The 511,883-nt window shown below is 38.6% G+C and overlaps 2 protein-coding genes across 2 annotated transcripts; one reads left to right on the top strand and one right to left on the bottom strand.

Moving 5' to 3' along the window:
* Window positions 1-20,735: 20,735 nt before the first annotated feature.
* Window positions 20,736-484,650, bottom strand: LOC136858828 (tubulin polyglutamylase TTLL5). The gene is made up of 13 exons (XM_067138637.2): window positions 483,873-484,650; window positions 424,558-424,771; window positions 275,178-275,284; window positions 240,187-240,400; window positions 239,855-240,111; window positions 204,994-205,193; window positions 182,619-182,848; window positions 181,966-182,179; window positions 154,747-154,977; window positions 125,384-125,474; window positions 106,727-106,886; window positions 52,115-52,281; window positions 20,736-21,006 (listed from the first exon to the last, which is right to left on the bottom strand). The coding sequence occupies exons 1-13, from the start codon at window positions 484,043-484,045 to the stop codon at window positions 20,736-20,738; spliced, it is 2,529 nt and encodes an 842-aa protein (XP_066994738.1). The 5' UTR covers window positions 484,046-484,650.
* LOC136858317 (uncharacterized) lies at window positions 359,028-365,909 on the top strand. The gene has a single exon (XM_067137763.2). It carries the CDS (start codon window positions 359,558-359,560, stop codon window positions 361,361-361,363), a length of 1,806 nt encoding a protein of 601 aa, XP_066993864.2. The 5' UTR covers window positions 359,028-359,557; the 3' UTR covers window positions 361,364-365,909.
* Window positions 484,651-511,883: the final 27,233 nt, after the last annotated feature.

The following is a 511,883-nucleotide window of genomic DNA, read 5'->3' on the forward strand; positions in this document are numbered from 1 at the left end:
AATGGGTGGCATTAAGCCCTGATTATATCAAGAAAGTCATCGCCAGAATGTCGAATCGACTGGAAGAGGCCATAAAACATCAAGGTGGACCTACAAAGTACTGAATGTTTAACAGGGTTGTGAATTATGCGACTTTATATTGCTTTTTGTATAGTGGCCGAATATTTTTGAGGCGGCACTGGAATTATTGCTTTTATTTAATGTACGACAGATGGCGTACTAATGATTGTCAGAAGAGTTTGACTTAAATCACAATGTTTGTAGAACGTGCTGTTATATTTTCCTACATGTTTCGTTATATTGTACGTTATCATCATAGCGTAAGTCCGACTCGTTGGCTGAACGGTCAGCGTACTGGCCTTCGGTTCAGAGGGTCCCGGGTTCGATTCCCGGCCAGGTCGGGGAATTTAACCTTAATTGGTTAATTCCACTGGCACGGGGGCTGGGTGTATGTGTTGTCTTCATCATCATTTCATCCTCATCACGACGAGCAGGTCGCCTACGGGAGTCAAATAGAAAGACCTGCACCTGGCGAGCCGAACCCGTCCTGGGATATCCCGGCACTAAAAGCCATACGATATTTATTATTTTTATAGCGTAAGATTAACTACCCAATAAAAGTGTGCCAAATATCAGAGTGACCGAATATTTATGAGAGTATCTGTAGATATTACGGGATACAAACGTAGTCGTGGTTGGCTTTCGCGATTTTATTTTCGTTATGACTATAGTTTATCAAAGAAAAACTACCATCGCGCAGTGTCTTCCAACGGATTAAGAAGATAAAATGATTAATTTCCACAAATATATGATCAATTTATGCAAGAAAAACTCATATGTTTTCACAAATAAGCAACGCGGACAAGATATCAATTTTCCTCGAAATGCCACTCGATTATACTGTAAGCAATAAAGGTGTGTCCAACGTCATGGTTAGAATTGGCGGGAATGGGAAGCAAAGATGTGTAGTTATGTTTTGTGTAATCATAGATGTAAGAAAACTGCCCCCATACGTCATATTTAAACGGAAAACAATCCCAAAAATAAACGAGAAAAGCGTTATCGTAAAAGCGAAACACAAAGGATGGATGGATAATAGCTTAGTAGCACACTGGGTGAAGCAGGTTTGGCAATGGCGCCCTGGAGCGTTACTAAATCTCAGACATGTGCTCATTTCAGATAGTTTTCGTGGGCACATTACTCAAGAAGTTCATGATGTTTTGACACGGGGTAGAACAGACTTCGTAATAACTCCATTAACCGGCCTTTAATGCGGCAGTGAAACAACTGTATACACGTTGGATGGCAGACGAAGCGCACGATTTTATGCCTACTGGTAAAATCAAGCGCCCAGAAGTGACGCAGATTTGCGAATGGATAAAACGTGCTTGAGATTTCATTCCTCTGCAACTGATGGAGAATAGTTTCAAGAAATGCGGGATCTCTAATTCGCTGGACGTAACCGAGGACAATGCGCTGTGGGAGAACGATGATGGGGACGACGAGGACTGCGATTCTGTCACTGGTGATGAACACTAAGAAGATTACAGGTAAGGGAGAATCAATGTACAATAACTATCTTTATTTTAGTTTAAACTGCGTATTTCTGCGCAATTTAAAGTTACCGCACACAATTACAATACGGTTTTTCTATTGCAGGATGCCGGACGCTGCTGCTGCAATCGTGGTATAATACTGTGTTTACGCTTTTTGTTGTACGTGCCTCCTGTACTTCGCTAATTCATGCTCTGTTTCTAGTTTTTATTTGCTGATTCATGTACCTAGTACGGTTTATAATTTTTATTCGCTAATTTATTTGACGTCACGTATTTATTTAAGCCTTTATAACTTATTCCAACAAATTAAGTCAAACACTATACTTTTCAACCAGGGAATATGGTAGGTGTAAAATAAACCACGTGATCTCTATCACTTCACAGTTCCTTTGCCCGCCCTGTAAATTGTCCGTTTCGAAGCGCCCATAATTGTAACGAGATGTTTATGACCGTTTGAAGCATTCACTGCGAAAATAATCTTAGGCCTTCTGTTCTAAGCTTCTAGCGAATATCTTTAACATCCGATATATACTCGCGGAAATCCCCTATTTATCTGCTAGCTGCAACTGCGGAGGTCGCGAACGCACGACCTTGATTCTGTTCGCTACGATGGTTATGCGCAGAGCGTTTTCTGGTGCGGCGGCGCATGACCCGTATCAAAGTGTTACCACACCAGTAGCGGCTTTTCATGTTGTGATTACTCAACCGGTGTAGCGCTCATAGTTAATTAAGAAAGCACCGCAGTTAGTTTCCTTTACGAGTGTGTCTTGCGGTCTGAGCGCAGCCCTCTCAATGCTCAACAGCAGTCCTGACTGACTTGTGATGTGTAACACAACGGTTCCCATGACAATGCACAAGACTGCCCTCAGTAGGCATACGGATGTATTCTGCTTGGTGCAGCCCATCGAGGCACTAGAATATTCGACTGCTTGGCACAAGCTGGGACGATATTATCCCAATGCATCCGAATATGTAACGCAGCCTCTCTCTGCTTAGTTTGAACACATGCGGGCTCCTACAGCATTGCTGCCTATGTTCGTATCTGAATCTCACGCTAAAACACAATCAAACAAAGGCGCATTTATTGGTATATTTTGTCGCGAGAGTTGTAGCTACTGTTACAGCACCTGTAACAAGAACCTTGTTATAAATTTGAACGTGTGGTGCACGGAGTATTTTTTAAGGTGAAAATAAATGCCCGTTGTTATAATGTGAATCATGACCGTGTGGCGGATTAATTGTGAGTAAACTGTAAATAAAATACGCGCTTTTGAAGAGCATTTAGTAGCACAGCTCAAAGAGTGAGCTCTTGGCGTTTTTACAGTTACTGCGTGAAGCGTGGCACAATTATTGTCATATGGATGTTTGGAGAGGAATTGCGTTTGAAATTTGTTAGGAAATCTGTAGCGTGCGGGGTCGTACTTATATATTATTTAAATATTTTCTTAAAGTGTGTTCCATGGATTTAGTTTGTATTTTAAGAGAAACTCCATTTTCGAAATGGAAGGAGAAGGATAAAAACTACACTTTATCAAGAAATCGTCACCAACGAGTTTTGACTTACCAGAAAATAACTGGTTCTGCCTCCGAAACGATACACACACGAAATTTCCAGGCATCTTGGTGCACAAGAACCCCGTTTGAGGAGCATCGTTTCAGATCGTATTAAGTGCACAGATTGTATTTTTACAGGAAGTTAAAAAAATGTCTTATTTCCTAACCAAACAAGACATGTCAAAATTCTAAACGGCAAAATCTAGGTATTGAGGTTATGTTCCCGAATCAGTCATTATTACTAATTATCTAATTATCTTATATACACAAACTATATTTTGATGTGTAAGTGCCCGCCAGTATGTAATGTCCTGTACAATTCCTATGTATGAGCCTGCAGGCTCGTTGGAATTAATTGAAATAAATGAATGAATGAATGAATGAATGAATGATTCAAATCATTTCCCAATACATGAAGGCGTCATTCTAATTATAAAGTTTCGCTTAATCCGTTTTGAACCAATTCACTGAACAAAGTACGTTTTGATACAACCTCTTATTCACATAATACAATTTGAAACGTTCATTTGATTCCAAAGATTTTTATTGACTTTAATGTTAGCTACAGCGCATCATTTACAGTAAATTAAGTTATCATTAACACATTGTTTATGCTATATGGATGTTTACAGTCTTGAAAGTAACTACAAGCATCCGTGGATGGTGTCCCAAACCCAATGTTGAACTGTGTATAGAAAATATTCTGGAAGAACCACCTTTTCACTTTCAGGTCCGCGGAAACTCTCTCCTACGGGTAAGCAGCCCTCCATGGTGATCGAAAGTGAACGGGCATGTAAGCAATACCACACTGTCAAGTACGATATAAAAATAGCGGGAACAGCCAACAAAAGAGCGGGGTAGATGAAGGCTGGGAGACATTATCGTGAACATAATACGTTTCGAACCGTTCGCCGTGGTGCACATAATACGCTTTGTTCCGAATCATGTTTTTCAGCACTGAGTTCCAATGGGAAAGAATACGAAATGACCCGATCTAACTCAACAGCGTTAAAGAACATACCGTAGCCTAATTGGCGGGAAACCGCATCAAAACATATTCTGACCTCGACTGCATTTAATACGTGTTGAAACGATGTTCCTCGTTTAACCGGCCCTCATTAATCCGGATCTCCGGTTTATCCGGATTGAAAATAATAAACATTTATTTTTACTTGTACAGTATTTACGAGGTCGATTCTTCCTTAATGTCTTTTCCGCCAAGGATAGTTAAGAACAGAAATTGGAAGTAAGACGGCCGAGGTCTATCAAAGGTACCTACCATCCCGGCATTCGGCTCGAATTGAGAATGGAAAACCGTGGGCTCTTCTGAGTTACTTGACACATTTGCACACATCCCCGGAAGCTCGGACGTAAATGACTGGTTGCAAAATGACTGTAATTTAGGCTACGGCATAATGACAGATGAGTAAATGATTACCTCTTGTTCTTCGGCAGGTAATAACGAGAGTGATGGTGAATTCAAAAATGAAACCGGCGCTACATCAAAAGAAACTATGACTCATGGAGATGCCACAATGCAGCTGGACAAACTGATGGCCTATTTAGAATCCCAGAGTCAAACAATACTGGCAGAAATGATGTTATTAAAACGTCTTTGTGATTGTGCTGCACGCAAACGCTATACAAATGTAAAACAGGAAAAGCTCACACATTATTTTAGTGCATAAAACAGAGTCGTAAATGTAAGAAAAGTGTTCTTATACTTTTTGTACAATTGAAAAAAGGTATTGCAGTACTGTAGAACATATGTTAATACATTATAGGCTATAAAATGAACTGTATTTGTTTTTTAGTTCTCCGGATTATCCGGATTTTCTATAATCCGTATCAGTTCCGGTCCCACTTAATCCGGATAAACGAGGTTCTTGTGTAATGTAGTTATCCGTGGTTATGCGGTATTCATTATTTGCAGAAATTCTTTTGTTGGTCTTGTCTTATTTTTGGAGTGAAACAGGGAGTCTGGAATCTCATAGGATTTGAAGATATGTCTTGTGCTACTAGGTCTTTCCAAAAGCACGAAGGTTCCTCGGAGCATATAAAAATGCCGTGGGATTTGAAGAAAAAAGAAGAATCAGAATCAAATCGCTGACGCTTTAAGAGAAAATGCTCGTCTATACATTACAACATTTAATGAGAGAGTGAGGCTTAACAGACTTTTCATGCTATTACAGTGGCGGCGCGTGACTTTCATCGCTGGGGGTTCAAAAGAAGAAAAAATTGCCTAAACCCCCCCTCCCAACCTCTCCTCTCCCCATCTCCGCCAGCTTCTCTTCCATCGTGGGCCGTAACCTCCTAAACTAAGATGACATCAGTTCTAGAAATGTGATCAAATACGAGAGGAGCAGGAAATACGGTAGGCCTACATGCCGAGTTTTACCACATGCAAAATAAGAAATAACTGCTTCATTGAAGTCCGCAGTCTCTCGAACAAAGTTCCTTTCAATTGACAACATAGCAAGAGCAATAAGTCTATCCTCGGTCATTGTGCTGCGCTAGAAAGTCTTTATTCTCTTCAGGGTAGAGAAACACCTTTCTGCTTCCGATGTCATGGGAATAGTAACAACTATATTTAAAAGTTTTCATTGGTATTACCTTGCCGCTATTCTTTGCCTCAATGATTTTTGAGTAAAGTTTCTCTCCAAAAGGTAATTATTCCAAAGAAGGCAAATTAATAGATGTTTAGTAAGTAATGATATATTTGGGACAAGATATTAATTGGAATTTGACAGTTTAATGTGACTTTTGGTAGTAACGATGCTTTTCAACACTAGCGCTAGTTACGTGCACTATTCTCTGTTGCCTAGTCAAATTCCCGTAAGGCCAACAGATGGCAGACACATACCCCAACCCCAACAACACGACTAGCTAGTCTTGAGACAGTGGCCTATTGCGCATGCGTAAAGAACAGAGATCCGTTTCTGCGATATCCTGGTCTTGCCTTAGTGCTGGCTTTCGTCCCCTTGCACCTCGCCACTCCCTTCGCCTATGTACGGACGGAGAGATCGCCTTTGCAAGGGGGTTCATTCCAGACAAGTATCCAGCCACAGACCTTGCGCAGTTCACATGAATTGAAAGCCAGTACGAGTACGGATAGAGGGACTTAGCAAGAGCTTCGAGATTGACAAGGGAGTTATGAAAATTACGTAGTTGAGTACAATATGATATAAACTGGAGGTTCATTGCTCCATTGCGCTATACCAGAAACCGCCACTGCTAATCCGGATAAACGAGGTTCTTGTGTAATGTAGTTATCCGTGGTTATGCGGTATTCATTATTTGCAGAAATTCTTTTGTTGGTCTTGTCTTATTTTTGGAGTGAAACAGGGAGTCTGGAATCTCATAGGATTTGAAGATATGTCTTGTGCTACTAGGTCTTTCCAAAAGCACGAAGGTTCCTCGGAGCATATAAAAATGCCGTGGGATTTGAAGAAAAAAGAAGAATCAGAATCAAATCGCTGACGCTTTAAGAGAAAATGCTCGTCTATACATTACAACATTTAATGAGAGAGTGAGGCTTAACAGACTTTTCATGCTATTACCAACCGATGCAGTTTTATTTATTTCTAAGCAGGAAATGACATTTAGAGGCAATGATGAGAGTGACTCCTTCTTAAATAGAGGGAATTTCAAAAAGCTGTTGACTGAAACTTCTAGTTTCCAGAAGCTCATTAGAAATGCAACAGCATTATGCTTCTGTAAATATTTTTTTAGCGGAGAATCGATAATTATACAGTGTGAGTTAATAGACTGAATCTATACCTCCCTTAGGGATGCTGCGAAAAAATAAATTTTAGAAATCTATTTCTTTTCAGTTCAGGTCGACGATACAACTGATATCACAAAGAAATCGCAGTGTTCGGTGATATTTCGGTATTTTACCCACAAATGTGCGCTAGTTGAACGCTTTCGGTTTTTTGACGTTAGTTCGGACTGTACTGCGGTTACTTTACTCATCTTGCTGCAGACTGTTTCGAGTGAATTTTCCTACAAAACTAAATTGATTGCCCAGTGTCATGGTGGTCATATAAATGGTCTTCAAACTAAGGTCAAGGAAGATACCCCTAAGCATTATTTGTACATTGTTTCGCACACCGATTCAATCTAGTGGTAAAGCAATTACCAACATACCAGAGTGCCGTACTTTTTTATTTTTTTGCGAGTCTTGGTGGTATTCCTTCATTTTTCATTCATCAGCCAAAATAACTTTCGTCGCTGATTCAGTAATTGCGAAGTTGGTAATTCATAGGGTTGCCAAAAATATCAAAGTGAATGTCACATACTTCCAGATGAATGTTATACCTCCCATATTCAAGAAGATATGCCATCGTTATATGGACAGAATAACTCACCTGCTCACATTCACATGGATAAGGCATCCAGCCACAAAGCAAGACCCCATCCCCTCTCCCCAGATTGTATCACCAAATGGAATAAGAAACAGCAATCCAAGTACAGGTGAAGAGGCTTGATGACACTTCCACAGATTATGGTGCTTCTGGACTCTTCAAACAATGTATCAAATAATGGTAGGCTATGTATGGATCATAAACAATTTGGCCTAATTGAACACAATCGACATGGTTTTTCTCTAGGCAGGTTCTTTGTTAAAATCGTTCTCATATATTCTGAACCAGCCTAATGATGTAAATCAATCAATCAATCAATCAATCAATCAATCAATCAATCAATCAATCAATCAATCAATCAATCAATCAATCAATCAATCAATCAATCAATAACTACTGATCTGCATTTAGGGCAGTCGTCCAAGTGGCAGATTCCCTATCTGTCGTTTTCCTAGCCTTTTCTTAAATGATTTCAAAGAAATTTGATATTTACTGAACATCTCCCTTGGTAAGTTATTCCAATCCCTGACTCCCCTTTCTGTAAACAAATATTTGCCCCAATTTGTCCTCTTGAATTCCAACTTTATCTTCATATTGTGATATTTACTACTTTAAATTATTCATCTACTGATGTCATTCCAAGCGACTTCTCCACTGACAGTTCAGAACATACCACTTAGTGAAGCAGCTCATCTCCTTTCTCCCAAGCCTTCCCAGCCCAAACTTTGCAACATTTTTGAAACGCTACTCTTTTGTTGGAAATCACCCAGAACAAATCGAGCTGCTTTTTTTTTTTTTTGGATTTCTTCCAGTTCATGAATTAATCCTTGTGAGGGTCCCATACAATGGAACCATACTCGATTTGGGGTCTTACCAGAGACTTATATGCCCTCTTCTTTACATCCTTACTACAGCTCCCAAATACCCTCATAACCATGTGCAAAGATCTACACCCTTTATTTACAATCATATTTATGTGATTATCCCAATGAAGATCTTTCCTTATATTAACACCTAGATACTTACAATGATCCCCAAAAGGAACTTTCACCCCATCAACGCAGTTATTAAAACTGAGAGGACTTTTCCTATTTGTGAAACTCTCAACCTGATTTTTAACCTCGTTTATCATCATACCATTGCCTACTGTCCATCTCACAACATTATCGAGGCCATTTTGCAGTTGCTCACAGTCTTGTAACTTATTTATTACCGGTACTCTGTAGAGAATAACATCATCTGCCTTATCTCTGATTTCACTTCTTTACACATATCATTGATATATATATCTAAGTAAACATAAAGGTCCAATAATACTGCCTTGAGGAATTCCTCCCTTAATTATTACAGGGTCAGATAAAGCTTCACCTGGCGTCTCCGAAGACCTTAAAAAGTAGTTAGTGGGACGTAAAACAAATAACATTATTATTATTATTATTATTATTATTATTATTATTATTAAAGCTTCACCTACTCTAATTCTATGAGTTTTATTTTGTAGAAATATAGCCACCCTTCAGTCACTCTTTTGTCAAGTCCAACTGCACTCATTTTTGCCAGTAGTCTCCCATGATCTACTTTATTAAATGCCTTATATAGGTCAATCGCAATACAGTTCATTTGACCTCCTGAAATCCAGGATATCTTGCTGGAATCCTACAATTTGAGCTTCAGTGTAATAACCTTTCCTAAACCTGAACTGCCTTCTATCAAACCAGTTATTCATTTTGCAAACATGTCTAATATAATCAGAAAGAATGCTTTCCCAAAGCTTACTTGGAATGCATGTCAACCTGACTGGCCTGTAATTTTCAGCTTTATGTCTATCACCCTTTCCTTTATACACAGGTGTTAATATAGCAACTCTTCATTAATTTGGTAATCAAATAACTACTTCATATATGGTACTGTATCCCAATCCATTGTCTTTAGTATATCTCCTGAAACCAACCTTATCAATTCCAGCTGCTTTTCTAGGTTTTAACTTTTGTATCTTACTGTAAGTGTCATTGTTATCATATGTAAATTTTAATACTTCTTTAGTGTTTGTTACCTCCTCTACCTGGACATTATCCTTGTAACTAACAATCTTTGCATACTATGGACTCAATATTCTGCCTTTTGAAGATCCTCACATACACATTCCCCTTGTTCATTAATGATTCCTGGAATGTCCTTGGAACCTGTTTCTGCCTTAAAGCACCTATACATACCCTTCCATTTTTCACTAAAATTTGTATGACCACCAATTATGCTTGCCATCATGTTATCCTTATTTGACTTCTTTGCTTGATTAGATTTCCTAGTAAGTTCCTTCAATTCTCCATACTTCCACAGCCATTTCTAACTCTATTTCTCCCAACCTGCACCACCTTCTTAGTCTCTTGATGCAAAACATTACTGTTAATGTCTCGAGGATTATTTATGAATTTGAAAAACAGGTTATCGTAAGGCTTTGTCCAAGGTTCATAATTAAAATTCTACAATACTTACAGTTTTGCTAACTTTGGTATTCTACATGGCATCAAATGATGTCAGGAAACAATGGATTGAAAATAAGTTATACCACCCTACACGAATGTAACATTAATTTCAGATTCCAGCAATTGCATCTACAACTTGGAAATACCATGGAGAATGGGTTAAGAAATAAAACAAAATAATGAATTGCAATCTTGAATAAGTTTATTATATGTAATGAGAATTATTGTGACAGCTGCCACAGAAGTAAGATATTAGAGCTTAATTCAACTTAGTGATTTGTGCAACTGACTAAAAAATGCATAAAGCTTGATATAGGCTTATACTGAAATTGATTCTATAAATAAGTGTATACAATAAAATTTCACAAGAACAGTGTATAAATATCTGAAATGAAAGTTAAGTACGGTACATATTAATCTAGATACATATTGTGACTAGTAGGATCTGTCACTCCCTTATAATACAAGGAATGAAGCAGACACCTCAATTCTTTAAGCTTAAGAAATACATTTTATATGGTAACTGCTAATAGCTATGTGCAGGGACCAGTAGCCTTCTTCTGTAGCACATCCCTATAGAGGGAAAAATATATCGAGCATAACGTTCGAGTTCCTAACTTTTGGTTTTCTAACTGCACATGATTCATTGGGGGAGTGCACACAGTAAATTAAAATATAGCTTAACACTTAGATCTTATGGCAGCCAAACATCCCAGAATCAAGGCAGTCTAATGAGGAACTTCTATTGCTTAATATACACAACATAGTAAATCTTGGTAATATTCCATAGTTTAAAAATACAGTATTCCTGAGTGTTAATGGAAATTATGGAGAATTATTACTATATGCACCAACTACAGAAGTGGCAACTGAAGCAATAAAAAGACAATACCTATCATTACAAGATCACTTCATTCTCTCAAAACTTCCAACCTTAGCACCAGTAATACATCACACAACCAAAGAGGAAGGAAGAACATCACATCTCCCATCACCAGTAATAATATACAATAAATATTTTAGAAAAAGTTGTATAAAAAGTATTGCACATCAATAAATAAATATTAATACTTTAAAAAAAATGAGTGTAACAGCTACAAATTAATTACACCTAACTTCCTATATGATTATCCAACAAACACTGCAATATGCAGCAGATGATCACAGTTAATACAAAACATGATTTGGACGAGTTACTCTTTCACAAAAGTGGTTCTACCTTAGGCACCTAGCAAAATTACTGATGCAGATTACTGTACTTTTCTCATTATTGTAATATCAGTTTTCTTATGAAGAAATATGCAGAGATATCTCTGGAACAAATGGATGAACTGCCATGTGTCATGCTACCTCATTCAGAAAGAACAACATTTCTTGAGCACAATTTCTTCAAATATACATCTTCCACAGTCATTTCAAAGCCTTCCAAATTAAGGAACAATTAGAAACATGACATTCAGAGAAGACTTATCTCTTACTTGTTAATAGCTGAATATATACCATACTGGGCTCATGCTCTAGAAGAGAAATGCAAGCTACTATAGATAGCTATGCATAGAAGTGATGACAAAGTGACATTTACTACTGTTAAAAAAACAGTTAATTCAATTGTGTCAACACAAGAATTACTGCATCGCAGAGTCAGTCAGTGCTTTGGGATCAATTGTCTGATTGGTCAATTAAGAGATGTTTCCCTTCATGTGTCACATCTGATTGCTCTCTCTCTCTCCATGTAGGGGAGAGAGGGGAAGATAGAGACAGCAGTCATATTTCCTCTACATATGGTTTGAAGGCAGTCCTTTTTCCATGACTGTTGTAACTTCTTGCCACCAGAGTGAGCTGATGGAGTTTCATTGTGATTTCTGTTGAAGAGTGGAAATTAGAGTGATAAATATATTTTCAGATAGGCCTATAAGACTTCATTATTTGTTACGTGGTATACTTCTATTTTTTCTTTAAGTGAATATATTCTCAGCGGCTGTAATAATTTCATCAGAGAGCTTAAAAAGTAAGCTATAATTACTAAAACGGTGAACCCTTTAGCTATTATTCACACAAATTTACATATCTATGATGTGTTGGGAGCCTTAAGAAGGAATGTATAAGGAGGCATTGAGAAACTGTCTCAAGCCTCCCAGGCATATACAATTACAATTGAATATAAAGTTTACCACTGTAAATGGTACCTACTGATAATTACGGACCTGCATTTTTCACATTTGCAATAACACCGACTTTTTAAAAATATTCTCTAAAATTCTATATATAATGCTGTTGACAATTCAAAAATGAGATGGGTTTATTTTGTAAAATAAAATGAAATAAGACAATAATGCAAATATGTCAACTTTATCAAATTTATATGCATAATAATGTAAATTCACAGTGTTTGCCTTTTTATAAATGTTTTTCCACTGCCACAATAGACCATCATGTCCATCACAGTCTTACAAGGTCAACTTGTTTTCTCTCTACATCAACTCGACTCATGGACGAGTGTCATTCTGCTTCAGAAGCTGGTCAGTAACAGTCTTATTGTTTTCTCTGTGTGTTCTGTTACGGCTAGTATTGTGCCCAAGGTGAGCGTTAGTGCAAAGGAAAGAGCTCTTGAATTTAAAAATGACTGATTATATGCATCCGATTCAAAAACCATAATATGTCAAAACTGTAATTGATATCTTGGTGTAGAAAAGATAAGTGTAACAAGCACGTGCGAAGTGAGAAACACCAATGAGCGAAGAGATCATCTACAGCTAATACATCCTCTTGTCATAAGAGGCAACAGAGTAATGTGCAGTGTAATTTTACTGCAAACAAAAGAGTTAATGCAAGGGATAATTTTGCCAAGAGGACCACAGAGCCTGTTTTTTTTTTTTTAAGCCTCTAGAGAAATTGGAGCATGCTGCTATTAAAGAATGGATGAATGAATTCACTGCAGGTATGTTGAATAGATTACTGCCAAAATTGTATTATTATTATTATTACTATTATTATTTGTTACTTCATAAATGGAACTTTATAACATTAATTCCTAATGTATTTTTTTAACAGGTGCTGGAAATTTCCACAAGTTAGATTGTTAAGAGGGAGGTATGTTCCACTGTTGAGAGATGAAAGAGATCAACAAGTGAAAGAAGCAGTCTGTGGCCAGAAGGTTATGTTACAATGTGACGAAATGACAGATCAGTTGCGTCAATGTGCAGAGGTGCCAAGCTCTGAAGTGGGTTATTAGTAATCCCACCATTTTTAACTCGCGCACCGACCACCTCGAAACATTTGTGAGTCAAATCCAAAGCACCCCATTTGACGTTTCCAATAGCAATCTATTCTAAAGTACAACCTGTGACAATAAAGTTCGGTGAATGAAGTCAGAACGGTCGATCCGGCAACACTGGCGACCCACAACGCTGCACCTATGTAGCAGCAGGTTTTGAACACCTGCTCCCAATGTTGTTCAGTTGAGCATCGTGTATGTGCCGTGTAAGACCTGTTTGACACAGTGCATGTTTAGTGCATTAGTTCTGAACGACCAAAAGATCAATGTACAGTTTTGTTTTAAGCTTGTCAAGACACCGAAAGAAACGCATGCAATGATGGTACGTGTTTATGAAGATCAAGCACTGTCCTTGAAGTGTGTGTACGAGTAGTTCACCTGTTTTTGAGGAGGCCGGGAAAGTGTTTGTAACAACCCCCATAGCAGAAGACTGGCGACCGCCGTCAGCGACGAAAACACTGAGAAGGTGAGGACATTAATCATGAACGATCGGCGATTAACTGTGCGCATGATAGCGGATGAACTGCAGATTAACCGGGAATCCATGTGACAAATCGTTACCCAGAAATTAGGGAAGAGGAAAATGTGTTTTTGTCTTGTGCCACATCACTTGACTGATGATCAGAAGCAGGCATGTTTAGAGGTTTCACAGGATTTTGTCGAAACAGCAGATGTGACACCAAATTTCTTGAACTGTATCATCACTGAGGATGAAACCTGGTGTCTCAGGTATGACCCTGAAATGAAATGGCAAAGCATGGAATGGCGTTTTCCGGGATCCCCTCATCGGGAAAAGGTCAGAGCTGAAAAGTCACGCATCAAAACAATGCTCATCACCTTTTTTGACGATATTCCTGACATCCAACGAAACGTAACAAGGCTTTTGAACACCATCCCAAAGGAAGCCTTCTTGCAAAGTTTCCAGGACATGTATCGCCAATCTGAACATTGCATAGTTATGGGAGGGGACTATTTTGAAGGACAGTAATGTCACTGTCATGTATTGTTCATCTATGTTGATAATACAGGACTTTCACCAAACTTTATTGTCCCAGGTTGTACATCATGTTGCACAATAAAATTTCCTCATTACCTGTTAGTTCTGTAATAAAAAAATCCTTGTAGCTTGTTTCGCACCCAGCAGCTGCTTTTCAGTGTAGGTTTTCTTGAAATATACTTCTCATTGAGATGACATTTTCGGCTTCAGAACCATAAGCGATTCCAGTGTAGATGTACTTAATGTAGGCCTGAATTCTGTCTGATTTTTCCTAACAACACTAAAAACTCTTTCTGTGGGAGAGTTACTGTTAGGTCCACTTAATACTGCAAATACAACATTACTTAAGGTTTTATACTTAATTTGATCACTTTCATTTTTAAGCTCTGCAATGTTGCCCTAGTTCACATCAATGTTAGGTCCATGTACAATATATTCAGGGAAAGTATCACACTGGTAAACTGCAAATTCCTCTTCAAGTTTGTCTTGTTCATTTTCCTTGACCATACTGGAAATCTTCAAACAAAATATTCAAGAGATAAATAGGAAACCTTCATTCTGAGAGAGATGTCTACAACTTTGGCATGATGAAATTCATCATCACGGGGAAATTTCCAGATAATGTAACTGCAAGCTGCCATATAAAACTCTCTTACAGAATTATAAAACATATCTTCATCCCAGTCATTATCTTTTAAGTATGCCCTGGCTTTTGCTCCAATTACCAAGTCCTCATTGGCTTCCTGGTATTTCCTCCTCTTGAATTCAACACTCAAAAGGGAGGTAGATTCTGACTGAATAGAACATGGCTGAACAAATCTGACCAATAGGTCAGTTGAAAGACCAGTAAGTTTCCTCCTAAGAAGATGTATGGCTGGAGCATCTTGTTGCAGAAATAAATTCACTGAGTTAAAGACAGGAAGTATACTCTGAAGAAAGTAGCAAAACAGTTTTGTGTGTGGGTTTTATATGAAAGATTTTACAGTTCTAAACTGCTTGGTGCTCTCATTTTTATGGTGGGGCTCAGTACAAAAGAGTGTCAAAGCTTCTCACTGCTCAAGAACTTAATAGACTGAAAAGGTGAAAGCCAACGGGTACCGACATATTTCAAAATTTTGTGACCGTCTGTGCCGCAAACAGCCTGATATACTTTCAACATATTTTGCCTCTTAGAACTCTTATCAAGATAGTAATATAACTGAACCAAAAAGTTCTGTACATTGACTGGTAATTGGGCTGCTGCGTTTTGTGCACAGATGTGTGTGTGATGACATGAACAACCCGGGACATAAACAGAAGAATGCCTGTCCTTCACAAATTTGGCAACACCTTTTTATTTGCCCCTATCACTGTGTATGCATTGTCAGATGAAAAAGAAATGCAATTTTCCCATGGAATGGCTAGAGAAAACAATTCACTATTAATAACAGAGAAAATTCCCTTGCCTGTATTGTCAGTACTCTCTAACAATGACAACTGAGTTGGTATTTGGCCTCTCTGAGCATTAAAGAATGAGACAACTATAGGATAAAGTTTAACTGCATTTGAATCCATACTATCATCAGTAGCCAAAGAAAAAAAGCGTTATTTACAAAAGTTCACTTATTTCCTTTTTTGCCTCAGATGCCGAGTATTGAACTAAAGCAGAGGTTTGAGTTCTTGCACAACCATATTTATGAGGTATTTTAGAGTCAGGGAACATTGATATAAATAAATTTCCAGCGTGGTCTGAAGCTGATAATCAAATATTATGCTCCAAAAGAAATGATGTGAACAGCAATTCAGCATTTGTCACCACAGTTTCATTACTTTTTACAAAAAATGATGAAACAGACTGGTTTCATAATTTTGATTCACCATATGTGTTTTGTTTCTTGGACTCTATGCATCTTCTTCAGTCATCTCCACCGTGAGCCACTGAGAAATCACACAAACACACACTGCAGAACACATGGTTTTCAGTAACACATGAAGCAAGTAGGTATGGCCATTTTTTTGTGTAACCTTCTCAATATTTCAGTAACACTGCTGTCTTCTTAAAAGATCCAATTTGACAATTGCTCCACTTCATTTACAAAACCAATTATTTCTCTTCGAATCAACGACTAGGATAATTAGAATTGAAACACGTTAAATATACCACTTACATCTACGCACACAACAAAAAAGAGAGCCGAAAGCACGCACTGGAGAACAGCACAGCAAGGAGTAGAGCCTACTTCACAGCCGACCTGATGCGTCATTCTAGCTAAGAGAGCAGCGTATATCTATGTAGCTGGCCGTGATTTCACAATGCTTGCAGGAAACAAAAGGAAGTGACGACCAAATAACCACCAAATATGTTTAGCTGCCAACTTACAAACATTAAAACGAGGAGGTTGACCAGTAATGCTCTAAGGGATTGAACACTTTTTACTTCTTTCCTTTTTTTCATAGAAATTAATTTTATCATGATAATGTTGCTTTTTGGTAATAATTTCCCCTCCATGGCTAAATGGTTAGCATGCTGGCCTTTGGTCACAGGGGTCCCGGGTTCGATTCCCAGCAGGGTAGGGTTATTTATTCGTTAATTTCACTGGCTCAAGAACTGGGTGTAGGTCGCCTTCATCATTATTTCATCCTCATCACGACATGCAGTCGCCTCTCTGTGGATCAGTGGTAAAGTGTCAACCTCTCAGAATCCCAAGATAACAGATTCACAACCAGCAGAGGTAGTCAGATTTTTGAAGGGTGGAGAAAAGTCCATTCGACATATCATATTGTATGATGTTGGTATGTAAGAGAACTCTGGTAACACATTTGGAGTTTGTCTGACAAAATTAATTAAAACTCAGCCATAGGCACCCAAGAGAGAGTCAGTTTACTCCGACATCTAGAAGGCCTAGAGTAAAACAGAACATTAAAATTGATGAGCAAGGAGCCAGGCGGCATCAAATTAAATTAAAATACTTGCACACAGTAGCTGAGGCCATACAATTATTATTACTTTGATTTGGACTGAATCCGAGGTCATTCTTGTACAACGAAACACGTCATTCTTTGTTTTTTTAAAATATTTGTTACAGATTAGTTATATATGTTATACTGTAATTACTGTTTTTGACAGACTGAAGAACTTTAAAAGTTAAATTAACTAAGATGACTGAAAAGTATGGTTCACTTCTTAAAAGAAAACTTTCCTTTTAAAATGCCATAGTTATGTACTGAAAGAAAGCAACTACAGAGAACTACTGAGCTCCTTTGTTGTCTCACCTTGATACTCCATTGTCAGTACTATGAGTAGAATTCCCCAGCACTGAATTGAAGAGTAACAGATTTATGACACATCTTTTGTACGGGTTAAACAGAAATTAATTATTTAATTATTATATGTCTCCAAGCGACTACAGGAGTGTCCAATAACCTTGACATTACAATTGGTGTCCATCAGGGCTAGGCCCCATCATCATTTCTGTTCATTTTTGTGATGGACTCTCTTTACCTGCACCAGTTGACAGCAGGATCCTTCCCTTCACTGACAACATATTGTCACCAAATGTAGCTCAATCTCCAATGCCAAGCTCAGGAATACGTCATTTTTCTTTTGAAAAATCCCATATGTATTAGTTGGGATTCTGCCTTGATGAAAAGCCAGAGAGAATGCCACTCGGCTGTCATGCCTGACAGTGATGCATTTCTGGGGTCTATGATTGCTGGGCTACCTTATTGACAAAGTTAATGAAAAGATAAATGCAGCTTGGATGAAGTGTTGAAAGAGGACGGACATCGCATGCAATTTTCGGATGGAAGACCACTTGAAATTGAAGATTGATCATACCATGGTTCATCCTGCTATGCTTTATGGTTCTGAATGTTGGCAGCCAAGAAAGAGGCAGAACATCCAATAAATGCCATGGAGACAAAGGCACCAAAATGGTCAGGTGGCACCAATAGATTGAATCTTTTTTCCAAAGAAGACATAAGCAAACAAATTTGGTGAGGCACCGGCCCCAGAGAAAACACACTAAAATCAACTACAATGATTTGGATATGTGCTGTGACCAGAGGCTGACTAAAAAGATGGGCTGTATTCTGGAAGACATTGGAAAGAGGCTCAAGAGATGACCAAAGCAACAAGGGACTCCACAATGATAAGAAGAGCTTAAATCTATACTGTGATGTAGTCCATCACTGAATGAAGAGGATTCAATGGTGTCACATAGCTGGCTCAGCCAATAACCCAGAAAAACATTCATTAACATGGTGAATTATTACATATCTCAAAACATTTTCAGCACACTCCTTAGGTTTTGAAAATTATGTTTTTAAGGTGTTGTCCGCAGCTGTCAATGCATTCATTTCACAAAATTCTACATCAATCAGTGTGGCGTGCTAAATTATGTTCCCTTTACTTCTCTTCACGACTCCTTTTGTCTGTGACTTAGTATAATGTGCCTTTGATTTAAGACCCCAGAGGGAGGGAGGGAGGGAGAGAGAGAGACAGAGAGAGAGAGAGAGAGAGAGAGAGAGAGAGAGAAGCCACATGCATTTAGATTTTGTAATCTTAAAAAATAAATATGTACTAATCAGCTCAAAATATGCTGGACAACACCCAATAACAACTTTCAACAACTTCCAAAGAATGCTGAGGTTTCTGGTGAATCATCTCAGAGTAATTACAATTAACACCACCAATAATGTGAAAATCTGTTTTTGTCATAAGACACAGGTTAGTTTGATTGTCCAGAACAATGAAATGAACTCACAACCTCTTTTTCATTGGAATTTATGACTGACTGATCAAAAGTTAAAATTTTCATCATATGCAATGCATTGTACAATAAGATGTTATTTATGTAAGGACAAGCCTTCTTACTGATTGTCATGGGTTTCCAATTCATTTCTGACGGACCTATTCAATGTTTTCTGGCATTCTGGCTAGATTTCAACTAAAGTTTATTTTCTTTATTGCAAACCAACTTCTCAAAATTTTGCAACCAACAGCTTTACAGGATTGTGTACAGATTTCAAATAGTCTATGAAATTTGTCAAGTGAGTAGTTTTGAAATATGTCTTCACAAATAATTTAGGTGCAGAATTTTACCTATAAATTATTACTAAAACGCTTTCAGCAAGAAAACATGTGCGTTTAACATCACCATTCCTACTCCTATGTAGTATTCTAGTCACAGGTTTGCAAAATCAGGTACTTCTGCTGAGCCCTGTGTTTTTGCAACAATTTATTTTAGTTTTTACAAGAACTTGCAGATTACAGTCATCAAATTTTACAACTGGAAGAAGAGATACCATATATTTTATTAATTTAGTATGGTAAGAATTCACAGGAATCATGGGAAAATCCATAACCACCATCTGTCTGCTCTTTCTTTAGAGAGCAGTCCTTGGAGGATGGATCATCAACGTACTAAAGTAGGTATGGTTTGCAAAATTCTAACATAATGTAAATCATAGAAGAGCTTAACTTGCACATCAGGTTAGAACCGTTATTAAGTGATAATTATAAGAAATTTGCTCACCTACAACAGTCTGGTGCTACTGAGGTAGACATAATGAATGACACAATGGCAGATATAACTGATAAACCACAAGTTATTAGAACAGGAATATTAAGTTATTATTACCAGTAGTATTAATAATAAGTTATTATAGATCTTAATAAAATTTTCAATAAATAACTTTAAATAATACTTTATGAATAACATCCAGTTGAAGAGACTGACTAGAGCATATATTCACATGAAAAAAAAAAGGAAACAAGATTTTTTAAAATGGCACAAATATAGTAGAATTTATCAAATGTTTCATGGAGATTGTATAAGAAATCTTTAAATAATAAATAAATCGACAAATATATGTATGTAGATAAATAAATAAATAAATGACTAATAACAAAATGACTATATGAACTTAAAGACATTTGATTTGTAAATGTTTACATAAGAGGTTATCTATATATATTTCTGATATATTTCCCTCCCAAAGTAGTATTAAGCAAAAAACTCCTTTGTTATGTAGTACGTGCACTGAAATTTATCATAAATAATACCGGGTATCAAAATAATAGTGAAATATTGCTTTCAGTTATATATTGTTAAGATATGCACAGCATTATGAGAATGGGAAGTTTACTGTGAGAAGAGTGAAAGGAAAATGATACTTACGAACATTGTTTAAATCAGCACTAGAAAACTATTGCATCAGTTAGCAAGAACAGATAATTTTAAAATGCAAATCTTTAGGACCATTCTTATTCGTTGGGCTCAATAGAACTACATAAATGTCATATCACAGGAAGCAGACATTTTTATCATTACTTCGAGGTCCAGCCTGTCGTACCACAGTCTAGGCAGTATCAGAGATACCTGTTACCATTTATCATAGTTACCCAAATTGTAAACGGCGGGGTATTTGGTAATTCTTAAATTCATCTTAACAAATCTGAACTATATATGTCAACAAATAAATAGTTCCAATGTCACAATTCGGGTAAGTGGAGCTGGTTTATCACAGAGCTCGAGAGACTTTGGCAGTCAATTTCTTGCTGGGGCCAGCAGGTGAAGGCAGTGCTGAACTTTGGTGAGTGGTGGCAGTGCGGTCTCTGAGGCGAGGCAGTGTCTTCTTACAATTACAATCTTCACGACTGAAGCTAGTAGGAGGGAAAGAGCGCAATAATGACAGTGGATGCATCAGTCCTGCTCCTGAGTGGCCCAGATAAATGTGGGCACATTTATACAATTTAGTGTGGGCAGACAACACTTCTTCCAACTCCGACTCCCTAAAAAAAAAGAGTACGAGAAAGACAAAAAGAAATTATATTATTTGACTGAAAGTGTAGTTCTTCCATCAACTTACAGATGAATTTTGTATATACAGTATCAAGTACATCCTGCATAAAGTGAGATATATCTTCCATATATTGAATGTATAAGGTATATAAAAGTACTCTATTTAAGAATCCAAGCAAGAATTAAAAATGAAAAATACAAGCTAAAAACCAATGCAAATAAGTGGATACACATAGGATATGATTCAATTATCAATAGAAATGAATTACAACATTAAAGACTGAAAGAATGAAAATAACTTTAGAGAACCTTGTCTTTAAAAAAGACTTTGGCCCATGTTACTCAATATTTTACACTGTTCTCTCATTCTGTTAAGAACTTACTTGATTTGGTATAGAAAGTCTTGTATGGTAGCCCATTTGGGAAGTATATACATTTAAAGAAACCCTTTGTGGGCCTCTTAATTATGCTGCTTAGCCACTGAGAAAATTTGTCTCAAAATAAGAAACCTTTTTGAATATGCAAGTGAGTGGAATTACTGTACCTTCTCCAGAAATTGGCACTTCAGATGTTGATGATGATGCTTGTTGTTTAAAGGAGCCTAACATCTAGGTCATCGGCCCCTAATGGCATGAAATGAGATGAAATGTAAGGACAATTAAAAATCCATAATCCTCAACTGACCAGAATTCAAAACATGAGGACGAAGAATGAATGGATGGATATGAAGTTAAAACAATCAGTGGATCCGACCCGCAATGCTCCACATTCCCCAGAAACTAGCGTTCAACAATAGTATTACTGACCAAGGGACAGCTTCAAAAGCACAATACTGAATCGATGATGCTTGTAGTATATATGGGTCCAAAATCCAGGTCATCAGCCCCTCATAATGGTACTAATCACTAGGAAAGTAGAGCCATGGTATTTGTCATGTTGCGGTACTAATCAAAAGTAGCACAGACTAGCAGTATTCCACACATTATGGTACTAATCACAGGTAATGTAATACGCACATGTAACACAGACCTATGGTGTTTTGCACATTGTGTCGCTATTTACAGACAACACAAACCTATGGTGTTCGTCACATAAGTGGACTAACCACAGGGAATCGCACTACCTCATGGTGTTCCTCACATAGTGGGTACTAATCATAGCAAGGCAGAAGCATGGTGTCGCTCATATAGTGGTACGAAGCACAGGTACTGTAAAATGCATCCTGAGCACACACTGTACCTAACGTAATGGTACTACGCGCAAGTAAAAGCGACCCATAGTGTTGCCTACGTGATGGTACTAATTACAAGTAGTATCACGGTTCTAATTAGATCAACCCTTGGTCGCCCCTTTTGGTCGCCTCTTTGGATAGGCAGGGGATACTGTGGGTGTATTCTCCATCTACGTCCCCCACCCATACGGGGGTACTTCAGATGTTCACATGTAGACAATGTGAAGTTAATATTCTGGATAGCATAGATAGCAGCTGATAAAATGCATGATAGCAATTTTAAAGAATCGTTCTACCAGGCCAATTATTCGTAAGAAAAGGATATTGTCCATGGACAGAAGTGAATCACACAAACCAAGTCAACCCAAAGGAACGCTAAAGAGTTATGTTAGCATGCAAATTAATAACCACCAAAATTGCAGGAGTGAAACTTATTCAAGAGGAAAAATTGAGGAAATCCAAGCAAGCTAAGTAGTACATGACACTGAAAAGAATGCCCAGCACTTAAACAGCTATGAAGTAATGACAATGACACTCTTTGTGAAACAAGGGGAATACAATGATTTTCATGGACACTACAACATCATCATCCTTTTCCATCTTCGTTTCTCAATCTGTCTTTTATTGTCTTTTCTATCAATTTCTTAGGAATTTAATTTCACTGGCTTGAATTCTACTCTCCTCCCTACTTGTCATTTTCCAGGTCTTAGCTGCATAGGTCAATATGGGTGCATAATACATTTTGTACATTATATTTCTACACTTGCTTGGTACTTCCTTATTCCAGAGAAGGTTTCTCACACTCTGGTAGAATGCACTGCTCTGTTGCACCATCTTGGTAATTTCCATGTCCAGCCCTGTATTTTTCATTAATTCATTCCCTAAGTATTGGAAACTGTCAACAATTTCAATGCCTTTCCTTTATCATTCTCCTCGTGATATCACCATGGTCTTGCTCTTCTCTGCGCTGATTTTGATACCATACTTTTCAATTTTCTTGTTCAGTGAATCAAGTGCTTCTTTTACTTCTTTGCTGTTTGTTTCCCAGACTTCAATATCATCTGCAAATAGTAATAACTTCCTCTCCCTATTCCCGTACGCTTCCTTTGTTTCCTGTACAATTTCATCCTTAACCATCAGAACAAAAGAGGCAACAACACACTCCCCTATCTTAGCCCAGTTTCATTTCTACACCATTCTGTCGTTCAAAACAGCGTCTGTAAGCTGCTGACACAGTTTGCGCCATTTCCATAGTTTGTGTACCCAGTCTCTTTTGGACCATGGTTTCCCACAACTTCTCCCTAGGAACACTATTGTATGCCTTTATTAGATCTATGAATGTCATGACCAGATCTTTACCATAATCCCAATTCTTTTCCGTTAATAGCCTCATCCTGAACATTGGGTCCAGTGTAGATTTTCGACTTCTAAAGTCATACTGCTCCTCTTGCAACTCTCATTCTACCTTCTCATTCTCCTCTCTAATATTCTTTCCAATATTTTTGTCACTTGAGATAAGTGTGTGATTCCTCTATAGTTATCACCCACTTTTATTGTCTCCCTTCTTAAAGAATGATATTATTATTATTATACACTTCCTCCAGTCTTCTGGCACAGGTTTCTGTCTCCATATGCACTTCAACAAAATGTACATCCATTGTAGTTCAACAGGTCTTGCAGCCTTTACAATTTCCACACTAAATTCATTCATTCCTGGTGCCTTCTCCATTTTCATTTTACAGACTGCTAATTTCACCTCTAACATGGTTATATCATCATCTAGTGTTAACTCATCACACCGTATTACTACCATCACCTCTGCACAATTTCTCACATTTATCAGTCTATCAAAATACTCCTTCCATCTTCTCTTTATTTCTTCTGGATGTGTTATCAACTCTCCACCTTCTTCTTTCATCAGCTTTATATAAACTCTTTCCTTTCTATCTTCATATAATTCTACACAGTATTCTCTTACTGCCACCTCCATCCATCTTTTGTGTAGATTCTTCCCAACTTTTCTTCTATTACCCATTTCTTACATTTCCTTACATTATCAAGATACTTCCTTTCACTTTCTTCTTTTTTTTTAAATCTCCATTCCATTCTTGCCATGCTTTCTTCTTTTCTTTCACTACTTCTCTCATCTTCTCATTCCACTATGGTGTCTCCTTTTCTTTCACGCTCGTCAATGTTCTACCACAGGCACTATCTGCCCCACTTAAAAATGCCCTTTTGAAGTCGGACCGTTTACATTCCACATTTCCTACTTTCAGTAACTGGAATTTGTTGTTACAGTCTGTTCAGAAATGATTCCTGTACATTCTTATCTTTTAATTTCCACACTTTTATTTTATTATATCTTACCTTCTTTAATTTTTCCATTTTCCCCACTCTCATTGTTGCTATCACAACTCTTATGATCTTCATCGAATACTTCTCCTGATAAAGCTGTTACATCCATCAACTGTCTGCAATTTGTCCTTTCCACCAGAAAGTAATCAATTAACATAGATATTTGAAAATTAAATTTTAGGCCTTTCCCTAAACTACCATTTCACTCATCGTAAAAAAATTATTTATAGTCTAGATTGCAGAGCCTCATACCCCGACTTCACATACCAATTTTCATTAAATTCACTTCAGCAATTTTCTTGAAATGCATGTTAAAATTGAAATAATTGATAAAGAGATTCAACCTATTCAATACAAAAGAATAAGAAATGTAGTGAATTACATTCCCATTTAATAATAAGTAGAAATGGTACCGGTTTCGACCCTAGTCCAGGTCATCATCAGCCGATTAGAACATGAAAAACAATGCATAGGAAAAGGAAATGAAAGATCAAGTACAGTCCGGATCAGTAGAAGAGGCGATATAAAAATGAACGGGGGTAGACACTGTAAAACTCGGAAGAAGTAAAATGCAAGTCACTCAAAAGAAAACAATGCGCAATTCTCTGAGCGGCAGCATGGCACACGCAGCGCTAGGCAAAGTCCCACAATGTTTACGAATAGCGGAGAACGGTTAAATGAGCCAGTTTTTAAACACTGTCAGGCACAAAGTCACATCGGAATCGAACACATACGAAGATCCATAATCCTGCAGGAGTTGAAGACGAGTAGATCCATTGAAGCAACTTGCCAGCTCCTGGTGATCAGCGCGACACATTCAACATTAGGCACTGTGGTTTCAAACGCCAAAGTAAAATGGAGAATAGCTTGAAGATTCAGTAATTTTCCTCGGTCGCGGGAAAGTAATTATATAGATAAATATAATACACGTAATTGTGCTCCTATAGAATACTTAGAACAGTTGATGTGAAGAAACAATTGTGAAGAGAAAAAAATATAGTAAAAAGCGCAATACCAGAAACAAATGAAAACGTATATGCACAGTGCGCAATTTTTTAAAACATAAAAAATTCAGGTCTTGATTGAAGTAGTCGAAATCGGCGCAAGGCAGGAGTTGAGTATGAATGAGAAGAACCAAAATAAAGGTGGAATTGATATTTTTAAAATTTTTTTAAAAGGAAGAGAATAAATTAATAGAGGAAGAGGAATAGTGGAATAAGATAAGAATAAAATAAATTGAAATTAAATGGTGTTGAGGAAGGATAAGATAGGGAGATAGATGAAGGAAGGGTAGTTAAGGGTGGGTAGAAAATGTGGGTAGGAACTTTGTAAGGCATGGAAAATAGAATTGGGGTTTTGAAATTTAGAATTTTTGAGAAGAAGAATTAGGAAGTCGAAAAGGATATTGGGTTTTTCAGAAATGTCGTTTAAATTGAAATTAGGGTTGAAGTATTGATCAAGGTGAATAAAGCAATTTTCAATAGTGTTTAAGAGGGGGCCTTTGTTTATGATTTTAAGTATTTTCATGTCTTTTTCAATATTGGTGAAACTATGGTTGGAGCCTTGTATGTGTTGTCCTATGGCGGAAAATCTATTGTATTTAATGGCGTTGATATGTTCGGAGTATCTGATATTGAAGTTGCGGCCAGTTTGTCCGATGTAGGAGGAGTTGCAGCTGTTACATTTGAATCTGTACTCTCCAGATTTAGAAAAAGCATTAGATTTATTTAGTGATTTAGAGTTGTGTAAAATATCCAAATTTCTATTGTTAGTTCTAAAAGAAATTTTCATGTTGTGTTTTTAAAAAATATTAGTTATTTTATAAGCATCTTGAGTGAAAGTGAAAGTGGAAAATGCAGTTGGTTTTGTTATGTCTTTAGATAAAGTGGTTTTGGGAAGGTGTTTGAATTTGTTGATGATGCGGTTTATGAAGGAGTTGTAAAAGGCATTGAATTTAGCGATGTTACGGATGGTGTTCAATTCATTATTTAAATCTTTTTTAAACATAGGGGTGTTGAAGGCACGAAAAATTAAGCTATTTTAAGTAGCACGTTTATGTGCTTGAAGGTGCGAAGAATCTTGTTGTATTGTTGTTGCTGTTTGGGTTGAAGAAGAAGGATGTCTAGTGATAGTTAAGTCTAGAAAGATAAGAGTTTGGTAGTGTTCAGATTCGAGGGTGAATTTAATGTTAAGAGTCTAAGTTGTTGAGATGAATAAGTATAGAGGCAGCGTTGGTTGATTCTTCATTTAAAATTACCAAAGTGTTGTCGACATATCAGGCCCAAAAGAGGATCTTGGAGAAATTATTATTATTATTATTGATGTTTGTGTTTTCTAAGAAGTCAAGGTAAATTTCAGCAAGAATGCCTGAAGCTGGTGAGCCCATAACCAAGCCATCTTGTTGATAAATGGTGTTATCAAAGGTAAAATAATTATTATTGAGAACCAGTTTTAAAATAGACATGAAGTCTAAAAAACTTAAAAACTATTGATTTTTATCCAACAAATCTATCAAAAACACTTCTGATCTAATCAACAAATTAAAGAACTTTAATATCCAACCAAATTTTTCTCTCCATTTTTTTGACATTGTAAACATGTACCCTAGTATTCCAATTTCAAAATTATTCCCCATAATAAACAACAACCTAAACAAATTCAGTAACCTAAGTAAACTTGAAATTCAAGACTTCATGTCTATTTTAAAATTGGTTCTCAATAATCATTATTTTACCTTTGATAACACCATTTATCAACAAGATGGCTTGGCTATGGGCTCACCAGCTTCAGGCATTCTTGCTGAAATTTACCTTGACTTCTTAGAAAACACAAACATCAATAATAATAATAATAATAATAATAATAATAATAATAATAATAATAATAATAATAATAATAATAATAATAATAATAATAATAATAATAATAATAATAATAATAATAATTTCTCCAAGATCCTCTTTTGGGCCCGATATGTCGACGACACTTTGGTAATTTTAAATGAAGAATCAACCAATGCAGCCTCTACACTTATTCATCTCAACAACTTAGACTCTAACATTAAATTCACCCTCGAATCTGAACACAACCAAACTCTTAACTTTCTAGACTTAACTATCACTAGACATCCTTCTTCTTTATCTTACAAAATATTCAGAAAACCAACCCAAACAGCAACTACAATACGACAAGATTCTTCGCACCCTCAAGTGCTACTTATATAACAGCTTAATTTTTCGTGCCTTCAACACTCCTATGTCTAAAAAAGATTTAAATAATGAATTGAACACCATCCGTAACATCGCTAAATTCAATGCCTTTAACAACTCCTTCATAAACCGCATCATCAACAAATTCAAACACCGTCACTCATCAAACATCTCGCTCAACAGCTTCAGTCTGTCATTGGACTCTGACTAACGACATTGTCACAGGCTCGTGACATTTCATAAAGATAAGCAAACAATTACACTGCTGAATTACTAGCCATTTCCTTTGTAAAGGGAAATTTGCTAACAGACGGAAGGCACTGCCACTACTTCACCAGTCTCCCTAGTTGTAGTCAACTTCTTCATGGAGCACTCTGAAGAGAGACAGCAGTGGTGGGGATGGAGTGAGTAGGTTACGTGACATCACAGTGGAACACTGATTCAACTCTAGTACTCCATGTGGCACATATGAGCTTCTGTTGACTTCTAGCTATGCTAAAGCAGCAGAATTATGCTGATGTTTCGACTGCAGATTTGAGACAACTATCCTATTGGTCTGTTTTGTAATGAATACTTCTTTGAAGTTGCTGTATTACATTTTTTTGACATAGTTAAATATTTTTAAGAGATATAAAAATAAAAGAAAGAACTTGCAAATGTCACTGACAGACTTTAACATTTCTGCACCCTTAAGGTGCGTTTTCCAAGGTGTGACTGTAGCCGCCACGGTGGCCAGAGCCGCAATGACTGGGGTCGCCATATACGTTCGCGACAGCAGCCGCAAGCGACGGGCACGCGGGGTATTTTCTTAGACAAGACTCCAGCCGCCAGTCGCGCAGTCCAGTCTGTCAGAAATGGACGAGAGCACGGGCGATTCCATTAGTGGCAGGGCTTTCCTTGACATTTTAATGGAAGGAGAAGAAGTAGTAGTATTGTTAATGTGATATCTCGGCAGGAAAGAAAGAAAGTTAACAGTTTATTTGCATTGCACTATGAGGAAGGATGCTATAACATTTTAATTAACAAGAATCTTTTAAGTGATGAGACAAAGTTCAGGAAGTATTTCAGACTGAGTGTTAGTTTAGTTATATTCTCGAACTTATAAACAGTGAAATTTTGAAAACCCTGTGCAAGCGGTACAAAAAGCCCATCAGTCCAGTTGAGAAACTTGCACTGACTCTCAGGTACAGACATTTAAATTTTATTTTAGCAGTGTTTAGCTCAGATGAATAAATGTTTTTACAGTAAGACATAACGATCAGTAAATCTATGGTCGTAATAGACTTCAAGTTTTTTTACCTATGTCGCACCAACACAGATAGGTCTTATGATGATGATGGCATAGGAAAAGCTTAGGAGTTAGAAGGAAGCGGCCGTGGCCCCATTAAAATACAGCCCCAGCATTTGCCTGGTGTAAAAATGGAAAACCACGGAAAACCATCTTCAGGACTGCCGATAGTGGGATTTGATCCCACTATCTCCCGGATGCAAGCTCACAGCGGCGTGCCTCTAACAGCATGGTCAACTCACCCGTAAACTTCAAGTTTAACATACCCGCAACGAGTTCAAACCCCACTGTCGACAGCCCTGAAGATGGTTTTCCATGGTTCCCCATTTTCACACCTTAATTAAGGTCACGGCTGCTTCCTTCCTAGTCCTAGCCCTTTTCTGCCCCATCATCGCCATTAGACCTTTGAGTGATACAACATTAATTGCACCAATATATTAATTATTTACATACTTAGACATGCCATTTCATCGGTGTAATTTCATGGAAGCAGATATAATTTAATTTATGCAGTTGCAAAACTGTCTAGCGTACTACTAATCAATCTAGGGAATGAAGGAATCAATAAAAATGCATAAAAATGATAACGCAGAGTGGGATTTACATTTTATTTAAAAGTACATATTACACTGTGTGTTCATTCCTATAAATTATGACGCCGTAATCTTGACAAGATATTATGACTGTTTACACCTGTGCACAGCTCGGTTTTTATCGGCCCTTGATTGACAGAGGAGAATGCTTGCGGAGGAGATGTTGAGCAATAGTCACTTGCTTCTGTCACAGCGACTGTGGCCGCCAGCACTGCTCACTGCACCAGTGTGGCGGCTCAAGCCGCAATCGTCACGAGTCGGAGACCAAATTCGAACTGTGCATGCGCGGAGATGGAAACTGCTGACGTCGTGCGGCTACAATCGCACCTTGGAAAACGCACCTTTAGGCTGCTCGTCCACTGGAAGCGACTATACGTGATTACGAGATGAGGGGACTACAGGCGACTGATTCATGCTACTACACGTGACTGGGGTTGTCCACTGCAGGCAAATTCGCGCGGCTGTCATTTAGCATCTGTACTCCGTAGAGGTCTGTGTGTGTTTCCGTAGTGGACGTTGTCAAGTTTTTAAACGTATTAAATATTCTGTGAGATGGAATATACACCATACAAGTAATATTTAAAATTACACCCAATCAGTCTCCAGAACCTGATAACTAGTGCTCAGAAGCTGAAGACCTATAAATTGCCTAAAAAAGACCTATAAAGAGACCTAAAAATTTCTGAAAAGGACCTAAAATGGGAAGAAACCTGTAAAAATGTGATCAACCTTTGTTCAAACCTCTAGTTTTAATAACATATTTAATGAAGGAATATAATGTTTAAAAATGCAAAATTCTGGTGGGATGCAACATACAGTGCAAAAATATATATAAAGAAAGGATTCCATGTTCGTTAAAAAGTACTTGCAGAATTTAGAATGAAATATTTATTCCACCTAGAATGAATTCAGCAAACCCGCAATGGACATCCTGGGGAAAGAAATTTAAATAAGTCTTACTGGAACCATATTCAGCTTAACCACACTGTTGTTACAGAAATTGAAATTAGGACACCTTACCTCAGTTGGCTTTGCACCATATCACAATAGTTATCTCCAGGTTCTTAAGTGTGGAGATCGTACATTTTCAGACAGCACATTGCAAAACATCCAGAAAATTCTCTCCACATCAACGGATGGTAAGGGTTCATACTTGAAGCAAGTGAGATCTTCCTCTTCAAACACACTTACATAAAAATTTTCCCCTTTCCATAATTCGCATAATTTGATACCCTGGGTTTTTTGAGCACCAGTTTCATTTTTTTATTTCATTTTAATTTTATTTTCTCTATTGTTGGATATGGTTCAAATATATATATGATATATATATATAATAATATAATATAATATAATATAATATAATATAATATAATATAATATAATATAATATAATATAATATAATATAATATAATATAATATAATATAATAATAATATATAATAATGATAATATTAATAATGATATATATATAATGATGATTCAAATTGAGAATGGGCAGTAAAAATGTAGTCGAAAGAAAGTGAAGTTGCAAACAAACAAAAAAAGACAGCAAGACCTAAAGAGGGCTGAAAAAGGACAAAAAAAGATGAAAAAGGCATAATCGTTGCATGTCCAAATTTTGTTCATCAATCTGTTTAAAAGGTAAATGCAATGTAAGTTGCATATGAATGCGCAATTTAAATATGTATGTGCTTATCGGCAATTTAGCAACACAGTCACGTTTGCGAGATGTTGTACAACGTATAAATAACAAATAAATAAATAAACAATATAATACATTGTTTACACGTTATGTTTGAATTACCTGCTTGTCACCATGGTCAGCTCGATCTTCTTGTGTATGAAGCAATAAAACAGGTGTTCTTGTAAATGGCACTAAGCTCCATTGACAAGAACGTACTTGTGTACTATTGTTGAGTATGTTATCGACTATCACTGAATATAAGCTATAAATTTCATTCTTGTTCTATATTGAAGTGCAATTATAACAAATAAATTGACAAGATGACTCACCTTTTCAATACAACATTGTCATGTTCTTGTGGTCTAGTGTAATACATAATCAGACGTTCCGTTACTGGGAAATTTATGAATAGGTACAACCCTGCTTGCAACCCTTGTACTTCATCTCGAGTGGGCCTCTCCTTGTTGTGCGGATATGTAGGTTTTTCCCATTTTGTGTTTATTAGGTACTATCATGGAAGTATCGACTGCTCTGGAATGTACAGATGCATGTGGGTGTTTCTAAGTGACTTGATTACTGTCAATATAATGTGAGAATTTGTTTTATTTTGTTTTTGGAATATTTGTTGAAATATTCTGTTTTTGAATACAAATTATTATTAGAAAGGGGTACCCAAATGGGCATTAGAGTTTACAGTATTCACTTATCAACATGATTCTCTTGTTACAAGTCGTGATGTGATACCTGTCACACTGTTTGCCACATAAAATGCATATACAATTGTCATCTGGATTTTGAAAAGACTTCACAGTGCATATCTTGTGGTGAAAACCATGAATGGAGAGACGTGTTATGATGTGTCTTTGATCTTGATTTTCTCTGGTCCAGTTTCTCACCAACATAGCATCTGAGGTATAAAAGTTGGGGTCGATTTCCTTTTTCTTTTCTTCCCTTCTGCGTAGTTCATTGTAAGCCCCAGTAGATGAAAGATGGAGTTGCATTCTGAGGTCCTGAATGTAAAATGTTTCTTTGGCCAGTTCATATACTAGATGTGATGGAGCCAATTTTCCAACTCATAATGTACATTTAAGAAAGCATGCTTTTACTTTCTCCATCCTTTCGAGATCTCTGAGTCTGAGATGATCCCAAATTAATTCCAATCTGTAAGTCAAGGCAGGTGATATTACTGTGTGGAATAACATTATTGCTGTAGATAAAGATAGTGTGGTGAGATCTTTTATCTTGTAGATGGCCCTTATCGCTGCTGCAGTTCTTCTGTGTGGAAACTAAAGGACAGTGCTGTGGTTTGAAGAATTATTCCTAAGTACTTAAATTTGTTAACTGTTATTAGATCGTTGTTACACAGAGTAAGAGTGTCTTTTGTTGAAGGTCTCCCTCCTTTTCTAAAGGTCATTTGGACTGTCTTCTGAAGAGTGATCATGAGTTGATTTTTGTTAACCCTTTTTCTAACTCTAATAAGGTGGCAGAGTTCCAGAGAGTGAGCAGTTTTAGAATACAAATACGGAACAGTTATGGACAGTAATTTACATAGCAACATATTAACACATGAAGCATATTTTTGTAATCTATATATATTAAAAGAGTTTGCTAAAAACAGATTTGGCAAAACCGTCCATCTGCTCTACTGGACAGATTTGCTTAATATTTGTTTTGTTCTCTCCAGAATTACCTGCCGGTAAATCATGAGGCATTGATAGGTCTCAAGTTCAGCCAATTTTGAGTAATCACATAATCAAATCATTAAATAATCACTCCAATAATTGCAGGCGAAGGCTTACACTAATCCGTAATACATTCTGTACTTAGGAAGTTGCTAAGTGACTAACACTTTCATTAATTTTCTGATCTAATTATGTAATTTTCATCCTTAGTAATGTCATTGCATGCAGTCATGTTTGATTACTACCTGTGAAGCCTGATGATGGAAGATATTAGATACTCTTTGGTTCTCTGACCTTCCCCAGCTTCTGAATAAGATGGCAGAATGTTCCTAATAATTTATATGCTGCTAAGAGAAAACAGTCTACATACATACAGATGGGAAGGTATCAAGTCAACTAGCCTTCTGTATGACAAACTCTTGAAAAAGTGGGTAGTCTACTTCCCCGAACCAGTATTCAGCTGCGGCCAATTGTATGTTGTACGATCTCGGGCAAGATTGTTTGAAAATATTAAGATCCAGATATGGCCGAATGGTCGAAGCACGGAGAATATTGTATGGAAAGAAGTATTATAAACTATATTGTTTGTATGTATGTATGTTCAGTCCGTCAGCGATGCTGCTGGTGGGATCCTCAACAGCTCTGCCATCAGCTGTCATAGATGGCCTAGGCATCACTGAAGAGGTGTACTAGGGAAATGAGGAGTGAGGTAGTTTCCCGTTGCTTTCCTCACCGAGCCAGAGTTGCTGCTATTATATATCAGTCTGCCAAGCCCACTGAAATGCATACACCAACCGACCCTATGAGCAACATTTTCACACCATTCATAGCAGGGACTGGCTGCATAAGGATTGGCATTACTAGCATCGCTCATACCTCAGTCACTTCCATATTGTCAAAGCCAAGGATAAGACAGAGACAGATCTATGAAAGTAACAAAACTGCTCTAGCCTATACCAGAAGACATAGTGCACTGTAAACACTAGGTCCTGCCAGCAAAGGCTACCAGTATTAAAAGTTCATAAAACTATGGGAAAGGGTAGGCAAAACAATATGACTGTGACAGGCATATCAAAGTCAACTTATCTGACCTATTTATAAGGAATTCTGTGGAGCAGCACAATTCCACTAATTACAGATAATTACAGAATCCTTTCTGCGGCCTTCAAGCTAAAGGTAATAGTCTTCACTGAACAGCACGGTAATAGCTGTGGGAAGAAAATTTTCAGCGAGTGAAATCTTGGTGCGTAACTGGTGGAAATTAAAAGAAGCTAAAAATACAAAGTATCCTAGACATGTGTTTAGATGTCCGGAAACAGGGAAGTGTCCGGAAATTGACAAAGTTTTCGTGTACATCAATGAAATATGTAACATTGGCAGCAGTGGGCCTAGATGTGCAAAGATAGGTTAGAACTACTAAAATACCTTTTATATTGCCGTGCGGAAAGTATGTGCTGGGCCATAGAAAAAATCCTCTTGAAGGGAGTCTTCTCATGACAGAAATTTGCCTGGATGTGAAAAAAATATATTACAGCTACTAAATGACCTCTTTTTTTTTTCCTTCCCATACCCTAAGCTCCAAGATTAAAGACGGAATTGAGAAAATGTAAGGTTATCGTCTGATGCCGTAACACTTTCAAACTTCGCGGGCCTCTTTAGTTTTTTTTTCTTCTGCAGTGGTTGGTAACAAAATATCTGTCTCTTCATTGGTGGGAAGGATCTCTTAATCTTCGATATCTTGGTCAATTGCAAGTGACTAATCTCATGTTTTAATCCGTATTGAAATGTGTTATTTGTAATAACAAAGTTTTTATTCTAATCCACCTGTTCAATACATTATAATGTTGTCACATTTAAAATATCTTCATTAATTGACAAGTTATTTGTGGAACATGTTTCGCTCCCTTACAGAGCATCATCAGCCAGATCTGAATCTCGAAGAATGGTTATGTTCGAAAACAAACACTCCAGAACTATTGAAACATTTTTTCACAAACTTAAATCTACTCTATTAGAATATTGTAACTTGTTGCCGGGATAAATAAGTAAATAAATGAGTACAGAACCTGGTAGCATCCTATTTCTAAGATTTATTAACTAAGCAAGAGAGAGAGAGAGAGAGAGTGAGAGAGAGTGTCCGATTATTTACACTACACTGACTCAGCCACTCAGTCACACACGTTACCGCTGTCATGGTCCACAGCCTACACGTCAGTCTCGCAGGTCGGGATAGTATCCGTCGTTCACTCAATCCGTCGAACCCCGTTCGCAATCCGCACACGTCGGCCCCCAGTGTTCCCTTCGCATTGCTCCAGAACACTCCAGGTTCTCCTCCAGCAGCTAGCCTCAAAGGACACACACACACAACATCAGGGAAACAGAAACGAGTCCTCGGCTCCAACAGGCAGACATTCCATCAGGCTGCACTCTCCCAGGCCATCACTGACTGCGCTCCAGTGAACTCAATCTCGCTCTCACTCACTCACTAACTAACTCTAACTGACTGTCACTCCAAGTTACTCCTCTCCTTATATACCTGCTCTGGGCCTTCCAGAACAGTCCGGATGCTAGATGTATCCAGGAACCTCGTGAGATAGAAGACTCCATATTAATAGTCGAGTAATTTCCGTCGTCCTCTGCTGTGGCAGCGTGGACGGAGGCGAGAGGGCCGGCCTAGCAACAAGTGTTGCTCGTGATTGGCGCGCTCCAGCGTAAGAGGGGTGGGGCCGATACGATGATGCGCCCGGCGCGTAGCGAGTTGGCATGGCGGACGCCATAACCATTACAATATCATAAATACATAAACCTGGATCATGCCTTAATAACATGGGCTTAGTAGGAGATATACATTAAAACTGTGGTAGAATGAGTTATTGTAAAATACTTAAAACAAGCAGCATGTTTAATATCTTTGAAATAGGTGAAATTCAACCTTAAGAACTAAATTTGAAAGTTTCTTTGTAATGAGATTTGGTAAAAGATGTTTATATCCTTTAAGGATAAGAGTCTATAAAGATTCAAAGATCTCGTTGATTTGATATTGAACTTGTGACTGGATCAACCAAATCTGAATCTCAAAGAATGGTTACATTTGTAAACAATGACTCAAGAACTATTAAACAATTATTTCATAAACTCAAACTTAATTTACTAGAGTATCATAAAATCCAGATGGTGACATGTCTTAATAACCTGGGTTTAGTAGGAGAGACACATTAAAATTGTGGTAGAATAAGTTGTTCTAAAATACTTAAAACAAGTAGCACGTCTAACATATTAGAAAGACTTGAAATTCAATTTTAAGAACTAAATTTGAAATTTATTCTTTTTTTTTTTTGCAGCGAGATCTGGTGAAAGTTGTATATCCCTTAAGGATAAGAGTCTGTAAAGATTCAAAAATCTTGTCGATTTGATAATTGTACTTGTAACAGGATAATATTGATCTTCATGAAATTTAAATACTTGTTGTCATTTGACCATGGCGAGTACTGTTGAATAAACAGCTCTTGTTGACGTCAGTGACCATACGTTGAAATTGCAGATTTTAAAAGGTTTGATTGAAAGGGATGTAAATCGATGATCATGGTTAAAAGTTGTTTAGTAGTTTATCTTGTTGTAATTCTGTAACAAAAAAGGAACCTTGTAAGTAATCGGAAGTTGTGTTGCTAGTTAATTGTGTACTACTCGAACTTTACCTACCGCTCCAACGGTCGTTTGACAGCTTGGTGTTAACTAAGGTTTATGGCATCTGCTTGCTGTTCCGCGTCTACTCCTTGTGTTGTATGAGTGAGGGGAAGGAGTAGGGGTAGGAGGAAAACTGTTAGTAGGTGTGGTTTTGGAAGAGGAATGTCTAGTAGGGTCGCAGTGAGTGGTTGTGTTCTTTAATGTTCCATGATTATTATTTGTTTTGGGGATGAAAACTTTGGCAAAACTGCTTTTTTCTAGATTAAGCGTTTGTAAAAGTTTAGGTAATTGTTCGTGTAAAGGATTTCTTATTTCAATTTTGTCATTTAAATTTTTTTCTTTATTGAAATGCTGGTCTAAATGGATATAGATATTTTCTAATTCTGTCATTAATTTCCCCTTTTCTACATTTTTGATAATTTTTAGGTCTTTTTCTATAGTTGTTGTAAAATGGTGGCCTGATTCTATCATGTGAGCACTCATCACAGAATGTTTGTTGTGTTTTGCAGCGTTAACATGTTCTAAGTATCTTGTGAGAAAGCTATGGCCAGTTTGGCCAACATAAGAACATTTACACTCTACGCATGTTAGTCTATAGATGCCAGAATTTAGATAAGGGTTATTGTTAGAATTTATACTATTGTGGTTGAAAAAAATGTTTCTGTTTGTATTTTGTGTCTTGAACGCTGTATTAACTTCTCGTTTTTTAATAGGATTAGTTATTTGATATATGGCTGGATTAGTGAATGTAAATGTTGGGATTTTAGACATCTTAGTTTTTTTGGGAGTTGCTAACTTTTGTTTAACTTTGTTGATGATCCGATTGATCATATTTAATTTGTATCCATTAATTGAGGCCAGATCTTTTATAAATTTGAGCTCTTTTCTTAAATTAGTATCTGAGAGGGGAATTTTAATGGCTCTATAAATGAAACTGAAAAAACTGCTTGTTATGTGATTTTGGATGGAGTGAATCAATTTTTATCGTTAAAGGAGCGTATGATGGTTTTCAAAATATTTGAAATTCGAACCTATCTCCTATTCGTGTTACATTAATATCAAAGAAGTTTATTGAGTTGTTGCTTTCTTCTTCTTTCATAAATTTTATATTTGGTTCAATATTAGAAATTTAGAATTTTTTTCACTATCTTTTTTTTGACTGTCTATTATGACAAAAGTGTTATCTACATACCTGATCCAAAGACAAAGTCCTTCTATGTTTGTTTTTATTTTGTTTTGCTCTAAATGGTCCATATATATGTCTGCCAGTATGCTCAACATGGGGTCTCCCATTGCCAGGTATGTTTGATGGTAAATCTTTTTATTAAATGTGTTTAAGGTGAATTTCAATAAGTTAATGAATTCTTCTATTTTGCATTTACTTAATTTACTGTGTGTAAGGAGATTGTGTTTGATGATATTGATGGTTTGTATAATCAGTATATTTGGATACATGTTGGTTACATCAAATGAAACCATTTTATGTTGTGGTTGTAAGTTGAATTTACTTAGTTTATTACAAAAATCTATTGAATTTTTTACTGTCGATTCGTTATTGGACTTGTAATGTCTTTTGAGGAAGTAATGTATAAATTTAGATGTTTTATACGTAGGACTATTTCTACTGTTAATTATAGGACGTATGGGTATGTTGGGTTTATGTAATTTGGGTAATGTTCTAGCCATTGGTAACTTTGGATTCATACTTATCATTTTTTGATGTTCTTGTTCATTAAATAAAAAGTTGAATTCTTAAGGATAATTTTTAGATTCCGTTGAATCTTATTTATGGGATCTTGGTTTACTACGGTGTAGGTTTTATCTGAAAAGAATTCTTCTCTTCTTTCAATATAGTCATTTTTATTTAAAAGGACTGTTGTTTCACCTTTGTCTGCTTTGGTAACAGCTACGTTATTTTTGCTTAGCTTTGTTTTTAGTGTCATTATTTGTTTTGTGAAAGTAGGATTAGAACTTTCATTTATTTCCCTTACAGAAGTTGGGAGCTTCATTTTTAACTTCAAATCTGATGTCATTTTGTAAATCTGGCATCAATTTATTTAAGTTAGATTCTACTTCTGCTACTACATTGATTATATCTTCTACTTTTTGTGAGTTAGGCCAATTAAATTTTGACCTTTATCGAATAGGTTCATTTCATTATCAGTGAAGTTTGTGTTTGATAGATTGATAGTGGTGGGAATGTTCTTTAGGTTAGAATTAGGAATATTTACCCTATTGTTGATTTTGTTAGGAATTGGTTTGTTTTCTAATTCTACGTATAAAACATCTAAATTTATACATTACTTCCTCAAAAGACATTACAAGTCCAATAACGAATCGACAGTAAAAAATTCGATAGAATTTTGTAATAAACTAAGTAAATTCAACTTACAACCACAACATAAAATGGTTTCATTTGATGTAACCAACATGTATCCAAATATACTGGTTATACAAACCATCAATATCATCAATCTCCTTACACACAGTAAATTAAGTAAATGCAAAATAGAAGAATTCATTAACTTATTGAAATTCACCTTAAACAACAATTATTTCACATTTAATAAAAAGATTTACCATCAAACATGCCTGGCAATGGGAGACCCCGCATTGGGCATACATATATATGGACCATTTAGAGCAAAACAAAATAAAAACAAACATAGAAGGACTTTGTCTTTGGATTAAGTATGTAGATAACACTTTTGTCATAATAGACAGTCAAAAATAGAGAGTGAAAAAATTCTAAATTTCTAATATTGAACCAAATATAAAATTTATGAAAGAAGACGAAAGCAACAACTCAATAAACTTCTTTGATATTAATGTAACTCGAATAGGAGATAGGTTCGAATTTCAAACATTCTGAAAACCATCATACGCTTCTTTAACGATAAAAGATGATTCACTCCATCGAAAATTACATAAACAAGCAGCTTATTTTTCAGTTTGGTTTATAGAGCCTTTAAAATTCCCCTCTCAGATACTAATTTAAGAAAAGAGCTCAAATTTATAAAAGATCTGGCCTCAATTAATGGATACAAAATGAATATGATCGATCGGATCATCAACAAAGTGAAACAAAAGTTAGCAACTCCCAAAAAAACTAAGAAGTCTAAAATCGCAACATTTACATTCACTAATCCAGCCATTTATCAAATAACTAATCCTATTAAAGAATGAGAAGTAAATATAGCATTCAAGACACAAAATACAAACAGAAACATTTTTTTCAACCACAATAGTATAAATTCTAACAATAACCCTTATCTGAATTCTGGCATCTATAGACTAACATGCGTAGAGTGTAAATGTTCTTAGGTTGGCCAAACTGGCCATAGCTTTCTCACAGGATACTTACAACACGTTAACGTTGCAAAACACAACAAACATTCTGCGATGAGTGCGCACATGAGAGAATCAGGCCACCATTTTACAACAACTATAGAAAAAGACCTAAAAATTATCAAAAATATAGGAAAGGGAAAATTAATGACAGAATTAGAAAATATCTATATCCATTTAGACCAGCATTTCAATAAAGAAAAAAATTTAAATGACAAAATTGAAATAAGAAATCCTTTACACGAACAATTACCTAAACTTTTACAAACGCTTAATCTAGAAAAAAGCAGGTTTGCCAAAGTTTTCATCCCCAAAACAAATAATAATCATGGAACATTAAAGAACACAACCCCTCCCTGCGACCCTACTAGACATTCCTCTTCCAAAACCACACCTACTAACAGTTTTCCTCCTACCCCTACTCCTTCCCCTCACTCATACAACACAAGGAGTAGACGCGGAACAGCAAGCAGTCGCCATAAACCTTAGTTAACACCAAGCTGTCAAACGACCGTTGGAGCGGTAAGTAAAGTTCGAGTAGTACACAATTAACTAGCAACACAACTTCCGATTACTTACAAGATTCCTTTTTTTGTTACAGAATTACAACAAGATAAACTACTAAACAACTTTTAACCACGATCGTCGATTTACATCCCTTTCAATCAAACCTTCTTAAATCTGCAATTTCAACGTATGGTCACCGACGTCAACAAGAGCTATTTATTCAACAGCACTCGCCGTGGTCAAATGACAACAAGTATTTAAATTTCATGAAGATCAATATTATCCTGTTACAAGTACAATTATCAAATCAACAAGATTTTTGAATCTTTATAGACTCTTATCCTTAAGGGATATACAACTTTCACCAGATCTCCCTGCAAAAAAAAGAATAAATTTCAAATTTAGTTCTTAAAATTGAATTTCAAGTCTTTCTAATATGTTAGACGTGCTACTTGTTTTAAGTATTTTAGAACAACTTATTCTACCACAATTTTAATGTGTCTCTCCTATTAAACCCAAGTTATTAAGACATGTCACCATCTGGATTTTATGATACTCTAGTAAATTAAGTTTGAGTTTATGAAATAATTGTTTAATAGTCCTTGAGTCATTGTTTACAAATGTAACCATTCTTTGAGATTCAGATTTGGTTGATCCAGTCACAAGTTCAATATCAAATCAACGAGATCTTTGAATCTTTATAGACTCTTATCCTTAAAGGATATAAACATTTGTTACCAAATCTCATTACAAAGAAACTTTCAAATTTAGTTCTTATGATTGAATTTCATCTATTTCAAAGATTTTAAACATGCTACTTGTTTTAAGTATTTTACAATAACTCATTCTACCACAATTTTAATGTATATCTCCTACTAAGCCCATGTTATTAAGGCATGATCAAGGTTTATGTATTTTATGATATTCTAATAGAGTAGATTTTTGTGAAAAAATGATTTAATAGTTTTGGAGTCATTTTTTGAACATAACCATTCTTCGAGATTCAGATCTGGCTGATCTCTGTAAGGGAGCGAAACATGTCCCACAAATAACTTGTCAATTAATGAATATTTTAAATGTGACAACACTATAATATTTTGAACAGGTGGATTAGAATACAAACTTCGTTATTACAAAAAAAAAATCTTGGTCAATGCCCATGATCCTTGGCAGAAGCAATGGATAATAGTGCCTGGACCATTACTTTAACTTATAAAAGTAAACATACTTTTACGGGTAGGTGGGACTGGTCCCTGGCAGGTGTAATGAACCCAACTGTCCTCCAGAATCATTTCTAGGTAAGAATATCAGCACTGAAACTAACATATTATATTATAATCCTTGCTGGGCAGGGCAGACACTATATTTTTACCGTTGCTGTGTATCATATGAAATATTACAAATGAAGGTACAGAAGGTAAGCGCACAAACACAACGTTCCCATAACTCAGTTTAAGGCGAGTTGTGGGTGGGTTATGAGATTCATACTACAGCACAATCTGTTAATAAACTTAACCATGATAGGTTAATATTGTGTTTGGTCCGTATTGACTGGTCTAAATGTACAATATAACTATTTATAATAGTTATATTGTACAGCACAATCTGTCGATGCAAAGGAGAAAAACAATGTCAAAGATTGTCCATTAATGAAGATATTTTAAATGTGACAACATTATAATATATTGAACAGGTGGATTAGAATAAAAACTTTGTTATTACAACAACAACCAAAATCTTGGTCAATGCCCATGATCCTTGGCAGAAGCAATGGATAATAGTGCCTGGAACATTACTTATAAAGATTGCAAATTTTACCAATTTGTCTTACGTTTGCACCAGAAAAATTTATACTTACTTTTCCATATCGTTAATGTTGATCAGATTCCAGTCTTTTTCAATACTGTATGCCTCGCAACAGCACTATTGCACTAAAAGGATCATGGAATGTATTTACGAAAGCTAGCAGTAGTGAGAAATTACGATGCACAGCAATGCCTTCCATTACAGCTGATGGAAAAAAATTGCCGCCTTACATAATTTTCAAGAGGAAAGCGATGCCTAAGCAAATACAGTTTTCCCGTAGAATTAGTGTATGGGTGCAACCAAAGGGTTGGATGGTCGTAGAACTCATGCTGGACTGGGTTAAAACTGTGTAGGAGAGAAGAACCGGTGCAATTGTGAAACAGCCGGCTCTGCTTATTTTAGATAGATTCTGAGGTCACCTCGTGAATGAAGTAAAGGATCTTCTCAATGAAAATAAAACAACAGGTAGTCAGGTAGCCTAATGTGACTCTTGCTGGAAATATTAGGCGTCCAACCTTTGACTTATTATTCTCATGGGCAATAAAGAGTTGCAACCTTATCGCCACCTGAACTAGTCTCCAACAGCTCAAAAAGACTTGGATTTTGAACGCACTAGACGGATCTGAAGATGACGCAGGTGACAGAATGATGAAGAATCTGATACTGGTATGAGCAACGGTGAGGACGACACATCAGATACCAAAACCAGAGACAGCAACAGAGAAGATTTTGAGTAAATTGTTTACTGGGAAGTCCGTATTTCACAATAATACGATAATTTCTTGCTAGTGTAATACTTTTACTTTAATGTTCTGATTAAATGACTGAGACCTGTGGAGAATCTCTTTTAAAGAATGTTTACTGTATCGTGTAAAATATTATTGTAGAATATTTTATTTTATTCCCTTTATCTATCTAAGTAACTACTAGATTGTAAATTATTATTGTAGTTAAGTGATATTTTGTAACGTTCCGGAAATTTTGTGATGCAGACTTTTTGAACAGGGTGTGCTGGCCCCTGTCGATTCTAGAAGTATGTCTTTATTAATTCTGGAAGACGGAAAGTTCGCAATTCGGGTCTGCCAATGTTCTAGAATATTGTGAAAACATCGCAACTTGATAAAGAGTTTTGATTGGTGGATCTGGGTGGTGATGGGAAAGCTCCTGTGCTCTGATTTGTCACTCAGTAATCACACCGGGGCCAGCCTTGCCTTTTGAAGAGAGGGAAGCAAGATTTCATGGGTCTTTTGTTCTCTCGTCAGTCCAGCGATCAGACGCACGTCGGTGAATCCTCGCTCCCGAGATGGGCTATTTGGGGTAAGCACTGTTGGTTTCAGTTCTACCTTAATTTACATTTAATGTCCGCTTATATTTTCAAACAGGAGTTTGCCCTACTCGCCCAGACTCGCCACTCAATTTCTCTGATGCCTTAGAAAGCGCCTTAACTTTCATTTAATTTTGTATTTGTACCATGTGTTTCCTGTTACCCTCAAAATTGTATTGTAGAAGTTGCATTATGTTGAGATATCTTTAGTTAACTTCTTGGCCATAAGAGGAAGCTGTCGACAACTACACCTAATTTGTATTTTGGAAATATTGTACCGGTAACTAGATTGTTGGGATAAGTGGATTTTGTTCCAAATTTCTTTGCATGTTTATCTTGGGAATAATATTGAATCAAGGGATCACCGTTGATTTTTCTGGAAACCCACAACCTTTGTATCCCAATGGCCCTGGTAGGTTTTCCTTCGTTAAATTGTCACGTTGCACAACCTGATGTTTGTTTGTTTGTATTGGCGCAGTTCATCTGATGTTTCATTGTGTGCTGAGGTTTTAAAAGTGCCGTGTAATTTGATTTTTCCCCCTTTTCTTAACTGTGTATTGTGTAACCACTGGAAACCGGTTACAATAACAATTAACGTAATCAGTTCATTTTTATTTTAAGATTGGAGAAACGTTCGCTGAACTGTTGCGAATAAATTATGAATTTTGATTTGGACTATTTTAATTATTTTGATGTATATACATGATTATTACATGCACCTTAAACTTGTATAAAATGCAATTTAGTTATAAATTATTTTTTCAGTAATACGAATACTGGTATTAAAACATACTTTGCATAATGGTCGCACCCTACTATTTTTTGAAAATATTGGCATAAAAAGTGTGATGTTTATGCGGTGAAATACAGTAAACTTAACTGTAATCAATGTCCAGCAAGTTATGTGGAACAGACTGGATGCAACTTGGCTGTTAGATACAAAAAACACATTAATGTATCAAAATATAATAGATTTTCGGCCATGAGCTCCCACATGGTCTTTGGAGCAAGACCTTTGGATTTCATGTTTAAATAGGAAACGTAATTTGCTTAATATCTTTGAAATAAATTTGGATCAGAAATGTAATCACTCTCACAATTTAAATGAGATCTCAGAGGAGTGAAACATTCTTATTGAAGAAATTATTGAGAAATTCCTCAAGCCTAGGCGTTGCATTCGGTCAACATACCCACTCACCCCCCCATGTTGGATCAACCCCTCTGCAGTTTCCCCTGTGGGTGGGACCGGTAGAATAACACCCACAGTATCCCCTGCCCGTCATAAGAGGCGGCTAAAAGGGACCTCAGAAGCTCCTAACTTGGAAGCATGGGTTGGCGACCATGGGGGCCCTTAGCTGAGTCCTGGTATTACTTCCACTTACTTGTGCCAGGCTCCTTACTTTCATCTATCCTACCCAACCTCCTTTGGTCAACTCTTGTTCTTTGCTCACCCTGACGCTATTAGATTTCCAATGGCTAGGAAGTCTTTCATTTACACGCCCTTCATGGCCCTTGTCTTTCTTTGGCCTATACCTTCATTTTTTGAAGTGTCAGATCCATTCCATTTTTCCTCTCTGATTAGTGTTATATAGAGGATGGTTGCCCAGTTGTACTTCCTCTTAAAAAAATAATCACCTCCACACCCCCTCTGCAGTTTCCCTTCCTAGGTAGCTTGCTTCCCAAAAGACTTCCCAGTACAGCACTTAGTTAGCACTGGAACTCAAAGTGAGCCAGACCGATTTGGACGGGGCAGAACGTGAGTAGTCGAATGTGCCATTACATTACTTAAGACAGACGATTTATTTTATTTTTTGCTTATAGATTATTTCTATTTTCAGGCCAACTTTATTACTGCAGCACAACCCTCGAAGCAACTAATGAAGTTCAAATCAAATATTCCACCTCCTTGTAAATTTGCTTACAAACCAACCAAGGCTTGCAACAGTCTGTGTACATTACAGACAATTTCACAGCAGTCAACGACGAGTGCATCAAGTATTCATTCATCACATAGACAGGCTCACTGAAGATTTTCATCTGTGCTACTTTAAAATGTATGTATAAAAATTGGTATTCGAAGACCTTTTTATTTATTTTATTTTATTTTTTTAACAATTTGCTATACGTCGCACCAACACAGATAGGTCTTATGGCGACGATGGGGTAGGAAGTGGGAAGGAAGTGGCTGTGGCCTTAATTAAGGTACAGCCTGATGTGAAATTGGGAAACCATCTTCAGGGCTGCCGACAGTGGGGTTTGATCCCACTATTTCCCGAATGCAAGCTCACAGCTGTGCACCCCTAACTGAACGACCAACTCACCCAGTCCCTTTGGATTCATTACCATAGATTCTCCCAATACCTTGTGAAGAGAAATGCCTTTTCTAAGCCTGGAGAGTTGCAACCAGCCTTCCGAGCACTTGAAATTTTCCACAGTCAATTTCAGGGCAAAATTATGACCTTTGTTTTCATCAGGGGCCCACTGATAGGAATACTGGCTGATCTTTCTTGGCAACACCACTTGAAAAGAATGTATTCCAGATCTTCATTGTTAGTATTAAGCAGACGCCTTTATTGTAATGGTTTTTTAAGGTTGTAAATAAACTGGACTATGTCAAACCATATTGATTCCCTATCTAATCTGAGAAATTCCATTGTTTTTGTACAACCTTATGATCTCTAATTTTGTATTCAATCTAAACTCTTTCTTTTAGACAATGTTCTTACAATATCCTCAATGCATCTGTATCTGGCTGAATCAACAATACAAATGATAACTATGAGTAGTTAATATAACCATAAAGTTTTCACTCTGTCAAAGCACTAAATATAACAATACATTAATAACAGAATGACATGTTTCATTCTACAAGAACATTCTAAGATTCTAACAAATCACTTTTAATCATATGTATATATGTATAACTAGCAAGATACCCATGCTTCACTATGGGATTATACTGAAATTTATAATTGAATGCTTAACGTTTTATACCAGGTGGCTCTCGAACGCTGTACTTTCTACTTATAAATGTCCCGCATGCACAAATGATGAATGGGATGTCTACCAACTGATTTTCACAGGGGCACTACTGCCAACGGGCAGGTTACGTCAGAATCTGAAGAGTTAAGAACGGGCTGTTGCTCGAGGCATGTTATTCAGCGCTACCGGTCTAATGCATCCCCTGCATTAGTAAACCTCGTTTTCCACCACATAATTCTAGGCTGGTGTATGGTACAGCTGCACTATATTTGCTGTCTGCATATCGGCAATGGTTAGTGTGTTCAGCAGCGACGAATAAATAGACATTATGTTAATCTGGACAACCTGGTCGGAATGCAGCCGAAGCTCCAAACAGACGTATGCCTTCTACACACGTATTTCACCGAATGGTATTCGTTTTTTTTTTCATACAAGCAACTCTTTTGAGTGGAATGTCTACACGTGTATAAATTAATAAGTCATTACATTTCCTTTTCTGCATCCTTGGCGTGTAGCAGCAATTAGGGTGTGGGTCGAGGAGGGACAGTCAACTCCCCCTCTTGTCCCTTTGTGGAGTAAACATTACATTTTTATTCCACTTTAGCCAGCTAGAAACAGGAATAATTTTTAAAAAAACTATTTGTACAATCCTTGTTGTCTTATCTGCTAATTCTTTCCTTTATTTTCTTTAATTATTAACATAATTATTGGCGTAAATACGCACAAAATGCTGTTCGTCGCAGCTAACCGATTTGTATAGCACTACGGCAAGTAGTGGAGACTTTGCATGTACTGTGAGAAAGGGCAGTAGGGGTATATATTTTTTTTGCCAAAGTCGTGGAGACTGAGTTATAATTCTTTGTCGATCTGGCAGTCTCTTTAGTGTCTGTTAGTTTCTTAGTGTGTATTCAAATACTAAATGATTTATAATTGCATAATCATGCCGTACTTCTATTTAATTGTACTGGGCGAGCTGGCCGTGGGGTTAGGGGCATGCAGCTGTGAGCTTGCACCCGGGAGATAGTGGTTTCGAATCCCACTGTCGGCAGCCCTGAAGATGGTTTTCCGTAGTTTCCCATTTTCATACCAGGCAAATGCAGGGGCTGTACCTTAATTAAAGCCACGGTCACTTCCTTCCCATGCCTATTCCTTTCCTGACCCATCGCCACGGCAAGTCCTATCTGTGCCGGTGCGACATAAAGCCAATTGTAAAAAGATATATATATATTTAATTGTATTTGTAATTTCAAAGGGAGATGATACCAAATTTACTTTCATCGGACTAAATTCTTTCATTTGTGTTTTGTTATTTAATATGTAAACATAATTAACCTGCCCCATGGTTTATTTGTAATTGAAATTTTGATTCAATACTGTATAACCAAATTTTCACAATGTCTCACAAACAAACCACGGGGCAGGTTAAATACATTTACTTAATAAATAACATAACAGAAAAGAAATAATTTAGCCCAGTGAAAGGAACGTTGGTATTATCTCCCGTTGAAATTACAATTACAATTGAATATTTTTTTTTTTTTACAATTGGCTTAACGTCGCACCGACACAGATAGGACTTATGGCTACTATGAGACAGGAAAGGGCTACGCATGGAAAGAAAGTAGCCCTGGCCTTAATTAACATACAGCCCAGCACTTGCCTGGTGTGAAAATGGGAAACCACGGAAAACCATATTCAATAATAATAATAATAATAATAATAATAATAATAATAATAATAATAATAATAATAATAATAATAACGTTATGTGCTTAACGTCCCACTAACAACTTTTATGGTTTTTGGAGATGCCAAGATGCTGGAATTTAGTCCCACAGGAGTTCTTTTACGTGCCAATAAATCTAGCGACATGAGGCTGACGTATTTGAGCACCCTCAAATACCACCGAACTGAGCCAGGATCGAACCTGCCAAGTTGGGGTCAGAAGACCAGCGCCTCAACCGTCTGAGCCACTCAGCCCAGCAAAAAAAAACATCTTCAGGGCTGCCGACAGTGGAATTCGAAACCACTATCTCCCGGGTGCAAGCCCACAGGTACGCACCCCTAACTCCACGGCCAGCTCGCCCGGTACAATTAAATAGAAGTATGGCATGATAATGCAATTAAAAATCATTTTGTATTTGAATACACACTAAGAAACTAACAGACAATAAAGAGACTGCCAGACTGATGAATGTGCGCGGCAAACGGGTGAAATATAACTCAGTGTCCACGACCTTCAAAAAAAAAAAAAAAAAATTATGTACCTCTACTGCCCTTCCCCACAGCATATGCAAAGTCTCCACTACTTGCCGTAGTGCTATACAAATCGGTTGGCAGCGACGAATGGCATTTTGTGTGCATTTCCACCAATAATTATGTTAATAATTAAAGAAAATAAAGGAAAGAATTAGCAGATAAGACAACAGGGCTAGTACAAATAGCTTTTTTTAAATAATTCCTAGTTCCATCTGGCTAAAGTGGAATAAAAATATAATGCTTACTCCACGAGGGTGGGGGGCTGTTCCTCCTCGCCCCACCCCCTTAATTGCCGCCATGGCACCCAAGATGACACCATGCCAGATCTCCTCAAGGATTTGATCCATATTAAAAATGCTTATAGGAAAAGATTGCAAAGATTTAGGGACCCAACTGACTGGGTGGAATAGCTGGGGGAGAGCCAAATACCAGAGCTTTTGAGATATCAATATCCTAATAAAAAGAATTCAACCCCGTTTTCAGCCATTTTTACCCCCCACCTAAGTAGTTTTTCTGAAAACAAAAAATACACGTGTCTTTATTTTTAATAGAGATTAAATATACCATTTTTCACTTCTGTAACATGTTAAGTTTGTGAGATATACTGTAGACATTTTCATTTTTAAATTTCACCGCTTTTCAGTTCTCCTTGAGTGGGGTTTCCGAAAACAAATCACCTGTGTTTCTTTACTTTTACAGAAGATTCCAGATACCAATTTTTATGTCTGTAACATTTTACGTTTCTGAGATATACTGTAGGTATAGTCATTCTAAAAATTCACCCCATTTCACTCCTGTTTAACCACCATTAATTGGATTTTTCAAAAACAAAAAACTACATGTTTCTTTTTTAAGGAGTTTCTAAATACTAATTTTTAGGTCTATAATATCTTCAGTTTCTGAGATATAAGTATCCTCATTAAAGGCATTCAACCCCATTTTCACCCCTCCTAGTGGGGTTTTCCAAAAACGAAACAATACGTGTTTCTTTATTTTTAAAGGAGATTCCAAATACCAATTTTTACATCTGTAAACTTTTAAAGTTTTGAGATATAGATAGACTCATTTTAAAAATTCGCCCCCCTTTTCACCCCCCTTAGCGACGGAATATCTAAAAATCCTCCCTTAGCGAGCATCTATATTGTAATATAAATGTATCCTCAAAATTTCATTTCTTTATGTCCAGTAGTTTTGGCTCGGCGATGATGAATCATATACAATAATAAAGTTTTATTATGAATCCACCTGTTCAATACATTATAATGTTGTTACATTTAAAATAACTTCATTAGTTAAAAAGTTATATATGGGACATGTTTCGCTCCCTTTGGCTGATGATGCTCTATAAGGGAGCGAAACATGTCCCATATATAACTTTTTAACTAATGAAGTTATTTTAAATGTAACAACATTATAATGTATTGAACAGGTGGATTCATAATAAAACTTTATTATTGTATATCAACAGATTTCAATACGGATTAAAACATGAGATTAGTCGCTTGCGATGATGAATCAGTCAGGCAGGACATGTTCTTTTATATATAGATATTGTTTACATTGCATAAACTTGTCAATATTTGTGAACTGGTGATTCTATGAACAAGTGTGACAAATTATATAAATGGTGAAGTTCGTTATTGAAACTTTAATAAATTTGAGGAAGGTTTCAGTACCTTACTAACACAGCTCTGTTTCCTCTGTTTACCTGAACTGATTTCAGGTCATGGGGCTTGTTCGTAGCTTGCTAACACACACCTGTCCATAAGGGAAGTAGGGAAGGTAGAGTTGGGGAGAAGGTTTCTGTTCCATGGAGAGAGGGGGAGGGGGATAGATTATATGTAGAAATAACCTAGTTGTCTTTAAATGCAATAGAAAATGAATGAATGCATAATGATGATTTTTGGAAGAAATTAACAATTTCTTAACTAACCAACTACCTAAAGGGATTTTTGTACTGGAGCAGATACATCAATGATGTAATACGCCTCTATGACAATGATGTTACAATGTGCAGCACTTATCAACTTATTAAGACACACTGAATTCCTTACACAGGTCAATCAAATTTGCAATGGAATCAGAAACTACCAAAATGAACAATATTTTAGATGTCATAATCAAAAGAAACAATAATCTGTCATACAAAATTTATAGGAAACCCACTCAGACTTCACACAATAGACAACAATTTCAACTACCTCAACGTGCACAAATTAGCAAGACCAAATAAAATGATAAACAGAGCAATATCCATACCAATGGACATAACAGATTTCAACAATGAAATATAGATGACAAAGCAAATCATGAAAGATGAAATAATTTTCATAATATGTCCAACATCAACATCATGAAAAAAAAAAAAAAAAAAAAAAAAAAAAAAATCATAAACAATGATAGACAATGGATGATAGAACGACTCCATTTTGGTGGATGGAATCAAGAAGTCATGGTAGTCCTGCAGAGAAGAAATAACTATGTCATCATGAGAAAATAAAATAGGGTGCATGATTTTATTTCCATAAATCATTTTCTCTTCCTTCTGCAGTGTTCAGAATTTTAATTAATGTTTTCTCATTAAAATTATTCACCATTTCTTTATTTACAGCCTCTCTTTATAGGTCTAATATGTCCAGCATCAACATCTTCCAAAAACATATCTTCCCATCCACCAAAATGGCATGTAAGTGTAATGATTGTAGGATAATAAGGATAATAAATTGTTGTTTCCAGGGTGTGGTTTTCCCCACATTTTGTTGTTGTTTCCTTATAGAAAACATTAATTAAAATTCTGAACACTGCAGAAGGAAGAGAAAATGATTTATGGAAATAAAATCATGCACCCTATTTTATTTTCTCATGATGACATAGTTATTTCTTTTCTGCAGGACTACCATGACTTTGTGATTCCGTCCACCAAAATGGAGTCGTTCTATCATCCATTGTATATCAATGTTTATGATTTTTTAAAAATGATGTTGATGTTGGATGTATTATGAAAATTATTTCATCTTCTAAGCCTAAAAACATATCCATGATTCGATGTTTCTCTGTGTAGCTGAAAAAATAGTACATTTTAAAAAGTTGCTGATGATGTTCAGAGATATCAAATAGTATTTGATCAATTTATAAATATTACTTACCGTGCTACAGATATGAACTGTTGGAATAGCTGGCTGGGGACATAATTGGGACGGTCCAGTCCTTCAGTGTACAGCTCTGTTTCACGGTTGTACAGATAGATGAAGTCATTCAGCTGTTTAGCAACCACCGCTACACGATCCTTTCCTATCAATTTCCGGCTAGGGATCTGCAAAAGCCACTTATGATTAGAATTGTTGTATATACAGCTTATAAGAAAGTCAATTGGACTGAGAAAACATTTTTTTCTGATTTCATTTAATTTCTTGATATGATTTAAATATTAATTAGTTCAACACCAACATTCAAAATATCAATCCCACACCTTAACTAACTTCTTTACTGTCACAAAGTGATGAGTTGAACCCAAAGATCATCAAAATCTGTGTTCTTTAAAAATTGTCAGAACAATGATATATATATATATATATATTTATTTTACAACTTGCTTTATGTTGCACCGACACAGAGAGGTCTTATGGCGATGATGGAACAGAAAAGGCCTAAGAGTGGGATGGAATCAGTCGTGACCTTAATTAAGGTACAGTCCCAGTATTTGCCTGGTGTGAAAATGGGAAACCACAAAAAACCATCTTCAAGGTGCTGACAGTGGGGCTCGAACCCACTATCTCCTGGATGCAAGCTAACAGCTGCATGCCTCTAACCGCATGGCCAACTCGCCCAGTGTGTTTGAAAAATTAATGGTCATCAGAGTGATACCGCCACGGCATTATTCAATGCTACATATGGAATAAATATTGTATGGGAAAAGCTCAGCATCAAGGATCTAAGGACAATGGAAGCAGTCAAGTCAAGCTATTTGAAAGTTGCTGCCCTAGGTATCATAAAACATCATCATCATCATGGTTCATTTCCCGTTTCCTGGGTACTGTTAATGAGCCTCTTCCACTTCTTCATCTCTATATACAACTTGTCATGGAGAACATCATCCACTGTTCATCCTCTAGCAACTAGATCGGGATTTAGATCTTCCCCTCTACCTGTTTTTCCAAATTTATTCTGGCTGTTCTTGTAGGCTCCATCCTCATCACATGCCTGTACCACCGTAGTTTGGATGTGCCAATTCTGTCTAATAGGGATGTCTTTATTCCAGCTTATTTCCTCACCTCCTCATTTCTTAACTTGTCCATCTTGGTCTTCTGGATGGTGGATCTAAGAAATTTCATCTCTGATGCTTGCAGTCTTGATGAATTTCTGGGTGCACACTTCAAAACCATAGGTCAATATAGCTGTTAAACGTCATCAGTTTGGCCGGTTTTGGAATCACGTCATCCCATAAAAGTGTTCTTACTTGTTGGTAGAATTCGGATCCCTTTTGTACCCTGTTTGTAATTTCTTTCTGACCAAATTATTAGTGGAGATTACACTTCCAAGGTAAGGAAAACTATCCACACACTCTAGCTGGTGGTCTCCTAGTTTTACACTTGCTGGATGCCCTTCTCTGTTGACTGCCATCACCACTGTCTTGGTCTCGCTGATGTTGAGGTTATATACCTGGAACTGGGATTTCCATAAGTTGAGTCTAGTCTGTACTTCCTCTTCTGTTTCACCCCAAATCATGATATCATCAGCAAAGGCCACTGCATTCAGTTCACCTAACTTTTCCTTGACTCTTCATTATATTGTCCATAACAGTGATGAATAGTATTGGAGACAATGCACTTCCTTGCTGAACTCCACTCTTGGTCTCAAACCATGATGATCGACTTTGCCTAGTTTGTACACAGCTAGTACTGCCAGTACTCTTTTTACAACATCTGAATTTTCCTTATCAGGTTCTTGCCTTTCTCCCAATACTTTTCCATCAGCATGCGGGTGGTAAAAATGAGATCCATTGTTGATCTGTTACTTCTGAATCCATATTGCTCCTCCTCTAACTGTGGTTCAATGATGGTTCTCAATCTCCTTTCTATGATCTACTCTAGAATTTTTAACCTATGAGACAGCAGTGTTATTCCTCTATAGTTGGTGGGTTTCCATCTGCTGCCTTTCTTAAATAGGGGAATTATAACGCCCTTGCTCCAATCTGCAGGTATTTTGTTGTCTGTCCATACAGCATTTAGTACTCTGTGCAGCCTTTGTATACCCTGGATGCCTGCTGCCTTTATCATGTCCACATTCACTTCATCTGCACCTGAAGATTTTCCTTTAGGCATAGATTTTAAGGCTGTCAAAATGGTTCTTCAGGACTTCTCTCATGTCCATTTACATTTTCATCTTCAAGTGCCTTTATGGTATTCATTGGCTTCCTTTTACCTCTGCTGTCTTCCTCCAGTTTCTGAGTGAATATATTCCATGCCTTGGTCTTTGCTTCTGTAACTGTTCTTTTAACTTCCAGTTTCTTATTTAAGTATAATTGTTCAAGGTTTCTGATCTTTGCCTCATTTCTAGTAAGATCTGGTTTATTTCTCTCCCGATCCCTTTATTTCCACAAGAGATTACTTTCCCTGATTGCTGCACTCATTCTTTCATTCCACCAAGGTGTTTCCTTCTTCCTTGTTTTCATACTTGTCTTTCCAAAAACTTCAGTTGCTTCCTTAACCAATGTGTCCCTTAGTCTGGTCCATTCTGCCTCTCCATTTTTCCTTTCCTCTCTTGGTAACAGGGTTTTTATCTGGTTCTGATACTCAATTCTCTTATCTGTTTTCTGGAGTTCCCATACTTTGATTTTTAGCATTTTCCTATTCTGTACTTTGGCACGTAGAAGTTTCTCAGGTCCACTACTAATAGACAATGGTCACTGTCAAGACTCTCACTGGGTATTACTCTGACATCTGTTACCATTCTGCTCCTTTCTTCATCTGAGATGACATAATAAATTACAGTCTTTTGTAGTCCATCCCAACTGTATCATGTTATCTTATGGCGCTGTCTCTTCTTGAACCAACTATTTTTCACCACCAACCCATTCCTCATACAGAAGTCAAGGAGATGTTCACCTTCTATATTTCTTCCACCATATCATGAGGTCCCATTACGTTCTCATATCCTGTTCTATCTGTCCCAATCTGTTCATTCAGATCTCCTATGATTGCTCTTTCTTTACTAATAACTTTTTCCAAATCATCAAGAAATTGGTTCTTATCCTCTTGACAACATCCAGTTTGAGGTGTATACACCTGTACCAAAGTGAATTTTTCTTTCCCTAAATGCACACTTACCTTTATTATTCTCTCACTAACATACTAAATGTCAGCGACTCCTACTAGATCTTTACTCATGATGAAACCAACACCATTCCTCATCTCTTTGTCATTTCCATGCCAATACAGTATATACCGTTTTCTTAATTTTATTCCTTTCCCTCTCCATTTGGTGTCACTTAGCTCCAGTATCATTAATTTCCTCCTTTCCATGAGGTCCACTAGTTCTTCACATTTTCCTGTGAGACTGAGTAAGCTGATGGTATCAATCCGTTTTAGTCTCCTCCAGGAATTTTGCATTTTTGCAAGACTCTGTCTATCATCAGGCCATAAACCATCATCCCTGATATGAGTCTGTTCATGCTGGCATCTAAATTTAGTTGATAAATGCGTTCCAAGGCAACTAAAAATAAGCTCTTTTACTGGCTTGCTAGACCTTACGTAACTGAGGATTTTCTTTTGGGGTTTACTCCCTTAGCCCTTGAGGATCCCTCCTCAGCCCACAAGGTAGTGGGTTTCATCTGTACTGCCCCCAGAGGAATGGGTTGCCTCTTCTGCCAGCTCCACTGTACTGAATCATATTCTCCGCTTTTGCTGCCGTTGAGGTCTTCACTCGTTACACTGAACTGGGTCCCTTTACCAGATGTTACACACAGGGTCAGTGTGCTCTGGGACTCACATAGGCAGGGGTGCCACTCCCTGGGCAGTGCTGCCTTTAAGAGGGATCCTACCTGTTGCCAAATAAGTATCACCGGGCGAGTTGGCCGTGCGCGTAGAGGCGCGCGGCTGTGAGCTTGCATCCGGGAGATCGTGGGTTCGAGCCCCACTGTCGGCAGCCCTGAAAATGGTTTTCCGTGGTTTCCCATTTTCACACCAGGCAAATGCTGGGGCTGTACCTTAATTAAGGCCACGGCCGCTTCCTTCCAACTCCTAGGCCTTTCCCATCCCATCGTCACCATAAGACCTATCTGTGTCGGTGCGACGTAAAGCAAGTAGCAAAAAAAAAAAATAAGTATCCCAAAACATACAAGATCAAAACTAGCCTATGAACTAGTCAAATTGTCTTTCTTTGTAGAAGACCTGTGGATGAAGTTTACCCTTTCCTACATGGACAACTGCACAAAAGAAAGAAGAAAAGAACTGAAATGTGACCCAGCTTCTAAACGATGGAGGCCATGATGAACAGATCATGGTCCGACACTAATCAAGAACTTCGACATCTTGTGAACTTGTTGGCAGTACATGGATACCACCATAAAATTAGCATGACCCTGGCAGCAAATGCATATGTGAAGTGTGCGATCAACTCTGTGATTGTTACCATGTTACTACATGTAAAAATCAAGTAACATTCCTAGTGGTTATTTTTCTTGTGATCAGAATGTCAAAGTGTACATGGTGTAGTAGCACCATGCATTATGCACAACTTGTGCACATATCAACAAATTAATTATTCTTGACTTTTAGTGAGGAGGCATGATTAAATATCCTTTTAGTAAGTCTTTCATTGTCCATGACCATAAAACTTCAATCTAATTTAGAAATTCTCTCTTTGTTTGCTTCACGATTTAATCTGGATCATTGGATGGTTTCCCTTATGTATGCGAAATTATTTACCTGAGGAATTTTTCCAAACCGAGTTACCAGAGGTTGTTTGTCATAAGTATCGAGGAGATCTTTACATGTATCGGGTTTTCTCACATGGGATTTGGAGTTCAGTTTTACATACAATTGCATGAAGTTTTTCCAGGGACTGAATTGCTCTCATTTATTGTTGGATAGAATCACCAGATCATCTGCAAAGTCCAAACATTTGATATGAATTTTATCTTTAACTAACCTGTTTCCTTTTCCCAGGTTCGGAAAAAATTTCTCTGGCACAAGATTGAACAATAATGGAAATAAGCCATCTCCTTGTCTGACTCATATCTTAACCCTCTCGGAGCCAGGCAGTAGTGCGAGTGCCTGCCCTTTAATTTGCTAAAGCCAATCAGGTCAGCCTTTAAAAATCTAGTTGAAAGTTGCCAGTGCTTATATCAGCCAGTATAAAATTTTATGATGTACACAATTTTGTGGCAAACTATAGTCACCTGCATACCTTTGTGACAACCTATAGTGAAGAAATTACAAGAGTTATTGTGTGCCTGACCTTTCTTTGGAAGTTTTAAGGCGGGGTTATAGCTTTCACAAGAGTGGTTTCCTGTGTTTAGAAATACCTCTAACCAGTCAGTAAGAGATTGCTCCTTGTAGTGAGTGGAAAGTGAAAGCAAAATGGTAAGTAGTTCATGTGATACTTTTTCAGCTCGTGTTGAAGATAATAAATTAATGGAGTATTCGACAGTGTGAAGTTAATGCAAATGATTTGTTATCAGATAGCGATAAGAAATTATACAAGAAACACCCCCCCCCCCCAGAGCACCACAGCTAAAGAAGAGATGTTTATTTGTTTCTAACAGCATTAAAGCTACCATGAATGTGGTGGTAGATGAAACTGGCGATGATGAAGATAATGATGATGTCTCTGGACAACATTTTATGGAAATTTCTCCCCAATGAACCTGACAACATTCCACAACCTCCTGTCTCCTCCACAGAATTGACCGGACCTAAACATGCCCTTCCATCTGATTCTCCACCCATATCATACTTCACTTTATTTTTCACTTTCTCTCTGCTAAACCTTATAGTCACATAGACTAATTGCTAGGCTGGGTAACTCCTTACATGTAATGAACTGTCACCAAATTCCTGATCTTGATGTTGAAGACGTATAACAATTATTGAAACAAATGCATTCATTGCTGTCATCCTGCATATGGGACTAACAAGAAAACCATTTTAACGCTCAGGCTTGATCAGACAGACTAGGCTATGCATCTTCTCTGCGTCCTCACGGAATGGCGAATTGGACGACAGAAGGTGAAAATCTTCTAGATCTTCGTATGAGGAACAATATCGTTGTAAGTAACACTTGGTTCAAGAAAAGGGACACACATATGATCACAAGATATAGTTGTGACGATCAGTATGGAACTGTGATTGATTATATACCGGCCGACCAAGAAGTTTGAAAGATTGTAAATTATGTCAAAGTAATTCCTAGTGAAAATTTGGATGGAGACCACAGGCTGTTGGTTGCAGATATCACAAAGAGAATACCTCCTAAAGTCTAAAACAAAAGAACACCAAAAATAAAAACTTGGAGACTTTCTGAACCAAGGGTGAAGGAAATGTTTTGAATAATGTTCGGAAGATGTTACCAAAAGAAAATCTGAGATCTGCAAATGAGGAATGGGATAACCTGAGGAGAGTATTGGTGAAGACAGCTGAGAGAGTATGTGGAAGGCAGAGCCAAATAAGAAAATCCAAAGAAACAGCATGGGGGAATGAGGATGTAAAAGCTGCCATCAAGGCTAGAAATGGTGCAAGAAGAGCTTTGTATTGTGCCAGAGTGCAAGGAAATCCAATTGAAATTAAGGATATAGTATCATTTTACAGAGAAAAAATATTACAGGTCAAAAGAATAGTTGACAATGAGAAAACAAAATGCAAAGAAGATCTTGCCAATAGAATACGGCAAGACAAATACAAGAAGCTCCTGTATAGCATGTTAAAAACAAAAGAAATGATAACAGTACTATCAACACAGTAGAGCTCCCAAACGGAGGTGTAACTAGAAATGAAAATTAAATTTTACAGGAGTTTAGTAGATATTTCAATCATTTACTGAACTGTAATACAAGTGACGACAACAAGATGACCCTCTAAACCCTATAAATTATAATGTAGAAAGTTTGACCTGGCTGGAAGTAGAGACAACAATATGTACAATGAAAAACAACAAGTCTGCAGGACTGGATGAGTTCAGTGTGGACATGATCAAAGCACTTGGAGAACCTGAAATACAATGGTTGTAAAGAGTACTAAATAAAATTTGGGAAGAAAATGAAATCCTCAGTGAGAGGAGGCAAGGAGTAATTATTCCACTATTTAAGAAAGGTGACCAAAAGAAGTGTATCAACTATAGAGGCGTAACCCTTCTATCTCATGGGTTAAAAATATATGAAACCATCCTGGAGAGAAAAATCAGAAAATCTGTTGAACCTAAACTTGAGGAAGAATAACATGGATTTAGAGCAAACAGATCAATGCTCCACCTCATTTTTTCAACAAGAATGCTCTTGATATAGATGTTGATTCCCATAGGGAACCTGAAATATTTGTCCCAAATGAGTAAATTTATAATACCAATATAAATGGTCAGTTATTAGACATTATAAATTTTCCAGCTAACTTATTCCTGATTGCCAGTGTTTCGCCCCCGTGTGCTAAGTTGGGCTCATCAGTTGGTACATAGTACACCCACCAAGACGCATGGCAAGTGCATACTGTGGAGGCCACTGTGTAGGCTACTTGGAGCCACCAGCAGTGCCACATATGGAAATGTCTGAGACGTAAAGAAGTGCCAGATGAGATTATAGCTAGAGTAAAACAACTATATCGAGAGACAAAGAGCTTTGTGCAAATTTAAGGAGGCAGGTTTTAGAAACCAAGAGTGGAGTCCAACAAGGAAGTTGTCTATCACCACTTCTCTTCATTACTATAATGGATGAGGTTATAAAAGCAGTGAAAATGAAGGATGAGACAACAAATGCACTTGTATTTGCTGATGACATTATGCTATGGGGTGAGACAGAAGCAAAGTTCAAGCTAAATTAGATCTTTGGCAAGAAGAATTTGAAAGAATGGGAATGATCATCAGCCAAACTAAAACTGTTGGTTTAGTGATGATTCGAAATCCTGAAGCAGTCCACCTGTGAGTGCAAAATGAAGTAGACATTATCAATAACTTCAAATACTTACAGAGCTTTGTTTCTTCTGACAATACTATAAACCAAGAAATAGGCAATAGAATACAAACTGCATCAAAATTCTGCCACTCTGTTTGTCAATTAGTTTGGAATGAATCATTTCCCCAAGCTTGCAAGCTCACGCTGTACAAAACATATGTTGTTCCTATTCTAATATACAGACATTGACTAGATCTACACAAAGTCACCTACAGACCACTGAAATGAAGTTCCTTTGGTCATGTCTTTAAAAGACAAGGAAGCCTTAGAACTAAGCAGATTACAATGGTATGGACATATGAAAAGGATGGCTCCAATTAGGATCCCAAGAGCATACTATGAAAGAAATGTTGTTGGTAAGAGGCCCAGAGGGAGGCCTCGTGATAGTTGGGAAAAGCAAATTTTCAAAGACCTTGCCAAATGTGATGTAAATTGGCAGCAAAAGGTAGAACATCAGCTGTGGATGGACAGGACGAACTGGAAGAGGCTCGTAAATACCTACACCCAGCTTGCTGGAGCGGAAAATCGGTGATCATGATGATGATGATGACGACGAAAAAGAAAACCTACTATTGTTTCTTACTGAAATACCGTAGACATTTCATTATCCCTCTGTTTCGTGAAATGTTTTCAAGGAATAGGTTTCAGCTTCTTTTAAAACTTTTTCATTTAGTTGACAAGAGTAAGCTTTCTCCTCCTGCCTCTCCAAACTATGATCCCTGTGTTCGATTCCAACCTAATAATAATAATAATAATAATGTTATTTGTTTTACGTCCCACCAACTACTTTTACGGTCTTCTGAGACGCCGAGGTGCCGGAATTTAGTCCCGCAGGAGTTCTTGCACGTGCCAGTAAATCTACCGACACGAGGCTGTCGTATTTGAGCACCTTCAAATACCACCGGACTGAGCCAGGATCGAACCTGCCAAGTTGGGGTTAGAAGGCCAGCGCTTTAACCGTCTGAGCCACTCAGCCCAGCCGATTCCAACCTTTTGGAGACCATGCTAATAGGCTATTTAGACATCATTATACTCCTCATTAGCAACTATCCATAGACGAAAGTTTAGTTTGAACTAAATGCCATACACAACTACTCCAGTATTTGTCTAATAAGCACAATCACAAATAGGGGATACAATTTTGGATGTTGTGTGATGCAGTTAGTAAGTATTGTGTTGAGATTGTTTACATACTGAGGAGCAAAATCCATTGAAGACAAAAATGAAATAAATAATGGACTGGCCTACACTGTAGTGATAAATTCTCTGTCTCTAGGGAATTATTTTACGAAAGGTTTCCACATTTATGAAGATGATTATTTTACATCAATCCCCCTTGCAAAACATTTATATTCAGTTGGGACATTTATCACCGGCATTATACAAAGAAACAGGAAGGGACTACCAGCTGCTGTGAAAACGGCCCGTTCGACCTAAGATGGCGGCTAGAGTAGACACGCGCAAGCTTAGTGCTGCTGCAGTTTGTGTTGTTTGTGTGGTAATAATCAGAGTTGTTGCGCTTTACGGTTCTCTGCACGGGTCTATTCGAGTTAAGGAATCGGTGTGTGCAAGTGAAAAAGTGAGTTCTCCTTTTGCATGGCTACTAGCAGAGAGAAACTACTACATTCCGGCGTTCTCTCTGACTGGATGCGCCATTTTCCAGACTTATAGGCGCCTCCCTACTAGCTCTGAGCCGAACAAGCCTAGGCCTGGTCGCTCAGCGATTAGGGGCTTGCTTTGCCTCCTACTACTGGCTGGAGATGTTCACTTAAACCCCGGTCCCACCACTTGTGAAATGAAAACAGACATAAATATCTATTGTCAGAATGTGCAAAGCCTAAACAATAAGCTGTCTGATTGTGAACTATCCCTGCCAGACTTAAGAGAAGTTGACGTGATCGGACTTACTGAAACATGGCTCTCGTGGGCTAGTGACAGTGAACTACCACTCAGTGCTAATTACAGCATATTCCGTCGCGATCGCGCTACTCTAGGTGGTGGAGTGATGTTAGCAGTGAACAGTGCGTTACCGTGTAAACGGAGGACAGATCTCGAACGGAACTGTGAGTTAGTGTGGGTGGAGCTACTCTTTCCTCGACGCCCTGTACTTGTGGGATGTTACTACAGACCACCAAACAGCCCATTCTGTGACCTTGAACAGTGCCTGGACTCAGTCATTGCAGCTCTCCCTCATGGTGAAGTAATTTTAATGGGCGACTTTAACCTGTCTATAAAGTGGTCTTCTCCAACTACAGGACTGTCAGCTAACAACTGTGACACATACTTTATAGACAGTTTTATTAATGGCCTCGGACTGAAACAGTTTAATATGTACCCAACCCGTGGACCCAACACCCTGGACTTCATACTCTCCTCATTAGAACTTAAAACAATAACCCCAGGCAGAAACCTTTTCCTGTGCGACCACCAGTCCCTCGATGCTACACTCCTCCTTCCCCACCCCTCCTCAAAGCCACACAGCAGGACATCCTACCGCCCTACCTACATCTGGCGCCGTGCCGACTGGCCTGCAATGTGTCGTGCCCTGGAATGCCTTCCCTGGAGTCTGCTCGAAATAGCTGACATCGAATCGGCTCTTGACCTGCTGTACGACTGGCTGCAAGCTGCAATTAAAGACTTCGTACCTGCACAACGGGCTACTACCAGCAAACATCAACACTGGATATCACATGAGACCAGACTGATACTGTTTAATAAAAAGAGAGCTTGGCGCCTGTGGAAAGACTTCCCTAACCCACACACTCACAATACTTTCGTTAAAATCCGCCGCCACGCGAGGTTTATGGTCAGAAGAGACTACAAAACACACGTAGACACTGTCACTGAAAACGTCCGCAGCAATCCCAAGCGCTACTGGAGTCTCATCAACACACGAAGAAGGACGGAGCGGATTCCTGTCAGCGTGAACCACAACGATGCAACAGCAGACGGCGCCGATCGCAATGAACTGTTCAACAGGTATTTCTTCTCCAACTTCTCCCCTCCCTTACAAAACCAACCGCTCCCACCCATTGGTACAGCCTCAAACAGAACCCTATCAAGCATAACTACCACACCAAGTGAAGTTCATGACCTTCTTCAAACTCTTCGTATCAACAAAGCTACCGGTGCCGACACTATAGGTCCTCTTTTCCTAAAAAATACTGCCAGTACTCTTTGCGTCCCTCTATCTAAATTATTTAACAGATGTTTTGCCGCGGGCTATTTTCCTAATACCTGGAAACAGGCAAATATTGTTCCACTTCTCAAATCAGGCAACAAATTTAATGTTTCATCTTACCGACCAATTTCTATTCTCCCCACACTATCCTTTATCTTTGAAAAAATTATACACCAGCGTCTCCTCGCATTCACGTTGCCGTATATCTCAACCAAGCAGCATGGTTTTCTACCAGGTGGCTCTTGTCTAACAAACCTAGCCACTCTGCATAGCTTTGCATCACACGCCATTGCAGCTAAATCGCAGCTGGATATCTGCTACGTAGACATTTCGAAAGCTTTCGATTCTGTAGACCATACTCTGTTGCTCCATAAACTCTCCGAACGATTTAATATACATGGCAGTCTTCTGACCCTTCTTTCTGGCTTCCTACATAACCGTTGGCAGAGAGTGGTAATATCAGGCACTTCATCCTCATGGTTACCAGTCACGTCCGGTGTCCCACAAGGCAGTACTCTTGGCCCCTTGCTGTTTTCTTTGTTTATGGACGATCTGCCGTCCGAACTCAACGAAACAGCCAATACCCTACTCTTTGCTGACGACTGCAAGATATTTAGGGAGATCAGGAATCCAGGAGATGCAGCTCTGCTACAGTCCTCACTTAATGCCCTCTCGAACTGGTGCCGTACTTGGAAACTTATCCCCAATCCACAAAAATGCAGCCACATGACCATAACACTACGTAAATCTCCTCTACCGACATCATATTACCTACTCGACAAGCCCATCACCGTAGTTACGCAACAGCGTGACCTAGGTGTAATATTTGATACAAAATTACAATTTAAGACCCACATAGAAACATATACAACCAAGGCCATGAAATTACTAGGCATTCTCTATCGCTTCACAGAAATTTCTGACCCCATTGCTCTTCGTCACTTCTTCCTCACGATCATTCAACCTCTCTTAAACTACTGCTCTCCTATTTGGACAACAGCCTCTCCCTCCAATACTAAGCAGTTAGACAGAGCAGTGTCCTTCTTTGCTGCAATTGTAAGGAACAGAAACCCCAAGCTCAGAAATCTGTCTACGCAGCAGGTATTAATGGCAATTAATATGTCACCGCTGCACATCAGGCGACAGGTAGCTGACCTGAGTTTCCTCCACGGGATCTTAAATGGGCATTACCGCTCGGAACATCTTGTCTCACTCTTCTCTCTCCGCGTTCCTTCCCGCTCCACCCGAACCAAAGACCTTCTCCACATTCCCCACACTCAGCACTCAATACTTCAACGATCTTTCCTAATCCGCCTCCCGACACTCTTTAACAATATTAACAGGAGACAAGAACTCGATATAGCATCGAATAAAAGTGTATTCGAGAGGTGTGTAAATAGCCTCTTAAAGATAAGTTGATGTGAAGGGATTATACCGCCATCTTGACCCACGACGACTTGGCTATGAATATGGACATTCTTATGGTTTTCGATTTGGACAGTTGTTATTAGTAGGCTGTGTACCTGATCTTGTTATATTTTGTTATGTTTGTTATATTTTATTATGAAAGTTTACGTTGGTTAAATAGTCTGTTGGCAGTGCAAGTGAAATTTGCTCAGTGTAGCTGTATCTTGTGCTTTGTGAATAAATAAATAAATAAATAAATAAATAAATAAATTAGTTTGTAATAAATATTTTAGACAGGGGGCCAATTTTACTAGAGGGATCTAAACAGAAAAAATCTCAGAAAAATCAGGTAGTTCTTATAAGTACATGTGGAGCTGCAATAGAGACAGAAGTGACTCCAACTGCCAGAAACAGAAATCAATCCAAGAGAAATCCTAATGTGATCTTGGTAATAATCATTATATGGGGTGCGCACTGATACGAATGACATGGTGGTGTAATTCTATTTAGTTGAACGTAGGACTTCAAAATTCCAGAAAAAGTTGCATTCAATATCATTTCAAAAATGGTCTCAAATTCTTATTTGTTGTATTTAAAAAACTGTAAGGGAAAGAAAATGACTAGGCTCCAGTTCTACTACAGTATAATTGAATCTCTGAGTACTGAAGGGTTTGAGAGCAGGCAAAAAATTACGGCAGATACCGCCAAGAAATTTTAAAATACATTTATTTCCACAAAAAACAGCCTGGCACTTTATAGTAGTAGAATGAAGGTGGAGTTCTGGCCTCTTCCAGCTGATGGTGAATGGCCAATCAGATCAGCTCCTGGCTACAAGAGGGTTAATATCAAAAAGTTCAGAAATTTCCCCTAAGAACTTAACTTTCTAGGTGGTATCAGTCAGTGTCTGTCTGATCAAATTTCTTGTTTTCTTATCTACTCTAAATTCTTCCAGCACATCAAAAAGTGTTTGTCAACCAAAGGAATCGCAGACCTTTTTTGAAATCTACAAAAACTGTCACAGTTTGTCTGGTTTTACCTATTGTAAGATGGTTTTGAGATTAAAAGTTTGTTTTACACATGATCTTCCGTTTCTGAAACCTGCCTGATATTCACCAATTACTGTTTGGTTCTCAAGTCTTGTGAGCAGTGGTTTGATGAGCATTTTGTAGACAACTGGTAACAGTGATATCCCTCTGTAGTTACGGAGATCAGATTTATCCACTTATTTATGTAAGGGGTATATTTAGTGCACACTTCCACTCATAAGGAACTTTTCTGTTATCCAGATATTTTCAATAATGGTATGAATTTGCTTAGCTAGGCTATCACTACCTATTTTCTGTAATGAATTTGCTTAGCTAGGCTATCACTACCTATTTTCCGTATTTCAGATGTTATAACCATCTTCTCCTGGTGCTTTATTATCTTTTAGCTCACAGAGTCCAGATTAGGTTGGAGTTTTTCAAAAGTAAGGTGCTGGTGAGGGGGCTCACAATTTAATAAATCATAATAATTTGCAAGAGGTTTGCAACTTGATTTATTACTTGTTTCAAGGGTACCATTTGGACATTTAAAACAAAGAGTAGGTGCCTCATAATTTGATAATTTTTCTCTAAACATATTTTAAAAGTTCTGTGAATTATTTTTCTTGAAATCCTGTTCAAATTCCATTAATTTTATTTTATTATAATTGTTTCTCTGATCAAATAGTTTTCAAAACCTGTTTTTGAATTTTGAGGAATTTATCCCATTTTTGTTTAGTTTTGTGTAAATTCAAATTTTGCCAGTCTTTAATTCTAAGTCCAATTGCTTTGTCACAGGTCTCATTCCACCATTGAAGCTTGCATTTCCATGGAGGTAAGCCATGGTTCGGAAAGCCTTTGCAATACTATCATTAAGTTCCATCCAATCAGAAGGATTTCAGTTGGGGATATTTGCTAGGAAGGTGTCTGTGTTTTCTGTAGTATTTTACTGTTCTGGTCATGGGTCTGTTTGGTTGAAATTTAACCTTGATACATAGTGATCAGACGCTATGATTCCTTCTTTAACCTTGACATTCGTAACTGCCTTTTGATTTTCATTGGAAATTGCTACAGGGTTTAGTTGAAATTCTCCTAAATGAAGGTTCGGAGACCACCAAGTCATTTTCCTGTGTGAAAGTGTCAAATTAAAGTTTTGACAGAAGCTTATCAACCTTTCTCCAAATGGTTCTTTTGTGAGTTTGAAAAAGCCTACAGCAGTTCCAAATTTCTTTTCACTTTCAACTTGCGCTTTGAAATCTCCCAGTAAAATTTTGATGTGATGCTTTGGAGTTTTGGCTGCAGTTTTTTCTAGCAGTTCCCAGAAGTTCTCTACTTTCTTTGCAATCCTTTTTAATGTAATTGCTTGTAGGTGCATGTGAGCTGATTACAGTATAGGCTTTGCTTCCAGATTTGATGGCTAGTAATGAAATTCTTTTTGAGAGGGATGTAAATTTGAGCACCGAGTTTGTAATATTTTTCTTGACTATAAGTCCAGTTCCACATTGCAAATGTTGGTTAGGGAGTGAGATTGCTGGCTTGCTTTTACAGGTTCTACAATTTCCTGATTCAAAGTGATTTTGTCAGAGTACCTGGTTTGTTGAAGTGCTAAAATTTGGATGTTGAACTTATCCAAGGCATCTATTAGTTATCTGAGTCTGCCACTTCTGCATAGAGTATTGATGTTAATAGTACCAATAAAGGCCTTGTGTCTATTACTATTATTATTTTATTTTTTTTGCTAGGGGCTTTACATCACGCCGACACAGATAGGTCTTATGGCGACGATGGGATAGGAAAGGCCTAGGAGTTGGAAGGAAGCGGCCGTGGCCTTAATTAAGGTACAGCCCCAGCATTTGACTGGTGTGAAAATGGGAAACCACGGAAAATCATTTTCAGGGCTGCCGATAGTGGGATTCGAACCTACTATCTCCCGGATGCAAGCTCACAGCCGCGCGCCTCTACGCACACGGCCAACTCGCCCGATTATTATTATTATTATTATTATTATTATTATTATTATTATTATTATTATTTGTATGGAGAAAAGTATAATACAGCAGAGTCCTGCAAATTCCACTTAATGTGGACTGAGAGGGTGTTGAGTTTTCTGGAATAAGGCAGGGTTATTCACAACACATAATTCTTTTTTTCATATTATTCTAATGAAAGTTCTAGCACAATACAGGACACAGAAAAGTAAAACATTTTAAACAATTATTTTAGTGTAAGTACAACATACCCTAAAATACTTGTTAAAAATTAAAGAGAACCACTTACGTACAAAAAATGTGATGCTTGACCAACTTTTGCAATTCATGCAGTTTTGTGACATAGGTGATGGAGAAATAAAGTGTCCATAGCAGAAATACTTTGCTCCTCCATGTAATGGAGCATTCCTTCAGTGGCCTGTAGTTCTTCACTGTAAGTCATCTTTTAAACTTTGCTGTTGTCTTCCAACTCTTCCTTTGATTCATCTATATGTTTATCATCGTTCTCTTTCACTAATGGTCCAGCCACTTTCTTCAGGAATGAACAAGGCATATAAGCTTGGTTTTGTTCCAAGATTCAGATATCCACCCCACTACGTCCAGCATCTTTCTTTAATTTATCGATAATGTCACACCCTTGCAAGAGACTATGCTCATTTTAGATCCCGTATTGAAATTCAATTGAAAGGAGAATAATAATACTTTGTTTTCCATCTATTCAATACTTAACAGTCATCAACAGCCGAGAACACTACCAGAAAAATAGGCAGGAGTCGAAGGGATATGTCAACAAGCTCAATATGTAGTTGGGAGAATACCACAATTCAACTATCAACTTAAATCTTGAGAGTCCTCATCAGACCTAGGCCCCACTCACTCACACAAATGTTGAATAAGATACAAAAAATGTTGAATTTAACAAGTTCCAACAAATGTTAATTTCAAAGAGTACATCATCATCATCATCATCATCTATGACAAACCACAGCACATTTGAGATTTAGATATTATGACGACAGACACAATAATAATTGCGCCTGATCTCCTTTGAGACTAAGAAGGAGGTCTCTTTACTTCTCTGTTATAATATATGAATCTTTACCATTCCTTACCACCTTTAAAGATACAAACCTATTTTCACACTCCTCAACAATTGCTTTAAACCCATCCCAGAGTCTGTTTACATTTCTATTTATTGTTTTCCACCGATCATAGTTACTTTTTAAAAACTCCCTCATACCTGTTTTATCAGCCATATGGTACTGCCTAATAGTCCTAATTTTAATATCTTCCTTTCTTTCATATTTATTTTTAACTACCACAAAACCAGTTTCATGATCATTAATACCATTGTATTGATAGTTTAAATTAAAGGAGAAGTATGAATGTTGGTGACTACGAGAAAGTACGTGCAGCTTGGAAAGAAATAGAGTTAGAAATGGCTGTGGAAGTAAAGAGAAATTGAAGGAACTTACTAGGAAATTGAATCTAGCAAAGAAGTCAGCTAAGGATAACATGATGACAAGCATACTTAGCAGTCATACAAATTTTAGTGAAAAATGGAAGAGTATGTATAGGTACTTTAAGGCAGAAGCAGGTTCCAAGGAGGGTATTCCAGGAATCATTAATGAACAAGGGGCGTGTGTATGCAAGGATCTTCAAGAGGCAGAAGTGTTCAGTCAGCATTATGTAAAGATTGTTGGTTACATTAGTCCAGATAAAGGAGGTGACTAATGCTAAAGTAGTATTAAAATTTACCTATGACAACAATGACATTTACAGTAAGCTACAAAAGTTGAAAACTAGAAAAGCAGCTGGAATTGATAAGATTTTGGGGGATATATTAAAGATGATGGGTTGGGATATAGTACCATATCTGAAGTACTTACTTGATTATTGTTTGCATGAAAGAGCTATACCAAATGAATGGAGAGTTGCTATAGTAGCCCCTGTGTATAAAGGAAAGGGTGATAGACATAAAGCTGAAAATTACAGGCCAGTCAGTTTGACATGCATTGCATGTAAGCTTTGGGAAAACATTCTATATGATTATATTAGTCATGTTTGCAAAATTAATAATTGGTTTGATAGAGGCAGTTTGGATTTAGGAAAGGTTATTCCACTGAAGCTCAACTTGTAGGATTCCAGCAAGATAAAGCAGATATCCTGGATTCAGGAGGTCAAATTGACCTATCTAAGGCATTTGATAGGGTAAATCATGGGAGACTACTGGCAAAAATGAGTGCAATTGGACTTGACAAAAGAGTGACTGAATGGGTGGCTAATTTTCTAGAAAATAGAACTCAGAGAATTTAGGCAAAGCTTTATCTGTCCCTGTAATAATTAAGAAGGAAATTCCTCAAAGCAGTATTATTGGACCTTTATGTTTTCTTATATATATATCAATGAAATGTGTAAAGAAGTGGAATCAGAGATGCAGATGATGTTATTCTGTACACAGTAATAAATAAGTTACAAGATTGTGAGCAACTGCAAAATGACCTCAATAATGTTGTGAGATGGACAGTAGGCAATGGTATGATGATAAACGGGGTTAAAAGTAAGGTTGTGAGTTTCACAAATAGGAAAAGCTCTCTCAGTTTTAATTACTGCGTTGATGGGGTGAAAGTTCCCTTTGGGCATCATTGTAAGTACCTAGGTGTTAATATAAGTAAAGATCTTCATTGGGGTAATCACATAAATGGGATTGTAAATAAAGGGTACAGATCTCTGCACATGGTTATGAGGGTATTTAGGGATTGTAGTAAGGATGTAATGGAGAGGGCATATAAGTCTCTGGTAAGAGCCCAACTAGAGTATGGTTCCAGTGTATGGGGACCCTCACCAGGATTATTTGATTCAAGAACTGGAAAAAATCCAAAGGGATGCAGCTCGATTTGTTCTGGGTGATTTCCGACAAAAGAGTAGCGTTACAAAAATGTTGCAAAGTTTGGGCTGGGAAGAATTGGGGGAAAGGAGACTAGCTGCTCAACTAAGTGGTATGTTCCCAGCTGTCAGTGGAGAGATGGCATGGAATGACATCAGTAGACGAATACGTTTGAGCGGTGTCTTTAAAAGTAGGATAGATCACAATATGAAGATAAAGTGGGAATTAAAGAAGACAAATTGGGGAAAATATTCATTTATAGGAAGGGGAGTTAGGGATTGGAATAACTTACCAAAGGAGATGTTCAATAAATTTCCAATTTATTTGCAATCATTTAAGAAAAGGCTAGGAAAACAACAGATAGGGAATCTGCCACCTGGGCAATTGCCCTAAATGCAGATCAGTATTGATTGATTGATTGATTGATTGATTGATACAGTCACTCACGATGTGGAGAATTGCTTGTCATGAGGCACCACAGTTGCACACTGCTGCTAAAATACAGGGTGATTGATTTGAAAGTTCAGAGCGGAGTGCCAGGGTTAGGCGAACTGGGAAGTGGAGACAGCGAGCGTAGTGCCCGCCATGACAAGCAGGCATAGTCGGCACAAAGAAGCGGCATGATTACGCCTATAGAAACTAAACAAAACTGAACTCACCGGCTACATAGATGCTCTGGACAAATAAGTAAATGAATAAACAAATAAATAAATCAACTATCAAATTAAACTGAACTCACCAGTATTTGCAGACGATGCTGAAAGTGATCTCCTTCAGCTGCAATGCAAGCTTCACATCTTGTAATGAGATTTTGAAAAACACTTTGTAGTTCATGGACACCGATAGAACGCACAATGTTCCTAATTTCAATTTTTAATTCTTCTGCAGTTTGAGGATTATTCCTGTAAACTTTTCCTTTAAGATTTCCCCATAGATAAAAATCACATGTGCTTAAATCAGGCGAACGAGGGGGGCCATAAGCCTTTACTGATGATCTTATCATCATCGAACATTTCCCGTAACCATCGCATAGAGCTACGCGCCGTATGGGCCGTTGCACTATCCTGCTGGAAATAGCCGTACCTGTTCTCTTCTTCAGTCGGTTCAGCAAAAAATGGTTCCAGAATGTTGTGAATATAACGGTCAGAAGTAATTGTGTCCTGAAAAAATATCAGACCGATAATTCGTCGGGCACTGATAGCGCACCACACACCCACCTTCACATCGTGCAGAGGTCTCGGCTATAAAATGTGTGGGTTGTCTGTATCCCAGATTCTATTGTTCTGTGAACTGACATATCCACTCAAATGAAACCAGGCTTCGTCGCTCATAAAAAGAAAGTTCGGATCCACAATACTGTCGTGGACACTATTCATTAGCCAATTCTAAAATCGTATTCTTGCATTGAAATCTGTAGGCAGTATGTTATGGACTGAATGAGTCCGATAAGATCGTAAATGTAACAATTTTGTTGCATTACCTGCCGAAGAAGGTGAAAGACCACTTTCCTGAGCTACTCTCTGAAGCGACTTACGTGGACTGACCTGGAGTCTTGCCTGTATATCTTCTAACCTCTCCCGTGTGAGAGCTGTTCTCCTTTGCTTCTTTTTCTTAATTGTTTACGGAACCAGTCCTACACCACTGTCTTGTAAACAAGCTGATGCACGTAACGTTTTGATGGTACTGTCGCACCTGGAAATTGTCTACGGAATTTTCGAAGGCACCTTTTAACTGGTTTCTTCTTCTTGCGCAAATAACACTTGACCAAAAATATTCTTTGCTCTATAGCGTTCGTGATAATAACCTCACAACACACCTTAAAAGTCCAATAGTTCCTAGCAAACCGAGGGACAGACAGCTGCACGCTGGCAGTGAACACTTCTTATCTCACCAGTGCTGACAGAAGCCATATGGCGCTTGCTCGGGACTTCCCACGGCATACGAGGAGAAGTCTGAACACTTAAATTATTCTCCCTGTATATTCCCACTTGTGAAGTGAGTCCTTGCATCTTCCATGTTTATCCTGACTCTATTCAGTGTGGTCCACACCTTACACAGTATGTGGAATCTGCCGGCAACATTTTTACCCTAGATGATGATGTGCAGGAAAACGCCTGTGGTCATTATCCGACAATCGGCTCGTTTCTTTCAAAGGGTTGAAGTTATTAGTAATCGAGTTGATAACATCACATAGGGGTGGGTGATGTGACTTGAGCCTCTGACATTATTTAGCTTATGGTACATTTGAAAGCAGGGATGTCTTCTTGGACAGGCAGTTGAGGGTTAGTGCATATTTTCCTGTATTCTCTGATGAGGGCATTTGGAGTTCTCAAATCAGAAAGAATTATACCTGACAGAACTGGAACTGGAACAAGATTAGAAATGAAGCAAACAGGAAGGAGGTTGGCATCAAAATACCTGTTACCGAGTCTTTTTTTTTTTCTTTTTTTTTTTTTGCTAGTTGCTTTACTTTATAAGTTAAAAACTTCATTTTCCCGTATTGAACTGAGATTCACCTTTAACGAAAACATACACAGTGTAACTAACGTTTTCAAGAAACATAATATTAAAATTTCGTACAGAACCAGCAATAGAAACATAGATATAGTTCACAATTCCAAATCAATTAACAGATCCGGCATTTACGCAAAGTCAGGTGTTTACCGCTTTCAATGCAATAACTGTTTTTCCTCATACATCGGACAGACCGTGCGTAGCTTCAAAGTTAGATACTTAGAACACGTCAATGCCATCAGATATAATAGATTTTCTGCAATAGGCTAACACATACATGACTTAAAGCATAATTTTACTACCATAGAACAAGGCCTAGAAATTCTCGAAATCATAAATAAAGGCCCTTTACTCGACGTTACGGAGAACTGTTTCATTCACCTAGACCAATTTTTTAATCCTAACTTAAATCATAACGAAATTTCAGAAAAATCCAATATCCTTTTCGACTTCCTAATCGAAGTCTTTAGAGGTATAAAAACCACGGGAGGAAAGTCGATCTTTCACGCTCTCCATAGTACTCTTTTACGTCCCACACCACTACCACTCCGCCCTCCTGACCCGCCTTAAACTCCGCCTCCCTACCCCTCTCCTCTCCCCTTCCCCCTTCCCCTTTCCGTCCCTCTCACTCTACCTTCATTACTCAGTCACACCCATCTCACTTGTCCACAACTCTTCTCACACTACACACACAGCACGCTGAACAAGGTGAGTCTCATATCCTGTCATCCTTGGCCGCGACTCCATTTAGATTTCCATTTCACTAACTTAGTTTTTCTTTCCTTTCTTTCAAGATTCACCACCCTTGTTGAGCCGAGACTAATTTGAAGATCAACCTTATTCAATCGCTTAACATCAGGTGTCCCGGCCTTGACAAAATCTTTTCTTTTTTTTTTTGCTAGTGGCTTTACGTCGCACCGACACAGATAGGTCTTATGGCGACGATGGGATAGGAAAGGGCTAGGAGTTGGAAAGAAGCAGCCGTGGCCTTAATTAAGGTACAGCCCCAGCATTTGCCTGGTGTGAAAATGGGAAACCACGGAAAACCATTTTCAGGGCTGCCGATAGTGGGATTCGAACCTACTATCTCCCGGATGCAAGCTCACAGCCGCGCGCCTCTACGAGCACGGCCAACTCGCCCGGTCAAAATCTTTTTGTTGGTCTTGCCAACCTCATATAACATCGGACCTGGACTTATGTGTCTTAATTGAACAACAAAAGAAGAGTGGACAATTTTACTACATCGTTTTTACTACATCGTTTTATTATCACATTCAGACTTTTATGTTCAAAGCATCAGACCAATTTTATGCACAATACTCACTCATCAAACTACTACTCTTTTATGTGTCACATCACATGATCATATTTTGCTCATTTTCTTCTAGCCTTTAAGAAGAAAAGCAGTCCATCATTTGTATTCAGCCATGCAAGAGTCATTTATGCAATTTTTATGATATGTACTTTGCCCATTTGTGATTTTTGTAGCTGATGATGACGCAATAAGCGTCTAAACCGGTTCTAATAATACAATAAATAATATGTTGTGAACATCCTATACAACACGTTTTGTATTGAAAAGGTTGAACCTTCTTTAATTCTAATTGTGTAGTTGCTTTACGTCGCACCGACACAGATAGGTCTTATGGCGACGATGGGACAAGGAAGGGCTAGGAGTGGGAAGGAAGTGGCCGTAGCCTTGATTAAGGTACAGCCCCAGCATTTGCCTGGTGTGAAAATGGGAAACCACGGAAAACCATTTTCAGGGTTGCCGACAGTGGGGTTCGAACCTACTATCTCCCGAATACTGGATACTGGCCGCACTTAAGCGACTGCAGCTATCGAGCTCGGTGTTACCGAGTTTTTAGGGAGACGCAAGCTACAATGGTTTGGACATGATGGATGGAACGAGAACAGCAAGGAATTACTTTGATAGAGAAGTGAAAGGGGAGAGGCCAGTTGGGAGATCAAGGAATAGATGGATAGACACAGTGAAAGCGCCCCGCCGCCTTTACTAAAACACGTAACATACGTAATTTCACTCTGTAACTGATTATATAAAGAGATGGACAAATGTAGCAAAGTCTAACTTTTGGTAGTGTGTTATTCAGTTATACAATGTTATCTTTATTGCTTTGGCTGTAAACGTTTCACTTTTCTATTTTCAAAGACATGGCAAAGGCTGTCTGACCGTGGCATCCGTTCAGCAAGCACGATGTTTCCTCTTAAGTCCAGCACAATGTTTTCTCTTTAGTTATTAGGAGGTCGGGTGCTGGCAGGAGAGCCCTCAGTAAGTTCCTAGAGTTTAACAAGGGTGAGGGGTGCAGGAGGAGCCTTAGAAGACAGTGTGGGCTTGTCAGGGGAAGGAAGAGTGCAGGCTTAGAGCATTTAATACTTAAAGGGTATATGGTTTGTCCGGCAGAGCCCGTAGCAACGTTGCCAACCAATTTACAATGTACCTAGGCCTTTTCCCCATGTCTTACATTAACTGTTGTTAGAGGTTAATTCCAAAACTGTTTACAAAACAATGGATTCCATTAGACTGACTATTTAAACAATTCAGTTCTGAAAATAAGCTAAAATAAAGACTTAAAATCTAATCATAAGGTGACGCCACTATTTGTACATTGGCCACATTGCTTTGAGATTTGAGGAAGACAAAAGGAATTCGGGTGTACACTGTTTATTTGTTCTTGTGAATGTCGTCATCATTTGTGATCAGTGAAACATTTGAGTGCCAAAGTAGCTGTGATTGCAGTAGCTGTTAGCCGGCTAATGTGTGTGTGTGTGTGTGTGTGTGTGTGTAAATGCCATTGTAGTGAAGTGTTGTTGTGCAAATGTCCAGTAGACAAAACTACGGTACCATAATAGTTTAAATAACATTGTAAATTCTACCTTCAGTTTTAAGTGTCGTGTTAATATCTTCATTCGTATGTTTAGTACTAATCTGCCCATTTGAAAACTAAATGTTACAGTCCTAATTTAGGAAGACAAGGAACATGAATTCTGTAAACAGTATTTTAAGTAGTGGCAGGAATTTAAGTTTTGAACATAGGATAGAATTAAAGAAATTAGGGCCTCCTCGACCAAATTTAAATATTGCACAAGAACAGAAGAGTTACAAGAACAAAAATGCATATACTAGGAAATTCAGTCCGTCACTTTATAAGCAGACTGACTGACTGTGCGGCTGTGAGATAAGGAATGCATTCTTCTGTTACTCTTGTTTAGCAATGCATGCTGTTGACGCTCCATGGACATCAGTCGGGGTATCAGACATAAAACACGTAGGTGAAAAAGTGAAAAAGCATAAAATGAGCGAGAAACATATAAACGCTGGTACTGAATTTGCTATGCTTGGTAGAGTAGATATTCGATGCCAATTAGACAGTGCATACAGGCTTAAGATTAAACAATCAAATGAACAAGTTTCGGAGAATCGATACATTCTTAGTAAATTAATTGATGCTATTAAGTTCTGTGGGAAGTTTGAACTAGCGCTCAGGGGCCACGATGAGACATACACGTCTGATAACCCAGGTATTTTTCGAGTTTTAGTCAATTTAATGTCAGAGCTAGACAGCACACTGAAAGAACATATCGAAAGAGCAAATAACAGGGTATTTTTGGGGTTATCTAATACCATACAGAACGAGCTTATGAATTCAATCTATGCCGTGTGCTATCAAATGATTTCGAAAGAAATCTCTCAAACAAATTTTGTGGCAATTCAAGTTGATGAAACCACCGATTGTTCCAAGTTATCTCAACTCGTTTTTGTTGTACGGTACGAGCTGGATAGCAAAATAAATAAAAGATTCATAAGTTTTGTGTTGCCTGATAATCACTCAGCAGAAGGCACTACCTCTGCAGTATTCCAGGAGTTGGAAAATGTCATTGTGCAGACGTACGACGGCCATTCAGTAATGAGTAGAAGGCAGACTGGCGTTCAAGCAAGGGTCAAGGTCGTTTACAAAAAAACTCATTTTTTTGCACTACTACATGCATCAATTAAATTTAATTGTTGAGCAATGTGCTACTCAGATTAAGCAGGTCAGGATCCTTTTTTAGTAATTTAGAAGTGTTTTTATAATTTTTTTAAAATCTGGGAAACGAACTGCTGTTTTGGACAAAGTGGTAAAAAAGCGCATCCCAAGAAATGCTGCCACAAGGTGGAACTTCAAGACATGATGTGTAAGTAAGGTTTTTATGAAAAGAAATGGAATATTGGAGTGTCTCAAGAAGATCGCCGATGACAATAATGACTATTTGACAGTGAGAAAAGCCGTAGGCCTAAGGAATCTACTGAAGGATGCCAATTTTCTATTCTGGCTAGAGCTATTCTCCAAAGTTATGCCTCACTGTGACTTTCTATTCAACGAGCTTCAGCACCACAAAATTGATAGTATAAAAGCTCAAAAAAGCATATTTGATTTCAAGTTACCGGTGCAACGAGTCAGAAACTCTCTCGATTACGACCATCACTGGTTTAATGGCACAGGCACCACTGATAGAAATGCACAGGCACCACTGATAGAAATCCACCAGGCTCAAGTCAGAAATGCACATGGTTTGAAGATAATAGAAAGATTGCAGCAAGAGAGGTATGCAATGTTATTTTATCCGTGATAGAGGACCGTTTTTTGTTCAGTGACCATCTGTCTGTTGTCAAACTCTTCCAACCTAGTTTATTTCCGAGGTATAGGGTACTGTTCCTGCAAACTGAATTTGAAATTGCTGCTAGATTATTTCCTATCATCTAAATTGAACTAAGGCATGAACTCTCAGTTTTATACGGCAGAAGTGATTTTGCTAAAACTTCAGGTGCCTTAACTCTTCCGACATGTATTTGTGATAACAACCTGGAAGTACTTCTTCCCAAGTCAATTAATTTATTACGAATTATTTGTACAATTCCGATGACAATGTCAGAAAATGAAAGGTGCTTCTCTACGCTGAAAAGGATTAAGTCTTTCACTAGGAATACCATGGAGGAAGACCAACTTAATGTGCTTGCTATGTGCTCCATCGAGAAACAGCTGTTGGCAATTCCTAACTTCAACAAACGTGTCATCAACCACTTCTCGGAGCAGAAGGAGAGGAGAATGGATTTTGTATACAAGCAAGTCAGCTAAGGTATCGTTACCTACTTTTTGGTATTATTTTCATGTGCATCTTCATCCCGTCATCATCATTGTCATCATAGTATGAACTTTATACTTACAATAACAATTGACTGACATTTATAATCTACTAGAATTGCTTTTCGGATTCACTTCACTTCGCTTCGCTTCGCTTCACTTCACTTCACTTGTTGTGATGTATTAGCCTATGTTTTACTGAACCTCTACCTGAAAAGTATATCGAGTCATGAATTTAGTGGACATAAGTATATGTTTATTATCAATGTTTTAAGGGTATATAGATTGTAATGCTTCCAGATTTGTGATGCTTTCAAGTTTCTACTTTTTTCCGCTTTGCGATATTATCTGATTTTCGCTACGTGATCGTTCTGCCACGGAAGAAGATACCTATTTAGCCAGTGTAATCGGATTATTATTATTATTATTACTATATTTCATCTACAATTATGGTGGTGCTGGACAGTGAAAACTGGACCGTTGGAGGGGGGGAAGGAGGGAAGGAGATGACGGTACAGCCCTGCCAGAGTAAAATGTCACGAACCGCCACTGCTGGAAGCCAATGAAGTGATGTGGACTTTATCATACCAGATATCAGATACACAGTTCCATTCAGTTGACGTCGTCATCATCAATGTTTCACTCCAGTCGCCTGGGCGTGGTGAACAAGCCTCCTCCAGTCCTTTCTGTCCTTCCACATTTTCTGCTCCATTACTTCCACCACATCCAATCCAGCTTCTCTAATGTCCTTCCAAATCTGATCCATCCACCTTCTTCTCGGTCTTCCAACTGGTCTCTTTCCCTTAACTTCTCTTTCCTATTCCCTTCTTCCTACTCATTCCTTTCTCATTTTCTTTACATGTCCGAACCATCTCAGTCTTGCTTTCTGTATGTTCTTTACTAATGGTTCCATACCTAGCTCTTCTCTGATTTTAATATTTTGAATTCTATCTCTTCCTTTCTTTTTAACCGATGTTCTTAAAAATTTCATTTCTACTTCTTGGATCTTACTATCTTGTCTACCGGGCAAATTGGCCATGCGGTTAGGGGCGTGTGGCTGTGAGCTTGCATCTGGGAGGTAGTGGGTTCGAATCCCATTGTCAGCAGCCCTGAAAATGGTTTTCCATGGTTTCCCATTTTCACACCAGGCAAATGCTGGGGCTGTACCTTAATTACGGTCAAGGCTACTTCCTTCCAACTCCTATGCCTTTCCTATCCCATCATCGCCATAAAACCTATCTGTATCGTTGTGACGTAAAGCCACTAGCAAAAAAAACTATTTTGTCTCATATCAGTTACTCACGTTTCTAGTCCTATGTTACAATTGGTATGAAATACTGTTTATATAATGTTAATTTCATTCTCTTGGGTACTCTGTCATCCCATAGAAGTTCTCTGACTTAATGATAAAATGTTGTACCTTTACTTAGTCTGTTGATAATTTCAGGGTTGATTTCATTACTTCCATTAATAATGCTACCCAGATATGTACATTGTTCTACATTCTCTAACCATTCTCCATCTATGTTCACTTGGCTTCTCTTTTTCCCTTTTCCACAATGACTACAGTTTTCTTTTTTACTAATTACCATTCCAAACTCCTTCAGATTTTCATTCCAAATGCCCAGTCTCCTTCGTACTTCCTTTTCTCCCTTTCCCCAAATCACCACATCATCTGCAAATACCAAAGCATTCACTTCATCACTACGATACTCTGTTTTACACAGTTTATGGTTTCATCCATCAATATGTTAAACAATAATGGTGACAGTGCACTTCCTTGCTTGAGACCTTTTTTTGTATAAAATGTTTCAGAGTCACCACTCCCCACTTGTACACTGCTTTTACTCTCATGATACCACATTTCTATCTTGTTAATTAATGATTTTGGTACATTCCTTTTCAGTAGGCATTCCCATACATGTTTTCTCATAACTGTATCATAAGCTTTTTCCAAATCCAAAAACATGAATATGATTTCCTTGTTCCTTTCCAGATGTTTTCCCATTATTGTTCGCACTGTAAATATCAAGTCTATTGTTGATCTATTTGGTCTAAAGCCATATTATTCTTCCTCTAACTTTCTATTATATCCCTCAGTCTTTTGTTCATGACTTTCTCTATTATTTTTAGCCCATGTGATAATAGGGTTATACCTCTATAATTTTCACATTTCTTCCTGTTTCCTTTTATTAACAGTGGTACAATGCTTCCTTGTGTCCAATCTTCAGGTATTCTTTCATCCTTCCATATGGCATTGAGGGCTCTGTACAGCAACTGTATCCAATGCTTCCTGCTGCCTTAATCATATCAGCATTGAATTAGTCTTTTCCACTTGCTTTGGTCATTGCTTTCACTGCCCTTTCAAGTTCCAACCATGTTATCGGGTTCTCTTCATTTTCCATCTATTATTTCCATTTTCTTATCTCCTTCTTCCTCCGAGCAGTCATCCTCATTATAAAGTGTTTCAAAATACTTGCCATCACTTTCTGAAGACCCTTTTCATCATGTACTATGGATCCATCTTCTCTCTCTAATGCCTTAATTTTTTCTTGATTCCTTCTTTTCGATTTTATTACTCTGTATAATAGTTTCTGATTTCCTTGACTATCTTGATCAATTTTGTTGGTAAACTCTCCCCACATCTCTCCTTTTCTTCCATGATACTCCTCTTTACTTGTAGTTTTAATCTTTTGTATTCCACATGTAACCTTTCTATCTTATTCTGATCCCTTTGATACATTTCAGTTGTATGTCAATTAATTGTATGCAGCAGCTATTCAGCCAAGTGGTCCACAGTAATCAGCAGAAGAGGAAACAATACCTAAAGCAGAAGATCAATAAGGCTTTGTAGCAGATTCCCAACTTGATCCATATCATTTTTGAAGGATATTGCTGCATGTTTCAAGCTTCGTAAAAAGGTTCAGAATGTTTGTAAGAAAGCATGAGATCTAGGTTAATACCTAGTTTTTTTTAAAATTATTTATTTTTTGCTAGTGGCTTTATGTCGCACCAACACAGATAGGTTGGAAGGAAGCGGCCGTGGCCTTAATTAAGGTACAGCCCCAGAATTTGCCTGGTGTGAAAATGGGAAACTACGGAAAACCATCTTCAGGGCTGCCGACAGTGGGAATCGAACCCACTATCTCCCGGATGCAAGCTCACAGCCTAGTTATTTTGGCTGCCAGTTATGTCAAAGGTCTCAACTACAGAAACTGATTTTCAATCTTGCATTTGATTTCCTCCATTGCACTGATGTCTCGACACTGAATGATTAGTGTTATCTCATCAACATAACAGAAATGTACAAAAGCTATTTAGTCAACGAGAGTGTGAGACGAGTAGTTGCGAGTATGTTAATAACACTAGCCTGCAAAAGAAACTTTTTTTGTGCGGTAAAAATAAAAATAGGTGGTTTTAATTAATTTAACGCAGAATTCAAGAAAAAAGTTAGTTTTGGCGTATCACGTCTGGTTTAGTGGCAATTTTACAAAATGTTATTTTTTTCTTATGTAAAATTGTTGATACTTAGTATTGATTAAATTTGATATATTAATGTAAATTTCAGCTTGCAAAACGTAAACATATTTTTAATGCATTAAATATACATAAATGCTGCTTTGTAAGCAAGTAGATGGTTTGTATTATATTTTTAATGTATATTGAAATTCATGAAACTGAAGCATAAAGTGCCTATTTAGTTTCGGCTGTACAGTTGCTTTTAAATTAATATAACCGTACCTTAAATAAAAAGTACATGGTTAAGATACATAGTTTTGTTACTTACATTATGTGCAGGTTAGATTCACAGCTCCGACGTTTTGCATTTTACGAGGAATTTCCAGGTTTTTGAAGTTCTTAAATGATCTCTAGAAGGGTCGTCCCGTGCAATCGACCAACAGTAATCGGCCATCATATTCACATCCCAGCGTCCCTGATAGCGTCGTTCTGCATCTTTGAGATCCTGGTGAAACCTTTCACCTTGTTCTTCACTGACAGCTCCTAAATTTGGAGGGAAATATTCCAGTTGCGAAGCTAAGAAATTAAGCTTAAGACTCATATTACAACCGAGTTCCTTAAACTTTACCAACATTTTCCTTACAATTTCTTTGTATCGAGTGTCCTTAATGTTGCCAAGGAATTTAGTCGCTACATCTTTGAATGCGTTCCATGCTTCCTTCTCAATTTTGGTCATCGTGTCAGTGGAATTGTTATCCTTCATCAGTTTACGAATCTGTGGTCCATCAAATACACCTTTTTTGATTTTTGCATCGGATAAGGAAAATTTAGTGGATAAATATTCGAAGCATACCCTTTTGTTATCTAATGCCTTCACATACTGTTTCATCAATCCTAATTTGATGTGCAAGGGTGGAAGTAGAATTTTTTCATGGTCAATAAGACTTACATTCAAGACATTTTTGGATCCTGGTTGTAGTTGTTTCCTTTCTGGCCAATTCACTGTATCCCAATATTTATCCCGTGCCCTGCTATCCCATTCGTGTAGTAAACAGGGAAATGTTGTGTAGCCTTTTTGTTGTCCCAGCAACAATCCAATGATCTTCAAATCACCGCAAATTTGCCACCCAGGCTCGTGATATTTAATTTTTTCAAGCACCAACTTTAAGGTCCTGTATATTTCAGACATTTTTGTGGAGTGTGCAAGTGGTACGGATGCCATAACATTTGTATTATGAAGCAAAAATGCCTTTAAACTTCTTTTGGAAGAGTTAAAAACAAATGCCAGTTACTAGGATCATACTCTTTCTCTCCCAATTGACGTAGATGATTAGAAACATCCGTACAAAGTACAAGTTCATCTTCTTGAGTATAATACTTTCGGAATTCTTTGTCACAATTTCGGTACCAGGAAAATGTAACACCGTGTGTCAACATATTCTTTTCACACAATCTAGAACCAAGTAATTCACTTTTTTCTTAGGTTAGCTCTAAGTCCCTTATCAGATCAACCTACATACCTCGTGGTCTATTGCGTATCTGGGGGAGTTTGTTATGAATTTACCAGGAATCCCCCAACTACAAAATTAAAATTTAGACAGCAATAAATCTATAATAAAATGCGAACAATAACAAATCAAATCACATAGATGTATTCTAAAAAAAGTTGCCCCAGAACATCTGTCAACATTACATCTTACGAATTCATGCAGATACTAAAACACCAAATTGCGTCAAAACTAGATGTGATAGGAAAAAAATAGCATCATTTTCAGAATCAGGGCAGCGATTTCCATAAGAATTACACATTTTCTATTTTACCGCAAAATCGTGTTGGCTAGTGTAATTAGTCATATCAGATGGTAAGATGCTCATATCTACTAAAATGAACAGTTTGCAGATTCAGCTAAATCACTAGTCTGAGTCAGGAAGTTTATGCAAAAATCTCCTAAGAATTATGAAGCGTTTGTAAACTGGTGTAATTTTCAGGAGGTCTGTTTCAATATCATCAGTATTTCTTATCTTGGGTTGCTTATAAATTACTCCTATTAGCACTTTCTGGTGGTTGAAAATCACCTAAAAAACATGGTATTTGGTACAATTATGTTATTTTTTTTGCTAGTTGTTTTACGTCGCACCGACACAGATAGGTCTTACGGCGACGATGGGACAGGAAAGGGCTAGGAGTGGGAAGGAAGCGGCCGTGGCCTTAATTAAGGTACATTTGCCTGGTGTGAAAATGGGAAACCACGGAAAACCATTTTCAGGGCTGCCGACAGTGGGGTTCGAACCTACTATCTCCCGAATACTGGATACTGGCCGCACTTAAGCAACTGCAGCTATCGAGCTCGGTGGTACAATTTTACTGTTAGTGAAAATGTTAATCAAACTGAAGATAGTAGTAGTAGTAAAACCTACATAGTATTGTCCATAGCAGTAAAAGGGTTTTGAATTCAGGAATATACATATTGAATTGCACACAAGGCAAAGCATCATAATTATGTAGGTCAGACAGGTAGGAGCTTCACAATACATTACCAAGAACATACTAATGCAGACAAACATAATAAATACTCAGCAACGAGTATCCACATGCCAGATTCCAATAATTCTTCTTGAACTATAGACGAAGAGTTAGACATTTTATGTACAGTTAATAAACATATCCTAACGAACATTTATGAAAATACATATATCCACATTGACCATATGATTAATCCCAATTATAACCTGAACGATATAACCAAATTATAATAATGTTCTATTTTTTTTTTTAAACCTTTAAAATGTTCCCTCCGACAAACAGAAATAAAAAGTCTACTACAGATGTTGCACACTTACCCCACCCTCCCCATCTTAGCCATACCTTCTCCTCCCTTCTCCGCCTCCTTCCCAACAGTAGATGTTAACTGCAGCAATTCAGTCGCCGAGAGTCTCTATGTAGCTTCATTCGTGTACACACCATTCAATGGGCACCAGCAGGGGAGTGAGTACTTATTTCTCCATTTCAACTAGCTCTGTTACTTTCTAAATACTTAATTTTTACCCAATTATCTTTCTTTTCTTTTTAGACTCCCTCTTTTAAACTGCTGCTCTTACAACTTTAAAATTCTTTAAGTTTACTGCTGCATTATTTCAACATATCGGTGATCTTTGAGATCTATAATTTTAACCATAATGGCCTCATTTGGACCATATTGATATTAATCAATATTATGTATTAAGGTTCTGCCTTGTCAATACAATACCTAGTTTATTGTCTAACACATATTGATATACAAGTACATGTTTCGAGAATATAAGAGCGTTTTCTTCTTCAGCTTCTGGTTAGAATCACTTAAGCACATTAGACCTGTTAAAAATTGTACAATCTAACATAAAACTGTCCACAAACAATCACTCACTCCGTAGGCTTCTGAGGGACGTGAAGTTCCCGTGCCGATCTCACAATCCTCTTCCATCCTTTTCGATCTTGAGCCTGCTCTTCCCAGTTATCAATTTGGAGGGTCCGGCATACCTTAATGATCACTTTCTTCCAGGTGTTTCGGGGTCTTCCTGAAGTTCTTTTCCCATTAAGAGATCCCTTGTATAGTACTGTTGCTCTGTTATTCTGTATCCTCAGTACATGTCCAGTCCAACGTAGTCTGTTGGATTCTATCACACCCATTATAGTGTGTTGTTGAGAGAGGGTGTAAATCTCATAATTTTCTATCCCTCATCACCATAAGACCTATCTTTGACATAAAGCATCCTAAAAAATAAAAAGTAAACCTCAAAAACAGCCCCACATATGTTTGTTTGTCCAACCCTTGTCCTGTTTTCCTACGGGGTCGGGTATGAGGTGAGATGAATCTGTCGTGGCGTTTTTTAATGACTGGATGCCCTTCCTGACGTCAACCTCATCAGAGGAGTTAATGAGATGAAATGAATGACGTGATATATGATAGTAGGGAGAGGGTGAAACCCAGTGCCGGCACATAGCCTACTCCTGTAGAATAGCACCAAGGGGTCTGCTCAAGGCTTAATGTTCCCATCCAATGGATGAATCACCATCAACAGCATCATATGCCCTCACTCCATATGAGCACTGCGGAGAGGTTTGGAATTTAATCTAGGCTTTTGGCACGCAATCTAGTGATTAGAAATTGTATACCACCACCTCCCCTACCCTGCCGGCCAACATTCTGATGGTGAAAATTTTTTCAACCAACGGGACTCGAACCGGCTAACCTCAGTGTCAGACCATTTTAGACTTCAGCGCGCCTTAACGATCATGGCAAAATTTATACAAGAAATTCTTAAAGAAACATTACATGTTTAGTGCAGGGACAAGTCTTTGCAGTACTATACAATTTTGCAATAGAACCAAACACATAATATTATCCAAGGATAACACAATCCACATAGTTAAAGAAAATTTAACAGCACACAGCACCTTAACCCATTCACTGCTAAACCCGTATATATACGTTATTGAACGCCTTGCCACGTTTTGGTGCAGTGTGTACTTCACAAATGAACGCGATATAGTGTCATGCTTTGAGATTCCGTGGAAAACTCAAAGAAGTTCTGTACTGCAGATATACCACTCCATTTTGCGTGTTTTGAAAGCGATCTGGTGTTATTTCAGCTTCGTTGGAGTGGAACATCTTTCCCACTAACGTGTAGCCATCATGGTGTCTTGAAGCATACATTCATCTCTTGTTGACGAAGAAATTGAATGTTTCCTCATAAATAGTGATTCTGGAGAGCTATATTTTGATAATGAAGATGGGGAATATCTAAGTGGCAATAGTGAACTACAAGAAAGTGCGAGACAAAGTAGTAATGATGAGCCTCATGCGGAATTGTCACCCCTTCCTCAGATAAATTATTTTTTCCCCAACTGTAAATGATTTTGTTATTACCAGTACCCCTGAGCAGAGTAGCCGCGCGTATTAACATGCTATGGCTATGGAGCCAAGCTCTGCACTAAGGCGGCGAGTGGGTTCGAACCCCACTGTCAACTGTCCTAAGAATTTCTTTTCTTTGTGGTTTCCCTTTCGTACTCCCAAGCAAATGCCGGGACAGTTCCTATTCATAAGCCACAGCCAATTCCTTCCACTTCTGTACCCAGTTTCATTCACCATCATTCATTTCATATTCATTACCTTCTCAACTGATGTGCTGCGGGGCTAAAGCGATGATATGCATTCCATTAATAGTAACAGTAAATATGTAACTGTCAAAGTGCTTCTTCCTTTAAAAAAAAAAAAAAAAAAAAAAAAAAAACCGGTCCACAGGGCTTGGCTGGTCATCAAAACTCGGCAGTGAAAAGGTTAAGCAAAGTGGAAATTGATGAATTCATAAACATATTAACGTTTAAACTTGAAAATTGCAAGAAACAAATGTCATGCCGAGCTTGTATTGTCACTTATATAAGTGTTAAGTGAAAAGTTCCACCTTTATAATACAAAAGTTATTTTATTCATTTCAAAATAACATAACTTATTAAAATAGGACACGTTTCATTCACATTTGGAACATCATCATCCAATCAGCCAAAAACAAAACAAATTGGAACAAGGATAATATAAAAAAACTTGATGAATTAAAGGTGATTTAACTGGCAAATCAGTCAATGATAATTAGGCTAAAGTTAACACACAGATGAACCTAAGATATGTACAGTGAATACTGAATCCACATCTAAAACATGTATTTAGAACTTGAAGAGCCAGGCTGAGTGGCTCAGACAGTTAAGGCGCTGGCCATCTAACCCCAACTTGGCAGGTTCGATCCTGGCTCAGTCCGGTGGTATTTGAAGGTGCTCAAATACGACAGCCTCGTGTCGGTAGATTTACTGGCACATAAAAGAACTCCTGCGGGACTAAATTCCGGAACCTCGGCATCTCCGAAGACTGTAAAAGTAGTTAGTGGGACGTAAAGCAAATATTATTATTATTATTATTATTATTATTAGAACTTGAAGACTAATTGCACACATTGCAATTAAAAATGAAAGTAGATAGAAAATAGAGGACAGCCAAGGAAGAATGGCTGCATGCAGAAAAATTAAGGAAACCCTTGGAGGAAAGAAAAATATGTGTACGAATATTGAATATTAAGAGCCCAGATGGAAAACCACTTCTAGGTAAAGAAGATAAGGCAGAAAGTGGCAGGAACATATCCAACCATTGTATCAAGGTAAAGATGTAGATGATGTGGTTCTGGAACAAGAAGATGCTATTGATGCTGATGAAATGGGAGACCCGATTTTGAAGTCAGAATTTGACAGACCTCTGAGAGACCTAAATAGGAACAAGGCAACTTGAATTGATAACATTCCCTCTGAATTAGTGACTGTCTTAAGAGAAACCAGCATGGAGAGGTTATTCCATTTAGTGTGTAAGATGTATGAGACAGGAGAAGTCCCATTTGATTTTTGGCAGAATGTTGTTATATCTATTCCCAAGAAAGCCAGTGCTGACAAGTGTGAAAACTACTGCACCAATAGTTTAATATCTCATACCCGCAAAATTTTAACACATAATATTTCCAGTCGAATTGAAAGACAAGTTGATACGTACCAAGTTGGGAGAAGATCAATTCGGCTTCAGAAGAAATTACATGTTATAAACCTCATTTTAGGTCTGTACAGTTCAACAATAATAAAGGTGTTTTAATTTTTTCCACCTATTCGATACTTATATTTTCACTTATAGTGGTTACATAAATAGATTCTTAGTTACATGGGACATGTTTCGCCCTCAATTAAGGGCATCTTCAGCCTATACACAATCATCAACAATACAACTAAATTAAAAGTGGAAGTTAAAAGTTTAGTCAGTTATTAAAATTCGGAACATAAAAATGTGAAAAGTGATACAATATATAAAGATGCTAATGGAAAACTGTCTTATGATTAAACTATTATCTTGTCAGAGACTAAAACTTCTTCTATTAAAATTCTAATTAAAAACAGTTCATATAAAATATTAGTGGAAAACCAAAGTGGTAATAACATGAGGGCGTGAACACAAGCATAAACTTGATTGTCATGAATACAATCTTTCCAAGGCCGCTGATGAAATTCGTCAGCAAGTGAGACAGAAGCATCTGTTGAAAAATTGTAAGTGGCCCTTAGCACCGGTAGGTAATAAAAATGGCTGAAACCTTGCCAGAAAATGTCCATAAATACAGAAATAATGTTTTCTGTAAGGGAAGGAAAAGAAGAAATAAGAAATTGGACGTAAGGAGAGAATTCGGTTTACATAAAACTGAAACAGATGAGGACTTACATGTAAGTGGAAGTTGTTATTTGTTATCTACTGTTGTGTTGGTTGCTGCCCGTCTGTTGGCTCTGAGTCTGGTGTTGTAACTGTGCTACAGAGGCGGCAGTGAACTCGGAGGGGAAGGAATAGGGGAGTGCGGAAGGGAGGAGAGGATGGGTGGAGTCAATTGTGACGAGGCTGACAAAGGGGCGGAGTCAACCGTATTGCTGGAAGTAGGCCTAATATCTGTGGGTATGGGAGGAGTATTAGAGTTTGAAGAATTAAATATATTAGGTATCCTAAATTTATTCGAACTAACTGACTTTAATAATTTTGGCGTTAATTCATGTAACGTACTTTTATTGTCCATGGTTTCATTAAGATTCTGTTGCTTATTGTATGTCTGATCTAAATAGATGTATAAACTTTCTAATTCATTCAGCATTCTCCCTTTTTGTATGTTTCTAATTATCGCTAAGTCTTTCTCTATGGATTCAAATCTGTGACCAGTCTCCCACATATGGAAACTCATCGCTGAGTATTTCCTATGTTTTTCCGTGTTAACATGTTCCATGTATCTTGTCATAAAACTAAACAAAATGGTTTCAAAATAGAAATCATTAACAAATTAATCAATAAAATTAAGAACAAGTTATCTACGAATCTGATACCAGAAAAGACCAAAAAAACTGAGTATGCTACATTCACTTTTAATAATCCAGCTATACACCAGATTACTAACATATTCAAGAAACATAATTTTAATATAGCTTTTAGAACTACTAATACTAACCAGTCCATATTCTTTAATCATAAAAAAGCTAATTATGATAAAAATCGTTATTTGGGATTGGGAGTATACAGACTCAAATGTACTCAGTGTAATTTTTCATATGTTGGACAGACTGGGAGAAGTTTTATGAAGTATTGAATAGGTGGAACAAATTAAAACACCTTTATTATTGTTGAACTGTAAAAAAATTTCAATACGGACCTAAAATGGGGTTTATAACATGTAATATAACATGTAATGTGACAGCCAACCAGGCAAAATGTAGATTAAATAAGTTTCTCAATGTGAAAATGAAGATTTGTAAGTTAGGAAAGGATTTAGCTTTTCTTAAACAATGTCTGAGACTAAAACTGGTACCTACTTTTCTTAAATCAACACAACGTAAGAACATAAGCAATCCAAGCCATAATGTAACCCAAAATAAGGTAAGTGAATTATGGCTTAAAAATGAAATCAAGGCTTATTACAGGAAGAAATCCAAATTGAATTTGCAATTATATAACGTTCACTTAGCGGTGACACAGGATTTAGCCCCATTAGAATGGCAGTCATTTTATCAACACATGGAACACAAATTAATATACGCACTTAGTAAGAAAAAGGATACATTTAATAAGAAATTGAATCATTTGATAGACAGATACGTTGTAGTAAACAAACGAAATATGAACAAATTAAAGGCCCATCGGACACTGTTACTCCCACGGTAGTTAACTTGACCAAGGTAAAATTTATGGAAGGAGAGAATGACCTACTTAAAAGGGGTCCAAAGTACAATTGGCCTAATAAAGATAGAGAAATAGACATCATTAACACAGTTGCAGAAGCGGAGGCAAACATATCAAAACTCCCACGCGATGTATAAGACGAAGTAAGATTGGAGTTAAAGAAGAGATTACCCAGATTGGCTAAAGAAATTTATACCAATTTTGATCCCAAACAACAGAAAACAATAAAAAACATGAAACTGAAAATTGAAGATAGCAATATTATAGTAACCAAGGCTGACAAGGGGGGTGTGATCGTTTTGATGGATAAAGATACATATATCAAGAAAACTGAAGAATTTTTTGATAATAACAAATACACATTAGTAACTAAAAATCCGTTAGCTAAAATTAAACGCAACTTAAAGGCCTTACTTAAAAGATCCACATCTCTCTTTACTGAACAAGAACAATTAAAACTTGTCAATATGAATCCTAGGCTCCCGGAAACTAGAGCTTTGCCCAAAATACATAAAAAAGATATTCTGATTCGTCCGATTATCAATTGCCGAAATTCCCCCACGTATAAAGTCTCCAAATACGTTCATAATTTTTTGAAAAGACATTACACTTTTAATAATAAACAACCATTAAGAAATTCCATTGACTTGTGTGACATTTTGCTTAAATTTGGCGTGCGTCCAAACCAGATGACGTGTTCGTATGACGTAGTAAATATGTTCCCGAATATTCTGACAGATAAAACTGTTAATATCATTCATGATAATATTTGTAAACACAGTAATCTTAGTAAAATGGAAGTAGAAGAATTCACTAGATTGTTAAATTTCGTATTGGACAATAATTACTTCTCACTCAACAATAATATTTATAAACAGAATGGATTAGCAATGGGCGACCCAATATCGGGCATCCTTGCCGACATATTTATGGATTCAATCGAACACAATGAAATAATAGCAAAAATTAAAGGAATTGATTTATGGTTGAGATATGTAGATGATACATTTGTAATCATAAACAAAGATGTCACTAATAGTCAAGAAATCTTAAATAAATTAAATGAAATCGAACCTAATTTGAAATTCACGAAAGAGGACGAAGTCGATAACTCATTGAATTTTCTAGATATAACAGTTACGCGTAAGGTTAACACTTTTGATTTCCAAATATTTAGAAGACCGATACAATCATCTACAACTACAAACAATTCTTCTTTACACCCGAGTTCACATAAACAAGCATCTTCTCACAGTCTGATTTATAGAGCACTTAGAATCCTTCTATCTCCCAAGAATTTGAAGAAAGAATTAAATTATATTAGATACCTCGCTAAACAAAATGGTTTCAAAATAGAAATGATTAACAAATTAATCAATACAATTAAGTACAAGTTATCTACGAATCTGATACCAGAAAAGACCAAAAAAACTGATTATGCTACATTCACTTTTAATAATCCAGCTATACACCAGATTACTAACGTATTCAAGAAAAATAATTTTAATATAGCTTTTAGAACTACTAATACTAACCAGTCCATATTCTTTAATCATAAAAAAGCTAATTATGATAAAAATCGTTATTTGGGTTCGGGAGTATACAGACTCAAATGTACTCAGTGTAATTTTTCATAATGTTGGACAGACTGGGAGAAGTTTTATGACAAGATACATGGAACATGTTAACACGGAAAAATATAGGAAATACTCAGCGATGAGTTTCCATATGAGGGAGACTGGTCACAGATTTGAATCCATAGAGAAAGACTTAGCGATAATTAGAAACATACAAAAAGGGAGAAGGCTGAATGAATAAGAAAGTTTTAGATCAGACGTACAATAAGCAACAGAATCTTAATGAAACCATGGACAATAAAAGTATGTTACATGAATTAACGCCAAAATTATTAAAAATACCAATATAAATGGTCCGTTATTGGAAATTATAAATTTTCCAGCTAACTCATTCTTGGTTGCCAGCGTTTCGCCCTCGTGTGCTAGGGTGGGCTCATCAGTTGGCACCTAGCACACCTACCAATACGCTGGCTAGTGCATACCGTGGAGGCCACTGCGTAGGCTAACTGGAGCCACCAGCAGTGCCAATGCACTAAGAGACTTTGTCTCATTACCAAAAATTGATGCCTGCTTGGCCATCAGATGATGTAGATGTTGATTCCCATAGGGAATCTGAAATATTTGTCCTGAATGAGTAAATTTATAATACCAATATAAATGGTCCGTTATTGGAAATGATAAATTTTCCAGCTAACTCATTCTTGGTTGCCAGCGTTTCGCCCTCGTGTGCTAGGGTGGGCTCATCAGTTGGCACCTAGCACACCTACCAATACGCTGGCTAGTGCATACCGTGGAGGCCACTGCGTAGGCTAACTGGAGCCACCAGCAGTGCCAATGCACTAAGAGACTTTGTCTCATTACCAAAAATTGATGCCTGCTTGGCCATCAGATGATGTAGATGTTGATTCCCATAGGGAATCTGAAATATTTGTCCTGAATGAGTAAATTTATAATACCAATATAAATGGTCCGTTATTGGAAATTATAAATTTTCCAGCTAACTCATTCTTGGTTGCCAGCGTTTCGCCCTCGTGTGCTAGGTGCCAACTGATGAGCCCACCCTAGCAGTGGCCTCCACGGTATGCACTAGCCAGCGTATTGGTAGGTGTGCTAGGTGCCAACTGATGAGCCCACCCGGAAAATTTATAATTTCCAATAACGGACCATTTATATTGGTATTATAAATTTACTCATTCAGGACAAATATTTCAGATTCCCTATGGGAGTCAACATCTACATCATCTGATGGCCAAGCAGGCATCAATTTTTGGTAATGAGACAAAGTCTCTTAGTGCATTGGCACTGCTGGTGGCTCCAGTTAGCCTACGCAGTGGCCTCCACGGTATGCACTAGCCAGCGTATTGGTAGGTGTGCTAGGTGCCAACTGATGAGCCCACCCTAGCACACGAGGGCGAAACGCTGGCAACCAAGATTGAGTTAGCTGGAAAATTTATAATTTCCAATAACGGACCATTTATATTGGTATTATAAATTTACTCATTCAGGACAAATATTTCAGATTCCCTATGGGAATCAACATCTACATCAAAATTATTAAAGTCAGTTAGTTCGAATAAATTTAGGATACCTAATATATTTAATTCTTCAAACTCTAATACTCCTCCCATACCCACAGATATTAGGCCTACTTCCAGCAATACGGTTGACTCCGCCCCTTTGTCAGCCTCGTCACAATTGACTCCACCCATCCTCTCCTCCCTTCCGCACTCCCCTATTCCTTCCCCTCCGAGTTCACTGCCGCCTCTGTAGCACAGTTACAACACCAGACTCAGAGCCAACAGACGGGCAGCAACCAACACAACAGTAGATAACAAATAACAATTTCCACTTACATGTAAGTCTTCATCTGTTTCAATTTTATGTAAACCGAATTCTCTCCTTACGTTCAATTTCTTATTTCTTCTTTTCCTTCCCTTACAGAAAACATTATTTCTGCATTTATGGACATTTTCTGGCAAGGTTTCAGCCATTTTTATTACCTACCGGTGCTAAGGGCCACTTACAATTTTTCAACAGATGCTTCTGTCTCACTTGCTGACGAATTTCATCAGCGGCCTTGGAAAGATTGTATTCATGACAATCAAGTTTATGCTTGTGTTCACGCCCTCATGTTATTACCACTTTGGTTTTCCACTAATATTTTATATGAACTGTTTTTAATTAGAATTTTAATAGAAGAAGTTTTAGTCTCTGACAAGATAATAGTTTAATCATAAGACAGTTTTCCATTAGCATCTTTATATATTGTATCACTTTTCACATTTTTATGTTCCGAATTTTAATAACTGACTAAACTTTTAACTTCCACTTTTAATTTAGTTGTATTGTTGATGATTGTGTATAGGCTGAAGATGCCCTTAATTGAGGGCGAAACATGTCCCATGTAACTAAGAATCTATTTATGTAACCACTATAAGTGAAAATATAAGTATCGAATAGGTGGAACAAATTAAAACACCTTTATTATTGTTGAACTGTTCAGAAGAACATGTGAAGTAATCCTGACTTTACGTCTGATCTTAGAGGATCGAATTAAGAAGGGCAAGCCCACATACATAGCGTTTGTAGATCTTGAAAAGGCATTTGATAATGCTGATCGGACCAAGCTATTTGAGATTCTGAAGTTGATTGGGATCAGATACCAATAAAGAAGAATCATCTACAATCTGTATAAAAATCATTTGGCAGAGGTAAGAATGGAGGGTTTTGAAAAAGAAGCAGCAATCCAGAAAGGAGGCAAGGTTGCAGTTTTCTCCCCCCTCCTTTTCAATGTTTATACTGTATGTATGTTAAGTAAGTATGTTTATTGATGATGAACATTCAGGATTTCCACCCAAATACATGTTCCTGTTACAAGCAAAAAATAAAAAGTAACTAAATCTACTATATGGACACTCACATGGGCGGAAAACTGGGCCACATAACTACCTTAACTCTAAATATCCTAACTTAATTTTGTTACCCCTCACATGGGCGGAAACCAATCCACATGTGAGACACCACCCCTATAACTACTGACCGGCCGTGTGTGTGTCCCCCGGTGAGGAAAAAAGGAACCACCCTCGCTGGAACAACACGTTCGTCCCTCTATACAGTTGACAAAGCTAGATCCTCACCATTCCGTTTGGCGACAGGCTACACATGTGCTGAAGTCCAGCTCCACATGTACCCTGAACCCTCTCTCCTTCCTCGACCTCTATCTAATAACACTTGCCAACAACGTGTTTGGAATAGGACCGCCCTATCCCTCCCTCTTATGTCGTTCCCTCCCCCCACCCCTTCCTACAAAACAACAATAAAAATAAAAATATACTAAGTCTACTATGTGGTCGCTCACATGGGCGGAAAACCACGCCTCACGTAAGCGCCACTCCAATAACCAACTTACTCCGAATACCTAACGTAATTTTGTGACCCCTCACATAGGCGGGAACCAGACTACATGTGAGATGCTACCCCTAAAACTACTGGCCGTCCCCCCTTGACGAGGCAAGAAACAAAACAAGAACCACCCCCCTGGAACGACACGTCCAGCCCCTCCTTACAGTAATGCTACCCATTCATCTCTCTCTTATACGTATACCTTAATTCTTACACACACTTATTTACTCAAGACCTCAAGACCTGCCCTTCTTTACTCAATCCTCTTAGAATCAACATTTCGTCCTCGGCAGAGCACTACTTTCCAGATCCGCAGACTTAACACTGCATCATCTGCAGCACATGTGCCTTCATTCTTATTACCTATCGTCTTGATCACCTACTGACTTAGCAGTTCATAATATTACATATGCACTGACCTACTTTCTACTTTCAGATAAATTCCAGTTCATTTGTGACTCAACAGTTGAGGTATGTCTTTCATTATCTATCTTATTTACCACTAATATTTCAATTATACGTCCATGTCTTGCCATATCAATATTAATATGCCCTATCTTTATCACTTAAACCTTCCAAATCTACACTATCTTCCCATTTCCCCAGTCTTAATTACACTTCACAAACCTTCCACATTTACAATGTGTCTCCACGTTTTACAATCAGATATAATCGAACCATCTAACTTTTTGTCCTTAGCAATCCTTCACTCACACTTCACACATATTTATAACTAGACCTCGGATTTTAGGCAAAAACCAATTTTGTTCCTTAAGAGATAACTTAAAATGAAGTTGTATTTACATGTTTCATGCATTTATAAGGTTAGAAACGGTGGTCCTATAGTGCCTAAAAATTCCTAAATTGGCGTTAGAACTTCTTTTTGCCTATATTCCTATAATTGCTATATTTTATCCCTATATCAATCAAAAAGGCTTAATTTAGTCAGAGAAACTTAAATATTTGCCGACTCGTTTTCAGTATCTTGAATAGTATTTTCTTGAAATTCTTTTCAGACAAAATGTGAAGCTGTAAACCAATTATCACTCCCCAGAAGCCCTTAAGAACCTCCCGCTGTGAATACTCCCTTTGTCCCTTAGTCTGTGTGTCACGAGTGGGGAACAGTGTCCATAGACCTGCTGGAAACGAAACTCTTCATTCCATTCTGTGAGAAACTGTCAGTGTGACCGTTTGATCTGTATGTGCATTATGCCAAAAGTAGCAGATTCCAAGACATCCTTAATTAAACAGTGGTTGCAGGAGTTTCTCCATTTCACGTCGGATAGAGAAATTATATTCTGCGACATTTGCAGCAAAGAGGTAGGTGAAATTTGTTTTATATTTCACTCTGAAGTACGTACTTTGGTATGAGAGTCGTACTTAATACGTAGGCATTCTATCTCTCTGTTGTATTATGTTTTATACATTTTATACATCAACTAGCTGATGTACCCGTGCTTCGCTATGGAATTCTACATTGTATACAGAATTGTAGGTTAGGTAGAGTACATGTTGTGAGCAAGACTGTATTAAATTGCACAGCTCTTAACGTTACCCTAGAAACGCGACAGACAATCACCAAACGTCGTATGAAGAATGCGTTAGGGAATTTTCATTGTAATGATAGGCCCGCTTGCCTACAATCAGTCACAATCAGGTTGGGGAATTGCATTATAATGGCAGACACCCACTCTCCACCTGCCTTTTTACATTCTCAGAAAGACTGTCTTAGTGGTTTTCCCAACTGAAATGAACATGTCATTACAATGACGTCAGTAGAAATGGCGTGAGTAAAAGCAATGATTTCACGTGAAATACTCGATCAAATGAAAAACCACACTTTTTCTCACTTTTAAGGAACAGTACTACGCCGCTGATCTAACAGTCCAAAGTTTCAGAGTTGACATTCTTGGTCCTTTTCAGACGAGCGGGGTGGGGAGGGGGTGAGGGGTCGAACAGTGGAGAGTCCCAGGGCAAAAACTATGCCCTTTTACTAATCCGTTTCCTAGGAGTACCCAATGAGTCGGAAAATCTCAATTCACTACAATGGCAGCGGGAAAATCTATCTGACTTGAAGGCAATTTTATCCTCCAAGCCAGAGGAAACCCCCTCTTCACTGCTAATTTTGAATAAAATGAATGTAGAATTTAATGACAGTGAAGAGGAAGAAGCTCTTTTTAAGAAACGACCCTTTTCAGGGTTGAATTTTGAGTTATTTAGTGAATTGTGGCGCTATAATTGGAATATGCCTAAAATGTAATTCTAGACCAGGTCATACTACTACTACTACTACTACTACTACTACTACTACTACTACTACTACTACTACTAAGTGAGCCTCTGCCTAAAGAGTGCACACTGCTCACTCAAAATAGTGCGTCAAAGTAGGGATCGAATAGCTGGAATACCATGATTAACCAGTGAGTTACGTACCAGCAGTACGGTATCAGAAAATGTGTGAACGAGAGGAATGACATGCTAAAGTTTTCTAACTCTCCAGCTATTTTCCGCCAATATTCAGTCAGGCTGTTATACTCGGTACGCAGCAGTAATCCCATCTATCGGAGTTGAACGGCAGCATAAGAGACAAAGAATATAACCACAAACAATGGTCAATGTAACATTATCGTTCATCAATGTTATGCGCTTCAATATTGTAGGCCTTCACATTTAGTTTCCTTCAGACTCTGAAATACCACTCTTATCATAGTCGGTACGATAAAAATGAATAAAACATAAATGGTTTTGTTATGCAGTACTTTTCAATAGGACCAATAACAAAGGTATTTAAAAATTAAATTTTAAGCGCCTTCCACTAAACTACGATTTCATACAGGGCGAATAAAATTGTTTGCAGCCTAGACTGTAGTTTCTTATTCCCCGACTCTATATACCGACTTTCATTAAATTCTGTTAACCTATTTTCTCGTGGCTCAGCGTTGATATGGACTTGGCAACAAAAATACAAATTTATGAATATCTGTGTTATCAGAGCTGGTACGGTAACAATGTACGACATAAATGATTGGAAATTTAATTCTATATAATTATATTCTATATTTATTGACAGGACCACTAATAATATAAATATTTGAGAATTAAATTTTAGGCCTTCCCCTAAACTGCCATTTCACTCAGCGTGACTAAAATGATTTATAGCCTAGATTGTAGTGGCTCATCCCCCGACTTCATATACCGATTTTCATTAAATTCTTTTCAGCCGTTTTTCTCGTGATGCGTGTACAGACAGACAGACAGACAGACAGACAGACAGACAGACAGACAGACAGACAGACAGACAGACAGACAGACAGACAGACATTATGGAAAAGTGAAAAGTGCATTTTCTTGTTACTATGGACATGACCGATACAGAAATAGCATTCTTTTCAAATTCTGAGCAATGTACAGACTAAACTCTTATTTTATATATATAGATTCAGCATACATACACTTAACGAAGTATAACAGTAAATATGAATTGGGGATTGTAACGCATCCCGATCCCTCGATTTTTTGTTTATAGAATCGTTAAAAACTGGCCATGTTTGTATGGTACTGTAAGGTCTATTCATTTCGGAGAAAGGCAAATTTTCAAGCATGTTTTAGAAGAGGAATTAAACATACTGAAAAATTAAAACATCATGCTGCCGTAGGGAACCTAAAAGTACGAAGTGGAAATTATAAGAAAATTAAACATGCACTTTTATCAATAAATTGTAGGAAGTGTATGACAGATTATACACATTGTAAATATATACAGCAATGATTTTTTTTTATAAGCATAGAGTAAATGTAGGGAGGAAAAAACCACGGAATTCAGCCATGCGCAGGGATCAGTACCGGCAGTAATAAAAATGTTTGCCAACATAATCTAACCGAACATAACAAAACTGGAAAAGAAGTGAATTAAATTCACCTCTACTGTGTTTGGCTCCTTGGTTGAATGGTCAGCATAGTCGCCTTCGGTTCAGTGGGCCCCGGCTTCGATTTCTGGCTGGATCGGAGATTTAAACCTTAAATGGTTATTTCCCCTGGCTCAGGTACTGTGTATTTGTACTGTCCGAAACATTCCTGAAACTGACACACAATACTATCGTCCACTACAAAAGCACGCAGTTTCCTGTACACGGCAGATGCCCCCATCCTCGTTGGAGGGTCTGTCTTACAAAGGCTGGACCAGGATAGGAATAGTCACAAGGAATTATTACCTCTACTGCATCACTTAAAGGTCCAGGGTGCATGTCTACTGGAGGGATCGGGAAGCGCTACAAGGCCCTATGAATTTGAATAGTCTTCTGTGCATATTTTCATCTGGCCTATATACTTGTACGGTTTACACAATATTTGTGACTATTTATAGTTGTTGTTGTTTCTACGTGCCCAGTGAAAGGCGATCACATCCTAGTCAACATGTCCAGGGGATTAAACATCAGGAAAATCTGCAAAGAAAATCAAATCTTAAACAAAGTTACGGAATCGCTAAATAAGGGAAGCTAAGATGAATTCCATGCGGACTTATGCAGAGCTCTTGTGGCGGCAAATATTCCCTTCAACTCACTTGAAAATCCTTTCTTCAAAAGTTTTTTACAAAAATATTGTCATCAGAACATTCCATCCGAATCAACTACCTGGACACTCTTTACGAAGACACAGTCAGGCGGATAAGGGAAGATATAGGAGACTCATACATCTGGATCCCTGTCGATGAGACTACCGACACTCTAGGTCGTTATATTGCCCACTTGATAATCGGAAAATTAGATCCCAACATGCCGTGTTCGCCATATTTGATCTGCAACAGACAGTTAACTAAAACCAATCAGGAGACAGTTGCTCAGTTTGTAAATAAAGGTCTCAAGGTGCTTTTCCCCAATACATGGACGAAAATAAGGTGCTTCTTATATTTACTGATGCAGCTGCCTACATGATTGCTGCTGTTAAGTTGCTGAAAGTATTCACATCACTTGTCTTGCTCATGCTATGAATAGTGTGGCTGAGCAGATACGTGCCGAATTTCCTCAAGTCAACAAAATGATCTCCTCCACTAAGAACATTTTTGTAAAGGCTCCCACATGAATCCAGTTGTTCCGCAATGAATTACCTGATCTTCCACTGCCACGAGAACCCATCCTTACGTGCTGGGGGACTTAGCTTCAGGCCACTGTGTACTACAGCGAACATTTTGATGCAATCAGAAGTTTTGTTCTCGCCCTAAATGAAGATGCTAAGTGCACCACTTCGGCCAAAACTGTTCTAAAGGATGTAACCATTTCTCAAGAGATTGCCTACATCAGGTCCCATTATACTTTTTTGGTCCCTGTTATTTCTGCACTTGAGTCTTCCGGGAAACCTGTTTACGAACAATTGGATTTGTTAGAAGAGGTGAAAGAAAAAATCAGCTTAGCTCCAGGCCCCGCTGGGGATAGAATTCGGGACAAGCTTAATAAAGTACTACAGAAGAACCCAGGACTGTCAACGCTTCGTGCTGTGGCTGATGTTTTGACTGGCAAAACTAACGTTGAATGCGACATCATCCCACATCTTGTACCAAAATTCAAATACAGCCCTGTAAACTCTGTTGATGTTGAACGTACTTTCTCAGCATACAAGCTAGTGTTATCAGACCAGCAGTGTAGTTTCACAACAGAAAATCTAGAAAAAGTGCTAGTAATTTACTGTACATCAAATTATGGGCAGTAACATGCTTGTAATTCAATGTTTTTATTATTTAGAGATAAAAACTCAAAAATGTGGTGAACCATTGTGTATGTGAAATATTGTATTAACATGTTATTGCCTTATTACTTGTATGCATTTAAAGTTATTATCAATTTAGAAAAATAAAAATGGTATTTTAACTGATAAGTGCTTATTAAAATACAAATTTTAGCGCCTAAAAATCCGAGGTCTATTTATAATCATACTTACCTTACTTAACCACCCTTAACAAACCTACTTCCTACAAATCCTTACATCAAAATTTTACTTATCACTCTTAGACACTCCTCTAATTCATTCTCATTCTACACACTTAGCTCTTTAAACTTTCACATCCAATTTTAAGTCTATACATTCATGACTACCCAATAAAAACCTCACCACTGTCATTTAACTATTTCAAACTCATGTAAGATTACGAACTTTCCTCTTTTAACTTTATTTCACAAACTCTCCTTACCGCACATAAATACCTGTTTAATTTCCCCCCCCCCCCCCGTTCTCCCACTCTACTTTGATAATCCACCCTACGACTTTTTGCTCATCCCCTTTTTTTAATAATTCCCGTTTATTGGCACTCAAAAGTTTATTTCTTACCTTTTCCGTATCTTTACAATTACCTATTAAGTGTAGATCATTGCCTGATGCCCCACATAATACGCATAGTGACTTTTCTTTACCCTTTGTCTGTCCCTTATTCTTGTATAATTCCATCAGCCACCAAAGTAATCATTCTCTGTTCAACCTACCTACATTCCTAATATTTAACACTGTTACTTCCATTACTTTATTAAAAACACTAAGCGATCCTCTATTCCTGCACTCTTCTATCAGTTTCTGTCTTTAAATATCTCTAATCCTCCTCAAAAGCACCCTCTGTCCCCTAACTTCCCTCTTCTTCCAAACCTCTTCCCACATATACCCCATTCCCACCCTCTCCAAGTATAGTTAAATTTTTTCTAGCCAGCGTCCCTTATACATGCTTTTCTTTTGTTGTTCGTATGCAGCCTGAAGCAACCTCCCTCCTTCCCCTCTTTAAAAACCCATCCAGTATTTGACTACTCTTTTCACACACACTCAACCTCCATTTCTTCCCCGCACATTAATTCCACCCCAGCATTCGCTGTGCACTGAGGGAGCCCCATCCCTGCCTTACCAAATTTACTCATAATTTGTCTTAAGTTAACCCTCTTTTTCTCCAGCCTCCATACTTCTGCCTCATACATTACCTTGCCAAATACTACTGATCTTAAGACTAACCTCAAGGTTTTATAGCTTATTCCCAGAAATTTAGCTACTAAAATCTTGACTATGGCTAAGGCTGCTATCCCCTTTCCCCTTGCTCTCTCAATTTGATCCTCCCATGTCCCTCTTCTGTTTAAAATCACTCCTAAATATTCTAACTTATTTACTTGTTCTATCTTCTCTACCTGGATTACCCAAATCATTCCTTTTTTTCTCCCTTTATGTTTCTGCATTACTAACACTTTAGATTTATTCCCATTAATTTTCAGGGCCCATTCCTTTGCATATTCTGACACTGCATTTAAACTTTGCTGCAACCCACCAGAAGTTAATGTCAGTAAAACCATATCATCCGCAAAAGTCAGTCCCGGTATCTCCATCCCATTAAGAGCGGTGTTGCCCAGTTATTCCTGCCACGTCCATCCAAAATGTCGTTAATGAATAACATAAACAATATCAGGCATAATTTACAACCTTGGCCTACATAACCTGTTTTCCTCCAACTTAACACAGCACCTGACCTCCTTATATATCGCCTCCACTGCACGGATCATCTTCCAAGAAACCCCCAACTTATCCAATTTTTCTACTAACGCACTTCTCTTTACTGTTTTACTCTACAAAACTGAAAAAATGAGTGTATCCTCCTAATTCAATACATCATATATTCCATCATTAGACGGAATAATCAAATTCAAACATGTTTTGGCTCATTTGAGCCATCTTCAGTGAAAAAAAAAAGGGGGGGATTGAAATAATTTACATAATCTAAGCTAAAAAATGCCAAAAGGAAACAAATGAAAAAAACAACATAGAGAGCCTAGACGGAAACAAAATTAGCACAATATACAATATTTACATCATCATGTGGAGCAAAAAAACAACTCACTGCAACAAAATTCAGAGAAAGAGGGGTTAATACAAAACATAATTGAAACTAAAAACTGTGTTAAACTAAGAAGAAAAGAAATGAAAATAAATGATACAGATGGAAATGAACAACAAGTGCACATAGTGAGGTTACGGACCCCTTAGTTTACAAAATATTGGTTTTGTAACAATACAAAGCAGGATGAAATCACTATCGAAAATTCAGGCAGAAAATCCATCTTTGTAGAAACCCATCACATCGAATTGGCTATAAGGGGAGCGGGAGTGAAAAAGTTTGAGAAACCAAGCCTGACATAATGTGCAGGCGAAAAACCTGTGACAAGGAAAAACTCCGATGCAATTTAAAGCTTTAGAACAGCAGCGTTCTCAATCCTTCTCAATCTAGCGGTCCCATTCTTGATTATCGTTTCATAATGTTGACTGGTTGGTTTGCCTTATTATAAAAGGTCGGAAGGGCCACGACATAAAATTGAGAAGCTGTGTTAGGGAGATAACAGATGCATGGTAAACTGTAAGTGACCTTGTGGAAACCGTCAATGAAGTTCCAATCTGTAATGGAAAAAAATGGGGTTGTGTGAGAAACTTGGGCTGATAAGTAAAAAGTGTGGAACGGGTGTGCTTAAAAAGTAACGGTCACGTTCGCGCAATCGAGTCTATTGTTAGTTCAGCTGTGTTTGTGAGGATGAAAGGAGCAGAGGGAGAAGGGGTGGTGCAGGGCTGGTGTGGAGAGGGGGGAGTGGTGGTGAGTTGGGGAGATGGAGGTGGGGTTTGTTTACCTTATGGAAGTTCTGACAAATATATGGAATGAATGTTTCAAGTAGAATGTTCTTTTTCTTGTTGACTTCATTTAAATTGTGAGAGGGGTTCATAAACTGATCTAAATCAATGTGGATGCTCTCGAGAACGTCTCTCCGTCACCAAAACTGAAGACCACTTGACATACAAAATCTATAGAAAACCTACACAAACCTCCAATACTATAAAAGTAGATTCCACTCACCCTAATGCACACAAAAAGGTGGCATACTACAGTATGATATACAGAGCTTTCAACATACCCCTATACCCGGAAGAATTAAATAAGGAACCAAATCTAATTCACAAAATAGCAGAGCATAACAGATCAATAGAAACATGATAAACAATATCATTCACAAAATAAACATCAACCGAAATCCAAATTAAGTAGGAACAACAAACCTAAGAAAGACTACACACTTTTTACCCTTAACAACACCCACATCCACCCCATAACTAATATTTTCAAAAGAAACAATCTAAGAATAGCTTACAGAACCACGCGTAATAATGCTTCCATTTTACATAACACAATCTGTCAACGTAAACAACAAATACAGCCACTCAGGAGTGTACTGCATAAAATGCAACGATTGTGAAGCCAGCTACATAGGACGCACTGGCAGATATTTTTCTATTCGCTACAGCGAACATGTCGATGCCACTAAATACACTCGCTTTTCATCCATAGGGCAACATGTCGAAGAGCACAAGCATAAGTTCACTAATATCGAGAATGATATGGAAATTTTAAATATGAACCCCACAGGCCCATTGCTCAATATAATGGAAGATTTTTATATCAATATGGACCAATACACTAAACCCAACCTCAACTTAAATGAAATCACAGATAAAACAAACATTATCTTCAACACGGCCGTTCCCATTCTAAAAGACACATATTTAAGAATCAACAGACACAAACCCACACACAACCCAAAAGACACACCCCACTTCACCCCACCCCTTCCAGAGGCTGCTTCCCCCTCCCCCCCACCTCTCAATCTGAACACTACGACAGCCACACGACGTACACCAACAGTGTGCAGCACACTCCCGACTATACTTGAGGACATATCCAGCCCACACGTAAGTAATACACACTCTATAGCACACAAACCATCAGTTATTCTAATTCCTACTTCCTTTTTCTTTCTCAGATTTTTGAATTTACCTGAGCATAAATGCAAGTATGAAGAGGGGAGCTCTACCTACTTTCTTTAATTTCAAAATTTCATACATAGCATGATATGCCTCAATAAGGATCCTGAAAGCTAGCATATATCAGCAACAACATACACTAAGAACGAACATAGAACCTCGGTCTACTACTTTCCCCGCAAAATTGAGGCCCAACAATGCACCTTGACTGTATCCATACAACAGTTGGACATTTGATATTTGACACCAAAACCTCAGTGATCCTTTATTTTATAAGAACTATACTTTCACCCTCAGCTATATCATTTTTGGAATATGTGGCATTCAAGGGACTCCAGCATGCCAAAGCCCTTCATTGTACCATATGTATATATGCCTATCTTGTTTGGCGTAATGTTGGCAACAGTATAGATTTTTGAATGGGTCTCCAACAAGTCAAAGCCCTATAATTGTACCAGTAGTATTATATTAGTATAAGGCATTCTTGTTTAATTAGTTTTTCGTAATGTTTTATGTACAATCGCTATTGAGCAGGTTCACCAACAGCTGATGATGACCTATTTACGGGTTGAGGCGCGCGGCTGTGAGCTTGCATCCGGGAGATAGTAGGTTCGAATCCCACTATTGGCAGCCCTGAAGATGGTTTTCCGTGGTTTCCCATTTTCACACCAGGCAAGTGCTGGGGCTGTACCTTAATTAAGGCCACGGCCGCTTCCTTCCAACTCCTAGGTCTTTCCCATCCCATCGTCGCCATAAGACCTATCTGTGTCGGTGCGACGTAAAGCCCCTAGCAAAAAAAAAAAATTTACGGGTTGAAACCAGTACTGTTTTAATGTAAATAATTTTATACGTTTTGTAAATAAAGTATTGATTAGGTGGAAAACTTATCCTTCATACTTGTGCAGAATAACCTGTCAAAGCTTACTGGGATGCCAGAAGATTAAAGAAATGAATCCAAAATCTGCCATCAGAAAAGAACAAGATGATAACATTTATTTTCATTCTCCTACCTTATAGCCCTGAAGGCACCAATGCCACATATCAGGTACTATTCAGATCCAGGTAAACTTCTGGATTTAACATCCCACAATTACTTTAATTTTCCTTTCTCTGTGTATTCTACTCTTATGTACACAACTACAGTAGATTCTGGGCCACTATTCTTACCTGCTCTCCTCTGACAACAGAAGTTATACAGAACAATGTGATATTTTTCTTTTATGTTATGAGCCATCAGTCACCTTCTCACATGGTAACACGCTTTCTATATTCTCTTCATAGTTTTTATACCAGAGGTAATTTTTCAGTTAGTTATTCAAAGCACCCTATCTTAATTTGGCAAAATTATTACAAACTATGCAACAGCCTAATTTACTAATAGTTTGAAGGAAAATCTTGTTAACCAACAACAAATTTAGCAGTTTGATACCTGGACAAAATAGGGTGTGCGTAGATTGCCTGATGCCCTCTGCAGAAAACGAAGGATTAATTCACTCTGATCATCATTTTCACCACTCCTCCCATGGCTAGATAAGCGCTTCAGGATACTCACAAGATACTGACCAAAGAGTTTTCGGGCCTGAAACTGACTGTAAACAGAAGAAGAAAGTTGAGAAAATTGATAAATATAATTTCCACTCATTAATTCTCTTTTCTATGCGAGTAGTTATGTCAGATGACCAATTCCTACTTGCGAATTTAAAGTAGTAAACTATTACTAATTATTAGACTGAAAATGGCAGGCTACAAAACATTTATTTAGATAGGAAAGCACATGAGTAAAGAAAAATATGCATGGAATAAACACACTGAGTCACAGCTGATGTCTTATAAAATGACAATGGGAATAATCATTTAAGGGCATAATAAATTAAAAAATGAATAAACTCATTCTGGTTGTTTTTAAATAAATAAAACTTGCATAATGAACTAGTTTTTGAATACAGCAATTCTGACTTCCATAACACGTACCTTAAACACATCGGAGAAGTTGAGATTAATGTTATAATTGGTAATATTTATGGTATCTTGAGAGAGGCTTTATGAAGAAATGAATAAAATACAAATTATTAAAGCTCAGAATATAAATATATATCTGAACCATTAATAATATGGCTCAACAACAGCCTCAAACCCTGGTTAAGACATTGTTACATAAGCGGCACTACAGTGAACGAAAGAATCCGAGCATCACGTCTACTTGTACTCTAATCTGCAAAGTGGTCCAGTAAACACTGTGGGAGACCATATAGCATCTCTCAACAATACACTATGACTAAAATGGGTGCCAGTTGAATTCACATCTTCTAATTGTGAAGTTCTGAACATATTCAGTGAGTGAGAACAACATAAAGTGTGATAAGCAAGAAGCGTTTTGAAATCAATTATTTGAAAGGAATATGAAAATTGTGATAGTACAGTGATTGTGTTCAAAACCAATGTTTTCATAATCTGTAACTTTGTTTAATTCAGGTGTGTGTACACCTGACATATACTAAATGTAATAAAGTGTTAACTCCATCAACTTGAGTTTCAGGTAACTACTTTTTTGAAAATGGAAGTGAATGTTAACATAAGAAAAAAAGTGGTTACGATACTGCATTAAATCCAATGTTGCAGCAAAGAAGAATGGAAACTGATTTGGGGGAGACCACAATGATTGATTGCTACTTAGCTCAGCAGCATGCATGAAAGATAAGTGAAGATTTTATGTTCCTTCTTTTATTGTACTCAGTACAAATTATGACTTCTTTGTTCATTTAGCAACTTTCTTTGTGGTTATTCATTAACAGTTAGTTTAATTTTTATTTTGCCATGCATTTTTATTCAATTACTAGCAGTTAGCCAACGGCCGTAGCCGTGTTGAAACACCGGATCCCGTGAGATCTCCAAAGTTAAGCAACATTGGGCGTGGTCAGGAGTTGGATGGGTTGCCACGCGCTGTTGGTGGGGGGTAAGGGAATGGAGGAGCGGAAAGGAACTGGCCACCCTACCGTACGTAAATTCCGTCTCAGGAACACCTCTGCGGAGGTTCGGACCTGCCTTCGGGCAGAATAACCCTTACCTTACCTACTAGCAGTTACCCGCAGCTTTACTTGCATAGATTTTCTAATATGTTAAAAGTAATCGTTCCTCGGTACTGTACTAAGACATTATCTGAAAACCCCTAAAGTATAAAAACTCACCAAAAAATTGAGTTTCATTTACCCCAGAAACTCCTTGTAAACCACGTTTGTGGTATTGCTTTTTGAGGCTAAGATGGCCATGAGACATAGAACTGTACATGTGAGAAACAGTTTTCTCTGAAGTCATAAAAAAACCAACATGTTTCTTTTTTTTTTTTTTAAAGAGATTACAAATAACTATTTCTACATGTGTAACATCTTCAGTTTCTGAGGTATAAGTAACCCCATAAAAATAATTCAAGCCTTTTATCAGTCCTTCCCGCACCCTCACCCCCACCTAAGTGGATTTGCCGAAAACAAAAAAAAACATGTTTCTTTATTTTTTTAAATGATTCAAAATGCCAATTTTCACGTTTGTATCATCTTTAGTTTTTGATATACAAACATCCTCATAAAAAATAATTCAACATTTTTCACTTCTTTTCATCCCCGTTAAGTGCATTTCCTGAAAAAATACATGTTCCTGTATTCTTAAAAGACTTCCAAATACCGAGTTTCACATCTATAAAGGGTTAAGTTTCTGACATATACTGTAGATATCTCGGTACTCATTTTACAAATTCACCCACTTTTTCAAATCTTTTTACTGCCTTAAGTGGATTTGATTGGAATAATAACAATAAGTTATTAAATTAAGTGGATTTTCCGAAAACAAAAAAGTATGTTTCTTTATTTTTATAGGAGATTCCAAATACCAGTTTTTACATCTGTAAAATCTTTAGTTTTTGAGATATAAGTACCCTCATACAAAGAATTTGACTAATTTTCCAATTCATTCAACCCTCCTTAAGCGAATTTTCCAAAAACAAAATAGTACACATTTCTTTACTTTGAAAGAAGATTCCAAATACAAATTTTCATATCTGTAACATCTTCAGTCTTTGAGATATAAGTATCCTCATAAAAATAATTGAACTGCTTTTTCATCCCCACCCCCTATTTAGTTGTTCCCCCCCTCCCATTATTTTTTAAAGGAGCTTCCAAATACCAATTTTCATTTCTGTAACCTTCTGTTTTGAGATATAAGTATCCCCATAAAAATAATTTATGTTTTCAATTCCTCCCACCCTCCCCTTTAACTGAATTTTCCAAAAACAAAAAAATTTAAATTTATAAAATTCATAAAGGAGCTTCCAAATACCAATTTTTATGTCTGCAACATTTTAGTTTTTGAGATGTAGTATCCTCATACACAGAATTAAACTAATTTTTCAATTCTTTCACCCCACCCCCTTAAGCAGATTTTCAGATTCCGAAAACAAAGAAATACGTTTTTTTATTTTTTATTTTTAAAGGAGACTCAAAATACCAATTTTCACCTCAGTGACATCTTCAGTTTATGAGATATCACTATCCTAATAAAAAGAATGCAATGCCCTTTTCAGTCCTTATCACCCACACTTAAGTTTTATTTTTAAAACAAAAATTCCTGTTTAATTTTAAAAGATTAAAAAACCAGATGTTCTGTAGATATTCTCATTTTAAAAATTGTCCCCTTTTTTCAGTTCTCCTTAGGTGGATTTTATGAAAATGAATTATCTATGTTTCTTTACTTTTAGAGGAGATTCCAAATACCAATTTTCACGCCTGTAACAATTTACATTTCTGAAATATACTAGAGACATAGTCTTTTAAAATTCACCCCATTTTTCACTCCTGTTCAGCCCCCATTAATTAGATTTTCCCAAAACAAAAAAGTACACATTCCTTATTTTCAAAGGGGATTCCAAATACAAATTTTAAAGAATGCAAACATCTTCAGTTTTTGAGATATAAGTATACTCATAAAAGACATTCAACCACTTTTTCACCTTTTTTCACTCCCCTTAATTGGATTTTCCAAAAACAAAAAAATATGTGCTTCTCCATTTTTAAAGATGATTCTAAATACCAATTTTTATGTCTGTAAACAAAGTTTTTGAGATGTAGATATGCTCATTTAAACAATTCACCTCCCCCCATTTCATCCCCTTAGCGATAGAATATCCAAAAATCCTCCCTTAGTGAGCACCTACAAACTAATGTAAATGTTTCCCCAAAATTTCATTTCTTTATGTCCAGTAGTTTTGGGTTGGCGAAGATGAATCATCAGATCAAAAATTAGACGTATGGCTTTTCAGGCGTTTGCTCTATTAACCAGCGTTTCATCTTAGGTCTGACACTAGACTCTTCAGAGTGGGATGTGTCAGACCCTACCCACTGACGCTGGGGTGTATGCAGGTGAACTTATCAGAAGCCTATTTAAGAGACACAGTCTGATAACTGCATATGGGAGATAGAGCAAACGCCTGAAAAGCCATACATCTAATTTTTTATCTGATTTTTGATATGCTATATTGGTGGAAAAATATCTAATTTCCTCCATGGGAACTTAGAATTTCCATTCAATGATGAATCAGTCAGTCAGTCAGGACATGATATTTTATTTAATGACTAGTAATTACCCACGGCTTCGCTCGCGTGGATTTCGTAATTTGATCAAAGTAATCGATCCTCGGCATTGTACTAAGACATTATCTGAAAATTCCTGAGTATGAAAACTCATCCAAAAATTGAGTTTCATTTACCCCAGAAATTCTTTGTAAAACATGTTTGTGGTATTACCTTTTGGAGCTAAGACGACCATGCGACATAGAACTGTGCATGTGAGAAGCAGTCTTCTCTCAAGTCGAAAAAATAAATACATGTTTATTTTTAAAGGAGATTTAAAATACCTATTCCCACATCTGTAACATCTTCAGTTTTTGAGATATATATATATATATATATGTGTATATTTAAGTATCCCCATAAAAAGAATTCAACCCCTTGATCAGTCCTTCCCCCAACCCCACCCCCACCTAAGTGTATTTTCCGAAAATAAAAGTACATGTTTCTTTATTTTTAAAGGATATTCCAAATACCGATTTTCACATCTGTAACATCTTCAATTTTTAAGATATAAGTATCCTGATAAAAAATAATTCAACTATTTTTCACTTCTTTTCACCCCCCTAAGTGCCTGTATATTTAAAGGACTTTCCAAATACTAAGTTTCCTGTCTCTAACATGTTATGTTTTTGACATATAATGTAGATATACCAGTACTTGTTTCAAAAATTCACCCGCTTTTCCAATTCTTTTCAGCCCCTTAACTGGATTTTCTGAAAACAAAAAAAATATGTGTTACATTATTTTTAAAGGAGATTCCAAATACCAGTACCAGTTTTTATGTCTGTACGTTTGTAACACCTTCAGTTTTTGAGATAAATGTATACTCATAAGAATAATTCAACTTCTTCTTCTTCACATCTTTCCACTCCTCTCCCGCCTTAAGTGGACTTACAAGGGGGCATTCCCTACTCGTCACCACAGATTTCGCTCAAATTTATAGAACATGCAGGGCCTGGCTAGAAATGAAAGTACCCGAAGTGGGAACTCCAGATGGCCAAGCGTATAGAAAATAAAAATAAAAATGTTGACGTGGCTCTCGCACCGTATAAGCCACTTACCTTAGCGCGCACGCCGAGCAGTAGTTGGCGTAGTGGTACGAGCTTGGACTAGTAATGCGACGTTCGTGGGTTCGACTCCCACGTGGAGAACATTTTTCTCAATCTTTATATTATTCATTTATTTTAATTGATTTTATTTACATATTTATTTATATGCAAAAGGCATATAGGACGTCATTTTTTTAATGAGCGCACAATTGTAGAAAATTTCGAGTTGCGAAATTTCCCAACATGTTCAAACAGAAATTATTCTTTTTTCTCCTTTATTGGCTATCTCCCCTCCTTGGTGAATGTACCATAAACGTGAATAATCATTTCGCTGTAAGATTCGTTTTCACCTGACAAGTGAAGGTTGCTCCTGGCGGCTGTACACAAACAATATATTCTTGGCGCAGGTAGAAAAAAGTCTGACAATGAAATCCCAATTTTTTACCTTTTCTATGCCTTTTGCATATAAATAAATAAAAAAATAAAATGAATTATTCACCTCTTTGCTTAATTGGAAAAAGAATAATATAAAAGATGACAGGAAAAACCAGTCTCCACACAGGGAGTCGAACCCACGACCATCGAATTACCAGTCCGAGCTCTTACCGCTACGCCAACAACTGCTCAGCATGCGCCCTAACGTAAGTGGCGTATATGGTGCGAGAGCCGCATCAACATTTTTATTTTTATTTTCTATATGCTTGGCCATCTGGAGTTCCCACTTCAGGTACTTTTACATCTAGCCAAGCCCTGCATGTTCTATAAATTTTAGCGAAATCCGCGGTGACGAGTAGGGAATGCCCCGTTGTTAGTACAATTTACAAACTTCATCATATAGGTCCGTATTGATACAGTTAAAACTAAGAAACAATGTTAGCTTTTGGTCCACCCAATCAATACACATCACTTTACAAGTGAACTACTTAATTAAAAAGTTAAAAATATTAGGGACATGTTTCGTCTCTATTTAAGACTTCATCAGTCATAAATCACGTGGTAGATTATAAAACTCGAAATTCAGAAATTGAAAAAATATGGAAGAACCCAAATGCCTTTTTAAGGACTAATTTAGAAATGTAATATATATATATATATATAATTTACACAAAATTGACCTCACTTCTTGCAAACACTTTTGTCTTCAATATTAAATGAATGGAAATGACACTCCCTATAGCTGGTTTAGACTGACCTTCGCTTTAAGTTGCTTCTTGCTATGCTACTGCGCAAGTCAGTGTCATTTACGACCTTGCTTTTTTTCAAAATGGATTATTATTACGATCTAAGTAGTCATGCAGCGCTGGTCTTTGCCATACGACGGCGGTCTCATAAGGCTTCAGATTTTTTCTACCAGAACAGCTAAATTTGAATGAAAATTCTACAAGTTAATGCTTTTAAATGTTCCGATTTGGATTTAGTACCAATCCTTTTCCGATGCCAGAATTTCAATCTCCTGAGTCAACACACTGAAACTACCAGATTCCAATAATGCTTGCAACGTTTTTCAAGTAAGATCGTTCATATTTAACTCTGCTGAAAGATCATTTGCAAGGTGTGTTATACTATCTCATTACTTATGTGTATATTTGTTCTCTTATGTTTTCTCAACAGTTAAATACATTTTGAACAATTTTAAATACGGTCAGCAACAATGGACATTGATTCCGTATGAGACGTTATGGCAGGCTTGTCAGTTTCAAATTATTTTCCACTTATTTAACATTGAAGACAAAAGCTTTTGCAAGATGCGAGGTCAATTTTGTGTAAATAATGCACTGTATATATATCTTTTGCATTTCTCAATTAGTCCTTAAAAAGGCATTTGGGTTCTTCCATTTCTTTTCAATTTCTGAATTTTGAGTTTTATAATCTACCACATGATTTATGAATGATGAAGTCTCAAATAGAGACAAAATATGTCCCTAATATTTTTAATATGTTTTTAATTAAATAGTTCACGTGTAAAGTGATGTACATTGATTGGGTGGACCAAAAGCAAACATTGTTTTTTAGTTTTAAGTGGACTTTCCAAAAACAAAAAGCATGTGTTTCTTTATTTTGAAAGGAAATTCAAAATACCAACTTTCACGTCTGTAACAGATTCAGGTTTTTTTTTTTTTTTTTGCTTTACGTCGCACCAACACGGATAGGTCTTATGGCGACGATGGGATAGGAAAGGCCTAGGAATTGGAAGAAGCGGCCGAGGCCCTAATTAAGGTACAGACCCAGCATTTGTGTGGTGTGAAAATGGGAAACCATGGAAAACCATTTTCAGGGCTGCCGACAGTGGGGCTTGAACCCACTATCTCCCGATTACTGGATACTGGCTGCACTTAAGCGACTGCAGCTATCGAGTTCGGTAAATTCAGTTTTTAAGATAAAGTATCCTCATAAACATATCTCAACTCCTTATTTTCAATCTCACACCCCTTGTGTCGATTTTCTGAAAAAAACAAATGCATGTTTCTTTATTTTTAAAGGAGATTCCAAACACTAATTTTCACGTCTGTAACATCTTCAGTTTTTGAGATATAAGTATCCTCATAAAAGTAATTCAACTTCTTTTTTACCCCACCCCCATTCATACCCATTAAGTTGATTCCCCCTCCCCAAAAATGCGTTTCTTTATTTTTAAGGGAGATTCCAAATACCAATTTTTATGTCTTTAACATCTTTCATTTTTGAGATAAGTATCCTCATACAAAGAATTAAACTAATTTTTCAATTCATTCACCCCCCTTAAGTGGATTTTTCAAAAGTCAAAAGAACACTTGTTTCTTTACTTTGAAAGAAGATTCCAAATACGTTCATGCCTCTAGCATCTTCAGTTTTTGAGATATAAGTATCATCATTGGATTTATGCCGTGTCAAGAAAATAAGGTGAAATTCTTTACGTTTCTTTACGTTACGCTCTCCATCATCAGAAGTAAATCTTGACTGTCCACGAGAAAGTCTTCTTAAACAATGACTTTTTGAAATTTAGACGTTATAATAGAAGTGGAAATGGTACGTTCATTCGTCACCAGATGGCTCCCCAGACGTGGCACAACGCTAGCACTCGAAACGGAAGCTGAACAAAACATCAGAATCAGCCTAAGATGGTCACATAACATGCGTATTTAACATATGACATTGACATAAGGCTGGAATGAAACATCTGGTGATGAACGTATGAATTAGGAAAACACCGAGGCAAAATAAAAATAGTGAAGGGACAGGGAAGGGAACTACCTACATAAATCCTTAATGGCTGGAAACCAGGTATTACTTAATTAATAGCCAGTATCCTTGTTGAAATTGTTAGGATTTCTATGATTTTCACTGCTTCCCGTATAATCCTGGACCTGTAGTGTCTAGTGTGGGTAAGAGCTCGAGCATCTTGGAACACGACATCATGACCCAAAGATAGAGCATGCTCAGCTTTGCCGATTTGTCTGGCTGGTTGAGACGAATATTACGTTCGTGTTCCTTGATACGGGTACCAATGGACCAGCATGTTTGGCCAATATACCTTACCGCAAGTACAGGGAATTTCGTATACACCAAAAGGGCAAGACAAATTTGTGAGCCATCAAATATCCAGATGGAGATGGACATGCTGAAAGTCACGTTCAAGGGTAATGGTTAGAGCAATTTGCAGATTCACAGAGCCCTGCATCCCAGAGAAATGACCAAGCAAAGCTCACAGAATGAAGAAGTGAAGGGAACGAACGAACAAATGAAGTTATTTCATTCCTGTCCTTTGACAGGCAGGCCATCAGCTAAACTAGTAGCTTTTAGGCCTTTGATTGTTAATTGTTGATTAACATGGGATGGCTTGATTTGTATCTGTTGTACATATGTTTTAATTATTGTTGTTTGACTCTGGCGCAGAGGCCGCCGGACCCCCAAGGGGGCAATGTTTTATACATTGTATTTACATTACTTACATGAGTTATAGCCAACGGCCGTAGCTGTGTTGAAACACCGGATTCCGTGAGATCTCCGAAGTTAAGCAACATTGGGCGTGGTCAAGATTTGGATGGGTTGCCACACGCTGTTGGTGGGGGTAAGGAAATGGAGGAGCAGAAAGGAACTGGCCACCCTACCGTACGTAAACTCCGGCTCAGGCACACCTCTGTGGAGATTCGGACCTGTCTTCGGGCAGAATACACCCTTACCTTACCTTACCTTACCTTACCACGAGTTATATACAATTTATATATTTATTTTGTTGTTTTTGGAATGCCTCTTGTTTGGCTCAAGTCTTTGAGTCCATTTCTTGCTGTATATTTGCGTACAGTATTTAACATAAATTTATGTCAGGTATTTCAATACAATTATATAGTCTTGCAGAATTTACATTATTTTACATACATTTATTCAATTATTTTCTTTGCTTGGTATGCCTCTTGTTTAGCTTGGGTATTTTTGTCCATTTCTTACCGTTAGTTTGTAAACAGTTGGGGTAGTACTATAGAGCATATGTTTCTTTGGAATGTCATTCATTAGTCGTAGTAGTCACTGTTAGTGGGTCAGTCAGTGTTGTGAACAATGTAATAGTAGTAGTAGTAATGTGGTATTTGATATTTTGGTCTTGTCTTGGAGGTATTTATTTATTGAATAAAGTTTCTTTATGGAATAGGATAATAATAATAATAATAATAATAATAATAATAATAATAATGATGATGATGATGATGATGATGATGATGATGATGAAAAATTATGTTGATCATCATCATGTTAATAGATTTGTAACAGTTATTCAGTGAATGATAATATTCACCGACTTTCACTCACTGTTTAGGTATTACTAGTGGTTTCACTTCACTTCACTTTCACTTGTTATTTGTGATGGCACTTGTGGTGCCTATGTTGGCCGGTACAGTAATCAGGTGATGTGTCACCGTGGCCAGGAGCATCTTGAGCTGCTATCCTTTGTGATTGTTGAGACTTTGGGACGGTGACAATGGAGTGTTGGTGGAAGTTATGTGATGGGTAGAGGGAAAAGATGAGAGTATTCAGGTGTGCGGTTGTCATTTAGGATTGTGGTGGCTGGAAGTGAGAGCGGGAGGGCTTCTCTTATTATAGGGTTGTTATGGAGGGTGCCTCTTGTCAGATACTGGAGGTGTAATTTGTGTAGGTATGACATAATTTTTGGGAAAGTGTAGTAAGGAATGAAATTGGTGGAAGGTGTGTCATAAGGTAGACGGTGTGCTGTACATATAGCATGACGGTCGAGTCTATTGAGTCTAACGTATTCACTTAAGTGGGCAGTAATCCATGTCAGGGAGGCGTAGGTTATTAAGGGTCGGATGAAAGTCTTATCAATGTTAATTACTGTATTTGTGTGGATTTTAGTCCCCAGGTGAAACCCGTCAGGGATTGAAATGCTCAGAAACGGTTAATAGCTTTTCTGTGGATATCTGCAAGGTGGTGGTTCCATTGCAGATTATTTTGAAGTTTAATTCCTAAGTATGTTAATCGGTTGGTTTCAATAAAGGATATATTATACATTGTTATGTGAACTTTGTGACATGCAGGGCAGAGACGGGATTTATTTCGGAAAACTATGAACTGGGTCTTGGCAGGATTGATGGAGATGTACCATTTGCTGAGCCAGGTTTCAAGAGTGTTCAAGTACTTCTGTAGTCTATTGTTAAGGGAGGTATAGGTAGGGCTGAAAGCTAGTATGGCAAGGTCATCAGCATATTGGTACTGCCTACTTGCCTTACATTCACAACACCACAGATAGAACTGCCAAGGTCCTCTGCAAACACAATATAAAAACCCTGTTTGGCACCGCCACTAAAACTGCTCACAGTCTGAGTAAAACCAAGGACAAATTGTCCCCACTTTTATATCCTGGTGTATCCTCATTTTAAAAATTCACCCCCCCCCCACTTTTCACCCCCTTAGCGACGGAAAATCCCAAAATCCTCCCTTAGTGAGCACCTACACCCTAATATAAAGTATCCCCAAAATTTTATTTCTTTACATCCAGTAGTTTTGGCTCGGCGATGATGAATTAGTCAGTCAGTCAGGACATGTTATTTTATATATATAGATAACAAGTAGGAAGTGAATTTAATGCAGAATAGTGCTTTGAGAACAATGATGAAGAGAATGTTCGATGAATAAATAATTTTCATTAATAGAAAGTATACTGACAAGGCATATTTAACCATAATACTACTTTAAATAATTTTAAATAAGTTTAGAAAAGTCAATACAGAAATAAATAACAGCACCTATTATGGTCAAGTTTATCGACAGTCTGATAATTAGGTTTTCGGAGATACTGAGGTGCCGGAATTTAGTCCCGCAGGAGTTCTTTTACATGCCAGTAAATCTACCGACACGAGGCTGACGTATTTGAGCACCTTCAAATACCACCAGACTGAGCCAGGATCAAACTTGCCAAGTTGGGGCCAGAAGGCCAGCGCCTCAACCATCTGAGCCACTCAGCCCGGCTATCAACAGTCTAGATCAGTCATGTGAGGAGAATTAGCGTAGATATTGAATTCTGTTAAGTTTAGTTTATTGACTTTCGTATATGGAAGGGGGGGCCTCATGCATATTTCTAAATATCACTAAAATTAATTTACTTAACCTCTATAATTTTGTATCCTTATTGAAGATTAAGAACTAAATATTAGTTTTTTTACATTAGTGAGATCTACTTTCTGCAGGTTTTGAATACCACATTAAACATTTCCTTTTAAATATCATTGAACTGCCTATGCCTCTAATCTGAGCTGGGATTCAGTTCCAAGAATGTATGGTAGCACATATAAATGAGTTGTTATATGTATTACAGTGATGAATGGGAATGGACAAGAGGGATCATGTGGATGACCAGGAGGGAGTTCTACATGAAGGAGATTAGTTAATTAAAGTCTATTCTGTGACAGTTTGGTTTGCTTGTTTGAAGAACACTGTGGAGAAGTGAAACAGCATGGCATTTACATTGTTCAGTCAATCTTAGTCATGACGGCTGAGAGAGGCAGGGGCTGATATAAGTTTGGACTGGAATAATTAATACAAATTGAGTACAAGCACAGTAAGCTCACTGTAGTCAATATGAAAGTTTTTTGCTCATACTATTATAAACTACACCTTCATAGTCAAATACAGTAGAGGTCTGCTATGACAAATACGGCATATAGTGAGAACTCCATTATAATGACAGCTTTCTCTGTCCCTTGAAAATTCCACTGTCAATATTTATGCACTCCAGCAATTATATTGAATGTGATCAATCATCTTCGGTATCGATTTTTCGCTATGTGCACTAGCGAACACTCATCGGTGATAAGGGCACAGGGATCTGGAAGTCAAGTAGGGATGACATAAAAATGTTAGTGCTGAACTGTAGAAGTATTGTAAAGAAAGAAATAGAATTAAGTAGTTTAATAGATATATACTTACGAGATATTGTAATAGGAGTTGAATCATGGCTGAGAAATGATACAATGGATGCAGAAATATTGTCGTGGAACTGGAGTGTGTATCATAGAGATAGGATAGGAATGGTAGGAGGGGGAGTATTCATTCTGGTGAAAGAAGAATTTGTAAGGTATGAAAAGGTTAAAGATGACAAACATGAAATTCTAGGTGTAAGGCTCATCTCTAAAGATAATAGGCAACTTGATGTCTTTGGAGTGTACAGACCGGGAATGGGTAGCGCTGACGCTGATTCAGAATTATTTGATAAGATAATCAGTAATGGTACAACATTTTATCATCAAGTCAGAGAGCTTTTATGGGATGATAAAGTACCCAAGAGAACGAAATTAAAATTATAAACACTATTTCATACCAATTGTAACATACGGCTAGAAATGCTGGTAACTAATAAGAGACAAGATAGTAAGATCCAAGCAGCAGAAATGAAATTTTTAAGAACATCCGTTAAAAAGACAAGAAGAGAGAAAATTCAAAATATTAAAATCAGAGAAGAGCTAAATATAGAATCATTAGTACACAAGATAAAGAAAGCCATTCTGCATGTAAAAAGAATGGGAAAGGAAAGGAAAGAAAAGGAACAGGTAGCAAGAAGGGAATTGGAAAAAGAAGTTAAGGGAAGAAGGTGGATGGATAAGATTTGGAAGGACAGAAAGGAGTGGAGGAGGCTTGTTAACCACACCCAGGTGACTGGAGTGGGACATTGATGATGATGACGATGATGATTAATCAGCTACGTGGGAAATGATATGGAAAGGAACGTGATTGTAGCGGCTGATTTCAATTTACCAAATGTCAATTGGGAAGGTAATGTGAATGACAGGAACCATGACCAACAAATGGCAAATAAGTTAATATGGGAAGGGCAGCTGATTCAGAAAGTGATGGAACAAACTCGAGGGAAGAATATACTGGATGTGCTTGTAAAATCAGATGAGCTCTACAGAGAAACTGAAGTAATAGATGGTATTAGTGATCATTAAGCTGTTTTTGACATAGTTAAAAATAAATGTGATGGAAAGGAAAGTCTTAAAAGTAGGATTATCAGGCAGTACCATATGGCTGATAAAGCAGGCATGAGGGAGTTTTAAAAAAGTAACTACGATCGGTGGAAAACGGAAAATAAAAATGTAAACAGACTCTGGGATAGGTTTAAAGCAAATGACAAGTAATGTGAAAACAGGTTTGGACCTTTAAAGATGATAAGGAATAGTAAAGACCCACCTTATTATAAAAGAGAAATAGAGAGACAAAGAAGGAGGTACAGATTGGAAATAAATAGAGTTAGAAATGGCTGTGGAAGCAAGGAGAAATTGAACGAACTTATTAGGAAACTGAATCTAGCAAAGAAGTCAGCTAAGGAACATGATGGCAAGCATAACTGGTAGTAATACAAATTTTAGTGAAAAATGGAAGGATATGTATAGGTACTTTAAGGCAGAAACAGGTTCCTGAAGGACATTCCAGGAATCATTAATGAACAAGGGGAGTGTGTATGCAAGGATCTTCAGAAGGTAGAAGTATTCAGTCAGCAGTACCGGTATGTAAAGATTGTTGGTTACAAGGATAATGTCCAGATAGAGGAGGTGACTAACACTAAAGAAATATTAAAATTTACCTATGAGAACAATGATATTTACAGTAAGATACAAAAGTTGGAAACTAGAAAAGCAGCTGGAAATGATATGGTTTCGAGAGACATACTAAGGACAATGGGTTTGGATATAGTAACATATCTGAAGTACTTATTTATTGTTTCATAAAGGAGCTATACCAAATGAATGGAGAGTTGCTATATTAGCCCCTGTGTTTAAAGGAAAGGTTGATAGACATAAAGCTGAAAATTACAGGCCAGTCAGTCTGGCAAAGCTTTGGGAAAGTATTCTTTCTGATTATATTAGACATGTTTGCAAAATTAATAGCTGGTTCGATAGAAGGCAATTCAGGTTTAGGAAAGGTTTCCACTGAAGCTCATCTTGTAGGATTCCAGCAAGATAAAGCAGATAAATTGGATCCAGGAGGTCAAATGGACTGTATCACGATTGACCTATCTAAGGCATTTGATAGGGTAGATCATGGGAGACTACTGGCAAAAATGAGTGCGACTGGGCTAGACAAAAGAGTGACTGAATGGGTGGCTATATTTCTAGAAAATATATAGCTCCAACGGCACGAGCGCAATGGACTTACAATTCTGCAAAGGACACAACATTACAATAGCAAACTAACAAAGAATGTGGACTTCGGCCGTTTCTTGTTGGGTAATTTCCACAGGAGACTCGGTTTCTTGAATCACTGAGGGTCTTATATTCAGCTGTTGTTTCCAGTTTCCTTGTTGTCCGCTACCTTTATCAATGGATGCATGCCATCACTTCGCTCAAAATATGTGGCTTGTTGTATTTGTGCATCAAGAATGAGTGCCATTTTTTCCGTGAGCGTACAGGTTAATTCTTCCATTTTATTTTTTAGTTTGTCACAGGACTGTTTATTTTCTGCAATGGTTTGTTTAATATCTTTTCTCATAACCTTTAGCGCTTTCCATGATTTATCTCTTCCGTTACAGTTAGTTTTATTTGTTGTTCTAGTGCTCCCTCTTCTAGAGAAGATGTATTGATACCATATGTGTCTAATAATATTCTACATTTATTACACATCCATAGTAAACTTCCCTTTTTATTTCCGAGAATGCTGTATTCTGTGGTTGTGATGGAAGTACAATCCTTATGGTACCACTTCTTACAGTTTCCGTCACAACCAATGGTGTTGCTATCGTTCTCCTTGTCAAAGGGTTTCTCATATTGAGGACAATTTTCTGAATTGGAATTGATTGGCATACTTGCAGTTTGTATTTTATAGTTACACGTCCACTAATTAATGATTCACCAGGCTCACTGTAGTACACGTATTATCAATGTTAAATCAGTAAATATAGACTGGTCGTAATTGTTTATGAAATCTGCAAAAATTGAACACACGATCATATTCTCTTTATGATCGGTAGATGCTGTTAGTTGTCCACCCGAGGTTATGAACTTCAAACTGACTAGCGGAGTTGAATATCTTGCTTTGACAAACGGTTACTCTTTGGCAATAATTTCAATATATCTAAATAACTCCTGTGAGGCTCTAATTAACAACTAACTATTAAATTTAGCCTAGATAACACTATCAGCAATAGAAGAAATTTTTTTTTTTTTTTTTTTGCTATTTGCTTTACGTCGCACTGACACAGTTAGGTCTTATGGCGACGATGGGATAGGAAAGGACTAGGAATGGGAAGGTAGCGGCCGTGGCCTTAATTAAGGTACAGCCCCAGCATTTGTCTGGTGTGAAAATGGGGAACCACAGGAAACCATCTTCAGGGCTGCCGACAGTGGGGTTTGAACCCACTATCTCCCGGATGCAAGCTCACAGCTGCATGCCCCTAACCACACGGCCAACTCGCCAGGTATAGAAAAAAACTAACAGCATTGCACTTAGCAATTAAGCATTTATATTTATCGTGAAAATAGCAATAATCATATGCTAAAAGTGTACACACAAGTCACTTCCAAAGGTTCGAAATTAAATTCCCTTTCAACACTGCATTTATTTTTATCACTGCGGAATATGATTCCTTTCACACTTCCATATCACCAAAATGCCTTTCACTATTTTCCTATTTTCCTGACTAAAAAATGAAGCAAAGTAAATCTAACGTACATAACCTACCAGCAGAACTACGCAATGCATTTTTTAAAATTTTTAAAATATATCTCTGAGCTTGGTTATATCTTCAATCACCAAACACACATGATATTTATTACACTGACTGGATCACTCACACAAATAATTAAGTATTTTTACTATGAAATAACTACTTTTTCCCTATAAAAATGCAGAGCACCATCAACAGCTGACCGTTCCGAGAGCGCCCACCTATATAACAGAGACTTGATCTACAAATATCAGAATATTCTTTCCGGTCTAACTGCGAGCATAGCTCACAGCTGCCGAAAGGCATAGCCCTTAGTAAGGTTTGACAATTCACTAAAAGTCGAGAACGAGCTATGCACGCATTCTGGTGTTTCTTCAAGTATTAGTTACGAGAGTATTTAAGCAGATGGCAGTATTATATGTCTAAGTCAGAGAATTTATGATATTTTCGATCAGCATGCATCAGTAGATGTTGTCACTCAGTGAGCTCTAAGACATGGCTTCTCGCGGCAAACATGTGCATTTACAAGTCATTAATCTCATATGTGGTCCATATTGACGACAGTGATTACATATAATTTTTTTAAAAATATTTGTTTAATGTCAACCTAGTCAGTTGACATTTAACAAATATTTTTTTAAAATTATATGTAAACATGTGCATGTCGAAAGTGATATTTTCAATATATTATGATATGTTATAAGTTTATGCGCAAATGAACATATTATTGACGTATGAATTTGAAATAACTTCTTACATTTCATTATGACTGGAGTTCGTTTTACGGCCTAGCGCATGTTACAAGTAACAACTCTAGATAATAACCACATTAAACGTGGAAAGTATTGAATTGGTGGTTTTTTATTAAATTATCCTTGGTATCTATGCCTAGCGCATGTTCCCGCGTATTTCATACTTGCGTGAATATGTAAGATTGTCTACATATTACTAAAGTTGTCTGTTTAGAAGACTGTACTTTCTCTTTCTCAGAAGTCTTTTGTAGTAAATGGAACAATAATATTACATTTGAGTAACTTTTGACAAAATTTATCCATTAAAATAAAATTTCATAAGAGCTCCCATTTTCATTATTGTAATTATTACTATTATTATTGAAAAAATATCATTTTTATATCGTACTCATTATTATTGTTGTTTTGTAATTGCAATTCACATTTTATATCAGCAAAATTGGGTAAATATAGCAGTATTTCAGAAAACTGTACTTGCTTAGTTATCCGTCAGACCTTTCCTCCATTCGCAAAACATGGTATAATATATTAAAAAATTTAAAATATCATGTGATAGTTGACATGATACAAACAGCGTTTAAAAAATTTAGATGCTCAAACAAGCACAAAGATAAAAGAATCGTGCAAATATCTCCTACAGGTACAGCATGTAATGTTTTAAAAATCCTTAAAAATGCCCAGTCCAGAACGTTTGTTAGGGATATTAAGGCCCAGACTGGAATGAGTTAACTATCTTGAAAGTAAAACACTGTACATTCTCTTGAACTCCTTAAAATTTGCAAAGCTATTGTATTATTTATTTAAAGAAATTATTATGTTTGTGATATGTGCAACAGACCTTAAAGTGCTATACAAAATACAGTGACTGGTATCTAGGCCTATACAAATGTAAAACCTGTAGAAGATAAAACTTTGTATAATAACCTGACTTTGTAAGTATTTTACCAATAAAATTACAGATGTTTAAACAAAGATGCGAATATTATTTCCTATTTCCGCAACCCAATATTGTATACTGTCATTAATTTTTTTTTTTAATTTACAAAGGTATTATTTATTTAACAAAATTACCGGTACCAGTATTACCGTACCTTTGTGATAGGTGGAATCGATCTTAAAGTGCTATACGTAATACTCTGTCTATTACCTAGGCCTATATTAATGTAAAAACTTCAGAAGGTGCAATTTTGTATAATAACCTGTCTTTAGAAGCATTTTACTACAAAATTACAGATTTTTAAACATAAAAGGGAATATTACTTTCTATTTCCCCCAAATTAATTTAAATTTCAATTAAATTAAACTCTGCGAGTAAGAAATGATGTGGAGGTTCCAACAATGAAACTATCAACCACATCAGGAAGGACACCTGGAATATCACACTTTCACCACCACTGAAAGAGACACACATACAAATATTACTACTGGTAATTAAGAGGTTAAGATGCCATAAATCTGGTAAAATTAGGAATCATTACAGATATTTACTTCAAACTAAAATTATATCTGATTAAAAAAACTTACCTCAGACGATTACCATTTTCTAGGCACAGAAGCATTTCTTTGAATACTACTTTTATATCTGGTACGTCCTCCACATCAGATCCATCTGCTTCTGCAATGAGCATCACATGCAATCAAACAGATGAATGGCAGTGACTCACACTACTGCAAAAGCTGTGAGATTACAAAACAGCACAGAAGGATACTAAACAATCATGTTAACCCCAAGCAGCTTTATGTAGACTCTCCAAATTCATATAGAAATCATGACAACTTTCCTGGTGAAATCATATGTAACATTACATGACACAACAGTGTTCTCCCCAGAAATTTTCTTTACCTGGGTGGCAGGAATGAGTAGCCGGGCGGGGAATACAACGTAAAAAATAAATATGATAAAATTTCAACTTATTCCGCTCAGGCCATTAACAATAATATTAGACAGGTAAACATTAACTGCAAAAATTAACTATTTTAGTGTTATAACAAAGAAGATGTAACAGAGTAGTTTGAATTTCTAGTGTTCTACTGCTCGTTCATAATCACTCAGTTGCTGTGAAGAACCAGACGGGTTTGTTACGTCCCGCGGAATTGAGTGCTCACATGCGATTCCACGCTAATCCAGACACCGCTCACGCACGACACTACGTGATAAGCTGAACTCCAATGTAACTTGCGCAATTATGCTGACAATAATGATTTTTCATTTAAATAAACAGTTTTACAATGTTTACATTTTAATTTGGAACACATGACTGAAATATGTGTAGCTTCCGTAGCTTAGGTGGCAGCAGGCCAGCCTCTCACCACTGTGTTCCGTGGTTCAAATCCCGGTCACTCCATGTGAGATTTGTGCTGGACAAAGCGGAGGCGGGGCAGCTTTTTCTTTGGGTACTCCAGTTTTCCCTGTCATCTTTCATTCCAGCAACACTCTCCACTATCCTTAGTTTTTAATGACTGAAATATATATTAATATTACGTAAACCGAGCGAGTAAGGAGCGCGCAGCTGTGAGCTTGCATTCGGGAAATAGTGGGTTCAAACTCCAGTGTCGGCAGCACTGAAGATGGTTTCTGTAGTTTCCCATTTTCACACCAGGTAAATGCTGGGGCTGTACCTTAATTAAGGCCACGGCTGCTTTCTTCCCACTCCTAGCACTTTCCTATCCCATCGTCGCCATAAGAACTATCTGCGTCGGTGTGATGTAAAGCAACTTGAAATATTATGTAACTAGCAGATATCTAGGTTATGATAGCTGGGCAGTCAGTGAAAACGGCTGGGCGGTGTGCCCATTAGAAAGGGAGAACACTGAACAACTGTGATGGTGTATGCCATTTTGTTTAAGGGTCTAGGGAGGGGCAAGTTAGCTTGGCCCCACCACCTGCTTGCTCTAGGCAACTAAACAGGAACAAGTCAGGTGTGCAAGGCCAGCCCTTCTCTGTGATCGCTCTATCCTCTCACAGGAAGTCTCCAAACAATACGAAAAAGACCTGGAAGGTAAACCCAGATCATTTCAAATCGAGAGTATTCTAGAGACTTCCCATTTCAAGACGTATCTCAAGGCGCCAACTTTCCTAATTAAGGTGGACCGGACGAGGTCCAGGAGTTCAGTTCAGTCAGCCAGTGGACAGTGTCAGTAGAGTGTGACAGTCGAGTGAGTACAGTCAGTGCTGTGAAGTGAGTGCTCTGTCCGTGTTCAGGTGCTGTGAAGAAGTGAGCCTTGTGTCACTGGTGCTGTGTGGGAGGGTTTGGCGAAGGATCATCAAGGGACAGCGAACGAAGATTGTTGTGAGTGTATGACCAGTGGACAAGGTTCAGTGGTTGTGGCAGACAGTGTACAACGTATGGAATTGGGAGACTGTGTAGTGTGTGAGCTGTGAACTGTGTGGCTGTGTTAATGTACAGTGAGTATAACTGTGGAACTGTATAAGTGACAGTAGCGCAGTCAGTGTGTAATGTGTAGCTAGTGTGTTAATGTTAACTTGCAAGTGTTAGAGTGAACCAATGTGAATGAGTTAGCAAGAGCAGGGAGAGTACAAACTGGTGTAACTCTCTGTGTAGTGTGTAAGAATTTGCAGGGGGGGGAAATCAGACATAAAATTTAAATATTATCATTTGTTGTATTTATTTCCTACCCACTGTCATGTTACAATATAAAATGTTCAAATTACAAAAATGTTATGTTGACAAACACATATATGAAATAGAAAAGTATGTTACCCAGAAGTTAAAGCAGGAACATTGCTTATCCCTTTTCCACCTAACCCACAAGATCACACAGGTGAGTTAAAAAAAAAAATTCTCTTGGTGTGTTAACCCAGACTGCAATGATTGTGCAGGTCATGCAGACTGTGCTTCTATTGTTTCTGTTGTTCTGGCTTGCCAGCAGGAGCAGGAGCAGGAGTTGATGCAAAAGTAAGTACGACCTAAGCTACTGCCATCAAAACTGTAGAATTGGCCCACAATGGGAGATTTATGTGCACTCTACAGTAGTGCCTTATCTGTAGCTTAGATCCTTTCCAACTGAACAAATATGACCTAGACCACCACAGTTCAGCCAGTAAAAGGATCAAATGCAAAATCGGTAGGCTGTGGGTTCTGATCCCACTGGTGTCCAGTTGGCCATTTGTGTTCTGTATTTAACTGCTCTTTAGTACATACTGTTTGTACTTAACATGACTTAATACATTTGAAGTTTATTTCAAGTATGTGGAACATCTTCATACAGCTTTTTTTTCCTATTTGTTTTACGTCGCACCGACACAGATAGGTCTTTTGGCGAAGATAGGATAGGAAAGGCCTAGGAAGTGGAAGGAAGCGGCCGTGGCCTTAAGGTACAGCCCCGGCATTTGCCTGATGTAAAAATGGGAAACCACGGAAAACCATCTTCAGGGCTGCCAACAGTGGGGCTCGAACCCACTATCTCCTTATTACTGGATACTGGCCGCACTTAAGCGACTGCAGCTATCGAGCTCGGTTTCATACACCTCGTAGCAGAAAACTGGTACATACTGTATGTCTTTAAAAATAATAATTTTACAGCCAATCAGTACTATTTAATATTATTCATTTAAGCATTTATGTTTCACCTTGGTTAAAGGCTTCTTCATTGTATAATTATTAAATAATATTGATTGGCTGTAAGATCATTTACTTTAAAAAAAAAGATTCATTAATGAATACCGTTCAACATTACTTTCTTTTTCTATTACATATTATGTCACTTAAGCCCTATGTCTATATTCTCTTTTAACATTTCTATGATACAGACAAGGCTGCAACATTACTGATGTCCGTTTCTTATGCAACCATTATAATGACATGCCAAGTCATGGGATAGCAGTATTTAAAGGTAATAGTTGGTGGTACCATCGCACCGTGATGTCTTGGAAGTGCCCAGACCTGTATCAGGTGTGATCTGACATCTCAAGAGTGAGTGTAAATACCAGCTGTGCTGAAAGAAATGACATCATTTCTGTACTGTAAAGTCAATATGGAACAGTTATGAGATTCTTAAATTGCAATTCAGCTGTGCAATGTGAATTATAGTCTTCCGAACAGGGAATGATAGCGAGGGCCAGATGGATGGAACATTCCATTGTTGAAGTTGTGCAGATATTTAACATTCCTCAACTGACGGTGTCACATGTGTATCGGGAATACCTCGTGGAAGGCATTATCATTCACAGTTAACAGCACAGTGGCCGACCACAGATGCTTAATGATCGCAATTAGTGGTGTTGTCTGGCTAGAATTGAGCATGGTAACAGACAAGACATACTGGCTGAAATTATATCTGTATTCAATGCAGGAGTGCATATCTGACAGGTCAGTGCAGCATTCTTGAATACCACAACACCGTGCACAGCATCTCACCTGGATGAATGATGTTGCTAAACAGACACTGGAAAACACAAAATATAGCTTCGTCCAATGAGTCACCATGTCAGTTGTTTTGAGACGATAGCAGGGTTCAGATAAGACATAGGCGCCATGAAGTCATGGGCCCCAGTTGTCAATAAGGCAGCATACAGGCTGGTGGAAGCTGCATAATGGCATGGGGTGTGTTCACGTGGCATGGGCTGATCCAAGTGAACAGGTCGTTGACCAGTGACTGCCACGTTGAATTGCTAGGTGTCCACTTGTAGCCCTTCATGGACTTTGAGATCAGGCCCAAGTCATCCAGACATGGTTTGAGGAGCATTCTGGAGCATTTCAACAACTGCTGTAGCCACTTTCTTAATCTGATATGAACCCTGTTGAGCATTTGTGTGGACATGGTGGTGAGGTCAATTCACACCCAAGACATAGCAGGAAGCTATAGGTAAATATCCAAACAGCAAGGGTCAGAATCTCTCCACAGGTGTTTCTTCTACTTGTGAAATTCATACAACAATGGGTTGCTGCACTCTGTCAAGATAGAGGAGGGTTACATGACACTAGACTCCTATCCTGTGTCAGTGAATATCACGTTACAAAATTATTATTCTTTCAAATGTAATAAGTTATAAATACACATTTTGGTCTATTTGACCTTCAGCTATAAATGTAATATGTTTTTTAAATAAATTGTTGTTGTTGTTGTTGTTGTTGTCGTCGTCGTCGTCGTTGTTGTTGTTGTTGTTGAAACATGAAGGTCAAATAGACTGAAACATGTACTAGTACATGTAATTATAACTTGTTACATACTGAAAGGTGGAAAATATAATATATTCCATTTAAAGAAATAATCATTTTATTATTCAAAGTCAATACAGAACCAATATGATATCCATCAATTGCAATATCATGTTATGTTCCTGCAGAAGCAAAGAACAAATTCTCACATGCCATGGTAACAATAAAGATGTGTGCCATATTACAGAAAATATATTAATAAGTGAAGTTGAATATCTCTCCATTGACATGCACAACATCCCAAACAAAACATGATCATTAATGTTCATTCCACCATCTCGAGGCTCTTATGGGACTATCCGTACTTCACTAAATACTGAGGCAGGAAAGTGTATTGTCACATTTATTGTTTACAACCATGATGGTAGCAAAAGTACCATACAAAAGTAGAAGAATAAACACAATGTTATTTGCTTATGATGATATGTTTCTGGAGAACCAGGATCAGTTCGATGCTGAAAATGGGAAGACTGAAGAATGAGCACTGAGTAAAGGCAAGACAAAGGAGATAACTGACAGCGATAAACAACAGAGACAACAAGTTTGAATTGTGAAAAACTTTTACTTGAGTAGTGGATTAATGAAGGATTCAGGACTGGATATTAAAATGGTCAGGAGTAGACAACCAAATACTTTATTGTACCAATACCGAATAAGCCAGGCTGAATGGAAAATTCTAAATTCCCATGGAGGGATTTAGATATTTTTCACCAATAGAGCATGTCAAAAATGTCAAAAACATCAGATGTAAGGCTTTTCAGGCGTTTGCTCTATTAACCAGCGTTTTGTCTTAGGTCTGACACTAGAATCATCAGAGTGGGATGTGTCAGACCCTACCCACTGACACTGGGGTGTATGCAGGTGAACTTATCAGAAGCCCTTATAAGAGGCACAGTCTGATAACTGCATATGGGAGACAAATCTCCACAATGGAATAATTGCCTGCAATTGTGGAGATTTGTCTACGTGTGCCATACTGCCATTCAGAAAATTACTCACTGTTCCTTTTAAGTGATGTAGCGTTATTAACAAATACGCTACTTGTGATATATATATATGTGTGAACTATCTACTGTCTATGCGACATATATTTATATAGTGTCTCTCATCGGAACTGGTATTTTGGTAAATTAACTAATTCCTCTACGGACATTATGTTCACGGGCTAAGTACTGTACTGAGCCGTGATTTTCCCATTCATATGGAACTGTTATTCAACTCTATGGAAAGACTAAAACCTTGAGTCTGGTAGACTTGGTTATTTTAATGCATGAGCGCTACGAACTGTTGGAATATTGGTCATATTTTCTGTCTAAACGTGGCAATTGTGACTTTTCGGAACATTGTTTATTGCTTGGTAATACTTCTACGAGGTATTATTACATAGTGGAACGATACATGGACTCCTACGCCATCTGTGAGAGTGGCTAGCAACTTATCTTGGTGGTTCGGCGGTCTCCGCCAGAGCGTGTAGCGGGCTTGTGACTGTGTCGCGCCTAATGACAATGTGTGAAAGGCGCTTTTTAGCTGTTGGACGCGCTCGTGACTGGAAGCTAAGCCATGTCTAACGGCTACGCTGTTACTCAAATAATTATGATTATGGAAGCTGTGGGAATTGGGTGATAAAGGAGAGTATACCTCGCCTAGCGAGGAAGAATAAATTGTGTTGTACAGTATTTAAGTATATTTGTGTTTAGTATGTAAGTCATTCTAAAAAATTCTTATTTGTGAAGTGCCGTAGTAGTTGGTTATAGCACGAGGATGTTACCTGGGCATTATTGATCACCACAAAAGTTCGCTTTTAGGTCTTATTACTGTGTATATATCTTTTTTGGTGTAGATTTCAGTATTCTATGAGTGTATTTATTGTAAGTGAAGTTAAGCTACTGCTTGGTGATGGCGTTCATATTTGAAGTGTGTGCTGCGTAATGGCAAAGTGCAGTGTTTGCTCTAGGTAACAGTCAAAATTCGTTACTGCCTTTTCTAAATTTTGTGATTCCCTTTGTTAATTCTTGTTTCTGGTGTATCTACGTGTGTTTTCGTGAATTATTTGATTCGTGTGCTGTTTCTTTTGGTAAATTGCATCTTCATATTGCCGTGTTTATTGTGGTGCACACTATCGTCTGTTCTCTCTGATATTTTAGTTCCCATATTATTGTTTTGCGATTCGATTTGTGTGTTCCGGCCTCCTGTTACTGGTGTTACGACCTAATTACTGCGATTGCACTGAACACCACCCATTACTTTTAAAGGGCATCATTATTATTATTATTATTATTATTATTATTATTATTATTATTATTATTATTATTAGTTGGATTTTTCATTGATTCTTATTTAATTCATATGTATGACTAGGGAATAGAATTGTATATTTCTTGCATTTCTGCGGGTGGTTTTGTTTTATTATTGCCTAATGATATGAGGATACCTACATTTATTACAACGATGAAATTCATTAACAATGTAAAAGTTTGAAGATTTAATTGAGGGAAGATTTAATTCAGGGAAACGGGATGGCCTAGGGAGCGGTGATAAGGGAACAGGGAACTGGAAATCAAGTAGGGATGACATAAAATTGTTAGTGTTGAACTGTAGAAGTATTGTAAGGAAAGGAATAGAATTAAGTAATTTAATAGATATATATTTACCAGACATTGTAATAGGAGTTGAATCATGGCTGAGAAATGATATAATGGATGCAGAAATTTTCTCACCGCACTCGAGTGTGTATCGTAGAGATAGGATAGGAAGGGTGGGAGGGGTAGTGTTCATTCTGGTGAAAGAAGAATTTGTAAGCTACGAAAAAGTTAAAAGATGAGACACATGAAATTCTAGGTGTAAGGCTCATTTCTAAAGATAATAGGCAACTTGATATACTTGGAGTGTACAGATCGGGAAAGGGTAGCACTGATGCGGATTCGGAATTATTTGATAGGATAGTCAGCTATGTGGGAAACGACATGGAAAGAAATGATTGTAGCGGGAGATCTGAATTTGCCAGATGTCAATTGGGAAGGAAATGAGAACGACAGGAAGCATGACCAACAAATGGCAAATAAGTTAATATGGGAAGGACAGCTGATTGAGAAAGTGATGAAACCAACCAGAGGGAAAAATATCCTGGATGTCGTGCTGATAAAACCAGATGAGCTCTATAGGGAAACTGAATTAATAGATGGTATTAGTGATCATGAAGCTGTTTTTGTGGTAGTTAAAAATAAATGTGATAGAAAAGAAGGTCTTAAAAGTAGGACTGTTAGGCAGTACCATATGGCTGATAAAGCAGGCATGAGGCAGTTTCTAAAAAGTAACTATGATCGGTGGAAAACGGTAAATAAAAATGTAAACAGACTCTGGGATGTGTTTAAAGAAATTGTTGAGGAATGCGAAAACAAGTTTGTACCATTAAGGGTGGTAAGGAATGGTAAAGACCCACCTTATTATAATAGAGAAATAAAGAGACTAAGAAGGAGGTGCAAACTGGAAAGAAAAGAGTTAGAAATGGCTGTGGAAGTAAGGAGAAATTGAAGGAACTTACTAGAAAATTGAATCTAGCAAAGAAGGAAACTAAGGATAACATGATGGCAAGCATAATTGGCAGTCATACGAATTTTAGTGAAAAATGGAAGGGTATGTATAGGTATTTTACGGCAGAAACAGGTTCCAAGAAGGACATTCCAGGAATAATTAATGAACAAGGGGAGTGTGTATGTGAGGACCTTCAAAAGGCAGAAGTATTCAGTCAGCAGTATGTAAAGATTGTTGGTTACAAGGATAATGTCGAGATAGAGGAGGAGACTAAAGCCAAAGAAGTAATAAAATTTACATATGATAACAATGACATTTACAATAAGATACAAAAGTTGAAAACTAGAAAAGCGGCTGGAATTGATCAGATTTCTGGGGATATACTAAAGACAATGGGTTGGGATATAGTACCATATCTGAAGTACTTATTTGATTATTGTTTGGTCGGAGGAGCTATACCAGATGAATGGAGAGTTGCTATAGTAGCCCCTGTGTATAAAGGAAAGGGTGATAGACATAAAGCTGAAAATTACAGGCCAGTAAGTTTGACATGCATTGTATGTAAGCTTTGGGAAGGCATTCTTTCTGATTATATTAGACATGTTTGTGAAATTAATAACTGGTTTGATAGTAGGCAATTCGGTTTTAGGAAAGGTTATTCCACTGAACCTCAACTTGTAGGATTCCAGCAAGATATAGCAGATATCTTGGATTCTGGAGGTCAAATGGACTGTATCGCGATTGACCTGTCTAAAGCATTTGATAGGGTGGATCATGGGAGACTACTGGCAAAAATGAGTGCAATTGGACTAGACAAAAGAGTGACTGAATGGGTTGCTATATTTCTAGAAAATAGATCTCAGAGAATTAGAGTAGGTGAAGTTTTATCTGACCCTGTAAAAATTAAGAAGGGAATTCCTCAAGGCAGTATTATCGGACCTTTATGTTTTCTTATATATATAAATGATATGAGTAAAGGAGTGGAATCGGAGGTAAGGCTTTTTGTGGATGATGTTATTCTCTATAGAGTGATAAATAAGTTACAAGATTGTGAGTAACTGCAACGTGACCTCGAAAATGTTGTGAGATGGACAGCAGACAATGGTATGTTGATAAACGGGGTTAAAAGTCAGGTTGTGAGTTTTACAAATAGGAAAAGTCCTCTCAGTTTAAATTACTGCGTTGATGGGGTGAAAGTTCCTTTTGGGGATCACTGTAAGTATCTGGGTGTTAATATACGGAAAGATCTTCATTGGGGTAATCACATAAATGGGATTGTAAATAAAGGGTACAGATCTCTGCACATGGTTATGAGGGTGTTTAGGGGTTGTAGTAAGGATGTAAAGGAGAGTGCATATAAGTCTCTGGTAAGACCCCAACTAGAGTATGGTTCCAGTGTATGGAACCCTCACCAGGATTACCTGATTCAAGAACTGGAAAAAATCCAAAGAAAGGCAGCTCGATTTGTTCTGGGGGATTTCCGACAAAAGAGTAGCGTTACAAAAATGTTGCAATGTTTGGGTTGGGAAGAATTGAGAGGAAGAAGAGCTGCTCGACTAAGTGGTATGTTCCGAGCTGTCAGCTGAGAAATGGCATGGAATGACATCAGTAGACGAATACGTTTGAGCGGTGTCTTTAAAAGTAGAAAAGATCACAATATGAAGATAAAGTTGGAATTCAAGAGGACAAACTGGGGCAAATATTCATTTATAGGAAGGGGAGTTAGGGATTGGAATAACTTAACAAGGGAGATGTTCAATAAATTTCCAATTTCTTTGAAATCATTTAGGAAAAGGCTAGGAAAGCAACAGATAGGGAATCTGCCGCCTGGGCGACTGCCCTAAATGCAGATCAGTATTGATTGATTGTTTGTTGTGTTGTTGTTTTGTTTTGGGCACCCCTAGTATGGAGTGGTTGTTGCTTGGGGCTTATCTACTCTTCTCATTATTGTTGCTTATCTTATCTTAACGCCGTGTGGCAGTTAAGCAACTGTAATTGGTCATTATTGTCTTGTCGGCATTAGCATCCGCTGTTGTGTGCCGCTGTAATTATTATGATGTTTTGTTGTGCGGTGCTGAGGCGAGATCGTGTGTTTTTCTATCTTGTAATGTGGGTTCCGCCTCATTAAATTGTGCATTTCAGGTCGTGTTGTTGCTAATTACCACATCTACTATGTGGAGTGATTTTATTTATAATTTATTAGTGTTGATTTTATTTTTACTACTGTACGATATGTGTTTTCATATTGGTCGGTTGTAGTGTAAAGTCCCTTTATTTTCATGCATTGTTTGGTTTACGTTATGTGAGTTTTGTGGTGAATGATCCTTCCACCAGGATGTGTCGGAAGCCCTCTATTAAATAATTTGTTATAAATTTTATTAAAATTTTGTGTTTGTTCACGAACACTTAATAGTAATTTATTTAGTTTAGCTGTCTGGTGCACCAGAATTTTATGTTACAAAAGAAGAAACTTATTTTAAATAATATTAATTTTATTTATATCTAGATTAGTTATCTGACTTATTTTCAGGGATACAAAAAAAATAATTTTATTTTCTCCAGTTGATTATATTAATTGGGGTCTAATGATTTTTTTATTTTAAGTAATATGTAAAAATGAATTTTCTTTTAAATATAAATTTAATCTAAAATTTTATGTTGGTGTTATTTGGGCGATGTCTGTCGCAATTCCTAATTATCCCATCCTCTAATCTTATTTCTTTTGGGTTAGGTTCTGCACTCTTCCATTTTTCCTTTGATGATGTTGTTTACTGATTTGCTTCATTCCCCCTTTTTTCTGTTTATCTTGTATGCGCACGTCCCAATGACGCTTGTCATTTACTTGTATTGTTTGAGGGTGTTGCAGTGACTTACATTTTACTTCTTCTGAATTTTACAGTGTCTACCCCCGTCATTTTTATATCGCCTCTTCTACTGATCCGGAGTGAACTTGATCTTTTATTTTCTTTTTCCTATGCATTGTTTTTCATTTTTTAATCGGCTGATGATGACCTGGACTAGGGTCGAGACCGGTACCACTTCTACTTATTATTAAATAAGAATGTAATCACTGAATTTCTTATTCTTTTGTATTGAATAGGTTGAACCTCTTTATTTATTATTTCAATTTTAACTGTGAAATGGGAGTTTGCGGAATAATGGGGGTGGTGACTGAAACCAAGTGTAATAATTGTGAGTTCTTATGTTGCTGATATTTTCTACAAATTATCGGAATAAAAGTTTCCCATATTATGTTCATTTCTTCATTTGTCCCATTTAAGTTGAGGGCTGGGTTCTTACATTGATCCATACTGATGTAAAAATTCTCTAAAGTGTTGAGTAGTGGACCTTTTTGTTCACATTGTAGAATTTTTAGATCTTGATTTATTGTAATATAATTGTGTTCATAGTCTTTGTGAAAGTCGCCTGCACATATTATAACTGTGTTCATAGTCTTTGTGATGGTTACTCATATCTAGGGCTCGGATTCGAGCATATTAGCATATTTTTTTCCTGAATAGTACACACTGAAAGAAGCCTTTTGGTAGTATTTTCATCTCTCTGGGACCAACAGAATTTAAATTTATCAAGCATATAAATGCATAAAACCGCAGTTTTCCGAATAGAAGCATATAAATGCACATTCTTGTGGTTTTCGTCTAAATAGTTTGTTTTTCTTCGAATTCTCCCCGAATTTGGGTCCTGACCATCCTTAAGGTTCTAAAACAGAAATAATTATTGAAAAGCCTATCTGGTGGGAATAATAGAACTGCAGGTTTTTAACCTTTACTGAGGTCATCCACACGCATTAATTGGCCTCTGCCGGATTAGAGTGCGACTTATCAGATAAGCTCTGGAAGCCCCAAGCATCCTTTCACTTTGAAATCTGAGGTATTTTAGTGGTGTGCCTATTTTGGGAACCAGTATTGTTCAGGTGGCTTTTCCCATGAAGTGGTGGAAGATCCGACCCGGTCAAGTGAAGTTTCTGCATTCTACTTTCAGTTCTCAGTTCGTAATCGTATCCGTACATACCTATCGAGTTCTTGTGATTTCCAAGTACGCAATGCCTAAAGTTAAGGAATCTCTGAGTGTTTTACTTCGACGATGTGCAAAGGAAGACCCTGACTCGTTTTCTACTGACGGGAAAATTTTTTTCTGCAAAATGTGCGAAAAAGAGGTAAGTTCTTACTGACATTTTCACACCTATGTTCTTAAAGATGTTACTGGTCAAACGGTTGAAATTTCAAGTAAGCCGTATGTGCAGCATACGGTGCCTACCTACTAGGTAAGTAGAGAGAAGTCCAAGAATTCGGAGTGTAGACCCGTTAGATCCTCAGATTTTACATTTCCGAGATGGAAATTGACGTTTGGATTTGCTGGTTTTTCATGGGATCGTTGAGAGGGTCCTCGTATTTCTACTGCAATATTTGAAAATAATTTCGTACTCCACAATGCTTTATTTTTATTCATTCAATGTATTTTTTCTCACTTATGCGTACCTACCTATTTACTTTCAGATCAAGATTTCAAAGGGTTTTCAATTTTATCAACATAAAGCCACAAGTGGGCACTCAGCAAAAGTTGAACAATTTAAAAAAAGGAAATCGAAGAAACAAGTGCTGATAGAACCTTTGTTCAATCAGCAACAGCACTCGGACGAGTTCCCTTCCAGAGTTTGTAGGGCATTTTTAAGTGCCAACATACCCCTCTACAAGGTTGAACATGCTGAGATTAGAGCTCTCTTCAAGGACTTTGCAGGACGAGAGTTGTCTCATGAGTCGACCCTACGTAAAATTTATGTTTCTTCAGAGTATGAAAAGGTATGAATTCATACACGATTGCCGTATTCCGCATTCTCGTTTAAACAATTTAGAAGTAATTTTAACATGGATCTGGCTCTGTCGTAATGAAGGTAATCTCTCAATAATACCTTCATTCCACGAAGAATATTCATTCAGGTACTTTCTTCACCAGGTTGTACACGCAATCAGGGACGACATCGGGAGCCACCCAATTTGGTTATCTATCGACGAGACCACAGACAGTTGTGGAAGATACATAGCCAACGTTATTGTTGGAAAACTCAGTCCCAGTGAACCGCCGAAGGGCCACCTAATTCTGTGCAGGGAGCTAGATGTGACAAACCATGGTACCATTGTGCGAACAGCGCAAGCAGCTCTGCGTAAGTATATTTTTGTTAATTTAATTTTTGAGCATTTTGCCAAAGAAGAATAAGTACAGTCTTGCTATAATTTCAATGCATTCTACGTATGCTCAGTGAAGACTCTGATAGTTCTGATAGTTAAATATCTCTTACAGTCGTACGACATGTCAGAATCCCATTAACTGAACGGTTCACCTTTCATTTTGTGCATTCCTGTTTCAGGCTTGCTGTGGCCAACCTTTTCAGACGAGGAGGTAAACAAAGTACTCGCATTGGTGACTGATGCTGCTCCCTACATGATTAAGGCTGGGAAGAGCTTCAAGCTTCTCTACCCGAAGATGTTATATGTTATTTGTCTTGCCCATGCAATGCACAGAGTTGCTGAGGAGCTGCGCAAAAAATCGCCCAGCGTGAACAGGGTCGTTTCTTCAGCGAAGAAATTTTTTGTCAAGGCTCCTTCTCGCGTCCGAACCTTCAAGATGATGCATCCAGAGCTCCCTTTACCTCCTGAGCCCATATTGACGCGATGGGGAACTTGGATATTGGCTGCCTTGCATTACGCTGAAAATCATAGGGCAACTAAAGAGGTAAGACTAGTTGAAATGTTTAAAATCTTCTCATTTTCGAGGTTTTCTCTATCATTCTTTTCATATCTTTTATCTTTACTCCATCATACGGCGCCTAATTTTGTAATTTTCTCAGTTATCCTCGGCTAATGCTTTTCATTTATATTTTTTCCAGGTGATCAATACATTTGATGAGGTGGACAACAAGTACATCGCGAAAGCTAAGGCTGGCTTGATGCCATCCTTGACTTTCATAAAAGCCTACACGAGTGTCATTCCTGAGGCCATCCTAAAGTTGGAATTGCGAGGGATGGAGTTGGTTGAAGTGGTCACTACAATACAAGGAGTCATCCAAGAAGCAGACTCGTAGCCTGGAGAGACTGGGAAAACCGTGAAACAAAAATTGGAGTTCGTGCTGGCTCAAAATCCCGGTTGGAGTGCAGCGTTGGACTTGGAGAGGATGCTGCGTGGCGAGTCTGCACTGTCAGAGGATTTTCCGAACTACTCTGCACAAGAAGCAGCATCATTCAAGTATTTACCTCTCGTGTCAGTTGACGTCGAAAGATCATTCTCATCATTGAAACTTTTATTGACTGATTTAAGAAAATCATTCAAAACTGAAAAGATAGAAAAAATTCTTGTTGTACAGAGCAATGCAGATCTACTTCAATGACTCGCCTAATTCTGAACATCTTGTAAATGAACTTTTAAACTGTAACTTTTATACGAAAATTTCTCATATACTGTATATACTTGAAACTTGAATGCGAGTATATCGCAGTGTATCATACAATTAGAAAATAAAGCTCTTATATAAAGATATGTTATTGGATTTTTAGTTTCACTTCCCTTTCTATAGTTATTAATGGTGTTTTTCGAATATATTCTGCATATTTAACTGCATATAATGTTTTTTCGAGCATATCTATGGAGCATATAATGGTTTTTCGAGCATATCTATCGAGCATATAACGGTTTTTTCGAGCATATCTATCGAGCATATAACACATGGTTTTTGAGCATATCTGGAGATTTTATCGAGCATATCAATCTGAGCCCTACTCATATCAAAGAAACTATTATGTTCTAGAGCATTGCAATGGTCTGTATATCTTACGAGGAAGTTCTTACCAGTTTGTCAGATGTAACTTGACCCACATCCCTGACATTCCAGTTTATATATCCCAGAATTTGTATATTTATTTCTAGTAGTTATTGTGTGAGAGTTTAAATAATATTCTTTCATTAGTGTTGCTGGTTTTGAAAGCAATTTTTAGGTTCTGTTTTTCTTACTACGTTGCTGATTATGTGTATATTATTACTGCTAGGTGTGAATGTGGCACATTTTTCTTTAGTTTTTGACTCTTTCGCTAAAGTAGTTGTGGGCTTGTTAGTATGTTTATTGATTAGCGTATTTATAAATTTTGAGCTGAATCTGTTGTTCAAAGCTATTTCGCGGATGGTCTTGATTTCTTTTTTCAAAAATTTCTTTGAGAGCGGGATTTTTAAAGCTCTTTTGAACATGCTATTGTAGGCAGCTTTTTTGTGAGCTTCAGGATATACTGAATTTTGTTTAATGGTGTTAGCAGTGCAAGTTGGTTTCCGATAAATATTAAATTCCAGATGATTGTTCTTACGACGTGATAATGTTATGTCTTAATTAAGCGAGTTATTGTTCTCCATTTCCATAGAGATTTTAATATTCTGATCTAAACTGTTGAGTAGTTCTAAAATTTCATTTTCTTTGTTAACGCTGCTATGTATGATGGCAAGCACATCGTCGATGCAACGTATCCAGTATTTTATAGCTTTGATCTTATCTATGATGTTTGTGTGTTCTATGTGGTCCATATATGAGGCACTCGGGGCTAGATAATGGTAAGCCACACACTGAACAATATTGAGATTTGTACGCATTTCATATCTGCTAGAGGATGGCAAGCCATTGGAGGAGCAGTATCTGAAGAAACCAAGAGATGGCAGCACACACACTGTTGTTATTTATTGCACCAAGACACAGCACGTCTTTTGTATGTTTTAGTATGGTGAGCCGCAGCAAGATGGCGTCTTCCACAGGAAACAGTGTGAACTGTTGTTCCGATGAAAACATGCATTTTGGAACCGATTCGGAAGCCGATTGTCTTGATAGTGAATCCTCGTGCAATGTCAGTGTTGTAGATGTGGATTATCAGCCAAATCCATGTGATATCTCATTATCATTAGAGATAAGCATTAACAAAGTGTTATTATGTGGCTTGCCATATTATAGCATGTGACAATGTGGCTTATCATGACAATGCAGTGCGTGTAGTACTGTTAGATAACACTAATATTTAATGGAACTATGAACTATGGAACAATTTCTAAGTTATTTATATGGAGCCAAGTAACCATAAATGACTGTTAAACTTAGATGGGCATCACTAGGTAATTGCTATAGGGGTTACTGTAGCTTGCCATTATATAGCTGTTAAATTGCTGTATTGTTCAGTGTAGTTTCATAGGTTCATGCTATTAGTTTTTTATTCTTCTTTCTTCTGCAAGGATGAAGACTTAGTTCCTGTTGTTAGAGAGGTGCCCATCTCACCTGCTAAGAATGGAAGGCATCGATGGTGACAGCAAACATCAGAGTTGCGTAAAAGGGCTAAACGTAAACGCCAGCATAATCGGGTATGTACTTAAACATAGCTATTAACCAGAATTGAATAATATTAGAAAAATAATTACTTTAATTAAATAATAATAATAATAATAATAATAATAATAATAATAATAATAATAATAATAATAATAATAATAAATATTATTATTCAGGGGAGCCGGCACAGAATATCAAATTAATATTAAATTAGTAATACAATATATTCCATAAACATGTTGTAACATGGACGTTATTTTTTATTTTTAAGGGTGAAGAGTACAGTGTTCCCGAAGACTTCCGTCAAATTAATGTCAAGAAGCGTGGCCGTCCTACACTGACATCATGGATTGCGACTTTTACACCAAAATATCGTAGACCCATTCCGATACAGCATAAGAAACTGTCTGATGTCATGGACCTGCTTCCCTACGTACCTGCGGTGCATCATGAATATTATTTATCTCTGACTCAGTACGAAACCACAGAGCAGGTTGATGAACCTGAATTAATTGATGGCAGTTTCTTAGATGACGGTGAGAGTGACGTGATTGGTGATCAGTAAAGCCAAATGTCGGCACTGATATTTTGGTGATACACAACGACAAGCCACAAAATTATATGAATTCCTTGTACTTAATGTTTATTTTTACTATATCCATTAGTTAAAAAGGTTCCATTTCATGTTAACCCCTCAGCGTCGCAACCATTTTAGGAGCTTCCTACCCCGCGGCCGGATGAGATTTCAACTACGCGCGACTGAAATACATTGATTCGCTTAAAGCGTTACTACAATTATAAGAGTAGCCCGATATTCACGAAATTTTGAATTCCTTATGATAGAACTATGTACATGCAGATAATGACATAATTATTTCACATTACCTTAGTAATTTAGTCTCATGTGATAGAGTTCGAAGCACTCTTCGAGACAGAGACCCACGTCACACTCCTGGCAGCAGTACACCGACGTCGTCTTTTCTCCGTGTTTTGAACACACGATACAACGTCTCTGAGGTTTGTATTTCTCACCCTTGTGTGATAATTTCATGATAAAATGTCTTTCCTGCAACCTTGGAACTGTATTATCTGATGCGCGCCGGCCTTGAATATTTCGTTTCCCGGCCGAGCGAACTGATTATGTAAACAAACCTTCCTCCAGCTGAACCCGATAAGACAGGCCTAACTGCTCGGTGTTTGTCCCTGTGACTTGTCTTGATATTATTAGAGAATTTAGGAATCCGAATTCACTGTTGAAAACTTCCCTTTGACCTGTATAATTATCAATAGTCTCCTACACGAAATTTCCAAATACTGGTTCCTCCTCATCATCACTCTCATCATTTACCATGGCATCTGCCACAGCCGCATCATTTATTTAATTATCACTGCTGATAATACTGTCACTACTACTTCCAACTAAACTTTCATCTAAATTATACAATATTTCAAGCACATTACTGTCAGTCAACCCACGGCCGAGCGCGGCGCGTCACACGGACTGATGAAGCTGCAGCAGGACGAAACTGAATGAGGGGAATAACATTCATGGCGAAAAAAACCAACTCGATACAGATTTCAGATAAAAGGTCAAGACATCGTCTTTCAAGCGAGATATATACCATGAACAACTGGTTCTCGTATCGTATGACAGAAAGCAGCACTAACTAATGCCTACACAGAGCGCTCGTGGAGAGTTACGAAAATATTACAAGCCGAGAAATAAAGACAATATGATAAATATTTTGCACTCTCAATGTACAAATAGAGCAAAGAACATCACGCGAAAAGACAAACTTCTCATATCATCATTTCTTTATTTTATTACGTAGGAAAGAATGAAGCAAACAGGTTTTAAAAAAGCACAGATTACTAGTGCTCAGACTTACTTGACAAACATTTACCCTTACAAAAACAACTACATTTTAACGATCCTCATTCTTATTTTACAACACTGATAAACCCCAACATTTCTTCTTGGAAACAAAACAATTTGCAAATCCATAACTCCAAAACTCTTCGCGCTATAGCCGTAAATGCGAAGCCATTCATGGGTCTATACCACGTATAGAGGTCGGCGGCTACAGAAGAAAAGAGGATCTATAAAACGTATAGAGGTCGGCGCTGAGGGGTTAAAAGAATACCTTAATGTATGTAGTACCTTATCATTCAATAAACATACCTCTTATGTCCATCACCTGATTTATGGAAATTTTTGAACCCAATTTCCTCAATGTGGCTTACCATTATCTAGCCCTGAGTGCCTCATATATGTTAGCCAAAATACTTGAGGATGGTGCTCCCATAGGCATACCTGTCTGAGGTAGATTTTATTCTTAAAAATGAAATAATTATTACTTAAGGAGAATTTTAATGGGCTATGAACTCATCTATTTCACCAATGCTTAATTTACTGAATTTGGTTAAATTATTCCGTATCAACTGTATAGTGGTTTTAACCGGATATTGGCATACATATTGACAACATCAAATCAAAGGATATTGTGGTGTTCTGGTACCTTTATATGTTTTATTCTTTCGCAGAGGTCTATGGAGTTCTTTATCGTTTGGTTTGCTTAGTAGTGATAATGTGTAATAAGGAAATCTTGAATAAATTGAGATACTTTGTACATCGGGCTATGCCTAAACTTGATAATAGGTCATATAGGGGTGTTAGCTTCATGAATTTCTGGTAATGATTTTGCTACGGGTAACCTAGGGTTCATGGCAATGAGATTTTTCTTTTCAAATTCACTGAAAAGGAAAGTACTATTAATGACTATTGATTTTAATTCTTTATGAAGATTTTTTAAGGGCTTCTTCTTGATTATGTCAAATTTGTTTTTTGTAAAAAATGAATGTGTTTTATTAATATAATTGTTCCTCTCCATGATTACTATTACATTCCCTCTATCAGATTTAGTTGGTATTAAGTCATTAACCTTTAAATTTTCTTTGAGGTTTTTAACTTTCTTATTAATGGATAGGTCTGTGTTATGATTAAATACTTATTTGTGATAAGATAAAAGTTTGTTTTTCATAACATATTTTATCTCTTCCTGTTTATCTAAGGGTAATTTATTGACTGCCATTTCTGTTTCTACTAGAGTGGTAATTAAACTATCATGTCTGGAGGTGGTGGGCCAATTATGTTTGGGTCCACTACTCAGAATTTCAAGGTCATCCTTGCTCAGACTTACTTTACTCAAGTTCATAACTGGTGAATGAAAACCTTTGGATTTGATGTTGGTTTCAGTTGTATTGGTTATATTGACAAAGTTTCTTGAGTTCTGGTTTTTTTTTTTTTTTTTGAGGTTATGAGTGAGTTCCATTTTTTGTCTAGTGTAGTTTTTTACTGGATAGTGTGTTCTCTCTAGTTTATTTGTCATGTTTTTTTTAGTGAATTCCATTCTAATGGGGCTAAAAGTGCGGTAATTTCCAAGTGGGCCTCGTAAAGTTTTTGTTCAAATATGACGTTTTCTTAAGTAAAAAATTTATTTCCTCCCATATCCAAGTCTTATCTGTCTTTAATTGAGTGAATCTAGTTCTTGTAGTGTTCCTGTGCATCTTTTACTATTACTATTAGCTCTGAAGATGGCTTTCTGTGGTTTCCCATTTTCACACCAGGCAAATGCTGGGGCTGTACCTTAATTAAGGCCATGCCCGCTTCTTTCCCATTCCTAGGTCTTTCCTATCCCATCATCGTCATAAGACCTATCTGTCTCGGTGCAATGTAAAGCAAATAGCAACAACAACAAAAAATTCACTTTTGTACTATCGTATCTTTCTTGCCTGGATGGCATTCCCATTACCGACTATGAATCTCATTGCTGAATCCGTATTGACGGTTGGACTTCTTACAAAACTGTACAAAAACTATTTTAATCCTCCTAGTCAATACTATATATTTTACATCCAAATGAGAAGAAAGTTCACACATAAATAGACATATTTCGACCTGGCATTGGGTCATCCTCAGTAAGATATGTATGATGCATTAAAAACATAGGAAACACACGAAATGGTGGTTAATTTTTTTTTTTTTTGAAGCATGATGAAAGTTAAAAACTGTGAGGTGTTGATCGTTAAAACACTCTTGTGCTGGAAGTTTTTCTGTTTCAATGCTTTCTGTTGTCCTTTGGTGTGGTTCAACTGGTATCTATATACTGTTGACTTAGTTTTTGTGTTCTGACCTGGGCTGATATACAAGCATTACTGAAGTTGAACTGTCTGATTTTAGTTTGTAAAATGGATGATACAAATCGAATTAAGGTTGAAAAGTGGTGACTAACAGGAACAACATTTAGATTGAGTAATGAAGAAGGAGCCAACTTCAGTGAAAAAAAAAGGAGGGGGGGGGGTTTGAAATAATTTACATAATACAAGCTAAAAATGCCAAAAAAAACATAATGAAGGGACAAATGAAAAAAACAAGACAGGGCCTAGACGGAAACAAAATTAGCACAATATACAATATTTACATCATCATGTGGAGCAAAAAACAACTCGCTGCAATAAAATTCATGGAACAGGAGTTAATACAAAACATAATTGAAACTAAAAACTGTGTTAACCTAAGAAGAAAAGAAATGAAAACAAATGATACTGATGGAAATGAACAATAAGTGCATATGGTGAGGTTGCGGACCTCTTAGTTTACAAAATATAGGTTTGTGATGTTTGGAACATCACAGCAGGTACTAATTATCGAACTGTGTAAGTAATTGAAAAGATGTATATATTTAATCACTGGTATGTCATTTTAGAGAGAGAGAGAGAGAGAGAGAGAGAGAGAGAGAGAGAGAGAGAGAGAGAGAGAGAGAGAGAGAGAGAGAGAGAGAGAGAGAGAGAGAGAGAGTGTGTGTGTGTGTGTGTTTTTGGTCATCCATTTCACATCATCATTTCATGTCTTTGTTTCATAGCTATAACGTATTCTGAACGAACGACTTGTTGAGTATCATCATTTGTATTAATAACTTGCAGTGAATTTCCTGTAGTCTAGGTCAGGTGACCGGAATCACCAGGCTAATTTCAGCCCATTACCAGGAAATGTACGTAATCAAGCTTATGAGAGATCTTACCCTTTGCATACTCTGAGGAGACAGTTAAAACCTTGTTAACGCCTACTTTTCGAAGTTCGCTACCTGACGCTTTGATTTCGTGGGAAAGTTCAACCTATGTGAATGGACGTTATGAAGCTACATGATGGATATACAGCTATGGGTAGGAGAAGGGATAGTACATCAGATCTTACTCGACCATGTGATACGGTTGATGGAGGAAGACTTTGGAGCCTATATACACCAACGACAAGAGCTGGAGAGGACGATTCTAAGGACTGACTTACTTTTCGAAGGACTATTGGAAGGAGATACTATCATTACATTGGAGGAGGGATGTACGTCTTACATCGGAGAAGGTCTTAATCTTAACTTTGTTCACTTCATATCTGAGTAGAGAACTACTCAAAATTTACTCTCATTGAGACCTGTTTATCTCAATGACGAGAGATAAAGTCAACGAGAGACTAGTTTTGACTGGTATAGGGTAGGAGAGATTTTATGTATTTAGTTACACTATAGTTCTGTAATACGGAAGAATACGAATATATTCTCTCCATGAACGTAACCCAAGGTGATTTTGCTATTAAAATTAGGACTCATTACGACTTTATGTAAGGAGTACAGTAGGAAGTGTTAAAGTCAGGGAAGTCGTAGTACAGCTAGTGGACTATGCACGAATCAGAAATAATACAGGAATCAACAACCAGAGATGACGACACCTGTACGAGAGGTCCATCGAACATCAGCTGCTACATATATCGTATCCAGATAACAGAGTCTACAAATGGTGAGCTAATGGCATAAATTACAAGTTAGTGTGTACTTAATGGTTAGTGTTCCGTCACCCCACGTCTGGGAGTATTTAGAGTCTCATCACGTATTATTATTATTATTATTATTATTATTATTATTATTATTATTATTAATCATCAACTATCGTTTTCAAGCCATAAGCTGGAAGGCTGGTGCCCATGAGATATTGTTTATGGAGAAACAATGAGAGATTATTTATATTAAAATTAAGGTGACCTGCCACGTCACATTTTGTCACACATCTGTGGGCAACAGTGGGTATGTTACAGGTTTTGTAAAAATACAAAACAGGATGAAATAACTGTGTAGAAAATTCAGGCCGAAAATCTGTCTTTGTAGAAAACCATCACATCAAATGGCTAGGAGGGGAGCGGGAGCGAAAAAGTTTGAGAAACCAAGCCTGAGATAACGTGCAAGATAACGTGACAAGGAAAAACACCAATGAAATTTAAAGCTTTAGAACAGCAGCATTTTCAATTCTTCTCAATCTAGCGGTCCCATTCTTGATTATCGTATCATAATGTTGGCTGGTTGGTTTGCCTTATTATAAAAGGTCGGAAGGGCCATGACATAAAATGAGAATCTGTGTTAGAGGAGATGACAGATGCATGGTAAACTGTAAGTGACCTAGTGGAAACCGTCAATGAAGTTCCAATGGTGTTTAGAAGGTGGTTGTCCTCTCAAACGGCCTGGCCTTCTCAAAGTAATGGTCTGAAGATGACTCAAACGAGCCAAAACATGTTTGAATTTTATTACTCCATCTAGATGGAATATATGATGTATTGAATTAGGATACACTTAATTTTTTACCTTTATAAAGTGAAAACTGTGAATACGGAATGATTCTAATATCTTGTAATAGTTGTATCAAGGTAAAGACGTAGACAATATGGTTCTGGACCAAGAAGAGGCTGTTGATGCTGATAAAATGTCAGAATTTGACTGAGCTTTGAGAGACCTAAATAGGGACAAAGCAACTGGAATTGATAACGTTACTTCAGAATTACTGACTACCTTAGAAGAAATCAGCATGGCGAGGTTATTCTACTTAGCGTGTAAGATGTATGATATAGGAAAATGTTGTTAAACCTACTCCCAAGAAAGCTGGTGCTGACAAGTGTAAAAACTACTGCACCATTAGTTTAGTATCTCACACTGGCAAAATTTTAACATGTATTATTTACAGAGAAATGGAAAGACAAGTGGAAACTGAGTTGGGAGAAGATCAATTTGGCTTCTAAAGAAAGGTAGGAACACGTGAAGCAAACCTGACTTTACGTCTGATCTTAGAGTATCAAATTAAGAAGGACAAGCCCATGTAGATGTAGAAAAAGCATTCAATAATGTTAATTGGACCAAGCTATTTGAGATTGACAATTATCTACAATCTGTACAAAAATCAGTCTGCAGTGATAAGAATCAAGGGATTTGAAAAAGCCGTAATCTGTAAAGGAGTGAGGCAAGGTTGCATCCCCCCTCCCCAACTTCTTTCGAGTTTTTATATAGAACAGGCAATAAACAAAATCAAAGAGGAATTTGGAAAGGGAATGACAATCCAAGGAGAGGAAATCCAAACCCTGACATTTATCAATGATATTGTTATTTTACCTGAATATGTAGAAAATCTAGAGAAACTGCTGAATGGTATGGACATAGTCTTGAGCAAGGAATACAAGGTGAAAATAAATAAGTCCAAAACAAAAGTAAAGGTGTGCTGTCGAACAAAGTCAGGTGATGCAGGAAATATTAGATTAGAAATAAAATTATTATATGTCAGCTTAAATAAAAGTTAATGGAAGTTATTATATGGCCTAGTGTTCCAAATTTTTGTCTCAATAAAATAACAACATTATCAATTATCTCCTTTTTAAAAATATTTTGTCTAAAAACAAATGGCCTTATAAAGTCAAGGCAACCACTCTAATAGATGTGTCTGTAAATGTTTGTAACTGCAACTCCTGTTGAACATTCCTCTATCCCATTGCTTTGAGAAATTTTACAAACTTGCTTGACTCTTAAGACAAAAGGAAGAACAGTCTTATTACTTGATTCTAGATAAGTAAAACTCAATATGAAGGTATAGTAATGAATGGCTTACTAAGTATGCTATTGTCTCCTATGTACAACTATATTTGACTTCGACCTCTGATTGTAACTCTTGGAGTCATGCGAGCCAGTTTAACGTAAATGTTATCTTTTTCCTTTAATAATAAACAATTCTGTGATCAAAAGAACAACTTTCACTAATGAAGAAATAAAATATATATAAAAACTGAATTTAATATCAACATATTCAACATAATATTTGTAAATTATGGATTGCGAATGAATTCAGTTTAAACTACAGTACGTAGGCAAGTCAACAAATATCTGCAATATTGCTGTTATTGTCTTTAGGTTGGCTCTATGGTGTTTGTGCTCACCAGCCGCTAGATGGTACCATTGTCTATGTCTGTGGTAGGTTTCAGCGTTATCAGATCAGTACAGCTTGTGCTGTTATGGCGTAAATATGGCCACACTACTCTGTCATTGGAGAGATGGCGTGGAATGACATCAGTAGACAAATAAGTTTGAGTGGTGTCTTTAAAAGTAGGAAAGATCACAATATGAAGATAAAGTTGGAATTCAAGAGGACAAATTGAGGCAAATATTTGTTTATAGGAAGGGGAGTTAGGGATTGGAATAACTTACCAAGGGAGATGTTCAATAAATTTCCAATTTCTTTGTAATCATTTAAGAAAAGGCTAGGGAAACAACAGATAGGGAATCTGCCACCTGGGCGACTGCCCTAAATGCAGATCAGTAGTGACTGATTGATTGTTTCCGTTCCATAATCTGTTTTTTGTGGTCTGAGGGTGTATGATGCAAGTATAATGGACTAGTCTAACTTGGAAACAATTCTCTAAACCCATAGGTAAATAGTGAATATATCGAGCTTGTTTAGTAGGTGTTGTTATTATTATTATTATTATTATTATTATTATTACTACTACTACTACTACTTGGCAGGTGTGGCTATGAAGTTGTTTACATCTATTGGTATTATTATTTACGTAGTTATGTATGGACTTTATCTGGTATAAAATGTGGTCGTATCAATTATTATTTGTGTGTTGTATGATCTGTCTTGTGTAACAAAACATATGAGGTTATGTTATGATGCGTCTGCTGTATGTATATTAAAATGACTTTATTTAATGTGAGAACGTGTAATTAATAGTATATAATTTATTATTACCTGTAAATATGATGTATAAATTCCAACATAATGTTGTGCAACACAGGGTAGTAGTCCAGGACAACACATCTTTGTCACTCGAGGTTTACAGAATGTTCGATCCATTTGTACATAGGTTATTGGAGACTCGAGAAAAACATGTTGGGTCATACTTTTCTAGAATACTGGCCGGGCAATATATATAAAGAGGCAGCCTTGGGAGGCAGTGTAGAGTTAGCTGTTAGTGAGAGTTGCTAGTGAAAGTCGTTAGTAAAGTGAACTCGTGTTGTGATTTTGTTGTGTTGGTAATCGGTTGACATGCTAATGTAGCAGTCAAATGTTTGTCAAGATGGTGATTCATTAATTAATGTGTGTGTGTATATAATTTGTAAATAAAGTAGTGTACACAACTTACAGCATCTCCTGTGTGCGTCTTTGTGAATATGATATATACCAGGTGCGGAAATTCGTAGAAGACATTCAGCACAATACGGGGACAATGTTTTGCCACAGCAAAGTGTTTAGCAGTGGATTGAACAGTTCAAAAGGAGTTGCACAAGCGTGAAGGATAAGGAAAGATCTGGGCGTCCATCTGCAGCTGTAGATGCCAATATTGAACAAGTGCATGATATGATTCTGAATAGCAGATGAGTGATTGTTGGTGATGTAGCAAACCATATGCACAATAGCTATGGTTCTGCTGTTCTTCCTTGGTGCAAGCAGAGAGTGGCGCAGCCATCTCTACATCACAATAACGCTGAAACCTACCACAGAAGTAGAGAACGGTGTCATCTAGCGGCTGGTGAACACAGAACGCTATAGAACCAATCTAAAGATAATTAGAGCAAAATTGCACAGATACTTATTGACTTGCCCATAAATAGCCACAACTCATTAAGAGTGACTTACACTTCTAAAAGTTACAAATATCTTTCTGTCTTTCTGAACATTAATCTGTTTTCCAAACTCATCCATTTGAACAATTTGGGCTGTATCGACATAACATCAGAAGATAAGAAAGTATCCAGTTTGTTCCAAAAACATATACCATCCATATCAAGAATCTGTTTCTTAAATCAACAACATGTTGATCAAATCATAGTTAATATATCTAAATTTCTCAACATCTCAATTTATAAATTTTCACTTCTCTTTGAAAAATTCACTCAAACCAAAGTCTATGTTCTGTTTCAAAAAATGTAATAAGCCCTTCACATCCAACAAAAAGTGTTTCAAACAAGATGTTCACTTCATCATGAAGCACTAATTTTTAAGAATTTCCTAAGATGTGCAGTGTTTTAATATGTTTTTAGCCTCGTTCCATGAACACATTCTTTAACTTCAAACCACATGCAAATGTACACCTCCCTTTATATTAATTGATCTAACAAGTGCTTATAATACAACTGAGGAGTCACGCACTGTGCAACCTCATCCTTTCCTAAATCCACTTGGTAATCTCCTATTATACTGTCTAGCTGTTCTTCCACTCTTTTCAGGAAGAGTCTGGAGAAAACCTTGAAGCCGACCTCTAATAGCGATATCCCTCTGGAGTTGTTTGCGTCCCTCTTGTCCCCTTTCTTGTGTATCGGTACTATGATTGCATTCTTCTACCTTTCTGGTGATTTCTTTGTCCCCCATATCTGAGTAATGACCTGGGTCATGTTGTCTATTACCTTGCTGCCTCCCCACGTAATCATCTCCACCGATATTCTGTCACCTCTGGTTGCCTTGTTATTCTCCAGATCCCTTATGGCTTGTGCAACCTCATCCCTTGTTGGAGGTTGTGGCTCAGAGTAAAGTTCTGTTTTGTGCACCCTCATCCTTCCCTAAAAACCAGTTTGTAACCTCCTATTGTACTGTCTAGCTGTTCATCTACTCTTTTCAGAAAGAGTCTGGACAGCACAGATCTTCTCCTTCACACTTATGGCCAAGTTCCCTTTCTTATCTCTTATGAACAGTTCTCTGCCCTTGTATTCTGTCATTCTTTCTTTGAACTTTCCAAAAATGTCTATGGTGTTATTCTTTCTAAAGTTGTTCTCAATCTTGTCTCTTCTGGTCCATCTTATTGTTCTGGCTGTTGCTTTCCTCGCTTCTACTAAGATCTCCCATTTTCCAGGGTTTTTCTTGTTATTCCAGTCTCTCCAGGCCCTTCATCTGCTCTCCACTGCTTTCTTACAGTCATCTTCATACCATCAGTGCTTTTTCTTCATTTCTTCTTTCTCCCAAAACTCAACCTCTTTTCCCATGACCATTACTGATTTTTAAAGTCAGAGCTAAGGTATTCTCTGTATGATTTTTACCCAGTGTAATGGCAGATATATCTAGGAACAGATAGGATGTGGTCTCTGACAAGTTGCTGATCAGTGCAAGTAAAATTACCACCAACAGATCTCTTTCTCTACATAATATGTCTTTCCCATTTTCTTCTTTCTGGCGATAGTTTCAATAGCTTTGTTTCCTGGTGGAAGATCCATGTTTTTTGCATATGCGAAGCATATTACCTTTACCATCAGGAACACAGCAGATTATTGTTGCTTGTCTGAGACTAACAGCTGCATTGTCATCTCAATCAATTCTTTTCCATTCTCTCTAGTGTCTTAACCACACAAGATGACAGCACTACTGGTCCATAAAATGAGACTATGCTTGGGTCTTTGCCAGATTTTAATATTGGTAACATTTTAGTTATCCAATCAATTGATAGAAGAAGATGTGTTAATATAGAACTAAGGGTGTCCTAGGTTCGATATCCAGTCGGGCCAAGGGTTTTAATCTTAACTGATTAATTCCTATGGCCTGGGAGGCTGGATTTTTGTTACCACCTTTCACTTTAACAGTATTCATCAGCCCCATGACGTAATTTCTCTGGGTAGTTATGGTCTGCTGGAAGAACTCATCATGCACTGAATTCTTTGCGTCTGCTATTGGTTCTTCACACCTCAAACAAGTGTACCATCCAACATTAATATTCCAGATGTGTATTATTATAAAATATTATATTATCATCATAATCATCATCACCATCATTATTGTTGTTCAGAAACACATGCAGCTACACTAATTTATTTCATGAAAACTAACATCTGCAGATGGCCTTGGCTTCCCACAAATGAACTGTTTCTTTTAGGTTAAGTATGGCCTCCCTGCCACTTTCAATTTCATTTGCTTTGAAGCAAATGAACCAGAACCTCTAGCCCTTTTAGAAGATTCCATGGACCTTGCAAATAAACTACCCTACCATGTAAATCTTCACTAGTGAAAATAAATGCATTAAATAAAACAAGAAAGAAAATAAGACACATGCCCTCATTGAAACTACAAAGATCTGTAAATTATGCACCCACACCATCCGCCAACACTGGTTAGAATTGCTTAGAGGCTTTATGGAGCTTGGCCCGATTGATATGTAACTTACTACGGTAAAGGTGAAAATGCCATTTAATCCCTTAAAACCTTCAAGGCTTCAATTATGGTAACAAATAGGCCAACAATTTGCTGAAGCTCATGTGCTCTAAATTTTTACAGATATATCGGACTTCTCTACAAATAACCTGTCAATAATGGGGAAATTCCTTCGCATTCATAAGTATTATGTAAACAAATTATGTCTTTAATTCCTTAAATTTCCTCTTGGTAATTTTCATTTGCTAGAGACAAAATCCTAGATTATTTCTAAAGTTATTAAATAGTTGCATTAAATAACTGTTCATTACCAGGTTTATCTGAATGCAACCTATCTGTAGGTCTGTCATCCAAACTTGATCTATGGCCCTGCAGCAAGGCTCGCTCGTAGCGGTTAAGGCGATCAGGTGTTGATATAGACATCGTCCGTAGTTCAGGAAATAACTGCTGGTGTAGCAGCAAGTTGTAATTACGCTGCAGTAACAGAGGATATGGCTGACCATTTAAAGATGATGTAGTACTTGCTATGCCAGTAATAGGATCTGAAAATAAGTAAATGAATTGGATATTTAGATAACCAACAATATAAAAGAAGCAACAACAAAAGACTAATAACTGCTATGTTAGAAATGAACTATCACCTTTAGAATGCCTTTGTTTCCACTGAGATCATAAAGATGAAATGCGATAATTATCTCAGAAGGCAATTCTCAACAATGAATATCCTCTTAGTGACTACTGGACCTGATACCATAATATAGTTTAGAAACAACAACAACAACAATAAAAATAGAAATGTGGTAACTAGGCAACTAGTCTAAGTCTTTAGTTATCTTCTTCCTCACATTATTACTGTATGCCAGAACTCTGCCTTCTTCTGTATATACAGAAGGCAAAAATGACGCTGTATGTAAAACAAGTTTCCACTGTTTTGGATTAGCGATTCATATAGGTCACAGCAAAGCCCCTTACATGCAGTAATATCACCAAAGACAGCAGAATTTTCTCATAATACGTATCTTATGAATATTTATAGCCATAAAATTGTGTGCTAAATCAGCGGCCATTTTGTTGGAGATAGATCTTGATGGGGAGGAGGGAACTATCTTGTGACATAGCATGGAAATGTTGTGTAATGGATCAGCTGCCATACTGTTGTCCGACTCCGTGGCTAAATGGTTAGCGTGCTGGCCTTTGGCCACAGGTGTCCCAGGTTTGATTCCCAGCAGGGTCAGGAATTTTAACCATCATTGGTTAATTTCGCTGGCACGGAGGCTGGGTGTATGTGACGTCTTCATCATCATTTCATCCTCGTTGCGACGCACAGGTCGCCTACGGGAGTCAAATCAAAAGACCTGCATCTGGCAAGCCGAACATGTCCTCGGGCACTCTTTAATCACCACCACCACAATCCCTGCATGTCGTAAAAGTACTAAGAGGGGAACAACCAAAGAATCTGTACTCACTCTATCGCCTTCTAAGCCTAAAAACATACCCATGATCCTATGCTTTTCCGTGTAGCGGAGAAATTTACATATATTTTTTTTCTGTGGTAGGGCTTGGTGTCGTGTCTTCTGCGATTTTTCTCATCCTTTCTATGATCTCTCAAAAACAAATGACATTGATCTGAAATCACAGATGCAGTCTCATAAGAATAGCATTCTGCTCTTGCTAGCTATATAATTAAGAAAATTCTAAGCCAAGCTAGTAGTTTTAGGCGACTGTTGATATTGCGATCATAGTCAAGAGATCTCTTGTTAGACAGAATCTGAACCACACAAATGTGACTTTTCATTCCAGATGCACTGGCTGGGAATCGTAAGTGCTATCTTCATCATCATCTTGATCTTGAACCACCTCCTTTTTCCTGGATGTGGTGAATGAGCACTCTCCACTTACTTATATCTGTGTACATGGTGTCTTCTTCTCTAACCTGTTGCAAATCCATACCTCACCCAGCTAAATCATTTCCAATCTAATTCATCTATCTCTTCCTTGGCTGACCTCTTGATCTTTTGCCTTTGAGTTCCTTCTCAAACCAGAATACAACTGTTCTTTGTGGGTCCATTGTTTTGAGATGATCAAACCATTTCAGCCTGGCTCTGATACAGATCTCACTAAGGGATTGTTTCACTTGGACAAGATGGTGTATATCATAGTTTCTTATTTTGTTCCTCCTTGTTTTCTAAATTATAGTTCTTAAACACTTCATTTACACTGCTTGTAGTTTGCTGATATTTCTGTTGGTTTGGATGTAGGTATGTGGTAACTGGTACAAAGAAGCTTCTGTAGAGTATTAATTTTGATATTAATGGAACTTTCTTACCCAAAGAAGTTTTCTCACAAGATGATAAAACTGTGCTCCATTCTGTACACTACTAATGATTTCTAAAGATGATCGTCTATCTGTTACTACACTGACATGGTAGCAGAACCGATGTACTATGCACTTGTTCCAACTATGAGCCATCTAGAGTGATGTTAGTACTGATGCTCTATCGACTAACAGGCAACATTACCGTTTTGGATTTGCTTATCTTGAAACCAAATTGCTTGAATGTAACATTCCAGTCACTCAGCTTCTGTTATACTTTGGCCTTATTATCACCTGGTATTACATCATCGTCTGCAAAGGCAAGAGCTTTAAACTCTGAGATTATGTTGAGTCTCTTAACTCTTTTCATTCTTTAATCCATTACAGTGGTGAATAAAAACAGCGAGTGTTCTGCCTTGTTGTTCACTCTCCTAGTCTCCGTCTTGGTTAGAGTAATTAATTTTCTGCCCTTCCAAGTTATGAAGAGAGACATTTCCTTCCCCAGTAATATTGCTGGGTACCATATTACTAAAAATTTTAAGATGAGTGCCTCATGTTACAAAACTCTGGCTATTAGGAATGAAGAACATTTTGAATTCCACAGGGAGCTCTCAAGTGTCACTATGACATAACACTTTGATGCAAGTGCAAGTCTACTGACCAAGCCACATGTGTTGTATAACCTAATAGTTTCAAAATATTTTTAATATTTTTAATTTTTGCAGTCTGCTTTACATTGCACTGACACTGGCAACAATGGGATAGGAAAGGGCTAGGAGTGAGAAGGAAGTGACCGTGGCCTTAATTAAGATACAGCCCCAACATTTGCTTGGTGTGAAAATGGCAAACTACAGAAAACAATCTTTAGGACTTCCGATAGTGGGGTCTGAACCCACTAGCTCCTGAATACAAGCTGATAGCTATGTGATACAAACCACACAGCCACTTGCTCGATGGTTTCAAAAGAGTCAGAAAGCCCATGGTATATCACGTTTACACATCATCATTTTTAACGGGCTCAGTTCAAATCTAGTCAATGGAGTAGTCATTTGCATTATTAGTTAAAACCCATCACAATAAAATAACTATATGTAACAGTATATTGTCTGTAGCTTTGTAATAAATACAATAGATTACACAGAGAAAATCTGTATATATAAAATAAGAGTTTTTTTCTGTACATTGCAAAGAATTTAAAAAGGATGATATTTCTGTATCAGTCATGTCCATAGTTACAAGGAAATGTACTTTTTAATTTTCTGTAATTTCTGTCTGTCTATCTGTCTATATGTATGTATGTATGTACATGTGTATACATCACAAGAAAACGGCTGAAGAGAATTTAATAAAAATTGGTATGTAAAGTCCGGTAGTAAGTCGCTACAATCTAGGCCATAAATAATCTTATTCACACTGAGAGAAATTGTAGTTTAGGGGAAGGCCTAAAAATTTAATTCTGTTATTTATGTTATTATTGGTCCTATCTTAATGAAAATCAGTATGTAAAGTCCAGAAATAAGTCGCTACAATCTAGGCTGTAAATAATCTTATTCACGCTGAGAGAAATGGTAGTTTAGGGGAAGGCCTAAAATTTAATTCTCAAACATTTGTGTTATTACTGGTCCTATCAACAAACAAACAAACAAACAAACAAACAAACAAACAAACAAACAAACAAACAAACAAACAAACAAACAAACAAACAAAGTATTAAATTTACAATCATTTATGTCTTATGCATTTTTACTGTACCGGCTATGATAACAGAGATATTCATGAATTTTGATATTTGTTGCTAAGCCCATATCAGCGCCGAGACACGAGAAAATGGGTATACAGATTTAATGAAAATTGGTATGAAAAGTAGGGGAATAAAGAACTACTGTCTATGCTATAAATAATTTTGTAAGATGCCCTAATATCACAGAGTCGAAAGAAAACTAAATGTGAAGGCCTACAATACAGAAAACTCATAACATTGATCAACAATAACATTACACTGACCATTGTTTGTTGGGATGTACTTTGTGTCCCTGTTGCAACTCATCTCCGATAGATGGGATTACTGCTGTATACTGAGTTTTTTAAAAATTTGTTTTACGCCGCACCGACACAGATAGGTCTTATGGCAAAGATGGGATAGGAAAAGGGCTAGGAGTGGAAAGGGAGCGGGTCAGGCCTTAATTATGGTACGGGTTTAAACCCACTACCTCCTGGATGCAAGCTCACAGCTATGCACCCCTAAGTGCACGGCCAACTCGCCTGGTCGTGCCGAGTATAACAGCCTGCCTGAATATGGGTGGGAAGTAGATGAGGAGTTGGACAACTTTCTTCTTTAGCATACCATTTCCCTGGTTCATAAATTTTCTGATATTACTGGTAAGTAACACACTGGTTCATCATAGCATTCAAGCTATTCAATCCCTACTCTTAGGCACTGATTGGAATGAGCAGTGTGCATATTTAACGGAATAATGGCAGAGGAGTGTTCACGGCTGTCTGCGGCCTGGTCATTCCAGAACTGGAACTTTGGACTGTTAGATCGGCACTGTAGTACTCTTCGTTAAAGTGAGAAAATGTACGATTTTTCATTTGATCAAGTATTTTGTATGATAACATTACTTTTAAGTACTACAACCCTACTGAAGTTTTTGTAATGGCCTAAGATGACTTCGGTTAGGAAAACCACGAAGACAATCTTTCTGAGAATCCCGTTGCAAAGCACGGGTACATCAGCTAGTCTAATTATAAGGTTTTCTGCTGCAGGATTTAAATGACAGTAGACAGTCAACAATAAACAGTTTGTATTAGTGGCCACTAACATTTAGGGAGTAGTTGCTGTAACAGTGTGTTCAGTATATAATGCAGTGAAACTTAAAGATTTTACTGGATACATCTTTTATAAAGAAACATGCATAGGATAATGATCAAGTGACAAATTAAGAATTACCTCTTAGAAGAAGATTACTTTCACAACCAAACTGATTGAATAAGGTTCAACAAAGCAGTGAAAGGGTTAGGTAGAGACAAAGAAATTTAGTTACCAAATACCTTCTAGAGATGCTACAGGCATGTATTGAGCCTGGAGTGTGTCTGAACGTGGTTGCCTACCTTGTGCAATATAATTGGGCAGAGTTTAACAAAGAGTAATTGGAAAAGAGTTCACGAAGAATAATTGAAGTGCAGTGAGTTCGCCGTGGAAGCATAATAACAAAACAAAAAAAGCTGGGCAACTAGAAGTGAACGGGAGATGGTACAATATACAGATAGTGAGATTACAAGGAGATAAGAGGGATTCCAAGAATATCAAAGAAATTAGTTCAACAAATAGATGTATTCAGACACAAGCATAAGAACAGAACATTACATTCCTGATCATGACAAACGATAGAAAACATGTTAAAAAATTACACATAAAGCATGACAGTATTCCATATTTCACTCATCTGAGTGTGATTTGTCAAGTATAGGTTGAAATACATAGAAATGATCTTACCCAACCAAGTTTGTACAAGCAAAGAGAATACAACAATGCAATATATTTAGGAAAAACAGGTGAACAATCAAATAGGACACTGGTCGGTTAATGTGAAACATTGAAAGAGACTCCAAAATACCCTTAAATGAAAAGATAAGAGGAAAATTTGAAAATTTATACATAAAAATTCAAATCAAAGGCATAGGCTTAACTTGAAAACACTGAGCAGACGATGTTTGATTAAACATTCTATTTTTTTTAACAATTTGCTTTACGTCGCACCAACAAGTCTTATGGCGACGATGGGATAGGAAAGACCTAGGAGTGGGAAGGAAGTGCTCATGGCCTTAATTAAGGTATAGTTGCCTGGTGTGAAACTGACAAACCACGGAAAAAAAACCTTCAGGGCTGCTGACAGTGAGATTTGAACCCACCATCTCCCAGATGCAAGCTCACAGCTGCACACCCTTAACTGTATGACCAACTCACCCAGTGATTAAGAAAACACTTGAAAATTCATCCATTAGTGAATACATAGAATGACCAGTCTACAATCCTTAATGAAAGTCAAGATGGCAGTGACTTACATGATGTTCGCGTGTAATATTGTTGCTTGGAACTATTGAATAATCGGTCATTCTAAGCTAAATTTTACCGTCTGAAGCACCAGAGTGAAGCTGCTAAGTACTTTTGTAGTGAGTGTGGTTTTAAATCTGCATTGTGGAGATTAGTGTTCATTAAAGGATCAATCTCATACCTATAACCTCATCTTGTTAGCTAACCGATAATGGCCGCCTCTGTTGATGGAGGTCGGCAAGTTTTTTCTAACTCAATGAATCTAAATAATGAAAATCAGCAAGTCTCAAGTAACCTCACGAATCGACAGAATAAAGAAAGCATAATTCCCACCCGTACTGGTGAACCAGGTAACCTCATGACAACCTCTATTACTGTTCCTAACACACTTAATCAATCTCCTAACAATCCAAGGTTAAGTTACTCTGCAGCAATGCAATCCTACCCTACCAAAGATCAAGCTATTGTTATTGAATCTTGCAATGGTATTAGTACCCGAGATTATATACTAGCAATTGGAAAAGTCACTAGCCCTAGTAACATCCGATTTGTCTCACGGATATGTAATGGAAGAATATGTATCTTCCTTGCAAGTCGAAAGTGTGTTGAAGAATTAATTTCAAAACATCCTAAGATTCTCATAAATAATGTCTCCTTGGAAATAAGACCTCTCCTAACTAAAAACAAATGAGTTATTCTATCCAATGTTTGCCCTGTGATTCCTAATATTGTTACTGAAGAAGAATTTCTCAAACTCGGCATTAAACCAATGTCAAAGATATCACCTATTAGAGCAGGTTTAACAATCCCCGGATTTTCTCACATTCTCAGTTTTCGGAGACAGATTTATATTCAAAACGAAGACTTTAACAAACTTCCAGACTCACTCCAAATCGAATATGAGGGTACCAATTACTGGCTTTATTTATCCTCTGATACACCCACCTGCTTTCTTTGTAAAACTGAGGGGCACTTAGCTAGAAACTGTCCTGATAATGATGAAATAATAAATGAAGGCTCCTCATTAAATCAAAACAGGCATTCTCGTGGCAAGATCAATCTAACAGAATTTCCCCAACTAATAGAGGATACACAAAAAAACTGTCAAGAAAATTTTACCCTTACTCCCTCACAAACTACTGTTCAGACAACTACTACATCTACATCTCTTCAGTGTTCTCAAAATCAAAACTGTGGGCCTTTACCCTCAGGCAAAACGACTCTAACCTCTCATTTGGAATGCCCTCAAAACCCCTCATGTGTTCATCTTGCTGGATCAAAGAGACCAATATCACTATCTAGCAGTGAAACTACAGGCAGAAAAGACCTTGATTTTAAGGAACCTCCCCTAACAACTGAACCTAAGACAAGTGAACAGACAGGGAAACACAAGACAAAACAAACTCACAAGAAACCAAAGACAGAAAAAGAAAGCACAACTATTAGTGATATGCTTAATCTAATTAAGCAAGTTCTAGAAGCCAACCCTCAGTCCTTTCCCCTCAATTACTTACAACTCCAATCCTTTTTTGAAAACAGTATTGGAGTTAATGACATTGCAGCAATAGCTTCCAATTACACCCAAGATCTAGAGGGTTTAGCCCAAGCCCTTCAAAAACTATATCCATACTACACTGAAAAATCCATTAAGAACAGGAGTACTCGAATAGTCAAGAAACTGCTTAAGGCTAGCAGTGAAAACTGAGGTGAAGCAATTAACAGTTTAGTTCCAGATTACTCCAGCGATGACTCTACTTCCCTCACATAATGATGATAAAATTCCCTCTACACTTGTTTGTCATTCTTATGACTATATCATTACTTCAATGGAACCTCAACAGTTTCCGATCACAGCGAGAGTATTTACAACTTCTACTAAATAAACATCAGCCTTCAGTTGTCTGTCTACAAGAAACTAACTTTAGAGACAACTTTGTTTCCCATTTAAGACAGTTCAACGTACAGTATAAAAACCGAATTAATCCAAATCATGCAAGTGGAGGCGTAGCCACCTATGTTAAAAATAATTTACACCATCAAGAGGTTCCTTTAACTACTGATTTAGAAGCAGTCGCAGTTTTATTTTACCTTCCACAAGCTATATGTGTATGTAATGTTTATTTTCCTACGAATAGTACATTTCACGCTGATGATTTAAGAAACCTAATACACCAACTCCCCAAACCCTTCATTTTGATGGGCGATTTTAATAGCCACAACAGTTTATGGGGTAGTCGCAATACTGATGCAAGGGGGAAAAAAATAGAGAAGATACTAGATGAATTTACTCTAGTATTATTGAACTCAACTGCTCCAACTCGTTTTGATATAGCACACGGAACATACAGCAGCATAGATTTAACTATATGTACGCCAGACATAGCTGCACTATTTAACTGGTCCATTTATTCAACTCTACAAGGAAGTGACCACTTCCCCATCATAATTAATGATGATCAAAGTTCTCCAGACAACACATCAAAACTCCAATACTGTAAATGGAATTTAAATAAGGCAAATTGGCAATCATTTAGAAAGATTGTAAATAACTATTTAAATGATCTAACTCCAACAAATAAATTTCCTTCTAAGCACATCAATGATATTGTTCAAGACTTCACTGAAGTAATAATTAAATCTGCTGACCAGAGCATCCCAAAAACAGCTCCTATGCCCTTCAAGAAAACGGTTCCCTGGTGGAATGACTCCTGTAAAGAGGCTATCAAAAATAAAAACCGTGCTTACTACCTATACAAAAGAAATCCTACGCCTGAAAATAAAATCAATTTTCAAAAACACCGAGCAATAGCATGAAAAAAAAAAAATTAAGTAAGAAAACCTCCTGGTTAACATTCATCTCCTCCTTAACCTGCCAAACTTCACAAAAAGTTATGTGGAATAAAATCCAAAGAATAAGCGGCAAATACAATAAATTCTGTATTACCCCTCTAAGAGATCCAGTCGCTGGGTCAATTGTAAATGAACCTCAACAAATAGCTGATCAAATGGCTAAATCATTTTCAAAAATCTCTAGCGATAACAATTATGAACCTGAATTTCTTCGCATGAAAACAACTCAAGATCCAATAGACTTAAGTGAAACTGTACCTACACCGAGCTATGCTTACAATGATACTTTACAGTTACAAGAAATGGTTACAGAACTCAACAAATGCGGCAGATCTAGTCCTGGCCCAGACACCATTCCATATGAATTTTTAAAACAGCTTCCACATAGTGCACTCAATTATCTACTCTCTATTTTCAACTATATATGGAGTTCCAAACTATTTCCAGATCAATGGCGTTGTGCTATTGTAGTGCCTATACTCAAACCAGGAAAGGACATTTTGATCCCAGATAATTATCGTCCCATCGCCTTGACAAATACAATGTGTAAGCTACTGGAGAAAATTGTTAACAAGAGATTACGCTGGTATTTGGAACATATACACTTTTTTAGTGATGCACAAAATGGTTTTCGTCAAGCACGTTCAACAACAGATACTCTGATATGTTTAGAATCAGAAATCCGAGAAGCTTTCCTAAATAATCAGCACCTCATAGCTGTTAGTTTAGACATTGAGAAGGCATATGACATGGTGTGGAAAGACTATCTAATTGAAACACTGATGAAACATAATATTTCAGGAAACATGCTTCACTTCATTTATAATTTCCTTAAAGATCGCAGAATTCAAGTCAGGACAAATGGAACTCTTTCACATGAAGTAACCATTGACAATGGAGTTCCCCAAGGATCAGTCATCAGTGTCACATTATTCCTCGTTGCAATAAATGGCATTGTCTCCAACATTCACCTACTAGTAAAGGCTTGCCTTTTTGCCGATGATTTGACTATACTAAGTGCAGGAAGAAATAAATTAACTACTCAACAGTTACCGCAAGAATCAATTTGATAATATCCGAAAATGGGCTAAAGTTACAGGGTTCAAGTTTTCCAAAACTAAAACCAAATGCATACCCTTCTCCAAATGTAAACATACTGTACAAGACCCTGAGCTGTACATGGACAATCACAAAATTGAAACAGTAACAACTATGAAAATCTTAGGAGTTTTATTTGACACTACGTTAAGTTGGATACCTCACCTGAAAAACCTTAAAGATGACTGCTTGCGAAGGCTGAACATAATGAAGATCCTGGCAGCAAAGAACTGGGGGGCAGACTACCAAGTGCTAATAAACATGTACAAAGCCATTATTAGGGCTAAATTAGACTATGGCAGCATTGTATACAATTCCGCAAGAATGTCTTCACTCAAAATCCTTGATTCCATCCAGTCCTCAGCTCTTCGAATTGCTCTAGGAGCCTTCCGTACCAGTCCAGAAGCCAGCATTCAAATAGAAGCAAATGAACCACCACTCACAATTAGACGTAGACAACTAAGTTTGACTTACGCGCTCAAGGTACACTCATTAAATCAGGATCACAACCACAGCCTTTCAATGTCAGAATAGCCAAGTTTCTTGAAGAACTAAATTTAAATATCCCTCCAATACTCCTCACAGACAACTCTCTTAATGTCCCACCATGGACTATTACCCTTCCAAAAATTAACTTTGAAATAAATTATAGTGTCAAAGATGAAACTGACAGATCTCACTACCATCAATTATTTCTTGAAATTTCTAATAAATACCCAAGGCACACTGCAATCTATACTGATGGATCAAAATGTGAGGAAAGAAATGGATGTGGGATTATATATCCTGAACGTACCATGCTATACCGATTGCCTGACTACTATACAGTCTTCTCTAATGAGCTGTACGCAATAAAGCAGGCTATGTTATATATTTTGAAAACCAGCACCTGTAATAACTCATCATTTTTTCTGATTCAAAAAGTGCATTAAACGCAATAGAAAGTCCATCATCGAAACACATCCTTGTAAAAGAAATACAACTGTTGTTTAACAACATCATGAAAGAAGGCAAACAAGTCATCCTTGTGTGGATACCCTCTCATAGAGGTATTCAAGGCAATAAATCTGCTGATCAAGCAGCTAAAGACGCTACTTACCTCCCGCTAGGCGATCTAACAATAGCTACCCCTCACAGTGACATTATTGCCTATGCTAAAACAAAATTATACCAACAGTGGAAGATAAAATGGCTTCAAACTTCGAACAGCAAACTCCACGAAGTAACAACGGAATCTACAGTACAACACTATCTTCACAACCTTCACAGGCAAGATCAAGTCCTAATAACTAGAATATGGATTGGCCACTCCAAGATAAGTCACAGCTACCTCCTTGAGAAGAAACTGCCTCCCATCTGTACAACATGCAATAGTGTGTTGACTGTGAAGCACATCATAACAGACTGTTCACTGTATGACAAATGGTGCCAGTACCACGGTATACCTAAGGATATTAAGGGGACACACTCATCTCCTTCACTGTGCAAACAAATTATCAAGTTTTTCAAAGACACTGGTCTGTATTAAAAAATTTAACTGTTCAGTTTAAAATACCACTTTTATATTTTTTTCATTCCTCACCCTACTGTAATTTAATCTAAATTCTACAGTTAGAAGTCACGATAAGACCTTAGGGTTAAAGTGACTAAATTATCTTAATAAAAAAAATAAAAAATCCTTAATGAAACAACCCATCTTCACAGTAAATTTGTACAAACAGCATTGAAGTACAAAAGTTCTGAATTATTGACTAAAATTATTTCCAGTTTATGTCACTGCTTGCTGTGGTGTACCTAAAAGTTTCAGCCTACATAACCAAATAACACAAACAATTTCATGGACTCAGTTATCAAGTGGAACCAGCAAACATACTGTATGTTACTACTGTCCATGCATAGCGGATAAATAATTTTATGGAATTATTCAAAGACGTTGGAGCAAGTAAGAAACTTGGTAGCTATGATAATATCGTTAAAAATGTTCACATTCATGAATTGCTGATCATGTGGAAGCTGAAAATGAACCAAAGATCCATTTGGTCCTCTTGTAATTCCATGAATTAACCCCTCAAGCCGGCTATTTAATCCCGAGCTGCTCACTTCTCAGGTGGTATTTAAATTGAAGCTCAGTAGAGGATTAGATACCATCAAGTTAAAGAATTCATAATATTAAATTCATCCCCTGTGAACCATGTGACCTTGCCATGGTGAGGAGGCTTGTGTGTCCCAGTAAAGCAGATAGCCGAGCTGCAGGTGAAACCATATTGGATGGATACCTGTGAAGAGATCAGACTAATGAATGGTTCATCGAAAGGGGGTAGCAGCCTTTCAGAAGTTGCAAGGGCGGTAGTCTAGATGATTAATTGATATGGCCTTGTAATCATATTTAACATGGCTTAGCTATGTCGATACTGCTACATGGCTGAAAGCAACAGGAAACTACAGCCATAACTACCAAGAACATGCAGCTCTCTCTATATGAATGAATGATTTACTGATGATGGCTTCCTCCCAGGTAAAATATTCTGGAGGTAAAACTCATTCAGATCTCCGGGTGGGGACTACATAAAAGGGGCGGCAATCATCATTCTGCAAGTTGAAGTGTGAAACATTACAAGCTTGAATCTTTATGATATGTTAGAGAATCTGAAGAGGGAAATAGATAGACTGAAGTTAGATGCAGTTGGTATAAGGAAGTACGTTGGCAGGAAGAGCAGGATTTTTGATAAGGCGACTACAAAATTATCAACACAAAATCAAACAGGGGAAATGCAGGAGTTCATCTGATAATGAATAAGAAAATAGGGCAGCGAGTAAGCTACCATGACCAGCATAGTGAAAGGATTACTGTTGTCAAGATAGACATCAAGTCAATGCCCACTGCAATAGTGCAGATCTATATGCCTACTAGTTCAGCAGATGATAAAGAAATTGAAAGAATATACATTGATCAGCCAAATCATTATGACCACTTACCTACTATCGATATAAAGCTGTCCAGGTGCAATAGCAGCGTCACCTGACGAGGAATGACTGCTAGTTGGACACACGCACAGTACATGTAGTAACAGTGAGCGTGCTGTCCGTGTGTAGAATGGGGAAGGCGCGTGATCTATCTGAGTTTGGCCGAGGGCAGATTGTGATGGCCCGGAGGCTCAGCACAAACATTTTGGAAACTGCACGACTTGTCGGGTGTTCAAGGAGTGTTGTGGTGAGTGTCTTCAACAAGTGGCGAAACCAAGGTGAAACCACATCCAAACGTCGCGGGGTTGGGCGGCCGCACCTCACTACAGATGTTGGACGTTGTATGCTACGCAGACTGGCAAAACAGGACAGGCGGCAAACTGTGGTGGATCTAACATCAGACTTTAATGTGGGCAGAGTACAGGTGTGTCTGAACACACAGTGCACCAAACACTCCTAAGGATGAACCTCCACAGCATGCATATGCCAATGTTAACACCACAAACTCGGGAACTACTAATCATAGGTAATAAATTTCATATTAATCCCTATTGAAGAGCAATATAATGTAAAACAAAAGCCAAAGGTTTCTACCTATTCAATACTATTTGCTCATTTGTTCATTGCTTCCATGCCAAGACACATCGCTGCTGTTATCCGTGCCAAAGGTGGACATACCGGCTATTAGGTAGATGATCATAATGTTCTGGCTGATCAGTGTATGAAGAGATAGTATTGAATAGGTGGAAACCTTTAGCTTTAGTTTTACATTATCTGCAACTACGACTGAAATGGGCACGTGACCATCGTCACTGGACGATGGTGCAGTGGCAGAGCGTTGCATGGTCTCATGAATCCCGATACCTTCTTCCATGCTGATGGGAGGGTGCAAATCAGTCATCTTCCAGGGGAACAGGTCCTTGACACCTGTACTGCAGAATGGAGACAAGGTGGCTCAATTATACTCTGTTTTCGTGGTTTCCCATTTTCACACCAGGCAAATGCTGGGGCTGTACCTTAATTAAGGCCACGGCCACATCCTTCCAACTCCTAGGCCTTCCCTATCCCATCGTCGCCATAAGACCTATCTGTGTCGGTGCGACGTAAAGCCCCTAGAAAAAAAAAAAAAAAAAAAAATACTCTGGGGAACATTCACGTTGGCATCCATGGGTTCAGTTGAGGTCATGCAAGGCACCACGATGGCCGAGAAGTATCCTGGTTGCAGACCAAGTACCCCCGTTCATAACGATCATGTTTCCAAATGGCAGTGACATTTTTCAACAAGATAATGCGCCATGTCACAAGGCCAGGAGTGTGATGGAGTGGTTCGAGGAATACAGTGGTGAGTTGCAATTGATGTGCTGGCCGCCCAACTCGCCAGATCTTAACACGATAGAACCCATCTGGGATGTGATTGAAGTGGCGTCAGAGCTCATCGCTCCCCCCTCCCCGGAATTTACAGGAATTAGGCAACTTGTGTTTGCAGATGTGGTGCTAACTCCCTCCAGCGACCTACCAAGGCCTCATTGCTTCCATGCCAAGACGTGTCGCCGCTGTTATCCGTGCCAAAGGTGCACATACTGGCAATTAGGTAGGTGGTCATAATGTTCTGGCTGATCAGTGTTTGAAGAGATAGAAGATTTCACACAGTATGTAAAAGTTGACGACAATTTAATTTTGTCGGGAAACTAAAGGCAGTGGTAGGCTGAGGAAGAGAAGGTAATGCAGTAAGAGAATTCAGATTACGATAAAGGAATGAAAGAGGAAGTAGGCTGGTTGAATTCTGGACCGATCATAATTCTTCTTTTTTCTTCTTTTCTAGCTTGTTTCAATCCACTGCTGGATGTAGGCCTCTTCCATAGGCTTCCATCATCTTCGATCTTGAGCCACGTGGAACCACTGGTTTGCCTTGGCCCGTCAAACCCTTATATCTAAACTAGGTTTTTCTTTTATTCTTCAGGCTTCACAATTCCATGTTTGACTGAGAACTTTAGACTACATTAAAGAATATACCACCTAATCACGCACCTGTAACAAAAGTATTGGAAGACATTGCTGAGCATAGCATTAGCCCTGCTATTTTGTCCTTAAGTGGCAACACACAGAGGATTAATTTTAAGTATCCAACAAGATTTTAAAGCATACATCAAGTTTTTATCACATCTAAAACCTACTGCTTGAATGTGCCTCATCGAAAGAAGATTATTACACGATTAATGTTGTTGTAAAAATGCACCACCATATTTGAGGTTGTTACTCGAGTTACTCTTACATGCACAATGCATTGTACAACATGCTAAATATTTTATAGAACCCTCAAAAAAATTTTAATGTGTAGCTGTTGTCAAAATTTTGTGTCACTATGGTGATACATTGTTAACATGACCTTTATGTTCTTGCTAGTTTTGTAATCTTAGGCTGATGATGACGCTTCAGAAATGCATCGGAACCAGTCCCTTGAATAAAAACATGTTGTAAATACTAATCTGTACAACTAATATTTTGTACTGAAAAGGTGGAACCCTTACTGAAATTTCAACTTTTCTGATCTCAGTTCAATACGGAACCAAAATGAAGTTTATATCTTTAAATGTTATCTGTCCTGTCGCTCTCTACGGCATCGAGCGTTGGCCAGCTACAAAGGAGGTGGAACATTGACTAAGCGTCATGGAGACGAAGAAGCTTAGGTGGACAGCTGGCATCACTAAACTGGATCATATTTCAAACGACAATATTAGGAAACATTTTGGCATTGCACCGATCCAGAAGAAAATGCAGGAAAACCATCTGTGCTGGTTTGAGCATGAGTTGCGTGCAGAAGGCAATACAATGGCATAGTCAGCGTATACATTGGAAGTTGCTGGAAAGAGGCCCTGAAAGCTGTAAGACTATATCCAGACATGTTCCGAGACCAAATTAAATGGAGACAACGAATCCACACGGTGGACCCTGCCACCAGCAGGACAAATACTAAAGAAGAAGAAGAAGAAGAAGATGATGATGATGATGATGATGATGATGATGATGATGATGATGATGATGATGATGATGATGAATGTCTGATCAATGATCAAGAGGCTGACTGTGGTCAGGGCTTGCAATTCCTGATGTGATCTGGAAAGGTGATAAATGAAATATGATATGATGAAAAATGAGATCGTGAAAATAATGTGTTTGCCTCAAGATGTTCTCTGGCTGTTATTTTACGGCACTGAACCTACCTTGAGTTACAATATTAATAATAAACATCAGGTTGATGGCCATTGGAGACTTTTACCTAATTCGGTAATTTACAAGGAAAGTGAATCAATTATTGACATGATGAAAAAATGGAGGACTGCATTTTTTGGACACATATACCGTTTGCCAAATTTTAGACTCCTAAAACAGCTTTTTTGACTGTTTTGGAATAGTAAAACAAAACAAATTTTGGTTTAAAGAAATACAAATGGATTTGGATGAATTGAAAATTACTACAGAGCAAATTGAAAGTATAGAAGAGAAGAAGATTCTAAACAACAAATTTTCAAAACTATCACTTAAAACATCAAAACATAAGCCGTATTTCAGCAGAAGAACAGGCTGCAAGATCGTCTAGAATGAAGACGTTTTGGGAAATGAAGAAATTATCAAGTTTTAAAAAAGGAACTTACTTTTTGATGTACTTATTTTTTGAAGATTTTATTGTATAAGGTTGATTTTGGTGTTCCAATGTGGGTGTAAACAGTGTAAATAAATAAATATATTATTATTATTATTATTATTATTATTATTATTATTATTATTATTATTATTACTGTATTATTATTATCGTTGCTTTTAATATTATTTGTGTTATTTGTATTTGAAATTATAAGTTATGTTATAAGTGTACGAGAGGGCCTTGAGCCCTTACTTCGCCATCAATAAAGGCATTAATATTTTTCTTTCTATCTGAAAACAAACATTCCACCCAAGGTAGAGAGGCTGGCTAGACAGTAAAATAAATTTAAAGAGATTACAATAGAAAAGGAAAAAGTAGAAATGAAGGAAAAAAGTACAGAAACCTGTCAGATATCTTGGGACACCCCTTGTTAATCTGGCTCTACTCCAAGGCCAAGCCAGATGTGTAATCCTGAGCTGGCACAGCCATTGGAATTAACAAGCTCATAAGCCCCAGTACCTACGTCAGGGTCATGGTTTCTCGAGAGAAGGATATATATTGTAAGAAGGAAAAGTAATTTTCAATTTTGTAGAGTTTTACATGAGTGGAGATATAATGATCATAGCCATGGAACTTCTAGTTTTACAACAAATCCGAATCACAAAAATGCCACATGCACTGGCCGGGATTCAAATCACAGCAATTTTGGTGAGAAGCCAATGATCATGCTAATCAGCCATCATGCCTCATTTTGTTGAGGGAAATACTGAGTTTAGAATTTAAAAATGTAACCACCCAATAACAGAATACAGTGAAACCTTGTTAGTGCATTCCTCACTAACATGTTTTCCCACTTAGCATGTCGTAAATTCAAGGTCCCGATTCTCTTCATATTAAATCTATATAAAAATACCTCATTTATTGCATCACGAATTTTCACTATTTCTGCTCAGTATGATCACAATTTCCTAGCCCTGAAAATGTTATTTGTCATCCCTTGTGAAACAAACGTGATTTCCAACTCAGGTAAGCTCCGTCGCCACAGTTGCGTGATTACGGAAAAAGGTCTTAAAGTCCTGAATTAACAGAATAAGTTGCACGTTTGGGGAGCAAGCTGTTAGCCTCAGGAATGTTAAATCTTGCTTGCTGATTTGCAGCAAGATTGCTGAATAACACAGTGAGTCTATTTATGCTTGTCTTTCACATTCCATTCAGAAGTTAGAAATTAATTTTGTATTTAGTGGTACAGTGAAGTGTAGCGATGTTTGTCGCGTGATACAGTAGCCCATATTAGGATTAGGAACATACTGTTACGTGTCAGCTCTGTGGTAGCTCCTTTAGATATTTCCCGGATGGGGTTGGTGACTCAGACGACCTGGAATCTCCCAGCCGGCCGGTGGGGTGGGGCCGGCGTTCCCGTGTATTGTTCTCGGCAATCAGCTTACCTGTGAGTTTCTTTGAGATTCAACAGGAATGTTCTGCCTCCACTGACGTCCTGAAATTTCTGGATCAAATTATGCGAGCTATAAAAAGGGAGTCGAGCCCCAGAAAGTCAGTCAGTGTTGGACTCGGAGTCAGAGTTGGACTCCATGTGGGAGTCAGTATTAGAGTGAACAACAGCTAGGCTTTGAAGTGGAGCCAGTGTGACACTCAGTGAGCTGGGGTTCGGTGGCTGGGCCGAGGGCGACAGAGGTATTGGCTAATACCAATATAACGGTCTGTTATTGGACATTATAAATTTTCCAGCTAACTCATTCTTGGTTGCCTGCGTTTCACCCTCGTGTGCTAAGTTGGGCTCGTCAGTTGGGACTTAGCACACCTCCCAAGACGCAAGGCTAGTGCATACCGTGGAGGCCACTGCATAGGCTACTTAAAGCCACCAGCAGTGCCAATGCACTATGAGAGCTATGTCTCATTTCCAAAAATTGATGCCTGCCTGGCCATCAGATGATATAGATGTTGATTCCCATAGGGAACTTAAAATATTTGTCCTGAATGAGTAAATTTATAATACCAATATAATGGTCCGTTATTGCATCTTGGGAGGAGTGCTAAATCCCAACTGACTAGCCCAACTTAGCACACGAGGGCGAAATGCAGGCAACCAAGAATGAGTTAGCTGGAAAATGTATAATGTCCAATAACGGACCATTATACTGGTATTATAAATTTACTCATTCAGGACAAATATTTTAAGTTCCCTATGGGAATCAACATCTATATCAGAGGTACTGGCTGTCGCTAGTGTCCCACCGAGGCCTGAACCAGGAGCTGTGGTTGTGGTGTCAGAGTGTCCAGTGAGTAGCTGCACGGGAGACAGCGTACGAGACAGTAGACTGTGTACTGCCTTAGAGTACTGTGTGTGTTTACTTCTGTGGATTGAGGACCGCCGTGAATCAGCAATTGAAGCAGTTGTTGTGAGTGTGAGGATAACTGGACATGTGTTAACATTCACTGTTGTCAGTATCTCAGTATCGTCCTGCTGTTGGATACCGTTGAGCTGTTGTTGATTGTTGTTCACTTCATGTAACTGTACCGGACTATCATTGGAGTCGAACCGACGAACAGTCGTCGTGTGTTGTATAGTCAGGGGCACTGTGTTCAAATCCAGCTGTCTACGCACAGTGGCTGTACGGGTGACTGGACTTGGGGGAAAGTGAAAGTAAGGATTATAGATGTTCCCAGGTAGCAACCGGCTGGGACTCCTGGGTGTGTGAAGAGAAGAGAGATTTGTAAATAGTCTGGTAATTAGTAGTGTGGCCATTCATAATTGATTAAAATTGCTTGTGTTTAATTATGTGTGTGTACATTTATTACGCCTTCCTGAAATAAATTACAGTAATCAAACAGATGGAGTTTTATTCGTAACAAATGGTGTCAGAAGTTAGAATACACCCCATGTGTGATACATCATTGTAATCAGTATGAATCAGCGGACCAGGTACTGCAGGTTTCGACTACCATCGGGAACATTCCAGAACATCGGTGTACCGAGCTCGATAGCTGCAGTCGCTTAATTGTGAATCCAGTATCCAGTATTCGGGAGATAGTAGGTTCGAACCCCACTATCGGCAGCCCTGAAAATGGTTTTCCGTGGTTTCCCATTTTCACACCAGGCAAATGCTGGGGCTGTACCTTAATTAAGGCCACGGCCGATTCCTTCCCACTCCTAGCCCTATCCTGTCCCATCGTCGCCATAAGACCTATCTGAGTCGGTGCGACGTAAAAAAAAAAAACATCATCTTCTGTTAATTACTGCATGCCAGTTGACACTAGAGGCCACACGAAAATGGAGGCTCAGTTAAATGTGCTCTTTGATATGATGATGAAGTTGGAGGAGAAGGAGGAAGAAAATCAAAAGAAGATGGTGGAGAAGATGGAAGAAAATCAAATGAAGACTGAAGAAAATCAGAAAATGACATTGGAGAAGTTGGATGTAGGCTATAGGGAGATGGAAGAAAGCCAGAAGAAGATAGTAGAAAGCCAGGAGAGGTGAATAAAGGAGAAGAAAGACGGCCAGAAGAAAATGGAAGACCACCAGGAGAAGACGAAAGATGGTCAGAAGAAGATGGAAGACAACCAGAAAAGGACAGAAGACAGCCAGAAGATGCTGGAAGATGGCCGAAAGAAGACTGAAGATGACCAGAATAAGATGGAGGACGACCAGGAGAAGATGGAAGATGGCCAGAAGAAGATGGAGGATGACCAGAAGAAGATGGGTGACAGACTGAGGAAAGTTGATGAGGGACCACGCGAGATAAAGCATGTTCCGCAGGTCGACGCTCTGTCCTGTAGACCTTGTCCAGAAGACTGCAAATTCTCTTCCAGGAGGGAGGCCGAGCAGTACAAAGTTTCCTGCCGAGTGATCACTGTGCGGTTCGAAGGAAACTGGAGCCATGACGCCTGGATTGAAATGCAGAGGGACGGGGATTGTCACCTTCCCCTGATCCCCCTGGCTTACCAGTCTATAGTGCATGAGGCCATGGGATCTTCTCCAGTGAGGACACTGTCTGAAAGAGAGCTGCGAATTCCGGAGGATTTGGGGTTCGGCCAGCCTGAGGACCATCCTACCCCGACAGATAGGTACTACCTAGATCTGACAAGGAGACTGGAGGAGGTGAGCTCCACTATCAAGAAGAGTTGGAGCACAGAGAGCAACCGGGTGAAGGTGTGGTACGACCAATGAGCGGACATCACGGGAAATCATGAGGGCAACCCAGGATAACTATATAATTCCATAAGGAAGAGATGCTTGTCTTTCCAGCTCCAGAGGATGCGGAAACGCCATTATCATGTTCTGAGAGGAATAAACTACATCAGCTACCGAGTACGATGGAGGCCAAGGTACAAGATGAAGGTGGTACATCTAGAACGGCAGGCCCCTACCAAAGAACAGCTGAGAAAGTTACTGATCGAGAAGATCAGCTCTCAACGGGGAGCAATGTTATGTGTCAGCTCCGTGGTAGTTCCTTTAAGCATTTCCAGAATGGGGCTAGTGATTCAGACAACCTGGAGTCTCCCAGCCGGCCTGTGGGGTAGAGTCAGCCTTCCCGTGTATTGCTCTCAGCAGCCGGCTTACCTGTGAGTTTCTCTGAGATTCAACGGGAATGTTCTTCCTCCACTAACATCGTGAAATTTCTGGATCAAATTACGCGAGCAATAAAAAGGGAATCGAGCCCCGGAGAGTCAGTCAGTGTTGGACTCGGAGTCAGAGTTGGACTCCGTGTGGGAGTCAGTATTAGAGTGAACAACAGCTAGGCTTCGAAGTTGAGCCAATGTGACACTCAGCGAGCTGGGGTTCGGTGGCTGGGCTGAGGGCGACAGAGGTACTGGCTGTCGCTAGTGTCCCACCGAGGCCTGAACCAGGAGCTGTGGTTGTGGTGTTGGAGACGGCGTACGGGACAGAAGACTGTGTACTGCCTTAGAGTACTGTGTGTGTACTTCTGTGGATTGACGACCACCATGAGTCAGCGATTGAAGCAGTTATCGTGAGTGTGAGGATAATTGGACGTGTGTTAATATTCACTGTTGATAGTATCATCCTGCTGTTGGATACTGTTGAGGTATTGCTGATTGTTCACTTCATGTGACTGTGTGAAGTACCAGACTAATCATTTGAGTCGAACCGACGAACAGTCGTAGTGTGTTGTATAGTCAGGGGCACTGTGTTCAAATCCAGCTGTCTACGCAAAGTGGCTGTACGAGGTGACTGGACTTGGGAGAAAGTGAAAGTAAGGATTATAGACGTTCCCAGGTAGCAACCGGCCGGGACTCCTGGGTGTGTGAACAGAAGAGAGATTTGTAAATAGACTGGTAATTAATAGTGTGGCCATTCATAACATTAGAATTGCTTGTGTTTAATTATGTGTGAGTACATTTATTAGGTCATCCTGAAATAAATTAGAGTAATCAAACAGATGGAGTTTTATTCGTAATAATATAAACATACCTAACGCATCACAAAGTTTTGCTATTACCACTTACGAGTATGGTCACATTTTTCCTAGCCCTAAATGTTATTTGTCAACTCTAGTGAAAGAAACGTGATTTACAACTTGGGTAAGAGCCGTCACCACAGTTGTGTGATTTTGGAAAAAGTGAGCCTATTTTTGTGCATGTATTCCATTCAGAAGTTAGAAATTTATTTCGTGTTCAGTGGTAGACCCTACAGTGAAGTTTTTTTGCGTGATATGGTAGCTTATATGTGGATTAGGAACATAATCGTGTGAAATTGACTAGCGAGGACTGGTGCACAATTGTCTCGTGATAGCCTAGGTATGGATATGGAAAAAATGAAATTCCTTTCTAATGAAGACAACATTAAAATCTTTCAGAAAATGGACTGACACCCGCATCTTTAAGATCGCAGAGATTGCAAATGTTGAACTCACACCTTCGAGTTTCAAAGATCAATTCAGCTTGGTCAAAGTTTTCAAAATGGTGGACAAGGTCATCCTATTCTGTCACACATGGCCAAATATAACCTCTAATTCGTTGTCTAAGAGTGTGACCAGAAAATAATGTTTTATAACCCACTGCTCCAAAATAAAAGGCTTCAGCTAACATTTCTTTTAGAAAGAGTGTAATCTGCAATAATAATCATCATCATCATCATCATCGGTTTGCCCTTCCAGCGAGCCAGGTAGGGTGAATCTGCAATAATACTTGGAAATTTTTATTGGCCCCCATGCATATGTTTTCACATTTGTTGTTTGGTGTTTTTCACACCGCTCACAGTCACAAGGGTTCATCACTAACATTTCTTTATGCTTTTCTAGTCTCCTGAAAAAGAATAAAGCTTCTCATATACATATTTTTTCCTTCCAATTTGATTTCCCACCTGCTTCTTCCATATGTACAGTAGACATTCAAATGCAACCAATCAAAAGTGCCTTCAAACATTTGTAAATGACCACCGCTTCTGGCCACCTTCATTAATACAGAACTCCACAGCTTTTTCCTTATAAGCATTGTTGATAGAGGGTCCTCTCAATTTTCTTTCTGGGCTAGGAAAATAGCAGAAACTCTATGACTTAAATGGAGACAGACTTGCATCTGACACTCACAATCATAGAATATCTAGAAAAAACTCCTAGATCAAGGGATAAACAACCATGAAAAACACCTATAAATATCACAACAATAACAACCCATTTACTTAAACAGAAGAGTATTAACAACATCAACTGTCAAACAGTATACCACAAAAAAAGAAAAAGCAAAGTCATCTCCATACAGGCCATGAAGGGCCTTGGAGGTGTGGAAGGTAAAGGCTTTCACTATCCATAACCTCAGCAGTTGACGGAGTAGAGTGGTTAGCTCTACGCCCCGCCATCTTTGCCCTCAGGAATTAATCTCGTACTCATTTTTAATGTAGGTTGAGTGAACCTAATGACCATATGCACCTCTGGAAGTGGAAATCTTGTTTCTTAAATTCTGTGACATCCTGATGGGGAATCAAACCCATGTCCTTCTGGGTGAACCGACCACTCCTTTACTGCGTTGACCAGGCAGTCCCTGTCAAACAGTATACAAATCTAACAATAGCTTTGAATAAAATCATTCGGAAGGTGGCAATTTAGTTCCTAACTAGAGAAACATTTCAAAGAAACCTATCAACATAACCATCAGATGATCAATGTCCATCCCCCTGTGGGTGGGGGCTGTAGAATAACACCCACAGTAACCCCTGCCTGTTGTAAGAGGTGACTAAAATAGGCTCCAGAGGCTCTGAACTTCGGAGTGTGAGTTGGCAACTATGGGGCCCTTAGCTGAGTCCTGGCATTGCTTCCACATACTTGTGCCAGGCTCCTCACTTTCATCTATCCTATCCGACCTCCCTTGGTCAACTCTTGTTCTTTTCCGACCCTGACGGCATTAGAGCAGTCAAGGCCTAGGGAGTCTTTCATTTTCATGTCCTTTGTGACCCTTCTCTTCCTTTGACCAATATCTTCATTTCTTGAAGTGTTGGATCGCTTCCATTTTTCTCTCTGATTAGTGTTATAGAGAGGATGGTTGCCTAGTTGTACTTCCTCTTAAAACAATAATCACCACAGCCACCACTGGTTAATGTCCAACCTAGTACCAAGTACTGTACAATTTTTCCCATTTTAATAATGAACTCTTCCCAACCATAACATCAGCTCCTCTACAAGATATCTCCAAGAATATAAAAGTTACAGATCAAATTACAAAACCAATGATCCTAAACATGTCCATAACTTTTTTTTTTTTTTTGCTAGTTGCTTTACGTTGCACCGACACAGATAGGTCTTATGGCGACGATGGGACAAGGAAGGGCTAGGAGTGGGAAGAAAGCGGCCGTGGCCTTAATTAAGGTACAGCCCCAGCATTTGCCTGGTGTGAAAATGGGAAACCACGGAAAACCATTTTCAGGGCTGCCGACAGTGAGGTTCGAACCTACTATCTCCCGAATACTGGATACTGGCCGCACTTAAACGACTGCAGCTATCGAGCTCAGTGATGTCCATAACAAAGAGGTACAATATTTCCCAGATAACAAAGATGAACTTAATTAATATCTCCATAACACAATCTATAACTGTTGAGGTGATACAGAAAATCTCAAAAGGGAGGAATATTACAAATGTTCTTAACAGAGAGGCAATTTGGCGTGAGATAGTAGAGATGAACATAAATGGTGTCTGCGCTATACATTAATTCAATCTCTGCTTAGTTCCTCTTTCAGAGAGTGGCTTCATTTACAACAATAGTTTTGGCTAAACAATAGTTAACAGAAAGCATAAAGTTTAAAGTCTCTGACAGAAATAGCTAAAATAATTTTTACACTTTAATAAATTTCACATTAAACTGCCCAACATGAAAGTATAACCTCTGGCAAGGAATAGTGATCTGTTAGCACTAGCTTCCACAGCACTAAGAGGAAGTACAACTAGGCGACCATCCTCTCTATAACACTAATCAGAGAGAAAAATGTAATCCAACACTTCAAGAAATGAAGGTATTGGCCAAAGGAAGACAAGGACCACAAAGGGCATGAAAATGAAAGATTCCCTAGGCCTTGACTGCTCTAATCACTTACAGTCCCAGTACGGATTGATTGGTCGGTAGATGCAGAGTGGGTTTCAGCCCTTGGGTTTCGTCCCTTAAGTGGCCACGGCTGGTCCGTGGTCCAACAGCTCCATACTCTGACCGGCCAACCAAGCAGAGGAGAGGAGAGGTGGCCATGGCTCTATGCCTCTGCATTCAGGAGACGGGACAGGGTTGGACCTCACGGCTGGCCCCAACCATCGGCTGTCCTGAGAATGGTTTTCCGTGGTTTTCTATTCTCCTGCACTAAGGTGAATGCCGGGACAGTTTGTAGTATAGACCACGGCTGCCCACTCCCCTCACTTTCACTGCATATCTCCTTCAACGCAACAAATCTCCTGGCCTGAGAGACGGAGTCACCATCTAAGAGGCCCGCCTCCCCCTTCAGGGGAGGAATGCAAACGTTTAGCAGTAGTAGTACCGGATTGATTCCAAAGTGTAGAATGCTCATACCTCATGCTTCATGGGTGAATATGAAGTCCAGGTATGCAAGCAAAGTGCAGAAACTGGAGACTAAACACCAGAAAAGTCCTCCTCTCTCGCCAACAAGTCGAAGAAGCATCTCAATAAGTGGAAGGCACTATGCCGTATGTATGTGTTGGAGAGAGGAAGGGAAAGGTGGAGGGAGGTAAAACACATTCGAAGAAGCGAAGGAACATGCTAGATGCTTGGAGATATGTTGAGAATGTTACAGGCAATGATGTCATCTGAAGTTGGTGTAGTGATCCAGCCATCAGTAAGGAGACAGGTGCCGAAGCATTCAGATGCCCGGTGCTGCAGGAACAAATAATAGATAGAGTATTACTCAATTTGATGGATTTTGGTGACAATGAGATGAGTTCATTTCACATCACTAGGTTCCGGACCGGAAGAGTTGGCCATGCAGTTAGGGGCGCGCTGCTGTGAGCTTGCATCCGGGAGATAGTGGGTTCCAGCCCCACTGTCAGCAACCCTGAACATGGTTTTCCATTGTTTCCCATTTGCACACCAGGCAAATAGGCAAATGGGGCTGTATCTTAAATAACGCCATGGCCGCTTCCTTCCCACTCCTGGGCCTTTTCTACCCCACTGTCGCCATAAGACCTATCTGCGTCGGTGCGACATAAAGAAAACTAGGTTCCGGAGATTTGTACTGGAGTCTCAAACTTGCTCCTTCATCATCGCTTCTGGTCAGAAAATGAGTTTCGTTACCAAAATCACTGCAGCTGGTTTTCTTTTTTTTTTTTTTTTTTTTTTACGTCGCACCGACAAAGATAGGTCTTATGGTGACAATGGGTTAGGAAAGGCCTAGGAAAAGGAAGGAAGTGGCCATGGCCTTAATTAAGGTACAACCCCAACATTTGCCTGATGTGAAAATGGGAAACCACGGAAAACCATCTTCTGGGCTGCTGACAGCGGGGTTTGAACCCACTATCTCCCGCATGCAAGCTTACAGCTGCGCGCCTCTAGCCGCATGGCCAACTCGCCCAGTACTGCAGCTGTCACTATCATTACTGTTCTTATTTATATCAAGAGAGGTCTCTATAAAACAATGTATGCTTGCTTGATTACTGTTGATTAAATAAGTTACAAAAGGGCACATTACTTCTTCTTCTTCTTCTTTAGAAGAAAAATCCTTAGAGCGGAAATAACTCGCTGCAAAATGCAACACGCGAATAGGATTAAAGACCTCTCCCTGTAAGGAATACATTGAGACTATTCTCTTTTATTTTAAACAACCCTCAAAATAGCCACATCAGTTCCTGTTAAAATTATATACAGTAATAGAACTGACTTTCTGGCTTACACTGCGCATGCTCAAACTTGAGCAAGTATACCAGCAGCCGGCCATCAGATAGGGTTGTCCAATCTAACCAGTTGCAGTCACATACTTTATGTGTAGTTTGGCTCTAGATTTGTCAGTCTACTGGTTCAAAGCAGCAGTTCATTTTCTGCATGTAGTATTTTTCACACCATGCGTAATCAACAAGCAAAATGAAAGGTGGGTTCTGATATGACAAGTTTTGATACTTCCCTTGTCAGATTCATTTACTCACCAAGGAAATTTCCATATCGTTTCCAACTCTCTGGTGAAGGGAAAATCCTCACAAAACCACCACGTCGTTCAAATTCCGCTCGAGCTGATCTTACAATGCGCGATTCTTCTGGAGATAGTGTCAGGGAGCTGGATGCAAGTCGAGAAGAACTTGTGGATGTTATCTTTTTTCCACCTCCATTAGCGAGAGCATCAGCAGATTGAACACGTCTACACTACAAATTTAAGAAAGTAAAACAGTTAATACACATCCTGGACCTTTCTCTCTAAATTTACCTCTTACAGAAATATTCTACCAACTTACAATTTTAATGAGTATTTTAATTAGCATGATGGATTTCAAAGCATGAGAGATGCATTGAAAAACAAGAATTGTGTGTTTATATGACGACACAAAGAATGTACTTAGAGGTCTAAATAAGTCTAATTAGGGATAACCACTATCCCATTGTGGTTATCAACAGTAGCATATGATCCTAAATCGCTATGTAAAGGAGCATATGAGTACAAGGCAGATTAGTTTTATGAGATTTTGAGTGTGCTAAGTAGACAAGAGAGGGGTATAAAATGGATGATGATTCAATACTTTCCTTCATCCTGAACATGTCTCAGAGGGAAATAGATAAGTAAAAGTTAGATATTAGTTCTGCTTACACTGAGTTTCTTCAGTATATCAACTGGCCCGTTGGGACGTCTGGTTTCATGGGCACGGCGTGCCATTGGATCTACTGTCGGAAGCCCAACCAGAGTGAGAAGGTCTGCAAGCATTGCTGACTTCACTCGCACATCCAAAGGTGAATCGCAGCCCAATGACGGAGACAGATTAACTTCCAACAACCACGGCTTCAACAAACTGTCGATTAAGATGTCAAACCCGTACAGTTCTATGGGATTAGAACAACCATTTTATAAGGTTTACAAGCATTGTTGCTACAACTATGTAACATAAACACCAATTATCACAATCAATTTTTATATTTCTCCATGTGATATAACCATAGTGTATAGAAGAAATAGTGTGCTGACTCACATGTCTAGCACAGGCCAACCGCAACCTGGCATTAGTGTATAGCTGGGCTGTGAAATATCACTCGCTTCTATGCACTCTAGTCCATGGCCATAGTGATTGAAATCTGCCTCCCCCTTCAGGAGAGAAGTGGTGGTGGTGATGGTGGTGGTGGTGATGGTGGTGGTGGTGGTGGTGCTGGTGGTGATTGTGGCAGGGAGAAAATGGGACAGCAAAAATATATTAATTTTTCTTCTAGGCATTCATTTATATAACCTTATTTAATGTTTGAGTACATTCAAAATTTTGTTTGATAGAAACTTTTGGAATATCCTATGATACATGCGCTGGAAAATCCTATGCTACCCGTGCTGTGTTCTACAGGATTTGAATCCAATTTCATAATACTGAATTTTTGAGACCATTTTAATTTTCGAAGCATCAGCAAGAATGAAGATTCACTAGGATTGGATATAACAAAACTAATGATCATTGGTCAAAATAAACTTGTATGTGATTGTGATTGATTAATGGTTCTCAGTGAAATAAATCTTGCCCTTTTAATTGGATATTAATTTTGATGTGGTAATTTCCTGTCTACCGACTCGCAAGCGCATCTGCTGTGGTGCGCGTGTTAGCGAGTCGTCTTGTGGATTGGGTTCTCGTAGAGGATGGACATGGTCTGTGACCAGCCCCCCATCCACGTGGGTGAGTTTTAGCATTTCTTGGGTAAGCACTTGCTTCTGTTTGGATTTGTTTTGTTTTACTTTTTCTACTAATGGTAAAGTAACTTAATTTAACTTCAAGTGCAGGCATTTTCCCCACTGAGGTCTATTGGCCAAGTTTTAATATTTAAATGTCACCAGGATAACTAATCAATTACCCCCTTTCCTAATTTCTGAGAATGGAAGTTTAAAAAAAAAAATTGGTATAAAATCTAAAGTTAATTTGACTCATGATTTTGCCTCCATAATTCTGTTCAACCTTTCTTTACAGAGAATCATGTCACTTTGCCATTATTTTGTTTCCTGTCAGGCTATTTGTAATGTAAACTAACATTTTAAACATTTTAATGATGTATTCTCTCTTTTATCCACCTTTTCTATGTAGAACAAATTGTAGCATGGTGCTTTAGCACGCTGTATCATTTCCCACTCTGTATGGCAGATAAAAAAGATGCTTTTATATGTCTGTAAATTTTAAATTACCTTTTCTGCCTGTGTCACTCCGTTTCTGATTTTATGTATGTCTTGCTTTGTCGTTTTGTTTGAATTTTTACATATAATTTAAATAAATAGTGCTCTTGGGAAAATTACCATTTTCTGCTTTTCCAGTTCATGAAGGTTATGATCACACACCTTGTAGGAGTTTCTACCGCTTTCTACTTTCCAGCCTTTTAGTTGTCATGTTTTTTAACCTTGTTTAATATTGATCTTATAATTGTGTTTTAACTATTCTAAACTTAATTCATGTTTAAAATTTTTTTGTTGCTCCTAATGCTCAATGAGGTTACATTGGCAGCCGAGCATGATTTTCATGAACTGAAACGGCAGAAATAGTAATTAAGTTAACCTAACCTAAAAATTAAGCAAGATTGCAAACGTACTCTACAAAATTTTTATATTGTATTTTCTTCTTTCCTTTCACGATGTCTCAGGCCATTCCTACTTCTCACAGGAGAAAGGAGGAAATTCATTACGAGCTGAAAATTTGTAATTTAAATCCAATGAGGACTGTTCTGGATGATATGCACCTGTTGGCTTCCTTGGCTTCCTCTCTTAATGAAACTGTGGTCATTCCAACTTTGAATACAAACGAATTGGGTGAGTCTTTGTCTGTGATTCAGGGTATTTTGCTGGATTTTGACTCTATTATTGTGTCATTTAAATCTGAGCCCTCATTTAACCAGTTAAAACGTGTTAAAATCAATTGCAGCATTACATGTATTGTATCCGGGATTTATTATCTATTAACTTGCCACAAAAGAGCGGCAGGAGTGTGAATTAATGCTACAATCGTTTTTGGAATTGTATGATAAAATTGTAAGCCTTCTTGCAGGTTGTGGTATGTCGAATTCTATCACTGGTGTTCAAATTCCTTCCACTTCAAAATCGTTTGTAAGGTGGACATAATTATGAGCTGAATGAATCTCCAGTTACTTCACAGATAAATGGAACTTCTACTCAGGTGTCCTTCTACAGCTTCTCAAGCTAAGGCCACTTCTAATATTTCACAAGTGTACGCCTCCTTTCCTTCTAGCCTATGCTGCTGCTGCTGCTGCTACTACTACTGCCTGTAATGTTGCACAAGTTTATTTTCCTGCTAGCATTTCTCATGTGCATGATTCTACTATTGGTAATGTTTTGCAAGCATGTGCTTCTGCTCTGTTTTTCAGTGGTTATGTACCTGTAACCTATACACGTAATAAAGGGTCTTCTGCTCATGTCAGTGCACCAGCGAGTATTTTGGTGGCGCCAATTATTTGTAACTCTATTGTTTCTCAATGTCAGCCTGTATCTGTGCAGTTAGTTGTTTCTCCTGCCATAGTGCAAAATTATGCTCGTTCTGTCCAAGTACCACCTGCACCAATGATTTTACTGGGTTATATAACCCCTACCCAGGTAGTTAATACCACTGTTGTTCCTCAGGTATGCTAGAACTGTTCACAGATGAGAGTTTCCGCTCCGCATACATTACAGACCACTGCATGTCCTAACCTAGCATTCAGTGCTCCCCAATTCTCTCATGTGCACTCAAATCACATTCATAATGGTGGTGCTGCTGTAATTCTTTCTCAGAGCTACTCCAATCCTTCCAAGATATTTTCTGCACCTACCTTTTCTCAGATCTTCTGTAATTTACCTCACCCAATGACAACTATGCTCAAAGGCCTATCCAAATTTACAGCTAATTCTATCGATTATTATAAGAAATGAACTTCATAATTAATTCGTATTGTCAATGTTGAACAAGTATTAAGGATATCTGAAGGGTAAATTCTACCTTTACAATACTTAAAAAAATGTAATTCCACTTCAGAACAGCATCAGAGGAGCATGTTTCATCTCTATGTGGGAGACATCTTCAGCCAAAAAACAAAAATATTGTAAATATACTCATGGAATTCCTAATAAACTGCTACATCTTAAATACCATGTCTAAACTTCTTAATTTATCTATATTAAGAATGCAGTCAAAAGCCACTATTAAAAATGTACACTTCAACAGACCTGCCTATGTTAAAAAGTGTATTTATAAATAAAAATGTGAGGTCATCAGAGAAAACCATAAAGTTAAAATGAGATTACAAGGTTAAAACAAGTTGCATTGTTTTCTGGATCATGATGATAGTTTTTTAGACACTGTGAATACTCAATTACAAGAAATTAGAATAATTCTGTATTACATAAAATCAGCTTCATGGTCCGTATCGCACTTCAATAGATTCACAATTAAGTATTTAATTATTTTCCACCTAGTCGATACAATGATTGCTTAAGGCAATTTTTAATGGTCAAAAGTGGTACATGTTTCGTATATTATCAACATCTTCAGCCACATAACACTGTTTAGATGAAAAATATATAAAATTGACAAAGTAATGCTTTAGAGGAAGGACACTATTAACTTGCCACAAAAGAGCGGCAGGAGTGTGAATTAATGCTACAATCTTTTTTGGAATTGTATGATAAAATTGTAAGCCTTCTTGCAGGTTGTGGTATGTCGAATTCTATCACTGGTGTTCAAATTCCTTCCACTTATAAATCGTTTGTAAGGTGGACATAATTATGAGCTGGACACTTCCTTCCTCTAAAGCATTACTTTGTCAATTTTATATATTTTTCATCTAAACAGTGTTATGTGGCTGAAGATGTTGATAATATACGAAACATGTACCACTTTTGACCATTAAAAATTGCCTTAAGCAATCAATGTATCGACTAGGTGGAAAATAAATAAATACTTAATTGTGAATCTAATTCTGTATTGACGGTTTTCACTTTACAAAGGGAAAGGACACACATTATATGTCCTTTGTAAAGTGAAAATACACAATTAACCCTGGTGTGGTTGTGCGAAAGAAGAAATGTATCTGGTCATGCGCAGTCAAAAAGACTGGGCATTATTAAAAGCAGGGAAGAGTTACTGATTCCTCTTTTTTATCCACAGTTCATTATGTAATAACAAATGAGACAATAAATCTTAGATATGAAGGAAATTTATGTAAAAGAAATCACTTATATTGTTTTAAATAGAAAATATAATAAAGTAGTGTAACCCTCTAGAGCTTAAATTACTACACATGAATGATAATATATCTTGAAAATCAGAGAGTGATAGCTAGTTTCATCTGTTCACATTTAAACAACCAACAAATAGCTATTTAATTATAATGCATCTCACACTCGATTGTAGAAACAAAGACAAGTTTGCTGAATCACACATCTGCATCACTGTTGTTCTCAACGTCTCTGTTTTCTGCAACACATTTGTTACAGACATATATCATCTGCTCTTTACATATATATACCTACAATATGAAAAACAAGTGACCTTTGTCTTATGAGTTTGCCGTCATGGACAGTAAGAACAACAGCCAGCAGCACCTGGAGCACGGGGCCGTTGATCCTCTTCAATTCCAGCCAGATGTGTTATTTTGATTCTTTTTTTTTTTTTTGCTATATGCTTTTCGTCACACTGACACAGATAGGTCCTGGGACAGGAAAGGCCTAGGAATAGGAAGGAAGCGGCCATGGCCTTAAGTAAGGTACAGCCCCAGCATTTGCCTGGTGTGAAAATGAGAAACTATGGAAAACCATCTTCAGGGCTGCCGACAGTGGGATTCGAACCCACTATCTCCCAGATGCAAGCTCACACCTGCATGCCCCTAACTACATGCCCAACTCGCCCAGTATTTTGACTTTTAGTTGACATGGTAGATTTTCAAGAGTTGACTTGTATATCAAGTAATCCATGCACAGTTCTAATGAAAGCGCTTTTAGGAATTCAGTCTAACTCGAGCAAGCGGGGAGTGAGGACGCGTTGTGTAGTGCATACCGTGAAATATGGTGGGAGTCTAGCAGTACCGGGCCGCGATTGGGAGGTGGCAATGGAAGCAGAGGAAGGAGTTTAAGAATGGTCTAGTAAAAAAAGAAGAGATGGTAAAAATGGGTGATGCAGTGCTGGTAGCAGTAGTGTTAGCTGTGCTTCTGGTTATTGGGGGAGGAATTAAACACCGGCCCGAATACCAGTGGCAACTTCAGCTTGGAAGATCTGGCAGCACTTAAGGTGTTAGTGAGGGAAGTTATACAGGCAAACTGCTCTTGGGATAAGGTGGAAGAAATAAAGGATATGATGAAGGAGCAGACAAAGGAGATAGGGAATATGAAGAAATGGATAGAAACAAAGACACAGAAGAATCAATTAACAGAATGTGTAACAATGAGAAAGAAATAAAGCTGTTAGGAGGGAAAGTAAAATATCTAGAAGAGGAGGTGTTGAAGATGAAGAAGGAAGCAGAAGTGTGCAGACAGGAGAGAATGAAGAAATCTATATTTGTATACGGCGTGGAAGAAGATGAGAAGGAAGGCAAGGTGGACATAATTTATAAGGTGGTAGAGGTCATACAGAATAAGAAGAAGATAGATTTTAGTAAAGCAGATATAGACGATGTTGAAAGAGTAGGCAAAGCTAAAGCTCGTAGACCAATCAGGGTAAATTTATTGTCTAACCTAATTGCGGAAATAGTGGTAAGAAATGGCAACAACTTATAGGGAAAGAAATTATGGGTAAAAAGAGACATGGGGTAAGAAGGTAGTGAAATTATGAAAATTCTGAATAGCCATTTTTGGAGAGCAAGACAACATGGGCTAAAAGATCAATGAATATACCATCTAAGGAATGCTTATTAAGTTTCAACAAATCTTTCACCAAGAGATACAAATCAAGTGTGCTATTTACAACAAATGATATTTTAAGATTTTATAAGCAAAACTGGTATTTTCCAAGAATATCAACAAGAGAAATATGGACAATTTAACTGTTTTATCTGTCTTATGACTTACAATTTTAACACAATTTCGAAGATCTTATTTTAAATGTCAAAAATTTAAATGTGTCTTTCCAATTTTAATAATATTTATTTCTGATATATTAATGTTAATTTATTATTAGCTGATGATGTCCCTTAGGGGACGAAACATGTACTAGATATAATAAATTATATATTGTATTGAATAGGCGGACCGCTTAGTTATAATATTTAAGTTTATCTTGAATATTCATTGATTGATTATAGTCAATACGGGATTAGTATTACTTGAAATGAAGCTGATAAAGCTTATCACTTGTAATGGGCTAAAAGTGCGCATAAGGGGGCAGAGGCTAGTGGTGTCAAATGGAAACTGGGTTAGAGAGTTCTCAGTGTCAAAAATTGAAAGAGATGGACGACCACATCAGTACGGAGGTGGAAGTGATGGCAGTAAAAAATGGAAGGAAGGACGCAGAATCAAACAGGGCTAGAGTGGAGGAAAGTGTGGAGATCAACTCAGGTGGAAGTGGACAGAGCAGTGCGGATTTAGAAGAAGAGAGCCGAGAAGTGGCGAGTGAGGGAGAGTCGCAAGAACCGTTAAGTGCAGTATGCAGTGGTCAAGAGAACAATAAAGGAGGTGAGAGGAGCGATGAACAGAAAAGTAAAGCTGTTATGTACAGAGTAAGAAGTCTAAAAGACTTGTGGGGTAAAATGTATAAAGCTATGAAGGATACCAAGGGAAGAGAAAGATAAAAAGTGTTGAAAAAAGGAGAAAGGGATGCAGAGAGTGAGAGGGCTAGAGTAACAAGGAGTAAGAATAGGGGACATAATTTGGAAGGGGGGAGGATATAACTAAATTGGAAAATAGGATTTGTGAATATTGAAGGGCTATTAGGCAAATTAGGAAATAAAAAGGTGAAGAAAGTAATGGAAAGTTTCGATATTGTGGCACTTTTGGAGACTTGGCTTGAAACAGGGAAAGAGATACATGGGACGGGTTTGTGGTTAAATATAAATACAAAAGAAAGGAGAGGAATAAGGGACACACCCCAGAGGAATAGTCGTTCTAATCAAGGAAGAAATTAGTGGACTAGTAGAGGATATTGAGACAGAGATGCAAGGAGTTATCTGGATTAGATCTAAGATGGGAAGGGTAGAGGGAAGGATGAAGAACATAAGTTTAGCATTCGCATACTGCCGCCCTAGGAGCTTCTTACATACAAATAAGCATTTCTTTGAAGAGTTATTGGTGGATATTAGTATGATAAGAGAGAAGTTTGCAAAAGAAGACGATATGTTGTTATTTGGAGACTGGAATGGGAGAATAGGGGAACAGAGTCCAGTTTATAGTAGAGAAGAAGGAAGGCTAATGATGAAAAGTAGAAGTGAAGATAAAGCCACAAACAGTTATGGTGAGAAGCTCCTAGAGATGTGTGTAGCGGGGAATTTATATATTCTGAATGGATGGAAGGAGGATGACAGTACTGGGAAACTGATGTATGTTCCAGAGCAGGGAGGAAGCGTGATTAACATAGTATTAAGCTCGGAAGATTTGCTAGAGGAAATTGTAAGGATGGAAGTAGGAGACTGGATTAAATCACAACATTTTCCACTGTGGGTGTTGTTAAAAAAGGAGTAGGAGAGGTATAAAAAGAAAGAGGTTAAGAAGTATGATGAACTAGGGAGAGGGTATATTAAATATAAATGGACAGAGAAAGCAGAACGGGAATGGGATATGGCAGTAAAAGAAGAGTTACATTTACTAAAGTATGGATGGGAGGTCGCATTGGAGAAAAATAACATTGATAGAGCTTTGGAAATGCTTCTACATCCAATCAGGAGGATAGCACAGATTGAAAAAGTTAGGAGGAGAAAAAAAAGAGAGCGGGAAGAATGGTTTAGTAAAGAGTGTAAGGGAATGCGAAAGAGGGTTTTGGGAATGTTAGGAGAGTATAGGAAGAAAGGTGGGAGCTCAGAAAGAGAAGCTTTCTGAAATTTAAGAAAAGGCTACAAAAGGAAAATTCATGAGATAAAAAAGTCATGGATAAAAGAACAAACGGAAGTGATAAATAAAGATTGTAGGATGAATAGTACGGAAAAAGTTTGGGAGAGAATAAACAGAACAGTTAAGGGTGGAAGGAGACTTGAGAAAACTAGTATTGAGGATGAGCAGTGGGTGAACTACTTTAGTGAACTACTGGGGGGAAGGGGGAGGAATGGTTGAGTGAGAAGGGGAAGAAGTGATATAGAGAGAGAGGGGAGTTTCAATATACGAACTGGACAAAGAAATCACAAAAGAAGAAACCTTGGGAGTGAAGGAGGATTCAGGTATAGATCGGCAGGGGGATGCAATGGTATCAACAATTTTTGGAAAGAAATGAGCAAAAATGGGACAATGATAGAGAGCATAGTGAAATTATTTAATAAGGTTTTTTGATGGGGGTAAGCACCCTAAAGAGTGGGAAACAGGAATTGTATGTCCAATATTCAAGACGAAAGGTAGCAAAATCAGTATGAATAATTATAGGGGTATATCTCTATTAGATTCCCTATGTAAAATTTATACAGGGGTTTTAACGAATAGATTAAGTGAATGGGCAGAAAGGAACAAAGTTTTGTCAGATTACCAAGGGGGGGTTTAGAAAAAGAAAAACACAGTAGACAAAATAATGATAGTGAAGACAGTTTTAGAGAAATTAATGAGCATGACAAGAGGCAAGGTGTATGTAGCGGCAATTGACTTTGAAAAGGCTTTTGATAAGGTAAATAGAGAGGCTCTAATAGAAAAACTGGGTAGGTTGGGGGTTTCGGGGAAGATGATACGTGCAGTGGAGGCTATATATAAGGTGGTCAGGTGCTGTGTAAAATTGGGAGAAGACATGTTGAGTAGGCCTATAGAGACTAAGGTGGGATTAAAACAAGGATGCAAATTATCCCCGTTATTATTTATTTTATTTATCAATGATACTTCGGCTGGACATGGGGGAACAACTGGGCGGTACTGGTGATTAATGGATTGGAGATACCGGGATTGATTTTTGCAGACGATGTAATTTTTCTGACTTTAACAGCAGGTGGGATGGAGAAAAGTTTACATGCAGTGTCGGAATATTCAAAGAAATAGGTCTTGAAAATTAACAGGAGCAAAACTAAAGTGTTAGTTGCGCAGGCACATAAAGGAAGATAAAAATAATTGATCTGGATGGTGCAGCAAGAGAGGCTGGAAGAAGTAAGCAAGCTGGAATATCTAGGAGTGATTTTTAACAGAAAAGGGTCTTGGGAGGATCAAATTAGAAGAGCAAGAAGTAAGGGGATGGCAGCCCTAACCTCAGTCAAAAGCTTAGCGGCCAAATTTCCAGGAATTAGCTATAAAACTTTGAGGTTAATATTAAGAATGGTTGTATTCGGTAGGATAATGTATGGGGCGGAATATGGGGGTTGGAGGAAAAGAGAGTAGAATTAAGACAAATTATTAACAAATTTGGTAAGGCTGTGATATGGCTCCTTCAGTGCACAGCGAATGCAGGGGTAGAATTAATGTGTGGGGAAGATATAAAGGTGGAGTGTGTAATAAGAGTAGTTAAATACTGGATGATTTTGAAAAGGGAAGAAAGTGGGAGAATGCTGCAAGCTGCATACAAGCAACAATTGAAGAGCATGTATAAGGGGTGCTGGCTAGAAAAAATTAAAGGATACTTGGAGAAGGTGGGATTGGGGTACATGTGGGAAGAGGTTTGGATGAAGAAAGAAGCTAGAGGACAGGGTGCTTACAAGTAGGATTAGAGATATACAAAGGCAGAAATTATTAGAAGAAAGTAGGCAAAGAGGATCACTTAGTGTTTTTAATAAAGTAATGGAAGTGGCAGGGATAAATATTAGATATGTTGATAGGTTAAATAGAGGAGGATTATTATGGTGGTTAAAGGGTAGAGATAAGACAGTATGTGTATTATGTGGAATAGTAGGCAACGATTTTCACTTAATTGATAATTGTAAGGATACGAGAAAGGTAAGAAATATATCGTTGAGTAACAAACATCGTGAATTATTAGGAACTGGGGATGAGCAGAAAATTGTAAGGTGGATTATCAGACAATGGGAGGATGGAGAAGATTTTAACAGGTATTTATGTGCGATTAAGAGAATTTGCAAAAGAAAGTTGTGATAGGAAGGTGCATAGGAAGACAGGTGTAAGAGTGGAGGGTGCAAAATGAGAGGAGGGTGTAAGAGTGATAAAATATTCTATTAGGGATAAAGTTGTGTATGAGCAGAGTAGATGAACCCACTATCTCTCGGATACAAGCTCACAGATGTGTGCCCCTAACTGCATGGCCATCTCTTCTGGTCCGAAACCTAGTGATGTGAAATTAACTCATCTCATTGTCACCAAAATCCATCAAATTGAGTAATACTCCATCTATTATTTGTTCCTACAGCACCGGGCATCTGAATTCCTCAGCACCTGTCTCCTTACTGATAGCTGGATCACTACACCAACTTCAGATGACATCATTGCCTGTAACATTCTCAACATATCTCCAAGCATCTAGCTTGTTCCTTCGCTTCTTCGAATGTGTATGTATTACCTCCCTCCACCTTGCCCTTCCTCTCTCCAACACATATATACAGCTTAGTGCCATCCACTTATTGAGATGTTTCTTCAACTTGTTGGCGAGAGAGGAGGACTTTTCTGGTGTTTAGTCTCCAATTTCTGCACTTTGCTTGCATACCAGGACTTCATATTCACCCATGAATCATGAGGTATGAGCATTCTACAATTTGGAATCAATCCGTACTGGGACTGTAAGTGATTAATATTTTATTGCACTGTGGAAGCGAGTGCTAACAGATCACTGTTCCTTGCCAGAGGTTATACTTTCACGTTGGGCAGTTTAATGTGAAATTTATTAAAGTGTAAAAATTATTTTAGCTATTTCTGTCAGAGACTTTCAACTTTATGCTTTCTGTTAACTGTTGTTTAACCAAAACTATTGTTGTAAATGAAGCCACTCTCTGAAAGAGGAACTAAGCAGAGACTGAATTAGAATGTATAACGCAGACGCTATTTATGTTCATCTCTACTATCTCACGCAGACCTGACGATGGTTTTCCGTGGTTTTCCATGTTCACACCAGGCAAATAATGGGACTGCACATTAATTAAGACCATGGTCGCTTCCTTCCCACTCCCCGTTCTTTCCTACCCCATCACTGGAATAAAGCCTATCTGTGCCAGTGCGACATAAAGCAAATTGTAAAAGAAAAAGTTGTAATTATAACATTTTATGGCCAACATGAGACCACTCCAGTCAATTATACAAAGAAAATTTAGCTTTCCTATTGTTATGAAGAGACCATTAATTTTTATAAATTTATTTCATTAATTGAAGTTGGCACTTTCCAAGCCTATTTTGGATTGGTCAGATGATTTTGTATTGTTAACAATTGTTACGCATGCAACAGTCATGTTCGTCATCAAGTTGTGATATCACATCATTAAGATATATCAAATGCAATAAAGTATTGAAGGCACCAAGTTCCTTTACTTCAAATCAATCAAAAACAAAATAATGGCGCCCAACAGTACAGCTCTCAATAATCTGAGATGTTCAATAAAAGCAAGATCATGAAAAGTGAAATGCAGAAGTGAAAACAATGCGTCACAATTGAGGTTAAGCAGCAGAGTAAAAATACAACACATCTCGAATTCGTGGAATCATTCACGGATATTGCATTCTCGTTCATTACGAAAATCAGACCGCTGAGACCAACAACTTCAATGGAGTGCAGCATAAATCAGTAATCAGGCAAGTACGTTTTGATGCTATGTACATACAAAGTAGTAAAGACAAGATTTCAAGATTTACATTCTTCTCACCGCTCAATGCAGGAATCTCTGTGAGACCGTGAGTCTCTTTGACATATACACCATCCTTGCCATGCACTCTCTTAGATTCTAGCATCTCTCGTAACATAAACATGCACTGATCAACATAATAATAAGACGACAAAAATAATAAATGAAGTCCATCGATCCTCCTGTTACCATAAATAGAAAAGATCCAGTTTCCTTTGTCATATAACCTCAATTCAGCATTACAACTTATACATAACCTTCACGCAATCCCTTCAAACTTTTACAGCATAACCTTAATTTCAATATGTCGCAACTAATGAAATTGAAACAATCGCGTGGTCGATGAAAAGGTTCGTTAACAAGCATAATAAAGTCGATTACAGCTGACATGTCAAAATCAGAGGCGAAGGTTAGAATTAAAAAATGTGAAGACTTTTGAAGAAGTACAAAGTAAAATTGAGGAAACAGAGATCACTGATGAAATAGCTGCACTACAGTTTCAAGATGAATGTGAGGGAGAGCGAGAGCTATTTGAATCTATTTATTTCCGCGCAGTTACACAACTGCAAACGATAATAGATGAAGCAGAGGATGTTCAAAATAATTTGCTAGCTCAAATGAACACGGCAATAAACAACGACAATCATCAACAGGAAGTTCCACAAAATCATAACAGAAGAATACATAAATTACCAGAAATTAAATTACTGGAATTCAACGGCAAATTCACAAAACGGTTGCTTTTTAAGAACAGTTTTGAGTCAACCATTCATAATGATACTCGACTAACAAATATTCAAAAATATCAGTATCTGATCGGTCTTCTGCAGGGCGAGGCACGCAAAGTCATTCAAGGTTTTACGATTTCAGATGAAAACTACACTAGTGCTTGGAACGTGCTTGTAGATACATATGATAATCAAATGATGATAATCGAGACACATCTAGATGAACTTTTCAAGTTTCCTACAGTTTTTAAAGAGAACAAATCTGAATCACTCAGGCAATTACAATTTCATATTCAAACTCACATGGCTTCATTAAAACCAATGAAGCAACCAGTACAATATTGGGATACATTGGTTATTCAATTAGCAAAGAAGCAGCTGGATTTCATTAAGCAAAGAGACTGGCAGGAAAGGGTGAAAGGCAACACTCCAGAGAAGATGCCAACGTTGGACGATTTCTTGAAATTTTTAACTGAATGTTCCCAATCATATATGCTGTTAAATCATAACAAAACTAAGGCACTGAACACAAAGGCAAATCCGATGGACAAACAACCTAGCAAGAAAGTTGTTATGACGAGGACTCAGGCAAGCTGTAATCTGTGTGGTGGAAGTCACCCCATTTTTACATGTGAAGAATTAATTAAGCGATCAGTTGAAGACAGAAGAAAACTGCTCTGAGAAAAAACTGTTTGAAACCAGGACATACTGCAAAAAACTGCAGAGGATCAAAATGCAAGAAATGTGGACTTTTACACAACACACTTTTACATACTGAGGAAGATGACAAACAGAAACAAAATGTTAAAGAAAATCAAGTGCTCATAAACCTGTGTGTCGAATTTCAGCACTCACCTGCTTCGCTCAATGTAAGCTTGGCGAAAGGAATAACATCGCAAATACTTTTGTCAACAGCTTTAATTGATGTGAAAGATGTTCACGGAAGAAGAATGACATGCCGAGCCTTATCGGATCTGGGATCTCAATCGAATCTAATAAAACAAGGTCTGTATAAGAAGCTTGGTTTACCGAATGTCAAGACAAACACACAGATCATTGGAATAGATTGTTCCAAAGTGGAAACAAAAGGATTACGAGAGTACACCTCGCTTCAAGGAATGACGGATTTGAGGTGGAAGCAGAATTTCTAGTTTTGCCAACTATAACAGGACGATTGCCACAGTTGAAGATCAAGAAGGACAAAATTATTATTCCAAAGGACATTTGCTTGGCAGACCCCACTTTCAACAAGCCTGGAGACATCGACATATTAATTGGCGCAGGACTTTATTGGAAATTAGTCATAGGCCCACCCTAGAATGAAGCTGAAGGACAACCAGCTCTGCAAAACACCTGATTAGGCTGGATTATAGGCAGTGAAGCTTTTGAGAACAAACAAGGATCAACAACAACATGCATAAAAATTAGCAATCAACAATTATCAGATCAGATGGAAAAATTCTGGAAACAAGAAGCAATTCCGGAGATTCAACATTACACATCAGAAGAAAGAATATGTGAAAGACAGTTCACGGACACAGTTGAGAGATACAACAGGTAGATTCATCGTAAGGCTCCCTATCAAGCTAGATGTCATCCTCGGAGAATCAAGAAAACACGCACTAAACAGACTAGAATCATTAGTCAAGAGATTAAGCAGACACCCTGAACTCAAGACAGCTTATGCAGATTTCATGGATGAATATGAAAAACTAGGGCATATGAGCTTGATTGAAACAAACCAAAATCAACATGTACCAAATTCATACTTCATACCCCATCAACCAGTGGTACGTCCAGATAGTGACACCACAAAGGTCAGAGTGGTATTTAATGCCTCGGCAAAAACATCACTCAGGACATCACTCAATGACAAGCTCACGACAGGACCTAATTTACAGCAAGATCTTTTTCACATTGTACTTAGATTTCGCAGCCATAAGTACGTTATGACGGCAGATGTGGAAAAGATGTTTCGGCAAATCCTCATCCATCCTGAAGATCGAGCATTACAGCAGATTTTGTGGAAAGAGGAATCTTCAGCCCCTGTGAGGATTTATCAGTTGAATACGGTAACATATGGAACAGCATCAGCACCTTACCATGCCATGGGATGCCTAAATGAATTGGCTACTCTTCATGAAAATGAATTTCCAGCAGCAGCAAAGGCTATTCGCGATGACTTTTATATAGATGAGACATTCTAGAAGCCGTGATCGGGCTATGGCAGCAAATAAATAATATACTCAAGAGTGGTGGAATACATCTGAGGAAATCGAGGTCCAACAGCAAAGAGATCTTGCAGGATTTGGAGAGCAAAAGCAACGAAGGGACTTTAATGGTTTTAGACAAAGGTGAAGCTAGTAAGACTCTTGGACTCCTCTGGGACTCAGCACAAAATTGCCTTCAGTTTCGAGTTGAGCTGGCAAAGCAGTCACCAAGATCCAAAAGAGAAGTCTCCTTCAAAATCGCATAGATTTTTGATCCACTAGGATTCATGGGTCTAGTACTGATCAAAAGGAAGTTGTTGATGCAACACTTATGGGTAGATGGATTTGAATGGGATCAGCCATTGTCCCAAGAGCACCTTCAGATTTGGAACGAGTACTACACGTCATTAGAAAGACTGAACAACATCAGAATTATGAGAAACATAAATCCTGGAAATTGCTCTGGCTCTTTTGATTTGTTTGGTTTAGTGATGCTTCAGAGAAGGCTTTTGGAGCCTGCATTTATGCAGTTTGTCAAACTCAAAGTGGTCTCTACATTTCCAATTTACTTTGTGCGAAGACGAAAGTAGCTCCTTTAAAAACCATTTTGTTGCCAAGACTCGAATTGGAGGCAGCCCTTCTTCTTGCACAACTTGTCAAAACAACAATGAATGCTTTGAAAGAAAAGACTGGTCAGATCAGATTATGGAGTGACAGTACAATTGTTTTGGGATGGATCAACACTGAGCCAAGGCTGCTGAAGACATTTGTGGCAAACAAGATTGCCAAGATTCAAGAAGCCACTGATGCAACCACCTGGAAGCATGTTCCTTTGACTGAAAATCCAGCTGATCTTCTCTCAAGAGGAATTACTTCAGCAGAACTCGAAACTAAAATGCTGTGGTGGAGTGGACCTTCTTGGCTTCGCACATAACGTCAACAACCAGAGCATTCAGAAGAATTTGAAACAGAACTACCAGAGCTGAAGGTCACAGCAGTTACGTTGACACCAACATCAACCAGCATTCTACTGAATAAATTCTCGAGCTCGATAGCTGCAGTCGCTTAAATGCGGCCAGTATCCAGTATTTGGGAGATAGTAGGTTCGAACCCCACTGTCGGCAGCCCTGAAAATGGTTTTCCGTGGTTTCCCATTTTCACACCAGGCAAATGCTGGGGCTGTACCTTAATTAAGGCCACGGCCGCTTCCTTCGCACTCCTAGTCCTTCCCTGTCCCATCGTCGTCATAAGACCTATCTGTGTCGGTGCGACGTAAAGCAACTAGCAATTTAAAAAAAAAATCCTTGTCATTTCCGAAATTATGCCATATCATAGCATATTGTGAAAGATTCATTTATAATTGCAAACTCAAACTGCCAGAAAGGAAAAAAAAGTAGGTAGTCAAATGGACACAATTAGAAGCATTCCCTCAAGTACTACATTGCTTAATTAATAATCAGGACCTCCCAAAGAAGAGTTTTCTAAAATCATTCAGTCCATTTCTGGATAGTGACGGATTGATTAGAGTTGGAGGAAGGCTTCATTTCTGAACCTAACTCTAGATTTTGTATTTCTAAGAGTGACTGCAATAAGGTTAAGGTTAACAAGTTTCCGATGTAAACCAAATTCAGTAAGGATATGCAATAATGATTCAAGATGGATGCTATCATAAGCTTTTTGAAAATCAACAAAAGTGATCACTAAATTTTTGCTCCTAATCCTTTGATGTTTTGTAATCCATTTGAGACTGATATTTGATCTGGACAGCTTAGTCCGGGACGAAAACCACCCTGATATTCACCAAATTAACTATCAAGTTGTTCATGAATTCTGGAATATAAAATCTTAGAAAAAATCTTATAAGTGATATTCAGCAAAGAAATTCCTTGATAATTACTAGGATCTATAGCCTTTTTTGTGTAGTGGGTGTATAATTGCAACATTCCATTCTTCAGGCAATTTTTCGATATTTCATATGTCAATAAGATGTTTATGTAAATTCTGAATAGTCTGTACATTTGCATTCTTCCAAAGTTCTGCTACTAGTTGATTCTCTCCCGCCGCTTTAAAATTTCTAAGTGAATCAATAGCTGCACGTAGTTCATTGTAAACCGGTGGTATGATCTTTTCTAGAAGTGTTTTATTTCTGGGATACAAAACAAATTCAAAATAATCTTCAGGTTCATTACTATTAAGTATTGTTTTGAAGTATTCTGCCAAAATTATTGCATTGTCATAATCATTATGGACCATCTTTCCATTCGTATCCTTCATCAGAAGAGTAGGGGGAGTATAAATTGTTTGGTATTGTTTAAATGTCCTATAACAGTCTCTTATGGTGAGTGAAAACTTCATCAATAGATTTTAGTGTTTCCTTCTGATGGTTCCTTTTAACCCTCCCGATTTCTCTGGCCATTAATTGTCTGGCATTGATTAATTCTTCCCCAGAACTTCCAGTTTTTTGTTGCTGGTCGTTCAACCAAGCTTTATGCTGACGTAGTTTAGCTATATCACACTTTTCATTCCACCATGCATGCTTTTTCGTTTTTTAATGGGAGCAAACCTCTTCTGCTAAGGCTTTTAATTTAACAGTGGTCCCCAAGTTGTCGCTTAAAAGCGTTATGGATTTCTCACGTATACTGGATTATTAATGACTGAACTAGAATCATACATTCTTTTCCTAATGAATTTCTGGAGTTTATATTTCCTTTTAGGAGTTAATTTGATTTTAATCTTTGAAATGTAATGATCTGAATCAACATCGACACCACAAAGAACCTTTACATTATAAATTTCTATCTGAGACTCACCTAACATTAGGACATTTCCAAGTCATTAATTTATGCGGTTTTATTTTAAACCTTCTTGTCCCCAAAATTAGTCCACGGTTAATACAAAATTCAATTAACTGTTCACTATTCTTGTTTGCCAATTTATGTGCTGGCCATTGCCCCACCACTACACGAAACCTCCTCTCACGTCCAATCTTTGCATTGAAATTTCCAAGTAAAATGTTAGTATTAGTATCAGGTATATTCGTTACCAATTGGTCAAGTTCATCCCAAAACTGACGATTTCCCTCCTTGTCAGTTCTGGCTTTTTTTCATTTGTTGGTGCATGAACATTTATCAATGTGTATATATTGTTTTCCACTCTAATCATTAACAATGCTTCTCATGGGAAATTTGAGGAAAAATCAAGAATGGAATCTAGAATCTTATTATGTACCAAGAAACCAACTCCGAATTGAGGAATTGAGGAATTGATGAATGAAATATGATATGTTGAAAAATGAGACTGGGGAGAGTATTTGGTCCGCGACAGCTATTTTATTTTGCTCAAGTCCGCCAGTAAACTGGTGAGGACCCCCCTATCTGCCACCTGGGATGTGCCACGTCAAGAGTGTCACCTCTCCGCCTGCTACAACACCTACCTAGTATGCTATGGCTCTCAATTCTTTTCCTTGAATAATAATAATAACGAGAAGAAGAAGAAGAACTACAGCCACCACCACCACCATCACCACCAAGTTCTTGGACGATACCTAAGTGGTCATTACCCTCAGGCAGGCCAGAGGCTACAGATCAGGCATCCTGAGCCAGAGTTTACATGCAATAGGTGGCCAGTTCCTACTAACAGCAACAGCACATGAGCTACCGTTCCAAGTGATGACCACGTCGAATGACGCTTAACTTCAGAGATCTTAGAGGATATGGCCTTTCTTGCATACTTCTACATATATAACCAACACTTCTTTAAATGACATACGACCTCATTGTTTTCTACTCAAAATCAATAACTATAACTTTTTGTAACTTTTTTTGTTTTTTTTTTTTGTTTTTGTTTTTCATAGCTATATTATGCTTCATCTTAACAACTGAACAGTCTGATTTCTAAGATCTCAAGTGGTTAAATTTGGGATGTTATGAAAATATTCTTTAAAAATTACTCATTCTTTCATCATCATCATCCTAGTACTACAATAATAACTTTCTAAAACCAAATCCTAGCAAAACACTGATCACAATGTTCCATCTTTACAATTGTGCTGCAAATTATACCCTGAATATCTGTTGGGAAGGAAGACAACTTGAGTTCCCCCCTCATACCTCGGAGTTCAACTTGATTGTTCACTCACATTTACAGGACTGCCATTCTGTCAGCATGAAAGTAGAGCAAGGAACAGGATTAACAGGACTGACTTGAGGAGCACATCTAGCAACTGTGTAAAATACACCTTTGGCAATCTCTTTCTCTACAGCTGAGTATGCTTGTCCTGTATGGGCCAACTCTGTGTAGTATTCCAAGAAAGTGTGTAGTATTCCAAGAAAGTGGGTACTGGCTTGAATGAAAGAAGTTGTATCATCTCTGGATGCCTCAGACCGACTAATATCGAACAGGGATGTACTGTACACTTTGGCACCACACCCTCCTGTTTGACAGCAAGTAGCTGCTGAAACTGAGAAAGTGAAAAAAAGAGATGGACAATCGGCATCCTTTGCATGACCACCCGGCAGTAAGGCAATTTCTCAAATTATGGAAGAGTTTCACGAGCAGCAAGCCTGCAATAGCTAAACCAAGGGCTCTCAGGAACCAGTACTGGCAGCAACAGCTGATATTACCAGACTGGAATATTTTGTGATGTCTGAAATTTTCAGTTTCGGCTCAGTTAATTTATAACTCTTTGGTTCTTCAGTTTGCGGAAACTAGTTTTGAATAAATAAATTTATTTATAGTTTATAAATTTATTTATTCAAAATTAGTTTTGGCATACTGACGAACCGAAGAGTTATAAATTAGACTGAAATGTGCCAACAGAGGGGACTCCAACTCATGCCTCACAACATGCCCAGCATGGAGACCGATTAATAAGATAGAACTGGTAAGGCAAGAACTAGGGTCACCATTAAAAAAATGGGCCTACAGGGTAAAGGAAGATGACTCCATGATACTAAGGTTTTTCTGATACTGTTTACTGAAATTTTGTGTCACTTGGATGATCACACTTCAGTTGAAAGACGGATAGTGTTGGAGGACATCACGGTTAAAATTTCGAAAAATGTCCAATCTTTAATACCAAGAATTTATTTACAAAATTTACAGTTGAAAGTAGGTAATTCTGTGATATTCTAGTAATTCCATGATACGGTTCAAGTAACTTTGTGACAAAATGTTCACAAAGAACCATACTTTTTCATAATAGAAACTTGTTTGTAATATAACATAGGTTTATATATCCATTTGAAGTATCCTTCAATTTCCTATGTTGCAGTTATGACTTAGTACAGTTTAGGGCCTAAATATTTTAAAACAAACAGGACACACATCCCACAGTTGTCGTTAACATTTCTGCAAGGCATGGATTTCGGCTTGGGCCCAGTTGTGGATTTCAATCCTGACGTTGATGGCCTGTTCTGGCTTGGTTAGCCCGGTTAGCAATAAGTCCAAAACCCAAAGACTGCATTGTTGTGACATAATTTACTATTTTAATTTCTAGTTCAGATGATATGACAAAGGGCTTTACCATTTTAGCAATGGTGGCACGCTTAGGATCAGCTAAGAATTTAACACAATAATCTCTGAGCGTGCTCCATGGGTTTACAAACTGTTTACTAGCTTTGTAAACTGTCCAGCCTTCATTCTTAACCAAATGCAGTGCTTCTTTCATGTTTTCAGACGTGTAGGAGCGAATCACTTTACCCTTCTTGGGTGACATCACTATATGCAAAACCTAAGAAAAACAATCATATTGCTAAGCTCATTGCCCTCTACCCTGTAGCACAATTTGTTTGTAAATTATTATTACCTTACCTGTCTTGTTGAAATCAAACATTCACATTAAAACTACTACTAATAATGTATTAAACTGCACAAAACTACTTTCACTTCAAAGAAAAGATGTGTTGACTCTTCGAACTTTCACAAAGGACTCTGTAAAATCTCACACAGGCACCCACAGATTGTAGGAGTCCTGCATTCTTCTGCTTTCTGGTGGTGAAGTTTGGAGACATTCAGGTTTAAAGCTACGCCGTGATAAAGAAAATACAATCTATCACAGTATTAATTGATATCATGGAGTTATCTTATCTCACCTTATGCAAAATGATGTCTGTGACTGCAGTGCTTTTCAAGCTCTACAGCATCTGTATAATTGCCCAATTTGCCCTGTAGAAACTCAATGTGAAGATTTTGATGCAGTTAGTGACAAGGCTACTTTATGCTGGAGCAACTTCAACATTTGAGAAGAATAGGATGAGATCATCATCATCATCATTATTCAAATTTAAGTAATGGAAAGGAACAAAGCAAGGGTCAAATTAAGTTATACATACTGTATATCGAACAAACACGAAAAGAACATGGGTGGACACAATTACAGGTCAGTGCAGAAAGAGGGAGCAATAGAAAGAGGAGAGCAGGACAAACATGAAAATACAAAGAATAAACACACTTTGTGTCTTCATACAATGCTGTCTTTAAACAGATGGGCTCCCTCCTCATCAAACCCAGTTCCTGTACATCTGTTTCTTCTCAGTACCCAACAAGTTGATTTCTGCTCCTTAGCTTCATCAGGAGGGTGAGCACCAACACTCACTGAGGGAGCATCCTGACATATCTTCAGTCTTGATGTGGGAAGTGTAGTATAAGGATAAAACTGGATAAATGCAGAGAAAGGGAAGATATATACAGTACAGTAAGATGAAGTTGAATACAGATGGTGAAAGACTACTAAAACAGGACAAAGACATCTTTCAATGTGTTCTTGTACATGTTCCTATCTCTCAACATATGGCTCAATTTGACACTTCCTTGTTCCTTTCCAATACTTACATTATTGCATTGGAATCCTTTTCCCCTATTGTGTTTGTCTTGTGTTCCTGTATTCAGGAGGAGGGAGAAGAAGAGGATGATGAGGATGTTCATACAAACAATTTAGAGAAGCCAATATTTACAAAATATTTTTGACCCAAAATATGTAGAAAATGTATCCCACAATTCAAATGGTTCTTAAATACATTTTTTTCAGCTCTGAATCATAATGTGAAAATAAAATTATCTGCATAATGATATATTCCTCTTTTTTAAATTAAAATAATAAATGGTCAAGTATTCAAGATGTCATCACACATCAAGAACAATTTTGAAATATTTATGTTTGTGTCTGAATATGTAAAATCTTACTCTAATATTATCTCACCGAAACAATTACGTGAATGAGGCACAAACATGCGGCAAGCTGATACAATTGGAGCTGCTGATGCCAGGATGGCTTTCACAACTACTTCCTCAATGCGACTCATGAGTAGAGCTGTATCCGTCCCCTCTTCCCGCAAGTGTCTCAGCAGGGCACTCAACGTCCACTTATGTCCAACATTTTCAGCTTCAGGATCATCACTCCTACCAAACAAAATTCCATAATAATTATTAGATATTAATTTTAAAAGAGTAGAACTTATATATTTTATACACAAATATTGAGATTATTTAAAAAAATTATTTAAGGCATCCTGAAAAGATACAATACTCCTTAAAGACTACGCAGAAGAGTAACAAACATTCACTCTCCAATGTTGTTTGGGAAAACATATAAGGCTTGACCTAGAAAACTTAGCGAGACAACAAGAACAAATTCTCAGGCTTACTTAGAGAATATATGAATAGATATCTCAACACTTAATTACTCATCCATTATGGTAGCATTTCCATTTTTTTCTTTTTGTAATTGATGACCATCTTGTTTCTATCCCACCACAATTATTTTGAAACATAAATGCTGTGAAATTTCCACAATGGATTTATAAGTAGGTAGACAGTTGGCTAAAAGTGGCCTTGTTAGAAGGATGTTTAACATAGTTTTGTGTTAGTTGCTTTCATTTTTCAATGGAAATAACTAATTTAACTCTACACTTCCAGTGTAAATGCCTTCATACGTCACCTTTATTTCACATAATGGTTACGTGACAAAACGCTTTGGATAAGGGCAATATTAACCACCTTTGTGAATTAGGGACTAGAATCTGGTAGCTTCATCAATTACCACTGATGTGCATTTGGGGCTATAGTTCAGGTTGCAGATTGACGACTGATTGTTTACAGTAAATTAAAATTCTTTCAAGGTCCACCTATTCAATACAATGACATTTTATTGTGATTGAATCACATGTCAAATGGTACTAGTTTCAGCATCTATGTGCCATCATCAGCCTTAAGTACAAATTAAACAATTATATACATATGCCTAAAACATCTAAAACACATTTTAACACATTCTAAAATACATTTCTGTAATGATACACGAGATAAGTTAAAATTATGTTACTATTGATTGCTGTAATATAAAATTCTTAAAATTCCGGCTATTCGTTGTATAGTCCAGTCTGTGTACATTTGAGATAAGTGAATTTGTGCTGCTTTTTGCTGTCTATATGAGTGACACTTATTCACTTGATACTAGGTGGTTTCAGGGAAGTTTAATTTGATCATGTAAGATCGTGATATAAATAGAGATGAATTCCCACTTCAATTTAAACCTTGAACAGCATGTTGAACGTGTTTGTTACACAGACGGAGCCGGACAAATGGGACATGCGACCTTCTCCTTCATGTGATTGTGGCAACGTGAATCAGACAATCCATCATATTGTTAGGGATTGTCTGAAGAGGTAATTTTTAGGATATACAGAGGACTTTGTCAGAGCTTCTGACTATAGAGTGGCTGGACAACTTAGATCTTATATTGTTACCTGCCAGTGCCTTACTGACTGTAAATTTATTACATATCTGTTTATGAAGATACCCGTAAATGTAGATAAATGTAATGTTGATCTGTATATATGTAGTGTCAAAACAAAACAAAACAAAACAAAACAAAACAAAACAAAACAAAACAAAACAAAACAAAACAAAACAAAACAAAACAATACATACATACATAAATAAATAAACCACAAAGCTACGGTGTCATAGCAGGAAGAGAGGTGATACTCCAAAGTGGCACGTCCCAGGTGGCAGATAGGAGGGCCTCACCGGCTTGCCGGCAGACTTGAGCAAAATAAAATAGCTGTCATGGACCAAACACACAACATCAAGAAATCCACTAGTGTCTGTTCTAGTATCTAGCGACTTGTGGTCTGCGTCTGTTCACCTAGTTGATGCAGCAGTGAAATATGGCTTGATCTCAACAATCAAGTCTGTAATTACCGTGATCTTCATTAAAGATCACCACAACCAACTTCAACTTGAAGTAATCATGATGGAACAAAAGGAAAGAAATCCGCTACTCCAGGTCCCAGTCAACACACTGGACTTTCCTGGTCATTGGATTCTGGGGGACCAGGAAAATCAAGAGGGGAAGAGTTGGAGCTTCTTAAAATCTCTTTGCAAACACTACATTGGCACTCTAAATGCAAACACTCTCTTCAAACTGGAAAACTAAAACAACTCACAGACATGCTAGAAAAATTTCACATCAAAATTCTTGCCATTCAAGAGATGCGCTTCATAGATGAAAACCATTTTGACACAGAAAATTACAGGATTTACAAAGAGGGACACCATTATTGTTTGGTACAGGATTTGCAATACACAAATCATTACAAGGTTCATTACATGTAATACACAAATTAGTCATGGATAACATCACAGACTTCAATTCCATATCAAAACGTACCTCCACACTCTCCTTCAAATCAGGTAATAAAGCATACACAATTATCAATGAACATGCACCTACAAATGACTAAAACAGAAAGAAGCCACAAGAAATTGAAGACTTCTGGGAAGACATGGAAGAAGTAACCAACGACATACCAGAAAGACATGTGAAAATTTTAATGGAAGACTTCAATGCGCAATTATGTAAGGGGAAAAAATACAGACAAATAACAGGCCCGTACTCAGCACACATTTGTACAAACAAAAATGGGGAACACCCTGTAAAATATTGTCAAAATTTTAACCTCAAAATTATGTCAACGAAATTTCAAAAGCCAAGACGAAAACTTACAACATGGAAAGCACCCAACACAGTGTGAGGAGAATTCCAGATTGATCATGTGGCCATTTCCAGGAAAAATACGCAGGAAATTTTTAATGTCAGAACGCGTAAATGATTCTTTGAGTCTGATTATTATTTACTACAAGTTAAGATTAGACTAATCGCAAGACAGAAAAAGACAGCGTTAAACAAAATAGTCAAACCTGATCTGGAATACTTGAAAATAAACAGGGATAAAATCATTGAAGAAATTCATATGCATTCAACAGACACTTGGACAAATCTTACAATGACAGTTCAGAATGCATGTGCTGGAGACAACCTCCTAGAAAATGAAAAAAAAAAAGATGGTGGAACATAATTTGTGATCAAGCCATTGAGAGAAGAAAACAAGCATGGGAGAAGTTCAGCAGTAACAGAACATCACAAACATGGAAGGAATTTCACTTAGTTCAGAAACAATCATCAAAGGAAATCAGAAGAGAAAAACGAGCATATGACAATAACAGGCTAAAAGAAATTGAGGAAGATTTCAAGAGAAATAACACAAGAAATTTTTACAGAACTCTCAAAGAAAATATTGAGGGTTATCAACCTCCTAGCCCCGAAGAACAGATGGATCCCTGGAAACAAACACAAAAGACAACTGTAAAATTCTCAAACATTACTTTGATAAACTTCTTAATTGCAAAAAACCCACAGAAAAACTAATATTTCAAAAAACTACATCCAAGGCTGATTCTAATCCACCCACAATAGAAGAGACAGAGGAAATCATAAAACAAATGAAAAATAACAGAGCAGCAGGAGAGGATGTTATTATTGCTGAGATCTGGAAGCTCAAAGATGAAAACGTCACCCAAAAAAAATCCATAAGATTATCACAGAGAAAGTGCCAGAGGAATAGAAATGTGCATTAATCCAGCCATTACTTTTATTTATTTATTTATTTATTTATTTATTTATTTATTTATTTATTTATTTATTTATTTATTTAATTATTAGATACAGCCTATGGAGGGCCATTTTACACTAATAATAATAATAATAATAATAATAATAATAATAATAATAATAATAATAATAATAATAATAATAATAATAATAAGTTTAAATAAGTATAAAAGATAACAAAGGTATAAACAACAATATTAAGTAACAAAAATAATTAACAATTTTAACAGTAACAATGTAACAACAATGACAACGGTAACTGGCAAGTGTCGGTTTCAGAAATTAGGAAGAAGAAAGGTCAAGGGTTGGAGGGACGGAAAAAAGTCAAAACCTGGAGAGGACTTCAAAGGAATCTTTTAATTTTTTGTTTGAAGGATGCGAAAGGTGTGAATATGCAAGTGATAAAAATCATTGTTATCCGTATTGGAGATACTGAATGTAGGATGCTAAAAGGTTTGTTTTATCACCTATTCAATACATAAAAATTTTACAAATTAGGAATTTATTATTGATTCCCCTTGAGACATGTTTCGCCCTTCATTGAGGGCATCATCAGTCAAATTATCACCTCAAGGCAAAAAATCAGGTACCTGGTTAGTAGTTGACATGCACAAATTAATACATATTATTAATACACATTACAAAATTAAGTATGAGAAACAGTTGTACAATAGTGATGGTTGAACATATAGGTTTATAGAATAAGAAGTCAGCACCAATGCGTAAAATTAAAATAGTAGAGTTCGGCAGTGGTGCTCTGGAGAACAGTTGACGCAATCATAGGAAAATATAAAGTTTTAAAAATATTTACATTATAACAATCAAGGGAGAAAAGGTGTAGTGTTCGGCGTCAATGTTTGTAACCAAAAATTAATGTCAAAGGTTGGTAACTATACAGTATTTACATTGTCCAATTGAACAGTTGAGATAAAGTTTTAAAAATATTTACATTATAACATTCAGGGGACAATGTAAATACTGTATAGTTACCAACCTTTGACATTAATTTTTGGTTACAAACATTGACGCAGAACACTACACCTTTTCTCCCTTGATTGTTATAATGTAAATATTTTTAAAACTTTATATTTTCCTATGATTGCATCAACTGTTCTCCAGAGCACCACTGCCGAACTCTACTATTTTAATTTTACGCATTGGTGCTGACTTCTTATTCTATAAACCTATATGTTCAACCATCACTATTGTACAACTGTTTCTCATACTTAATTTTGTAATGTGTATTAATAATATGTATTAATTTGTGCATGTCAACTACTAACCAGGTACCTGATTTTTTGCCTTGAGGTGATAATTTGACTGATGATGCCCTCAATGAAGGGCGAAACATGTCTCAAGTTGGAATCAATAATAAATTCCTAATTTGTAAAATTTTTATGTATTGAATAGGTGATAAAATAAACCTTTTAGCATCCTACAGGTGTGAATATGTCGATATTGGGTAGTGAATTACCAAGAGTAGGGAGACGGTGGAAGATAGAGCGTTGTTGTAAGGTTAGGCGCGGATGGGACACATGATGGGTGCGCCGGTTGCGTGTAGGGCGGGGAGGAACGTGTATAGGGAAGTACGCTGGAAGAGAATAACATTTGGTGTAGACATTGATTATTTTGTGAAGGTAACATAGATCAGAGAACTGTAAACGGCTTCTCAGGTCAAGTATACCCAGGTAGTTCATAATGTCAGATTTAGTTTTGTTCTTAAAAACAGGATTGCGAGTCTTAACAATGAAAGTGAAAAAGTTAAAAATACTATTTAGGTGAGATATGTTTGTGATAGCAGATGAGGACCAAATAGGGGAACAAAAGTCAATAATAGGGAGAGCATACGAGACTAAGTATAATTTTAAGGTGTTAATATCATTAATTTCAGTAAACCTGTAAAATAATGCCTAAAGTACGCATAGCACGGGATTTTATGGAGTGAATGTGAGCAGAGAAGGTTAGTTTACAGTCTATTGTAACACCTAGGTCTCTTACCTGAGAAGCCGATTGCAATGTATTTCCGTGGATGGTATATGCAGTGTTCATTCCTTGCTTTAGCAATGAAAAGGAGATTGTATTGCACTTCTTAAAATTGGGAGAAAGATTCCATTTCTTAAACCAGACACCACATGAAATGAGAACAGTCTGTAATTCGTCACAGTCATCAGGCGTAGACACTTCTCTTAGGATTTTCAGGTCGTCGGCGTACAAGAGGAGGGAACACTGACTATTTCGGGTGCGAAAAATTATGTCATCGATATAGAGAACAAAGAGTAGGGGTCCCAGAATACTGCCCTGAGATACTCCTGATAACACAGATAACCATGATGAGGCAGATTCAGGGAGTACCACTCTTTGTTTTCTGCCGGAGAGGAAACTTGTTATCAATGACAAGACGGGGCCATGGATATTAAATGTGGTAGCGAGCTTATGAAGAAGAAGTGCATGATTCACTGAGTCGAATGCCTTGGCCAGATCTATATAGATTGCATCTAACTGAGATTTATTTTCCGTTGCTGAAATGATGTGGTGATTGAGAACAGTGAGGTTAGTGAGGCATGATTTTCCGGGAGTGAATCCGTGTTGTTCTTCAGATATCTACGGCTGTGTGAAAAAGAGGAGTCGGCGGTGGATTATTCTTTCGAGGACAGAGGATAGTATTGGAATGATAGATATTGGGCGGTATGATGAGATATCATATTTGTTGCCAGATTTGAAAATAGGTGTGATATCAGCTTGTTTCCAGCTGTCGGAGAATGTACCAGTAGCCATACACAGGTTTAAAATTGTAGATAACTGTGCACAGAGAGATGCAGAAGTATTTTTGAGGAATATAGGCCTAATATCATTGGGCCCGGTGGTGATAAGTCAAATCCAAATAATTACAGAGGTATTTTGCTAGTACCAGTTACGTACAAAATTTTCTCTAAGGTGCTATTAAACAGGCTAGAACCACAAGCAGATCCACAAATAGGGGGAATACCAGGCAGGCTTCAGAAAAGGGAGATCATGCATCGAACAGATCTGAAAGTTGAGAACACTTTTAGGTCCTTTGGTGACAATGGGATTGAAAGGGCCTAGGAGGGGGAAGGAAGCAGCCGTGGCTTTAATTAAGGTACAGCCCCAGCATTTGCTGGGTCATTTTTACTTTCAAACACTACTTGTGCATCTCTGATATACATTGGATCATCTGACGAGAAACTGGCTACTACCTAAAGCGAAAAAAAGGAATTTATTTTAGACTGAAATAAGAGAAATATTAATTTCAATAATTACAGTTAGGTACACTAACTAGGTTGCTGATTTAATGACACTGAATTTGTCAGAGTACTCCATCTAGCAAGGATGGGCTGAGGGGAGGGTAACGATAAATCAGACAGACTCTCTTTGCAAGCAGCTAAACATGCAGGGGCATTATCAGCTGTATAGAAAAATATTTTTTTGCTTGAGGACAGGCTGTAGAGCAGCACGTGTGCTACACCTGTGACTGAGCAGTCCTATTTAAAATCCTCTCCGTTCACCCCAAATGGGAAGGGGGTTACGAAAGATGCCCTAAACATGGGCCACCTAATTTATTTCCTGACTGGATTGTTGCATTCAGCTGGTACACCAATAGGTGGTAGAAATATAATACACCAGCAGGTGGTAGAAATACAAAAAAGATTATGCAAAATGATCATAGCTACCTTGATTATTCGTACTCTGATGGACACCATCATCGATAATCGAACAGAATAACATACATCAATAAGAAGTAGCAAGCTAAGGAAATATAATATAGACATCACTGCTATAAGTAAAACCAGGCATGATGGACGAGTTCAGCTCATGACACATGGCGGTGGTTATACGTTCTTTTAGAAAGGGAAAGGTGAAGACGAACCTTGAATTCATGGGGTTGGTTTTGCAATTATTCCCCATCTTGATGAATTCTAGTCTGAAATAAATGACAGATTAATGACACTCTGCCTGAGATTCAACAACAACCAGAGAGTGAAAATAATCAGTGCATATGCTCCAACTCTAAAATGTGACGATATCCAAAAGGAAATGTTCAACCAGCTTGATGGACTATCAAATATAGCTAAGACATATAAGACATATAAAATTATGACAAAATTATTTTGCTGTGAGTATTTTTTTTTTTACGATTGGCTTTACGTTGCACCAAAACAGATATGGCAATGATGGGATAGGAAGGGGCTAGTGGGAAGGAAGCGGCCGTAGCCTTAATTAAGGTACGGCCCCAGCCTTCGCCTGGTGTGAAAATGAGAAACCAAGGAAAACCATCTTAAGGGCTGTTGACAGTGCGGTTCAACTTGCTCGGTTTAGGAGACTTTAATGCTCAGGTTGGTAGAGTCTAGTCAATACAGACTAACAAAGAGGGTGTAAGCAAGAGCAACACCAATGGAACCCTCCTACTGCTGAGTAATCAAATACAGGAATTTTTTTTTTTTTTTCTGCTAGTTGCTTTACATTGCACCAACACAGATAGATCTTATGGCAACAATGGGACAGGAAAGGCCTAAGAATGGGAAGGAAGTGGCCGTAGCCTTAATTTAGGTACAGCCCCAGTATTTGCCTAGTGCGAAAATGGGAATACATGGATCAGCTGATTACTGTATTACAATAACTTGCAGACTTTGCACCTTCATTTATTTATCAAGTAAAAGTTAATAATCAAATTCCTACATCCCAATAAAATTACAGTTCAAGTCCCCTGCATAGTTTTGACAAAAATTACTGTAGACAACCTCTTATTTTTCAGCATTTAAGGAAACTTTTACTCTCCCTCCCGTGTAGTAGGGGAAATAATAGTAATAGTAATATGTAAAAACCATATAACCATATTTCAGTTGAGAATTGTAGTGTAAATACAGTATATTTAGATAGCATCTTGCCTGCTATATTCATGCGTATCTTTGTGTGTGTGTATCTTTTCGCGTGTATCTATTGAGCAAAGTAGGATAAAATAGTACTAATAATAATCTGTGTACGCTGGTAATCTTCGAGTAGTTCTTGTGAATTACAAGCTTGCAATTTTCATTTCTGTTTGTGCTTAGTGGTAACATATTGTAATTAGGATATGTCTTTCTTTTTTTTTTTTTACAATTGACTTTACATCGCACCGACACAGATAGGTCTTACGGCGACGATGGGACAGGAAAGAGCTAAGAGTGGGTAGGAAGCGGCCATGGCCTTAAGTAAGGTACAGCCCCAGCATTTGCCTGGTGTGAAAACAGGAAACCATGGAAAACCATCTTCAGGGCTGCCAACAGTGGGGTTCGAACCCCCTATCTCCCGAATACTGGATACTGGCCGCAATTAAGCGACTGCAGCTATCAAGCTCGGTAGGATATGTCTGAACATAGTTTAAAACTATTGTAGTGTATTATAGTATCTTATTATAAATTACTGCAGTGTTCTTTGTTCTTATTCTATTACAAAATATTTGTGTAGTATAGTAGAAGTATCTGTAGAAACTGTCTTACTAGAATTCTGTTGTAATTAGGACAGGTTTAACTGCAGTTTAGAATTGTGTAATTCTTGTGTATTCCTATTGGTATTCAGTAATTAATGCCAGTTTTTATCCTGTTAGAGTGTTGTAGGATAAAAACATACTACGACTAAGTAGTATTGTAGTAGTATATTAATTACCTTACTGTCGTGTGATCTTTGTGTACTATCCTAGACAATATTTCTTTCCTTTCATTTTTTTGCACATAATACGTTATTTATTTTTCCTTTTATTTTCATTTTTCCATAAAAATTGGCCAAGGAGTGGAAGTGTAGGAACTGTGGGTGTGCCCAGGAATTAAGGAGTATGAGGGAGGAGTTAGAGAGTTTGAGAGAGATAATTAGGATTCTCTCAGAAGATAGGAAGGAAGGTAGGCCTCCCTCAAACAATGTACAGGAAACAGTAGGCCTACGTATAAAAGAGGGATGGGAAGGTAGGGGGGGGGGGGGAAATCGTAGAAGACAAGTGGTCGAATGTTCTAATGGGAAGGAGATTACAGGCTAAGGGCTCTATTCAGGATCAGAATACAGGACAGGTGTCTGTGAGAAATCGGTACGAGCCACTGCAGGCAGAACAACAGAAGGAAGATGAAGAATAGGGAACTGTTGCTGAGAAGTGTGGAAGTAGAAGGGAAAATGTAGGAAAGATAAATGTAGAGTAAAAGATAGGAAAAGACAGGTGGAACAGGGTCGTGGGGGAGAGAAAAGGGAGAAGGAAGTAGCTTCTGCAGCTGTCAGGAAAGATAGGGCTGACCAAGAGGGGAGGGGATCAAATGAGGTGGGTAGAGTTGAGGCTCTGGTCATGGAAGATTCCATTGTTAGACATGTGGAGATTGTGTGTGGAGGAAAGGGAACCAGAGTAGAGTGTTATCCAGGAATTAGGTTGAGGCAGATGTTGAAGAAAGTAGAAGAGAAGGAGGAGGGAAAGGAGAAGGTGGTAGTGTTTCACACTGGTACCAACAAATTAACGCAAGCAGGTATAAGTACCAACATAGTTGGGGATGTGTGGGATCTCGTAAATGCAGCATGGGTGAAGTTTAAGGAAGCAGAGATTGTTATCAGTGGAATACTGTGTAGAAGGGATACTGACTGGAAGGTGACTGGGGATTTACATGAGAATATGGAGTGGGTATGTGGAAAACTGGAAGCGAGATTTCTAGATCCTAATGGGTGGATAGGAAAGAGGGACCTACACTCAGATGGCCTTCACTTGAACCGCAATAATACATATAAGTTACGAGGTTTGTTTGGAAGAGTTGTAGGGAGGTGCATTCATGGAAACGTGATGGATCAGGGAGCAGTGATGAGAGTATAGTAATCATGACAGCGAGTAAGGATGGCATAAAATTTTTAGTGTTAAACAGTAGTATTGTAAAGAAAGGAATAGAATTAAGTAATTTAATAGATATATACTTACCAGATATTGTAATAGGAGTTGAATCATGGCTGAGAAATGATATAATGGATGCAGAAATTTTCACACGAAACTGGAATGTGTATCGTAGAAAAAGGATAGGAATGGTAGGAAGGGGAGTATTCATTCTCATGAAAGAAAAATATGTAAGCTATGAAAAAGTTAAAAATGACCGATATGGAATTCTAGGTGTAAGGCTCATTTCTAAAGATAATAGGCAAAGGGAAAGGGTAATGCTGATGCTGATTCAGAATTATTTGATAAGATAATTAGCTATATGGGAAACGGCATGGAAAGTAATGTGATTGTAGCGCGAGATATCAATTTACCAAATGTAAATCAGGAAGTTAATGTGAACGACAGGAAGCATGACCAATAAATGGCAAATAAGTTAATATGGCAAGTACGCCTGATTCAGAAAGTGATGGAACCAACTGGAGGGAAGAATATACTGGACATGGTGCTGGTAAAACCAGATTTGCTCTATAGATAGATAGAACAGAAGGTCTTAAAAGTAGGACTATTAGGCTGATAAAGCAGGCACGAAGGAGTTTTTAAAAAGTAACTATGTTTAGTGGAGAATAATAAATAAAAATGTAAACATACTCTGCAATGGGTTTTAAGTAATGGCTGAGGAATGTCAAAACAGGTTTGTACCTTTAAAGATGGTAAGGAATGGTAAGATACACTTTATTATGACAGAGAAATAAAGAGACTATGAAGGAAGTGCAGATTGGAAAGAAATAGAGGTAGAAATGGCTGCAGAAATAAGGAGAAATTGAAAGAACTTACTAGGAAATTAGATCTAGCACAGAAATCAGCTAAGGATAACATGATGGCAAGCATAACTGGCAATCATATAAATTTTGGTGAAAAATGGAAGGGTATGTATAGGTACTTCAAGGCAGAGCCAGGTTCAAAGAAGGACATTCCAGGAATCATTCATGAACAAGGTGAGTGTGTACGCAAGGACCTCCAAAAGGCAGAAAACTTCAGTCAGCAGTATGTAAAGATTGTTGATTACAAGGATAATGTTCAGATGGAGAAGGTGACTAATGCTAAAGAAGTATTAACATTTACCTCTGATAATAATGACGTTTACAATGAGATACAAAAGTTGGAAACTAGAAAAGTGGCTGGAATTGATAAGATTTCTGGGGATATACTAAAGACAATGGGTTGGGATATAGTACCATATCTGAAGTACTTATCTGATTATTGTTTGCATGAAAGAGCTATACCAAATGAATGGAGAGTTGCTATAGTAGGCCCTGAGTATAAGGGAAAGGGTAATAGACATAAAGCAGAAAATAACAGGCCAGTCAGTTTGACATGCATTGCATGTAACCTTTGGGAAAGCATTCTTTCTGATTATATTAGATATGTTTGCAAAATTAATAAAAGGTTCAATAGAAGGCAGTTGGAGTTTAGGAAAGGCTATTTCACTGAAGCTCAACTTGTAGGATTTCAGCAAGATATAGCAGATATCACGGATTCAGGAAGTTAAATGGACTGCATCGTGTTTGACCTGTCTAAGGCATTTGATAGGGTGGACCATGAAAGACTACTGGGGAAAATGAGTGCAATTGATGATGATGATGGTGCTTGTTGTTTAAAGGGGCCTAAGATCTAGATGATCGGCCCCTAATAGTACGAAATGAAATGAAATGTAATGAAAATTTATACCGGGCGAGTTGGCTGTGCGCGTAGAGGCGCGTGGCTGTGAACTTGCATCCGGGAGATAGTAGGTTCGAATCCCACTATCGGCAGCCCTGAAAATGGTTTTCCGTGGTTTCCCATTTTCATACCAGGCAAATGCTGGGGCTGTACCTTAATTAAGGTCACGGCCGCTTACTTCCAACTCCTAGGCCTTTCCTATCCCATCGTCGCCATAAGACGTATCTGTGTCAGTGCGACGTAAAGCCCTTAGCAAAAAAAAAAAAAAAAAAAAGAAAATTTAAAAGTTCAAAATCATGCACTGACCAGAATAAAAAATGTGATGGTGAAGAATAAATGGATGGATAGAAATTTAAATAGTCAGAGGATCTGACCCAGAAACTATCATAAACAATAGTATTACTGACCAAGGGACCCCTTCTAAAGCACAATCCTGAATCTAGGATGCTTGTTGGCTAAAGGGGTACAAAATCCAGGTGAACAGCCCCTCATCATGGTACTCATCACTAGTAAAGTAAAACTATGGTATTTATCATGTTGCGGTACTAATTAAAAAAAAAAAAGCGTAAACTCACGGTGTTCCACACATTATGGTACTACTCACGAGTATTGTACGCGGCACAGGTAACGCAGACCTATGGTGTTTCTCACACAATGGCACCACTCACAGGCAACACAAACCCATGGTATTCCTCACCTAGGTGTACTAACCGCTGGCGCCGGTGTTCCTCATATAGTGGGTACTAATCACAGGCAACACACACCGAGGGTGTTGCTTATATAATGGTACTAATCACAGACAACGCCCAGACTGTGGTGTTTCTCACAATGGTACTAATTACGGGTACTGGAAACCCACAGTGAACCACTCTCTGCTGCTACTAACCGCAAACCTATTGTGTACCTAATACAGTGGTACTACTCGCAAGTAAAGACAACCCCTGGTGTTCCCCGGGTGATGGTACTAATCACAAGTAGTTTCATGGTTCTAATAAAATCATCCCTTGGTCGCCCCTTTTAGTCACATCTTACGACAGGCAGGAGATACCATGGGTGTATTCTTCGTATGCCCCCCTCCCCCCCTCCCCGACAATGGGTTAGTGCAATTGGAGTAGACAGAAGAGTGACTCAATGGGTTGCTATATTTCTAAAAAATAGATTTCAGAGAATTAGAGTAGGCAAAGCTTTATCTGACCCTGTAATAATTAAGAGGGGAATTGTGATGCAACTCCTCATGCACGGTTTTCATCGCAAGAGATCAATCAATCAATGCTGATCTCCATTTACGCCACTTGCCCAGGTGGCAGATTCCTTACCTGTTGTTTCCTGGCCTTTCCTTAAATGATTTCAAAGAAATTGTAAATTTATTGAACATCTCCCTTGGTAAGTTATTACAATCGCTAATTCCCCTTCCTACAAACTCATATTTGCCCTAATTTGTCCTCTTAAATTCCAACTTTATCTTCATATTGTGATCTTTGCTACCACTCAAACTTATTCATCAACTAATGTCATCCAAAGCCATCGCTAAGCTGACAGCTCTGAATATACCACTTGAGGCTGATGATGCCCTCATTATGGGCAAAACATGTCCCTGAATCCTAATATCTTAAGATCTATTTCTTAAACTAAAATAAAAAACTCTTATGTATTGAATAGGTGGAATTTATAATCTAGTATTATTCTTGATTTTACATAACACTTAGTGGAGCAGCTTGTCTTCTTTCTCCCAAGTCTTCCCAGCCCAAACTTTGCAACATTTTTGTAACGCTACTCTTTTGTCGGAAATCACCCAGAACAAATCACGCTGTTTTTCTTTGGATTTTTTCCAGTTTATAAATCAAATAATCCTGGTGAGGGTCCCATACTCTAGTTGGGGGTCTTACCAGAGACTTATATGCCTTCTCCTTTACATCCTTTCTACAACTCCTAAACACCCTCATAACCATGTGCAGAGATCTGTACCCTTTATTTACAATCCCACTTATGTGATTACCACAATGAAGATCTTTCCTTATATTATCACCTAGATACTTACAATGATCCCCAAAAGGAACTTTTACCCCATCAATGCAGTAATTAAAACAAAGAGGACTTTTCCTATTTGTGAAACTTACAATCTGACTTCTAACCCCATTTATCATCATACCATTGCCTGCTGTCCATCTCACAACATTATCAAGGTCGTTTTGCACTTGCTCACAATCTTGTAACTTATTTATTACTCTATACAGAATAACATCATCCACAAAGAGCCTTATCTCTGATTCCACTTCTTTACTCATATCATTTATATATATAAGAAAACAAAGGTCCAATGTTACTGCCTTAAGGAATTCCCCTCTTAATTATTACAGGGTCAGATAAAGCCTCGCCTACTCTAATTGTCTGAGATCTATTTTCTAGAAATATAGAGCCATTCAGTCACTCTTTTTCTAGTCCAATAGCAATCATTTTTGTCAGTAGTCTCCAATGATCCACCCTATCAAATGCTTTAGACAGGTCAATCATGATACAGTTCATTTGACCTCCTGACCTCCTGAATGCTATATCTTGTTGGAATCCTACAAATTGAGCTTCAGTGGAATAACCTTTGCTAAACCCGAACTGCCTTCTATCGAACCAGTTATTCATTTTGCAAACGTGTCTAATATAATCGGAAAAAATACCTTCCAAAAGCTTACTAATTCCTAATTCCTCAAGGCAGTATTATTGAACCTTTATGTTTTCTTATATATATAAATGGTACGAGTAAAGAAGTGGAAACAGATATAAAGCCTTTTTGCGGACAATGAAAGTGGGTAAATAAGTTACAAGATTGTGAGCAACTGCAAAATGACCTTGACAATGTTGTGAGAGGGTCAGCAGGCAATGGTATGGTGATAAACGGAGTTAAAAGTCAGGTTGTGAGTTTCACAAATAGGAAAAGTCCTCTCAGTTTTAATTATGTGTTGATGGAGTGAAAGTTCCTTATGGGGATCACTGTATACCTAGGTGTTAATATAAGGAAATAATATAAGGCCTTCAAGTCAACACAAAGTTTGTTGAGGTAATTTAAAACTTCACTTAAATTATCCTTAGATTTACAATAAATATTACATATATGGAATGTCCTACCATTTAAATCAGCACCCACTACAACTCTTTCAGGAGAACAGTATTGTATCAACTGAAAAACGGGCATTGAAGTTGTTACGATTGCAGCACACCATCTATTGCTGTTTTGCACATTTCACCTGCACTTTTAAAACACATTGTGGAATGAAAAGTGAGTGAAGCTCCTAGTATTTCTGATCATAGACTTATTACTATAAAAATTAAAACAGACATAAATACAGTTAGTGCTAATGATACCATTACACGCATTTTTAGAACAAAGAATATTCAGTGGACTCATTTTCAGATGGCTGCTAGGAAACTTAAATGAATAGCAGAACAGGTGCTACAAGTGACTACGAGCAAAAAACTTAATATAATGTTAAATGACCTCGCACAAACTATTTATAATATCTGTGAAGCACATCTTCCGAAATTGTCGCAGGAACCTGTAAAAAATTACTGGTGGAAATCTGAACTAGATCGGATGAAAAAGAGGGTCTTAGCATCATACAGGATATTCAACCAAACTTCTTGTGAAACACTTCGTCAACAATATGAAGACGCTTATAATAGAATTAAATCGGATTATAAAATAAAAATAATTAAAACAAAAAAATGAGGGATGGAAAGCTTTTTGCTCTGTACAACAAGCCAGTAACCCTTGGAACATTGTATATAAAATGATACGAAGACCTGACTATTTCAATAATACTATCACAACCTTACAAATAGCGAGTGGATTCAAAACAACCATTCAAGAAACAGCAGAGGTACTTTTGGAGAAATTCTTCCCCCAAGAATCAAAAGATAATCATTTTCCAAAATATGTCAGAATTTCCACAAACACTGCACCAGACATGATAAATGATAAGATAATAAATCTCCAGAAATAGACGGAATTTCAGCCAATATATTAAAAAATATCCAAATGCGTTGCCCAAAATTGCTTTTCAATATGTTTAATATGTGCCTGAAACTTGGTGATTTCCTGACTATTAGAAAGAGGCTGCAGTGAAAATTATTCCAAAACCAAATTCTTCAAACAAGGCCTACAGGCCTATATGTCTATTGCCAGTGTTAGGAAAAATATTAGGAAAACTATTAACTGATCCAGTGATGTTCCACCTGCACAGTAACAATCTTTTAAATAACAACCAGTTTGGGTTCACAGCACAGAAGTCAACAGCGGATGCAATACGACTGGTAGTCGAATGGATAGAAGAGGAGTTTACAGAAAGGAAGACCGCTCTGCTGATCTTGTTGGATATCGCAGGAGCGTTTGACAATGCCTGGGGGCCGAAAATATTACATCAGCAGAAGAAGAAATCACGTCCTAGAATAATACAGATACTAACTGGATGTAATAACAACAACAACAACAACAACAACAACAACAACAACAACAATAATAATAATAATAATAATAATAATAATAATAATAATAATAATAATTCCAAGCTCGTTCTTGCATTATTTACCTATGGGTGAATGTATATTGTGTTCAAGTTATATCCATTTATCGCACTTGCGTCAATATCCCCCCTATAACTTGAAACAATTTCCACACTTTGTCACACTCGTCAACTTTGCCTTCTTTCTTCCTCGACTCGAAGTCGCTGGATGTGCTCTCCTCCTCGCGACCAGCATGTGCCATGTCGGGGGTCGGGATTGCCTCGCTGCCAGCCTCTTCCTCGATGATGGTCGATGTGTTCTCCTCACGATGACCAGATAGTGCTATGTCGTTAGTAGCCTCTCCTCGAGGCTTACTCTCTATGCGCAGCGGTTGGGTGACTCGCTGCAACTCTGATGCGTGGACCTTGGCAGGAGGGTGGGTCTTCAGTAAGTAGACCACATGGTCCAACTGTTTATCCAACTCAATGGGAACAACCCACTTATGTGCAAGACCTACATGAAATGCTCCAATATTATTACTAACTGGGTGGTTACGTCTCAGTACTTGTTGGCCTGAAAGAAAGATCTGGGTCTCTTCGACATCTTGAGCCTTGACTTGGGTAAGGGATCTCTTCCCGGCCAAAGCTTGCTTTTTCTTGAAGTTCTGCTGCTACTGCCAATCTGCCAGGGAAACAGCTGCATCATCTTGACCCAAAGTGGGTGGTGGATGAATCTCCCAATCTCCGGTGCCATACAGTTGTCGACCAAGAAACAGCTCTGCTGGGGAATAGCCAGTGACACGGTTGATGCATCGTCGCAGGGCAAAGAATGACTGTGATGACTGATAGCCCCACAGTCGATGTTCTTTGTCTATCAGGTGGACTCGCAGCATCCTTTTCAGCTTCTGGTTCCGCCGTTCCGTTGGTTTGGCCCTTGGGTAATAGACAGGGGTGGTCCAGTGTTCCACAATCCATTCCATCATCATTTGCTGCTACTTCCTCAACGTGAACTAACATCCGTTGTCTGACAGAATGCACCGTTGATAACCATAGCGGCTGAATACCTCGTCTTGTAGCAGGCTGGTGATGCGTCCCGTCGTGGGTGCAAGTATCGGAAAGGCCTCAATCCATCTTGTGAAGAGGTCAGTAATTACTAGGAGTCCTGTTTTACTTCGTGGTGTTCTAGGGTAAGGATCCGTCAAGTCCAGGGCTAAGACCTTCAACGGACGTTGTGGCCATCTTCCTTGTTGGCTGGAATCTGCCTTCCTGTTGCTCGCCTTGGTGCAGGCCCAGATGTACCACCCCTTCACGTAGTCCAGGATGTCCTTCCGTATGCTGACCCGGAAGAATCTTCATCGGATAGACTGATATGTCTCTTCGCCTCCTGAATGTCCGGCTTCAGTGCTGTCATGGAACTTCTCGAGGATGTCCGTCGTGTGCTGTCTGGGGATCACCACTACTGCAGGCATGTCTGAGGTGTGCAACCTGTACATCAAGAGACCTCCGTCAACCCGGAAGTTATTGTAGAACATCTTGAATTCCCTCGGGACACGTCGACCATCGGTGTTCTGTCTCCTAATCCACTGTGTCATGGTCCTACAGGGCCTGTCTTGATCCTGCCACTGTTTGATCACTCCCACATCAAGTTCCTTCTTAATGGTCATAAGGACTGGTTCCATAGGCTCACTCAGGTGTTTCTGTGGGTCCCCTCTCGACTGGTGCTCCTAGTTTCAGGTTCCATTGCCGGATACCTAGGAAAGCTGTCTGCTCCGATGTTCATCAGTCCCGGGACGTGACACATCAAAATCAAATTCTACGAATAACAGAGCCCATCGCATCAATTTAGAATTTGAGCCAGAGACCAAGTTCAACCATTTCGGTTTGGCATTATCGGTGTAGAGCTGGAACTTCCCTCCAAGTAGCCTCTGAATTTGTCCATGGCCCACACTACGGCTAAGGCTGCTTCTCGGCAGTGTAGTAATGTTGTTTGGTGGGAGAAAGTTTCCTTCTGGCATATTTGATGATGTCCTTTCTGCCGTCCCTCCTCTCCTGGAATAATACTGCTCCTAAGCCAGAGTCGCTGGCATCTGTCTGCAAGCACATCTTCTGTTGAGGGTCGGGATGGGCTAGACCGGGACCATTGCATATCGCAGCCTTAATGCCTTGGAATGCTACCCCTTCCTTGCTGGTCCATCGGAATGTGTGGTTGTTATGGAGTAGATCGGTGAGTGGTATTGCTATCTCTTCAAAGTGTGGCACGAAGCTGCTATACCGTCCACACAAGCCAAGGAACTGACATACTTGTCGCTTGGTCCACGGGCGTTCAGCTTATTCGATAGCTCGATTCTTCACCGGTTGTCTTTTTAAGCCTTCAGAGTTTAGGACAAGGCCAAGATATTCTACGCAGGACTGGGCAAAGTGGCACTTCTCCAGTTGGCAAGTCAGTCCATGAATCTTTAAGTCATTCCAGCACTTTCCTCAGATGTACAAGGTGTTATTGAAAATTATTGGTGTGAATTAAAATGTCATTGAGATACACTTGGCAAAAGTCTCCAACAAATCCTGATAATACCTTATCCATCAGTCGCATGAAGGTTGGAGGACCATTCTTCAATCCAAAGGGGTTACTGCAAACTGATACAATCCTTTCGGTGTCATGAAAGCGGTCAGTGGTCTAGAACTTTCCTCAACCTCCACTTGCCAGTATCCGGAGTTGAGATCCAGTGTGCTGAAAATCCTAGATCCACTTACTTGTTTCAGCGAGTCTTTAGGGTCAGGTATGGGACAGGCATCACTAATGGTCTTCTCGTTCAACCTACGGAAGTCCACAGACATTACACATTATAATTCTCATGTTAGGTCCGTATTGAAATGTACGTAAATACAAAGTATTGTATTGACTAGGTAATATTAAAAAAATAACACTTGTAACATACTTTGTATTTACATACATTTCAATATGTACCTAACATGAGAATTATAATGTGTAATGTAAAAGCCAACCAGGCCTATTATATGCTAAATTTTATAATAATATTTAATTCTTAAAAGAGATCTCTTTGTATTGAATAGGTGGATATTAAAAAAAATAACACTTGTAACATACTTTGTATCTACGTACATTTCAATACGGACCTAACATGAGAATTATAACGTGTAATGTTAAAGGCAACCAGGCCAATTATATGCTAAATTTTATAATAATATTTAATTCTTAAAAAAGATATCTTTGTATTGAATAGGTGGAAATTCAAAAAAATAACACTTGTAACATACTTTGTATTTAGTCCACAGACAATCGACACTCCCCATTCTTCTTATTCTTCTTCTTCGGTAGGACGACAGGTTAAGCCCAGCAGGACGTAGACGGTTCGATGAGACCTTGCCCTTCTATTCCTTGAATCTTCTGGATGACGAAGTTGTGCTTATCCAGGTTGATTGGATATGGACATTGGTTGATGGGTGAGGAAGAGCTGCATTCAATGGTGTGTGTTACCGTGGTAGTCCGTCCTATTTTACTGGTGATGATCTCCGGAAATTCTTTTAAGGTGTGTCTCGGCTCCTCTTCTTCACTCGGTCGAAGATTTGTTAACTGGATATCTCCCAGGTTTACATCGACTTCTGTATCCTTGAGAGCCCGGAGATTTCCATCATACCAGGCAACCCTCAGATGTCTGTCTTTTCTCAGAAAGACTTCATGAGTGGCATAGTCTAAGATCACCTTGTATTCCACCAGAAAGTCATGACCTCATATGATGTCGGGTATCAGGTTCTGAATCACTAACGTCAATTACAATAGACATGTTCATGCATTTAGCAGTTAGGTTAGTCTGTCCTTGGATGGAATAGGTTACCCTGTCCGCTGCTCCTACTACCCTTCCAAGGTGGTGACACTTCATAAGCGGTATAAATCTGGCAACAGTCCTGTTGACAAATGAATGGCTTGCCTGGCTATCGAATATGGCTGAAAAATTCTCGTTGCCAATCATTAAGACGATAGCTGGGTGGGGTTGCACTGTTCTACTCACAATCTGACCAATCCCTCTCCTACTTGACCAGGGTTGCTCGTCTGTCTTGAGGCGCATTCCTGATCCCGGCCCCATCTCCCCTTCCATCCAGAATGTGCTGGACCTAGTTTTCCGACATCAAGGCTGGGCACTTTCTTCAGGTGTCCCACTCTTCCACCCTGGTAGCAGTTCCTAACTGTGCTGGGCTCTTCCTTAGCTTATCTCTTGTGTTCCTCCTCCAGCCAGGCGATGATTCTTCGTAGATCATCAAAGGATCTGGGTTGTGATACTTTCACTAGGGGTCGAATCTTATCATGGAGTAGCTCTGTGATATTTGGTAAGATCTCGTTTCCGCTTCCTTCCAGGTGCAGACACTTGAAGAGTTGGTACTTCTGTAGGACAAAGGTGCTAGTTCTCATGCCAGTGGTTTGTGCCTCAGTCAGTAGCTTCCTTTTCATGGACCTCTTCACCCCTGGGAATTAAACCTAGCGAAGAATTCCCTCTTGAAGCCCATCCAGTTTAGATTTAAACCCTTCAAGTTGTTCCACCTTTAGGAACATAACTGTTATATCAACTCATGCACCAATTGAAGATGCAGATGAGGAAAGGAAGGAACAATTTTATGATGAGTTAGTACAAACCGTTGAAGAGGGACCAAGATATGACCTGATTATTATTTTAGGAGATAAATAATAATAATAATAATAATAATAATAATAATAATAATAATAATAATAATAATAATAATAATAATCGTATGGCCTCAGCTACCGTGTGAAGACATTTCAATTTGACGCCATCTGGCTGTCTGCTCGTCAATTTCAACGTTCCGTTTTACTCTAGGCCCCCACTAGATGGCAGACCGAGTACACCGAAACTCTCTTGGGCGTCTATGGCTGAGATTTAATTAATTTTGTCGGGTAAACACCAAATGTGTCACCAGAGATCTTTTACATGCCGACATCGTACGACATGGAGTGTCGAATGGACTTTTTTCCGCCCTTCAAAAATCCGACTACCTCTGCCGGGTTTGAACCCGCTATTTTGGGATCCGGAGGCTGACACTCTACCGCTGATCCACGAAGGCAGTATTTTAGGAGATTTTAATGCCAAAGTGGGAATGGAAGAGTGTACGAGACCAATAGCAGGGAAATATACACTACATGAAGAATCAAATGAGAATGGTTTTCACTTGGGACAGTTTGCAACTACGAGTGGTCTTATAATTAAAAGCACCTGCTTTGATCATAAGAAAATACATAAAGGAACGTGGAAGATGTCAGGAAGCACAGTAGTAAATCAAATAGATCATGTACTAGTGACTATGAGGCATGCAGCATCTATTATAGTCTATTATAGGACATGCAGAGGGCCAAACTGTGATTCTGATCATTATTTAGTAAAAGCAATAGTGAGACAAAAATTGGCAACAGGACAGAGGAGACAACCCACGGAAAAAAGGAAACGGAATTTGGAAAAACTACAACAACCAGAAGGAAAACAAGAACTCCAGTAAAAAATGAATAATACTTTACAGACGATTGGACAAGTATCTGGAATAGAGGAGAGGTGGGCAAAAGTTCAAAAGTGCATACAAAATGCAGCACAAGAAACACTGGGTATAGCTAAAAAGAAAAGAAATATTTGGTTTGATATGGAGTGTCAGGAAGCGATTGGAAGGAAGAATGCAGCAAGAGCAAAAATGTTACAGAGAGATACAAGGTCAAATAGGGAAAAGTATGAGAAATGCAGACGTGAAGCTAATAACATCTGTAAGAAGAAGAAAAGAGAGATGATTAAGAAGAAACTAGAGAGTATATAGACACAAAGGTTACAGAAGAGGACAAAGGAATTCTATAATGAAATTAATTATTTCAGGAAGGGGTATAAGCCAAGATTGAATGGCTGTAAGAATAAAGAAGGCAAGCTATACAGAATGAAGAGGAAATAAGTGAAAGATGGACCAAATACTTCTGAGAGCTCCTTAACAAGGAAAGAGAAGAGGTGGAAGAAAGTGAAAGGCATGTGGAGCAGAGTGGGCCAGAACAATATATAAATGCCCCCACATTGAAAGATGTAGAAAATGCTATTGCAAAATTAAATAACCATAAAGCAGCAGGAGAAGACGGAATAACAAGTGAACTGATTAAAAATAGTAGCAAAGAAATGCTACAAGAGGTATATGAACTGATTATTAAGATTTGGGAGGAAGAATGGATACCTGGTGAGTGGAATACAGGAATAATTTTCCCAATATATAAGAAGGGAAATAAATACGAATGCACTAATTATAGGGGAATTACATTACCCAATATCATCTATAAAGTGTTTTCAAAAATACTATTACAATATCTGACTCCATATGCTGAAGAGAGATTGGATGAAGTACAGTGTGGCTTCAGGCGAAATAGGAGCACATTAGATCAAATATTCGTGGTACGTCAAATGATGGAAAAATGCTATGAGCATAATATAGATCTACATATGTTATTTGTAGATTTTAGACAAGCATTCGACAGTATATACAAGGATAAGCTATATGAATATATGGAGACGATAGGAATACCACAGGAACTGATTAGCATGATCAAAATCACTTTAGGAGAAGTAAGGCCAAAGGTGATGGTGGATGGAAGAATTGGAAATGAGTTTGCTCTTAATACAGGAGTCAGACAAGGTGATGCACTCTCAGCTACGTTGCTTAATCTGACAATTAACCAAGTCCTTGAAAAAATAATGGATACCGGAAATATTGTATATAAATCTAAACAAATTTGTGCGTATGCAGATGATGTAGTGTTAATGGCCAGGAATGATAGATATTTGAAGGAAATGTTTCTTGAAATGGAGGAAGCAGGAAAACGGATGGGATTGGAGGTGAATGACAGTAAATTTAAGTACGTGCATGTGACTGTTATAGAGGGCAGAAGAAGTCAAGATAATCTGACAATAAATGGGCATAATTTTGAGAATGTACGAAGTTTTGAGTATTTGGGAACCATGTTGACAAACAATAATAGAATAAGTGAGGAGATTCATCGTCGAATAATAGCTGGAAACAGGGCCTCTTATGCAAATCTTACATTATTTAAATCCCGTCTATTGTCTAAACCTACAAAATTCAAAATATATAAGAACCTTATTAAACCTGTAGTGACATATGGCTCAGAAGCCTGGAACCTTTTAGTTGATGATGCAAATAAATTAAGAATATTTGAAAGAAAGATTATTAGATGAATGTATGGCCCAATTCAAGCCCAGGATGGTTGGAGGATAAGGACGAATGCTGAAATACAGACATATTAGACCAGGAGGATATAGTTAGATTTATTAAGGCACAGGGATTGCGATGGCTTGGCCATGTGAAAAGAATGGAGGAAGATCAAATGCCAAGAAAAGTAGTTAAATCCCGAGTAGATAAAAGACGGCAACAAGGAAGGCTCCGTAATAGATGGAGAGATGAAGTTGAAGCCGACCTGAGGGCAATGAACATCCGCCCATGGAGAGCAGCCACTCAGGATCGAAGTAGATGGTGGACTATCGTAGAAGAGGCCAAGGCTCACACAGAGCTGTAGCGCCGGATGAGTGAGTGAGTGAGTGAGTGAGTGAGTGAGTGAGTGAGTGAGTGAGTGAGTGAGTGAGTGAGTGAGTGAGTGAGTGAGTGAGTGAGTGAGTGAGTGAGTGAGTGAGTGAGTGAGTGAGTGAGTGAGTGAGTGAGTGAGTGAGTGAGTGAGTGAGTGAGTGAGTGAGTGAGTGAGTGAGTGAGTGAGTGAGTGAGTGAGTGAGTGAGTGAGTGAGTGAGTGAGTGAGTGAGTGAGTGAGTGAGTGAGTGAGTGAGTGAGTGAGTGAGTGAGTGAGTGAGTGAGTGAGTGAGTGAGTGAGTGAGTGAGTGAGTGAGTGAGTGAGTGAGTGAGTGAGTGAGTGAGTGAGTGAGTGAGTGAGTGAGTGAGTGAGTGAGTGAGTGAGTGAGTGAGTGAGTGAGTGAGTGAGTGAGTGAGTGAGTGAGTGAGTGAGTGAGTGAGTGAGTGAGTGAGTGAGTGAGTGAGTGAGTGAGTGAGTGAGTGAGTGAGTGAGTGAGTGAGTGAGTGAGTGAGTGAGTGAGTGAGTGAGTGAGTGAGTGAGTGAGTGAGTGAGTGAGTGAGTGAGTGAGTGAGTGAGTGAGTGAGTGAGTGAGTGAGTGAGTGAGTGAGTGAGTGAGTGAGTGAGTGAGTGAGTGAGTGAGTGAGTGAGTGAGTGAGTGAGTGAGTGAGTGAGTGAGTGAGTGAGTGAGTGAGTGAGTGAGTGAGTGAGTGAGTGAGTGAGTGAGTGAGTGAGTGAGTGAGTGAGTGAGTGAGTGAGTGAGTGAGTGAGTGAGTGAGTGAGTGAGTGAGTGAGTGAGTGAGTGAGTGAGTGAGTGAGTGAGTGAGTGAGTGAGTGAGTGAGTGAGTGAGTGAGTGAGTGAGTGAGTGAGTGAGTGAGTGAGTGAGTGAGTGAGTGAGTGAGTGAGTGAGTGAGTGAGTGAGTGAGTGAGTGAGTGAGTGAGTGAGTGAGTGAGTGAGTGAGTGAGTGAGTGAGTGAGTGAGTGAGTGAGTGAGTTGTTCTACCAAGTAGCGGCTTGCCCCCTTTAATCGCAGTGTGATGAGTTCCACGAAGATGTCCTCTGGTGAATTAGTCCTTCCCAATAGGTTGACCGATCCTTCGACGAAGCTAGTCAGGTTTCCCTCCAGTCACCCGTGGAATTCTGAAAGGCTCTCTATAATCACCTTCGGGTCTAGATGTCCTGTATTGCCAGTTACGTTTGATGGGGTTAGAGGTGTGACAGTACGTCCTGTTTGAGTCAATCTATTTTCTACGGCATGAAGGATGCTCTCCTTTATATTCTGCACATCTCCGTTGCTGGTCGAAATACAGTTTTCTATCCTTCCTTCAACAGCAGAAATACAGCTCCCAAGATTTCCCTCGACCACAGAGATACGGCTTTCAAAATTTACCTCGATGTTAGAAATCTTCCCCTCAACCTGTTGTTTTATGCCGGAAACCTGGATTTCCACCCCCCTCCTTGAGGTCCAAGATATCCCCTTCTGGCTGGCTTACTCTACTATCGATCTAGTCAACCTGTCACAGTTTTGACCTGATGTCCGATATGTACTGCGTTAATCAATCCATGACGTCGCTAATTTGCGATGAAATTTTGTCATTTACAGTTGAAATCTTCAATTCTAGGCCCTGTTCTACATTGTAGACCCGTGTGTACACTTGTGCTATCTGTCCGGTTAAAGTTGAGTTAGCTTGAGAAATTTTGCCTGAAAGTTTGTTATTTACATCTGAAATTTTGTCATTGAGTGCCTGTATCACAGTCATTAAGTTACAACACACTTTGGAAATATTTACCTCTTCTTCTGTCTCTGAATCTTCATCGACTTTGATGAAAAACTTTTCAGGCTCTTCTCCTTTTTCCACGAGATCTTCAAGTAGTCGCACCTGTAGCGATTTCTTCTTCCCGTACATCGGAAGATTCCTCTTGGTAAGTTCGTCTTTGAGCTGTTTCAGTGACATATTCTCTAGTATGACTTGCATTTTGATCTACTACACTTGTATTCACTCGTAAATTTTTATGTCCTGTCACGGTCACCAGTTGATGTATCCACAGAGACGCACACGAGATGCTGTCAGTTGGTACAACTTTTATTCTCATCTATTTACAAATTAAACACACACATAAACTTAATCACTGTTGTCACAAACAAAGCACTCACATCACAAAGCCACCGTTTAAAAAAAATGCCAATTGCTGCACACGGAGACACACAGTTGAAACAGTTGACTACCGACTGCCTACATGGGCATGTCAGTTAACCACAACACATGTTCACCAGTGAAACTTCTGCTAAACAATAACTCATCATTATCATCAAGACCACCTCCTTATATATGTGCCTGGCCTGGCATCTAGAAAGCTACATTACAAAATATACCTTGTTGAAAATTCGAGAGTGCCTAATACATAGATTATAATGTACAGAATATTCTCCATCGTTCTCATCTACCTATACCATTCTGGAAGTTATAGTGTGTTTCACATTTATGAATTATATATACGGGTAAGAATAAATTATAATATTAATTTACAAGTATTTACATTAACTGAACTCATAAATATTTATGTACAGCACATGTTTCATGACATAGCCTCACTAACAACACGATCATATCATAATAATTATAATAATTTGAGCTCGTTCTTGCATTATTTACCCATGGGTGAGTGATTATTTTTTTCAAGTTATTATCCGTTTATGGCACTTTAGTCTGGTTCTGTTATTGTTTGTTGTTGTTTTAAACAGAAAACTAACATTCAGAGCTCACTTCAACGCTCTGTCTACCAAAGCTAACAAATTGCTGTATGGCTTCACTATTGCTACTGGATTGATATGGGGTCTTAATCCAGAACTATAAAAGACAATGTATCATGGGGCACTTGAACCGTTATTACTGTATGGTGCATCTGCTTATCATAATGTATTGAAAAGGAATTGAGTTCAAGCCAAACTAGCACAAATTCAAAGAGGTTTTGTACTCAGAATTATTCATGCATACCATACAATATCTACGGAAGCAGCCCTTGTTGTGGCGGGAATCCCATCTCTATATTTAACAGCCATTGCCAAAGTTGAGCTCACATTAACGGGGGGGGAAAAAAAAAAGTGTTTTGAATCCTGATAAGATCTTAAAGGTTACTCCTGAGCTGCAAGCTAATGCACTGACAGCAGGTCACCCAAGTAAATTTGTCAATAATCTTGTGCAAGAAGTGTGCAACACACAACATCATTACAATATTTATACGGATGCGTTCCGGATTAGCAAAGAAAAAGATGGTTAGTTTGCAGGATGTGCTTTTGTAGTGCTAGAGAATAACAGTGAGGTGTATGCTGAAAAATTTGGACTACCTCCCGCATGTTCAGTCTTTCAAGCAGAACTGTGCGCTATACAACAGGCATGATATAGATGTTGATTCTCATAGGAACCTGAAATCTTTGTCCTGGATCAGTAAATTTATTATACCAATATAAATGGTCCGTTATTGGACATCATAAATTTTCCAGCTAACTGATTCCTGGTTGCCAGCGTTTCGCCCCAGTGTGCTAAGTTGGGCTCATCAGTTGAGCGTTTCGCCCCAGTGTGCTAAGTTGGGCTCATCAGTTGGTAAATAGCACACCCACCAAGATGCATAACTAGTGCATACCATGGAGGCCATTGCGAAGGCTATTTAGAGCCACCGGCAGTGCTAATGCACTATGAGAGATTTCGTCTCATTACCAAAAATTGATGCCTGCCTGGCCATCAGATGATATAGATGTTGATTCCCATAGGGAACCTGAAATATTTGTCCCGAATGATAAAATTTATAATACCAATATAAATGATCCGTTATTGGACATTATAAATTTCCCAACTAAGTCATGCCTGGCTGCCAGCATTTCACCCCAGTGTACTAAGCTGGGCTCAAATATGTGAACAAATGAAATGCTTCATCAAAAAAGGCTTTCACGGCCGCAGATCTTATAATCACAGCTGTGATTATAAAATGAAATGCTTATTATTTCGTTATTGGCGGAGAGTAAAAGAATAATATAACAATTTAAATTTTCTTGATAATCAAACATTCAGTAAGTTTTGTATTGGATTTATAAACTATAGAAATTAGAGTTAAAGTTGGTTCAATTGCCAATATATTATTAATTTTATGATGGGCAAAACCAACAAAGCATATAATGTTAATTTAATTTTCTTATTGTCCAATTATTTTGTCATGTCAAACATTATTACTGTTATCTTCTTTTACGAATATTTAATTAAACTGGGATATCCTTCCAAAGAAACTAAAATTCTCGATATTCTCATTTTTTTCCTAAGTTAAGAATTAGCATAGCCTTACAAAGTTAAGTGGAATGGATTCTCATTATATTAATAAGAGCCTGATGTTGAATAGAAATGGATTGTAACCGGTGCTTGTCGAAAGTCCATGCCCGTGAATGGAATCTCGTGAACTCCGTTGACACTACAATATATATACATCCAGGAAACAGATGGAGGGCAGTGACTTACCATGAAAGAGCCACATGGGCCTAACATTTTTGTCTGCAGCCTTTTAAGTGTTTTCTATCCATGCGTTCTTACATGGTAAATGCTGCCCTCTGTCTGCTTCCTAGATGTATCTTTCTTACATGAGCATTTATGAATTAGATAAAGAGTCAATCTTAAATGTTGACTAAAGGCTGAAGATTTCCTCTAGAAAGGGTGAAACATGTACTGTGTAACTCTATAGCTGTATGTACTGTAGATGTAACCACATAATAGTGAATAGTATTGAATAGGTGGACCAATAAAATGCCTTTGTTATTTTCTTGTATAACATACCACTTAGTCGAGCAGCTCATCTCATTTCTCCCAAGTCTTCCCAGCCCTAACTTTGCAACATTTTTATAACGCTACTCTTTTTTCAGAAATTATTGAGAACAAATTGAGCTGCTTTTCTTTGGATTTTTCCAGTTCTTGAATGAAATAATCCTGGTGAGGGTCATCATCTCACTCCGAAATGCACAGGGTCAAATAGAATGACCTGCACCAGATGCACTGAACATGTTCTCAGATACTGCTGGTACTAAAAGCTAAATAAATAGTAGACAATACTGGAACCTCCGCTTCTAATCCCACCAAGAATCACAACTTAATGGTGAAATCCAAGGACAAATCTTGGTTCACAGATTTCCCTATGTCAAGTTCATCAAATAAGCTGAAGCAAGCAAACATTCATGCATGCAGTTTTAAATGATAGTTGATAATGTGTGATGGGATCTCAAGTTTTAGATTAAATTCCAAACCACAAGAACATGATTTTTCATAAATCCCACATGCAGTGGCCAGGTTCTGAATTGCAGCCCACTTTGATAGGAAAACAGTCTCTTGGCTATCATGCCCAAGGGCATTCACTCAGAGAAAGGAAAAATAGGCAAGAAGAGTGACACCTAGACAAAGTAAAGGAGACACCAGGTAAAATTGGGCACAAATAAATTATAAATGAGAATTAAACCTTGATAAATGGTAATGGAGAATGAGAAAGTTGCTAAGAGGATACGACATGATTTATCATATAAACTGCATATCATTATGTAGGAAAATCCAATAAAAGATTCCTTTTCAGAGTACCTGCTAAACAAGAATAAGTTAATGAAATAAGTGAGAATAATTCCAGGAAAAGAAAAAAATGATTTGGTGAAAGCAGAATTTGTTGTTAGTAGTTTAGACATAACAATAACAATAATAAATAAAAATAATAATGCTTTTACATTCCACTAACTACTTTTTCAGTTTTCAGAGACGCCAAGGTGCCAGAAATTTGTCTCGCATCAATTCTCTTACGTGCCAGTAAATTTGCCGGCACAAGGCTGACATATTTGAGCTCCTTCAAATACCACCAGACTGGGCCAAGATCGAACCTGCCAAGTTGGGATCAGAAGTCCAGCTCTCCACTGTCTAAGCTACTCAGCCCAGCAGTTAAGAAATGAACGAACTATGAAAACACTCCTCCCCTGTGAACCATGTGACCTTGCTGTGGTGGGGAGGCTTGCGCATCCCAACGAAGCAGATAGCCGAGCCATAGGTGCAACCATACTGGATGGGTGTCTGTCGAGAGACCAGACTAACGAATGGTTCATTGAAACTGGGGTAGCAGCCTTTCGGAAGTTACAAGGCCGGCAATTTAGATGATTGACTGATATGGCCTTGTAATAATACTCAACATGGCTTAGCTCTGTTGATACTGCTGCACGGCTGAAAGCAACGGGAAACTACAACCGTAACCAATTACCTAGGACATGCAGCTCTCTCTGTATGAATGATGTACTGACGATGGCTTCCTCCCGGGTAAAATATTCTGGAGGTAAAATAGTCCCCCATTTGGATCTCCGGGTTGGGACTACACGAGAGGGGGCGATCATTAGGAAGATGGATACCAACATTTTGAGAGACAGAGCATGGAATGGTAGAAGTTTGAATCATAGTAGTAGGTTAGAGAATTTGAAAAGGGAGATGGATAGACTTAAAACAAATGTAGCTGGTATAAGTGAAGTGACTATCAGGGCCAGGAGGATTTGTGAAATGTCATCTCTACAGAAATTAACACCTTGTAACCACCTTTATAAGCAACGGTTACAGCAGAGCATTGATCTCAGCGGTTCTGAAATCGATGCAAAATCAGACGTCTGTTAAGGAAAAAGATGTAAAAGGAACTGCTTACCTACCTTATATACATAACACGATGGATCGTATTGCTAAAATCGTACGTAGGTACCATGTACGAACTGTTTTTGGAACATCAATTAAAATTAGGCAACTCCTGTGACCAACTAAGGATAGTCTGCCTAAATTGCAACACCTGGTAACTACAGAGTTCCCTGTACTTGTGGCAAGGTTTATATTGGGCAGACTTCGAGAACGGTATGTACTCGCATCAAAAAGCATACCAGGTGTATCAGACTCAACCAACCTGATAAATCAGCTGTTGCTGATCATGCCTTAACACCTGGTCATTATGTCTTGTTCCAAGAAGTGGATGTTCTTGCCCGTATAAAGCAATATCGTCCAAGAATTATCAGGGAAGCGGTTGAAATACTTAAACACCCAGATAATTTCAACCGCAATACAGGCTACAACCTCAGTGAATCATGGCCACCTATTATCAGAACCATTAGAGAATGATGCTTTACTGTTGCCATTCGCTGTCCCTAGCATGGTGCTAATATGGCATCCCTTCTACATCTTGGAGCACCATTTTAAGTTATTTGTTGTTTTCTCCTAGCAACCTTTAATGTGTTGTTTCATTTCTCTGTTGTCTCCTGATGAAGAAAGGCAAGGTTACTTTAGAAACGCTTAGAGTGTGTTTATAATTAATTACATGGCATAAGCCTAAAAATATACTTCATGAATAGTTACATGGGCTGTGAAAGTCTAAATGATAATATGTGAAGTATGTTGGCAGGATGAGCAGGATTTTTGGTCAGGTGACTACAGAATTATCAACACAAAATCAAACAGGGGAAATGCAGGAGTTGGTTTAATAATGAATAAGGAAATAGGGCAGTGGATAAGTTACCAAGACCAGCATAGTGAAAGGATTATTGTTGTCAAGACAGACACTAAACCAAAGCTCACTACAACAGTGCAGGTCTATATGCCTGCTAGATCAGCAGATGAGGAATGCAGTAGTAGGCCAAGCAAAAGAAGGTAATGCAGTAGGAGAATCTGGATTGGGAGAAAGAAATGAAAGAGGAAGTTGGCTGGTTGAATTCTGCACCACTCACAATTTAGTCCTTGCTAATACTTTGTTCAAACACCACAAACGACGGTTGTACACATGGACGAGACCTGGAGGCACTGGAAGGTAACAAACAGACTTCATTATGATTAGGCAGAGATTCTAAAACCAGGTGTTGGATTGCAAAACTTTCCCAGGAGCAGACATGGACTCTGATCACAACTTATTGATCATGAAATGCCATCTGAAGTTGAAGAAATTGAAGAAGGGAAGGAATCCAGTGAGATGGGATCTAGACAAGTTGAAAGAAAAGAGCGTGAGGGACTGTTTCAAGGAACATGTTGCACAAGGACTAAATGGAAAGGCTGAAGGAAACACAGTAAAGAAGAATGGACAGTGTCATGAAGAATGAGGTCAGTAGGGCTGCTGAAGAGATGTTAGGAAGAAAGGAAAGATCATCTAAGAATCAATGGATAACTCAAGAAATATTAGACCTGATCAATGAAAGACAATAATACAAGAATGCCATAAATGAAGACGGCAGAAAAGAATACAGGCGATTAAAGAATGAAGTGGATAGGAAGTTGTATGGTCCTACGAAAGGTAGATGCTGCATACAGGAAAATCAAGGAAACCTTTGGCGAAAGAAAAACTGGGTGTATGAATATTAAGAGCTCAGATGGAAAACCACAGCTAGTCAAAGAAGACAAGGCAGAAGGATGGCAGGAACATATCCAACAGTTGTATCAAGGTAATGACATACATGATACGGTTCAGGAACAAGAAGAGATTGTTGATGGTGATGAAATGGGTGACCCAATTTTGAGGTCAGAATTTGACAGAGCTTTGAGAGACTTAAATAGGAGCAAAGCACTTGGAATTGATGGCATTCCCTCTGAATTACTGACTGCTTTAGGAGAAACCAGCATGGCGAGGTTATTCCATTTCGTGTGCAAGATGTATGAGACAGGTGAAGTGCTTATCCAATTTTCGGCAGAATATTGTTATACCTATTCCCAAGAAAGCCGGTGTTGGCAAGTGTGAAAACTATCACACCATTAGTTTAGTATCTCACGCCTGCAAAATTCTAACATGTATTATTTACAGAAGAATCGAAAGACAGGTTGAAACTGAGCTGGGAGAAGATCAATTTGGCTTCAGAAGAAAACGTGAAGCAATTCTGACTTTACGTCTAATCTTAGAGGATCGAATTAAGAAGGGCAAGCCCACATACATGGCATTCCCAGATCTAGAAAAAGCATTTGATAATGTTGATTGGATCAAGCTATTTGAGATTCTGAATGTGATCGGGATCAGGTATTGAGAAAGAAGAATTACCTACAATCTATATAAAAACCAGTCTGCAGTGATAAGAATCGAGGGCTATGAAAAAGCAGCAGCAATCCAGAAAGGGGTGAGGCAAGGCTGCAATTTGTCCCCCATCCTTTTCAATGTTTATATAGAACAGGCAGTAATTTGGAAAGGGAATCACAATCCAAGGAGAAGAAATCAAAACCCTGAGATTTGCAGATGATATTGTTATTTTATCTGAGATTGCAGAAGATCTGAAGAAGTTGCTTAGTGGTATCGATGGAGTCTTGGGTGAGGAGTACAAGATGAAAATAAACAAGTCCTATGGAGTGCAATCTTACGAAGTCAGGTGATGCAGGAAATATTAGATTAGGAAATTAAGTCTTAAAGGAAGTGGGTGGATATTGTTACTTGGATAGTAAAATAACTAACGATGGCAGAAGTAAGGAGGACATAAAATGCAGAAGCAAGGAAGGCCTTTCTTAAGAAAAGAAATCTGCTCACTTCGAATATCGATATAGGAATTAGAAAAATGTTTTTAAAGACTTGTGTTTGCAGCGTGGCATTGTATGGAAGTGAAACATGGACGATAACTAGCTCAGAAAGAAAGAGAATAGAAGCTTTTGAAACGTGGTGTTACAGAAGAATGCTGAAGGTGAGATGGATAGATCGAATCATGAATAAAGAGATACTGAACGAAATTGGTGAGAGGAGATCGTTGTGGATAAATTTGACGAGAAGAAGAGATAGAATGATAGGACACATCTTAAAACACCCAGAACTTGTGCAGTTGGTTTTTGAGGGAAGTGTAATGGTTAAAAACGGTAGCGATAGACCAAGGTATGAATATGACAAGCAGACTAGGGCAGATGTAAGATGCAGCAGTTATGTGTAAATGGAAAGGTTAGCACAGGATAGGGTGGCATGGAGAGCTGCATCAAACCAGTCTATGGACTGATGACTCAAACAACAACATGAAAACACTCATTTGTAGAACTACAGATGGTGCAAATAGAGAGTTTTATGTAACTACCTGTTTTGTGAGAGAAAAATATATTTTGTGGTTTTATTTTTGGTGAGCATTACTAATTCATAAATTTTATGTAATGAGTGTAAAAGTATTATTCTCATTTCTGCCTGTTAAAAAATGCTAGTATATTTTATGCAGAAGCTGAAAGGAATAATCATTTTTCTGAGCAACCACGATATTATCTTCATGCTGTTATGACCCCATAGATAACACTTTGGTCAATACCATTCTTACTTCTATATAATCTACTGCAGCTGACTGTACAAACACTAGTGCATAAAAGTTCAGTTTAGATGAACTTTTTCAAGGCTGAATGAAGTTTCAAGGATGCATGTAAATACATTAATATACAGGATATAAACTCACTTTTTGTAATCGGAGTGATATTTATTGATGCTGTAATTGCACAAATGCATACATGGGTTCCATAGGTTCTTGCCATTTGCATCGTATTTGACGGTGGCAAAACGTACCAGACCTTCCTCATACATGTACACAATGAGAGGATCATATGAGGTTACCAACACATACAACCGCAGATCACACTTATGTCCATCCACAAGCAAAGGATTGTCAATGTACTTAGCCACCACTACAGTCTCCTCCAAAGGAACCTGGTCAGGCTGAAAAATAAATTCACAATCACAATACATACCGTAACTGAACTAATTAATGGCATATATCAATTTTGTACTTACATTATTTATTATAAAAATTCCTCTTCCTCTAGAGGAGGCAACTGGTTTTACAATCCACGGCCCACGGCTTCGATAGTGTGCTGAACAGAGATCCCTAAAGTCAACTGGCATAACGAACGTTTGAGGGATGAAATCAAAGTGCTTTGAACCCTTTGCATGCTGCATCCTCTCTATATTTTTGTACAGACGATCCTTCCGAGTTAGTTCATATGACCTGGAACAGAAATATAACCCCTATGTAAGCAATTAAGTTTAATTCTTCCAGTGAAATTTTAACCAAGAAATTTGACAAAAAAACAGAACTCTTGTTAATTTATAAATAATTTTCAAAAGTTAAGCATGATAATCAGGTATGAGAAAATATTTTATTAGTGAAGTAATAGGAATAATGTGGTATACTAGTCCGTTATACACAATATATTTTACACTACCTTTGTAGCTGTCGTCAACACTTTTCGTTTAAGCTTTGTCTTTTTGGCAGCCTCCAAATAAAGGAAGCAGAAATAAATGCATTTCAAGTAGTAAATATTAAGCTTATTCGTCCAGTAATGTCATTCCACACCATCCTTCTACTGACAGCTTAGAACATATCGCTTAGCCGAACAGTTTGTCTCCCAACTCCCAAGTCTTCCCAGTCCAAAGCTTGCAATGTTTGAAAGTAACAGTGGTGGTGGTGGTGGTGGTGGTGGTGGTGGTGGTGGTGGTGGTGGTGGTGGTGGTGGTGGTGGTGATAGTTTTACCAGGGGTCTTACCAGTGACTTATATGTATTCTTAGTTTATAGTTACAACTTTTGTTCACTGTCAATCCAGACACAGATTAACTCTTTTCAAGCGGTTATGAAGAAGAGGAACAGCCCTGCAAACATTGTGGATTCAGTGTTACAATACCCAGAATATTAAATCATCAAATGATAACCTCTAAATTATTAAAATTCTGTCGGCTCATTCCAGTTATTTTTGGCATCGCTGGTGTCACACAGGCTCATTTTGGTTATGGCCAAGGGTTTTTATTTTATTCATGACTAACAAGTTGTGAAATGTGTACTAATTACATATTCAAACCTGGACATTTAGCATAAATATGCTTTGTATTTTAACTTGTTATAGATAGTTTTAATTATGAGGGTCAATTTTGTATGTTTTAATTTTAATGTGTATCTTTGTATAATGACCCTTTTTGGCTGATGATGATGTCCATGGATGTTGAAACCAGTACCAATTAATAAATGAAGCTGTAATTTTAATCAACAACATATCTTGTACTGAAAAGGTGTATCTTGTACAATTTAACTTATTTTAATTCACAGAAAGAATTTTCAAGACCATTTGGACATCTGAGGAAAGTGCTGGAACGACTGGAGATTCATTGACTGACTTGCCAACTGGAGAAGTGCCACTTCGCCCAGTCCCGCATAGAATATCTTGGCCATGTCCTAACCTCTGAAGGCTCAGAAAGGCAACTGGAGAATAATTGAGCTATCGAAGAAGCGGACAAAGCGACAAGTACATCAGTCCCTTGGCTTGTGTGGATTGTTAAGCTGCTTCGTGCCACACTTTGAAGAGAAGGCAATACCACTCACCGATCTACTCCATAACAACCGCCCGTTCCGATGGACCAGCAATGAAGAGACAGGATTCCAAGGCATTAAGGCTGCGATATGCAACGCTCCCAGTCTAGCCCATCCCGACCCTCAATGGAACATGTGCCTGCAGACGGACGCCAGCGACTCTGGCTTAGGAGCAGTGTTATTCCAAGAAAGGAGTGACGGCAGAAGGGACATCACATTACTGAGTATGCCAGAAATAAAATATCTCCCACCGAACAACGCTACTGCACTGCCGAGAAGGAAGCCTTAGCTGTGGTGTGGGCCTTGGGCAAATTCGGAGGCTACTTGAAGGGAAGGAAGTTCCAGCTCTACACCGATAACACCGTTCTCAAATGGTTGAACTCAGTCTCCCGCTTGAAATCTAAATTGATGCGATGGGCCCTGTTAATCGTAGAATTTGATTTCGATGTGCGTCACGTCCCAGGACCGACGAACATATGAGCAGACAGCTTATCTAGGCAACCGGCAATGGAACTTGAAGTTAGGAACACTACTGTCGAAACGAAGTTCCCACAAAAACACCAGAGTGAGCCTAAGGAACCTGTCCTTATGACCACCAAGAAGGAACTTGATCTGGGAGTGATCAGACAGTGGCAGAAACAAGACAAGCCTTGTAGGACCATTACGCATTGGATTAGAGGGCAGAACACTGATACTGGTAGTCGACTTGTCCCGAGGGAATTCAAGATGTGCTACAAGAACTTCTGGGTTGACGGAGGACTCTTGATGTACAGGTCATACCTCTCAGACACGCCTGCAGTAGTGGTGATCCCCGGACAGCACACAATGGCCATCCTCGAGAAGTTCCACGACAGCAAGGAAACTGGACATCCAGGAGGCGAAGAGACATATCAGTCTATCTGACGAAAATTCTTCTGGGTCAACATTCAGAAAGACATCCTGGACTACGTGAAGGGGTGCCTACACCAAGGCGAGCAACAGGAAGGCAGATTCCAGCCAACAAGGAAGTTGGCCACAACACCCATGGGAGGTCATAGCCTTGGACTTAATGAGTCCTTACCCTAGAACACCACGGGGTAAAACAAGACTCCTAACAATCACTGACCTCTTCACAAGATGGACTGAGGCCTTTCCGATACCTGAAGCGAAGATGGGACGCATCACCAGCCTACTACCAGACGAGATATTCAGCTGCTATGGTTATCCACGGTGCATTCTGTCAGACAACGGGAGTCAGTTTACGTCGAGGAAGTGACAGTAAATAATGATGGAATGGGGGTGTGGAGCACTGGACCACCCCTATCTGCAACCCAAGGGCAAATCCAATGGAACGACGGAACCAGGAGCTGAAAAGGATGTTAAGAGTCCACCTGATAGACAAAGAACATCAACTGTGGGACCGTCAGATACCGGTCACTCTTCGCCCTGTGATGACGCATCAACCGTGTCACCGGCTATTCCCCAGCGGAGCTGTTTCTTGGTCGACAGCTGTACTGCACTGGGATTGGGAGATTCGTCCACCGTCCACTTCGGGTCAAGATGATGCAGCTGTTTCCCTGGCAGATTGGCAGTAGCAGCAGAACTTCAAGAAAAAGCAAGCTTTGGCCGGGAAGAGATCCCTTACCCAAGTCAAGGCTCAAGATGTCGAAGAGACCCAGATCTTTCTTTCAGGCCAACAAGTACTGAGACGTAACCACCCAGTTAGTAATAATATTGGAGCATTTCATGTAGGTCTTGCACATAAGTGGGTTGTTCCCATTGAGTTGGATAAACAGTTGGACCATGTGGTCTACTTACTGAAGACCCACCCTCCTGCCAAGGTCCACGCATCAGAGTTGCAGCGAGTCACCCAACCGCTGCGCATAGAGAGTAAGCCTCGAGGAGAGGCTACTAACGACATAGCACTATCTGGTCATCGTGAGGAGAACACATCGACCATCATCGAGGAAGAGGCTGGCAGCGAGGCAATCCCGACCCCCGACATGGCACATGCTGGTCGCGAGGAGGAGAGCACATCCAGCGACTTCGAGTCGAGGAAGAAAGAAGGCAAAGTTGACGAGTGTGACAAAGTGTGGAAATTGTTTCAAGTTATAGGGGGGATATTGACGCAAGTGCGATAAATGGCAGATTGGCAGTAGCAGCAGAACCTCAAGCAGAAGCAAGCTTAGGCCGAGAAGAGATTCCTTACCCAGGCGAAGGCTCAAGATGTCGAAGAGACCCAGATCTTCCTACCAGGCCAACAAGTACAGCAACGTAACCACCCAGTCAGTAATAAGATTGGAGGGTTTCACGCAGATCTCGCACCTAAGTGGGTTGGTCCCATCGAGGTGGATAAACAGCTGGGTCATGGGGTCTACTTACTGAAGACTAACCCTCCTGTTAAGGTCCACGCATAGGAGTTGTGGTGATTCACCCAACCGCTGCGTGTACAGTGTAAGCCAGGAGGAGAGGCTATTAATCACACAGCATCATCAGGTCATCGTAAGGAGAACACGTCGACTATCATCAAGGAAGAGGCTGGCAGCGAGGCAACCCGACCCCTGACACGGCGGATGCTGGTCAAGAGGAGGAGAGCACATCCAGTGACATCGAGGAAGAAAGAAGAACAATCTACGTCCACGGCAAAGTCGACAAGTGTGACAAAGTGTGGAAATTGTTTCAAGTTGTAGGGGAGATATTGACGCAAGTGCGATAACAGGTATAACTTGAAAACAATATTCTCTAACTCATGGGTAACTAATGCAGATATCGAGCTTGAATTATTATGGTAATTATTATTATTGTTGCCATTATTATTATTATTATTATTATTATTATTATTATTATTATTATTATTATTATTATTATTATTATTATTATTACTTGTATGTATAGTATGAAGTGTACATCCATTTAGTATTAGTATTGTTATTATTTACGTAGTTGAATGATCGTACTGTGTGTGAGGTTATGTCATGAAAATATTAGTATTACTATTATTTATGTAATCGAATAATCGTATTGTGTGTGAGGTTATGCCATGGAAAACGTGTTGCACATAGACATTGATATCAGTTCCGTTTAATGTAAATACCTGTAAACTATTATTATATTTATTCTTACCAGTATATATAAATTGTAATTCATAATTGTGAAACACACTGCAACTTCCAGAATGGTATAGACACTAGAACAATAGAGAATTTTATGTACATTAAAAACTGTGTATTACGCACTCTAGAATTTTCACAAATATATTTTTTGTAATGTAACTTTCTAGAAGTCTGGCCAGGCACATACATAAGGAGACAACCTTGACAGTGAAGTTAGTTACTGTGAGTTACAGTAGTTGGACGAGTTACTGAGAGTTGCTGTACAGTTAGTATTGTTTGGAAGTTATTGGTTGAAGAGTTATGGTGTAGCAAGGTTATACTTGTGACCAGGTGGGCGACATGCTTTTCAGCAGTCAACTGTTTTATTTGTGTTTCAATGTTGTAATCTTGATGAGCAGCGATTGGCAGTTGTCTTTAAATAGTAGTTTGTGATGTGAGAGTTTTGTTTTGACAACAGTGATAAAGGTTATGTGTGTGTTCTGTAAATATATGTGAATAAAATAATTGTACCAACTGACAGCATAAGATAGGAAACTTAAAAGGGTCCACCTTTTCAATACAAATAAATGTTATAAGTTTATTTACAACATATATTTACACTTGGAACCAGTTTCGACGCTGTTTGGCGTCATCTTCAGCCAAAATGTGGGAAATAGGCATAGGCGTAAGCATGCAGACATTTACATTATACAAGATGTTAAATAAGTTTCCTATCTTACGTTCTCAGTTCAATACGGACAAAAAATGAAATTCTTAGATTTAAACTGACAGCATCTCATGTGCTTCTGTGTGGATACGTTAACCTCAAGAACATGGTATGAATGAGGCAAATAGAGGTACTACCATTTTGAAGAATGAGGTGTTGCATGTCATTTGCCAAGAGAAGAATGGTAAGGCTCCTGGGCCTGATAAAGTGCATGCAGAGCTCTTTGAACTCGGGGAGGATATAGGAATCAGTATTCCAACAGAGCTTTTCGACAAAATCTACTTGACTACAATAATCCCAGAAGATTGACTTAGGTCCACTTGTATTACTCTCCACAAAGAGACAAATGCCAGACTATACAAAGAGCACAGATCCGTCAGTCTAATGAGCCATATCCTGAAGATATTCTTGAAGAATATTCACGGCAGGATCCACGCTAAGTGTGAGGGCATGATAACTGTAACACAAATCAGAGTAAAAAATGTTCTCGGGACTAGAGATGCTCTTTTCTGTATGCAAGTGCTTGTTCAGCGTTCCTTAGAAATGAGCAAGGACATCTACACATGTTTCATACACTATGAAAAGTCATTCAACAAAGTCTGGCATCAGAAGATGATAAATATTCCATAGAATATTGTCCTTGACACCCGAGACTTGTAGATCATTGAAAACTTGTACTGGAATCAAAAAGCAACATTCAAGATTGAGGAAAACCTATCAGAAGAACTACCTCTACTCTTCAATATTTACTCAGAGGCTATCCTTGCAGAAGCTCTGGAAGAAACATCTACCACAGGCACCAGTATCAATGGGGAATGTCTGAACAACCTCCATTACATGGATGACACAGTGTTGGTAACAGACACTCCAGAGGACCTTCAGGTATTATTAGACAATGTGAGTGTGGATTGCAGCAGCAGAGGGTTTAAAACATTAACAAAACCCAGTTCATGGTCATCGGTAAACAACAACACGTCCACGTGCAGCTCACTCTCGGCAATGAGGCCATCATTAAGGTTCATCAATATCAGTACCTAGGATGTTAACAGATCAAGCATTTGGGACTGCAGCCAAGAAATTTGGGTTTGCATCTAACAAGCAAGAAGCATCTTCATGTAGATAAGGAAATGCTCACCAACCACAACCTACAACAGAACCTTAGGATCGGTTTGGTCCATGCCTATTTTTTCCCCCACATTACTGTACGGAATGGAAGGACGGACCCTTACTCAGGCTCTCTCCAAGAGACTGCAGACATCGAAAATGTGTACAGAACGAAGCTTCGCATTTTGTGGATGGGCAGAATCTGGAATTCTGAGGAAAAGGGACTGAAGTCACGTTGGCCATCAAAAAGCAGAAGCTGGAATACTTCAGCCATTTAATGCGGAATGATAAGTACAGAATCTTCCAACTTTTTATACAAAGAAGAATAGAAGGACATAAGAGACCTGGCAGATAACAAACTCGCCAACTGAAGAATCTTATGGACTGGTATGGATTAAACACAATGTCTCTGTTCCGCATCACTGCATCCAAATTCAAAATTGCCAACCTTTGCTAAAAGATGGCACATTAAGAAAAAGAAGAAATCATAAGAGGGCTGTAAATAAAGTATTGATAGAACGCAATATTTAATGAACTAACAAGTACAATTGCATTACATTCCTTCGGTGTAGTCACCCGCAAGGTCTATTACCTTTTGCTAAATGTCAGGAAGCTGTTGGAGACTGTTGGCAAGCCAACAGTGACTGCGTGGAGTCAGTAAATCGGCAGCCTCAGAGGAGTTCCTTCAACTTCAGAAACAGGCTGATATCACAAGGACTCATGTCAGATGAGGGCGAAGGGTGTTCCAAGACATACCCATGCCATTGTTGCAATAAGAGCTTGACATTGTTTGTGATATGACATGTGTCGTCATGCAACACAATAGGGCAATCATCTCGCAATAAACGTGGATGTTTTCGCCGAAATAGTTGGACACAGATGTCTCTCCAGAAATCGGCAATAGTAATCACTGTTGGCGGTTTGTCCCTCAGGCACAGCATGTGTAAGAATAACACCCTTCTAGTTGTATGCCCACATGCCACAATCAGCACAACACGCAACCGGGTTCCTGCCAAAATTTCTGTGGACGTGGTGAACCTGGGTAATGCCATTCACACATTCGCATGCCATTGACACATTAACTCAGGGTCATAGGCTTGTGCCCACATCACATCAATGGCCACAATAGGCTGCAGAAATGTCTCCTTCGTTGCGGTATCTGTCCAGGTGGATGCCAGCAGTGCATACTGGTGCCATTTCTGTACGTCGGTGAACCCCTCGGCTGGTAATCCGAAGAACGTTTGAATACATTCCGTTTTATCAAGAAGTACTTGCCTGATTTAATCCTCAATCGGCCGCGCCCTTCCGATGAACACTCTCGGGCGCGCAGCGATTATTTTCATAATTTATTGTACAGCCTTGGAATCTAATAAAAATGTTGAAGTTTAATACTGTTGCAAGTAAGTTTACTTTTATTTAGATAATATTTCAAACATTTTTACGTATTCAATGACCATATTAGAAAAATAAAAACTTGTTGAAAATTGAGTTGATTTACAAATAAATTTTGAAAGCTTTGAAAAGTAACTTTCCGTTCTATTTATTTTTTCTGGTTTGTAAAATGGAAACTATTTGAACTAGATATATATTTATCCTCCCCTTCATCCATTGTCACTGTAATATTTTTGGCATTAAACACATTAACACAAGTTTTTCAGAAATATTTGTATTTCAAATGATAAAACTTCTAATTATACAGCATAACAACCACCTTTGTGAAAAGCATGTAAATGAGAGAATTATACATTATTTTACGTATATCTGAGTTCATATTCAAGTTCAATTTCGCACTATTTTCTTTATGTGAACACACTGAAGAATTATTGCCATTGTTTTAACCAAATATTGGTATAATCGACAATCTTTTGTACAATATCGTCTGGAAAAAATAGCTCCCAGGTTTCAATTGGAGTTTTGACATTCCTGGCTAAACCTTTAGGCCCTGGTAGGCGTGTTACAATATTATGACCCGGTCCACGACCAGTCCTTGCGAATGTTGGGTGCGCACACCATGCTGTCTCACTGTCCTTGCCTGTCAAATTCACTTCAGAAACACCAGCACCGCATCGGTCATCACCAGATATATCACAATCTGTATCATGGTCACTAAGCTGAAGATTGTCAGTTTCACCTTCATCATCATTTTGTGGCTGCTGTCTGAATAGGCATCCTGCTGCTTTGTCTCTTTCATAAATGCAGTTATTCTTTCACTTTCTTCCTTTTCAACACTCTCTATCAATAATCGGATCATTTCCTCTTCAGCAGGATCCATATTGAGATGCATATGCACACGAAATTAAACGAATCTAGTAAAACACAGCCGGGCGCGTACTGGTCACAATGACCGAGACACAAGTTACACTAACGGGCGCACCAGTGTAAAAGACCGCAGACTGACTCGACCATCTACCTCCTTGTTTACAGGGCGACTGAGGAGGGGCCACCCTATCAGGTGGCTAGATGATCCCTTGGGGGAGATAGTCTGGAGAAGGGGGGCATAGCTGACCTTCAGACAGATTCCTTGTCAAAAACTTTTAGAGGTCAGTCGTTTAGACCACTACGCGCCCGATTAAGGGTTAAAAAATAATCACAGCACTGAATTTGTAATGTCCTTACGATTAAAGTTAGAAGTATAACGTGTGTAGTTCTACTTCTTTTTAAACAAATGCTTTAACCCCTAAAGCCAGCAAGCTGCTCACTTCCCAGGCAGTATTTAAACTGAAGCTCAACAGAGGTTTAGACACCATTAAGTTAAAGAATTCATAATGTTAAATCTGCAAAACATAATGTAATGGAAAATTTGATGACTACTTACCATGATAGTTATCAATGTTTTTCAGTAATATATGTCATGAAAGCAGTCCAAGATTGTTTATAACCACCCGCAATATTTGCAAAAATATATAATTTGGATAAGTTCCACATTTGGTACCAGTACCTGTTTATTTAAGATATATTTAAAAAATAAGCAAGAAATATTTTTGTTGCTAATGTAGGATGTCTCAAAATGTTCATGTATTATTTACTGTCCAGATACATGTAGAAACATTAAGAATTTTTTTAGATTTTGTCACTATGGTTTGTATATGTGTGATCGAACATTCGAGTTTGATCTACTCCAATTGAGAAGCCGGTCAATTGATTGTTCCTTGTATGTTCAGACATGTTCCATTTAGAGTGTTTAGAATTATAACTAATGATTTGGTCATGTTGCTCAAAGAGAGAATGGCAACAAGATATTAAAGTAGGTCTATAAATTTTAGTGCATCTAGGGAAGGAACATTGAACTAGCACAAGGGGCATGTGACACTTTTAGAACGATAACCGCTTGTCTTTGTCTTAGGGCAAATAGCAGAACAATGATGATGATGATGATGCTTGTTCTTTAAAGGGATCTAACATCTAGGTCATCGGTCCCTAATGATACAAAATGAGACAAAATGTAAAGACCATTTAAAGTCAAAATTCAGAACGTGATGAAGAAGAATGAATGGATGAATATGAATTTAAAACAATCAGTGGATCTGACCCGCAATGCCCCACATTTCCAGAAAATAGCGTTAAACAATAGTATTACTGACCAAGGGACTGCTTCTAAAGCACAATACAGAGTCAATGATGCTTGCAGTCTAAAGGGGTCCAAAATCCAGGTCATTGGTTCCTCATAATGGTACTTATCACTAGGAAAGTAGAAACATGGTATTTGTCATGTTATGGTACTAATCAAAAGTAGCATACTCACAGTATTCCACACATTATGGTGCTACTTGTAACACAGACCTATGGTGTTTCTCACATTGCGGCGCCAGTTACAGGCAACGCAAACCTATGGTGTTCCTCACATAGGTGTACTAATCACAGGGACTAGTATCCCGTGGAGTTCCTCGCATAGTGGGTACTAATCATAGGCGAGGCAGACCCTTTGTGCCGCTCACCCATGGTATCACTCATATAGTGATACTAATTACAGGTACTGTAAAACCCACTCTGATTCACACACTGTCACTTCTAATCACAAACCTATTCTGTACCTAACATAGTGGTTTTACACACAAACAAAGGCGACCCATGTTATTCCATGCGTGGTTGTACTAATTACAAGTAGTTTCATGGTTGTAATTCGATCATCCCTAGGTCGCCCCTTTTAGTCACCTCTTACGATAGGCAGGGGACACCGTGGGTGTATTCTTCACCTGCATCCCCCACCCACAGGGGGATGTGTGTTTGGTCCACGAGAGCTATTTTATTTCGCTCAAGTCCGTCAGCAAGCTGGTTAGGACCCCCCTATCTGTCACTTGGGATGCGCCACACGGGAATATCACCTCTCCCGCTGTTACGCCGGCATAGTAGATTCGTTGAAATAGTATAACAACATAATCACATTGGATATAATAAATGCCACAAGACGTATAATACCATCACAGAAAGTATTTGCATGTTAAACCAAATCATATTTGTTAAACCCTTCAATAAATCCAGGAATAGCACTACAAACGTAAGAAAGTTTTACCACTAGCTACACTGGAGTTCACTGTCAGTTCACAAAACTATTAGTGTTTAACACATGCAAAATAAGATTAGGTTAGGTGATATACACAATACACACTTAACTTATTTTAGAAAAATATATTACTGGGATGTAAAAGATTGTTATAAACGGCACTATGAGTATGGGGAAGATTTAGTGATGGCCTTCATGGACATAGAGAAGGCATATGACAGTGTCTGTAGACACAAGATCTGGGAAGCTATGAGAGTAAAAGCAGTAAATGAGCAGATAGTGACAAGGTTGAAAAATATGTACAATGGAAGCGAAAGCTGTGTTAAAGTCAGAACCGAAAGAACTGGATGGTTTAAGTTAACAAATGGTGTAAAGTAAGGAAGTGTCCTCTCATCTCTACTATTTATAGTGGTGATGGATGATATACTGTAATTTAGAAGATAACACAGACCAATGGGGAGAGAAGAATGAAAGCAGTGTTGTTTGCAGATGATCTACTAATATGGGGAAACAGTGAGAGTGAAGTGCACGAACAACTACATGTATGGGTGGAAGTTGTGTCATCTTATGAAATGAAGTTCACAGCACAAAAGACTGAAGTGCTGGTAATGGCACAAAACAAGAACCGAGTGTATAATGGCATGACATTAGGAGGGGAGCAGTTGAAAAGAACTGAAAGCTTTAAATACCTGGGAAGAATAATTGAAGAAAATGGAGGAAACAGGATGGTAATCAATGAAACAGAACGGTCTGCAAATTGATTCTTTAAGAGTGTGGGAGGATTGATATGGAACAGAGATGTACCACAGAGACATAAAAGAATTATCTACAAGACTTACTTTGTGCCAATTTTGACATATGGATCAGAAATGTGGGTGATGACAGAGAGGGATAAAAGCAGAATACAAGCAGTGGAAATGTTTCAAAGGTGTCAACAAGGTTTAAAAAGAATGGACAGAGTAAGAAATGAGAGAATTCAGGAGGTACTCCTACAGGAAAAGATAGAAAAATCAAGGCTGCAGTGGTATGGACATGCTAAGAGAAGGGGAGAAGAGAGGATACCAAGAAAGATGCTAGAAATGGGGTTGAAGGGAAGGAGACCTTGAGGAGGAGTGAGCAACAGATGGCTGAAAGGTGTATATATTAAAATAAAAAAAAGAGCATCGAGACAAGAGGAGGGAATTGGACAACAGTGAGAGAAGTGGTGGATGGACAGAAAACGATGGAGAGGCTTATGTTCTAAGAACCCAGCATGTAATGGAAATTGCTCCAGATGATGATGATGATGATGATGATGAGGTGTTTCCATTAAAAGTGATGTAGTGTTGTGCATAATTGTGTGTTGTTAAGGTATAGACATAGCAGCAATTAAGTGGTTTTATGCAAGGAAGTAAACATATCTCCTGTGATATTTATTTACACCAAAATAAAATCGCATTGAGAACTATACTTCCTCCCTGTCCAGCCCCACGGCGTAGGGGGCAATGCGTCCGCCTGTCACTTGGTGGCCCCGGGTTCCAATTCCCAGCCGGGTCAGGGTTTTTTGATTCTAAATGATTAATATCCTTGACCTTGGGACTGGGTGTTTTTGTTGTCCTTAATGTTCTTTTCTTCACATTCAACACGTTACACTTCCACCATTTACATAATACATGCAGGTTCCTCACATATGATGCACGTAGGGGCAAGAGATCTACCTAGGTTGACGCCCTGAACAAATAACATTATTTAAAAAGAAAAAATTCCTCCCTTGTCACTGGCTCCCACTTCCTGGCACGCGACCTTGCTTTCAAGATCGCGCCAAGTATATGTTCTGCCGGATACTTATTTGTCCCTCAAACAATTAGGACAATCACTTTGTCAGAAAAAAAGAAGAAAAAACAGCAGAAAAGCATCTAAAAACACTCGAATGCTTTTCGGTACCTGACACACACCCGTGAGGGTGATCTTTTATGTGCTCGTGATGAAATCTACGTCTCGCCACAACCAGTGAATGGCGAGGAAGTTATTACAGCTGTTCCTTCTTCATCTGCGCTGTCTGCAAATTCTGAAGTAACCTCTTGCTTTGCATAGTCACTGTCGTATAACTTACCGAAAACATTGCTTCCTGATGCATCACTTCCAGTACCGTAATCTATCAAAGGTATAATCTCTGCACCCGTAAGAGAATGAGACTGCCTGACCATTCCACAACTGAGTAGCCTCTAGCCTACAAAGCGAAACATACCAGTGCAGTACTTGCTTTGATTACTTCCCTTTTATAAGTGGCAATAATTTTCAAGTTCGATATAGTTCACAAAGCATTCTCGAGATGGCAGAAAAAAACGTGATACATTCTAAACCAATTTCCTTGAAACTCAGCAGAGAGCATTTCATGTTCCATCCTTTATCAATGTGAGTCAGAAGCAACATATATCGATCAATTTTGTATTAGTTCTAATTGTGAAACACAGATGGCAGGAAAGTACTCAGCTTCTTGATTAACAAGGTAATTAAAGATCCTGGACAACAGCAGTGATGTGTGTGTAATAGGCATTAATATGAAATAATTCCAAGTGAGCTTCACCCCTTCCAGGTCTGTACACTCCCAAAAACATCAAGTTGCAGATTGCAACTCATACCCCTAATGAACCCCAGGCATGTTCAAAATGGTTCATCTGGAGGCCTTGCAGATCAGTATATGCGATGGGATACCTTCACCTTCAAGAAATTCATCCACCAGGTTGGCTGGAAATGTACCTATATTCATTATTGTCCATGAAAATGAAGCCTAAGCAAACTGCACCCTATGCCTCAGGACAGTAACAAGTATCACCACTGAAGGCGTGTGAGTGGGCATTAAGGAGTGAGGAAGTGTGAGAGAGAGAGAGGCTTCTAACAGAGGATAGAAATGACTAGCTTCAATGTACAGGATATGGTAGGTATACAAGATGGAGAGGAAGGAAGGGGAGAAGTTGCAGAAGAAAGGTGGGTTGCTGTTTTAAGGGGAAGCAAATTGAGGACCCAGGGGTCAAACTGAGGGCCAAGGGGTCAAGTCGAGGGCAGAGTTCAGGAGATGTATCTATAAGGATCGGTATGGATCACTGCAGGTAGAACAGCAGAGGATGAGGAAGTGGGAAGTGTTGCAGAGTAACAGGCAGGTAAGAGGAAAGGGAAATGTAGATTAGAGGATAGGAAGAGAGAAGTGGGAGTTTGAGGTGAGCAAAGTTAAGGCTCTGGTTATGGGGGACTCCACTGTTAGATATGTGGGGAAAATGTGAGGAGGAAATGGAACCAAGGTAGTGTGTTTTCTAGGAATTTACATTACAGCAGACATTGAGGGAAAGTAGAAGGGAACGAGAAGGTTGGTACAAACAATGTAAGGCAAGTAGGAATAGGCACAAACATAGTTGGGGATATATGGGATCTTGTTAAAGAAACACAGGAAAAGTTTATGGGAGCATATATTGTCATCCATGAAAACTGTGTAAGATGGATAATTACTGGAATGTCATTAGGGATTTAAATGAGACTATAGAGTGGGTATGTGGGAAACTGGGAGTGAGATTTGTAGATCCTAATGGGTGGATAGGAGATAGGGCTCTCTATATCTTCACATGGCCTTCACTTGAAAAATAGTGTTATGTATGAATAAGTAGGCTTGTTCATAAGGATTATTGGGATGTACATTCAGGTAAACAGGGTGGACCAAAGAGCAGTGATGCACGTACAGGAAGCTGAAAGTCAAGTAAGGATGACAAAGTTGTTCGTGTTAAATTATAGAAGTATTATAAAGAGAGGTATATAATTCAGCAACTTAACTGATACATAGTTACTGCATGTTGTAATAGGAGTTGAAACACGGCTAAGAAGCGACATTATGTGTTATGACCATACACGAATGACATTTATAATTAAACATGAACACCTTGCTTACACAAACACTGTATTGAAAAGTGTCTCGTGATACAATGACATAAAGCAACCTCTACAAAGAATAACACAGTTTCTATATAAATGCTACAAAGCGCCAGGAGAAGATCAGACTTTTGCGGAAATCTGGAAACATGCAGGAACCTCAGCAAAAGTTGCCCTCCATCAACAACTTGTCTCTATCTGGATTAAAGAAGAACTACCAGAACACTGGACAACAGCCCTCATTCATCCTCTGCACAAAAAAGGGGACAAAACCGACCCTAATAACTACAGGGGAATCTCTCTCCTAGACATAACATACAAAGTATTTTCAATAATCATCCTTAATAGGATAAGTTTACAACTTGAGAAAGAACTAGGAGAATATCAAGGAGGTTTCAGACCCTGGAGGAGCTGTCCTGATCAGATCATGAGTCTTAAGTTGATAATGGACTATAACAGGAGAAGAAACAGAGATATGGTGATAACATTTGTAGATTTCAAGAAAGCTTATGATTGCATCCATAGAGAATCTCTGTTTAAAATTTTAAGACACCTTGGACTACACCCCAAATTAATAAACATGATAAAATTGACTCTCACCAATACCAAGTCAAAAGTGAAGTTTAGGGGGGAAACATCAGAGACATTTGAAATTAAAACTGGACTACGGCAGGGAGATGGGCTCTCACCACTATTATTTAACTGTGTTCTAGAAATGGTAATGAGGGAATGGTTTAGAAAATCTCCCCCCAAAATAAAGATTGGCCGAAAAATCAAAACAAATTGCCTGGGTTTTGCTGACGATTTAGCATTACTAGCAGTGGACATAAAAGAAGCAAAAACCCAGATATCAGAACTTCAAAACATTGCAAATAAAATTGGCCTCAAAATATCATTTGAAAAAACAGAAATTATGCCCCAAAAACCAACACAGCTAAAAGAAGTCACCATAAATGGTAATAAAATCAAAATAGTAACTCAGTTTAAATATCTTGGAGAAGTAATAACACATAACTTAAATGAAAAAATCTCAATCCAAGTAAGAACAAATAGATTAGCTAAAGCACAAAAATTAACATGGGATATCTACAAAAAGAAATGTCTATCAATAAATACAAAAATAAAACACTACAACACAGTTATAAAACCGGAAGCTACATATGCAGCAGAAACACTCTTTTACCTGAATAAACAATCAAAGACTGACAGACTTCAGAAAATTGAAAGGAGGATTGGAAGAACCTGTATCAACAAAAAATATCAGAAAGATGGACAGTGGCGGTTAATACCTAACAAAGTCGTGTACAAAGAGCTAGAACCCATTACAGATACTATGCGTAAGAGGAGACTGGGATTCTTTGGACATATCATGAGGATGCAGGACTCGAGACTTCTGAAACAACTAGTACAACACAATCTCGTTTCAAAAAATACCACAACAGGATGTAAATGGATCAGAGAAGTAAGAGAGGATCTGAAGGAAATAGGCCTTACAACAGAAGACACCAAAAATAAGATAAAATTGAATACAAAACTCAAGAATACAAACCTCCGCTTTACCCTTACACAAAACAAACCAACAACACGCACATTTTCAACTGAGGAAAGGGCACGAAGATCGGAGCGTCTGAAGAAGTACTGGGAGGACCGCAAAGCCCGAACAATCCCTTCAAAGAGACCTGAACGACGGACTGACTAAAGTGATCCTATGTGGTCATAAAAGAAGAAGAAGAAGAAGAAATGCTGTGGTCGACATGTGCGCATTCTACTGGGATATAACAGTCTCCCACGCTTAATTTTGAAGAAGAGAATTTGGTGATCATTTAAGTAACATAGTCCTTAAGGTACTGCAGCAGACGGCGTGTTCTATCTGGTCGGCAGGTTAGGTTTGGGGGTGGAGGTCTGTTTTCTTCTGCTTGAAGTCTTCTATTTTGCATGTCTTCTTCTGCCTCGAGTCCTTGATTACTCCCGGAGATTGGCTCATTCATCCAGTCAGTGAAGATGAAAGGTTGTTTATATTCAGGATGTTGTTCTTGTTGACTTGGGCCTAATTGCTGATTAGTGATTGTACCTGTCTTCTTCGGAACCTCCATTCTAAGTATTTGGTCAATATGTCTTTTGAGGCTATAACCATCATCTAGCTGAATCTGGTAATGTAAATGACCGAACTTTCCAATGACTACTCCATACTTCCATGACATTTTATTCCCTTCATAGAATTTCACTTGGAATCTGTCTCCCACGCTTAGATTGCGATGTCCATGAGTCTCCTCTTGATTTCCTTCCTGTTTGATTGGGCGAATAACGTCTAGTTTGATCCTTAATGGTCTGTTCAGGTACAGTTCAGCTGGTGATTTTCCACACTCTAGAGGGGTGGCACGATATTTCAGAAGGATCTCTTGCACTTTTCTGGATATAGATAAGGACTCATTTAAACCTAAGAATTTCATTTTTTGTCCGTATTGAACTGAGAAGGATGATAGGAAAAACTTAAAACGGTCCACCTTTTCACCTTTTTTAAAAAGCGTCACGAAACAACGTTTTGTTCCTCCCCATGAACAAGATGTTCAGGTTAGGACAAACAAACTTTGGTTAGAAAATGAACTAAAATTTCTCTATAAGAAAAAGTCGTTTTTAAATAATCGCTTATATGAAACTCACTTAGAGGCAGCCACCTTACTTTCAAATGCTCAGTGGAATCTTTTTCAAGACGAAGTCCAAATCAAGTTGTTCAATATTTTGTCCAAAAAACAGATAACACTAGAGAAAAAACTTGTAGCACTTAAAAATAAGGAAAAACACAGCAACTCCCCTCCAAAACCTAACAGCAAACCTAACCTCGTTAATGACAATCTACAACAATTCCACCCTCCAGTAATTAATCTCTCCACCACCAACTTAGATGAGGACGATATAAGAATTCTTTCGAAAGGTCCAAAGCACAACTGGCCTTGTTTCAACTCGGCCCTTACAGCCTCCAAACTCGTAGTTGAATCGGAAGTTGCTATCAGCAAAATGCCATATGAACTACAAGACGAACTCAGAATGGACGTAAAAAAACAATTAAACAAAAGTTTTTTCTCAAAAAACCGTACTGCGACCCCTATCACCAAAATCAACAAAGACTCCCTTACTGAAAGAAAACAAATTCTCAATCTTAAAAAGAAAGTCAAAGACAACCACCTCATCATTACCAAGGCCGACAAAGGCAACACAACAGTCATTATGGATAAAACAGATTACATTCAAAAAACCAAAACTTTCTTAGATAATGAATCCTTTTCAATAGTTAAGAAGGACCCAACACAATCAATTCAAAGGCAATTGAAACAAATTCTAAAGAGCACATCTTTTCTCCTCACTGAACAAGAAAAACAAAAGTTAATTACTATGAACCCAGGCCTTCCAACAGCTAAAGCACTACCCAAAATCCACAAAACCGGTGTCCCTATTCGACCCATAATAAACTACAGACCAAGCCCCTTATATAAATTACCTCAATTTATCCAACAATTTCTTAATAAACATTATAAATTCTCATCAAATAAATCCATCAGGAACACTGTAGAATTAGTGAACAAACTAAACAGTTTCAAGCTTCAACCATATCATTCAATGCACTCCTTTGATATAGTCAACATGTATCCCAGTATAAACACCAACTCACTATTCCCGATCATCGAAAAGAACTTACTTGCTAACAATCAACTAAGTAAACTAGAAGTTCAAGACTTTATGACCATATTAAGATTACTAATTAACAATAACTACTTCACATTCGATAAGATCATTTACAAACAAGATGGTTTGGCTATGGGTTCACCAGCCTCAGGAATTTTAGCAGAGATCTACCTTGATTTCCTAGAGCACACCGCCATCGACAATAACATCAAATTTGCTAATATCCAATTTTGGGCTAGGTACGTCGATGACACATTTATAATCCTAGATGAACGCTCCATAGACGCGCCTTCCACCCTCAAAGACCTTAATAATATTGATCATGACATTAAATTTACCTTAGAATCAGAGACAAACAACTCCATCAACTTCCTAGACCTAACAATCAACAGGCACCCCTCTTCGTTCACATATAGTATCTATAGAAAGCCCACTCAAACGGCCACTACTATAAGAAATGACTCACTACACCCCCAAACACACAAAGCGGCTACATATAATAGCTTAGTAGACCGAGCATTCAAAATTCCAATGTCAAGAAAAAACTTAAATAAAGAATTGAACACCATTCGCTCTATAGCAAAATTCAATGGATATAATGAATCCTTTATTGAAAGAATAATCAATAAATTCAGACACCGCCCAAAAACCACCCTAATAAAAGACAATACTAGCACTGCCACGCTTTCCACATTTACCTTCAATAAAGAAATTTACAACATCACTAACGTTTTTAAAAAACACAACGTTAAAATAGCCTTTCATACTAACAATAGAAGCACAGAGATCCTACACAACTCTTCATCAATAAATAAAAGTAGTCCTTTTTCTAAATCAGGTGTATATAGGTTTTCTTGCCAAGACTGCAAAAGTTCTTACCTAGGGCAAACAGGACGCAGCTTTAAAATCAGATATGCAGAACATGTCAATGCCATAAAACACAACCGTTTTTCCGCGGTCGGCCTACATATAAAAGAATTTAAGCACAACTTTCCTGAAATAAATCAAGATCTTGAGGTATTAGATATTCTAAACAAAGGTTCTTTCCTAGACGTCACTGAAAACCTCTATATTCATTTAGACCAATATTTCAATCCCAACCTAAACTTAAATGATATCTCAGAGAAACCAAAGATCATATTCGACTTTCTCATTGAATTTTTCAAAAACATGAATATCCCGAAAAACAGATCTGTCTTTCAAATCATGCATAATACTTTGTCACGCCACACACTTTCACCACATCACCCTCCATACTTCCCCCCCTTCCACCCCTCCTCCCCTACCGCTCCTCCCCTACCGCTCCTCCCCTCTCCCCTCATAATCCAACAACGACCGCTGCCCAGACCTAAACTATCCAACACGCTCTGTTCCTCTTCATCTCGCGCCATAGCTTTACCGCCTTATGTCCCGCAATAAACATCATAGAAACCTGCCCCCACCCTACACGTAACGCTGCAACAATACACCACCAATACTGGCACAGTCAACCTCCAAACTCTCAACAACGTATTCCTTAATACCTATTTTATATTCTTGTCAAGCTGAATACCGGACCTATGAAGATTACAAGATTAATTTGTGCATCTACAGAATGGTTGTTAATGAAGCTATGTAATATAAAGAGAAACTTTCAAAGGTGGTTAAATGAAGAAGTTATATCATGTTCAAGATCATGCTTCCACATCTCTGCACAGTATTTAAAATACAATTTACCGTTGCTCTTTTATAGCTATTGTTGAGAGTTAAAGAGAATTTCCTGTTGTGTATGTTTATCAGGAACTCAAGGGAGACTTCTTTAGTTAGTTGGAACATAGAAAGAATGATGAACTCTTCTCAGAAGAACTCTTAAGGTTTCACCTTACCTTTTCCTGCCTGCTGGGTCTTTAGAAAGTGTGTGCGTGCGTCTTGTATTCAGGATTCATTCAAGGCAAATATTTTCGCACTGCAAGTTGTGTGGTTAAGCTTATTTTTAATATGTATAATTTTTGCTTTCTCAAAAATGCATTTGTTTCTACATTCGTCCCTGTTTTTATCTCCTCGTAAGATGTGTATTGTTTAATATAACACCTTGTGTAAAAAATTGGGTTAAATGAAGGAGTTATATTATATTCAAGATCATGCTTTCACGTCTCTACACAATATTTAAAATGAAATTTACCGTTGATCTTTATAGCTATTGTTGAGAGTGAAGGAGAATTTCCTGTTGTGTATGTTTATCAGGAACTCAAGGGAGACTTCATTAGTTAGTCGGAACATAGGAAAAATGATGAACTCTTCTCAGAAGAACTCTTAAGGTTTCACTTTACTTTTTCCTGCCTCCTGGCTCTTCAGAAATGTGTGCGCGTGTGTTTTGTATTCAGGAATCATTCAAGACGAATATTTTCGCACTACAAGATATGTGGTTAAGGTTATTTTTAATATGTATAACTTTCCCTGTTTTTTATCTCCTTGTAAGATATGTATTGTTTAATTTTCCTGTTGTGTATGTTTATCAGGAACTCAAGGGAGACTTCATTAGTTAGTCAGATCATAGAAAGAATGATGAACTCTTCTCAGAAGAACTCTCAAGGTTTCACCTTACTTTTTCCTGCCTGCTGGCTCTTTAGAAGTGTGTGCGCGTGCGTTTTGTATTCAGGAATCATTCAAGGCAAATATTTTCGCACTGCAAGTTGTGTGGTTAAGCTTATTTTTAATATGTATAACTTTGCTTTCTCAACGATGCATGTGTTTCCACATTCGTCCCTGTTTTTATCTCCTCGTAAGATGTGTATTAATTAATGTAACACCTTGTGTAAAAACTGGGTTATCTAAAGGAGTTATATCATATTCAAAATCATGCTTTCACGTCTCTGCGCAATATTTAAAATTTTACCGTTGTTCTTTATAGCTATTGTTGAGAGTGAAGGAGAATTTCCTGTTGTGTATGTTTATCAGGAACTCAAGGGAGACTTCATTAGTTAGTCGGAACATAGAAAAATGATGAACTCTTCTCAGAAGAACTCTTAAGGTTTCACTTTACTTTGTCCTGCCTGCTGGCTCCTCAGAAATGTGTGCGCGTGTGTTTTACATTCAGGAATCATTCAAGAAGAACACTTTCGCACTGCAAGATGTGTGGTTAAGGTTATTTTTAATTTGTATAACTTTTGTTTTCTCAATGATTCATTTGTTTCCTATATTCGTCCCTGTTTTTATCTCCTTGTAAGATGTGTATTGTTTAATGTAACGCCTTGTGTAACATAAATGCCTACATGCTTGCCTGTTTCCCATTTTGGCTGATGATGACGCAAACACAGCGTCGAAACTAGTTCCAAGTACAAATACATGTTATAAATAAAATATAACTTTTTGTATTGAAAAGATAAGGACTCATGCGACATGGCTTTTAGTCGACGTTTTAGCGTCTGGATGTTTTGTTCAGCCATTCCATTAGTTGTGGGATGTCCAGGAGCTGTGAATTTTTGGAATATACTATGTTCCCTACAGAACGATTTGAATAGGTCACTTACAAATATTGTAGCATTATCAGAGACTATCGCTATTGGGAGTCCATGAAATGAAAATATTTCTCTTAATAGCTCAATTGTCTTCACAGATGTCGGAGCTTCTCGAATTACTTTGATTTCTGCCCAACTGGATTTTGCATCAACAATTAAAAGGAAGTAGAAACCTTGAAATGGACCTGCATAATCCATGTGGACGCGGCTCCAGTTGTCTGCAGGGACGTCCCAATGGTGAACCGGTGCTTTCGCTGGAGAGGATCGAATGTCAGCGCAGGCCTGACAAGATTTTACCATTTTCTCAATATCCTTATCAATATTCTTCCAGTAGCAGTAACGCCTTGCTAGTTGTTTCATTTTTGTAATCCCTATGTGTGTGCTATGTAATTCCTTCAGGACTAATGGCTGGAGTTTTGACGGAATGACGACTCTTTGACCCTTGAATAAGATTCCATCATCTAGCGTGAATTCATTGTCTATGGATTCAGATGACATGAGCTCTGCTTTGATTTTTGATAACAATTCATCGTTTTCTGTTGAAATTCGAATATTGTCAGGATTTAATTCCGTGGTTGCTATTTCAGCGATGGTTGAATAACAGAGTTTATGAACTTCGTCATTGAACACTATATCCTTTGAAATGTGTGATTGAATGATCGCTGCTCTTGACAAGCAGTCAATGTTGGTATGTTCTGAACCTTTTTTATATACAACTTCATAGTCAAATCCCAAAAGAAATTAAGCATGTCTTAATAATCTAGCAGAAGTCATAGCTGGTCATCTTGAATTCTGATGGAAGATTCTGGTAAGTGGGCTATTGTCTGTTATCAACTTAAACTTGCGTCCAAATAGATACATATAAAAATAGTTGACAGCGAACATAATTGCTAGAGCCTCACGATCCAGCTGACTGTAGTTACATTCAGCTGAAGACAAGGACCTTGAAGCAAATGCGATAGGCTTTTCAACATCATCAACAATGTGTGACAGGACTCCAGCAATACCTGTTGGACTAGCGTCACAAGCTAGAACCAGTGGTAGATCTGCAATATAAGGTATCAGCACTCGATCACTTGCGATCTCGTCCTTTAGTCTGGCAAATGCTGATTCACAAGAACTAGTCCAATGAAACTTCTTATTCTTGTTAAGAAGCTGCCTCAAGGGGTAGGTCACAGTTGAAGTATTTGGAATGAATCTTGAATAATATCGTCGCTTCACCGGTAAAATGTTGTATCCCACATTACTCTTCCTATCCATTATTCTCCTTAAGACTGGTCACGCCTCCCAGCCACATATGGATACGCAGTCCATCAGAACGATGTCCGTTGTGTTCGTTTTCCCATGTCGACGATTAAACGAAAATGAACCTTACATGCATTGTACACTAGGAGTGCGTAAATACGTAATGCAAATGTACATTCCTACAGTACGGTACTGTAAGGTTCCATTTTCCTCTACACATGGGCATAGGAAAATGAACACAACAAAATTTGTTCTGATGGACTGCATATCCATACGTGGCTGGGAGGCGTGACCAGTCTTAAGGAGAATAATTCATAGGAAGAGCTTTGTGGAATACAACCTTTTACCAGTCGAGCAACGATATGTTATCATTCCAAGAAATCTTCGAACATCGTCTGTATTGACCGGACGAGGCATTTCAAGTATTGCTTTAACTTTGGCTGGAGACTTCATGATTTTATTATATTCAATAAAATGGCCCAGATATTTGATGCTGGTTTCAAAGAAAGCACACTTCCTTTGATTTAGATGTAAGTCGAATTCTTTGAGCCTTTGAAGGCAGGCAAATAGGTTTTGTTGACATTCTGTTTTTGTAAAACCATGAATAATAATGTCATCAAAATATGAATGAGTTTTTGATAGTCCAGATAAAACTTGATCTATGATTCTATTAAATTCGGACGGAGCTGTTTTTATACCAAAGGAAAGGCGATGCATGCGATATGTACCTCGATGTGTTGATATGGTTTGGATCTTGCTGCTCTCCTCATCAACCTGGAGATGAAGATATCCTTTATATAGGTCCAGGCGGCAAAAGTACCTCGAGTTCTTCAAGCTATTTAGGATGTCATCCACTTTCTGAATTGGGTAGTTTGCTGCTACTAAATTTGTCATTGACGCCTATCTTGTAATCAACGCAAAGTCGAACTCCGCCATCGGACTTTGGAATCACTACTAGTGGCGAACCCCAATCACTGTAATTGATTTTTGAGATTATCCCACCTGCTTCTAAATCATCTAATTCTTTTTCTACTTTCTCCCTTAAGGCATATGGAACATCACGTTCTTTATGAAAGACTGGCTTGGCATCCTTTCGGAGCTGAAGAGACACTTTCAAACTTGGCACACACCGTATCTTTTCTTCGAAAATTTCTGGAAATCTCTTGATTATCTCAGTAATACTACCGGCTGACTGTATATCGATATGACTAGTATTTGATTCCGCTTCACGGTCAATTTCTTGAAGATTAATACCAAGGTGACGGATCCAGACACGCCCCAGAAGCGGTTCGAAGTCGTCCGGTACTACATATAACTCTTCAGATGAAGTTCTATTCTGATAAGAAACAGTAACATTAACCTTGCCATCAGGTAAAAACACATTCTTAGTATAAGAACGAAATGCAACATCTGCTTTCTGGAGTAGTACACGTAAGTGAAGCGCTTTGAAACTAGAACGTGATAGCAAGGTAAAACCGGCTCCAGAATCTACTTCAAATCTCTGGGGTATTCCTTCTATAAGAACTGTAGCATAAAATTTCTTCGCATGTGGATATTCGTGATATTGAAAAATGTCTATTATATGGCTAACACCGAATGTTTGAGTAATATCTTCTTCCTGAAGAAAATGAGAGTTGATTTTGGAATTCCTTCTCGTTGCTAACAAAGTACGTATACAACTTTCTTAATGTGGCCGAATTTCCCACATGAACTGCATTTCAGATTGTTAAAATCAGTCCTACAGTCCTTCGCTAGATAACAACGTAAACACATATTTTGAATTCCCAATTCCTTGTAATCAATTTTTGATCTGGCCTTGCTTACAGGTGTTGCTTGGCTTTGATCATCGTAAGATACGTCCTGTCTTGATTTGTGATTGATTTTTTGAAAAGAATCATTATAAGTACCCTTGTATACAGCTGATGGTGATAGTTCCTTGCTGTCTAACTTACATGTTTCAAGAGCGATAGCTTTTGTTACAATTTCGTTAAATTCTTGAACATTTGCTTCGAGTAATTGTTCACGAATTGAACTATCATAAATTTCCCTAATGAACTGTGCTCTTAGAAATACATCTGCAATGCTTACCTTACATTCACATGTAGAATTGAAGTCGCAGTCAATTGTAGCACGCCTTAATGTAGCAACATAGTCAGCAATAGGTTGATTTTCAAGCTGGTAAGTGGATAAAAACCTATGTTGGGCTACCAGAACATTCTTCTTAGGACAAAGATGTTTTACTAGGGTTTCAATTAAATTGTCATAATCGAAATCACTAGGTGTTTTTGGTGCCACTAATGCAGATAATGTGTTATAACTCGTAGATCCAATCAAATTAAGTAGCATCTGAGTGGCGTATTTCTTGTTAGTGAACACATTTTTCAATTGTAGATAGTTTTTGAAACGTTGCCGGTAATTTTGAAAGTTCTCTGTTTGTGGGTTGAAACATTCAAAGGGTGGAATTAGAAATGTATTGGAATTAATAATAGGTTGAGTAGATTGAACTGGTGCTTGAGTTCTCAGTTGATCTAAGAGTGCCTGTTGATTGGCATGCATTGCTGCCAAAAATTGCTTAAACTGGTCTGCATCCATGGAAAAATGTTTGAGTTATGTCTCCCACAAAAATAATTGAAGGTTAGGAATATGACATTTACGTAGCTGAGGTTATATACGTAACACGTATACGTATTCCCGTTCAGTCACTAATCGCGGAACATATTTGTATTCAGACACAATATTATCATTTTCCTCTGACGTTTTGAAAGTTTTCCTCGTCGCCAATTGTTATGACCATACACGAATGACATTTATAATTAAACATGAACACCTTGTTTACACAAACACTGTATTGAAAAGTGTCTCGTGATACACTGACATAAAGCAACCTCTACAAAGAATAACACAGTTTCTACATAAATGCTGTGGTCGATATGCGCGCATTCTACTGGGATATAACATTATGGATGGAGAAATATCCTCCCCAAACCAGGGTGTTTATCATAGACAGGATAGATTTGATAGGAGTGGGAGTATTCAAACTGGTGAAAGAATTTGTAACCTATGAAAAAGTTAAAGATGAGATACATGAGATTGTAGGTGTGTAACCACAATTTTTAGAGTACTTAATGTTTAGGTTTACTAATTAATTTGAAATTTGTGCAATCTATAGGTTTTATAACTTATCTAATATGTAATAAATTTCATAATATTGAATAAGTGGAAATCTTTAGCTCTTGTTTTACATTATCTTTCTGTGTAACAACTCATGTTTTTCTTAAATCTATCTGTTCCCAGTATTCATTTATCTTCGCAGGTCATCTGACCCACTTAATTACCTAAAATTCTTACACTCTCATAACTCCCATGTTCTTGCCGATCTGGTGTTTCCAGAACAACACAAGTGGTTACTGACAGCTGCTCCTTCCCTCTGCTAGTATGTCCCAGGCTGTTGGGAAAGAAAAAAGTTACTTGAGTATGGTTCGTCCATTATTGGAATATGCAAACAGTGTTTGGGATCCTCACCAAGAATACCTAATAAAAGAAATAGATAGTGTGCAGAGGAAAGCAGCAAGATTTATAACAGGGGATTTCAGGAGAAAGAGTAGTGTATCAGAAATGTTGAAGGAACTTGGGTGGGAAACCTTAAGTAAGAGAAGGGAGAAAACTAGACTTATAGGATTATATAGAGCCTATACAGGAGAAGAAGCATGGGGAGATATCCGTGAGAGGCTTCAGTTCGAAAATAATTATATCGGCAGGACTGACCACAAATATAAAATTAGAAGGAATTTTAGCAGAAGCGATTGGGGTAAATTTTCATTCATTGGGAAGGGTGTGAAGGAGTGGAACAGTTTACCAGGGCTAGTGTTTGATCCTTTTCCAAAATCTGTACAGATATTCAAGAAGAGAATAAACAGCAACAGAGAAAATAAACGAAGTGTTAGAGGGCATTCGACCAGTGCAGGTTATTGTAAATAAAAAAATGTGTGTGAATAAATTAATTCCATCCCCTGGTCTAAGGACTTTGGACAGCCAAAGTAGGGGACTGCCTGTAGGGGTGAAGTACAGTGGGGACTTCGAGGGCCCTGGGACCGCTACGGTAGCTGTGAAGGCCCTTCAGGAACTCTGAAAAGTGGTGGCAAAAGGGGCTCTGGTTAAGACGCAGCAGGTCGTTATGCTACTTAGGTTCCAGAACGGGTTAAAAAAAAATTTAAAAAAATAAATGCAATGTAAATATTAATCTTATACCAGTTGTATAGTATCATTTGAAGTAATTCCACATACTGTATATCAGTTGACTATATTTGTAAGTAGTACAGGAGATATTATAAGTAGAATTTTGTAAACAATATAAATGTATTAAGGATGAGCTGTGTGTTTAATAGAAAACAATGTTAGCGTAAATTGCATAATATTGTATTATAGGAAAATTTTCTTCTCTTGTTAATTAAATATTTAGTGCTTGACAATCATGTATTTTAGTGTACCATTTGCCACCGAGGTAGACACCTCATTTGCAAATAAAGAGATTTTGATTTGATTTGATTTGATTTGATTTGATTTGATTTGATTTGACTTGACTTGACTTACAGTACTATGCAACAATAAGAAGAGTATCTAATTTGACTTGTCGATGGAATTGTGGCAGTTGTTAATCTATGCTGTACAAAAGTACGATCCCCAATATTAGGTAAGAAAATGTTTGTAAATAACGATCTCCTGATTTTAAGTTAGGAAATTTTCGTAAATAATTTGTAATATAAAGTAGTGAATATCATGTGAATTTGTTAAGTTAAAATGTAAGAATATAATATTGGAAGAAGAATTTGTAGTTAGGGAATATTGCATATTTTGTATAAATTTCTGTTTAGCTAAGTGTCTGTGCACATGGCCTAGCAGTGAAGATTGTGCAACAAGGAAAACAGTGACTGTATCAGTATAGATGGTTGAAGTCAGTTGAAAGTGTTGCAACAAGTGGTTTAGAAAGCAGGGGTATGATCGGGAAGTGTATGCTGAATATGGTAATTCATCAATGTGGATGAACGTGCAAGATCGCTATTTGAAGATCGGCCATTCTGTAACCAATCCAGAAGCCTCAAGTTTGAATGAGCTTGTGTTAACAGAGTGACGCTTGAAGATGTTGCAGTTGGAGCGTTGCTTCCAGTGAACTTTTGCAGACATGACAACCATGTGGAGCAAAACCTATATGTACGTGTGCACATGTGCAATGAGCTGATTACTAATACTGTTCATGACCATTGCTGTTGTTGTTGATGACTATTACCGTCACAAAGTCTTTGCTTTACGAGTTCTTTACGGTTGCATTACTGTAACATTACATAAAGTCAGCTTCATGGTCCGTATCGCACTTCAATAGATTCACAATTAAGTCAATCTTATGTTAATTTTAAGGACACTTCCTCTAAAGCATTACTTTGTCAATTTTATATATTTTTCATCTAAACAGTGTTATGTGGCTGAAGATGTTGATAATATACGAAACATGTACCACTTTTGACCATTAAAAATTGCCTTAAGCAATCATTGTATCGACTAGGTGGAAAATAAATAAATACTTAATTGTGAATTTACTGTAACATTACGGAGTCATGATGAGTGCATTACTCGATAATTATAAGTTCCCAGTGAGCAGTCAGTGGAAGGCACTACATAGTGTTCTTTTGTAAGTCAGACTCTGGATTATTCCTCTCCGAGGAAATGCACACTGTGGGTAATGTTTTATACAAGTTACTTTATGTCACACTTACACAGATAGGTCTTATGGCGACGATGGGATAGGAAATAGCTAGGAGTGGGAAGGAAGTAGTCGTGGTCTTAAATAAAGTACAGCCCCAGCATTTGCCTGGTATGAAAACGTAAAACCACAGAAAACCATCTTTAGGGCTGCCGAGAGAGATGTTTGAAACCATTATTATCCTATTGAGATCCTAACAGATGGAGATGAATATTGGAAGGTGATGAAGATGATGAACTGATTCATCTTTCCAGTTCCGCAGTGCTCCTTCAATCGATATTTGGTTGGTTTTTAAGTGGAAATAAATCTGGTACCACTGTAAACCATGTCACTGTGAATCAAGTGCACCTCAATGACGAACATATGACTTTGGATCATAAAATTTGCCACTTCTGGGACCTGCAGACCTTGGGAAGTAAGCAACAGCAGGAGCAATCACTAACGATGAAAGACACTACCATTCTACAAGACTTTCAAAAGACGTATCAAACAGAAAATGGACAGAGTGTGGTATATTTGATTAGAAGGGAAGATGTATGCCCGTCTTCAAATTGCTGCAACGCAAGAAAACTTAATGTCAGCTTCGAGTTCTGAGAAATGTACAACTTTCTAATGATAAACTACATTGACAAAGGGTACATCAAGATGATCGACACTCAGGACCCTACAAACGTCGTCTTCTGTGTTTCCCATCATGAAGTAAAGAAAGAGAGATACGGAACAACAAAATGGAGGATTGTCTTCGATGTTTCATCACACAAGAAGGATTCACCATCCCTCAATGATTGTCTGGAGGCAGGGCCAGAAATACTGTCAATACTTATTAACTTCAAGAACCAACGACCATTACCAATGCTCAACTTCCCTCAAGTTTTTAACACGTCATTTGACAATTATATGTACTTTGATTTTTAGCTTTATTGTAACATCTTTTAATATCAAGAACCAACCTCCTATGTTGTAATCTTCAAATAATTGTCATGTTTTTAGACTCAAATGTTAACTCAAATATTGTTAAGTAATAGTATACCACATTTTATATTGTAATAGTTGTTTAACAATATCTAGTCCATTTTACAAGACATAGTGTTTAACAGTATTTGTAAGTCATTCCCAATTAGGTACTTGATCTATTCCTAAGGTAAAAAATGGCTGATGATGCCTACTATTGATAGGTGAAACATGTACCATCCAATGTATTAATTTTATGTTAACATTTTGATAAGGACTAAGTCCTAATTTTTGAGATTGTATTGTACTGAATAGGTGGGAGAACAATAAAAACATACTAGTGTTATTTATACAAATACTTTCAATATGGACCCAAAAATGAATTTTATCACATGTAATTCATTGTATATCCAGTGGACTACACTCGCTCAGCCGAGGACGTACCACCAACTGTCGGTGCAGGCGGAAGTTAGAATGCCTATTATACAAGCATCACTGCTGTTGTTCGGGATCTTATTTCACCTTATGAATCGATAAGTTGTGTACTTTTCTGCCATCTATGTTTCATAATCAAAACTAACACAAAATTGATCAATATACTGTATGTTGCTTCCGACCAAAAGCAAATACTTCACAGGTATATTTCAATCAATCAATCAATCAATCAATCAATCAATCAATCAATCAATCAATTAATCAGTCCAATCAATCAAATCAATCCAAATCAAATCCAATCAATCAATCAATCAATCAATCAATACTGATCTGCATTTAGGCCAGTCGCCCAGGTGGCAGATTCCCTATCTATTGTTTCTCTAGCCTTTTCTTAAATGATTGCAAAGAAATCGGAAATTTATTGAACATCTCCCTTGGTAAGTTATTCCAATCCCTAACTCCCCTTCCTATCAACGAATATTTGCCCCAATTTGTCCTCTTCAATTCCAGCTTTATCTTCATATTCCAATCTTTCCTACTTTTAAAGACACCACTCAAACTTATTCATCTACAAATGTCATTCCATGCCATCTCTCCACTGACAGCTCGGAACATACCACTTAAACACTAAGTTTATACAAGAAGTATTTTATTATATCACCTATTCAATAGAATCCGCTGTTACATGGTTAAATGAGCTTAGAACCTACCAAATTATAAGGTACATCTTTACTTTACTTGAATTTGTACTGAAAAGGTAGAACTATTGTACTTTTAATTTTAATTGTAATCACAGTTCAATACGGACCACTCACAATGAAATTTATCTCTCTTAACGAAGCTTTCATACCTGACCTAGACATCATTATCAGGTTTGTTGCAATTTATAACCACATGAATCTTATGGTTTTTGAATGAGAATCCTTTCTTTCTGTTGCTGAATATTATCTTGAAGTGAGAAAAACTTCTTTCAACATCACATGATGTAATGGGAGTGTACTTGAATAGAGTTAAATCACTTGGAGAAAATTCCTGGAAATCTGTAAATGAAGGATTTTCACAAAGAATGTCACTTATTCCACACAGGTATAGAAGTTCGCTATTCTTTTCACGTATATTTTCTAATTTTCTACACACCCTAGATGCTTCCTTTTGCATTCTTTAACTGCTGTACAACGCACTTTACAACATCCACTGCATTACTTAGTTTCTGCCCCCTGAAACTTCCAGTTGCGTGATTGCTCCATATAAAGAATTAAAATTGGACTTTATGTAAGCCAGGTATACGTTTAACATAGTGCTTGAAAATAAATCTCGAGTAGTTTTTATGGACAATTCTGCAGGATCAAAATACTTTACGATCTTCTCCAAGACATCTTTGTTGCAATAGTACAATGCGGCATCAAGCCAAGTCCCTCAACGCTTTATAAATGGCTGGGGAGGTAGGGACAATGAAGGTGCTTCTCCTTGAAATTTCTGAATGCAAAGTGGAGATTTGACAAACACTTTCTTACAGTTGGATGTTAATTTATCTACTTCAGGGTAGCTACTCCAGATACCCTATGTATCATTCTTGTGCATAGCATTTTAAGTTTCTTGGCTGCCTTCACCATATACAGAGCACCATCAGTTATAAATAGAAAAATGTGCTCTCCCTTTGCCCTGTTTGGCAAAGCCAGTCTTTTTTCAGCATGCCAACAATCCTATTTGCTACATATCTTCCATCCACATCTGTAATCTTGTCTATTGAAACCCATATCTTACTGACTCCCATGCCACGCCTTATTATATCCAACGCCTCTTCTTAACAAAGGGATAGATAGTCCTTCCTGAGAGTAGATTCTTTGGAAACAGGATGCTTTGTCTATTTTTCAAGAAACTGCCTGAAGCTTCAGTTGTTAAGTTTCTTTGAAGGAATATTAGACAAAACTATCATCTTGCAATGATCTTGTAAAAAAGTGAACAATGTGAACTTCATGTCAGGGTTTCACATAGCAGATGCCTATTTTCAAATGCAGAATGTCTAGTTTTACAATTCTTATGTTTTGCAGTATTACAGTGTTATAGCACAGTGAAGCGTTCCTCAGCAGTAACTTTTACCTCACACAATTTACAGAACAACATCACTCCATCTGTACTGAATATGTTTTCACCAAACTCGCAAACAAAACTTTGCAATTTCTCACTAACTGAGATTTTCGTTTTAGGCATATTAAAAGCAACTGTATGACTGAATCTCCCTCAATAACCAAGGCCATTCAGTGTGTTGAAAGAGAAAGACGGAAGGACAAAGAAGAGTGATATGAACAATGACAAATAACTGCAGAATTGCCTCTGCTTCTGTTTCCAGAACTGACCCAACCAGCAAACAATAGCTCTTACCTGCTAGAAACATTCCCAACGCTATTTTTCAATGGTTCTTCAGTAGAAGTATATTCCAGTTTAACCTGGAAAATAATTTCTAGAGCATACTCTGATTTTTATAAAATGGAAATTCAAACAAAAATTACCAAAATATGTCATTATAATGAAATTTTGTTCAAATTATGCCAGAAAACTTTAAAAAAGTCTAAATATGCATTTATATGCAGAATAAAACCTGTTTAATTTTGATCATCATGCTTGGAAATGTGTTGAAAATACAAGACTACACGATGCAATGTTAAGGAAAAAGAATATGACGTCATAGAAATTTGACCCCCCCCCCTCCTCCCCCCACTCATAACCATACGAAGAGATTCAAAACCTTTATTTACAACCTTATTAATGTGATTACCCCAATGAAGATTTTTCCTTGCAGTCTTATCACAGGCTGTCTGAGCTCTATATCTCTTGAGGTAGTTTACTTCCTATAGACGGAATCATGTAAGGTTGGTCCCTAAAAAGCAAATATGGCTACCCTACATATGGCTCATCACTTGCACGAAATGTACAAAACAACATGCTTTGTAAACACCGCGTACCAGGAAAATAAATTATTTCTTTAAATGTTGCCATAAGCAATGAAGTACAAAATATAAGGCATTCATTTTTTTTTTTTTTTTTTTTTTTTTAGGGGCTTAATATACTCAAGTCTCCTATGAACAATTACAAAGCAACGCCATACCCATACTCGAAAACTTTCTTGCCAACACAATAGTTTTCAACCAACACATTTCACTTGTGACCACACATCCACATTCTCTCTTTTCAGTCACTTATGCGCATATCCTGTTTTCATTTCTGGAAAAACTGTAGTTTTGTACACAAAATACTGTTTAAGATGAAGATTATTTTCCCTCGAATCATGTACTGCAACTCCTGTTCACATTGTAGTTCCCCCCTGCAGCATGATTACCAATTTGCTCATTAATGTGGAGCTTTTTTTTAAATTATTTTTTTATTATATATCTGTGAGCAACTTGCAATGAGAACTATGTGCTACTAGTTAAAACGATGCCATGCAAATAACACAATATCTATGTGGCACGCTTCTAACTTTTGGCAGGGAAAGAGACATCAACAGACTGGGCGGCTAGATATCAACTTCTAGATTTCTGCATGTCATGACCGATGTACCAACCTTGATGTAAATAATACCCACACCCCAAATTCTTGCCATCACATTTTGAATAAAACACACAGGGAACTTTGTAAAGATGGCAGAGTAAATATATTGGTGTGTAGTTCTTGTGATTCTTTGAGTTCTTCTCTGGTTTCAGGATGGCAACAACTCTGGCTTTCCTCCATAGATTAAGTATTTTGCAGCTATTGATACAATATTGTTAAACTACTCCAAGAACCACTACTTAGTGACAAGGCCAATTTTTTTTTTTAAGTAGTTCAATACAAGCATCACCCAGGCTTGTTGTCTTGCCATTCTTACATCTGCTGAGTGTCTTATTCAGTTCTTCTAGAGAGAAAGTTCTTCTGGAGAGAATGCTGATATTTTGTTCTCCAGATTTATTAATTTGTAGTTTCTATATGCTCTACTTACGAGACTTTCCATTTATCAGTAACTGACATGCTATTTGGTTAACCAAAATTTTTTTATGAACTGATGACTTAGAAAGATTATTAGTGAGGCATGAAAGTAGCCTGCAGGTGATACAACTGCTTGTCTTCAATATTTGTGGCATTATGCCCTCTATCAAACAATCAGATTTCATGAAAATCACAAATAGTTGGTTCAATTTTCTGAGAAGACTTGGCATGGAGCACACCACCCTTAATTTTTTATATGCTTCAAAATCTTTGGATCAAGCTCTGGAACGTGAGAGACCAGGTACTCAAATATTCCATCCTTACAACGAGATCATCAGCATATGTCAAACTCTGTGTTTTAGGTCTTCTAATATTCAGATAAAGTTTCTTGTGTCCATATGCACAAAAAATAGGTCTTGTGTAGTTAATTATGAGTAATTTGACAAATTAGTAATGTATGGATTTAATGCATCTTTGTAGTTATACATAACACAGACATTTCCCACAACTACTCACCCAGAAGTACAATTTGGAATGCACATAATTAAAAGAACATCAACTATCCAATAAATCATTCAAAGGAGAAGATTCCTCACCTAGGAAAATGATTCACTCGCTGGTAAGGAGTCATGCCTTTTAACATCTGTGGTTTAGGGTGTATTCCTGTCCATAGCAAGTTGAAGTCTGGGATACTGGGATGAACCTGAAACAAGGATGAAATGTTGCTAGAACCTCTAAAAATTATCAAATGTCTATTAAAATTCTTATAAAATTAAATGCCATCCATTGTGTACCAGAAAGTACATTCTTAAACAAAACTACAATATTAGTCATCAATAAGACGATACAATAGATAGGCCCTATGGCAGCAGGAAGTTATTAGCTAACAATTAATTACAATATAGTGCAGAATAATGCCTCAAGTGGCGAAGGTATTTTTAATGGTTTCTCTTTATGTGAACCATGTGACTTGCAGTGGTAGAAGGTTTGTGTATTCCAATGAAGCAGCCTTCAGTGAGACCAAACTAACAAGTGGTTCATCTGTGACATGAAAAGGGCATCTCCCTAGAGTTAGGCAACACTTTAAATAAACATCTGGCATTAGTGTCATCTAGTGGTGATACAATGGACTCTAACCAAGTATGCAGTTCTGAAGCCTACCTATAGGTATTGCTCACCTGTTTGAAGTTGCTACCTAGGAGCATACATGGGAGCTTTCCTTTTAGAAATTGTAATGGTTAGCGGTTGGCACCTCCTGTTATGTCACTGTTAAGAATTGCCCCTACGTTTTCTCTGCAACCTAACAAATGCCAGTCTGCGGTTATAAAACTGACTTGCTGATGCCTTCTAAAGGTTGCCTTGACTTGTGGATCATCTGCCAAGGGTCGCACCTCACTTAATGCAACTGTGCACTGGAGTAACCAATAAGGTAGGCTTCTACATTGTAAACATGTGACTAGAAACTTCCAGTGGCCAATGGAGATATTCTCCAGCATATTAGAATGTAAAGTTCAGGGTAGTGCCATTACGTTGTCCAGTGTTAATGTAGGGATTTTGTTAACTTAATTATTTACTGTATCATGTTGGTTTTCTAGTTCCTTCAAGCAACAACAGTAACCGCCTTAATGGGTGTAATATCTTAAAAGAAAGCATAAGTGTAGATCTTTGTTCCCCTTTTGTCAATCTTGTCTCTTGTGTCTAGGATTCCTAAATTTAACCTTTTCTTTCCTATTTTGGCTCTAAGTTTCATTTTTCCTAGTCACAAAGTTGCATGGTATTATCCTCTGTTTCACTGGGCCTCGTGTCCCATTAAGATTTTACTGTAATGTCATGGGATAGCTTGGATGGTTTCAGCATTCCCTTTCCCTTTTGTGTTGGCCTTTTTAAATTTTATTTCAGATCTCCTTTCAGAATTGAACTTGTTCTTGGCCTACATGTAACATAAGCTTAGCTCCTTTTTACTTAGGTATTCTACCTGTTCATCTGTTGCACTGTCATTGCCTTCCACTGCAACGGAAGGGCTGTGAGATTCAACAGTGTTTGTACTTGTATTTGAAGGTGCATAGGTCTTGGGAAATGGTAACACAATGTATCCTTTGGTATTAATGAGGCTCTGAGAGCACTCAACCTACTGTCAAGTGTGCAAATCTTATAATAATCACCATTTCAATTTGTTATTCAGAGTGATTGATTTGATTAAACACAAGGGAAAAAGAATTTTTTTTTTTTTTTGCTAGGGGCTTTACGTCGCACCGACACGAAAAAGAAAATAGAAAAAAAAAGAAGAGAGATACTACAGCCCTACAACCCTGCTGTGTCTTCCCCCAGCCCTTGTGGACCGCTCTAACACATCAAAAGGCAGTAGCAGCTTTTTGGAAGTTAGAAGGACAGCAAACTGGATAATTGACAGTAATGGCCATGTACACTGAGTGGCCAAAAGTCATGGGAAGAAACTGAATGCGATGTTAATAACGGGTTGCTCCTCTGCCGAGACCTCAAAACAGCAGCAATACGAAGAGGCATCAACCCTACAAGGTGTTCGAATCGTTCTGGAGGGATCTGGACCCACGCATCTTGCACTGCTACCCATAATTAGTCTTGTGTAGTTGGTGCGGGGTCCATGGCGCGTACACCAACATCGACAGCATCCCATAAATGCTCGACTGGATTAAGATCAGGGGATCTGGAGGGCCAATTCATGGTCGTAACTTCACTGGAGTGCTCCTCTAACCATCTGCATGTCACCACAGAGCAGTGACTTAGTGTACTGTCCTGTTGAAACATGGCATCTCCATCAGGGTACTCTAGGCCCAGAAAGGAATGCAGATTGTCTGACAGAATGTCCACATAAAGTGTACCTCTCAGTGCTCCCTGCAGCCGGACAATGGGGCCTAATTGGGACCATGAGAACAACGCCCAAAGGAGAACTGAGCTACCTTATTGACACGCAGGATCCATAGCTTCACGGGGCATACGCCACACACTCACGCGCCCATCAGCTCAATACAACTGAAACCAGGATTCATCGGACCATACTACATGCTGCCACGGTTCCATGGTCTACTGCCGATGTTTGGAGGCCCATGCACGTCATTGAGCTCTGTATCGAGGTGACAGCAGAGGGACACGAGTCTAATGGCACACCCCTTTCCGTGACTTTTAGCCACTCTGTGTAATACAGCTATGTTGATAGAGATACATGGCTGAAAGTAACTGGAAGCTACAGCCATACCTGCCAAGGACATTTATGATATATGATTAAACAATGCAGTGATCATGGCTTCCTTCTGCGTACAATATTTCCCTTTCAGATCTCCGAGTGTGGACTAAATGAGAGGAAGTGGTCATCCAGAAGATGAACAGTGACATTCTACGAGCCAGAGCGTGGAATGTTGGAAATTTTAATCATTTCAAGAAATTAAGAAAGCTGAAAGGGAAATGAATAGATTAAAATTAGACGTTAATTTGCTGGCTGAAAGAGTTGGATTTCTAATCAGTCAACCACAGAATCAAGTATGGGAAATCCAGGAGTTTGTTTAATAATGAATAAAAAAATAGGACAATAGGTTTCTATGAACACTTGCCTGAATGAATTGACTAAAGAATGAAGTATGAGATGTAAATTAGAGGGATATTTCCAAGTTTAGGACTCTACTCTTGAGCAGTATTGAGGTTTGTGTCATTTCTAAACTGTTATTTCATATTCCATGGCCTATGATGTAAAAGTAATGCTAACAGGTTTCCACCTATTCAGTACTATTTATTGTAATCTAAAAATGTTACATATATTTGATACTAGTTTTGGTCCTGCTAGAGACTATCATCAGTCAAAATCATTAAAGTTAAGGCAAGACATGAACTATAGATAGATAAAATTTATGAAGCAAGCGTGTGTTGTTGATATTCGGTGCAAGACAAGTAAAGAGTTGCATCTTGAGCAGTATTGAGGTTTGTGTCATTTCTAAACTGTTATTTCATATTCCATGGCCTATGATGTACAAGTAATGCTAAAAGGTTTCCACCTATTCAGTACTATTTATTGTAATCTAAAAAAAGTTACATATATTTGATACTAGTTTCGGTCCTGCTAGAGACTATCATCAGTCAAAATCATTAAAGTTAAGGCAAGACATGAACTATAGATAGATAAAATTTATGAAGCAAGCGTGTGTTGTTGATATTCGGTGCAAGACAAGTAAAGAGTTGCATGTTAAACGCTCATCACGATCATATGTCTTGTGTAAGTTATCAAAGATTTCTTCCAATTTGAAGAATGCACTTCACATAAAAAAACTTAACACTTAAAATACTAGCACTTGAAGAATCTTCCCAAATTCACTTGAGTTGAAACTAGTGTGAACAGGATAATGTTGATGGGAAAGTGTTGAGATGTTCATTTCTTTCCAATATGGATCACTGAAAAATTTGAAAGAGCAAAAGCAAAGAAATAGAATATAACTGAGTTGTAGATGGGAGGAGGAAGAGAAGGGAGGTGTAGTGTAGCCTAAAGTGGGGCTGAGGGATGTGGAATGGTGCTGGGTGGTTGCTGGAGGGAATTTGGAGAAAAATGAAAAAGTGGCTTTATAGTACTTGATTACTTTTTTATTAAAAATAGGAATTAATAGATCAAGTAAAGGGTTTGGTTTTCCTGATATCTCATTAAAGTTGAAATTGGGATTAAAGTATTGATCCAGGAGGATGAAACTATTTTCAAAGATATTGAACAGAGAGCCCTTATTAACCATTTTTAGGATTTTTAGATCTCGATCAATATTAGTGAATTTATGGTTTGAGTCTAACATATGTTTTCCCATAGCTGAAGATCTATTATATTTACATGACTTTACATGTTCTAAGTACCTCATGTCAAAGTTTCTACCTGTCTGGTCGATATAGGTGGATGGATAGCTACTACATTTAAGCAAACAACACCTGATCTGTACAATTTATTATTATTATTTATTTATTTACAGAGTTTACGCCCACATTGGAGCACTTAAATCAGACTACAACAAATTTATCTTCCTTTTCTTCTCTCAAAAAGTCTTGAGTCTGGTTGACCTGGCTGCCCTCTCCGCATCCGTTATAACATATTGTTTACTCTGTACAGTGGTCAGAGGAAGCCTGATGCATTTATTCTTCAAAATACTTTTCTCGCCTCTGTTTTCTATGGTCTGCATGGTAATATTCAACTCCTCCAAATCACTTTGGACTTCTTTAAAACAATTGTTTTTTGATTTATTATTCCAAAAGTAATTAAATAATTGTTTTAAAACTCTGTTATGACTTAGTCAAAATATATGACAAAAAAAGGCAATTCTTCTTTTTCTCATCCTGTCTGTGATGGACTCACTTCCCGATAGATAACCTCATTCGGCAACAATCTCCACTGTCCATCCACCTGATGTTTCTTATTTATGATCGTCCTGAGTATCCTTCGATCAACTCGTTGTAAGCGTTCTGTTGTTGATCTAGTATTGAGTTTAAATAATGTTTCACAAGCATAAGTTGTTTCTGGTTTAATAACAGAGTTATGCCTAAATTTAGCATTAATCGAAAGACATTTCTTTTTGTATGTAGGCCAAGTTATCCGTTGTGCCTGCTTCAGTTTATATATTCTGCTCTCTATGGATTGTTTTTCATTGCAATTCCAAGTGAGATTTTCACCCAAATATTTAAATGTACTTACAATTTCAATTCGTTTATTATTATTTAATAATAGCTCTGAATTTAAAGTTCTGAAAGTAGGTATTATTTTTGTTTTATCATACGAAATTTGCAATCCAACTTTTTTCGCTACATTTGCAAGTTCTTCCAATTGAACTTTAGCCTCTTCAAAACCATTTGCCAGTATCGCAAGATCATCCGCGAATGCCAAGCAATTTAGTTTGATATATTTTCCAATTTTGACTTTTGGAGGACATACCTTAGTCCACTCTCGCATGACCTTTTCCAATACACAATTGAACAACAATGGCGAAAGTCCATCTCCCTGGCGGAGGCCTGTTGTAATTGCAAATGATTTAGATAACTCATTTCTGAATCTAACTTTAGATTGAGTATTCTTAAGAGTCATACCAATCAGGCTAATAAGTTTGGAATGTAGACCAAATTCCTGAAGGACATTCAACAGTGATTCACGATGTATACTATCATACGCCTTTTGAAAATTAACAAACGTAATAACTAAATTTTTGTTTCTAGATCTATGATGTTTCATAATCCATTTTAAACTGATGATTTGGTCAGGGCAGCTTCTTCCTGGACGAAATCCACCTTGATATTCCCCTAGTTCACAGTCAAGATGTCCCTGTATTCTGTTATAGATAATCTTAGATAAAATCTTATATGTAATATCCAATAATGATACTCCCCGATAATTATTAGGATCAGATCTATCGCCCTTTTTATGCAATGGTTGAATTATTGCCATATTCCACTCTTCAGACATTGTAGCAGTATTCCAAATATCTATAAGATGTTTATGTAGATTCTGAACAGTTTGGTTATTAGCATTCTTCCATACCTCTGCGACGATTTGGTTCTCTCCCGGTGCTTTATAATTTTTAAGGGAATCAATTGCTGCTCGTACTTCATTATAAACGGGCGGTGTAACCTTTTCTAAAGGTATCCTATTTTTTGGATGTGTGTCATATTGCAGATATTCTGAAGGTTCCTCACTGTTAAGTAAGTTCTCAAAGTATCTAGCTAAAATTTCCGCATTATCTTGATTAGTATGTGCCTGTTTTCCATTAGTATCTCTCATTAGGAGTGTTGGGGGAGTATAATTAGTTTGGTATTGCCGAAATGTCTTATAGTAATCTCTTGTCTTATGTTGAGTAAATGCTTCGTCAATAGAGTGTAATATCTCCGTGTGATAATTTCTCTTAACCCTTCGGATGATTTTAGCCGTATGTCGTCTAGCAGTAACAAGTTCTTTGCGTGACTGTTCTGTTTTCCGTTGTTGATCAATCAACCATGCCTTGTGTCGGTGTTAAATCGCTGCATTGCTCTCCTCATTCCACCAAGCATGTTTTTTCCTCTTTTTAACGGGAGCGTTTTCCTCAGCAATGGTTTTTAGCTTGTTAATTACCGTTCCCAAATCATCACTTAGATAGGTTTTAGATTGTTCATAATATAATTTATTATTAATGAGATAGCTAGGGTCATATGTTTTCTTCCTATTACATTTGGAGAGAATGCGTTTCTTTTTTGGAGTTAATTTTATTTTAATTTTGGACAAATAATGATCTGAATCTATGTCCACTCCACGGAGGACCCTCACATTGTAAATTTCCTTATGATAGTTCTTATCCATAGCTACATGATCAATTTGGAACTCCCCTAATTTAACATTAGGGCACTTCCAAGTCTATGTGGTCGTCGTTGGAATCGTGTGGTTTCCAAAAGTAGCCCATGATCAATACAAAGATCGATCAATCTCTGACCATTCCTGTTAGTTAGATGAGCTGGCCACTTACCTACTACATTACGAAACTTTTTCTCACGGCCTATTTTAGCATTGAAATCGCCAAGCATGATTTTAATATCTTCTTCTTCTTCTTTTCTAGCCTATTTCAATCCACTGCTGGATATAGGCCTCTTCCATGTGCTTCCATCGTCTTCGGTCTTGCGCCACTTGGAACCAGCGTGTTCCAGCCAACAGCTTTATGTCGTCGAGCCATCTCTTCAGGGGTCTTCCAATGCCTCTCTTGTGTCCCCATGGTCTCCAGTGAACAATCCTAGAGGTCCACCTGTTGTAGTCTTGTCGAGCTACGTGTCCTACCCATTGCCATTTTAGTTTTGCTACTATCTCTAGGATGTCTGTTACATTAGTTCTTCTCCTGATGTCCTCTGAACGGATCTTATCCCTAAGGCTGATCCCTAGCATCTGTCGCTCCATGGCTCGTTGTGTTCGCTGAAGCTTGCGAGCACTTTCCTTCGTCAGAGTCATCGTTTCCAGACCGTAAGTTGTAACTGGCAGCACGCACGTATTATAAACCTTGGTCTTCAGGTTAATTGGAACATCCTTGTTAGTGAGGATGAATCTTAGTTTTCGGAATGCAGTCCAACTCATACCTATTCTGCGAGGAATTTCTGCACGTTGGTTGTCTTTTCCAAGTTTTATCTTGTGTCCAAGATAGATGTACTCATCGACAGCTTCTATATATTGGTTTCCCGTTTTAAGTGGTCGACTCTCTGGGCTTAGTATTTTCGTTTTATTAATGTTCATTTCCAAACCAATCTTAGCAGAAGCAGTTTTTAATTCTTGGATCATGCTTTCTAGCTCATCTAGATTTTCACTTATGAGCACAATGTCATCGGCAAAACGCAGGTGGTTCAAATATACCCCGTTGATTTTTATTCCTTTATTATCCCAATGAAGGGTTTTGAATACATCTTCCAAGGCAAGGGTAAACAGCTTTGGAGAGATTGTGTCACCTTGTCGAACTCCTTTGCCAACTGGGATTTTATTGGTGATGAGGTCTTCGTCCACTCTGACTACCATTGTTGCTTGATCATAAATGTTTTCCAGAAGCTTTATATACCTTGAGTTTATCATGGCATTTTGAAGTGCCTTCATGATTGCCCAGATCTCCACTGAGTCAAAAGCTTTTTTATAATCAATGAAGGCCAGATGAATCTTGATGTTGTACTCAGTGGTTTTCTCCAGAAGAAGACGAATAGTCTGGATGTGTTCAACAGTTGAGAAGCCTTTACGAAATCCCGCTTGCTCGGCAGGTTGATAAAAATCCAGTTCTCTTGTGAGGCGGTTGGTTACAATTTTAGTCAGGAGCTTATAAAGGTGTGATAACAAACTCACAGGACGATAGTTCTCTAAATTTTCCTTATCACCTTTCTTGAAGAGAAGTATCACTTCAGCATTTTTCCAATTTTCTGGTATTCTTCCAGAGTTAATACACTTGTTCATGAGTATTCTCACGGCTTCTAGCAGATCTCTTCCACCTAATTTCAGCATTTCATTCGTTATTTTATCCTCCCCAGGGGATTTTTTATTCCTTAGTTGTTTAAGAGCACTTTCAATCTCAGCAGTGGTTACTTCCGGTGTTACTTCATGTGTATAATTCTGGGCTAGTTGTTCATCACTGGATGGTTTATTACTGGTTGATGTATACAGCTTGTAGTAGAAATCTCTAATAACTCCAGTAATCTTTTGCCTATCTGTGACTATTTCTCCATTTTGGTTCTTAAGTTTTGTAATTTTTGGTCTTCCTGTAGACATGCTGTTCTTTAAAATCTTCATGTTTTTATTTTCTTCAATTGTCTGTATGATCATGTTATTATTAAATTTCCTTAGATCTTTTCTTATTTCCTTGCGAATGGTCTTGTTAAGATTTTTGTATTCTGCTGTATCCCTGTCCATTGTCTTCCTGTCCTTAATGAGCTGCATGGTATTGAGTGAAAGTCGGCTCTTCTTATTAGTTTTCTTCAATGGGATCTCCTTTGCTGCATTTTGAATACTGACTGTAATTTTCTCATTAAGTTCTCTTCCTTGTTGGTCCTGTTTTTTTCATTCGTTGGAGCATGGACGTTTATCAATGTGTACGTTTTATTCTCTACTTTGATTGTCATCAATGCCGTTCGGGGAGAGGTGGAAGAAAAATCTTCAATTGAATCTAAGATACTAGTATGAACCAAAAAGCCGACTCCAAACTGAGGAACACTCTTTAGTACTCTTTCACCTGGGGGACCCTTGTATAGGCGATATCCCCCTGACTCAAGGGGGTCTTGATCCGTATTACGCAATTCGTGAAGAGCAGTTATCAGTTTCATATGTTGATATAAGACGTCTGTGAGATGTTTTAATTTTCCCACTTTCATTAATGAATTTATGTTCACTGTAGCGAAATATGAGAACTGTCCTGATTTATTAAATTTAAGTTTCCTCTTGATCAGATGGGTCTGCATGTTGTTTAATGGGTTGCAGGCGCTCCGACTCGCCTTGGTCTTCCATGTGACACCCCACCGTATCCGAATGGTGTCTTTGTTTGGATCTCATGATCGTGTGTATCCAAACCGGTGGATATTTCATTAGAAGACTAATCATAATAGGCTGATTATCTGATCAATGATCAATACATTTCTGACCGAAGTCAGGGCTTACAATGCCAGATGTGATCTGGCAAGGTGATGAATGGTGAATGATGGGTGATGGAAGATGAATTGTGAAGAAAGCTTTTTGCCTTATTTCATCCTAGTTGTTCAGGACTGGGAGTAGGCATTTCCTCCATACCCCGCGAACGTTATGGTTTTCCCACCAATACTCTGGTAGCTGATTGCAGTGGTTTCCCACTGGGCGATGGGGTCGCTACATCCCTATGCCATTATTATTATTATTATTATTAATTGAGTTCATCATCATCATCATCATCAATGTCCCACTCCAGTCGCCCAGGTGTGGTTAACAAGCCTTCTCCACTCCTTTCTGTCCTTCCACTTTTTCTGCTCCATTACTTCCGTCACATCCAATCCAGTTTCTCTAATGTCCTTCCAAATCTGATCCACCCATCTTCTTCTTGGTCTTTCAACTGGTCTCTTTCCCGTAACTTCTCTTTCCAATTCCCTTCTTGCTACCCGTTCCTTTCCCATTCTTTTTACATGTCCAAACCATCTCAGTCTTGCTTTCTGCATCTTCTGCACTAACGGTTCTATATTTAGCTCTTCACTGATTTTAATATTTTGAATTCTATCTCTTCTTGTCTTTTTAACCAAAGTTCTTAAAAATTTCATTTCTGCTGCTTGGATTTTACTATTTTGTCTCTTATTAGTTACCATTTTTCTTGTCCGTATGTTACAATATAATTGGTATGAAATACCATTTATATAATGTTAATTTTGTTCTCTTGGGGACTTTATCATCCCATAAAAGCTCTCTGAGTTGATGATAAAATGTTGTGCCTTTACTTAGTCTGTTATTAATTTCAGGGTTGATTTCATTACTTCCATTAATAATGCTACCTAGATACTGTAAACTGTTCTAAATTCTCTAACCTTTCTCCGTCTATGTTCACTTGGCTTCTCTTTTCTCTTTTCGACAGTGCATGACTACAGTTTTCCTTTTACAATTTACCATTCCAAACTCCTTCAGATTTTCATTCCAAATGTCCGGTCTACTTTGTAATTCCTTTTCTCCCTTTCTCCAAATCACCACATCATCTGCATTCACTTCATCACTATGATACTCTGTTTTACACATTTTATAATTTCATCCATCAATATAATAAACAATAATGGTGACAGTGCATTTCCTAGTTTGAGACCTTTTTTTTGTATAAAATGTTTCAGAGTAACCACTCCCCACTTGTACACTGCTTTTACTCTCACGATACAACATTTCTATCTTGTTAATTAATGATTTTGGTACATTTCTTTTCAGTAGGCATTCCCATACATGTTTTCTCTTAACTGTATCATAAGCTTTTTTCCAAATCCAAATATACGAAGATTATTTCCTTGTTCCTTTCTAGATGTTTTTCCATTATTGTTCGCACTGTAGATATCAAGTTTATTGTTGATCTATTCTGTCTAAAGCCATATTGTTCTTCCTTTAACTGTGTTTTTATTATATCCCTCAGTCTTTTGTCTATGACTTTCTCCATTATTTTTAGCCCATGTGGTAATAGGGTTATATCTCTATCGTTTTCACATTTCTTTCTATTTCCTTTTTTGAACAATGGTACAATGCTTCCTTGTTGCCAATCTTCAGGTATCCTTTCATCCTTCTATATGGCATTGAGGGCTTGGTATAGCTACTGTAGTCCAATGATTACTGTTGCCTTAATCACATCAGCATTGAATTGGTCTTTTCCACTTGCTTTACATTTGGTCATTGCTTTCAATGCCCTTTCAAGTTCCAACCATGTTATCGGGTTCTGTTCTTTTTCTCCATCTATTATTCGCATTTTCTTATCTCCTTCTTCCTCTGAGCAGTCATCCTCGATATGAAGTTTTTCAAAATTCTTTGCCATCACCTTCTGAAGACCCTTTTTATCATGTACTATGGATCCATCATCTCTCTCTAATGCCTTGATTTTTTCTTGATGTATTCTTTTCAATTTTATTACTCTGTATAATAGTTTCTGATTTCCTCGACTATCTAGCTCAATTTTATTGGTAAACTCTCCCCAACAGTTCTCCTCTTTACTTGTTGTTTCAATCTTTTGTATTCCACATGTGACCTTTCTATCTTATTATCATCCCTTTGGTACGTTTTTTGCTTTTTCTTATCCACTTCTTTCTTCACCTTGTTCTATCTTTTATTTCTTTTTTCTATTTTGTCTGTCCACCACCGTGTCTCTTTTCCCTTAACCTTTGCTTTTGTTTTCCCCGCATACCTCAACTGCTGCTTCCACAAATGTCTGTCTTAAATTGTCCCACTCTTTTTCTCCACTTAGTATTTTCGTGTTAGGCAACTTCGTTTTTATACAGTTTTGGAATGCCATTCTTTTATCCTCCTACTCCAATTCCCAAATCATGACCTTTGGTTTCTTCTTCAATACAATTTTAGGGATTTTTACTGTTTTAATTCCACAATTAATAATCTATGATCACCATCCATACTTTCACTGGGGATTATCTTTGTATTCATGACGTATCTTTCCTATTCTTGGTCTGTTATTGCAAAATCGATGAGTGTTCCATACTGTCCATACCAACTATATCAGCTGTGTTCTTTATTAGCAAATTATTTCTGATACAAAAGTCCCACAGTTTCTCCCCATCTTCATTTCTATCGCCATACACATGTGGGCCCAAAACATTCTCATATCCCATTCTATCAGTTCCCACATGGGCATTCAGATTTCTCATTATCATGATCCCATCTCCAACAATATGTGTTTCCAGTTCACTGAGAAAATCATCTTTTTCTTCCACGCTACATCCTGTCTGTGAAGCATATACCTGTACTATCTTCAGTAGTTCCTTGTTTAAATGTATGTGCATTATTATAATTCTTTCATTTACATACTCAACTTCAGCTATTGGTTCAACATTCTGATTCCCTACAAATCCCACTCCATTACTTTTCTCTTTACTGTTACCGATCCAGTACAAGGTGTACCCCTTTCTTAGTTTCTTCATTCCTTTCCCTTTCCATTCTAGTTCACTTAATCCTAAGATGTTGAGTTTCTATCACTCCATTAGGTCAATCAATTCATTTTCCTTCCCATTCATTGTTAAAATATTCATTGTTCCAAATCAGGTGTTGTTCTCTGATCCAACATTTGCACGAACATCAGCATTGCCATCATACTGTGCAACTGCAGCCAAAAACTTGTCGATTCCATTTCCATTTTTAAACTTCCATCCAAGGCTTGTATTATAGTAGAAAGCAAAACTTGTCTGCTGACCTGTTAAGCCTAACACATCTGAGGATTTTCTTTCAGGGTTTACTCCCTTAGCCTTTGAAGATCCCTCTTCTCCACAAGGCAGTGATTTCCTTGTCTAATTTTCCCCAGAGTGGATGGGTTGCCTCATCCACCATCTTCGCCATTCCAAAGGTTTCCTTCTCTGCCTAAGATGCTGTTAAGGTCTTCACCCATAACCCTGGGCATGGGTTCCATGTTATACCCCGTGAGACTGGTTTCCTGCCTGAACTTAGCTCTCCTTCATAACGGAATAATGATGTGGAGGATACCCACCCCCGCAACGTGGATGCGCCAGACAAGAATTACTCAAGTGAAGGATAGGCAAGGTGACCCTATCTCCCTTGAGCCGGGTTAATGGTTGAGTTTGTGTTGTGTAGAACTGATGCATTATAATTGTCTGTTTTAAAACATTTTTTATATAAAGTTTTTTGAAAATGTTAGAAATCAGGTTTATCTGGGGATTATTAAAAGTGAAAGTGGAAAATAAGGTTTTCTTATTTTTTTCTTTACTGAGGGTTGTGGAAAGTCGATGTCTGACTTTATTTATTATTCCTTCAATGAAATGTTTATAATATCTATTGGCCTTGGCTATGTTTCTGATGGTGTTTAATTCATGTATAAGATTTTTTTTTAACACTGGGATATTGAATGTACAACGAACCATACTGTAGTATGCAGCACGTTTGTAGACTTGTGGAGGTAAACAGTCTTGATGAATAGTATTTATGCTTTGTGTAGGTTTCCTATAAACTTTGTAGCCAAAAGAATTATGGTGCCTTGAGATTGCTAAGTCTGAAAAATTGATTTTATATTCAGTTTCTCTAATTCCACAGTGAATTTGATATATGGATCAAGTGTGTTTAAGTTTGAAAGAGTGGTGGTAGCGTCAACTAAGTTCTCATCCATTATAACTATAATTGTATCTGGCCCAAAATTGAATGTTCTTGAAAATATTACTGTAAAAAAAAAATCTAGTATGTTCTAAATTATCAAGATAGAATTCAGCTAAAATTCCTGAGGCCAGTGAACCCATCGCTAGACCATTTTGTTGGTATATAGTGTTCTTAAATGCCGGCTCCGCGGTATAGGGGTAGTGTGCCTGCCTCTTACCTGGAGGTCCCGGGTTCGCTTCCTGGCCAGGTCAGGGATTTATACCTGCATCTGAGGGCTGGTTCGAGGTCCACTCAGTCTGCGTGATTACAATTGAGGAGCTATCTGACGGTGAGATAGGGGCCCCGGTCTAGAAAGCCAAGAATAACGGCCGAGAGGATTTATCGTGCTGACCACACGACACCTCGTAATCTGCAGGCCTTCGGGCTGAGCAGCGGTTGCTTGGTAGGCCATGGCTCTTGTGAGCTGTTGTGCCATTTAGGGGATAGTGTGTTAAGACTAAAATAATTGTTATTTGTTAATTGTTAATTTGTTGATTATTGTTTAAAATTATTTTAATTTTATAAAATATTATACAGCTCAACAAAACATAAAATCAGGAAAAAAATAATACAAGCGTAAGTCAAATATGAACAAGCCTTTTGTTGTAACTATTTTATTTACCAAAACTACGTACATTTATATTGTTCTTACTTTTCAACATAAGTCCCCATTCTATCTACACATTTTTGCCACCAGGTAGGCAATTTCTTCATCCCATTTTCAAAGAAGGTAGCTGGGTGTATCTGAAACCAATTTTTCACAAACTGTTTCACTTCCTTGTTAGTAGCAGCTGTCCGTCCACCTATATCGGCCAAACAGGTAGAAACTTTGACACAAGGTACTTCGAACATGTAAAGCTATGTAAATGTAATAGATTTTTAGCTATGGGAAAACATATGTTAGACTCAAACCATAAATTCACTAATATTGACTGAGATCTAAAAATCTTAAAAAATGTTAAAAATGTTATCTTTGAAAATGATTTCATCCTCCTGGATCAATACTTCTCTTCATCCTCCCATCTACAACTCAGTTATATTCTATCTCTTTGCTTTTGCTCCTTCAACTTTTTCATTGATCCATATTGGAAAGAAATGAACATCAACACTTTCCCATCAACATTGTTCTGTTAACACTAGTTTCAGCTGAAGTGAATTTGGGAAGATTCTTCAAGTGCTAGTATTTTAAGTGTTAAGTGGTTTTATGTGAAGTGCATTCTTCAAATTGGAAGAAAACTTTGAGAACTTACACAAGACGTATGATCGTGATGAGTGTTTAACTTACAGCTCCGTACTTGTTTTACACCGAATATCAACAACACATGCTTGCCTCATAAATATGATCTATAATTCATGTCTTGCCTTAACTTTAATGATTTTGACTAATGATGGTCTCTAGCAAGACCAAAATTAGTTTCATCAAATATATGTAACTTTTTTTAGGTTACAATAAATAGTAGTGAATAGGTGGAAACCTTTTAACTTTTGTTTTAGATTATATTGCTCTTCAATATGGAACAATATGAAATTTATTACCTACAATCAGAATCCCCCCTTCTATTCAGATTGGGTGAATAAAATTTCTTACCTTCTAAATTTAAAATTACTTCTCTGCCTTTAATGTTTTCCCGTTTAGCCACCCAGTAGCATGTAATTAGCCCCTGTTTCTTTGGGCCTCAAGCCCACTTACGTTTTTGCTTCCTAGTATTTTTCAGGGTGCTTATTTTCCCCCCTCAATTCCATTTGTAGATTCCGGCCTTTATTAAACGTTTCAGTTTTTCAGTTTTCGAGGTCGCGTATTATGGGTTATATCCCTCTGAGCATACTTGTCTGTTGAGGTTAACCTTGCTTTTAGATAATCTGTGATATTTTCCCAGGTAAAATTATATTGCCCACCATGGGCATACTTGGTGGTATGTGTCACCAAGTGGTGACATTTCAATTAATGGTGTACCAAGAAACTGGCTCTCTTCTTTCACTAAGCATTATATTTAAATGGTGGTTAACCTACTAGTAAGTACAAATTTGTACTCTGCTGACTGTGCTGGTAAAGAGCTAATATACTCCCTACCGGGCAAGTTGGCCGTGCGGTTAAGAGAGCGCAGCTGTGAGCTTGCATCCATGAGATAGTGGGTTTGAACCCCACTGTCGGCAGCCCTGAAGATGGTTTTCCATGGTCTCCCATCTTCACACCAGGCAAATGCTGGGGCTGTACCTCAATTAAGGCCACGGCCACTCCCTTCCCATCCCTAGGCCTTTCCTATCCCATCATCACCATAAGACCTATCTGTGTCGGTGCGGCATAAAACAAATAGCAAAATATATATATACTCCCCTAGTACGATACAGTAAAAGGGGAATTCCTTCCCTGATTACTGTACCTGTTTGAAGCTATATGCTCACTATTGTACCTGCTTCAGAGCTTATGAGCTCTTTTTCATTTATTCAGAGCTGACAAGCTCCAGTAGTAATTATGCTATCATGTTGAGCACCTATACTATTTTGTTGGCTGTTGTTTATTGTCAAAATTAATTTAAAATTAATCAGAAAGGAAAGAAATAAAATTTCTTTAATTTCATTACGGTAAATTGTACTCTAATTTGCGCATTAGCCATTCACCTCACACACTTCCTTACCTCTGTTGACCACGGATATCCCTGGAATAATAATAATAATAATAATAATAATAATAATAATAATAATAATAATAATAATAATAATAATAATCTGTCTATAAATGTACGTATTTAGTGAAGCTATACATTTCTATAGTTGGCCTCTTGTTCCTCGTATTTTAATATAAGGATACGCTAACTAGAATAACTGTAGCATAGTTATTCTATCTGTTGGTTTCCTGATTTCACTATTGTAGTGAAATTCACTATACATACATACATACATACATACATACATACATACATACATACATACATACATACATACATCTATTCATTGAATACACTCTTTTATATCTGTCAACATTTCCATATTATTTCATATTTCTTTGAAGAGATAAAATAATGGCTGAGAGAGGCAGGTGTAAGGAAGGAGGGAGGGAGCAAAGGAAGGACGGAGTGTGAACTAAGGAATATGAGAGATGAGAGAGCACATTTGAGGGAGATCATTAGACTTGTAGCGGAGGACAGGAATGAAGATAGCTCTCTCTCAGTCAATGTACAGGATATGATATGAAGGCAAGAGGGAGGGGGAAGGAAGGGGAGAAGTTATGGAAGGCAGGTGGGCTAATGTTCAAGAGAAGTATCGGTGAGGAATCTGTATGAGTCACTGCAGGTAGATCAGCAGTGGGAAGATGGAGATCAGGGAAGTGTTACAGAGGAGGGACAGGGCATGAGAAAAGGGACCTGTAAGGAAGGGAAATGTAAAGCATAGGATTGAAAGACAGAGGTGGAAAAAGGTTGTGAGAGGGACAAAAGTGAGGAAGAAGTGGGTTTTGCAGGCATCAAGGAAGTTAAGGGAGACCAAGAGGAGGGGATCGTATCAGGAGGGTGGGGTTGAGGCCCTGGTCATGAGTGACTCAATTGTCAGGTATGTGGGAAAAGTGTGTGGAAGAAAGGGAACCAGGGTAGAGTATAATCCAGGAATTAGGTTAAGGCACATGTTGAGGATAATAGCAGGTGGAGGAGGAGGGTAAGGAGAAGGTGGTAATTTTCCACGCTGGTACTGTACCGTACGCAGGGGTAAATACCCTCTAGGACGATGCCTCCATTCCTTCTAAACAACACGTACGAACAAAGTAAATTTTTCCCTGTAGCTCAACGGTCTCCGCCTTGAATTTTTCCCCAGTTCTTTCTGCTGCCTGTTTTAACTGTTCCTCAGTTTTAACCACTACCTGTCTAAACTGTTCATCAATCCTATCTTCTGCCTGCTTAAACAAACTGTCTAGTCTCTTCCGCCGTTTGTCTCAACTGTTCTTCTAACTTATTCGAAAGTTCAGTCACACGCTCCTGCTCCCTTCAGTCCATCTCCGTCAACAACTCCTGCATCGTCATCGCCATACCAAAAACATACATTGAGAAAACGCAGAGATGCTCCCCGCTGCCTAGTATCCTATTCCGTATCTTGTGTACTCCATCCGAATTACATTAATTTAGTGATAAGCTTCTATGATTTACGTTAATCGTCACACAAAGAAAACATGGCCTCAAATTCGCCATATAGAAGCTTCCTATCGATTCGGGATATTTATGATCTACCGCGAATAACATAAACAAACGCATTATCATTAATTTTGAAAAGATTTACTAATACTGTAGCCCCAAATTCTTATAATCCAAACATCATTAATTCACCTGTCTTTTGGGCTCTAGGCTAAGTACTAGACAACAGTACTGGGCCATATTTACCATAAATACCTCCGACTCAAGGCTAATATTCCAGCATAGGTCTACCAGTCTCGAATCATCACCATTTATTGTAAACTGTAACTTTTTTGATGATAATAATAAATAAAATCATGAATAAAAATATATAAATAAAATTACTCAAAAACTTAATAAAATTAATAAGCATAATTAACCGAAATGTCCGTAGTATGGGCGCCAGAGTTCACCAGAATGGATCCCTCGAATTTAGATAAGAGCATGATAAACTGTATATCCCAGGGCGTCTACATAATGCTGCGTACTGGTACATCTGCTGCAGGCCTTACCTAACCTCCTGAAAACGACTAATTAGGTAGGAAAACTTAATAAAATTAATAAGCATAATTAACCGAAATGTCCGTAGTATGGGCGCCAGAGTTCACCAGAATGGATCCCTCGAATTTAGATAAGAGCATGATAAACTGTATATCCCAGGGCGTGTACATAATGCTGCGTACTGGTACATCTGCTGCAGGCCTTACCTAACCTCCTGAAAACGACTAATTAGGTAGGAACTGCACCTAGGTTCATCAATAACACTGATTCTAAAATAGCTAACTATATTCTTAACAAATTCCGTGCATGAGCACCTCATCAACATACAAGATTATACATATAATACACACAAAATATTGCTGGAAGACTCCATATTTACAACAACAACAATAATAATGAAAATCGTGGGAAAACGAAAGCGAGAACTAAGCTACCATTTGTAGATAGTCCGATGAACAATGTACATGTATGAAGATAAATACCCTTCACTGTCTCTATATCAAATCGACATACCGATTCTCATAATCGGCAGTTATCACATCACACAGATACTGTACCTTGTACTACTGTGTTCACATATTTTAACACTTGTTGTAAAGATATATACACACGTCTGTCGATCCTCAACATATATATGGAAAGTCTGAGATAGCTTTCACCAACATATAATGCTAGGCCGCCACAAGGGCTACCATACTTAATGCGCAAGCACTCTCCACAATCAGCCACTTTCCACGAACATAACAAGACTACGCTCCACGAACGTTTGAAGTCCAGTCCATTGCAGCCGTGTCACTCCAGTACCGTGTATCAGCACCACTTCCTTCCCGTACAGTGCGTCAGTTGTAGTTGTAGTTGTAGTTATCTTCCTTCTCGTTCCTTTACAATCACCTCTACAAGCACCCTTACAATGTTCTAGGTTGCCGCCGTATGATCAACCTTTATAGAAATCAACATCCCCCTCCTCTCATATGATACGTCTGGATTGGTGCTTGCCAGCCAATCATGGGTGGTCCTCTTCTCAAGCCCAAGCCCTGAACTACTACTTCCTCCCAAGACAATAACAAACTCTGGGGAATATTCCATGAGTCACCAAATTTTCCTAATACAACAACAAGCTCATCTCATCAGGCTAGGATATATACATGACTCATGAATTTCCCAACACAAGTACATCACAACAAACACTGGGGTAGCCATATGACTCATTCAAATTACCAGAGTTATTAAAGCAATCTTTTCCCACTCGTGCAAAACAAAATACTCATACCTACATATGTGGATATCTACCAGCTTACCAATATAAATGGCAAAATATATAAATGAAATACAAATAATAATAATAATAATAATAATAATAATAATAATAATAATAATAAATCGAATACTGACAATAAGATCTCTAACTTCTACATATAATTCGGGGGTGTGATATATGTGCTATCACAAAACATCACCACCGTTTACTTAAGACTGAGGTGATCTTAAGTCCCTAGCCTTACTCTCAAATAGCATTATAATTACTGGCAATTGAAATTTGCTCTGCACACAAATTCCAGGTTATGTCACGATCAATACATGTCTGAAGGACACGTCATCGACCATTCTACCTCATAAGAGAAATCTTTTTATAGTTCTGACTCAAATAGAGTTCCTTTATTACTACGACACGCCTTACTTGTCGGCTATATGTTTCTCATTCTTCCTAACATAGTTTAAATTAAACATTTTTGCCGATGTTCCTAACGTAATGCACTTAGATTTTGCTCTGTTTTCTAAATACATGATTTCCGAAGAAACCTTGCCCTTTCATGTCCGCCTACTGTCATCCGTAGTAGTGAACATGGGACTCTAGACTCAAGTTGTCTGAACGTTAGGTTACCAGATTCCTAAGTTGCGCCTTTGGTTCGAAATTGCCTATCTATCACTCTTAAATTTAATAATTATCTGGATACCAACTCTTGGTCTCTTCCAGCTTTCGAACCATGATCCTAATCCTATCTAGGCTTCGGAATGGCTCGTCAAACCACATTCACTATCGTAAATCTCAATTTGACCTGCCCAAATTTATAAGTACAACCTAGACATCTTTGGCTATCACAAAAATACTCCCAGCGGGATACGAACATACGCCAAAGTGCCTACTTGCCTTAGTTGCGGCGCCACAAATACTGTACCGTACCCAGGGGTAAATAACCTCTAGGACGATGCCTCCATTCCTGTATGAACATCCGACTAACTCAGGGTTGGGCAGAGAGTGGGTTGGTCGTCAATTGGGTCAGGCTAAAAGTCGAAGTTCTACACTTAAGTATAAGTAAATGACAGGAAAATGGAGGTATAACTCGAATGAGAAACAATAATATGGGGTAGGATGATTTTATTCATAAGTATCCCCGAATCATACTACTCGAAAATCAAATAAATCAAATAATAAAATGTCATTACAAAATCTCAAAATAAAAGAAATAACTGGGCATTAACAACGTTAATTGTTCAAAGAAACGTAAGTGAAATAAAGTATCAAGCGCAACATTGAATACTTGTATACTTTCAGAAATAATCTACTTCTGATTGTCCATAGTTCATGATAAATGGTAACATATGTAGCCTACGCATACATTGATACGTAGTTATTTCGAATGGAGTCACCCTTGAAATCATCACAACGATACGGGTTACAAATTTAATTTAGATTGAGAGCCGTCACAAATTTAAACGTTAAAAGGAAAAATTACAATATAAAGAAAAGTTACGATGAAAAGAAAAACTAAGACGCAATGGGACATGATATGAATTATGAAAAATACTAGTGGCATTTCCCTACGCTATATTTACAATGAACAAAATAAGCAAAATATCACATCTATTTACATCGAATAAAGAGAAAATCTTACATACTACACAGATTCTATGATAATCGCGCTTCACCACAAAGGATCTAGTGAGAACTAGATTGACCATCAATATAACTCAGCACTCGGGCAGTTCCCCATTAACAACGAGACAACATATTCACACAACATGAAACATCATAAAACACCATCCTGTAAGGGAAAACATTTAATTATCCAATCAATATCCATGTAGAAAGCAATGGGCAACATTGCCTTCTTCTGCTGCATTTGCGCACTCAACAGCGCGATCATCCGTCTTGTATTTCCTGGTGGACTGTGACCTGAAAGGAAATGTTGGAACTCAACACTGTGCTAAGGCTTGGATTCTGTCTCCCAAGATTGTAACACGGAAATACCATCTCATTCGCGCCGACTAAGAAAACACATGGCCAATATATCAGCTTGCAATGAGATATCATCTTACGTCGGCTATACGGAAACTCACGTATAATCGTATGCCTTCCTAGCATGCTTTTAGAATTTAATACACATCAGACTCATTGGTTTGGAATCAATTCTGTCAATTCTGATAATCAACATTCTCTCAGAAGACAATAGCATGTACATATCCACTGCACATTATTCTTTCACATATCAGGCATGCAATCGGCCTGCATAATCACTTTATAACTCCGCATGCATCATAACTTCTCATATCTCTCACAAATCACATCAGCCTTTTACATTATGAGACCCGGTTCGTTTCCTGTGCAAATCATTGAGCAAAAACAGATTTCAACCTAAATTCGAAGATCCTATTCTTTCAACGTCGTTATGCAGCTCCTTTCGTACAGCTTCTGAAATACCATGCGTCATGCAATTAACTATTACTGTCTCTCTAAATAACCAAAATAAAATAACGTAGCAAGTATTTAACTTTGAACTTGGATGAACTTGTCAATCTAATCCTCCTAGCACTGATATACAAGTAAAAATCGGAATAATCTACACTAAGTAATCAGGCATAAATGAACAACAAATTAATCCTAACAAATCCCTCATTATCCCAACTATCTAGTCATAAATAAAAATAAAAATATAAAGAACATGCACTACTCCCTTATCCGTATATACAGCAATATCAAAGTGAAATAAACACATGCCGCCAGGCTTACTTTACATTAAATAAAATCCCTATTCTAAACTGCACTAGTATTTTAACATAACCCATATAACATTCCATAATTAACACATGCGTCTTATCTTAACTTGCACGACTCTCTGGATACATGGCAGCAGCTCACATCTCTGCCTTACTACTCCATGTCAATCACTGCTTCAACACGTAGAAATGCACTTCCTTCTCCCATAGGCGAAGCCATCTTCTTGCTGAAAGTTATTTAACATTGCAACACAGAAGGCTTTGGATGAATATCTCTTCACCGCTCAACTCTGCACGTGCCGAACTACCCTTTGGTTACAAACTCAGCCAAACACACTGGCACATAAATACTGTAAACTTTATATTTAAGGGTATATATACACAGTTTTTGAGAGCGGCACGCGGTACGGATCGAGAGTTCCTCGTGAAACGCGACCGACACGAAATTTTGAGACAATGGCACGTCTCTGCTGCACTTGCTACACTGTGGCTAATTATCACCGTCTATATATTGGTAGTGAACTTTGCGATAATATATTCTGCAATTAACTCTGCATCAGTTACATTATCCAACTGCACGACTGAAACACTGTTTAAAACCATCTACTGTTACTGATATATACTCGTGGCAACTTTAAAAGTATAAGTTTCAGAGCACACCGAACAACTTCACATCACCTCGGTTACCGCGATCAGAGATACACCTCTACACTGTCCAAGCGGCCTGATCAGAGTGATGCTCTCCAGAGCTTGGGGTGCTAAGGAAGCTTCGGTAACGCCGTTTCAACTATGGGGTTCCCGCTTGTCTAGACAAACAACCAATCAGAATGCTTGCCATATATAATGACACCATAATTAATTATAATACATTAATAAAACACTGTTCAAACAATATCAAATTTCTTCCTATAATTTTTATATCGTATTCCTGATTATATTTCACTTATAGATCTGTGGAAATCTGACAAATGACAGAATTTAACTCCAGCAACTGTACACGTTGGTCAACCTGGGATTATGACTTTCCGCGATGAATATCTGCCATATCCTCACGTTCTCATTGGCTGAATATTTAGCTTGGTCAGCACCTTGTACACGTGCCGATCTGTGCCAACGCTTGGTAACGCTAAGCTATTCTCACGGTCACCAGGAAGTGTTGGGCAATATCCAGCGACTTGATGGCTCCATAGATTTCCGGTCACAGCTATCTTGGGATTCTTTACTTTACCATACATGACTGATATTTATATATTATGTCAAATAATAATCTGAATATCTCATATGGGCCGGCAGGATACGGCTCAGTACCAATAACGTAAGGCAAGCAGAAACAGGTACTAACATAGTTGGGGTGTGTGTTATCAGTGGTATACCTACTGTGTAGGAGGGATACACTGGAGGATAATTGGTAATTTAAATGAGACTATGGCATGGGTATGCAGAAAACTAGAAGTGAAATTTGTAGATCCTAATGGGTGGGTAGGAGATAGGGATCTATGCTCAGATGGCCTTCATTTGAACTGCAATGGTACATATAAGTAGGGAATTTGTTTAAAAGAATTATAGGGAGGTACTGTAGGATTCGAGAGAGATTTATTACACATCTAATATTACTTGAACTTAGAAACACTCTATGAATTAAAACAAGCAGAAGATGAATGCAACACACAAGTATTCAATGAACTGTGAACGTATCAACGTATGACAATTGACTGTCTGTCCCTTCCCAGAGTTCCCTTGACACACACCAACTGTCTTCTTTGACACTACCCATAATGATTCACTCTCCCACATTTGGCCATCCTACTGGTCATCTATCCCAGATGGCACAAAACAATCAGTCCATGGCTTCATGTACTCAGCACAGCTTGTAATTTGTATGGGAACCTCATGTTCACCTTCACGACACACATCATACGTGTCCTGCGGTTTCACTTTAGTAACCCGATACAGTCCAAGAAACGTCTTCCTTATTTTGAGTCCTGGTCGTGCCTGGGTACGCTTTATTGCAACAAGGTCTCCCAGCTGATACTGTCTAGCAGAGCTGTTTTGCATCTTTCATCAGATTTTCTCTTTTCTTTACAAATTCTACAAGTTCTTCGTGAATGAGGTCAGCAATCCTTAGATCGGTCTTGTGTCTCATTCTGACTCCTGTAAATAGTTCAAACGGTGTCCTTCTAATACTATGATGGTACGTGGAGTTGATGGCCTGCTGCACAGCCTCGACATGCTTGTACCATTTTGTTGGATCCGATATCGAAAGTTTTGTGAGTACTGAGGCAATCGCAGAATTGATTCTCTCTACCTGACCATTCACTAGTGGCAATCCTGTTATAACGAGCAGGTGTTTGATGGGGACAAAGGCGGCCGGGCATAGAGCAAAACACTCTGGGCCACAAAGTGCCGAGATTACGGACATGACAGTCGCGTCTGACCTCGTCTGAGTTGGTAAGTGGTGAGGTGGATGTGACGCCAGCTGGTCAGTACGTAACACTACAGTAGCTCACTCGGTCAGTTCAAAATTTAAAACGTTACGTATCAGAATTTAAAGATGACAGTAAGATATTATTTGGTAATTTATGTTATTGTACAGCAACATCTACTCCGAAGTTCCTGGTACAACAACATATTTCAACGAGTAAACATCAGGCTAACAAACAACAATATTCAAAACAAAACAAAAGTAGACCCCTCCAATCAAAAATCTTGAGGAGGGCAGCTTAAAGATTTGAACTCTTCCAAACCAGACAGTTATTCAGTATTAACGACTGTGGGCTTAAAATTTAAAAAAGCTTATCATCAATCCCTACCTGTTCTTTTCCTAGCCTTTATTAAATGACTGCAAGGAAATTGGAAATGTATTGAACATCTCCCTTGGTAAGTTATACCAATCCCTAACTCCCCTTCCTATAAACGAATACTGACCCCTGTTTTCGGTCTTGCAGTAATCTCCACATTCATGAGATGTGAAGGCTGGTCCTCAGTCAGATATTATTTGTACAGGGTTTCCGAATATTGCCTTCTGTGCCTCTAGTTTGGCAATGACATCTTTCGTTGTAGTAGACTTTGTTGGGTACAACAAAACTAATTTCGTTAAACCACCAACTATTGAAAATATTTAATGATATCCTTTATGAATCGATTCCAAGGGTCCCATATGATCTAAATGATATGTATGCAATGGCACACTTTCCTTGGACAAAGGATACAGGAATCCTTCTTGTTTTCCAGTTTTAGAGACAATTTACACAATTCGATACAACACTTTCAATTTTCTTACCGAGCTCGCTAGCTGCAGTCGCTTAAGTGCGGCCAGTATCCAGTATTCGGGAGATAGTGGGTTCGAACCCCACTGTTGCCAGTCCTGAAAATGGTTTTCCGTGGTTTCCCATTTTCACACCAGGCAAATGCTGGGGCTGTACCTTAATTAAGGCCACGGCCGCTTCCTTCCCACTCCTAGCCTTTTCCTGTCCCATCGCCGCCGTAAGACCTATCTGTGTCGGTGCGACATAAAGCAACTTGCAAAAAAAATTCTTCACGTGAGGAATATAATATTCCTGTTTGATGAGTTCTTCAGTTCTCTTGTCAGAGAAATTACCTCTCCCATGAACACTTAATTTCATGTTGCATGACTTTAGGTACAACTAAAACTTCCTACCCTTCAAAGAATTTGAGAAATATGTCATCATGAATCACAAAGTCCTTGTAAGGCTGCTCCTGGTGTAATTTCTTGATGGCGCCAAGACCATCATCTTCTTGTTGTCTTTTCCTCACTCAGGCAATGAGAGAGTCAGGAACTGCATACAATACAGGATGATGACTCAGAGCATTGACATGATGCATCATTGTTCCACTTCTATGTTCGATGGTATATCGGCAGTCTTCCGACATCAGGGCCCATCTTGCATCCTTAGGGGTCATATCTTTCTTATGCATTATTTTTTGGAAAGCAGCACAGTATGTGATAATCTTGCAGTCTATTCCCAGAAGATTCCTTTGAAACTTCTTCAATGCAACAATGACTGCTAATACTTCAAGCTCATAACTGTGATACTTTTCCTCTTACTGTTGTCTTTTTGCTCATGTAATGTACAGGATGTGCCGGCCCCCGTGGTGTAGGGGTAGCGTGCCTGCCTCTTACCCGGAGGCCCCGGGTTCGATTCCCGGCCAGGTCAGGGATTTTTACCTGGACCTGAGGGCTGGTTCGAGGTACACTCAGCCTACGTGATTAGAATTGAGGAGCTATCTGACGGTGAGATAGCGGCCCCGGTCTGGAAAGCCAAGAATAACGGTCGAGAGTATTCGTCGTGCTGACCACATGACACCTCGTAATCTGCAGGCCTTCGGGCTGAGCAGCGGTCGCTTCGTAGGCCAAGGCGATTCAAGGGCTGTAGTGCCATGGGGTTTGGTTTGGTTTTAATGTACAGGATGTAATTGACAGCCTTCAGGTGATCTCTGCATCAGCACAGCTCCATATCCCAACTTACTTGCATCAGTATGAAGTTTGGTCTCATACGAAGAATTACAGATGTGTAAAACAGGATTTCTTGATAAAGCTTCCTTCAACTTTTCAAAGGATATCCTCTGTCCTTTAGAAAATTGAAATTCAGTCTTTCTTCAGCGGGTTGCTTTATGGTCCCGCAATAACAAAGTATTCTGATAAGAAATTCCTGAAGTTTCAAGTTAAACGAAGGAAAGACTCCACTTCTTTCACATTCTTGGTTCTGGAAATTTCATTACAGCTTTAGTTTTCTCTGGCGATAGATAGAGTCGTCCATTTTCCAATACATGTCCCAAGAACTCAACCTTCCTCTTCAGTAGGTGGCATTTCCCTTTGTTTAGTTCAATGTCATAGTCCTTAGCTACATCCAGAATCATCTTTAAGCAGTGTAATGCTTCAGTTTTATCTTTATCCAGAATGATCAAATCACCCATGTAAATGAGTACTATGCCCTGAACTACTAATGGTCAGAAGACGCAGTTACTGAATCGTTGGAATACTGCTGGTGAGATGCACAGACCAAATGGTGCTTTTCGGAATTGAAACTGACCTGAATTAGTGACGAAAGCAGTATATTTTCTACTTTGAGATTCCAATGGCACATGAAAAAATCCATTTTTTAAGTCGAGTGTACTGAATACTCTTACTGCTTGCAAATTATCCAATTGAACGGCAACATGTGTCGATCCTTAAGGACGATCCTGTTTATCTTACGATAGTTGATACACAAGCAAAGGGATCCATCTTTCTTCCGAACTACCATCACACAGCTGGCATATTCGAAAGAGCTTGGCTCGATGATGCCTTACTCTAGCCATTTCTTCACTTGCTCATCAACAGCTTCCTTTTCTGCAGGCACAAAACGTTGTGGTCTGCTGAATGCCGGCTGTTCGTCCTTCAGCGTAATGGTCAATTCCTACTTCTAAACTTTTTGTTTTGGCAGGTTCATAGGAGGAAATCAGTTCTTCAACCTGCTGCTTGTAACCACCATTCGTAGGCTCACCTACATCCAGTTGCTGCTCTTCATCAACGCTAATCTGCCTGAGAAATATGTCAGGTTTTGGCTTGGGAATTTGAACACTAATCTAAATTATAACCACTTCTCCTTGCTGTAAAATATCACTTCCAACTATTGCAGGCATCTTCACTGTATCACTAGTCACAACATAAACATCAGTCTCAAATGCTTCATCATCAATGAACATCTCAGTGTGGAAGTAGCCTTTAGGTATGACCTAAATCTACCCAAAACTTATCAGGATAAGATCAGTTCTACTCAGAGGAGGAATTCCTAAATCTGCATAAATGTCTTCATGGATCACAGTAATACTGCTTGCTGTATCTACTAAGGCATTAATGATGGTATTAGCAATTCTTAATTCAGTGGTAAGAAAGGGAGCTGCAGGTTTTGTTATAGAGTTAACTGCATTGCCACTACCTGCCTTACTATTCATTGTCATGCACACCACCAACTTGTGATCAAATTTATTACATCTGATACATTTCAGACTTCACCACGGTTAAAACATCTGTGTTGTATGTTTTTCTTCAACAACCACTGCACTTTTGCCTCTTGAAGTAGGTCTTTGTGTTCGATCCTTCTTCAAAGCTTTTGAGTTCCTTCTCTCAACGATGCATTCATAGTCATGTAGCTTTCCCTTAAACTTCCGGAAGTTCCTGGTCCCAAACAAAATCAATTTACTGCTGGACTCATCTTCTATACCATCAATACTTCACTGTATCAGGGAATCATCTTCAATCTCACCTCGATGCGCAGCAATCTCCTTCATACAAGCAGATATTCTTGTAATGTTTCTTCTTTCCTCTTCTTCCATCTACTATCAGTCTATAGATTTCTGCACTACTCATCTAGACATCAAACTCTTCTATCAAAGTTTCCTTTAATTTCTTCCATGATGACAGAAGTGTTTCACTTTGAATGAATAGTTTTGCTAAGCCAGACAATGACTTCTTAGCAAACACTAATTTCTGCATGTTGTCCCATCCCATCAGAACAGCTGTTTCTTCAAATTCCATAGTCCACTTTCTGGCTGGATAAGCTTCTTTAACATCAAAGGTGCATATTGAAACTTAGATGTCTCAAAAGATCAGTGCAAATCTGTGGCCTAAACTTCCCAATTTTCTTAATGAGGTATAGTCTGTGAGCAAGTCATCTTCACTATCACCTAAAGATGCTTCTGATTTGTAGGTTACTTTTTTCATAATTCGATTGTGCTGTCTTGAATTCCCTTTAGTCTTTAAGTGCGAACTGCATTATACAGCGTATTAATCTTTTCTTTGTTGTCGTCTTGTTCTTCGTTGTCTTTGCCCTAAAGTTTTGACAGCAATTTTAACTTTATGAGGTGCCGTGAAATGCACCTTGTTAGCTTGTCTTTATCTCCCTCAAATCCCAAGCACAACACACTGCACACTGTAATCAAGTCACGTTAAGCAAAACTGTCAATGACGTACTTAAACTTATCATCATACCCGGCGGAACCTTCTGAAAACTGAAATCCTGTGACCTCCATACCTGCCAGCTTTACAAAACAAAAAATCAGGAGATTTTGATACGAAAATCAGGAAAAATCAGGAGAAATCAGGAGATACAATTGGTCAAACTGCTTATTCTACATGTCTTGCGCAGTAGAGTACTATGATATATTTATAACACTTATTAACTCAAAGCCCGACTGTTGTTATAAAGAGGCTACAGGGCTAAAAATTACACATCACTATTACACACAAGAAATATGTGAGTGAGATGATCGGTCTCTGATAAGCCTTCCGAAAATAGTAAGAACTCATGCTCCTCACGTGCGAATCGGTCATGCACTTAAATGACATTACTTAGCAAATGCACAGATTAATATATTATATCAAGCAGCTGTGTATTTATGCGAAGTGCAATGCTATTTGTATCAAATAACTAGGTGTTGTACCCGAGCTTCGCTATGAAATTCTCAGAATGACTGTCCTTATAGTTTTCCCAACAAAGTCAACATAGGTTATTACAATGACGTCAGTACGAATGTCACGATTAAAAGTAATGCTGTCATACGAAATATTCGATAAAATGAAAAACAGCACTTTTCTCACTTTTAAAGAAAAGTACTACAGTGTCGATCTAACAGTTCAAAGTTCCAGAGCTAGAATGACCAGGCCACAGACAGCCGCGAATACTGTGCCATCATTTCATTTAAGATGATGCTTGCTGCTTAAAAGCACCTAACATCTAGGACGTCGGCCCTTAATGGTACAATATAAGACAATATGTAATGACAGTTTAAAAGTCCAAAATCATCCAATGACCAGAATTCAAAACGTGATGATGAAGAATGAATGGATGGATATAAATTTAAAACTATCAGTGGATCCAATCCGCAATGTCCCACATTCCCAGAAACAAGCGTTAATCAATAGTATTACTGCTTCTAGAGCACAACCGTGAATCGATGATGCCTGTAGTCTAAAGGGGTCTAAAATCCAGGTCATCGGCCCCTCTACCTCTAGGAAAGTAGAACCATGGTATTTGCCATCTTGGGGTACTAATCAAAAGTAGCGTAGACTCGTCCTAGATTACACACATTATGGTACTAATCACAGGTAATATAATGCACAAATGTAACCATTTGCAGGTAACGCAAACATATGGTGTTCCTCACATGGGTGTACTAATCACAGAGACTCGTACTATTCCGCGGTGTTCCTTATATTGTGGTTACTAATCATAGGCAAGGCAGACCCATGGTGTCACTCATAGAATGGTACTAATCACAGGTACCCTAAAACTCACTCTGATTCACACTCTGTCACTACTAACCACAAACCTATTGTGTACCTAACATAGTGGTACTACGCGCAAGTAAAAGCGACCCACGGTGTTCTCCGTGTGGTGGTACTAATTATAAGTAGTCTCATGGTTCTAATTCAAACATCCCTAGGTCACCCCTTTTAGTTGCCTTTTACAACAGGCAGGCGATACTGTGGGTGTGTTCTTTGCCTGCGCCCCCCACCCACAGGATGTGTGTGTTTGGTCCGCGGGAGCTATTTTATTTAGCTAAAGTCCGCCGGCAAGCCGGTTAGGAACCCCTATCCGCCACCTGGAATGCGCCACGTGGGAGTACCACCTCTCCCCCTGCTACGCCTGCCTCAGAGTAGGGACCGAATAGCTGGACTACTATAATGATCCCGTGTGTTACGTACCAGTAGTATCAGAACATTTATGAAACAAAGGAATGGCATGCTAAAGAAGAGAGAGATCTAACTCCCCAGCTAATTCCCGCCAATATTCAGGCAGGCTGTTATACTAGGTACGCAGCAGTAACCCCATATACCGGAGATAAATGGCAGCAGAATACACAAAGCACATCACAACAAACAATGGTTAATGTAATGTTATTGTTGATCAATTTTATGAACTGTCTATAATGCAGGCCTTCACATTTAGTTTTCTTCCGACTCTGTGATATCAGAGCATATAACGTAAAGTGAGTCGTCCTTTCTTTTATGACTCCCTCTTGTGTTATTATTCAAGCAATCGTTCCTTCATGACTTTTTTCATTCTTATAATCATCTTCACAATATTATCATAGTTGGTGCGGTAAAACTGAATAAGACATAAATAATCAGAAATTGTACTCTGTAATAAAAATTAAATGTTGGCACCTTCCCCTAAACTACCATTTCGAACAGGGTGAATATAATTATTTATAGCGTAGACTGTAGTTCCTTATTCCTCGACTTTACGTACTGACTTTCATTAAATTCTGTTCACCCATTTTCTCGTACCTCGGCGCTGATATGGCCTTAGCAACAAAATCCAAATTCATGAATCTCTCTGTTATCATAGCCGGTATGGTAAAAATGTATAAGACATATATGATAGGAAATTTAATAATATATAACTTTAATTATTGTAATGGTTGTAGAGTCCGCCGTGCTAACTCGCTACGCGCCGGGGGCGTCTCCCATCGCCCCACCCTCCTTACGCTCGAGCGCGCCAATCCGCGAGCAACACTCAAGCGCTCGGCCGGCCCTTCTTACTTCTATCCGTGGTCGCGCCGCAGAGGACTACGGAAACGACTGGAAGATTAATCTGGAGTCTTCTATTTCGCGAGGTTCCTCGATCCATCGAACATCCGGACGATTCTAGAAGAACCAGCGCAGGTATATAAGAGAGGAACGACCTGCCTGGAGTCAGTGAGAATTGGTTAGTTAGAGAATGAGTGAGCGGAGAGCGCAGTCAGTGGTATCCTGGGCTGAGATGTCAGCCTGATCGAGTATCTGTCTGTCGGAACTGAGGACTCGTTCCTGTTTTCCTGGTGTCGTGTGTGTGTGTCCCTTGAGGCTGGCTGCTGGAGGGGAACCTGGAGTGTTCTGGAGTAGCGATAAGGGAACACTGGGTACCGACATGTGAAGACTGCGGAGTTCGACGGACAGTGAACAGCGGATACTATCCCGACCTGCGAGGCTGACGTGTAGGCTGTGGACCGCGACAGCGCTAACGAGTGTGACCGAGTGGCTGAGTGTACTGTAAATAATCGATGACTCTGTATGTGTGTGTGTGTGTGTGTGTGTGTGTGTCATGGTAGATGGAACCTAAGAGAAACTAAGACAGAGAGCGCGAACCGTCTGTGTGTGACCGTGTACGTGTGTAAGTTGTAAGCTCGGCTACCGTCTGTGTGTGTATAAATCTGTAATTGTAGTGCTTAGTTAATAAATCTTAGAAATAGGTTGCTACCAGGTGCTGTACGCATTTATTCATTTATTTACCCCGCCAACACGTCACATTATGTACTATTTATCAATAGGACCAATAATAACATAAATATGTAAGAATTAAATTTTAGGCCTTCACTTAGCGTTGACACAATTATTTATGGCCTAGATTGTAACGACTTATTCCCTGACTTTATATACCAATTTTTATTAAATTCTCTTGAGCCGTTTTCTCGTGATGAGCGTACATACATACATACATACATACATACATACATACATACATACATACATACATACATTACGGAAAAATAAAACGTGCATTTCTCCTTGTTACTATGGTCAGACCGGTACAGAAATATCATTCTTTTTAAATTGTGAGCGAGGAACACAGACTCTTATTTCATTTATATTCATATAAATTAAAATTAGTCAGAATTGTCTCCAAATGGCTCCTAAAATCTCTAGAAAAGTCACTAGTCATCATTGAAATTCTGTCACTAAATTACTAAAAAAGACTGCATATCTAGCGACTAGTCTCTAGAATCAACTAGACTGATGTGAACGAACACAAACACAGCGTCGCGATATACAGGTTTCAATAAACATCGCACATTCGTGCATATTTCTCGCATTAATAAACGTAGATATTTCGTTTGAAAGCGGTCAATGAGCGAAGGAATTCCGGCCAATGGCGTAAAAAAACTGATATGGCGGGATTTGCAAACAAATGTTTGAAGTTCACCAACAAATAAGCTAAAATAGGGAGAAATAATAGAATAATCGGGAGGCGGGGAAAAGTGTCGAAAATCCCCCGCCTAAATCGGGAAAGTTGGCAGGTATGTCACTGGATAAGGGGAAGTCGATTTCAGGTACAACGGGGAGTCAATGTGTGGTATGGTATAATAGGTGACAAGATAACTGGACTATATTTCTTTGAAGGAAACCTCATGGAACAACGCTATCTACGGTTTCTTAATGAATACCTCCCGCTCTTACTGGAGGACGTGCCCCTTATGACACAGTTAAGGACGTGGTTCCAGCAGGATGGAGCTCCTCCATACTGGTTGTGGCCAGTATGGAACCACTTGAAAGGACATATCCTGGACGATGGACTGGATCTGTCACATGGCCAGCAAGATCAACTGACCTTACTCTGCTAAAATTTTTCCTCTAGGGTTATTTAAAGGAAAGAGTCTATGAACAGGAGCCAGAGAGCTCAAATAATTTACAGCGGCTCATTACTGAAGCCTGCAGGAAGGTTCCACCACATACGTTGCAGCAAGCAAGAATGTCTCTCCTCCACCATGCTCAGATTTGCATTAACAAAGGAGGTGGTCATTGTGAACATGGATTCATTAATCAAATGGCCAATAATCAAACTGCACCTCTGTCAGTAATAGCTTACATTACTGCAAATAGCTCTTTTAAGAGCAACTTAAAAACAAGATAGAGTACCTGTAATATGAGAATTAATCATGATTTACATTGTCTTCAACAATGCGACTTACACGAACACTAACAACGAAATAAAGATATTCGTCCTACATCGGACTCAAACCTCCGACTACCGAGCACCGATTTCCACCTCTAACTTTTAACACGCTTGGCTATCACAAGTTGTAATTTACCGCTGTTATGTCAATACTACTTCTAGTCATTCAGCCATTATATTATCTGTATATGACATTTCTGTGATAAAGAATTTTCCCAATTATTCAACATCATTCGGTATTTTATCATTAATGTTGATATCATTGAAACGAATAAACGAATTATAGAAAGCGTAGTAAGACCAGGCATTGTTGTGATTAGCCAAGATCAATATTTTTAGGTTAGGATATAAGTTGCAGGTTGCATAAACTGAGTGAACAGGGGCAGCTGTACCTCCTGTTATATACCAGTACTTCAATTTATGATGCGATGGCTCTTAGTGGTTCCTAGCAGTAAAGTAGTAATAATGGGACTGCATTCCTCGCCAAACAGGTTACACGTACTGAATAAACAGCAGACACTCAAGATAAAATAAATTTTAGTGATGGAATAGCCATTCGATTGATTACCAACTTTTCCATTTGCATCATGAGAATAACTTCTCGACCCTCCACAAAAAACTTTCTAATTCAATTGCAAGGGTTTTTCATCCATTAAATGAAAAAAAATTATACCGAAGAGTTACAATAACAAGCCAACATTGCTGTTCATTCACTATCTCTCAGATAGTTAAATCCTATAAACCAATTGTAACCTAATACGAAACTATGAGTCTCATACTCGGCCTGAACAACATCTCACACCGGGATGAATAGAAATAAGTGTAAAGACTTGAGATAATCGATATGTTTCGTTACTATGCGCCTCCCATAAGTCCAACCCCTCGTCCACGTCGTGGGAGGTGGGCAACGGCATGAAGTAAGGGATTGCCTGCAGGGGTGATGTACAGCGGGGACTGTGTGTGCCCCATGACTGCTACGGTAGCTGTGAAGGCCCTACACGAACCCTGAAAAGTGACGGCTAACGGGGCTCTGGTGAAGTCATCAATGGCGGATGCGGTGAAAAAAGATACTTTTGGAACGGCAAATCTGGCAGACGAGGCAACACTCTTCCCGTAGGGTTTAGAGAAACACGGGGAACCACTGCCTTGTGGTGAAGAGGGATCTTCAAAGGCTAAGGGAGACAACCCCTGCAGAAAACGGCAGGCTTGGAGGCTTAGGTGGCACTTCCACCACCAAGCTCGGGTTGCTGTGGGCTAATAACTGGCACAGCCTTAAATATAAACCATTAAAGAAACCGAAGTGAAACACAACCGGATGGATAATAAGGTAACGACTTTTGGCTTGAAACGGAAAACGAGAACAGGTTTTTGGAATGTTAGAACCCTGGGAGAGTTCAGTAAATTGAAGCAAGTGGCTAAAGTGATGGAGGAATACAGGCTGGATATCCTCGGATTAAGTGAAGTACGGTGGCCAGACTTTGGAGAAATACAGACTCTTAATAGGTGCACATTCCTGTATTCTGGGCAAATGGGGGAGGATGCAGAACATAGAGAAGGTGTAGGATTGCTATTGAATGAAACTGCAAAGAGGAGCCTCTTTGATTGGAAACCCATCTCAGAAAGACTGATGACAGCTCGATTCAAGACCCGGGTTCGCAATGTAACTGTGATCCAGTGTTATGATCCCACAGGAATGTCAGAGATTGAAAAAAAGGAAGAATTCTACTGCCAGCTAAATGAGACTATTAAGAAAGTTGGAAAGAGAGACATTATTATTGTGATGGGGGATTTAAATGCAAAGATTGGTTCTAACAATGAGGGACTGGAACAAATTATGGGAGTGCATGGAGTTGGTGACTGTAACGAAAATGGGGAACTTTTCATTGATTTATGTGCTAGCCATGATTTGGTAGTGGGTGGCACTTTATTCCCTCATAAACGATGCCTTAAGATTACATGGGTGTCGCCAGATCAGGTTACAGAAAACCAGATAGACCACATCGCCATAAGTAGAAAGTTTAGAAGATCCTTGACTGATGTTAGAAATAAAAGAGGGGCAGATATTGGAAGTGATCATCACCTGGTACGAGGGCAGATCAGAAAATAAGTTGCACTTCCCAGTTATAGCCATTTATTACACCACCTATACAACAGCAACACGACTATAACGACATACAATGTAACGTCACTTTTCCACATCGTTTCCAAGAGACTCCAAACATGTCTGCGAACGCACAACCAATTTGTCGATACCGGATGCATAGAAATTTTCTCCAGCGTTCTGCAACCAATCGGAGACAGTGGCCTTCACCTCCTCATCGGTCTGGAAACGTCGACCACCGAGCTCCGTTTTGAGCTTACCAAACAGATGAGAGTCACATGGCGCTAGGTCGGGACTGTAGTGTGGATGTTGCCAGACCTCCCACTTGAAACGCTGCAGCAGTTCTCTTGTTTGGCGAGCCTTGTGAGGTGATGCGTTATCGTGCAACAAAATCACACCGGCGCTCAATTTCCCCCGACGCTTCTCTTTAATCGCTTTACGCAACCGGTCCAACGTTTGACAATACGACGCCGCGTTGGTCGTCGTTCCTTTCGGCATGAATTCCACGTGCAGCAAACCCTCTATGACAAAGTACACTGTCGCCATAACCTTACCGGCTGAAGGCTGAACCTTGGCCTTCTTTCGTTGTGGTGATGAGGGGTGCACCCATTCCATTGATGTTTGCTTCGTTTCGGGGGTGAAGTAGCGGACCCACGTTTATCGCCTGTGACGATTCGCCGCAGAACCCCTTTGCCATCTGCGGCATAGCGTTGCAAAAATGCCAGGGAGGATTGGAAACGTTGTCCCTTGTGGTCATCGGTAAGAAGACGTGGGACCCGTCTTTGACACAGCTTACGCTATCCAAGGTCCTCGTGAACAATGGCGAACACGCTGCCATACGAAATGTTCAGTTGCGTCGCGATTTATCTCAGTTTAATGTGCCGGTTCTGTCTAATGATCGCATTCACACTGCTGACCTTTGCACGCATCCTGGACGTTGCGGGCCTGCCTTCGCGATGGTTGTTCGTGATATCCGTGTGTCCGGCTTCGAATTGCTGACACCATTTTACAATACCTTGCCGGGAAATGACCCGCTCCCCATACACAGCACTGATTTCACGATGAATGTCCATGCACTTCTTCCTTCTGACCCATAGGAATCGGATTGTCGCACGCACCTGATTTTGGAGTGAACGTCCAGTTGACGCGCCATTGCATTTGGCCGCTATTCACACGATACTAGACGAGACACCACAGCGGCCCGCCTAACAGACGTGTGGACAGTGTCTATCCCTTTCTCCGCTGTGTCCACGTTTGCAACACACAGCGCGCTGCTGCGGCGCGTTAGTGCAACTAACCTTTTGATCCACCTACGTAGTTGCAGAGTTTAAAATGAAAATTGTGACAAGTGGAAGGAAATTTGAAAGGCGAAACAAGAAATTTGATTCAGGTAAATTGCAAGATGAACGTAAAAGGAAAGAATTCCAGATAGAATTAAGAAACTGCTTTGAAGCTCTTGCTGTTGAACCAGAACTTATGATGGATGTTGAATTATCATGGAAGAAAGTCAAGGACACATATTTAGTGAGAAGGTGCTTGGATTTCACAATTATCTCAAGAAGGAATGGATGTCTGATGATACTTGGAAAAAAATAGAAGCTAGAAAGCTAGTTAAGGCAAAGATTAATATGTGTAAAACAAGACAACAGAAAGCCACAGCACAAAAGGAATATGTGGAAGCTGATAAGAGTCTGAAGAAAAGTGTAAGAAAAGATCATATACAGTGGGTAAATGAACAAGCACGAATGGGAGAAGAGGCATCAGTAAGGGAAGATGCTAAGGAATTGTATAGTATCACAAATAAACTGTCAAGGAGAGGATTTATCAGGAATAAACCCATTAAAAAACCAGAGAGGTGAACTACTGACCACCCGGGAAGAACAGCTACAGAGATGGAAGGAACATTTCTCAGAGTTGCTCAATAGAGATACAGAACAGAATAACCAACAAATGGAACCAGTAGATAGTGACCCAAGAATAAATTTACATCCTCCAACCAGTTCAGAAATATAGACGGCCTTGAAACAGATAAAAACTGGAAAAGCACCTGGTATGGATAATATCGCGCCAGAAATACTTAAAGCAGATATTGAGACCTCGGAAAAATTATTGCAGCCCCTGTTGGAAAGGATCTGGAATGAAGAAAAGCTATCAGCTGAATGGAAGAAAGGCCTGATTGTTAAGATACCAAAGAAAGTGGATATTACTAAGTGTGATAACTGGAGAGGAATTACATTGTTGTCGGTGCCAAATAAGGTGCTCTCAAGGATCATTTTAGAGTGGGTGAAGGATTTGTGGAATTGCGCCTTAGAAGGGAACAGGCTGATTTTCGTAAACACAGTAGCTGTGTCGATCTCATAAACACTTTGAGAATCATCTTGGAACAAAGTACAGAATAGCAGAACACCCTCTACTTGACTTTAATTGATTTTGAGAAGGCCTTCGACTCTGTAAATAGAAGAGTTGTGTGGCAAACACTTGAAAAATGTGGTATACCACAAAAGATCCTGAATATTATAAAGGATATGTACGAGGGTTATAAATGTCAGGTTCTGCATATGGGAGATCTTACTGAACCAATAGACGTGACCTCGGGAGTTCGACAGGGCTGTATTCTACGCTTTTCCTACTTGTGTTGGATAGTGTGCTCAGGAGAATGTATCGAGGTCGGAAAAGGGGGATCCAGTGGGGCTTACAAGATAGGTTAGAAGACCTTGTTTTTGCAGATGACATCTGCCTACTGGCTCAACGGTTCAGAGATATGGAAGAGAAGATTAAGCGGTTGAAGGAGGAGGCAGAGGATGCTGGACTTAAAATAAATATTAATAAGACCAAGGAGATGAGGGACAATTCCAAGATTGGTGATAAATTGTCTATAGATGATAGAGGTAGAACAAGTAGACTCCTTCATATATCTTGGGAGTATGGTTACTACGACTGGAGGAGCAGAAGACGACATTAAGAGTAGTATCAGGAAAGCAAATGATGCTTTTGTTCAATTGTATCCTATATGGAAAAACAAGAACATTTCTAGGAAAACTAAGCTACGGCATTTTAACACAAATGTTAAGTCCGTTCTGCTCTACAGCTGTGAAACGTGGAAAGTTACCCAGAAGACGACTAAACAGCTGCAAGTCTTCGTGAATCGCTGTCTAAGACGTATCATCAACAGAAGATGGCCGGATGTTATTTCAAATTAAGATCTATGGGAAGAAACTAACCAGCAGCCAGTTGAAATGCAGATAAGGGAGAGAAAATGGCGTTCGATAGGACATACTTTAAGGAAGCCCGCTGAAGCCATTGAAAAGACAGCGCTCGACTGGAAACCCCAAGGCACTAGAAAGCGCGGACGACCGAAGAAGACCTGGAAACGGACGATCGAAGAGGAATGTCTAACAGTGGGAAAAACTTGGAATGAAGTGAAGAGGTTAGCCAACAATAGGAACAGGTGGAAGTGTTTCACGGAAGCCCTATGCTCCAGGTGGAGAAACAGGAAATAAGTCAAAAGTAAGTAAGTTTCGTTACTATGCGACGCAAGTATTTCTTCTTAGGCATCAGCTGACCGAGCATGTGTTTCTAAATCAGATTTGATGGGACATAATTTAGAATTTCTAGTTTAAATTAATTATTTAAACCAGTGCATTCTTTGTCGTGGTGTTTCAGAAATGTGTATTGTTTACTGATATGTGATATGTGTTTGATGCAAAAAAAGATGATGCTGTTTTGAAAGAAATCTGTGGAAAATACGCAAGAATTTAACAGTTAGTAATAACTTAAAGACATAAGACAATACTTCAGAAATTGGTTCAGCAGTAACTTAATATGTGTCGTAGTTGAGCTAAATGATCTTTTACCGGGCGAGTTGGCCGTGCGCGTAGAGGCGCGCGGCTGTGAGCTTGCATCCGGGAGATAGTAGGTTCGAATCCCACTATCGGCAGCCCTGAAAATGGTTTTCCGTGGTTTCCCATTTTCACACCAGGCAAATGCTGGGGCTGTACCTTAATTAAGGCCACGGCCGCTTCCTTCCAACTCCTAGGCCTTTCCTATCCCATCGTCGCCATAAGACCTATCTGTGTCGGCGCGACGTAAAGCCCCTAGCAAAAAAAATGATCTTTCAGTAATTCACCACGAAACTGACTGCATATCAAAATCAGTTGAAATTACCAGTTATAACATTTTTCAAAAATGTCAGCTGTTTAGTGTAGGCCTATATACTACACAATATATCATAATATACAAATTAAACCACTGCATGCTGCCATATATCTGTTATAAGTACTTATGTCATCACATGTAATTCGTACATAACTACTTAATTCATATAGCCGCTCGCATAATTATTCATCCGTCTGTCCTTTTCACATACTGAACACCAAAATTTGCATTACAAAGCAAGGTAATTCATAAACAAATACGCAGTGGATATGCAATTACATACTTACAATAATAATGGCAGAATATACCCTCTTGCACACCAATACTTTTAATAAAAAATAAGCAGTGTGGTTGGGCTAGGAAACTGCAACGCAAAAGTATTTGTCTGCCTTGTGCACTGTCTTGTATAACGATCACAGCGTTGAGGAAGTCAGACACATCAGCAAGCTCAGTCAATCAGTGATACAGACAGTGTCGATGAGTTAACATCTAGTGCATGCCCCGAGTACAATGGGTAAGATAAGGAAACGAACTGCTGCTGAAAGTGAACAAATTATCCAACGGCACAAAACTGGTGATTCTCAAAGAGTAATTGCTGAGAAAACAGGAATATCGCAAACTACTGTCACAGGTAACATTCAGCGATATAAGACCAGTTCAACTGTACTCAATAGAACAGGAACTCAGCGGCTAAGAAAGCTGACAGCACAAGAAGAGTGAAACACTGCACGCACCACCCAGCAAAATCCCCGTGTGTCTGGACTTGTGCTTCGAAAAGATGTACAAGTCTACACTGGGAAGAACATCAGCACAAACACCGTACGATGTGTATTACATAGAGCTGGTTTGCAGGGCCATACAAGATGGAAGAAACCCCTGGATGAGTGAGGTGAACCGTAAGAAGCAGCTCGCATTCACCAAAAATGTTAGGAAACCACCGGCAATTTGGACATGTGTGTTGTTTACTGATGAGAGCAAATTCTGTTTATTTGATTGCTCTGGAAAGCAACGTGTAGGGAGAAAGAAGAATACCGAGCTCCAAAATCAAACACTGCAACCATCTGTAAAATATGGAGAAGGTTTCATTGTGGTATGGGGGTGTATGTCGGCGGCTGGGGCAGGTAACTGCCATATAATACATGAACGGATTGATAAGATGTTGTAATTGAATATTTGAAAGCAACCCATATCAACCAGTGTAGTAAACGTAGGACTTTATAGCGGGTACTTCTTCCAGCAAGATAATGACCCTAAGCACACTGCTCGTGTTGTTAGGGAATGGCTACTCTACAATATACCTCATGTGCTGCAGACACCACTCCAGTCCGAAGACTTAAACCACATAGAGCATTTATGGGCCGAAGTAAAATATTAACTGAACAAGCAGCGTATTACAAAAGAAGAAGCTCTGAAGCAATTACTTCATGGACGAATAGCAAAAAATGGGCCCGGAAGTGACAGAAGAACTGGTGACATTCATGTCGAAAAAACTTCAAGCCGTGATTGCTTCCAAAGGATGTTCGACACGCTGCAGATACTTAGGAAATTACTATACATTCCTAGAGTTCTTATTGTTGATGAATACCTTTGCAACGTAACTTTTCTGCAAGCAGTGTGATTGTTTTTTATTTTTCCAAATGCGAGTGCTCAGAGTGCTATACATTATGTTCTCAGATGTTGAGATGGTAAATATAACATACTATTATTTGTTTATAACTAACTTCTTTATGATATTGGTGCTTCACATGACATATGTGGACGAATACTTATGTCAGCAACAGTAGCCTACGTTAACGTGCTTAACCTGATTATGAATCTTACTAGCACTTCACCCCAGCGGTCAGTCAACTTGGCACCTTGGACATTAACCGTGTTTTTTATTTTATGAAGTGGATAATTAATTTTGGAACACCAGTGGTGAACATGTTCACTGTAGCAACATAGTAATAGTATTTATTCACACAATAGCCTACGTCGTTTACATATTTGCAGGACACTTTCTTATATATTGTACCAGGAACTGTTCCAGCCTGGTACATTATTTTAAAATTGCCGGAATATATGGAAAAGGGACGGCAGAAATATATGTTCGTGTGCCCGACATCTTGTGCGAGCACAATACGAAGTTCCTCGTGGCGAGCTGGACACGTTACGAGCAAGGAACATGCGGATGACGTCACTGCCACATGTTGCACGCCTATCTCTCGAATGTACTGGAAGGGAAATCTCTAACTTTTTAGCCGATTAAGTTACGGAAATGAGACATACATCATCGTGTAGCTCATGTTCTGAACGTAAACATATGTCAGTTTCAATAAAATCCATCACGGCATTCAAGAGATATAGGCGAGAAAGGAATCACACTTCCCCCAGTGACGTGGCAAGCAGCCTTGGGTCGTATGGAATATAAGCAGCAGACCAAATCTTAACAATTCAGTTCGCATTCTTCACAGCTAGCTCGCATGTCATGCTGCACGCGACGAGTCGAATTCAGTATTCATACTGCCGGACATCGTAATACTTAGATAATTTCGACGGCACGTTGGCACTTAATTTCTGTGAATACCAGTAAGTAACTTGTAAATTGTGGGACTTGCAATTCATCAGACATTCAAACTTAGGCAATTAACGTGTGTATAACATCAAAGTCATAAGACTTGTAATATTTCACCAATATTTGAACTTGATAAATATCTTAATTTCCGTGTGAATAACCATAACAAACTTGAAGTTAGCACGGCTACTTTACATTGTTATGGTCTTGGACTGTTTCAGCTTTGAATATCATGAGTGTAGGTTGCAACACGCTGACTATTTTGAGTATTATTAAAGCCTAGAACACTTTAATTTGTGCCGAAAAACTGTTCGCGTATCGTCATAACAGACTGTACCGTTTGAAACAACCCGTGCGGATAGACTGTATAATGAACTTCGTAATTCAGTGATATTGTGAAGTATAGGACTCATACATGAATACTTGTAGAACTGTGATAGTGAGAAGGAACATTACGAGATATTACGAGAGAGAGCCATTTATTTATTTCTTCGCTGTGAAAGTGAGCCATGATAAACTGTGCTTCGAATGAAAGTTATTTTTGACAATACGAACAGTGTGAAGTAAATATCAAGATAAACTGTGCAGGGAAGTGTATTTTCTCATTATCGTTATTTACGATAATAGACTGTGCTCCGACGTATTTCTCATCCAGTGAATGGTGATTATTTATGAAACAGTGATAATCAGTTCTAACGGTGCAAAATCAAATGGTGCACATTTTCAAGCTAGTCAGTTGGACTTTCTCGTGTTAAAGCCACTCTTTTAGTAACATGAGAAATCATGACTCGAGACGACGGAGATTTGATGCAGATCAACGTGGACTTGGTACTTCGAGGGACAGTTCCAGGGACGTGGTACTATGGAACATCGTGGTGTTTGCTGATAGCTGAGATCCAGAATGCTGCTTGCAGAGCAGTATTCAAGTGTCCGAGCTCAACAAGAAGGCTACGTCAGGTGATATCAGTGCTTTTTCCATTCAAAAGTATAATTCTGACCTTGAACAGAACTTTTATAAACAGTGTCATTACTGACAAAGATCATTAAAAGCTCACTTAGTTAACATTTCATAAGCTTGGAAAGTTAACGCTTTACAACTCTTAAAGTAAAGACAGACTTTCAAATTACAGTGTGCTCTCATCGTATATTCTCATTTATTGGAACTTTAAAATATCAACTGAGTGCTTCATTCATAGTGGACGTGTATCATAGACTCTCAATTTACAATATTTACGTAAAGTGTACAATAATTTTTAAAAAATAGGACATTACTCAGAACTTTATACTAGAAGGTCAGACTTAATTTCAAGTGTTTCATATTTGAGTTTGATGTGTTCACAAGAAGGAATTACCAAATTTACTTGATTTAACTTAAGTAGAAAGCGTAATCTGAAATCGCAAGTGCCAATAGAAAATACTTTAGGATTTCTTATTTACTTACAACATGCTTTATTATTAATTTATGCCATGAAAGTTATAATGGACATAACAGTTTGAGAAAGACATTGTTCAGTCGAATTTTACTTGATTAACTTGATTTTTCGATTTTCTGTTGTTGGAATTGGAATTTATTTTCTAGTAAATATCTATGATTCGGCGATATAATAGGGCGAACTTCCAAAGATTGAATAAAGGAAAGAAAGATACAATATATATTATTTCGCATTGTGATCCTCCTGTTAGAAATTTCTTATCTGACTCCATATTTATTTGAAAACATGCTTTATTTTCTCTCATGCAAACTATATTGAGATTCACCTTCTGCAATGTTTATAAAGAAAAACAAGAACAACAACCATATTATTAGCATATTACCCGATGATGAATGCTTACTCCTATGAACTCTCAATCAACAGTTCATAGAGATGACAAATCCAAAGAGTATCAACGAAGTATTTACAACATCCTCCCACCTTGGAATTGTGGGAACAATTTCAAAACTGTACTCTTCTATGGGGTCCTCCAACTCACCCCACCTCAGTCACAGTACTTGGTGTTAGCTATCACTACACGGCCACTTTTTGTCGTATACGAACTCTGTCCTGGTGTCGCCCATAAGTTCAGTTTTCTTTTAAAAGTTGTTTGGTCACTGTCTACCTCCAGAGGGTAAAGTCTTTCAATTGGACGAATCAAAACTCCATCTTTCGTTTTCACTTTAGCATCACGCGCTGCACCATCGCGACCAGGGAAGAGCGTTAAAATTCTTGCTAAAGGCCATTCTACCCTTTTCAGTTTCTTGCCTTGTTTTTGGCTGACAGTACTATTAACGTGGGACAATTTATCTTTACCTTTTACCACATTCTGCTCTCTCGACTGAAGCATTTTAATTTCTTCCCTGAGCTTCATATTTTCAGTCTGTTGTTTCTCGCTGTGGTTTTCAAGGTTCGAAATGACAACGTTCAAATGTTCCAACTCTGAGTATAATCTGGCCACCTCTTCTTTCCCACGACCTTCTGAGGTCCCTTCAATCTCCTCCGGTGGCGGAGGTAATTCCGCGACTGTCTCAGGAGTGCGATCCAGACCATCTTTTCCTTGACTGTCACTGGAAGACTCAGTCACGCTTACTGAATTTTCGTTTCCTTTAGAGAGAGATATGATTTTCTGCAAGTTCTCATCCAGAACTGTGATTGCTGCAGACAAGGAATAAGAAGTTGACGAATCATCTCTCGTATCCTGCAGCACGGTGGACCCAATCTGTTGTAAAACAACTGCAGTCTGTTGAACTATACTCTGCAAACGTCGTTCAGCATCTTTGATTTCTGAACGCAGAGCACTAGTTTCAATGCTAACAGCTTGCAAGTCCTGATTTAATTTCTCCTTTTCATCCTTTAAACACATATTTTCATTGAAAATGACATTCTTCTGCGTATTTAATACTTCTATTATACTAGCAAGTTTCTCCTTCTCCTCGTATAAGGTATTTTTCCCAGTAACTACAGCCTCAAGATATTCATTCAACTTCTGTTTCTCAGATTTCAAGAAATTGTTTTCTTCAGCAAGGGTATGTTTCTCTTTGCTGATAAATTCTAAACATACAGTCAATTTACGATTCTCCGACTTCAGGATGTTATGTTCTTGTATAATGATATTCTTCTGTCGCGCAACCGATTCCAAACGTTCATTAAGCTTACTTCGGTCAGACTTGTATTTACTGTTTTCAATGACGAGAGGATCTCGCACTTTACAAACTCCAGCAAAAACTTCACTAAGTTTATGTTTCTCTCCCTCAAGTCTGAAATTGTCCTTCAATAATGCTTCATTTGATGCTTCAATATTCTGAATCAACTGCTTCAGTTCATTGTTATTCTTCTTAATACTCTCACTATCCTTCAAGATAGACTCATTTTCTTTGGACAGCGATTTCAATTGTTCGTTTAGAATATCATTTTGATGTTTCAGCTTTTCTTTCTCTTGGAAGTCTTTCTCAGCGTGTAAGATCTTCATGACATCTTTCAAGTTCTCTGCATTAGCTGAACAGTCTTCCAACCTCTTCTTCTTCTTCTTCACAGCTAACTGTGCCAGACGTTCAGTTAACTTCTGTTTGTCACGCTCAGCCACTTCTGTTACGGCTCGCAAGCGTTCCGACAGTTCCTTGTTTCCATTAGGAACGGTCTCCACGGTTTCCTTCACAGTCTTCAATTGTATCTCAAGCTCTTCACTTTCCTTTTTAGCAACCACAGAGGCTGTCTCTAAACGCTCGATGGCCTCACCAAGTTCGCGGGCTGCATTATCCATGGCTTCGTTCCTAATGCGCAGAACTTCACGGTTCTTTCCTTCCATCTTAGCTATCTCATGGAGGAACTGTTGGTTGAGCAATTCCATGTGTTCATTCTTCTTCTTGTTTTCATCCGAGATACCATGCAGCTCTTCCTGGAAGACAGAAAGCTCATTCTCCAGAGACGTCATCTTGGATCGGTCATCTGTAAGTCCAGAGCGAGTGCGGAGCAGCCTGATTTCCGTCTCCACTTCATCGAGATGTTGTAGTAAGTCGTCGTTCTCCTGGACAAGCCTCTTGCACTGTCGTCTACTGCTCTCGGCAGATGTCTCCAGTTCATCAAAGCGAGCCTGTAGCTGAGTTAACTGCTGACGAGCCCGCTTCTCATTTTGTTCTTCAGCTGATTTTATTTCTACTGGATCCTGAAGACCTATCGTTTCAAGATTCCACAAGTCCGTGATTGAACCATCTTTATAAGTCATCGTGATTGTTGTATTTGCCATATTCACTTCAGGAGAGTTGTCAGTTAGTTCTCCACCCAAAGTCCATCCTAGCTTTGTTTCAATGGCTGTAAGACCATTCTTAAGTCGAACAATATTTCCAGTTAGAATTTTAGCATAGACATCCATTCCGATAAGAAGCTGAATTTCTGGACAGTTATCACCCACATCGCTGATCCATATTTTCTTCATTCTAAGTTCTTGAAACAACGTAGAGCACGCTGGAACTCGTGGGACTGACTGGCAAATACGTGGCTGGTCCCTGACTTCGACCTCACAATCAACGTTACCGCCTGGCTTTAGGAGCTTGATTGTGTACTTCTTGTGATTTATTTCCGATGTCTTGCTTCCACCGAACAGAACATGGGAAACCAATTCCTCAGCGTGTGATTTCAATCCGAGTTCTTCAGCTGTTTTCTGCAAGATGTAGGATCGTTGAGAGCCACAATCCAAGAAAGCTCTCACAGTTTTTCTTCTGCCATTTCCGTGGACAGTAACCATCAGTGTTTGTAGTATTACTTGACAAACAGATGTATGACAAGCCATATTTGAAGTTGTGTGAAGCTGACTGGCTTTCTCTTCTTTCTTAGATTCATCCTTATCTTTCTGAAAAAGATCAGGACACATAACCGTGGCATGCTTCTTACAACAAACCAAGCACCTAATATTTGATTTACAGTTCTTTGACAAATGATTAGGTCGCAAGCACGTGAAACAACTCTTTTTTTCTTAACCTTCGATCTTCTTTCCTCAACTGTCATGTTTGTTGTTTTGAAACACTTCTCGCTATCATGGGCCTTTTCACAGAAGATACACAAGTCTTCTGAAGTATTGCTACGTACAGCCACCGTAGGTATACTCATCTTATCTTTAATGTGCTTCCTATCTACTTTTGAAAAAGATCCCTTCCTTTCAGTCTTTTCTTTCGCTTCTGTACTACCGAAACCTGACTGTGCTAACAGTATTTGCTGCTCATTTCGGACTTCACTCTTGACAAACTCCATTAAACAATCAAGTCGAGACATCCTAGGTTCCATTTCATTTACACTCTGTTTAGAAAATGGACTTCTCTGCCATGCCCGTAACGTTTCTTCTGGTAAACTCGACTCAACCAAGGGAAATAACCATGTACCTGGATCTGTGCCGGTCAGGTTTAAGGTACTGAGTGACCGTAAATGCGATTCTAATTTAATTGATAAAGTTGAAAGGGGAAGTTTATCATTTTGAGTAGCATCTGAAATTACTAGTTTCAACAGTTCTCTTACATAGACTTGCATCAGAAGGTCATCCCTACCGAATCGTTCTTTTAACGCTTCAATGACTTTTGGATAATTTTCTGCTGTTTGAGGGCAACTAAGAACAATTGCCTCTGGTTCTGTGCCAGGTTTCATTGCCTGTAATAAATACTGAAACTTGTCACTGTTGTGCAAAGTATCATCTTCGTGTATCTTTCGGAACTGAGACCAAAACCCTAACCATTCCTTAAGATCTCCATTAAATGTCTTCAGTTCAATTTTGGGTAACTTAAAGGACCTTCTTTTAATGTTATGATTGCCTACCTCATTTCCGAACATCTCGCTAGGTGGTGGACTAATCTTTCCTGCGAGCAAAAGTGTATTGTTTACTTGAACCTTAATAACCTCAAATTCGTCACTATATTTCTCAGTACTTTCTCTTTCAGCTAAAATAACATTATCCTCTGCATGACTGTCTAATAAATGATCCATTATTTTCACGTCAATTTCATGAAGTTCCTCCATTAAATTTTCTAAACGGTTAAAATTTGATTGCAACAAGTCACGGTTCTGTGAGGTAATTTCTGTTACAAGAAACTCTTTAATACATTGAAACTTCTTTGTTACACATTGCCTAATAGGCGTCCTACCTTTCTTTATCCGTTCCATGTAGCTTCCTTCTCTTCTTGGATAGGAATAATTATTCACGAATCTCACGATTACTCACAACATATATTCCTCTCTCGCCTTGGACAGGAATATTCACAGTAATTTATATACGTCTCCGATCACGTCGGGGGTCACCAAATGTTAGAAATTTCTTATCTGACTCCATATTTATTTGAAAACATGCTTTATTTTCTCTCATGCAAACTATATTGAGATTCACCTTCTGCAATGATTATAAAGAAAAACAAGAACAACAACCATATTATTAGCATATTACCCGATGATGAATGCTTACTCCTATGAACTCTCAATCAACAGTTCATAGAGATGACAAATCCAAAGAGTATCAACGAAGTATTTACAACACCTCCCTCTCTGTACCATCTCCTAAGGACTAGGCACCCCTCAGAAAGACCTCATGCGCTTGAAATAAACTTTTCCCGGTACAATATATATATATACACTGGAGAATAATTCTCCTAATAATATTAATACTTAAAAGAAATTAATCTCAAAACTAACTTCTACGTATATTACAGTAGTACTATTATTATTACCATATTAATACTTCAAATAAAATAAATTCACAACTACCTCTCCGTGAGAAACAGAAATTATAGGAAAACTATCCAAGCATTCTTGAAATATTTCCCCCATAACGCTCGTAGTCTTCCCCTGTGAACCATGTGACCTTGCCACGGTGGGGAGGCTTGCGTTTCACAATGAAGCACGTAGCCGAGCCGTAGGTGCAACCATACTGGATGAGTATTTGTCGGGAGACCAGACTAACGAATGGTTCATCTAGATGATTGACTGATATGATCTTGTAATATTACTTAACATGGCTTAGCTATGTTGATACTGCTACACAGCGGAAAGCAACGGGAAACTAAAGCTGTAAATAACTCCCGAGGACATGCAGCTCTCTCTGTATGAATGATGCACTGATGATGGCTTCCTCCCGAGTAAAATATTCTCGGATCTCCGGGTGGGGACTACATGAGAAGCGGCAATCATCAAGAAGATGGATACTGACATTTTGCGAGCCGGAGCGTGGAATGAAGAAGTTTGAATCGTTGTGGTAGGTTAGAGAATCTGAAAAGGGACATAGATAGACTAAAGTTAGATGCAGTTGGTATAAGTGAAGTACTTTGTCAGGAAGGGCAGGAATTTTGGTCAGGCGACTACAGAATTATCAACACAAAATCAAACAGGGGAAATGCAGGAGTTGGTTTAATAATGTATAAGAAAATAGGGCATCGGGTAAGCTACTATGACCAGCATAGGGGAAGGATTATTGTTGTCAAGATAAGCACCAAGCCAATGCCCACCACAAAAGTGCAGGCCTATATGCCTACTAGCTCAGCGGATGATGAAGAAATCGAAAGAATATATGAAGAGATAGAATATTTAATACAATATGTAAAAGGTGATGAGAATTTAATAGTGATGGGAGACTGGAATGCAGTGGTGGGCCAAGGAAAAGAAGGTAACATAGTATGGGATAAAGGAATGAAAGAGGAAGCCAGCTGGATGAATTATGCACCGATCAGAATTTCGTCCTTGCTAACACTTGGTTCAAACACCACAAATTACGGCTGTATACATGGACGAGACCTGGAGACACTGGAAAGTATCAAATAGACTTCATTATGATTAGGCAGAGATTCAGAAACCAGGTGTTGGATTGCAAGACTTTCCCAGGAGCAGACGTGGACTCTGAACACAACCTGTTGGTCATGAAATGCCATCTGAAGTTGAAGAAATTGAAGAAAATAAAGAATGCAAGGAGATGGGATCTAGACAAGTTGAAAGAAAAGAGTGAGAGGAATTGTTTCAGGGAACATGTGACAAGGACTAAATGACAAGGCTGAAGGAAACACAGTAGAGGAAGAATGGTGAGTCATGAAGGATGAGATCAGTAAGGCTGCTGATGAAAAGTTAGGAAGAAAAGAATAACTAAGAAACAATGGATAACTCAAGAGATACTAGACACGACTGACGAACGACGAAAGTACAAGAATGCAAAAAATGAGGACAGAAAAGAATACAGGCGAATAAAGAATGAAGTAAATAGAAAGTGCAGGATAGCTAAGGAAGAATGGCTGAAAGAGAAGTGCAAGCATGTGGAAGATTGTACGGTCCTAGGAAAGGTAGATGCTACACACAGGACAATCAAGGAAACCTTTGGAGAAACGAAAACTAGGTGTATGAATATTAAAAGCTCAGATGGAAAAACCACTTCTAGGGAAAGAAGACAAGTCAGAAATATGGCAGGAATATATCCAACAATTGAACGAAGGTAAAGAAGTAGATTATAGGGTTCGGGAACAAGAAGAGGCTGTTGATGCTGATGACATGCGAGACCCAATTTTGAGGTCAGAATTCGACATTGATGACATACCCTCAGAATTATTGACTGCCTTAGGAGAAACCAGCATGGAGAGGTTATTCTGTTTAGTGTGTAAGATGTATGATACAGGAGGAAGTGCCATCCGATTTTCGGCAGAATGTTGTTATACCTATTCCCAAGAAAGCCGGTGCTGACAAGTGTATCTCACGCCTGCAAATTTCTAAAACCTATTATTTACAGAAGAATGGAAGGACAGTTTGAAACTGAGAAGAAAATCAATTTGGCTTGAGAAAAAATGTTGGAACACGTGAAGCAATCCTGACTTTACGTCTTATCTTAAAGGACCGAATTAAGAAAGACAAGCCAACGTAGATGGCTTTTGTAGATCTAAAGAAGGCATTCGATAATGTTGATTAGACCAAGCTGTTTGAGATTCTGAAGGTGACTGGGATAAGATACCGAGAAAAAAGAATTATCTACAATCTATACAAAAATCAGTCTGCAGTGGTAAGAATCGAGGGCTTTGAAAAAATGCAGCAATCCAGAAAGGAGTAAGGCAAGACTGCAATTTGTTCCCTCTCCTTTTCAATGTTTACATAGAACAGGCGATAAAAAGAAACCAAAGAGGGATTTGGAAAGGGAATCAAAGTCCAAGGAGAGGAAATCAAAACCCTGAGATTTGCCGAGGATGTTATTTTATCTGACTCTGCAAAAGACCTGGAGAAATCATTGAATGGTATGGAAAGTGTCTTGGAGAAGGAATATAAGATGAAAATAAATGTCCAAAAGAAAAGTATTAGGGTATGGTCGAATAAAGTCAGGTGATGCAGAAAATACTAGATTAGGAAATGAATTCATAAAGGAAGTAGATGTATATTGTTACTTGGGTAGTAAAATAACTAATGATGGTAGAAGTAAGGAGGACATACAATGCAGACTAGCACAAGCAAGAAAGGTATTTCTTAAGAAAATAAATTGATAATAGGAATTAGAAAGATATTTTTGAAGACTTTCGTCTGGAGTGTGGCATTGTATGGAAGTGAAACACGGACTATAACTAGGTCATAAAGAAAGAAAATATAAGCTTATGAAATGTGGTGTTATAGAAGAATGCTGAAGGTGAGACGGGTAAACAGAATCACGAATTAGGAGATAGTGAATCGAATTGGTGAGAGGAGATCGATTTGGCTACATTTGACCAGAAGAAGAGATAGAATGATATGGCACATTTTAAGACACCCAGAAGTTGTACAATTGCTTTTTGAGGGAAGTGTAGGTGGTAAGAACAGTAGGTGTAGACCAAGATATGAATATGACCAACAGATCAGAGCAGATATGGGACGTAGCAGTTATGTAGAAATGAAAATGATAGCATAGGATAGGGTGGCATGGGAGGCTGTATCAGACCAGACTATGGACTGATGACTCAAACAACGGCAATGCTCCTAGTACACGATGATTTCTCACAATTCCCTCTACATAAGAAAACATCAATGATGATTAATGGGATGGGCAAATGAGATAGTTGGATGATTTGCTATTTTCTTGTAGAGATGTTACGGCTGAAAATGGGCGCTATTTTGCCCTGTCTGAATGTTCCAGAGACCCCATACATTGTGCACAGTCTACCACTTTGCTTTCATGTTGAACAATATATCCATAGAAGTGACGAATTACATTCATTTCTGAATTGCTGAAAAGAGCTATTTGTTCATCTTCCAAACTGGATAATGGTGGCCGATCAAAGGTAAACTTTCTTCCTGGCCCGTGCTTATGATGTTGGTGCCCCTGCTAAGGTAGTTTGAATTAAATTTCCATTACTGAACTGAACATCAGCACTTGGCAGTCATACTGTCTCTCGAGATCTCCTGACCAATGGTACACAAACAAATGACAGCTCACGGAAGCTCTTTTCAGAGCCAATCAACCAAACCCTTGGGTCCTGTGTTAAGAGTCCTTCATATTAACATAGAAGGCATGAGTAAATCTAAGGCCGACTATTTGTCCAAACTGTCATTAGAAAATAACATTGATTTAATCTGTGTTCAAGAAACTCATATCTCTGTTGAGTCACAAATGCACTCAAGAAGAAAGATCCATGGTTACAGATTACTGGGAGTTACTTATCATCAATCATACGGTTCTGCGACCTATGTTTGCAACTCCATCATGGATAACCATCTAGTCTCTACACACCATGAGAACAACATATCTAACATTGTGAAACACTTATAAACCTCCAGGTATCCCATGGCCTGATAATGTTCTTCCAAACTTTCCACATCCGGTTGTCTATTTGGGTGACTTTAACAGCCATCACACATAATGGGGGTACAGATCAAATTACGTTTGTGGAGAAAAACTTACTGAGTGGTCAGACTTGTCCAATATTCAGTTCATCTTCAACCCAAAGGAAAAAGGCTCCTTTAAATCAGCAAGGTGGAACACAGAAACCAATCCTGATTTATGTTTTGTGTCCACTGATTACCAGGGATACAGTTTACCTGCTATTCGTAGAGTGCTCACAAACTTCCCACACAGTCAGCACCGTCCTGTTCTTTTGGAAATTGGCACTCAGATCCCCATTATTAGATCTGCTCCTCTTCCACGGTGGAATTTTGTCAAATCTAACTGGGACAGTTTCTCTGATGATCTTGATAGCAGCATAGGATGGATTCCTCCTGTTGTTAACAACTACTGTAGATTTGTTAAAGCAATACATGCTACTGCAAAAAGACACATTCCTAGACTGGTCAGAAAGGAGTACATACCCATATGGAATGAAACATGTGAAAAGCTCTACAGTGATTTTCAAGAGAATGGAGAAACGGCTGTTGCTGATGAACTCATGAACAACTTAGATGAAGCCAGACGGAACAAGTGGACAGAAACTATGGAGACTATGAATTTCAAGCATTCTAGTAGGAAGGCTTGGAGCCTCTTAAAGAAGTTGGGGAGATCACCTTACATTTCACAGCTCAAATCTGCCGTATCGCCCGATCAAGTTGTCAAACGAATTGCTGGATTGTTCAAAGTGAAACCCAAGAAAGAACTCAATCGGTTAATAAGAAAAGAACTAACCTTCATGAAAAGACATAAGATTGGTTCATCAAATATTTCTGCCCCTTTCACCGAAGAAGAGCTCATGTCTGCTCTGAAGACAACAAAGAACCGCAAAGCACCTGGTTTTGATGGCATTCACCCTGAATTCCTCAAGCATTGTGGGAAGAGCACAAGGAAATGGTTGTTACGGTTTTTCTCAAATATTCTGATTACAGGTAAACTTTCTCCAGAGTTCAAACGAACCAAGATTCTAGCTATTCTGAAACCAGGTAAACCTTCCAATTGTCCTGAAGGTTATCACCCAATTTTCTCTAATGAGTGTTTGTTACAAACTTCTGGAACGGCTCATCGACAAAAGAATAAGCCCTCTAATTTTACGATCGCTCCCAGCAGAACAAGCCGGTTTTAGACCTAACCATAGTTGTAAAGGCCAAGTTCTTGCGTTAACAACCCACAATGAGGCAGGTTTTGAAAAACGAATGAAGAGTGGTGCAGTGTTCATAGACCTTACAGCCGCTTATGATACGGTTTGGAGAGAGGAAGTTTTTTAAACTTGTTGGATGCAGAGTAATGTCACAACTCATAAACAACATGCTATCAGATAGATTGATCCATGTAGTTATGGATAACAAACATAGTAAATTTAAAAAGCTCAACAATGGTCTCCCGCAAGGATCTGTGCTCACTCCATTGCTGTTTAATATGTACATTGCCGATATACCCCGCACTATATCACGCCGATTCGCTTACGCGGATGACCTAGCAATAGTTACTCAGCAATCCGATGTGAATGAGATAGAAGCAATTCTGAACAGAGACCTTGACATTTTGAGCGAGTACTTTGGTAAGTGGTATTTGATACCTAGCATCAGCAAAACGGAAACCTGTCTTTTTCACCTTAATAACAGGCAGGCAAACATTACTTTGATTGTGTCCCTCGACAACTCTGCCCTACCACACAATCCTAACCCCAAGTACCTTGAAGTAACTCTTGATCGGACACTATCCTTCAGGAAACATTTAATGAATACCGCTGCTAAACTGAAGACCAGGAACAATATCATTCAGAAACCTGTAGGGGAGCATCAGCATGCACTCTTAGGTCGTCAGCATTGGGACTAGTATACTCTACAGCCGAGTATTGTTCTTCTGTTTGGCTGAATAGCCCTTATGTTAAGAATATTGATGTTGTTCTGAATCAGACGATGCGCATTGTCAGCGGCGCAGTCAGATCTACTCCTCTTCTCTGGTTGCCAGTCTTGAGCCACATAACACCTCCAAGAATACGCAGAGAAAACAACCTAATTCACGAGTTCAGGAAGATAACAATGAACCCAAGTCTTCCCATTCATGAAGACATGGTTGTTAGGTATGGACGTCTGAAATCAAGATCTCGCCCATTCAGACTGCAAGGGAACTCATCAATAGGAACTTTAACGGTTCTGATGAATGGCAATTGGAGTGCACCAACACAGCTCCAGATGAATGGCAGACCCTCTTTAGTCTGCAACATCCACCACCTGGTTTTAATCTCCTCAGAAGAACTTGGATTATTCTCAACAGATTCCGTACCAATCATAGACGATGTGGGTCATTGTTGCATATGTAGGGTATGCGCTCCTCCCCTGAGTGCGACTGTGGTGAGAAGAAACAGACCATCCGTCATAATGTCACTGAATGTCCAAGGAAGTCATACTCCGGTCAGCTGAAGGAGTATGTGTGCGCTTCTGACGGGGTTCTACAATGTTTGGACAGTTTAGATTTGAGTTTATGAGCTGTTTTTGAGATTGGTTGATTGTTTAAAATGTTATATTGTTTATTATATTTTTGAATATTTGTTTGTAGAGTTATGTACTAGCCATAAGCTAAATAAATAAATAATAAGTGCAATATTTTGGGAGTGAAAAGAAATGTTTTCCATTTGACTGTTTATCATATCCCGACCTGCAACCCGGGACATAGCAAGTTGTAGGCATATTCGTATGCTGTAGTCATTTAAAACATATGCCGATATATATATATCCGACTTCTCAAATACTTGAATTTTTCACTCTTCAGTTCACAAAATGTTTGCTCCACTTTTTTCACACTTTAAAGAAAAAAGAGCTGCGAAAGACGGTTTAGCGAAGCTCAGCTTGTAGGATTTCAGCAAGATATAGCAGATATCCTGGATTCAGGAGGCCAAATGGACTGTATTGCGATTGACCTATCTAAGGCATTTGATAGGGTAGATCATGGAAGACTACTGGCAAAAATGAGTGCAAATGGACTAGAAAACAGAGTGACTGAGTGGGTGGCTATATTTCTAGAAAATAGAACTCAGAGAATTAGAGTAGGTGAAGCTTTATCTGACCCTGTAATAATTAAGAGGGGAATTCCTGAAGGCAGTATTATTGGACCTTTATGATATGTGTAAAGAAGTGGAATCAGAGATAAGACTGTTTGCAAATGATGTTATTCTGTACAGAGTAATAAATAAGTTACAAGATTGTGAGCGGCTGCAGGGTGACCTCGATAGTATTGTGAGATGGACGGTGGACAATGGTATGATAAACGGGGTTAAAAGTCAGGTTGTGGGTTTCACAAATAGGAAAAGTCCTCTCAGTTTTAATTACTGCGTTGATGGGGTGTAAGTTCCTTTTGGGGATCATCGTAAGTACCTAGGTGTTAATATAAGAAAAGACCTTCATTGGGGTAATCACATAAATATGATTGTTAATAAAGGGCACAGATGTCGCACATGGTTATGAGAGTATTTTGGGGTTGTTGTAAGAATGTAAAGGAGAAAGTATTGAAGTCTCTAGTAAGTCCCCAACTAGAGTATGGTTCCAGTGTATGGGACCCTCACCAGGATTACTTGATTCAAGAACTGGAAAAAATCCAAATAAAAGCAGGTCGATTTGTTCTGGGTGATTTACGACAAAAGAGTAGGGTTACAAAAATGTTGCAAAGTTTGGGCTGGGAAAATATGGGAGCAAGGAGACGAGCTGCTCGATTAAACAGTATGTCCCGAGCTGTCAGAGGAGAGATGGCGTGGGAGGACATCAGTAGACGAATAAGTTTGAGTGGTGTCTTTAAAAGTAGGAAATATCACAATGTGAATATAAAGTTGGAATTCAATAATTTTCCAATTTCTTTGCGATCATTTAAGAAAAGGCTAGGAAAACAACAGATAGCAAATCTGCCACCTGGGCAACTGCCCTAAATGCAGATCAGTAGTGATTGGTGATGATGATTGTTTTTTTAAATTACTTCATTCGGAAATATAGACTTCTTACGAGGAATCGGTGTACCTATATATTAAGAAAACCATTTCAGTAAATTTGTATCTTTATTTACAAAAATGGAGCAAAATTATCTTGATGAGTGGATTCTTTACACCACGTGTGTAAAGTTAAAGAATTAGATGGAGTATGGTAGTATGGAGCGATGTATAACAATAGAAATTAAGGAAATAAGTTAGTTATGGACAGTCAAAGATATTTTAATGTCCAAATCTTGCCAAGTGAATGATTTAACACAAAATACATTTTGGAAAGACCGAGAAGCACGTTAGAAATAGTTCTGTCCACTAAATTGGCCTTGCTCTAATTCAAAAAACATAGTCATAAAACGTAAAACAGAGTGATGTGGAGCTCAATCCCAAAATCTAATTCATAAACACATAAGAGTCCCCAGTGGCTTATCATTTTTGGAGGCTGAATGCTACCAACTATATCTTCCAAATCATCATTTCATCTTTTGATGCAGGCCAAATCCATGACTTCAACGATTTCTGCATTGCAGTTATAGTAGCGCCCTCATTGTTAATATCAGTAATCTTGCCCAGAAAATATATCCCTTCATATTTAAAAACCACATACTGCCCCACAGTTCCAGCAACGTCAGTCATTTCCGGTCCGCTAACTTTAGGCTCGTTTATGGGATGAGTATCCTCTTCTTCCTCAGACAGCAGAAGAGATTGTGACTGACGATACTGTTCGAAGTTTTCATCTTCCGATGAATCTTTAAGGGAGATAGTTTCAGCATCATCTTCTGAACTACTGTCGTGGGTTTTGTCAGTGCCCGTCTCTTTCTTTTTCTCCAAACCCTTGGGTTTTTTTCCTGTCACACTTTTAACAGGAGTCACTTGAAGTTTTCTCCTCCTTCCTCTGTTGCTGGTACCAACAGCAGACCACTCAGCACTCTTGTTCTGAAGGTCTTTGATGAAGGAATCTTGAACTGCAACTTTGTCATACGTCCGTAAAGGAAGGCGGGAGAGAAGATGATCAACATCGATGGGATATACACCACACTTTCTGGAACCTAACCTTAGGTTTTCTGCTGAGTTTGGATGTAGTACATCAATTAGTCTTCGTAACAGAAAGGGAAGTGCTGATTTTGCAAGACAGTATCTTTGAATCCTTCCTTGCTCCCCTTCCACTCTGTACGGATCTGTCTCCAGGCTACTTTCATGGGCCGAAAGAATGAAACACCCAAAGGCTGGGTAATATGGGTACTGTTGGCTGGTAGGCAGATAAATGAAATGTTATTTTCAGAGCACAACTGCAGAATATTTGTTGTCAAATGTGACGATAAATTATCAAAGGTCACCACCTTTCTCCCTTCCTACCTTTTTAGTTTCGGCAGCATCAAGTTCGTAAACTAATCAGAAAATGTACTACTATCAAACCATCCACTAGGGCTATTTAAGTAGCAGCAGCAGCCGTTTGACCGGTTTTCGGTCCGTGTCATCCATAAATGAGTTGATTTGTACACAACAAAACGGGGGTAACATTTCTCCCTCGGTGTTTCCAGCAAACGTGATAGAAATGCTGCTTTTGGAGGAATTACGAATGTTTTCAGGGTATTTTGACCCTCTTTTCGTAAGAACTCTCTTCTTACCAGAATCATCGGTAAGATTACTCACATCGAAGTTCCAGATGTTGCTTGCAGGCACATCTTCCAGTTCAACACGTAGATGTTGAACATATTCTCTGAGAACTTCCTCATCAACGGCAGCTCTACATCTTTTAATGTTAGTTGCAAATCGCACAGTAAGCTCAGGGTGCCGTTTGGTAACACCCAAGACCCATTCATGACCTACACAGTTGTCCTTAAATCTGGCCACTTTATGTCTCTATCTGGCGAGGTAAGACTTCACTATCATTCTCAGTTCTAAAGGAGTCACAGGAAAGCTAAATTCGCTCAGCTGCATGATATATCCTAAAAATTCTAAAAATCATCAGTGAAAATTGAGGGAATGCTGGACAAGAAATACTACAATTATCGGTATTAAACTTCAGTTTATTAATTAATGTCCTTCTTGGAATATTACATTATTCTGCTGCTTTTTTCTAAGACATCACTTTACTCCTAATGGCTGCTAGGCATAGTTCCGTTTCCGGGCTATACTATAATCACACTATCTCCTACTTCCTGCAGTTCTCTTATACTTGCGTGGCATTTCCAAAAATCTGAGAAAAGATTGTAAATACTATTTACAACACATTGTGGCACATAGCTAGAACTGACATGTGTAAAACATCCAGCCTGGGGATACTTTGCTCCACTTTTGTTGGTATTTCTAACCTAGGAAATGAAGTGAACTATAACTTTATCAAACATTAATTAAATGAAAAACTGCAATACTGCTCAGCAATTAGACATATTAAGTACATAGAATCAAGGTAACTTACCTTCAGATTGGTCTTCTTTCACCCAGAAAAAACTAGATTTTTCTGGCTTAATTTTTTGCGTTCATGCAAATGTTATGACTTGGAAGTATAAAATACAATATGGCTGAAGGTGATGCAAACAAGCAATGCTGCCACTCCTAATGTAATCCCTTACAAAGGAAAACATTCCACAGAGTTACAACAACAGGTCTGACATCTACGAAACAACAATTTTCTTCAAGTTTGATCTTACGGTACCGAAAAAAGATATTAAAATATTTACACACTTCCGCTTTATAACGACAAAAACGTGTGCCTACTTGTCTTTACAAGGTCTATATACACAGGTCTAGTCACGCTCCCAGAATTCTTTGTGGCAGCAGCCATTTTAGCCATTAGAAATACCATCTTGGGGATACTTTGCCCCACAACAAAAGTGGAGCAAAGTATCCCCAGGCTGGATGTTTTACACATGTCAGTTCTAGCTAGGTACCAGAATGTGGTGTAAATAGCCATCATCTGCGTGTTATCCACTGCAATAGTATTAAAGTTATAATGGTTTATTGTATCGCTTCAGGGAGTAAAGCTCGCCCATCTAAAAGGACTAGATTATTTAGATTCCCGAAAACTAAGAATAGGAGGGGAAAATGGGTGCAGAATAACCGACGTAATAAATGGTAGCCTGCAAAAGTATAAATTTTGCTACAGAAAAATGAAGTAATTATCAAGTTTATTCTTTTTGCTTTTGTAAAAAAAGCTTGTCTACCAAAGTGCTTTTTAATGAACATATCTTGATTATAATCTTTTCCTGCAGCTTCGTTTTGGGAATGTCAATTCGAAGTTTAAAAAAATGAAATGGCATATGGCTTTTAGTGCCGGAAGTGTCCGAGGAGACAAGTTCGCCTCGCCAGGTGCAGGTCTTTCGATTTGACGCTCGTAGGTGACCTTCGCGTCGTGATGAGGATGAAATGATGAAAACGACACATACACCCAGCCCCCATGCCTGAGAAATTAACCAATGATGGTTAAATTCCCGACCCTGCCGGGAATCGAACCCGGGACCCCTGTGACCAAAGGCCAGCATGCTAACCATTTAGCCACGGAGCCGTAAAGAGAGCATATGGAAGGATGCTGCTAAAATAGAATGCTATCCCTACACTCTTCGACTTTCCTAATCCCCCAAAATATTTCTAGAGCGTCAGAAAGACCTTGAATGAAAGAGGGTTGCCTTCAGTGCTTGTACATAACATTATGTCTCAATTTACTGGGGCGGTAATTTATTGTAATAATTTTTCTTTCTTCCTTCCTTCCTTAATCCGTTTACCATTCCTGGTTGTTTTCTCCCTTGGACTCAGCGAGGGATCACACCTCTACCACCTCAAGGGCAGTGTCCTGGAGCGTGAGACTTTGGGTCGGGGGATACAACTGCGGAAGGGGACCAACACCTCGCCCAGACTGCCTCACCTGCTATGCTGAACAATGGCCTTGTGGGAAATGGAAGATTGGAAGGGATAGACAAGGAACAGGGAAGAAAGCGGTCGTGGCCTAAAGTTAGGTACCAATCCGGCATTTGTCAGAAGGAGAAGTGGGACACCACGGAAAAAATTTCGAGGATGGCTGAGGTGGGAATCGAATCCCCCTCTACTATGATGAGCTCCAGAGCCTGAGTGGATCCCATTCCAGCCCTAGTACCACTTTTTAAATGTTGTGGCAGAGCCGGAAATCGAACCCGGGCCTCCATGGGTAGCAGCTAATCACACCACAGAGGCAGACTATTGTAATCATTTTAATGAAAATCCACAGCCTGTTTCCAGTCAATCGACATGGTCAGGAATGGAATGAATAAAGCTCCCATCTAGCAGCGAGGATAGGAAAATGTGCCGGCTGCCGAAGCCTCTCGCACTCCCCTGGGGCAATGAACAATGTCTGGCAGATGAAATAAAATGTTAATGGAGTGTTTTGCAGGAAAGAAAGATGACAGGGAAAACCGGAGTACCCGGAGAAAAACCTGTCCTGCCTCCGCTTTGTCCAGCACAAATTTCACATGGAGTGAACGGAGTAGTATAATACAGGGATTCAGCCGCCGCCTCCGCCTCTAAGGAGAAGCCTCCGCCTCCCGCGGGAAATTTGAATTTTGGCGGGAAATTTGAATTTTGGCGCAAGGTTTGAATTTGTAAACAAAGCCACGTGCTTTTTGACAGCTGTCATCGACAACAACCCATCGCTAACCTCACTGCTGCCATCTTGACGGGCCTAAACCTCAGTGGTACCAACTTAACCTAACTAGCGCGAGATCTGAATAGGTAAACAAAGCCACGTGCTTTTTGACAGCCACGTGCTTTTTGACAGACAACAACGCATCGCTAACCTCACTGCTGCCATCTTGACGGGCCTAAACCTCAGTAGTACCAACTTAACCTCACTAGCGCGGGATAAAGAAATCCACGTGTTTTTTGACAGCCACGTGCTCTTTTGACAGCTGTCATCCGCCATCTTTAAACTACAGAGCACCGTGCTGCCCCCTTTATCGCAGTACCTGCAAATTCGTCTCCTGTCATCGGCAGTGCTGCCATCTTGGCGGGCCTAAACCTTAGTGCTACCAACTTAACCTCACTAGCGCGAGATAAACAAATCCACGTGCTTTTCTGACAGCTGTCATCCGCCATCTTTAATCCAGAGAGCACAGTGCTGCCCTCTTTAGCTACTTACCTTTGAATTGTGGTGGCGGCAATTTGAAAAATTCTTTATGCTCTTGTTTGGAAACAAAGCCACGTGCTTTTTTGACAGCTGTCATCCGCCATCTTTAATCAATAGAGCACTGTGCTGCTATCATGCGGGCAATTTCGTCAGCTGTCATCCGCCATCTTTAAACCACAGAACACCGTGCTGCACTCTATGTGGTGGCGGCAAAGTCGAAGTGCTTTACAAACTCACGTGCTTTTGTCATCCGCCATCTTTAATCCAGGGATGACGTGCTGCCCTCTTTGTGGCGGTGGCAAATTCTACGTGCTCTTGTTTGGGAAACAAACTCACGTGCTTTTTTTTCTGACAGCTGTCATCCGCCATCTTTAATCAAGAGAGCACAGTGCTGCCCTCTTTAGCTACTTACCTTTGAAATGTGGTGGCGGCAAATTCCACGTTCTCTTGTTTGGAAACAAAGCTACGTGCTTTTTTGACAGCTGTCATCCGCCATCTTTAATCTAGAGAGCACCGTGCTGCCCTCTTCAATCAACAGAGCACAGTGCTGCACGCTTTAGCTAGATACATTTGAAATGTGGTGGCGGCAATTTAAAATTGTATCCAGCAGCCATCTTTAATCAACAGATCGCCGTGCTGCTATCCTTATCGTAGTAGCGGGAAAACAGCAGCCAGCTTTAATCTACAGAGCACCGTGCTGCCCTCTTTAGCTACATACCTTTGAGGAGGGCAATTCGAACATTTCTATTTGACAAGCTGCCATCTTTAATCTACAGAGCATCGTGCTGCCCTCTTTACCTACTTACGCTTGAAATGCGGTGGCGGCAACTTTTAAAATTCTATTTGACAAGTTGTGATCTTTAATCAACAGAGCATCGTGCTGCACTCTTTAGGTACATACATTTAACATGTGGTAGTGGATAATTTGAAAAATTTCGTTAGCTATCGTCCGCCATCTTTATTCAGCAGAGCATCGTGCTGCTATCTCTAGCTACATACATTTAACATGTGGTGGCGGTAATTTGAAATTCTATCTGGATGCTATCTTTAATCAACAGAGCACCGTGCTGCTATCCCTTTGAATTGTGGTGACGGATAATTTGAAACTCCATTAGCTATCATCATTAAACATTAGTGCATTCGCTAACCTAACCTCTCATCTACTATATTGAAGGAGACTATACGACACCTCCTCTACCTCCTGCTCTTCCTCCTCCTCCTCCCCTACCACCTCCGCCTCCTCCTCCTCTATCAAGGCATAGCTTTATATCGAACACGCATCGCGAAGGCAAGTGTGTGCAGCGATAACATTATTATGCATGTTTAGACTTGCGGATTATGAAAGAAACATAACAAGACTAAAATCGATGTTGTTATCTTCAACCTGTGATTAGAACATTGATTGATGTGTTCAGATCACTAAACAAGTAGAATCGAACACGGTCCTCGATACAACACGTCAGGGGATACCTTTGTTCTAAGAAAATCAGATTGAAACCTAGCAAGACTAGAATCGAACACTGCACTCGATGCAACATGTGATCGGAACATTGATTGATGTGTTCAGATCACTAAACAAGTAGAACCGAACGCTGTACTCGATACAACATGTTAGGGGTTACCTTTGTTCTAAGAAAATTAGATTGAAACATAACAAGACTAGAATCGAACACTACACTCGATGTCGTTAACCTTAACATGTGATCCGATACAACATGTTAGGGGATACCTTTGTTCTGAGAACATTAGATTGAAACATAGCAAGACTAGAATCGAACACTGTACTCGATACAACTTGTGATTAGAACATTGTTTGATGTGTTCAGAGCAAAAGTACAACTTCAATGATTTACCTAGTGTAAAAATCAAAAACACACTGTGCACATATCGCGTAGCTATCTCGCTTAGTAAACGATACAACTTTAATGATTTGCCTAGTATGAAAATCAAAAACACACTGTGCACATATCGCATAGTTAACTCGGCAACACTTCAAATGATTTGCTTAGTGCGAAAATAAAAAAATCTATACCGCGTAGCTAACTCGTTCACCGCACTGCTAAGACGCTTAGTAATTGCAAATACACTGATATATGTCATGCGAAAATCAAGAAAGCACACTGCGTAGCCAACACGCTCGGTCACTCGCTTAGTAATTGCAACACGACTAGAACACTGATACACGTTACTCTTTTTTTCTCGAAACACACACACACACGGATAAGAATCTTGCGAGATACTACATACTTACATGTTTTTTAAAAAAAAATAGGGGGATGAAAGATCATAAATTATTTCTACACATGTTGTCTCCTCCAAGTTGTAAGACGAAATAGACACAGTACTGCGAGTTTCCGCTATAGCTGGCGAACGGAAGTAGCATGATATCTCAGCAAAAAAATACGCGTGGGCTTGCATACACGCAAGTCAGACACAATGATGGATACCGCGATTCATATCCTGGCAACTTATGCCGTCAGGAAGGGCATCCGGCTAGATCATGTAATTACACGTTATGACGATCGCGCAGGTCCCTCGCCTAGCATTTGCTATTTTACGGCTTCCGACAGTAGGAGTTCGAACCCGCTATCTCCCGAAGTAGCGAGAATGATTGCGGGTACAAGACGTTGATGGTGATTCATCTGTCGGATGGAGGTAATAAGCCTTGTGCAGGCTTCTTCGGCAGGAGTAGGCTATGTGCCGGTACCGGGACATCTAGTTATAAAACCCGGTACAACAGATTTGTCGCGTATACTGCGATTTAAAATCCTAGTCCTTTAACGTCAGGAAGGGTAACCAGTCGTAAAACTATGGTGTATGATGTAAGAGGCTAGATACTAATAGTTTATGCGTCAAGAAGGGCATGTAGCTATTAAACAATAGTTTGTGGTATGGGACACAAGATACTGCAATTTAAAATCTTGTTTCTCTCATCAAAAATAACACCCGGCTGTAAAATTAATTCTTGTGATTTAAAATCTTAGTTCTCGCGTTAGGAAGGGTATCTAGCAGTAAAACAGATTCTCGCGAGTTAAAATCTTAGTCCTCGCGTCAAGGAGGGTAAATAGCCGAAAAACTATGGTGTATGATGTAAGAGGCTAGATACTATAATTTAAAATCTTATTTCTTGCATCACGAAGGGTAACTAGTCTTAAAACAAATTCTTGCGATTTAAAATCTTAGTTTTGCGTCAGGAAGGGCATCCGGCCGTAAAACAATAGTTCGTGATATAGCAATTTAAAATCTTAATTCCTGCACCAAAAAGAGCATCTAGCTATAAAACCCCTATTCTCGTGTTAGAAAGGGCAACTAGTTGTAAAACAGATTCTTATTCCCAGTTCTTTGACGTCAGGAAGGGCAACCGGTCGAAAACAATAGTGGATGATGTAAGAGGCTAGATACTGCTAGTTTTGTGTCAGGAAGGGCAAACAGTCGTAAAACAATAGTTCGTGAAGTGTAACACTAGATACTGCGATTTAAAATCTAAGAAGTGCATCTAGCTGTAAAACCCCGATTCTCGTGTTAAAAAGAGCATCTAGTTGTAAAACAGATTCTTAATCCCATTTCTTTGACGTCAGGAAGGGCAACCGACCGTAAAACAATAGTGTATGATGTAAGAAGCTAGATACTTCTAGTTTTGTGTCAGGAAGGGCAAACAGTCGTAAAACAACAGTTCGTGAAGTGTAACACTAGATACTGCGATTTAAAATCTAAGAAGTGCATCTAGCTGTAAAACCCCGATTCTTGTGTTAAAAAGAGCATCTAGTTGTAAAACAGTTTCTTAATCCCAGTTCTTTGACGTCAGGAAGGGCAACCGACCGTAAAACAATAGTGATGTAAGAGGCTAGATACTGCTATTTAAAATCCTAGAAGGGCATCCAGTTGTAAAACAGATTCTTGTGATTTAAAATCTCGTGTCAGGAAGGGCAACCGGCCGTAAAACAGATTCTTGCGATTTAAAATCTCATTGTAGGAAGGGGCTCTCGGCTGTAAAACATATTTTTAATCCCGGCCCTGTTACGTTAGGAACCACATCTAGCTGTAAAAAAGGAGCTCCAAACATTTACAGTGTTAAGCTTTAGTAGCAGGCTATGTGCTCACACCGGGTTACATTTTTTTGTTCCACCGCATAGAACACTGTCTTTGAAGTTGTATCGGCGCAGTCAGTCAGAGCGACGTCAGGAATGCATGCGTTGACTGAAATTGTACACTCGGCTTCCGGCTGTAGTAACCTTGAACGAGGACACTGCGTGCTGATAAGCTTCTTGTAACTCACGGAACATTTTCTTAGCCGTGTAGCATTTAGCTGGTGTAAGTTCCTAACATTATTATGATTGTACGGAGAGGTTAAAACCCAGTACTAGCACATAGCCTACCCCTTACGAAAGAGCCTGCACGGCGCCGGCATATAGGCTACTCCTGCTGAAGGAGCCTGTACAAGGTTTAACCCCCCCCCCATCAACAGCCCTTACTTAATGCCGGCTTTTTGCACACCCTCTGGTTATTCGAAACTGCCTAAGAATGTAATATACACTACAGTAGGGTGAGGGTAAACCCCGGTGCTGGTACACAGCCTACTCCTACCGATGAAGCCTGCACACAGCTTATCGCCTCCATCCGACAGATGAATCACCATCAACATCTTGTACTCACAATCATTTTCGAAGGAGTCTGCACAAGGTTTAACGTCCCCATCAACAGCCCTTACTTCATGCTGGCTTTTTGCACACCCTCTGGTTATTCGAAACTGCCTAAGAATGTAATATACTACAGTAGGGAGAGGGTAAAACCCGGTGCCGGTACATAGCCTACTCCTACCGATGAAGCCTGCACACAGCTTATCGCCTCCATCCGACAGATGAATCACCATCAACATCTTGTACTCACAATCATTTTCGAAGGAGTCTGCACAAGGTTTAACGTCCCCATCAACAGCCCTTACTTCATGCTGGCTTTTTGCACACCCACTGGTTATTCGAAACTGCCTAAGAATGTAATATACTACAGTAGGGAGAGGGTAAAACCGGTGCCGGCACATAGCCCACTCCTGCTGAAAGAGCCTGCACAAGGCTTAACGCCTCCATCCGACAGATGAATCACCCTCAACACCTTGTACTCACAATCAGTTTTGGGAAAGCCTGCACAAGGTTTAACGCCCCCATCAACAGCCCTTACTTAATGCTGGTTTTTTGCACACCCTCTGGTTATTCGAAACTGCCTAAGAATGTAATATACAACAGTAGGGAGAGGGTAAAACCCGGTGCCGGTACATAGCCTACTGCTACCGATGAAGCCTGCACAAGGCTTATTGCCTCCATCCGACACATGAATCACCATCAACAGCTTGTACTCACAATCATTTTCGAAGGAGTCTGCACGAGGTTTAACGCCCCCATCAACAGCCCTTACTTAATGCTGTCTTTTTGCACACCCTCTGGTTATTCGAAACTACCTTAGAATGTAATATGCAATAGTAGGATCGCCCCCATCCGACAGATGAATCACCATCAACGTCTTGTACCCGCAATCATTCTCGCTACTTCGGGAGATAGCGGGTTCGAACTCCTACTGTCGGAAGCCGTAAAAATAGCAAATGCTAGGCGAGGGACCTGCGCGATCGTCATAACGTGTAATTACATGATCTAGCCGGATGCCCTTCCTGACGGCATAAGTTGCCAGGATTTGAATCGCGGTATCCATCATTGTGTCTGACTTGCGTGTATGCAAGCTCACGCGTATTTTTTGCTGAGATATCATGCTACTTCCGTTCGCCAGCTATAGCGGAAACTCGCAGTACTGCGTCTATTTCGTCTTACAACTTGGAGGAGACAACATGTGTAGAAATAATTTATGATCTTTCATCCCCCTATTTTTTTTTAAAAAACATGTAAGTATGTAGTATCTCGCAAGATTCTTATCCGTGTGTGTGTGTGTGTTTCGAGAAAAAAAGAGTAACGTGTATCAGTGTTCTAGTCGTGTTGCAATTACTAAGCGAGTGACCGAGCGAGTTGGCTACGCAGTGTGCTTTCTTGATTTTCGCATGACATATATCAGTGTATTTGCAATTACTAAGCGTCTTAGCAGTGCGGTGAACGAGTTAGCTACGCGGTATAGATTTTTTATTTTCGCACTAAGCAAATCATTTGAAGTGTTGCCGAGTTAGCTATGCGATATGTGCACAGTGTGTTTTTGATTTTCATACTAGGCAAATCATTAAAGTTGTATCGTTTACTAAGCGAGATAGCTACGCGATATGTGCACAGTGTGATTTTGACTTTTACACTAGGTAAATCATTGAAGTTGTACTTTTGCTCTGAACACATCAAACAATGTTCTAATCACAAGTTGTATCGAGTACAGTGTTCGATTCTAGTCTTGCTATGTTTCAATCTAATTTTCTTAGAACAAAGGTATCCCCTGACGTATTGTGTTGAGTACAGTGTTCGATTCTAGTCTTGTGTTTCAATCTGACCTTCTTAAAACAAAGGTATCCCCTGACATGTTGTATCGAGTACAGTGTTCGGTTCTACTTGTTTAGTGATCTGAACACATCAATTAATGTTCTGATCACATGTTGTATCGAGTGCAGTGTTCGATTCTAGTGTTGTTATATTTCAATCTGATTTAATGTTCTAATCACATGTTGAAGTTAACGGCAACGATTTTAGTCTTGCTAGGTTTCAATCTGATCTTAGAACAACGAAGCCCCCCTGACATGTTGTATCGAGTACCGTGTTCGATTCTAGTCTTGATCATTTGTTTAGCGATCTGAACACATCTAATTTGTTTTGCGATCTGAACACATCAATCAATGTTCTAGTTACATGTTGAAGCTAACGGCATCGATTCTAGTCATGTTTCAATCTGATTTTCTTAGAACAAAGGTATCCCCTGGCATGTTCTATCGAGTACCGTGTTCGATTCTAGCCTTGATCACTTGTTTGGTGATCTGAAAGCATCAATCAATGTTCTAGTCTAGTTGAAGTTAACGGCATTGATTCTAGTGTTGTTATGTTTCAATCTGATTTTCTTAGAACAAAGGTATCCCCTGACGTGTTGTATCGAGTACCCCTGTTCGATTCTACTTGTTTAGTGATCTGAACACATCAATCAATGTTCTAATCACAGGTTGAAGACAACATCGATTTTAGTCTTGTTATGTTTCTTTCGTAATCCGCAAGTCTAAACATGCATAATAATGTTATCGCTGCACACACTTGCCTTCGCGATGCGTGTTCGATATAAAGCTATGCCTTGACAGAGGAGGAGGCGGAGGTGATAGGGGAGGAAGAGGAGGAAGAGCAGGAGGTAGAGGAGGTGTCGTATAGTCTCCTTCAATATAGTAGATGAGAGGTTAGGTTAGCGAATGCACTAATGTTTAATGATGATAGCTAATGGAATTTCAAATTATCCGTCACCACAATTCAAAGGGATAGCAGCACGGTGCTCTGTTGATTAAAGATAGCATCTACATAGAATTTCAAATTACCGCCACCACATGTTAAATGTATGTAGCTAGAGAGAGCAGCACGATGCTCTGTTGAATAAAGATGGTGGATGATAGCTAACGAAATTTTTCAAATTATCCACTACCACGTGTTAAATGTATGTACCTAAAGAGTGCAGCACGATGCTCTGTTGATTAAAGATGACAACTTGTCAAAGAGAAATTTTTAAAATTGCCGCCACCACATTTCAAAGGTAAGTAGGTAAAGAGGGCAGCACGATGCTCTGTAGATTAAAGATGGCAGCTTGTCAAATAGAATTGTTCGAATTGCCCTCCTCAAAGGTATGTAGCTAAAGAGGGCAGCACGGTGCTCTGTACATTAAAGATGGCTGCTGTTTTCCCGCTACTACGATAAAGATAGCAGCACGGTGATCTGTTGATTAAAGATGGCTGCTGGATACAATTTTAAATTGCCGCCACCACATTTCAAATGTATCTAGCTAAAGGGTGCAGCACTGTGCTCTCTTGATTGAAGAAGGCAGCACGGTGCTCTCTAGATTAAAGATGGCGGATGACAGCTGTCAAAAAAAGCACGTAGCTTTGTTTCCAAACAAGAGAACGTGGAATTTGCCGCCACCACATTTCAAAGGTAAGTAGCTAAATAGGGCAGCACTGTGCTCTCTTGATTAAAGATGGCGGATGACAGCTGTCAGAAAAAAGCACGTGAGTTTGTTTCCCAAACAAGATCACGTAGAATTTGCCACCGCCACAAAGAGGGCAGCACGGTCCTCTCTGGATTAAAGACGGCGGATGACAAAAGCACGTGAGTTTGTAAAGCACTTCGACTTTGCCGCCACCACATAGAGTGCAGCACGGTGTTCTGTGGTTTAAAGATGGCGGATGACAGCTGACGAAATTGCCCGCATGATAGCAGCACAGTGCTCTATTGATTAAAGATGGCGGATGACAGCTGTCAAAAAGCACGTGGCTTTGTTTCCAAACAAGAGCATAAAGAATTTTTCAAATTGCCGCTACCACAATTCAAAGGTAAGTAGCTAAAGAGGGCAGCACTGTGCTCTACAGATTAAAGATGGTGGATGACAGCTGTCAGAAAAGCACGTGGATTTGTTTATCTCGCGCTAGTGAGGTTAAGTTGGTAGCACTAAGGTTTAGGCCCGCCAAGATGGCAGCACTGCCGATGACAGGTGACGAATTTGCAGGTACTGCAATAAAGAGGGCAGGACGGTGCTCTGTAGTTTAAAGATGGCGGATGACAGCTGTCAAAAAAGCACATGGCTGTCAAAAAACACGTGGATTTTTTTTTTGCTATTTGCTTTACGTCGCACCGATACAGATAGGTCTTATGGCGACGATGGGATGGGAAAGGCCTAGGAGTTGGAAGGAAGCGGCCGTGGCCTTAATTAAGGTACAGCCCCAGCATTTGCCTGGTGTGAAAATGGGAAACCAAGGAAAACCATCTTCAGGGCTGCCGACAGTGGGGCTCGAACCACACGTGGATTTGTTTATCTCGCGCTAGTGAGGTTAAGTTGGTACTACTGTAGTTTAGGCCCGTCAAAATGGCAGCAGTGAGGTTAGCGATGGGTTGTTGTCGATGACAGCTGTCAAAAAGCACGTGGCTTTGTTTACACATTCAAATCTCGCGCCAAAATTCAAATTTCCCGCGGGAGGCGGAGGCCTCTCCCGAGAGCCGGAGGCGGAATCCCTGTATTATACTACTGACCGGGATATGAACCACGGTATCCAGCGGTGAGAGGCCGGCGCGCTGCCGCCTGAGCCACGGAGGCTTCTCTGTAATCATTTTAATAATATTGTAATTTCATGTAAATCAATAACCTCTCAGATGCTTTAACATTTAGACACGGATAACAGTAATGCAAAATTTGCATACCTATTCTATTATTATTATTATTATTATTATTATTTTATAAAATGTATATCACTATTATAATTATCTCACGTCCTCATGCCGAGGTGGTGTAGGTCCTTACTCTAGCAGACCCTACCCAATGGAGATGAACTGTATGTACTATTTCAACCACATACCAGCCCTCCTGCCATTCTTAAATTTCGGGCAGTACCGGTAATCGAACCGGGGGCCGGAGTACGTCATCTAATAACACGTATTGTTACGCTGCGGAGGCGGACACGCTGTTGTAATCAGTGGCGGCTCGTGAAAAAAATCGTCCTACGTGCTACAAAAACGCTAAATACGCTGTTTTCAATCTGCAGTGCAAATAGGATCTTGGAAATATAGATCCTCACTAAGAACACTAGTTTAATTTCACTTGATATACACTGTAGTGGATAAATAATTGGATAAATCTTCGTATGAACACAGTGACAGAAAAACACGAACCAACAATATAACCGCGAGATCAAACACCGCACAAAACAACTGAAAGTGCTGCCAATTGAATCATTGAGACCTCCTCTATTACCAGCATAATTTACATTCTAATGCGGGATAACATTTAGGGTCAGTCGAAGATCCTTTGACACGTACGAATTCCTTATTTTTGACACAAAAGGAAGATGGTTATTGGTTGGTTACCTTAATAACAACGTTATGTTTGCGATAGATTCCCCCCAGTTACGCTGTACATTTGAGCCCAGGCGATGCTGCTCTCTAGTAGCAGAATCGCTTATCACGTTCAACATCGGGGTAGCAGGAGGCATCGAGCACTTCTACCCCCTTGCGGGAGGACAAGTAACTATAGACGGGATCAGTGAAAGTTGATCCCGGTTGATGGTATACTCCACCGGCTACGGGGAGTGTTGCAAGCTTGGGTGCGCCTGCGTATTGCTTCCTCCAGGCTACAGGCCAGAGCTCTTTTCACATGAGCACGAGAGGAGTTCGCCGGGAGATCAGAGCTAGGTGTTCGACAGATCTCGCCCTGATTTTCACAAAACACAAATTCATACCGTACTCAAAACAAAGAAAAGGCACCAGGATAATTGTACTGATAATAATTAATTCCTTACAGTTCCAAGCTACGTGCTGGAGCCCGGTAGCACGTATTGACCGGCCGCCACTGGTTGTAATGTATCGCAGTTTTGTAATATTTGCATGTTTTCCTGTTACCCTAGGAATGGAGCCTATATTGCTGGCTGTAATATTTATTGTAATAATGCTGGTTTAGGCCGCCAAACGGGCTACCAACTTAAGTAATTTCCTTTCAGCAGTTTACGGCCAGATTCCGCACACTCTTATTTCGGTTCCTCCCGCGTACCTATGTTATTTAATTTTAACCGTCCACACTGTTTTGATCATTATATTACTTTGTTCACGTTCAGGTAACCTAAATTAGCCTACTAGCTCAAAAAATATTATGATAATTTTGTCATATTGCCTCGTTTTAATTCCATTGCAACTAATGACAAATTTATGAAACCCGAGTTCTTATAGATGGCAAAACTGATATCGTTGTATGGCAATTCGCAGGTAGGAAAGCTATTAATTACATGTAGTCCGAGGCAAATAAAACTACTTTTAACAGCTTTTGTCTTCTTAAATGCATTTTTTAAATCCGAAACTGGCCTACAAGCAAATTGGACATGCTGTAGGGATCGCCCACACTGAGTCCCAAAATGACTGCTCCATAATTAACATTCGTGTCCTGACCTGTGCACTCGCGAAACAATTAGTGACACTTGTTGTTGTTGTTGTTGTTGTTGTTTTTGGAGAAGTTATGGGCTCGATTATTTCACCCAATCACAAAATGTATAATCGTGAAATAACACTGATAATGCACAATCACACGCAATTATATACACGACGTAGGGCGCGAGAACAAAGTTGAACACCTTTTCTAGTCACACAGCATAAGCGACGAAAGACAAAGAGAGGAAGTGCGCAGAATCGAACACAGTGGAAGCAGGAGTATGTAACCGTGCCAAGATGAAAAATACGGAAGTTTACAAAGAAATATGAGCATCATCCAGATACCGGATTGATTGATAACGTGTATTATGGCAGGAGATATATCAGTAAGCAAACAGGAGACATTGGTGGGGAGAGGTTAATGGAGACTGACAAGACGAGAAAGAAAAGCCGGACGAAAAGAATCAAACACAGGGCAGTCGGTGTATCACATATACAGGAGGAATGGGTAGAGAGATGAAATCGATGTTTATACAGAGGAGTGAGGGCATGATTAAAGCGCAGGCGAATAATGTTTGTAATATAACTGTGAGAATAATTACCCTTAAGGTACCAAGGATAGGGAGGAATAAAAGGCTGGATATTGTAGTAAAAGCGACCTTTGTAAGAGGCAGAATGGTTCCAGTCCTCTTGACTCTGACGATATGCAGAATTTTTAAGTAGAGGGTAAAAATCGGGCAGAGGAACAGCAAGTTGAAGTTGGGAATGCCCTTCACGAGTAGCTCGCTTAGCGAACAAATCAGCTTGTTCATTCCCATAGATACCAGTATGGCTAGGGACCCAAACAAAGGTGACAACAACCCCAGAGTGATGCAGGTTATAAATAAGACTTTTAAGATTATACAAATACCGATTGAAAGAGAAATGAGAGGACATTAACGATTGGAGGGCGCTGAGAGAATCCGTATGAATAGCAGCTTGAGGTATAGAATGATGCTTAATATACAGGAGTGCTTGGCGAATAGCAAAGAGTTCCACAGTGTAAATAGAAAATTCATTAGGTAAACGATATAGGTCAGCAACATGCGTATCAGCAATATAGAACGCCGCACCAGCACCGAAAGAGTTTGGTGCACCATCTGTATATATATATTGAGGCCAGGATCACTGAGAGAAACACGTAGTTTTTAAGAGCAGGGCCATGCAACGAAAAACCCGAAATAGTGGAAGAAAAATGTGATGCAGGGGAGACGATGATAGAAGGTACAAAAAATAAACCAATCAAAGTTAACTGAATAAAACGGAGGAGCAGGAGTGCGTAAGATATAATGTTTATAGGAGAGAAGAACGTGATAGGCATACAAAGCATGCATCTTGCAACGACGAGCTTGCGACAGAAGGGAGTAGTCATTTAATAACTGTAATTTGGGAAGCAACGGGTGTTGACCTACAGCAAAGCGTTTCAATAAATATTTAGATGTTATCATGTTACGACGAATTGGAAGAGGGAGCTCACCGGTCTCAACAAGAAGAGCAGTAGTAGGGGTGGACAACAAGGCTCGAACACAAATTCTCAGGGCTTTAAAATGAATCGTATTTAAGCGGTTAGAGAAGAATCAGACGCTGTATCGATAATATGCGCACACAGTAGTCGAGTCTGGAGCAAATAGTAGCCGAGTATAACAACCGAGCTGTACCTGGATATGCACCCCATGATCGTCTCGTAACCGATTGGAGAATTTTAATATGCTCATCAGAGGAATTACGTAACCAAGTGATATTATGTTTCCAAGATAAGGAGCGGTCTAAAATTACGCCAAGATATTTATGAGAGGACAGAAGGGGATGACATGTGGATCAAAAATGGCTCAGAATTAAATTATTATTATTATTCGGATTATTATTATTATTAAAGCGTCTTTATTGTGGTGAAGTTAGGGCTCCCGGCCGTTTCTTACACTTAACAACTTCATGTATATACAATGTAATTTTTACATACATCTACGCTTATAAGTAAAAAGCACAGCACAGCATTTAGAGGTTGAAAGTTGAAGGCCATGGAAAGTAAACCACTTTATTACGTGTTCCATTAGCTGATATAGATGATGACGACACAAATCTACGTCACTGTGAGAATAATAAATGACAATATCATCAGCTTAGAGAGAATGCGAGCATTTTGTGTTACTAAGTGTTCAAGATTACTCATATACAGGGCGAACGAAAGACCACTTAAAATATCCCCCTGAGGAACTCCGACAGACGAGTGACGAGAAGGAAGGAAAGAATGAGCAGATTTAAGTGAGAGTTTTCGCTAGATGAACAAATTACGCAGGATATTGAGAAAATGAGCAGAAAATCCTTTCTGCGCAAGACTTTCCCAGAGAAGATGAAGGGATATGGAATCAAATGCGCCGCGTATGTCCAACACAAAATAGCAATGGGACTTTCCTTACGAATTTTAGCTAACAAGATATCGAGAATGAAAATGTTAACAGCATCTTGAGAACAACGACCTTTAAAGTAGGCGAACTGATATTTGGGAACTAAATTATAATATGCAAAGGGACCACAGGAGACGCTGAAGGAGAATTTAAAAAAAAGTATTTCGAATACATGAACCAAGGACAATCCCTCGATAACTATTAGCATCAGTGGAAAGTTGACGAGGTTTAAGGATGGGCACCCAGAAAAAATCATTCCAAGAGGTGGGAACAGAAGTAGTGAGAAGAATGATATTGTAGAGAGCTAATGAAGCTTGTTTAGACGTAGGGGAAGAACGCGGAGCATGTCGTATGATATGTAATCAGGGCCAGGAGACGAACTCTTTGTGTTACACAAAGTGGATTCAAGTTCACGAAGTTGTATGGGTTGAAGTAAGACAGAAAAACGAGAAGGCAAAGGAGACATGGGAATAGTAATATCTCACACGACATAATCAGGAGTGAGCGAATTAAGAAAGATAGATACGACATGTGGAGGGGTGATAGAAGGCGGAATATATTGAAAAGCTCGGGTAAGTGAGCGAATTGCACTCCATAACTGAGAAAATGAAATGTGAGCGTTTAAGGAGGAGATGAAGGATCGCCATGCAGCACGGCGTTTAGAAAGAAAAAATCGTCGAGAATAAGCAATATGTTGTTTAAGACGAAAATAATAATGAGGGGCTAATGTTTTCTGATATATCCTAAATAAGTGGCGTCGTTTGAGAACGAGATTATGACACTCAGAATCCCACCATCGCAAACAGGAATAGGGACGAGCAGAGCGGGGGGGGGGGGGTAACAGGTTTATATGGATGGTAAAGATCTAGATAATCCTGTATAATTTGACATAGTAGAAAAAGCCAAAATATTATTTGAAAGAAGCTCAAGACGATGTGTAACATAAGAGATGAAGGATACGCGATCAAAATTGCCGAGAGGGCGAACATTACTGACACAGGTATGAGGAGGGGGAGACCAAGGAAACCTACCAAGACCATACGTAAGAATAACAGGGAAATGGTCGCTGGTGTGTGTATCAGAAAGGCGATGCCAAGTTACAACCGAAGCCATTGCAGTACGACATAATGATAAATCGACTGCACTTGGAGGGGAGGCGGGAGGAGTAAGGCGTGTGGGAGATCCATCATTTAAAATGACAAGGTCATGCGATTGAGATGCAGCGAGGAAATAAGAGCCCAGGGAAGTATTAATACTACTTCCCCATAATGAATGTTGAATACTGAAGTCACGTAAGAGAAAAGCCCATCAGTAGAAGAAAATTGCTGTAAAAATCGATGCCACTGAATATGAGAAATAGAAATATCTGGAGGGCAGTAAAGGTTAATAATGAAAGGGCGATTATAGGATATACCAATTACAAAGGTATGTGGTATACAATATGAGATATGAAGACGTTGGCAGGATAAATTATGGTGAATAAATAAAGCGACACCACCGTAGCCAACACCATCATCAACGCTCGACATTAAAGCCGTTTAAATAAAACTCAGAGGAAGGGGATAACAAAGTCTCCTGTAATGCTATAATGAAAGGGGTAGATTCTGTTAACAAGAGTTGTAATTCATATCGCTTATGAATAATACTCCTAGCATTCCACTGCAGGATTCGTAACATCTAGCGAGAACATAGTATTAACACAATCACGGAGCTGATTAAGCGTATGTGTAACATGGGGCTGATCCTCTAATAAATGAATAAGTTGAAGAAGTAGTTGTTGAATGCCATGTTGGAGATGAGCCTTTTGGCGTAGCACAGGGGAACTAGATGATTGAGAAGGAACTGGAGGGGGACACTGAGAATTTCGGGACGTAGACGTAAGAGGGTACGGGGAGGATGAAGATGATGTACGAGACACACGGACGGACTACTTTTAGTGACACTTCTTTGTACGGGATCTTTTTTTTGCTAGGGGCTTTACGTCGCACCGACACAGATAGGTCTTATGGCGACGATGGGATAGGAAAGGCCTAGGAGTTGGAAGGAAGCGGCCGTGGCCTTAATTAAAGTACAGCTCCATCATTTTCCTGGTGTGAAAATGGGAAACCACGGAAAACCATTTTCAGGGCTGCCGATAGTGGGATTCGAACCTACTATCTCCCGGATGCAAGCTCACAGCCGCGCGCCTCTACACGCACGGCTAACTCGCCCGGTTTGTACGGGATTAAGGAGTAAGGAAGGAGCTATCATCTTAAGCCAACAACTGTGTCACACACACATACATATGATATATTTCTCGATGCGAATCTTGTTTCTAGGATGAATTCTATATTTTGGCTTTGCTGTGTGAACATCAATACTAGTATGTAAAGTGTACGCCAGACGTCTCACGGCGATTCATAGTTTGGGTTCAAAGGTTGCCAATACGAATCTCGATGATTGTCGAGGTCTTCCGATTCAGCAGTAGAGAGTCAACGTATCACTAAAAGTTTCGCCAGTAAATATATAGATTCTCGCTGATATAGACCTTGTGCCTTCATATCGACAGCAGCGCTACGTGCGGCGAAGAACGCTTACGCCATGCTTTAAAAACACCGCCGTCTCGATCCTCCTATACTGCCTGCTCTATGCGAGCCTTTTTGTGACTACGCTGTGACAAAATTTCTCCGCTAGATGGCGGACACAGACGCACAATGTTCTATTCTAGTGACGACAGCCTACAAAACACTATGCAGTATGGTCATATGTTCACTGAAGCTCGTAAATTACATCAGTAATATTAAATATCGGCAATATTACCTGTATGAAGTCGCATGTGGCCTCTTCATACACAAATTAAAGATTTTCCTGGACGAAGGCTTGGAGTGGTACCGTACTTTTTGTGTTCTTGCCAACGCAATATCAAATACCGTAATAGAGGTCTTACGAACTTGGTTAGGATAATATCACGAACAGTTTGCTGATGTTCTTTGACCTCACACTGTAACAAAACACATTCTGAAAGGGTTTTTTTGTTTTACGTTACACCGACACAGATAGGTCTTATGGCGATGATGGGATAGGCCTAGGCATGGGAAGGAAGCGGCCGTGGCCTTAATTAAGGTACAGCCCCAGAATTTGCCTGGTGTGAAAATGGGAAACCACGGAAAAAAAATCTTCAGAGTTGCCGACAGTGGGGTTCGAACCCACTATCTCCCCGATGTAAGCCATAGCTGCTAGCTCCTAACCGCACGGCCAACTCGCCCGGTATTCTGAAAGAGAAGACGTCGCAAGTCCTTGTATTACGCTCATACGTTTGAAGGACTTCGACAATAGGGCACAGCAGCTTAAACGAACTCCTGCAGATGCTTCACCAGAGTAACAAAACTAGGTTTTGGGTATAGAACTCCTCCTCTGTCCTGATGGATAATTAGTTCCATTTAGCGGGGTCGAAGCTCTAGGCAATGAGATGTTGCTGGCACAAATGTCACACTCCATCCTACCTTCAACGACACGAACCTAGTACCCGCAAATTAGGATTTGATTTCCTGTTTCTAGTTTGATTGGAATATTACCGTCTGGATATCTGAGGTTGTCCAAAATGTCTAAACATGAAGACGTTTTGTGATTGTCCGTCACAATTCTTTTCACAAGGAATCCACTATCCTCCTCGGCTTTAAACACCTTCTGGAAAAAAAAATCGCGGCCTGTTTCCAGTCATGCGACCGGGTCAGGAATGGAATGAATGAAGCCCCCATCTAGCAGCGAGGAGAGGAATTGTGCCTGTCGCACCCCTCCGGGGCAATGATTAACGAATGAGAGATGAAATGAAGTGACATTCGAATGTGTTGCTGGAATGAAATATGACAGAGAAAACCGGAGTATCCGGAGAAAAACCTGTCCCGCCTCCGTTTTGTCCAGCACAAATCTCACATGGAGTGACCGGGATATGAACCACAGAACCCAGCGGTGAGAGGCCGGCGTGCTGCCGCGTGAGCCGCAGAGGCCCCGTCACCTTCTGAAATAAGGTGTAAAGACACAGATGCGAGAGTAATCTGAGGATATCCAATTACTTCCTTTATTACGTCCTTGCCTAGATAAAGCCGACAGCCGCTTTTCTCTTAATGCCCTGTAGGCGGTATTCCGTGGAGTCGTATACTTTCTGTCTGCGAACAACCTTGCCGAGATTGGCAAAATGGTACATAACAGTTGAATATTTCGGGGAAAGAATCTGATGTTTCAGTTCTACCAAAAATATACCTTGCACGAACGGAAAGAAACAAGTACCAATACCTTAAAATCACTTTTGAAATATCTATAAGCATAGCATAATTAAATCATTTCACAGTTCTATACAAAATATATATTGTACGAACGGAAGTGACCAGACACGTTTACTCATTGTACGAAATAACTCATGTTTTCACACACATTAATGCACCATTAACACAGTGCTACACCCAGACAGCGAAGATTGTGCGTCTACTGCTGCACTCTTACGGCGACTTGCAGAAATGTTGGTAGTCGCGCCTTCCTGTGTTAAACTCGTTGCCTACGCTATAAGGCCCCATTCACAATGCAAACGTAACCGTAAACTTAACGACGTAACGTAACTGTAAAATTAACGTAAAATTTGTGGTGTTCACAATGGAGGAACGTAACATTAACGTAAAGAGTACACAGCAGCCAATCAAAACACTGCCATGTTATTTAGTACGGAAGTCAGGTTTTGGGCTATCTCGCAGTTTTATATTTCAATACCTAACTTAGATGGAATCAAACAACGTGGCAGCGGAATTCATATTACTTCAAACATCTATTGCTTTGCTCCTGGGAGCTGTGTAGGCCTACGGTACCTGAAAAAGGCAATGTAAACAACGGTGCAGAAAATGGGTTCATCCCTTGAATCAAAGAAGGTTATCTCAGGGCGATTTCGGTAATCTACTGTAAGAAATGACCCTCATCAGTTCGTTTTGGACATGCGGATGAAACCTGAACTGTTTGCCTTTCTTACGATTTGCTTCCCCTTTTCTAATAAAAAGAAATGTAAGGTCTCCTTTACCGACATCTATGACCCTATCTACCACACCCCGATGAGATGTTTGGATCTATTTGTTTGGATGATATCGTTTTCGTAAAATAGTAGTCCGTCATAATGTTCAGAAATATACAGGGACTCTGTTTTATTTATTACAGGGATTCTCTCTCGTCCGTTTGCCAGCGCTGCGAGCTTGTCTCCCGCCATTTATTGTCAGATTTCATTACTACAGGATATTAATTTCCACCAATTATTTTTAGGTACAGCGTATTTGTAATTCTTTTTCCTTCTATCATACATAGCCTATACACAAAGATTATTTTGAAAGAGAATTACAAGTGTTTCGTCGAAAGAAGTCATTATATCGTGCACAACACACAGTGTTTACCTCTGCTCTGATTGGCTGGTTCTTAAAGTTAACGTAAAATTAACCGCAAGAGCTTGGAGTTTGCAATCCCTTAATTTTACGGACTCGCAGTTAAGTTTACGTCGGCGCATTGTGAATGGATCCATTAGATAAGATGGCCGCTAACTTCTAAGTTAACGTTAATTTTAAGTTTACGTTACGTTACGTTTGCATTGTGAATGGGGCTTAATACAAGGCCTTGAAATGCACTCATGAAATCGGGTGACATCCTAGTTCACCATTCGGCCGCTAGGATCGCGTTATTGCCCCCTTGTACTCACATGTCCGTATATGTCAATAAGTAAATTATATCCTGAATGAAAATAACAATGTTTTCGCAAGTATTAACAGTACTTTATTTATACAGCGGTGCTGCATTGGCTTGGATATATCATTGAAGTTTAAAAACTATCCTTTGGAGGGGCTTCTTATCAAGTTGCAAAACTTTCTCTCTTCTACTTGAGTGGCTCGAAGCAATGTTGTCACATAGAGGTCTCAGAAATTTTCAGAGTAGAAAAAGAGGTGGTTTGTCGTCTTTACACTTTCTACACTTAATTTCACTGTTGAACATGTCTTTCGAAAAGAAAAACCGTACACCTTTTAGTAACTCTCTTCGGATCAAGTACTGCGTAGCGGACGTGAGAAATACCGTCGTTCACTGCAGAAGTGCCACAGACGATGATTTTTTGTATCTGACGGCTCCTCTATCTTGAAAATGAATAAGACACAACGTTGGACTTTGAGTAGCTGGAGAAGAGATATGTTCTAAACAGTCTTTACAGTCTGTTTGTTCTTTTGCCACACGAACCATAATGCCATTGTATTCCGCTTGGCATCTTAGGTAGCTAAAGAAGAGCTCGATGTTATCGCTTGTCAGGTTCCTCGTCAATGCATTATGCAAATGTATACCTATGAGGTATTTTACGCAGGCCACAGTGGATTGAGTAGTCAAGACCTATGCCTGATACATTTCCCTCATGAATCTGTTTTAATTTCTCTGAATGCATTTGAATTTTCTGACAGGAAATCATTAATTAACTAACTGAGGCGTTCATCTTCAGTACTAAAAGATGCTCGTTTGTTCTCATTCCTGGAATATGTCCCATGTGAAGTGTTGCAGACGTCATGCGCATCCAACAATTTCATAAAATGCTTCATAAAACAAATGGTTTATTTTAAACTGTATTTAATGCTCTCGGGACAAACCACCTCCACACTTTTCAAACCAGAGATTGTTTCAGGGGAAAATACAATATTTTTAGCTCTTGCTACATTCATTTTCTCCAGATTTGTTGGGCAAATTATTTTTCTGGTTGGTATCCTAATTTAAGATTTCTTACTTTGAAAAAGCCTCTCAAATGATCGCCGGTCACGGTAGCATTGTTTCCAAAAAAGTCCAGTGATAAATTTTGGGATCGCCAGATTCTTATGACGTAACTCGGATCAAAACGTAGGAACAGAGGCCTAATTTCATCAGCTGGAAGTCGTATCTCATGCGTAATTCTTCCTCTGTATAATGTTTCGAACATTGAACATTCACTGGGAACTTATGATACGAAATTCTACTACCTTTAATTTCTCGTGAATAAGCCATGACTAGAACTGCCAATGTTTAACATCAGACGAATACATAATACATTAACAACCAACTCAGTTAATAAACACTCTCAAGGCGCGAACCTGGTAGACAGGGGGGCAAGAAAGCGAACCTAGCGGCCCGGCATTGAACTTCAGTGTGACCACTTCGATCGCGTTTTACGGGCTCTATTTCCAGGCTAAACTAGTGGCATAGGGCAGGCAGTATAAGAGGATCGAGACGGCGGTGTTAAAACAAAACATGATTTCTATCCGTCCTGCTCATGCTCACACTGTCTTGACCGAAGATAGGTTTCACTGCCAACAAGATTAAATTTTATATTTTGTATCAATGTATAAGTAGTGTAAAAAATTACTATGGATCGGTTTGTTAATACGTATGTAACATTCACTAAAAGGTGAAAATAATATTTTCACAAATGGTAATTGGGCAAAGTGCTCTGAAAAGTCCAAGCTGAAAACGAAAAAGAGAATCTAGCAGGCGCTGTTAACGCACGCGCCGTAGTTCCCGTCCGAATAATCTTGTAGAACACGGGCCACGGGTTCCACCCATGCAAACATTCAGTTGGGGATGGGATCCATCACCGTCACCCTAACGAGTAGACGAAGTGCTTCATGAATATGTGAAAGTCAATTTCGTTTAAACGAGTGAACATATTTTCAACAAGAACACATATTTCGCTTAGGTATCAATGATAACTGAAGGTCACAGGTGTATTTCATTCCAATCGATCGAACAAACACAACCTAATTAAACACGTAACTTGACGTAAAGAATCGCATACTGCAGACAATATCGTTGTGTCTATAATTCAATAACGGACCTAAAATTCATACAAATACCAGTTCTTAATAAGCTGAAGGGCTGTGAAGCAAAATTTGGATAACTTAACCTGTACGACATGACACTTTGTGAAAGAAATATGCGAGGGAGTAAAACACACCTATATATAAAAGCTTATGGGAGTGAACATAGGTTAAGTTCTGTTGTCTACCCTCAATTAATTTTCTGAAATAAAACATGCCTACCAGAAAGTGATCATCTCTCACCATGCCACAACATCGCCAGCCAGCACCACTACTATCACTCTGCTACAAACAAGTTGCAACTGACTTAGTGTCCACATGCAGGTTACTTCAGCTGCTTGCTCAGGACTCCACTGCAGCTCATGCTCTCACTTTAGCTCGTCGCAAATTTCGCCCACGTTATATCTACTCATTGCCAGGCATTATTCGATCTCGGCTCATAGAAGAAGCTTCTCACTTACTGTCGGCACCAACACCTGATGGAAGTGCAATAGGAGGTCCAGCACCATTATACTTGATGGCTCTTCTACTTGCACAAGATATACACCACCTTCGAGTAGAGCTCTGCTGTTATTATGGCTGTAGTCATCAAGCATCGCTACTGAGATTACTTGCATCTGAAGGACAAGGTCTGGAGTCATTGGAATTGGCACGATCTGCTCTGTTGAGGTTAGACCGTAGTCTCCTCCACAGTGCTTTAATCTCGGCTTCCTCATTAAAACAGTTAATCCTGCGTAACATAGCTGGAGATTCAATCATGCAAGTCATAGGAGGTGCTTGCCATAACTTGGTAATTCTTGACGTGTCACATTCAAGACAAGTAACAGATGGTGGCTTAAGACATCTTTTTCTTCAGGTAGAATTGCGAGATAAGTCGCCAGATCTCAGCTCACAGTGTTCAGCATTACCAGCATTCACACATGATGGTAACTCAAGAGCACCATATAGTAATAAAGGGTGGGGTAGGCTTCGCATTTTATTAAGGTTATTTCCATGGCTACGAGAAAATCGTGAAGGTGAAAAGTTAAAAGATAGGTCATTTCTTCTGGAATACTGTGAGCATAGGAACTCCTTGTGTGAAACGCTCAGGGTTCTCAACATTGCCAACACTGCAGTGACTAGTGCTGGAGTGCTCCTTGCACTGCATCATGTACCAAAATTGCAATCACTAGGTGAATATGGCCACATGGGCAGAGCACTCGAAATATTAAACAGAGCCTGGACTGCTAGCTGGAATGGAGAGACTCAAGAACCTCCCAGTTTCAAGCTGATTGCAGCAAGAAGCCAAAGGACTACGATGCAAAGGTTAGAACTTTTAGCTGCTGCCTGTCCAAATCTTGAAAAATTAACCATCTCTGAACCCCACCATCCCCCATCTGCCTTACAGCTTTTTCCCACTGCTCTTACAACTTTACATCTGCACAGTATTCCTAATGATATAACATGGATTGCTGGCCTATATTCCTTTCTGGCCACCAGTCATGGACAAAATCTTCAAGATTTAACTCTACGATTCTATCCCAGTGAATTTGTAGCCTCTTTTGATCTAAGTCAGATTATCCATTCATGTCCCAGTCTTCAAACCTTAACTGTTGATGGTGCAGATATCTACTGGAACCAAGAACCAAATGATGCAGTTACCTCATTACCTCAGCTGCGGAGCATCCAACTAGGGCGCACTGTGACAGCTCAGGCATTTTCTCAAGTATTAACGAGAGCTCCTCGACTTCAGACTGCTCATTTCTGCAGCTGTCCTGATTTGAAGGACCAACACCTAATAAACCTAACTACGAGTACTTCTTGCCAGACACTTTTATCTGAAAGCCTTAAATGTTTTTATATATATGAAGCACTACATATAACAGCACCAGCTGTTGTGGCATTGTTGGCATCGTGTGAACAACTGCTACGTATAGGTAACTTAGGCAATTGGGGATTGGACTGCGATGGAATCCGATGGATTCACTCAACAGTGTATGATAATAATCTCAATTTAGAAATAAACATGGGCTCACATTGGTTTAACTCAAAGTGTTTTCCAACATCATGACGTATGGTTTTCTCCCCCATTCAGTGCACTGGGCAACAATATTAGGAAAAACAAAAAGACTGAAATGTAAGCTACAAGAAAATTTTCAGCATGTTAGTGTACAAGTGTCTTGATTGTGACTTTCTATTCTCAAATTCCAGATGAAATTCAACAAAAAGGTAGTTTGCAAAAAATTTGCATATACATATTTTAAGCACTGGGAATACTGGCTGATACATATGCTGCTATTCTCATTTCCCTCATTCATCATGAAGGATTTGTGTTCTTTGAGTATTCAGTCAAAAAATACAGTTTTAAATGGAATCCAAGATCTTGGCAATTATTAATTATTGTAACAGAGAGGGGGAGGGAGGAAACATAACTAGCCTAAATGGAATATATAACATTTGAATAGATTAAAAATAATATAATAAATTAACTTATGTATTATCAACAAAGAAATCTATATGAGTAGTCACAGGTAAAATTCTGATTTCAAAATTTGTAGTAAACTGAAGTTCTTGTAACACTGCCATTGTGACAGAATGAGATGTGCATAAACAATTTGTTATAAAATATGAATACAGAAATTTTAATATAGGCCTATAATGAAATAACTGTCATTAGTTATTTGCCATATTTTCCATTTAAGTTTTTTTAACTCATATTCCCTACTCAAAAACAAATTGCAATCTAGGCTTTTGTAATGTTTACAGTTTATCTTTGTCAATTGCTATTATTTCATTGTATCAGTACGACGTGCTTAAGCATCATCCCCCAGATGAAGTCCAATTATTAGAGCAGAGCACTCCTTTATGCAACAAAAGGAAGAGGTGGGGGCACTGTAGCAGGGATATGACAATGCTGAATAGATTAGTACTGGGATGACAAATGATGGTAGACAATGTGCGTTATGATCACTATTTATAGACATACTGGCTATTTTGCCATTTCCTTGTCATAGCACACAGTTTTTCAATTCAAACTGCAATTTATCATAATCTATACACAGTACAATGCAAAATGTATAAGACATGACTGGGTCCTGATACTTAACTTTTTCCCTTTTTTGGACATATTTATAATTATGCAGGAACAGTAAATAATTGAAAAATGGCACTGCTTCAAAGGACCTGAGTTTTTACTGCAATTTAACTACAAAATCATATTCGTTAAACACTTCATTTCTCCTTTTCCCTAAATTCAATAACTTTCATCCTATCAGTTCATGACAGTGTCACATTTTTACCTGACATTCCTGATCAAGAGACATTAAACTGTTCAACCACTACTATAAGCTGTATGTTCACAGACTGCTACGACCATATGTTTGCACTTTTACTGTAGTAGAAAAGAGTGTGTAGTTGATAAAGTTTCAACTGAAATGGCATATGGCTTTTAGTGCCGGGGGTGTCCGAGGACAAGTTTGGCTCGCCAGATGCAGGTCTTTTGATTTGACGTCCGTAGGCGACCTGCGTCGTGATGAGGATGAAGTGATGATGAAGATGACACATAAACCCAGCCCCCATGCCAGAGGAATTAACCAATTAGGGTTAAAATTCCCGATCCTGCCGGGAATCGAACCTGGGAACCCTGTAACCAAAGGCCAGCACACTAACCATTTAGCCATGGAGCCAGACAAAGTTTCAACTACTGACAGTAAATATATATATATATATATTTTTTTTTTAACATCTGTTCAAGACTGCCAATTTTTCTTTCTTAAGTTAGTTTTTATTTTTGGGTCTCCTGTCAGTCAGTCTACAAAACTGTGGTAATGGAGTTTTTAGTTCTATCTCTCATTTTATTGCTTCCTGAAGTTAAAACTTACAAGAATGGAAGGCTACTGTACATCCTCCCCTAATAAATAAGCCAATAACACTATGAAAACAGCCAATGCAACCACTCTTTCCCTGTGCTGTGAAAAAAAAAAAAAAACCTTGTTTTGGCCTAAGTTAGGTATATGTATGCTGTTTTAAAACATAGTTTTTTTAAAAACAACCTGTATGAAAATAACACATTTCTTCCCATCTGAACGGTGGTAGGCACTTTGCATTAGATGGTTTCCATTATATTCTAGAAAAATAACATGATAGATCTGATTTTCACCAGGACAAAAAAAAAAAAAAATTCCAAAATAGATAGGATTCCAAATTGTTCAAGTTCCATATAGGGCAGGATTTTTATTCAAAGTATAAAAATGAAATGATGTCTGCCTTCCGAAATGGCATTTCATCTAAACCACTGGGATAAATTTCATGAAATTTTGCACTAACATTCTCAGAATATGTCAACTGACTGTTTCATTTCAAAATAGACCTGAAAATGAAATTTTCAAACAACTGCATAATAGCATAGACCCTACTCGCAGACCAGATACCACAGTTACATGACCATAGCAATGGCATAATGAAAAGTTTGTTGATATGGAAGCAATAGCCAACATATCGATAGCCTGTGCTTTGCCAAGCGTAATGAAAGTACATCAGTAGAGGTTTCCTACACCAAAATTATTTCTTAATCGACTTCAAATTTCTAACAGAGCTATTTCAAGAGCTCTCAAAGATGAAACTAAAAAATGAAAATAAAATTTATGACTTCTGTTTATTTTTAATTTATCATTTAAAAAAGCAACAGCATTTTGAAATTAAAATCATAGTACATTAAACTTGGGAAAATTTGTAAAATAATGATACCAAGCCCATATCTGTAGGATTTAAAACAATCCCTTCTAAGCATTACAGAAGGCATGAGAGATTTTGACTTTTTTTATTTATATAGCCATAAAGCAAACAAGCAGCTGTCAGACTATCAGAAAAAACTATCTTTACATCAGTTTGTTTTGAGACAGTCTTTGCTGTACACTGTACGGGAGTGAAAGTTGGGTGGATTCAGGATATCTAATTTGTAAGTTTGAAGTAGCAGGTATGAAAGTAGCGAGAATGTTTGCCGGTATGAACAGTTGGGAAGAACAGCAAGAGTTAAGGCGCTGTAAGATAAAAACAAGTTTGTAGTCTAGTTAGTACAGTCGAAATCGGTTGTAACGACTACAAAGGGACCGTTTATTAACAGTCGTAGTTGGTGATAGTCACTAAAACCGGTTTTCTTTTTGCTAAAATTTAATGTATAAGTTCTAGGCTGCACAGTTACATGGTTAATTAACAGAATAAAGTTAAAATTTCAAAAAAAAACATAAGTGAAATAAATACGGTGCCGGCCCCGCAGTGTAGGGGTAGCATGCCAACCACTTCCCCGGAGGTCCCAGGTCGATTCCCGGCCAGGTCAAGGATTCTTACCTGCGGCCCCGGTCTAGAAAGCCAAAAATAACAGCTGAGAGGATTCATCGTGCTGACCATACGACACCTTGTAATCTGCAGCTCCACGGGGCTGTGTAGTGGTCGCTTGGTAGGCCATCGCCCGTTTCCCCCCCCCCCCCCCCATTTTGTAGTCGCCATACTATCTGTGACTTTTCTTCAGTATTAAACACTTTATTTTGTGAAATCTTCACTGAAATGCTTGCTTGACTCTTGATTTGAAATACATAATCTACTGAAAACAAGAGTTTGAAAATAAGCTTTACACTGTTGCCAGCAATCCCCAAACACATAATAAACAAAAATCAATATTCGATACATTTCTTCGAAAAGTGATAAAAATATGCCATTTTATACAGTATGTTGTAATAAGCAGCGCTGTACTAAGCGATTTTTAAACTACATGGAGTTAGGCAGGACCATTAGATTTCGCTGTTATATCCGATACGTTGTTTAAAGCGATGACGCAATAAATGGTTTTGACTGTATGTATGTATGTGTGATCTTTGTGTATTATCTTTGACAATATTTCCTTCCTTTGATTTTTTGGCACAGAATAACTTATTTTATCTTTGCTTTTTTCATTGTTCCGTAAAGAATGGCTAAGGAATGCAGGTGTAGGAACTGTGGGTGTGGCCAGGCTTTAAGGAGATGAGGGAGGTCCTTGAGAGTTTCAGGAAGATAATTAGCATTTTCCCAGTGGATAGGAAGAAAGGTAGGCCTCCCTCAAAGAATGTATGGGATATGGTATGTGTACAAGATGGATGGGAAGGAAAGGGGGGAACTGTAGAAGACAGGTGGTCTAATGTTTCAAGGCAAAGGAATATACAGGCCAAAGGCTCTATTCAGGACAGGTGTCAGTAAGAATTCGGTATGATCAAGGGTTATGAACTTCATGTTGTTGGTCCGTCCTGAATTGAGATAACATATAAATTATACACAGGAGAATTTCCCACCTATTCAATACTAAGTTGTATTTACAATGTTATTTACATTACATGGGACTAGTTTCAACCCTACTCAGGGTCATCATCAGCCATATTAAATTACACAATATTTGACTAAATCCTAAAACATGTTTCTAAGCAGTATTAAGTAACCTAAGCTACACACACCGCAGCCCGAGGTCCAATTCGTTTTCCTCTATGAACTGAGAGTTCTACCAATTAATATCACCACGCACAGTGTGTACTTTCTTCGCAAGAAGAATTCGAAAACTTCATATTCAGTCTGCACAATTCCAACAATCAACCAAACAGCCATATCAACATGGCTTGGTTACTTAACACACCAAGTACCAAATTCTCCACTTAAGCTGATACAGTGTATAGTCGACTCTTCTTCTAGAGAGTATCAACTACACATTTTGTTATTCAGACATTGTACATACTTGTATATTTTTATATATGTGTCAGTTTACTTTTCATTCTTAGTACCATAGCACTCGGTCTACAACCGTTATGTGTTACCAGGACCTACTGAATTCCGTGAGTCTAAAATCATACTGAAATTTTTAACCTATATCACAGAGCATCTCATTTGTATTTTTATTCCAGACATTTTAGCATGTTTAGTGTAGTTGTATTATTTATTGTTCACCGATGTCACATGTAATATTTCAAATTCATTTGCAACATTTTGAGCGCCATAGCCCTTGCCTAATTCAACCACACTTCATATTGTAAATTATATATTCATAAGATTCTTACTGCTTAGAAACATGTTTTAGAATTTAGTCAAATATTGTGTATGCTTAATATGGCTGATGATGGCCCCGAGTAAGGTTGAAACTAGTCCCATGTAATGTAAATAACATTGTTCATACATCTTAGTATTGAATAGGTGGAAAACTCTCCTGTGTATAATTTATATGAAATCGGTATGAGTCACCGCAGGTAGAACAACAGAGGAACGAGGAAAAGTTACTGAGTGTGGAAGTAAGAGGAAAGGGAAATGTAGAGTACAGGATAGGAAAAGAAAGGTGGAACAGGGTCATGGGAGGGAGAAAGGGGAGGAGGAAGTAACTTTTGCAGCCGTCAGGAAAGATTGAGGAGACCAGGAGGGGACAAATGAGTTAGGTAAGGAGAGGCTCTAATAATGGGGAATTCCGATGTTAGACATGTGGGGAAAGTATGTGGAAGAAAGGGAACCAGGGTAGAGTGTTATCCAGGAATTAGGTTAAGGCAGATGTTGAGGAAAGTAGAAGAGAAGAAGGTGGTAGTGTTTCGCATTTGTACCAACAACTTAAGGCAAGCAGGTATAAGTATGAACATAGCTGGGGATGTGTGGGAACTGGTCAATGAAGCACAGGATAAGATTAGCCGCTCAAGCCGGTTCGACGTCTACGTGTACAGACCTACAAAACCTAAGCCAGGAGCGGTTTGATGTATACCTGTGCAGACTAGTCTAGCGGTGTTTTAGATGTACATCTGCATGCCATCTGTTGGTTGTCAATGTGAAATTTTAGCACAGCTCGCAGCACAGAGTATCATTCTATGCAGGGGAGTATATTCTACCGTAATGCGGCATTGTGTTGGCGAAAAAAGAATTTGTCTCATCAACGTCGATTGTTGTAATCAACATGGCAGCATCCTCGCATGGTCTGTATTTCTCTAATGCAGCTCTCGAACGCATATTAGGTGAAAATATTGATGTGAATAATCCAAGTCATAACGAAAGTGTTAGTGATGGTGATTATGCATAGCAGAAAATTACATGTAGTGTATATAATGATAGTAATATAAGTAAATGCTCACCCAAGTGGTCATAGACACCTGTTGATTAAAATTTTATTCCAATAAGAAGGTATTCAGGCTTTTTTTTTTTTTTTTACATGTAGATACAACATCTGCATGATACGAACTGCGTATCCACTTATTTTGAACAAAATCAGACAAGCCGTTTAGAAGTTATAGCTATGTTTGTGACAGCATGTACAACTGTGATATTTTTCTAAAATTTATTACCACTGTAGGGTAAAATTCGGCCAACTTTTAATACCGGCTTGAAGGGTTAGGGAAGTGGAGATTGTTATCAGTGGAATACTGTGTAGGAGGAATACTGACTGGAAGTTGGTTGGGGATATAAATAAGACTATGGGAGAGGGTGAATCTCGGTGTGGCATGTAGCCTATACCTGTCGAATAACACCAAAGGGTCTGCTCAAAGCTTTACGTCCCCATCCAACAGGCGAATCACCATCATCAGTGTCATATGCTCTCACTCCTTATGAGCACTGCGGAGAAGTTTGGAATTTAATCCAGGCTTTTGGCATGCAATCTAGTGATTAGAAATTGTATACCACCACCTCCCCTACCCTACCATCCAACATTCTGATGGTGAATTTTTTTTCGACCAACAGGATTTGAACTGGCAAACCAAAGTGTAAGACCATATAGACTTCAATATCTTAACAATCATGGCCACTGGGCAGGCTTTGAGTTGAATCATGGCTGAGAAATGATATAATGGATGCCAAAATTTTCTCATGGAACTGGATTTTTTGTCATAGAGATAGGATAGGAATGGTAGGAAAAGGAGTATTCATTCTGGCGAAAGAAGAATCTGTCAGCTACAGAGAAGTTAAAGATAACAAACATGAAATTCTAGGTGTAAGAATCATCGCTAAAGATAATAGGTAACTTGATGTTTTTGGAATGTACAGACCTGGAAAGGGTGGCGCATGCTGATTTGGAATTATTTAATAAGGTTATCCGTAATGTAGGAAACGATATGAAAAGGAACGTGATTGTAACTGGTAATCTCAATTTACCAAATGTCAATTGGAAAGGTAATGCAAATGACAGGAAGCATGACCAACAAATAGCAACTAAGTTAATCTGGGAAGGGCAGCAGAACTAGAAAGTGATGGGGAACCAACTAAAGAGAAGAATATTCTGGACATGATGCTGGTAAAACCAGATGAGCTCTATCAAGAAACTGAAGTAATAGGTGGTATTAGTGATCACGAAGCTGTTCTAGTCGTAGTTAAAATAAGTGTGAACGAAAGGAAGGTCGTACAACAAGGCCACAGCCAGCAGCGGGGAGGGGCTGGTTACGGGGTCAGAACCACCCCCTGAAATGTTAAGGTGAAAAATCTAATTTTAGAGAAAAATATAAGCGTTGAATTAAAATGTATTTATTTATTTATTTTTCATCCTGCTTGCTTCTTATCTTCTGTGAGAAAACTTCTATTAACCACTCGCTTCTTGGAAAACCTCCCACCTAGAGCCAATAGTCCTCATCCCCATTGGTCGCCAAACTTGAAACGCTTGCTCAACAATGCGGAGGCTGGAAATAGAAGCTGGAACATATTGTACCTAACCGTTCATTGTGTGAGTTGTTAGGCACTGACTGTTTTGTAAGTGAACTGAAATCAATTAAATTGTCATCTTTGTCTGCATCTATCAAACAAGAGGCCCACAAGAAAGTGATGTAAGGTAAGTAATACGTTTACATGTTTACGAATATATCTTTTATTTTTGCTAGTTGCTTTACGTCGCATCGACACAGATGGGTCTTATGGTGACAATGGGACAGGAAAGGCCTAGGAATGGGAAGGAGGCGGCCGGGGCCTTAAGGTACACCCCCAGCATTTTCTTGGTGTGGAAATGGGAAACCAGGGAAAACCATCTTCAGGGCTGCCGACAGTGGGGTTCGAACCCACTATTTACCGGATGCGAGCTCACAGCTGCGCGCTCCTAACCGCAAAACCAACTCGCATGGTAATACAATTTTAAACTTATAATATACTTTACTTTGAATGAATGAATGAGACACAAACAGCTATATCGAGTGTGTACGGTTTAAAAAAAAAAAAAAGAAGGTAATTATTATGTATCAAATGAGAACTTCTTGGGATTTGTTCGGCATCGTCATGCAACCGGAAAAGATATAAATAAGACGACTTCTCCTTTTATGACCACATAGGATCACTTTAGTCAGTCCATCCTTCAGGTCTCTTTGAAGGGATTGTTCGGGCTTTGCAGTCCTCCCAGTACTTCTTCAGACACTCCGATCTTCGTGCCCTTTCCCAAGTTGAAAATATGCATGTTGTTGGTTTGTTTCATGTAAGGGTAAAGCGGAGGTTTGTGTTCTTGAGTTTTGTATTCAATTTTATCTTATTTCTGGTATCTTCTGTTGTAAGGCCTATTTCCTTCAGATCTTCTCTTACTTGTCTGATCCATTTACATCCTGTTGTGGTATTTTTTGAGACGAGATTGTGTTGTACTAGTTGTTTCAGAAGTCTCGAATCCTGCATCCTTATATGTCCAAAGAATCCCAGTCTCCTCTTACACATAGTATCTGTAATGAGTTCTGGCTCTTTGTACACGACTTTGTTAGGTATTATACGCCACTGTCCATCTTTCTGGTATTTTTTGTTGATGGAAGTTTTTCCAATCCTCCTTTCAATTTACTGAAGTCTGTCAGTCTTTGATTGTTTATTCAGGTGAAAAACTGTTTCTGCTGCATATGTCTTTTTTTTTTTTTTCCAGTTGCTTTACGTCGCACTGACACAGATAGGTCTTATGGCGACAATGGGACTGGAAGGGGCTAGGAGTGGGGAGGAAGCAGCCGTGGCCTTAATTAAGGTACAGCCCCAGCATTTGCCTGGTGTGAAAATGGGGAAACCACAGAAAACCATCTTCAGGGCTGGCGACAGTGGGGTTCGAACCTACTATTTCCCGAATACTGGACACTGGCCGCACTTAAGCGACTGCAGCTATCGAGCTCGGTGCTGCATATATAGCTTCCGGTTTTATAACTGTGTTGTAGTGTTTTATTTTAGCATTTATTGATAGAAATTTCTTTTTTCAGATATCCCATGTTAATTTCTGTGCTTTAGCTAATCTATTTGATCTTGTTTGGATTGAGATTTTTTCATTTAGCTTATGTGTTATTACTTCTCCAAGATATTTAAATTGAGTTACTATTTTGATTTTATTACCATTTATGGTAACTTCTTTTAGTTGTGTTGGTTTTAGGGGCATAATCTCTGTTTTTTCAAATTATGTTTTGAGGTCAATTTTATTTGCAATGTTTTGAAGTTTTGATATTTGGGTTTTTGCTTCTTTTATGTCCACTGCTAGTAATGCTAAATCGTCAGCAAAACCCAGGCAATTTGTTTTGATTTTTCGGCCAATCCATATTTTTGGGGACATTTCCTAAACCATTCCCTCATTACCATTTCTAGAGCACAATTAAATAATAGTGGTGAGAGCCCATCTCCCTGCCATAGTCCAGTTTTAATTTCAAATATCTCTGATGTTTCACCCCTAAACTTCAATTCTGATTTGTTGTTAGTGAGAGTCAATTATGTTTATTAATTTGGGGTGTAGTCCAAGGTGTCTTAAAATTTTAAACAGAGATTCTCTATGGATGCAATCATAAGCTTTCTTGAAATTTACAAATGTTATCACCATATCTCTGTTTCTTCTCCTGTTATAGTCCATTATCAACTTAAAGGAGAACACAACACAAAAACACATATTTCGTTATTCATTGCTAAAGATGTATTATGGGAATGTAATAACAATGCCATTAATCCGATGCCTCTATGTCCAACCATTCTCAAGTTATGTGCGGAAGTAGTAACTGGTCGTGACGTCACTGCGCTGTAGAGTCTACCTGACAGCCTTGATGCTGGGAGTAAACTCGCGCAGTCTTTTCCCGCACTCCATCTGCTATTGCCGTGTTCTTCTGTTGCCAGTGTTAGTGGGCTTATTTTTATTTATAATGGACGTAAATATCATTCATCCGTATCAGTATGAGCCAGAACGAACGACGTTTACTGATGTCCATTCAGATAGCGATCTTGAGATGGATATGCTAAACACTACAGGCCGTGCCGGCACGCGAATTTGGTGTAAATGTAATGAGTGTACCGTCATGGATACGTATGAAGAAAGTGTATGCTGTTGTGAATTAGACAATGTAAAAGCAGTGAAATCTGAGAAATTTATGTGTATAACAAGAAATCCCTCATTTACACGGCTTATTTTAGACCATGAAGTATTGACAATGACAAGGCATAACATGAGCTTAAAAACAAAGAACATGGCAAGGAAATGTTTACTGACAGCTTTAAATCCATCAAATAGAACTTGGCATTTTATTTGTTACAAACAGTTCACTTCGTGGGTAAATTCATGGACTGCGATTGGTAAAAAGAACAGAGTTGTCATACCATCATGTGTTGTCAACATCATAAAGAACACCTTTCCAGAACCTGATGGCACCTATGTGGGCTTCAAGGTGTAAATGAAAAACTGAAATTAAAACAGTAGAATTATGTAAGAGTTTCCTAAGCTTGTTTGTATGATAAATATAGATAATGTATTATTTTGACATGAAGTACGGTACGTCGTTTATTGCTGCGAGTGAAATCATGAGAAGTGCTTCTTGATCAGGTCGTCATTGGAAGGTCGAGGTATTGGAGCGATGTTTTCAGGCAGTGACAGATCCATTGCTTGATCTTCAGGTGAGGCTCTACTATAGTTAGCTTGCAAGAGATTTATTTTGTTCATTATTGCCTTCTTCCATCCATCGCTTGACGCTTCATATTTCTGTTTTATCACCCAGGCTCCTGTTGATTTTCAGTACTGAGTTTTGATACCAGCTTTCAATTTATTGATGTTCAATTTATAGTCCAATGCAGCAATCACTGACCTGAACTTTAAGCCTCTGTACGAGAAATGAACTCTTTTAGGAGCGTATTTCAAACAAAGGTTGTGATAACTTCCTAGGCTTCTGGTGTGAACGTAGTGTTTTATATGTTCCACATCTTTTAAAAAAGATTTGTCTAAAACTATTTTCTTCAAGGCTTCATATGAACTCGAATTTCCTTTAATCCACATTTTCTTTATCTCTTCCTCCTCCGTTAATGTATCATGCTCACAGGATTTCCATTCACCGTTTCCTAACCACTTATGCTCATTTTTTACGTGGTGCAAAATTGATGTAAATTTATCAATTAACACAGAACTGTTTTCATTACATATTTGTGCTGCCCACCATAAATGATTATTTATACTGGCCTTCCACGCTTGAACTTCTGGATGATTTTTACCGAGAGCTTTCATCTTGTCCATTAGACTTTTTGATATGTGCCAAACATCAAATTCAAGTTCAATATCAGGATACTGCATTCTCAGTAAATACCTTACTCCTCTGTGTCTATCGGAAAGGAAGAGTTTTATATTACGATTTTCTTCCTGTACAATCTTCCTCATTGCAATTTCACATGCAGCCCTTTCAAGATCACTTTTCACCATCACACTCTGAACAAGTTCCAAATGAGCTATGCAGCCTGTATTTATATCCATTAGTGAATACACTAAATATTTGGCTGAAAAGCCGGGAGAATCATACTGGCCATCTCCAGCTAACCAAATGGGTTTGGCACTGCTTTTCAAACAATCATTAGTCCTTTCTTGATCCCAAGCACCCTCCACTATCGGACCAGTTACTCTATGAATAATTCTATCATATACAGTTCGTGACATCATATATAAGTTAATGGACTTGCAGAATGACCAAAATGGTTCAAACAGAATGCCTGACAATAACGCTGATGATATTAGGACATTTGCTTCCGGTTTCTTTCCTTCCATAGGCTGAGAATACCAACGGACTTTATTACCACAATCGCAAAGTGATTTTACACACAACATAGTCCCTTTAATGTAATGTGAAATGTTTTTCACTTTACTTTTACAAATGTAACAAATTTTAAAGAGTGTGAGCAAACTTGTCCCCGCTGCAAAGAAATATGAACCTGTAATATGTACATCGTCCTGAGTGTGTTCGTTATCAGTATCACTAATATACCTTTCACTGTCACTTTCATCTGGTTCATAGAAACTGTCATTCGACTGTTCTCCCATTATGTCACTGTTCAAGGCTGTGCCGGAAGTTGCAACGTCGAATTCTTGAACTGAGTTTATTATTTTAAGGCTGACCAAAAATCCTATTCCAAATTGTGGGACATTCTTCATCACTCTCTTCCTGGGTATACCTTTATAAAGTCTGTACCCTTGAGATTCCAAGGCATCCTGGTCAGTGTTTCTAATTTCCTGTAATCCAATGATAAGAAGTTTGTGTTGGTCCATTATGTCTGTGATCACTTTTAGTTTACCGGTTTGCATGAGTGAGTTTATACTGTGTGTAGAGAAGTATGTTATCTGCTTTGGTTTGATTCTTGATTTTGTCTCGTTCCTGTATGTGGTACTGGGGTATTTCCATGCCTCCGACTGCACGGTATCTTTTAGGTGGCAGCCCACCGTATCCGAATATTGCCTTCTCTGAACTCTTGGTTCAGCCGGTGGAGTATTCCTTAAAAGACTTTCCATGGTTGACTGTCAAGGTGTCACCTGTGTGGGACTAGGTCCCAAATTACAACTCATTACAAAATCTTGGTCTGGACTGCAGAAGAATGGTTGGGATGAAAGGGTAATTTGAAGGCATGCAAGCACTAATCAGAAAATATTATCCTGAAGCTCTCTCTATGTCCACTGCTGTACAAACTCATTAAATCTAGCTTTACGTAATTCATGTAAATTACAAAGTGTAAAAAAAAAAAAAAAATGTGTTGGCACATTTAAGTCTACAATCACTTTCTTGAACAGCTTTCATAAAGGAAAAAAATAACAATAATAATAATAATAATAATCCCAACTGCCAATGGAAAATGTTAACATCCATGTGTGAGATCAGATGGATTGAAAACCACAGCAATCTTTGAAATTCAAGGACCTCTTCAAACCAATTGTTGCCACGTTAGAAGATTTATGTGATGACCCAGACATGGATACATTGTCCAAAGTCTCATCTTTCATATGGGCTCTGCTTAATGAAAAGTTTGTTGTTACACTGTTCCTTAGTGAACGGGCTTTCGTATGCATTAACAATCAATCAATCAATCAATCAATACTGATCCGCATTTAAGACAGCCGCCCAGGTGGCAGATTCCCTATCTGTTGTTTTCCTAGCCTTTTCTTAAATGATTTCAAGGAAATTGGATGTTTATTGAACATCTTCCCTGGTAAGTTATTCCAATCCCTAACTCCCCTTCCTATAAACGAATATTTGCCCCAATTTGGCCTCTTGAATTCCAACTTTATCTTCATATTGTGATCTTTCCTACTTTTAAAGACACCACTCAAACATATTCGTCTACTAATGTCATTCCACGTCATCTCTGCACTGACAATGCTGAAATATAAATATTATATGCCAGAAAAATGAATCTTAATGAGGCTCATTATAGTTCAAGTTTCATTATGATACAGGTTCTCTACCAATCAGAGTGGAGGTTTTCATTATGATACAGCTGTTGACCAATTAGGTGGAAAACAAAACACACATATTAACATCAATGCACCTTCTACTTCCAATATTCCACAACCACACGGCATATTCCCCCAAATTTACTTCGCCAACTGAACAATAAACAATTTGTATTTGAAATAAAGCTAGGTTATGATAACCTTCAATCAATGTTTTTGTTTCAAAGCTTTGAAAACATTGTCAAGGTCTCTGATTCACTCACGGAAAATCAATAACCCAGCACATGCGCTGTGCGCTCTGTTCAGTAAACTCAACTATCAAGTGACATTTAGACAGAAATTTATGAATATTTTAAAAATAGAGTTATAATTATCGTCGAGAATAAACAGTCATATGCAACTCGCCTATAATGGTAATTAAGACACTCGCATGGAGATCATAACACTCGTTTTATAAACGTACTCTTGTCTTAATTATTGCCATTATAGATTTGACTGAGATTTTTGTAATAATGTCTTATTTGGTAAACTTAATGTGTAATTATATTGTATTGATTTGTTTTCTATAGACTATTTTTGCATTGTGTAAATTTTCGTCCTGGGCCATGCAAGGGGACACAGGACAAATATCAGTGGTCATGTCATATGATGATGGATGGATGTGCAAGGGTGACATTATGGTGTACATAGTGTACATGATAGGTAATTTCTTTATATGGCATTTCTTATGAAAGTTTTGTGAGTAGTTATTTATCAGGGGGAAAACAAATTAAGGAAATTGTATCCTGTTAGAATTATTACACAGTTAGTGTAAGTATTTTGACCATTTTAAATATTCTTCAATTGAATGATGGTTACGAATTGCTAAGAGTGCTCTTTCTCATTCATATTTTTAACTCAAAGAAGGATAACAGTTTCCTTAACGTATCTAAAAGTTTATTATGAACTGAGATACAAATGCATTTTATATTTTCTGCAAACAGAGTTGCATTATGACTTGGAATTCAGAAGAGAGATATTACAATGTACACTTTACTGTACCATATGGCCTGCTGATTTACCTTTGGATATTAGTAATACTTAATATATGGCAGTGGAAAAATTCTTTAGTCCTTGAATGTTAGCCTGCAAGGTGCATTCATTTTTACCCCACTCAAGGCTTGGCAATTTTCTTCTCCAATATAAATTCAATTACTCCAAAATTACGACACCACATCTCAGGAGTGAACGAATATAGATCTCGTCAAACTCATTTACCAATTATACCAATTAACACTACAGTTTCAATTATTAAAAAAAATATAATTTGCAGCAACCATTTGTGTACATCTAAGTTATTCTGCAGTCCAAACAAAGAAATTGATCATGTTGTGCCAGATAATGTTCTTTTTTTTCCTTTTATTAATAGGCATAATATATTAAAATATTGTTGAACTGATACTGCAAATACACCTAATATTTTACTTTAGCACCCAAAAAGGAGTTTTCATTTTTTACATACATATACAGGGTGTGGCAGAAATACCTGACGAATTTCAAACATAAATAACTCAGCAAGGCAACAAGCCATTTACATATTTATTGCACAGTTGGAAAGAGTAGTGTTTGCCATTTGCGTCACATGCACATACACACTAGGTTTTGAAAATAATGTCATCCAAATGCTGACCGTCCTGTTCTATGCACCTCTGAAGCCTTTCCCTGAAGTTCCGCATGACTCGCTTGAGCATGTCTTGTGGTATTGCCTCGACTTCTTCACGGATGGCAGCTTTCAGGTCATGTAGTGTTCGCGGTTTACGTCAGAAGACGCGATTCTTCAAATATCGCTAGAGAAAGAAATCACACGGGGCGAGGTCAGGAGAATGGGCTGGCCATGGAGCATCACCCCGTAAGGAGTCGGCATTTTTTAAAGAAGTCTCAATCAGGAAACACCAGTGTTCACCACTCCACGCCATGCTAGCGACTGGCTGGCTGGCTGACTAACTGACTAGCCCAGACGAGACGATGCACATGTTCTCCAAGGCCAAGGCCAAAACTGCGCACACCACGAGAATAACACCTGTTTGAAAGCTGTGGCCAATACAACCTTTAGTTCGCTCCAGTCTACTGTATGTAACAAATGGCAAACCCTACTCTTTCAAACTGCACAATAAATTGTGAATGGATTGTTGCGTTGCTGAGTTATTTACGTCTGAAATTCATCAGGTATTTCTGCCACACCCTGTATATGGTTATCCATATTACACCAACAATGCAGTAGCTAACCAAGCAACTACCCCCTTCCCCCATTTTTTTCTGGCTATGGCCTTGTCATAAATGTAAGACTATTAGGCAAGACCATGAGGCTTATAGGACAATCATGAGAGAGATTTTAAAAACTAATTCAGATCGGTGGAAAACAGTAAATAAAAATGTAAACAGAATGTGGGATGGGTTTAAAGCAAGTGTTGAGGAATGTGAAAACAAGTATATACCTTTGAAGGTTGTAAGGAATGGTAAAGACCCGCTATATTATAACACAGAAGTAAAGAGACTAAGTAGGAGGTTCAGGTTGGAAAGGTCAGTCTTTGCTGAGCTGAGCTAGTGAGCAGACGTGCATGGTAACGATCTGGAAGTTCAGGTAAAGCAGTATGGGCATAACAGTGCAGCAGTATAGGAGTGTGATAAAGCGATGGCACAACCGGGTCAAGTGGATCAAGAATGAGTGCAAATTAGGAGTTAATAAAGGAATAGGACTGACAGAGCTGTTGATGGCGGCAGCTATAGTGGCTACTCGATTAGTCATCGGAGGCGTCAAGATGAACCTAGGCCCACTGACATGGGAGGACATGGAGAAAATCACGGAAGTTGTGCGCGATGCTTCTCAGGCTGACCAGACCAAAGAAATGTTCGAGGTGCAGTATCAACAGATCAACGATATGAAGGACAGCATAACCAAAGAACTAACAGGGTGAGGATAAGCGAAGACAAGGAAGAAAGAGCGATACTAAATCGGAGGATAAAGGCGCCAGAAGAACAAATTCAGGTACTTCAATGGCAAGACAGCAGAAGAATGGAGGAGGAGAAGAAGAAATATTATTATTTACGGCCTGGAGGAAACGGAAGGAGAGTCTACGATGGAATTGTTGAACTCAGTCTTAAAGCTAATGGGAGAGAATTTCGGCATTGACTGTACTGAAAGGGATATAGATGATTTGTATAGAATGGGAAAGAATGGGGGAAGAAGACCTGTTAGAATTATGTTTGTTTCTTTATTAGTGGCAAGCCAAATTTTGAATAGTGCGAGGAACTTGAAGGGCAGCAGGGTTTGGATAAGAAGGGATATGAACAGAAAAAGCCTCCACGAGCAAAGAGTTCTACAATTCCATTTACGACAAGCAAGAAAGTCGAATCTACGGGCATTTATAAGAGGAAACCGTTTGCGTGTGATGGGACATACCTGGGAGAGAACGTGGACGGTCAGTGATCTGGGTAATATGTTCAAAGAACGAAGTAAGCAGTTTGGGTCATCGGCGGAAGTGCATGGTTTAGAAGTGATGACACAAGGGATTCCAGAGTCTACCTGCAGTGCTGGTGTTGATAACCCTGGACAGTTGATTCAATGGTCTACGCCAGATCTTCCAGTAGAGTTAAATAACAGTGGGAGGAACGACGAGGCGAGCCGAATGTCAACAGCGGCACCGCATGGAGGAGATGAGGATACTTCCAGGCGTAAGTCAGCGAGTCTAAAAGACTTCTTTCAGAAGAAGGGGATGCGTTCAGGTAGTAGAGTAAAAATCACAGAAGAACTATCTGAGGATGATGTTATTTGCTCTCCGGAGGGGAATATAATGGAAGTGGAAAGATCTAGAATGACTAGAAATAAGTCAAGGAGTTTAGTAGAACATATAAGTAAAAAATAACTGGAGTTAAAGGTTTCATGCGTTAATATTACAGGAATATGGAATAAAATAGGTAACGAAGACTTTAAAGAGCTACTGGAAGAAATGGACATCCTTGGGCTTGTAGAAACCTGGTCTGATTACAAGAAAGACTTAGAGAGAAGGGTGTATTGTATGGAGTCAAAATGGATCAAGGAGATCCAATAGAGGAGGGATATCTGGGAAAATTTTGGTGCTAATCAAAGACAACTTAAAGGCTAGGATACAGCTCTTAGAATCAGAGTTAAATGAATTAATCTGAATAAGAATATTAGATATGGTCAATTGCAGGAATGCAATATGTATAGCTTTTATAAATAATCAACCTTGAGCTCCCCATTTGCGCAGAATGAATTTTTTGAGAATTTAGCAACAGAAATTAGACAAATGAGAAGTCGTATGATCAGGCAAGCATTATAATTATGGGTGAACTTAACACAACGATAGGAGACAAGAAGCCAGTTTACAGTCAACATGATGACGAGGTATTAGTAGTTAATGGAAATACCCAGGATAAAGAATGTAACAGAAATGGAGAAAAAAATGGAGGTTGGAAAGATATAGAAGTGGTTGCAGAAGTAAGGAGAAATTGCTGGAACTTACAATGAAACTGTATCTAGCAAAGAAGTCAGCTAACGATAACATGATGACAAGCAAAATTGGCAGTCATAAAATTTTAGTGAAACATGGAGGGGTACGCATAGGTACTTTAAAGCCAAAACAGGTTCCAAGAAGGACATTCCGGGAATCATTAATGAACAAGGGGAGTGTGTATGCAAGGATCTACAGAAGGCAGCAGTATGTAAAGATTGTTGGTTACAAGGATAATGTCCAGATAGAGGAGGTGACTAATACTCTAATAAAGAAATTTACGTACAATAACAAAGACATTTACAACAAAAGTTGAAAACTAGACAAGCAGATAACATTTCAGGTCATATGGTACAGCAAAATGTACATACTGATCATTAAGGTGTCTCAAGTTTCTATGGTCTGATATTTGATTACTGTTTGCATAAAGGAGCTATACCAAATGAATGGAGAGTTGCTATAACGGAAAGGGTAATAGACATAAAGCCAAAAATTACAGGCCAGCCAGTTTGACACGTGTTTCATGTAAACTTTTGGAAAATGATGATGATGATGATGATGCTGTTGTTTAAAGGGGCCTAACACCTAGGTCATCGGCCCCAAATGGTACGAAATGAGAAGAAATGTAATGACAAATTAAAAGTCCAAAATCCTTCACTGACCAGAATTCAAAATGTGAGGACAAAGAATGAATGGATATGAATTTAAAACAATCAGTGGATCCGACCCGCAATGCCTCACATGCACAGAAACTGACGTAAAAAAATAGTATTACTGACCAAGGGACTGCTTCTATATCATAATACTGAAACGATGATGCTTGTAGTCTAAAGGAGTCCAAAATCCAAGTCATCGGCCCCTCATAATGGTACTTATCACTAGGAACGTAGAACCATGGTATTTGTCATGTTGAGGTACTAATCAAAAGTAGCGTAGACTTGCGGTATTTCACATATTATGGTACTACTCACAGGTAATGAAATTCGCACATGTAATACAGACCTATAGTGTTTCGCACATTGTGACACCATTTACAGGCAATGCAAACCTATGGTGCTCATCAAATGTGTGTGCTAACCACAGGGACTCGCACTATCCCGTGGTGTTCGTCATATAATGGGTACTAATCATAGGCAAGCCAGAACCATGGTGTCGTTCATCCTTGGTGGCGCTCCGAAAGTGGTACTAATCATAAGTACTGTAAAAGCCAGCAACGCACTCTGTTGCTACTAATCACGAACCTATTTTGTACCTAACATAGTGATACTAGGCGCAAGTAAAAGCGATCCAAGGTGTTCCCTGTGTGGTGGTACTAATTACAAGTAGTTTCATGGTTCTAATACAATCATCCTTTGGTAGCCCCTTTTAGTTGTCTCTTAAGACAGGCAGGGGATACTGTACGTGTATTCTTCGTCTGCGTCCCCTACCCACAGGGGGAAAATTTTGGAAAACATTATTTCCAGTTATACATGGGTTGATTTTTTAATAGTGGCAACTATGCTGAAACAATACTGTGAATCGTAGTCAAGCAATATGATGTATACCTGAGGTAGCTTAGATACCCACCCTCCCTCAGCTTAAATGAACTTGCCTCCAGATGCCATGCATGTGTGCAGCGACAACAACAAGAATGCAGTTTTGAGCACGTGCTTATGGAGTACAGCTGTAATGATCTCGAAGCAAGATCAGATGAGCTGTTTGAAAGTTGAATGCGCTACAGGTCGCAATGCAAGGCATGTTACAAAGGATTGCAAGAGGCTTACCGTACTGTAGCGTCATGGGTCAAGGCCTTCAAAGACAAACTACGAAATGTGACAGACATGCTGTGGCCTGATCATCCTGCAGTAATTGATGACAATGTGCAGAATGAGAACACGTTAGTGCTGGCGGATCGGAACGCCACAATTCGTGAACTGGCCAATGATACAGGGCTGGTGACTTCGACTGTGTTGCAAATCCTGAAGAAGCTGTTGGGAATGTGAAAAACTGCCTCCAAATGGGTTCCACATGATTTTACTGAACATCAAAAATTGCTGCGATATGATGCAGCTGGTACACCCTTGGAACACTATGAACGCGAAGGTGCGGCTTTCTTACGGTGGGTAATCACTATCGACAAGACCTGAGCCAGAGCTTGTGAACCACAGCTGAACGCTGACCAAACAAGTGATATAGATGTTGATTCCCTTAGGGAACCTGAAATATTTGTCCCGAATGAGTAAACAAGCGGCGTCATCACAGGTCACCGTGAAAAGTAACGGTTCGGTCGAGCGTAAAAGTGAAGGCCACGCTGATCGTTGCTTACGACTGGGATGGTAATATCATAAAGCATACGGTTCCCAGAGGAAGTACCATCAATGCGAGGTATTACTGTGCCTTTTTGCAAACGAACCGGGTAGCAACTCTAAGAAGAAAACAAGGACACTTCCTAAAATAACCCACGAATCATTCTGTATGACAATGCAAGGCTGCATGCAGCAGAAACTGTGACTGAGTTGGTCAATCGCTGGGGCTGGGAAGTGCTTTGATGATAATGATGATGATGATGATGATGATGATGATGATGCTTGTTGTTTTAAGGGGCCTAACATCGAAGGTCATTGGCCCCTAATGGAACGAGATGGATGACATGTATGTGATAGTTAAAATTTTAAAATGTATCTACTGACTAGAGTTTTAAAAAATAGCGATGAAGAAAAATGAGTATGAGATTAAAAACAGTCAGTGGATCTAATTCGCAATGCCTTATTTCTAATAAAATATAAGGAAATACAGGAAAAAAAAAAATAAGGTATTGCCTGGTAGTACAGATATATATATAAATAATTCACGTTAGACGTTAAAATAACACATTAAAATACACAACACAAACTAAAATGAAGTCAATGGGATAAAAGCGCAATTGACACAAATACACTAGCACAAAGGACATCATTACACACGATAAAACAGACCACTATCCCTCATAAAGCAGATGACGAGGTCTGCTGACTGCTCGTCATCTCGCAAGATAAGGGAGATTGTATTCGGGAGGTTAAGACTATGGCGCAGATCGACCAGGTGCACACACTCCATAAGGATGTGTACCACGGTAAGATCATCGCCGCAAGTACACACCGGAGGGGGTTCTCCTTTCAATAGATGGGAGTGAGTCAGGATACCGTGGCCGATCCGAAGACGACATAATACCACTGCTTCCCTCCGAGAGGCCCGAAGGGAAGTCCTCCATACCTTCGTAGTACCTTTAACCGCTCTCAGCTTATTTGGAAGAGAGTGGCCTGCCATTCCATCTCCCAACGGGACATAACCAGATGTCTCAGCTGAGAGCGAATATCACTTGCTGGAACCTTGAAAGGCAACGGGGGCACTGTTACTGCCTCCTTGGCAGCCTTATCTGCTAACTCATTTCCCCTCTACACCCATGTGGCTTGGGAGCCACAGAAACGTGATTCTGGTGCCGGCATCTGAACACCCGACCAGCAGGTCCATGATCCGCTGCACCAGAGGGTGCTGAGGGAAACAGGTATCAATAGACTGTAGCGAACTCAAGGAGTCACTACACACAAGAAAGTGTCGGCACTCATCGGACAGTGCGTACCACAGAGTTTCACGCGCTGCTCGAGGACAAGCAGCGTACAGTAGACGATGTCCATTGTTAAATACACAAGGATAACTTGGGTGAAGTGGCATCTGTCGCAAATTTGCAGCATACGACGAAAGGAGCTGCTGGCGCCTCAAGTGTAAAGGTGGCACACCAGATTCAGCGAGCAGGCTAGCCACGGGGCTTGTACGAAAAGCTCTCGTTGCCAACCTAACAATGCCGTGGTGGATGCTATTCAGCTTAGCAAGGACGCTTGGTCTTGCCAAGCCATATGCTGCACTGCCGTAGTCTAACCTGGATAAAATGTGTGCCCTAGACAATCGTACGAGCACCGCGCGGTCAGCTCCCCAATTAGTGCTACTAAGTAATTTCAAGAGATTAAGCCTCTTGGTGCATTGCACTTTTAGCTCCCGCACGTGTGATTCCCACGATAATTTACTTTCAGAAAGGAGCCCAAGAAATCAGTAAGTGTCAACTACGGGAAGAGCGACGTTTCCTAGATAAAGTTCAGGATGTGGGTGAAGAGTACGTTGACGACAGAAGTGGACAACAGAGGTCTTTGCGGTAGAAAAACCGAAAGCCACGTTCTATGGTCCACTGCTCCACTCTCCTAATGGCTTGCTGTAATTGTCGCTCTGCAACTGCCATACTACGCAAGCTATAGTGCAGAGTGAAATCGTCCACATATAGTGACGGTATTACTGCTGAACCAGCAGCAGCGACAATACCGTTTATGGCAATCGCGAACAGAGTGACACTGAGAACCAATCCCTGTGGGACTCCATTTTCTTGAACGTGGTATTGCGAATATATCCTCCCTACTCGGACACGGAATAGACGGAGGGACAACAAAAAATTTGCAATAAATACCGGCAAGTTACCTTGGAATCTCCATTGATGCAGGACTGAAAGGATACCATATCGCCATGTGGTGTCGTAGGCCTTTTCTAAGTCAAAGAAAACAGCTACCAAATGCTGTTTTCAGAGAAAGGCATCCTGGATAGAACTCTCCAGGTGTACCAAGTGGTCAGTGGTCGATTGAAGGCTCAAAAATCACACTGGTACTCGGACAAGAGTCCTTGTTTCTCCAGACACCACACAAGACGGCTTACACAGGCAGTTTGTAAGAAAAATCAGTCTGTAACTTCCTGCATACTTAGGATCTTGTCAGGCTTGAGGACAGGAATGACTATGCCCTCTCGCCACTGAGACGGAAAATCACCCTCTATCCAGATTCAGTTGAACACACGAAGGAGATATCGTAGACTATCATCACTAAGGTGTTTCAACATCTGGTTATGGATGTTATCTGGTCCAGGAGACGTATCCTTGCAAAGCGCTAAGGCACTGTAGAGTTCCCACTCCATAAAGGGCACGTTATAGTCCTCTGAAGCGTGAGTGGCAAAACTAAGGTGACGATGTTCTGCCTCCCGCTTCAGAGCGAGGAAATCACTATGGTAATTCCCGGAGCCAGATACATACGCGAAATGACCTGCTAGATGGTTAGCAATCAAGAGAGGTTCAGTGATGACACTGCCTGCAATGGAAATTCCCGGTACAGAAGATGATCCTTGGATACCCGAAATACGTCGAAGTTTAGTCCACACTTGAGATGATGGAGTATGTACGTCATAAACAACACGCATCTCTCCCACGAAGCTTTCTTACTTTGGCGAATAAGAACTTGCGCCTTAGCACGGAGTTTCTTAAATTTAACCAAGTTGGCCACAGTAGGCTGCCTACGATAACGTTTATGAGCAGGACGGCGCTCTTTGATAGCTGCTGCAATTTCTTTGTTCCACCAAGGAACGAGTTTTCGGCGAGGAGGCCCTGAGAAAGAAGGAATGAACTCTTCAGAAGCAGCAAGGATAACTTGTGTTATATAAGTTACTTTGCCGTCTGCGGTCCGCGTGGTATCGGCGTTACAGATAGCTAGGGATGTGAACTTTGGCCAATCAGCATATTTAAGAATCCATCGAGGGGGAGCCTCGGCAGATTTTTGTTTCATCAAAGTAAGGATGATGGGAAAATCGTCACTGTCACAAAGATCGTCGTGTGTATTCCACCGAAACAGCGGAACCAATGTTTGGCTGCATAGACTTACGTCTATGCAAGCATATGTCCCATAACGTACACTAAAATGAGTTGGTTCCCCTGTGTTCAAAATACATAAATCCAGCTCTGTTACTAAGGTTTCCAGCTCTCTTCCCCGGGGGCAAGATGTCTCAGATCCCCATATGGGGTGATGGGCGTTAAAATCACCCAATAAGAGGAAGGGAGGTGGAAGCTGATCTATAAGATCAGTGACATCATTTGTGTTAAGAGGCTGGCCTGGTGGAAAATAAACATTACACACTGTTGCTATGACAGGCAGCGGAACGCGAACAGCTATAGCTTCCAGTGGGGTTCTTAATGGAACCTCTTCGCTGTAGGTATCAGAACGAACAAAAATACCACCGCCACCGAAAGCCCGGTCGGCATAATGTCGTTCTGTCGAGTATAGTCAAAAAATTTTCAAGACCGTATGCTGACCTGGTCTGAAATTTGTTTCCTGAATATTCGCTAATGAGCTGGTGCAGCTCAGCAAGATGCCTATCATAACCATTACAGTTCCATTGTAACAGTGCCATATTGTGCGTGTGGACTTCTGAGGTTTAGGTTAGGAGCAGCGTAATGCTACCTAACATAACCTACACTCACATCCCCATCCGAAGATGGAGATAAATGCTCCATGTGCATCATCTCGTCACCACACGAGGTGATGCATGCCTTGAATTTCTTCGACGTAGTCCAGGGGTGGGTTTCTTCCTACGAGGAGAGCGCGTAGGTTTTCCAGGAGGAAGACCCGTTGGTGCAGAATCAGGCCCTCCAGGTGGAGGGTGTGAGGCCCCGTTTGAAGGAGATGTAGAAGAACGCCTGGTAAGGGCGCTCTTCTTCCCCACTGTCGATTCTTGTTTAGACGGACTGGGAGGCGATTTCCCAGCCCTGGTCGACGATGTCGCCTCCGCCGGCTTAGGTGCGGCTTTTGACGACCTCGTGGGGGAAGCAGACGTCGTCTTCTTCCCTTGCTGTGCCGCGTAGATTTCTTAGCCAGCACAGGCTTTTTGGTGGGCGAAGGCCGGGATGAACCCGCCTTCGAGATCGTTCTCTTTGAGGCGTTGCTTACAGGAGCAACTGCCGCCTTGGGCGCAGCTATCTTCTGGGAAGGTGTTGCAATGGAAAATGATGAACCTGGGAGAGACTGTGCTATCGTGCTGAAGTCTAGTGTCTTGGCCGGTGCATTCAGAGAATTAAACTTACGGCGCGCTTCCTAATAGGAAAGACCATCCACGGTCTTGATCTCCTGGATGTTCTCAGTCAGATAGGTCGGACAGTTCCGATCCCGAAGACCACAGCAGTAAGTGCATTTGTACGGAGGTGTGCACTCCTGAGCGCCGTGAGCTACTTTCCCACATGTACCACACACAGACTGATTCGAACAACAAGATACCATGTGTCCGAATCTCTGGCATTGATAGCAGCGCACAGGAGACGGGATGTACGGCCTCACATCGCAACGATAGATTGTTACCTTGACTTTCTCTGGCAACACTGACAATTTGAAGGAAACTATGAACGCACCCGTGGCAATGTCTTCACCGTTGACTTTGCGCGTACTGTGCCGTACGTGTCACGCACAGTGCTTCATGTCTTCCATCAATTCATCGTAGGTGTTCAGAATAAGATCACGGTGGAAAATAACTACATGAACCAGATTCAAGGTTTTGTGCTCTTCCACTTTGATGGGGATGTTGCCAAAGTGGTCGCACTTAAGCAACCGATCTGCTTGGAGCGCAGTGCTCGTCTTTAGAAGCAAAACACCATTGCGCATTTTCTTAACATCCTCAAGTTCACCGTACACACCTTCAATGTGTAAACTGAACAGAATCTAGTTCACCAGCTTGAAATCATACCCATCGGTTCTGGTAGCAACCAGGAACCTAGGGAAGCTGGAACCCAGACTAATACGCTGCGCTTGTTCCCAAGGTGTTGCCTCTCTTAGGGAATCAAAAGTTAAAGACTTGGGTAGCGAACTACCCAAGGTGGCAGGCGGAAGTGCTTTTGACGCCATGCCCGAAATCATCCTCCCCGAATGCCACCCACTCTGATCAGGGGTATCTGTAGCCGAACCAAGCAGCCAAGGCAATACCCACCTGGTCATAGCCGGTATTGCCAGGGGTCCGATGTTGGATGATCCCTAATACGAGAGGACTGAGGCAATGAGCAAGAGGACTCCCTTCCTCCAGTCACCCGCAATAGTATGTACCCCATAGCGTGTACAGAGCACTAAATATAGGGGAAAATAAATAAAAATAATTAATAAGAATATGTCCTTCTAGCATTCGGCTGTGCGGGGACCTGTGCTGTCAGGCAGATACTACTGCCCGGGTACACGACATTCCCACCTGCCGCTTCCTGGGTGGTTACCGACACGGGCTTTCAAGCGTAGTCGCACAAGTAGGAGCTCCATCGCCAAGCAGCACGCACAGCAAAAATTTTGAAATGGTCTACAACTGACCCTTGGAAAAACAATAAAAAATAAAGAGGGGACCATGGCCACATGACCTTTTTAGTCGCCTTCTACGACAGACAGGGATTACCTGTGGATGTATTCAGCCTCTCCCATCCACAGGAGGTCCAACACATTATACCAAACCGCAATCCATGTCCGCACCCAGGTCGTCCCTTTTTGTCGCCTCTTACAACAGGCAGGGGATACCACGGGTGTATTCTCCATGTGCGTCCCCCACCCACAGGGGGTGGGAAGTACTTTACCAACTCCCTTATTTTCCAGATCTCAGCCCTTGCAACTACAAACTCATCTCTAAAATGAAAGCACCACTTCGAGGGATATGCTTCCGCACAGTGCATGACATTCTGCAGCTACCGACTTCTCTGTCTGGAATATTGCGGGACTAGGCATGTTATGTGGTAGGGCATGTTGTCATTGGTAGAGAGCACTGTATACGCACAATTTAATTAGCCTTCAGAAAACTTTCACTTAAATCTTTATCCTGTGACTGTACAATAGTGTCTTAAAATGGAAGTGGACCGTCACATTGTATTTTTAACTCGTACTACTACTTTAGTTATAAGGCGGTTTAATATGAATGTATCAGGATCCCGATGACAATAATTTTGAGGCTGAGAGAGAGGCCGTTGATGCCCAGAACAAGGGCAAAACATGTCCCAATTTAAGTGTCATGCTTAAGTTATAAACATTCTCACGAATGTATTGTATTGAATAGGTTGACCACTTCAACAAACTTAATTGTTTTAAATTAATAAATGGTATGTTCCGAGCTGTCAGCAGAAAGATAATGTAGAATGACATCAGTAGAAGAATATGTATGAGTGGTGTTTTTTAAAGTAGGAAAGGTCGCAATATGAAAATAAATTTGGAATTCAAGAGGTCACATTGGAAAGAGGAGTTAGGGATTGGAATACTTTACCAGGGAAGATGTCCAATAAATTTCTAAATTCTTTGCAATTATTTAAGAAAAGACTAGGTAAACAGGAGATAGGGAATCTGCCACCTGGATGACTACCCTTAATGCAGATCAGTGGTAACTAGATTGATTGATTGATTGATTGATTGATTGATTGATTTGAAGGTACACAAAATGAGGATATGAAGGCTAAGTTAGGAATAAACTCTATGGATGCAACTGTATGTACCAACCGACTTTGGCAGTGGTGTAACCAACCTTGTGGCCATGATCATTAAGGTATCTCAAGTTTCTATGGTCTAATATCACAGTTAATTGGATGGGGTCCTGTTGGTGGAAAAAAGAAAATCACCGTCAGATTGTTGGCCAGTAGAGTAGGAGACATGGTGATATACAATTTCTAGTTCTAATTGGCTGATTACATTCCAAAAGCCTGGGTTCAATTCAAAACCTCTGCACAGTGATCATATTGAGTACGGGCACATAATGCTCACTATATCATTATCTTACACCTAGATGCACAGGTCACCCATGGGTGTCAAATAGAAAGAGCTGCACCAGTCGAGCCGAACATGCCCTTGGACACTCCTGGCACTATAAGCCATATTCTAAATAAATGAAGGAGGTCATGTGAGGCAAGCGGAAGAAAATAGCTTGCTTGGAAGGATAATAGACTTGGTCTTGAGGGTAAGAGAAGCAGAGAAAGACCAAGGCAACTCTAGGTTAAACACAGTTTTTAATGATTTAATTATATGAGGCATGGAATTAAACAGCAGATACATGTGGCTGTGTTTTGTTTCAAGATATTGACCCGAAAATATAGTATATACCTCAAGAAAGTTTGGAATATTGCGGGACTAGGCATGTTATGTGGTAGGGCATGTTGTAATTGGTAGAGAGCACTGTATACATACAAGTAATTCAATTTCTTGTTTACAATACAGCAGATACCTTAAATGGAATAAGAATAGGTCCACCTATTTAATACGTGAATACCAATGACAATATAACTATACTTTTTAAATTATGCCAATTTTGACTATGTAATAGCTGAGGATGGCCTCAAGTAAAGTTGAAACTAGTACCGTTAATGGTTTAATAAGAATATAGGCAATTTTTTATGAAAATTGTCTTTGATATTCATGTATTGAATAGATGGACCCCACTCTTACCCCATTTAATGTAGAATACTTGTCAACACAGATCATTATGAAGTTTATATCATATAATACATCAGATGTCACTGCCTATAGTCTGTGTTAAGCCTGGGGTGAACTATGCCATTTCAAGTGAAGAATGGTAATAGTGTATACAGTGCAGTACGAGCTTCTGCTAGTGTTTACATTTCATGTACAATGCATATTTCCCAGTTTGACAGAGTCAGAATTGTGACACTAATTCAGTGTGGACACATATAAGCAGCAGTAACAAGTACATAGGTGTTACCCGAAGTGCTAAGGTAAGAACATGGAAAAGGTACCAGGCGACTGATGAGAGTGATAGACTGAGAGAGAGAGAGAGAGAGAGAGAGAGACAATGCCACGACAAGACCTGTACGAGTATACTGCAAGTAATCAATATCATTATGAGTCCATATTGAAATTCAAATTACAAATTATTTACAGTATTATATCATCCACCTATTCAATACAATAAGATCCTTGTAATTAGGAGACCTGTATACCCGCAAAACAGCACAGACGAGATGAACTTCTACTGCTCAACGATTATAAGACGAATGTTTGGGCGGTAACCAGAGTCCATGGATCTGCACAAACTGTGTGCAATCAGCAGCATAATGCCCAATTAAGGTCATTACGACCAATTCAAACGTGTTTCACAAGAGAATATCGTCTCTGTATTGAGAGGAGAAAATGGGCCATCCACATCTTAATTCGGGGTTAGATGAAAGGCATTATGTCATATTTGCAGATGAAATGTATAGATATCACTTAGGCCAGATACACAGACATAAAGGATGCAGTGGAAAGTACCAGCATGTTCAAGATGTCCATGCATTTGGATGTGGTGGTGTAATGTTTTGGGCTGGGATTATGCATGGCCGTTCTACAATTTTGATAATTCGAGGGACGTTAACTAGCCAGTGGTATACTGATTAAATTTTTCGTCCATTTCTTCAACCCTTTAGAAATAAAAATGATGCTGAATTAATTTTCTTAGACGACAATGCTCGCCCTCATCAAGAAGCATCATAAGTGAGGTACTCCATGAGAGAGGTAGGTATCAACCATGTGAACTGGCCAGCTAATTCACCAGACTTGAACTGCATTGAGCAAGCATAGGAACAATTGAAACAGCAGTTTTTCATTGTCCACAGCCTCCATAGATACTCCCAGACCTCACAAGAGTTGCCTAGATGGAATGGGACCTTCTTTCTCAAGATGACGTCAAACTACTGACAAACTATGCCACAGTGTGTCGGAGAGCTGAACAATGCCAGAGGAGGCCACATGCAGTATAAGGCAGAGTGAAGAAGGGACAACCTTCAATAAATAAAAACAAAAATAAATTGTAACCTTTTCATTATTACTCTTAGTGAATGTTATTTTTATTTTTAGCTAGTGGTTGAATGCAGCACTGCACACATCGAAGGTTTTCAGCGATGCAGGGTGGAAATGGGCTAGGATTGGAAAGGTAGTGGCTGTGGCCTTAACTGAAGTACATCGACAGCATTTCCCTTGTGTGCAAATGGGAAACCACAGAAAACCACCTTCAGGACTGCCAACAGTGGGATTCAAATCTACTATGTAAAGGTTTATGTCTCTAGGGTGTGTGCCTCTGTAATACAATAAACAACATTCTGTAACATTATTATTGAACTGCATCCTTGATACTCCAAACATTTTTGTGGGGCATATTTGCAAAATTATTTTTTAAATCTCATAATAGTTTAAAATGAGGTGGTTTCTCTTCATTCCTTGGTCAATCACGCTTAAATTACAGGACTTACAGGACCAATTAAGCAGAAATTCGGTATGGATATTCAGATATTCTGTTCAATTATAAACCTATGTTTATTTTATAATTAACCATTAATCCGTAGATATTTACTGAACTTGCTGTTTTATCCCCTAAAAGCACAAAAGAATGGGCAAATGTTTAGACCTATCACCAAACAGATCCCAGCATGTATACTTAAAATTCAGTTTCCTACAAAAAATGCCATATAGATTTTCTTTGTAATTTTAATGACTCTGCAGGAGGGCTTTGTGTTAAGCACAGTTCTTGGTGGGCCATGCTAATTCACACTGGACACCAGAGTGTGCAAAGGTTGCTGCATAAAATTTACACATTAATGAAGCATATAAACAGAAGTCAGAGACATTGCCATTTAGTTGTATTATAAAATAAAGTCCCCAATAGGTGTCTCTCTGCTGTTTGTGTGGACCAATCTCAAGAACTACCAAATAGCTTTTGATATGGTTTTTGCTGTTGTATTAAGCATTTATCAAGGAACGTTTAAGTCTATAAAATGTTAATCTAAATAACAGAAGAGAACCATGCAGTCACGATTTTAGCGAGGGTAGTTGAAGGAGAAATGGCTTGTGCCCAGGAACACTGATTCCAAGGGTGCTAAAATGTTCGAACAAACCCAAGAATTTTTGTGTGGGGTACCCAGCAACCTAAAAACAGAGAGAAGAAGGATATTAAAAAAATAGATAATAACAGAAGAAAATAAACAAAAAAGGGGAAATTTTTCATCATAGTTCTTAACCCTAGCAATACCAAGGTATTTTTGTCCCTACATTACAAACGTGGGGGCTGAGGAGCCCACTGAGAAACTTTTGTTTACTTTATACTCAATCACAAGTGGATAGTTTATTTTATTAATTAGATCCAATTCATCCAAAACGTCATAAAGGGTAATTGATTCCAGAGGTAGTTAAGTTTGCTAAAGATCGCATTAACTATACCCGTTTTTACATGCACATCAGAACGTTCTTTTTCCACCTTGAGAAGATTTAAAACATATCTGCACAGTACCATAATACAAGGAAAATTGAACTACAATGCAATCATGCATGTCCATAATCAAGAAAAATAAAGTGAACCTCAAAATTGTGGTAAACATTTTCATCAAACGATCAACAGTTCATAGGAACACACTCTTTATGAGTGAGAATTAAAAATTCTGCAATGGAAAGACTTTCAGTATCTCTTTTACTATTATACAGGGTGGCGCACGAATAGCTGACACATTTAATTTTAGAATAACAACTTAATTTTTCATAGAACACTAATTTTAGACACAAGCATCTTGGACCCTGGAAATACATTTCACTATATCACAGGTTCAACGTGGCCTCCACTGTGGCGGATAACCTCTTCGAGACGAGTACGCATGTTTCTTACGACTTTGCGGCACAGGTCTTCATGAATTTCACTACAGAGCTGCACAATCCGAGCACGCATTTCCATGCGGTTTTGAGGTCTTGAAGCGACGAGATTTTCTTTCAAATAGCCCCATAAAAATAAATCACAAGGATTTAAATCAGGGCTTTAAGGAGGCCATGAGAATCCGGCATTATTGTTGTACTGTGGGTAATGAAGAGACATTACACGATCACCAAATACTCCCCTCAAAAACTCAAGAACATCGTTAGCTGTGTGAGGTGTTGCAACATCTTGCATAAACCACTGCGTATGAATAGGGATAGAGAGAATTTGAGGCATGAATTCATTCCCCAGCATGTCTGACTGAAGAAAAATGGTCCAATTAACCCATGACTTGACAGAGCTACCCACAGACTCACTTTTTCTCCATACGTGTTTTTTCGTGAATAATGTCTGGTTTTTCTGTGGCCCAAAACCACACATTTTGTTTATTAACTGCTCCAGTGAGATGAAAATGGTCTTCATCACAGAACCAAGTGTTCAACAGCACTTCATCTTTATCTTGAGTCCATAAGGCGCACTGCAATCTCTTCTGCCTGTGAAGATTTGTGTGAGCTTGTGTAGTACAGTCATTTTGTACGGGTACAACTGAAGGTCATCGTGTAACATTCTTTGAACTGAATGGCGCGATATTCCACTTCCTCTTGAAGCTCCCCGTGTGGGCTGCGCTGCATGGCGACCCACAGGAGACCGAACTGCTGGTGCACGTGGCCGCGCTTCTTCCTTCACCCTGCTTTGTTCTTCAAACTTTCTGTATAAGCGAAGGATGGTGTTCCTTGCTGGTGCCCACCTAATCTGAAATACAGCTCGAAATTTCCTTTGTGTCGCCGCAACATTTTTTGATTCACAATAAAAGATAACCGTTTTGGTGCGCTGCTGAACGGAGAGTCGGCCGTGGTCGGCCATGGCAGAAAGCTCACTAGAATGCAGGCATTTGGAGACAAAGCAGCAGTGTCACCTAAAAAGATATTTCCATGAAACAGGGAAGGTGTGTGTGAAATTTTAACAACATAGTACATAAGTTGCATTTTATATTTGCTTTTCATATGTGTCAACTATTCGTGCGCCACCCTGTATTAACGAGAAAAACTAGACCATTATGTTTTTTTTACCTCAAGATTTTAGAGAGACAATTTGTATTTCTTTAGCTCCCATCCTTTTAATTCACATATATTGAAAATATCAAATCTCATACTTTTTCGTGATTAAAACACACCTGTACTTTTATATGGATTTTATGTCGATGGTATGTGGATTATTGTGGACTTTTGTTTGTAATCATTCATTACTGTTGAAAAAGTTGCTAATAAAACAATAGTTTATGTTTTCCATCAAGTATTGCTCATTCAAAAACACCTAAAACTGCATTTTCATGAGGGTTAAATTTAGGTATTTTCTGCAGCCATTCCATTTTTTTTGGACTGTGAGGTTTTTTTTTTTTTTTTTTTTTTAAACACAATTTGCTTTACATCGTACCGATGCATATAGGTTTTATGGCGACAATGGGATTTAAAAAAAGGGCTAAGAATGGGAAGTAAGTGAACATGGCCTTACTTTCAGGTAATGCCCTAGCATTTGCCTGTGTGAAAATGAGAAACTTTTAGGGCTGCGGAAAGTGAGGTTTGAACCCACTATCTTCCAGATGCAAGCTGATAGCTGCGTGATTCAAACCGTGCAGCCACTTGTTCAGATGGACTGAGTTACAGCACCCTCACCAATTTTCAAAACTCAGCACCCCTGCTTATGTCATCAACCCATCAAAAATATATCCCAAGTATATATAAAAGAATTGTTGTATATAAAGCTCTACAAAGAAGTCTATGAAGGTATATATCAATTTGTGAAAGATAGCCCTCAATAAACATTTTTATGTTATGGTTTGCAGAAAAAAATCAACATTAAAATTAGAAGGCTTGTTTTGAGATTAATAAAGTAATCCTTATTGAAATAAATATCACCTCTATCTTATTAATATAAAATTACTGTTTCAGGAGTTATTGCCATTTTAGTGAAAGTGGAGGAATGGTTTAAATATTATATGAGAAGAGCTAAGAGACACGCATCCAGAAGGGTCTTGGAAAAACACCGCACATTGTTAAGCACATCTGGATGGATGACGACTATTATAATATTGTCCTCAAGGAAATCTTATAAAGTCCAACACCATAAATTCAAAATTGTTTCCATGCAAAACTGAGGCAGCTTGCTAGTTGAAAATAACTTAGCAGTTCTCTTTGGTGCTTCTTTTTAACATGTACCCAGTAGATGCATGGTTTTGGACACATTAGGACATCACAACTCAGTCTATAACTTAATACTCAGTAGCAGAAACATACTAAAATTCCCACATTGTAAATAGCTTAGCTGCTTGCTTTCTATCCTGACAACTAAAGTTCAAAACTCTGTGACATGCAGGGTTAAAATATTCACCTGGAACATTATGTGGTGTCTGAAGGACACCAAGCTATATAATCCCATCTAAAATAAAAATCATGTATACGCATTTACTGGCTCACAAACCACAAGTGTGTCTTGAACTTCACTTAAACTACAGTGTGAGCCTAAGTCGAGTTGCCGTCATACCCTATGCTGTGTCTGAGCACGTGGATGATGGAACAGCTGCCCGACCCATATAGCTGGGCCAGTGTTGTGGTAGCCTTGGCAAGTCTGTGATAAGTAGAGCGCGGATTATATGTAATTACATATTCTGTTCCCATATATGTAGCTACAAAAAAAGCTAAAATGTCTGCGAATCACTTTAAAAGCACCATTATTCCAGGAGTTTAAAGTTACACATTTTTACATATTTTGATGCCCAATAAATATTACATATTTTAAATATTTTAAAGGATATTTCACATTTGAAAGTAAACACAACTCTTTTTTCACTGATTTTACATATATCTAATATCTAAAAATAATTTAATAATATAAAGTGAAGTATTCTGTCAAAGAATCATATCCCTTAGCTATGTTGATGGTCTGTGCATCATTTAAGAAGGAACGGTACAGCGTGAAGGGTGGGGTCAATGACATGTCGCTGCTACTACAGAGAAAGACACAAATTGAAAATTACTCTGAGTTTGGGATGACAGCTCGGTAAGAACAACCCGTGAAAGAAAACGGTTACAAAACCATATTCCGAGTCACAGTTAGTGAATCGCTATCAATCAATCAATCAATCAATCAATATTGATCTGCATTTAGGGCAGTCGCCCAGGTGGCAGATTCCCTATGCATCAGTCACATCCAAACAAGCGTCAAAATTAAAAGATTGGATTTCAATTGATGAAGCCTTTACAAGTGTAGGTAAAATCGTGAAATGCAGAGTTGTGACAAACTTATCTGGTGCTCCCTGAAGTCAATTAGAACAACATTTTAAAACTGATCTTCATGTGAGAAATAAAAAATGTGCTGCGTCGACGAAAAAAGTTCTTCCTACACAAGGGGCACTGGAACCTTCTTCGTCTTCTACCAGTGAATTTAATAAAGATTTGTGCATGGCAATGGCCACTGCAAACATACCATGGTATAAAATTGGAGTGCCGAAGTTTCAAGAATTCTTACACAGATATTGCAAGTTCAATACTCCGGTTGAATCAACACTCCAGAAAAAAAATTTGAACTCCTGCTACATTCACACGATGGGAACGATTAGAGCCGAACTTGGCGATTCATGCACATGGATTACCGTTATCGAGTCGCCGATCCTTTGGGACATTTCATTGTAAATCTCCTAGCAAGTAACTTGAATCCAGAGGCTTCATCAACAATGGACTTAAAGTCTAGGGATTGATGAAGAAAAAGTGTTGCTGCTCTACTCAGATTCTGCATCCTATATGTTAATGCTGCTGTTGCATTGTCTGTGTTTTACTCCAATATGGTCCACTTCATATGTTTGGCACATGGATTATATTGAGTACCCGAGACCATAAGAGAAAAATTTCCTGAAGTAAATGGTTTAGTATCAGCAACAAAAAAAGTTTTTCTCAAATCTCCCTCTTGTGTGCAGTGCTACAAGAAATTGTTACAGATGTGCCTTTACCTCCATAGCCTGTGATCACCAGATGCGGGAACGTGGATAGAAGCTGTGAACTTCTTTCTTTAATGAACATTTTGAAGCAGTGAAGTCAGAGGTAGAAACATTTCCTCCTGAAAGTGCAGCATCTGTGCATGAATGTATGAATGCCTTTCATGATTCGAAGGTGGCTTCACTGATTGCACACATCACAAGCCATTTTAGTTGGATTCCAAAGAGCATTAGAAATCTAGAAACTTCTGGATTGCCCCTCCATGAATCTGTGTCTATAGTGGAAGATGCAATCAGTAAATTGAGTGTTGTGCCAGGAGCAATCTGTGAGTGTGTTTCAGTAAAATGAAATGATGTATTGAAAAAGAACCCAGGATACAAATTTTTTCCAAATGTATTCTAAATTCTGAACTTAACAGTGAGTCTGTGCAGCTCCCTGAAAATGATAATGTACATTTCAGTTATCATCCCTCATTTAGAATACATGCCAGTGACTTCATGTAAAGTTGAAGGGTCTTTTTCTATATATAAGAACATCCTAACAGACAGAAGGCACTCTATGTCCACAGAAAATTTGGAAAAATATTTAGTTGTTAATTGCGCCTCCAAATGAAAATTAGAGGTTGAATAACGCCTGCACTTTTAACTCTTTTCGGTTTTGTTTCCTTTTCTGTGTTCAAGAATATATAAAATAAAGCTTAGATATTAAGTTACATATTTTTAAATATTACATATTTAACTACATATTTTGTCAATTTCAGCTACATATTTATCATTTTTATATTACATATAATCCGAGCATTAATGATAAGCTTCCATGCAGCATATAGGTGATTGCTTCTTATTCAGAAGAAACTGATTGGTTTAAGTCTGTTTTATGGCTTGTGAATTAAGAGTTAAGCAGCGCGTATCTTTGAGTGCTGTAGATTCTTAAAGCACAAATCTACTGGGAGAGTGAGAAGATAATTCCAAATACAATTTCCTGGAGCATGAGTACCAATGCATTACAGAATTAATAAAATTGTGTATAAATTCAGAATTGTGGGATTCTGTGTTAAACAAAACAAGTTCAACAACCGACTGCTTTAACAGGAGAAAAACATTCAAGATACTTGTGAAAGACTTGAGCAATCCCACCCTGAAAATCTTTAAGGAAACTTGCTCAGCAAAGTAGAGTTTTACATTCTTCTGCACAGCGGGTGGCAAGAAAACTGAAATTTAAGCCTTACAAAGTCAGAGAACCGCAAAGTTTAAGCCAAAAAAAAAACTGTAAAAGGTTTCTTCAGTTTGTCAATAGTGGTGAATAATCTAGAATTAAAGCTGTTTTCTGATTTATCATATGGCTTTTAGTGCCGGGAGTGTCCGAGGACATGTTTGCTTTGCATGTTGCTGGTCTTCCCATTTGACACCCATGAGTGACCTGAGCATCTGGATGTGAGATGGTGATGATAATAAAGTAAGTAGAGGGTGCAACCCGGTGTCGGCACATAGTTTACTCCTGTTGAATAACACCAAGGGGTCTGCTCAAAGCTTTATGTCCTCATCCAACGGGCGAATAACCTTCAACAGCATCATATGCCTATCGTAATCTATAATCTTCATTTCCGTATTGACGAATTACACAATTAAAAATAGGAAAGAATTTCCACCAATCAATACTTGTTTATTGCTTATATTAAGCTACAGGACCGGTTTCGACCCCATATACAAGGTCATCTTCAGCTGAACCATGAATACATATTTATATGATGAAGCTTTGATTAAATTGCATTGTCAAAGGAATGTCATATGATGATGTGCATTTAGTCACATACAAATGGGGCATGTCTTAACGTGAATTGGTATATATGTTAGTATGTACAATATTGCAACTGTATGTATAAAATATTATGTTGAGGTCCTAAAATTAGTGTATAAAACATATCTTCACTTAAACTAATATATATATGTACAGGATAAAATACAATATATATATATATATAAAATAAAAAAAACATTTCGTGCACATGAACATTCGTATCTTGCTTGTTGGTCAATTCATCAACTCTCGTATTAAAGTCCCATTTACAGTTGTACACTCAGCTGCTGTTCTTGGAGTTTAAAAGATATGGTTGTAAAATTGCATGAGTAAAAGATTTAGTCTTCATGTGGGATAAAACACTTTCCAATTTTTAAAAAAAGTTGCCAGATGTATGGATAAAATTCGGCTAAAATATGTTCAGCTCTGCTATGTATGTTGCCTTATGTTAGAATCAAATCTTGTTGTCCTGTGGCGTCCGTAAAATTGGGTTCAAAGTAATGGCTCCTTTCCCATTTGTAGCTGTGCAATGGTGTTATGTTTATTATTGTTGGTGTAGCCGAGTTGCGTTTGACGTGCGAGCTTGTAGTGTACTTAAATACGAGAGTTGATGAATTGACCAACAAGCAAGATACGAATGTTCATGTGCACGAAATGTTTTTTTTATTTTATATATATATATTGTATTTTATCCTGTACATATACATATAAGTTAGTTTAAGTGAAGATATGTTTTATACACTAATTTTAGGACCTCAACATAATATTTTAGACATACAGTTGCAATATTGTACATACTAACATATATGCCAATTCACGTTAAGACATGCCCCATTTGTATGTGACTAAATGCACATCATCATATGACATTCCTTTGACAATGCAATTTAATCAAAGCTTCATCATATAAATATGTATTCATGGTTCAGCTGAAGATGACCTTGTATATGGGGTCAAAACCGGTCCTGTAGCTTATTTTTTATTTACATATTTTACGCCCACATTGGAGCACTGAAATCAATACATTTGAGTTAATTTCTTCTTCTTCTTCTCCCAGAACTTTTTCATCCTCTCCGACCTGGAAGCCCTTTGTGTGTCCGATATAGTATATTGTTTCCGTTCAACTGCTTTTAGTTTGAGACTTATGCTTTTGTTCTTCAAAATCCTCTTCTCTTTTCTGTCTTTGATTTGTTGCCGAGTTATACCCAATTCTTCCAAATCGTCCTGAACTTCTTTGAACCAATTATTATTGATTTTATTCTTCAAAAAGTAATCGAATAGTTGTTTCAATATCCTGGTGTCTGCTAATCTTGATATGTGACAGAAAAAGGAAATTCTTCTTTTACGCATTGTAGATATTATTGATTCACATTCACGATAGACAATGTTGTTAGGCAACAATCTCCACTGTCCATCAACTTGGTGTTTTTTATTAATAATTGTTCTAAGAATTCTTCTCTCAGTTTTCTGTAATTTGTCTGTTGTAGATTTTACATTTAATTTGAATAAAGTTTCACTAGCATAGGTTGCCTCTGGTTTAACTATGGAATTATAGTGTTTCAGCTTAGCGTTTATCGAAAGAGATTTTTTTTTATAGGTTGGCCAGGTAAGTCTTTGTGCTTGTTTAAATTTAGTTGTTCTGTGTTCTATTGCTTCTTTTTCATTTGTGTTCCATGTTATTATTTCCCCAAGATATTTGAATTTCTGAACAATTTTAATCTCTTTATTACTGTTCAGCTGAATAACTGGTAAATCAACTTTAAAAGTTGGCATCATTTCTGTTTTTTCAAATGAAATTTGTAATCCCATTTTTTTAGCTATAATTTCTAGTTGTTCAATTTGAAATTTAGCCTCTTCTATTGTATTTGCAAGTAATGCTAAATCGTCCGCAAAAGCAAGGCAGTTGAGTTTAATATTTCTACCGATCTTGATAGTTGGTTGGCATTTCTTGTTCCATTCACGCATAACCTTCTCCAATGCACAATTAAATAACAATGGTGAAAGTCCGTCTCCTTGTCGAAGTCCAGTTCTTATAGTGAATGATTCTGATAATTCACCTCTAAATTTAACTTTTGCCTTCGTATTTTTAAAAGTCATATTAATGAGGTTAACAAGTTTTTGATGTAAGCCAAATTCTTTAAGGCTTTTTAATAATGAGTCACGATGAATACTGTCGTATGCTTTTTTTAAATCTACAAACGTGATGACCAGACCCTTACTTCGAACTCTTTGGTGCTTCATTATCCATTTTAAACTAATGATTTGATCTGGACAGCTTCTACCTGGTCGAAATCCTCCCTGATATTCTCCAAGTTCTTGGTCGAGTTGTTCTTGGATTCTTGTGTATATAATCTTGAATAAAATCTTGTATGTAATATCAAGTAAGGATATCCCCCGATAATTATTTGGATCGGAGCGATCACCTTTCTTGTGCAGCGGGTGGATTATCGCTGTATTCCATTCCTCAGGAAGCTTCTCCGTGTTCCAAATATCAATGATGTATTTATGTAGGTTTTGAATAGTCTGATCATTAGCATTCTTCCATATAAGCAATAAACAAGTATTGATTGGTGGAAATTCTTTCCTATTTTTAATTGAGCATCATATGCCCTCACTCCATATGAAAACAGTGGAGAGGTTTGGAATTAAATCCAGGCTTTTGGCACGCAATCTACTGATTAGAAATTGTATAACACCACCTCTCTCTTACAGTGCTGGCCAACATGCTATGGTGGAAACGTTTTGACCAATGGGACTCGAACCAGCTAACCACGGTGGCAGACCATATAGACTTGATGCCTTAATGATCATGGCCACCAGGCGGGATTGTTTTCTGATGAGGCGTGATTTTATTTGCATGGATATGTAAATTCACAAAATAACTGGTATTGGTCACTTGGGAATCTAAGAATAATTTACGAAACTTCACTTCCTAAAAACCAAATCCCATGGCACAATAGCTCCAAAGGGCCATGGCCTACCAAGCAACCGCTGCTCACCCTGAAGACCTGCAGATTATGAGGTGTTATGTGGTCGGCACAACGAATCATCTGCTGTTATCCTTGGCTTCCTAGACCAGGGCCGCCATCTCACCATCAGATAGCTCCTCAATTGTAATCACGTAGACTGAGTCGATCTCGAACCAGCCCTAAGATCCAGATTAAAATTCCTGACCTGGCAGGGAATCAAACCTGGGGTCTCCAGGTAAGAGGCAGGCATGCTACCCCTACACCTCGGGGCTGGCTGGGTTACAGCAAATGCTGCTCATAATTCAATGAATGCAGTGCATGATGTTTTTGGAGACAGAATAATTAGCGTAGGTTTATGGCCAGCTTGCCCTCTCAATTTAAGGCCTTATGACATATTAATGGGGTAGTAGTTTGAAGAACAGGGTGTACAGAAATAACACCCACACCATACAAGAATTGAAAAATGCAATAAACACCAAAATTCTGGAGAATCATAAGGCTGAACTGGCGAGATTGGAACGGAATATCACCACATTCTACTACGCTCTGCTCGTCAACAAGCTGAAGGAGAGCATTTTCAATGCTTACTGTAATAGGGTAAGTTTTATTGTTTTTCTATCTGCTCTTCAATATGATTACCTATTCATCGAAGTTGATGGGATTACTATAGATGTAAGGGGACGGTGATTGCACTCTCATTTTGCCAACATGTGACATTCAGAAAGGACGCCAAACCGTGCGGGACTCTCCCTGTGCAAGATATCAGCTTTCCATCTCCTTTTCATATTGTAAACCTGAAGAACAATCAGTGGCAGGCAGCAGCACAGTTCCAGTCGAGAAGTCATAATGGCACATTCAGAGTCAACAAAATCAGTGCCCAATATCAACAGTTATGTAAAACTACAAGCTTGCTTACCATTTCTCCCAACCAAGTACACACTTCCTGATGCATAAAATGATTGACTGATAATTTCCTAGTCCCCAAGTACCCTACAAATACAACCAAAAGGAAGAAGCCCATTATCAAAGAAATTTATTGTCTAATTACCCAATACACCAAGATTTATCTGGATTCTGTCAATAAACGAGAGCACTTCTATGAGGGAGATAGTAGTAATAATAATAATAACTTAAATGTTTCCACCTTTTCAATACAATATATTCACAAAATTACAAAATTATACGGTACTAGTTTCGACCCATCTAGGGGTCATCATCAGCCGTATTGGAACAATACGGCAATACGGCTGATGATGACCCCTAGATGGGTCGAAACTAGTACCGTATAATTTTGTAATTTTGTGAATATATTGTATTGAAAAGGTGGAAACATTTAAGTTATTATTATTATTATTATTACTTATATATTGTTCAATACGGACCAAAAACATGAAATTCATAACCATCAAGGGAGATAGTACTCCGAAGTTTTAGACTATGGCACAGATCAGCCAGGTCTGAACGCTCTGTACTACGGTCAAATGGGTGCCGCAGTACAGAGGGTCTTCTCCCTTCAGTAAGTAGGAGTGCATTGCTGTATTATGGTCGATCAAAGACAACAGAATACCACGGCTTTACTCCTGGAGACCTGAAGTAAAGTCTTCCATACCTTCATTGTTCCTTTAATCGTTCTCAGCTTATTGGAGAGAGGAGTGGAGAGGCTGCCACTTCTTCTCCCAATGGGACATCAATGAATGTCTCAGCTGGAAATGTATATCCCTGGCTGGAATCTTGTAAGGCAATGTGACTGCTTCCTTGCCAGCGTGATCAGCTAACACATTTCCCACCATAATCACGTGGTTTGGAAATGGCACGACTGTAATTCTGGTATTTACTTTCCACAGTCTGGTTAGCATATTGTGGATACGTTGCTAAAGGAGTCAGTGTACAAAAGATAATGCTGGCACCCGCCATTCAACAGTACATTTTTTTAAATCCGCTTTACGTCACACCAACATAGATAGGTCTTACGGCGACAATGGAATAGGAAAGGGCTAGGAGTGGGAATAAAGTGACCATGCCTTATTGAAGGTACAGCCCCAGCAGTTGGCTGATGAAAAGATGGGAAACCACAGAAAACCTTCTTCAGGGCTGCCGACAGCGGCGTTTGAACCCACTATCTCCCAAATGCAAGCTGATAGCTACGTGACCCAACCGCACAGTCACTTGCTCAGTCATTTTACAGTGATCTTCGAGCTCCCACGATGGCATAAATCTTATCATCGTTCACAATCAATGAACCTTTCTTTTACTTGCTAGCTGCTTTACGTTGCACCGACACAGATAGGTCTTATGGCGATGATGGGACAGGAAAGGGCTAGGAGTGGGAATGAAGCAGCTGTAAACTTAATTAAAGTACAGCCCCAGCAGTTGCCTGGTGTGAAAATTAGAAACCACGGAAAACCATCTTCAGGGCTGCCGACAGTGGGGTTCAAACCTACTATCTCCCAAATACTGGATATTGGCCGCACTTAAGCCTACCTTTCTAGCTGCCCATAAGTCATCCGTGTACAGCACACTTAACCCTGGACATCGGCTTACAACAGACCTGAAAAGCCTCAGATGAATGGAGATGTCTGTATTATCTTCCAGGCCGGTGTGTAATTCCAAGGTGATGTTAGGTTGATGTACTGTGCACGGAGGCATCTTAATAGGCACTCTGAAAAGAGAAGGAACCGAAGGTATTTCAAACACTGTGTAAATGCTATCTAAGCATATTCCGACAGGCTGCACTGCTCAAGGAAAAGCAGCATACAGCCAGCGATTCTGGTTATGAAATACATAAGGATAGCTTGGGTGAAGCGGCACCTGCCATAGATTTGCAGCATATGATAACAAGCACTTTCTTGTGTCCTACTGTGCCAGTTAAAAAACTGTTGATAACAGGACAAGTGAAGAACCCAACGGCACCAGAAGTCCAGTTGGCCTAATCCCATTTTGAGTATAGTCTAAAATTTCTCGAGACTGTATGATGATCTGGTCTGAGATTTGTTTCTTGAATACAGACTATACTCACCGCGAACCAACTGATTAGCTGGCACAGCTCAGCAAGATGCCTGTCATAACTGTGACAGTTATAAAGTAGCAGTGCCATAGTGTGGTCTTCAGATGTTTGGTTTCCTTTTTTTTTTTTTTTTTTTTTTGCTAATGGTTTAATGTCGCCCTAACACATTGAAGGTTTTCAGCGATGTAAGGATGGGGAAAGGGCTAGGATTGGGAAAGTAGCAGCCGTGGCCTTAACTAAGATACAGCCCCAGCTGTTTGCATTAAGTTATAAGCGGTGACCCATTTTCTAACCTAAACATTGCTTCTGTCTCCGTTCAAGGAAAAAGGTGAAACATCAATTTTCGTTAACTCGTCAACAAGGTTTCGGAGGAGTAGAAAGACCCAGAAGGTTTCCTAAATGCCCTAAGGCTGTGTGGAGTCCTCCTATGAGGCAGCACACTGGTTTTGCAACACATGCTCCCGCTAGCGCTGACATATACTCTCCGGATGGAAGCATAGTGTCTTCTTCATAGGAGAAGTTCCTGAGCATTTAGGAAGGGGCTCCTTCTTCTTCGCTTTCTGCATTCCTAGCCTGGTTGACGATGCTGCGTTCACTGGCTTTGCAGCGGCTTTTGCCAACCTCCCGACGGATGGAAACTTCACATTTCTCCCAGACTGTGCCATCTTAGCTGCCTTCACCAGCACAAGCTTCTTTGAAGCCGAAGGTTGGGTGGTCCCCACCTTCGAGCCATTTCACTTTGCGGAGTTGCTTGCTGGAGCAACTGCTGCCTTCAGTGCAATGATCTTCACAGATGTTGCTGGAAGAAATTACGAACTTGATAAACTCTGTGCTATGAAGTTAAAGTCAAAAGTTAGATATTAAATGGGAGAACCAATTTTGCAAATCCTGAGAAAGCATGCATGAACAGTGTAGAAGCCTCTACTGGACTGGGCATGTGTGCTGTATGAGCAACCCCAGGCTTCCTCACCAATTCCCTTATGGTGTACCTTCCCATGGCACAAGACCCTTTTGTGCCCCTTTGAAGAGTTATTAAGACCCAACTTAAACAAACAATGAAGGTCACAAACATCAACTTTCAAACCTGGGACACACCTACCAAGATTCACTTGCTTTGGTGTCAAACCACCTCTACTGCTGTTGAACTGTTTGAGCAAGAGCATCACAGGTATGAAGGGGTTAAATAACAGTTATGCATACTCCATCACATTCACCCTCGTCCTCTCCCAGCCAACAAATGCAACCTGTGTGAACGCAAGTTTCATGCTAGAATTGACTTGTTTAGTCATCAGAAACACAAACACAAATAGTACTGAGTGCTGGTAGATTGTAAGCAGGAGAATTTGTATACTCTGAAATAACAACTTCAGAGATAATGTTAAAAGTTTAGTGTTTTGGCAGACGTATTCAAGGAAGTAAAGTTGTGGCATGCTTTCTGGTATGAAAGACCATCCAGGGTCTTAATCTCCTGGATCTCCTCTTTGATATAGACAGGACAGTTTCTATCACAAGGAGAATGAAGGCAAGGAAGTTAGTACACCTGCTCAGAGGAGTGTGCTGCTCCACGCCATTACCTTCTTTTCCACATGTACCACACACAGACTGATCCGAAAAATGAGGTACTACATGTACACTGTATGTTAGGCGGAATGTATGGACTCACATCGCAATGATGGGTTGTTACCTTGACTTTCTCCGGTACTTGAAGGAGACAATAAAAGCACCAGTACAATATCTTCACCACTGACTTTGCATGTAATGCACCTGATGAGTATCACATCACAGTTCTTCCATCACCTTATCATCAGTGTTCAAGACCAGGTCACAGAGGAAGATAACACCATGAATCAGATTCAGAGATTTGTTCTCTTCCAGTGATGAAAATTTTGCTAAAGCAGTTCCATGTGAGCAACCGATAAACCTGAGCTGAGGTTCACGTGTTGAGCAGCAAACTACCACTGTGTGGTTTTTTTTGGGTCTTCCAGTTTGCCACAAAACACTGTGATGTGTCTACGGGAAAGGATCAATTTAACCAGCTTGAAATCATACCCATTGATTCTAGCAGAAGTTCACCAAATTTACCTTTAATAATAATAACATGTATCCTATTTCAAACATCTTTAAAAAACACAAGTTAAAAATAGCTTTCTAACTGTTCACACCAACGCAAAAACATTTTTTTAATTCTCATACTGTCAATGGCAACAAAATATTAACAAACTCTGGGATATACAAATGAAATGCCAATCGTGTTTTTCAAAGTACGTAGGACAAACAGGCCGTAGCTTCAATATAAGATACTCCGAACACCTTAATGCCCTGAAGTACAACCGCTACTCAGCCATGAGCAAACATTGTAGGGAGAAAAATCACAAATACACAACAATTGACCAAGATTTAAAGATCTTACACAAAGAACAAAAAGGTCCCTTACTCAATATACTGGAGAATATTTATATAGATATTGACCAATAAAACAATCCCATGCACAACCTAAATGAAATCAAGGAGAAGAAAAATGTATTATTGGAAACCTCATCTGTGAACAATTTATTAATAAAAATGAGTTTCACTACCAACATTCTAGAACAAGACCCGCCCTTCCCTCAACATTCCCCTCCCTTGACTCACCTTATCCCTCCCCCTTTGCCCCTCCCTCTCCTCTTCCCCACCCAAACGCATCAGCTCAGATACACAGGAAGCCACAAACAAGCTTAGTTGTCAATGTCGCTTGAGACTGACAAGGTCATTCCACTCGAGACAACAACTTTTATTATAAGTAAGTCAATTGAGTTTTCTTTTTGCATAATATTTTGACTTGTTTTTCATCTACTACTAGTTCTTTTTCTCATTACAGATGTTACACACTTTTTAATCCATGTTACTGACGGTCTCACTACACTGCCCAGCACAGTGTTTCATTTTAACAGTCAACAAGTTTTTATTTTGTCAATCAAGAACGACCTATCAGACAAGAGGACTTTGTACCTCAATATGTTTTTTAATTCATCGATCATGATCATTGTCATTTCCCTTCATCAAGATTTTAAACTTGTTTTTGTGCTATGTAATAATTGTCCTGCTACTGAAGATGGCCTTGAGAATAGGCTGAAATATGTATAGACTTTGTCCATCTACCAAATGATTTGATTTGTACTGATAAGGAGTATTTTATGAATACTTTTATTTGTAAAGTGCCTGTTATGGTTCTCATACATACGTTCAAATGGACATCAGTTTTCCTAGTATGAGCGCTACGTTGCCACACCGGGGCACAATATTCAGCCACTTGATAAACCATGGTGAGGGCAGTAGTGCGTAGTGAGGATGCATCAGCTCCCCATGTCGTACCAGCTAGTTTCTTCATCATGTTGTTTCTTGACTTAAGTTTCTGACTTGTATTTTCCAGGTGTTTTTTGTATGTTAAAGAATGGTCTATGGTGATGCCAAGGTACTTAGGGTTGAAATCATGTTTAATTCTTTGTTGGCAAACACAACATTGAGCTTTTGGTGAGCTATTTGGTTAAACAGATGGAATGAGCATACTTCTGTCTTAGCCGGATTTGGGCAAAGTCTCCACTTCGTGTAGTATGCATTCAAGGTTTCCAAGTCATTGGAGAGCATGCTTTCCCCCTTTTCTAATGTGACAGTTTGGACAGCAATGGCTAAATCGTCAGCATAGCAGAATTTCATGCTGATGGTGTCAGGCATGTCACTGGTGTACAAGTTGAAAAGTAGTGGGGCTAATACAGACCCTTAAGGTAGTCCATTTTTTACTGTGAAAGACTTGCTTGTCTTTTGTCCTATGGTGACCCTGAAGTACCAATTTATCAGCATGTTCTTCAGAAGGGCTGTAAGTTTTCAGCAACATGTATGCTTTTCAATTTTGAGTAGTAGTCCATCCAGCCATACTGTGTCATATGCCGCTGTCAGGTCAACAAAAGCAACGGATGTCTTTAGCTTCTCCTGGAATCCTGCCTCAATATATTATGTTAATTCTAATACTTGTTCACAGCAGCTTTGTTTGATTCTAAAACCTGCCTGGTATGTTGGTGTTATGTCGTTTATTATTTCTTGTATTCGGTTGAGGATGAGCCGTACTCAGCCAGAAGGTCAACCTCTCGCTAGCACATATGCGTGCCTTTGCTGCAGCTCTGAGTCACACCAATACATCATGAAGCAGCTAACAAACTACAATATATTGCCACCTGTGTGGCAGACCTTTTACTTTCAACGTAGAAGTGAAGAAACCTATCAGATGGCAGTTTGGATTCTGCATTTAGCGGTGATTTATTCGTCGGCCTCTCTGCATACTCACCAACAGCACTAAATACTCATGGCTTTTCTTTTAAAAAAGAATTGTTGATGACTGGTTCATCTACCTGCTGGTGAAGATCTGTTCACCAAGATTTTATCTACTAGTCGTCAAAATTTTGTGGCTGAAGGCTCTAAATGCTGTTATCTGGTTTTCAAAAAGTTTTAATGAACTTTTTCTCCCTGGAGGAGTGCTACAAATCTCACCTCTTCAAGAGCTTGTAATCTAGTCAAATATATTTTGTGAATTTTCGTCATTTAACTTTTTTTTCTCAAACTTAACATTTTCTTGTGATCATCAATTAGCTTTAATATTTTCTTGGTATCAATACATTTTCATTTTAAATTATTGGTGAGACATTAGTCAGCCTACAATGTAGTTTACTTATTTCTTTCAGCCTGTTCTGAAATTTCTAGCTTCAATAAGACATAAGTCTTATTTATATCTAAACATTTCATGTGCAGTACCCGTGGCTGTTTAGCTCAAGGTCACACACTTCAGAGATTGTAAAAAAATGTTTTCAATTTTTATATTCTTAATATTGTTAAAATAAATGTTGTAACTGCTGTTCCTTATAACCTGCTTTTCTGTTCTCTCTTTATCCCCATAAAACTTACGATCATTTCCTACGTTTTCTCCAACAACAAACCCTCAAAAGGGGATAAACGGCCATATGTTGGGCTCACCTGATGCAGGTGCAGGCCCATGGGCAACCTGCACATCTGGGTGTGAGATGATAATGAGGTAGGAAGAGAATGAAATCCAGTTTCAGCACATAGCTTACTCCTGTCGAATAACACCAAGGGGTGTGCTCATGGCTTAATGTCTCCATCTGATGGAAGGATTGGCATCAATAGTGTCATCTGCCCTTACTCCACATGAACACTGCAGAGAGGTTTGAATTGAATCCATGTTTTTGGCATACAATCTAGTGATTTGAAATTGTTTACTACTACCTCTCCTATCCTGCTGGCAAACATTCTGATGGGTTTTTTTTTTTCCACCAATGGGACCTGAATTGGCTAGCGGTGGTGTAAGACCAAAAGAAACAAAAAAAAAAAATTAACAACAGCCGGTAATTTGGCACTGTATTTAGTCACACATGGAAGTTGTGACGTGTTGGTAAAGTACTGTACTACAATATACACACACCTTTGCTACCAAATCTATTCTCTAATTGAAAGTAACCAGCGCACAATGAGTGCAGGGAAAGGTACAGGACATGGCAGTTATCTCTGTTGTCTGCAAAGTTCATGAGAAGAAAGGGGATACATGGTCTGAAAGACCGTGTATGACTAATTAAGAGTTAAATACTAATAAACAATAGCTCACCAACACATCTGTAGTCCTTCAGTTATATCAGACTTTTAATTAATGACAATAGTTAACAGTAGCAGTGATTGGGAATTAAAAATGGGGGGCAAAAACATGTACAGGCAACAAGAAGTACCCGAGTTTGTGGGATACTATGGCCGGGGAGGGTTAAACATCAAACTGAAAAAAGAAAAAAAAGAAGCTGCAAAATGGTAAGTTTTTTGATGCTCTATGAGTGAATTTCAACAAAGAGGTAAAGTCTGACAGTTTACCGACTTCAGTGCTGTAATAATACCCTAGTTATTTGAGATTTTGATTTGATACTATACAATAAAACTTTTACCAGAGGAAAAAGACTACGCATGTATTTTACAATTAAACAGAAGTACGGTGTGATTATACAATTAAAAATCATTTAGTATTTGACTACACACTAAGAAACTGACACTAAAGAGACTGCCAGACTGACAAATGCGCGTGACGAACGAGTGAATCATACCTCAGTGCCCATGACCTTGGCAAAAAAATACCCCCTACTACCCTTCCTCACAGCACATGCAAAGTCTCCACACTGCTTGCTGTGGCGCCATACAAACATGTTATCCGCGACGAACGACAATTTGTGCGCATATCCGCTAATATTGTTAATAATTAAAGAAAATAAAGAAAAGAATTAGTTGATAAGATAACAGGGCTTGTACAAATTGCTTGTTAGAATAATTCCAAGTTTCAACCAGCTAAAATGGAATAAAAATGTTATGTTTTCTCCACAAAGTGGGAGGGAGGGCTGCCCCTTATTGCTGCTACTTATAGTTAAGAGTAATAAAACATGAACAATTTGTCACAGTCCACTTTTATATGTTACCTCTATGACAGCAGCAACACCAAACAAGGCACAAACAGAGTTAAAAGGGGAAGGTAAGAGCAAACTACACAATATAAGAAATCACTATACACTCGGAACAGTAGCTGGCATTACGCAGATCTCCAACAAAACATGTATGTAAACATCAGTAGGGCCAACTAGTGAACAACAAACTGGGAAGAAGAAAAGGGCTGGGAACCTACCAAAGGCATGGACATGGCTTAGATAGCGGATTCCGAAATAAATGGCCATGATCCTTAGATTTGAAGAATATCATTTACCACATAATTTTACAAATACATTTCACATACAATTCCGAGTTGCGAGCTATAAGTTCAGTGATGTACATAGCTTATTTCGTAGCAGTGTAAATTCAAATCTCAAATCAACTATACATCTATTTACCAATGTAGTTGTACAATGCAATATACAGTGATGTGAAAAAGGTTATCCACAACGTAGCGTACCTACAACAGAACTACCAGAGGCAAAACCCAAGGGAAATAATATTAAACTACATTCTACATATTTTAGTGAAACAAGAAATGGGAATGCCTCGGAAACGAACAGGTAAGCCTAGCTGAAAAACTAAGGCGTCATAAGTAACTAATTTGGTGAATCTAGGCGAGGTTAGGGCAGACTCCTGTATGAAAAGCAAATCGGAACATTACGGATATTTTAGCAGGACGGAATTCAAGAGTGCTTACCCGAGGAGAGTGCCATCCCGGAAACCGGGGGACGTCAACCAGATAGGCTGCTCGCAGACAGATAGGCCAAGACCGACAGAATTCAGGATACAGAATTCTACTATTTACAAATGCCTATGTTATAATATTATATAGTACAGGTTAGGTCATTAAAAATAAACATTATACAGTACTTCACCAATAAAGTCTTTAAAAACACTTTCCACTTGTACTACATATTTCGCTTGTGACATCTTCCTCCCCCCGAAAGTCGAGCCCTGCTCGACCATTAATATAACCTCCCCTTTGCTGGGCCCATAACCCAGAGGTCCTGGATCGCAACCATGCTCTGCTACCAGTATGTTACCTCTACGACAGCGGTAACACCAAACAAGGCACAAACAGAGTTAAAAGGGGAAGGTAAGAGCAAACTACACAATATAAGAAATCACTACACACTCGGAACAGTAGCTAACATTACGCGGATCTCCAACAAAACATGTACGTAAACATCAGTAGGGCCAACTAGTGAATAACAAACCGGGAAGATGAAAAGGGCTGGGAACCTACCAAAGGCATGGACATGGCTTAGATAGCGGATTCCGAAATAAATGGCCGTGATCCTTAGATTTGAAGAATATTATTTACCACATAATTTTACAAATACATTTCACATACAATTCCGAGTTGCGAGCTATAAGTTCAGTGATGTACATAGCAGTGTAAATTCACATCTCAAATCAACTATACATCTATTTACCAATGTAGTTGTACAATGCAATATACAGTGATGTGAAAAAGGTTATCCAAAACTTAGCGTACCTAAAGTGATACACAACTACCAGAGGCAAACCCCAAGGGAAATAATATTAGACTTTCAGACAAGCCCCTGGAAGTAGTGGAAACGTTCAAATACCTGGGGAGTGAATTAATGGAGAATGCTCGACTGGATGCTGAGATTAGTAAAAGGATTCAAGCTGGAAGTTGTTTCTATCATAGTGTAAGAAATATGTTATGGGACAAAGATGTGCCAATGGAAGCCAAGGATACTATGTAAAAGATGTATTACGTACCCATAACAACTTACGGAGCAGAAACTTGGACAATGACAAAGAAGGATGAGAGTCGAATACAGGCAGCCGAAATGAAATTCTTGAGGCGTATAATACAGAAGAGTAGATGAGACAAAATAAGGAATGAGAAAATCCGGGAAGAAATTGGAGTGGAAAAAATGAATGATAAAATAGAGAAGAGCCGACTAAGATGGTTTGGGCACATAAAGCGAATGAGCGACGAAAGAATGCCAAAAAAGGTGATGGAAATGCAAATCCAAGGAAGGAGAGGCCGTGGACGACCACGATTGAGATGGAAGGATACCATCCAACGCAGCATTATAGAAAGAAACCTGGACTGGGACACAGTGTTGGAGGAGGAGTGGTGGAAAGACCGAAGAAAGTGGAGAATAACCATATTTGCCCCTACCCGGCTACAGCTGGATAAAGGGAAATGATGATGATGATGATGATGATGAAGGAATGGGAATGCCTCGGAAACGAACAGGTAAGCCTAGCTGAAAAACTAAGGCGTCATAAGTAACTAATTTGGTGAATCTAGGTGAGGTTAGGGCAGACTCCTGTATGAAAAGCAAATCGGAACATTATGGAAATTTTAGCAGGACGGAATTCAAGAGTGCTTACCTGAGGAGAGTGCCATCCCGGAAACCGGGGGACGTCAACCAGATAGGCTGCTCGCAGACAGATAGGCCAAGACCGACAGAATTCAGGATACAGAACTCTACTATTTACAAATGCCTATGTTACAATATTATACAGTACAGGTTAGGTCATTAAAAATAAACATTATACAGTACTTCACCAATAAAGTCTTTAAAAACACTTTCCACTTGTACTACATATTTCGCTTGTGACAGATAAGATAACAGGGCTTGTACAAATTGCTTGTTAGAATAATTCCAAGTTTCAACCAGCTAAAATGGAATAAAAATGTTATGTTTTCTCACAAAGTGGGAGGGAGGGGGGGTGGAGGGAGGGCTGCCCCTTATTGCTGCTACTTATAGTTAAGAGTAATAAAACATGAACAATTTGTCACAGTCCACTTTTAAATACTAACAAATAATAGCTGAACAACATACTGTTGCTGTACTCCTTCAGTTATATCAGTATGGGAAATGGTTTTCAGTCTCTAATTACAGGGCAACAGGCAACTTTCAAGATAGCATATCATCAAAACTGTCAAAATGTTAGCTATCCATGCAACAAGATATTCTGCCAAAAGAAATTTCAGCAAGTCCGGACTAATGAGCACCAGAAAAAAAATAGTCCAATTAGCCCTTATAATGTAAATGACCTACTAGTAAAATGTTTATTTTCTATGGCTCCACAGCTGAGTGGTCAGCTCTTGGCCTTCAGTTCTTGAGACTCCCAGTTCAATTCCTGGCTGGGCTGGGGGATTTAAATCTTCAGCAGTTAATTCCCTTGATTTGAGAACTAGGTGTTAATGCTATCCCCTACATTCCCCCAATTCGCAAACTATACTACCCTTCACCATATTAATACACAGTTTCCCATATACAGCCAACACTGCCCACCCTCATTAGAGGATCTGCCTTACAAGGACTGCACAAGGCAAGCAATAGCCACACATTTATTTTTTTTCCCCCTGAACTCATCTGTGCTATCTTGACAGATACCTGAAATCAAAATACAGGACAGAAGTGTGATCCAGAAAATCAATGAGGCTCATAGTTTACAAGCAGTAAAATTTGTTTAGGAATGAATTTTTTTATTGTACTAATATTGTAGTGCAATTATTAACCTTTTCCGTTCCAATGTAGAGGTGACCTTGATATCATGGTTTATTGTAACTAGTCCAACGTTGAGGTCACCTCGACATTATATTTTGTTCTACTTGAGAAGTTAATTATTGAAGTTCTTTGACCTAATTGAAGTCAATCGATATCCCTGGAGTTTCTAGAGCAAATTTTTGTGCACGAAGGTAGCCGTTTTGTTATCTCTATGGAAATAATACGAGATATATGTAGCCGTGTATTGTCATGGTTACCCGCAGCCTGTCAGTTGTGTTTACATCGAGTAGTGCTGCATACATGTTGTACTAGGCGTTATCTGTGAATGTGGATTATTCCAGTTGAATATGCAATATAAAAGTAGCATATATGAATGAAGAAGAAGAAGCACATATGCACGTTTATTTAGACAGCAGTGACGATGATTATTTATTTGAATTAGACGAGGAGTTTAGAGAACTATCAAGTGAAGATGAATGTGTAGTGAACTCCAGCATTGCAAGTGAAACTTCAGCAACTTGACCTGTGTGTAAAAAAGCACAGAATGATCCCGGACTATCATATACTGTTTCTGAAGATTCAGAAGAGGAAGTTCCAGTGACTGCTACAATAGGAAGAAGACATGCGAGTGTAATGGGCCAGGGTGGAGGAGGGGATACGGCATACAGCAATGATGCTTCTCAGGTTAGTGTTGATAATTTGAGTGGTGCTGAAAATACTTCCGTAAATACAAATTGGAATGCAAACGACAATAGTGTTAACCGGAATGTAACATTTCATGATAGTGAGCCTCCTAGACTAAGTTATTCATCAAGCCAGAAAACTAGAGGACCGCAGGTTTCTCCTAGCTGCATCACTCCACTTCAGTTATTGTTCACTCCTACACTGATGACTTTCACGTAAAGCTGTACATAACTCACTACACTCATGTTTATAGGATATAATAACCATACTAATAATATAATTATAGTTACTAATAAAAGTCCTGATTTTAATCTGCCTAGGTAAAAATGTGCAAAAATAATTTGGACCAGACTGTGACAGAAAATTGGACTCCAAAGGGTTAATAAATGCTCTTAACATTTATACTGGAACTGGCCAGGTTGTCATGCTAAAGTAATAAGTTGAGCATTGAGACAAAGTCTCAATGCCGAGCATTAGGTGGCGGGATAAAACCTGACACACTAAGGAAGCCAATGGCTTTGAGCGGGTACGCTTTTAGGAGGGTGATGTTCCCCCAGTACAGGAAACGCCACTGAAACTCACCATCTGTACCTAGAGAAGTGGCTACAAAAGCAGTCTGTTCCCCCAGGTTAGGTGCAGCCTTTAACAAACTACCAAACCGCATTTCCAGACAGCATGGTGAGTTATGTCTGCAATCTTTCAACCTTACTCAACATGAATTTTCAACAAACGCCACTGCTTTCATTCCCCAGAGGTGCTAAGAATCACTGGTTTTCCAAACTAGACTGTCAACTGAAAAAAAACACGCTATACATAGCAGCGTTAACCTGCAGAACACTTTTGTCCAAAGACAGGTTACTGGAACTTGAAGAAAAGCTTAAGTAGGATATCTTAGGATTATCTGCAGTTTGCAGAAGGAATGAAGACCAACTAGACATAAAAAAAAAAAAATGGTCATATTTTATACTACAAGAGAACTGAACAAGGTGGTAACTCAGGGGTTGGATTTCTTATTCACTATTGAAAGATCATATATTAGAGATTGAAAGCATTTCAGATAGAATGGCAAGTATAGTGATTCAGTTAAATAAGAGATACAGTATCCAAATTATATAGGTAGATACTTCTACTACCAGTCATTCAGATAACAAAACTGAAGAACTTTATGAAACCACTTTATGGACTATTGGATAAAAGTAAATCAAATGCTAAAGCGGGAACAAAATTAATTGGTAAAAAAAGGATAGGGAACTTTGGTAATGGCAACAGAAATGACATAGGGGGTAGATTGGTAGAATGTGCAGAGTTACATTTCTTGTTAAGTACATTTTCAAGAAGCAATCCAAGAGTAAACAGACTTGGAAAGGCCCTAATAATGTGAAGAATGAAACCAATTACTTGCTGTCAAGTAATAATGAAACAGTAAGAGATTTTCCCATTCTCAATCATTTCAGGGTATCACAGACTAGTAAGATGTAGAGTAAAAATTGAAATGAAGCTAGAAAGGGTAAAACTGATTACAGAAATATTTCAACATTCTGTCATCGATGGTTTGAAAGGGAAAAAAAAAGCAGTATTTCAACAACAATTAACTAATAAATTTGCAGCATTAGAAAACTTTGATGTTATCAACAAATGGAATGATGCTTTAACTAAAGTTTTGTTGATTATCACTGAAGAAGTTGTGCGAAACATACAGAAAAAAAAATAGAAATTACCGATGAAATTCCAGCAGTTGATGAAGAAAAGAAGAGAGAAAAGTTGAATAGGACTATGTGGAACTTTGTAAAACAGTAAAAATGTATAAGAGATGATGTCCGGAAATTCAACAAACGAACTGTTCGAAAATCATAAAAGTATGAAGGAAACAAAAAACAAAAGCTACTGCCTGGAGAACATTAAATTCAGGAAAACAGATGATACTCAGAAAGAGAGTTGAAATCATCAAAGGAATAAGAAAATTTTATGAATATTTGTACAGCTATAACAAATCTGCAGAAACAGGCTTTTAAACGTTTCAGGATTATGTACTAGATGTCCTTCCCAAAGTTGAAAATGCTGTTAAACACTTGAAGAAGAGAAAAATTCCAGTGAAGATTGTAGAACGGTTGAAATGATCTAATTAGGAGGAATTAAAGTTTGCAAAGCACTTGCTGAACTGTTTACAAAATGTCTACAACAAACACAAATACCAGAAAAATGGAATAATGCTATCATAATTTTGTTTCATCAGAAAGGGGAAAAGAATATTATTATAATATCATAAGCCAATTAGTTTGCTTTCAGTGTTGTATAAAATTTTTGCAAAATCTATTACAAAGTGTCTGGAAAAGTCTCTCGATCTTGCACAAAATAGGGAACAAACAGGATGTCAAAGTGGTTTTAGCACCACAGATCAACTACAAGTGTTAAATGAAATAATAGACAAAAGTAACAAACACCATCATCCCCTCTGTCCTGGTTTCATTGATTTTGAGAAAACATTTGACTCTATCCATCAACACAGTAACTTACAGTATTGGAGGCACACTTAGAACAAGGTATTCAGAATCCATATATCTAGCTGATGCAGAATATTTATTCTACTATGTCTTCAATTATTAGACTCCATCAAGAAAGTAAAAGATTTAAAATTCAAAAAGGAGTTAGGAAAGTGATCACATATCTCCAAAATTATTTTCTGCTGCACTAGAAGAAATACTAAAATCCCTCAAATGGACAGAAACAGGTATTAAAACAAAGTACATTTGAATCACCTTTGTTTTGCTGACAACATTGTATTGATTTCCACATAAGCAGACAATATAAAGAAGAGAATGCTAAAAGTCAAACAGGAAAGTGAAAAAGTTGACATAAAAATGAATCTGGACAAAGACCAAAGTTTTATTCTATCAACAATGCCTTAAGAAAAACATAAGGCTAAATTCACTGTTTATAAATTCAGTTCAATATGTAAACCTAGGCCAGTTGAATTCAAGTCATGTTGGGTATTTCCCAGAAAGACAGAAAGAACAATGTTTTGATAGATCTCAAACCTCTGTAAAATATATGTCATCACTATTGTGAATAAGAGGAAGTGGAGATGGGTAGGTCCAATCACACATAGGGTTCGAAATCCGAGACACGTAAAAAAACAAGTTTTTAAGAAAGCCAATCTAATATATATATACTGTATCTGTAAATGAAACTGATGAGTATACTGTAGTCTACAGATAATTTAAATAACTTTTTCCTACAGCCTTAAAGTTGTACTAATTTATTACTCTTACTAATAATAATTAATGATATGTACACTGTCTACCCCATAATCCCATCAGGGATGAGGCGAGATTAATTTATATGGCATGTTTTTATGGCCATTTGCCCTTCCTGATACCAAACTCAGTTGGGGAGGTAATGAAGATGAAATGAATTATGGTGCATGAAACTGGGAAAGGAAGGCCTTCCACCCATGAACACGAACTGTCCCAGCATTTGCCTGGAAGTTAAAATGAGAAACCATAGAATACCATTCTCAGGACAGCCGATGGTTGAGTTCAAACCCACGCCTCTCCCAAATGCAGAGCGTCGATCCATAGGCATAGTGTACTAACAAACGTGGCCACTCCGCTCAGTAATAATAAGTATAATTTCATGTGGCTATTGTTAGCTGGTGCAACACTTGTAAGGCAGACGTCTGACGATGATGGGTGGCAATTTGGTGTGTATAGGAAACTGTGTGCTATTGTGGTGGATGATAGTGTTGTGTATGGTGTATTAGTTGTAGGAATGTTGGAGACAGCACAAACACCGAGCACCTGAGACAAGGGAATTAATCATTTAAAATTAAAATTCCAAGACTACCTGGACTGTGGTTGTGCTGAAGCATATGATGCATTAGGAGAGATGGAAAGGGGGGCAAACACGCATGTACTGTCTTCCTGGTCAGCTGTTCCAGTCTGTGCTGTGTTGCAGTTGGGAACTTAGTCGAAAAGAAGCTATCTGGCACAACGTTACCGTCTCTTTTTGTAGCTCACCCTATATTTCTCTGATGTTTCAAGCTAGCAAAGTCCTTTTCTCCATATTATAATTTTAACACCAACACTAATGCTGTGAACTTCTTCCCCTGCGGTAGTTAGGCAAGTGAGTCAATCCTCCGCGTGATAATTTACTGTCATAGAAACCCACAGGATTGTACCTTTACTACGAACAAACTGAAATGTGCCAATTTTCAAATCTGATTTGGCTGACACTGTGCTCATAGCAAACCAGGAGCAACTTTCAATTATTTTAATGAAATACTTGACATGCCCCAACAAAACAACATAAATGTTAAGAATGCATTTTTTATGAATGGTCCCATGCATACTGGAAAAACGTACATGCTTAATTCAAAAGTACTTCAATTTAGGGCTTTGTGTTATATTAATAGCACTGAGTAAGTCGGCCGTGGAGTTAGGGGTGCACAGTTGTGAGCTTGCATCCAGGAGATAGTGGGTTCGAACCATACTGTCGGCAGTCCTAAAGACAGTTTTCCGTGGTTTCCCATTTTCACACCAGGCAAATGCTGAGGCTGTAAGGCCTATCTGTGTCAGTGCGACGTAAAGCAAATTCTGTGTATATATATATATATATATATATACTACAGTGTTCTATCCAGAAATTTTCATCAGCTGGGTGTCAGGAATGAGTAGCTGGGCAGGAAATAGGGCATAAAAATTGAATATGAGAAAATGCCAGTTGATTCCCATCAGGGCATTAATAATATCAGACAGGTACTAACTGCAAAATTGAATTATTTTAGTGTTATCACAAACAAGACATAACAGAGCATTTTGAACTTCTAGTGTCATTGATGCAATTATTCTGAAAATAGTAATATCTCTGACCTTGAATCTAACCTTCTCAAACTAGTACCAACCTACGAACATATACTACTTCTTGGTGACTTTAACTCAAATATCTTAGCCCCGACTGGCAAATCAGAACGAATCAGCAACCTACTTACCTCCGTCGACATGACGATCTTACCGCTTGATGCCACTAATCATGTTCATACACTTAAATATACAAGCCATACTGGAATTGACCTCCTAGTTACAAATAACCCACATAAAGTTCTTAAGTATGGTCAATTTCCTGTACCTGGCATCTCAACTCATGACTTAATTTACCTGTGCTACTCTCTACGTGTACCAAAATACAAAGCTAAATTCATTAGTTATAGGGATCTGAAAAATATCGATCTACAACAACTCCAAAATGATGCGTACAGTTTACCTTGGGAAGATATAAAGCAGTTGCAGGACACAGACATGAAAGTGAGAAGATTTCTCTACTCATAGGACTATATGACAACCATGCTCCAGTTAGGCAAGCTAGAGTCACTCGCTCGCCTGCACCTTGGTTAACAAGCGACATAAAAGCAACAATGGCTCGCCGTGACGCAATGTTCCGCCGATACAAGGAAACAAATAATGAACTAGATTTCGAACAGTATCGTCTTTTATGTAACAGAACAAAGCAATTAATTCGCAATAGCAAATTTAATCACATTAAAAATGTAACAGGGAACTTAAATGCACATGAAACCTGGAACGAACTTCGAGCTATGGGTGTTGAAAATGCAAAGAGCCACATATGCCAACTATATCTCTCGATACACTTAACTCTCACTTCGTAACTAACCCAATAAAGGAATCTCGACCTCAAAATCATATCAATCTAAATAAAAGAATCAGTGACCCTACAGAAAATGAAAATAATTTCTCTTTTCACTCCGTCAGTGTAAATGATGTAAAGCGTATTTTGAATTCAGTTAAGTCACAAGCTAAAGGAGCAGATAACATCCCAATAAGCTTTATAAAAAACATTATTGGCGCAGTCCTACCAATTATTATCCACATTGTAAACCACTGTCTCACCACAGGGACGTTTCCAACTGCATGGAAGGATGCTCTAGTATCCCCAATATTAAAGCATACCGGTATCACAGCAAATGCGCCATCTGAATACCGGCCTATTTCGATTCTTCCCCCTCTCTCGAAAGTTCTTGAACGAGTTGTACACGAGCAGCTAGTAGAATTTTTAACCAGACATTCTCTTTTTGACCCATTGCAATCTGGTTTCAGAAAGGGACACAGTACTACGACTGCACTTCTTCGGGTAACAGATGACATAAGACTAGCAATGGACAAACGGCAGGTGACGATACTGACACTCCTTGACTTTAGTAATGCGTTCAACACGGTAAATATAGACATACTATTATCCAAGCTACGCTCTCTGCGTATCGGCCCGTTAGCCCTTAATTTTTTTAAATCGTACCTTACAAATCGTCGCCAGTGCGTAGTGGTAAACAATCAAAGATCCCAGTGGGCTGTAAAATCATCCGGTGTCCCTCAACGGTCTGTTCTAGGGCCCTTACTGTTCGTCTTGCATATTAATGACATATCTTCCACACTTCAGTATTGCATCTACCACTTATATGCTGATGATATGCAGATATACAAACATACCACTACAAACAATTTACATGAAACAGTTCAGCATATTAATTCGGATATTGAAAGGCTTACCGCCTATGCTAAAATCAACCACTTACTCCTAAATCCTCGTAAAACACAAAGTATTATCATAGGAAACTCTAAATTATTACATGTAATAAGCAATATCAATCCTCCTCCAATCATAATCAATGACATTGCTGTACCGTACCTTAAAAATGTTACTAATCTTGGAATCTCCGTCAATGAGAATCTGACCTGGAATGAACACGTAACAAATGTATGTAGAAAGGTTCATGCAGCTCTATATCCCCTGAAACGTCACAAGAATTCTTTTCCTCAAAAACTTAAATTAAAATTAATCCAAGCACTACTATTCCCAATTTTAGACTACTGTGATACGGTACTAGCCAATCTAAATGCTAAACAAGCTTTGAGACTTCAGCGAGCACAAAACTCATGCATACGATATGCCTTCCAACTGCGACATGACGCTCATGTTACACCATATTTCAAAACCTTGGAATGGCTACACATAAACGAACGAAGGAATTTTCACCTAATGACACTTGTTTACCAAGTGCTCTCGACGAACACTCCTACTTACCTCTCTTCTAATTTTCGTTTCCTTTCCTCATTCCATGAAATTAGTACCCGTTTGGGTTCTCTACTTGAAATTCCACTAAGTCGAACGAATTCCTACAATCATTCCTTTATAGTTAACGCATCGAGACTCTGGAATACACTCCCAATGGACATTCGGCACCTTACTTCCTCTCATAAATTCAAATCTGCCTGCAGAAAGTTTTTCCTGGGAACATAAAACTGAGTTGTGTGTCACTGTGTGTATGTTGTGTGAATGGGTTTTCTTCATTTATTATTATTATTATTATTATTATTATTATTATTATTATTATTATTATTATTATTATTAGTATTGTCACATTAACTGCTGTACTGATATGTAGGCCTAACTTAGTCTTAGAATTATCTGTCCGTAGTATTATTTCTTTTTAGAATTTCTATGTACTTTTATGTTTACATTTTAAAATTTTGTTTATAGTGGTTAAGTGTAAGAGAGGGCCGTGAGCCCTAACTTCGCCACAAACGTAAGTCAGGAATAAATAAATAAAATAAATAAATTTGTCATTAAATAAACAGTTTTACAGTATTTATGTTTGGAACACCCAATGATTCAAATATATATTAATATTATGGAACTAGCATATATCTAGGTTATATTAGCTGGGCGGTCTGTAAAAATGGCAGGGCAGTTTGCCCATTCAAAAGGTTCTAGGGAGAACACTGTACAAGCGTGGACAGAAATAGCCACCATTTTCCTTCCCAATGGTCAATCAGTGTACTGTACATTCAAAATAAGCAGAGATCTATACTCCCTCAAGATGATTTAACTTCTTTAGATAAAACACTTCCATTTTCATTTAAATAGCACCAATTACCAATTCACTTGGCGTTTTGTACAACATTCAATAAAGCTCACGCAGAAACACTAGAATGTGCAGGTTTCAGCCATGGCATATGTTGCAGTGTCAAGAGTGTGCACTTTTGACATCCTTGAATTTGCTATACTGCTAAAAAGTAATTGTAAAAAGAATTTCTTATATATATAAATCCTTCACTACGTATTTACCTCAAGGCCGCCAGGTGGCCATGATCGTTAAGGTGTTGAAGTGTATACGGTCTGACACCGTGGTTAGCTGGTTCAAGTCCTGTTGGTCGAAAAACTTTTTCCCATCACAGTGTGGTTGAAATAATAACAATAAGTGTGGACCAGCAGGGTAGGGTGGTATACAATTTCTAATCAGTAGATTGCATGTCAAAAGCCTGAACACTGCAGAGAGGTTTGGAATTGAATCAAGGCTTCTGGCACACTGTCCAGTTTTACTTCACATCCTAGAATTGCATAGGCAAGACGGATGCTAAGACAGCCATCTATGGGGCCCAAACACAGTAGCCATTAAGTGTATTTCCAATTTTGGCACTCAAATTGCCCATTAACATCATCTTACCCTTGCTGTTGAGAATGACAAAGAAATCACTCGGTGCTTCATAAAACTTGTCTACTTCATCCCCATCTACTCCCTCACATGCTGAATATAATGAGACAATCTGGGATTGATGAGGAGCGAGTCTATCTATTTAAAAATGGCAGTGTTTGAAGACATGAAAGTTGTCTTCGTCCTTTTGCGTTTTCATGTTTGTCCTTGTCCCACCTTTCTGTTGTTCCTCTTCTCACAATGACCTGTCATTGTTCATCCTATTATGTATTCTATATTTGACTTGAGAGAATGCTACGAGTTTACTAGTGAGAGTCTAGCAAATGAGCTTGCTCAGGTGAACTCAGCTTTTAATTTAATATTTCAACATCAAAGACAAGCTTTTAAAATAACTGACATCTTTTTTTTCCTTTTTTTTTTTTTTTCTTTTCCTCTCAGTATTGTGGATGAAGTAGCTGATTTAGCACACCTCTTCAGCCATACCACAAAAACAGATCACACTTTCTCACTATTATCAGTACATTAAAAACAAGGAAACTGTGGTTTCAAATTAGAAAAATTGCTTATTTAAACTAAACTAAACTAGATTCCATTTCAGAACACTTACCTCTCTCATGCCATGGGCTCCTAGTACTGCCGCCAAAAGTTTGGTTTCAGCTTGAATTGTTTTGTATGTCATGTGCAGTTCATTCGCTGGGGGGTCAGATGGTGGGTTGGACAAAGCACTACATCGAAACACCAACACAGCATTCTTAGAGCCCAGAGGACCTCCAGTTATCCAGGGTCTGTCATCATTGACTGAATCCTCAGAGGTGCTACCACTGTAATGAAGAAGATTCACATTCTGTAGGTTGTTCAGACAGGAACATATTAAGCAAATTAAAATCTATGTAGCTGACATTAATATAAGTTATTCAGAAATAATGAGATCCAAATTGTGTTACAGCTAATCAAATTTCCCACTAACTTCTAATGAATAGTAAAATGGGACTTCAGAGCAAAGCTAGAAGATATGTTATGTGAAAATTCCTTATGGGAATGATCGAAGAGGCAACTGAACTTCAACATCACTGAACAGTGCTATAAACAAATGTAAACTTAGAGAAGCTGCTGGTATTATTAATTAATTTTGTGTGGCTATTTCTAGCCGAGTGCAGCCCTTGTAAGGCAGACCCTCCGTTGAGGGTGGGCGCCATCTGCGTATAATTGTGGTGGAGGATAGTGCTGTGTGTGGTGTGCGAGTTGTAGGGATGTTGGGGACAGCACAAACACCCAGTCCCCGGGCAAAGGGAATTAACCATTTTAAGGTTAAAATCTCCGACCTGACCGGGAATCGAGCCTAGGGTCCTCTGGACCAAAGGCAGGCACGCTAACCATTTAGCCATACAACCAGATGCTGCTGGTATTGATGACATAAGAGTGGAACAACAAAATAACTTTGACGTTGCAACCAAAGAATGGCTTTTATAACTTTTCAACAACTGCTTGCGAAGGTCTCACATTCCAAACAATGGAGAAAAACCTGTTTCAAAGCTGGTTCAAAGCCTGGAAAAAAATAGCAGTAATCCAAAAACTACAGTTCAAAATCTCTTCTCTGTCATGTATTTAAGAGTTTCAAAAGAATGTTACTTAACAGACATATTAATATTAACATCTCATTGCACAGATTCTCAGCCTTACAAAGTATATCAAGAATGGATTTTAAAACAATCAGTAAACAGGAGTGGCCTTTAGTTATTTAAGTGCTGCCTATGACAGTCAACCATCATATACTGCTGCACACGGTATTTGCTCTTACCAACAGTCACAAATTCACCAAGCTGATTTCTACCATGTTGCAGAATTGCAGGCTTTTTTTTTTTTTTTTTTTTTTTTTAAGGGCAACAAAGAAAATCCAGAAAAATAATAGGATTGCCAAAGGAAGTGTGCTGGCTATATTGCTGTTTAACATCTGCAGAGATGACCAACCACTCCCTTGCAACACAAGAAACTTCATCTATGCTGACAACATTGCCCTGGCTTTCCAAGGTACAAGATTTTAAAAGCTAGTAGAATCCCACCTCATCAGTGCTACAGAAGAGCTCAGCACATGCTACAAGTCTAACCACTTGAAACCTAATCTACTTTCACCTTAGGAAAAGGAAGGCAACAAGGAAATGAAATATTTCTTCGAATGGCACTCTCTGGAACACTGTTTCACTTCTAAGAACCTAGGAATTATGCTGGACTGCAGTCTAAGCTTCAGAACTCTGCTATAATATCCAGCACGTCAGTGCTACAAACAACATTTTAAGGAAATTATAACAAGCACAAACTGGGGCATAAGGCTGCAACGTCTCAGAACCACAGCCTCAGCTCTCTGTTATTCTGCTGTGGAGTATGCTTGCCGCACAAGTTATAAATCATTATGTCAAAACTGTGGACCCAGCTCTGAATGAGACTTGCTGAATGATTAAAGGGTGCCAACAAACCTTAGTGGAATTGCACCTCCAATTGTTCAGTGTGAAGCCGATCATGAACAACTTAAAGCTATGAACATCCAAGCTCACTGTCTCAGACTGTCTCAGTCCAGGCTGAAATCTAGGAAGAGTTTCTTCCAAACATCAAAGCCTTTGGAAAAATATTGACATAAATCTAGGCTTTTCTTGCAAAAATCGAAGCATCAAGACTGAAACAACTTCTCACCAACCGTAATGGGGACTGGGATGTGTGGATATCACTCAACCACCTACAAACTGGAGTCGGTAGATTTAACCCTCGGGTGGGCACATGGGGTCTTTAGAGGTCTTTAGAGAACACAGATCTGTTTCACGTCATGTGTAACGTGACATTTACTTGCTAGGAACTAAGCTTGCAGTGCCATCTCACACCTGGTTCTACTGAGTATAATAGTAACAATGTCAAATGTTGATTTATTATTTACTATTGTCCAGAATATATAAAATTGTACAAAACTATTTTAATCCTCCTAGTCGATACTATATATTTTACGTCCAATTAAGATGAAACTTCACACATAAATAGACATGTTTCAACCTGGCAATGGGTCATCCTCAGTAAGACATGTAAAATGAATTTAAAAACATAAGGAAGAGATAAAATGGATTGTTAGTTAAAAAGTTTTTTAAAAAGCATGATGAAGGTTAAAAAACTGTGAGATGTTGATCATTAAAACAGTCTTGAGCTGGAGGTCTTTCTGTTTCAATGTTTTTGTTGTCCTTTGGTGTGGTTCAACTGGTATCTGTACACTGTTGTCTTAGTTGTTGTGTTCTGACATGGGCTGATATACATAAACATTATTGAAGTTTTACCATCTGACTTTTAGTGTTACGTGGCCCGATTGTATCACCCGTGTTCTCTGACTACGGAGTCCAGCTCTCAACTGACAGCTCTCGAATGAAACAGAAAGACCTCCAGTTCAAACTGTATTAACTACTTTTTGGTCAGAAGGCCAGCACCTCAACCATCAGCTAATTTATGTTTTAAAATTTCTTATATCTTTTACTGAGGATGGCGCAATATGTACCCTAACTAGTCTAAAATAAAACAATAATATAGATATTGTACCAGGAAGGCATAGCCCTGGCACATATGTGTTATAAAATCTTCATTCATAAAAGAACAGCTGAGTTACAATGTCTGAATATTTGTACAAGAGAACGTTCTCGTCTCTACTGCTCTGTGTGAGGAAGACAGCATGAGAGGGGGGAAGGTCGAGTGACATCAGCACCACATGTATCTCACCTCCCCATAGAAATGTCTCGAAATAATTTTTATACTTCTCAACGACTTGACTGATAAATATGAGACTAACACCAACTTGTAGCTCACATTTTAAATGTACGACATTGCAAATTTGAGATTAATCCGCCTAGTGGTTTAAAAGATATGACGAATTGAAGTTTGGAATGTATAACCACCCCTCTGTCGCCTGACTCAGAGAGCTTGCTTCCAGCCGGATATAAATAGGTCGAGAACCCGAGGGTATAGTCAGTGTGTGTGTCTTGAACTCTACGACTCGATCATGACTAGATGTCATTATGCTCCGTCCGCTTCGCAAGAGATATGACAGTTACATTCTAGAACTTTGAATTTGTGCGAGGTCGTAGTAAGTGAAGTTTCAACCGCGTCGTGGCGTGTGAGATGTTGTAAAGTTTTCTCAAACTGAGTTTTCGTTGTATAAGATTTAAGAGTGTCTTAATTAAGTGATTTTACGATAGAGACTGTGCATTGAAGCATAATTGAGAATACCAGTGTTTAATTTACCATTTAACAGTATTGTGGACTTCATTAATCTCTCATATTTTTGAACTTTGTTGTGATCATTGACAGTGACAGCATACTAGGACATTATGCAAGATAAACTGAATTTTCAATTTATTAATTTTTAACATTAATTTTGAGACGCATTTCTCGTATACAATTATGATTGTGAACTGTTTGAAATATCATTCCACTCGAATATTCAATAATAGATAGGACTAAATGTGACTATTTTTCATGTATTTTCTCAAACTTTCGATTATTACCAAAAGAAATGAACTGAATGTTAAGGACATTTTATGGCAATATTAGGTCATACGAACTCGTGTCATGCAAACTCATTCATAAAAACCTCTTAAGCTGTGAACATTGGTATTCAAGAGACTGTTATAGGAGTGATATTAATTGTATTTTCTCGAGTGTTTCACGGACCGTGATAGTTATACTACAATTGAATTTAAGACATAATTATTGATTATTATGAACTGTGATAGTGTTCAATTCAGGTTTTATAAACTGTGAGTGAAAGACTGTGCTTTCCATTTTGAAAACGAACTCAGGACATTACTTGACTTATGGTTCAAACTGTAGCATAGACTGTGATATTCTGAGTCACATATTTAATATCGTAGAACAAAAATGCGAGTACAAACTGTGCATTAAGACTTATGTCAGTGTAAAATACAACTCATTAATGATGATCAAGAGTCCTACAGCTCGTCGTATTGTACCAATTGAACTTTCCGTGTTTCAACATTTCTCTTTAAAAGAACATTGGAAATCTTGGCAAAGTGTCGTGATATTACACTACCTTCGTAGAACGTCATCTCCAGCGTGGGATTAATCATGGTTTCTTCGTGGGATATTCGTGGTATCCAGCGAGGGATTGATAGTGGTTTCTACGAGGGATGATAACATGGTGTCTTCATGGGATGAAACGTGTTACGCTGCTGGTGCCGAGTTCGAGTTGCACGCTGCAGAAAGTTCCAGTCACCAAGCCGCAGGACAGTATTTCATCAATCCTTGTGAGCGGATTACAGGTGATATAAGTGTATTTCATATATTTTGAGTGAGTAATTACACTTAGACACTAACTGACTTTTTAATAAGTCGCTCAATCATTAACAGTGCTACATTCGTCAAAGGAAAAGTGCTTTGTGTGGATTCTAATCATACCTCTTTATAATAATTATAGGAGGTTATTCAAGAAAACTTCAGGTATTATTTTGAACTGTAGGTTTCTCTTTAAAGTTTGTGTAAATTGAAGTCATTTCACTTAGATGAACTATAGAGCTTGCCATAAAACAAGTGCACTATTTTACCGTCTTATATAATTGGTTTAGATAAACTGTAGGAGTTTTCAGCAAGTGATTGAAAATATTTATTTGAACTATCAGATTGTTAAAGGAAGTGTGAGTTAATGTTATGTTTAATAATCTTAGAAAAACTTTAGGTTTGCATCACAAGTGATGGACTTAATTTCTATGCAATCTAGAAATTTGGTACATCAACATGTAGTTAAATGAAGTTCTATGTACAAAGTGTTATTTTGAATTTGAGTCTATATAAGAGATCCTAGATGAACTGTAGGGGTGTTTGAGATCTCAGAAAATTGGTATTCATTTTGGACATTAGTAACATCAAGTGGATGTCTCAGAATATAACAGCGCATATATTTCATTTTTGCATTCTGAAAAGACTGATTGAAAATTTAATTTTGATAAATCTACAGCAGAGTGATTTACTTGAGAATATCAATAAATATTGTCAGAAATTTTAGTTACCATCTATTATTCACCCTGCAAAATTATCCTTCTCTGTACCTGCTCCAATAGTAACCGCACACAACCTGAGATCCTTCCCATGCTCTGGCCCCATAATCATTTCCCTGTACAATATATAGGTGCTGATTAGGTAGAACATCTTTCCCATTTTATTTATTTATTTATTTTTTTTTTTGCTATTTGCTTTACGTCGCACCGACACAGATAGGTCTTATGGCGACGATGGGATGGGAAAGGCCTAGGAGTTGGAAGGAAGCGGCCGTGGCCTTATTTAAGGTACAGCCCCAGCATTTGCCTGGTGTGAAAATGGGAAACCACGGAAAACCATCTTCAGGGCTGCCGACAGCGGGGCTCGAACCCACGATCTCCCGGATGCAAGCTCACAGCCGCGCGCCTCTACACGCACGGCCAACTCGCCCGGTCCATTTTATTTTAAGTATAACACATAAACAACAAATAGTGCATAAAACTGTTTCAAGAAGGAAACAGAGCAACTATCTTTCTGATAAACCCATTATTAACATACCTCATTGCTAAGTGGAGGTTATACAACCTGTTCCGACAGCGGGATGTAGTAGCTTAGTTGGTGGAGGCACTGTAAATGGGCAACAGGGTATAAATTACAGTGGTTTAATCTACCCCGTAACCACTACCCTTTTTATTATCACTAACTACGACAACTTGTAAACACAGTCCCTTTGTGAAATACAGTAACAATATTAAAGGGGAACAGTCATTGAAATATTAGGGATTATGGGATTAAGGGTAGATTATTAAAAGCAATCAAAAACATTTACGTTGACAAATGGGCTGTAGTGAGAACGGATGGTAGAATGAGTTCTTGGTTCAAGGTAATTTTAGGGGTTAGACAAGGCTGTAATCTTTCACCTGCCAGGCTGAGGGGCTCAGACGGTTGAGGCACTGGCCTTCTAACTCCAACTTGGCAGGTTCGATCCTGGCTGAGTCCGGTGGTATTTGAAGGTGTTCAAATACGAAAGGAGTTCAATATATAATGCTTTCTTTTTTTCCTTTCTAAAAGCAGGTTGGTTTTATTGAGGATTCAAATACACCATATTATTCCCCAATCCTTTTGCTACAATACCCTATTTAACAACATAATCTCCGTTCAATGTTACGGCCTTGCGCCACCGTAATGTGAGGGCCTGTATGCCTGCATGGTACCACTCAATTGGTTGATGTCGGAGCCAATGTCGTGCTGCACCGATAACTTCCCCATCATCCACGTAATGCTTTCCACGGAGTGCGTCCTTCATTGGGCCAAACAGACGGAAGACAGAAGGTGGAAGATCCAGGCTGTTGGGTGGATGAGGAAGAACAGTTAACTGAAGTTTTGTGAGCTCCTGTTGGGTGCGCACACTTGTGTGAGGTCTGGCATTGTTGTGGAGAAGAAGTTTGTTTGTATTGTAGTGGCTACAAACACGCTGAAGTTGTTTCTTCAATTTCCTTAGAGTAGCACAATACATTTCAGAGTTGAATGTTTCACCACAGGGGAGGACATCAAACAGAATAACCTCTTCAGAGTCCCAGAAGACTGTAGACATGACCCTCAGCTGGTACAGTTTTGAACTTTATCTTTGTGTGAGAGGTGGTGTGGCACCACTCTATGGATTGCCGTTTTGTTTCCGGTTCGAAGTGATGAATTCATGTTTTATCGCCTGTGGCAATGTTTGGCAAGAAATTCAGCCTTATAACGAGCCAAGTTATTCTGCACAGATGTTTCTTCTTTGCTCTTTATGGTATTCCATTAGGTGTGATCATAATTAATGTTTTTTAAACTACTTCCCATCCCACAGGCTGTTTATAATTTTATTTACCAATTTCCACCGATCATAATTAATGTTTTTTAAATTACTTCCTCCCTTATCAACCATATGGTACTGCTTAATAGTCTTAATTTTATAACCTTCCTTTCTCTCACATATTTTTAAAAATACAACAATCTACAGCAACCTACAACTAAAACAGCTTCATGATCACTTATACCATAAATCACTTCAGTGTCTCTATAGAGCTCATCTGGTTTTATCAGCACCACATCTAGAATATTATTCCCTCTAGCTGGTCCACCACATTCTGATCCAACTGTTTTCCCAGATTAACTTATTTACCATTTTTTGGTTATGCTTTCTGTCATTTACATCAACTTGTCAGTTGATATTTGATAAATTGAGATCACTCGCTACAATCACATTCCTTTCTTTCAGTGTCGTTCCCCACAGAACTCATTATCTTATCAACTAATTCTGCATCAACGTCACCCTTCCAGGTCTGTACTGTGCGCAAGGGTTCAGTTCATCCCCAAAACATCAAGTTTTCTATTATCTTTAGAGATGACCCTTACACCTAGAATTTCATTTTTCTCATCCTTAACATTTTCATAACTTGCACATTCTTCTTTCACCAGTATGAATACTTCCCATTCAATTCTGCCTTGTCCCTACAATTAACTCTCCACTTCCTGCAGAAAAATTCTGCATCAACAATATCACTTCTCACCCATGATTTAACTCCTATTACAATATCTGGTAAATATACAGTGGACTATTTTTAATTTGAACTCCAAGGGGAATCAGAAAAAAAATTGAAATATTCAAAATTTGAATTAACCACGGAACACTATTTTAACAAAAATATATGTAATAGAGTACTGTACAAATACATAAAATTTAATAAATTCACTGTAATGAATAATTATTACAGTATTATGCATTCTACCATACCTTAACAGTTGCCATGTTGTCCTGTACTGTAGCTGAAAGTTTTCACCCAAAAATATACTGTATAAACACTTAGGAAACAACAGCATATACATTATTATTATACACTAATTCATTCCCTCACTTAAAAAAATTAGTGATTTTTGTTTGTTTACATGATAGACAAAATCTTTGATTTCATTTAAAACTTGAAACATATCATCATAAACATTTGACTGAGCTTCCACAAATCATCTTAAACTTCATACTATTTTGAAAGCTTCAGGCATGGTCAGTACAGGCTCTTCTATGTCTTCATGACTGCTCTCCTCTTCACCCATTGGATGGAATGGAATTTTGTAGGACTCACAAGGGAACATCGGCAATGGTTAAGTCGCCAATTGCGGTGAAACTTGGAAAACACATTGAGGTACACGTTAAAAAGATGTCAGCACCAATTTTGGGTGCCGACATTCATTAGGGCATTACCTAAGGGGCCAAAACGTTGCGACATTTCAAGTTCCATGTGAACAGCAATGAATACCTGTTGGCCAATGCTTAGCTGGCACACTGTCTGCCTTGTGCCACACCTCTGCACCTCCTCCCCTCCTACCCTCCTTCAGGTTCACCATCGCAAGTTTCCCTTCTCCCCGCACCTGCTCGTCAGCCGTTGAAGAGAACCGGTGCTACACTTTGCATACTCTATCAGCCTTCCTCATAGCTCCCCTCTGTAATTTCCACGTTGTATTAGTCAGTTTACATTTTCTGAAATGTTTATGAAAACGTTTGCAACGATTCCTTAAGCGCAATGTCGTTGAGCATGTCAAAAATTATTTTTCATCTTCAAACAAATCACATAAGTTACTGTGAAGAAGTTCCGCTGAACGTTCAAATAGTTAACCGTTTTCAAATAGGTTTTGATGATGATGACGATGATGCTTGTAGTTTAAAGGAGCCTAACATCGAGGTCATTGGCCCCTAATGGTACGAAATGAAATGGCAACAAAAAATTCAAAATCATCCACTGACCAAAATAAGAAAATGTCATGAAGAATGAATGGATGGACATGAACCCAAAAAAAAAAAAAAAAACACTGGATCCGACGCAAAAAAAAAACAGATCATAAATAACACTATTACTGACCAAGGGACCACTTATAAAGCATAATCCTGAATCGAGGATGCTTGATGTCTAAAGGGGTCCAAAATCCATGTCTAAGGCCCCACAGAATGGTACATGTCACGAGTAAAGTAGAACCATGGTATTTGTCATGCTGGGGTACTAATCAAAAGTAGCTAAGACTCACAGTGTTCCACATAAGATGGTACTACTCACAAGTATTGTACTTCGTACAGGTAACGCAGATCTATGGTGTTTCTCACACAATGGCACCACTCATAGCCAACGCAAACCAATGAGGTTCCTCACCTAGGTGTACTAGTCACAGGTGCCGGTATTCCCGTGGTGTTCCTCACACAGTGAGTACTAATCACAGGCAACACAGACCCATGGTGTCGCTCATATAATGGTACAACTCACAGGCAACACCAAAATCTATGGTTTTGCTCACGTGGGTATGACGCATGGGTACTGGAAACCCTCAGACAAGCCTCTTGGTGCTACTAATCACAAACCTATTTCGTACCTAATATAGTGGTACTACTCGCAAGTACAGGCAAACCATGGTGTTCCCCGCGTGATGGTACGAATCAAAAGTAGTTTCATGGTTCTAATTCAATCATTCCTTGGTCGCCCCTTTTAGTCGCCTCTCGACGACAGGCAGGGGATACCGTAGGTATATTATTAGTCTGCGTCCCCCACCCACAGGGGGTAAAAAGAGAGAGAAAAGAAGAAAGAAGGGATCCGTCACTTCAAAAGATGAAGTAACGGACAAAGGAAGGCAAAAGCCACGAAGGGTGTGAAAATAAAAGACTCCCTAGGCCTCGAATGCTCTAATACCGTCGGGGTCGGAACGGAACAAGAGTTGACCAAGGGAGGTTGGACAGGATAGACGAAAGTGAGGAGCCTGGCACAAGTAAGTGGAAGCAATGCCAAGACTCAGCTAAGGGCCCCGGGATCGCCAATCCACACTCCGAATATGAGAGCCCCTTGGGCCCCTTTCAGTTGCCTCTTACGACAGGCAGGGGATCCCGTGGGTGTATTCTTCATCTGCGTCCCCCAGCCACAGGGGGTAGTGTGTTTGGTCCGCGAGAGGTATTTCATTTCCCTCAAGTCCGCCAGCAAGCCGGTTAGGACCCCTCTATCCGCCACCTGGGACGCGCCACGTGGGAGTATCACCTCTCCCCCTGCTACGCCAGCGCAGTGGGTTCATGGCAAATAGGTTTTGATGCTCATGTGGTGATGTCACACTGCGTGACATAGGCCGTAATAATGTAGACTGAAGCATGGTCTTTTGCGCTGCAAGTGAACTTTTAGGTTTTAGTGATACGTTGATACCGAAAACTCTCTCATTTTTTTAAAACAAACATTTCTGTTCTCCGTTGTTTTTGTCAATGAATATACATATAACAACATGTATTTTAATTATTTTTATTTTTCAGAGCTTAATAGTTCATGTTTGTGGGTTACTGTAGTCACGTCCTAGTTCGTGAACCAAGGGCAACGGCTGAGTGGCCTAGTAAGTGGTCCTGAGAGTCGGGATACCAGTTGCTATGGAATGGGAGTGGGCATCTCGGACATATTCTGAGTCATGGCCCTTCTTGTGCTCAGGCGGCTAGGACTATACAATCCACTGGTGGTCCATAACCCGTTAGAGGAGAGATCCTCACTTGGACTATGTGCAAGTAGGGCAGCATCCTGCTTCATGAATCGACCGAGCTCAGAACATTTTAAGCAGGCCTCGGACCTATGGGAGTAACGGAGTCCCACTCCCATTTGACAGGCGAGGGACTCCTTGGAAACAACTTGGCGAACGAAATGGAATTCGATCGGGAGCTATCAATATTAATGGGGCTTATGGAAGAAAGAAAGTAGAACTGGCTGAGTCAGCAAAGAGGATGAATCTGAATGTGCTAGGAGTAAGTGATATTCGGGTATGGGGAGATAACGAGGAAGAGATAGGAGATTATAAAGTGTACTTGACGGGTGTTAGAAAGGGAAGGGCAGAGTCTGGGGTAGGGCTCTTTATCAGGAATACCATTGCACGGAACATAGTTTCTGTAACGCACGTAAATGAGCGAATGATGTGGGTAGATTTGTCAGTTGAAGGAATTAGGACTAGAATTGTGTCCGTGTATTCACCATGTCAGGGTGCAGATGAGGATGAAGTTGACAAGTTTTATGAAGCATTGAGTGACATCGTAATCAGGGTAAACAGCAAGGATAGAATAGTGCTAATGGGCAATTTCAATGCGAGAGTTGGGAATAGAACTGAAGGATACGAAAGGGTGATTGGTAAATGTGGGGAAGATATAGAAGCTAATGGGAATGGGAAGCGTTTGCTGGACTTCTGTGCTAGTACGGGTTTAGCTGTTACGAATACATTCTTCAAGCATAAGGCTATTCACCGCTACACATGGGAGGCTAGGGGTACCAGAGCCATAATAGACTATATCTTAACAGACTTCGAATTCAGGAAATCTGTTCGGAATGTACGAGTTTTCCGGGGATTTTTCGATGATACAGACCACTATCTGATCTGTAGTGAACTAAGTATCTCTAGGCCTAAGGTAGAGAAAGTGAAATCTGTCTGCAAACGAATAAGGGTAGAAAATCTCCAGGACAAGGAAATTAGACGGAAGTACATGGATATGATTAGTGAGAAGTTTCGAACAGTAGACATTAAGCAGGTTCAGGATATAGAAAGTGAATGGGTGGCATACAGGGATGCTGTAGTAGAAGCAGCCAGGGAATGCCTAGGAACAACTGTGTGTAAAGATGGGAAAAGGTGAACATCTCGGTGTAATGATGAAGTGAGAGCAGCTTGTAAACGTAAAAAGAAGGCTTATAAGAAATGGCTCCGACCAAGGGCCGAGGCAGATATGTATATGAAAGAAACAGAGCAAAACAAATAATCCAAAAAGAAGTCATGGGAAGATTTTGGTAACAACCTGGAAAGGCTAGGTCAAGCAGCAGGGAAACCTTTCTGGACAGTAATAAAGAATCTTAGGAAGGGAGGGAAAAAGGAAATGAACAGTGTTTTGAGTAATTCAGGTGAACTCATAATAGATCCCAGGGAATCACTGGAGAGGTGGAGGGAATATTTTGAACATCTTCTCAATGTAAAAGGAAATCATCCTGGTGGTGTTGTGAACAGCGAAGCTCAAGGGGAGGAGGAAAATTGGTGAAATTATGCTTGAGGAAGTGGAAAGGATGGTAAATAAACTCCACTGTCATAAGGCAGCAGGAATAGATGAAATTAGACCTGAAATGGTGAAGTATAGTGGGAAGGCAGGGATGAAATGGCTTCATAGAGTAGTAAAATTAGCGTGGAGTGTTGGTAAGGTACCTTCAGATTGGGCAAAAGCAGTAATTGCCCCTATCTATAAGCAAGGGAACAGGAAGGATTGCAACAACTATCGAGGTATCTCACTGTTTAGTATACCAGGCAAAGTATTCACTAGCATCTTGGAAGGGAGGGTGCGATCAATCGTTGAAAGGAAGTTGGATGAAAACCAGTGTGGTTTCAGACCACAGAGAGGCTGTCAGGATCAGATTTTCAGTATGCGCCAGGTAATTGAAAAATTCTACGAGAGGAATAGGCAGTTGTGTTTATGTTTCGTAGATCTAGAGAAAGCATATGACAGGGTACCGAGGGAAAAGATGTTCGCCATACTGGGGGACTATGGAATTAAAGGCAGATTATTAAAAGCAATCAAAGGCATTTATGTTGACAATTGGGCTTCAGTGAGAATTGATGGCAGAATGAGTTCTTGGTTCAGGGTACTTACAGGGGTTAGACAAGGCTGTAATCTTTCACCTTTGCTGTTTGTAGTTTACATGGATCATCTGCTGAAAGGTATAAAATGGCAGGGAGGGATTCAATTGTGTGGAAATGTACTAAGCAGTCTGGCCTATGCTGACGACTTGGTCTTAATGGCAGACTGTGCCGAAAGCCTACAGTCTAATATCGTGGAACTTGAAAATAGGTGCAATGAGTATGGTATGAAAATTAGCCTCTCGAAGACTAAATTGATGTCGGTAGGTAAGAAATTCAACAGAAATGAATGTCAGATTGGTGATACAAAGCTAGAACAGGTCGATAATTTCAAGTATTTAGGTTGTGTGTTCTCCCAGGATGGTAATATAGTAAGTGAGATTGAATCAAGGCGCCGTAAAGCTAATGCAGTGAGCTCGCAGCTGCGATCGACTGTATTCTGTAAGAAGGAAGTCAGCTCCCAGACGAAACTATTTTTACATCGGTCTGTTTTCAGACCAACTTTGCTTTACGGGAGCGAAAGCTGGGTGGACTCAGGATATCTTATTCATAAGTTAGAAGTAACAGGCATGAAAGTAGCAAGAATGATTGCTGGTACAAACAGGTGGGAACAATGGCAGGAGGGTACTCGGAATGAGGAGATAAAGGCTAATTTAGGAATAAACTCTATGGATGAAGCTGTACGCATAAACCGGCTTCGGTGGTGGGGTCATGTGAGGCGAATGGAGGAGGATAGGTTACCTAAGAGAATAATGGACTCCGCTATGGAGGGAAAGAGAAGTAGAGGTAGACCAAGACGACGATGGTTAGACTCGGTTTCTAACGATTTAAAGATAAGAGGTATAGAACTAAATGAGGCCACAACACTAGTTGCAAATCGAGGATTGTGGCGACGTTTAGAAAATTTACAGAGGCTTGCAGACTGAACACTGAAAGGCATAACAGTCTATAATGATAATGTATGTATGTATGTATGTATGTATGTATGTATGTATGTATGTATGTATGTATGTATGTATGTATGTATGTTTCAGAGCTTATAAGTTACTGTCTTGAAGGTGACGGTCTCTATTTGGAGGACGTTAGAAGTTTGACAAACAGGTCTGATCAGTCGGAGGAACACGAAAACGATATTGAATAGAGCGAGCCAGAACCAGGACAAAGCCAAGACAGTGCCAATTCAACGGACACCGCAGACTTACAGTATAAAACAAGAGCAGTCAACTACTGGAGGAGTGGAAACGGAAAAAACTGAAATTTGCAACTGTGCAAAGGAAATTCCATCATTTGCATAGTGAGGCACAGCTCTCCACCTGAAAAAAAGTTTGATCTAATTGCGATGGACTCCAAGGAAAAATTTGCCGCAGTTCATGACATCACAATCAAACAGTGGGCAATGCAAAGTCCCCGCTCTCGATGGATCCATGACTTTAAAGCGTCCTCAGGCCGATTGTACGACTTCAAAAACAAGTTTGGAATCACATCCCAAAAAATTACTGTCGTGACAACAACAAAAAAAGTGATAGGGAAACTGACGTTATGGTGGTAGCCGAAATATTTGTGGAAAATGTCAGAGAAAAAGTACAGTTATAGAGTCCATCACATTTTTAACAGCGACAAAAGCGGCTTTAATTTGGAAATGTTCACTGGCAGAACATTAGCACGCCGAGGAGAAAAGTCGAATAGCACGGTGGTCCAATCAATTCCCTCTACTACGCACAGCTACACGATTATGCCTACCGTGTCAGCAGAAGGTGAGCTACTCTCCCCGTTGCTAATAGTTTTAAAGGAAAGAAATGGTGTTTTTGGTTCCCTTGTTAAGAAAAGAATATTTTCACACGAAAATATTAATGTCGTGTGCACCACATCTGGAAAGATGGCAGAAGTTCAGAACTGGTATAATGACATCTTGAAACCAAGTTTACCTGATGGACAAAATATTTTATTGTTAGATTCTTTCTCCGACCACATGTTTGTTCATGACACGGAAGTAGAAGTTATGACGATTCCAGCTAGCGCTACAGCAGTTTGTCAGCCATTTGACGTGTATGGATTTCAGATTTGGAAAACGTCTACAAGACGAATGTGTTCCGGGCTACTACTTATGAATACCGGTATCGTGCTGCATTACCATAACACCATCTTAAAGTTCCAATCACTGTTACATTTTCACCTTACCCCCCTCCTCCCATGGCACTACAGCTTTTGAAGGGCCTTGGCCTACCAAGCGACCGCTGCTCAGCCCGAAGGCCTGCAGATTATGAGGTGTCGTGTGGTCAGCACGACAAATCCACTCGGTCGGTATTCTTGGTTTTCTCGACAGGGGCCACTATCTCACCATCAGATAGCTCCTCAATTCTAATCACGCACGCTGAGTGGAGCTCGAGCTAGCCCTCAGGTCCAGGTAAAAATCCCTGACCTGGCCGGGAATCGAACCCGGGGCCTCCGAGTAAGAGACAGGCACGCTACCCCTATATCACGGGGCCAGCTGACATCTCCTTGATTCAAAAACATGTGGAAGTACTTGTGGTACCACAGTGAATACCTTGATGATCATCCTGGACAATTTGAACACCCAAGGAACACCACTATTGTAAAGCATACATCCCATGATGAAAGTATGGTGCCCGTTGTTAAATGTGTTTTATGTTTTCTTTTCACTATTTTATGTTTTGAATAGACCAAAGATTGTTTACTATTGGCAGGGAGTTTGCCCGATGTAATGTATACGGAGTCATTTATTGTGTTGCCTTGAAATTGTTTGTTGTACCAGTTCGTACAATAGCCATTTAAATTTTTGTGTATGTACTGCCATTGTACCCAGAAGACTTCAGTGTGATAATTTAAAATTGGTACTTGTTGAATACATAGACTTTCGTCAGCTATAATGCAAAAGTACCGGTAAAGCAAGACTACAAGTCTGCCTGTAATTACTGTACATCTACTGCATATATAAATGCACATCTTTGTTATTTTTCAAGGCTTTTCTTATTATGTCAAACGTTACCACATTCCATGTCATACTCATATTAAAGTTGTCTATGCATTAAATTGATTTATATTCGACAACCATTGCTGCAATTGAAATGTGTTTTGTCTGTCATTGCAAAACATAAATAAATCGTTCAGTATAAGCACAAATAAAAACATTCCACCTATATTCCTTATACCAGAATACGCAATACGGAAAATACCAGTAGTTTCAAACTCGGAGTTTATAACTGTTGTTGTTATCGTCCGCAATTTCGTCTCGTTATGACACAAATGATAGCGTACACAAAATGGGTGGGGGGAGGAGGGGGCATAAAAAGAACATCTGGACCTGTAACCAGGTTTTGATATCCCGAGGTACCGAATCTCATTACATTCACTGAGATCTTCTACACGGGCACAAATTTGTTTTAAATAAAAAGACATTTAACGTTGTTTAAAGGTAGATGATTTATTTAATGGTGAAAAGACTTGTATTTAATTTCATTAATTTCATATGCATGTCCACTGTAAAGGACACTACTGACATCTTTAAGGTGTTTTAGAAGTAAATAATAATTTAAGCGTAGGTCAGGTGCGGTACCTCATCCCACATTTGACCACGCCCGATGCTGCTTAATTCGGGGCTGTACTCACGAATGTGACAACTCACCAGAATTAGCAGGAATGAAAATATAAAATTTGTATAAACTATGGGTATATTAGTTTAGGTTATTTATTATCATTATGTGTGAAAAGAATGTTATTTAAAGGATTTCTATAATTATAGTATGAAAAGAAGCAAAGTATAGCGCTGGTCCCGTTCAACAGCTAAGCATTCAGCAAGCACGGGGAGAAGGGAAACATGCAGCGGCGAACCAGTTGGAGTGAGGAGGGGAGGAGGTGCAGAGGTGTGTCTCCAGACAGGCAGTGTGCCGGCTTAGCATTGCACGTATTCATCGCTGATCGCGCAGAACTTGAAATGTCGCAACTTTTAGGCCCCTTAGTTTAACGCCCTAATGAACGTCAGCACCCAAAATTGATGCTGACATCTTTTTTACGTGTACCTCAATGTGCTTTCCAAGTTTCATCGCGATCGGCAACTTAACCATCGCCGATGTTCCCTTGACAGAATCTCTTCAACTGTCAGTTCTCAACATACTGCAAGTTCAGCAACAGCTAAATACACATCATAACTGGCATCGGTCACTACCGCTTGCCATCATGGAGGTTCCACGCGCATTTCTAGTTCTTCTGGTACAATTTCTGCATTGGTTTCTTTATTTTTTAAATTTGCTTTACAGACACAGTTTGCAGTTGTTTGCTCACATTTCAAGGCTGACAACTTCAGGATAGAGGAATTGGAAGATTCCCAGTGGTCAAATGCGGATGCCCGTAGACAAGCGATGGTCAAGGCCATGCCGATCCTACGCTTGCTGACAGATGCAGGGATAAAGCTTAAGTCTGTTAACAATAGTGACTACCTGGTCATAACTAGGAAGCTACAATAAAATGGAGAATTCTTGGGAATTATTTGAAGACTTCAATATTCATGGAACAGTTACACTAGTAACTTGCAATAAAATCCTGACTTTGAATTATCCAAATTGAAGAATAGAAAGTTAGAATTAAATAGGATTTTTTTTGCATTAGTAGAATGGGGATTTCAAGGGCAGTAATCTTTTATTCAGATTAAAAGAGCCCACTGTATATCTAATAAATTACTTAATTTTTTCTTTACAATACTTCTGCAGATTAACACAAACAACTTCATGTCATCCTTACTTGACTTTGAGCTCCCTGTACTCTTGTCACCACTTCCTAGCCAACCCTATTCCCTGAATGTACCTACCTATAACCCTTCTAATGTTGTCACTTAGAAACTGTCGTATATCCATCTTTCCTTTAGTTTCACCAACAACAGTATTAAAGGAGTTATGTAATGTATCACAGTGTACTTTAGGCCACAGCACAGCAAATTCCCAACTGTCAGAAGAAGGTGAAGGAAATCTGCATGTCGACAGCTGCCTTCATAAGTAGCATATCTTCAGACCACCTGGTTTGTGATTCAATCTAACAGGGTGGCCCACGGTTGAAAAATGAAGGACATTTGAATACACTCCATTTTCTCAAAAAGTACTTGTCGGAATTTTGAAACAACTGCAGCACTCAATTTTTAATGTACATACGTTTAAGACTGGGTGTAGAAAACTGTGATTTCATTTTTTTAAAAACAAAGTTAGTACTGTTTTCTCAGAAGATAATGAAACACTAAAAAAGTACGGCAAGTTCAATTATGAGCCCCTTGTTAACATTACCGAAAGTGAAAACAGAAATCTTTAAACATTTCAAGAGTATGTGGACATCTGAGCTGAATAATCCTGTTTCATAAAATAGATCAAATTCTTCTTTGTAAACATAATACAAAAGTGTAGTTTTTCTTTTATTCACCCAGGTAAATAAACTTGCCGCATTCAGCCACTCACACAATAACATAACACCTTGGTTTCTGATAATGCCCATGGCATTTTACCCTTTGATTTCAACACATTTCTGTATCAATTACTTTAATGCAATATACTTTCCTGAAGTCAAAATGGTATCATTTTGGCCTTTTCTTGCATAATGTCCACCAATTTGCAATCAAACCATTCCATCACTACTTCCCTATGAGCTGTACACTAATTTACCAGCGAGACTATCACAACAACAAACAAGACTTCATATAATACAATTGAACAATTCAGCTGCTAACAGACAACTAACATCCTGGCTGAGAAAATACTGTGCATTGTTGGCACAGAAAGTTTGGAACGTATGTTGCCAACATATTACTTTTTTTTTTTTTGCTTTATGTCGCACCGACACAGATAGGTCTTATGTTGACGATGGGACAGGAAAGGCCTAGGAATGGGAAGGAGGCGGCCGTGGCCTTAATTAAAGTACAGCCCCAGCTTTTGCCTGGTGTGAAAATGGGAAACCATGGAAAACCTTCTTCAGGGCTGCCGACAGTGGGGTTCGAACCCATTACCTCCTGGATGCGAGCTCACAGCTGCACGCCCATAACTGCACGGCCAACTCGCCTGGTAAACATATTACTGGTGTGAGCATGGGTCAGATGTCAACAACTGGAGATAATTTGTCATTTTTACCATCCAGAGATGGTGACTGTTCAAAATATCTGTAAATACATAAAATATGATACATTCAAATTTTATTATATTAACCCATTATACGAGGGATGGGACAAAAGTCAAGGCAACTATTTTTTTCTTGAAGATACCAGTCCGGTTGGAAAATGTGACATATACAGACGAAAGGACAAGGTGTTAACTACATGTGTGGACAATGAATAGGACTGAAATATTGTAACATACTAATTTGTTACGGTAGTATACAGGGCAATATGGCCTTCCCGGTGCAAAAGAATGATAACACAGTACACGTAAAGTTGACAAACCTGGGCCTAAAGGCCCTCAACGTAGTTCCCTGCTACTGACACCACACATTGCCAATGATGTAGGACGCGCTGAATACCATCTGCCTCACCATCTGTAGCACCATGTGTAAATCGGGTCATCTTTTGGTGTACAGCATTAGCAATGTCCTCTCGTGTTGTAAACCGCTTACCACGTAGTGGTTCCTTAATCTTTCGAATGAGATCAAAGTCACAGGGCAAAATGTCAGGAGAGTACGGTGGGTACTCCAATTCTTCCCATCCCCAACGTCGCAGTAGCTGCCCTACACACTCTGCTTTATGAGGTTTTGCATTGTCATGCAGGATTATTGCACTGTCCACAAGATCCGGACATTTCTTCCGAACGCCACATCGTACCTGTCACACCAGAAGTCCCTGTAGTACTGTGCGGTCACTGTTCTGCCATGTGGAACAAAGTGGCAAACAATGACACCCCTGACGTCATACGCGACAATCACCATCAATTTGACTGGGGAAGGATTCTGACGGACCTTCTGCCTCCTTGGTGATCCAGCATGTCGCCACTCGGCGGACTGATGTTTCAGTTCTGGTTCGTATACCCTCGCCCAAAATTCATCGATGGTGATTATTCGTGACAAGAATTGATCGCCATTCTGTTGCCAGCGTGCAAGGTTGTAGGAGCATATTGCATAGCGCACCCACCTTTGAACTTCTGTCAGTGCATGCGATGCCCACCGCGATGCGATTTCGCGCAGTTGCAGCTCATTACACAATATCCGGTGGACGGTGTGTTTCTCGATGCCACTTGCCCTCTCTAACTCCCGTAGCGTTCATCGTCTGTCTTCATCCAGGAACTGCTCGATGACGGCGCGTGCCACGTCGGTCCGCACACTGACAGGTTGTCCCGAGCGTTGCTCATCACTGGTTGACACACGTCCTTGCTGAAACTTTCCTAACCACTGTGCTACTGTACAGTATGGTGGGGCATTATTTCCAAGGGCTTCCACTAATTCACTGTGACATTCCATCGCATTTCTCCTTTGGAGAACGGCTATTTTGATGTAAGCGCGCTGCTCAACACGGGTTACGTCCATCTCGCACGACACTCACTAACTGACTGATTTCACAGCCCTTGCTGCGCTACTACCAGCTATCACAGAGCCATCTCTTGTTCTGCATACACACTATGCCTGCAGAACTTCCGCAAGACACATATACGTTTGTGATCCGTTCCCATATCTACAAGAAAAAAGTTGCCATAACTTTTGCCCAATCCTCGTATTAATTTTAATTTTTAGTTTTATATCCCACTAACTACTTTTATGGTATTGGAGACACTGAGGTGCCAGAATTTTGTCCAGCAAGAGTTTTTTAATGTGGCAGTAAAACCTACTGACACAAGGCTGACGTATTTGAGCACCTTCAAATACCACCAGACCAAGCCACAATTGAACCCACCAACTTGAGCTCAGAAGACCAGTGCTCTATCACCTGAGTTATCCAGCCCGGCTAACCAATTATATTATCTAGCTATAATGTATAATGCCCAGATTTACCAAGCTTACCAAAATGGGTCTTCTTTTCACAGGTGCAGAACCTGCTTTTAAAATCAATAAGAGTCATTTTAAGCTACATTATCATATGCAACATTCAGTTCAAGCTGATTGATCTTCTCATGCTAGCAACTAGAGATCGGGCCAGCTAGGAAGACGTCTGGTCGCGCATACGCTCTTTGGACGTTCCAGCGTAGCGCATCCCCTCCTAACAGAGCTCATGCTACAAGGACAGTACAGTGCATAAGTTTACACTCAGCTTTCATGCGCTGCTTTGTAATTTCTCATTGTGTAGTAACTGTGATTAGTGGTGGTGTACATTAGGCCTATCTGTGACAGTATGGAAGGCGTTAAAAGTAGCCTGCATCGTAAGGTGCCAAAGAGTCAGACTCGTGCAGCAATCTCGAATGTGATAGACTTTATGGAAAGGGAGGCAGTGGAAGAAAAGTTCGTGATAGATTGTAAGTTGCTAGTTGCTTTACGTCCACCGACACAGATAGGTCTTATGGCGACGATGGGGCAGGAAAGGTCTAGGAGTGGGAAGGAAGCAGTCGTGGCCTTAAATTAAGGTACAGCCCCAGCATTTGCCTGGTGTGAAAATGGGAAACCACAGAAAACCATCTTCAGGGCTGCCGACAGTGGGGTTCGGACCCACTATCTCCCAAATACTGGATACTGGCCGCACTTAAGCGACTGCAGCTATCGAGCTCGTTATAGATTTTAAGAAAGTGCAGGAAAGAGTAGCAGCAGCTGTTGGAGTGTCAGAAAGTTCTGTGGCACGGATTAAGAGCGAAAAACGAAAAGCAATACAATTAGGAGAACATATAGACAGTCTGTTTGAAACACCAAACAAAAAAAGAATGCGCATAAAGAATGTTACTGAACTGGACGACTTTGACGAAGGTGCCGTATGTCGTATTGTTAATTTTTATTTAGTTGGAAAATGTTTACCTACAGTTTCAAAAGTTCATGCAAAGTTAGAGAAAGCCTTAAAGTTCAAAGGATCCAATACTAGTATCAAGCGAATCCTTCAATCATTAGGATATCGTTGGGAAAAAACTAACACTAATAAGCGCATCCTAATGGAAAAGCATGACATAAAATACAAGAGATATGTTTATTTGAAAAAATTGCCCAATATTGAGCTGAGGATAGGCCTATAGTGTACACGGATGAAACCTATATACATACGTCCCATGTATCCAGCAAAGGCTGGTCTGATGATTCAATATCCGGTATATCAGCGCCCAAGTCAAAAGGAAAAAGACTTATAGTTGTACATGCTGGCAGAGAAATGGGCTTCATCGAGAACTGTGCGCTAATCTGGAAGTCTGGCAGCAAGAGTGGCGATTACAACGATGACATGAATAGTGACAATTTTTTTAAGTGGGTGAAAGATATGCATATACCTAATCTTCCACCTCGTAGTGTTCTCAGGATTGACAACGCGTCATATCACAACAAGGAAATAGATAGTGCTCCAACCTCCAGTTCACGGAAAGTGACGATGATCTCCTGGCTAGTGGATAGGAACATTCCACACCGTGATACGATGTACAAACACGAGCTTTATGAGCTTATCAAACTGCACAAGCCGGCACACAAAACCCAAGTCCTAGATAAACTCATGGAACAGTACGGACACTTGGTCCATCGACTGCTCCCATATCACCCTGAATTAAACAGTATTGAAACAGTGTGTGCAGAAGTGAAGAACTGGGTAGCTTCTCACAACGTCACCTTCACTATTGACGACATAGAGAAACTCGCTAGACAGAAATTCGCGTCAATATCCGCCGAAGACTGGAAGCGTAAATGTGCACGCACAAAGAAGGTGGAGATTCAATGAGGGATGAGGAACCTCGAGTCCTTTGTGATCCAGCTGGGAGCCGACAACACGTCATCCGGTGAGGATGACAGAAGTGATGACGGAGGACTCAGTGGATTTGAAGAGCTCTAGAGGACATTTAAAACAAGTATGTGCTCATTTTGTGAATATAGTGTCATCATTTTATTATTTATTATTTCAAGTGTCATTTAAGTTATCTTTTTACACATACGTTGTTGCCTTTTACTCAGCTTATATAGACCTCTTACGGTGTTTCTTTTTATAAATTATATTTTGTTTCTGTACCTGAGAACCATTATATCATTATATATGTCATATATCATTAAGTCACATTTCTTATTTTACACGAGGGCAACAAAACCTTGGCATTAAGGAGCTAGGGAAAAATGATCATATAGTCTAACCCTGCTTTCTTGCCTTATAGCAAAAGTTATTATTATTATTATTATTATTATTATTATTATTATTATTATTATTATTATTATTATTATTATTATTATTATTTCATTTCACTCTCTTTGGGGTATGTTGAATCAATCCTTTCTCTGTGTGTTGTTCTTTTCTTAGTGCCCAGTATTTCTTCATTATTTCTGATCGTTTCCTCTCACTCATCTTCCGAGATAATAGATTTGGCTTTTAATGTAGAATTGTCTTGGAACCTTATATTATCTTCTTTAGTTATTACTTTAGCTGTTCAACAGTGAATTTTCTGTAATTTTTTAATTCTACCAGGTCTTTCACAGTTTCTTTGAACCAGTTTGGTTTTGTTTTGCGGTTACGGAAAAAGTCAAAGATTTGTTTGGGTAATCTATTAGACTTCATTTTGAGGAGAAGATGACCGTAAAAAAATTATCCTCGTTTTTCAATTTTCTTGTAGTGTGTTTCATTCTTGATGTATATTATCTTATTATTATTATTATTATTATTATCGACTTATTTTACATGATGTGGCTCAGGTCATGAAGCCTACTATTATAGCAAACCATATACCACACTGTGCATCTACATCATCGTAAAGTTAATTTTACATTAAATTATAATTTAAAATAAGGACTATGCAAATTGATACACGAAAACGATTTTCACAGCTACTATAAAAAGACATTAAATTATGTTCTAACTCCTTAAATCTATCTATCTATCATCTGTAACACTTTTAAATAAATTCATTTTGGCTAGGTATGTCTGTAATTTACAGCTGGAAGAGAATTCCACTAACTAAAAATCTACGGAGTGTTACATGTCGGTTATAACAAATATTTCGGGTCAACTGTACGTCGCCACAACACTGAGCGAGAAGGGGAAGTCAGAGTTCTCGCTCCCACGGCTCTGCTTTCTTACTCACACACTTCTCCTCACCAGATGTCCTCCTAGCTGGCCCGATCTCTAATATGTGTTGCCACCATTGTCTTGGTGATACCCAGAGACACCTGTCCTTGCGAAAATTGTAGGCATCATGCTCAATGCTCTCAGAATACAGCCTATCACCTCAAGCGTCCCTCTAGTATTTTCTCCTGATAAGAACTCCTATTCTCTGCCAAATTTTGTTATTTGTTATCTGATCAAGCAGAACAGCTTCAAGAGACCAGCATAAAGGACCGCTCAGCATTGATGAATGGCCAGTTCTTAGCCCCACACAATGCCACAGGATAGACTATAGTGTCACACTTTCATTTTGAAGTGGAAACTCATATGTCTATTGTGCAGTAATCCTGTGACTTCTTTACATTTAAGCCATGCTGCATTCACTTTTGCATGCACTTCTTATCAACACCACCATCAATCTACAGGCAGGATACTAAATACGACAAACAGCTAGTTTCTAGCAGCCCTGATTGTGAATGTACTCAGAATAGTTTCCAGATATTCAGTCTTCTTAATATTTATGGACAGGCCAAATTGGCTAAGGTGGGCCATTCCATCTTTAAACACATCCCTGCAGTTTCTCTTTGGTAATGGTTGCAAATAGGATGGTGGCATACAACAATATCCAAGGAATACTGGTATGCAGGATATGCAAGATGGTATTTTGTGCCATTCATCTATTTCAGAAAGAAAAGTCAATCGAGTTGCAATGAATGCGATTACTAACAACGAAATTAAACATAATGAATGACATTATAAAATGTCATGGAAGTTCAGAATAACACAATGTCAAAATATATAGAATCGTAATGGCAGTAAAAGAATTTTTTTTTTTTTTTTTTTTTGCCATTTGTTTTACATTACACCGACACAGATAGGTCTTATGACGACGATGGGATAGGAAAGGCCTAGGAGTGGGCAGGAAGCGGCCATGGCCTTAATTAAGGTACAGCCCCAGCGAAAGACAAAGTAAGAATTCGAAATGTTAAAGAATCAACACTGTACAAATGACACAAATGAAAAAGCCGGCTTAGGATGCAGACGTATTATGACTGAGAAGTAAACTGAATCTTTTAAAATATCAAGAAAGAAAATAATTTAAGGAAAAGAAGTTATTATCGTCGGTAAATTAACAAAATAACGCAAAACAGAGAAGAATATTAATATGAAATGCATTATATACAGGATGAACCGAAATTGGCGCACTTGGGCGTCACAGCGCAACTCCTCACATGCCAGCAATAAAAAAATGTCTCTCACAAAAGTTCATCCTGCGAGTATATCCGGCTGAAAAAAGGACATTTAAGAGTGGCAATCTGGCAACACTGTAACCACATGTAGGATAACCACCTCTGTCAGCACATTAGTCGTGCTGTACAGATGGTGCAGTGGATAGAGTTTTGGGTTAGCATGCAGGAGGTCGAGGGGGTCGACCCTGGGTTGAGGCGAATGCTTTTTATTGCGTAAATGTAGTCCAGCGGGGTATGGTATCTGGCATCTTAATCGTCAACAGCGAATAAATCCATGCCCATGACGTGGAAAGGACGTCTTTCAAAGGTGACCAATGAAAACGATTGTTCGTCCATTTCTAGGATCGTAGTATGCAAGAGCAAATGGTTTCTACAGGACCTGCTACAATCGCTGTTGACGATCAAGATGCCAGATACCATACCACCTGGACTACATTTACGAAATAAAAAACACACGTCTCAACCCAGGATCGACCCCTCGACCTCCTGCATACTAACCCAAAACTCTGTCCACTGCACCAACTGTACAGCACGATTAATATGTGCTGACAGAGGTAGTTACCCCACATGTGGTTACAGTGTTGCCAGATTGCCACTCTTCAACGTCCTTTTTCTGCCAGATATACTGGCAGGACAAACTTTTGTAACAGACATTTTTTTATTGCTGGATTGTAATGAGTCGCGCTGTGATGCCCGAGTGCACGAATTTCAGTTCACCCTGTATATATTTAAGATATGTAACAAGACTTGGTTATCAGCCATACTATAGACGGGGGGAAAAAAAAAAAACTGACCAGAGAAACAAGCAGTTCATACAATGCAATATCATTGTACCATTGTCCGACTCATTGGCTGAACGGTCAGCGTTCTGGCCTTCGGATCAGAGGGTCCTGGGTTCGATTCCCGGCCGGGTCGGGGATTTTAACCTTAATTGGTTAATTCCAATGGCACAGGGACTGGGTGTATGTGTTGTCTTCATCATCATTTCATCCTCATCACAACACGCAGGTCGCCTACAGGCGTCAAATAGAAAGACCTGCAACTGGCGAGCCGAACCCGGCCTGGGATATCCCAGCACTAAAAGCCATACAACATTTCATCATTGTACCATTCATAAAGCAATTCTAAACGACATAAATTGAGATAATTGCAGACATCTTGGAGGTCTGATAGAAATTAGAATTACGCACAGCAATCTTACACGAAATCTAATTGTTATAGTATGTTAGAAGGCTTTGATATCATTCATATGCTACAGTTGATTTCATCAGTGTATTTTACCTTTGTAATTGAGCAATTCAAGATCCATATGGCTCTCTAAGAAGACATGAGACGGACTACCTGGATAAACCTGAGCTGTACCAACACCGCAGATGATACCTAGATGACCAGCCACACAAGATAAATGTCACCCATGATTGCGGAAGACGAACGAGCAATTATTTCATTCCAGAAGCGAAGGAAAAAGAGATAAGTTTCTTAAATAAAATGTATATAGATTGGTTTTTAATAGTATGACAAGTGATATGTTAATGTGTTTTTATGTGATACATTGTCATAATGATATGGAAATTACAGAAGACAGAAGAAATGTTGACATTATTTAAGAAGATAGTGATCCAATTATATGAATATACGAAGATAAGTTTGTTTGTGCATCAGGAAAGGTAAATATGTGAAATACTGTATGTGGAAAGAAGAGATATGATTTGAAATAAAAAATGAAGAAGATATATGTAATCTATATATATAAAATAACTTGTCCTGACTGACTGATTCATCATCGCCGAGCCAAAACTACTAGACATAAAGAAACAAAATTTTGAGGATACATTTATATTACAATGTAGGTGCTCAATAAGGGAGGATTCTTGGATATTCCGTCGCTAACAGGGTGAAAAGGGAGGGTGAATGTTTAAAATGAGTGTATCTATATCTCAAAAACTTAACAGCTTAAAGACATGAAAATTGGTAATTGGAATCTTTAAAAATAAGGTAATACGTATTTTTTTGTTTTCAGAAAATCCTCTTAAGTGGGGTGGAAAAAGGTGAAAAAGGGAATGAATACCTTTTATGAGGATACTTATATCTCAGAAACTGAAGATGTTACGGTCATGAAAATTGGTATTTGGAATCTGCTTTAAAAATAAAGAAACATATTTTTTTGTTTTTAGAAAATCTACTTAAGAGGGGGTAAACAGGAGTGACAATAGGGGGTGAATTTTTTAAATAAGAGTTTCTACAATATATCTCAAAAACCTAACATGTTACAGATGTGAAAACTGGTATTTGGAATCTCCTGTAAAAGTAAAGGAATACGAATAATTTGTTTTCTGAAAATCCACTTAAGGGGAAGTGTTAAAGGGGGTGAATTTTTAAAATGAGCATATCTACAATATATCTCAAAAACTAAACATATTACAGATGTCAAAATTGGTATGATTAATCTCTTTTAAGAATAAAGTAACACATATTTTTTTGTTTTCAGAAAAAAACACTTAAGGGAGTGTAAAATGACGGAAAATGGGGGATACATTATTTTTATTTGGATACTGGTATCTCCAAAACTGAAGATATTACAGATGTGAAAATTGGTATTTGCAATCTCCTTTAAAAATAAAGAAAAAATATATTTTTGGAAAATTCACTTAAGGGGGTTGTAAAAAGGACTGAAAAAGGCGTTGAATTCTTTTTATGAGGATACTTATATCTCAAAAAACTGAAGATGTTACAGACATGAAAATTTGTATTTGGAATCTCCTTTAAAATAAAGATATAATTATGTACTCTTCTGTTTTTGGAAAATCCAATTAAAGGGGGGGATAAATGAATTTAAAGATAAGTTGAATTCTTTGTTTGAGGATATATCTCAAAAACGAAGGATGTTTCGGATGAGGAAATTGGTATTTGGAACATCCTTTAAAAATAAAGGTATGCATATTTTGTGGCGAAGGAGGGGTTGGAATCAATTTAAGGGGTGGTGTAAAAGGAGTTGAATTCTTTTTATGAGGTTAAAAATAAAAAGTGGACTTAAAACAATACACCCTTAAGGGGGTTCTGACAGGGCAGGGGTGAAGAATTGTGACAAAATATGCATTTATATGGAAACGTGTGAATTATGAAGTTAAAATTTCAAATGATATCCTAGGTGTTAAATAACAGAAGGTTTGAAACAAATTTAACCGCTCAGAGAGTTAAATGGGGTTTAAGATCCGAAAACAACTGTATTCATGTCTTCCTCCAAAATGGTTTAACATATGAGGACAAAATTTCAAAAAGCGGTAATATTCTAAATCCTAGGTGTAAAATAGGAAATATTTTTTAACATTCCACCCCTAAAATGTTAAATGAGGTTTGTTTTTCAAACAAAATTATTCATCCCTCCAAAACCGTTTGATGTACAATGTTGGAATTTTACGTCGTAGGTGTAAAATATCGTATACTTCAAAATATTTCTCCCCTAAGGGGTTTAGATTGTGGTTGACTCTCAAAAACACAATATCCATTCTTTCAAAACCATTTTGGGCACAAACTTCTTTCTTTTTATGAAGGCTGGTCTTCTATATCCTAGATGTTAATATTTAAAAATATTCGGCCCTTAAAATAGTATTCAATCCTCCATCACTCTTTGACGTACAAAATCAAAATTTCACAGATTGGTCGCTTTTACATCCTAGATGTTAAATAATATAGGGTTTAAAACATTCAAATTCTTCCATATGGGGGTCAAATGAATAATTACCCCCCCCCCCCAAACCATTTGACGTACAAACTGAGGATGTATTTTACAGGCTCGGCTGACAGTGGACTCTCCAAAATGTAAAACTTTGAATAATAGCTTTCAGTTTAAAACCGTAGCGAAGCACGGGTATCTTGCTAGTGTTGTTATATGAAAGAAATGAAAGATGAATTGAAGGAGTACGTGTTGCTACGATGAAATAATAGATGGAAATGGAATATTTGAAGAGAGAGATAAGATGATAGACGCAAACTGGGATCACATATATTCATGATTTAATCACATTATACTTCGTCGAAAATACATACTTTATGATAACGATTGCATGTTCTGACTTTCACTGGATATTATGATAGGATAAAATCATCAAAAGCATTCCTATAAGACTGAGTAGGCTATTCGTTCACTTAAACATTTTTTTAAACTTAGAATTTCCACTGAAAATCGCATTCTCTTAAATTAATTATGGCATACTTAGATTAATATGGATGGTTATTGTTAGTTTGTATAGAGGTGTGACTGAATTAATATTGCACAACATCTTCGAAAATGATGTTCCCTAGATATTTTATTTGAATCGCGCAAGGTCACATTCTGATATTTAAGCACACTTGAGGATCTGAATACCTTGTTATACTCAATGATTAATGTTGTAAAGGGAAGTTAATATAAAACATGATATTGGATAATATAGTAACTTTAATTGATCGGAAGCAAACTTTTGCTAATAAATAAGAAACTTTTCACTTTTCCGGATGCTTATAGTGGGATATTCCAACGATATCTTGAGATAATCCAACCAGAGATCAATAAATCTTATTTTAATAGATTGTCCTAAGAACAACTAAGAATGTTAACAGTAACAGAAATGGATATGTATAGATAAATATTACAATAACGTAAACATTGATTTCCTATGCAGATTTTGCATATTTTACCAGTTTTCTTTATGATCATTGTATAAAGATGAAACAATAGCACATTTCAATTATGATGAAAAGATGATAAATGATAATAATGATCATTAACAAAGATTTTAAGCCATCAGATCAAATGTTAACCCTCTCGTGCGCACAAGCCTCATATGAGGTTTCGTTTAGTGCGCCGTTCATTTAATATTGTTATGAATTTGTGGAAAATTATGACTCTGTTCTTTACTTTAGAGCTCATGTGAGGTGTGATATTAGTTACAACTATATCTCTGAGATGACAGCACTTCCTTGCAGCTGTGAATTTGTAGGCAGTTGTTGTGCTCTTGTTATTTGTGTGTTTCATATGGAGACTAAATTATTGAAATTGATATGTCCTTTTCAAATATATGCAGCTGATAAGTAAAAACGTTTTATATAGCAGAAAAGCATGCTCTTTCCAATGGTATTAGTATTTTTATTGTGCATGCAATTTATTACCATTATTTTGTGTAATAATATAGGGGGCCTCATATGAGGTCTAAATGTACAAAAGATTATGGTTCACAGTCATAATCTCAATTAGAACCACACCATATTGTAGTGTTCTGGTGGAATTTTTTATGCAAACCAAGACAAACTACTGATGTTTCATGGCACATTTGCCATATATTCTCATTTCTATGCATTTAGAACAAAATGAAGATCCAGGACCATCTGTAGAAAATGTAGTCCTCACAACAAATGTCACAATATACTTTGCGCCCTGTCAGTAATACCTGACAATATGATATACAATCGCTTTTGCCAAATACGGAAGTATTTGCACTTCATTGACAATCAGAACATTCCAGCAGACATCAATGATCGGCTTATACGTTTACATCCTATGATTGACCATTTCAAGCACATCTTTAGATGTTCTTCCCAGCCAGAAGAATTTTCATCAGTTGATGAGATGGTCCCTTTCAAAGGCCGATCAAAGCTGACACAATGTATGAAGAGTAGACCCTAAAAATGGGCTTCAAAATTTGGGTCTCAACCAGTTCCTCAGGATGCATCCATAGCTTTGAGATCTATCAAGGAAAAGTGCAAAATGATGGTCATTCTGAATTTGGAGCAGTTGGTGATGATGTTCTTAGGCTGCGTGAAGACGTGAAGTTCAAAAGCCATAAGCTTTTGATAATCTGTTTACGTCGATTAATCTTCCCTAGAAACTTCTTGAAGATGGCATTTATGCCTCCAGGACTATCAGAGCTAACAGGCTTTGTGGTGCTGATATCAAGCTGCGGTCTGTGAAAACCTTGAAGAAGGAACCAAGAGGGTTGTATTCTGTTACGTCGCAGTCCAACATCATAATAACCTGCTGGCATGATAATTCATTTTTACACGTAGCATCTACATTTGCTGGAGCAGAACCTGTAGGTGTTGCTAAGAGATGGTGTCGAAAACTGCGTGCAATCATTGAAATTCCACAACCATATTCCATCAGCATTTACAATTCCCACATGGGTGGCGTACATCTAATGGACTAGCTCGTAGGTCTTTATCGGCACACCATAAGGCACAAAAGGGAGTACGTCAGAGTATTCCATTATCCACTGAATGTGACCATTGTAAACTGTTGGATCCTCTGGAGAATGAACCCAGTTTGTGAGAAGTTGGATCTGTTAGAATTCAAGTCCTCAGTAACTACTTCTCTAATTTACATGGGAAGCAATCATGAACCCAAGAAAGGAAGACCCACTTCACAGATGCCACCAGCAATCAAAAAATGGTTGAAAGTGAAGGCTACCTATAAGCTAGGAAAGGATAGAAGTGCCACCTTCACGGTTCTTCAAGGAAAACCAGGTATGTCTGCCTTCGCTGCCAATATGCTCTTTGTCCACAGTGTTTTGAGGAATTCCATAGCAGGAAATAACAACAACAGCCACTCCTTAATGCAAAATTTAGTTTGGTAAAACATGCATGTTAAACTGACATCCAGCGCACAGTATCTCCCAAGAAAATTATTCCCCAGTTCAGTTGTGCTGTGGTGTGTGTGGACTCCTTTCATGCACATAGGCCTCATATGAGGTCCGTGGAATTTTCAAAGAAAATGAACTATTGTTTCTTTTTCTTTAACATGATTGTATTTTGTAACCTTCCAATGAATAAAAAACAAGACAATATTTTTTTTCATTTCAAACTGAAAATGCGTGCACGAGAGGTTTAATTAATCATTTTTTAAATTTTTATTTTGATATTTCATTTTTCTTTACCAGCATTTCTATTTTTGAATAAATAATAGTAGTTAAGATTTACATGAGGTGTTATTTAAAATTTTCTGCTATGCTGCTAAGCTAACTTAAAAGTTAAGACGTCGAATTATTGAATATTCTTGCAATCCAACGATACATCGGATGGAGACATCCATCAACTCAGCTGATAGATGAAATATTATTTGGCGTATCGGTGCATCTTTGATCCCATGTAAAAAAATATATTTATGAACCCTGAGAGATTAGTCGGGATTTATTTTACATGACCCATCCTGGACATGGGAAGGGCATAATATCTATACCAAGTATGAAGAGGAATTTTAACAATGCCCATTCCAGATTAACTCTGACTTTCATCAGGAATATTCTAAAGAGGCCAGCAGTACACTCACTTTGCTACTAGGATTCTAACACAGCATCCAGATTCAGTCAATAAGCAGCTCTGGCACGTAATGGACATGGAACTCATGCCATACATATTAGCTGGTGCTAAACACAGTCAAATGCTTTCTCTAGGTCAAGAAATGCCATTCAGCTGCAGTATCAAGGAGCAGAAAGATCAGACAGTGGTCCGTATCACTGTCACCATAAAATCCTGGGAATACCAAAACATTCACAATAGATTTCCTGAATTTATAGTCAGTTATGAAATACAGTTGAACCTGCTTTATACGTAATTCTGTTCTGCGTAATTCGTATTTGTATGTAATTTCCTTTAGGTGCCTGCAAAATGTAATTTAAAAGCGTGTTAATTAAACCTTATTTATACGTAATCCGTTTGTACACAATTCGCTGTTATACGTATTAAGTGTCAGTGAAATATAACCGAGTTTTGCGTAATTGTAATGAGCGCGTGCTTTTTTAAAACAAACTACTGTATCTGCAACATTTTTTTAAAAAACTACTGTATTTGCGACATTTCCTCTTGGTTGGCGTAGGCAGAAGTAGAGCGGTCGGGTTTCGGTGCTGAAACAGAACACAAAGAGTTTTGCCGAGTGACATTGTTGACCCTTACTTACTGGCGACTTAACAAAGGCCAACCAAGCGAGTCCCCTTCTCTCTCTATTTCGCTCCTCCTCTACCTTTGTCATTTTTGACCTTCACAATGCTGCCAAAGATTAAGATACATTACAAGCAAAGTGGGTGGTTTCGGTGTGGAAACAAAAGAAAATACAGCAAATTTGTTTGAATATGGGAATTTCTTTCGTGGGAACAACGGAGAAGTAAAATGTCCACAGTGCCGGTATCTGGTGTTTACTGTTGAACAGTCGTTTTGTAATTCAGTTGCTTTTGATTAGCCATGGGGAACAGAAAAAGGAAAAGTTATACCCTAGATGTAAAAGTAAAATGTATACGAGAAGTGGATACTAATCAACACCAAACCAAAACTGAAATTGCTTCAGACTTAGGGATTGCTTATACCACGGAAGGTACGTAGATTTGGAGAAAGCACTTTTCACATTGTTCCAGCAAAAGCGGGCTGCACCTCTACCAATTAGTAGCGACATGTTAAAGGCAAAGGTAATAGATTTAGCTAAAATGATGAGTATCACTGTTGATTTCAAGGCTTCATCAGGATGGTTGCAAGGATTTAAAGATCATCATGGAATCACAGGGAGAACAATTTGCTGTGACTCAAAAGCTGTGTACGACGTCACGGTGCAACACTGGAAAGAAGAGGTTCTGCCGGGTATCATAAGCGATTATCAGTCTCCAGACAACTACAACTGTGATGAGACCAGCCTGTTCTACAATCTCCTTCCCAATAAAACATTAGCTGAAAAAGGTGACCCATGCCATGGAGGGAATAAAAGATAAATTCGTGTAACAGTACTTCTCGCCACCAATGCAGATGGATCTGACAAATTTCCTCCACTTGTGATAGGAAAATCGAAGAATCCGAAGTGTTTTAAGGGTGCGAAAACAAAAATTATGGAGTATGAATCCAACAGAAATTCTGGGATGACTATGCTTCTAATGGAACAGTGGTTGAAAAAACTGGGCATTAAAATGAAAGAGAAACAGAAGAAGGTCCTTCTTCTTATGGATCGATGTGCAGCATATCCACCTCAAATCGTTCTGGAGAATGTCCAAATGGAATTTTTCCCTCTTAACTGTACCAGTGTTCTACAACCGCTTGATTTGGGCATCATTGCAAATTTCAAAGTGCATTGTAGAAAAATGCTGGTTCAACATTTAATAACACTGAGTGATGCAGGAAATGAACTTCTCTTCATTAATTTGCTACAAACAATGGACTTTATTTTGGCTGCCTGGAAGCAGGTGTCATCCTCCACAATCAGCAACTGTTTCCGCAAAGCTGGTGTCTTACTAGAAGAGGCTGCCTTAATAAAGATTATGGGGACAAACTTTTGTCTGGCAATGAGCTAATGCTACCAGAGGGTGTAGAATTCAATACTTTTGTGCATTTTGATGATAATCTGGCTGTATGTGAAGAACAACTGGATGAAGTGATTATTGCTGACATATGCCAACAACGCGGTGGTGATGGACCAGCTACAAGCGATATTGACAGTGATGGAGATGTAGATAACGACTTGAATCTTGAAACACCTGAACTGAGTGTAGTGTAAAGTGCAATCGATGTGTGTAGGCGTTACATCAGTGCGAAAAGTTGTAGTGAAAATGCTTTGAATTCATTACTAAGTTTGCAAAAGGAAGTTTATACTAATGCAAGAAAAGTGAAACAAGCCAAACTATCTGATTTCTTTAAGGCTGGACCAAGTTCAAAATCATATTTTCTGTCTTAATGTATTTATTATTTGCAAGGATTTACACGTATAGGTCTATTCCATGGGCTTTTTTTTTTAATATGTAATGTATTGTGTATTATTATTTATTTATTATATGATGAATCTATGTACACACATGTATATAGTTCAGGGTAAATGTGCGTAGTCACAAGTCCGTACAATACTATAACTCTAGGTCTAGCATTCTGACCCAATCAACTGCTTCATCTGATGTGCGGTGAATGACCATCAGCGTCCCTTTGAAAGCTCGAATTGGGCAGTCAGCAACAATGTGGTGGATTGACTGAGAAGATGCACCACAATCACAATCTGCAGACCTAGTCCAACCCCATTTGCACAACAGGTAACCACATCTGCCTTGCCCAGTTCTTATCCGATTGATGATTCTCCACTGTCGTCTTGGAAGATCAAATCCTTGTACTCGTTTATTGTGTATTGTGTAAGTCTGATTTCTAAGTAATTCTGAGTTAAAAGTAATTTTTTTTCTTCCCCTTGATATACGTATAAGTCAGGTTCAACTGTAGTATATTATGGATCTGGTATCCCTACCTCCCAATGTGTAACAATAGCCTTCTGCTTGAAGAAAATTAGTAACTGCTAAAACCATACTAGCATTTTTAAGTCCAGTAAAGTTTCCTGTTCCTAAAAGCTTCCACCCCACATTTACCTATTTCCTTCAGTTTTATCTCTAATTCCTTGTTGCTTACCCTGACTGCTACATCACACAGAGCTTAATAAAACGGTTTTGTAAATGCCCCTTCACATGGTGAATATACCAAGATTATACTGGTCTTAATTTATTTTTACTACCCCGTTGTCAAACTTCCTCTTTATTCAAGGAAAGAGAATACTGCGACATGACTATTTCACCTCACCGATCATGATAAATTACAAATAGTAACAACATGTAACATATATTAGCAATCTAGTTATGAAGTAGGTATTTGTTTTACATCACACCAACACAGACAGGTCTTATGGCAACAATGGGATTGGAAAGAGCTAGGACAGGGAAGAAAGCGACAGTGGCCTTAATTAAGGTAGGCCTACAATCCCAGCAACCAGTCCCAATTCCTGCAACCACCAGTCTGATTCCACACTGTTCTACCTGTGAGCTGCTTCTTCTTGACCCTATAGATGTCTGCTGTTGATGAAATGTCTCTTCCAATTTCTTCCATGCCATCCCACTGGCATGACATTAGATGTCATCATGCCATCTTGTCTACAGTTAGCCAACACTTCTCTTCAACTCTCGGAATATCCATTTTGGACCACTTGAGGTGACTTCTTGCCACATGACCTGCCCTTTCCCATTTGAACCTCGCCTCTTGCTCCACCACATCTGTGATTCCTATTCTCCTCCTGATCTCCCCATTTTGAATTTGGTCTCGAAAGATAATCTTCAGCAATGCCCATGCCATCGCTGTTAACACTTGTCAAGCCTTATTTTTCTGGTGATCTCAGCCATCTGGTTGTCATATCCAAAGTTTGATGTTGTGCCCCAGGCATATATATTCAACTTTCTCTGGGGTGTTATTGTTGATGATAACTTGAATGTTGTTCAGGCTCATAATTTTAGTATTCTGTAGGCTCATTTTCAAGAGCTTGAGAAGCTGAAGTTCTTGAAGCATTATTTCAAATTCACTAGCATCAATACTGAAGAGGATATCACAACCAGCAAAGCGAAGGTGGTTTACATATTGTCTATCGATATTCATGGCCATTTTTCCCAGTGTAGACTCCCAAACACATATGCCAGCACCAAGGTGAAATGTTTGGATGAGATGGTATCACCCTGTCTGACACCTCTCTTGATTGGAACTTTACGTGTGACCCATTCTTCTTCAATTCTGACGTGCATGATTGCACACTCATACATGTACTTGATTAATTTTGTATATCTGGAGTCATCCATTATCTGGAATTATCCATTGCCTGAAGTAATGCCCAGGTCTCAATAGAGTCAAAAGCTTTTTCATAAATCAGGAATGCCACATGGAGGGGGACATATCCATTACATGCCTTGATAAGAGCACACACCATGTGAATATGGTCAATTGTGAACTCTTTTCTGAAACCAGTTTGTTCAATGGATTGTTACAAGTCAAGTTTCAGTATTTAAGTCTACTGTGTTTGATATTATTTTGGTCAGCAGTTTGCAATAACTGATGAGTAATAAACTGATGTGCCTATACTTCTCAATATTAGTAGTCACCTTTCTTGGAGAGTAGGATGACCTGTGCATTCTGCCATGAGCCAGGAATTCTCTCTTCCTCAAGACACTTATTCACGAGTACCAGAAGTGTTTTTTCCAGAGTCACTCCTCCAAATTTGAGCATTTCACCTGTAATATCATCCTCCCCTGGTGCCTTGCAGTTTTGTAGTTGGTCCAATACCTCTCTCAGTTCTGGTCCATTGACAGGCTCCTCAGATATGGGATTCCTGGCTCTTCCAGCTGTTATGGGAATGGAGTTGATTGGCTTTAAAGTTTTCAGTAGAAGTTGGATAATCTCTGATCTTATCCTTCTCTGCAACAACTTCCCCTTGTCCATTTCTCATTTTATGGACTGTCATTTTCCTTTTTGACAAGCTGGATTTCAAGATTTTCATGTTACTGTAATTTTTCATGGCTTTCATTATGCATTGTGTGTTGCAGACTCTACAGTTTTACCTGATGGATTTCCTTATATTCTTATACAGGTCTGCATACCTCAGCAAATCTCTATCGGTTCTCCTTTGTTCAGTGATCAGTATTTCTGTCTCTGGACTGAATTTTGGGTTCATCAGTTTCTTCTGTCAGAAAACTTTCTCCACAGCAGTTTTAATGCTTTCTGTGATTTTTCTCAATTTGTTCAGCTCCAGGACATGAATTTCTTCAGTTGGTTGTACATAAGAACCTCGTTTATCCGGCCCTCATTAAGCCGTATCTCCAGTTTATCCGGATCAAAAATAATAAAAATGTATTTCTACTTGTACACTATTTCTTTTACGGGGTCAATTCTTCTTGAGTGTCTTTTCCACCATGCAGAGTTAAGGACAGGAATTGGAAGCAAGTCGGCCATGGTCTATCAAAGGTACCGTCCTGACATTCAAATGGAATTCAGTATGGGAAACCGTGGACTCTTCTGAGTTCCTTGACATATTTGCATGCATTCCCGGATGTTCGGACGTACATGTGAACGACGTAAATGACTGGTTGAAAAATTACTAATTCAGGCTACGGCATAATGACAGATGAATAAATTATTGCCTCTTGTTCCTCGGCAGGTAATGATGAGAGTGATGGTGAATTTGAAAATGAAACCGGCGCTCCACTGGAAATGACTCATGGAAGTGCAACAATGCAGTTGGACAGACTGATGGCCTATTTAGAATTCCAGACTGAAACCACACCGACAGAACTGATGTTAGTAAAATGTCTCTGAGATTGTGCTGCACGGAAATGCTATACAAATGTAAAACAGAAAAAGCTCACACATTATTTTAGTGCATAAAACAGAGTTGTAAATGTAAGAAAAGTGTTCTTATATATTCTTTTGTACAACTGAAAAAAGGTATTACTGTACAACTTATGTTAATATATAACATGTACTGTATTTGTTTTTTAGTTTTTCTGGATCATCCGGATCAGTTCCGGTCCCACTTAATCCGGATAAATGAGGTTCTTGCGTGCTTTGCTGTTGATCTGGCAAGCATACTCCTCTTCCTTAAGTCTAACAATGTCGGCTGAATATTCTTTTCCAAATTATACTTTCTTTCTAGCTACGTGTCAATCTGGAGTATCGTCCTTACCAATGTATGGTAAATGCTAGTATCACACTGAGAGCTGACACATGCAGACAAATGTGTTTATCTGTCGCCAAGATGTAGCCAATTCCACCTTTGGCTGAATGTCTGGGCTCTTCCACTCCTTATTTGAGTGCTTCTTGAAAAAGGTACTGTATTTATGTATTGGACCCCCCCACCGCCTTTTCCCACTTTTACAGCCAAACAAAGTAAAAGGGGGTCTCATATGCAATAACCTCAAATTTTGTGCAGTGAACACATGACTTCCAGGCTATAAATTTACATGAAAACATTCTACACTAATTTTTAATGAACTTATGAATGTACAGGGGCAGCCATACCCCTTATGTGCTGAAGTGCTGCAACACACTGCCTATTGGAAAAATAAATTAGTTTAAAAATATTATCTACAATCAAATACAGTGCATTAAAAAAGACGTCAGCCAAAGAATAGGAAATTATTCAACTCCTCTCACAACCAGGTAACTATTGGTGCGTTCCACGCCGGGTGCTGTGCGATCACAGCTCAGCGAGCTTTTAGCCAGAAACCAGCCTTTTGCGCATGCGCGCCGAACTTTTCCGATACAAATAGAATGTGTTCCGATAGGCTGTGGAAACAACAACCAAGACATCACTTCACAGCGATTCTTCGTTCGACCACAGAAAGGCAGCACTAGCACTAGTCACACTTGCTTTACGACCGATATGAGAACGTGGCAGCTAGCACCCTCTTGACTCAGCGTTAGTATTTAAGAGGAGATTGCTCAAAGCAAACAGGAAAACAAAATATTGTAGAGCTGTTCCCACCAGGTCTTTTAATACCAAAGAGGATAGAATACTACCAACTTGCCTATTCCATAGCCACATCTGTAAATCGATAAAATATAAAATTTGTACTTTTTATGTTGTCAAAATAAGGACATGATATTGTGTTTTTCTTTAATTAAAATGTCTAGTTTATGAATGTCACTATAAAAACATAACATGTAATTTTGCATTACGACGTTGCTGGTTTTATTTCAATGATGTTGGTAACATTGGGAATTTCTGTTCTTGCGCGCTCACACCAAGTGTTTGAGTTCGTGAATATTTTGCCACTGCAGGTGTTGTTGTGTGTTTAATTATATAGTTTTATAGATAGGAATGTGTTTATGTGTTGGGGTTGTTTGCGTGTTTGTTCAGTGTGGAAAGCTAAGTGGAGAGCCTCTTGAAAACCGCATACCAGTATGTTTCTAAATATTTTTATTTTTTGGAGTGGGGATGGGTTACAGCACACAACTGATTTTCTGCACCAGCCGCTACTGTGAATGTATTTGAGTGTTACTGGCTATTTTTGTTGGAAGGCAGTATTTCAAAATGTAAAAAGGCAATAAATGGTGAACACGACTTTTAAGCCTACATGTATGCAAATACAGTCAATTTTAGTTACTCATATCACATCATTCGTTTCATCTCATTAATCCCTCTGATGAGGCTGACACTAGTAAGGGCATACGGTTGTAAAAACTCACTACGAAGATTCATCTCACTTCATACTCAACCCCGTAGAGAAAAGGGATAAGGGTATCTATCATATTATGCAATATTGATACAAAATAACTTAATGGCCAGTCATTTGTCTGTCAGTTGAGCAGTAGGCCTACCACACAGTAAACCAGATCACTGCTTTCATTTGAATTATAGTGAACCGCCAACTTCCGGTGTGTGATCATACCAAGTGACATCATCTTCACTGCCATCTCATCAGCCATGCACTGCAATTGAGAGCATTCGAGGTCCCGTCTTTCTAAACTTATTAAAAATAGTTTCTTTCCCGACTATAGAGTCCAAACAGTGTGAATCTATTCCCAAATGGTTTCTGGAGATGGTCTCTCACATTCCCAGTTGATGTATGTGTAACAGAATCCACTCTTTCAAAATAAAGCCATGCTGTAAAAAGCATGCCAAACCACCACCTGATAGCTAGCGTATGTTATGAGTTGTACTTCCGAAGGTAATACATAGTGACTGGAAGCATTCTTTTGATAACTGCGGCTGTTGAACGACAGACCCTTATTTTAAAGCATATTTCATGCTTGTTCTCTACATTTATCACATCAGGATTCATCTAAACAGCTGCAAATGAGATAAAAGACCGCACTGTTTAGGTTATGTATGCTATCACCCGGATAGTGACAAAAGTTCCACGACAGAAAGAATAAAAATAAATAAGTGGAAAGTTTGCCGCATTTATGGATATCTACAGGTGTGGTGGTAATGTGTTTTATTAACATAACTAGCTGATGTACGCGTGCTTCGCTACAGGATTCTCAGAAAAACTGTCTTTGTGGTTTTCCTAACTACAGTTAACTTAGGCTATTACAAAAACGTCAGTAGGAATGTAAGAATTAAAAGCAATGTTATCATATAAAATACGCGCTCAAATAAAAAAAACGCACATTTCCTCACTTTTAACGAACAGTACTACGATGCTGATCTAACAGTCCAAAGTTCCAGTGCTGGAATGACCAACCCACAGACAGCCGTGAACACTCCTCTGCCATTGTTCCCTTAAATATACACACTGCTCATTCCAATCAGTGCCTCAGGGTAGGGATTGAATAGCTCGAATGCTATGATGAAGCAGTTTGTTACATACCAGTAGTATCAGAAAATTTATGAACCAGAGGAATAGCATGCTTAAGAAGAAAGTTATATAACTCCCCAGCTACTTCCCGCCAATATTCAGGCCGGCTGTTATACTTGGTATGACCGGGCGAGTTGGCTGAGCGGTTAGGGACGCGCAGCTGTGAGTTTGCATCCGGGAGGTAGTGGGTTCGAAAACCACTGTCAACAGCCCTGAAGATGGTTTTCCGTGGTCTCCCATTTTCACACCAGGCAAATTCTGGGGGTGTACCGTACTTAACGCCAGGGCCGCTTCCTTTCCAATCCTAGCCCTTTCCTATCCCACCGTCGCCATAATACTGATCTGTGTTGGTGCGACATAAAGCAAACTTTAAAAAAAAAAAATACTCTGTACACAGCAGTAATCCCATCTATCGGATATGACTGGCAACAGAAGACACAAAGCACATCACAACAAACAATGGTCAATGTAATGTTATTGTTGTTCAATGTATTGTAGGCCTTCACATTTAGTTTTCTTTCAACTCTGTGATATTAGGGCATTTTACAAAATTATTTATAGCGTAGACTGTAGTTCCTTATTGACTTTACATAACGATTTTCATTAAATTCTGTCTACCCATTTTCTAACAAAAATCCAAATTCATGAATATCTCTGTTATCTTAGCCGGTACGGTAAAAATGTATAAGACATAAATGATTGGAAATTTAATACTATATAACTTTAATAATGTAGTATTTGTCAATAGGACCACTAATAACACAAATATTTGAGAATTAAATTTGTTATCATTGGAATAAATGGGAATAAATTTGAAATAGCTGCTTTGGTATTTTGCCTGTTTTAACTGTTTGTGTGATTCTAGGCCTTCCCCTAAACTACCATTTCATTGAACGTGAATAAAATGATTTATGGCATAGATTGTAGAGACTTATTTCCCAACTTTGCATCCCGATTTTCAGTAAGATAGGACCACTAATAACAAATATTTGAGAATTGAAATTTAAGCCTTCGCCTAAACTACCATTTATCTCACTGTAAATAAGATTATTTATAGCCTGGATTGTAGCAACTTATTCCTGGACACTACATACCGATTTTCATAAAATTCTCATCACCCGTTTTCTCGTGACGCGTGTACATACATATGGAGAGACAGACAGACAGAAATTATGGAAAATTAAAAAGTGCATTTCCTTGCTACTATGCACACAGTCGATACAGAAATACCATTTTTTTCAAATTCTGAGCAATGTACAGACAAAACTCTTATTTTATATATATAGATGTTTAATTTTGTACGTTTGTTGTCTCCATTTCTTTTAGTAACGCATACTCTAGTATGTTTTGGTTAACATCTCCAAAAATCGTTAAAAGTGGGGACACAAAATCAATATTATTATTATTATTATTATTATTATTATTATTATTATTATTAGTTAGGTACGTTGGTGAGTAAAATGATTGTTAATATTGGATAGTTTTTATCACGTTTTCAACTTACTTCTCCCCAAAAAAATACCTATATTGGTCCAAGTTACGAGATATTAAACAATCACTTTCTTAATGATCTTGCCTCTATAGTAATAGCAACAACCGTGAATATTTCTCAACTAAAGTAAACTCGTTTCCTCATCCCGTGGTGATGCAGCTCTTTTTTAGACACGCCCCCAGTGGAGGGGAGTAACATGTACCATTTCTACCGCATATCAACCTTCCTGCCATTTGTAAATCTTTGGCAACACGGTACCGGTACCGGGAATTAAACTTAGACTCCCCAGAACGGCAGCTAATTGTGCTAACCATTATGCTGGCAGACATTCTCAACTACAAAACACAGAAATGACTTGTATATGCTTGCAATGCACGGATCGGACAAGAAACTATTCACCTATTTCTGCGACGTCATCAGAGCTGCAGTAGGCCTAAGCTACGGAGGTGGTCATTTCTTAACTACGAGACATGTGGTAACATGACTTTGACATGTATTTTCATTGCGTGTGTCGTACGGACGAAACTATTCACAAATTTGTGTGATATCCGAGCTGCAATAAGACTTGCACCCACTTCGAAGCAGAATCGTTGTTGTTCTCTGATGAATTACGTTGTGGGGAGTTCTGTATGCAATTTTTTTTCATTTTCTTTGTCTCGAAAAGCTGCGGGAGTGGGGGGTCTAATACATGAGTAAATACGCTATTCTGCCAACGGATTTTTATTTTATTTTATGACAAAGTCAACTATTATTTACCCTCTCAGACTGTGTTCACACAGGTAAAAAGTTCCAATGTATGAAGGATCGGTTGCTTTGGCTCCGATTTTGGCATTGAAGTCCCCAATGATTGTGAGTTTAGCATTTTCTGCCCTCTTTGCTGTTGTCAGGTCTTTAAAAAACATCATTTTCTTCTTCTGTAGAAACAAGAGTAGGAGCATAGGCATGCATTCTTTGTACTTTATAATTACCATTGATCTGGACCATTATAAGTAACTCTATTTGAAATTACCTGGGTCTTCTTGGCAAGATGAGCATAAACATTACATTTCTGTGAAGCAAGGTGCAGGCCTTACCCACATATAGACCCAATGAGAATTTATTTTTAAATTTTTATCTAATAGTTTAAGGAAAACAATGAATTGGGTAGTCCAAACCACACGAGTATATAGGGACAGGGAATGACTCAGAATATCTCCATGAAGCCCACTCTTTTTCCATCTCACCTAAAGCAATATCCAAACTCTCAGAATTACTTACTAAGCTACTCAGTTGTTGTCCATTGTTCAGAAACTGGAACATGACTACAAAAATCAATAAAGCAAGTACGTGTACAAAATGAAAGGAATTCAGCAGTTTGTCTTCAAAAAGGCATCCAAAGCCTGCATGTACACCATTCCAATCACACCAAGTTTACAATGATTCCAGGTATGGTATGTACGTTATTTGAGTCAATAAACTGGTTTTTTATATTATTAAGCTTACCTTATCCCCTACTCCTGCATAAAAGAGTATTTTTGGCATTTCTTAATCAATAAAGAAAATAGGGCATATGATACCCCACACCAGAAGTGTCTATTTTCATGTCAGCTTAATCCCAGGAGATGAGATTTTTAACCGTCTACATTGTTGAGAAGAGGTAGACAATAAATACTATACAGCATATACAAAATGAATCACCCACATCTACCACCACCAGCCTATGCTTACATAGCTGTTGAAGCTGCTTTAAACTTAGTTTTTCAGGTTGTCATTAAGTTTGTTCAGTGTAAAAATGTAGAGAATAATGAGGTCTATCCTTTAAAAAAATCTGAAATAGAAATTTCACACGCTTGCATCAGGGTAAGATACATAGTTACATTTCTCTTAGGAAAAATCTTTCCCTATGTTGGGAGTGAATGTGAGAAAATTATATGCAGGATGAACCATCCAAAACCATCACCACAAATATTTCTGAAACAAGATGTGCAATAATTGATGAGCTGTTTTCACAGAATGAGAACACACACAGAAGCTCACAAATGTTGCCCATACAGAGATTCCATGCCAGATAACTGGCCACTACTAGGATATGCCTGGCTCCCTTGACTGTACCAGTGAGTACTTTGTGGTATTTCATAGAAGGAAGTCGTGTGGCATAGGCTACAGACCATGGTATTTGTAAATGATTACTAAGCCGACATGATCATGGTGTATGGGAAATATCTAAAAAATGCCTCTGGTGGTCTGTATCTTCTGGTATGGGATAGAAGAAGTTTATTTAATCTACCTTAGGCTTATCTTCACAATGACGATACAGAAGTGACCCATATATGAACAACATAATTAATACCATTCCATTTGAAGATAGTCCCTGTGGATGGACCTTCTGTCCTGACAAGGAAAATAATGTGAATCTATTTCATCCCTCATTGCTTTGGTACATCCTGTCAGCAAATGTACAAGTTATACTCAAATCCATACATGTATGAATGGCTGGTTGCCAAGATTACAAATGCTGTTGGAATAATGAAAGAGTGTACAATTGTAATTTCCATTCAAATGAAGAGGAAATTAAAGTGATTGAAACAGTACACCACCAGCAAAGGAAAATTCTGAAAAAGAAATGGAAGGACATATATGAAGATACTATGCTGACAATTTAACGTGATACAAGAACAATAATGAAGAAACCTGTACACAGCACAGATACAATCAGTATATTAGAGGTGTAAATCTAATAGACCAACTTCTGGGAGCAATTCTCGTGAAAACAAAACAGTGCAAAAATATTGTAGAGGAAACTGTTTGCACACCTGTTAAATGTGATTTTACTAAATCCATATATACTTAGTAAGAAGAGAAGCTATATACGATAAAACTTGTGTTGAAGTATCAGAAGGGCTTTATTGTATTCAAAAAAAGATAGACTATCTTTTTTCCTTTGCTATTTGCTTTACGTCGCACCGACACAGATAGGTCTTATGGTGACGATTGGGCAGGAAAGGCCTAGAAACGGGAAGGAAGCAGGCGTGGCCTTAATAAAGGTACAGCCTCAGCATTTGCTTAGTGTGAAAATGGGAAACCACGGAAAACCATCTTCAGGGCTGCCGACAGTGGGATTCGAACCCACTATCTCCTGGATGCGAGCTCACAGCCGTGCGCCCCTAACCGCACAGCCAACTCACCCGGTGATAGACTATCTGACATGGATTCAGACTGTACTAAACTATGTTGATGTGGCAGTGATAACTGTTTTAAAAGGAAGTACAGCCAGGCGACCATCCTCAATATCCAACTGTTCGGGAGACATTTTCCAATGGAAACCCTCACAATTATAAGTAGGAAAGTGAACATGGGGAAGTCATGGTTAGCTTATAACAAAAGACAAGCCATAAGACCTATGTGTGTCGGTGTGACATAAAGCCACTAGAAGAAAAAAAAAAGAGGCAAGGAATGAAATTGCATAGGCCTATAATGCATAATGTGAAATCTACCCTTCAAATCCTTCTCTGTGCATTGTATCCTGTTTTCAAATGACACCATCATCATCATCATCATCATCATTTCTTCGTTCCAGCAAGCCGGGTGCAGTAGTTTGTACTATGCATCAAATGAGACATACAAAGAAAAACAATTGAAATTTGTTTAATTCATTTTCTTTTTAGTAATAAATTTACGAACTGCTTTGAGTGTTTCATTCAGACTTCTAACTCAATGGTTCCAGCACTAGAGAATCTTGCAGTCTAGGGGTAGTGGGGCCCCTTAAAACAACAGGCATCATCATCATCAGGTTTGGAAGGCCTGTCAGGGCTGTAATGCCATGGGTTTATTTGTTCCAATACTGTGAAATTTTAAATATAACTTAGGTCTTGGTTTCAAGTTCTTTGTTGACAAAGAAAAGTCATGCTGTAAAGTGTAGCTAGTTAACTTAGCAAAGCAAACTTATAGTTTTCAATGCAAGTCAAACTCACAGTTTTAAAGTTTTAACACAGGGAAGTTGCACGCCAGTCAGTGTGGAAGTAAACACCGACCCAACCTGATCTGTACAAGCACAGGGCTGGAGGAAAAAGGAAATCCTGGCTATACTTGTATTCTCCGTGAATACATTTTACAGATTTAAAACTTCACTCCATTTCTAGAAGCATGACAAATAGAACAACATTTAACAGTCTTCACAAGTTTCAAGTATTCCTCCAGCTAACCAATAGTTGTGTTATATATAGCTAGACCCACACCTGTTGCAACTAAATCAGTCCAAGATTGAAGCTATGAACATTTTAAACATAGATTTTTATTGCATTTGTTAATTGTATTTTATCTCAAGCTCCTTTAAGTATCATTGTTTTGGTATAAGTCTTTCATCTTTGTGTTATTTTACCTGATGATGACCTCTAGGCTAGGTCTAAACATGTCCTATGTAGCTTTCTAGACAGGCCATTTATCAAATGGCAAATGTATATTTAACAGGTGGACTTTATACAATTAAATTCTTTTAGAATTTTTTCTTAGTCATATAAGTTGAGCCTTACTGGATAAACATTTCCTAAACCTGAACAGCCTTCTATCAAACTAATTAGTAATTTCAAAATCATGCCTAACATAATCAGAAAGAATGCTTTCACAGAGGTTACATGCAACACAGCTCAAGCTGACTGGCCTGTGATGATCTGTTTTACAAAGGGCACTAGGAATGTTTTGCAATATGCAATGGTGAGGGATGAAAAGAGGGGTGAAAACCGGTCTAGAAGACAGGAAGGCGCGACCTTCACACCAGCTGTTACCAAGCAGTGGGTTTGAAAGCAAGTTAAGATGTCAGTGTGGTCTAAAGGTGAATATCGCGCAATTATCCACTACAATTTTGCTCGTGGATTAACTGTTGATCAGTGCCTGGAGGAAATGACTCCTTTGCTGGAGAAAGACTGTCCACATTGGACAACAATTTTCTGCTGATACAAAGGAGTTCCAGAGGGGAAATTTTGGGGTTGAAGAAGATCCTCGTTCTGGGCGAGCTGTGAGGAAAATGTTGCAGCAAGAGAGGCGGTTGACATATTGGCAGGTAGAGGAGACCCTCCACATCCCTGCACCAGCTATTCATTCAATTCTACATGACCATCTCCATGTTAGAAAGGTTTGTTCCTTTAGGGTGCCCCATTCACTTTCAGAGGAACAAAGGGCACATCGAGTGAAATGGTGCCAGGAAATGCTAAAACAATTCGAAAATGGGACTTTGCATAATGTCAATAACATTGTTACAGGTGACGAAACTTGGCTTTATTATTCAATGTCCCAACAAAATCCCAGAACAAGGTGTGGCTGTTTGAAGATGAGGGTACTCTTGTGACTGTGCGAAAGTTAAGGTCAGTTTAGAAAAGGATGATTGCAGTATTCTTCACTAAACAGGGCATCCTGACTCGGGTTGTGCTAGAAACACAAAGAACAGTTACTGTGAAGTGGAAGAGTGAGACTTGTCTGCCTCAGGTCATCCCAGGCTCTCAAGCACCTCCGCTCAAGGTCACGGCTCAACACTTGGCTCTTGCATCACGACAATGCTCCAGCGCATTGTGCTAATGTAACAATTGATTTTCTTGACAGATTAGGGTTGACTGTGCTTGATCACCCTCCATACAGTCCTGATCTTGCCCCATGTAACTTCGCACTCTTCCCAGAAGTGAAGATGAAGCTGAAAAGGCTGTGTTTTGCTTCTGGCAGCATGGGATCAAGAGTGTGAAAATGTAACCGAAGAAAAGTGGCAGAGTTGGTTCAGTGACTGGTTTCGACGTATGGAGAAGTGTATTAGGTGTGGTGGAAGTCTAAAGCGTTCAATCACATTGCAAAACTTTCCTAGTACCCACTGTATGTGTATCAACCTTTCCTTGTACACTGGGATTCCTATACAGCAATTTTCCTTCCATTTGGTACAACTCCTTCACGCAGACAGTAATAAAATATTCCAGACATGGTACTATAACCCCCACCTGCTTTTAAAGTTTTCAACTTCTGTATCTTTGTTTTCATAGGTATCAATCTTTGCATACTATGTAGACATAATATAGGCTGTCAGGCTTTTGCCGTGTGAAGAAAACAAGGTGAAACTCTTTACGTTTCACAAAGAACTTTGCTCTGCATCTTCAGAAGAAAATCTCAACTGTTCACAAGGAAGACTTCTATAATAATGAGAGTTTGAATTTAAGAATGCTTTACTACTGGTCACTGCAGTGGTTCGCTCATTTGTCACCAGATGGCTTACTGTATGCTGGCACAGTGGGAGCTGATGATAACATCAAGCTCCAATTAAAATGTTCCATCACACGGGTGAGTGCATGAGAAATAACAGAGAGGTCATCAGACGAATCAGGCATGAATGTGGTAGAAAAAATAGAAAATACTAAAATAAAATGCAATGAAAGATACCCAGGATAGAATAGAACAGACCTGAAGAATGGAAAGAAAATGTGTGAAGAAAAGTAGAGGATGATAACGATGTGAGACGATATTGGAGAGCATCCCAAGCTGTGTGTTGTCATACCTTCATAACGTGTGTACACTGGTTATGCCGCCCACCCCACAATGTCCCACATCATTATAATCCTCCAGTTTTCTCCACACACTTTCTTTCTATTCTTTAGCTTAGCTCTGTTCTATTCTATCCTGGGTGTCTTTCGTTGCACTTTATTTTATTATTTTTATTTCTTCTACCACATTCATCCCTGATGCGTCTGATGACCTCTCTATTATTTATCACGCACATATGATATGATGGAACATCTTAATTGGAGCTTAATATTGTCATCAGCTCCAGCTGTGCCAGCATACAGCGAGCCATCTGGTGACAAATGAGCGTACCATTACAGCGACCAAGGTAAAGCATTCTTTAATTATTTTTTTACAGTCTGCTTTATGTTGCACCGACACAGATAGGTCTTTTGGCGACGATGGGATAGGAAAGCCCAAGGAGTGTGAGAGAAGCTGTGCCAGCATACAGCGAGCCATCTGGTGACAAATGAGTGTACCATTACAGCGACCCAGGTAAAGCATTCTTTAATTTTTTTTTTTTTTACAATCTGCTGTATGTTGCACCGACACAGATAGGTCTTTTGGCGACGATGGGATAGGAAAGCCCAAGGAGTGTGAGGGAAGCGGCCATGGCCTTAATTAAGCTAGCGACCAAGAATTTGCCTGGTGTGAAAATGGGAAACCACGGAAAACCATATTCAGGGTTGCCAGCAGTGGGATTCGAACATTCTTAAATTCAAGCCCTCATTATTGTAGAAGACGTCCTCATGAATAGTCAAGATTTTCTTCTGAAGACGCGGAGCAAAGTTCTCTGTGAAATGTAGAGTTTCACCTTGTTTTCTTGACATGGCTTAAGCCCACAAGCCTACATCATGTCTACAAGTACAGGCCATGAAAGCTTCAAGGTTAACAATCTTTACATACTGCTGACTAAATACTTCTGCCTTCTGTAAATTCTCTCATTTACACTCTCCTTGTTCATTTAAGATTGCCAGTATGTTCTAAAACCTGGTTCCGCCTTGATGTACCTATGCATACCCTTCCTTTCTTTCTTTCTTTTTTTTTTTTTTTTTTTTTTTTTTTTTAATTACTAAAATTCATACGATTGCCAATTATACTTGCCATCAAGATATCCTAAGATTACTTCCTCACTACATACAGTTTCCTGGTAAGTTCCTTCAATTTCTCATTACTTCTACAAACATTTCTGACTCATTTCTTTCCAACAAGCACCCTCCTCCTTAATCTCTCTATTTCTCAATTAAAATAGTGTGTGTGCTTACCATTCCTTACTACCTGCCAAAATACCGACCTGTTTTCACACTCCTCAACAAATGGCCTACGTTAAATAATGTTTCACGGTATCAGTATAACAACATAAGAAGCCCACGTGCTAACCATTATTGCTGAGGCATCAAGTCTATATCATCTGTCACTGTGGTTAGCACAGTTGGTCAAAAAAATGTTGCCATCAGAATGTTGGCCAGCAGGGTAGGAGAGATGGTGGTATACAATTTGTAATCATCAGATTGCATGCCAAAAGCCTGGATTCAATTCCATACCTCTCCACAATGTTCATATGGAGTGAGGACATGAGACACTGTTGATGGAGAAGTAAGGCCTCCAGCTCACCCCTTCGAACTATTCTACAGAGTAGGCTCATGGGCGCCCGCAAGGGAGGGGGGGGGGGCAAGGGGGGCACTTGCCCCCCCCTGGAATTCTAAAGATGTTGATGTTCAACTGTTTAATATCATACCAGATTATTTCATAAACTGAAATTACTGACAGTCATCTAGCATATGTTATAACTGGAAGTTTCTGTAAACAATTTAATGTTGCTGACGTTATATTGGTTTTTATATTCAAGAAAATTGTTAATGTGCCTTCCCCTGGAAAAGATCCTGCGGGCGCCCATGAGTAGGCTATATGCCAACACTAGGTTTCACCCTCTCCCTTCCTACAATCATATATCACATCATTCATTTCATCTCATTAAGTCCTCTAATGAGGTTGATGTGAGGAAGAGCATCCAGTCATAAAATTCACTATGAAGATTCATCTCACTTCACACAAAACCCCGTAGAGAAACGAGACAATGGTTGGACATACAGTACAATAATATGAAAAGCAAGAGCCAAGTTTTCTACCATATAACCAATAAGAATAGAGGTGTTAAAAACAGTTTTCTTTTTGTTTTCTTTGTAGGATTTTTTTTTTTTTTTTTTTTTTTTTTTCCCCAACCTTGGTGTAGGGTCTTGCCACTGACCAACATGGAAGGAGCCACTTTGTTGGAGTTTGGTGCAGATCTTGTGTTTTGTTAAGTTCTAATCTGATTCTAGTATACATTTGCTTAAATGCATTCAAAATAGTTTGTAAGTCTTCCCCAGCACTGGCTAGAACAACATTATCATCTGCATAGCAAAGCTCAATAACTTACATTGAGGATACTTTGGTCTTAGCTCCCAGTCTGATAAGATTAAATAATTCACCTTTAAATCTTGTCACTATTTCCACACCCGGAGAATTTCTTACAGTCCCCACAATAAATATAAAGAACAAACTTTTGAGATTTTATACATCCCTGCTTGACACCTGTTGTACTCTGAAAAGGCTTTCCAGGCTTGCTGCTGCTGAGAACAGAAGCAATCGTGTTGTCATGTAGCTGTCAAAATATTTTGAAGTATTTCAATGGACATCCAACTAAAGCTAGAACTCTCTGAAGAGGGTTCTCTCTTGATAATTGTCACATTGGGCCTTGGATCTAAAACCACACTAGGTTTCTGGTAGGGACTCTTCCATGGCTGGTATCAGATGATTTGAGTTCTTGCTAAAAGAAATTTCCTGCAACAGAAAGTAGGGATATCTCTTGATATTTGTCACACTGGACCTTGTCTCCCTTGTATGAAGAAGGTGACAATTAAAAGGTTTGTTTTTTTCCTTGGATTATTTTTTTGCATCTGTGTGGCAGTGAAGACAATATCAATTGTGACTCAGGTTGGGTCTAAAACTACCCTGGGTTTCTGGTAGGGACTCTTCCAAAAGTGGTACTGGATGATTAGATAGTATACTTGCTTTTAAACTTCCTACAGCAGAAACTATCTCTTGATAGTAGTCACATTGGGTCTTGTCTCCCTTTTTGAAGACAGTGACAAAGCATTTTGTACATCAGCAGGGATGGTTTCATGGTTCCAAATTTAGGCAATAGTCAAAGTGTATGATCTGGTACTATGCAGTCTCCTTCCTTACAAACTTTGGCACGAATTCTATCTGAGCCAACTACTTTGTTGTTCTTGAGTTGTTGAATGGCTATTTCAACCTTTTGGAGAGAAGAAAGTTTGCCTATAGTCTGTGTCTGTGTCAAATGGGAAGTGTTTTGGCCTCGAGAGGTCAGTCAGAATTGTCCAACCAAACGGCTGCCATGTCATTGCATTATCTCATCGCCTGAATGCATTAGGCGCTTCAGAAAATGTCACTCCATTAAATATCAATTACGCAGGCCAAAAATGTTACTTCATAAAAATAACCACAACAGAAACAGCTTCAGATTTGACACAGACTATAAATGGTCCCGTACAAGTTTCTGAAGAATTTGACCAAACTACAAACATTCTGCAGGCCAATCTGATAGTTATATTTAAAATAATTTCAAATATAAGTCGAAAATCAAATCACAGAGGATTTAAGCCTTGAGTTGATGTCCCATATACAGCTTTGGTACCAGTGAAAAAAGGTCTAGTAATGTTACTTTATAAGGAAGATACTAATATAACAAGGATTAAAAAATATTACCTTACTAATATACAGTCATAAGAATGTGTAGTGCGTGTCTGTTTTTTGTTGTAATCCTGAGAGGGTTGATAGTGTAGGGCCTACATGACATCCATCAATTTTGGAAGTTTTGTCTGTCATTCGGTTTTGATACACAACATGCAAAAACTACTAAACATTGTTTATTCACTTGCTAATGTTATAGAAGAGACAATCAGAATTTCCTTGCTCTTGGTTTTATCTCAATTTGTTAAGTTAATAAAATAATATTTTTTAACCTCAAGAATACCACTTCTCAGATGGAGAGAAGTGAATAAACTGTCAGCAACTTCCCTTGTGGGCCACTGATACCGAATCCAAGTCCATTGTTAGTTCTGTTTGGTAATTTCTTGCCTTCTATTCGCTGTGTGAAAACCAAAGCTGCCTGAAGTCCTTTCTTAAACTTCCATCCATAAATCAACAGAAACCAATACGTTCCAACATTACTAAAAAATTACCAAACACATTTTGATTCAGCTTCCAGCGTTCGTCAGTTCTATAAATGGTTACAAAATTAATTTGCATACATGCAAAGCCATGGGCAAAAGTCAGTCATTTTTAAACTTGTACAGAAGAGTATCAACATTATCATTCTTCGTTACTTTCACTTCGAGTTTTGCCCTTCTTTATACATATGGTCAATTATATTCCACACACTTTGTTGCACAATATACATAAGCATTTGTCAATAATGTTTCACTCCATACAATACCACACTTTACATGAAAGTCTCCAAAAACATCTTTCTGATTCCTATAGCAATGTCTAAAGAGTGCTAATTTATTTTCTTAAGAAAGGCCTTCCTTGCCTGTGCTAGTCTGCATTTTATTCTGCTATCATTGGTCATGCTACTACCCAAATGATAATACTGTATTCATCTAGGCCTACTTCCTTTAAGACTTCATTTTCTAATCTAATATTTTCTGCATCACCCAACTTCATTTAACTGCAGTCCACTACTTTTGTTTTGGATTTATTTATTTTCATCTTGTACCCCTTCTCCAAGGGCCTGTCCAAACTATTCAGCAGTTTTTCAAAATCTTGTGCAGACTCAAATCAAATAATATCACTGGCAAATTCCAGAGTTCCAATTTCTTCTCCTTAAATTGTGACTCCCTTTCCAAATTCCTCTTTGATTTCTTTTACTGCCTGCTCTACATAAACACTGAAATGGAGAGGGGACAGACTACAGCCTTGCCTCACTCCTTTCCGGACTGCTATTTCATTTTCATATAGTTTGGTTCTTATCACTGCGGACTGACTTTTGTACAGATAGCACATAATACTTATATCCTGTACCTTGATCCCAATCACCTTCAGGATACCAAATAGTTTGGTCCAATCAAAATTATCAAATGCCTTTTCTAGATCTACATGGGCTTATCCTTCTTAATTCAATCCTCAAAGATCAGACTTAAAGTCAGGATTGCTTCATGTGTTATATATTTCATCTGAAGCCAAAATGATCCCCCAACTAAGCTTCAACTTGTCTTTCTATTCTTCTTCCATTCACGTTAAGATTTTGCAAGTATGAGATACTAAACTAATTGTGCAGTAGTTTTCACATTTATCTGCACCTGCTTTCTTTACGATAGGTACAAGATTCTGTCTAAAGTCAGATGGCCTTTCTCCTGCATCATACATATTGCACACTAAATGGAATAACCTAGCCATGCTCGTTTCTTCTAAGGCAGTAACTTAGTCAGTAATTCTACGGGTATGTTATCAATTCCAAATGCCTGGTTAGTATTTAGGTTTCTCAAAGTTCTATCAAATTCTGGCCTCAGAATTGGGTCTCCCATTTCATCAACATCAAAAGCTTCTGCTTATTCCAGAACCTTATAGTCTACATACCTGCAAACCTCTCAAACTGAGAAATGAGAAGATTTGATGATGACGATAGGGGGAGGGAGGCATTGACTTACTGGTTGCGTAAAGAACATCTGGATTTTTCGTAACAACATAATAATGAACATACACAGGCTAAGAAGTTACTGCAAATATATACTTGTGCAATTAAAGTGTACATAAGTTACATTGAGAAACTTTAAAACGTAACAACTGGTCATACCTTTCTTTTGACCATATTCAAGCATAGGCCTACAACTAGTAGTGTATAGAAAATCACATTATTGGTCGTTGTTGCAGGTGACTGTGGCTGATTTGCCCTCTTCAAGAAGGTCTTGCTATACTGTTGTTCAAAACACTTGCCTTTCTGAATCGACTTCAGATTTATAAGTTTATCCAAGATCTTGTCAGAGACAGATGACCTGAACTGCGTTCTTGCTTTCCTGTCTAGAATGAGCATCCCCTCACGCTCTGCATTACTATGCGGAATGGTCAGAATGGAAAGCATCACTTTAGACAATTTGTCATACTTGAGTACTCCACCACTAGCCTACCATTGCCAACTACACATCAATTCTCAACTATACCTGAACAGATGTCACATCCCCAAGTTGGAAATTACAGAAGTGTGAATGTAGAACATCTATTTCTTCATTAAATTTGTCTTGTGTGTTGGTTAGAATGCTAGGAAATTTATCTACAAAAAACTTAATTTTGGAAAATGCTGCTTCACTAATATTGTCAATGTTCACCACTTCCACATTCAACAACTGCTGAAAGGGGATTTGTGAATCATATAGTCATATGAAAACACTTTCATACAGAACTAGAGAAAGAGCACTCATCATCTTGCCTTAAGACTGTCAACGATAACACTAGTTGCATATCCCACCATTAAATTACCGTCATCGTCCTCATTAGAGGTTCTGAGGTAATTGACACCAAAGAGTGAAAGTGCAGGTCTCATTATTATTACTGTTAGGTTCTGCAGTCTATCTAAACTAATCTATGAATTAATAAATTTAGAAACTACTTGAAAAAAAAAAAATACATCATAACAGAATAATACCTGAAAAAAAAAAAAAAAAAAATCTTAATTCTATTTTCTTGATTTTTTTCAACACACTGGACATTGTATTTATTTTTCTTTGCAAGCATATGTTTTTAAATGTTACCCTTTCCAATGCATGATAATGAAATAACCCTTCCCAACACTACAAAATGCAAATGTTGAGCCTCTTCTTGACTCAGTAATATACATAAAGTTATCATTGTACACACTTTTAAATGTCATGTCAGATTTCTTCATCATATTACCATATGGTTCGAAGTGTGCGTTACTGTAGTCACAACTTAGTTCGTGAACCATAGGCAGTCGCTGAGTGGCCTAATAAGTGAACATGAGAATTGGGAAACCAGTTGCTATAAAAAGGGAGTGGACATCTCGGACACCATCAGTCATGGACCTCCTTGTGCTCAAGCGACTAAGACTATACAATCCACAGAAGGTCCCTAACCCATTAGCGGAGAGATACTCACTGGGACTATGTATGTGTAAATAGGGTCACATCATGCTTCACAGAATTTTTACTGAGCAAGCTCAGAACAATTAAAGCCAGCTTTGGACCTATGGGAGTAAAGGAATCCCATTTTCATCTAACAGACAAAAGACTCCTTGGAAACAACTTGGTAAATAAAATGGAATTCAATAGGGAGCTATCAATATTAATAGGGCTTTTAGAAGAAAGGAAGTAGAAGTGGCTGAGTAAGCAAAGACGATTGTCATAAAAGGAATCAAGAATTCATAAATCAAGAATAAGCAAAGACGATGCATCTGGATGTGTTAAGAGTTAATAATATTCAGGTAAGGAGAAATAATGAGGAACATACAGGAGATTATAAAGTGTTCTTGACAGGTGTTTAAAAAGGAAGGGTAGAGTATGGGACAGGACTGTTCATCAGGAATACCATTGAATGCATCATACTTTCTGTTACAAACATAAATGAGCAAATGATGTGGGTAGATTTGACAGTTGGAGGAATTATGACAAGAACTGTCTCAGTCTGTTCACCATGTGAAGATGCAGGTAAGGAGAAAGTTAACAAGTTTTTATGAAGCACTGAGTGACATCACAGTCAGGGTTGTCAGTAAGGATAGGATAGTCTTAACAGGTGATACCAATGCTAGAGTTGGAAACAGAACTGCAGAATAAGAGAAAGTGATGGATAAATGTGGAGAAGCTATGGAAGCTACCAGAAATGGGAAGTGTTTACTGCACTTCTGTACTAGTATGGGATTCGCAGTTACAAATACATTCTTCAAGCATACGACTTTTCAGTGCCATACTTGGGAGGGTAGGGGCACCAGATCCATAAAAGACTATATCAAAACAGATTTTAAATTCAGGAAATCTATTAGGAATGTGCAGGTATTCAGAGAATTTCTGATGATTCAGACCACTATCTGATCAGTAGGCCCAGGAATAGGGAAAGTCAATCAATCAATCAATCAATCAATCAATCAATCAATCACCACTGATCTGCATTTTGGGCACTCCCAGGTGGCAAATTTCCTATCTGTTGTTTTCCTAGTCTTTTATTAAATAATTGCAAAGAAGGTGGAAATTTACTGAACACCTCCCTTGATAAATTATTCCAATCCCTAACTCTGCTTCCTATAAATTTGTTCTCTTAAATTCCAACTTTACCTTCATACTGTGATCTTTCATACTTTTAAAAACACCACTCAAACTTGTTAGTCTACAAATGTCATTCCACGCCATGACAGTTCGGAGCATACCAATTACAAGTAATCAGCTTCATTTTCCGTATCAAATTCTAATCACAGAGACTTACAATAATTGAAAATCTTCCACCTTTTTGATACTTTTTATTTGCTTTTTAGCAAATTATGAATTATAAACAGTACATGTTTCGTTCTCACTTGAGAACATCTTCAGCTGTTGTTAAGCTTAGGTGAATTGCTAAGTTTCTGAATACATTATTTTCAGGTACATTGTTCCTCTTAAAGACTATTTGAATATAAAATTAAAATAAATAATAATAATAATAATAATAATAATCGTATGGCCTCAGCTACCATGTGCAGACATTTCAATTTGACGCCATCTGGCTGTCTGCTCGTCAATTTCGACGTTCCGTTTTACTCTAGGCCCCCACTAGATGGCAGACAGAGTAAACTGAAACTCTCTTGGGCGTCTATGGCTGAGATTTAATTAATTTTGTCGGGTAAACACCAAATGTGTCACCAGAGATCTTTTACATGCCAACATCGTACGGCATGGAGTGTCGAGTGGACTTTTTTCCACCCTTCAAAAATCCGACTACCTCTGTCGGGTTTGAACCTGCTATCTTGGGATCCGGAGGCCAACACTCTACCGCTGATGTTAAAACAATGTGAGGGTTAATGGGTTGATGAAATAAGACAGGATGAATACATAGTTAGCCTGCTTAAAAACTATATCTATTTATTGGAATAGTTGTTAAAAGTTTCAACTCTGTTACACTAAAAATATCTGTTTGTCTTCCAGTTAAAAGGGTTTTTTTTTTGTTTTTTTTTTATGATTGGCTTCTTGACACTTGCTTAATGTGCCCTAAATTGAGTCTAATGTGGAACTTTGAAGCTGACTGTCAGCCGGTCACTTTTTGAGAAGGGAGCTTTGTCTCTCCCCACTCCTAAAGCCGAAGCCGTGATCTTAAGCAACACGCCTCCTCCCCTCTCCGCAGCCCTGCCTCCCCGAAAGGAGGAGCAAACAACGGAACATACACACACCATTATCATACTAAACGTAAAGCAGCTTCAAATGTTCCCCCTCCACGGTCACGGTAGAATTGGAGTCTAACAACAGTAAGGTATGGAACCATTTTATACATTAAGTTATTATGTAAAGACACGTTTTTCTGGTCCACTGTTACAATTTCATATAAGATGTAATTTCTAAAACCTGAAAACTGCATGCTACCACCAACATCTTTACATAAAAAAACATTCAGGGGAGATCAAGAGACCTTTAGTTACCATACATTTAGCCTAGGCCCATATGCAATATTAGTGTTAACATTAAATACTGTAGGCCTCACCTTTCTGATTTCTTCTTTGACTGATGAACAAGAGGCAGCTCTTTCAATTTCAGATCACGAGTCTCTTCAGGTGAATTAAATTTGTTAATAGTAGCTTCTTCTCCTTCAATTTCAGTTAGGATTTCAGATTCTGTATCAACTGAACTACTTTGACTTGATAAAGGTGTTTCCATTTTGTTGTAAGGGAAATTGAATGCCAGAAAAATTTAACTATTAATTGTGCTATTAGGCTCACATTGCAAATTCTTCACATCATCTGTAACTACTTTGAATTTTCCTCTTAAACTGACAAAATAGTCAGCTAACTGACAGACCAACGGTACTGACCGAAGAAATAATATTCATCTGTTTAAATGAAATGACTAACCTCCAAAAGCAAAATCATCTGTTTCTTCCCATCCACATGAAAAAATAACTGATTGATAGGTAAATCATGCAATGTCGTAAATTATCATTTTTAGTTACTTTCGAAAAAAAAATCAAATAAATACGCCAAAAGAGCAATAAAAGACATTCAAAATGTATTGAAAATCGAACTATATAAGATCAGAAGTGACAGTTAGTTATACTTCAAAATCAGCTGCATAGCTGTCATGCACTACTGCCACGCTTTGGAACACATGTGAATATTACTAGTATATTTCTTAGAATAAAGTACTCCAAGAACTAAACACTCATTCAAATTAAATTAACACTGTTTCATTATACCGAAAGACTCGTCACTGTCAATAAACATCATTCTGACGGTACATATTTCACAAATTAAAAACATACTGCAAAAAACAATAACAACTGCAGTTAAGCTAGTTTCCATTCCACAAGCTGTACATTCCGGAGTCTACTAAAAATGAATTTCCCAGTAACAAAAATTTATGACACCTCGCGAAAAATAAGTGCTGAAACAATGCCCACTCTCACATTTCCTCGAGAAAATAAATAGGAAATGAAGCTTTACACATGTCACTTTGAAACCGGGATTTAATCACTCCATGTCCCAAATGCATCCCAAGTCAGAAGGAAAAAAATACCTCAAAGAAACATGCCCACTCTGCGTTTAGAGCCATCCAGTGACTTTAAACTAATGCAAAGCATAAAGCAACACCTACACCATGTTAACTCCATTTCGCTCGCTGCAGCGACTATAAAAATACTTAACGTGGCTATATATTGACAGCTATCACAACGGACGCTTTTCGGCATAAAACTATGCGGGAATATGACATTTATGAATTGAATATGTACAGCAGCGTTATCTAGCACTTCGTACGGTAACTATTTGCCCTAAATACGCAGCGCCTACCGCAAAGATACCGTACACATCTACTGCAGTTTTTAATACCGTACCATTTAAGCGGGAGTATAAATTTGCTTACTGAAAGTTCCATACATTCCACACACTTCTGCTCAAGGATTATAACAGGTCATAAAAAGAAGACAATGGCAGGAATTTATTGCTTGTTAAAATCCAATTCGGACACCTATTACATGTCTTCAGATACGCCTGCTAAATCAAGATGAATAACTTTTCTTAGAAAGCGTACATTTAGATTAGCGGATGGTACAAACTACAGACATTTTGCGGGACATTCTGCAAGTTTTGTTAATTTTTACATATTTGATGTTTTTTAACGGAATTTAACCGCTTTCCATATGCAAATTCATGCTTGAGTACAGGAAGTGAAAGGAAACTGCTGTATCAATCGATAAAGACACTACTGAAATGAAGATAAGCTCCCCCAAATATTTTTTTCTTTTCCACCCAAAGCACTGGGGCTAATAGTTATGAAATTAAGCCATAAGCACGCCAACGACTCTATCTATGGTAGGCCTATGTTTAGTCAAAACTCAAAATGGCAAACTAGAAACTAATAAAATGATACTACCTCCTAGCAGCGTTGCCATCCAGCACGAATGAAATGACCTTAATACTAACAAAATTTTACCCTAAATTATCCTAGATTCAAAAATACATGAATACTTAAAAAGATAATAACTTCAAATTATTTACAGTCCTGTTATAGTAGCTAGTACAGATTAGACTCACGAAGAAACTAGGCCTAAAGAATGGGAGAAAAGTATAATTTTCTGTAAACGAGTCGAAAGCTTATAGGAATAATTTCCATGAGTTAAGAGTGACATTGTTATATACGGTACATGGTACCTATATTTTTAATGTGCTTAAACGAGCTGATGCTCAAAATTTGTGTATTAAATCAGAATAATAATGTTACCGGTACTGGTTTTTACGTTCTACTACATACGGTAATATGTTTACGGTTTTTGGAGACACCGAGCTGCCGAAATGTTGTCCCGCAGTTTTATGTCGTTTACATACCAGTGATTCTACTGACACGAGGCTGACGTATTTGAAAACCATCAAATATTATACTACCGGACTGAGTCGGGATCGAACTTGCCACCTTAGACTCAGAAGGCCTGCACTCTACCGCCTTAGCGACTGAGTCCGGCCTATGAATTTTCACATTATTTGTATTATGCCAAATTACAAAATGCTGCAGGAAATGACTAATTGTTGTTCACAATTATTTAGGGTCAAATCCTGATATTTTTTTAAATGATTGAAAATAGGTTTCTTCCCTGAAACATAGCTGAAGGCTGATATTCCTTGTCTGAAGACTGCGTTCTCCCTGTTAATGTGTCTGTCGTCGTAAATTGCAACTGTAGAAATAATATTTTGTTACATAATGCTTACAAAATTGCCACAGGAATCAGCTAAAAAAACAGGCACATGTATACCAAACATGACGTTCAACACTGTGTTATATTTGAACAGTCAACTGTTACAGAAGAATTTGAAATACAACTGGCTCAGTTTAATTTCTTTTCTATATTCAAAAGTTCTATTTTTTCAGTATTACCCTAAATTTACCATAAAATAACCTTACTCAAAAATTAGCCTATATAATACAAAATTACACTAGATTAGGGTATTTAGCATAAAAGTGGCAGCACTGCCTCTTAGATGTTCTTGCAAGACTTCCTCAGAAGTAAACTATGACTGTTCATCTAATATTGAAAGGTTTGAATTAAATTTCACCATTACTCTGTTGATGAAAAGGTATCCTCAATAATAATAATAATAATAATAATAATAATAATAATAATAATAATAATAATAATAATAATAATAATAATAATAATAATAATAACAACAACAACAACAATAATTCTCTAAATTCTGAAGATCGAGATCTCCACTGCCTGTAACAAGACCCTCTCTAATTTGTATTATAACTTCTAACTTTACAGTATAGATCATGTGTGTCATTATGACGATTATGAGCTTCAATTCCTGTGCAGATGTCTGCCTGGTATTTGTGTTTGTCCTGACAACAGTTATACTGTATATGTTGTGAGAGTTCAGCAGACAGCAGGAGTTCTGACCATATAATCCAGGCATGGATCCACAGGGGTGGGGGAAATGGGGTAAGTTCCCCCCCACCCCGACGGTCAGATGAAAAGAGAAAAGTTTTAAAATTATGGACATTCAAAAAAATAAGACAGCATCTGCGTCTAGGGTGATATGATAATACAGTATGTATGTATGTATGTTTAGTCCTCAGCCTGAAGGCTGGTTGGATCCTCAACAGCTCCGCCATCAGCTGTCATAGATGGCCTAGGCATCACTGAAGAGGCATATTAGGGAAATGAGGAGTGCGGTAGTTTCCCGTTGCTTTCCTCACAGAGCCAGAAGTTGCTATTACATATCAGTCTGCCAAGCCCACTGAAATGCATGCACCAACCGACCCTATGAGCAATATTTTCACACCATTCATAGCAGGGACTGGCTGCAGAAGGAATGGCATTACTAGCATCACTCATACCTCAGTCACTTTCATTTTGTCGCCAAGGATAAAGCTGAGACAGATCAATGAAAGTAACAAGATTGCTATAGCCCATACCAGAAGACATAGTGCACTGTAAACACTAGGTCCCGCCAGCAAAGGCATATAATACAGTATAAAAGTAATCACTGTGATTTGTAATGAAAGTACAATTTGCTTAGCAACAGGACACATATTGTGGCGTTACAAAATAAAATGAGAATAAGTAGGCCTGTCGCCAGTTCAGCATCATTGCCATAAGACCTGTCTGTGTCGGTGTGACATAAAGCCACTAGCAAAACAAAGTTCAGCATAAATGGCAACAGTTACCCACTTCTGTTAACAGCACCAACAACTTGACCTGAAGAGGAGGGAGAGAGAATGAAAATATTCCAAGTCCCAACCCCCTGTGTTAATTTAATTTTTTGATCACGAATATGCTTGAGTTTACGTAAATATCAGCTGTGAGGCTAATCACTAAACATATTTTTAAAATGCTGCCCCCCTCTTAAGATTATAGGACCTAGCTCATAGAATCTCCCTGTTCATCCTACCCTTGTGACGGTCCTGAGGTATTTCTTGTTTCTAGGGAGAGACAGTTTATTCCTAGTGTGCTGACTTCTTACTAAAGTGACCACGAATTGCAATGCATGGCCGATAATCTTTGCTATGTGTTTAACGTCACACTAACAATTGCAGTTTTCGCCGACGATGGAAAAGTAGAGGACCCGAACTGGGAAGGTAACAGTGGCCTTAATTAAAATATACGGTGTGAAAATGGGAAATAATGGAAAACCTATTTTAGGAGTGCCAAGGGTGAGCCTCAAATCAACCTTCTCTCGAAACTATGAGCATGCGAGGTATAATCACAAAATTTAAGAATCATATAAAACTGCAAACTCACCTGCTTCTATTACGTACTTGTTTCCACTATGATATTTACTTATGCTCGAGACACTAAATGGCTAACGTGGCTTGAGATTTAGAATATAATGTAGATTAAAATTCAAATTACCCTGTTTGCTGTGCTGTCAAAACATGTTTAAGCATCTTGAAGGAATCCGAAACATTTTCGTAGGTTTTCATACTGGAAGGAAATTCTTATTAATCTTTGAATATACAAGGGCTTTAAATAAAGTAGTGGCAACGTGGTCCACATACTTGGACAGGGTGTCAGCATTCTAGTGTTTCCTTCCTTGTCAAGTGTTTGGTGGTGAAGTCATATTTCTGTAGGCATTGCATCCACCAAGTTATCTGTGAGCCTCCGTGGCTCAGACGGCAGCGCGTCGGCCTCTCACCGCTGGATACCGTGGTTCAAATCCCGGTGACTCCATGTGAGATTTGTGCTGGACAAAGCGGAGGCGGGACAGGTTTTTCTCCGGGTACTCCGGTTTTCCCTGTCATCTTTCATTCCAGCAACACTCTCCATTATCATTTCATAGCATTTATCATTCATTAACAAATCACCTTGGGAGTGGCGACCCCATTGTAATAACAGCCTATATATGTTTCATTCATTCCACCCCTGACCCGGTCAATGACTGGAAAACAGGTTGTAGGTTTTCATTTTCAAGTCATCTGTGTTCCTAGATTTTTGAATTCAGGAGATATATCTATTCCGAATGGTCAGTGGAACTGCTGACCACACAGTATTTGTTAAAGTTCTCCAGCATCATCATGTTGCCCGGTAGTTCACAGAGAGTCACGCCAAAATTCCATTGGCTATGGATAACATCTTACTATATGAATGCTATCACCTTTTCCCGTCCATCCTGGATTTGTGGCAGCACCTCACCAACCCCCAAATTGCTGGTATCGGTATTGACAACCATTTGTATTCCAGGCTTGGAATAACCCAAGATAAGTGCTGAGCACAGAGACTCCTTGAGTGACTGGAACATGGTCTTTGCCTCCAGTGACCATCAAAATGGCCTCTTCTCTGTGATCCATAACAATGGCTTTGAGGTGTTGCTGAAGCCAGCAATGAACGTCCTCCAATAGGTACACAAGCTGAGAAAACTCCTCAAGTCCTACTTGTCTTTTGGTACAGACTGTCCCTAACGAGTTCTAACTTTTCAGGGTTGGTGTCTACTCCCTCTGATGACCCAATGTAGTCTAGTAAGCATAGTTCTTGTTGAAGTAGTTACCATTTCCCAGGATTCAATTTCAGGTGGGCAGTTCATAGTCTCTGGTACATTCTCCAGATGTTTTCCAGATGCTCTCGGAACATGCATCTTACTTTGATAATATCATCTAGGTAGACCAGACAGGCATCTTGCATGATCCCTCTCATCAATGGACTCCATCAGATGTTCTAAAGGTGCAGATGCGTTATGCAGCCCGAAAGGCATAACAGTGAGCTACCACAACCCCTGGCTGGTAGAGAATTCCATCTTCTCTTTCTCCTTTTAATGCACACCACCTGCCAATATTGCGACTTCATGTCCAGGGCTGATTACTAGTAATGGGCAATGCTCTCGCTCAAGACTGACGTCACAGATCTCGAGATTCTTGCAAGAATCCTGTGCTGTGATCTGTGTGACATCCCAGTAACTACGAGCATAAGCATGGTAGTATATTGATAGTTATTGCGTGAAATAACATTCTCATATAGAAACGTGTGCCAATAACTTTTTCAAAAGTCTAGAAAGTACTGCATGTTCAACTATGAGCCCCTTAATATTACTGATGAAAGTGAAAACAGAATGTCAGTATCTTAAACAGTTCACTAGTTACTTGAGGTGGACATCTTAGCTGAATAACCCTATATAATTTGTTCATAAATGTAGACAGGATGTACACCTACCTGGATACCTGGCAATTGTTGACAGGATAGCTTCTTGAAATGAAGACCGGGCTGGAGGAGTTCTCTGTGATGATTCCCCTTCAATGATATTATTTGTTTATAAGTGCTGGATTATCCCAGAAGTATTTCTGTTAACTTATTTTTCTTCTTTTGAACAAACAACACAAAGGACTGTGCTATGTGGCATTTCTTTAAAATAATCCCACGTCCAGAACTTATGTTTCGGGCATCATCTTAAAGTTGTCCTAAAAATTGCATATTGCAACCTCATGTACCGAAGCAGGCTGCCTAATTAAGACGCAGATACTCTATAACATTATAAGGAATTATTTCCTTTGTCACCACAATGTTGGTAAACACAAGTGCCAGTCAAGTGGATATTATGTGCGGTCTGATAAATTATGAGTGATAACGATGTACACTTACAGTAGCCAACAATTTCTGTACTTAGCCTACTCGTTCGTGTACTTATCGCTGCATACAATGGCAGAATTTCTGTTAATTTTTTTTCTTCTTTTGAACAAACAACAGTGGACTGTGCTATGTGGCATTTCTTCAAAATAATCCCACGTCCAAAACTTTCATAATGTTTCGGACATCATCTTAAAAGTTGTTACAAACAATTACACATTGCACCATGTCAATAATAGACCTTGGTAGAAATTAATGGCCTAGTCACTTGTTGACATGTATTTACGGAATACAAACATTCATAATCATAATATCAGCACTCAGACCAAGCTTTGAGTGTACAAAGCTACCGTTATACCATCTCTTACATATGGATGTGAAACGTGGACTACCTACAGTATAGGAGGCACATACGATGCCTGGAAAAATACCATCAACGTTGCCTGAGAAGGATCCTGTGGGTGAAATGGCAAGATCGACGCACTAACATCAGTGTTCTGGAAGAAGCTAACTCCACTAGCATTGAGGCCATGATTATCAAGCACCAACTTCGCTGGACAGGCCACATCGTTTGCATGCCTGAATTCTGCCTCCCAAAACAAATTATGTACTCCCAGCTAAAGGATGGTCATAGAAAACTTGGAAGACCACAAAAGCGTTACAAAGATGCACTAAAAACCAACATGGAAAAGTGACAAATGAAAACTAACAACTGGGAAGCTATGGCACATAACCGCACAGTTTGGTGTCGCAATGTCTAGGAAGGAACTCAGCGCTTCGAGCAAGAAAGGCGGAGAACAGAAATTGACACGCAAAATGCAAGAAGACAACGTCAGCTCATGAAGAAAAACCAAACTACACAGCTAGTACCTAACAGAACAAATGTATGTCAAAAATGTGGAAAAATCTGCGGTTCTAGGATTGGCCTCTACAGTCTCTTAAGATCTCACAAAAACTAAGTTCTTCAGGAAGACAATCATACTCGTTTACGAGGGATAGCCCATCATTTACGGAATGGAGAAGGCCTGTGGTTGGCTATTCGCATATTCGGCACAAACAACATTCAGCTCCTTCTACCTGTTGGCTGACAACACACTGCTTGCTGCACAATGCAGGGACAACACTCTCGAGATCTCTCAACATTTCTCGTGAGAAAGGAGTGATTGCACTAGTCTTGAGAAGACTCAAAACCCTGTCTCAGACTGCTCATCACTACTGAGGACCATTGGCTACAAATCATGTGGAAAATGTGGTCTATTCAGGGTAATGGAAAGCAGTCCTTCTTGGCAATGTCATTCAGCTTTCAATAATTGGCGCAGAAACAGAGCTTGACATTCGTCTTCTTTACCAGTGCTACAGGTGGTAACTGTAGTATCCCTGGAACACCCTCACAATCTCTTCATAGAAAGTGCCTGGTTGACACTCATCCAGTTGTACGGCTCTCTCTTCCAGAGTCCACTCAGTATAATTGGCCACTTTGACGATGTAGCATGGGGTTTCACTTCCACTATAATGGTACTGCTGTCGCCACTCCATCTCGTCGATCAGTTATTCTAGAAATGGGACTGAATAGAAATTCTAAAACATGTTACTGATTAAATCTTGCTTGACACCAGTTCTGGTGGGTTATCGGTGTCCTTACGGGTGTTTTACTCATCATCATCATCATCATCATCATCATCATAAATTTTCCGCTCCAGCAAGCCGAGTGCATCAGATATTTATAAGCCTCTTCCAGTTTGTCCTGTCCATCCACTGCTGATGTTCTACCTTTTGCTGCCAATTTACATCACATTTTGCAAGGTTTTTGAAAATTTGCTTTTCCCAAATATCTGGGCCTCTTACCAACAACATTCCTTTTATAGTATGCTCTTGGGGGTCCTAATTGGAGCTATCCTTCTCAGATGACCATACCATTGTAATCTGCTTAATTCTAAGGCTTCCAAAAGGCTTTGTGCAATCCAAGTTGTTGCCGAATACTTTCATTCCTTATTTTGTCTCTCCGCGTCTTTTGGAGACATGACCAAAGGAACTTCATTTCAGTGGCCTGTAGAGAACTTTGTACAGATCTAGTCAATGTTGCTGCTTCCAGTCTGTATGTTAGAATTGGTACAAGATATGTCTTGTACAGCGTGAGCTTGCAAGCTTGGGGAAATGAGGCATCCCAAAGTAATTCATGAATGGAGTGGTAGAATTTTAATACAGCTTGTATTCTATTGCCTATTTCTTGGTTTATAGTATTGTCAGAAAAAAACGAAGCTCCCTAAGTATTTGAAGTTATTGATAATGTCTACTTCTTCATTCTGCACTCGCAGGTGGACTGCTTCAGGATTTCGACTCATCACTAAACCGACGGTTTTAATTCGGCTGATGATCATTCCCATTTTTTCAAATTCTTCTTGCCAAAGATCTAGTTTAGTTTGAACTTCTGCTTCTGTCTCACCCCATAGCTTAACATCATCAGCAAATACAAGTGCATTTGTTGTCTGATCCTTCATTTCACTGCTTTTATAACCTCATCCATTACAGTAGTGATAGACAACTTCCTTGCTGGACTCCGTTCTTGGCTTCAAAACAAGTTGACCAGCCTCCTTGAATTTGCACACAACTTTTTGTCTCTTGATATAGTTGTTTTACTCCAGCTATAATCTCATCTGGCACTTCTTTATGTCTCAGACATTCCCATATGACTTCTCAATATAAAAAAATACAACTATAACCATTCTATTTTTATCCCAGTATTTTTCAAAGAGCATTCTTGTCAAAAATATTAGGTCTAGCGTTGATCTGTTCGCTCTAAATCCATATTGTTCTTCCTCAAGTTTAGGTTCAACAAATTTTCTGATGTTTCTCTCCAGTATGGTCTCATATATTTTTAACCCATGAGATAGAAGGGTTATGCCTCTACAGTAGTTACACTTCTTTCGGTCACCTTTCTTAAGTAGTGGAATAATCACTCCTTGCCACCAGTAACTGAGGATTTCATTTTCTTCCCAAATTGTATTTAGTACTCTGTACAACCATTGTATTCAAAGTTCTCCAAGTGCTTTGATCATGACCACACTGAATTCATCCAATCCTGCAGACTTGTTGTTTTGCATTTTACATATTGCTGTTTTATTGTCTAACTAAACTTATTGAACTTATTTACAATTACCAGTAATCACACGTTCACTAGCGTTTGAGTTTTCTACTCAAAACAGTTTTTACTAACGATTGTACCACACAATCAAACACATGCAGTCAACCCCTTATGTATCACCACCCGATATACTGCCACACTCAATTATCACCCACGATGAGCAATGAACAGATATTCCTGATGAAAGTAGCATAGTAACTACCTCAGTATAATGCCACTCCTGCCTACTGCACAGGTATAGAAGTGTACTACAGTGTTAAAAGTGTACTCAATATGTTGCCAACTGTTGGCTTAACATTATCAGCAGGAACCTGGAAAACTTACTCTTCAAATGGAAACATGACTCTTACTTAATCATTTAGGAATGGATGGATGCTACCAACACTCATTAGGAGCTCATTATTTTGAGTGGCATAGGTAAAGGGATTTACTGTACCTGCTCTGGAAGAATGATCATGGTATAAAATGGGAAATTCCAAACAGCTTATCACTGAGAATAGCTTTGGAATCCTGGACGAAAGTATTTGAGGGTAAAGAGCTTGACAGTAGCTCACCTTTTCCTGTTATGAGCTTCAGTCTTTTCCGTGTTATCTGCCATGTACACGCAAGTTTCTATAATGAATAAATGAATGACATTAAATGTAAAAGAGAAGCATGAAGGTGTGCTTATAAAGAACAGTATCCTCCTGCTAATCAGAAGAACGTTCCAAACCATTTCTCATTGTTGTGGAGGGAAAACTACAAGCAGATGAAGTGTTTGAGACATTCAAATTCAAAAATATAAGTGGATGGATGAAACATCTCTGTCAACCAAAAAATTGAAATGTGCTATATATGAGAAGTTAGCTTTGGTTACTCGGATATCCCAAGTCAATGTGAAAAACAAAATTGCAACCAATGAGGTTATTAAGAAAGCAAAGCTTATTAAATTAATCAATACTGATCTGGATTTAGGGCAGTTGCCCAGGTTGCAGATACCCTATCTTTTGTTTTTTTAGCCTTTTCTTAAATGACAGCAAAGAATTTGGAAATGTTATTGTAGTCACAAAGACGCACACACGTGATGCTGTCAATTGTATACACTATTAAACTGCCATCTTAAACTGACTCGAAGAAGATGAAGATTTAAGAAAACTGTCACATTATCATGTCAACCAATTACCAATACAACCAAATCACAACATGACTTCACTTGGCTAACTACTTTCACTAGCAAGTCTCGCTAACAACTCTACACCATCTTCCAAGACTGCCTCTTTATATACATTGCCTGGCCAGGCTTCTAGAAAAGTATGACCCACCATGTTTTTCTCAAATCTCCTCAAGTCTCCAATAACCTATGTACAAATGGATCGAACATTCCATAAAACTTTAGTGACAATGGTGCGTTGTTCTGGACTATTACCCTGTGTTGCACAACATTACATTGGATTTTTACATCATATTTACAGGTAATAATAAATTATATACTATTAATTATGTGCTCTTACATAAAATAAAATAAAGTCATATTTATATACATACAGCAGACATGTCGTGACATAACCTCACATGTTTTGTTACACAAGACACGAAGAGCCTGGTGCAGCAAATTTTATTCCGTATGGATGCCACCTGGAAAGAAAAAGGCCTGCTATCTGATGTATGGAGAATGTTGCAATCAGACTGCACTACTGAAGATATTCTTCGGTTAGATGGTTCTGTGATCACTGCAGAGGAAAGAAGTGTGGAGGAGTTGGTTGCTGGGCAAACAGTAGCTAAGTCTCCCACCAGTGACAGTGATGAAGCAGAGGAAGACAGTGAAGTGATGCCTACCAGTGCTGATGCAAGTGCAGGAGTGGATGTTTTACACAGGTATCTGTCATCTGTAAAGGGGGATAAAAATATTTTTCATAACCTTTATGAGCTTGAAAAACAAACAGAGGTCATAAGAAATAAGAAGTGTAAACAGAGATCGATTCTGGACTATTTTGGTAGGAAGCAGTGAATGTGTAGTTTCCCATCTGGAATAAATTTGTGTTAATGTTGTAAATACAGGTACAATAGTAGCAATTAAAATGTTTCATTCAGAGAAAATATTTCATCTTGGTTAATTCTATAGCCTTTCTAAGAAAGTAACTACTGTATATTAAAAGAATATATTACACAAATTTTTAGCCACCTACTGGTAACCTTCTCTTGGGTAAAGGATGACCAGAATTACAAAGGCAGTATAGCCAACAGTTAATACAGTACAGTAATTAACTTACATGGACCTGTAGATAGATAGATTGATAGATAGATAAGGATTGGGTAAGCCCTGCCTGGGCAGGGCTCCACACATAGGTCTATGAAGACCCTGTGTGTCCCTTAAACGGATTTGCCTAGTCCAGCCCTAGTGCTCCTATAAAGGATACCAGTGTCCGGATGTTGACATTCCGGATGTCTTCCAGGTTCACAAAGTGTGAGCCAAGATATCGATGTCTAGTGCTTGCAAGAGCCTCGCACTGACACAACACGCACAGAGGTCTCTTCCTCCCTACCACATCTTCTACACCACGGATCTTGACTGATTTTCACGATGTGTAGGGGCCTCTGTAAGATATTGTGGCCTGTCAACAGTCCAACTACCATTCGTATTCTGGTCCTATTCAAATTTATTAGGACCTTTTTATATCTTTGGCTGGGCCCTTCAATAAGTTCACGAGCCTGCTTTGCTGTGGTTAACCTCTTCCAAATGTCTAAGTGAGATTGGTTTGTCCACTGGAGATGGACCTTTATTTGAGGTAAGTACAGTAAATCAATTGAGATTGAAATACTCTATAAATTAATAGTAACAATATGCATTTGTGTAACATTTATCTCCTTTTCCAGAGCATTTTTATACCTGTACAAGTTGATTTCCACGATTCACACTTTCCCCCCTTTTACACCAGTATTCCTTGGTCCCTTGAAAAGTGTAAAAGAGGGGTAATACTGTATTAGTTTCTCAAATATTTCCATGTCTCTTTCCTCTCTTCCAGGTCTATGTGTTCCTATAATTTCCACTTCCTTCATATTATCACAAACTAATTTTATCCCTTAATATTTCATCCCTATCACCGGTAAACCATTCATGTGAGCAATAAGTTTCCTTCACCAGAATAAACACCCCTCCCTCACATTATCTCCTCGGTATCTACGATAGACCGTATACCCTATAAAGTTGATAGTGTATTGAATGTTAAAGAAAATCACCAAAGATGGTTTCTTAAAACATTGACAATTTATTCGTTATTTTGCCGTGGACCACAGCCAAAACCACTAAGCTGAATTTTCTAGGAAATCGTTAGAGGTTAAAAACTTCATTGTTGGTCCATATTGACAGTAAGATTACAAACACTAGCCAACATGATTTTGCAGTAAAATAGAAAATATGTTTAAAAAAAATGAAAATGAGTCTGGAAATGTCAGTTTTTTCTACCACATCTAGTTTTGATGCAATTTTGTTCTGTAGTATCTGCATTCGTAAGATGTAACGATGAAAGATATTCTCACGCAACTCACTTTGGAATAATAGTATATTATGCATTAAGGGAGGAAAAAAAGTCATTATTCCCATGTGTGAACATGGAAGATCAAAACATAAGCGAGGGCCGCAGTGCTGAGTTGTGTTTTCTAGAAATTTGGATACGCAAAATTAAGAGCGCGAAGGAAATTGGATTGCAGATTAGACAGAGCAGAGTTGCTATCTCAGACCACTTATATAAACAGAATTAATTTAAACCCCAGTCCTTATCTGATGTAAACCATATGTTGGGCTGTCATTCCTTTTCAAAATGAATTAGGTTGATATAGTCAGTTTTGCTTAAGATGCATCCCAGCAAGTACGCGTTTAGCACGTCTTTTATATATGTCGTAATTAGGATACGTCTGAAAGTAGTTTCAAATTACTGTAGTGTACTGTACAGTAGTATACGAGTAATATCCTATTAGAATTTAGTGTGATTATTTTATTATTGTAAAATATTTGTGTAGTACTGGTGTAGTAGAGGTATCCGTAGAAAATCTTACTAAAATACTGTTGTTGAAATTAGAATAGGCTTAATTGCAGTTTGGAATTGTGTAATTCTTGTTTAGGCTATTACTTTCGATATTCAGTAATTAACAGCAGTTTTTATCCTGTCAGGGATTGTAGGAGAAAAAAAAAATAGAGCACGACTAAGTAGTATTGTAGTGTAGTCGTATATTAAATACCTTATTGTTGTGTACTATCCCAGACAATATATCCCTCCGTTCATTTATTTTTTGCAAATAAGTTATTTTATTATTAATTTCATTTTTTTCCCCCGTAAAGAATGGCTAAGGAGCGTGAGTGTACTTACTGTGGGTGTGGCAAGGCATTGAGGGTTATAAGGGAGGAGTTGGAAAGTTTGAGGGAGATAATTAGGATTCTCACAGAAGACAGGAAGGACTCCCTCAAACAATGTACAGGTTACAGTAGGTGTACAAGAGGGAGGGGAAGGAAAGGGAGGAGTTGTAGAAGACAGGTGGTCTAATGTTCTAAGGGGAAGGAGATTGCAGGCTAAGGGCTCTATTCAGGATCAGAATTCAGGACAGGTGTCTGTGTGAAATCGGTACGAGTCACTCCAGGTAGAACAACAGAGGGAAGATGAGGGACAGGGAACTGTTGCTGAGATGTGTGGAAGTAGGAGGAAGGGAAAAGGTAGGAAAGGAAAATGTAGAGTAGAGGATAGAAAAAGACAGGTGGAACCGGGTCATGGGAAGGAGAAAAGGGAGGAGGAAGTAGCTTCTACAGCTATCAGGAAAGATAGGGCTGACCAGGAGAGGAGGGGATCAAAGTGTGTGGAGGAAAGGGAACCAGCATAGAATGTTATCCAGGAATTAGGTTGAGGCAGATGTTGAGGAAAGTAGAAGAGAGGGAGGAGGGGAAGGAGAAGGTGGTAGTGTTTCACGTTGGTACCAACAACGTAAGGCAAGCTGATGTAAGTACCAACATAGTTGGAGATGTGTGGGATCTGGTAAATGCAGCACGGGTGAAGTTTAAGAAACCGGAGAGTGTTATTAGTGGAATGCTGTGTAGAAGGGATACTGACTGGAGGGTGATGGGGGATTTAAATGAGACTATGGAGTGGGTATGTGGGAAACTGGGAGTGAAATTTCTAGATCCTAATGGTTGGGTAGGAGATAGGGATCTGTGCTCAGATGGCCTTCATTTAAACCGCAGTGGTACGTATAAGTTAGGAAATTTGTTTGGAAGGGTAATAGGGAGGTACATTCAGGGAAACGGGATGGCCTGGGGAGCGGTGATAAGGGAACAGGGAACTGGAAAACAAGTAGGGATGACATAAAATTATTAGTGTTGAACTGAAGAAGTATTGTAAGGAAAGGAATAGAATTAAGTAATTTAATAGATATATATTTACCAGATATTGTAATAGGAGTTGAATCATGGCTGAGAAATGATATCATGGATGCAGAAATTTTCTCACGGCACTGGAGTGTGTATCGTAGAGATAGGATAGGAAGGGTGGGAGGGGGAGTGTTCATTCTGGTGAAAGAAGAATTTGTAAGCTATGAAAAAGTTAAAGATGAGACACATGAAATTCTAGGTGTAAGGCTCATTTCTAAAGATAATAGGCAACTTGATATATTTGGAAAGGGTAGCACTGACGCGGATTCGGAATTATTTGAAAGGATAGTCAGCTATGTGGGAAACGACATAGAAAGAAATGTGATTGTAGCGGGAGATCTGAATTTGCCAGATGTCAATTGGGAAGGAAATGCGAACGACAGGAAGCATGACCAACAACTGACAAATATGTTAATATGGGAAGGACAGCTGATTGAGAAAGTGATGGAACCAACCAGAGGGAAAAATATCCTGGATGTCGTGCTGATAAAACCAGATGAGCTCTATAGGGAAACTGAAGTAATAGATGGTATTAGTGATCATGAAGCTGTTTTTGTGGTAGTTAAAAATAAATGTGATAGAAAGGAAGGTCTTAAAAGTAGGCTTGTTAGGCACTACCATATGGCTGATAAAGCAGGCATGAAGGCAGTTTCTAAAATGTAACTATGATCGGTGGAAAACGGTAAATAACAATGTAAACAGACTCTGGGATGGGTTTAAAGAAATTGTTGAGGAATGCGAAAACAGGTTTGTACCATTAAGGGTGGTAAGGAATGGTAAAGACCCACCTTATTATAATAGAGAAATAAAGAGACTAAGAAGGAGGTGCAGACTGGAAAGAAATAGAGTTAGAAATGGCTGTGGAAGTAAGGAGAAATTGAAGGAACTTACTAGAAAATTGAATCTAGCAAAGAAGGCAGCTAAGGATAACATGATGGCAAGCATAATTGGCAGTCATACGAATTTTAGTGAAAAATGGAAGGGTATGTATAGGTATTTTAAGGCAGAAACAGGTTCCAAGAAGGACATTCCAGGAATAATTAATGAACAAGGAGAGTGTGTATGTCAGGATCTTCAAAAGGCAGAATTATTCAGTCAGCAGTATGTAAAGATTGTTGGTTACAAGGATAATGTCGAGGTAGAGGAGGAAACTAAGCCCAAAGAAGTAATAAAATTTATATATGATAACAATGACATTTACAATAAGATTCAAAAGTTGAAAACTAGAAAAGCGGCTGGAATTGATCAGATTTCTGGCGATATACTAAAGACAATGGGTTGGGATATAGTACCATATCTGAAGTACTTATCTGATTATTGTTTGGTCGGAGGAGCCATACCAGATGAATGGAGAGTTGCTATAGTAGCCCCTGTGTATAAAGGAAAGGGTGATAGACATAAAGCTGAAAATTACAGGCCAGTAAGTTTGACATGCATTGTATGTAAGCTTTGGGAAGGCATTCTTTCTGATTATATTAGACTTGTTTGTGAAATTAATAACTGGTTCGATAGAAGGCAATTCGGTTTTAGGAAAGGTTATTCCACTGAAGCTCAACTTGTAGGATTCCAGCAAGATATAGCAGATATCTTGGATTCTGGAGGTCAAATGGACTGTATCGCGATTGACCTGTCTAAAGCATTTGATAGGGTGGATCATGCGAGACTACTGGCAAAAATGAGTGCAATTGGACTAGGCAAAAGAGTGACTGAATGGGTTGCTATATTTCTAGAAAATAGATCTCAGAGAATTAGAGTAGGTGAAGCTTGATCTGACCCTGTAAAAATTAAGAGGGGAATTCCTCAAGGCAGTATTATCGGACCTTTATGTTTTCTTATATATATATAAATGATATGAGTAAAGGAGTGGAATCGGAGGTAAGGCTTTTTGCGGATGATGTTATTCTCTATAGAGTGATAAATAAGTTACAAGATTGTGAGCAACTGCAACGTGACATCGAAAATGTTGTGAGATGGACAGCAGGCAATGGTATGTTGATAAACGGGGTTAAAAGTCAGGTTGTGAGTTTCACAAATAGGAAAAGTCCTCTCAGTTTTAATTACTGCGTTGATGGGGTGAAAGTTCCTTTTGGGGATCATTGTAAGTATCAAGGTGTTAATATAAGGAAAGATCTTCATTGGGCTAATCACATAAATGGGATTGTAAATAAAGGGTACAGATCTCTGCACATGGTTATGAGGGTGTTTAGGGGTTGTAGTAAGGATGTAAAGGAGAGTGCATATAAGTCTCTGGTAAGACCCTAACTAGAGTATGGTTCCAGTGTATGGGACCCTCACCAGGATTACCTGATTCAAGAACTGGAATAAATCCAAAGAAAAGCAGCTTGATTTGTTCTGGGTGATTTCCGACAAAAGAGTAGCGTTACAAAAATGTTGCAATGTTTGGGTTGGGAAGAATTGAGAGAAAGAAGAAGAGCTGCTCGACTAAGTGGTATATAAGTTACAAGTAACTATTCTCATTTTGGTTCCGTATTGAAGTTGACGTATGTCAACGTAGGTGGACTTATAATACTGTAATAATATTTGAGACATAAGTGGTATATTCCGAGCTGTCAGCGGAGAGATGGCGTGGAATGACATTGGGAGACGAATAAGTCTGAATGGTGTTTATAAATGTAGGAAAGATCACAATATGAAGATAAAGTTGGAATTCAAGAGGACAAACTGGGGCAAATATTCATTTATAGGAAGGGGAGTTAGGGATTGGAATAACTTACCAAGGGAGATGTTCAATAAATTTCCAATTTCTTTGAAATCATTTAGGAAAAGGCTAGGAAAGCAACAGATAGGGAATCTGCCACCTGGGCGACTGCCCTAAATGCAGATCAGTATTGATTGATTTGATTGTGTGTGTGTGTGTGTGTGTGTGTGTGCATTAATCTATATACACTGACTGACAGAGCAAATGCAACACCAAGAAGGAGTGGTCAGAACTTTATGCCAATTGCAGGGTAGACTGACGTCACTGAGGTATGCTCATGATGTGAAATGCGCCGCTGTGCTGCGCACGTAGCGAACGATAAGTGGGACACGGCGTTGGCGAATGGCCCACTTCGTACCGTGATTTCTCAGCCGACAGTCATTCTAGAACATGTTGTCGTGTGCCACAGGACACGTGTATAGCTAAGAATGCCAGGCCGCCGTCAACGGAGGCATTTCCAGCAGACAGACGACTTTACGAGGGGTATGGTGATCGGGCTGAGAAGGGCAGGTTGGTCGCTTCGTCAAATCGCAGCCGATACCCATAGAGATGTGTCCACGGTGCAGGGCCTGTGGCGAAGATGGTTGGCGCAGGGACATGTGGCACGTGCGAGTGGTCCAGGCGCAGCCCGAGTGACGTCAGCACGCGACGATCGGCGGATCCGCCGCCAAGCGGTGGCAGCCCCGCATGCCACGTCAACCGCCATTCTTCAGCATGTGCAAGACACCCTGGCTGTTCCAATATCGACCAGAACAATTTCCCGTCGACTGGGTTGAAGGAGGCCTGCACTCCCGGCGTCCGCTCAGAAGACTACCATTGACTCCACAGCATAGACGTGCACGCCTGGCATGGTGCCAGGCTAGAGCGACTTGGATGAGGGAATGGCGGAACGTCGTGTTCTCCGATGAGTCACGCTTCTGTTCTGTCAGTGATAGTCACCGCAGATGAGTGTGGCGTCGGCGTGGAGAAAGGTCAAATCCGGCAGTAACTGTGGAGCGCCCTACCGCTAGACAACGCGGCATCATGGTTTGGGGCGCTAGTACGTATGATTCCACGTCACCTCTAGTGCGTATTCAAGGCACGTTAAATGCCCACCGCTACGTGCAGATGTGCTGCGGCCGGTGGCACTCCCGTACCTTCAGGGGCTGCCCAATGCTCTATTTCAGCAGGATAATGCCCGCCCACACACTGCTCACATCTCCCAACAGGCTCTACGAGGTGTACAGATGCTTCCGTGGCCAGCGTACTCTCCGGATCTCTCACCAATCGAACACGTGTGGGATCTCATTGGACGCCGTTTGCAAACTCTGCCCCAGCCTCGTACGGACGACCAACTGTGGCAAATGGTTAACAGAGAATGGAGAACCATCCCTCAGGACACCAACCACACTCTTATTGACTCTGTACCTCGACGTGTTTCTGCGTGCATCGCCGCTCGCGGTGGTCCTACATCCTACTGAGTCGATGCCGTGCGCATTGTGTAACCTGCATATCGGTTTGAAATAAACATCAATTATTCATCCGTGCCGTCTCTGTTTTTTCCCCAACTTTCATCCCTTTCGAACCACTCCTTCTTGGTGTTGCATTTGCTCTGTCAGTCAGTGTATATAAAATAACTTTTCCTGACTGACTGATTCATCATCGCCGAGCCAAAACTACTGGACATAATGAAATGAAATTTTGGGGATACATTCATATTAAGATATAGGTGATCGCTAAGAGAGGATTTTTGGATATTCCATTGCTAAGGGGGTGTAAAGTGGAGTGAAATTTCAAAATGATTGTATCTATATCTCAAAACTTTAATAGTTTACAGATGTAAAAATTAGTATTTAGAATCGTCTTTAAAAATAAGGAAACACGTATTTTTGTTTTCAGAAAATCCCAATAGGAGGGGTGGAAAAGGGTGATAAAGGGGCTGAATGCCTTTAATCAGGATACCGGTACTTATATCTCAGAAACTGAACATATTACAGACCTGAAAATTTGTACTTTTGATCTCTTTTAAAAATAAAGAAACACATATTTTTTTATTTTTGGAACATCCAATTAATGGGAGGGTGAAAAAAGGGGTGAATTTTTAAAATGAGTGTATCTATATCTCAAAACTTTGAAAGTTTACAGATGTAAAAATTGGTATTTAGAATCTACATTAAAAATAAAGAAACAGGTAATTTTTGGTCTTGGGAAAATCCCATTAGGAGGGGTGAAAACGGGGGAAAAACGGGTTGAATGCCTTTCAAAAGGATACTTATATCTCAGAAACTTAAGATATTACAGACCTGAAAATTGGTGTTTGGGATCTCCTTTAAAAATAAAGAAACACGTATTTTTTGTTTTCGGAAAATCCAATTAATGGGGGGGGGCGGGGGTGAAAAGGGGGTGAATTTTCAAAATGAGTATCTATATCACAAAACTTTTAAAGATTATAGATGTAAAAATTGGTACTTAGAATCTCCCTCAGAAATAAAGATACACATACTTTTTTGTTTTTGGAAAATCCTTATACTGTAATAAGGGTGGAAAAGGGTGAAAATGGGTTGAATGCCTTTAATGAGGCTACTTTTATTTCAGAACCTGAAGATATTACAGACCTGAAAACTGGTATTTGGGATCTACTTTAAAAATAAAGAAACAGGTATTTTTTCATTTTTGGAAAATCCATAATGGGGGGTGAAAAGGGGGGTGAATTTTTAAAATGAGTGTATCTACATCTTAAAACTTGAAAAGCTTACAGATGTAAAAATTGGTATTTAAAACCTCCTTTAAAAATAAAGAAATATGTATTTTTTGTTTTCGGAAAATCCCAATAGCAGGGGTGTAAAAGTGTGCATAATGGGTTGAATGCCATTAATGAGGATACATATATCTCAGAAACTGAAGATATTACAGAACTGAACATTTGTACATGGGATCTCCTTTAAAAATAAAGTAACATATATTTTTTTGTTTTTGGAAAATTCAATTACTGGCGGTTAAACAGGAGTGACAAATTGGGGTGAAATTTTTGAAAGACTATATCTACAGAATACTTGAGAAATGTAAAATGTTACAGACGTAAAAAAGTGGTATTTGGAATCTCCTGTAAATGTAAAGAAACATACGTGATTTGTTTTTGGAAACTCCATTTATGGGGAACTAAAAACGGGGTGAAATTTTAAAATGAGTATTTCTACAGTATATTTCAAAAACTTAACATGTTACAGAAGTGAAAAATGGTTCTTTTTATCTCTATTAAAAGTCAAGAAACGTGTATTTTTAGTTTTCCGAAATACCACTTGGCTGGAGGAGGGGGGGTGAAAATGGTGTTGAATTATTTTAATTAAGCTACTGATATCTCAAAAATGAAGATGTTACAGACGTGAAATTTGATATTTGGATTCTGCTTTAAAGTAATGAAACACGTATTCTCGAAAAATCCAATGAAGTGGGAGGGTGGGGGGGGGAGGTGAAAGAATTGAAAAATTAATTGACTTAATTGTATGAGAATACTTTCAACTAATAAAAACTAAAGTTGTTACAGACGTGAAAATTGGTATTTGTATCTCCTTTAAAAACAAAGAAAAACGCGTTTTGGGGGGAAAATCATTTTGGGGGGCGGGAGTAAAATGGAGTTGAATTCCTTTCATGAGGACACAGAAATCAAAAACTGAAGAAGTTAGAGTCGTGATAATAGGTATTTAGAAGATCCTTTACTATTAAAGAAACAAGGTTTTTGCCGGAAAATTCACTTGGGGGGGGGGGGAGTGTGAAAAGGAGTGAAATAAAGTGAATTATTTTTATGGGGATACTTATATTCCAAAGCTGAAGGTAATAGACGTGAACATTGGTGTTTGGAATCTCCTTTAAACATAAAGAAACATGCCTTTCTGTTTTTTTTGTGGGGGTAAATAAACTTAACGGCGGTGGGGTGTAAAAGGAGGTGAGAGTAGTTGATTTTACTGTTCATAATGTACTTATAAAGGAGCCTCCGTTGCTCAGCTGGCAGCGCGCTTGCCTCTCACAGCTGGGTTATGTGGTTCAAATCCCGATCACTCCAAGACGCATTCGTGCTGGACAAAACGGAAAGCGGGACAGGGTTTTCTCCGGATACTACGGTTTTTTCTGTCATCATTCATTCCAGCAACACCGTCCAATATAATTTCATTTCATTTGTCATTCATTATCCATTGCCCCAAAGGAGTGCGACAGGCTTCGGCAGCCGGCACAATTCCTATTACATGTCATAAACCTCATTTTAGGTCCGTATTGAAAAATTTTTAACAGTTCAACAATAATAAAGGTGTTTCAATTTATTCCACCTATTCAATACTTATATTTTCACTTATAGTTGTTACATAATTAAATTCTTAGTTACATGGGACATGTTTCGCCCTCAATTAAGGGCATCTTCAGCCTAAATACAATAATCAAAAATACAACTAAATTAAAAGTGGAAGTTAAATACAATCATCAAAAATACAACTAAAATAAAAAGTGGAAGTTAAAAGTTTAGTCTGTTATTAAAATTCGGAACAATAAAAATGTGAAAAATGATAAAATAAAAAGATGCTAATGGAAAACTGTCTTATGATTAAACTATAATCTTGTCGGAGACTAAAACTTCTATTAAAATTCTAATTAAAACAGTTCATATAAAATATTGGAAAATCAAAGTGGTAGTAATAAAAAGCCAACAACATGAGGGCGTGTACACAAGCATAAACTTGATTGTCATGAATACAATCTTTTCAAGGCCGCTGATGAAATTCGTAGCAAGTAAGGCAGAAGCGTCTATTGAAAAATTGTAAGAGGCCGTTAGCACCGGTAGGTAATAACATGGCTGAATCCTTGCCAGAAAAATTTCAACAGATGCAGAAATAAGTTTTCTGTAAGAGAAGGAAAAGAAGAAATAAGAAATTGAACGTAAGGAGAGAATTCAGTCTTACATAATTTTGAAACAGATGAGGACTTACATGTAAGTGGAAGTTGTTATTTGTTAACTACTGTTGAGTTGGTTGCTGCCCGTCTGTTGGCTCTGAGTCTGGTGTTATAACTGTGCTGCAGAGGCGGTAGTGAACTCGGAGGGGAAGGAATAGGGGAGTGCGGAAGGTAGGAGAGGATGGGTGGAGTCAAATGTGACGAGGCTGACAAAGGGGCGGAGTCAACTGCATTGCTGGAAGTAGGCCTAATATCTGTAGGTATGGGAGGAGTATTAGGGTTTGAAGAATTAAATATATTAGGTATCCTAAATTTATTCGAATTAACTGACTTTAATAATTCCGGCATTAATTCATGTAGCATACTTTTATTGTCCGTGGTTTCATTGAGATTCTTTTGCTTATTGTACGTCTGATCTAAATAGATGTATAAACTTTCTAATTCGTTCAGCATTCTTCCTTTTTGTATGTTTCTAATTATCGCTAAGTCTTTCTCTATGGATTCAAATCTGTGACCAGTCTCCCTCATATGCAAACTCATCGCTGAGTATTTCCTATGTTTTTCCGCGTTAACATGTTCCATGTATCTTGTCATAAAATTTCTCCCAGTCTGTCCAACATATGAAAAATTACACTGAGTACATTTAAGTCTGTATACTCCCGATCCTAAATAACGATTCTTATCATAATTAACTTTTTTATGATTAAAGAATATGGACTGGTTAGTATTAGTAGTTCTAAAAGCTATATTAAAATTATGTTTCTTGAATACGCTAGTAATCTGGTGTATAGCTGGATTATTAAAAGTGAATGTAGCATACTCAGTTTTTTTGGTCTTTTCTGGTATCAGATTCGTAGATAATTTGTTCTTAATTTTATTGATTAATTTGATGATCATTTCTATTTTGAAACCATTTTGTTTAGCGAGGTATCTAATATAATTTAATTCTTTCTTCAAATTCTTGGGAGATAGAGGGATTCTAAGTGCTCTATAAATTAGACTGTGAAAAGATGCTTGTTTATGTGAACTCGGGTGTAAAGAGGAATTGTTTATAGTTGTAGATGATTGTGTCGGTTTTCTAAATATTTGGAAATCAAAAGTGTTAACCTTACGCGTAACTGTTATATCTAGAAAATTCAATGAGTTATCGACTTCGTCCTCTCTCGTGAATTTCAAATTAGGTTCGATTTCATTTAATTTATTTAAGATTTCTTGACTATTAGTGACATCTTTGTTTATGATTACAAATGTATCATCTACATATCTCAACCATAAATCTATTCCTTTAATTTTTGCTATTATTTCATTGTGTTCGATTGAATCCATAAATATGTCGGCAAGGATGCCCGATATTGGGTCACCCATTGCTAATCCATTCTGTTTATAAATATTATTGTTAAATGTGAAGTAATTATTGTCTAATACGAACTTTAACAATCTAGTGAATTCTTCTACTTCCATTTTACTAAGATTACTGTGTTTACAAATATTATCATGAATGATATTAAGAGTTTTATCTGTCGGAATATTCGGGAACATATTCACTACGTCATACGAACATATCATCTGGTTTGGAAGTACGCCAAATCCAAGCAAAATGTCACACAAGTCAATGGAATTTCTTAATGGTTGTTTATTATTAAAAGTATAATGTCTTTTCAAAAAATTGTGAATGTATTTGGAGACTTTATACGTGGGAGAATTACGGCAATTGATAATCGGACCAATCGGAATATCTTTTTTATGTATTTTGGGCATAGCTCTAGTTTCCGGGAGCCTAGGATTCATATTGACAAGTTTTAATTGTTCTTGTTCAGTAAAGAGAGATGTGGATCTTTTAAGTAAGGCTTTTAAGTTGCGTTGAATTTTAGCTAGCGGATTTTTTGTTACTAATGTGTATTTGTTATTATCAAAAAATTCTTCAGTTTTCTTGATATATGTATCTTTATCCATCAAAACGATCGATGGATTGATGGATAAAGATACATATATCAAGAAAACTGAAGAATTTTTTGATAATAACAAATAAACATTAGTAACAAAAAATCCGCTAGCTAAAATTCAACGCAACTTAAAAGCCTTACTTAAAAGATCCACATCTCTCTTTACTGAACAAGAACAATTAAAACTTGTCAATATGAATCCTAGGCTCCCGGAAACTAGAGCTATGCCCAAAATACATAAAAAAGATATTCCGATTGGTCCGATTATCAATTGCCGTAATTCTCCCACGTATAAAGTCTCCAAATACATTCACAATTTTTTGAAAAGACATTACACTTTTAATAATAAACAACCATTAAGAAATTCCATTGACTTGTGTGACATTTTGCTTGGATTTGGCGTACTTCCAAACCAGATGATATGTTCGTATGACGTAGTGAATATGTTCCCGAATATTCCGACAGATAAAACTCTTAATATCATTCATGATAATATTTGTAAACACAGTAATCTTAGTAAAATGGAAGTAGAAGAATTCACTAGATTGTTAAAGTTCGTATTAGACAATAATTACTTCACATTTAACAATAATATTTATAAACAGAATGGATTAGCAATGGGTGACCCAATATCGGGCATCCTTGCCGACATATTTATGGATTCAATCGAACACAATGAAATAATAGCAAAAATTAAAGGAATAGATTTATGGTTGAGATATGTAGATGATACATTTGTAATCATAAACAAAGATGTCACTAATAGTCAAGAAATCTTAAATAAATTAAATGAAATCGAACCTAATTTGAAATTCACGAGAGAGGACGAAGTCGATAACTCATTGAATTTTCTAGATATAACAGTTACGCGTAAGGTTAACACTTTTGATTTCCAAATATTTAGAAAACCGACACAATCATCTACAACTATAAACAATTCCTCTTTACACCCGAGTTCACATAAACAAGCATCTTTTCACAGTCTAATTTATAGAGCACTTAGAATCCCTCTATCTCCCAAGAATTTGAAGAAAGAATTAAATTATATTAGATACCTCGCTAAACAAAATGGTTTCAAAATAGAAATGATCAACAAATTAATCAATAAAATTAAGAACAAATTATCTACGAATCTGATACCAGAAAAGACCAAAAAAACTGAGTATGCTACATTCACTTTTAATAATCCAGCTATACACCAGATTACTAGCGTATTCAAGAAACATAATTTTAATATAGCTTTTAGAACTACTAATACTAACCAGTCCATATTCTTTAATCATAAAAAAGTTAATTATGATAAGAATCGTTATTTAGGATCGGGAGTATACAGACTTAAATGTACTCAGTGTAATTTTTCATATGTTGGACAGACTGGGAGAAATTTTATGACAAGATACATGGAACATGTTAACGCGGAAAAACATAGGAAATACTCAGCGATGAGTTTGCATATGAGGGAGACTGGTCACAGATTTGAATCCATAGAGAAAGACTTAGCGATAATTAGAAACATACAAAAAGGAAGAATGCTGAACGAATTAGAAAGTTTATACATCTATTTAGATCAGACGTACAATAAGCAAAAGAATCTCAATGAAACCACGGACAATAAAAGTATGCTACATGAATTAATGCCGGAATTATTAAAGTCAGTTAGTTCGAATAAATTTAGGATACCTAATATATTTAATTCTTCAAACCCTAATACTCCTCCCATACCTACAGATATTAGGCCTACTTCCAGCAATGCAGTTGACTCCGCCCCTTTGTCAGCCTCGTCACATTTGACTCCACCCATCCTCTCCTACCTTCCGCACTCCCCTATTCCTTCCCCTCCGAGTTCACTACCGCCTCTGCAGCACAGTTATAACACCAGACTCAGAGCCAACAGACGGACAGCAACCAACTCAAGAGTAGTTAACAAATAACAACTTCCACTTACATGTAAGTCCTCATCTGTTTCAAAATTATGTAAGACTGAATTCTCTCCTTACGTTCAATTTCTTATTTCTTCTTTTCCTTCTCTTACAGAAAACTTATTTCTGCATCTGTTGAAATTTTTCTGGCAAGGATTCAGCCATTTTATTACCTACCGGTGCTAACGGCCTCTTACAATTTTTCAATAGACGCTTCTGCCTTACTTGCTACGAATTTCATCAGCGGCCTTGAAAAGATTGTATTCATGACAATCAAGTTTATGCTTGTGTACACGCCCTCATGTTGTTGGCTTTTTATTACTACCACTTTGATTTTCCAATATTTTATATGAACTGTTTTAATTAGAATTTTAATAGAAGTTTTAGTCTCCGACAAGATTATAGTTTAATCATAAGACAGTTTTCCATTAGCATCTTTTTATTTTATCATTTTTCACATTTTTATTGTTCCGAATTTTAATAACAGACTAAACTTTTAACTTCCACTTTTTATTTTAGTTGTATTTTTGATGATTGTATTTAACTTCCACTTTTAATTTAGTTGTATTTTTGATTATTGTATTTAGGCTGAAGATGCCCTTAATTGAGGGCGAAACATGTCCCATGTAACTAAGAATTTAATTATGTAACAACTATAAGTGAAAATATAAGTATTGAATAGGTGGAATAAATTGAAACACCTTTATTATTGTTGAACTGTTAACAATTCCTATTGCCGCCGCCAGATGGGGGCTTTATTCATTCCATTCCTGACCCTGTCGAATGACTGGAAACAGGCTGTAGATTTCTGATCTACTTATTCTGATCATAAACCGATCATTTTTAATCTTTCCTGGGTTCGTTTTCAAGAGCCATCTTTTTCTTCGGAGAACGTTCTTAGATTACAGTACATT

The sequence above is a fragment of the Anabrus simplex genome, chromosome 1 (assembly GCF_040414725.1).
Source record: "Anabrus simplex isolate iqAnaSimp1 chromosome 1, ASM4041472v1, whole genome shotgun sequence".
Classification (NCBI taxonomy): Eukaryota; Metazoa; Arthropoda; class Insecta; order Orthoptera; family Tettigoniidae; genus Anabrus; species Anabrus simplex.

Bases quoted from the DNA above. Each gene is read 5' to 3' on its own strand.
- LOC136858317 (XM_067137763.2), top strand. From the start codon at position 359,558: ATGCCACAACATCGCCAGCCAGCACCACTACTATCACTCTGCTACAAA.
- LOC136858828 (XM_067138637.2), bottom strand. From the start codon at position 484,045: ATGGAAACACCTTTATCAAGTCAAAGTAGTTCAGTTGATACAGAATCT. The intron at 240,112-240,186 runs GTAAGTACAAAA...TTTATTTTTCAG, and splicing joins GAATTTTTATAATAAATAAT to CCTGACCAGGTTCCTTTGGA. The intron at 21,007-52,114 runs GTAAGTAATATT...CTTTTTTTTTAG, and splicing joins CAGTTCATATCTGTAGCACG to GGAGTCGGAGTTGGAAGAAG.